The sequence below is a fragment of the Peromyscus eremicus genome, chromosome 8a (assembly GCF_949786415.1).
Source record: "Peromyscus eremicus chromosome 8a, PerEre_H2_v1, whole genome shotgun sequence".
Taxonomy (NCBI): Eukaryota; Metazoa; Chordata; class Mammalia; order Rodentia; family Cricetidae; genus Peromyscus; species Peromyscus eremicus.
In genome coordinates this window covers 27,982,987-28,559,702 of record NC_081423.1, presented here as the reverse complement: position 1 = coordinate 28,559,702, position 576,716 = coordinate 27,982,987, and the positions used below count along the sequence as shown (strand labels likewise).

The 576,716-nt window shown below is 42.6% G+C and overlaps 2 protein-coding genes across 6 annotated transcripts; both read right to left on the bottom strand.

The window, feature by feature from the left end:
• Positions 1 to 89,534: 89,534 nt before the first annotated feature.
• Positions 89,535 to 479,501, bottom strand: Ebf1 (EBF transcription factor 1). Of its 2 annotated transcripts, none has more exons than XM_059270378.1 (16): positions 479,335 to 479,501; positions 477,043 to 477,199; positions 476,391 to 476,454; positions 475,633 to 475,688; positions 464,420 to 464,493; positions 454,461 to 454,529; positions 228,800 to 228,881; positions 212,388 to 212,529; positions 187,525 to 187,655; positions 171,052 to 171,178; positions 123,169 to 123,257; positions 104,861 to 104,926; positions 103,805 to 103,982; positions 102,981 to 103,160; positions 99,346 to 99,540; positions 89,535 to 90,464 (listed from the first exon to the last, which is right to left on the bottom strand). In XM_059270378.1, the coding sequence occupies exons 1-16, from the start codon at positions 479,466 to 479,468 to the stop codon at positions 90,433 to 90,435; spliced, it is 1,776 nt and encodes a 591-aa protein (XP_059126361.1). In that variant the 5' UTR covers positions 479,469 to 479,501; the 3' UTR covers positions 89,535 to 90,432. The 2 variants fall into 2 exon arrangements, with proteins under 2 accessions (XP_059126361.1, XP_059126362.1); XM_059270379.1 differs by having other exon boundaries at positions 212,412 to 212,529.
• Positions 479,502 to 529,612: 50,111 nt separating this feature from the next.
• On the bottom strand, positions 529,613 to 576,406 carry Rnf145 (ring finger protein 145). 4 transcript variants are annotated; one of them, XM_059270374.1, is made up of 11 exons: positions 576,127 to 576,404; positions 569,892 to 570,104; positions 563,151 to 563,259; positions 552,465 to 552,556; positions 545,970 to 546,205; positions 542,568 to 542,743; positions 539,524 to 539,664; positions 537,545 to 537,727; positions 535,059 to 535,206; positions 533,189 to 533,545; positions 529,613 to 531,126 (listed from the first exon to the last, which is right to left on the bottom strand). In XM_059270374.1, the coding sequence occupies exons 2-11, from the start codon at positions 570,073 to 570,075 to the stop codon at positions 530,761 to 530,763; spliced, it is 1,992 nt and encodes a 663-aa protein (XP_059126357.1). In that variant the 5' UTR covers positions 570,076 to 570,104; positions 576,127 to 576,404; the 3' UTR covers positions 529,613 to 530,760. The 4 variants fall into 4 exon arrangements, with proteins under 4 accessions (XP_059126357.1, XP_059126359.1, XP_059126358.1 ...); XM_059270376.1 differs by lacking the exon at positions 576,127 to 576,404 and adding an exon at positions 575,739 to 575,937; XM_059270375.1 differs by lacking the exon at positions 576,127 to 576,404 and adding an exon at positions 574,854 to 575,025.
• Positions 576,407 to 576,716: the final 310 nt, after the last annotated feature.

Below are 576,716 nucleotides of genomic sequence, written 5' to 3'. Positions count from 1 at the left end.
TTATTGTGTGTGTGTGTGTACATGTCACATGAGTGCTACCCAAGGAGGCCAGAGGCATTGGATCCCTGGGAGACAGTTTCTAATGGTTGTGAGTCACCCAGTGTGGTGGCTGGGAACCGAACTTGGGTTCTCTGTAAGAGCAACAAGTACTCTTCTCAACTGAGCCATCACTCCAGTCTTTCATCACTTTCAATTTAATCTTTATTTTTCATTGATGAATAAAACCTGTGCATGTTGTGCACCTCTCCCTAACTTCTTAACCGCCCCCCCAGGCCCCTAACAACTGTTCTACTCTCAGTTCTATTAGATCAATGCACTTAGTTTCCACTGAGTGAGAACAGCCAGTAGTTACTCTTCTGAGCCTGCCATATTTGCTTAGCATCTTGGCTCCTGTGCAATAAGCACAGAGTGATGTGTCGCCTCAACATACTGGTTAAGTTTCCTTTGGATATACGTGCACCACAGTGGAATTGCTGGATCATAAAGTAGTTCTGTTTTTAACTTTTTCTGCCCCCATACACCATTTCTATAGTAATCACGATAATTAGTTCTGTGTGTTGTACATACACATGAGTGTGTGGTGGTGCACATGCCCATTTGTGTACATGCAGAAGCCAGAGCAGGACACTGGGTGTCCTCCTCTCATTCTGTGGCTACCTTGAGACAAGGTCTTCCACTAAATCAGAAAACTCATTTTGGCCTGACTGGCTAGCCATTGAGCTCCTGGGATCAGCCTGTCTCTGCCTCACAAAGCTGGGCTTATAGACACATGCAGCCCTGCCTGATTGTCTTTGTGGGTGCTGAGGATCTAAACTTAAGTCCTTACCACAGAGCCATCTCTCCAGCTTGACTGCACTCATGTATGCATGCACCCATTACCAGGGTATAATAGAGGAGTTCCTCTTCTTCCCAAATCTCTCTAGTGCTTGATTTTTATCTGTAATAGCATCATTCTAAATAGTGAGACAATTTCATTGTAGTTTTAATTTATGGTGCCTATTAATGACTTTCACTTTAATTTGTATTTATTTTTGCATTTAATAATTTCCAATGGTTTCTTTTATATATTTGTTAGCCATTTATAGATCTTCCTATGAGGAATGTCTACCCAGATCCTTTGTTGGCATTTTCCATTCTTGTTGGCTGTTGGGTTTGGGGAACTGATCTATCTGAGTTCCTTATTATCCTGGATATTAATCTCTATTTAGAAAAGTACTTTTCAGCTTCTGAAGGATTTTAGTTTGATATAATCATGGTTTGGAAATCTTTTCCAAAAAAGATAATTGTTTGCCCATAGCAACTTCTTAGTGTTTCCTATTTTCTTATAGTATTTTTTAGCTTTTAGTTTAAGCCTTGGCTTTATTTTGAATTGATCTTTGTAACTGATGAAAATTATTGATTAGTTTGCATCTTTCCACACATGCATGGAGATACACCTATCTACATATGGAGAACTAGATGCAGTTCCCCCAGGCCGTTTGTTAAAGAAGCAATACTGTCTCCAATGTGTGTCCTCATGCTTTTGTAAACCGTACATTCTCTGTAAACATGTGGGCTTACCCAGGGTCTCTTCATTTTGCTACATTGATCTCAGTGAGTATTTCAGTGCCCACCCATGCTGTTTTGGATACTATAGTTTTGCAGTATGTTTTGAGGGCAGGTACATTTCAGTTATGTTCATTATGTTCAGGATTGCTTTGGCTATTCTGGATCTCTTATAGCTCCTTACAAATGTCACTGTTGACTCCCCATGAGAGGCCTCACCTTTTCAGAGGAGGGAATTGGGGGTGGGTGGGGAGGAAGGTTAAGGCGGTGGGAGGAGGGAAGAGAGGATCTGTGATTGGTATGTAAAATAAATAAAATATTTCTTAATAAAAATAAATTAAAACAAATGTCACTATTGTTTTACTATTTATTTCTGTGAACAGTGGCACTGTGTACTTTAATAGTAACTGCACTGAACCGATTTTATAGGCATTTTAACAATATTTCCCTGAACACAGAGTATATTTTCACTTTTGTGTGTTGCCTTCAACTTTTTCAGTGTTTAGAGCTTTCATTATCTAGACCTTTAACCTTCTTGATTAAATGTATTTATGGGATTTTTAAAGCCATCGTTCATAACCAACTCTTCTGGATTCTTGCACTAAGGAATGATGGGTAAACAAACCCACTACTTTATTTATTATAGTGGTGTTCCTGATGATGCAGAAAAGGCTCTGTTGATGGAGACTCTTAGACAATGTCTCTCTCAGTCCTCTAATCTGGGAATATTAAATAGTCCTGAACAACTGGTCACTGCAATTTCTTTTTCACTTTGGAATTTCTTTTCCTGTTGGAAAAGCAAAGCCAACATGGAGTCCCACTTCAGTCATTGTTTACCTGCTTGTTTCTTGTTTCAAGCATCTTTTTATGAATCTGATCCTCATTTCCTGTCTCAATGCCTTTGGTGCTTGCTTTTAACTTTCTTGCATTTTCGCGTGCCCTGACATGCTGCCCTTAATTTTATTAATTGGAAAGAAGAGCCTCTTAGCTCCAGTAGGAGCAAAGTTTATGGTAATGGTTAATAGTTTACATGACCTTAGGTTCAAATGCCAGTGTTACTATTTATAAACCCTGCCCTTAAGCATATGTATTCCTTAACCTTAGTTTCTTTATCCATAACATAATATTTACCATGAGGGTTTGTTGCCTGTATTAAAGGGCACAGTCTTTATAAAACTTGTATCTCTGATCCAGGACAGCTTGGGGGGGGATTTATTTATCTATTATTATTTGCCTTAGCTCTGACCCTACTTGCCCAACCACCGTCACACACACCTACTTCTCAATGCTCTAGAGCAGGGTTTCTCAGGCACTACAGATGCTTGGGGCCAGATGGTTTGTTGTTGGGAGGGTCTACTCTGAGCAACAAAGGGTGCTAGGTGGCACCCCGGCCTCCTTTCACCAGATGTTAGTTGTGCTTCCTCCTTTGAAAACCACAAACACTAGACTTGTCAAAGTGTCTGTGGGTGAAGGGCCAGTGATCCTGAGAACTGCTTCGCTGCCATTCTCTTGGTATCTGTTGCTGCTGGGACTTGCATTTCCCACATTCTCTTTTAGATCCCCATTCTCCAGACTAGTGTATACATGTTGACTTCAGTTTTTGTATTTGTGTGTGTGGAGGGGTATGTAGTGTGTGAATGCCTTTATATTGGTGGTGGTGGTGGTGGTGGTGGTGGTGGTGGTGGTGGTGTGTGTGTGTGTGTGTTGCATGCATGTGCATGCATGTGAGTGGACAGATGCAAATTCCTATGCAAATGTATGTAGAGGCCAGAACAGTACAGCAGGTACCATCCTTAGTGCAGCTTTCTGCCTTACTGTCTTGAGACAGGATCTCTCATTGAATTGAATGCTCCTCAGCCAGGCTAGGCTTCAGTCCAGCAAACTCTCAAGATCTACCTCTATATATCCCTTAATGCTGGCTTTACAAATACCTGCAGCCATGCCCAACTTTATACATAGTGATGAGGACTGAGCTTCTTATGCTTACACAGCAAGTGTTGTTACCCATTCAATCTGCTCTTTACTTCAACACTCATAAACTATTATAAAGGCATGCAAATAAAACCATAAATAGGTAATGGTTTTCTGAATTACCCTTTTTTAGATGAGAAAAAATAGATAAAAATTAGAAAGTGCTTTAAAACATTAGAATATATGAAGACCATCCAAGGAATGACTAATTAATATTTTAGGTGTAAACAGCTTGACATACTGAGGGAGGGCTAATTGCTAAGAAGTTAACATGGGGTCTCCATCCTGTGCCATTTACATTTGAATGCAGGGCTAGCCTGTGCTCAGTGTCAACATGGATGATCCAAGGATGATGCTTGCAAGAGTAGAATCTCAACATTGTCTGAAAAGTAACAAAGAAAAAATCCACCAAGACAGGGAATATGTAGAAAAGCAAGCACATATCTTAAAAACAAACAACCCATTCTGAGTCCTTTGTGATCTTGGCGATGCTAGCCATGACAAGACAGTAAGCCCTAGAGCAAAAATAGCTTGGAAAGAAGTCAACAAGATGTAGAGGTCAGTTCTTGACAATGAAGATGGTGATAGGACATGATACATGTGAATGATAGATTGAGGAATCTTGGCGTGATTCCCCTTGAGTTATATTTTAAAAAAAAAAAAACAAAACAAAACAAAACAAAACAAAACAAACAAACAAACAAACAAAAAACCGAGTAGAACATTGGCAGACTTTCCCCTCCCACTTTCCTCTGCATTGGTGAGTATTCACCCACAGACGAACAAAGTCAGCCCCGAAGTGCACACTCAGAAACATTGGAGGATTTGTAATAGTAAGATCTGAAGTACTAATCACAAGCTTGTCTCATTGTGAGCCTTTCCTCTTAATAGCATCTGGGCTTCCAGAATTGCTTCATTTTCAGAGACAAGCATCTCCAGGTCCAGTGCCCATCAGTTTGGATGTGTAGTTCATCTGTCTTTTCTTGGTGAGCTATGGGGGTAGGTTTTAAAAATGGAGAGAGAGCTGTCTGAGAAAGGTCTTGGTTTGATGTTCCTGTGTCAGGAGATGGGTTGAGATGACAGGAGATATAATGGTACCTGCCTGCCTTCAAGTCTGTCTGGAGCTGTGTGAGCCAGTTCAGAGCCTAGGTGAGAAGACACTAACACCAAGCAGAAGTTCGTTTTCGTTGTGTTTTCTGAAGCTCAATGTTGTACTGTGCCTGGAGGCCCTAAGATGCTTCCCCTGTGTGTACAATAGGGTCATTTTAAGGACAGAGCTGTTGGGCTTGGCTCTCTTGGCATCTGTTCAGGACAGCTAACAAAAGTCAGTTGTCTCTTACCTTGGGATCACCTCCCCCCAACAAATTACTAACAAATTCCACTTGCTGAGTGGCCTCTTATTAGCATAATGTGTGTTTTAATTCGGAGAAGAACCATGTGTTTCCTATAAGAAAGTTGTTTTAGGTCTTTAAATGTCTCTGTCAAACACTTTCTTTTTGTTTGGAGAAATAATTACAGATCAGTCCTGTTGAAACCAAAACATCAGAGAAATTGCCTGTCCCAGTGTTTCTAATTTGGGGGATGTCTGCTCCGTGAGTGACACAAGTTTAGTTTGTCCACGCCAAGAAAAACAGACCCAGTTTGACCACTGCAAATGCTGACTTGGTGATGAGGCATGACAGTTACTATGATTCTGTTGTTTTCTTCACATCTCAGGACAAGGGAGCTCCTTCTACAAGGGTGCATCATTTCCTGAAGCACCAGTTGTGGTCCATGTCAGGCAGAACCGGGGCAGTTGACTTTTGATGCCATTTTTACCCATGTTAGGAGGCACCTGTGTTGGCCCATGGATGCTCAGAATTACCCTGTTGATGGCAAAATCTTAACCACAGTCTCTTCCCTGCAGATATTTCCCTGTAAACTTTCCCCAACCCCAGACCTGGATGTGTTTTGAGCATACCCATGATGGCTGCTAGAGGAAACTCTACATATACAGCAAACAGACAAACACAAACTTGAAAAAGATATAATCACCTAAGAGTGAGACAGTATGTAATATGTATGTATTTATCTGAATTTGGTAAATTGTAAATCTGGATCATGCATTATTTTTATAGGGAAAATGTGGTTTTGGTTTTAAATAAGAGGCATTCAATCTGGGAAAGGAAAACAAAGTATAAAAGGAATACTACACATTCCAGGGACTATGTAAGAGCAATCATGGACTTTAAATCTGGTGAGCATAGGACGAGAGACCACAAATACCACAAGTCATCAGAGGCAATGGGGCTCCAGCTAACGTGATCTCTCATATTTGTGACAGACAGCTCTCCCACCATGCTTGCCCTCTGCCCAGAACTGTTCCAGCACAGCATCCATACATTGTCTCACAATAATCCCTCAAAGGTTGTCATGATACGGTTCCTTTATTTTTTTTTTAAGATGAGACCATGTGCTATAGAGCAAAGAACTTATCCTAGCTCCCATGGCAAGTCCATTTTCCAGCCAATGTTAGGAACTGATGATTCGTGTGCTGGGCCTTCTTTAGGAGAGGAAAGAGTTCCAAAGCTTATTTCTTTGTTCTTAGAGTGTGTGTGTGTGTGTGTGTGTGTGTGTGTGTGTGTGTGTGTGTGAAGTTGTGATGGGAGGAGTAAGGTGAATGTAATAAAAATGGAACCACTCTCAAGCAAATAGTATCTCCTCCACCCAAAGCCTTTTTCCTGATATTAAGGTACAGGTCATGAAAAGTAGAAATGTTCTTTCTCTGTGTAAGTCAGCATGGGAAGTCATTATACAGAGGTTGTATCTACCACTTTAGGATAAAATGTACCATGACACTTGGACTTAACTTTTGATGCAGACAACTTTGTATGTGTGTGTGTGTGTGTGTGTGTGTGTGTGTGTGTGTGTGAGAGAGAGAGAGAGAGAGAGAGAGAGAGAGAGAGAGAGAGAGAGAGAGAGAGAAGAGAGATAGTATTGAGTCTTACTGGATTATTGTCATAAAATGTAAGGAAAGTTCTATAGGACCAGTTCTCAGCAGAAGATAGGACAGTTGATAGATCAATATATAGATTATGTAGATAGAATTAGTTCAAGGGTGCATATATATATATATATATATGTATGTATATATGCGTATGCTTACAGGTATGTGTATATCTATAGACACAGCATTCCATAAAGAATGCTGTGAGGGGATAGAGAGATGGCTCAACAGTCAACAGCATTTTCTGCTGTAGCAGAGGATCAGAGTTTGGTTTCCAGCACTGATAGTACTAGGGGTAAGGGTGGGGTACACAAACACCTGTACCTCCAGCTCCTTGAGGTCCAGTGCCTTCTTCTGAACTCCTCAGGCAACTGCAATCATGTGCAAATACTCTCATACAGAAACACATAGTAATACCTATGGTGATATGTTATTTGTGCTGAAATGTGATTTTATTTGTATGTTAATAAATAAAGTTGCCTGGAGATCAGAAGTCAGCAAACCATAAGCAGAGTCAGGCAGTGGTAGCACATGCTCTTAATCTGATCACATGGCAGGGAGAGTCTCTGTGTGTTCAAGGACACAGCCAAGTGTGGTGACACAAATCTTTAATGCCAGTACCAATCATAGAGACCCGGAGGTCTGTATAGACAGGCAGTGATGAGGAAGTCATGTGGCTGATTTTAGAGTCAATGAGAAGGCAGAACAGAAAGGCAATAAGAAGACAAGTCACACAGGAAGAAGGTCTCTCTCTTGGGGGAAGCAATGGTGGCGAGGTGGTCAGATAAGGTAGTCGTGGCTCTTGCTCTGATCTCTTTGGCTTTAGCTCTGTATTTGGCTCTGTGTTTCTTATTTAATAAGACCATTTAGAATTTCATCTACATATACCTAATTTTAAAACAAAGGGAAAAATTTTAAAGAGAATGCAATATATTTTTCCATTTGTACACACACACACACACACACACACACACACACACACACACAAACACAAATGCATCTGTATCTATCCCCTCTTTTGAAAGCTGTTCCAGGAGAGCCTTCCATACATTAACTCACAACAACCCATAGGAATTTGATGGTGTTTCCCACTTACGTGTGTATGTCCCAAACTCAGGCCATATTTGATGCTAATATATACAATCAAAGATTAGTCTTTGTATAGTTTGCACTTGAACACCAGGTTGGAGATGATCTGCTTCCAGACAGTGTGGCCTTTATCTTTCAAGGTTCCATAAGAGTCTCAGGCATACTAATCATATCTCTTGGTAATACTATCCACTGACAGACTTTTAAAGAGATGTAATGAGCTTGTGCAGGTAGCAAGTTTAAACCCATCAAAGTAAGTTCTGTACCTGGCTGGTGAGGTGGATAAATAGAGTGTGAGGCATATAAAATGTATCTGACCTTACATATTACTCAACTGTAGAATAATTAAAGTTTTGAGACTTCAGACTTCATCTAAATGGATAGGGTAATACTATGTCATCTGGCATCTATTAGGCCAGTTCAAATATGAGAGATTAGTTTGTGCTTGAGAATTAGCTTTCAGGTTTATTGCATTTTGCAAGAATACACTCTGTGTTGTGACTATCAAAGGTAGACCAGAATGACAATTTTTGTGCCTTTTGTGGACTAAATCGCAGTGTCAGGATAATAAATGCTGTGCTTGGAGTCTGCATGTGTTTCATTCCTCTTAGGGAATTCAGTACTTCAAGGGCTTTCCTCTTCAACATTGCAGATAAAACACTACATCACACTCTTTAGTGAAAGAGACACTTTCTCCTTCAAGATGCCTGTTCAGCTGTTCCACAGCTGAAGAGCTGGGAAGACTTAAATTACATTCTTTTTCCTGCCATTAAGAGGGAACGTGGGGGAGGGGGACAAGAAACTTGCATCTGGTTCGATTTCTTTGCCAAATTCTTCATTTAATTGTTTTGTAATTTGAAGAAAACCACAAATGACAAGATGAAATTGCTAAGAATATAAATACAGAATTTAATTGTTCATGTCAGGATTTCAAGTCCCAAACCATTGGTAATGTGAGTCAGTTTTATGACCAACAGAAAAGAAGAGCGTTGGAGGCTGCAGCTAAACCCACTGCAGCTCCATCATCTGCACCCCCACTTGGCCACCATGCTCACTAAGCTTCAACCAGGAAGAGGGGAGATGACCCCCTTAATCTCTATGGGTTTGATCTCAACAGCTGGAATCTGAGACTGGTCTTCTCAAGAGAAACCATTTCTTTCCTGCCTAAGATCCCAAAATAAACCAGCATCCAAATGCTGAACATTTAGCTGCTGGGCTCCTCCAGAATTAGAGTATCCTCAAACAAAATGAACTTGGCCTAAAAATGTGCCTGCTGTTTTAGTTATAGCGTATGCGTCCCTAGAACGGGAGGCAACCTGGCCTCGTTGGGATTAAGAGAGGAGAAGTGAACTACTCTCAGCCACCAGACTGCATTTATGTCTCACCCTGCTGCCAGGAATGGCTGTCATGTCCAGATGGGCTCAGTTAGTAATTAATTGTTGGATACGTTTATTTGAAGGAAAAATGGACAGCTGAAAGATCCTTAAAAGTTTGTAAAGTAGGGGTGAGGATATTCTCAGTGGGTAAAGTGTTATGTAAACGTGTGAACCTGAGTTTGGATCCCTAGGGCTCACACTAGAAACCAGGCATGGCTGTGCCTGCCTGTCAACCCAGGTACGGGAGGGAGAGTAGGGCAGGCTCACAGGAGCTGTCCGAAAGCCAGTTTAGAGAGTCAGTGAGTGCCCGGCTCAGCGAGAAAGCTGTCTTAGGAAGCTAAAATAAAATAAGGTGGGTAGTGATTAAAGAAGGCAGCTGGCATCAGTGTCTAGCGTATATACCCACGTGTGCACACTCATGTGCTCTCATACATACACACATTGTAAAGTAGAAGAGTAGATGAGCTTTTCCCTTCTCTATGGTGTGTTCTTTTCAATTCTGTGATGTCTCCTGGGTCCTTCAAAGAGTCACCAATTGGAATGGTCCTCTAGGGACTCCCTGTCCTAAATCTTTTTCCTTTTGCTTTCTTTTTATTAAAACTTGCCAGATCTGGGCCCAGCAAGATGGTTCAGTGGATATAGACACTTTCTTCAGAGCCTGCCAACCTGGGTTTGGATACCTGAGACCCACATGGTAGGAGGAGAATACCAGCTCTTGCAAATTGGCCAGATCCACATCCTGTTCTCTTATAATTCTGGTTTGTGGTGTGTTAAAAAGCCAGCAAAGTAGTTGGGACTGAGATGTTATTGCTTTAGAATGGTTTAATTATCCATCCAATCTAGACATTTTTCTCTTATCAGCTTTAATGCTGTTGATTTGTGATCAGAAATTATTCAACTACAACATCATATAACCCAAGTAATAGAGGTTATCAGAATCTATTAAAGAGTCAAAGGGAATTATGTTGTGGGAGAGACTAACATCTGTGTGTCTGTAGGTCAATGTTGCCGTTGCTCTTGTTTTTTTAAGACTAACCTAAGAGAAGGAGGACTAGTGCCACATCAAAATTTAAGGTGCTATTCTATAAAGTAGTTTGCACAAGTGATTGGTTTTGCTCAACAGTCAGGTATTTGAATGTCTTTTGTATAGACATACTCATAAAGTTTAAAAAAAAAAACCTGAGTGTCACTAGAGGAAAAAAGAGAGTTACCAAAATTATGTGTATAATTCAGAAAATGTGTTGGGAAAAGGATACTTGTCCAGAAAGTCTTTGTGAGATTTGAGAAGAAAACAAATATATATGTATGTATGTGTATATATATATATATATATATATATATATATATATATATATTTTCCTCAGAATACATTTTTTTTCTAACCACAGGTCAGAAATGAGTGTTAACAATATATAAGATTCTGAAAAATTGTAGAAAAAGGCTTTTGAATTTTCACTTTTTAAAGTTGAAATAGTTAAATCACTTTCTCCACTTCTTTTCTCCCTCCATCCCTTCCCAGGAACCCTCCCTCTCAAGTTGATAGCTTCTCGTGTTGATAACACTTTTTTCTCTTATTATGATTGTTACATGCACATGCATATATGTATATATATATATATATGTACACACATACACACACATGCATACATACATACATACAAAAATACACAACCTGCTGAGTCCATTTTTGCACAAATGGTTTCAAGGCTGACCTCTGTGCATTGGACAACCCGTAATGGGGCTAATCAAATGGTGAGGCTAATTCTCTTCCTCCTAGTAGTCATTAGTTGCCTATATGTCTTGGTTTAGGGGTGTGACCCTGTGAAATCTTCCCCCTTCCATGTTAACATGTCTATTGATATTGCCATATATTACAACTTTAGGTAAATATATATATATATATTACAACTTTAGGTAATATATATATATATATATATATATATATATATATATATATATATATATGATTCCTTGAGGCTTTATCAAAAATCCTTGGTGTTATTTGCCCCTCACTCCTCATTCTGTGTTGAGCTACCTCCCTTTTTCCCAGTCGGAGGCCCGCCCTTGTTTCTCCATTTTCTAGGTCACATCACCTGTATTCAGTTATTCCTCTCTCAAAATACACCCCTCACACACAAACACATACCTAGGGTCCCTTTAGACTTTTCTGGTTTCTGAAATTACTCCATGTTGTATATTCACATCTGAGGATTTGGACTGAAGAGATGGCTCAGCCATTAAAGGCTAGACTTGCAAACAAAAGGACAAGAAATACTTTGGGAGCTAAAAATACTAAAATCAATATTTTTCTTCATTGTGGTAATAGTAGAAAAATTCAGAAAAAAAGGTCATTAAATCTTAGGTATCTGAAGTATTGTGTACCAATGGCTTTCACTCAACTTTATATCCAATACCACTGTCTTTCAAGAGGTGGTTCTTGGTTCTATCATGGCATACACAGACACATACATACACATGCAGACACACACATGCACACACACACACATTTTTCTCAATAAGAAACTCTTATTAGGATCCTGTGTATATGTAGAGCACATATACTCACACAACCACACATACACACACATAAACGCATACAACCACATACACATATACATAAAATATCAAGTCTCTTAACATTTGATTATTTATAGATAATACCACAATAAAATATTATTGAAGATAAATTGTGTTGTTCTGCCTTTAAAACTCAAACAAATAAAAATAAAGATTTTGTATATTCTTGAGTTGCATCATATTAGTTCCCAAAGGCTTGTTTTTATTTCTTCAGGCAGATTTTGTTCCATTAATTTAGGGTTGACTTCAAACAATGATTGAGACTTTGGTGAGGGGACATTTGTTTTCTATGACTAAAAGAGAACAGAGCTGGGATTTATGACTAAATTCATTCAATGTGAATATACAGACAAGCTGGGGATGACTAAAAGTAGTCATATTTAATGAAGGATGGAGCACCCACAAAGACATAGATGAGAAAAAGGGAGGAATGGAGAGTTCCATTCAGCTTCCTCTCTCTGCTCTTGAGAAGGCAAAGTAATAATCTCTTAACAAAGCCATACCCTCTATCTATACACATACCTCTTGCCTTATACTTAGCAAGAATTATTTGCTACTATAGTGAATAAGGTGGTTTGCCTTGGACCTGATCTCCCCAATTTGCATGCAAACTGTTTCAGAACCATGGAAGAGGAAGGAAGGAGATGCAAAGCTTTGGTTCCTTTTGGGTCCTTCCAGAACCACTTCAGGGAATCTGACTTCACCCTGTGCTACCATGTGGGAGGGTCAGAGTGTGGGCTAAGACTGAAGGAATTCTCCATATGCCCCAATCTCTTGGGAAACCACTTCAGCTCCTCAGAGCTGCCCAGCTTTCTTGGGGGAGGAACCAAGAACTCTGCCCTACTGGGTGTTCTCACGCGTCTCAGTAACGAGTTTACACATGACTATATTGTATGTAATTTTTTAACTAGCACATTGGTTGGTGGGAATCTCTGAGAAGGCATTTTCTGATGCCTTCAGTGCCAGCTGCCAATTACCAAAGCTTTGTTTTGAATAGATTTAGTTACAGTATTTGTAGACGTTAACTTTCCTGTATTACAGTTCATATTTTGTAATTTGACTTTTGATTTGCTTCAGTCTTGAGTTTGGAGAAATTGAAACCATGGTTTTAGAAGGCATAGCTTAGAGCCTGCTTAAGCCTCCTGACCCTTGACTGCTGTGTGTGTGTGTGTGTGTGTGTGTGTGTGTGTGTGTGTGTGTGAGAGAGAGAGAGAGAGAGAGAGAGAGAGAGAGAGAGAGAGAGAGAGAGAGAGAGAGAGAACTACATTTTCTTCCTTGTCTTTGTGTGTTGGAAATCAAGGATCCAGCATTTTATTAATTGGAAAGTTCTATGACAATTCTTCCTTTTGTATGCCAACATGTTGATATTCTAGATAAGTAGAACTTCTAATCTTCCTCAACCCCTAATCCAGCATGACAATACAGAACCCACCTGAAGAATTGTATTTAAAATCCTTGGAGAGCCTGGTGAGATAGTTTGCTGCTCAGTCCTGGTGAATTGTGTTTGAGCCCTGGAGCCCTTAGAAATATAGAAAGAGAGAATGGACTCAATACAGTTGTCTTCTGATCTCTGTAGGCATGTTGAGGCATGCTTGCTCACATAAATAATGTATACACACAATAATAACTAAAAATGGTAAATTCATTACAAAGATTATCAGTGTCACTCATCAGGAGCCATTGTTTTAATATATTTAAAACCAGGGCTAAACTATTCATTCTAAAATGTACTTCCTATTAAATTATTTAACATACTTAAAATTAAGAGTCATGAAAAATATCAGAAAGTATTTTTGAGATGGTCCTTAACTCAGGTTATGATCCACCCCAATTCCTCTCTCCCTCTCTAGCCTCACAGCCATTCCCTCTATGAGCCTCATCACCTCTGTGCTAAAATGTGGTCCTAGACTTTGCCATTTTCCGTGATCTACTTTTATCATCTCAGTCCATGCCACTCAGTCCATTGCCATCTCAATCCATGCCACCATCACCTGGTGCCTGGGCAGAAACAATGGCCACTTCCCTGGCCTCCTTACTTCTATTATGCCCTTAAAATCTATAGGCCATTAGGAAGTGGAAGTATCATTCTCTTCCTATGCAGAAGTTGAGCAAATTATCATCCATCCAAAAAGAGTCTTACCACAATCTAAAAAGACATCTCTGGTTTATTTCCTAATTGTTCACAACTCCTACCTCCTCTCAGATCAAATCACTCTAGAGACTTACTGACTATTAACCCATTGTGCTTTATTCTCAAATCAAGGTCTTCACATCTGTTCTTCTTGGGAGAAAACACTTTTTCTCAGATGTGCTCACCCTTAGCTCATCTCACCACTCAGGCCACCACTGGGGGACAGTCCTCCAGTCACTTCAAATAACCACTACCCTCACTGTCAAGGCTACCCCATGACTTGATCTCATTCTATGATAGGTGTGCCATATTCTGACATTCTTACTTACATTGCATTTTGATCCATTTCTCTGCTCATACTCCTGTAGAGTATGAGATTCCTAAAGACAGGGACTTGGTATAACTATAACTACTCTTGCAATTATAAAGTTATCTAGTATTTACTAATTAGAACTGAAATGAATCATTGACATTTTGTAGCTCAGAATGTTACAATAGAGGCCCAAAATTTTATCCCCCCCCCCACACAAATAAACAAACCAAAGTCTATACCAGATGTAGATAGTAATGAGTTGGAAGATGAGTAGACTCTATGTCCAGGACCACAACTGCACTACTAAAGAACTAAGTGCACTTCATGTGGCAGATGTTTCTCATTAATAGCTCACAGGAAATGACTGTATTAAAAAGAATAGAGTTCTTTCAATCCAAGGAGCTAGATTTTAATCTGATCTACAAGTGTTTTTCTATGCCAAGTTTCATTAATTAAAAAAAAAATGCCACCTACTTTGCAATACAAAAAGGTATAGGATGAATTAGGGCACCTGGTGGGGGTTGGGTAAGCCAGGTTGTGTATGACAGTGGTCATGATGGCAGTCATGACTGAAGTTCTTAATACTATGCCTAAGGGCAGCATCTTCTCCATTTGCTCATGTGCCTTTTGGTCTTGACTTCTGTTTTTCATTTCATACCCCACCTGTGCATCAGAATTCTATTGCAGACTTTCTATTCCTAGCCCATCCTTGTTCTATTCCAATCTTTCTCTCATACATGGAGAAACACATGTATTCATTTGTTCATTCCAATTTACTCATCAAATGTTCATTGAACTTTTCCTTCAGGGTACATTTTTGGCTCCACATCATGCCCTAATCCACTTAAAGTTCCAGTCATTACTTTTAAAGTATAGAGACCAAGGGTACTAGAGAGATGCCTCAGACAGGAAAGTACTTGCTGCATAAACAGGAGGACCTGAATTCCATCCATACCACTAACATAAAAAGGCAGACATGGTGGCCCACACTTGTAATCTCTACCCTAGATAGATGGGAACAGGAGGATCTCTTGGATTTGCTGATATAGACAGCCTAGCCTAGAAATAGCAACCTATAGTCCCAACAAGAGCTATTGTCTCAAAAATAAGGTGGGTGGCTCCTAAAGATTATTTCTGAGCACACACATAAACAAATGATAAAGAATAAAACATAGAAGTTAAGATTAAAATATAGCATACACATATAGTAAAATACAATATCTATTTCGTAATTTGGAAGATTGGGCAGATTGGAAAGTATTAGGGATGTTTGCCCTCAGATATATCCTAGCATTATTCTTGATTGCCCATGTGACCATAACCATAGCCTCTCTTCTTCACTCCCCTCCCACCAGCATTAGCCCCATCACTGACACTCCCCCTCTGTTCTGACAGTCACCCCTCCCGCTACAGTTGTCCTCTCCTCTGGATTTCTAGCACCAAGGCTGCTTGTGTTAGTACTTAGCCCATCTGTGAATGCTTGTGAAGAATCAACTTGTGTTCTTATCCAACAGTGCACCCTTGACCTGTGAATGTCAACAGAGGTCCCACTGCAATTGGGCCACTGTCCTTTATACTCTATTCCAGGCATCTTACACACTGTGTTTCCCCTGATATGTTAGTTGCTTTGGAAAGATTGGTCAAGGTGAGTGTTTGGCCTTCCACAGTAAATTATCAGCCCTCCATGAACAGAGGCCCTATTCCTCCTTGTTTATCCCCCTTGATGACCTATGATCTGCTCTAGTCTGTGTAAATGTTCCCTGTCCATCTTGTTGACTAAGTGTTGAGCAAGTAACTCTCCAAATGTTAAATCCTTTCAAAAATATTTGCACTCAGCAAAATCCCTATTTTGCCATTTTCCCTCTTGTTCTGGGATGAAAGACTTCCCCAAGAGTTTCTTCTATGCTGTTCACTTGCCATCGGCCCCAAATGACCTCCACAGAGGCACAGCGTCTGTAGGTAAAAGGTATTTGTTCATCTTTATGAATGTCAGTCTCTTGACATTCATGGTAAATAGGCAAGTTCTCAGTCTCTTGACATTCATAGCAAACAGACAAATCCTTCAGTAAATGACAGTGGTCCCCAGCATCACATTAAAAGCTCTTGGGGATAAACACTCAAGGGAAGTTGTGGCTCAGGCTCAACTTTCAAAGGCTTTGTAATGTGCTTACCTAGACACACACGCACAGCACACCCTCACCTGTTAAAGCCTTGGCAGCTGCAGTTTTACAGCACTCATCTATATTTAAACTTGTTCTTGCTCAGGCAGGAGCAGGGATGCTGCCGGTGAGTGTTTCCAAACAGCTTCCACGCCAAGGAGCACAGCTCTTGGGGCTGCTTTGATATCTACAACCACATCGCACTATAGGATGGCCCCACTCTTACTGTTGGAATTGCCCTTTTAGTGGCCTCCTCTTCAGTCCAGAACAAATTCTAGGATCTTATCCCTTTCGGTGAGTCATTTTAGTAGCTTCCTGATCATTATTCATTGAGGAATTAACAACTACCCGTTGGATGTTTACCATGACTTAAATACCTATGATGACCAGAGAAATGCTTAGCTGCAGTGGTTCAGATCATGGACTTGAAAACCAAATCCCCAAATATTTAATTTATTAGCTGTGGAGCATTGAGACAGCTTATTTAACCTCTGTCTCTCTGTATTAGTATAGCAAGGATACTGCTGCCCATCTTGTTTGTTGTAACACTTAGGAGTTTGCTGCTGAACTGCTTAGAACTGGTTATCAACAGATGTGGTCACAATAACAACCTATGTCTCTGGACCTGAACAGACTTAGAGATGAGTGATGAGAAAACTTATTAAGGATCTTGCTCATAGTTTAGTGAAAGATTAATAAAATAATTCCACCAGTTATTATATACAGCAATTACAAAGTAAAATAAGCACTACATACTATATAGAAAATTAATACGGCAAACTAGTGTAAGAGAAAAAGGAAAACTTCTAACAGAATCTGTCCTGTGTCTGTGTTCTGCACGATGTCTAAGTATTACTAAATAGCAGGAGAGAGGCACATCCCTGATAGAAAAAAAAAAGTTATGTGGAAGCTGAGTAGGCTAGGGAATAGAGAAGCACTAGAAAGTTCTTTCAAATCTCATTAGAGATTTTAGCCTTTTCCATTTAGTGATGGGAATTCATTGAGTGATTTTAAACAGGTGTGGCCTGCTATTTGGTTTGTGTTTGAAAGAAGTACTTTGTCTACACCTCAGGTAAAGGACTGGGAAGATTCTGGAAAATAGATATTGTACCATTGTACACGTGGCCAGTGCAATGATCAAAGCAATAGAGAAAGTAGGTTGGACAGCAATGGTGTCAGGAGAGGTGCAGTCAATCTAGATTCTTCCATATTACCTGGGAGCCCCTGCCTTAGAATACCAATTTTAACTTTCCTCGTGGTGATGAAGTGATTGATTTTTATATACAACATATTCGACACCACTCTTAATGAGAATGGTAGTCTTGGATTAATATTTTTGAAATTCAGAAATTATTTGCTAGAAACATGGAATTTTCTATTAATTAAAAAATTATGTCAGAAGGGTTAGCAAGATGCTCAGTAGGTAAAGGTGCTTGCCACCAATCCTGAAGACCTGTGTCATTTTCAGGGTTCATGTAGTGAAAACAGAAACCTGACTCCTGCATGCTGTTTTGTATGTGCACATGTGCTCACATGCATACATACATGCACCTGTGCAGGAGTGCACACACACACACACACACACACACACACACACACACACACACCTAAAAAAACCACAGGAAAAAATAATAAATATAACTTAAAACTTTAAAAATTTTAAGAAGCTGATAGAGACTTGTGTTCAGGACTCAAAGAAGGAAGGGAGTTATTAAAAGAAATGATAAATTCTAACAACATGAGAATAAAAGTGATCTAAGTGTGTTGACTGTGTCTTTTCTAGGGATGGATAGCTGGGTTTTATGGGAGACACAGAGCCCTTTGGCATCCTCAGTGGAAAAGGTCATCTCTTTGGATCTGACCTAGACTTTGTTCTTGCACGAAGGCAGATCTTGGCTAATGTTGCACAGGCCTGTGTTGACAGTTTACAGATAGGAAACTTTCAAAGACAAGCTTGGAAAATAGGTCTTGGCCAGAATGTGCAATGCAGGAAGAAAACATTTGGAATGAGATTAGAGTCTTCCTATTTATTGCCAGGAAATGGAGATAGGATGCAAGACACCAAAATGACAGAAGGAAGAGGAAATCATTCAGATCGTGTCAGACACTGTGTTTCTTCCTTCCCAGGCTCTTTACCTACCCAGTGAGTGCTCAAGTCTTCATGGTACTTGGTGTTTTGTTGGGATGCTTATTTTTAAGGAAAGAATTTAAGATCAAAAAAACTAAATGGAACATTCAAGGTAACACAGTCTGGACATTTAGAGTTTGGTTGGACTTGAAACTCATTACAGGCTGGTCCCCAGACTTGACCTCATTCTATCTCCTGAGATCTTAATATTTGTTGAGCTGTATCCTTGGCCTTAGTGTTGGCTTAAGGGGGCTCCTTTCAGGGACCCCTCATCACCTTCACTCTTCTCTTGAGAGTGTAAATCGCTCCTATGGGGGGGTAATGAGAAAGGAAGACACGTGGACTGAGAATATCACCAGCTGTCCTGTTTTCTTCTTCCTTCAGTGTGGAAGCTTCAGGCTTCAGGACAAAATACTGAAAGAAGGCATAAAAAGCTCTTCTATAAGAGGGACAATGAGATAAGTTGGAAACACCATCATCCACAGATGATATTTCATGGCAGTGAAACTGGAACCAGGACCTACTGTGCAAGAGTCTGAAGGATGCATCAATGGGAACATCGTGACTGCAGTGGGGTGTGCCATTCATTTTCTACAAGTACTCTCTACCTGTGTCTCCACTGTGCTCACTAGGGCCAGGTCTCCCCTAATATTCTCCCAGTTATCAGAATTAGAAGCAGTGGTCTCCTCACAGGGGGTGTTGTTTGAGTTATGTAGAGGATCAACATTTTCTGGAGGGCACTAATTGCTTGAATTCTAGAAATGTCCTAGTCAAGTCTTTAACAGCTGTGGTGGCTATGTTACTAGTAAGCTACTCAAATTCTAGAATGAGTTATACACACACACACACACACACACACACACGCGCGCGCGCGCACACATGCACACGTATGCACATGTATGCACATGCATGCATACATGTGCACAGTGCATATGCACATATACACTTCTGTCTGTCTCTTCTTCAATAAATCATATCACCTTGATATTTTCTACTTAGCTTCATCTGTGTACACTAGCAATGAGACTGAGAGTAGCTGTGTGTGTATTTATGCATATGTATCTGTGTATACATATTACTATCAATATACAGCTGTGGTTCTTATGTGCTCTTGAAGTCAGCCTTCCTTAGACCAATAAGCTGCCTATGACATTAGAGAAATGTTCTTTGTTGGTAAGATTCTGGAGCCTGTAGGTCAAGTGACTACAGACTCATTCCTTCGTCCTCCTGCTATCAGCCTTCCTATCTAGAAAATGGAAACATCACAGACAAAGGAGTCAGTGAGAGAACCAGGAGTAGGTAGAATTTATTTAGCTCCTACTGTGTACCAGAAGCCATACTATTCACTTGTCTTCTCTGTTTCCCGTTTTTATCCTGATGATTAACCTATGATGAAATCAGTGCAGTTGTGAGTATTTTATAAATGAAGCTCCTAAGGCTTTCGACAGGCGTGCCCTTATTCAAGGAGCAGAACGAGAACTTGACCCTCTCCCCTTTACCCATCAGCCCAGGCATCTCATCTCCCATGTGCCGGCCCTGTACCCAGCAGCATGCTGACACTATCCCTGGTCAGTTGTCACAGAAATCATACAGCCCACTCTCCACCTGGTAGTTTTCTGGCTGTGTTCTGTGGTGTTCCTTCTCCAGGTGAACCATAAACCCCAGGTTACATTTTCACAGGGAAGTGAAGAAAGATTGCATTTGTATACATAGTGGCTGGAAGATTAAGGCCAATATTGAGTTGAGAAAAGGGCATGCTAGACAGGAGCCCTGATGCCTTCGTAATTCCATGTAGACCTCTTCCATATTCTGGCTATCTTTACTCTCTTTGACATAAATAGATATTAACCTTTTATGTTTAATGACTAACTTCGAAGATATGATGGAAGCTATTGGTCCTCTGTTTAGCAAAATGAATTTGTGTATGTACACACACACACACACACACACACACACACACACACACGCACGCGCACACACACGCACACGCACACACACGCACACGCACACACACAGACATCTGCAAACAGTTGCAAGGACTAAACAGATACACCTAATAGTCTATGGCCCTCTTCTCTTCCCCTACCATAGATGAATAACTTTCAGAGTGCTGAAGATTTCGTCAGGCATCTTCTCCAGGCAAAGATAAGAACTCTTTGGGATGTCTTCTAGGAGATATAAAACTCCTATTTGTTTCTTAAGAATGAGAAGTTTTACAGAGCAGTCTGTGACTGAGGATGGAACTCAATTGGTTAGAGAGCATGTACCAGGCTTTGAGTCCCCAAACTCAGTACTACCTAAGATAGGTATGGTAGCACACACCATAGTCCTCCCATTTTGGAGGTGGTCACAGGAGTGTCCGAAGTTCAAGGTCATGAGACCCTGTCTTAAAAATAAAAACTAAATAGCTGTCCAAATAAAGTCTTCAAATACTGATGCTATTTTTGCTTCAAACAAAATACTAATATCACATCGTGGTATTTAAACAAAAAAATAAAGGAGAGATAAAGTACAGATATGTGATATATTTGTTTTTGAAATTTAACACAAAAACCTGACCATGTTAAAATAGTTCTCCTCTTCTTATTGACTATGACACAGACATAATAATGATGAAATATACATAGATTCTGGCAGCTCTTAGTAAGTGTGGGCATTGCTTTGATGTGAGTGGTTTTGTTATCCATTCTTCCATGAACACTCTACGAAAGAGAAGACATCTCTATTCTTAGATGGATGGACACTCCAGTAAGATGGAAGTGCAAGTCATGGAAGTGAATGAGGCATTGGCATTACTCCATGGCTCTGACAATTACTTTGGGAAAAATCTTCATTTCTCCAAGAATATAAGGATCCTGCCAACCAACTGGCCACTCAGCCAGGGAATCCAGTGATCCCTAGCACTCCAAAATTCATCTGGTGGAAGCCAGTGGGTTAATTGCCCAATGCCCAGGGTCCCCCAGAGGAGCCCAGAGAAGCTTAGTATGCCTTGTGTACCCCATTGTTCTCTAGGAAAGCTCATGTTCTCCACTCAGTTGGTATATTGCAAACACTTTATCCCAGAGACACTGGGGGCCATGCAGAATGGAATGCTGCCCACAGCCAGATGTTTGTAAACCTTAGCTCTGAAATGTGGCACAATACCATAAACTGTCAAGTCGTGTAAAAACTAAAGTGGAGACAAAAACAGAATGTAATATTTACCAGATGAGATTTCTTTATGTGTGTAATCTTGTTGGAATTTTGGGAGTATCCAACTCTCATCCATTTCAAAATGGGGTTTGGGTCCCACCCCATTTTACCCCCTACTCTACACTCTTAGTCTCTCCCTCCTGCCAAGGAAAGAAAACTTATTGGAAGTGAAAGGCTATGTCCTAATAAAAAGAGAAGCTGAAACAGCCCTGGGCACTCAGCTATACATTTAAAGATGCACAAAACATTTGTGCTGCCAACATAGGGGAAGAGTCCCAAAAATGATATTTCTGGGACCTTTCCAGAATTAGTGCTAAACAATAGGATGGTGTGTGTGTTGACAATTGTAACTCTGCATAAGCAGTTAAACAGTAGCAGAAGCCCTTTATCAGTCTGTACAAAATAAAACTAGATTCAAATGGGAATCATCAGTCACATAGGGGAAATGATTTATCCTGACAGAAGAAGCCAATAGACAATACCTGCTTAAAAGATTTGGTAATGAGTCAATAGGAGAAAAAATAAGAGGATTTTTAAACCTGTTTGAGATGCAAGCCTTATAAATAATCACCACATTGTTCCAGTTTTTAAAATTTTCTTAAGATTGTATTTATTTCATGTGTATGAGTATTTGTCTGTACACCACAGGCTGCAGTGCCTGTAGAAGCCAGAAGAGGGTGCTGTATCCCCTGGGACCAGAGTTACAGATGGTTGTCAGTGTTGGAAATTGAAGGTGGGTCTTCTAGAAGAGCAGCCAGTGCTCTTAACTGCTGAGTCATCACTCTACACCTGTTATTCCAGCTTTAATTTGTAAAAAAAGCAAGTAGAAATCATCATTTAGAGGTGTATCACAAGGTGTTAGATGCCTTTTTTTTTTTTAAGATAGAAATGAGACTTTTGATCCAGTATCTTAATTAAGACAAACACGTCTGTGGGAAGTAAGCCTGGATTAGTTACTATTCTGTCGCTGCGATAAAATACCCCCCAAAAGAAACAAGGTAGGGAAGAAGTATATTGTAGCTTACAAGGTCACAGGGAAAGAATCCATCATGGTGGGGAAGACATGCCAACAGGCCAGAAGGAAGGAAAGCAAGAACAGATGCAGGCTGGAGGTTGTTCCCATTTTCATCCACACACGGGAAGCAGAGAGAAAGAACAGGAAGTGAGCCAGGCTTTAAACCCTGAAAGCCCACCCCCAGTGACTTACTTCCTCCAGCAAGACTCCATCTCTTAAAAGTTCTACAACCTCTCCAAACAGCAGCACTACCAGTTGGGGACCCAGTCTTCAAATACGTGAGCCTGTGAGGAATATTTCACGTTTAAACCACCACATAGGTCTAAAATGTTAGTTAAAATGGGGGTGAACTTGAGTGAAGGAGAGTCAGGCAGAAGAACTCTCTCTTCTTCTGGAAAAACTGAACTAAGAGGTCAAATAGCTGGAAGCAGACAAGTCAGGACCCTGAATTGAGAGGTGACAGTGGGGTGACATGGACTGGCTTTTTCTTTTCCTTTCCTTTCCTCTTCCTTTTCTTTTCCTTTTCTTTCTTCTTCCTTCCTTTCTTTTTTTCCCCCTTTCTATCTTTCTTTCTTTTTGCCATTTGCAGGCTGAGGGCTTAGTGGAGAAAGCCTACATTCCTAGAGATGTAGAAATTTGAATCTGTTATAAAGACAGAAGCATACCTGATGTGATGGTAGAAGTATATGCCTCAGAAATATCCATATGGGTTTCTATCTTGGGTCCTTGTAGAGTACCCCAGATAGGCAACTTTCTTTTACTGGAGCTAATTCTTGTGGGACTGAAAACATTTTGATGATAATGGGGTCCCAGCACCTTAAAATCCAGTACGAGAAAAAGTTGCTAACTTCTGCACTTGAGTCTTAAAAGTGTAATATTTAAATCTTGATTTGAAGATATAGGAATATTGAAATTAACTTTTCAACTACTTTTGAACTACGGAAGCAGCTTAGTTGGTGGAGAGCTTGAGAAGCATGTGCAAAACTAGAAGCATATTCCCAAGCACTGCACAAACCTTGCCTGTACATGCCTGTAATCTGAGCATGGGGGAGAGAAGGTAAGAGAATCAGAAGCTCACGGTCATCCACAGCTACACAAAATGTTCGAGGTAGCCTGGGCTACAGAAAACCCTATCTCAGCCCCTTCTCTAAAAAATATATAGAATAAAAATTATTTTTTAGTATTTTTTTTAATAAGAATGTTGTATGCACAAGTGGAGTACAGCAAAACCAGAGTAAGGGGTGGGCTTCCTGGGAAACCATGGTAACTGTGTGTATCATGAAGCTGTATTTAATAATTGTGTGCTGGATGGAATTTACGGCATGACACAGGGTAGGTGAGTGTAGGGTGGGTTTGCAAATAAAACCGCTAATAGCCACATTCCAATTCCACCATAGATGGTTGATTTCAATTCTTTTTATCCAGCTGTGTTGTAGTAAGTGAAACTGGAAGTGTTAATAGCGAATTAAATGAAATAGATACTGTACATGTGCATTATGGGAACCATAAACTCTGTAACCTTAGCAGAAGATTCCAGAGGAGGAGAAAAGATCCCCCTGGTGTGCTGGGAGATAATTGGAAAGAAATTTCCTTTCTTTCCTGGCCCACTTGTGACTAATGGAGGCTCTGATGACAGAAGACCATGCCTGTGCTTTGCAAGGTCAAGATGGTAGTTTCAAATTGCAATTAAAATGGATTTCTGTATCTCTCACTATCCCCTTGAACCCCTTGCCCAGCAACTCCCCTCCCCACCCAGGTCCCTGGACTTCTCCTTTCTGATGAGCCCTTTCTAAACACAGAGCCAGAAAGTCATTCATTTCTGCAAAACAATATACATATTACCCACCAATAGCCAATGATGTTGATTGGCAACGCCATTCTGAGTACGTTGATTCCCCTCCCCCCTCCAAGAAAATGCCTGACAGCTCTGAATAGTTAACATACTTTTTAATTGTGTGTGTGTGTGTGTGTGTGTGTGTGTGTGTGTGTGTGTGTGAAAGTGTGTGATTTTCTATAAGGAGGTCAATAGACAGGTTTGCTGGAATTGGTTCTCTCCTTCCACTACATGAGTCCTAAGGCTTGGACTCAGGTCATCATCATGTTTGGTACCAGGTGCCTTTACCCACTGAGCCATCTCATTACCCCTCTGGTTTTTATCTTAGAGGTTGAGAATGGGTGATCCCTAAAGCTAAGTCACTTACCCAAAGCGACCCAGCTTTCAAAGACAGAGCTAAGGTTTTTCTCCCATATCTGACTCCCTGCTGTGTTAGACACAACTGAGCTCCTCTAAATATTCACAGTGTGAATGAGTCTTGAACAGACCCAAGCTGAGGCTTATTTTAGACATTAGATACTTTCAAATTAGAGTGCATTATCCTAAAGCCCTCAGTTTTTTAGTTTAGAAAGCACTGAATCAGTTGCCCAGTGATACATACTCACACCGAAGGATCTTGCAAAGTCATCCTGTAACAGTAGTACCTATGGCCCCACAATAAGTTAATGTGTAATGAATATATGAATGTTTTATATGTGATTTATATGTGTGTTATATATATGTTGTATGTATATATAAAACATTAATATATAATATATATGACTATATGACTATTAAGGCTAGTCTTCATAGAAATATATATATTTCTATGAAGGAGACAGTGCTGTGAATTAAGCTCAAGCTCGCATTCATGCTAAATAGATTCTTTAACCTAGAGCTCATCTTAGTTCCAACATTTTTCATGAGTGTGTGCTAATAAAGGTGCATGTGTGTATGCATGTTCACATGTGTGTGGGTGCAGGTACACACATAAATGTGTGTGAGCATTCATGCAGAAGCCTAAAGTTGTAACTGTCTCTCTGCCTTGATCCTTCTCCAGTTGATTCATTGAGGCAGGCTCTCTCTGTTGAACCCTGAGCTCACTGATTCAGCTAGTCTAGCTAAGCGCCTTGCCATGGTGATCCTACCTTTTCTCCTAAGTGCTGGACTACACATCTGCTTCTCTTTTATGTTGTGATGGACCTCAGAACTCTGGTGTTCATGCTTGTATGGCAAGTGCCTTATCCACTGATCATCTCTCCAGGCACCCCTCCCAACATTTTTATCTTAAACTATAATATGAGGATAAAATTTAAATCCTTGAAGTGGTAATGACAGGAGCAATGGAATAGCTGAGAAAATTCCTGACTTGCTCCTGGACATTGGCCTTGGAAGAGAAGGTCGGTTGCTGAGAACACCGGCCCTCCTCTCTATTTCCCACTAAGATGCATGGGCTTGCCTAACATATCTGAACTGACTCCTATTCGTTTTGCTGTTATGTTAATAAAGAAATGAGAGTCAGAATTATGCAAATAAGTATTTGCTTAATATAACAAATTGTTCTATTTGGACTCCTTTAGCTGAGTTACATGAGTACTTTTTTCCCTTGAAAATAAGCTGACACTGGAAATAAAGGAAGTGTGATAATTACCACAGGAAATATAGCTTGAGGATGGTAAAGAAGCCAAAACAGCAGTTGTGGGGAACAGAATCAAAGTCATTTGATGTTACCAAACTGTTCTCTTAATGGGGCTCCATGGAGAGGAAGGACTGAGTTCCCAGAGCCATTAAGCTTCCCTGACCCTCCTCTTGCTTCCTTGTCCTCCTGTGTAACTTTGATGGTTGGCATGGATTCAAAGCAGGGAGAGTCCTTTACTTGGTAATTCTCTGGCTCAACACAAAGAAGGATAGGGAATAGATGAACCTGATGCCTCGAGATGGAAGCCACAACATGCCACTAAGCAAGTATCCATAGCTAATCCATTTAGAATGCTCCCAAACACACTTAACCCCACTGATCTCTCCTCTGTCTGCCTTTCTTCCCTCAACAGTTTCTTATTTTCTAAAGAGAAACCCTCATCTGATCTGGCAGAGAATGACAAGCCTGCAGAGCAGGTATTTTGTATGCTAATGACAAATGTCATCCTAGGTCAGCAAGGGAAGTCTGGATGTACACCCAGAGAGTTATCAACTTAATGCTGTGACAATGCTGGGTAAGGGGAGAGCTTGGGAAAGGTCTTCTCCATCAATGGCTGGGAGCATTTCTCTCTTAGGGACCGAGTTTGAGTCTGCAGGGGGGATTGATCCTCTTGGTGCCCACTACAAAGGCTTGGGGCATTTGTTTAAGATTGCAGACCTATCCCTTATCAGAGTGGGCACAGCCTAGGTAACATTAGCCTCTTCTTTTTCTTGCTACATACAAAACCCTATCCCCAAGAAGGCAACAAGAAGCCTTTGTGATTCCCTGACTTAGACTGAGTTTAAAATGCCTCTCTGAAATTTAAAGTTCATTCCCACTTGGAACTGAATTATTCTCCAGGCTGCCTTGTAGCCAGGTAGAATTTAAGACAGAAGGGAAGAGAAAGGAGAGGGGATCTGTTGTTACTAGTCTAGCCTAGACTACTGGGAAGGGAGTCTTTGGTTTTCATTTTTAGTTTTATTTATTCAACCATATTCAGACTGGCCTTGTAGATAGAACACAAAGTATGGTAAGGCCTGCAAGTTTAACTTGAAGAGATTGAAACCATGTAGTAGAATGGCCATCTATTTTGCATAGAATCATGCCTAGCTATAGAAACATATGCATAATATATTATAAGGGAGATAAAAGTAGGCTACAAATATATATTTATGATCTCCCTTTCTTTGAAAACCAAGTATGTATGTATGCATGCATGTATGGTTGGTATTTGAAATAAAAAATGTGTTGTATTAGAACGTAGATGGTTTTGCCACTATTTCTTTCTATTTATCTGTATTTGTATCCTTTATTATCAAGGGTATTCATATTTTATATATCTTTCCATTTTTAAAATTAAAAGACAAGGTACCAAAGACAGGAGTGAAAATGGGATCCAATCATAAAGGTGCAGCTTGGGGTCTGTGCCCCTACCTTAATCTAGCTAAGGAGTCTGAAATAGGCTAACCACCACAGCTTCTCTCAGGTTCCCACCAACAACTGGACTGACAGCAGCTGTGCTTCACATCAGCACTGTTATGAAAACTCGAGTGTCTGTTCTCCATGATGCTGATTCAGAAAAGTGTAGACCTTCTGTCAATATGGAGCCACGTTCCTACTCCTTGACTTCCCCTTTTCCGATGGAGCTGAGTTCTTTCAGCAGAATGTCCTGTGACTGCTAGCGTGGGGTGGATTTCCTCCTCAGAAATGCCCACTATCCTCCATAGCCTTGACAGTGCCCCCTGGATTCCCTCTGAACATCTTGTCGGAGCAAATGAGACATGTATTAAAAAAAAAATGGCCAAGTTAGGACTGTGTCTTCAAAATGGGTCAAATATCTTGGAATTCAAGCCCCATCCAACCCTGTGTTACCTAGGAGGTATACCATGTACCCAGCCCAAATCTCAGCTTCCTCTTCCGGGAAAGAGGAGTCGTCACAGTAGCTCACTCCCTGGAGCATCAAAAGGCCTATGTGAGAATGGCTTGAAGTCATTAGTACTTAGCAGAAGCCTGGCATGGAGCAAGTGCCCAATGTGTGGGAGCTGCTGCTGTCGCTCATCCATTGACAGTCCCTGCTGGTGACATTCAATGCTGCTCTGTGGGTGCCACTGTTACTACAAACTGTTCCGTGAGAATGGCTGTAATGTAGATCCATCAATAACTGTTTGGCACAGTGGAGAGATGTGTCACCCCCAACATGCTCCAGTCTTTTGATGCCTTCTCATCTTCCTGGTGTTTGAAATGCAACAGTTTGGGTCCACCAGGTAGTTTCTGGGTTCTATTATATTTTTCCCAAGAGTATTATCTTTGCCTCCCCAAGAGATGAGAAAGGATCAGAGAGAGAGAGAGAGAGAGAGAGAGAGAGAGAGAGAGAGAGAGAGAGAGAGAGAGAGAGAGAGAGAGAGAGAGAGAGAGAGAGAGAGAGAGAGAGAGCCTATTACAGCAATCAGTAAGTGAAGGTGAAGTCTGAACCTCATTCCCCTAATTCTCAGTTCTTAGCTTTGCTCTGATGGCTAATGTCAGAGTCCCTCTCTTTCCAGGGAGACTTACTAGGCAGAGCAAGGTGACATGGAGGTTGACCGGACCCCCTCCAGAGCCTACAGATCTATGTGGATCATGCTTTCTCTACCTGGTGGATTTGATTTGTTGTACAACTGCCTGCATCATCTCAACCAGCAGTTCCTAAAATAAGAAATGATATGTTGAAAGGGCCATGCATAATTCCTAAACATAATAGGAACCTAATACGGTTTTTATTGCTGTGAATACCACTCCTATTACCAAACAGTAAAAGTGATGGTCACTCTACAGTTTGTGCTATACAAGCTGCCTCTAGTTAGGCTGTGTTCTGAGCTGCAGGAAGAAGTCTCTGCAACACTAGAAAAGACCCAGGAGACCAGGGCAGCCAGTGCTGGGTGACATTATGGACGTCTGGAACAAGAAACTGTCAGACATTTCATGTACATAAATATTTTATAAGGAATGATCTCAAATATGAAAAATAGCAATTAATGGGCTGGGAGAAACCACTTGTCATAAACCAGTGTTGAGAAAACACTTGCCGCACAAGCATGAGGACCTAAATTTGATTCCCAGAAACTGCCAGGCATGATGGCATGTGCTTGCACTGGTGATGTAGGAACAGGTGAATTCCTAGAAGCTGCCAGTCAGGCAGCATAGCCTAATCAGTGAGTCACAGTCAAGAAAAAGACCATCGCTTTCAAAAGACAAGATGGTTGACTTCTAAGAACCAACAGCTGGGGTTGACCTCTGGCCTCCACACTCATGAACAATGCAAACAGAGTAACCGGATAGAAGCCCTGGTTATTATATTATGCGACAGTCAATAGAAATAGAATTTCACTTTAGGTGAATATTCTAGGAGCTTCCAATGTGTCCTGGGTCAGAGATCTATGCTGAACCAACCAGTCATTCATTGACTTACCAAATATTGATGATTTTATTTAAAATTACTCCACCTTGTGCCAAGTGCTACACACAAAAAAAGAATGAGAATGTCCATAGCCTGAAGAGAGAGAATTGATCCACAAGGACGGAGATGATCCTATGGTATGGAAACTGTGAGCAATGGCCTGGGAGGCTGATGTATTTAGCCTGGGGTGGAAGTGAGGCAACAAGAGAGTTTCCAGAGAACTCTAAGCCAATGAGACTGCAAAACCACAGACCCAGAGAAAAGTGCACCCACACCAAGGTGTTTGATGAATCCTGTGTTTGCTGAAATTGCAGCAAAGGGCAGTTTTTCAAATGTGGTCCTCGAGACAGCAGCTTCAGCATCATTGGTAACTGGTGAGAAATGCAAAACTCTCAGGCTTTACCCTAGAATTCACTCAGCAGCCCTGAGGATGGAGTCCCAGTGTTTTGCTCTCTTCGGTCCTCCAGATGATCAGTGATTTTTGCCCTCTCTAAAACCAGCCCCCAAATGGAATTAAGCCAAATAGATTGTAGCTCCATGCTCCACAGTGACAGAGTATCATTTATTGGAAAAACTAAAGCTCTTCTTCCGTGTCATTTCTGGCATTCTTGGGGTATACAAAAAGGTCGATGCCCAGGGAGTTTATATCTAGTCCCACAGGCATCTTCAGAGGCTGATAACCTTCTTAAATATAGTCTGTGAACATAGAAACAACATCAGCACACCCCTTCCCACCTCTTATTCTCTGAGGCCAATGGCTGTCTGTGGCTCTGTGCTTCATTTTTCATTGACAATCAAAAGCAAGATCTAGGTCTGCCTAATGGGTCCCCAAGGGGACCCCAAAGGTTCCAGTTGTGAGTCTCTGGACAAACGGAAGAAATAGAAAGCGAAAACAAACATGGACGCTTATTTCCCTAACTTGCCAATTGCAAACAGAATTTTGTTTTATAAACCATGAAATGCTTCACAGAGGTCTGTGTCTTATTCCAAAGCACAGCTGGTTAATGTAAAAGAATCTTTTCCCTTGGTCCGCTGGGCCATATACAATTCCCAAGCATGCCAATTTGTGTTTGTTTATTGGTGAGGCCTCTCCTTGCTTTGTGAGTTGGTGTATGGGGAATCCAACTGTTGCAAGGACAGTGTAAAAAGATAACAATGTGCAGAAACAGGTGGGCTGCTCACCACCTCAGACACTTCCCCTCATCTCCACAGCCTAGGTCAGGCCATCATCTGTACTAAAGGTTAGCTACAATTGTTTCTAAAGCAGTGCTTCTGGGTTGTTCATGAACTTTTTAGTTTGTTTTAGCCTCCTGGGTCTTCTGAACACCCTCCCCTGACCTCCAGGAGCATGTGACAATTTGGAGGAGGTGGCTACACAAAAGAACATTCCTCCTCATCAGGAACATTTGCAAGTATTAACTCTTGGAATACTGTGCTTTCTAGAAACTTCTCCCTACACACAACCCAAATTGTAGAGGCTTTAAGGCAAGTTCTGGATTTGGGGGTGGGGTGGGAATTAATGCAGCCTATGAAGTACTTTTTGTAGGCCCTTTCTCTATTTTTATTTGGAAGGTCTGGCCTTATTATAATAATTACTTTTCTTGTTTGTAAGACACAATACTTGACAAAAACAACCAGAGACAGGAGGTTGATGGTTTGAGGGTGTGATGTATCTTGAGAAGGAAAGGTTGGTGGCAGGAGTGCTAGGTGGCTGGTCACATTGCATCTGCAGTCACGAAGTGGAGAGAGATGAATGCTGGTACTCAGCTTGCTTTTTCATTTTTATTCTATTGAAGACTCATGACCCAAAGCCATTAATGGCACTGCCTACATTCAGAGTGGGTCCTTACACCTTTCTGGAAGCAATTGTCATAGATACACCCAGTGGTGGGTTTCTTTGATTATTCTAAACTCCATCAAATTGACAGTGAAAAGCAACCATCATACATATCAAGTATCATAACCTTCTTCTGGTGGCAAGGCGAGAATGCATATAATGTCATCTGTTAGCAAATGATTGTGGTTGTCTCTGGCTAAAACCAAAGTGTCACAGCCTCTACTTCTCTCAGTTGTGTAAGTATGAGTACACACACACACACACACACACACAACACACACACACACACCACATACACACAACACACACACACAACACACACAACACACACACACACACCACATACACACACCACACACACACACACAAGCCACATACACACACCACACACACACACACACCACATACACACACCACACACACACACACCACACACACACACACACAAGCCACATACACACACCACACACACACAACACACACAAAGCACACACACACACACACACACACACACACACACACACAAAAGGGAGGGCAGAGGTAGGCAGGCAGGCAGATAGACAGACAGTCCATCCATAGGACCTTCTGCTGCCCCAGAAAATTGTAAATTTATACCAGACATGTCCCCAACAAGGTATCACTTGAAATAGGTTCAACTTATGTTCACATTTCTAGGTCACTTAAGTGCCAGTCAAACATCCTTCTTGTCATCTCTCCCACCAAATACATCCTATGCAATGCCTTGGTGTCTAACTGATCACTGAATTGAGTGGTCTCTCTATAGGGAAAGGTATTGCTAAGTACTCTCTGTTATTGGAAAGAGAAAACGTTTATGAATGCATCCAATTAAGTAGAAAACAGTTGGCCTGAGTTCATCTGAGAACCTAGTACAGTAAAGAAATGATAGCTATTACTTTGACAAGGGGTGAGCCAGGACCATGGTTACAACTTTGGCTACCCATTGGATGTCTTTCAAAAAACCAGATGCCCAGCCCCTCTCCCAGGAATTCGATTGAGCTGATCTAGAGTGGCACCCAGGGATTATTTCTTTTTCAGTCTTATCCCAGCTGCTCTTGCTTTGCATAGGATATTCAGAAACCCTGTCAGCCTAACAGCAAAGTGGGTGTTCTCATGGTTGACTTTGAAGAACATTCTTTCCTCAGGGTTGACTCAGCCCTTGCAGAGAAAGCAGAGAAAAGCCAGCTCACAACCAAGATCTGAGATACAAGCAGACCCACTCACTGACCTAATTTACTTGTATCCTTGCCTTCTCTTCTGGATGTGGCTTTCCTATTTGTAATATAATGAGAATAAAAATGGTATAAATCATATAAATTCTAAAGAGATCTTTTGCCAAGATGGATGGCAAAAATAACCTTCAGTATTTCTAACCCCGTACAATAAATGCAGCGGCATCTACAAAGGGGAATATCTCTTCTGTTAACTTTTATTCACCTTCATTTAATTTTTAAATATGTAGTAAACATGATTGTGGGGCTTCTCATTAGCTGGGGTATCTTACAGTCATAATTTTTGATACAGAACATTACTTACCAATTAGCCTGTCTTGTTCTTTTAAATTTCTTTGCTCATATTTTAATGGGAGCTAATGATGCCTTTGTTGACTTATTTAATGTTATGTAAATGTGGCTATAAACTGTGAAGGGTTTAAGCAGAAGCCCCGTTTTTGCTTACTCTTCAGATTTTGGAGTGTGTAGAATCCCCAGGAAACACACATATCACCACAATGGATGGAAGCTCCTGAGGAGGCCAAATAATAACAATAATTCCAAACGCGAGCAACGAGAGGTATTTAGAGGAGGAGGCAATTTCTTTTGCTCTGGGTTAATTGTTTTCGGGGGTATTAAAGGACTCTCAAAGTTAACTTTCTGCTATTTGCTTTTCTTTTCTTTTTCGTTTGTTTTGTTGTTGTGGTTGTTGTTGTTGTTGTTTTGATGGTAGCTCTGCATGGCCTAGTATAATGCCATCTTCAAAGCCCAGGCCAGCACAGTTGGACTTAGCAGTGGATCTCTTGCAGGGTTTTATTAGCCCTGTGTTCAACAGAACTCCAGTCTCCCTTATGAGTAGCATATACATATTTCAGTAAGTGAGTGAATGAATGGATGGTTAAGGACTGTATGATTTCCACATGCACGTGGCAATGCTTCTCAACACTCGCATTTGTTCTTCCCTGGTCTTGTCTACTTCCCAACTCGGCCACTCCCGTCCTGGTCATGGACTTCAAAACCGGCAATAACTAAACACGGTCTTATTTCAGGCTCATTCAGTTTGTTTCCCACTCTCTCGTCATTGCCTAATTTTCTAGCTCTCTTCCCCTAGTACCACCCTCAACTGTCTCTCTACCACACCTCGACCCTGCCCCTCTGGACTGAAAATTATTATCTCTTATCACCTGCAACTTTTCTCTTCCTCCTACACAATCATAATCATCACTCACTCTCAGGTATCCTTGAACCCTTGGATTTGGTTAAACTACAACCGCGGTTAAATGCACATCTCTTTTATTCTCTGCTCACATCATTGCACTGACTGTCTCTCTGGGCTGAATGGACATACTACAGAATTAGAACAAGTGCCATGTCAATCCTTCCATTTCCAGATAAATTCTGTGCCCCTTTGATCATGTAAGTTGAAGTGTTTCGCCTCTCAAATTTATATCTTGAGGTCTCAACTACTAGTAACTCAGAATGTAAGTTTTTATGGGAACAAGATCAATGATAAATATAATTGATGAAGTTAAGGTCACCACTCTGAGTACTAGTCCAATAAGCTCAAAGTCATTATAATAGGGGAAACCAACCTGTGCACAGCCACACATTCCCAGAGAATAGCATGCAAAGTTAAAGTTGGATGCAAAGGGAATGCTCCTAAACCTAAGGAATGCTGAGGCTGTCCAGGTAACCAGGAGATACTGGAAGAGAGGCCTAGAACAGATTCTTCTCATAGCCCTTGGAAGAAAGCAACTGTGCCAACACCTTGAACTCTTGGCTTCTGCATTCCAGAGCTGGAAGACAATCAAATTTGGTTGCTTAACCCACCCCATTTGGTGGATGTCTTACTGTGCAAAAAAACTAAACAAACAAACAAACAAACAAAAACATGATTCTACTCTATCTTCTTGACTTCACTCAGCCCTGGGCATCTCTTCCTCATGCTGTCTGTGGAGTACTGACCAGTTCCATCCATCATAGGACAAGACATTGAAAACAGCCAGAATTTCCCAGCTTCATGTAATCAGCTGCATAGGAACCAGAAGGAACTGTACTCTTTTCTCCAGACAACTAGTCCAGGACACAAGAAGCACTCACGCTGTCCTCCTCAAGGACACTAGACCAGCTGTTCTCCCCTCATTTCTCTTTTATAATCCATTTATCCTGGCCCAGATGGTTTGGATGGGAATACAGACGTTCTGTTACTTCTGGCATTTTCTGTTACGGAAACTGGATAGGGGGCAAGGGCATAGTTCAGTTGGTAAAGTGTTTACCCTGGAAATTGTGAGAACCTGAGTTCAATTCTCATAACCCACATCAGAGAGCTGGACACAGCAGCACAGTCTTGTGATTCCAGTGCTGAGGACAATGAGACCTGTGGATCATGGGAGCTTGCCGGAGCCAGCCTAGACTACCTGCCATACAGATGCTCCAGGCTGATGAGACAGAGACTTTATCTCAAAGAACCAAGGAAGATATCACCTGAAACATGACACCTGGGGTTTTCTTCTGGCCTCGACATGCACACACACACACACACACAAATGTATCTGCACGCACATGGAGACATACACACAAACAGAAAATTTTAAAGAAAATATTGTATCATCCCCAGTACCTACCTTCCCCTGCCAATACTGTCTCCCTCTGTTCCCCCTTTTCAGCAATGCTCCTTGAAGAAGTTACTTCTACACATTATTCTTAATGTCTTCCTCTCATAGGCTCATTCCAGATTATCCCCAAACCAACCCCCAAAACTTTGTGAATTTTGTTTGTTTGATTGTTTCAAATGACCAGTGATTTCCATGCTCAGTCACCAGGTCAAATATTTGAGTCCATCTTACTGGAATTAGAAACAGCCTTCGGTGTCTAGGTTTTGCTGATTGATTCTTCTCCTAAGATTTTCCAAACCCGGGGTTCTCCTCCCCAAGACTGAAGTCTTTGTTTTCTTCTTGTCTCTTAACGACAGTCTCTTATATTCCCAGCACAGGGCAGAGTGCTTTATTCCAGCGTCAAACTCCAACACTAGATTGATTTCTTGACATCTTTATTTGAATATCTGATATTTGACTCTCAATGCATGCTAAAATAAATTCTTCTTTTTCCTCCTCACACCCCTCTAGCTGTAGTGTTTCCCCATCACAGAAGACAGCAACTCCACCCTTCCATTGCTCATTATCCTAGGAGTCATCTTTGACTCTACTTTTTCAAATCCATGTCCAATGGGGGGGGGATCTATTGGTTTCACCTTCCCCAACCCAGAGGAGTCTGGCCATTTATCTTTGCTGTTTCTCCCTTGAACTATTATGAGAGGTTGCAGCTGGTTTTAAACAGGAAGCAGGGTGATTGGTTTTAATCCAGGGGGCCATATTATTCAGAATTCAGTGGCCGGTCTTTCCTTTCACGAAGAAATCATGTCTCTTCATGTACCCTCTATGCTATGTCACCCGCCCTCCCTTGTTTAACCTCTGATCTCCCCAAGCGTACCCCCTGTGCATTCTTCTCCAGTCATACTTCTCAGTCATTGCTCCTCAGTGTGCCTGCCCTACACAGGTGAATTTTGGAGTGACCCTTTGAATGAAGCCCATTTCCCAAAATGTGTTCCTGGCTAACCCCCATACTTTCTTCAAGTCTTTGTCCAGATTTTCTCTTCCTAGGGAGATCCATTGGCTATTTCAGCATGTGCCTCATGCTCCTCATAACCCTTCTAATCCCCTCCAATTTCCTCCAAAGTGTTTATGAACCTCTCTCACTAGATATATAAGGCTCCTATAACTGCCATAACAAAATGCCAGATCAGGCTCACACAGTGCATTTTCATCTCAAAGTTCTGAAGGCCAGAAGCCTGAGAGAGAGGGGTCAACCTAATTAATTTGTTCCAAAACATCTTCTCACTGACCTCACATGCTCCTTCCCCTACGCAAGCAAAACTGCAGTCTCATTTGTGTCTGAGTGTTCCCTTCTAAGAACAATATCACTTGGACTAGACTGAAGCCCACCTTCATGAACCCACTTGACTTAATCATCTTAAAGCCCATCTCTCCAGACCCAGTTACAAGGTACCAGGGGTGAGGGCTTTAACATACAAATGTAAAGGAGGTCACAATTGACCCTGTAATACTAGTTCACTTTCTTAATTAATTTTTTCAATTCCCTGGCCCCAGATCCCCACAGGAGAGTATATTTTTCTTGTTTTTTATGTATCCTGAGCATAATAATAGTGCATAATATAAGACACACTCTTAGTAAATACGAATAAATGGATAAACTAATGACAAGAATTTTAAGCATTAAGCACAATAAGAATATTCTATGTGGGTCACTGGGATTTAGAAGACTATGTTTCCTATATGTGATCTTAAACAAGTAGCTTATACTTGCTAAATTAACTTCCCCTTCTGTAATAATGAAGGTTGTCTGCCTGTCTCAGCAGATGGGTTGATGGTTCAAACATGTTGATGTATATTAATCCTGTGTTCTTGAAATGCAGGATGGATGTTGTATTCACCTTATGGCTAATAATGATAATGTTGATAATAGAAGCTGATATCTCCTAAGTCCTTGCTGTATGGTAAGCTGGCACTGTACAAAGTTTTGTTACATTCATGTTTTCATTTATTCTTTTAAAACAAATTCTGGCTAGCTTCTAAGTCTCCTATCTTCTATCAGAAAACAAAACAAAACAAAACAAAAAAACAAGATAAGCTTTATTGTCTAAGTATAAAAATGCATACATTTTTTCTACAGTATGTGGCAGATATTAATTTTACCTTCGACACTAAAAGAAGTGTCTGTCTGTGAGGGTGTATGCTCATGTATTTGACCTTAGTGTCAGATGTCTGTCCCTCAGATAATCAGCTAGAAAGAAAGGGAGATCAGTTCAATGGGGCTCTGTCTTAGGACACTGTACTCAATGAGGTCCGGAGAATCCAGAGCACTGCAAAAATGGCAAGAATTTCTTTGTAAAGTAAAACTTGGGGAAGGTAGCCACTTAGCCCAACAAATACAGGAATGTTCATCCCTGTCCCCTGGGTTAGTATAAACTCCTGTCTTTCCCCACTGTTTGTTCCTTATTTCAGATTGCCTTATCCCCTCCCCCCCTGCTTCATAGCGATTGTTAAGGATCTACCAAGAGGGATTATTGCTAAGTCTTGTCACATAAAGAGCCAGAGTAATTTGTGTACAGTACAGTTAAAATTACACCATTACGCTCAAAGCTAATATTACCCTAATGAGTTGAAATGGAAGGAAGAAGGTTGCTCGGAAAAGACTATAAGTGACTTAGCGCGGGTTTCTCACTTCCAATGGTAATGTTCTTTGAAACTGTGTTTTGAACACATTATTATAGATTTAAATATTTTAATATTCATTTATTCTAATTTCCTTTTTGATAGGTACCATCTCTGTGCTTGCATTTCATCAACTCTGACTAGTGACACCACTCTATTTAATATCTTCCTTGGCCAAATTTCCAGCGAATTGGGAACAAGGTTTTAGCTGCTTAAGGAGGTTTCAACAATTCCTTTGTGTGGTTCAACATTTAAAACTCAGATAGGGATCTAAAATCCTTTATCAAGGAACTACTTCGTCTAGAGCCTCTGTAAGTGTGCAAGAATGCAGTCTACCAGCGATGTTGTCAATATTGGCCCTCAATCACACCCGAACTCCATTCCTCAGCTGCATTTAGAATGGAAATAGAAATCTTTGTTCTCAAATATGTCAGCTTGGAGCATATTCCAAGCAGGCAATTGGTGATTCCCATACACTGAAGAGAGCAACTAGGCAATGGGATACAAAGCTAGTTGTGCTGTATGGTGTAGATATCACAGACTTGATTGTTCTAAGTATTCCTGGAGTGCCCCCCATCCCTCGAACATGCACAATGTCCAAGTCACAGTATCTCCACCATGCTTCCGGAAGGAAATTGCCTTTAATGGGTCCCTGCGAAATGCAGATGTCCCCTGAAAAGTAACAATTGTTATCCTATAAGTGTATGGGTAAATGTCCATTGAGGGGGCAAATATGACATGAAAGACGCAAGTTTTGATGGATAAAAGGAATCAGAGAAGACTCAAGCCCAGATGACTTGCTGAGGATGTTACAGAAAGTGATGGTTAAATAAATCAGCTCTCTAGACTTGAGGCTGTGCTAGTAGGCACTGGTGAAATATCCACTGAAGAAAACTGATGTTTAATTTAGACTGTGCCATAATCCAATGTATTTTCAAACCTTTATACAGAAGGATGTGAGATAAAAAGCCTGACTTGCTGTGTGGAGAAGTACTTCTTCTCCATACCTCCATCTTCCTCAAACACTTTCTCTTTATTCCAGATCCTCACTTAGCTAACTTTTCCCCAATATCCAGGTCTTTACCCAAATAACAGCTTTCCAGGTCTACTTTGGGCAGCTATATGTTGAGATTGCATAGATACAGCCTCTCTGTCATATATAGAAGATGTCCTGGTCTTCTGGTTCCTCCAGTCTTCCCTCCCCTTTACCTGAAGTTCCCAAAGCCATAGGTACAGGGGTTGTATTGTAGATACTAACAGTTGGGGCTGAGCACCTCACAGTTCTCTGCATTTTTGAAGAGATTGAGGAAAACACTCAAAAATGGAAGATCTCCCATGCTCATGGATTGTTAGAATGAATATCGTGAAAAAGACAATAATGGACTTCTAAGGGATGTGGAAGTAAGTAGTGACAGAGAGATTTCCTTCCATGTGTGAAGCCTATACTCAGTCACTAACACCATTATTAATTTTTAAAAAATGCTTTCTTAAGGCACAGATGGGGAATCCATCATTTAAAAGAAAGATTAAACTTCATTAACAATAATCTCAAAAGAAAATTTATTTTTCCATCTTTGTCTTCCTTTTTTCATTTTGAAATCATGAATTATTATACTAATTGATAAAGCTAACTGTTATTTAAACAAAATTTCAATAAGAATACTTCAATAAGAAATTCAGTTTCAATAAGAATGGAAAATAGCATACTTCACTTTTAGTTCTCTTTCTTCATGTTTTGAATGACTCTTTGGATTAAAATAGCATAGTTTTATAGCTAGAAAATGAGCCCGCCAGTGATTAGAGCTAATTTCTGGAAGTAATTTGTTATCATATTGTGTCCATCATGTCTTCTTTGACTGAGCACCACTCCCCTAAACTTTAGACCTGAACTGATACACTGAAGTGATAGAAATATTGGATATGCAAATTCCTTGGAAAGGTTATTCTATATAATCATACAAGAACTCCAGAGTGTCTGATAACCATCTACCTTTGGAGGATGAGGTTGTCATTGTGCATCTGTGAGTACTGGGATGAGAGGACTCAGGATGTAAAGCAGAGGCAGGAAGATTACAATGAAGCAGGAGAAGAATGAATTCATTGTATGTGTGCTGGTGGACATTTCTTTGATAAGCAAGTCAGTCTTTTACCTCCTACATATTTCTACTGGAAAAACCTCGTGCTCAGGGTTTTTAACTGTCAACCTTAGTTCCACTCTCAGATTTTTAAAGTGTCATTCTGGACACCTCCAACTTAGTGTAACACTTCCTCTTCATAATAGAGTTCTCCTCTCAAGGACCTCACATGTTAAATACCTGTCTCCTTGCCTCACCTTTCCTCACTACACCATCTGGTCAACCACCAAGTGCTAAGGGTTTCTTCTTAACTTTCTGCTGTGGGATGTTGTTCTGTATGCTATGAATGTGTGTTTCTCTGATTGGTTGATAAATAAAATGCTGATTGACCAGTAGCCAGGCAGGAAGTATAGGCAGGATAAGCATACAAGGAGAATTCAGGGAAGTGGAAGGCTGAGTCAGGCATTGCCAGCCAGACACAGAGGAAGCAAGATGACAAGGCAGAACTGAGAAAAGGTACCAAGCCATATGGCTAAACATAGATAATAATTATGGGTTAAATTTAAGTGTAAAAGCTAGTCAGTAATAAGCCTGAGCTAATGGCCAAGCAGTTATAATTAATATAAGCCTCTGTGTGTTTACTTGGGGGATGCAAGTAGGAGAGATTTGTCCTGACCACTAGCTGGCTGGGACACAGAGAAACTTCTAACTACAACTTTCTTTTAGCTTCTCCTTTTGTGTCTGTGCTAAATAATGCCTACACACTACCCTTTATTATCTCACACTCTGAGAAGGACAATAACCTCCCTCCTACATAAGCCTCAGATCTGTCCCCTTCTTGCAGCCACCATCTCCCATATGAAATTCAGCTTTGTTGTTCCACAAGCTTCTCCACACAAAATCCCATGGCTTCTTGGACAAGGCCTGTTTCTTAGATAGACAGATGAGACCCTTGGTGACCAGCCATTCTGATAACATCTTCAGGTACATGTTTTCTGATCTTTCTAATTATGTATCACATCACAGTCAACTGCACAACTTACAGTGACCTTTACATCACCATTTCATTCCTTTGAGAACCTTGACCTGTTCCCTTAGAATGCTTAGCCCTCTAATTTACATCTAACAATCGAATCTTTCTTCTCCTCCCATGGGTTTTTCCTGACTCCTCCACTCCCTTTTGGCCCATATGAACCACATGCTCTGGTCAATTCTGTCAGATACCTTTTGTATACTATTGGTACCAATCCTAGTAGATAAAGTGACTGCTTCCATGTTTGCTTCTAATGAGACTATAAACTCTTGAAAGACTTCATCTATATCGTGGTCAAGTATTTGCTCTTTAATTAATTATATTGACTATTATGTGTCTATTCAGTACATATGGAACTGGAGAAAGTTAAGTGCAAAGACAGTACTTATACTTGTAAGTAAACTAGTTTTCATATTTGGCAGAACGGAAGAAAGAAAAGTAGTGCGCTAAGTAGTCTAACTTTGTTTTATTCACTGATACTTAAAGTGAGCTGTAAGTTACTTGTTATTAATGCCTATGTTAATATTCTATATGCATGCTTATATGAGAGAAAGAGGGCTCTACTTAAAAAGAACAACCTTAAAATAGCAATTACACAGACACCTATGATCTAGTGCCATTTATGACATTTTTAGTGCCTGAGTTTCATCCATGTCACTGTATGTTCTCTGAAAGGATCTGCTGACGTGATTGATAGCAATCTTTCGTAAGTGATAATCCACCTCTTCCAAGTTCTAAGGGCAAATCACAATTTGAAATGAGATAGTGAGAACTTCAGAGCTGTTTTGTGGAATGTACTCTGAATCACACATGGCCTGGACACTAGTAGCATCAGAACAAAGACCCACCATAGAAAGGGGCATTCCACTGATAGCTAAGTATTTGTAGCATTTATGAGCCACAAGGTACAAACCCACTTCTGCCATTAGGGCTATATCATAGGAGAGAGTTTTCATAGAGTTTGTTGTATGCTCCAAGGAATCTCTGACACTGGACATTCATTAAAATGATGCCTTGCTCTCTTTCTGAGCAGCCATCTTGGGTGGTAGTGGCAGTGAGTGGGTTTTGAGTCTTCTCTTGTAATTTGAAACAATGTATTCTTCATTGAACAACTTCTACCTCCTAAGTGAGTAATGAACATAAAATCTAAATATTCTAAAATAAAATATTCTTTTGGGCTTGACAAAATGCTTATTGGGTTAAAACCCATCAGTAGGAGTGACTGGTGTTTGTTAGTGTTTGAGAGGAGAGACCAGATTCTTTGCACATTAGCATTCTAATTGGTGCCAGTATAAACCTGCAAACTTCCAAGTCACAGGATGTGTTATTGTTTTCATGTGAGTGAATCTGGAAAGGCTGATTAAGCCTGGTCCCATTGCTTACTTGAAAAATGGGGCTCCATCTTTATCCAAATGGGTGACAGACGTAACAAAACTGTCCTCATTCTTCTACTTGGTACCGTCCTGGCTGTTTCATCTTACTGAGGAGTTAGAAGATGACAAATTGCACAAATGATTTGCCAGTCTTGAAAGCTAAGAACTCATGGAATGCTGCTACCACATGGGGGGCCCCTTTCTACTTTGAAAGAATCCCCCCTCACACAGGAAGCACATAGTAGTGCCATCAACATACTGCCTCTTAAGTGACACCAGTCTCCAAATCTCAGATTTTGTTATTTCTGTAGACAGAGTCTGCATGGAGGGAAGTGCTAAGCTGGTATCTTACATGGCCTGACATGGCAGGTCCCAGAAGAAGAGGCCCAAGGTTCCAGACATTGGTCAACCATGTAGAATTGAGTGAGTCCAATGAAAACCAAAGTTTGAAGCCCATCTTTTCCATTTGACTTTACTTTAAAGCTGATCACCTAATTTGTTCATCTTAATTATATAAATTCCAAAAATGTCTAATTTTTGTATCTGTTGCACAGAATTGTGAAGAGGGTTACATTTTTTAAATATATTGAGTGGTTCCCATAAAACTTTTGGCTTTAAAACTTCCATAAAATTAGCCAGACATGGTGGCACATGACTGTCCTCCCAGCACTCAGAAGGCAGATGCAGGGGGATCATGTGAGCTAGGAATTCCAGACAAGATTGTGTAATGTAGAGAAACCTTATATCAAAAAACTTATAATAAAATAAAACTTCTACAAGGAATATTATTTATTGCTTAAAAGACTTAAAAAATTATCTTCTCCACAAAAAATGGGAAAACTGACAACACTTAACAGAAATATATTTAGAAATATATAAATTAACTAATGGCTTACAGTGACTCAAACAGTGCCTTTAAAAACATTTGTATCTGTATGTATTTAGCCCACCATGTCCAATTTGTGCTGCCCATATACTCATGGATGTGGGGCCATCTACCAAAGCATGGTCAACCTACCAGGGGTCATGCTCTAAAAGAAAAGTACCTCTTGCTCACTCAGCAACCACCAACCGTCAATAGTTCCTCATCTACGGGTGGGGCCTCCTGAGCCCTTCCTCCCTCCGTGCAAGACTTGTTGATTGGTTTGATCTTGTGCAGGTCTTGTGTAGGCAACCACAGATAATGTGCAGCAGTCCTATCATGAACAGAAAACACTCTTTTGCTCCGGTCTTCCTGACCTCTGACTCTTTAACTGTTTGCCCTATTTTCCATGAAAGCACCTGACCTCTGTGGAGAAGGAGATAGGATATAGATGTTCAATTTATGTCAGAGAGTATTTGTTGAAGAGTAATTACATCTCTAATGGATCAATGAGCTTTTGAATATCATATTGTTGCCTTATTTTAAAACCTATGTGTATCCCATATACATATAGCCTAGGAAACCAATATCCTAGAGCAACCTTCCTGATGCTGCAACCCTCTAATATAGTCCCTCATGTTGTGGTGACCCCCCAACCATAAAATTCTTATCATTATTACTTCTTAGCTGTAATTTTACTACTGTTACAAATTATAATGCAAATATATGTGCTTTCCAATAATCTTAGGTGACCCCTGTGAAAGGGTCATTGGACCCCCAAGGGGGTCATGACACACAGGTTGAGAACCACTGTCCTGCAGCAATAGTGAAACTTAGTAGTATGGAAGACACTGAAGGAGACACAGTGGAGCCAGAGGCCCTTTGACAACTCATCTCCACAAAATTATCTTTGTTGATCTGTCTTATGATCCTTAGATGACCTCTTCTGAAAAGCTGTTTGTTTAACCTGTGTGCTTACTATGAAGAGAGCCTTTTAGCAAGGGAAATTTCTGGGAAATAAATTGATTAACATCACGACTGCCTAAAGAGGCAGGCACTAACCAGGTAAACAATAGGCTGACCACAGTGCTTCAAGGGAAATTTTAAATAAGAGCTTTGGAATGTTCTGGCATGTCTAGGAGGTGAGAAGGCTGGTGTGTGAGTGGAACTTGGTCTGTGTTCAGGAAAGATCAATTAAGGACCTGCATTCTTTTTCATTCATGTTTTTGACTAAAAACTTGTTTGTGTTTTATGAAGTTCCATCAATGTTTTTTTTTTTCTGTGAGCATTTTTTTTAAATGTCTGTTCTATGTGTGCCTGGATGTATGTATATGAATGATGTGCAAGGAGCCTGCAGAATTCAGTAGTTTTGGGGTTCCCTGAAACTGAAGTTGTAGATGGTTGTAGGCAGCCATGTGGGTGCTAGGAATCAAACTTGGGGCTTTGAAGCAGCAGCAAGTGCTTTTAACTACTGAGCCATCTCCCTAGCCCCAAAACATATCTTAATATATTTTTATGGGTCATATTATACAGACTTGGGAAGGTGTACACTGAATGATAATAAAGCCAGGCTAATGAGCATTCCCATCCCTTCCAACATCCATCAGTTTTATGTGTCAGTAATTTTATACTCTTCTGGTCTTCTTGAAATAACATCAAATTGCTTCAAACAAAAGTTACCGTACTGTGTTAAAAATCTAAAGTAATTCCTCCACCCCTGCATTTTGGTGATCCTTATAAGCTTTCCATTCCTAGCTCTCTACCCTCCTCAATCCCTAGTGAAGAGACTGTTTTGTAAGACTTACATTCTTGTTTTCAGCATTGAGGGAGAAGAAGTGGAATTTATATTCCTGTTTCTGGTGTATGTTGATGCAAATGACAAGATTTGATCCTTGGTGGAGCAGAATTGTATTCTGCTGGGTAAATATAGCACATTTTTCTTCCTGCGTTCATCCATTGAAGGGCATCTGGGATGATGCCATTTCGAATGGAAGTCTAAGTGGCTTTTTAGTACACTAACTTAATCTCCTTTGTATACATACAGACTCAGTAGTAAAATTGGGAATCATATAGAGTTTGTTTGTTTGTTTGCTTGCTCGTTTCAGGCAGCTTGAGAAATCTCAATACTGTTTTCCACAATACCTCTACTAATTTATAGCCTCACCAACTGTGAATAAGAATTTCCTCGGGCCAGAGAGATGACTCACTGGTTAAGAGTATTCATTGCTCTATCAGAGGGTCAGAATTCAAATCTCAGTACTCATAGCAGTGTGGGTGGCTTATTAATGCTTTTAACTCCAGCTCCAAAAGATTTGATGTCCCTTTCTGGCCTCCATGGGCATGCATGTACACATGCACACACACACACACACACACACACACACACACGAGTAATAAAAAAATTTTTAAAGTATTTTCTTTACTTTGTATCCTCACCAATTTTGGGTTTTTGAGCATAGAATTCTAACTGGGATAACGTGGTGTCTCCTTGTGGTTTTGATTTGGATTTCCTGATGATAATGGCATGGAAATTTTTCCAGTTGCTTTTTGATCATTTCCACACCATCTTTTGAGATCTGTCTATTTAGGTTATTGATCCTGCTTTAATTCGGTTGTCTGGTATGGAGTGTTCAGCTTTTAAAGTTGTAGATTATAGATACCAACCCCTTGTCGAATGAGTCAAGTATTTTCCTAATATTTCACTGCTGTGGTGGTTTGAAAGAAAATGATCCTCGAAGAGAGTGGCATTGTTAGGAGGTGTGGCCTTGTTGGAGGAAGTATGTCACTGTGGGGGTGGGCTTTGAGGTCTCTTTTGCTCAAGCTTCCCTCAGTGTGACTAATAGTCAACTTCCTGTTGCCTACAAGATGTAGGACTCTCAGCTACCAGCACCATGTCTGCCTGTATGCTGTCATGCTCCTGTCCTGATGCTAATAGATTGAACCTCTGAAACTGTAAATGAGCCACTCCAATTAAATATTTTCTTTATAAGAGTTGGCATGGTCATGGTATGTCTTCACAGCAATAAAAACCCTAAGACAACTGTCTCTCAATTCTGTTCTCTTTACAGTTCAGGAGTTTCTATGCTTGATAAAATCTCATTTTTCTATGCCCACTTTTGTTGTCTGTACTCTGGGGTCCTGTCTGAGAAAATGTCCTGAAGTATTACCCTTGGGCTTCCCTATGATGATTTCAGAGTTTCAGTTTTAACCACTATGTCTTAGATTTATTTTAAGTTGCTTTTGTATATAATCAGAGGTAGAGATCAAATTTCCCTCTCTAATATGTATATAGGTGCAAATTTGTCACAGTCATTTATGTGAGTCCATGTTCTCTCCATACATTTTATGAAAATTTTTATTGTTTGAGAATTTCATGCATGAATATAATGGGTTTTAATCCAATCCACCCCTCATTCCACTTCCTCTAATTCCTTCCCTATGTCCCTCACTACATTTTCCTCCCTACTTCATATGATCTTATTTTTTTACCCACTGAATCCAACTAGTGCTACCCGTATGTGCATGTATATAGGGCCATCTGGGGCACAGGGGTATGCATCTCTGGAAAAAAAAACTGTCTCTTCCTTGGGTGCAACCATCAGTTGCCAATAGTTATTCAACTAGGGGCAGGGCTCCATAAGTCCTTCCCCCATCCATACTGGGAATTTTGCTGTCTTGCCCTTGTACAAGTCTTATACATACTGTCAAAGTCTTTGTAAGTTCTGTGTGCAGTGGTCCCGTTATGTCTAGCAAGTGTTATTTCACTGCAAATATGCACTATTCTTCACCCCCTTTGTGAGAAACCAGTTGCCAGTGTAACTTTGGATTGCTGTTTCTGTCTGCAGTTCTGTTTAATTGCTTTATGTGTCTGTTTTTCCGCCTTGGCTGGGTTTGTAACTGTCCCTCTGTGCTGTATTAAAGTCGGGGATTCTGTTGCTTCCAGAGCTGCTTTGTTCGGTTTGGACCATTGCTCAGAATTGTTTGGGCTACTCTGAGTTGACTATATTTACATATGTGTTTTCAGATTACCTTTTCTGTGTCTGTGAAGAAATTCGTTGATGTAACAGTTTATTTCTGATTCTTGAATATATCTTCCTGTATATCTTCCCATATTTTTAGATTCACCTCAGGGTTCTGTGTATGCAGAAAGTTAATGGTGAAGCAGCCTTTTCAACTGCTGAGTTAATGTTGAAGACACACTGAATGTGTGTGTGTGTGTGTGTGTGTGTGTGTGTGTGTGTGTGTAAAACATACCTTCGCTCTGTTTAAGGGAATATATATCGAACTGGCAGCTGGTTTCTGCACTGCCCAAGCAGTGACATCTATAGTCATGCACAGCAAAGAAGACACACTATCATTAAGCAAGCAAATAACATCAACAATGAGAATGAGGAAGAATAGGATGCCTGGAGCTGTCACATAGCATTATTTTAAATTTACAGCTTTCAACAAAAAATATTGGTCATACAAAGAGATGAGAAAGTATGGCCCATTTTGTTGTAGCATATATGCCATACCATATCTATGGCCCATGTTATGATACCTCTCTGTGAACCAAGCTTTCAGCTGGTCAGCTGAAAGATTGTGAGTTCAAAGCTGCCTTAGATACTTCATAAAACCCTGTCTCATCTCCCTACCCTCCCTCCAAAAACAAATATGACCCATCCATGGGAAAAGAGTGGAGGGGGATTGGGGCAGGGAACAGGAACTGTGTCTGAAAATATTGAGTTGTTGAACATATTAAACCAATATTCTAACTCAACTAGTTCAAACATATTATGAAGAAGAAATGACCCACACTAAAGTGGTAGAGGAAGGAGTGAAAGCAGTGGTTCACCAAGGCAAGAGCTTCATTCCATCTAGGATGGAATTATGTAAAAAGTTTAGGATTAAGAAGTATGATAAATGAGATGAAAATTTCTCTAGCAAATTCAACAGCTGATTTGATATTAAACAAAGAATGAATTAGACAAGAGTTCGATTGAGATTACACAGTCTAAAGAATAATGGAAGAATAATGAAGAGCATAAGTAAAGTGTCAGAAGACAGTGCATGGACCAGCATCATAGGAACCAACGGATTGTAAAGTTGCTGCTGTGGTTTGAATGTGGTGTGTCCCTATTGGAGAAAATAAAAGCTTAATATGTCCATAGTATTTAGAGGTAGAACTCTTGTGAATGAATTCTGGTGGATATATAAGAAGAAAAAGTGGACTCAGAGGACACACACATCCTCTCTTGATTCCCTGTAGCAGCCCAGAATTATGCCTAAAAATTATTACCAGGCATATCACCTTGTCTTAGTTAGGATTTCTATTGCTGTGAAGGAACACCATGACCACAGCAACTCTTATAAAGGAAAACATTCAACTGGGGAGGCTCACTTACAGTTCAGAGGTTCAGTCCATTATCATTATAGTGGGACTTGGCGGTGTGCAGGCAGACATGGTGCTGGAGCAGTAGCTGAGAGTCCTACATCTTGCAAACAACAGGAAATAGTCTCTGACACTAGGAGGAATTTTGAGCATAGAAACTGCCCCCACAGTGACACTCTTCCTGCAAAAAGGCCATACCTACTCCAACAAAGCAACACTTCCTGTAAGTGCCACTTGCTGTGAGATTATGGTGGCAAATTACATTCAAACTACCACACAGTTCAATCTTAGAACAGAGCTACAAGCCAAAGTAAGTATCTAAAACAAATAAACAAATCAGAAAAATCTTAGACTGGTCTTGTCAACAACAACAAAAACAGACTAATACAGTGGAAAGACTTTTTTTTAAGGACTAACAGCCTAACTTGTCCCAAATCAAATAAAAAATGATCACTCTATACACCCAAATAGCTCAAGAGACTACAACAGGATGAGTCCTGAGATCCACATACCTAACTGGTCCACATCACGATTAATCTTTAAAAAGATAGAAGCAAAGAGAATCTTAGACACAGGATAGGATGCTCCAGGGAGGTGACTCAGCAGGTAAAAGCACTTGTGAAAGCCTGGTAATGTGAGTTCCTTCCCTGAAACTCCTGTAAGATGGAAGAGGAGAATCAACTCCACAGAGGTATCCACTGGTCTCCCTAAGTAGGCTGTGACATATACATACGCTACCCCTACACACTACACACTATACACACACACACACACACACACACACACACACACACACATACACACACACACACACACACAAATTGAAAAAGTAGATGCTGGGAAATGGCTTAGCAGTTAAGAGCACTTATTGTTCTTGGAGAGGACTTACATTCTGTTCTAAGCATCCATATTGGGCAGCTCACAATGGCTTCTAACTTCAGGTCCAGGGAATCCAACAACGTCTTCGGCTTCCACGGTCACCTGCATGCATGTGGTGCATAGACACGTAAGCAGATACACATACATACACATAAATTTAAAAATAGTTAAAACAACAACAACAAAGAAACAACTCACTATCTCTGGGAAATACTCCATAGAATTAGCACCAGATTCCTTGTTAGAACTAAGAATTCTATATCCAGGAAAACTGCTTCACGATTGAAAGGAAATAAAGAGTTTCAGAATAAAACCTGGCAGAATCCATCCCTTGATGAAAAAAATGCTCTGTTTTTTTTCCTGCTTCAAAAGTGTGGGTAGAGTCTTGCATATAAAAGCTCCCACTGTGTGCTCTTCATAAATGAGTCCCATAATAATTCCATAGGAAATCGGTTAGAAATGGGAAATAGAAACTTGGAGGAATTAAATGACTTATTTGGGGTCCTGCTTCCAAGGCTGAGGAATTCTTGTATATTAAACATTCAGGTTAGTTCACTTGACTATTCATAGTTTGGATGATTTTGGAGTTGTCTGAACTTCTTGAGTTCTTTATGTATTCTAGATATTAATTCCTATCACATGTATAATTGGCACCATTAGGGATTGTGATTCTTTCTTATATTTTCATTTGACAAGATTAAGTAAATTATGTCTTAGTACTTCCTGGTTCTCATGACTGCACACTTTTCATAGTGTGTAAGTCATTTGTATTTCTTTTCTGTGAAAAACATGCCCATATGCTTTCTCCATATTTATAATATTAAACCTCCATTAGTTTTGCTTTGAATATGCATTCCCAGGTCTTTCTAACTGTATTTTCTCTTTTTAAACATGTATTCCATTTTTATTTTGTTTATATGTATTTAGGGAGCTTGAGGGTCTGTGCACATGAGTGGAAGTGCCCAGGGGGACCAGAAGAAGGTGTCAGGTCTCCTGGAACCTGAGTCTCAGGAGGTTTTGAGAACTCATTGTGCATGCTGGGAATGAAACTCTGGTCCTTTACAAAAGCAATACTCACTCTTACCCACTGAAGTATCTCTCCATTCCCTGCTTTTGGTTTTGTTTTTCTTTTATATTTTCTCATAGCATTTTCAGAATATAGGCCAAATTGATCATGATGTCCCTATGACTTAAATAACTATATTTTCTAAATTAGTTTAAGTTTTTAATTGAAATCATCAACCTGTTTAGAATTCACATTGATATAGGGTATAAGTATCTAACTTTTATTTGTTATAGTTAATAAGTATTTCTCTTCATTTATTGAATAATCTTTTCTGGGCTAGTATACTGTAAGAAGATGTAGGGTTATTTTTCAAGGAAGAGGAATTTTAAGAACAAGCCTCAGCAAACCCTGAAACTCAAAGAAGTAGGTCTCTCTAAAGATTTAATATTTTATTTAGTATACTAGAAATAGAATGTTGCTTATCAGCATTCCAGGTTGCTTACAAAACTCTAGCCCCTCCAGTCTTTATCTGTTTAGTATGTTAACTCTTTGTTTCCCTGGGTGTCCTTCAAACTACATTGCTGGCAGTAATCCTTGCCTTTGAATACAAACAACTTAAGTTCCGTTGTTCATCTCCTTCACAAGTGGAATGCTAGCCACATGCTTCATGTTGTGTTGGATACTGAGGACCCAAGGGTAAAGAGGGCACATTTCCATCTGCCCTCCTTAGATGCATAAACTGATAGAGGGTTTTCTATTTTTAGTTATTTTTGTAATGTTAGATCAGGCATATGAGCTGCAGATGTGTGTATGAATGTGTATGAAGTGCTTAGAACAAAATACACATATTTCACAGAGTGCATAACTAATCAACATGTAGCATGATGAATGTTGTTGCCCCTCCAAGTTTTCATCAGACCTGGGAGTGTTTATGCGAGCACAGCCCTAACAGTGATTATTATGTGTCCAGATTTTTTATGTTTTGCTTATAAACCATGGTCACCCAGTTCTCTGTGCTTCTCAATTATTATAACTACTGATACAGTTTAAGACTTTTTTATTTTTGGGAAGAGGAGCAGGAAGAGGAAAGGATGTAAGGGAAATCGAGAATCCCTCCTACTCTACAGACATAAAACATACATATATTAACTAAGGGCGTGGGAAGCTCCTCATAGTCCTGTGCTTTAGATAATATCAGAAGGAGTCTTCATAATTTCAGTCCTGTTTTCCTGGCCTGTGGTTTTCTTTCTACAAACCCTCATTACATGGTAGTAGCTATATAACTACTAAAAACAGTGAGAGTCTTACCTGGTTGTTTAGTGCCTCCACTGGAGATACAAGCACCTGTGTCAGTATCTCTAGGGCATGTCCCTTGAAAGATTCTCACTGATCTAATAGTAGCCTCACAGACATTCTGAAACCAATCACCATGGCTTGGGAAGGAAGATGTTGCCAGTGGAGACTCTGTGTCCTGTGCTGTGGACACAGGCTGAGTGAGGAGGAAGAGGATGGACACTGTTTCTGTTACCAATTCTCTTCCCAGAAAGTAGAAGATGTTTCAGCCACAGCAGATGTTCTAGGGATTGAGCTGTGATGGGGAGTCTCACTTCCATCAAATACAGAGTACGGGCTCAGCTCAAAATAAGCAGTTCCCCCAGAGAGGAGCTTCAGAAAGGGTCTTTTTCTACATGCTTTCTTGTTATTGAGAGAAGTGTGTTCCCCTTCCTCAGTAGCTACTAACACGGCAAAACTTGAAATATTATTTCCTTGTATTTTGTTTTGCCATCTGCCATTGACTGTCACATTTCACAAGTTAAGAAACATGTTATTTCTTTGTTTATTTTGTCAGTCTTTGGTATTCTCTGGAGAGGAATTACACCTCTATTTTAGTGGGGTAGATTTAATCTGTCTCATCTCTAGACTTACCTAACTCCTTGTGGTTCACAGTCAAAGGTTTCCCTCTTTTCTTCAACTGGTGAATAAAACAGACTCATTCCAGATTCTGAAAAATACGTATTTCTGGGTGCATTGGGTTGAAAGCTGGAAATCACAGATGCCTGAGTTTAGCATGTAGAAGACTTCTCAATGTAGAATCCAATTGCTCTGAAAAATGTACATTACTCCAGTAATTTTAGATTAGTTTGCCAATATAAGTATTCATGGAACCCATGATCTAATACATTTGACCTTTCTATGGTTCCTGTCACTATCTGTAGATTGCACATTAATTCCCTCGCACATTAAACAATCATAGCCTTATAATGGGAACTAAATTGTACATGTGTACATTGTGCATCTAGGGTTGAGCTTGAGGCAAATCCTTAGACTATTTGTCTTCCCAAGTAATTAGCCTGATTTCATGGTTTGCTGTCTGGTCAAGAACAGAGTGTTAAGGTTGTGTTGTAAGAGAAGAAGCTATGGAGCAGTTTGATGCTTTGATAGATGTCTTGGATGTGAATTCATTACCTAAGTAATTTTCTTCCAATTGCATAAAGTCTAGGGAAGTGTAGGTGCTGTTCACTAGGCTTGTTTAAGCTACTCTTATCTTGAAGCTGTTTAATATTTATTTTTAGGCACTATACTCTCTATTGTAAATTCTGTTCAACTACGCACCTGAACATATTAGATACATATACCTTAGCACAGGTGTTTCTCATCAATAGTAATGAATGTACTGATGACCCCATTAGATGTCTTTACAACATTGGGATACAAAAGTTGAGTCCTCTAGTTCGTAACATCAGATATTGTCACCAGGAATTTTTGCCTCTCTTTGGATCTCAGTAAATTCTACTATAATTAATCTAAAAGTTGGACCACTATGAAGGAATGGTTTGGTGAATAAAAAAAAAATGATGGAATCTTTAACTCTCACAGCCTATAGCTAGATCTAACTCAGTATAGCTAAGTTAGATTGGCGTATCTAACTTATTGGAGCACTTGAGAGAAATCCTGTTATTCACTGTGCCATCCTCAAGTCAGAGGCAACTGCTGCAGTATCAATTACGAAGTCTGCTGCAAATATCTTAGTATTAGTCTTTCATCCACATTGCTGAGTGTCTGACAGCTGAGTGTTTGCATTGTGGTAGGAGATGTTTATTGTTGTAAATTTGTAACTTAATACATTAGGATTGAGAATAAGCTCTCATATGCTCTGGGTTGAGATGGGGTTAGCAAAAGGGCAAAATATGTAAGACATGATTCCTGCCCTGGAGAGGAAGGTAAGACTAACACAAATTAATGCTTGATATTTAAAATAGCATATTGTTAACAACCAAACTGAATGTAGAATAAGCTCTTGACATTCAATAGGGGTAGCTCTGGAGACCAATTGAATCCCCCGGTATGTACAATTTGATCATAAAATGCATAAGATGAGAGGGAAAACACTGACTGAAATTTGATTAGAAAGTTCAGCTCACTCAGATGTACTAGGGTGGCTCACAGGGACTTGCTAAAACATAGTTGAGATTCATAGCCTTGGCTAAGGAATTCTGAATTGGACATTCTGGAGGAATGTTAAATCTGTGGATGTCACTGTCAGTTCATATCATACATACACACACAAGGTATTGAAGGCCAGAAAGATGGCTCAATAAGTGAAGGCACTCAGTGAGCAAGCCTGGCCACCTGATTTGGATTTCCAGAACCCGTGTAAAGGTGAAAGGAGAGAAGTGATTCTGCAAAATTCTCCTCTGACTTTCTCAGAGCTCCAAGTCATGTTATGCACACCCACATCCTGAAAGAACACACAATAATAATAATTTTTTTTAAAAAAAAAACATTTTAATGAGTTTAGAAGAACAGTGGTCATTCTAGGGTAGAAACATCTCTCTTAAATCATGAAGACAGAAGTCAGAATGGTCACTGAAATATTAGCAGAATTGGGAAATTGGAAGAAGGAGATTGCAAGGATTTGAGGTAAATCTAGCTAGAAGCAGTCATTGGGGATAATATGACAATTAACCTATATCCTCACCAAGGTCTTCCTTTGACCTCAGGCCAATTATATAGGGTCTTCTCTTCCATGACAGCTAATGTCTGATGTCTGTGGTCCATATTCTCATTCATAGCTCATCCTTGAATCCAAAGCTACCTACCACCTATGGTTGTACAGATTGTGTGTATTGCATAACAAAGGAGTTCACACAGTGGATGGCAATTTGGTAAAAATCACTATTATACCTTTCATACAAATGACATAGAAGTGTGCAATCAAAATGAGCATGTTAAAGTACTTTTCTGATCTGTGGAAATGAGACATCATGAAGGTCATAGTATCTGTGGTGGTGGCACCATTAGAAGATGTGGCCTAGTTGAAGTAGGTACATGCTGCCTTGCTTCCTGTCATGATGATAATGGACTAAACCTCTGAAAATGTAAACCACCCCAATTTAATGTTGTTCCTTTATTTGAGTTGCCATGGTCATGGTATTTCTTCACAGCAATTGAAACCCTAACTAAGACACAAGTTGGTACCTGGAACCTGGCTGGGTACTGCTGTGATAGGCCTGATCATGCTTTTGTTTGAAGGAATATGGACCTTGGTACTGTGGATTAGGAAAACAATGGAATGCTTTCAGAGATGCTTAATGGGCCATACTAGTAGGAGCATGGAAGACAGTAGTGCTAAAAGTGACTTGAACTGTGGGAGCTCACTCAAGAAGTTTCAGAGGAAAATAATTTTAGTATGTTGCCTAGAGATCATCCTTCTAATATTTTGGTGAAGAAAGTGCCTCCTTTTTGCCCTTGTCTGAAGAGTCTGCCTGAGGCTAAAGTGAAGAGTTTTGGATTAATTCCATTGGCAGGGGAAATATCAAAACAGCCTAGTATAGACTCTGCCATGTGATAACTAGTGTTCATGCTTATAAAGATTTATAATTAAAAGAACAGGCTGAGCAAGAGAAAGAAGTACAAATCGTACAATTTAAAGAGCAAGAGAGCACTAGAAAGTAGAATGGAGCTAAGTCCTGTGTTCAAAACAGATTAAGAGGTAGAATAAAGACAGTGGTGACTTCAGGGCGAGATCCGAGATCCCACCCAGTTCAATTTCCAACTTGTGAAAAGGAATTAAAAACAAAAACAAAAGAAAACCTGTGTGTTGGTGCATGCCTTTAATCCCAGTGCTTGGAAGGGAGAGGCTGGTGGATCTCTGCATTTGAGGCCAGCCTGGTGTAACCATGGAAAACAGAAAGTTGGGGAAGATGTGATTGAACAAGAGGGCCATGTTTCAGCCCCAGTAAGCAGCAGAGCTTGGCAGCTTCAGCCACATAGTTCTAGAGTTAAATGTAGAAGAAAGGGCTATGGAATTTGCCTTTGTGACTAAGGGAAGCCACTGAGGGCAAGCATGTGTCAGGGGTTTCTCTGAATGGAGACCTACAGAGGCCATTTTGTGAAGCTATGAAGTTGAAACCTGGATTCCCTTGGAGACCCTAAAATGTTAGGAAATACCAGGGTCATGGGATACCTGCTGAGGAGAGCTGCTAACAGTGAGTGGAACCAGCCCAAGAAAAAGAAGTGTGGTGTGGTCAACAAAGCTGAAAGGAGTTGGAGATTGAAGAGCACTTTGACATCAGACATGGAGATACAAAGTTTAGAGTTTGCCCAGCTGGTTTTGGCTCTTGCTTTGGTCTAGTATTTCCTCACTGTGCTCCCTTCCCTGCTTTCAAATGGTAATGTATATCCTGTGCCATTATGTTAGAAGTATGTGATCTGGTTTTTTTATTTTGATTTTATAGGGGATTACAGTTAAGAGATTGCATGAAACTCAGCTCCAGCACCATGCCTGCCTGCATGCCCACCATGTTGCACCATGATGATAATAGACTAAACCCCAGAAAATGTAAGCCACCCCAATAAATGTTTTTCCTTTATAACATTTGCCATGGTCATAGTGTCTCTTCACAGCAATTGAAACCCTAACTAAGACAGCATCATTTTCTGATGAAAAGTCTTCCTTTTGTTTTTTACTGAGTGATTAGAAACACAGGCATATTTAAAAGACTTATAAAACTTTTTGCTTCTGTGTATGGATTGAGACTATTTTCCCAAGATTTTTTTTTTTTTTTTGCAAAAGGCTTTCTAAGGTCACACACCTTGAGCATAAACTGCTGTTCTTACTTCTTCAGCAAATGCATATTATCTAATTTACTAACTTTTTGTGTTTCATGCCTTTTATTCAAATGTGAATTTCTTCTTTGATATAATGTATAGCTCTGGAACCCTTCTATTCTTTGCATATATGATATAAAGTTTTATGGTGAAACTCGTTCTAAAGCTGAAGGGCTCTCACTTCCTCCATCTCTTTAGCTCTCTTTCATTTGTAATTAATATATGAAAGCATTGAATATGTGAATGTAATAGAGGTTCCACATAATGTTCAATTCATGTACGTACTGTGTGTCTTATTTAGGATGTCTATTGCTGTGAAGAGACACCATGACCACAGCAACTCTTACTGTGGGCTGGCTTACAGTTTAGAGATTTAGTTCATTATCATCAGGGTGGAAAGCATGGCAGCATGCAGGCAGACATGGTGATGGAGAGGTAGCTGAGAGTTCTACATCTTAATCAGCAGGCAGCCATAAGGGAGTGGCACTGGGCCTGGCTTGAGCACTGGAAACCTCAAAGCTTACTCCACCCCCAGTGACATACTTCCTCCAACAACACCACACCTACTCCAGTAAGGCCATACCTCCCAATAGTGACACTCCTTATGAGCCCATGGGGGCCATTTTCATTCAAACCACCACATTGTATGTGTTTAAGTCATATTAGATATATTTAGCCCTTCAAACATGTATCATTTTGTATGGTGAAAACTGTCAGAATCAGTCTAGCTTTTTTAAATGTATACTTCATAGTTGCTATCTATAGTTTTCACAGTTACTATAGTACCACAGAACTTTCTTGCTCCTATCTAGCTAACTAATTACTCATTGATCAGCCTCTATCCCCAGCCTTGTCCTCAGCCTGTGGTAATAATCATTCTACCTTCAAATCTATGAGATATTTTTCGTGTGTATATGGAGGCATTCCTGTTTGTGCACGTGTTGTGGCATGAATATGCATATGTGTGTGGAGGCCAGAGGTCAGTAGTGGCTATCTTCATCAATCATTTCTCCCTCTTAGTTTTGGAAGCAGGTTTTCTCACTGAACAAACTCAAGATCTCTTTGAACCTCAAGAGATTCTCTTACCTCTGCTTCTGCCTCTCAGTGCTGGGGTTCCATGTGTGTGCCACAAACTCTGAGATGTTTATACATGGGTCCCAGGGATCAAACTCAGTCCCTCCCTCATGCTTTTATGGTAAGTGTTTTGTCAGCTGATCCCTCCATCTTCCTGGCCCTTGAGAGCAATGTTCTAGCAACCACCTATAGATGAGATCATATTGCAGTTACATTTCTCTGCTTCATTTTATCTAACCAGAGGTCTTTGGTTTCACCCATGTTGCTGAAACTAGACTGTAAAGATAAAAAGGTCAATTATTGAATCTACTTTTAAAAAGGAACTACTTGTTTAAATAGGATAAGTAATGAAATTTTTTGTCTGAGTTTATCAAATGTTACTGGACTGGACATTGTTAATATATATAATGGAGTTTTTGTCTGAATCTGTCAAATGTTAATGGACTAGACATTGTTAATGTAATTCTTGACTGTATATATTGTATATACAATATATAGTTTTCCTTGTATTAGTTATAAGCTTTTTAAATTTTAGACAAAAAACGGGGGAAATGTGGTGATATTGTGTTCCCCAATATATCGTGCACCCTAATAAATTTATCTAGGGTCAGAGAACAGAACAGCCACTAGACAGACATAGAGGCCAGAAAAAACATTTAATCTCACACCTTTAATCCTAGCCTTCTGGAGGCTGAGATCCATCCGGATCTCTGTGAGTTCAAAGCCACACTGGAAATAGCCGGGCATGATGACTCACCTTTAATCTCAGGAAGTGATGGCAGAAAGCAGAAAGGTATATAAAGCGTAAAAACCAGGATCTAGAGCTGGTTAAGCTTTTAGGCTTTTGAGCAGCAGTTCACCTGAGATTCACTTAGATGAGGACACAGAGGCTTCCAGTCTGAAGAAACAGGTTGGATCAGCTGAGGAATTGGCAAGGTGAGGTGGCTGTGGCTTGTTCTGCTTCTCTGATCTTCTAGTGTTGACCCCAATACCTGGCTCCAGGTTTGTTTTTAATAATAAGACCTTTTAAGATTCATGCTACAGCTAATCATTATTCAATTCTGTGTAGGTACCACATTTTTTTAAAATATATTCATTAGTTGTTGGACCCTTAACCTTGTTTCCATTTCTTATCTATTGTGCACAGTGCTCCAGTAAACCTGGGAATGCAGACTATCTCTGATGCACTGGTTTTATTTGCATTGAATGTATACTCAGTAGTGGGAATTCAATATCACTTGATAATTCTATGTTTAATTTTTTGAGGAACCTCTCTATTGTTTTACTTATTACCTGTATTAATGTATATTCCCATCAGAAGTGTACAAGCCTTCCCTTTCTCCACACCCTTGCAAGCATTTACCCTCTGCTTTTTAGTTTTGTTTGTTTGTTTGTTTTTTATAATAGCCATTCTTACTGAGGTGAGGTGATATTCTGAGGTTTTGAGTTAGCTTTTCTTGATAATTGGAAATGTTGAGAATTCTCCCACATGCCTGTTGGGTATTTGTATATATTTTATGGGAAATGGCTATCTAGATCTATTTTTAGGGAACTCTTTGATGACTGAGTTCTTGCTAAGTGCTTACTGCTCTTGTAGGGGACCTGGGTTCAGTTTACAACACCCACAAGAGGTGGCTATCAACACCCTATGACTTTAGTTTGAGGGGATCTGATGCCTTCTTCAGGCTTCCACCAGCTCCCACATACATGTGATGCATATAAACTCATGTAGAAATGCATACACACAAATAAATAAATCTTTATATATACTATTTGTATCAACTTATTTATTGCTAATACACATTTGGAGTTTTCTTTTAATATTGTGATATTTGCCTCTTGGCAAATATATTTATTATAAATATTTACTCCATTCTACAGGAATTGACTGTTTCCTTTGCTGTGTGGAAGCCTTGTTTGATGTGAACTTATTTATCTATCTTGTTTATTTTCTGAGCTCTTGGCATCTTGTCTAAACTATTCTTGGACAGTACAGTATCCTGCAGCATTTCCTCCATCTTTTCTTGTAGGTTCACAGCTGCAAAGTCTTAAATTCAGTGTGCAATGTATTGAGTTGATTTTCTCATTGGTAAGAGTTAGAGCTCTAGCTTCATTCTTCTGCATGTGTGTTCAGTTTGTGCCAATTTCATTTATTGAAAACACTATCCTTTCTCTAGTGTATCCATCAAATTCATTTGGTTGTAAGTGTGTGGGTTAACATCTATATTCTTTTCCAGTGATCAATGTGCCAACATCATTCTATCATGATTAGTACAGCCATAGTATATTTTAAAGACCAATTGCCTAATGCTCCCTGCTTAGTTATTTTTACTCAAAATTCTATAGCTATTTTGTTGTCATCCCATATAAAAATATTAAAATTGTTGTTTTTCATTCTTTAAAGTCATGATCATTATGATGGGGATTGCATTGACTCTGTTAAGTGCTTTAAGTAGAATGGACATTTTAATGATGTCGATTATTTCAATCTGTGAACAAGGGATGCTTTCCCACCTTTTTGTGTTCTCTTTTGTTAATCTTTCATAGCTTTTGTTTTAGACATACTTTGCCTCTTTGGTTAAATTTGTTCCTAGATGTGTTAGTTCATTTGTCCTTCCTTCCTTCCATCCATCCATCTTTCCTTCCTTCCTTCCATCCGTCCTTCCTTCTTTCCTTCCCTCCTTCCTTCCTTCCTTCCTTCCTTCCTTCCTTCATTCCTTCCTCTTTCATTCTTTCTTATTTTAGAAGTAAGATTATTTTTTTGGTTTCTACTTTAGATTCTTTGCTGTTGGTTCATAGGCATGCTTCCTAGTCTTGCTTGTTGGTTTTATATCCTACCAGCTTGTTAAATTCACTTACTAGTTGGTAGTTTTTAGATGTTCTTATATGACAGCATGTCATCTGGAAATGGTAACCACTTTACTTTTTCCTTCTTATTTCACTTTCTTGGAATGTGTTGAGTAGAAGTGGTGAGAAGTGGCCAGTCCACATCGTGTTCCAAATCCCAGAGATAAAGCTTTCAGCTTTTCCTCATCTGGTATAATGTTAGCTGCTGGCTTTATTATGTTGAGTATATGTTGTTATAATGTTCGATGCTGGTTTACTATAAATGCCCTTTATTATGTTGAGGTTTGTTCTTTGTATGCCTAGTTTGCTCCATGGTTTTTTATCACGATGGGATATTGAATTTTATCAAATACCTTTTGTGTATCAATTTAGATAACCATATGGATTTTTTTTCTTATTCTTCATTCTAGTGATATAATGGTGTCCATCAATTTAGATATACTGAAGTTTATATCTAAATTGAAGTATTTTTGCATTCCTAGGATAAATACTATTTGGCCATGATGAGTATCTTTTATGATGGTAGTCAGTTGAGTTTACTACTATTTTGTTAATAGTTTTTGCATCTATGCTCATTAAGAATGTTTTCCTTCAGCACACTACAGATGACCCTGTTATTGGGGCACACGTGAACTGGCCCTGAGGGCCTGAGTGCAGCAGAGCTGACCTCGCCCCCCTCACCCACCATGTGTTGTGTGGGTGAGGGAAAGATGCCTTCCTCCTTCACCCCTTTGTGGTGATATATTGTGTTCCCCAATATATTGTGCACCCTAATAAAGCTTATCTGGAGATCAGAGGAAAAAGGCAGCCACTATATTAAACAAAGTAGTCAGGCAGTGGTAGCACAGGCCTTTAATCCTAGCATTCGGGAGGCAGAGATCCATCCAGATCTCTGTAAGTTCAAGGCCACACTGGGAACAGAGCCAAGCATGGTGGCACACACCTTTAAATTCCAATACTAGTTAACCATAAAGGTCTGGAGGTCTGTACAGACAGACAGGAAGTGACAGAGCTGGGCAGAAAGAGGAAGTGATGTAGCTGGGCAGAGAGAGGAAGTGAGATGGCAGGGACAGAAAGGCATATAGGTGTGGGTATACAGGAAGTAGGTCTCTTTGGAGGCTGAGGAGTTGGTGAGGTCAGGTTGACTGTGGCTTGTCCTACTTCTCTGATCACTCAGTTTTTACCCCAATATCTGGCTCCCGGTTTTTTATTAATAAGACCATCCCTTGCTACTTGTGGCTGGTGAGAGAGCCAGGGATCACGAGAATGGGAGAACTAGCCCTGTCCCTCACCAGCTGCAGATACAGGAAAGCCGACTCTGCAACCCATCAGGGCAGCACACAAGGTCAGGGTCGCAGGTGAGCCAGCCCTGTTGGTGTGAGACTAGGAGAGCTGACCCCCCTCCCATATTCCCCCAACAACAATTGGGAGAGAGGGCCCTACATCTCACCTGGGCAAAACAATGGAGCTAGCCCAGTGGTGTGAGTGAGCTAGACCTGAGACCCGAGAGCCTGAGAGCAAGAGAACAGGCTGTGTTGGATGTGCTGGCCAAGGCAGTGTTGGAGGTGCAGGATGGGGAGGTGGGGGTGTGGGGGGTGGAGGGGTGGTATGTACACATACATATATATATATATATATATATATATATATATATATATATATATATATATATATGTGTGTGTGTGTGTGTGTGTGTGTGTGTGTGTGTGTGTGTGTGTGTCCAGGCACTTGTCCATCTCTTCCTAAATATCAACTAGATTGGCAACTAGATTTTCACAGTCCTTTTAAACACCTTTTACTGTTGTTTAAAAAGAATTTCTGTGGTGCCATTTCTGATAGATCCTTTTACCTTTCACTGAATCTCCTCTCCTTAACCTAGCTAAAGACGTACCTGTTTTGGTTATACACTTGAAGAAATCAGCTCCTTGCCTCATTAAACTTTTGTATATCTAGTCTGTATTTCACTTGTTTCTCCTCTGATCTTCAGTAACTTTTTGCTTTCACTAACTTTGGGTTTAGGTTGTTCTTGTTTTTCTGGTGCTTGGAGGTGCCATAACAGGTTGTTAATCTGGCTCTTTCACTCTTTGGATGGCATTGACTGCTAGAAATTTTCTTCCTATTGATGCTTTGGCTGGACCCTATAGGTTTGGTATGGTCTGTCTTCATTCTCCTTCATCCCAAGAAATTCTTTAACTACCTGTAGATGTAATTCAGTGTAGATGTAGCCAACGGTTTTATCAGACAGAAGAACACAGAGTCGATTCAGAGAAGAAAGCCAAGAGGTCAGAGCCAAGAGCCTCACCCTTCCTGATTCAGGGATCCTCCTCAGCCAAGAGAGCTCTCCGAAAGAGGGGCCCTCCTTCCTGTGTGTCTGTCTCTATAGTCTCTCTGTTCTGGCTTCTGATTGGTTGTCAACCCAATCATGTGACTGCCTCATCACTGCCTGTATGTACCGCCCTCCAGGTCCTTAAAGGTGTACACCACCACTGCCACGCACTTGCTATGGCTCTAATAGCTCTGACCCCAGGCAACTTTATTTATTAATATAAAATATCACCACAACTACCTTCTTATTATTTGAAGTTCTGGATGCTCAAGATAATGTTCTTAATCTCTGGTTATAATTTGCTTCTAATCAATTTCAAGTTTTATCTTGTTATGGTCAGAAAAAAGCACTTGATATAATTTTAGTTTTTAAAAATTGAGTTCATTGTGGCCTGTCTTATGATCTGTCCTGTAGAATGTCTCGTAGCCTGCTGACAACATTGTACTCGGCAGCTGTTTGATGGGACACTCCATATAGATCTGTTAGGTCATTTAGTCTAGGGTGCAGATTAACTCTGCTGTTTTTCATGTTGGGGTTCTAGCTAAATTATCTGTGCAGTGCTGGAAGTGGATTGCTAAAGTCTCCAACTCTTGCTGAATTGGAGGCATACATTTTTTGTTCTTCATATCTATTAATTTGCATAACTGACTATTCTTGCATTCCTGGGATAAATCCCACTGGGACCATGGTGAATAACTTTTATTTTGCTCTTCAGTTGAATTTGCTACTACTCTGTTGAGAACTTTTGTTATCTACGTTCATTAAGGATGATGCCTTGTAGCTTTGTTGTGTCCTTATACAGTTTGGGTGTCAGGGTCATGCTGGTCTCTTAGAATGAAAGGATTCCTTCCCTTCTATTTTGGGAATGATTTAAGGAGAATTGATGTTAGTTCTTTAATTGTGTAGTAGAATTCATCAACAATATCATCTGGCTCTGGGCTTTTGATTGACAGCAGTGTTTTTAAAAGTGTCTCCTTAGGAGCTTTCACACTTTTACTTTAGCAGTTGTGGTCATTGTCACCCTGTACTAATTGGTTCTGTTCAGTATGATATGTATGTATGTATATATACATATACATATACATATATATATCATGTCCACCAAGACAGTTCTAGATTAATTTCCCAATATCAGATTCACTAAGTGACCAATACAGCAAGTCACCCCAACTGCCAGATGTCTTAAACGAGGTCTAAACATATCATCTAGGTCATTTCACTATGGGCAAAGCAGCCAAAGTTCAAAGTAGTATATGTTCTTTTCTTTGCAACCTCTGGAATTTCAGGATGACTCTTCTTAAGTTCTTTTCAAGAACTATTTATTTTTAGTGTGTGGGGGGGATTAAATATGACTGGAGGCCAGAGGCATTGGATCCTCCTGCAGTTAGAGTTATAGACAGTTGTGAGCTATCTGGTATGGGTTCTGAGAATTGAACTTGAAACCTAAGGAGAACAGTAAGCGCTTTTAACCTCTCATCCATCTCTCTAGCCCCTTAAATTCTTAATCACAGGTATCATGTATGCGTTGAGTCCTGGCATTTATTTTAAAAAAAAGCATGGGTTCTATTCAAAACCATTTTTGGGAGGTTCAGCCTCTTGTGATTTTTAAGCTAGCTTGATTAAATATTTGTCATTTAATGTGTGATGTTTACATTTAAAAATAACCATATATATGTATATGTATATATATCTTATGAATGAAGTTTATGCTATTTTACATGTGCTTTCATCTTTGTTTTTGCCTTCCAAATGGTGAATTGATATGCATGTTTGCACGTTAATTCAAACATCTCTGACAACTACCCTAGTTACCCAAACTAAAATCTTGTGAAAGCAGCTACTCAAAGGCTGTGCAGTCAATCACCTCATGCAAAATGAACTCGTACAGTTATAAACACTTGGAAAATTATTCACAACTATTTATGTGAGGCATTGGCATCTTTCTATAAAATAATAGCCCAGACAACTTTTCATCCCTCTATCCAGAGCACATACTGTCCTTATGTGAAACTTAGGACCATCCTCCCTGTGTCCCTCTACTGATGCATCCACCATCCCTGACACAGTCTACTTGCTTTCCTGTGCTTCCTTTCTCTCTCTTATGGCAGCAGCTGCAGGGGTCACGTATTTCTCATTTGTAAACTTTGATGGTCCCTGCCTCTGGTCGGGATACCTTTATTTTATTTCACACTGAACTGTCTTGCAATAGTGCTCTGGGATTGATCCCCTCTGAGTCTATTCCAACCCATGATTGCTGGATGTTCAAGGGTGAGTTTTCTTTTTATATTTATTGTATTGTTGTTGTCTACATGGGGTATTGTGGCTATCACAAAGGAGCGGGCCTAGTCAGCTTGTCTGGGCAGCAGCTAAAAAATTAATATGCAGTAAAGGCCCTGCTGTCTGGTGGTAGTAGAGTCATGCTCACTAATCAAGAATTCTGGCCATTATAGAGTGACCATAACTATTACATATGGATTATTGCTTTTCCAAGGCATAAAGAGATAACATATAATTTCCTGTAAAATGAGATCAAATAATTGTGGCTTTGATAGTCTAGGGTGTGCTTTAAGAATTCATGAGGCTTCAAAGTCCATTTTGCTTTCATCAATTTTGAGCTTACCATAGAGGCATAGAAATGATGTGGGGCGGGGGGAGGTGGTAAGGAATATGACATTGGGTGGTAGAGTTTGCCAGGGGCTGATTTTCCTAAGAGAATCTGATTCTTCACAATTGTTCGTTGATTCTGTTGATGTAGTTAGTAGGGAACCATTAGGGTGGAAAGAATGATTTTTTCTGATTCCTCATTAGAAAAGTAAACGTGACTCCACTTGGGAGCCTTGCCTCCACCTGGATTGGTTCACACTCAGGAGGGGCACCCATGTCAGCAATTTGGGCTTCCTCCAGATTTATTTTAAAAGGGAAAACATGGTCTTCTGGAACAGTCAGAGATGGGAATCTTAAGGTTTTCTAGATCTTAAAAGGAAGTCCTTGGCTGACTTCACCAGAAGTTAATTGTGCTTTCCTTGTAACTGAACTTCCTCCATCGTTCCTGGAATTCCTGAGAGTCTCTCTCAGCCTTTGTGTACACATCTCCAGCAAAGCCCAGGATGCCTATGTCTTCCGTGTGGCAATCCAGGCTTCACTGCTGCCAGATCCCACTTGGGGGGGTGGGGTGGGGGGGGAGGATGCGGGTGTGATTAGCTCTAAATGAAGTTCTAAACCACTGGTACATGAAATGAAACTATTTTTCCCCCTCTTTCTCCTTCCCCTTCCCTTAACCTGAGCTGCTCATGTAAGTGGCTTCTCATTTACTTTCTCTGAGAAAACAAAGCAAAATAAAACAAAGAATGGCAAAAAAAAAAAAAAAAAAAAATCCCTTTGTGAAGACGAGTTCTTCTGCTCTGAATAAAAGGAAGTCATTCATTCGCTGCTCTCCTGGTGTCGGCATTAATTTCCAAGCGGTCCAAGCCACTGCTAATTTATTTACAGAGCAATATCCCTGCCCAGGAGCCCGGCTGGGAAGGCAGTGCTTTCCAGCTCCCAGCCTTGTTTGTTGACAGCCTGATTTCCCACAAGGCCGTTTCCACCTTTGTTTCTGTTGTTTTTTAGTGCGTGCGCCTCCCTTTCTTCTCCCTCACCATTGCCTCCCCAACGGCTGCCGAAGGCCCTTCTCATCTCCGGTCTCTCTCATCCACTTCCTCCCTCCAGGCCCAAGGACTCCTGGCAGGTCTTTCAGTCACACTACACTTAGAGGCTTTGCTGGGAAAGTCTCAGGGGACATCGTATGTCTGTCTTTCTTTTTTTTTCTTAACCTCTCCTTTTATATATATATATATATATATATATATATATATATATTGTTTCAAGGACAAGATTCAAAAGAGCCTGCAACACACAGGTTGTAGGGTGCAACTTCTGATGTGCCTTCAAATAGGGCCTGAGCAATTTGAATACTTGTACTCCTGGAAATCAGTCTGTAACACTGTCCCCCAAAGCCCATTAAATTCTGCAAAAGCGCTCAGCTTTGAGGGCTTCCTGATGGCGTCCAATTTGGGGCCCAGGCTTCCCAAGCCTGCATCTCCCGAAGACTTCCCCAATGGAAAATATTGATCTGCTGATCTGGCCCCAGCTAGTTGCATATCCAAGGACAGGAGGAGTGTGGGAGGAACACTTCATCAGCAGGGCAGGCTAGATGCTCCCCACACCTGCTGGAGCCAGGCAGGTAAGAGAGAGAGATGATTACAGCATGGTTCCCATGCACGCACATGTGCATGCCTGCCGCCTTGAAGCTCATCTTCTGGTCAGCTGGGGTAAGGCTGAGGCATGTGTTCAAACCGGTGGCAAATGCCACATCTGCATGGGATTGAAACTGGGTATGGACAGCCCATTTTCCACATTATGTAATTGCTAAAGCTATAAGCCATAGGTTGAGACAAGGAAGGACGCCATTGGAGACATGTAGCCTGCACCAAATATTCAGACCGTGGACCTCTGATGTACTTACTGTTCAAGAAAGGCCAGAAGTAGAGTTTTGCCAACAAAATGTGCTTAGGGCCATTTAACTATTCAACCTGTGTTTAATGTGTACACGTTAGCCACTGAACTATTCAACCTTTGCTTAATATGTACACGTTACTTAGTGCACTTTCTCTTGCAGTTTCTGTCTAGATGCCTCTGGGATATGCTATTAGTTTGTGTTTAAAGGAGCTGTGGTTAAAATACTAGAGATGGTTCAGTGGGTGAACTGCTTTCTACATAGGCATGAGGACCTGAGTTTGGCTCTGCTCTTCACCACCCATATAAAAAGCTCGATATAGTACCGTGAACCTGTAACTCCAGCACTGTGGTGTGGAGGTCATGTGGACAGGAAGCTCCCTGGGGCTCCCTGTCCCTGGGGCTTCCTGGCTAGGAGACCTAGCTAATCATGAAGCTCCAGGCTCAGTGAGAGTCTCAAAAAATAAGATGGAGAGTGACTGAGATACTCAGTGTCAATCTCTGGCCTCCATACATGCACCACAGAGTGTTCATATGCATCTCCCCTGACCCCTCCACTGCCCCCCCCAAAAAAAATAACCCACAGACTGTCCACTTAGACTCCTGATTTAGAATTGCCTAGTTACGTTATAGCATAATCTGCAATTTATAAAAGACTCAAGGTGTGCCAAGGAGAATTTTGTTCTCTTTGGTGATTTGACAAAGCATTAAGTCCAAGCAACATCCTCTGGGCTCCATGGCCCGCTAATTATGTAATTAAACACACAGAGACCCACCTCGTTAACTGATTCTGCTTTGCTTCCTGGCCGCCCACTCACTCCCTGAATCTTCTTTTTCCAGCTGTTTCTGTCCCAATTTCTGAGATTCGTTAGCTTAGCAAGGCTATGAGACTCAGAGAGATTTAAGGTTCATCTGCTTCTTAGTGGAAGTCCCTGAGCCCTCTGCGCCCAAAACCTCCTCTATTTCATTTGAAAGTGGAAGTAGTGTCATTTCCTTGCCTGTATGTATAACTCCAAAATTCCTAAACCAATTTCTCTCAAACTTCCTAAGCAACTCACCTTTGGGCTGAGACTAAACAGGGAAAGTTTGGGCCCCAAAGGACAGTTTTTGAGAGAAGTTTCGAGCAAGTCGCAACACAGCCGCATGATGAAACTCATCTGACAATTGTCACCTGCCCTCCTAGTATCCCCGGCCTCATTCCTCCGGCTCTCTGGGGAATTCTGACTTTCCTTTTCTCTCTGTAACGTTAGCAGCTCCTCACTCCTTCCCCCAGCCGCTTGTTTGTCCTCTGGGATGAAGGAAATGCTTTAAACCTGTAAACTGCATAAATTTTCTCCCAAATCAACTTGAAGCTCAGTTTAAATTGGATGGAGGCGATTCGTTTATGGCAGCCACAGCTGTGTACCCACAGACAGAGTGGCCCGGACAGTCAGGCTGCATACTTAGGATACAAGCACAGACTTCTAACGGCTGGAGTTTCTGGTGTATATTTATACAAAGACAGTTTCTCTATAAAACACTGAGAATGTGGGTGAGGACTTTTTCCCCCCCGCTCTTTTTTTCAGCTCCTGCAGCTTCGAGTCCTGGTTGGTAACCCGGCCTGAACAGAGTGAAGAATAAGAGGTCCACACTAAGTGTGGTGTGGCCAGCAGTCCACATGTTCAGAGATGCCAGAAATAACTGAAGCTCGGTTTGCTTTCAATAGTGATTCTCCAGATGGAGTAGAAACTGGATCTTTATCAGTGTGGGGTTTCCCAGCTCCTTTTCCCAAAGGGTAACTTTGAATTCCAGAGGACCAATGGAATTTTCTTAGATACTCACAAGGCAGATTTTCTGATGTTCTGGTGATTTCTTTGAGTTGTTGTGGTCTTAGGATTCCCAGGGGCAATACCTGCTGATCATTGTCAAGAGACTCAGTCTTCCTTTCTCATCCTTTCCATGTTAACAGTTTGTCTTCGAGACTCTCTCCTGAGGGCAGGTGTATATGGTGACTACATCTCTCACTGGGGTCTGCTTGTCTAGGAGAGGATATCTGGACATGATCTCCCTTATTCCCCACTGGTCATGCTCTCTCTAGGGGTGTCAGGGTGCCTAAGTCTGAGGTCTGTGAAGCAGGGGACAGGGCCCTTCTCTGAAACCTTCCACATTCCTGCTATTCTGCCTCCTCTCTCCCATCCCTTCCTGAGCACAGAAGACCATTTGCTCTGTAGGCAAGCCCAGTTCCCCTGCAAGCCACCTTGCTTACTCATGTTTTCTTCCCCCCAAGATGTTGTCATTGCCTGGTCGTGTTACTTCTCTTAAGGGTGTCAGAGCACAAACGCCTACATACAATGCTTTTAATCTTCACTTTAAATCCTTACACAGCCGTTTTAAAAAAAATGTCTTAGACCACTGTGGAAAAGCGGGTTGCACAAGATAAAAGGAGGAGGAGAAGGAGGAGGAAAAGGAAGGAGAAGATGGAGATGGAGAAGGAGAAGAGAGAGAGAGAGAGAGAGAGAGAGAGAGAGAGAGAGAGAGAGAGAGAGAGAGAAAGGGAGAGAGAAAGAAGAATACACGCTGTGATTAAACTCATGGTGCTTTACTTGGGAATTAGTTGCAAGACTCCAGTTTACTTAACCTTTCTTCTGCTTAGAAACTGTTTAAATAGCTCTTCTACCAAAAGCCAGCAAGAAGAGTCGCCACAGCTAACACAGCTAACACTAGCATGGTGATTAGCCTCTTCTTACTAAGCAGTCCTTTTAACAGTCCCTGGAATCACTTCCATGGCCAGTTACAACCTGTGAATGAGCAGAGCGATGAAAAATGTGAGCCTCGGAATCAGACCCAGTTCTGTGCTCAGCTAACAGCTCCGTGGCCTTATGTAAATTACAGAACTTCTCTGAGTTTCCTAGTCCTCATGTGTGAACTGTTTTAGTCTTGTTAAAAGGTGTAGATGAATGCATATGTGCAAAACACCTCACACGTAGTAAATATTAATGCTTCCTTTACTTGTTTTATTATTCATCTTCTGTTTCCACCAGAGCTCATTTCCTCTTAGGAAAAAGATGTGTAGAATAGCTGTTCAGAAAATGAAGCAGGATGAACTGAGGTGGCAGTTCATTGGCTGAGAGGGGGTTCTGATTGCCTCACTGGAGGTGCAGGGCAGTGGAAAGGAGGAATAGGAAACTTTGAAGTTAATGTTTTTATAATTTATGCCTACTGTGTTTTTAAGGTTTTAGTCTGCTCAGAAAACTTGCATATAAAAGTATACAGAGAGATTGATAGATAGATGGATGGATGATGGATAGATAGACAGACAGATAGATAGAAGGTAGGTGAGTAGATAAGTAGATAGACAGGTAGATAGGAAGATGGGTGGATGAGAGATGAGAGATAGTAGATAGATAATAAATGAATTGATAGAGAATAGATGATATAGATGGATAGATTGGTGAATAATTGATTTAGGTATATAGATGATAGATAATTGATATATGATAGATATAGCAATAGATGATAGATACAGATAAATATAGATGATGGATGGGTAGAGAGATAAACATGATAGATAAATAGATAGTTGGTAAAGTATAAATCAATGACAGCTATAATGATAGATAAGTGATATAGATGGTAGACAGACAGACAGATGAATGCTGGAAAGAATCCTGGGTTTTACTACTCACTAATGTTTTCTCATGATGCTTCCAGGGAGGTCTATGCATACAACACTGGCATATCATCATGGTTTTATTAGGCGTCTTTATTTCTTCCCCTTATTTTTATTGTGGCCCCAATTGTAGCTATTTTCTTTCTGCTGGGGGCCTTTTGGATAGTGTGGCTGATGGCTGAATTTCTCTTATTGTCCCTATTCCCCATGTCTTCCAAATGAGAAATTACATAGGCCTTCTGATAATGAAATATTTCTTTGGTGTTGCATAAGAACCCCTCAGTAAGAACTAGACATTTGCCTTTTTACTCACATCCCTCACTTTGAAAACCCCTTAAACAAATCCTGTGTTCACTCACCCGGAAGCTCTGCAGGCACAGAGAGGGATCTGGAGACAGCAGAGCTGGTGCTAGACTGAAAGTGGCCCTTTCCAATGCTTCTCTTGACAAAGGGAGGCAGGGTGTTCCTGATCTCCTTGTCTGTTGTCCCTTTTTACTGTAGCATGAGAAAAATCATCTCCAAGGTCGTCCTCGCTACTCATAAGGGACTATGAGTTATTGGGCTTGGGTCAGAGCAAAGATCAAGAAGTTGATTTGCCTGAAGCTGATAGGAAATGGAATGAAGTTTTTCTTCAGACTTTGGTTCCTCTACCTGAGCTGCTTGAGGGAGGACTTAGAATGTGGAAAACCTCCTTTCAGAAGCACATACTCTTCAACCCTATTCTCTTGAGCAAGTCAAGGGGTTAGCAACTGAAGATAGAAGTATATTATAGTCACAGCTTGAATCAAGAGATGGAGTTGAGTTCAGATGGGGAACAGCTTTTCATGGCACTGACTTTCAGTGACACCCCTTCTCTGTGTTTCTGGGGGCTCCTATTGTAAGTGTTTTCCTTCTGCTGGATGCCTCTTGGATAGTGTGCTCAATGGTCATAGTTCTTTCACTGTCCCTACCACCCACTAATCAAGCTCTTAATAGTCCAATAAAATCATGAGATTTGGGATTTTTAAAAAAGTGATTGCTTTGCTCAGATGCTAATGAGACACATATATCTGAAACAACTGATTTAAAAAAAAAAAAACTGTGGAAAACGGGACCCAGCACAACACATAGAGTGGCTAATTTACCAAGTTGTGAAGCAGTCCACAGAACAGAATGTCAGGCTCATTTATTTTCCCACGAACCACTGGGACACGAGTGGAGTGAGCAAAACAGGGTCCTGGAGTGAATATCCCATTAGGGCCCCTCTGTCTGCCAGGCTATCACCAACAAACGTACCAACCTAGCAGGTCAAATGCCTCCACTATATCTCTAGAATATACTTTGTAGTCAATAATAAATAAATCCCAAGGTGTGTGATTACATAATGATAGCCACATTCATTCATCTGTCTATCAAAGAAACCATATTTGAGTTTCAGTTTCCATCCCCTGGGCCTGTGAGGTAAAGCTAGAGCATTTGCTTGTTGTGTTTAAAATTCCTGGCAACCCTGGGCTAAGTGCACTGGAGTGGAACTAGTCCCCATTGCTTAGTGATCCATTAGCTAATGGGCATGATCCCGTCAGCTTTCTATTTATCCCTTAAGCCATTAAGGTTCACCTGCTGTGACTGAGGCTACACTTGACAAAAGAGAGTGATGGTTGAAATAAAATAAATATCAAACCATCCGCAATCTGATTGGTATTATTTAAAACACAACTGGCTTCATGGAAAGGTGAAGGTGAGGCACCTGTTATGAGCTGACACATGAGATCCCAGGCATCATATGCAAACAGCACTCTGGGATGTGCCACAGGCTGGTGTAGGGGAAGCGCTGTGAGGCCCACTTTCCAAGTGCTCCTAGTGCCTGCCAAGAGTGTCTGCCTGGGACTCTTGGAAGCTGGTCATAACATTTCTTCATCTGTTTGTCAATGGATTCTTTATAATCTTTAAATAAAAATCCCCAGCTACTGGAAGAAAGGAGAGAGGGAGGAGAGGGTAGTGGGAGAAGTAAATATGAACAGGATGTGTGTATAAATGCCATAATGGAACCCATTAGTTTGTGTGTTAACAACAACAACAACAAAAATGAGAAGCCAGCAAGCAGACACCTGCCTACTCAGTCTACAGAAGGCTGTTTAGGATCTGAGTTGTGCCATCTAGCTGACATCAACTTTTATCTCTGACTCAGATATTTCAGCCATACAGGTCTTTTTTAGGTTCCTTGTGTGTGATACTCATCTTTTGGGATGTTCCCTTTTCACCAATTCATCTTTCTGATATCAACTTGAATACTGCTTTTTCAGAGGAGACCCTACTGCTCTTCCATGCCAGGTCAGGTCTCTAGCTCAATGTCCTTTTGGTTTCCTTTCCTCAGGAGTGTTGTGCATTATCAAAGCTGTGTCTGTCTTTCTGGCTAGATGGAAGCTTCCTTGAAGGAAAAGGCCAAGTCTTGGTTTGCCCACCATTGCTCTCCACTACCCATCATAGTTCTTGCTGAATGGATGAAGGCAATCATTCAGTATTGAGAAACTCTAAGACCCAAAATGTAGAAGAACAATCAAGGTGCAAAGTGTCCTGAGAAATAATGAGATTTTTCTTGGATGCTATTCCTTATAGCTGAGGAATAACATTAATTACCCCATCAATTCCCATCATCTCCAGTAATCATTGTCTTGACCTATATGGGTAGCCTTAGCAACAGTATAAATATTTAAGATGGCTATATTGGATAGGTGCTCAGTAAGGAACTGTTTTCTTAAAGTGGGTCCTTAGATAGGGATATTCCACAACTCCTGGCTCTTTCCTCTGGAGAGCTTCTACCTCTTTATGTCATTCAAGGGCAGAGAAAGGAGTTGACTTACTTGACAGCTGAGCAACTGTCTCATCCTCTTTCTCAGCTGCGGCAGTTGGAGTAATCCTGACTTCATTTCTGCATCTCTTCTAGACCAGGCTGGTCACGTATTTGTCAACACAACTCTCTCAAAACGTGTGGGGTGTGTGAATTGATCTATGGATACCATGGTATATCACTGGAAGACAGTTTAACGCTATGCCCATTTTGCAAAATAATAGAGGTAGGTTCTCCCTGGGGCTCATAACCTATCTCTTGACTGGTTCTTGGTCCTGATCACTGTGCCAGGTATGGTTTTCAACTTATGGGCCTTCTGTGTGTTGAAAAACATACTATAATTCCTTTTTAAAAACTCTTCTCTCTAGACACAATTGTGATGTAAAATTTTTGTGACTGTGTTTGTGGGTGCATATGTGTGCCAATGAGTGAGGCACATGCAGAGGAAGCCCGCCTCAGGTCATTCCACAGTTGCCATCACTTCTTTTTTTTTTCTTGAAACAGTGCCTTGTTGGCTTGAAACTCACCAGGTAGGCTAGGCTAGATGCCCAGTGAACCCCACGCTAGCAATGCACTTCTCTCTGCCTTCCCACCCCTGGATTACTAGTAAGCATCATCATTACACTTTGCTTTTCTCATGTGGGTTCTGGAGATGGAACTCAGTTTGCTGTGCTTGTGAGGCAAGCATTGTACTAACTGAGATGTCTTGCAGACTCTACCAGCAGCCTTCTCACATGCCATTTCCAAAGAGCCTCCAGTTCTGTGGTTACATGTTTGCTTTTCTAGATGCCACAGGCAATATGTGATAAAAGATGTCTCCTGTACATAATACATACCACAGATACCTAACATTGTATTATGACTTCTCCATCCACCACCACTCAATTTAAAAAAAAAAAAATTCACACCAGGCCTGGTAAGATGGCTCATTGGTTAAGAGCTCCTTTTCACAAATGACGCACACTCTGTTCTCAGCCCCTCTCCCATGGTGGCTCACAGCCACGTGTAATTCCAGTTTCAGGGAGATCTGACACCTTCTTGTGGCCTTGAGTGTCAAGCTTTCAGATGGTGCACATTATATGCAGGCAACAGTCATGCACCTAAAATAAAAATAAGTGAATCCTTAAAATACTTTTTCACATTTTTTTTCTGACAACTGAGCCTACTTGTAGTTTTCTTTGCTCACCTCAGTGGCTGTTGCTTTACAAAAATTGTTCCATGGCACAGTGGCTTACTACAGCATTGAATGTTAATTCATTTGCAGGGCAGGAGGTCTGAGGAGTAACAGACCAACAAGGGCAGCTGGGTGACTGTGTTAGACTGAGATAGAAAGAGTTCAGCTCCTGGATGACAGTGGGTTTGGATCTGCTTCATGTGTGAGTGTTTCAAGTTGAGAGAGAGCTTTCCGAAGCCACCAGGGAGCTGCCTTTCACAGAGGCAATTCCTCGAACATAAGAACCAAGACAAACTTCAGTGATACATCTCGGGCCTCTGCTTATCCATCATCTAAGCTCCACAGATGAGCTCAAGCTCCCCAGCCAACCCTGCCACTGCGACAAAATGTCTGAGGCAAGCAACCTAGAAAATTATTTGGGCTCACGATTTTGAAGGTTTCAGATAATGATTGCTTGGCCTGATGACTATTGGCATGAGATGGAGCAGAGCATCATGGCAGGGAGTATGTGATAGAGAAAGGCTATCCCCCTCATGGCAGCCAAGAAGCATAGAGAAGAGGGAGCAGTTATGGGACAAAATGCATCCTTTGAAGGCATGCCTTTAGTGACCTATGGCCTCCAGCTAGGCCTGAGAGTGTCCTAATACATTCACCTGTAAACACAGAAATAGGTCAGTCCACCCATGAAGATGGGAATCTCACAATTCAGTCACCTCTTACTATGCACCACTGGATAGGGATCACGCCTTCCACACATGAGCCTTTGGGGGACATTTCCTATCAAACCATATTAAGAGAACATGGGTATGTGTGTGCAATGTCTTAGCACTTTCTCTCACCAGGTTCTTCCCAACCAAAAGTTCATTTGTGCTTTTTAATGTCCTTTGGTTTTTATATTATCTCTCCATCCATGACTTCCAGCTTCTAGGATAACTGGCATATACTAGTCACTGAAATATTTGACTGAGTAAGTTAGTAAATAACTGGTAAGTTAGTTATTTCAGAAAATTTCTCATCTGTAACATAAATTATGGGTCCTACCTGACCATCTTATAAATTTATTAATCTTATCTAAATTTATCTAAAATCATTCTACTGAATCTTGCTATATTGATTTTTTTTCAACTAGGATGGTGTTTAATAGGATTATACTTCAAGAACCATTGGTCAAATAAATTTGTTTCCTCTTTTACCTTGTGTTCCTGAATTGTTTGCTTCTCACCCAATGCTTCTTTCTACCCTTGACAGCAATGATGATTCCTCACTCTATAAATGTATGGCCTGAAGTCAGCACAAGTCAGCATATGCCAATTTCAAAATGGTTTCCTTCATTTCCTGACTTGAATTGTCTGGTATCTCCTCTGATACTAAGTGAGGTAGTAATAAGATAGGCAAGTGGTCTGGAGACTTAGTGAGAAGAGCTGTTTGCTTTTGCTTCTGCTGAGCAGCAGCCACAGCTCATCTTTAGAAATCTTCCTAGACACTAGTATGAAGTTTCCTCTTGTTAAATAAGAACTGAGACTTGGGGATGGCCCCCCGACCTCCAAGGATGGTATTCTTTGGGCTTTATGCAGCAGGAAGAACTTGCAAGTTCAGTGTTTTTAGCTAAGGATGTCTATCATTCCAGTAGTTATAATAGCAAGAAAATAGGAAACAGTCTAAAGTCTGTCAGTCTGAGATCTATTACTTATGTGATGGTTTATACATACGCAAAATGTAATGACAATGTCTAATATGGTCAAAATAGCTAATGGGTGCTGGGCAGTGAGCTTATTTGTGAATCATTGATCATCCTGCACATTTTTTTAACATAAATACCATTAGTTTCTTTTAACTAACCGAGGCTTAAGAGTTTGGGTGATTTCCTTGACACTTTTAGTATATATTTGTATATGTATATTTAATATGCTATATAAACATATAGGGGTGTGTGTGTGTGTGTGTGTGTGTGTGTGTGTGTGTGTGTGTGTGTGTGTGGTGTGTGTGTGTTTAAGGCTTCAAGTTACAGTAGGGACTTGCTGTACTTATATGGGATTAGTAAGCACTGCCTTTTCATCTGAAGTTACTATTGTACCCATATCATATGGCTGCAGTGAGCACTGAACTCACTTGCATAGTTTATACGTATTAGCGCATGTGTAAGTAGAAGATGGACAAGCTGACTCCAGAGTCGCTTGGCTGCCAACTTTGCCTTTCTAACTTGTCATGCTTTCTTCACTTTTTTCTCACATGTGACCAGAAGAAGTCATGCTCATAACTCCTTCTTCTTGTCCTTAAAGAACAGGTCAACTGCTCCACTCAGCCAGATCCTGCACATCCTTCTCCAGGGTCTAGTCCAGTGAGTCGGACTGACCCTCCCTTCTATGTATCCTCAACCTTCCAGACCTAGCCCTGGTTCCACATCTAATGCCCTGATGTAGTCTGGTCACCCCTGCCTGTGTCTCAACCAATCTCTAGACTTCTTTCAGGACCCACCCTGCCTGCCCCCTCAACCCACAGGCTCCTTCCATGCCACACCAAACCTATCAACCCAGCAAGATCTGCTCCGACACCCTAGGCTTAGACTAGGATGCACTTCCTGAACACCAACCCATTCCTCTCTGTCAACATGACTTAATTGCTGCTAAGACATTTTCAACCTCTAATCCTAACTTGCCAGCACATCCTCTCTCCTGTTGCTGCCTTCTCTGTCCATATCAGGTGCAGAACTAAGAACGCCTCATTCCAAGATCTCATTGAGAAACTACAAATATGAAAGATCAAGCCAGCACCTGTCCTCTAAACCTGTAGAAATGTTTGCCAATGAGAGCTATTCAGGTGAATGTCAGGGCATGGAATTTAAAAACAATCATAAACTTCATCAAGGAATTCAAAGAGCTTAAAGAAGACAGAAAGAAACAGCTCAATGAATTGAAGGAGAAAGAACTTAAGGAGAGTAAATGCCTGAGTGATGCCCAGGAAAACACAAAGCCTAAAAGAAATGGATGAATTTCTAGATTCAGCCAAACCACCAAAAAGAAAGAAAAAGTCAGCAACCTAAAAGAACCATGACACATGAGGATATTGAAATAGTAATAAAAAGCCTTCCAACTAAAAAATATCTAGGCCCAGATGGATTCACAGAAAAATTCTATCAGACTTTCAAAGATCTATAGCCAATCCTTCTTAAACTACTCAGAGAGAGAGAGAGAGAGAGAGAGAGAGAGAGAGAGAGAGAGAGAGAGAGAGAGAGAGAGAGAACATGCCTCAACACAATAAAAACTACATATGCAAAACCTACAGCCAACATCATCCTAAATGGAGAAAAGCTTTTGAAGCAATTCTAGTGAGATCAGGAACAAGTCAGGCAGGGCTGTCCACTCCCTGCTCCTTTTCAATATTGTTTTGGAATGGAAGCACTAGCTGGAGCATCCAGGCAAAAGAAGGAAATTAAAGGGTTACAAATAGGAAAAGAAGAAACCAAGCTCTCCCTATTTGTAGATGACATGATATTATGTGTTAGTGATCCCCCAACATTCTACCAGGAAACATCTATAAATGATAAACAAATTCAGCAATGTGGCAGAACGTAGAATCAACACACTCAAATGAAGAGCCTCTCTGTTCACCAACAACAAACACACAGAGAAAGAGATCATGGGCACACTCCCATTCATACTAGCTTCAAAGGAAATAAATTACCCAGGAGTTAAACTAACCAAGGAGGTGAAGGGCCTTTACAAGGAAAAATTTAAACGTCTGAAGGAAGAAATAAAGACACTAGAAAGTGAGGGGGGAGCCCCTTCTCCTCAATTGGTAGAAATAGTATTATAAAAACAACCATTTTATCAAAAGCTATTTACAGATTCAATGCAATCCCAATCAAAATTCCCATTTTGCTCTTCACAGAAATAGAAGAAACTATTCTAAAATTCATACAGAACCACTAAAGACCCCAGAGAGCCAAAACAATGATGAGAACAATTGATGATGCTGGAGGGATTATTGTTTCAGATGTTGAGATACATTCCAGAGCCATAGTAACAAAAACTAAATAATACTGGCACAAAAACAGACATGTAGACCAATGGAACAAAATCAAAAACTCAAATATGCATATACATAATTTTGGCCGTTTAATATTTGACAAAGATGTCAATAACGTGCTGGAGGAAAGACAGCATGGTGCTGGGAAAACTTAATGACAACCTGCAGACAGATGAAATTAGACACATAGCTATCATCTTGAACAGAAACTAACTTCAAATGGGTTAAAAACCCAAATGTGAAGCCTGGAACATTGAAACTGCTAGAAGAAAACATAGGCAGTACCCTAGATGATATGAGTGTAGGGAAGGACTTCCTGAATAGGAAGGACGCCATTTGCCCAGAAATTAAGGCCAACGATTGACTAGTTGGACTTCATAAAGTAAAAAAATCTATATAGCCAAAGAAACAATAAGCCAGGTAAAGAGGAAGCCCACAGAATGGGAGAGAATCTTTGCTGATGGAGGATTAATATCCAGAATATATAAATAACTGCAAAAACAAAGAGTCAAAAAATGACTCATTCAAAAAAAAATGGGGCTGAGATCTCAACATAAAGTTCTCAAACGAAGAAAAAAAATGGCAAAGAAATATCTCAAAAAATGTTCGTTGTTTCTAGCAATTGGGGAAATACAAATCATAACAACTTTTAGATTTCATCTTATCCCAGTCAAAATGTCAAAGATCAATGAAACAATTGACAACAATTCTGGAGGGGATGTGGGGAAAAAAGAATCTTCATTGCAAACTGGTGCAGTCTCTGTGGAAATCAGTGTGGAGATTTCTGAAAAACTTCAAAATAAATCTACCACATGACCCCCATACCACTGCTTGGCATATACCCAAAGGATTCTACATTGTATTCTCCAGAAACTTATTCAGCCATGTGTGTTGCTTCTCTATTCACAATAGCTAGGAAATGGAAGCCACCCAAATGTCCTACAACCAATGAATGGATAACAAAAATGTGGTACGTATACACTCAAACTTTCAGCTGTAAATAAAAATGAAATCATGAAATTTGTAGGTAAATGGATGGAAATATAAAGTATCATGTTAAGTGAGGTAACTCAGACCCAGAAAAACAAACATCACTTGCATTCTCTCATCTGAGGCTCATAGCCCCAGATTATCAGATGTGAATACCAGTAACTGCAGAAATGAGAAAATTGAAAAGGGATCATTGCTGACTCCAGCATAGGCAATAGAGAGGGGAATAGCAGGGTACAAGTGATCTGATAGGGGAAATTAGAAAAACCAGGGACTCTAATTGGGGAGACAGGAGGAGATAAGTACAGGAGGAGGGAGGCAGAGAAAGTAACAGTAAGATATCTGAAAAGTCATAAAGAATCATACTATTAACTATCTACCTAAAAATATTTATAATACACTAAGTCTGTATGTAAATGAACATACATAGTTTAAATAAAATTTTCCCATTTGGGCTGATAATTCTCTCTCCAACAGCCAAAGGCCACCTAACAAAAAATCTCAACACCAGGCATGAGAAGCCTTCTTTTTGACTCTCAGAACATTATAGGTTATTGCTATTGTCTTTGGTTGCCCTCCCAAATGTGCGTGTGAACTCCCTATTTCCAAAGGTACCATGCACTTCGGGCCCAGGACCAGAGGCACCAGAGCTGGAAATGATTTGAAAGCCTCCTCTCTTGGCACCTTTCATGGTACCAGAAAGTGCCATGCAAGCTTCCAAAGGAAGGAGGCAGACAATAGTCTTACCCAGCTATGATGCCAATTAACCACAACAACAGCCAGCATAAGATGATAATTCTAAGTGTGCAGTAGGGCCCACATAACCTGGTGGTAACCAACAACTCTCTAATTGGATTTAATATCCCCTCAACATGAAGGAAATTAAGATCCACTAAACATGAAGGAAATTATACCTGGTACTGGAAAATTAGCTACCCTGGGCTAGTAAAGTCATGGGTCTTGGAGGAGAACCTACAGCCACCACATTACTAAACCAGAACAACTCTAACTGTATTCTAAATATTTGTCTTTATACACACAAGTAAGTAGTTCTGTATCCCTCATCAAGAAAATTTCTCTTTGCAACAGATGGAGACCATTAAGTAAAACTACAGTCAGTCAGACTGCAGAATTGTGGAGCCCAGTCCCAAAGGATATGTATATTAATACCACTCCTACAACTAAGGCTCAGTGATCATTTTGGAAGAGAGAACAGAAAGATTGAAAGAGCCAGGGGATCATGGAGTTCTCTGTTAGATTGTGTCTCCTAGGAAAGTCAGAAGCTACATCCGTAAAGTCTCACCAAAATGACTGCCTACACATGAGCTGAACCAATATAACAACATGCTAACATGCGTGAGGAAAAGTCCCAGTCCTTTATAAAGAATGACAGGCAACTAAGGAATGATGAGAATTACAGAAACAGTCTTCTCCAGGGAAGAACACACCAATTGGTTATCCAATACCCAATAGTCAGCCCTTGAAAACATAGACATGCAATTAACATTATGCAGACTAAGCAGTTTGTTCTTATGTATTTAGGGATGTATATAAGAAACAGCAATTAATGAAAAGAAGGGCCATGAATTGAAAAGAATAAGAAATTTTTTCATTCAGTATCTTCTGACCGTGGTTTCGCCTCCCTCATCTCCCATTCCCTCCTCTCTACCTGTCCACCCATTCAGGCCCATATCTTCTTTCTCTCACTTTAGAAAACAAACAAACAAAAAGAAACAGAATAAGAAAGAAATCAACTCTCTGGTCCCTCCTCTGTAAAACCCACAATATTTTGCTAGTATAAGGAAGAATCATTTGAAAAGTTTACCAGCCTAGGGTATTTGATATTTCAATCTAGTTATATTTGGTTAATAACTATGAGGCATGTGTGCTAAATTACCATTAGAAGAATGCTTTAATAAGATCACTGAACCAGAGAGAGAAAAAATAGCCATCAAGTTCTAGAGAGAAAAAAAAATTAAAGGAAATAAAAAAGCTTCAATTAATTAATTAATTAAAAGCAGACAGACAGACAGAACAGGTCAAATGTTATCAAAAAGTGAACATTTATAGACTCTGCCCTCTGATGTGCTGCCAAAGGGGATCATGTTTGATTAGCACAATGTGTCCCCTTTTCTTTGCTCTGCTAAAGTGGAAAGTCTTCCTGCTGGAAGAGATGTCATAGAAAATCAAGCAATGAAAGAGGCTGAAGAAGGAAGAAATTAGCAATAGAAACCCCGAAGAACAGAGAAGGGCCCTTTGCCATGTGGAGTAAGGAGAGTAAGATGGGGAGCGAGGGGAACAATAACAAGGAATTAATTACTAGCATTAATCAGGATTGCAATGGACTTTGGTACTTATCATGGTCGTTAGAGGATACAAACAAGAAATTTGATGGTGACTCAATTAATTTTTGGTGTTGAGCTAGTGGAATCTATACAGACCCAGTGTCACAGATCAACTGAGCCATGTTGGGTTCCAGTAACATTTGGTGCAATGTGTGTTATGACTGCTCAATTCACAGCTGTACCTCCCTAGGCAGCCGTGAGAAAAGGAAATGAGTCAATATGACACTAACTCTCAGCATGAAGGTATGTCCAACCTGTGGCCTATGGGCCACGTGTACCCAGAATAGCAAAAATGTGACCTCCATGCAAAATCATAAACTTCCTTAAAGTGTGAGGGTTTTTTTTTTATGATGGTGTATGTGTGTGTGTATAATTCAGAGTGTGAACTGTTTAGATGACAATGTCATGTCATGATGTCAAAAGGTTAGACATGTCTGTGAACATGTCACAAGAAGCTTCCAGTAAGAATACATTGAATAGCCAGGTGGTGGTGGCTCACACCTTTAATCCCAGCACTCAGGAGGCAGAGCCAGGCGGATCTCTGTGAGTTCGAGGCCAGCCTGGGCTACAGACAAGAGCTAAGACAGGCAATGAAACTACACAGAGAAACCCTGTCTCAAAAAAAAAAAATCACAAAACAGAAGAATACATTGCATAAGTAAATCCTTTCAATAAGGGCTTGGACATCACCTGATTTCCCTGTATTCCTCCTTGCTTTCCTGGAGCAATCCATGTTATTGAGTGAATCATCTTTAGTAGGGCAACTCCCTTTTTATTGACAGTTCACGAACATCTTTGTAGAGTATAAAATTTTCTTTATGGCATCATTCCTGGAGGTAGATGTTTCCTCCAGAAAGCCATTGTGATCAGGCTTGGGGTTAATTCCAGGGCTCAGAACTTTTGTTCTTAATATAGAATGTGAAAATTCTACCATCATTGCAGGAAAAAATGTATGCTAAATAGATCAAAATTAATCCCGCTACACCTTAATTCTCCAGGAAAATGAGATAAAGCTTCTTGATGCTTTAGTTTTATATATATATATATATATATATATATATATATATATATATATATATGTGTGTGTGTGTGTGTGTGTGTGTGTGTGTGTATGTATATGTATATATATAATGTATATATATATGTATATATTTCTAGTTGTGGAAAGTGAGATTCGTTTTTTGGTGTAATAGAGAAGACCCTGGAGGAGAGGGTCATATATGGAGGGGGGAGAAAAGTAAAGGAAGTAAGAAGATCTAATTATCAGCTCCACTGCAAGGAAACAGCCCAGAGAAGCCAACGTCTTAAACAGAACTTGACTTTGTCAAACTCCTGAGCATCAGGTTGGGCATTGTAGCTCAGTGGTAAATGCTAGGCCTAGCATATGTGAGATTCTGGGTTCCAATCTCAGCCCTGAAGAATACATACAGCTGACTAGGACTTTGACTTATTTGCTCCCTTAACTCCCATGTTACATTAATCATCTGACTGTGACAGTTCTCTTATGCCTTCTTAGTTCTGCCTGTTTTCTTCCATTTATCTCCATAGTCCAAGCTGTTTATGTCTTGCCTGGACCACTACAATGGCCTCCTGGTGCACCTCAGTTTTCCCTGTTCCCTCCAGCTCATTCTTGGAGCTAAGGTTACAAATGAGATCTCTTTATACAATATGGAAGTCTCCCCACTGTTTTTCGGGATAATGAATGTGTTGTGACATGGACAAAACAAGAAAATGTGAATGGAGAAGAGACAACAGCACATGGATGGTGTGTGTGTGTGTGTGTGTGTGTGTGTGTGAGAGAGAGAGAGAGAGAGAGAGAGAGACAGAGAGAGAGAGAGAGACAGAGAGAGAGACAGAGAGAGACAGAGACAGACAGAGAGAGACAGAGAAAGAGAAAGAGAGAGAGGGGAGGGAGGGAGGGAGGGAGGGAGGGAGGGAGGGAGGGAGAGAGAGATTTGCTTGAGAGAGAGTTGTGGGCAGGTCCAAGGTTGAAAGCAAAATGAGTTCAAATAGGTTTGAGGTTTTCCCCTGAATGGGATGGGACTTGGGAGCTGATCAGAATGTAATACTGAGGAATGAGCAGTTGATGGCCTGGGGAAGGGTGGAGGTGATCATTTCAGGGTTGATAATGTGAGTGATCTGGAACATGGCATGTTGGAAAGAGTTCACTTCTTTGAAATTTTATGTAAAAATGAATCTGTCTGTAACGGGTCTTCTGTGAGGTGAGAGGATTCATTGCCGGCTTTTCAGTAGACTTGTGAATTGAACAGCAACCCAAACTCCTACGTCTGTAGGCTTTCACAAGAACATGATCCCTCTTTCTCAAGTCCCTGTGGGAGTTACTTTCAGTACTTGGTTTTTCTTACAGTCAAGTCTCAAGGTATTGATCATAGTTGTCTTTACACACTCTCTCTGAATGCTTCAAGAATTCCTGTTTGTCTTAGCAAACCACAAATGCCCAATCTGTTTGCAGGATTCTTTACTCTCCAGGGATGATCACACCATGAGGAATGTAACTTGGACTTTTGGCCAGAAGTCTCAAATTGGCACTTTAAAGGAACAAGAATGTAGATCTTTATTTGGCTAATGCTGTGGGATTTTAAAAGATGTATTAATTTTGTTTTTGTGTATATGAGTATCTCTTGCATGTATATATGGGCACCCCTGTGTGCAGTGCCAGAGGAGGTCAGAAGAGGGAACTGGATCTTATGTTACAGATGGTTTTAATCCATCCTGTGGGTGCTGGGAACTGAACCTGGGTCCTCTGCAAGAGTAGACCGTGCTCTTACATGCTGAGCCATCCCCACAGCCACTAATGCTGTGTTTTTGAATCATTGTTTTTAGATCAGATCCCAACATTTTAAAATGAAAAGTCATCTCCCCCACCCCTGCCCAAAAAAAAAAAATCTAGCAACACATCTCAGATTCGTAAATTGAACAGCGGATGTCAAGAACCCACACTCGTGCTGTGGGCATAATTGTTGGGAGTGAAATGAGCCAGGTGTTCGCTTCTGATGAAGCATGTGCTTGCTGGCATCACTAGCCAACCACTTTTTCTACCCGTCTGTTTAACCCCGGGGAGATGCCTCATCTTTTATCCAGCATTCCCTTTGTGAGCTTGTCCTAGGCTATGAATGCAGGAACCTCGGCTGATTGGCTCATTAGCGTCTAGCACACCAAACCCATGTGAGATGCCCAGAATATGCTGTGAATTTGACTTGCTATGCCCCACAAGGTCATTGTGAGCATCTGTGTACTCCGCTCACACAGACTTTCTGCTCTTTGGTGCACCTTATCCTACTTGAAGCTTAGTCATTACACTCATCCTCATCCACTCTCTCCTCCTTCCTCAGCTCAACTGCTACTTTCTCTGGAAGCCTTTTCCAGAAAGTTCTTTGATTATGTCAAATCTCACTATGATATACCTTCAAAACATTCTTGACTTGCACTGCATTACCATTGTTAGGTAGTGTGTGTGTGTGTGTGTGTGTGTGTGTGTGTGTGTGTGTAGAGGGGCTTTCTGACAATTTTTCCTATTGCATTGTAAGCTCCAAGAGTGGAAACAATGTCAGTATCCTTACTAATGGAAATATCACTCGTCATCTGATGTCATTGGCATGGCAAATGCTTGAGGTTTAAAAGAACCAATCAATGAGTGAATGAATGAATATACGAATAAATGAATGAATGCTGTCAAGAGGCAGGCCTTAACAAATGCTAAGCCAGTAATTCAGAGTGTGGTTATCTGTTTTTACCCTGTGGAGCTCTGGCTTATGTCTGCCTCTTGTTGTCTAAGCCTTGTAGACCAGGATGACTTGGAAGTGATTTCTCTTGTCTGACATTGTGTGCATCCTGAAGACATCCTGAACCTTTTCTTCAATTTTTATCTTCTGCACCTGATACAGAGTGTCAAAAACAGATAGTGAATGGCCATGCTGATCAGGCAGGATTCTCTGTTGAAGATAGGCCATTCACTTCTATACATACTGGCTTACACAGGATAGTCTTGCAGAACCTTACCTTGGGCTATATTTCAGAGCAGTGCGGTCGCAGTGCCTGCCACAAATGAATGCGCTGGTGCTTATGGGACACCCTATTAGCTCTGGCCGTGGAGTTTCTGTTGGTCCAGGCATTTTGTAAGCATCATTAACCTTATCATGTCCAGTCATTGCAAAATTAGTAAAGGCCCGTGATGAACAATAGAGAGACAATGATCAAGACAGGACCTGAAGTGACACAATCCCGTGTGTGCGCGCACCTTCTCGGTGCCTGGGACGTTTGCACACCTACTGCATCCCTATAAAGTTTGACTCCAGACAGATGTGGCTTTGTCCACCAAGGGGAAAAAAACCCTATTATCCACATCAAGTTTAAAATATATATATATATATAGGTTCTCTAGTCACACATGCCTCATCAGCAAGCCAGGGCACATAATTAATTGGCCAGAAGGCTCACTGGGATTAATTAGCAGATGCATAGGAAGAGTTTAGCTCAGACTTCCAGCACGGAGGATGGTGTTCTAGAATGACCAGTTCCTGGATGCCCAAGTCAGCTCCTATAATGGGGGATATCGCACTGTTCACTGATAACAGGACTGGGGGTCCTTGGCTCCTCGGTGGGCCAGCACGGGCACGTGCACACCTGGATCACGCCAGCAGAGGGCAGCAATACGCTGTGTGTGTTCGATTTGCATTCCAAATTAGCAAATCCCTGAGGGCCTATACAGAAAGGAAGTGGGTGTCCCAGGCCTAGCTAGTTCTCTCTGGGTGTCAACACTGGCCTGAATAACAGCAAACCCAGGCCTTTTGCAGTTCATCAGGCTTTGACTCCTCTACCATCGAGAAATGAATACGCCACTAGGAACTGCCATCACAGACAGGAAGTAACTTTAATTAAATATTGTGAAAGTTGAAACGTTTTTACAGCTTGATTTTTTTTTTTTTTTTGCAAAAAGAAAGAAAAAGAAAGAAAAAGAAAATTATAACAATCTCTACAGTAGTTAAGTGCTCTAACAATTGAACTGTACAGTGTGTGTCTATTGAAAAAGTTTGGATAAGAAGGTGAAAGGTTAGTAGATTGAGAGATGAGTTCATGAAGCTGCATCCTACATTGTGAGGCCGGGCATGGCATATGCATATCCAGTCATCCAGAGGCAGGGCTCTTCCCCCAAAACTGAAATCTGAATTGAACTCTCTACTCCATCTTCTTCTTAAAGCCATATTCTGTATTTAGGGGGGCTATGTCTTAAAGGAACTTGAAAACAACATTTTGTGTAGAAGAAAATGGTTCCTAGAACCAGAATGCTTCTCCATCATCTAATCAAACATAAACAACAAAACGCAAATGATACACATTTTCTTTTTAAAGGCTCTTTGGGCTTTCCAGTAAAGTTCTCACCATGGCACATGGCTAACAGATTAGTGGCGTCTTTTGTCAGGGTCTGAGTCGGACATCTCACCGGCTCACTGCTCGTTCCTTTACAGACTCTCGTCTGGCTCACCAGACAAAATATGGCTTTAGACCTTAGACATCTTCAGGCCAGCGCTTACCACACGAATTCAGACAACCTTTCTGAGTACGGAGAAGCAATGCTAAACCTTGCTTATATTTTTCCAGTTTCTTTTTATTATTATTATTATTATCATCAGTCGTCATTATTATTATTTCTCACCATGAAAAATCAGCTTTCCTCCCTCCCCTCCCTTACCAACCTCCCCAGCTTCCCTCCCCTGCCCTCCCCAACCCATAAAAATCCGCACTCTGACAGTCTAGTGAAAACCATTGAAATCCATACGGGGCATGCACAGTTGCAGCATCTTGTAAATGATCACTTGCTCTACTAGAAAAAGTAACATTGTCTTAAAGTAACAAAACAGTTCTTTTGTGCTTTTCGATTTCTTTTTTTTTTCTTCTTTTTCTTTTTTTTTCTTAAATGTGAGTGATGACTGACAGTTGGGGTGCACATTACAATGTACAGGTGAAATGGATATGATTTGCATTGTTAAGGCATCCAATCTGCTGGTTTATATTTATGTGAAAGACAGAGAATATACAAGCAGACTTAAGAAAGAAAGTATGTTCATTGATCTCTATGAAGTTTCTCCCCCAAATTTAATGCACAAAATGCGTCACTCCAAAGGGAGAGATTCCATGCATATTAATAGAGTAAAACAGCATTTTTGTATGCTTCCAAAGCAAAGGATACATTATTTTTAAATCTACAGAACTAAATACTACAAGAATAATACGCTACTATTTTTTTGCCATATATTGGAAAAAACTTCTTAACTTACAAATAATACAAAAATAGACAATGGCTTTTGGGTGGAAATAAAAAAAAATTGAAGCATGGTTTGAAACAATACTAAAAATACCTATAAATGAATTGTTTAGAAATCACATTGAAACAGCCAATACAACCATAGGTGACCAAACTATACGCACTGTTCACAAAGCAAACACACACAAAAAAAATAAACTGGGACTAGGGGGTAGGAGGAGAGAAAAGCAATGTACAAATTCCAAAGATAAATACATTATTTATATGGATATTTTACAAAATCCCCATGAAAACAAACAAACACAAAGCCTTTGAGTTAACTTTGCAAGTATGTGCGAGCTAAAGGTAGTGCGCTTTTTATTTCTTTGCAAAATATGCAGTAAAATCATTTTTTGTGAGCTTGAAAACCATCTTCAGACATTAAAATGTATAAATAAAACAACAACTTTGGCAAAAAAAATCACAAAAAAATCTACAGTATTTATAACTACATACAGAAACAGAAGGGCAAAGAACTCAGCCAGGCCTGTGCCCCCTCAGAGCCTCCCTGGCTGAATCTTTGCTATGGATTCTTTCTTTTAAGAACACTTCCCAGTTGAAAGCAAAAATTCCCACGGAAAGCTGAGTTCAAGGCCTCCCCCTTCTTTTCCTCTCCCCCAATTTCCTTTCACTCTGAACCCCAAAGCTCTTTACCTGTTGATTAACTTTACAACCACACCAGGGTCTTGCTGGTACAGGCCCCTGTGTGATTCAGGAACCCAAACAGCCTGCCTACTCACCTCCTTTGCCCCTTGGCTTTGTCTATGGTTTTGTTTGTTTGTTTTGTTTTGTTTTTTGTTTTTGAGCCTGGATATAGAGTTAACATTTAGGATTCTAGCAGGAATAAGCTATCTCATCTCTTGATGGTGGCGCGTGAGTAAGATCTCAGCGGGGTAAACTGCAGGGCATATGTGGAATTCTGTGCCTGGACCCTGTTCCGTGAAGTCTTGAAGGAGTTTCTCACTCAGTGCATGGCCACTCCACTCTCAGAGGCCACCAGCTTCGGAAGAAGTTGACATAAGTAAAAGAATGAGCTTGGGTTAAAAGATGCAGGGATTTTTTTGTTTTGTTTTGCTTTGCTTTTTTTTTTCTTTCTTTCTTTCTTTTTTTATTTTTTTAAACAATCTGTCTAGAGGCACTGGATTTTCTGAGTACAAGGGAAAATGTGATCATGTATGTCGCTTGGTAACTTCCAGGCTGCGGTTATTTACACAGTTACTTAAGACAACCATACAAAGAGAGAAAGAAGCTTGCAGAACTGCTAAGGGATGGCATGTGAAGTCAGATACTGAAAATGCACTGTCTGAGCTATCTACCATTGATATGCTTTAAGGCGTAAAAGCCGACCCTTAGTTCTCTAAAAAATCTAACTGGCATTCCTATTCTGTCCCATACAAGCTTTTTTTTTTTTTTAACTTTTTTCTCTGTTTTCTTTTTTTTTTTTTTAAATCTTTTAGCTTTTTTGTAAATATCACCACTTCATTCTCCCCTTACACAGCTTTAAAAACATCATAAATTAAAACATGGAGTCTTATTTATAGTGGCCCTTGTGTGTAGCTTTATGATTTATAAAAGACAAATGATTGCAGAGTTAAGCTTAAAAAAAAAAGAAAAAGAAACTGTGGGTTTGCTTTTATCAATACAGAATAAATATATCCCCCAGATACTTGGGGGTACAAGTTTAACCAACACCCTGCTCTGGCAGACCCCCTTTCCAATTTCAGTATTTGCAAGGTCGGTGATTTTGTTTAAAAATCCGCAGTTATTGTGTGATTCCTCTTAAAAAGGCCTGAGTTAAAAGTTCCACTCTGGGACTCATATCAGATTACTTTCGTAGCAGAATCCAACCTCTTCATTAATAAAATTCTTCAAGGCAATTCTTTCACATGGGAGGAACAATCATGCCAGATATCGCTATGAAAAGAAAAGACAGAAGTCAATGGTTTTGCACCCAAATATTTCACCAAAGACAGTGGCGGGGTGTGGGGGGAGACAATAAAAACAACCCACACATGACAATGTTGATTGATTATTAATGAGATATGCTTGCATCTTCTCAGGAATTAATTCTGTCATAAAATAGACATATACCTTATTGGGAAATTTTATCAGCATGTGTATATATCTCTAACAGCACAGAGTATCCTAAACATTTCCCCAAATCTGACTTCAATTTTAAGACATAACTGGAAAGTTGCATAGCTTGAATACCATGGGGGAAAGTTGTAGCCTCAGACTTTGCAAAAAATAGTGAGAATTTTCAGTTTGTCATTCTGCCTTCCTGCCCGTCACATCCAAAATATGAAATAAAGAAATGGCCTGCTGTAACTGCCAACGGTTTCTACAGTCTCCCCTTATGTTCTGTATTAGCATGAAAATTAAGCAACAGAATAACCATCTGAGGGCCTTCCCTCCAGCTCAAGCTGGAAAAGGGTATGCCAGCTTCAGTAGGCATTCATTGTTCACTTGGAAAATGAAGTCCGGAGGAAGCATGGAGTTGGAGGAGAGAACAAATTTGCCTAAAATTGTAGACTACCTTTTCTACTGTGTCTTCTCTCAGGATTTCTGGAATGATCTGAGCATAAGCCCTAGAAAAATTGTTGCCTGTGAAAGGAAGACCTGTCTCAGGTCAACCCAAATTCTTTCAGAGAGTTTGGAGTTAGGAGCTGCATAGCAGTGTTTAGGAAATTCTGCCTCTTGCATGCCCACTTCTAGTATGTTGTTCTGAGATGGTTAATTGTCTTCCTGACTCTCAGCCTCCTTGGCCAGAACTTGCAGTCCACTGCAGCACTCAGGAATTACTGGAAATTTGAATATAATCAGATATAGAAATGTAGAGCCTGGGTCTAACCTCAGTCAGGGTCTAACCTGAAGGCAGGTTAGCTCTGACTGTGAACCTACCACTTCATCATCTCTAGCTGGGTGACCTTGGGAACACTGTTAAAATTCTCTGGTCTGTATTTTCCCTGATATCAAACAGACACCATTCTATAGGACACACTTAACATAAAGGGTGTGAGAAATAGAGGGGCCACTGTAGGAAAATTAAGACAGTGTGGCAACTTGGAAATGTACCAAGAGAGATGCCTATATTAAAACCAAAGACACAGCCATCTTTGGCTGCCAATGACAGTGCAGAGCAAAAGCCTTTCCTTCTGTTTATTGACAAGTCTAAACTTAAATGAATGTTCTTGTTAGTAATGATTAGTGCATGGGCAAAGTGGCTCTCTTTCTCTTCCTCTGTCTAAACCATCATGTCTGGAAAAGCGTAGCGTAAAACTAAAGGAACCCTCTAGCACAGATGGACAGAGAGAGCCCAGGTCATGTGTCCCCTGCATTACTCTTGCTTCCCTACCCCCACCCCTGACATTTTAGATTCAATTAAAAGAAAAAAAAATCCAAAAGTATTTTGCCAAACACTTTTTCCGTTAATTTTTAAACCCATCTGTATTCACAAGGAAATTTAATCCACATGTTTCTGATTCATTTACACGTAAATCATCCAAGTGTTGTTTTGCAAGAGCCTTTTGCAGTCCAGCAGCTCCTGGAGTCCTTTCCTGAGCCCCCATAAGCCTTTCTTAGAAACAGGAAGTCATTTTCTGCCAAATGCAGCCCGACTTAAGCCCCCACCTCCCACCCAAGATTTGGGATCAATTGGAAAAACAGCCTACTTAAGAGCTGAGCGAGCCCTAGATTTCTCTGAACTTAGGGGCTTAGTATTTAAACCCCAGCCTTAACTTGAGAGTTCCAGATGCTGCAGCCCCAAGAGCAAGGATGGGCAAGGAGTTCCCCAGTACAGCATTGGGTCTCTAAATGTCTTTTTATCCAGGCTCCAGGTCCTCTACCCTTATTTTAGGTAGCAGGAACATGAAGCCTATGGCCAGTGAAGCTAGTCTTTCTTCCATTTTGCAGAAATCCATATTGTGTGCCTGGTGTGCAAGGGCAGGCAGGCTCTGTCCTGGGACAGCTCAGTCAGTGTCAGTGTGATCTAAAGTGAATCAGAGAGCTGACAAACCTCCTGCTGTCTTGGCCCATAGGCTCAGGGAACATTTATCATCTGGGTCCTAAAAATATCCCTTGAGTTTTTTTCTTATTTAGTATAGCCTGAATTTAAAAAAGAAAAGAAAATCTAAACAGTGTTTTGTTTCTTAAATAATTTGTTAGATTGATTAGATTAAGCTTCTTCATAGGGCTTCTTTAAAAGTTGCCTCCGAGCTCACAGGTGTGCTGGTACACTTCTCAGTTTGGTACTTATAAACCCCATAGTCTTGAGAGACCAGCTGACATATGAGTATGCAGAGTCCCCTGGGCAGGAATGGAGGGGATGTAGCAGAAGGCTGCAGAGGGGCTGTACTGTCCTGGGATGCTGGCCCAACCAGGCTTCTCAATTCTTTGAAAAAGTCTATAATTCTAAATTCTCTGCAAACATGATTGCCCAGTTTATGTATATTTGCAAATAGCTGGTATTAAGACCAAATATACTCGAGGGGCCCTATGGGATGGGCAAGGCTTGTCCCCACACTGCCACCTCTGGTAGGCCAGCTCACAGAATACAAGTCTAACACAAGCTCTATTACCCTCACACAAGGCCCACAGATACTTACATACAAGTCTTTATAAAGGGTTACTGTACCCTTCATTTTCCCATGACCAAAATGCTACCTGGTTGTAGCCTGAGTCTGGGCACCTCAAAAGAGGCCCTCTTATAAAGAAACCCCCTTGTGTGACTACATGACAACCCTGGGTCTAAGATTTTTTTCTATCTGTGCTGCAATCTGGAAATGAATGATGTGGGTGACAGGGATGGGATAAGAGGCTTGGAATGTCCCAGAAATGCTGATGGTATGCTTGACTTGCTCAAGTGGAGCCTGGGCAGATTCCCATGAGCCATCACATTCCCAACACTGTGTGCCAAGACATCATCACCAGACCATAGTGGCTCTGCCATAGTCCCCAGTGCTGGGTGATGGTGTTTTCTGAGGGGAACCCCAAAGCTATTGTGTGGAAAGGCAATATAGTCCATCTTAAAGGTTCCCCATTTTGATAAAGACTAAGACAGAAATGGAAAGCTTTGTAGCACTGGGAGAGGTTGAGTGAGGAGAGAGATGTAATCTTTCCCTGAACTATCCCAGGTAAAAGAATCATGAGCTTATCAGGTGTGGGGTGAGGCACGATCTTCTACAACCTGAATGTGTCTATAGAGGAAAAAAAAAAAAAAACAGTTCTGTAAGGGTTGGTACTGAGGAGCATGGTATTTAGGGCCAAAAGAAGCCTGGATGTCAACAAGATATGGGGTGAGGGGGTTGCTATGACTACTTCTTCTACAAAATCTCTCTGGTCTTTTTGTTTTAGTTAGTGGGCTTTTTGATGGCATGTGACAGCTCTCTCCTGACTCTGAAGTCCTTGCGTAGGACTCAGGCTCTTAGGGGCAACCATTTTAGAGGAGAAAAGACTTGTTTCCATAGAAAAGGGCTGAGCAAAGCTGATGACTGAAGCCTTTGGTCTCTAAAGACAGACTGACTTGGGAGTCTAGGGGCAAGAGTTATCAATGACTTCACCTTGATAAGAATGGGTGGAGCCTTTTCTACATTTTATCTGCCAATCCGGATGGCAGCTGCAGTTTCCAGTTAGCATTTCACATGGTACTCATTGGCCTTAGTTACATGGAAAATAACTCTGCAGGCAAATGCAGTTAGCAACCAAAATGGACGGGTGGCTCTGCATATTCATGGACTCGGTGTCCACATATTCAGCCAATCACAGAGCAGCAATGTGGGGAGGGACATTAAACAAAATGAGTCTGGCACAGAAAGACAAGTACTACTCTCCTCACTTGTACGTGTACGTGGAAGCTACAAAGTTGATCTCACAGAAGCAGAGACTAGGGTAGTGTTTGCCAGAGCTGGGAAGTGGGCCAGAGGGAAATGGCAAAAGATGGTCAGTGGGTACAGTGGACAGGTGGCTAGGGACTAGGACTAGGAGCCTAACTGACAGCAATCAACCAAATATTTCAAAATAGCTAGTAGAGAATTCACTCTCCTTACAAATATCCAATGTAACATAGATATACATGCACACACATAGGAATGTCACATGTACCTCATAAGTATGTAACAGTATTATACTAAGTATGGGGGTGTGGTGTGGTATGTAGACCAGAGGTCAATACCAAATTTCTTCTTCTATTGTGTTTAACATATTTTTGGAACAGGATCTCTCTCACCTGGCTAACTGTTTTAGCTACACTGGCTGGTCAGCAAGCTACAGGGACCCACACATCTCTGTCTGTTCCTCTCATCTTACACTAGGGTCACAGACACATTCAGCCACAAACAGATTTTGCATGGGTTCTGGGACCTGAACTCAGGTCCTTACATTTGCACAGCAAAGCCACTTTACACACTGAGACATCTCATCAGCCCAATTAAAAATAAATTTTAAAAATTCAAAAAAAAATTGTAAGTGTACTAAACATGTAGAAACCTTTTTCTTGTTATTATTTCCCTATCTATAGTATGAGAGCTATTTATGTGGCGGTACACTGTATTAGGTATTATAAGTAGTACAGATAGATGATTTGAAGTTCATAGACAGACACTATATACCATTTACTAAGAGACCCGAGCACCCATGAATTTGGTTATCTAAAGGGATCTTAAAGCTATGTCCCGCTGGAAACAGAGTGCTGTCTACAGTCATTTTTTGTTTTTCTGCAGGATGTCTCAGAGCCTTTAATACCTTATAAAGGGCATAGCTCTCGATAGCGACCCAATGGTAGAAAAACTACTTTCTAAATCTGACCATCATAGTTTGACTTCATTCACCAAACATCTGAGGATCAAGAGGTTTTGAGATAAGAGTTGCTTTCTCCTCCAAATGTTTCTTCTTAAACCACAACACAGATATAAAGAGGCATGGAACTTAGGGGTCAGGGCCTCATCTTGTAGCTTTCTTTCTGCTTCGGGTCTGATACCCCATGTGGTTGAACCACATCCTGGATGCCACAACACATCATCAGGGACTTGACTGCTTACACAGGTGCTTCTCAGCTCCAAACAATGCTCTCCCTGGGCTGGAATTCTAGTTACTCTTCATCTGAGACACAGTTCAAAGGCAACTTGACTATGGACTGGTCTGAGTCTACTCCACACTTCTTGCCTCTGCAGTCCAGGGCTGGGTGCCAGCCTCTCTTGGGTAGATCTGCCTCACTAACCTGGGCATTGTATCTTCCCAAATACAGGGTCAGTTTTCAAAGTTATTAGACCTTGCTTGGTTCTTCATGAACCTAATCTGGTGGCTCAAATATAATATGGCAAATGCCAAAGCAACCTGGAGGGTCAACACTGTAGAGTGAATGTTTGAGGTTCAAGCCTAAGGTTTCCTTATCAGCTAGTTGAGTGACTGTGGACAAGCCATCTCAGCCTCAGGTCTCTGCTTCCACGTCTATAAAGCGGATGAAATAAGCAGCTACCAAAAAGAGCCGTATGGAGGAAGTCTTGTGTCAGTGCACAAGCCAGACTGGAAACAAGCCCTCCCACACTGATGTTTTAACTCTGCATCCTCATCACCACACTCAACCATGGTGCCTATCTCCTGCTGGCAAAGGGGTGGTTGGTTAAGGAAGGTGTTAATTTAACAGCCTTTAAAAGATGTGAACAGTCTGTGTCCCATATAGTCTTGTTTGTATGCTCAGTTTGTTTAACCAGCTCTTGCTTCATCACTTGCCCTGTCTGAATGGTGATCACAGTTCTGAACTGGGTGAGTCAAAAAGAAATGTGCTACCCAAGGCTGAGCAGGAAGAGGAGGCAGGCAGCAAAGCCAAGAGCCTTGACCCATCCCCAGAGCCCGTTGAGGTCCCTTTGTGGTGGGAAAAAGAGGAGGATCAAAAAGTGAAAGATGTGGTATGTTTGAAAGGCCACTGTCAGGAAGACTGGCCTATGGCTAGTTCTCCTTGCCCTGCTCGAGTATGTAGAGGACGAGAGTGCAGTTTCCAGGGTGACCCTGGATGAGTGCAGGCTGTGGAGGCAGCGGGGCACACCAGAGAAATAGCTTAAGGAAAGGAGTCTTGGGTAATTGGACTTTATTTTTCTATTCATATTTCCAGTAGTGGTGTCACACCTTCAAAGTGTGGGCTCTTTGGTATATGACAATATTGGGAGAACAAATACAGGGTGGGTTATAGGAGAGTCTAGAAACAATGTCCAATCAGGGACCCATCCAACTAGATGAGAAAGACAGGGTCATGTACAGCAAATCCAGGAAGATGAATATATCTGGGCCACACCCCATGCCTTCTAAGTTCAACACCCCTTTATTGTTAATCACAGTCCTCCTTGTGTTTTGTTCCTGATATCAACCCTAACTATGTTTGCTAGTTTTATGTCAACTTGATACAAGCTGGAGTAATCTGAGAGGAGGGAACCCCAAATGAGAAAAGGCCTCCATAAGATCCAGCAGTAGGCAAGCCTATAGGGCAATCTCTTAATTTATGATTGATGTGGAAGGGTCCAACCCACTGTGGCTGGTGCTACCTCAGGGCTGGTGGTCCTGGGTTCTATAAGAAAGCAGGCTGAACAAGCCATAAAGAGCAAGCCAGTAAGCAGCACCCCTCCATGGCCTCTGCATCAGCTCCTGCCTCGGGGTTCCTGCCCTGTTTGAGTTCTTGTCCTGACTTCTTTTGATGATGAACAGTGATGTAGAAGTGTAAGCCCAATAAACCCTTCCTTCCCCAAGTTGCTTTGGTCAAGGTGTTTCATCACACAATGGTAACCCCAACTAAGACACTAACCAAAGTTGAGACTGTCAGCTTAAGAATGGTACCTTTAGGGCTGGAGAGAAGGCGCAGCTGTTAAAGGCCAGGCTCATAGCCAAAAATACAAGAATGATAACTTTACCCTCTCCTGTATGTGTCATCGTTACTTCAATCTGTATGAAATTATGGTTGTTCTAGCTGAGGGTATAATGAGGGGAGGCATTTATTTTTAGCTTATAGAGAGTAAAGCTGGCATAAATGGAAGGGGCAGGGTATTTCCTAGCTTGTCTACCTAGCCCGAGATGTAGTTCCAGAGTAAAATACTTTCCTCTTTCCTTTAAGATGATGAACAGATAAGTGTATGTCCCAGTAATGGCGGGTTACTCCAGGCACTAACTTGGCTATGCCAAGCAATTCACTTACAGGATCTATGGAGTGTTCTAAAAAGTTCTGCCAGAGGTGGAGAGGCACACTGATGTGGTTACTTAGGCTCTGGAGTTGTACCATTTAGGTTCAGTCTGGACTCCAACATGTCATCACTATGTGCCCTTGAGTGAACTAAGCTTGAATGTTCCTGTTCATTGAGGGTGGTACTGAACTCTGAAGGTCTTGGGAGGACCAGTGTGTGTGTGCTCACTTCAGCACAAAGTAGCCAGAACATGATATGCGTCTATATGTTAAATGGGGCATACACTTCCACGTGAGAGATAGAGCTGGGTAATCCTAAGTGTTTCTGTCACTGCCCTTCTAATCATTCTCTGGTCTTCACAGTTAACCTCTCTGAGTGACATACTGGTCACTGAAGCGAGGCTCTGTGGCGAGCAGTGCAGGGCAGGGATTAAGGACAGACTCCTGTGGGGTTTTTGTTCACCTCCACCTCCAATGTCTGCCTGCTGTCTGTGACCAGTATTCGCCCTCCCTAAGCTCCATCGCCTGGCATTGTAGTGATCTAATGGCCCCCATACCTCATCAGGACATTGTAGGGATTAAGCAGATAAAGCTTGTTCCTTGCTTAAGAGAGCACCTGCCATACTGTTTGGTGCTCAGTAAATAGTGGTTGACTATTTTATTGATCTGATTTCCCTGCAAGCTGTCTTAGGAATCTGAGATACATTCTTGGAAAGTGTTAGGTTCTGGAAAGAGGTGAATTTTTTTAGCCTGATTTTGAAGCCAGTGACTGCCACACATCAACTGGGAGGAGTCGACCTCACACCTTGAGTTTTCTCACCTGTCAGGTAGGGGCTGGGAGCACTGTGTTGTCAACCTGTTGTGGGGGACACATGAGATCCCAGAGACCCACACCACTCACAGAGCCAAGCATATAAGAAGAATGTGAGGAAAAGTAGACACATTTTAGGTTGGACCCCCCACCATGATCAAACAGGTCCGCTCAGTGTCTGATGGTTATGCCACTCCCCAGGCTGTAGAGTGGAAGAAGATCGAACAACTCTGATGCGAACCAGAGTATTCTTGAGAGTGGTTTCTGCTCTCTGGAGAACCAGTGGTTCTCAAGAGGCCTTTGACCTTTGCTATCCTGGTGCATGATGCCTTCACCTTGGGCTCCAAATGGAAGGCAGCTGTCCCTTCCCTGTCACCTCCTTACACAGCTCATCCTGACCCAAGCACCAAGAAGAGAAGGCTGAGTGACCTACTTCAGGGGAAAGCCCATCCCAGAAGAGACTGCCATGAAGAACATGATAGTATCCACACAGCACTGGTCTGCTGTGGCGGCAACAACAGCGTGAGAGAGGAGGAAAGAGAAGTGGTGCCATTAGCTAATGGCTATAGTGTTCTCAAACAGGTCCTAGGACTGAGCAGAGTTGCTGGAGCAGGAAAGAGATGTCTCAGACATTGCCACAGATGAGGCAGGAGCAGGGCTAGTGCCTGGGATCAGAGTATGAACACAAAGGAACAGAAGAGTCATGGCAGAGAGAAGCCGGTGGGTCTAGAGCTAAAACCCTCCCCTCACCCCCCAGCAACAGCGAGACACATGCTTCAGACCTCTGGAGGCCAAAGTCCCATGGCTGTGGGCCTGGAACTGACCTTGCAGGCTGTTCCCATTGGTGCTGGTGCAGGTGGGAGGCGGGGAGGTCTGGGGTCTGACGACAGGTGCAAATGCACTCTTCTGTTTCACGGCGGAGACCATGTTGGCTGGTGAGAAGGAGAAGATGCCCGAGGAGCTGCTGCAGTTGGAGGGGAGGCTTGTAGAGGAGGCCATGGTGGGGCTGGATGGCACAACTAGGAGTAACAGTGAGAAAGGAGAATTACATCCAAAGCTGAGGAGGCTTGCACAGATCCGGCCCGGCCGCTCTGTTCTGATTGTTCATAGGCAAGGCCCTCCCTACACTCTTGGGACCCTGCCCAGTTTCATTCAGCATTTGGTACCTTCAAGTGAGTGACTTTCATGAGTTTACCATGGGTCTGTTGTATGCCCAGTAGTGTACTAGTCATCAGTGTCACAGACAGTTTTCAGGGGTGCAGGGATGATCCCTTTCATTCAGTCCAATTGATCCCAACTCATGAAGCATGTTGTGTGTGGGGGTGGGGGAGGCAACACACAGAGTCTCCATCCTCTGAGTTTTCCAGGCAAGAAAACCAAAGCCCAACCCCTTCTTATCAGGGATGGCACAGCACAAAGGGGATCCAGGTGAGTGCGGCCATCTCTAGGGAGGCAGAAGTGACACCAGAAAGGACTTCACCAAGAGCTTTTAGGGAAAGCCTTCCATCTCTGGCTTGAGTAAGGTTCTAACACAGGATCTTGGGACATATGGGACAGGAGGAGGCTGGTTTGAGAGGATGTGGTCACCCATGAAGGAATGAGATGTAGAAGAAAGAAGGGAGATTGAAGGTTAAACCAGCACTGTGATTTTAGGCTCAAGCAGTAGGGTGGGGGGTGAACCCCCTTTCTCTCCAAGAGGTTATAAGGTATACAAAGATGGGCCTGGATCTGGATGCACTACCACATAGACTCCAGTAGGTAGAAAGCTAAGTAAAGAAGAACACTGCCACATGCAACATCAGTGGGAAACATAAAACTACAAATTCAGGTGCCAGGTTCTCCCTTCCCAAGGAGCTTTCCACAAATGTCTGTGAGATAAGCAGGGGGCTCAGAGACTTATGCAAATCCTGTCTGGCAATAGTGGGGACTCAGATAATACGTGTTGAGAACACTTTGGCAATGGTGGTTACCTCAGGAGACAGAGACTTCCCCCACAGTGTCAAGGCTAATGTTTTCATACACACACTTCCTTTGCCCCTACATCCTAGATATTCTTGTGGACTCTATTGTTCATATTACTTAATATCACATATTGCTTTGTAATGCACAAGATTTTTCACATTTTTCCATCCTTGTCATTGACAGACTAACATAAGGCCAGCGGTTATGACTTCTTGTTAAACATATAATTAATTAGACATATAATCAAATTGGAACTCAGAAAGTAGTTGAGGTAATTGCTGAAGGACCACAGATAAGATGTAGTGCTTGGCCTCTTGGCTTTGGAAAGTTGTAAATATGGAGATCAAATCAGTCATAGGCAAGGATTGCCATCAGAAGGAAATGACCCTTTGTCCCCAACCCAAGCCAGCATGGGTCCAAATGGGCCAAATGCCTCCTGGAGGAGAATGGAGAGGCCTCATCCACACCTCAGAGCTCTCCCCAACATTTACTAGACTGTACTTTTCCTTTTAATGAGACCAGCATTTTTATCCATCTCTTAAGATTTGTAAATGTGGGAATGCGCTCAATAATAACACCCATTTAAATTGCAAAATTCCTGCACTGGAGGTTTGATTTTTAAATATTCTTAGACTTGAAATCCTGCTGGCTCACCAAAGAAGGAAATTAATCTCGTTGGCAAATGCGATCATTATGTGTATTTAGAGGTGGGGAGTTTGGGGGGGGCAGTTAACAAGAAAAGGGTGAAATATAGTGGAGTATTGCCATTTGTTACAACATTATTAGTTACTAGCCGCCATACCACAAAGTGTGTTCACCAGCAGAATGTCTTATTTTATTTTTTTTATTCTGTCGGAATTTTTCAACATGAGTGGTTTATGAATAATTAAATATTACAGAGGCAAAAATTCAAATCAGCTGGGCTCTGTGTTTATTGTTTTATTTGCATTTATGCAGATAATACCATCCCATCTGAGGGCCTATTTGAGAATTTAATACTATATTTGTGAGCTCCGAGGAAATCAATTAATGGAAATTAAATGTTCAAAGTCTCTCAGGCTGACAGATGTGAGCTGAGGCAGAAGTCACTGGAAGTCCGCACAGTCTGGAAAGGTGAACAACCAAAGCCCCTAAATTGAATCGCTACCATATAGCAATTAGCTTATTGATTTAATTAAGAATGCCACCTTTTAATTTTCAGGTCATGATTAAAACATTTTCTGATTGAGTAGCTGGGAGAATGCTGAGGGATAGATCTTTCAATAAATCAAAACCGAATGTGAAACCGACCCCAATGTTGGCTGGTAAACAGACTGGGAACATGCAGACTATTGGGCAAATTTTAAATGTGCTACAAATGGCCAATTCTAAATGAATAAGGTAGGGAAGAAATGGAGTGCACTCTGAGCAGAGAATTCCTTCAGAAATAACTCAAGGCCAGGGTGATCTGTCCACCTTCAGGTTGTTAGCCACACTTCAGCATGGAGACAGCATTGTTTTCTATATTTCTAGGTAAGATTCATGAATATTCCTTCATTTAACAACACACCCCTGTTCCTCAACAAATGTCTATGCATCCAGCCACATATTCTACATCTGAAGAACTCTCCACAGTGTTCCAGATGAACTTGGCCATCGATGAAAAGGTCCTCAGAGGGAGCTCAAGAGGATGTAGGGATGGAGCCTGTGGCGTTTTATAGTGAGAAATGCTGTTGAGTGCTGAGGCCCTTTAGATGTACGTGTTTATATATAACGATGCCAATTTGCTGAGTTCTTTAGATACAATTGAAGTGTTGTGCCCCCCAAAATCCTTTAAGCTAAATTTCTTTAAGGTAGAAACAGGGCACCTAGGAATATTCATATTCTATATGTGTGTGGAGGTCCTCTTGCCAGATTTTTGTGAAAAAAATATATGATGGGATCTCTTGGGTTTTTTTTTTCCTTTTAAGAGTATGTTATGTACAAAAAGGAAAACAGAAATATCAGAAAATAAGTTCTATTATTTAGTGAGGGGATCTATTGTCACAGCATCAGGATAATGACTTGGATTTCCAGATGCCTTACTCCTCTGCCAGGACTGAGGACCAGATTCTGGCAAACACCTTCTTACTCATGTTCCTCAACACTGGTGAAGGTGTGGTCTAGATGTTTATCCTCTTAAGGATGAGAATGCTGAGGCATGGAGAGGACATGAACATACCCAGAGGACTCTGGATAGCAACTACTAGAGGTGGGTAGCAACCCCATTGCCATCTGACCACAAGCATCTTGGAATGGCATCATGTGGCTACTTTTGTGCAAGGTGAGACTGCCAGGGATCTGGAGATGGATGATGGAGAATGCTGGAGAGGATGGTGCTCAAGCATTGTGGGTAGCAGGCTCTCAGGAGGGGGGGAGGGCAGGGCTCAAACCAAGCAGCTCTGCCCAGCTGGTCTCTCTGCATGATGCTAAGCTCTTTGAGGGAAATATACAGGACTGAGGACAGGTATCTACTTACTGGCATAGGGTGAGTTGGCAGCTGAGCCATTGAGGAAGGTTGGGGAGCCACCCAAATTGGACATGGCGGCAGAGCCGTAACCATTCATGCTCGTGGTGACAGAGTTATAGTTGGTCTGCTGGGGGGTGGTGCTCGGCACATACCCGTGTGGTGACACGCTGCTTGAGTTGCGGGTGAAACCTGAAAAGTCAGGGCAAAACAAGGGGTGAGGGTAGCCTTTAGATGGTGGCATTCTTGGAAAAGTGGGGTATCAGGGAGGAACATCTCCATTATACCCCCTCATGGCAACCCAGAGGGAAAAGACCTGGTGATTCATGTGTATGGGTTGGTGGTGCTATCTCCGTGATTAAAATGGGAAGCTAGCAAAGACACATTTCTTAGGAGATCATAAATACTTAGCAGAGCTGTGAGAAGTGGCAATGCAGGGCCTATAAATTATCATTTTGGAGCAGGAATAAATCCCAATCTAAGAGATGTTCCCCCGAGTTAACAGGTCCCTCTTCCCTGGGCAAGAATGATGTGTTGTGGCCTGTGAGAACTTTAATTCCATCCTTCTTTGTGATCTGTCATTCATGATTTATGGGGGAAAGTTGGATGTAGAGATGGCTGCATGCATGCATGCATTCTTTCTAGCTCCCTACTAGGTCTCCAGATGTGAAACTAGAAACAAAATCTTAAAACAGTATTCGATACACTCAAGTGAAGAATCTCCTCTTTGGGAATAAAAAAATACATATGTATAAAATTTGATGTCAAGTAAATGGCAGAGGCAGGAGGGGTGGGAGATTGAGTTTGTCAAGGGGCGAGGGAAAAAGGCTCCTGACCTTGATTGGTGGCTTGTGATGCCTCAGAGACATTCACAGCCAGTTGTCCACTGAAGGAGTTCACTCCCATCATCCCTGCATGGACCGAAGTATTAGCAAGGGCTGGGAGCTGGTTGTGGTTGCGAGGGACACTGTACAGAGCCTCTGCAATGTCAGCAGCCCTCTTCAGGATAATCTCCTGAAAAGTCAAAGGCACACATCATTGTTAGCTACCCTGACTCATACTCCCAACAGCCCCACCTTTTTGTGCTTCCTCTCTGGCAGATCCTGTGCTCAGGGCCATTAGTGGTTAACCATATTTACTTTCTGTATGCCTGCTGATGCACCTGTGAGGTCAAGTTTTATTATCCTGACCACATCACAGTTGGGGAAACTGAGGCTGTGGAAAGCAGAGAGCTCACTCAACACTATTCCTTTCTTTAAAGATAGAGCTGAGATGCAGAATGCCATTTGCTTGGCTCCGAAGCCTGTTGTTATCAGTATATGACAGTAGTGTGGGATTTCCTTTCTCCTCCACGCATAGGAACTCAGGGCCTGTGAATCATGCTCCCTTGCTGCTGTGCAGGGAAGCCAAAGTCTGAGGATTAATACAACTGTTTTCTGGACAGTGACCTCAGGAGAGCCAGGGAAGAAGTGAGATTGGTCAGAGTCAGGTTCCCAAGCACCTTCAGTTCTTTGCATACAATTCTCTATGAAGCATGAACAGTACTATTCAGGCCTCATTCTATATTTTAGGAGAAGAAATTAAACCCTTCCTTCTAAATTTGCTGAAACTTGAGAGAAATACAATAAAATACAGTAGCTGTCTTCTTCAGTTATGAAGCACACTCCCGGGGGAGATTAGTTTTTAAATGGAGGACACAATAGGAAGAGCAGTGGATTTGCAAAAACAGGAAGGACTGAATAGTACTATGACTTGTCACAGCCTAAATCTTAGATGCTTAATACACGAGTATAGCTTTCATAGCATTTTTATGCTTTTCATACAATAAGGACTCTGAGATCTTTCACTGAATGAGAGAGCACTTCGTTAAGTTAGAAACCTGGAACACTCACCTGGTTGTTGTGGGGCATCCCATACAGGGCTTCAACAAGATCTGCAGCCCTTTTAAGGATCACTTCCTATCAAGAAAAAAAAAAAGATAGATGTGAGCTTCTGAATGATAGCAGGATGTCCTTATCTTGTCACACGACAGCATCCCCATCCTTCTAGCTATCCCTTGCCAAGGCACAATTGTAAAAACAGTAGCTTGGGGACCCAGGGAATGGTATTAAGTCACCAATTTATCCTTGTTCACATACACACTTAATTGAGTCAAAAGGTGAGCATCATTGGAACTGTAAGATAAAATACATCACTCAATCGTCTGGCATAGGCACGATAAAGCACTCATATGTTTATTGCTGAATACAATTGCGTGGTCATTTACTAGATTACTATAATCGATGCCATTCAGCGCATGGTATGAATCCCTAGATGTGTTTATTTTGTACTTAATTGCTTATTCCAGAAACCATGACCTTATCAGACGGGTTGTTTTCGAGGAATTTCCAATCAATCTTCAGCCACTAAAGAAGCATGTGGCCTTCAGCTTCCTTTGTTTGTCTCTCTTGGATGGCAGAACTATGAGGACAGGAGCCAGGAAGCTCACACACTGAAGGAATACAATGTTGATCAAAGGCCCTCGCCCAAGCTTTCTCCTGCCCCTCGAAGCCCCCACTGGGCCCATGTTCATGACCAATATCCTTGATTTCTCATACTGCAATCCTTTGCTGTTTCTATAGTGTTGGTGTTTCTTCTTTCTTGTTCACTCATCCCCCTCATAGGTCGCTGCTTTGCTACTCATTCAGCTTGGAGAAAAAGTAACTTGCTCTTCTTACTAAGGTAGACTTCCACGTTTGGCTTGCCTGGATCTAATTAATGGGTGCACTCTATAGAAACACACATTCGGACACACATAAGCCATTCTTCTTCCATTTCACCTAATCTGCCTACAGATTCATCCTCACTGGCCTGAGGGGAGAAGGCAGCAACATTAGGGGTGGAGCTGGTAAAAATGGGGCCTAGCAAAGAGCCACATCCAACAATGTAATGTAGAGAGGGGACTTATCCAAAGGTTTGTTTACTGTAGTTCAGTGTTGGTAAAGTTGCAAATGGAAGAATAACTTTAAAATCGGATGACTTGGAGTTGGGAATGGGAAGCGGTGCTGTTCCATTTTCATCCGCTGCAGACACTGATCAGAAAATAGGGCTATAATTGCATTCATTTCGCTGTCACCGTAGCCTCTTCAAAAATCCTTGAACAAATCTTTAAATGACAAGCTTTTAGATATATATTAGCATTTTTTCAATTCAAAATTCTCCACAATATAAGATAAAACAGTTGTCATACTAAAGTAACTACTTATCACATATATAATGTCCTAAATTCAAAAATGAGATAGAAGATTTTCCAGTTCTTGATAAACACTGATGCTTGCCTTTAGCAGCCAGACCCCCTTTTCTAAAACAATTCAGTTGTTTCTCATGTAGGGGGTGGAAAGCACAATATAATCGATGGAATCTAAACCAATATATCTAAAATCATTGCTTTACTTTTCAATGCAAGCTACAGATAATTTTCTACTTTTTGTTTGCAGTAGTATCTGACCATAGCAGTTGATAATTGACCACAGCATGGGCACACTAAACCCTATCCCCAGCTCAAATTCAGCTAGTGCCGCTTCCATCAAAACCTTGTGGAAAGATTAAAACAAAACAGCATCAACTTAGTTCATTTATTAAAAGATTTGCTATCTCTGCATCTATGGTCACGTATTTCTCCAAATAAATATTTATGCCAGTGTCTGGGCTCTGCTGGGAAGACGTTTCTCTTTCTTTGCATTTTTGAAGAAAAAAAATATGTAAATCTCCTGTTTGTCAAATGTATGATGCAGTATATATATCTATATCTATATCTATATCTATCTAGATATAGATATAGATAGATAGATATAGATAGATAGATAGATAGATATAATTATATATAAATATATAACAAATATAATTATAGTATTATATGTATATATAAAATAAAGTAGTCAATTTCAGCTTTGCAACACTGTAATCAGAGATTGTAGCCACACTTCTTGTTTTTATTAATTTCACAAAACTGGGGACTGAGCTCAGAAGGAATGCCAAAGTCTTAGAAGATTTTATAAATCTGAACTATTACAATTTTGGTGACCAAGTTTTTCAGTGATATGGCCAACCTGGTAGTTTTTTTAATGCCAGGGGTTGGTCATCATTTTACCATTTGAAAGTGAAGGACATGGATTCTCACTCACTCCCAACTCCACACACATACACACACTGGATCCTTTAGATCCTCGGTATTGCTGTCTTTGATTCATGACGGTGGGGCTTGTTTTTCTAGCCTAGCACATGGTCACAGGCATGGCATCAGCATAATGTCTCTTCAAACCATCACCTGAATTTCAAGGAAAATGAACCTAGATTTCTTGTCCAGAAAGCTATGTCCTTAAATGATACCTCACCCATATGAAAATGTCCTTCAAGGTAGTATCAAATTTGGGGTTTTAGGGAGAGTCACATTTAGTTTAGCCCTGCCAATGTGATTAGACTTCTGTTAGTTATTTGTGCAAATGGGAAGGAAGAAAGACATTCCTGGGTCCTCCGTGAGTTAGTGCCACAGACCTGCAAGGTGCTTGGATTTCGGTGACCAGAAAATTGCTCTCACCTCCATGTCATTACGTTCCCAGTGAACTAGCCCCCAAGCGTGTTTGTGTTGGGGATCTAATATATTGCCTTTCAATCAGAGCTGAGAGCCACTGAACACAGAGACAGAACATGACGAGCAGGTCAGGAAAGCAATAAAGATTTTACAGAGCTGTCCAAGGTGCTAAATTTACTCAATAATGGGTTTGGCACCATAGTGTTAACCTCTCATTTACTACCAGTTTGAGGGACTAAATTGAAGTAGCTGACTTCATTTACCTTGAAATGTATATTTTATGACATTATGTAAGTAGATTGAAAGGGCACTGCAGTTTTAACAATTTAAAGGCTAAAGCATGTTTAAGATGAAACTTGAATATTTATTGTATATTGCACTTAAAGTATATAGAATGTTAAAATGTATTGATTAAATTTGTAAAAGGCATTATAAAAATGACAGGTAGTATAAGAGATGTATGTCTTTTAAAATCAAATTGATAGTGTATGCTATCTCGTCTGTGGCCACAAGTGTAATTTTTTTGCAGTTTTATATGGTAATTTGAAAAATCTCTAATTTCACATTAGGAAATGATTGAGCCTAAGATGTTTTTAAGAAAAGAAATTTCCCACCAGGGGAAAACTGGATATTTCACAGAGTATTTTGTCTTGGAAATTATTCCTTAAGTCCTATTTTGGTGGCATTAGGCAGGAGTATAGTAGAAGGAGCCTTCAATTCTAATATTCAATTTCAATATTTCTGAAAAGAAAACCTACTTGGCTGGAACTAAAATCGAATTTTTCAAGGCATTCATTTGTCAGAGAGATTTTCTCTTCTTTTCATAGTGATAAAATGTCCCCCTGCTCACATTTTTAAACACAAGGACAGAGAGATTAGAGTCTTCCAAGATAATTAATCCTATACTTGGATTTCAAAACCAAATCCCATTGGTGAATAAAAAAGACATTCACAAGTACCCTAAATATTGAAAATCTCCAGAGCCTCCTTTAAAGATTTAATTGCTTGTTCTCCAAACAAAATTCTGAGTCAGACAGGTTTTTTTGTTTGTTTGTGTTTTTTGGTTTTTTTTTTTTTTTTTTTTGGTTTTTCGAGACAGGGTTTCTCTGTGTAGCTTTGCGCCTTTCCTGGAACTCGCTTTGGAGACCAGGCTGGCCTCGAACTCACAGAGATCCGCCTAGCTCTGCCTCCCGAGTGCTGGGATTAAAGGCGTGCGCCACCACTGCCCGGCGTTTGTTTGTGTTTTATTTTGTGGGTTTTTTTTCTCTGCATGGCCCTGAAGTTTTAAAGAAATAAAGTGTTTGCTCTTAAAAACAACCTCATCTTGATCTATTTCCCCCAACTACAAGCTCCCTTCTCCTATTGGACAGTAGTCATGGAACAATGATTATAAAAATTGGGGGCTTGTGGGGAGGGGCTATGCTACAAAATCTGCTGAGAGGTAACAGGAAAACTGTAGAGATTTGAAGAGGAATGGGTTCCAAGGAAGAGTTCATGTGTAATTGCTGTCACCTTCTCTTATTTGGGACCACCGTAGCTGAATGGGCTACAAAGGGAAATTCTGTTTTTTTCCATGTTGTAAGCCAATCGGGTAGTGAGTGATTTCTGAGCTACTTGTGGCCTCAGGTATCACCTGTGAGTTTCATTGTTCAGCTACTTTGAAGACCCACTACCCTCCCAGAATTGAGCTTCGGGCTTATCCACGATTGCCTTCCTCCTCTGGTCAGTCTTCTCTAGCCAATCTTCTTTCCCTGTGGTGCTGAAGAGCTGTTTTCACTTTGGGTCTAGGCAATCCTCCTGAACCTAGAGGCAGGATGGTGGGCTTCTCCTCTGCTATCTCCTTGTACCATTGTGGCTGCCTTTCCTTCTTCCGGGAAACCACCTGCAGCAATGCCTCCCACTCCCCCTGAGACTGGAGGTAGCAGCAGTGATGTAGTAACGGCAGAGCAAGTGGAATACAAGCTCATCCAGTCTTCACAGAGAGCACTTGGCAAGTGAAGAAATGGAGACTCAGACAGGTCAGTCAATTTTCTCCGAGCGTCCACAGCTGAGCAGGAAGTCAACCCCAGACCTGTTACATTTAAGAACTGGAGACCTTGACAGCTATTCTGATCCTTCAGAAATGATTGCAGCTTTTCTGCTACCCCAGTCATTCAGCTCTGTCTTTCCTCTCAAAAACAGTGTTGACCATACCACCAAGAACTGCATAGAGTATGTGTCATAAGATATTTTGCTCTGGTCTGAAAGATGCAAGCCTCCATTGGCCACTACTAGATGATAGACTCTTTAAGGCCCTGGGTTCACCTTATTCTCCTTCTTCAAGCTCCTGGAACAATGCTCAATAAAATCCAGGCCCTGAGAGAGTTCCTGGGGAAGAGTCCATTCTAAGACTCCATCACTGATCTAAAAGTGCACATCTAATTTATATTAATACACCAGTCACATGTTTACTGCCATTCTCAAAAGCACAAGAGTGAAATTTGGTGTTCTATTTGGTTCCTGGCTTTTTAATCCAACATGTAAATTCCCAGAGGTTGAGTTCTAATCACTGTATTTTTTAATATCACTTTTTCTCTTATGAATTTGCTCTTTCGTGCCTGCCAGCTTGTGCTTACATTTTTAATGTTGTAGTTAATAGAATAACTGTGTTAGGACATTATCTCAGGTTATAGGCATCTAGCAGCATGGGCCTGGTCTTGGTATATATCAGCTTGTTATTAGCTACAGTCTCAAGCCCTAAAAAAATACACAGTTCTTTACACATTCACAGAAATCCACCTCAGTGACCTGGAATGTCATGTCAAATATGCAGAGACAGCCAGCTCATCTCTCATTTCATGACAGTAAAATCCCTAGAGGTTATTCCCCCATCCATGGGAGTCTCCTCTTTATCATTTGGCCTCAGATGTACAGCTAATAACCCAAAGGGGGAGGTTGTGCAATTGACTACACATGCATTTACTTGTAAATCCAGCTCAATGTTTTGAGTAACACAAACACTGATGAGTGGGGAGGTGGCCGGAACTTACTTCCTGTCACAGCACCTACAAGCCAACTCCTGCAGCTCAGGGGTAACCACTCAATAACTCCGATATTTTTCAAGTTTCAGGATTAGATTTTTGAGACTCTGGGAACTCATAAGGGATTCCTGGATTGTAGGCGAGGACAACATATGCCACCTCTTATGCTCCCCCAGCCAGGAGCTTAACATTTTGAGGGAAGCAGGAAGACAACAGAAGAGAAACATGACAGACTTCAATAACCAAAACCAAATTGATTCAAGTGATTCCTGAAGAAAAGAAAAAAAAGCCCAATAATTTCTTGTCACCCCACAATCTTCTGACATCCATTTATCACTACCAATACCCTTTTTCTTTATCAGGGAACTCAGAATGTAGTAGACCAGATACCAGCAATATAAAATGAAGCAGAATGGCAGAGTCCCTCCTGCCTTGAGAATGAGAATTGGTTTCACTGGGTGCCCACTGCAGAGTTCATTGAAGGGCCCAAATTTTGCCCAGCTCACTAGCCTTATGGGTGCTGGCCCCCTTCTTGCTTCAGAAAGCCTGGGTAACACTGCTGATTGGGAAGCCCCAAAGCTGAAGATTTGGATTAGAAGTTTGCAGGAGCCTTTCCCCCACCATACTGGATGCATCAAGCAATAAACACCGGTTGTATTGAGATGTGTTTCTTTGGAGGAAGGTTTATATCCTGACTTCCTCTATGTTTATTCAGCCAAATGGAAAATTCCACAATGGGAGACTCTGCATTCTAAAAAGTCAGAATAATGAGGGCGGCGAGGAGAGGGGTGAGACAAACCAAAATAATGCTTGGGCACTGTTCGGTTCCCTATCCTCTGAGACATTCCTCACATTTTTTCATTTTTCTTGTAATGTGAAACTTCTTGAAAGAGAGCTTCCCGCACATCATCAGAGGCCCTTGGTGTCACACTTTAACACTTTTTACTCAGAAGCCCTGTGACTGAGAAGAGTCACTTACATTTAGCATGGATATAATTAAGCATGTTTCTGTTGAAAGGGGCACTCTCATTATGGCTAAGGACCACTTTAGAGTAAATTGAAATGGAAAGGAATAGCACAGAGGAGGTGGAGGTAGCAAGTGGATATTTCCAGGGACGCATAAAATGCCAAATGTGTAACAATTAGATTTTACAGCTCTGCACTCTAAAGACTTCAAAGTGTTTTATTATATAAGAAGACTCAGCTGATGCTGGGGAGATGGCTCAGTCAGGAAAGGGCTTGCCTCACCAGCATGAGGACCTCAGTTCGGTCCCCTGCTTCTATGTAAAGATTTACTTGGGTGTGCCCGAATCTCCAGAGTTTAGAAAGCAGAGAACAGATCCTTGGGACTCTCTGGCCAACCAGCCTAGCTAATTGTGGAGTTCGGAGTTCAGCGAGGGACCATCTCAAAAACCTCAGAAAGTGAAGAAGACACTTAACCTCAACCTCTGGTTTTCACATGCAACATGTGTATGTGTAACCACACACATATATCAACACACACACACACACACACACACACACATACACACACACACGATTTTTCTTCACCATAAATAATGGCTCACCTGAACCTATGATTACCCTACAGAATATTCTGCTGAATAACTTGTTTATCATCTTTAAAAAATTCAAATTCCAAAATCTGTATTCATTTCCATCATAAAACCATTAAGTTTTTTTTATCATATGTGTGTGTGACACACACAGAGAGAGAGAGAGAGAGAGAGAGAGAGAGAGAGAGAGAGAGAGAGAGAGAGAGAGAGAGAATGAGAATGAGTATATGAACATTTCTATGGGTGCCTGTAGAGGCCAGAAGAGGGCATCGGATCCTCTGGAGTGGGAGTTATAGGTGGTTGTAAGCTACCTGATGTTGGTGCTGAGAATCAAACTTTGGCTCTCTGGAAGAGCAGCAAACATTCTTAACCACTGAACCATCTCGGCAGCTTCCAAAGTTGTAAGTATTTAAAAAAGAGTCTACTGCTATTACTACCAAGGTCCAAGGCACCCAAAGCATCCTAGTGTACAGGGGAGATTTGTGTTTCTATTCTGGCTTTCGGATGATTTTGTGTTCAGATTAGGAGACAGTTCTCCTACTTCCCAAATGTCTTCATATGTGTAGTAACGCAAGTGGGGCTGGAGATACACCAGAAAGCACGCTTCTGTTATAATCAGGGTGTAGGAGCCTTCTGAACCACGTGAGATTAAAATCTGTTAGAAGCTAACATGGCTGGATCCACGTAAGACATCCCAACTTACATGATTGACTTTTACAGTGGAGAGAAAAAGGCTGTTTTCAAGCAGCCGTTATTGCCTCAATGGAAAAAAAAAATCAATGAAAGTGAAATGAACAAGAGATTTTGTCTGAGCTGCAGTTAATACCACTGAAGAGCTATGGATATTAAAAGGTCAACAAATAAATTAGCCAGAGTGTTATGAAATGAATGATTTGGCTTATAATTTTATTGAGTGAAAATTGTTCCCTGCCTATTAGACCAGGTAATTTTTATCTGGTGCCACAATGACTGTTCCATAAGCAATAATACAGTTGTAAGAGCTGCTGGTTCGATCGTGTGACCTCTGAGAAGCTGGCCAGGACAGCCGACTTCCCGATGATGGATAACATAACGTAGCTTGGTGTCCAGGAGGTGCCAAGCGTCCCTTCCTGCAAGGGATCTCATAAAAGAAACATTACAAGTTGATTCATTTTACCAAAACGTTCGACTTTTCGGGTGCCAGCAGTTACGTGTAAATTGTGAAAACAGGCCTTTGCTGGGAAGAGTTACAACAATCGTTTTCCCTCCTCTTTTTTGGTCGCTGGGCTTTCTCTTCTAAATGGTGTCATGGTAATTGGTGAATGGGAGCCTGGGGTGCTTCCTGCCACACATACAGTGAAGAATGGTATCTGTGCCCTTGTGGATGTGACCTGCTCTGAGGTACAAAGTTGAACCCAGCAACCCCTGGCTGCCTCTTCTCATTGCAATTCATTGTGCTGGTTTAAGACCAGCGAGCTGGGTTAGGTCCTGCCGAGTGGCCTTGGAAATCGACTTTCTGATCAGGATAAAAGGCTCTCCTGAAAGAGAAAACTCTGGACAGAGATGCCTTTTTCAGGGGTAGGTTGTAAAGTGAGCACACGAAACAAAAGCTGCCTAGAGTCAAAATTACCCTTGAAAATCTTTTAAGTCACCTTAAAGTCACCAAGGCTGAGGCTTTTAGAGAAACACACACACACACACACACACACACACACACACAAAGCCAAATATTATTTCTGTCTCTCTTTGTCTTTGGGGCCTGGCTTCCCTTCCCTTAGGGCAAGATGAAATTAATATCTAGCTTGAGAATAAAAGGCCTTGGAGTGAGCAAATGAGATGCCTGTCATATGGGCATGTGAAATATATATATGTAAATGTATATATGTATGTGTACAAAATGCATGTGTGTTTACATTTATGTTAAACTTAAGTGGTGGATAAAAATACAGTTGACTTTGGCTTTGTAAATTTACTGAACAACGTTGGGTATTATATGTATATCTGGGTGAACCATATCTGTGAATTCTATTTCCCAAGGTTTAAGGGATGGTCTTGAATACATCTGCAACTAAAACCCAGTACCTTGGGATAGGAATGTGGTTCAGTTTGTAGAGTTTCTTGTCTAGCATGCATAAAGCCCTGGGATTGGGCCCCAAAACTGCATAAAACTGGTTGTAATGGTATACATCTGCAATCCCAGAATTCAGAGGGAAAGGCAGGAAGATCGGAAGTGAAAGACCATTCTTGGCTATATAGCAAATTGGAAGCCAGCCTGGGATAAATGTCATCTTGTCTCTATAAAAATAAAAATAAAAATAAATAAAATAAACAGGAAAAAAATCCAGGGCCTTGAAAGGTGGAGAGATAGCTCTAAGGTTAAGCATGGGTACTGCTCTTGCAAAAGACTGGATTTCAAATTCCATGTTGGGTGGCTTACAATTGCCTCAATAACTCTAGCTCCAGGGGACCCAACACCTCTAGCCTTCATGGGCACCTGCATTTACTTGGACAGGGACAGGCTTGTACAGGCTTGCACGCGCGCGCGCGCGCGCGCGCACACACACACACACACACACACACACACACACACACACACACACACGTGTACATCTTTTATAAAACCCCAGTGCCTCTTGATTGCTGGGGACTCAGGACTTGTTGCTTCAATGCTTAATTCAGTGCTGAAGATAGTGAGCAGGAATTCTGACCTTGACTGTGCACCTATGGGTTTGAGTCTTGAAGATGATCCCCTGGTGGCTGGAAGAAGAAAATGGCTTTGCCCCTTCCTCCTCCCATTCTTATGCAGGGAGGGTTAAACTAAATCTGTCTTCAGGAGCTCAGTTCTCAAAGAACACTTGGGAGAGTTCCAGAGCTCAGCTGGTGGGTAACTGTTCCTATGAGCCCTCACCACACAGACTGAACAGCCACAGAGAAAGAATTCTTTCCCTGGATTGCCTGTGTGGGCCTCTAATTCTTGCTACCACTTTCGCCTAGCTCAGCCATTTGTGAGCTAACTTTAGTCAATGCCACCACATCTCTCCTCCACCCAATTGAGCTTGAGGGATTTTGAGACTGGTATGCAAAACCTCCTCTCCTTAGAATTCCATTCTCTTCATTCTCAGAGGCAGTGCTTAGGGACTTGGGCACTAGAACTGAAGTTCAATGGGCTTGGCTCTAGTCCACACTCTGCCACTCACTGTGAGTGCATGCCTTTGTTTCCTTATCTATAAAGCAAGGGCAATGCCAGTACCTGCCCCAGCAGGTCATACACACTGAGTGCTTACCAAGCACTAGCCAACAATATTGACAATCCCCACTTCTTTTACTGAGCACACTGGCAGACTGTACACATTCTTGTACTCAATGGTGTTATGACTGTGATAGAATCTGGTCTGTAAAACACTGAAGGCAATTATGAATGGACCAATGTTGAGTAGTATGGAAAGGTAGGAAGCCGCTGCTCCCAGGCTGCATACGCTGCAGTATGAAGCCTCTGCTTTCTGTATTGCATAAGTATCAGCAGCACATCACTTTCCTCTCTGACTCTTGTTTGCTCATCCCTAAGAGGGACACATACCAGAAATAAGCAGAAAACTGTTGCGAAAAATAAGCCAGCAAAAGATAAAAATCATCTAAGCGAGTGAAAATTATCACTGTGTGAGGCTCATGTGACTCTTTGGTGAAACTACAAGTATGTTGTTTATTGCATGCATTTGTGTATGCATATCCACATGTGTATGGGTGTACACATGCCTGGGTATGTGTGTGAGCATTCCTATGGAGGCCAAAGGGTAATGTCCGGTGTCTTCCTTGACTGCCCCCCACTTTGCTTACTGAAGGATCCCTTGCTGAACTTGGAGCTTGCCAATTGGCTACTCTAGCTAGCCCACTAGTCCTAGGGATCCCTTGTCTCTGCCCCCCTGAGACTGAGATTACAGGCCGGCCATCTGCCTGGCTTATTTAAGTAAACTCAGAACTCAGACTTGTACAACAAGCTCTTTATCTACTGAGTCATCTCTGAAGCCCACTGCAGCCTCTCTCTCTCTCTAGATAAAGTAAGTGTGCAAATGCATACATCTATATACGACTTCAGCAGTGCCCAGATCTAGGCTCGACTCCCAAGATAGACGTTTAAGTATTAAGGAGAGCCAAGTTCCTGAGCTAAGCACATTATCAAAATGGGGAGATGGAATTTGCCTCTAAGTTTTCTGGCAGATGTAGGGGAGGGAGGAGAAAGTGGATGCCATTCCCTAGTTTGTGCTTTTGACAAGAGAATGCAGAGACAAGATGTTTCCTGGAACCAGACTCAAGGGTGCTTTTTTCCCCCCTCTAAGAAGTGGATAGACCATAAGCCTGGCATGGGGTTTCAGTGCTTTGGTTTGCTCAAGGTCACTCATGTTTGCAGATGTAATGTTAATAAAGTTTCCTTAAATTAGGAAAGTAAGTAAACAGAGGGGATGGGAGAGGTGACAGAGACAGTAGAACACGAGGACACTGGGTTCTCCTTTTACTGAACTCCTTAGTCATCTCCCTTTCCTGCTAGAAGGCAATGTGGTTATGCAAAGATTCCTTATTTATATTTTCACTGATGCAACTGTGGGTTTTGAATTACTGATAGTCTGTGCATAAAGACTAAAACAATAAAAGCACAATTAGAATACATTGTACGCAGCCAACTCAAGCTTTATTTTGCCCCAGCTCTGTATGTATGATAAATCACTAACCATGAACGCTCTTTAGGGAGGGTGGTTTTGGGTCTCATCTCTCCACTAAGCAAAAATGGTGCTTCTGACTGGAATGTGAATTTCAATTTTGCAAGTGTACAGTTGAACTGAATAATCTTTGGCACAATGCAGTGCACAACTGAGCCACTAAATGGCTGATTTACTAAATTATTATTAGATGAGCCCTTGCTGTTCCAAATGAAAGTGCAGTCACTGACTTCCTCCATGGTGAGTTCAAATTGTTCTGTGTTTAAATATTCAGCATGAGGCTAATGTGAACTGATGAAATGAGACGATAAACATTCACTTTCGATACAAAGAGAGCGGCAGAGAGGCAGCACATCATGAGGCCCTTGGAGGTGAAAATGATTTACACTTTAGGATGTAGCTGACGACTTCCATTACTTTACGGTACTCTTAATTAGCCCAGCATTTGAAATGACTGATTCCTGTGTTCAAGTAGGAGCAGCTTCGTGGGGTCTGAGATTTCCTAATGGCAGTGAAGGAGCGGCTCCCATGAGGCTGTGCTGCTGCCTCAAGGGAGTCCAAACCTAGAGTGACACCAAGGTTGGCTGGCTCGCCAGCACCAGCAGAGCCATGTATCTCAGCAACTATAGTGACTGACATTCGGCGTGTGCTTTAGATTCATCCAAAGGGTCTATGACCCATGTGCCCTGCGATCCGCCCCTCTGCACGCTATGCCCGTGACTAGCCACATTTCAGTCCATAGCCCCGTGGACACCCAGCCACAATCTCAGCGGCTTCCTTACTGACACCTGCTGGAATCAACTACCACCTTCACGTCTTTGGGCAAACGGAAGCCCTCCTGTCTCCTGTCCCTTTTGAGGCCAGTTGTAGGCCAGCACTTAAAATATTGTGATCACTTACAGTAGATTAGAATTTTTTATTGGCGCCATGTTGCCATAACAACACGAAGACAGCAGATGACTTAAGCTAGGCTTGCAAAGCACAAGGCTGCTCATCTGGCAGTTAAAATGAATACAGTTCATTTCACAAGTTTCCCATATGGACTCTTAGTGTATGGTAATGAGGAGACCATATGGTGAGAGAAAATGCTCTGAGAACAATTGGGATCCAATGGCTGAGTGAGAAGTTAGGAGAGACAGCCGAGTGAGAGATCGTGGTGTGCTCTTGGGGGTTCGAGGTTTGGCTAGGGTTTGGGGGGGATGACTGTTTCCCATAGGGGTTTTGAGTTTCTTAATCCATTCCTTAATATGTCGGCTGTGGGAAATGACAAACATCTTGCAAATTTTGCAATATCATCCATCACAGACTGTCAGCAGTGTTTGCAGATTTGACTTGCAAGATCCTTTAAATGTGTTGTTCTTAAAAGGCAACAGTACCAAGTTTTTAGACAAAGTGCAGGAGAATTTAAGCACTTCTGACAAGCTGAGACATTAGCAGTAATGATTTTAAAAACACTCGCATCTTTTGCCTGCATGTTTAGCTGTAAATAATGCTAGGATGTATAAAAGCTTTAAAGTAAAAATGTAATAAATACTTTTTATTATGTTTCATAAGGGATGAAAAATGCTCGCAGCCATGTCTATGGCTGTCTATCCATGCAAACGTATGGAGATGGATGACTCCTTTTCCCCTCACTACCGACCAGATCGAGAACCTGGGAAGACGACTAGAAAAGGACTGTACAGTCAATCCTGCACCATCCATGCTTCATAAAAGATGAATATAAATGCATTAGTTAGACACGGTGAGCTAAATTAGAAGGTCAGGCAGGGCTGGGAGGGCTGAAAAATCACACAACCAATGAGTGTAATTACTCTTTCTTAAGTCTATTAAGTGGTGTTGTTCTATCGAGGCTCTGGGGTATAGGCCACGAAGAACAAGATAAAGTAATGTGTATTTATGACTCCCACTGGGTCAATTTGCCAGATATTTTCAGCTCCATAAAGCAAAATACACAAATGTGGCCTTTGTTGTTTTTCCCAAACTGCTTGATTTTTCTCTAAAAAGGAGTCTAGATCTCAAAAACAAACTGTGTTTGCTTGGTAGAGATTTCCAAACCAGCCCCTTTTGATAGAGGAAAGAGGAAAAGCTACTGAGAATCTGAGGGGCATGGACAGAAGATATTGCTGAGGAAGAGGAGGCAGAAAGTAATTGCCTTCAGGCAGAAGTATTTGAGTGACCAAATCTGAAGAACAGTGGAAATTTAGCATAGTAGACACAGGGAGGGTTTTGAACTCATGGACCTGAGTTCAAGTTTGAGCTTTCCCACTTTCTAGCTCTGATATCATAAGCAAGTCAGCAGACAGACCTCCCTGTGGGGGGACTCAGCCTAAACTCCTCGTCTGTGGAATGTGAGATGTGTGTCATGCAGAGATTAGTGTCTCCACTTAATGGAGTCTCCGCAAGCTACCTGGAACTTTTCTTTGTATGCTTCGCCTCCTTAGTTCCTAAGAGCACTGAGAAACAGCTGCTTCACAGAGGAGGAACCTGAGGCTTCAGACACGAAGTCCTTGTGTGCACCAAGACCTTGGTCTGCTTTCCAAACTCCTTGTGTGCCTGGCTTGCGCACTGGCCCGCTTGGCCGCTCTGCTCTGCAGCAGACGCCGCCGTCAAGCAGCGCTAGACATGGAATAGGCGTGAAACAAACGCAATTCTGGCTTCCCAAAATTTTGCAGCCAGCATGTGGAATGCCAGCTAGGCTCAAGGCCTGCTTGCTGGGCCTGTGGGCGGAAGTTCACAGGCTGCTTATGAAGACAAGAAGAATTCTACAAAGGAATGGAGACACTGCCTTTGGCCTTCAAAGCTGAGAGCGCTCCTTGCTTAAAGTTTCTCCCTGGAACCATCAAAGCAATTAGCATCTCAGCTTCTGATTGGCCACAGTCCTCATCCCTCTCACTTCTCCTTGGTAAGATGTCAACCTGGACCCCAAAGTCACCTTTCTCCTGCAGGACCCAGAGAAGAAAGTTCCTTCATCAGTGAGACAGGATGGAATGCTATGCTTTAAAGACTTTAGCCTGCTAGTCTCTGTGCATATGACAGAAATGAAACTCCTAAACATGGCGGGTTAGCATAATTATAGTGTCTCTCAGAGATGAAATAATTTACAAAGAGTCTGCTTGCTCCTCTTTCCCTGTTTGGTAAATGGGGATGATAAAGAGAAAATGTCTGTTTTTCCAACTTCTTTCACAAGAGGGGATCCAGTAAAACAAAGCAAGTCCAAGTTCTTTGAAAAAGTGCAAGCCTATATACAAAGGCATATTATTATGGAAAGCTGTCTGCATGGTCTTTGGAGCAAGTTTCATTTGACAGAATATGTGGGAGGTTGTATGAATCTAGCTTTGTCTATTCACAAACACATGGGTTTAATAAAGTGGAGTTTGTTTTTTAAGGTGTGTGGTCCACAGTTCACCGAAACACTCATGTTTGACAAACACTGACCATGAGTCTGAGAAAGGCGGAGCCCCTTGCTACGGCCCTAACAATGGATAGTAGGGGTATAAATCTCTCTCAAGTCCACAGGAATACCTTGTGCTGGCTCCATCCGCCACTTCCTGACCCTGCCCTTGAACTCTTGCTCCACCTTAACATGCAGAGCCAAGAGGACAGCCACTCTGCTCTGAGTCACAGGGGGAGCTTCCTGGGGTGGGCCCCTCTGGCCACAGTCTTTGCACAGTTGGAGTGGTTGGAAGCAAGCAGCAGTGTTTCCTTAACACACATATCCATTGTGTCCTTGGTTGCTCCTCCCAAATCCAGGAAGAAAGGACTGAGTGGTTTACCCAAAGGCCCCCAGGGACAAAGTGTCATGTGCCTGGGCTAATTATCCAACATTTTAAAATCTAAGGTGCAATTGTAAAAATGTTTTTAAGTCTAAGTAAACAAAACTCACCCTATATTCTGATTTCTCTATCCTTATGAAAAAATAGAAAAAAAAATAAAAATACTGCCTGGCTTCTTCAGACCTCGACTATTTAACCAGACTTGGCTCCTATTTAACTCCTTATATGATTCTATTATCCCCATTTTGTAGATGAAGAAACTGAGGCACAGGGGATAAAATCATATATTCAGTTGTTCAGAGGACGGGGCTTTTCTGCTCCTGCATTTATTCAAATAACCAAGGTTACCTTCTGTCAGGTGCTAAGTAAGTGCCCAGAGTAACAACCTAGAAAGCAGAAAATGTCACTACTCCCATTTGACAGATAGGAAAACTGAGCCAAGGAAAGGGAAGGAAGGCTTTTGACACAGGTCACCTGGCTAACAAGTGACAGAGTTCTACTTGGCCAGGTCTGAACTTCCAGGAAACCCCAGGGGTGAAATGCTGACCTAAAATCTGGAGAAGAGTAAAGCCACTGACTTAATGGGAATGGCAGAAAAAATTGTCATTGTACCTGAATCTCGGTTCTACCACACTAATGCTCTTTATGTGGGCACACGTCATGTCTGCCATTGTTTATAAGTTACCAGTGGACACACATCATATCTATCATTGTTTATAAGTTACCAGTGGGTATACATCATGTCTACCATTGTTTATAAATTATCACTGGGCACATATCATATCTACAATTGTTTATATGTTACTAGTGGGCACACATCATGTCTACTATTGTTTATAAGTTATCAGTGGGCACACATCCTGTCTACCATTGTTTATAAGTTTTCACTGGGCACACATCATATCTACCATTGTTTATAAGTTACCAGTGGGCACATATCGTGTCTACCATTGTTTATAAGTTACCAGTGGGCACACATCATGTCTATCATTGTTTATAAGTTACCAGTCGGCACACATTATGCCTATCATTGTTTATAACTTATCAGAGTGTTTCACAGGAAATCAGCAAATGCTATATTCCTGCTGGACAGAGGGACCTAAAATTCAGCCTTTCCACAGAACACCTCTGCCCTGAAAGACACAGCTGCCCATTGTTGCAATAGACTGTTTTACAGTTCACCAAGAACAAAACAGGTTGGAGGAAACAAGGTAGGCCCCTTTTAAAGACAGAGATGTAAACACAATGACACATCATATTATTTCTTCCCCAGATAAAGTGCTTTTCAGAACTGTCTATCAGTATGAACAGCACTTCAATAGAAGTAGGGCTGTTCTGAGAAACTGGAAGCTGTGTTCTTCCCCTGAGGTCAAAGTAGAAGACAGGTATGCCTGTCACAAACCATCCTCTCTTCAGTGGGTACCACACCCACTCACCTTGTTCCCCATATCCATGCATAGGCCTGGGACACAACAGCATGATAGATGGGACTTTCTCTGACAGGAGAATCTGCCTACAAGTACAGCCCCGTACAGGGGGAATTTGACCATGTACCTGTCCCTTGAAGAGGTCCTTGGCTAAGAAGGATGATGCCTTTGTTTTTTTAAATCCTTTCATGGGATATACAGATCTAGACACCACACATCTGTAGACTGCAGTGAGGAGAGGACCTCTCATCCAGTCATTTAAGGTGATGGTATTAAACCATGTCATAAATAAAACAGGGTTTTGCTGTCAATTAACCCTGACAGCTAGCTGGACTCTGTGCTCTGAACCTCTTTAATTGTTGTCTCTACTGAGGCCGCACAGAACCTTGCTGGAAATTTTACTTGGTGAACCTCCTATTTTCAGACATGATCAATGATATCTGATTCTCCATCCCATGCAAACACCTGGTCTCTCACAGGAGGTAAACAGAAGTCACACCAAGGGTCAATCTCCAATTTCTGCATTGACAGCAACATATTATTGTTATCTTGATTTTTTTTTTCATTTTATTTCTCACACCTTTGGGTTTCATTTTTCAAATAAGAAAGATGCCTTATCAAGAAAAGATGTCTTATTTGACCAATCTCAGTATCTAGGTCTATTTTCTTTCTAGCTCTTTTTACCAGATCTACCAATACATTTCCCGTTGAACTCTTTCTACCCTCACCAGAGGTAAGTACAGCTCGTTGAGAAGGTAAAATCTGGCACTTCTTTTCTTCTTGAGAATCAATATGACATATTGAGTGATTAGCCCAAACTCTAGAGCTGGGCTGGGTAGATTTAAATCTCAGCAATGTACATGCTGTGCAACTTAGGACAAATTGTTGACCTCTCTCTGCTTCATTCTTTTCTTTCCTAAAATACGGGTGGAAACAGTACCGACATTAAAGGGTTATTAAAACTGCAAAGTGGCATGATATATACTGAAATAGGCACAGCATTGCCCAGTCCAAAGCGCTTGCTACTTTTATCATGGCACTCAATGCACCCACATGAGTTGGTTATCTATGAACTATTTTTTGTTTTGACCAAAAGGGTATTTTGCCATTCTCAACTCTAATTTTCTAGAAACCATGTTCCAAAGAGGGGGGATTCTGACCTTCGGCAAGCGCTCCGGGTCACCAGGATGCCGGGGAATGACCTTCTGTAACCTCTGGAAACCATAGTCGATGGTGGGTTCATTGAGCGCTGTAAGGAAGAAGTCACAGGATTTGAACTTTTTAGGAAATTCAGCATTGTTTGCAGCACAGGTGGTATAGAAATAACTTTTAGCATTTAATTGATACTCTTTAGTCCTCCATGCAGGTTGTCTCGATGGTGGGCATTTCCACCATCTATTGTATTTACTATGGAAGGGACTGACTTATGAAGAAACATTGGTAGCAAGTGGGTCTCAGAACACAGTTCCTCAGGCCAAATCTTACATCCTTAACATGACCCTAAATAAAAAGTAAAATGGAATTGCTCCAAGGGTTTAGAATTCACCTCATTGCAGAAAGCTGGGTAAAAAGTCAAGGGCTTGTCTCAAGGTATCTATACATTTTAAATACACATAGGTATCTGTTAAGTCTCCTATAGAGACTCAGTAGATCCAATATCTCAGACTTTCCATGCAGTGAAGATGGTCGTGGGCAGAGAGGAATGAGAGGCATGTCTATTAAATCCTTGAAAGAATCTGTAAAGAGATATGCATTGAGTGTGCTCTTGATTCTCAACCTTCCCATCTTGAATGACAGACCCACTCAGAGCACTGATATTATTTGAAAAAAAAAAAAAAAGACCAACCTCTGTGGAATACTAGCTTACACAGCTGAGTCTCTAAGAATGATTAATAAAAGACTCAGAGAGCCAAGTGCAATAACAACATTTGGAGACAATGGACCTCACTGTGTCCCGTTGGACACACTCTCTTAAACTAGACCAAATAGAAACTAGAATCTATGCTATCGTTTTCAGAATTCCTTCTGAGGATACAAACCATCTTGAGCCTATCTAGTCTGAGAAAGTAGGAAAGATGGCAAGACCCCCCTCTACAGGTAGTCCTAGTATCCTGAGCAATAAGTAGGCAGTAGGATTTTATTATTTTTTGTACAATTCCTTTTCTTTTCTTTCTTAGTTTAACTAAAGTATTTCACTGCATATTTTCTCCCTTACTGAATAAAAAGACAGTCTCTCTAGCCCTAACATTTTATCTATACATTAAAAAACAAGTTGCCACATGCTTTACTTAAAATGCATTTCCATTAACCTAAATTTTAAAAGTAAGATTCGTACTAACTTTAAAAAACTGTATTAAATTCAAATAGGTCTCAAGGCTAATGGAAGCAATTTGTATACCAACCCAAACTGACTGGCCCACTTTTCAAAATACAGGTATGATAATCTCTTGGTTTTAAAAGGACATTTAAATTGAAAGACTGTGAATTTAGAACATAATTATACCAATAGAACCCTTTAACTTGTCAACTTGTAAATCTAAAAGGCTATCAATCATTGCTAAAGAGGAAATAAACCTTGAAATTCCTTGATTGACAGTGCTTACTTTTTATGTAAGAAAAAAGGGGGGGTTGGGCTGAATAAAGTGGCCAGAAATCCATTTACAAAAGTACATTGTTTTACATAGGTTAGTAAAAAGCCAGTAACTATTTCTCCCGAAGACACATAAATCAGAGGAGGTACTTTTACTTCACTTGGATGTTTTAAGTCAGAATGAACTTCAAGTAACTTTATTTAAAAGATTTTTTTTTCCCTTCCCAAACTACAGTGTCCATTGAGGTCATTAATAGAGCTGCATTTTCATGTTGGATAATGTGATCATTTTTGCAGATATGAGATTTAGGCAACTCTCCCCTCCCCCATACCTCCACACAGAAAACTTCCAATCTGTTTCTTGTGGAAATTAGTGAAAATTACACCCAGGTATAGTGAGTCTCTCTGTTCTAGTAATATGAGTTAAGGCACAACATTTATTATTCCTTCTATTTTATGAATTCTTTCTAAGCCCTTGAGAAGAATTCTTTCTTCAGATTGACTTGCAGAGAAAACGCCATGGAGCTCTTTATGCATAGTAGGTGTTACTCATAGAGTCCGTGGTATTTAATCATAAATGCATCAGAGAGACAGGCGTGAACACTGGGAGTTAAGTTATATATCATATCTACCCCCACCCATAAGACTAATTGCCAGCAAAATGTTTAACCACAAAAAGTAGCTTTAGACAATTAAGAGTATCACGTCAGTCCCTGAAAACAAAATTTGGCATCCTACAAGTTTTACCTTTCCAGTCTAAGCCACCAATAACACGAGAGGTGTGAATCCACCCATTTCATCATTTGCATAATGAGTTCCCAGTGTGTCTAGAAACCTATGCTGCCCATTGAAAAGCTTTTCTACTGGAGGGGAAAGGATGTGATCTTTAGGCTATAAGGCCAACTCACTGCAGAATGAGTGACACTTAATATCAGCAATTAAAAGAATCAATTCAAATATCATATGGAAGAGAGCTGAGAAGAAGTCATTCTGTTGCCATAAAGACTAATTGAATTAGACATATTAAACTCATTACTCAGACAAAAATAAGCATCTACGCTATGGACACACACCATGACAGAGGAGATATTTCAAATAGGAGCCATGGTGAAGGCCTCTTATTTGTTTCTAGTACCTTTAGGATTTGCTCCTTGCTAGCATTTTCAAGTATGTTGACTTACACTCAGTATTTTAGTATTGAATATTACAATGGAATGGTCCAACACTAGAGACACTGTTAATATTAAGGCTGTGCAAGACAAAGCTTGCTATCCCAAACTCAAGGGAGCCTGTTGACTTCTCTGAGTAGGGAAAAAAATCATGTGTGAGAGGGATCATCTAATAAGGATTGGTGGTTTTGTTAGTTCTTAAAACATACACAACTCTTCCCACAGAAAAGAGATTAAATATCTGGGAAGAGAAGATGGAACTGGATTCAATAGAGAGAAGCAGAAAAGTGGCAGAGTAGTATATAGAACTGAATAGGATCCCAGTCTCAGAATCAATGCAATATGACAAACACTAATTTACTGACATTTCTAGTGTTAGCTTATAAAGACCATAGGGCTATGTGTGTAATATGGTGACTTTTCAAGATTCATATTTTTTATGTGTGTTTAGTGCCCAAGGAGTCCAGAAGACGGCATTGGATCTCCTGGTACTTTAGTTATAGGTGTTTGTGAGGCACCATGTGGGTGCTGGAAACCAAATCTGGCTCCTCTGTAAGAGCATCAAGTGCTCTTAGCCACTGAGCAGTGTCTCCAACCACTAATGTGATTTTTTAATGAATGAATAAATGAATGAATGAATCAATCTATCTATCTACCTATGTGCATAATAAACAACAGTGTCTGTACATAGACTGATTAATAATAGTTGTTTCTAAAACTTATGGTTCCTATGGTGATTTTCTTCCCCTTCTTTGTGACCGGCACATTTTCTGTTTTCAATCCCCCCACCCCCCACGCAGTAAGCATATATTACTTTTATAATCAGAGAAAAAAGTTAAAAGCAAGAGATTGTTGCCGAGATGGAATCTGACCTGCTTGTATAAAGTAATGACATAAGAAACTGTGCCTTAAAAGGGGTCTGTGTACCCTTTAATAACTTTGCATAGGTTATTACAAACCATAAGAAAAATAAGTAGTGTACTTTTGCCCAGTTGTATAAATATGTGACTATACATAAACTCTCAGAAAATCAACAGAGAGGGTAATGGGGGAGAATCATAAAGAAGGTATATTTATTTCATCAGCAGGGGTAGTGGTACCTTAGGGACATGCATCTACCCTGCAAGAATGTAATATAAAGTTAATTCTTCAACAAAGTGACCTCATTGTACTCAAGCGCAGGGCTCAGGGGCAGCAGCAGCAGAAATAGGACTAATCAATTTTTTCCCCCTCAAACTTGGGACAATTCCGAGAATCTGGTAGAGGAAGAAAATAACAAAGCAGCTTAATTGAGCGTAATTAACCACATAAAGAGGCAGGAGCAGCATAAGTTGAAAGAAGGGAAACAGGATGAGGCTGTGATCGGCAGGAGGCATGGGCTGACAAAAGCCACTCCTTGGGCTCTGCTTCCAAGCCAAGCACCTCATCTTCACTCTGAAAAGGATTCTAGATGCTTTCACCCCCAAATCAGGTAAGGGTGATAACAAAGAAGGCTCACAGGCTTAGGGGAAACGTCCTTTGTCCCCAAAAGAAATGGCTCAATCTTAAACCCTCTGAATAAAATGGGACCAGTGTATGCATTTTTTTCTTTTAGACAAGGTTTCTCTGCATAGCTTTGGTTGTCCTGGAACTAGCTCAGTAGACCAGGTTGGCCTTGAACTCAGACATTCGCTGGCTTCTGCCTTTCGAGTGCTAGGACTAAAGGTGTGTGCCACCACTTAGTGTATGCACTTTTTTAAAATGCTAAAAGATAGAGGTTTCAGTCATCATTTATTTGTAGAGATGACCACACCCATATGTAGGATTAGCTGTTTTGTGTCACAACAGCTTAAGCTTTTAAAAATAAACTTCGTACAAAAAGGGTTAAAAGGACAGATGAAAACTCTTTGACTGTAGAGTGAGCCAAGCTTGATCTTTCTTAGTTAAGTGTCCCCTCTTATTCCAAAGTCCACTGCTGGCTGCCTCATAGTAACCACTTTGAACAACTTCTCATGAAGGGTGACATAGAGGGGACCAGCTAGTGGAGAACCATTATTGAATTGAGGCATCTTCCACTGACCCCTTCTAACTTGTTTTTGAGGAGTCATGCATTTCTGGGCTACAGGTGTCATTATGGAGCTGTGTGCAGCATGTTAAGGAAAATCCGTAACTTTCTTGCAAACACTACAAGGCAAGGTCAAGTGCTCTAATCAGGCTGTCCAGGTTACAGGGCTATTGTGATGCCCAGGTTCAGGAGATCCTTGCATCCACAGCTGTGATATGGCACTGGGAATGGACACTGCAAGGAGAGCACACTCTATAGCCAAGGTTCTCATGTCATCTGCAGCAAAGCTATTTCTTTTGAAAAAGAAAAAAAAAAACATTAATTAAACAGTTAAAAATATCAAGCCATTTCATCTGGCTGTGTCGAGGCCGCTTACAAATAGCTTTAGATTCCTTCTCGGACTCATCAGCTCAAACTCCTCTAAAGGGAGCTGGTAACTTTCCGTTCCCAACTTCTTTATGAGGGCTTTCTCCTAGTGGGCATCACTGCAGGTGCCACCCCCCCACAGCCAAGCTCCCATTATACAAACCTATTGCTGCAGTGTCCAGAGGCTTCTGCAGCATGAAACGCCATGGGCAAAGAAAATGTAGGCATCACAACCAGATTTTATACAATAATTCTAATCACAAAATGAGCAAATTCTGATGAAAACGTCTAGTAATGAGTCAAATGTATTTGGGTATTTGCAGTCTTTTTATTTTTTTATTTTATTTTTTAAGGAAATCCACTTCACAAATAAACTAAGTCAAGAATTCTCTTCCAGAATATTCACAGGTTAAAGTTTTAAAAGGTATTGATTTTTTCTCTTTACTCTTTTTGGGTTCCTTTTTAAAGAAATGACTCTTTCTCTGTCATCTTTTAGCCTCTGGAGCATTAGTCCCTGGAGACAGTGGAGCTGGAGCTGGAGAACTGTGTCCCCACACACCCAGAGAAGGTGCTGGGTGCCACTCAGACCAAAGCTCACAGAGTGAGTGGCTTTTATAGCTCAGCAGCTCACAAAGGTGCTTTAATATATTTCTGGGGTTTTAATTTCCTTTTTTTAATGGCTGTGTGACATGATGTCATCTTGACTGGAAATAAAGAGACATGCAGATATGAGAAAGGTAATATTTATATTCTATTGCCATTTAATGTCCAAACAAATATGTAGACTCCACGCCAAGTAATAAATAAAAGCTCATAGCAGAGGCAATGATAAAACTAGCACCCGGGTTTCCCAGCTTCCCTAGTGACTACTCTATATTTGAACTAAAGGAGTAAAACAGCCGAGCATTTCCCTTCCAGGCAGATCCATTCTGGCAGGAGAGTTATTACCTATATGTTAGGCAGAGCCTTTATGTTCCATAATGGCCCTATTTTTCCCTCAGTCACTAAATTAACAACCAGAGGTAAACAATAAAACAGCAAGTTATCTTCACAAAGCTATCTTTAAGAGTGACTCTAAAATATACTAATGGAAAAAAAAAATCAACCAGAAACCCCAAACAAGAGCCACAAACAGTGTAAACGAAGAAACTGGTTGTATTTCCAGCTCTCTGAGTGTTTCATTACCTGCCTAGATGGTGGGGGAATAAGTACCATGCCAGGTCAGTTCATCCGTGGACCAGATACACCCCCCGAGATGCCTGAAAGCAAACCTCTTGCAAGTTAGCCCTTCTTTTTAGTAAGAAAGGCTTTTTTTCACAGCCTGATGGCCCTGCCCTGGCATCCAGCAAGGCTCAGAGGAGCTTCCAAGGCCGGCTCACTGGACCACGGAAGGCTTCGATTTCAACCAGAAAGGTGTCGAGATGGAATCAATACAGGAAGAATTAATCAATGGGGGGGGGGTGGTGGTGAGTGGAAGTGTGCAAAGGAAATCCTCCAAACTACCTTTGAACATACTCTGATTTATTTGTAGTATTTGAACCTCTTTTGTAATAACAACTTGGAGATGGAAAAATCAAGCAACAGAACTGAGTAATCAGAGGTGTGGGGTGACTGGTGTGGGCCAGCCATTTTTATATGGAGTGGAACCAAGAGGACCGTCACGTGATGCAAACACAGAGGAAACAGAGCCAGAAACCCAAGAAACTGGGAGAGCTGGAGATGACAAACCCCTAAGAGCCTGAGATGCAAGGCACTTGTGTGTGTTTGGAAATTAATAACTCTCCAGGATGCAGAAGCATCAGGAGGAGGAAGAAAGGGGGGAAGGGGACTCGCTTTGGTTTTTCCAGATGAAATAGCTTTACTGCATTTCTAAATCTAGAAGCAATACATTCCTATTCTAGAAAACTTCTTAAACCACACCAGGAGGGAGAGCTTCATGACAACCGCATCCAAAAGAAGCACTCTTCCTATCTTAGGGCTCTATATGTTTTCAGATACCATCTCAATGCTGTCTTGTATGAATACAGATTAAATGCATTTTACACCAACCTCATTCTTTTTGATGGTTGTAGCATATAATATTATATATAATATTGATTTGCATATCAAGTGTCCTATTAACAAGAATGTAGAGGCACCCCACCCAATGTTCATTGACTTAAGAAAAGCTATAATGAACATTTGGAATAAATTCCTAGGTAAAAGGATATGGGCCTCTCATATCCTTGTGTGCACATATTTCCTGACGAACCTGCAATATATTTATACCAATTTATACTTCAGCGGGTGACTTCTAAAGGCATCTGCAAAAGTGGATGAGTTTTTTAAGATTTCCCATCCTAAACTCAATTTTTCTCTAAGCTACAAGGGCCCCTGAAGACTTTCCAAAGATGTTAATGATTACAAATGTCCTGTACGGCGGTGTCATCTCAGATACTGCCTAAAGTCATATGAGAAGGCCCTTTCCCCAGGAGGATCAAAGTGCTTTCCATCAAATATGATCTCATGAACCACTATAATATCCCCTTGACATAAATGTTAAAAGTGAGTACCCTCGTTCAAACATGGGAAACTGAGGCATTTAGTTGCATGTTAGTACAGGACACTTTGTTAGGTTTTGTTGTTGTGCAGAACTTTGCTTGGTATTCTGAGATGTCCAGTGCTGATGAACCTACCTATAGCGTATGGAAAAGTCTTACTTACTCCCCAATCAACCTCCTTGCACTTCATCCCTCCCTTGGGTACCAGAAAGCTTTATGCCCAGAATGCCAACTTCGTCCAGATGAACAAGTCCTGTCTTAGTCTGATTTCTTTCAGTTTATTCCATCAGCAAACACCCTCATGGCTTAAACTCACCTCCACGTTCATCAGGAAACCTGTTCTCTGCATTACCAAATACCCCACCTTCCGTTCTGATGCTGTAATAAAACACCCCACAGAGAAAGCAGCATCAGGGAAGGAAGGGTTTATTCAGTCCACAGTTCCAGGTCACAGTCCATCACTGGGGGGAAATCAAGGCAGGCATTCAAAACATCACATTCACAGTCGGAAACAGAGGGAGAGAAAAAAAAATGGATTCCCTGTTCACTTGCTTGCTTGCTCTCAGCTAGCTTCCCTCACAGTTCTGGGCCCAGCCCAGGCCAACATTCAGGGTAGGTCTGCCATCCCACCTCAATTAAGCAATCAAGACAATCTGCCACAAGTTAACCTGAACTAGACAATCCCTCTATTGAGACTGCCTTCCCAGGTAACTGCAGGTTGTATCAAGTTGACAATTAAACTGACCAACACACCCAGTTTTCCTTATAGATACAGCTTGTAAATACCTTCAAAAGCTGTTTAAGAGAAAGAGGTACATAATTAAGATATATATCTGTTATGGTATATTAGGCTGATCTATTTCATACCACAACCACTTAGAAGTTTCTAGAAGGTCCTTGGTGAGAAGCATGTCCTTACATGCAGACCTCCTCCTCTCCCTGGAGGGTCAGACTCCATCTAGACCAGGAAGAAGGTGGAACCTATGAGAATTAAAGGAACCTGTACTATTCTCTACTTGTAACAAAGCTGAAGAGAGAAGTCGCCCTGCCATCTGTATGGTGGGCTGTGATCTGCTTGGCCTTCGAGGGGCCTTAATTTCGATTTCCAAATTTGATTCAAGTATAAAATTAAAATTAATTCCCTCCAGCAAACTGAAGCTAAATTGTCATATTTTTATGGATCTATATCTCTCTATATTTTTTTTACCTTTCAATCTTATCTTTTTATTTTGGATTAGAAAAAATCTGGATCATTTATGATTAAGTTTCAAAGACAGATTTGCTCCTTTAAGGGAAAAGAGAAGGCTGATTTTCACTGTGTAATGGATGGCGGTGTTTAAGGATTGAAGGCCAGCATACTCCGTCTTTCTTCCTTAAGGATAAATCCATAATTCTCTCCTGGCGGATCTTCTGATATATCAAGAGCAATATTACCTCTATAATTGTTCTTCAGATTTCTTCCCAGAGAGTTTTGACAATAACTGTTATCAAGAGTGTAAAATCACCCAGCCTGTCTGATAAACATGTTTTCTTCTGTCCCCACCCCAGCGAGTGCTGTGACACCGGACTTTTATCATCCTGCGTGTGTTCGGAATGCGCTTAGCTTAGGACGGCAATTGCCGGGAATAGGCAGGCGATAAACCGCATTGATTTAACACATCTTGTTTTCAATCATGCTTGGATTTTCTGAGCACGCGTTTTCCCTGTACTCAGGCTTGTAGCTTTTATCTGACGAGCTGATCCCTTTTCAAAGGAAAATGAAAAGGTCGCACAATAAGACACGGTTTACTGGAACTTGAACACGCACCAGGGAAAGTATTTTAGATAAATACTGTCAGACATAGTGGAGCTGAATTCCAACAGCACAATTGCTAAACAACAATACTTATTACTCTCCTAGAACAAGCCACCAGCAACGTGTGGCTCTCAGCGGGGGACAGCTCCAAGTCAGAGGCCAGACTTCAACTCCTTCCCAAGTAACCAAGCTCCGAGGTTGAGACAGAGTGCCTCTGTGCGAGTGTTGATATCACAATTTTCTGAGACAACTCACAAACCTGCCCCGCTGCTCATAGAGCCATTTCCTCAAAACCAGTAGCTGGATGGAGATGTTCCATCAGAGGCTGGCACACCATCAGAGTGGGGACAAAAGCAATCCCAGGAAATACGAGGTAAAAGAGACTCCAAATAGCATGGCCACGCCCCCGAGGAGGCAAGGGAGGGCTCATAACTGGGAAAAGAGAGATGATAAGTGGTGCTTGGGAACATTTAAGTAAAATTAAAGACAACTGGTAACATGGATGTCATAGAGAAAGCTACAGGGTCTGTGCAGAGGAGCCTAGAGGTTTCTACCCACCTCATCTCCAACTTGAACGTCAGAGAGAGGAAGTACACGAAGCGAGGCTGCTTCAGTGTCCGCTCAGTCTGGGTGATTGCTGTCCCCAAGAGTCATCATCCTGAAACAGCCACAGAGCTTCCTCTACCTGAACATTACTTTGAACACCTTCTTTTGGCCTTGATATCCGCCCAGTGTCTACAGGCAATGCTGGAACCCAGAGCTTCTCACGCCTCTCCATTCAAACACCGTGGGCATCTTAGGAATCCTTTCAAAGCTCCCCTTAGCCAAAAGAAATGACCATCCTGATCACTAAGCCCTTACATCTGACAGTTAAGATTTATGACCTAAACTTAAGTCCTTCAACACACCAATGAAAATCCACAAAGGTATTGAAAAAAAACACAATAAAGTTTCTAATAATTTGTGTTTGGTTTAGGTTTTCTGAAGCCAAATCTAAGTAGCCCAGACTAGCTTCAAACTTGACATCCTCCAGCCTCAGTTGCAATTGTGTACATATGTCAATGCACCCAGCTTGGTACATGCATTTGGCCACAGTAACTAGTGAAAACCCAACTCTTGCAAAGCTAAAGCAACCTCCCAAGGAACGCAGTGCAGTCTAGCATTGAATTCTCGGTGTCCTTGTACTAGTGACTTGCATGATATCCGATAGGTGTCTTGAACACCAAATTATCCTATAGCATCCCTGTGAGATCACAGGCACACTGTAGTATATAAGACTATGAAAATCATAGGTCCGTGCAGAATCACACAACTGTGTAAATGCTGAGGGGCTGCTAGGATCCAAAGCATTCACTGCATGTGACCCATATTCTTTTTCTTCTTGTTATTATTATTTTATTTTTATTAGCAGCAGCAGCTAACATAAATCCTAAGTATTTATAGTATGGCAAGCATTTTTATCGATTAATCTGGCTAACCTTCCCAACATCCTTGTAAGGAAGGCACCATAAATTGCTCCCATTCCGCAGAGAAGGAAACTGAGGTTTAGAGGATTCAGCTATCTTCAAGCCACAGAAATATGAATGAAAGGGCAGAGACTGAAGCCCAGGTAGCCTTCCCTTAGCATATTTGGTAGAGCAGCCAAGTTAGGACAAATGAGGGATTTCCAGAACTTTCTTCAATAATTCTGGCCTCTGGTGTCTTTCTAATAGTTTCTCACTCTTCATATACTCTCCCAGTTGCCATCTTTTCCAGTCTTTTTCTTTGCCTCTGCATGCCCCATGAAGCCCATGTCACCAGCCCTCATGTGAGTACTAGTTGACAAATAACACGGTCTTTCTCTTTGTCCTAAGCTTTCTGGAGTAAGACACAACTAGATTTGAGTTCAGATATCAGTACTGACTAGCTATGTGTCTTCTGGGAAAGATGTTCTTAGAGCCTTTCCTGTCTACAGTGTGCAAACAGGATATGCACTTTGTCCGATGTTTGACACATAATTCTCAATGGATGCGTCTTATGGCCATGAGTGAAATGCTTGTGATGGCCTAGAAATAAAGGATGGAGTGGGCGATATAGGGTTAAATGTATGTGTTTACATGCTCTTCAGTTGCAACCTACTCCAGAGATAGGAGAAACAGAAAGAAGGAACAAACCACTCTAAAATGTGGTAAATGTAACAACTTAAGGGGGCCATGTTCTAGGAGAGCCCTGGGTGGGATTTGCTTGTCCCTAAGGCTTAACCTTTCGCCCTCCATTACACTTTCCACACCACTGGTTCTCAAACACTTCCCTAAAACACAGTTCCATCTGGACTAAGACACAGCTGTTTCAAATCCCAGAGGCTGGAGAAGTGGCTGAGATGCCAAGAGAACTTACTGCTCTTGCAGAGGCTCTGGGTTCAGTTCTCAGCACCCAGATGTTGACTCATGCCCATCCTTAACTCCACTTGCAAGGGATCTACCACCTTTTCTGGCTTCACAGGCACGAAGCCTAGATGTGGCACACATATATATGTGTAGGTGAAACACAAAGACACAGAAAATAAAAACAAATGCATCTTTAGATGAATATAGGTTGTGGGAACCCACAATGGAAACATAAGCAGGAGTCAGCTCTCTTAGATGTGATCATTTCTAGACCTAGTATGCATGTTCTCTGGTGGTTTGATTAAATGAATGGAAGTGTAGGTTTGCACTGGGCTAGGTCCTGTGCAGAAGACAATGAAGAGAAAGAAAAGTACAGTGACATTCTGGTGTCTTGTGAATCCAAATGATTCTGGTGCAAGATACCGTAGCAAACCCTGGAGGAATGCCTAATCCAGGGAGGCTGATGGCAATCAGCTGCCCAGGAGTCTGTACAGACACAGACCAATGTACTGACAGTCCACTGCACATAACAACAATAACAACAACATAATAATAATAGCTGTCTACAGTGAAGAGGGAAAACTTAACAAAGAGACTATCTTTGAGCTGGATATGAGAGGATGAATAGGAGTTTTCCACTAAAAACAGGTGGGAAAGATGGTCTAGGAAAAAACGAGCAGCATGTACCAAAGGAAAGAAAAATAAGGGGGTGCATCCAGACTACAGTTTGTGGAAAGCGTAGCTTATGTGTCAATAGTGGAATGCTAAAGGTTAACCCTACAGCAGAACTTAACCCCATGGGTCTTCCCAGTTGGTAGGCAACAGGGGCTATTTAAATCCTCCTTGTGTAGGGGATGAGGATATGATCTCTCTTTCAAAAAGATAATCATGAGAGTCAAAGGCAGAGTGGATCTTAAAGAACTTTTGCAGTACTCTAAAGAGAAAATGAAACCCCAATAGTAAAGGCTTCTTGGAGAAGAGGAAGGTTGATTGTAGAAATATTTTAGAGTAGCACTGACACAACTTCAGTGGGTGTTCGATGAGAGGGTGTAGAAGGAATGTAGGACATGTAAAAACAAATGAATCTTTAAATCTATGTAAATTGTGGGAACCAACATGGGACCTGAATGGGCAGATAGCAGCATTGTTTGGCAAGATTTTAAAAGTTCAGGAAGAAAACTTTACATAAAAGGAAAGAGGCCTTGAGTCCAGTTTCAGAAGTGTTAAATTTGAGATAACAGTTGGACATCCAGTTAAAACATGTAGACAATTGGAAAGGAAACAGAATAATTCAGAAGACAAGATTAAGGATGGAGGTAATGCTGGGGGTGACATCAAGATATGGATGATAGTGACACATTTCTATGAAAAAAAAAAAGAGAGAGCCAAGGACCAAGAGCTTGGTGGGCAAAGCCAGCAGGTGGAGGCTGGGTAGAGAAAGATCCACAACCCAAACAGGGCAGAAGCAAGCCAAAACAGGTAGAGAAATACCAGGATAGAATAATGACACTGAGATAAAATGAGCTGCCCTTTTAGTGTAGCAGTGCAGTGCCCTCCACACCACCTTGCCTAGCTGGAGAAGTTGGACCGTTCTCACATGGTCAACATGGGTGACCAGCACAATGTTAGAATGCTTAGGAATTGCTTCATGCCTAAGTCTTGGGTTTTCTTTTGTCTCACTCAACTGCTACCAAGTCAAAGATCTAAACATCTCCTGTTCAACCATAGCTTAACTTACGGGAGAGAATTGGGAGGAGGGTGGCAGGAAGGAGAGGGACTTTATCTGAGGTCAGCCATCCCAGTCCTAAGGAAGAGCATAGGACAACACACTATAAGATATATGCTCTGGTGTCCACCCCAAACAGCAGTGGTGCTAAGTCTAAAATTGACCTTTACATAATGTAAATTCTCTCAGTATTATTGTTCATGGGAGTAAAGACATGTACAATAAAGACATATTCCTACCATTCTTGATTTTTTTCTTTCCCATGCTTGATTTCTGTTTTTTAAGAAATAGACAGAGCCAAGATGTTCATTTGACTCATCCTAGTAAGTTCTTCTACTCTCCCTACATTGGGACTTGTGATCCAAGAAGGAATGAAGCCTACTTGCTACAACATATTGACAGAAACAATGTATATGTAACCAGAATTTAATTTCCACTTTGGATCTTGTTGGTCATAATATTAGTCCCTGGCGTCTGCTAATAAATAGGTGTTTAGTTAAGCAATTCACTTGTTTTGGAGGAACAGTTACTATGTGGGCAATGGGTATGCGGCCACTTCCACAACAACCCCTCATGAGATTCTGGAAACCAATTTTGAAAAGCAAGCAATAAAGCACCACATAAAAAATAATGGTGTAATTACTTGTTGGTCAGGTTTAACCTACTGTGGTGATAAAAGACCAAAGGTAATGCCAAGCGTCGCAAGCGGATTTGCTGTAAATTTGACTCTGATCCTGACCTTCAGCAAACACAAAAGGCTTGAACTCTCACACCTGTGCCGAATAGGAAGTGGAGAGGACCATTGGTGTCCTGTCTCTCAAAACCAATTAGTGAACTTATCCAATGAATGCCTGTATTAGGCTTCAAGAGCCAGAGAGGCCAGGACTATCACTAAATTCCTGATATGAAGACTCTCAGATTCTCATTGGAATTTAGACCCCAAAGAATGATAGTCCAGAAACTGCTTTGGTGAGAAATGACAGTGTGGAGATAATTTGTTCTCTAAGATGGAGGAAAAAGAAGGAATTGATGATACGTGCTAATGGAGCATAAACTATACTCTTTAGAAAGCGGTGAAGGACATGTGGACGCCTGTTGTTGGTCTGCAAGCAAGTGCCCTTGTAATTTACGATAGAAACCAACTAGCCCTCACTCAGGCTGAGATCCTTTGTCTGGCCATCCCTGTTGCTGAAGAGGCTTCTCTGTGGATGGGTGGGTGTGGAGGGTAGACTGAGCTAGCATTGTAGCAAAAACGTTTAAGGATGGAACAGTTCATATACCGGGGTGTCACTAATTTTGCTTTGGTGACTGCCAGTGTTAGACTTGCAGCTCATGTCTCTGCTCAGGCCGTGGCAGAGTTGTCAATGGTTTGTCAAAGGACTGTGTGGCAGGGTGCTATAGGAGAACAGTTAAGGTAGAGTGATGGCAGGCCAGTTCTTCCTAACAAAAGTGATGTCAGTGGTGCCAACTTGAGTCTCCACTCGAACAGGAGTTCTTGTACACTCATGGCTAATTAGGACTGGGTATAGACTTTCCAAAGGGCAAATTACCATCTAGGAATAGACAGAACCCAATGTTAAGTTCACAGACAGAGCTTCATTCAGACCGCAGGTATGATCAGGAGTCCCCATGGCCACCCAAACCATTTCTAGTGCCCCTTTTATCCCAAGTGGGTAAAGACCCATAGCAATTGCATCAATGTTTTCAGCCCTCTTCTCTGGCATCTAGACAGGAATGGTAGTGGTACCTCTATTCCTAGCACTCTGGAAGATGAGGCAGGAGGCTCACCACAAGTTTGAGGCTAGCCTGGGACACATAGACACTTCCAGGCCAGCTAGAGCTATATAAGTAGATCCTGTCTACAAAACTGAAAAAAAAAAAAGAGGAAAGGAAGGAGGGGAAAAGGAGGTAAAGGAAAGGAAGGAAGGGGAAGGGAGGTAAAGGAAAGGAAGGGAGGAAGGAGGAAAAGGGGGAAGGGGTAAAAAAACCAGTGTTGAAAAATGTCCTAAGGGTCCTCCTAGCTTTGTCCATCTCATTAGAGATGGGAAATTCCCAGAACCCCCCCCCCCATCTCTCTCCATTGATAGTTGTAACAGACCTGCTTAAGCTGAGGAACAATTGGAAGCAAGGGGAGTGACCTTCTTCTCTCATTACTGTCTGCCTGCCCTTATTAGAAGGTGGACAGTATACAGGAAATGAAAAGTACATATTTAGCCCTATCCGTGGGACTAACTTTGCCTGAGGCCAATGTGCCAGATATCCTTTTAGGCTTTTCTTCAGAGGGCTGGGACATATCTGCCGGGGCAGAGATCAGCTTGATAAACTGCTGACCTGTTCCTAAGTGGAACATTTTTATGATTATACTGGGACAATGGGCACCGTGACCCTTTAAGGACAATATCAAACATACTGGATTGCTCCCCACAACAAGCTACCCAAACAACTCTTAGATACAAATGCATCTTTGAAATCTTGCTCCAGAATTAGCAACTTGATCTTGATGCTATCACAGAGATGGGAGCAAAGGCCCATCCACTCAACTTCAGGACTGTCGTGCTGCAGAAAGCCTGCTTAGAGTGAGCACAGCCACGCTTGGAGAGCCCAAGTGCAAGATGGGACACCACCGGTTAACTGTCTGACCACAACCAAACTCTCAAAGTGTGGGAGCCCAGTCTGACCTAGCTCTCCTAAGCCAGTTCTCCACACAAGCCAGGTTTTAAATAAAAAAAAAAAAAAAAAAGACCGTTTTTGTTGTGTGTGTTGTTGCGGGTTTTTTCTTTTTTTCTTTAGTATCTTAAGAGGTCAGCTGGGTTGGTTGCTATCGTTCTCAATTTGACACAAGTTACTATAATCTGGGAGGAGGGAACCTCAGTTTAGAAAATGACCACCAGATTGTCCTGTACGCAAGCCTGTGGAGCATTTCCTTGAGGACTGGTTGAGAGGGCTCAGACCACTGTAGGCGGTACTACCCATGAACCAGAAGTCCTGAGGGGTATAAGAAAGCAAACTGAGCAAGCCAGAGGAAGCAAGCCAATAAGTTGTGTCCCTCCATGACTTCTGCTTCAGTTCCTGCCTTGATCTCCTTTCCTGCTTCCCCCAGTGATGGACTGTGATTGGAACACAGAAGCCAGATAAGCCCTTCCCCCTCCATGTCTTTGATCATGGTCTCTTTTACAGTAACAGAGGTCAAACCAAAAAAGATGCCTATTTTACAGATGCAAAGACTGAGCACAAACATGACAGAGCTGTTCTCCTGCCAAAAATGAGTCTTAGTCCTGCCCTTCAGACACAGGCTATCGCCTACAGATATTGATGCTTTCCAAAACAGATGGCCCCACCCACCATTTTATAGAATGAATGTGCCTGCAGGGATGAACAGCAAAGGCTCCAGAGCCCAGCCAGTACCCTGGAGCAGTCTCTGAAGTTTTCAAGTGGTTTTTTTTTGTTTTGTGTTTGTGTTTGTTTTTGTTTTTGGTGTGTGTGTGTGTGTGTGTGTGTGTGTGTGTGTGTGTGTGTGTGTGTGTATTTACAGTCCTAGCCATTGAACCCAGGGCTTTGTACAAGCCAGGCATCATGCACTTACCAATATCTGTAGTATAGCCCCCCCCCTTTTTTTTTGACAAGGTCTCACTAAGTTGCCTGAGCAGGCCTTGAACTCATTCTGTACCCCAGGCTGGCTTTGTGGCTCTTCTGCCTTGCTCTCCTTGAGTCACTATAGCTACAGGCCCAGGCCACCAGGCCTGACTTCCACATTGTTCTTACCCATTGCCAACATCTCCTTTAAAGTTTGTTCTTTCCGACACTGCTGATATTAGAAACAAGTCTGGCTTGACCTAAATCCTTATAGTGGAAATGGGATAAGGATAGTAGCCCCTTGCTACATATGGTAGTTACTATGTGCCAGAGACTGCATGTCAGGTACTGGAGCTTAAACTGTGGGTTCCTAGCTGCCTAAGGGCAGTCTCTACTGTGGTTACCACCATTCTGCTAGGTACAGATCCAAGGATGGCGGAGTGAAGAGGGACCCTGCCAATTTTGCTATGGTTAGATCCAAATCATGATTCGAATGCAGGCATTCTGTCTCCACTGCTCACCTGCTTACCACCCTTCTCCTGGACTAGCCCTGCAGAAGAAGCACTTGCTAGCACTCTGGGGTAGCTAATGTTGTCTTTCCATTTAGGACAACACAGAAGAAAACGATAAAAGATGCCTCAAACGAACATAGGTGGATCCAATGCAAAAGTTAGAAGCCAGGATCTTCCCAGGCTAAATAAAGATTAGCATCTAGTCTGACCGTTTAAAAAGGTAAAGCTGCCCAAATGGACCCGACTGAAGCACAAAAACCATTTTCTGTGAGGTGCCTGGGGATGTCACCCATAAAAAAGAAGATGAGAAACAACACACACACTCCTCCATTATCACCTTCCAGCTTGTTTAATCTCACCTGGCAAGTTCTCCTTCATCAAAGTTACTTGAAAATTATATGGAATCAAGGCAGCCCCAGGAAACATGGGTGGAATTCTGATATGCTTTCCTCATTAACTGCTCATGGCCCAGAATTGAGGATAAAGCCGCCCTTCCTGGGGAGTCTTTAAGTGAAAATCTCATCTTAATTGAATGCACATATCAGTTAGCTATCTTCCGGATTCACCAACCATTAATGTCCCATTTGTACCGGAGTGCCTTCTCTTCTCAATGGCTGGTGTAAGGGCAATGCTCTCAGGGCTGTGCTTAGAAAGGAAGATTCAGCAGGAACACAGAGGGGACAGGAGAGGGAAGTGGGCATATTAAACGCATGTCTTTCTCCTCCAAGCTAGCACTGTGGGGCTAAGCAACAGTGAATGACTCCAATACTGCTGCCCTTGCAAAATCGACATCCTCCCACCACAGCTGTGAGGCACCTTGCGGAGGAATCACAAATAACACCTTCGTACCAGTTAATCTGACCTCAGATGGACCCTCTGAGGAAAGGACCAGGCTTGCACATAGAGCCTTGTGGACATGAAAGGGTGATAGAATGATGGGGGGAGGGGGGACGCGGAAGCAACAAAGTGCATTTCTCTCCTGAAATATCTGGCCTGTTCTGAGGTTTCACTTTCCATTCTCTCTCCAGAACAGAAGAAACTACGAGGGAAGCTGAGGTGCACACCCAGAGGAATCCTGTCAACTCCTGCCCATTGCATGGCCAGTGTCTGTGGAAGAAGGCCTAGTTTAGCTGCCAGCAGAAGCAAGCCTCTGGACGCAGAAATATGCCAGCCACAGCTCTCACTGAGCATGTGGCCTCTGAAAGTCAGGAGGGTGTGGGATTCGGCGTCTCAGATGATGAAGACATCATGTATGATTAGACTGTATGAAGGACAAGAGTCTGTAGTAAGTGCTTACATGTGGAACTAAATGGCTCCAGTTGAAACTTTTTAAACATTGTCACAAAGTATTAGAAAACACCAAGAGGATGCACATTTAAGTATATGTAAGGCGAGCTCTTCAGATAGCTTGACTTGCTTTGGAAATAAAGTCAGAATCTTACTGTGTTCCCCTTAGCCAAAATTTTAAATCCAAAAAAATGTCTCTGATTCCAGAAACACAGATGGAGACTCCTGATTCACCTCAAGCCTGACCTTGAGACATCAATGATGATCAAACCAGATCAGGTCATTGAAACAGCAGACTGAGCACTCTACAATAAACACCACGTTCCTTAGGAAGTAGAGGTAACGTGGGACTTCAGTGAATCAGCTAGCAATGCCTTAGTTGTGACCTAAGCCAATAAGCTCTCAGAGTTTAGGATCAGGGAAAACAAATAATAATCACAGGAGGAATTAAGCATGAGCTGAAGACCAGGGGTTATGAGCACCCTTTATGTGGCAGAAATATGTTCTTGGCTGTGGGAGTTTGGGGATGCCAATTCTCTGAATTTCATTAGCCCACTGGAATATTCTGAGCCTGGGCAAGGGAAACTAGCTCTCCCACATTTGTGCTAAAGGAATAGCCGTAGATATGTCCCAATTTGTGAATTAAATTATCTTTCCTCATGATGGCACCAACTCTGACACTTTATAGAGAGCTTCCTTTATTGTCAGCAATATGGGACAGTGGATTTTATTTCCCTTTGGACAATGAGATTGTGGTTAGCATAACATCAGTGAATCTAACATCAATCCGCTGTCAAAAAATTCGTTTTATGAAGGCCAGAGAGAGGTTGAGCCGAAAGCAGCCACACAGAGGGGTAGATATATAAACGCTGGAAGAGAAACTGAAATCAATTCTGCACACAGCAGAAGCCAAGGCATCGTTGGCATCCATAAGCACCTGCCATTTTAATATTCAAACAATAGGATATTTACTGAAACAGCAGATCAATTCTTAAAGGAGAGCTGTTCCCAGTGGGGTTTATTTGTGGTCCTCTGTCCAACGTCCATTAGACAGGCTCCCTGTCTTTAGAAGAGTGGGTTCAAATAAATGGTAAGAGAGGAAATAGATTCTATTCTCTCTGTTTACTTTATTACTATTGATTTCTGAATTCCCTCCAATCTATTTCCTAACTGGGCAGATAATATACATTTGGTACGAAAGGTAATTATCTAAAATGAACCCAGTTTGCAGTTGGGTGATAAAAAAAAGAGGGGCCACTGATAGATTAAACACTTATACATTAACAAGTATGGTGAATTGTATTAATAAAAATACAAGATACTTAGTGTGCTCACTTTATAGCTAGATATAATTTTGTAGGCTAATTGTGAGTCCTTGTATACACTTGGGCATATTTTATTTCTACTATTCTATACTTTATGGCATTATTTTATAGTGCAAATACTACGATAGTAGAAAACAAAATAATTTCAAAACATGTTTTTAAAAAGAAATCTACCTCCCTCCAAAAAAAATTATTTAGGAAAGAAATTTAAATGTTCAAATGCTTAGAACAATTTACTTGTGAGAAATTACAGTGGTTTTTAAAGCATCAAAGTTAGAAAAGCGAGTACACAGCACATTGTTATACAACTATATGTGAAACAAGGACTTAAATGATCAGCAGCAGCAAATGAGTGAACGCAGTAAATCCACACTGTGAGAGACTAATGCTTCCTTTCAATGCCGTGCTGATGGAGAAGTCAGTGTGGAAGGAAAGGTGTATTAGGGTATGTGAAATAAAGCAGGGTATGAAACTGTGTGTGTAAACAAACACACAGTACAGCCACAGAAATAAGGAAATGTTTGCCTATATTTGTGTTACATAGGAAACTAACAACAAAGTCCCGGGAGATGTTACCAGTTGTCATCGCTGGGTGGTAGGTACTGTGTGATTTCTTAACTTTTTATCCTTTTTTCTCCCTACATTTTCTAAAAGTAGCACACATTATTTTGTGAATGATTTGTGTTTTGAAATATAGATGACTGTTATTCCCTTGAACGAGTTATACAGAGATAGGTGGATGGACCACTGAGACCCACTAGAAGGCTTTACAAGCACTCTGCTTGCCCCAGGCTTGTGATAACCTGGGGCATTCTCTCGCAATGACTCCTGGGCCGGAGGTTTTATGAGAACTGCCTATTAGTAGCCTAGGAGAATTTCTTGCACACCCCTGCCACATGCCCAATGTCAGATATGCAAGGTGCAGCTCACTTTCAAAGATGCTACATGGGTATGTAAATCTTGAAGTAGTTGGAAATAAGACAGTGGTTCAGATTTGAGGATAGACTCTAGGGTCACACTGGCCGACAGTGGCTCACACGCTCACTATTTGAATGCTTGGCAAATGATTCAACCCTTCTTGCCTCAGTTTCCTTCTCTATCATGTCAGGGCAGTACTTAGTGTGGTGCTAGGTTCAGTGCTTTAGCATTTGGAAACACTTAGAACAACACATAAGTACTGAAATAGTTAAATGAACAATACAAATCTGACTGTATCGGTCAAAAGAAGTTACAAGGAAGAAGTGAATACATGTTAAACCATTGATCATTTCTAAGTGTTTGGATCAACTTTTCTGGAGCCCGGCTGTTGTTTCCTGTTGAACCTAAGTGGATCCTTGGGACTGGCAGGAGTCCAGATGTTTCCAGGCACCTGTTGAGGCTCTGCCCATCCATCCAATTGCTCTGTAATGGTGATAGTAACACTGAGGTTCAGTGACATGGTTGCTAAGTGCAAGTATTACTCATAGCTTTGTATTTATTGCTCTATATTTGGCCTCTCATCTAAGACATGAAACCAAATAGGTACTCAATAACTAGTTACTCAGTGGGAAAGGGGATGGATGAATGATTCCATCTCAGCTGCATCAAGTGTTCTACTTTGGAACATATTACCACAAAGGGGCTGTGATTTGATAATATTTTTTCCTTGTTATTAAGAACTAAGATTGAGACAAGTGTAGTGGTATATTCCTTTAATCTCAACACTCCAGAGGCAGAGGCAGGAGAATCTCGATGAATTAGGGGCCAGCCTGGTTTACATAACAAGTTCCAGGTCAGCCAGGGAGACTGTCGCAAAACAAGCAAACAAACAACACTGCAAAACAAGCAAACAGACAAACAACAACAGAACTAGAGGTGAAACATCAACCTTTTCAGACTCAAATGTTGTACTTTTGTGGAGTGGAAACCACGAGGTAGCCATATCAAAAGAGCAGACAAAGAGTAAACGTGTTTTACTCCAAGAAGAATACAAACCACATCTCAGACCTGGGATGTCTTCTAGCGCTTTTGTTAGGAAACGGTTGGGAGGAAGAGAGCCCCGAACTCAGAATCCAAAAGAGCAGGGGCAGCAACAGCCACCAGAAACAGGCCGTTCATGTAGCTGGTTCTGTGGTTTCCACGGCCAAGTGGAGCGTGACAAGAACGTTACAGTAACTGACATCAAGTCCAGAACTTGCCATAGAGACGGTCTATAATGGTGAGCGTCACTGTCACAAAAGTTGTTACTGAATGACAAGGAAAACAGTTGTTGAGATCCTGCCTCCTTGTGCTCTGAGCCTTTGGAGTACCTCTTCACACATGGTGTTTGTGAATGGATAGTGTAACTTCTAGCATTTTGTGAAGGTCTCGGCTCCAGAGCCTAGGGGCTTGGAGGGTGGCGAAGGAAGAGAAGCCAGTGTCCCACGGTTGTAAAACCAGGATGGGTTCTCCGCGTCACTTTCCTCCAATGTGCTCAACCCACGCAGATAATTATAGATGACCAGATTGCGAGTGCTTTATTGCTTCTCTTTTTCCCCATAAATTTTAATTTTGGAAAGTTAAAAGTGAAAAAATGTGGTTTCAATTTCCTACAAATTGAACACAATTTGGTTTTAACAAGAAAATAGAAAGAAAGGGTATGTTCTTTAAAGTGAATTAGGAACTAGAGTTTGTTTTCACTCGCTCAGTGCCATGAGAAAAAATAAAGCACAAAATTGAGGAGCAATGCCTCCCAAAAATGGAAATCATGAACCACGGTAGAGAGGCATAAAGTCTTGTTTTTTTAAACATCTACACATGGTGTAAGCAATCTAATGGCACAATATTGCCATTGAGCTATTCTTTGTGCCTATGGTGAAGGAAGCAAGCTTTAGAAGGGCCGGAGAGAAATAAGAAGAGCAAATGAAACAGGAGTAGATGCTGACAGCGCTCATACATACAGAGCAGGAAGTGTCTTAATAAGAAAAAGGCTGCATAATCTCATGAGTTCTCCATCTTATTCTTTCTAACCATGCCACTGACAACAAAAGACTATTAAAAACAATACTGAAAATGATTAAAACACACAGCTAGAACCAGAATGAAGCACCAGGATTGCCATATGTGTGTATGTATGTGTGTATGTATGTATGTATATTTTAGTCTAAAGAAATTGTATCCTTCTGCTGAGAAGACCTGGCTGTCATCTTGGTATTAGGACTTTTTTCCCCGAGGTAGTCATCTGCATTAACTAGCCTGTTAAAGACAGGAAACCCACAAAGCGTCTCTACCACACCAAACTCACTGGCTGGAAAGCAAATAAAGAAATCAGTCAGCCAGGTGTTTTCTCTTGTGTGGCAGGCCTTGGACCGGCTATTGTCTGTTTCTAATGTGACCTCTGCCTTGGTAGTGGTACAGTCTGTGTTGGGCAAAAGAAATTATGCAGGTAATAAACTATGCCATCAAAATTCTTTCTCTCTCTTGGTCAAATTCTGTTGCTTAATTGTACCATCAAGCTTTCTCAAGTTTCTGCTTCCACAAATGTTTGCTCCATGGCATGCTCTAAGAATCCTTCCAAAAGTTAACATTTGTAGTTGGAAAAAAAAAAAAAAAAATCTCGTTACTCTAGGTTTTCTTTTCTGATCAAAAATAATAATTCCCTAGTATTTTTTTTTTTCTAATCAGGGTTTAAGTTGCAAGCATAGAACGCCTCTGACCATCAGAACACTGAGTTCTGGCTTTCAACGTTCCAGCTACAGACTTAGACTTGGCAAACCTAAGGCATTACTCATTGGCTAATAATCCCATTAGTCAAAACTGCAAACTCCTGGTCAAGTGCATATTTTGCATATTACTACATGAAACCCTAGCAGGAATTCCACGTCCCAAATGTCTTTTGAAGACATGGGGATTAACAAGAGCTAATTTCCTCTATTGAAACAGAAAAGCTGACTTTCCCCATGCAAATGTCAGTAAACACGTGGTGTTGCTAAAAGGCCATTTTCTCCCTCCCATCGCCACATTAGCCATCCCTGCAGGCAGTGACTTCCATTGAGCTCTGGCTTGGCTGATCACAGTAGTTACCTGTATCTCGATAGAAATGCAGTCTGGTAACAATGATGATGCCACAGAAGAGGAAGGCTTCATTGCGAAACACTCAGAAACTTCAAGAACCCGAGAGTCTCTGCTAAGCAGACTGAGAAGGAAGCATGTGGATAGGCTGAGTATTCTTTTTCTTTTTGCTCAAGATCTGCTTTCAAAACATGTCCCCCAAAAGCCCTCTAAACCTATGCCACCCACTTCCACTAGGCTTGTTTCCGAACCCATAATATCAGATCAAAAATGTCAGCCCTAACTGCCAAAGAGCCTGAAATATTTGACTCACTGCTCTAAGCGCCTCATTTCTCTCTACAAAAACAAAATGTGTGGATGACGCTGGATGAAGGAGACGCCATTCATTTCAGTGCATGGAATTTCAATTGCAAATACTCTTTTTTACTCAAAACTGAAGCCAATGTTCAGGGTTTTCCATCTAAGAGGAATAGAATGAAAAGCACCCCAAGTGTCCTCATACCTCACATGGGGATTAGGAGGTAAGGGATAAAGGACTAGTACAAACACTGAGTTTGGGATTATAGCCTGTGGCTTCTGGAATTCCAAAGAGCAGATTTTGACAAAGAGGTAACAATAAAGGTGGACGGGTGGGTGGCATCAGATTTTTCTCCTTATTTCTTATAGTATGTAATTTTTGCGTGAACAAATGTCATACTGGATTTGTGAGGTACAAAGCCTACCTAGTGCCCATTTAAAGAAGATGAAGCTCAATAATTAGGGAGAAGGGAGAAAAATGGGATTCTACTTTCAACTTTCAGCCTGTAGGGTAAGCAACCTTCTGTGTGTCTGGTTCCCCGGGCCTCCTAGGATGGGCCCTCTATCTCCAGGCATCTACACAGATTTCTACCCAGAGTGCCTTGTCTCTGTGTCATCTTTACTGCCCCTCACACCAGGTGCCATGCTCTTCACATAGTTGGCATTCAGTAAAAGGCAAAGAAAGAAACTCAAAACAGCAACAGACTTGCTTATATTTTGGGAAGTTCAGTTCATTGTCAACCGTTATTGGGATCAGTCAACTGAATATCTAAAAGAAAAGTGAAGGGCAGATCACAGAGCATTTGGAGATGCTTGATGGACTGAAATTCCTATAGACTTTTTTAAAAAGTACCAAGACCTATGTAAGGGACCCAGTTCGCTGCTTGGGAGGAAACAGGTCAATGCTGGACAGCTGTGCAGGCAGATGGTGGGGCGGGGCTTTATGGAGGATGGTCAAGGAGGACTCCTGAGTGAGTGTAGCACTCAGTCCATCAGCAGAAGTGAACCCTAGGACCCAGGTACTTAAACCATGGTTTAGTAACAGATCACCTAAAATTCTACATGGTACAGTGTGGATAAACATCTGGAAGGTTCCTACTGACAGAAGTAAAGTGTGAAAATCAGATAGTCCTGAAATTTCTGCTTTAGATAAACATCTGTAGTACTTTTAACAGTTTACAGAACACAGGAACCTGCTTCAATAAGCTTTGGAGTAAGCCCCAAGTCCTCACATACTTCTGGAATGCTGGGCTCTTGAGGTAGGTGCACACCACCCTTTCCTAAGCCTCCCAAATTCAAGCCCTCGGTTGGACTGTTTCTTTCCCTGCAGCCAAATCTCAACCGCAGCTCAACTTTCCCAGCCTCTGGAGGGGGAGGATTTGGCCTGCTTTCTGACCAAGTGTGATATGTTTTGTTCTGTTTATGAGATAGGCTACAGAGCCCTTTCCAGGATAATCAGTCATCTTGACTATGACCCCAAGCAAAACCAGATGAAACTGGGAGATTTTAAGTCAATGGGTTAGTTTTGTAAAGTCACTGAATCCAGATGAGACAAATTAGTTTTGATTCGGTTTTAATTTTTTCCCCTTTATTGAATGACTTACTCATTCTTCAGGAATAACTTGGTATATTATACTTGAATTTGTTCCCAATTAAAAATAATCTCTTGGAGTAAAAATGTAATGGTTTTCTAATTCTTTTTTTATTCACACATCCATCAATCTGCCCCTTCAACATCCATTCCCAGGCCTTTTACTCTTTTTCAGAAATTGTGCCCATCATGCAAACTCCAGCCTTCCAGCTTTGTTCTTTATCCCTTAATAAAGGTTTGGTAAATCAAGACACAGATGCATAAATGAATGAATGAATGAATGAATGAATGAATGAATGAATTAAATGATGATGAGACCAGTCCACTCAGGAGAAACTTAGAAAATCCTGCCACATATTTTAAATATGGGCACTAATTCCCAGGGACTTGAAGTAGAAGCATCAGATATAAAACACAGAGTTAGAGGCACTTCCCTCTGAAGCACATGATGCCTAGCCAAGATGCTGAGAAGAGAAAGTAAGCTCTTTGCTGATGCCCTGCCCTGCTCCCCTTCCTGGGCTACTTCCCCCTGTATAAGTTGGTCTAAAGTTTGGAATGGAATAGCATTTGGCTCATCTGGACCCAGATGTCAGTGATACAGTACAGATGGCAAGACCACACATCTTCTGTTCACCCATTTTGGAAGCAGGAAGGGGCTTTGGTGGCTTCCGGGGCTACTGGAAGCATGTGGTATACACATGCATCCCATATTCACAACAGCAAAGTGAAATGTATCCTGGGCACCTCATAATAAGCAATACAACATCACCTTGTTTCTCTTTGGGCCTCTCCTTATATTTGCCTTTCATTTAGTGCATGGAGTCCCTATCTACTGAATCAACCCAGCTTCTAACTATCGCTCATTGTACGAAGTCATGGAAGAAAGTCAGGGATGAATTGACTGAAGAAGTAAGTTTAGACTATGTCTGTGCTGGCAGGGACTATGCCCATCATGTACATAGTATCACCCATCAATTAACATATGTACCAATGAATGACTAAGGCATAGACAACTTTTCTGTTACCGGTGTGGGTGATTAATGATGACCATACTGTGTGCTCAAAGGTCACAACTCTACGCCAGTTGGCCTGTGCACAGATCCTGGTTCTGCCTGATCCTAATTCTATGAGAATTCTATAATTCTTAAACTCAGAACATCTCATTGCTTCTTTCATTTTTAATGTGAATGCAGCAGTACTTGTCTCACAGTGTCTCGGGAGCAGATGTTTGAGAATATGTGTATGACAAGAAGTGGCACAAAGGAAATGCCTTGAAAGCCTGAGCAGTAATAATTGTCTCATTCATTAATGAGTACTGGGACATTGCTTACTTCATAGTTCTTGTGCATTCACTAAGCCAGGCATCATAAAATCCCTAGAAGAAACACGTTGGTGAATCAAACAGAAAGGATACTGTTAGGGAACCACTTCAGGGTGAGAATGATATAAAGCCCTTAATAATAATAAGGCTGCCATTTCTTGAATCCTGAAATATGCATTGCATATACTGTGTTAAATTCTTTTGTGAGTAAATATTTCCACTAATTCTTTGAGAATTTTTCATAAGCATGCAATATTGCCTTCCCTTACTCCTCCAGAAATGACAGTCCTCTTACCGCTCCTCCCTCCCAACTTCATGTACTCTTTTTTAAATACCTGACTCAATCCAACTAGTGCTGCATATATGAATGAGTGTAGATAGTGGGAGCATCCATTAAAGAATGGTGGAAGTGTGAGGGGCCACATCCCTCAAAACAAACAAACAAACAAACAAACAAACACAATTCTTGCCTACCTTTTCCCTAGCAGCTTTCAATCTGTACTGTTACCTATTCTTAGTATCTATCCAATAGTTGCGGTGTATGAGTGGAGAGGATATGTCTGATTCTTCCATTATCTAGATAAGAAAGCAGAACTTTAAAAGGCCAACTCACTTATCCAGGAGCATAGAACATGGACCTACTCTTATCTACTTGTTTATTCGGTGTCTATTTGGTGCAAAACTCTGGGCTGAACATATTCCAGGAAATTACAGAGACAGCCTCCAAGTTTACTTTCCAGTAGCCAATCTGTCTCAAATTAAAAGCATCCTACCACAGAGAGGGCTTCTGATAGATTAACTATGATATGACATTTGTCTTCATGACTTTGGGACAACCAGGGGAACAACCAACAGGATGGTCAAAAGTTCATGTTGACAAGCTGTTTGCCAGGAAGCAAGGAAAACTGTATTGTAAACCAATTCAGATGTATCTGCCGTGTACAAAGCACCAATAGTTTAAAAAATGAGCTATTAGAAAAGCAATCGTAATGTTCTTTTTAATTCAGGCACTAAGGGAGCTAAGCAGCCATTGTTGCGATTAATTGCTTTCTTGTTGCTTGCCACTTCCCTTTCGTTATAAGAAATGAAAAAGATAGAAGCAAAGCATGCAATATATATTCACTCAAGCTGAGATACCTTGACACCGTTTACTGTATTCGAACTTGCCAAACCCTGTGTCTGGCTATTCCTTTAAAACCCAAATTCCTCCAGCTCCAAACAGACTCAGCAGCTTCCTTGCAGTATCATGACTCAAAAAAAGACTGTGGAGCTGGAAGAGGCTGAGATAATATGTTGTCACTCCCGTATTTATCGCCACATTTCCTGAATCATCCGGCTTCGTAATGATGATTCCTTTCCGTTCTCCACACTGTTTGGCAACGATATGTTTTGTGAATACCTAAGGATGCTTATAAATATTCTCTTGCCTTGCAGCCAATAAATCTTTAAAATTAAAAGACAAAGTTAAAATGACTTCTGCACTTCACCAACGCCTCCGCTAAATGTACCATACATCACACGATTTCAATATCCACAGTTTAGGACTCAGTGATGACTTTCAATCTTACTATGTGGATAGGGAAGGGGGGTGTGCTTTGTACTTCATTGAAAGCTATCTAGGGAGTTAGTCCTGATGGTTAGATGTCTTATTCTCTCTACTTCTCCATCCTTCCCCTTCCATCTACCTTTATTGACACCAGGCACCACCATCTACTTCTCTGAACTTAGGTATTTTTCTCCCCCTTTCAGAGTCAGAAATTGAGAAACAAATATTACAGAAACAGTTTCAGGGGGGATCTGGTACAATGACACAGATCGATGCTTATTGAAATTTCAGGAAGCTTGATCTGCAGAGAACATAGTCAGCTGGTGGGGCTCATGTTTCTAGATAATGATTGTAGAGTGGCTGGAGGATGGGACAAGGAGAGTGAGGCTTCTGGGTAAATGACAGCACCGCTTCAGCACTAGGGAAGAGTCTATGCAGGCTTGCAAATAAGAGCTTATTCACCTGGGTCATGTGATATCAGCGCAAAGCGCTATGCAAGTGTCCATTGCACTAGTTCTAATGTGTCAGAGACTGTTTAGAGGAGCCTGCCTCCCAGTGTGCCCAGAACCGGATCGACAGCTCTGGTCTTACCAAGCTGATTGTTTTCTTCCCTGCTCTTACCCCAGGCCTTCCCTTCCTTTCCTTTCTAGAACATGGGTGGCTCAAGAGCAGGAGTATCACCTTGTTGGGAACCTAGAAGACTGTAAAACAGTATAAGCACTCCAAAGCTTTTTATTCCATTGGAAATTGAATATTATTGGACACTTTCCCTGCAAAACAACAATCAAGAATGGGAGACCCAACCACTTCTGCTTCCTCAACACTCCATGTAAGGTGATCTTATGATCTAGAAAGAACTTGAAATTCTGGAACTAGAGAATGGCGTTTGCCTCTTGAAGGGTTACTGCCAAGACAGTACATCACCAGATTGATTTGCCTCTCAAGGCCTTAAAACAACAAATAAATTTAGAAATGTATGGTTTCTGCAGACCACAAATTCACAAATGGATGAACATGAACACATATGTAAAGACTTCCTCAGAAGTAATCCCCCAGCTAGTTCAAAAAAGATGTGTCTTCAAACATAAAACAATAACCCATTGAATCAAATGACGACACTTTCCATGGCCCAGGGCAACATAAATGCATTGTTTGCAGCTTAGTCACTTAACAAGAAATACATTAGATGCAGGCTTCCTGCGCAGGGACAAGAATTCCTTCCAAACACAGGCCCCCATTATATCAGGTGAAGATCTCCTTGGGCCCCAAATGAACTATGCAGCATAGGAGCTGCCATTAGCTGCTCTAAGGCAAGTGAGAGTTTATAAGCCCCGATCCCATGTGTTACGACCAGGCACGGTGGCTTTAAGGCAATATAGATTTCTGAGCTATTTATTTATTTATTTATTATTACCGCGGGTCCCACTCTCCCAGCCACAACAATCCTGGCTCTGCAGGCCCCGTGTAACAAGGCGATGGTATCTGAGAAATAATGAGCGAAGGAATGCTGTTCTTTCTTCCAGCGCAATCTCAGGTGCGATCTGAGGCCGTAAAGGACCCGATCAATACTGCCAGCAGCAAGCCGCTCGATACCCCCTGAATTATTGCTTCATTTTTCTTCTTATTATAGATGAGTTGTGTTATTATTTTCCCCAAATCAATATTTTACAACCTTTTTTATCCGTTTCTCCATAAATTTTGTGATTACTTTAAACTGGGAATTCCGGTACACTAAATAAGATGCAATATCTGAGAGGAACAGAATGTCCTGACATGGTTTTTTTGGTTTTGTTTTTGTGTTACTTTTTTAGGCACAAGGCCTTGTTTAAAGGCACATTGTAATCAATGGCCAAAGTGGGGGGGGGCGGGGATTTCACAGAGGAAAGTTTACCATAACCCTGGACTTGCAAAATAGAAGTATATCCATCCTATAAAAAAGCAGCCAACAAACAGCACAAAGCTGAAAAAAAAAAAAAAAAAAAAAAAAAAAAAAGGTCCACAAAGCGAGACGGGGTGATCAGCACTCTGCATCTGAAATTTCATTCCTAATGCTTTTTTCTCCCCTCCAGTTACAGGGCCAATGCAGTCCCTTTAAATCATTTCTCACAAAAGATCCTTCTGCGCACCTTGGAGAGATCTAATTGCTCCTATAGCTGTCTGCTGCCAAGTATTTAAACATCAGCAAATCAAATCAGATAAACTCATATCCTAGTCTGCTGTCGGGTTGCTCCAAGCCTGATTATTAAGATGTGAACATCTGCAAAGTCTATACACCACTGAAGCAATGGAGACTATGCTCCCCTCCATGAGTTCCGGGACGATGATGGGATTCTATGCCTCCTATGAAATAATGTATGTTATTGGGCAGAGAATGCTTAGTGGTAACTAAATAATCATTACAGTACAGCCAGTTGCAATTACATGGTAATTCACATTAACTTCATAATAAGCACTGTACTTTTCACTGTATCCATCTGAAGATGAGGCAGAATCATAGGCTTTCATTTCTTTTTAATGCCACCCAAAATAGGAATAAAGTAAGATCATTGTTAAGGCAAGAGGCTCAGGAACATAATACTGGTGAGCTAAGCGGCAGATCCCATTAAAAAGATGCTGAAATCAATTAAGTATAATTAGACATGACATCCCAGAATTCACAAACAGTCGTTCTAACAAACTCATTAAAAATTTTTGGTGGGTTCTTTAGAAAGTGGGAGAGTCTTATATTATAGGCTGTTATATTATATTAAAGCTTTATAATTTTATATGGGCTCTTCTCTTTTTATGTAAAAGCCTATGGAACTTTATAAGAATAGTTCTGCTTAAATCAATGAGTCTTAAACAACAATGTGCTTCTTGTAACATGTATTTAATAATGCAATAAACTATTCTGAGTGGTATAGAGTCAAACGACAAGGACTTGGTTCTGATTGGCTGAGAAATCTTGGGCTATAGGGCCTTATTTTCTTATAGCATCGCAGGGTGCACATTTACACTCAAATCTCCATTTACATGCATATTATTTAATTTGGGCAATTATGAAGCCCTGAAAGCACTTTCATTACCACTTGAACCCTTAGAAGGCTTCATACTATGAATGCATCATATGTAAGTATAGGGAGAGGCATTCTGAGAAGAAAGCAGTAGGAACAACTTTAATTGAATACTTATATTAGTGAATTAAATTAGGTCTGTCTTAAAATGAGCTACCCTTAATTAGCTGCTGTTGGAAAATTGGAATGAATATATTTTACTTTTTACTCATTACACTGAGCATCAGTGGACAACTGGCCATTATTTCTGCTTTTTGCCCACAACTGAACGCCTTTTTAGGAATTTCCTCAAATAATATTTTCTTTTATTTGAATTCTAGTGGAAGCCTCTAATAAAGTTTAAAGCAGAAATCTCTTGTATAATCTTGGTTATTGGTTTGTTTGTTTTAGTGCATTGGGATATGCCACTGAGAGCATAATGCCATCCTCACTTCTAACAGCAGCAAACCAGCCAAAACGCCATACCCTCATTCATGACCAGCCTGTCAGCTGGCTGCCTGGACATCCAGAAGTAATAGGGACAACCCACTGAGCTCACACATGGGAGTCTCTTTGTAGGATGGTTTATATCTTGGGTCTAATTATCATCATCCTCAAATATTTTTCTCATTGCCCCTGATGGCTTGGGCTCCAGGTCCATGAAGATCACTAAATACAGTAAAGGCTGTGACTTCTTATCTCTTTGTTTATAATTGGGAGATGAAGAGTTAATAGCAAATGGAGGGTCCCCAGAGGTCCTGGCTCAACAGGAATATCCCTAGTCTGTGTTGGGCATTGATTAGGAGAGCATCTCGGGGATGGAAAGTTCAGGTAGAACCTTATATGACCCTCCCTGATTAGGATTTGAGAAAATGACCCTTCAGTCCCAGTGAGGTCTCCCAACAGTGTGTAGGGGGCGAACATCTATGAAGTCAGTGTGAAGGAAACTCCCTTGGCCTGTGTGACTCAGTTTCACCCACAATAAAAATGGCACTTGGCCCTTCCACAGAATTTCAAGTTACCAAAGGGTGAAGAAAAGCTCCCCTTTCTTTTGTTCAGGAAGAGAAGGATCAGAACAGGACAGTCTATGATATATGTTCTGCGAACATCACATATTGTGAGGCCCAAAGAATCAAGTATCCACAGGACTCCAGGCTTTCCCTGAGCGTTTGCTCAAAGACTGCTGTGCTTAAAATATTAAAGAGAAGCTGTTCAATAGCCACGGTGATGTTGGTTGAATGAGTCATATGTGTTCAGAAAACTGATGACTTGAACTATTTGAATATTTAGGACTCCATTGACAAAGCAGCAAATCCAGTTGTATACGATTTGCGATTTGCTTTGCTTCCGTATACAGATCAATCCTGTATGAGTTTGGGAGGGGCTTTGCCCCTCTCTGAGCCTCAGATGCTTCCTTTGCAAAATACCACGGTTGGTCCAGGCAACCTCTGGGGACTTTTCCATCCCTGGAACTCAGATTTACTGAAGTGTACTCTTGCAGATTCTTTCTTTCTTTTTTTAATGTATTGTTTTATTTTTTGACAACATCATATGTTTATGAATTTTCATCATTTTCACCCCACGGTCCACTCCCTCATCCCTGCCTGCTCCCACTGACATACTTTACATCCAGTTACCCTTCTATGTTCACATCCCTTCTGTGTGTGGTCCACTCAGTATAATTAGTTATTTGCCCAAGGGTAGGTGGGAGGTTATTCAACAGAGCAAGGGCAACATATCAGGGATTATATCACTAAAAAGAAAAAAGAAAAAAAAAAAGACACCTCCTCCAACAAGTGTTAATTGCCAATAGTCTCTCTGGAAGGGGTGAGGCTTAATGGACTCCTCCCTCACTCAAGATGAAATGTACATGGGCCTAATCTTAAACAAATCTTGTGAAAATAACCACGAGCTACAGCGAGTTCATGAGTGCAGCAGCTATATTATGCCCAGAAGACATCTTTTTGCTGTACATCACCCCCATCCTCTGGCTCTTATATTCTTTCCACTCCCTCATTGGTTCCCTATGGATTCATTCTTGATGGATTACCCATTCACTGAGCACTTATTATACACTGCACACTGGGCTAAGCTTTTCACGTGCCTGGCCTTATTACATCCTCATAGTCATCCTACAAAAGATCATCCTCATGTTGAAGAAGAGGAAATGGGAGTCTCAGATTGATTAGAACATTTTCAAGAAATTGGACCAGTTTTTAATAGCCAAACAAACCTAAGGGGCGCACATAGCGCAGAGACAAGCTCACAGCTGACAGGCAGAAGAAAAGGGGTGGGACAGGAAAGCCATCTAGCTGAGTGACTTTACCTAAGTCTTTAAAGTTCTCAAGCCTAGTTCATGCCCTCTATCAAGCAGTCAACCACTTATCTAACTGGATCATCTGGCCAGCTTATGTTCCATACATTCATGAGTACAATTTAGCTTTTCCTTCTTGTCTTCACCTATTCACTGATTTGTCCAATACTTACTGTGCCCTGCTCTTTGCTGGGCACTGATCTCATGACAGTGAGAAGAGAGACAAGAACCTTCCTTCCTAGAGTTTTTATTCCACTGAGAGACAAGAGCTGCCCACACACAGACCACCAAGGTCATATTAGCTGCCATACGTGCTGTGAATAAGATCAAAACACAACCTGGAGCCAAAGTGCCAACACTTGGGGAATCTGCCTGAGACTCTAGAAGTGTCTATTTAGTGTATTGTATCCAAAGTAAAGGGGGGAGCAAAACCAGCTATAAGTCAATTGTATGGATGTAAATCTGAGCTGGTGAAAAGTGGGACCAACTTGGGAGGATATAGATCTGATACCAGATCCATCACTGGGTGATTAATTATGACACTGTATTTAAATCTGTTCATATCTCTTTATATAAGATGAAGAGAGCTATGACATACAGGACTTCAGTGGCCAGGCCATATTCTTTGGCAACTGATAATTACTTCCTGACAAGTCCCAAGACATTTTTTTCTTTGTTGTTAGTAATTTTATTAAGTGAAAATTCTAAGCCTTTTGACAATTGCCTAGACCTTCTGAGCAAAGCAGAGAAATACACAGTGCATTTCTACCATCTTCAAGAAATCAGAGAGGTACAAGACCTACAAGATTCCCTAAGACAGATAACAACATCCCACACAGACTTCCCAGACCCTAGAGAAGTCAGCCTGGCCTCTGCAGCCCTTCTAAAAGTCAGTTGGAAATGAAAGAAGTAAGGGGTGTGTGTGTGTGTGTGTGTGTGTGTGTGTGTGTGTGTGTGTGTGTGTGTGTGTAACTGCAGAGGTCAATCTTTGTGCTGATATTTAAATCTGAAAGTCTTTTTGACATTAACCAACAATCTAAATTAGCTCCATACTGACTGGGAGTTGGTGCTTCCTGATGCTAACCGCTGGAGCTAATCCCAGGTGGCTAAGTCTAGCAGGCCAGGCCTTCCCCCGTGATGTCAAGTTAACCACAGTTGATGTGAGCAGGAAGAAGATGCATGATTACATGTGTGAGGTCGAGGAGCAGGAGGTAGAAAGGGAAGTGTATTCTTCTGTTTTTGTTTCTGCCCATGATTTAGGGATTCCCAGCCCTTGTCTGCATCTCACCACTGAGAGAGGTTACAGAAGATCTCGAGCTTTATATTAGTGTGTGGTAACCACCTGCACTTTCAGTGCCCCGAAGAATGAGGCCCATTGAAGAGGGAGTACAGGGCTTATTCAGGTTGAAAACATTGAAAATATGATGTGGGTTAGACCACTCAATTCAGGACCAGAATGGCATATGGCAGATGACTCAGTGAAGGAAACAATACAAATAAGCAGAAGTTAATAAAAAGAGATGGAGCCTCATGCAAAAAATATTTTCTTCATTATATACTTGAAGCATGTTACTCAATTCCATTCTCTTTAAGCAAGGGCATGAAAAGCCACACAGGTAAGACAGTCAGTCATGACAAGAAAGTAGAATAGGAAATTAGCATGAATTTAGTAAATATTCCTATAAAACTGGCCTCTCCTTATTTAAGCTCCCCATAAACTTTTTCTTTTAAATTTTAGTTTGTTGGCTGGTTGATTGATTGATTGATTGATTGATCAATCTATTTTATGGTGCTTGTAATTGAACCCGGGTCCTGCTGCATGCTAGGCAAGTGTTCTACCACTGAGCTACAGCCATAACCAAATAAAGCCTTTTAAAAGCTGTTTAAAAACACTGCTGAGAGGGCTTATGTTTAGAAATAAAAAAAATAGCAAATGGCTACATGTTGTTTGATAGAGCTTCTAGTGATAATATGGCACACAGATTCAGAAAAAGCCATGTCCCCAAGGACAGTGATGGAAGACAGTATAAAGAGTTAAAAAGTCTCATGGACTTACACACTCACTGAACATTTTCTTTCAAACATGGGAAGGTTTTAAAAGATACAAAAGTAGAAGGGAGACCATCAGGAAAGACAATGAGGACCAGTAGATAGGGAGATAATGGCGATAGTGAGATAAATACAATAAAATACATTATATGCGTGTAGGAAGATGTTGTAAGGAGACAACCCTTTTTTTCTTTCCATTTTCTTTTTTTTTTTTTTAGGCAAGGTCATGCTATGTAGCCCAGGCTGGTCTTATAGTTTGGATCTTAGTGCTATAGTCTTCTGAGTCCAGAGACTATAGGCATGTGCTATCGTATCAGGCTCTGAAACTTGTTGTTCTGGATAATGAATAGCTTTGGCTTTTATGTTAAAAATGCTGATGACAAAGATTACACAGATGACATGAATAAGAGTAGAAATCTTAAAATCAGAAAAAGTTATATCCATAAGCACTGTACGGCATGTGATTTTTAAAATGTCCCACAACTAAACATGTGAGGTAGTATAAGTAGACACTTCATCATTTAATTGGATCATTGGAATTGGTAAATCCCTTACATTTAAATTTTCACTAGGAAAGTAGAAAACACTTTATATTTAGTACCATGCTATCATCCAGCAGATATCATCCAAAAAGTTCTATAAAAGAAACAAGTGCGCTGTCCAATTATAGAGCAATGATTAAGTAAATAATGGCACAGCCATAAAATAGACTACTATATACCCACTGAAATATATTCAAGAAAACCTTGAACTTTGAGAAGAACTGTTTTGTGACTGAAACTACAAAGCGGAGTGTAAAATTACAAAAAAAAAAAAAAATTATCCTGCTCCACTCTGATAAAACACTTATGAGTATATATAGAAAAATAATACTAGTCAAAAAAATACTAATGATCATTTCCAAGAGATGGGATGAGGGATGATGATATTTTCTGTATTTTTAAAATCATCTATATGAGTTTGCATTATGTTCACAGTGCTATAATTTAGTTGAAGTATTTAGGGCTCATGTTTCCTAGAAACAGCAATGTTCTTCCCTTAACAACCTGATTTCAGGGAATTGGGGTTCTGTGCATGTTAACAAGGTCTAGTAGCTTCCTCGGGGGTTTCCTCAGTGCCCAGCCTGGTGTTCCTCAACAGGGTCTGAAGCCTTCCTCCACCTACTAGGTGAAAAAAAAAAAAGCCCCCGAGAATTACCTCGCCGCTGTCAGTTTCCTTGTCTTGTTAAGCGTGAAAAATGGAGCCTGACTAATGCATATTTTAGGGGTGAAATAGGCAGGTGCATTTTACATTTTAGTATCATAGAGAAAAAGAGGATGTAGTTAATAAGGAAAAGAGAGAGTTAGTGGGAAGTGTGGAATATGAAAGAACAATAGGACAAAAGGAAATAATGATGGACAACACCCCTGCCCCAGGAGTGTGGAAAACCAGTGGAGAAGAGAAAGGAGGAATTCAACATTCTGCCTGAGGATGCTGGAGTTTCCTAGGGGGATGGTGGGAGGAACCTCTCTCAATCTGTCCAGTGTTCTAGTTCTGGACTGAAGTTGCAAGTAGGTTGAGGGGTTCAGATGACTCCCACTTATTCTTAGGAAAGCATAGCCCTATTTGACTCAGCCGAGGACAATGCCCAGAATTCACTGACCCTGGCGGTCATCTAGGTTTTACACAGAAAGCTTCATGTTGCAACTGCATGTACTGGGGAGCTGGTCCCAACCTCTAGGGACAGTGGAGCACATGGACTCATTGATGAATCCCAGCAAATGTGTCTGTCAGTCTGTGCATCTTGACACACCTCCCACTCCCCGACCCCTGCTGCCAAAGAATCCAGGTATTGATCATGTGCTGTGGATTTTTCAAAAACGAAAAGAGTCTAGAACACAAGTTCAAGCTGTCTAACTTGAATAGGAAGATCAGGATGTATCTAATAGAAATTAGAATGTGTCTCATGAAGTTCCGATGAAGCATGAAATGATTATCAAAGATTAGAAATTGTTTTAAATTCATAATGTTCTGGTCTTTCTGATGCATTGCTAAATGACAAAACAAAACAAAACAAACCTCACTTAATATTCTATAAGGTATTTGGGGAATGAGGTCGACATACCCATAGGAAAAAAGACTACAAGGTATATGTCATTAAAATAATATTACAGGCTCACTTTTATGGAGTGTTTATGCTTAGAAGGCTGTTAGGAATGTGGTCAATTTTAATATGAGTTTGCCTAATTTTAATTGGTGCTTCCTAAATTATCTAACACAAGCGTGTAGTGTTTTCCATTGAAGAAAGAAAAACAAGTTTTAATGCTGTAGTGGGCACCCCTCTTGTTGTAAGCTTAAACAATGGACAGAGGATAGGCATCTGCCCCATGCCAACATGGAAAAGCAGAACAGAAAACAGCTCTCTGTAGCAGTGGGAATACATCTTATGAAAAGACAAAAAGAAGGAGAGTTGCCTTTCCCCACCCACCCTAAGATGTTAGGAAATTTCCAGATACATAGTTCAAAAGCTGAAGGGTAAATTGATCACTATACTGAGTTTGAAAAAAGAAAGAAAAGAAAAAATAAATAAAGCATCTTTGAAAACTTCCAAATACTTTATTGGCTTTGAGAACCAAATCATGTTATATCACACTAAAAAGATTAGCTACCCAAGACCTTCTCGTATTGCATTACAGCCCTGAGAATCCATAGGAAGCCCAGGTCCCGCATTCACCGTTAATAGCTCTCTAATCCTTTACCAGAAATTTATAGTTTAGAAATGGCAACACGTCTTAAAGATTAAAGCCATGTGACAAATAGTTCATGTCCTTTAATAACCAAATCGCATGCCTCAGATCCAGGCAGGCCTGTCTGCCTTTTCCTTCTATACGGTTTTGTGGATAGGAAATACTTCATGTCCCTATTACATGAATGATGAATGGGACCGTTGGTTATGGTCTGTTATTTGCTTGGCTATAGTCAATATGTTTTCTTTGGACAGGGATTTCTGTGATTTATCTCTCTCCTGGCCTTATCACTTATTAACTCTGAGGAGACAGGAAAAAGCCAAGGTTGTATATGAGGCCTTGTGGCCATTTAGACCTCTAATGTCAGGGAAAATATTCCTTTTAATGATCCCGTTACACTAGCTACTCATGTACTGATTACACTCCACTCCAAATAGGAAATAAGGGTCATATTTCTTGGAAAGTATATACATAAAATATGCAAAATAATATGCTTCCTTCAGACTGGCTTTATTCTTTGAAGAAACGGCTTTCATTTCATAGATGTCACTGAGATACAATGGTTACTTTTACAGATTATGCCTGTTGTGCCCATTATTGTACCCCCGGGTTTAACTGTACACATGCCAGCAGATTCTGAATTATTCCTCCCATGAACACACATAAAGTCAGAGAGGGGGAAATCACATTTTGTAAAAATAAATCTTCTTTTTGGTGGAGAAGAGGGTTGGAACTTACTTTTTGCATCAAAACAAAAGGAATGAACATTCTTTCTGCTCCGATTTCTTTCCTTTTATGTGAACAGCTCTCTCGGACTCATTTTTAAGGCATGTGGACAGGAGCGGCCTCTGAATTTTTCTTTTTAATTGAGTCTTTTCCAATCAGGACGGCACTGATACAGAACCACAAGGCAAGTAAGTGTTCATTACACACTCACTCTTGTAGCTGAATCCTAAGTGAAAACAATCTGATTGAGAAAGGTGGGTGGAACAGGAAGAGGAGGAGGAAGAAGAGGAGGAGCTGGAAGAAAGCAAGCAAGCAAACACACTATTGCCTTCTGCCCTCCATTCTTCGTGAATGGACGCTAGGCCTGTCTTTTTAACAATGAACATGAGTGTAGAATATCGCCCTGTGTATCTTCAGACGCCTCTTTCACTGATTATTACAAAACCCTTGGGAAGCATAGCAAAGTCACAGCTCCACCATCATCAAGCTTGAAAAGGCAGAACATCTGCTCCCTTGAAGCCCTCTGTCTGCCTCACTGGGCATCCAACCTATCTTTCCACTCTTCAGCTCTTGACTCGCCTCTCACTCCATCCCGTCTCCACTGGTTACCACCTACACCCAAGCTGCCATGTGTCTGTCCTCGGTGACTTCAAAGACTTGAGGAAGACTTCCAACTCCCAGCCTGGTCTGCAGTCCATCCTTCTAGAAGTCTAAAAAATTATAATGTCCTGGCCAACTGCCATTTCGGAAACTCTGAGTGCTGCCCTTGGCTCTAAAGATAAGCATCAACTACTCCTCATGGCTTCCATTCAGTGTCTTCTTACACACACCATCTCTGGAGCTTTCTGTCTGCCCAGCAGCCTACCACCTTTCACTGATTCCTGTATTGATTCTTGGTCATCCTTCAAATCCCAGCTCACATATCCTTTCCAAGTGGGAACTACCTCTGACCTGTCTGCATATCTCACACCCTGTTTCTGGGTAGTTCCCAGGTTTGATGTAGGAGACTCAGGAAAATCCTTGTTACTTCTAGGGCCATGAGATCAAGGAAAATGGGGACCCGGTCTGCTTTGGCTCAACACGCTTTAGGGCATTGCCTAGAACTGGTTTAGAACATCATCTAGAACAGATTCGGGAATTTGCAAACATTCTTCTAATAAATAAAGGTGCAACAATAGGAAGGAGGAGATCAGATAACCCAGACATTCTGAGTCCGACTCCGCAGCCTAGGAAGAAATAATGTTTTGCATGCCAGGGAGAGCTGAAATGCATGTACTCTTAGTCAAAGGAGGCTCAAATGACCAATTCTTTGGATTTTTTTTTTTTAAATAGAAAAAATCATTCCCACTGTCTGCTCTTCACACTGAGTTTATTTTTAGGCAGCACTCTTACCAGGCCAGGTACCATCAGAACCACATTATCTACCTGACCTATTTACGCTTTAAACACAAATACCATTAAAATGTCTCCACTTTATAGGTGAGGAAATGGAAAATATCTGTACCACAGATCTCAACCCATTTCTTCTTTCAGAAACCTCAACTATTGTAGTCTATGCATGAAAATGTCAAGCACAGAGGGATAGGTTCTTAATTAACAGTTTCTATTTACAGCCCATGTCATCCAGATTACAGCAATCAATGAGGAGCCATTGATCCTGGGCAATATGTTAATCAATTATCAGGAAACACCTATCACAGCCTCATAAGAGGCTAAGTCAAGTTGCTTCAAAACAGCTTACAAAGTCATGTAAGACTGAGAAAGGCTGTCTCCTTATCACATTAGTGGGTCTATTTTGGATTCCATTTTTGTTTTATCCACAAACAATAGAGAGCTGTGAGTATAAGGAAGCTAATGATGAGGAAGTGGTCTAATTGCATGGGACCAGAGAGATCCAATGACAAAAATTACCTGTCAATTAAGACAAGTTACAGGGAGTATCAAAGTTACCTATTCAAACTAGCCCATTGTACGGTGAAAACAACCAGAGTCCAGGGCACATAAGAACCTATACTCCGTCTCTCGGCCAGTGTCTCAGCTAGTGCTCTGTCCATTTCCCTGTGCGGGCAGAGAGTTCAGAGGAACAGAGTTAGAACTCTATCTAAGTCTTGCATGTGCTTGCACAAAAGGCAATTGCCATGCCCCAGGTATTAAATATAGAATGAATATGAGGCCTAGGAAGGAGCTGAGAAAAACATCAGGGCAAAGCTTGAGTGAGCTACCAGGAGCAAGGCAAAGGGGCTGCATGGCAGCCTTACATCTAGTGAGCAAACAGAGGTGTTTCTCTGCAGGGCGATGATGAGGCATTGGCTTTTCAGAAAACTCAGGCAGCAATGAGTTCACATAAGGACAGGCTACAGAATAGGAGACTGGTTCTAACTCTCTGCCTCCCACTTACAGAGAAAGATTTGGTTGGCCCCAAGGTGTTAGCTTTCATATAGTGGGGAAAAGCTTCTAAGAAGGAAAAGGCAGAGTTTTGTGGACTAGAAGGTCTTGAACCTAGAGTTGAAGCTTACTGTAGCCTATATGAGGGAAGTTGGTGATCCATGTGACATGTCCTAAAGAAGAAAAGAAGAAATTGCAGGTGGATAGAAGAGAAAACCCACATATTTTTCTTGAAAAAAATCAATACCTTGGAAATTTCCAAATCAAGACTGCTAACCAAAATATTGATTATCTGAGCCATGGAGTTTGGCCCCCAAGGGTCCATGGGCTGGATGTGGGGTCTCCAATGTGGCAGAATTAAGAGGTGGGGCCCAAAGAAATTTGAATAATTTAAATAAAGTTTAGTTTAACTAGTATTGGATGTGTGGCCTTTGGGAAGGATTAATGCTCTCCTTGTCAAATCCTGCCTGGTTCTCGTGAGAGCGGGTAGGAATCAACAGAACAAACCTGAATCCCCCCAGCTTTCAGTCTCATCATGTGATCACTCTCACATATGCCTCCCCCACAATGCCATCCACCATGTTGTAATGCAGCCCAAGTGGCCCTTACCAGAGGCCCCGCAGATGGGACCATTTGGTCCCAGACCTTCAATCTCCCAAAGTGTGAATTAAATAATTTTACTTTCCTCATAAGCACTCAGCCTGGGTCATTTTGTTGTGACAACATACAATGGAATAATTATTTATAAATCTCTGTTTCTTGTTACCATAACTACTCATACATTGCTCTTTCTAGTTGTTGATGCTTCAGTGTCTGGTGCCTATGATTCTGTTATGAGAAATCTTTAAAGGCATATCTTAGACATATAGGAAGATGAGGATGATGTTAAACAGGATGTGAAATATTTGTTCCAGAAAACAGACTCAAAAATGGATGGGTGAGGCTTCAGTGATAGCTCAGCAGTTTGGAGATTTTGTGCTTTTGCAGAGGACCTAGGTTCAACTCCCAGCATCCCCATAGCAGCTTGCAACTGTCTGTCATTCCAATTCCTGAAGATCTAATGCCCTTGCCTGGACTCCATTGGTACTGGACATGCACAAGATGCATTTATACACATGCAGGCAAAACCCTCAGACACAGAAAATAACAATTTTTAAAAAGAAAGAATGGCTAAAAGATAATGGCCACAATTCCTTAACGCCAACACTGGACTTAGCCTCCTTCTAGGTGCTATGCATTGCTATGATTCTCAAAACAACCCTAGCAAGTTATCATTCTCTTCTTGCAAGGATGAGGTGACTGTGGCTCCATCATAATGTGGAGGTCTCAGGAATAGCCTCTCCAGTAAACGGCAAAGCTGAGAGTTCAATCTATATCCATTACCTTAAATGGAAGTATCCAATCCCTAAGCAGCACTGTATTACTGGCAATGAAAAAGGAAACTGATGGAAAGAGGAAGGGAAAAGCTGGGGGAGAAAGAGAGGAGGATTAGAACCAATATGATCGGGAGCAGGAAACTTAGAGTCATCAAGAGCCACAGAACGCATTTGACTGTATGGTCCACTCTACAGGCAGAGTGGTATGTTCCGCATCGCCCAGGGATGAGAAATACACACCGGAAGTATTTCAGGAAGAAGTTTCATTCCTAAATCAATACACTATTTGGACTGGCTCTTCCACAGTGGCCACAAGTTGGGTGAACATGGTTAAAACGGGAAAGCAGATGGTAGAAAGGTTCTGATAGGTAGCCTAACCAGATAACCAGAGATCTGTTGGTTGCTCACCCATGGCTCTCACCAACTTGTTGGGGAGGAGTATGATTGTGAGTGCAACCCTGAGTTGGTCAAACATTATCCTGTGGTCTTTTGTTTTGTTTTTTTGTTTCTGATTTTCCCTAGACACAAAGGCCTTTCTTATGAAGAAATTCCTAGAATGAAAGTAAAGTGCTAACTTCAGATGCGCCTACTTGTTACTAGAAAACCCCAATTCTAAGAATTTTGAAGAAACAGCTAACAGCTACTAAGAAACTTTTATTAGCATCCAAGTTCACTGAAGGCTCAGCAGGAATGATCATGCTCCTGAAAGAAACAGCTTACTTACACTGAATGGCTACAAGAAAACAAGCGGTATGAACAAGGACGGTGTTAGGGAGACCCTACACAACCAGTGAGATCTGGTGAGTCCTGTGATCTTTATCTGGTCTACCTCGACTGACTGACCAGATACAGGATCATGGGACTCTGAAATTAATCCTGTGACTGGATGAGGTTTTAGTTTTAGTTTTTGGTTTTTTTTTTTTTTTCATCTAGAAACACTTAACATGTAAGGTCATCTCTACCCCCACATTTGCAAAAGAATAATTAGACACAATAAAGTTTGATCGGGTCAGTGCTATTGGGCTTCTGTGGTTCTAGTTAAGTCAGGACTCAACTCTTTTCCGTGACTCTGATTGGGCAAATACAAGAACATCATATAGCCAGTGAATAAGAATGCTCAAGTCTGAGGTCTAGCGGAGGAGGGTTGCACGCAGCATCCTTACAAACAGGGCCAGTCAGACCACTTCCTCTCAAAGGCTGCCTTTATTTGCATCGACTAGACCAGGGTGTTTCTGTCTGGTTTTATTTTCTGGCTTTGCTTAAAGTAGAATTTTAGTGCCTCCCATATTCCTGTACCCAAACTCTCCTGAGTACTCTGAAAACAGTGGGAGTACCTTAATTGGGGTCTTATTTTTCAGTTCTATGATATTTCCTTTTCTTTTTTTTTGAAGGGGAAAAATTCCAGTGACATTCCATAAAGACTCACGATTAGTTTACCAATCCAGAAAGGCAAACCCCACCTCTTGAGGTAGTATAGCTGTTAAAGAAAATTAGGTGTGACGTGAACTTCTGGGAGTGGGCAACAGAGGGGCTTGTACACTCACAATGCCCTGAGCAGTTGTTTAGATACAAAGAACAGAAGGGCATTGAGACCCCTTTTCTCTCCCTTCACTGGTAAGCCTTAACAAACGCAGAGGTAAATGGAGGGAACCACACAGGCTGGGAGGCCAGCCATGACTAAGGACCCTCCACAAGGACAAGCCATATGCCAGTGATCAGGAGGCTCAGAAGTTCCCAGTGAAAACCACGTGATGTCACTGTAACTATTAATAGCCAAGGAGCCTTTGTCCTGATTTCTTTCTATTTTTATTTTTCTAACATAAGAAGAGGTTATATTCTCTCCTAGCATACATTTCAAATGGCAACTTCTCGTCAACTGCCCACAGCTGACAGCATGAATGCTTTGGTTTCTTCAAATTCCCACACACGAACATATCAACACATTTTCCTCCGTAATTACTTCCCTCAGCTTGCAGATCTGCTGTTTTTATCTTGGATCTTAATCCCAGTGTGATACAGATTTCCCCAGATGTGAGTTCTTAAACTGATCACAATTTTTGAATGGTTAAAAAAAAACTTAAATAACAGTGGGTTGGTCAGTACTTAGGGGTTTTTTTTTGTTTATTTGTTTTGTTTTTGTCTTAATTTGTTTTGTTTTGTTTCATTGTGTGTGTGTGTGTGTGTGTGTGTGTGTGTGTGTGTGTTTTGTTTTGTTTGAGAATTTAAGTAATGTAATGGTAGTGATTTAAAAAAAATTTATGACCAGGTGGCTCTAGGGTATATTTTGTTGAACACTGATTAAAAATAATTTCTTCTAAATGAGACCTGACCACAAAATGGAACCATTAATGAGCAAGGACATTGTCACTAAAGCGGAAACCGTGGCTGACTGCTTCTGGTACCTCCCACTCCGCAAGCATTTTCTTCTTCTCCTTTCTTGTTCTTAATAGCAGGGTAAATAAGCAACCAGCGAGGCCTAAATGTTTTCGGCCAAAAACAGAGTCCAAACTCCTCAGAGGAAACATTTGGCCTCTGTGGTTTTATAATATGTTCCAGAACAGCAAGTCCAGCGAGGAACACTGTGAAAAACTCCCATCCCTTGGAATGACGGTGGCAAATGTTACAGTATCAGAAATTTCAATTGGTCTTTTTTCCTGCAAGCTCATAATGGGGCTTGTAAGAAAAAAGAAAGACAGACAAAAGGAAAGAAAGAAAAAAGAAAGAAAGAAAAGAAAAAAGAAAAATTACAGTGTTGTGTGGAAGTTCTCATGGGAAAAATGAATGGCAAGAAATCCTAAATTTAAAAGAAACAGCTAATCTGCTATTTTGATTGTTCTTCAAAACTTACGCTGAACCAATGAGCCTAATTAAAAACACTTGGCCCACTTCTATAAAGCATCATAGCTTTCTCTATGCTTCGTTTGTATACACCACAAAACTCCAGATAGACTTTTTTTTTCAAACGCTCACTAACAAAGTGCTGACTTTGTTGGGATGGCTGAGCTAATTTCATGAACTCAGTGTGAAACCTGAGCTAAACAAAATTGTGGTAATTTTCCTTAATTTGTAAAAGTGATTGGAGTGCAAACAAAATTTTCCTCTTGGGTCAATCCTATAATTTTCAATTAACTAAAACTAATCGGCAGGCAGGCATCAACCCTGTATTTTGTTTAAAGGGCTGGGAGGCATTTCTGAGGGTCAAGATATATTAACTGGGTTTTTTTTTTTTGTGTGTGTGTGTGTGTGTGTGTGTGTGTGTGTGTGTGTGTGTGTGTGTTTCGTCATTGTGAGAGAGATAGAGACAGGAAGACTATGAAGCATGCTTGGTTTAGTTCACAGTATAAGATTGTAGGAGAAAACACTTTGAGGTAGGATATCACAGCAAAAAAGAAATCTGCCCGTTGAATTATGTGGTTTAATTAGGATGTACTAACAGAACCAGCTCTGTGCTCCAGACCCCTTTGTGTGAAAACAACTTCCCATCCACATGGGTAGGCCTAGTGGACCTTCAACAATAAATGGAGGGGGAAAAAGCTGTGACTAGATCATGGATGGAGCTAATAAGGTGATGTGAAGCAAAGAGGCTTTGAATTTATTATGCCACGTGTAGTCCTCGATGTCAGGCTGGGCCTCACCTTTGAGCATGTAAGAAACAAAGACTCTCGTGGTCCCTCCACCCCTTCCATAGCAAATTCGGAATGGTAAAAGAACCCTGGGTGTTTGCTTTGCCTATTACATGTATTTCCACATCCTGCCATCCCAGATCCTGCCTGATTGGCTGTGCCTGGTAGGAGGGATTTCAGATGCACCCTGTAACCCTAGCTGCTTACCACAAGGCAGGGCCATGTGCCAATGCTGTTGGGGGTGGGGGTCACGTGAGGGGGGGGGAGCGGGGGGTGCAGCTTACTGGGGAAAAAAAAGCATCAACCCAGAATAAACTATGAAAACTACCAAACGTGTTTAATTCAAGTGTTGCAAGAGGCTAGAAGAAATAAGTACTGTTCATTAAAGCTCAACCCTGTTCCATAAAGCAAACTCCCAACAAGCTGGCCAAGCTACTAGAGAGACCTTGGTCCTGTCTAGTACTGCCTGCCTTCTCTTACTTCTCATGTTATTTCTCTAAGTAGCTAACCAATTATTTCATCATTCAAAACCATTACACCTACATAAGCTTTTAGTAATAATAATCATAGCAATATCTTTGGTCCTATATCTGTTGAAATGGAGAAAAATCTGTCTTAACAGAAACAAGTTTTTTAAAAAAAAAAAAAACAAAAACTTGCATTTACAAGATCAAGTAAAACAAACATCTCATGAGGCCAAGCCCCTCTGTGATGACTACCTGTAGTCATGCTTACCTGTATAGATGAATCTGCCTGGAGTCCCTTTGCAGAATTGCTTGGACTTGTAGGACAATGTGACTTCCACAACACCGGGGATGTGCCGAGGAGGTGTCTGCACACGGATGGCGTGGGGAGTTATCAACTGCAGGAAACATGGAAGGGGAACGGTCAGTGCAATACGTAAAGTACTCATGTCCCAGCTGCCCTATCGGCTCTCCATAAACAGAGCTTTAAAACACATCATTAACCTGTCAGTAGACACAATCTGGATGGAACCTGTAGGAAAGACGCTGACAACAACATTTACAAGTGCTCTGAGTGCAGCCACACCAGCATTATCTGGCTTTTCCTTCGCAGCGGCCCTGGGTTTCCTGGTTTGGAAAGGGAACCTGGCCTAATGAAATGGTTTATCTCCCACAGGATATCCTTTGGAAAACCTGTTTGCAACAGATGCCCAAATCAGAGCAGAGCTTTGCCATGCCTCTCCATGGGCCTGGTGTTTGAACTGAGCTCTTAAACACATGGAGAGTACAGAGGTAGGAAAACAGTAGGCCCAGGCACTCTAATTAGCTGCAGAACACGTGTAGGAAACACCCTGAAGACCGTTTGGCACATTAACTACCAGAGGCACAATCAAAGCACTTTAAAGGGGAGAGCAAAGGATCTGCCTCCCTGGAATAGCTTATGGCTCTGGCTAACCTACAGGTCCTCTATAAAGAGAAATGGAAGGTTTGGAAGAGGGCTGTTGGATGGCCACCCTTCCACCACGCAATATTGCATGCGCAATGAGAAAGTTCATTTCTGAACTCTATTGGCAATCAAATTATACTATGGAGCAGAATGTATTTTTTATTACTCTTATCTCAGTTTATATAAAGAAAATGTTATTAATGGTCATAAAATGGGCATTATCTGGTTCTTAAAAAAAAAAAAAAATCCAGCCCTGGCATTTGACTGTCTGACCTGTGATGGAGCTGCATTCTAAAAGTTCTCCCTCTATGAGGTCAGTAACGGCCCCCTGAGCTCAATGCTGTGGCCTAGTCTGAACACACGGTGGTCAGAACATCCTCTCTGGGCAGTCTATAGTGAGGCAACACTAGCTTATGTTTATGCTATTGGATGGCAACAACACAGAAGGGGGCCTTATTTAAATGTGCAAACCACCTAGTTCAAATGTTTTGCCTGGGAATCATGAGTGAGGCGATGAGAAACCAAATACAAATACAGCCCACCGAGGGACACTAGCTTGTACTGGGCAGAAGAACGAGAAAGTTGTCAATGCCAAAATCCACAAGGAATGCTGTTAAATGTTCCAGGAAACAGAGAGAGGGCACTGGGGTAAAGTCATCTTAGGAATCAGAAATGCTTTAGCCTCTTCTCTAGAATATAAGGGAAGTCTGAGCTTATGGGCTAGAGAGTCACAAAGAAATAGTTCAGTAAGGCTATGCCACAGTGGAACTCTGGAGACCAAGTTCATTGCCATGGCTGGTGTTTTTGTGGAAAGCTAAGGTTCACTTACAAAAAGCAGCAACAATATTGCCTTGAAATTTTGCCCTAGGCTGGGGAGCTCATAACTTCTAGAGGAGAAACCTACTATTATTATTCTGCTAAAGAGACAGAGTATCAAGCTACCTTCTAAATATGTACCTCTCTATACCCATAGGTGAGTGCAGCTCTCAGCCCTCATCAGAGATGCATCTTTGTGAAGGGGACAACAGTTAATACAGAGACTCACAACTGGTCAAAGTGCAGAGCGTAAATGTCTGTGAGATGATCAGCCACAAAAGGAACATTGGGATCACACTGCCTCCCTCCAAGGCTCAGGAAACATCACATCTACCTCTAGCTGAGGAGCTACTGGTAGCTGATGGCTACTAGTGAAGGGAAAGTCCATTTTCTTTACAGATGTGGCTCCTGGTAGTTGAGCATGCTCCAGTTAATGGCCCTGCCCATGTATACAGGGGCAGCACTAATTAGACTCAGATTAAATTTTTAAAAAACCAAAAAAAATAAATAAAAGTACATGAATTTGGGAGAGGGTTTTCTAGGTGTTGCTTGGTGTGTGTGTGTGTGTGTGTGTGTGTGTGTGTGTGTGTGTGTGTGTTGTGTGTAAATATGAACAAATTATATTATATACATGCATAACATTCTCAAGAAATAGATAAAAAGAAAAAAGTATTCTATTCATATTGAAATCCTTCCAAAATGCTTTGAATGTGCTGTCTAAAACATGCACAACATATGTAACATAACTTAACCTTGATAAATCAAGCTCATGTTTGGAATCGCTTGTCTTATATCTTGCTGAAATACAGAAAAACACTAAGTGACTAATGAAGAATACAGTGGTGTTTTCATGACCTAAAACGCTTCCAAATAGTTAAGCACTTGAAATTATTTCTGTTTTATTTTGTGCCTTTGTCCTCTGCACCTCCTAATCTGCACTTATAGTCTGTAGGCATAGAAACAAGGAAATCAAATTTAATGCTGTATAAGGAACAAGAGGGGAACTAGGTCCAGGTAATTCTTGCCTGCCTGTGCTCAGCTTGTCTCTGAAGCCTGGCTGCATGTTCTCTATACAGTCACTTTTACTTGATTTTCAAGAAAGAGCGGTCTGCCTCTTTATAGGAATTCAGACGATTCTGACATTTATGCTCTATATAACTCTTAGAAACCTATTTACTGTTTGCCATTGCAAATCCCCTGCTTATTTTTCTCCCATTAAAGTTTTTGAGATTAGGAGAAGATCTTGAATTCCTATGTCTATCCTTAAAAGATACGTAATGAGGGGCTGGAGAGATGGCTCAGTGGCTAAGAGTATACTAGGTCCTCTTGCAGAGGACCTGGATTCAGTTCCCAGCATCCAACATCCACATGCTGGCTCATGACCATATGCAATTCCAGTTCTAGGAGATCCAATGCCTTTATTCCTGACCTCTATAGGTACCAGCTATGGTACATACATACATACAGGCAAAACATTCATACACACAAAATAAAAAAAAAAACAAATTTAGAAATATGTTATGAAACAAATGCCTTCCATACATGATTTTCTAAATATTCCTGGAATAAATTCATGTGTAAATGCTTTCATAATTCCATTAGGTGTTTGACTCCAATAGGTATAATAATCCTTACATGAGTCCGTTCTTTTTAACCCAGTAATAATTAATACATTCCCCAATTAAGTTACTCTCAAAATGATGACCCAGCTAGTTTTGCACTCATATCCCAACATGAGCATGAATTGCTGCCTATATTGTTTCAATATGTTAAGAAAGAGGAGCACTTCTAAAGGTCTGTGGCTCTGATAAAAAAATGATGAAGTAAACATTTTAAGGTATTGAGGAGCTGGAGGGATGGCTCAGTGGTTAAAACTGCTTGCCGCTCTTCTAGAGAAACAAGTCCTTGGCTAGCTTACAACTGCTTTAAATCAATCCAGTTCCAGAAGATCTGACATCCTCTTCCAGTCTCCTGGGGTACTGCATGTGAGTGCATGCACGCATGTGCACGTGCACAAGCACGTGCGTGCACACACACACCCACACACACATAGTCATTAGTCAAAATAAAAAATAAATATAAAATTAAAAGAAGTTAAGACAGTAATAATAAAAGATCTACACTAAAAGGGCATTTTATTCCTAAACTTACAACTTTAGATGTGATTTATCTTCCTTGTGTGTATGTATGCTCATCCCTTATGCTTACACAGGAAGTAATACTGTAAATAAATTACTGTGGGAAAATATTATCAAAAATGAAAAGTAGAGTACTGCCAGTTTGGAGTACTATGCATGCCATGTGATTACAGAGGGACCAGATATGTAATAGCACAGAGGAAACCTCAAAGGGAGGCAGTGACATGCTAACAGACATGACCTCTGGTAAAGTGATGGGTAGCTTTAGCTTCCTCTGGCTGACTCTTCTAATTTCTCCAACTCTTCAACAGTAAAAACGTGTGACTATTACCCTCAGGGGAAAACATTAGGCACTGTGTAAAGACGGAACATTCATGGTCTCTTCATGGCTTGGAGAGGCTACCAGGCCACCAGTAAGCAAGAAATGTGGCCCCCTCAGGCTGCCTAGATGAGTGTTTGTCTTCTCCAGACTCCGATAACAGGGATGGAAGAGCCCTGTGGAGTGGAGCCAAGTGACACAGGCTCATTATGGACTACGGGTGGTTAGTGAAGCCTCTGTGAGAAAGACAGACCCAGATGTGGCGGTGACGAAATAGGGCCCCTCATGACAGAAGCACTGGGCAGAGCAGAGAGGACACAGAGCAGATGGAGCAGCTGCGCATGTGCAGGCAGCAGTCTGAGCAAGCCACCTGCAAAGTCTGGAAGGCCAGAAGAGGGTCTGTGTGTGGCCTCTTGCAGCATCAGAAGGACATCAGCAATAGGAAGGCACAATCCCTGAGCATTTGGAGTTAGAGAGGAAAACAGGCTGTAGAATGCTGGGGAAAGTCATGCCTTTGGGAGAGCTGTCTTCTCTGAGGGGCCATGGCATGTGCTCTCCATATAGCTCTCTAGTTCTCAATAAGTAATGATGGCAATGGCCTAAGCAGCAATGACCTTTTGTGGTCTTCTCACCATGTGCTCAGCACTAGCTTGAGCTCTTTCAGTGACTTACGCCCTATAGACTTCAGGGGGCAGGTATGGCTATTAGCTGGTTCATAGATAAGGAAAGTGAGTTTGGGGAAAGTTTAGAAACATAACTAAGGGACCAATTAGAAGCAACAAGCTCCCCTGACTAATGACCATCATCATAATGCCACAACTGTCTGTCTCTCTCTCTAGACTGCTTATCATTTTTCCATAATTTCTGTTCCGCGGACTTTACACCATCTCTCTGCCTTTGAAAACATCAATTGCATCCCTAGTACATCCTTTAGCCTCCATGTCTGGGAGTATGGGAAGCACAAAGAACAGCCGTTCTCCCTGTGAAGCTAAGCCGAGAACAATTCCCCAGCAGAACTCAGAAGCAATTCCACCATCAGCCCACACGCATGTCTTCCAGCCACTGGCATGATATGAAAGAAAAGCAACAGGAAGTTCTGAGCCATGTGCAAACAGATTACTAGAAAACACACAAATGATTTCAAACTTTCCCCACCAACCTTCAGACCCTGAACTACCTGCAACATTAGAAAGTTGAATTAAAAAAAAAAAGTCTAAAACAAAGAAAAACTCAAAGGAATAGAGAAAAGGAAGGGGCAGTTTGTGGTTCTCTGGGAAATTAATTAAGACTAATCATCAGAAAAAAAATGGAGTGGGATCTAGGTCTTTGATTCACAGCATCTGTATTCTGCTCTGCTACTGTTACTATCTATGCCTCAGTTTACCAATTGAATCATAGGCTATATGAGCTCAGATCTTCCCTGTGGGAGCTGAGAATAATATTAAATATGTTTTGTGTTTGGATAGTGCTTCTCTAGGGACTCTAAAGTGCCTTCTAGATTAATTTTTTAATTTATGTATTAATAATTCTCACAGCATTCTCCCTCCTTCTCAATTAGAATGATAATACCCATCTCTTCTGAGATAGGCAGGGGGTGCTGAGTGATGGACATGGAAGAGACACTTAAATAAGGAAGCTGTAACATAACACATAATTAAAGCTTTGAGACCAAATCTACCTTCGGAGCTTTAAGGAGATGTGAGTGTCAGTGGCCAAAGAAATAAACTTACTGTCCTTTCATTCTGGAACATTCATCTTTTTGTAACTAGAAATGGCATGGTAAAATGTTTTTTTTCAGGGCCAGAAAGATGTCTCAAAGGGGTGAAAGTGCTTGCTGCTAAGCCTGGTGTCCCAAGTTCGATTCCCTGGGACCCACTCGATGGAAAGAGGAGAACCAACTCCCACAAATTATCCTCTGACCTACACACACACACACACACACACACACACATCACTCTACACAAATAAATAAATGTTTTTTTTTTAAAAAAACTAACTTATTTTAGGCCTTCCTTCAGCAAGCTAAACTATGAAAAGTGTACATTCCTGAGGACAGCCCCGCTCAGCCTCCACTTGGGCCTCCCGGGTTCATCTGTGTATTTTGGTTCATTCCCACCTAATCAGACTTCTCTGGCATTTTTAACACAGATCTTTTCATTCCACAAGAGTGCCTGTCTGGGCCTCAGAATGTGAATTCTCAGAGAAAGAGAGAGCGAGCAGGCAGAGGCATTGAATAGTGCACATACACTCTGGTTTCCTTTCATCCTTCCAAGAAATAGCTAAAACCAATGTTTAGCACAGAGGTCTGTCTCATGAAACCCCAAAGATAAACTTGTAAGGAGACCTTTGAAACTCAATCTCAGGAATTGAGTTCCATGGGGGAATTAAACCTAGCTTCTGAGTATCCAGTGATGCTTCTGAATGCTGTTGGACACTTCTCTTACCAGAGAGCTAGACATAGATATAGAGATGATAGATAGATAGATAGATAGATAGATAGATAGATAGATAGATAGATTGATAGATAGATAGACAGACAGATATGTGTGTGTGTGTGTATCTGTCTGTCTGTCTGTCTGAGGTTTGCAGAGGAACTTCCCTAGCTGTTGTCTGTGTTCCTTGCATAGACTATCAGCTCCTTGAAGATATATGATTGGTGCTTTTGTTTTTACTGGGACCTTGGAATAAGTCAGTTCTCAGAAACTACTCATCAAACACTGAATGAGCAAATAACAAGATGCCTAAAATACCCCTCATTATTAAGGTAAAGATGGAAGAAATTCCTCTATGAGTGTTCAGAAAAGAAATACTCAGGGCTAAGGGCATAGCTTAGAGTAGAGAAATTGACCGGCATTCTTGAGGGCCTGGGTTTGATTCCATAACCACCAAAAGAAAACAGAAGGAAGAAATGACCATTGCCATTCCATTCAGAATTCTTTCCTTTTCCTAAAAAAAAAAAAAAAAAAAAAAAAAAATACAAATAAAAACAAAAAGTTTTTGACTTGGCTACCACAAACCTCCTGGTATCCTCATTAAGCATTCCAAAAAATACACTGCCTAGTTCTTTGAGCCAGGAAGCTAACCGTGACCCTCAATCAATGCAGTTAATTGTATCAAAACAGAAGAGCAATGAGATCGATTTCCAAAATAACAGATTGAGGAGAAAGGGACTAAAATAAACATGGTGTACTTCAACTGCCTCTGGTTTTGTGGGTTTATTTATTTATTTATTTTGTGAGTTGTTGTTTAAATAAACCTTCCCCAGCTCCCTTCCCAGGATGTAGATCTCAGGCCAGCTGGGCTTCACCAAAAACTGGATTGCATCCTGACAGTGTGTGAGCTGGAGAGGAGCTGCTGAGCTGAAGTCCAGCAGAGACTCACAGGGCAGCTCACCCCTGGGTCTAAGCAACGTAAAGACTATCTTCTCAGAGGGTTCCCGCCATATTCAGGCCAGCAAGACTACGGTTCCTGACTCTAGCCTGTCTCCAGTTCTGTGTTCCTGCCTCTTTGCTTAGAAATTAAAATATAGGAAAAAGGAAGGCCCCCGTGCAGTTATAGAAAGAGCCAGTTACTTGTTCTCCAGCTCACAGTTTACAGGTAAATTCTGCTCGTGAATGAGGAAAAGAAAAAAATAACAAACCATAGTTAAAGGCCAAAATACTGACAGGGAATGAATCTACCCTTCACCAAGAGAGTTTTCGGGTTCTTCATTGGTATAGAGGATATCAAAGCAGTAAGATACAGGCTCATTTAATATACATGTGATATAGTCCATATTTGCATATTGATATACTGGTATTTACACATATATTCAGTAATGTGTCCTTTTGCACGTCCCTTCAGAGAGAGAGATAAGTAGACTCTGTAGAAAATTGAAGTAGAACCTCTTTGAACACCATGGCCCTACACCTGCTCGGGCTTGATGTCTTTCGAGGATGCATTATGCACATCCTGCTGTTTTAAGTAAAGTTTTAAGTCTAGCTGCCAGCTCTCTCTTAGTGATTCAGAGCTGAGCCACCATGCTCATGCTTATGAATAGTCATCAATATGCTGCCCGATAATACAGTTCTCTGTCTGCTTTTTAGACTTTCGAGTTCTGCCCTCGACACAGGTCTGTCCCTTCTGCTGTCACTGCGCCTGTTCTGAGCCACCTGGCCTACTCTGCGGCTTCCTAACTGCACCTGGAGAAAACAGACAGCATACTTTTCTTTTCTTCTTGGTCGAGCTCTATCCTGAAATTCCATGGAGGTTACACTAGTTTTACATGATTTACTAAATAGTGGGTTTCGCTATATTATTAGACGGTTGGAAGATGGCTCAGGACTCAGGTGGGCTTGAGTTCAAACCCAAGCTTTGCAAATAAGCAGGTGGGTGGCCATTGGGAAGTCATCTAAGCTGCTGACTTTCCATTTCACATGGGAGCCTGGGGTGGGGAGGGACTAGTTACAAATCACATAAGTACCCATTATCAATATCTCAAACAGAGCTAGTTGGTCTGCCTCTTACTCTTCACCATTTCCACTCGATTTCTGATAAGGTATTGATGTTCATATTTGTCATCACATGTATTATGTATTAATGAAAACTGTTGTATCTATTTAGTAGTGATTGAAACATCATCAAATTGCTAAGGAACATCTGTTTGGAAGGAATGAACGGATGACAAAGTAGGCAGAGTCATTCAACAAATACAATACCATTGGTTTTAGGGGATTTGTGTTAGGCACTAGGAGGGGTTAATCTGAATTTTACAGGGACACCACCTTCAAGGGAGAGAGAAGATCCTTCATTTAAACCCCTAGACTATTTCTATCTATTTAAAAAAGATGCTAGCTCTTTTAGAAATGATTCCCCATAAAATTACTAGGGCTTGAAAACTGTTCTTCAAACTCACAGTCCAAGTTTAATGTAACTGATTCAGACAAATAAAATGCATAATTCTGTATCATGTATCTTCCATATAATAGGTAGTTAATACATTAAATCAATATAGACTTTGAAGCACAAATTTAGGAAAAAATTAGACAGCCATCACTTAGGTCAAATTGCATACCTTATCAACTTTGAATTAAAGCTGGAAGGGCTCAAGGAAGGTGATATGGTGGGGATAAGTGCATAAAGTTAGCCTTAACACAAAATATCTGAGGAGATTCTAAGCATAGCTTTCAGAACCCCGATGGCACAAGCAGCAGCTAGCCATTACTGCAGACTAGAAGAGAAGCTGAGGTAGGCTATGGGTGTGGATGTTGAAAGGAAGGTACCCCAAGGTGGTCTGCACAAACCCCAGAATGAAGGCTAAGGGAGAGGAGCGTGGTGTAGGTGTAGGAGGAAGAAGTCTCAGCTCAGAGCATTGGGGGACATTCCAGAAACCCCAGTACAAAGTTCCAGGAAAGGAGCACAGTACCACGCAGATAGCCCTCTCCCTTCAGAAATGCTGCATGGCTGTAGCCAGTGTTTCCTCTTTGCTTAAGCACATCTCATTTGCATGCTTTCTGGCTTGAAGTTATGGGAGCATACACACACTCCTTCTGAACACACCATGAACTCGCTGAAAATGCCAGCTGAAGTCTTTTTGTCAGTATCACATCATTATGAACAGAGAGGGGGAAGTTACAAGTGATTTGGTCATTAAAGATGAAAATATAGACTAAAGCACTTTTAAGAATAAAGTGAGCATGGATGTAACCATGTAACTATATTAAAACAGTCATTAGACTATTCCTATCTTTTTTTTAATATGCTAGCTCATTTAGAAATGATTTCCCATAAAATTACTTGAGCTTGAAAGTTGTTCTTCAAAGTCCTGAGGAGCTGTTGGCTGTGAATGGGTAGTTGCTGCGGGAGGGAGAATCATTCTATATTGAGAATTTGGCCACTGATAGAGTTCCCATGTTGCAGTGCATGGCCCCACAACCATACATATATAGGCAGCACTAACTAGACTTAGTGGGTTGTAAGAAAAAAAAAGACATGAAGCTAGGAGAGGACATTTTAGGGGAGATATGGAGGGAGTGAAGAGATGGTGTGGACATTATCATATTTCATTGTATGCACGCATAAGAATCTCTCAAAAATGAAGAAAAAATTAAGTCACATTCAAAGTAACAGATTCAGAAAGAGCTTAAAATTTTTGTCCAGCATCTTCTGCATGTTCAATGGGTGTATGTTAAAGAAATACAGATTTTGAAGCAAAAATAGAGAAGAAATTAGATGGCTACTAGTTATTTAAAATCTATACATTAAATCAGTTTTAAAATGTATCTGTAACTAATATATATATAATATATATAAAGAACATAAATGGATACAACTATTTATATTTAACCATATATTCATCTATATTATGAAAGTTAAAAGAAATGGTAACTGAGCTATTGTTTTTCCAATATGTCTTCATTTCATTTTTTAATTTAGTTGAATTTATTTCATGTACAATGTGATATGGGTAGGCATTAGAGTACTGAGATAAAGTGAATCCAGTTTGAAAAGGTTGGTGTGTTTATGAAAAGATATTCAAAGACTAAAGAGAAATTATGAGAAAACAAGATATGACCTGAAGCTGAATGGGTGAAGCTAGGTGTCAGGGTCACTGACTATAACCCCAGCACTGAGATACTAACATGCTCCTGAGACAAGTTATATTTCCACTCTGGAGCCTTCTCTTCTAAAAGTCAAAAGGCTGTGCTTGGTGTCTGAGACACATTCTTGAAGGCTTGTGACTCTACATGAAGTCCAGTAAAATTCAAGGGTGGACAAAGTGTCCTGGGAAACTTGCTGTGGGTCACATGTATGTGTCATCGCCATCCATCCCTGAATATCAGTCATGGAGAAACAACTTCTGTCCTCATGACAGCCATCCCTCTCTTTGTATATAGAAGAGAACTATCAGTACAGACAGGTAGAAAGTGTTAGAGTGTGTTAAATCCTCCAGTTTGGGGTTTCAAGTTGCAGAATTGCTTCCCAGGCCCTGCAGGCTACCATGTGCCCAACTCCATCTTCCCAAGGTTTTGCACAGCAGCATCTTCTGACCTCATCTCCAGGAACTAGGTTCAAACAATACCCTTTCTTTGGCTGAAGAGGAGAGCATGCACCCCTGTGTGAGGCTAACGGTTTGTACAGCTATGCTGTGTTGGCTTCTCCTGTCAGAGCTGAGGGAACCACCAATCTTTAAATAGAGCTGTCCCTCAAAAATCTCATGGCATCTAATGCCAAGTGCACACTGAAAAAAACCAGATGCAGCGTATGAAAGTCTGTTCAGGGCCTCGCAGCATTAAAGGATGATGGCTCTAAGCATTCCTGCTCTAATCTGGATAATATTATGCAAATATTTCAGGCGATTTTCTTCCATCTTTCCAGGCCCCATCACTTTCACCATTGAATTTCATAACTTGGCTTCATTAACATAAAATCAAAATGCATGTCAGTCCTTACAGTATCTTTTCTGTAAGGTGATCCCTAGGAACAAGGGTTCTGTAGCTACAGAAGTTTGTGACATGTTCAACACGGACTCCTAGGGACTCGGGGCATGATAGGGCCTCAAAAGTTATAAAAGGGTAAGTTGAATGTGTTTCACTCAATATTTGCCGAAGTTAATGGGATAAAAAAGATTTTTCTCTCATCTGGCATGAGACATCTATTAATATCCCTAAAAACTAGCACTCCATGTAACTATCTGGAAGATGCCATGGTATAGACTTCCTGTTTGTATCAAATATTGGAGCCTGAAGAATGAAGAGTAAAAAAGTACTAACTGGGGACAGCACCAGGGAGAGCCAGTTTTGTGACTAATTCAGTTTCTTTGGTGATGTTTTCAGAATGCTTTTGCAGATGGGCTTGGTATCTGTGTACTGCCAGGTGTGGTCCAAAGGAAAGAACAAAGGTTGAGAACGGTGCTGTCTGCCCCCACCTCCCCGAATCTCTGTCCACTTCTGACTGGGCTGGTGCTGGGGATTCTGAGGAAAATATCATGATTGATTTTAAAGGAAATGCAATGTAGATGCCTCATTTCCAAATGGAAAAACTGAGGCTCAGTCACCTTCACTGAATAATAACTCTCCATTTTCTGAGCAATAAGACTAGAGTAAGTACCCAGTCCTGACTCTTTTGCCCACCACTAACCCCTATAAGCTACACCGTTGCTTAGAATATATTCTGCTGCTTCTCCTAACTCAATGTTGCACTTTACAAAAAAAGGTCAATTAAACACCTTAGTATGCATCCTCTTTGCTATTTCTGTGATTAAATAAGAGGATCGTGAGAGCCTAAAATATCTACCACAGAACCATCCAAAAATAATTGGAACTTGATTGGTTTTCTGAACCATCTCCCTCCGACTCCTCTATTCCCTGTCTTCTAGAACCTTCCCATGAATTGCAAGCCACAAATTTAATACTAGATTATATAAATGTTATGCAACTCTCTAATTTGTTTCATGGGAGCAAGTTGTCTTTCCAAGTAAAACACCAGATCCCACAAAGGCCGACTTTAATTGCCCATGGTACCTAGTCCAGTGTTAGGCAAGCAGCAGGCAAGCCAAATACTACTCATTGTTTAGAAACTGAAGGAATTCAGAAGAGATATTGAAATGACGATGAGCTGTACCTAACAGTAGCACAAGCCCCTCCCTGCTCCACACGCCATGTGGGTGGTAAAGCAAAACAACCAAGTACATTTCTGGTCAAGAAAAGAAAAGAAAAACCAGTGGTTTTCCTCCATTTATATATATAAAACACTACATTACATTTTCTTCTAAATACTTGGGGGTAAGGCAGGCAGAAGGCCTTTAGAATATCAGAAAAATAATTGACCAAAAGGGAGGGTAGGGAAGAGGACAAGAGACAACAAAAGAGAATAAAAGAGTGGAAAATACAATCACTAGAATCCTGTGAGGACGAGTGCACACAGAAGGCGGGACCCACAGAGTGCCACCTTTCTCTCTTCCAACCCTCAGGGGACAGTAGGGAGCGGAGCTGAACTACTCATTTGCAAAAGATGATGCCGTGGTGGAAGAGTGCATGTTGAGGGTAAATTAAGCTGGCCCTATTTTCTCTGCCTTTTTTTTTTTAATTCTTCAGCTAAAAAAAGACTGCACATAATAGCATCCACTGTTCATCTACACCACTATTGCACTATCTGCTTGTCCTGATGCACCCACCTGGGTGCTCTGGGCTGTGGTGTGGGGGAGATGGAATAAAGATTTTTTTTAAAAAGCCTACTTCTGATTACAGGTACTGGATCTTAGAGATGGCATGCCTACCCATCATATGACTGGGAGTAAAGACATTGGATAAACAGGGACCTAATTCTAGAGAAGAGGCCCAGGCAGATTAATTGTCTTGCTCCTTGGCTACAGCATGTGTCCTTTCCTTCATGAGGATAAATTCTCCCTAGAACTTCGTGACTCCAACCAAAACTTTTGCATCTCTGAGACTGTGCATGCCACTCCCACAGACTGGTGAGGATGGCAGTACTGGTAGGACTCGCCCCCAACCCACCCCACCCCCCAGCGTGGGCCAGTGCTAGCAAGGGTGGGCACAACACCCTAATCTCCTGGGTTAAGATCTCCAGCTGGGGACCATGGTCCAGGTGAAAGCAGTTGTTGTTGTGAGGTTGAGTCCCACAAGTGAACCTGTGAGTTCAAGTCCCATCTCTAACATGGGAAAAATTAGTAGCTGACCAACTTACAGTGTCCCTCAGCTCCTGCTTCTGTCCCTGAAAGAGAACGGCACTGTGTGCAGTGGTCTCCAGCGTGCAGGACAGTCATCAAAACCAGGTGGCATGCTGCCTGGCTGGAAATAAGGGTTCCAAGAATGCCAGCTACTTAGACTGCATTTTCCTTGAGCTTTTTTCACAGATACTGGCTCTTAAATACAACATTGAGCTGTGATCCTATCAAACCCAAGCCTTGATAAATGGCTTTGAACTTGATGGAGCAAAATAAATTATCAATCAAAAACAAAAACAAAAAAAATCGTCGTATAATTTCATTTTTGTTTTATTAGCTTTTATTTAAATTTTACAGTTGACCACCATCATTACCTCCATTGCTGCTATCACTCTGACTCTCTGCGACTGTATTACTCAGCTTACTCTACACATTTTCCCCATGCATTTCCACGTCCTATTATTGTTCCCTTGCTCAAGATTACATTTGTTCTTGTTAATAGGACTTCTGCTTCTCTAAGATTGCACTGTGTGGATCAGATATAATGTCTGGCACTAGCTGGCTATGTGATCTTGTTAATTCTACAAGGACATCTGCTAAATTCTGTTTGAAACCACAACATGAGTTTCCACTGAGATAGAACTCCTAATTTAAGACAGAGCTCCCTAGGACACTTGGGAAGAGTAGAAGAGCCAAGAACCAGCAGATGCCTTGATGCTCTCCTCCTGGAGGCCACTGGACTCTGACCAACGTGTAGCAGTGGTATTAGGGACCCGGAAGTGGGAGAAGAGTAGATGTAGTTTCTGTGGGCTCTCCTTTCCATGCCTTTTCTCTAGTTCATTATATGGAAACAGATCTTTTGAAGCAATTTGCTTGTCAACCTTGGTGAACCTAAGGTAGATGATGTTAACCTTGGATATCTTTTCACCAACAGGGATGGGAGAATAGGGAAGATGAGACAGGTCACCTTGTCAAACTAGAGCTAAGGTGGGGCACGTGTATGTGAGTTCCTGGTGTGTTTTTCCCAGCCCTCCAGTAGAGCCTACTTGGGCTGTAACAGGCACACGTTTCTTCAGGCTGCATTGCATTAATCTGCTTTTGTCAAGTCCATGAGACTTGCTGCCCATTTTGATTCTGACCCCAGTCCTCATCTGGTTGCCATGACACAGAGCAAGGCACCACCTTGGATTTATTCTTCCTCGCTCCCCTGTTCCCTGATAAACACCAAAACAGAGAGTCAGAAAGGTTGAAGGTGTGGCTCTCAAGACCTGGGAAAGACTGTTCTCATATAGGCCACTGTTCACATCAGGCTGAAGACACCAGCTGGCAACAAAATAAATCATGGAGATTATCCTTTTCATGTGTACCCTGATGCTTCCAGTGAAAAACACAGTACAGTTGGCAGGGGGTCGTTTACTACACTTTTCTTGCCCAGAATGTTCTAGCTTAGATAACAGTTAGTTGGATGGACTGAGAAGCCTGGTTCTGATTCAACTTTATAAGAGCTTTAATGCTCTGGCTAGAGTGTGAAACTACCGTGGCTGTAGCAGCATGCTGGCATGGATGACTGGCATGTTGAGCGGGTAGCTGCTGGTGCAAAGAATGTGTGGATAGCTTTAAAATGGACAAGATCCACTTTGGTTGTGTTAGTCATGAAAACATGCCTCACTATCACAGCCAACTCTCATCTCATTCCTGCAGCCCCTAAAAGAAGAAAACAAACCTTCTAGAAGAGCTAAATGGTAGCATCCTGCTATAAAAAGTAGGATCAGAAGTCACAAAGCTTGGTGCCCACTCCAAGGCTCACTCTCACTTCTTTGTGTGGCTACGTACACATTGGTCCTCCTGAGGGCTCTGGGTCATTACTCTTAGTGGAATGGCTATTTATTTCTAAGACTCAAGGTATTTACCAAGGAAAGCTATATCTAAGAGTTTGTTGTTGGTAGTACAGGGAGACGGGCATGACAGTCTCTCAAATGCTGAGCACAAGGCCTAGATCCCAAGACTCCACAAAGCCCAGAGTAGTACTACTGGGAAAGTAAGTGGGATTGAGCCACCTCTGTGGTCTCTTGTAGTCCAGACTCTGCTTTTATTTTGTACTTTGAGGTAAATAAGGACTTTGGGTGTGCTAGCTAAGACACCTGAGCTCCAAATTCAGATAACAATGATATCTATTGTGGCCTCCCTGAAATGGTGATGCTCATGTTCTGAGATCTTAAATCAATACTAGTTATTTGCCAGACATGTCAGTCAGGTCAGATCCCTATGCTGAAAGCACTGCGCACATAGAACAGTCATTGTCTCATGGTAGGAGTCACACTATAAAGTACCTGGAAGCTGTTTGTTCTTTCTGTGGAAAACCCCTGGGTTCTTCAGGGTCTCCCAGTGACTCACTCTGATTGAGAGTCACTGAGTAAGTCAAGGGCTCCCTGCATTATGACTGTCATCTGAATAGCAGACTCTGGACCTCAAGACCTAGTAGATTCTGTCTATGGAATACCCACACATAATTGACTTGTTAAGGTTTGAACATCTTTTCCTATACATTCTATAAGCTTGCGTCTTCTTTCCACTTCCCATTATACAAAGGAACCTTCACCCTATGGCAAGCCACAGAGGACAAACCACCAAACAGAAAGCTCTGATGGTACTCATGGGTTAGACAGAAATGATTCCAACAGCAAGCATTGCCTTCCTGGGAAACTCAGTTCATCTTTCCTAGTTTCCAAAGTTCTGTAGACTGGAGGTGGGCCACCCAGAGTGGTACCACTAAATCCTACACATTCTATTAGAAATTCAAGTATAGACAGTGTCTTCAACTAGACCAAGCTATTAGATATTAATGTTCAGACAACACCTACCTCACTCCAGACCAGCATGGTACCGAATATGACCTGTAACCCATCAAAGAAATTGTCCCCTATGATGATCACAGTCGCGCCTCCCGTTGTCCATCCTTCACTCGGGCTGATGGCTTTGATACAGGGAGTAGCTGCTTTTCAACACACATGAAAAAGAGAAGGAGTCTGCCGTTAGAACCAAACTTTAATGATGGGAGACTTGAGAAAAAGAAAAAAAAATCTTTTATCTTTTCACTAACAGAAAGTCCCTCAAGACCTCAACATTTCCTAGTCACATCAGGACCAGAAACCCAGGGAGCAACTTTAGTTCTTAAAGGCATCTTTTTCATTGCTCCTACTGAGATGCATACATTTCACCCATCCCTTTATTAATCTTGAAAGCTTGTGAAATTTAACACAGAAGACACACTGAATTTATCACATGCCAGAGATCCTAATACAGTAGAAGCTTTATAGAGTTGTTTCAAAGTTGAATATATTTGGTGAAGTGAAAACGTCTACATTCTTAGGTGAACATTGCTGCCCAATGCGAAGCTAACACGGTGAGCAGGAGGCTGGAGCAGGAAGGATTCTTGCTCCATGCTTTTCTCTTGGTAACATTAATGCAGCAACATTCCTCATTAAAAATCATTACAAGTTTTTCAAATACACGTCATGGGTCCCATTTTATAGATTCAAAGTCACAGGTGACTTGGGGTGAATTGTGCAAAACAAATAGCAGTGGTCTTGCTGAACCACAGTCTTCATGACCTTGGCTCTGTTGAGTTTCCAGGGCATAAAAATGTACGGACTGGTATCTCTTTCCATTGCAAATGGCCTTCATTTGCAAAGCTGTGACTGCAAAGCACAAGTTCTGCGGTTTCTCTAATGAGCATTGCTTACTCTGAACAGAAGGACTAAAAATACATGGAGTGGTACGATTATGACTTTGAAACCTCTCTGCAGGCAGCTTGACACCACAAAGGTTCTTTAACCCACCGGTGCCATGCGGTTGCTCTTATGATAATGGTTACTTTCACAAACACCACCACAGCAAACTGGAAAGCAAGTGAGATATTGTCCAAGAAGAGAGAGCGAGACCATCCTCTTCAATGAAAATTAAGTATTCAAGACTGACTTCCTGAGCACTGGTGCCAAGGAGAACACCAGTTAATTTTAAATGTGAGTGGGAAGTACTGGAAAAATAATAATAATTAGTATTGGACTTTGTCAAATTTGGCAAAGTCTCATGTTTTAACTTTTGCAATGAGCAAAGAAAACATGAAGTTAATCCCAGGGGGACCTGTGTTCACGTGCCACCACACAAACAAGAAGGATGGCGTTGGTTCTGATTCAAATTCATCCGCAAAACCTTGCACCGAGAAGTTTGAAAACATCCAAACCAAACATTTGGTGTTGGCTGAACTCACAGGAATACATCTGCAGCTGAAACCAGGCAGCTTGGCTATTTACTTTCCTGCATTTTATCCCCAAACAAAGCAATTAATCAAGAAACTAGAAAGGATCCATGACTGGACTTCATTCTTGTCCAAGTTTTGACCTACATGGGGTAGGGGATAATTGTCTCAAGGGCACAGGACCTTTTCTTACACAAAAGCTTTCTTGAAAACAAAAATGTTGACACACATAGGTATAAGCTTCTGAAGCAATGATGTAACACAATGTAACATTTCAAGCCGTTTATGAAATAGATAAGTTACATTTACTATGAAAAATTCATTAAACATAACCATTTTGGAAACATTTTGTTAACATCACCAGATCTTTTTTATTGATTTATAACTCAATATATTTAAGTACTAGGGTCACATACAAAAGATGTGCTGTCTTTCTAGATGCCTTGGAAAAATATTTGATATTGGCTTATGAACTGGGTATGAGAATCCCATCTAATTGCAAACCATGGGCTCCAGTAGTGTCATTAAATGCTGGGGCTGTGTTTGCCCATGCAGATTCCAAAATGGTCTTCATGTTAGCTTCTATTAGCTTTGGGGTTTCTGTTTTTATTTTATTTTTTATGAAACAGACATAATTGTTTAGAGAAACAAAGTCTTTTCTAAACTTCTTACCATAGCATAAAAGGACATGGAAGGGCATGTTTGAACATTGAAGAGAAATCTGTCCATGGGAGAGAACTTACATGGTCAAGACCTGCTGAGTTCACACTCAATTCCTTTCCTTGTTTATCCTCTTGTTATTTACAAAGTACAAATGGGGGGGGGGGCTGGGTATATGTGGATGTGTGCGTGGTTGGGGGTTTGGAGGTGGAAGGGAGTGTGGGTGTATATGGGTATACACACACACACACACACACACACACACACACACACAAACATAATTGAACTTAAGGAAAGTGCTAATGTTTTCAAATACTAGGAACAACTGTTCAGAAACCAGCCTATAGGTCAACTAGCCCCTGGAAAGGAAGAGAACATTGAGCCCTTAAGGAATAAGGAACCAATGTAATGCTATCTTCCCAGATTTCAGAGAGCAAATCTTGAGGGAAGTATAAAATAAGGAGATAACAACAATTTGAACTAATGAAAAGTGTTTCAGCTACTTTGAGAAATGATATATAATGAGACTTTATGTGTATGAGTATTTGTGTGTATGTGTAATTCCAGGTGACCAGGTGTTCTAGACAAAGGTCTAGAAGACAGGATGCACATCAGTTGTCCACAGTGGGTCCTTATGAAAAGGGAATATGACTGGACTCGGTTTGACAGGAAAGGAGGGCTATTAATTTTTATTCTATTAACGTTTATATGGCTTGAAGCTTTTCCACTGAGCATATATTAAGGCAATATATGAGGAAAAAATTCAGTGAAGCAGGACATGTGGTGATATTTGTAGTTTTTAGAGCAAATCAATACTAAAAAGGACCCAGCCAAGCACCTAACATCAGACATCAGCTGGGCTACTTAGAGTCCCTGGGTCTCCCTCCCCTCTTTCCCATTGGTAAGTTGTCTAAGGATGCTGCAGAACCTTCAAATCAGCTATGCCATCCACTCCCAAGAGCAGGGCAAGATCACGGTTTGAACAGTCACAGTGGCTGGATTCAGCAGAATTTGAGAGTCAAGATATTTACAGGAGTTCAATAATGAGCAGAGATAATCAATAGCATTCTTTTACAAAACAAAACAAACAAAAAATCCATTATGGTTTGGGAAGTGAAGGGGCAGATTTGAAAGTAGGACTGCTTTTTTTTTTTTTTTTAAGTAGGAAATTCATGGTTTAATTAATGAAAAACTCCTTCCCATCGGCATATTTTCACACTCTGTCCACAAGGGCAACAGACCCATTTCTGGTTCTAAATTTCATTAAAAATAAAAGTTTTCCCTCTTCTTCTCTTTAATGCTTCTCCCACCCCTCACCAGCCACCAAAGTAGAGATTTTCCTTCCTTCAAACTGTGACAATAACATGATTACCCCACCAGTTTAGCATAATGGTTCTGAAATGCTCCTGGCACATTGCAGAATTAAAGTGGGAATTATTAGGTAGCGCCTCTTTGTTATAATGATCACTCCACAAATAAAAGCTCTTCTCCCAAAGGTACTGCAAGGCACAAAATGCTAATTCTGAAGATTATGTGTGCGCTTTTATTAAATATTACTATGCCCTGCCTGTTTGAGGGCTTCTCTGCTCTGATTGTTTTATGAGGACCATGTTAATGTCATTCTGTCTTGCGAGCAGCAGGCACACATTTTAGCGTTTGTATGAGAGTTGATCAAAGGCCACGTGCTGGGGGAATTGCTGAGAAAACACGGACAAGCGATAAAAATCTAACAGATTAATTGGTTTAAATTTCATTTCAGGGTGTTGAACTTTGGCTTGGGACTTTAATACTACACCGTGAGTCAGGGCCTAATTACCAGATTTCCAATTTGCTTTTGAACAATGGCTGCTGGGAGAAGAAAAAGAAAGCCAGGAATTTTTTTTTTAAAAAATTGGAGAGAGAGAAATCATTCAGCCTCCAGTACGTATTTAACAACTAACGTGTGTGCAGACAATTGCACTGGGGACATTTCTGATCACCTCTTCCACCTCCAGAACATATATATTTTCTTCAAATCACCTCGGAAGGCAGAAGAAATCACAAATGCCCTCCATGGTTTAAATCGGTCTGACTTATAGAACCAGTGCTACATGATTCCAGTGCCTGCCTGCCTGCCTGCTTGCACCAGGAGCACCAGGCTCTTGATTAGCGAGGTGAATTTACAAGCTCGGCCTCCAATAGAAATGACCTATTTCATTGACAGAAAGCCAGGGTCTGGAGAGCCGTGTTTACCTCAGAGTTTATTAGTGGCCTTGGGAATAAGGGTTAATTGAGCTCAGAGGTGCCTTCCCATTGAGGTGAATTAGTGGTGTGTGTGTGTCGATCAGCAGGGTCCTGGGGCTGCTCTTGTTTTTGCCTCTGAGAGCTCTTTGTGCTCTGATCAATGCCTCACTTATTTAGGGTAGCTATAAAGACGACCCAGGTTCAAGGTTTATCATATCTCATTTCCAAAATGAGGGTCTGGCCACCGTTGTTGCCCCATGGCAGAAGCCTCAGGAGAGATGTGTTATTTGGCTTTGTTGCCTCCTTTTCTGCCTTTAGATATCCTGGACATACTATAATCTATCAATTGGCAAAATGTGCAATTTTAAAAAGTTTTGAATCTCAGTTTGGATCTCAAGGTGGCATTCACTACGGACTGTGAAGTGGGCACAAGGTTGTCCTCTGGTTCCATTGTGCCCACACATGAAACATGCCCAATTCCTTTTTCCAACATTCTATCCAACAGCCCTCTGTGAACAAGCGATTCTAAAATACAGCTACCTGAGGCTCCCCAACGAGGTGGCAGGGGCAGCACCTGCTTTTATTGGTATCTGAGTAGACACTGATGACATCATTTGACATCAATTCCAACATTCCACATCTACCATTTAGTGCAGCCCCCAGTCACTTGCTCCATGAAGACTGTAGTAGCTGCCAGTGGCTGAGAATCCACAGATGTGACACAGAAAATGCCTACTTGTGTCAGATATATACACTAGTTTCTGCCGTAATCATTTACTATTATTGTCATTGGCTTCCTGTTCACTGGAGTTCATTTATTTAGTAAGGTGCCCTATGCACTCATTACTTAGATTTTCTCTGGACTGTAGAACCTTCCTAAGTGTTTGTAGTTCAGCTACGTGGTACTATGTTTGGCCAAATGGACTGAACAGGTAGGTTTGACATCAGACCATCCCAAAGTAAAGTGAGTTTTTGCTCTTGTTTGTCTTCATTTTTACGACCTTTATTTTCTGGAATGGATATTCATTGGGAAATATATCAGAACTGTTTCAGAGAAAATGGCTTTACTGTTAATGCTCCAATGTTTGAAGCTTGTCAGAAAATGCGAAACCCCTGAACTGGACTCCTTTACTTTTCAATTTAATTTTTAACATTTGGTTTGTTTGTTTGTTTGTTTGTTTGTTTGTTTGTTTATGGGGAGGATGCACATGCCAGGCTGTGCATACAGAGGTCAGTGGACAACTTTTGGGAGTCTGTCCTTCCCTTCCACCATGTGGGGGGCAGGGAATCAAACTCAGGTTGTAATCTGGGCAGTGAGCAACTCTACCTGATGAATTATCTTGCCAGCCTGAGCTGGGCTCCTTCTGATGGCACCTTTGTGTGCTCATAAAACCTCTCTCCTCTTTATCTGCTGGGTTTTAGTAATGCTGTATTTGGGGGTAACCCCAATTCCAGAAGTGGTTGGCCCATGAAGGAGCCCCATTTGAACCCAGTGCTCAGTCTCAACAATTTGCTACTTTTTTAAGTGAAATGATCATTTTTCCCAACTGCTCCTTCGATGTGTTTCCAAACAAGCAGTTAGAGAGAAGAAGGGGACCAAAACCAGGGTTTGACACTAATTGGAAGGCTAGCCCTCTCTACGTTCACCACACACAAGGTCTGTTCTTGGGCCAATTGTCCTCCAACAGAGTGCCTGAGAAGCTAGTAGCTGCTGCGACACTGGGTCAGACATCTACCACCCATGGGGGCCAGTCCCACGTGCAGGATGCAAACACTACCACAGATGTCCCCCAATTCATAACAAACAAATTCCATTAGTAAGTGACCAGATGCGACAGCCCTGTCCCTGAAGCTATAGCACTGACAAGTTACCTAAAGCTGGTCCTCTCTAATTGCACTGTGTAGTTAAGGATTTTGTCAGCTAATAGAGTATGTTTTATTTTGTTATTGATCTGCATTTATTGCTTTGTCTAGCAAAATATCTAGATGTTACTTTGCAAAGAATTACAGTATTGTATATACAAGAGTGTCTCTCTCCATCTCCCCTCCCCCCTCTTCCTCCTCCTCCTCCTCCTCCTCCTCCTCCTTCTCTCTCTTTCTCCTCTCTCTCTCTCTCTCTCTCTCTCTCTCTCTGGTGTTTGTCACTTTAAAGAGAAATGTAACCCATGATATAGAGATTTCTCAGTACCAGATGCAATTAAACCTATTAAATATTGGATGAGGAAATTGAGATTTTCGAGTACTTTGCATCCTTTATCCCAAAGTGACTTCATCTGGCAGAAAAGCCCTTTGCTCTGACAGCATTAATGGCTCTCACTGAGAAGGAGGAAAGGAAAAACCTCCCAGTCACTAGATGGAAACATTGCTCCAAAGACTGTCCCTACAGAGGCAGGAGGGTGGTTATCCTTCACTTCGAGAAGTGACATCTATGTCCCAAATGAGGCCACTTGCCAATCACAGACCCAGCCCATGGCCTATCTACTTCCTATTTATTTTGATTTTTCTCGTTTCTTCTGAAATTCCTAAGTACATCAGCCATCAGTGGACACAGCTCCTGAGCAAGAGAAGGATATAAGTGTGATCACAATTATATTCTGGAACATTCCAGGGCAAGGGCTTCTGGATTTCTGAGTCTATCTCTCTGAGAACCACAACTGTTCATGTTCACTCTTCAGGGCTGTTTAACAATTTAGCTGTGAAAAAAAATCTTGACATTTTGATGCGCCTATAACTTCTAAATTGCACTTGAAAGATTGTTGAAGGCTTTTGGATTTAATGACAGGCAACATAGCATTGTTTCATAATATACAAAAATTGTTTGTTAAATACACACAGAAGCTCAGAATTTTGTGACTCAAGGAGGGCTTGAATACATTGCATTCCAACTTGCAGCTCACATGTAAGACCTGAAATTAAAATGCACAGAATTCTAATCCTGGAACAGTGAAAGGCGAACGTCACCACGGGCTTTCTCTCTCCTTCCCTTGCTCTGTGATTGTCAGCCACTCCATTGCTAAGTAATGGGGGGAAATAGTCACGGAGGGTGGGCGAACCCTCCGAATGAATTATTCATGGATCCAATTGTGGTATTTGTTGCAGAAATAGGGAAAGTGCTTGCTTCTGATAGCACAGTGAGTAAATAATTCTCTTTTTTTTTCCCAACAAGGGGAACTTTTCTACACAAAATTATTTTTTACTCTCTTCTCCTAATTACCCTACTGTATGAAAAGTTTGAGGAAGCAAAGAAGTGGAAACCACCTCCCCCAAACAGACACTCAATATTAAGAGGAGGGGAAACCATTTTCAGATTTAACAACAACAACAATAAAAATCATGTAACCACTTCTTCAAGGAATACACTAGTCTTTATTCCCAAGCAATCTTCCTGGGCCTGGAAAATCATAAAGTCAAATATGAACATGTCCAGTGGAAAATCTGTGACATTAATCTTGGCTGGAGTCGTATTTTTAACAGGACTTGAGAGTGTGTGTGTGTGTGTGTGTGTGTGTGTGTGTGTGTGTGTGTGTGATTATCCAGATGGCCATACAGGAATCGGCCTGATAGGATTAAACCTTTATGCTGAACTCCACTCCATCTGTTCACCAAGGCTTGCCTTTTCTTGTCTGAATATGAATTTTTAGCTTCCTTGTGTCTGGGAGCTGGACTTGGAGTGCAGGGAAAAGAGAGATGTATGCAGGCGATTTAGCATTGTCTGGCTCCATTCACACTAAAAATTATACAAAAAAGTTGAAAAGCATGTCGAATCTACTCTTTGTTTTTGTCCCGGGGTTTCTTCTCCTTATTGAATTTGAGGGTTTATTCAACATACTGTCGTCCTAGGTGTGTATGGCGACATTTGGCTGAAAAAAGCAGAAAGGGGAGAGAAGATGTGGCAGCCTTGCCACAAAAAAATGTTACAATGAGTAAAGAAGACACATACTTCTGAATGGATGACTCAGGCAGGAGACAGTCATCTGGGCTTTGTTCTCCACCCCCACCCCCCCATTACAAGAGGGTTAGTATTAGTCATTTTTTTTTTTAAACAAATTAGCTGCTGCAACTCTCACTGTCAATTCTTTTAGATTTTGTATGTTTCTCGGGAAACGTTCTTGCTGGGGTGAGGCCTGGGGGAGGCTGTAGTTTACAGCTTCATCTTATTGAATAAATCAAGCTGAGCTCACCTGGTGTTCCCTACATATAAGCTCAGAAACAGTGGCCAACTCATCTTTTCAACTGGACAAGTCCAGTTCTAGAAACTTTGAGGACACGGGCCAGGGGACCGCGCCGAGGGGCAATGCCTGGAGAGTGGTTCTGGAGCTATCATCTCTGCAACAGTCACAAAGGACCTGGTGCAGAAGGGCTGTGGCAAGCTGTCCAGGCAAAGCCTGGGAAATTCATGGCTAAGGTGCATGAATGGGAAGATCTTTAGAACCTTCCTCATCAGATGTTTACAGCCTCAAGATCAGTAGATGTGTTTAATACATTTGTGATGAGAGGCAACAACCTGTGATGGGCATGGCCCTAAAAGGAGGAGACAGAGTAATCTAGCACCCATCTGTGGACATCCTGTACATCCTTTGTCACAGTGGCACAAAACTATCACAAATGGTGGGACTCAGCAGAGCATCAGATGATGTTTGCCTTTCCCCATGTGGACATCACTATTATATCTCACTAGTTCCCTTAACTGAACAGCAGGACAGCGGAAAACAGTGAAACTTCTCACCCAAACTTCAGTGTGTTGGTAGGAATGTGTGGGTAAACACCTCATAAAAGGTTCTTTGATTCCTTCAATTGATAAAAGTTCTAGTCAGGTGATAAGGAGCGGTTCCCCCGCCACATACACACACACACACACACACACACACACACACACACACACACACACACACACACATCATCATCATCATCATCATCATCTACTCTTGTAACATGGAGATGTGCACATACACAGTCCCAGAGTCTATCCTTCACACTTTATCATAAATGAGGCTAGTTCACTGGGAATCCACCATCACCGTTATTTAACCTGCTTTGCCCAGTACAGGAGCCACTTTCCACAAATAACTGATTCAATGTTTAATTTATTAATATGAAAAATTCTTTACTTAGTTCTATTGCCAGAGGTAAGGAGCTACAATCAGTACATCGGTAGAACCCCTCCATCTACACAAGGCTCTCTTGGACAGCATGGGTTTGGGGACCTATACTGAGCCTATAACTGGTAATTAGGGCTGCTAGTTATGAAGTCCTCTGCATATTCCAGATCTGCTGGAGGTGATGCCTTCAGATCCTGCCAAGAAGGACTACAAAGCGAACCCTCACAGGCAGGACCAGGCAGGGAGTTAATGTAACAGGAAAAGAACATTGTTAAATTTGACATAACTACTGTTCTTTGAGTATATGGACCCCACACTAGTAGCTCTTTAGTTTATAAAGAAAATTTGCCCTCCATATTTTTCTATGCAATCTTATTTTTGTCAGCAACAAAATTCTACCTAAATTCTAACCAAAGTTAATAAATAAAATAATGAGGTTCACTGGGGCATTTTGACATGTACATGCCATTTTACTTTGTTCTTCATTGTGTCCCTCATCTACCACCTCCCCCCGCCACCTACTATGCCTTCCTCTTGCTAGTTTAAAATATTATGTAAACCATAGCCTAAAGCTACATAGGGCTGGAGGTTAGATCCCACCCATGATCCACCAGGGCACAGAATATATAAATCTTCCTCAAGTTAGGAATCAATCCTTGGCAATTCAGTTCTGCAGTGACTAATGCTGCCCCTGACTCGTCAAACAATAAATGCAAACCCTAGTCATGGCCGTTTCTGGTTCTGCCTGCTATTCCCCCCTCCCCCATGAGACACCATGGGAGTTCCCTTGCTGGCCTTCTTTTGTATGCATACAGTTTCTATATAAGCATTTGAGGAGAAGAATGCTGGAGGATTCCTACCACCATCATGCAAGGCAGCATAGACGGTGACTTTTTAAGGAACCCGTGTTTTGTATGTGAGCTGCATTTCAAAATCAACCTTGCCCAGCTTTTAACAAGGCCCAGGCCATGCTTTTTTGCCTTTGCAAATAACTCTGCTTGTATTTCTCTCTGCAAGTACAGCTGCCGTGGCAAGCGAGTTGGAGTGAACTTCCATGACTGAGAGCCTTATCATGCTGAGCCCGTTTCCTCTCCTCCCTAACATGGCCAGTGGTGCTGCAAGCCAGCATTTGTTATAGCACAGATGTTTCCGTGGTGATGATCCATGACGTCACATGCACAGAAATGCAGACCATCAGACTTATCTGTCTATGATGAGCAAAGAGGAGTGGGAATTCCACTTCTATGTAAGCTTTATGAGGTACTGACTCAACTTCCTCCATGACTATTCAGGATCTGGACTGCCCTGTCAGAACAGTGAAGAAAGCCAAGATATTTGCCTTTTCCAATTCATTTCTACTGCCGGATGATTGTGTTCAAGGTCCAGTTGTTCCTTAAAGCTACAGGAACCTCATTCAGATGTCAGCTTTCACCCTGTTGAGTCTGCCTGACTTCCCCTCTCCTACTCTAGAGCTAGCACTGAGCTCAGATGCAGCGCACCTGTGGATCCAAGGGGCCTCAGCTCCGGGGGCAGCTCTACTCTTTACCACTAGGTGCAAACACCTTGTCTTAATTCTCAGCTTCTGCTATTTTAACTGGGGATGATAATTATTAAAATGCTCACTTCATGAGGCTATGGTGAATTTAAATGAACTATTATGTACAGAGTAAGGGGGACAATAGATGCAAGATGGGAATAAGAAAGATGAGGAGGAAAAGGATTCGCCTCAAGAAGATGGGGGCGCCATGCATAAATGCAAATGCAAATCATGCTGGCAACCCTACAAGTCCACAGTCCTCAAATGTTCCTGGCTTTTCTTTCTCAGGAAAGTTATACCAGTTGCTTCCACACAGTCCAACAGTTCTTTACCGAAAAGACCCAACTTCTGCGTGAAGCTGGTGGTTTTGAGCATAGTTCAGAAAACTTAAACCATTCTCAATCCTTCTGTCTTATTCATTCATTCTTCCCCTTGCTCTTACTGAAATTTAACCTTGATGCCTGTTTGTATACACACTTCTGTGCACAATGTGTGTGTGTGTGTGTGTGTGTGTGTGAGTGAGTGTGTGTGTGTGTGTGTGCATGTGTGCAGAGAGGAAGGAGCATGTATCGAAATGTGTTAATCAGCCTGACCAGCCAACACTTCTCATGCAGACAGGAACCTTGTCCATTGGCACACTGATGGATGATGACAGTACTTGGCACTTAATGCCTGATGATTTTAACACTGGTTAGTACTCGAAGGTCTTTGCCATTTATGTTAACCTTGAGCGGTGGGCCAGCAGAGATTATTCTACTGTAGAGACAAGGAAGTTGCAGCTCAGAGACTTTCGTACTTGAGATTTTCAAAGTCTGCTTTGATTGATGAAGCCAAACCTCCCTTCCAGTTTTGATGCTTATCTGAAATATCTGTCCTGTTTGGCTAAAATAATCTCTTTGGTCCTATAAATACAGCCAACGTTCCATAAAATCTTAGTTGTGTAATTCCTTGTCCTCAATATAGAGGGTGGATATTTATTAACTTTACAGAGTGTTACTACTCTCTTTCCAAGTAAAGTTATTTCCCCCCTAAGACACAGACCCACATATGAACTACAGTAAAATTTCTCTATTTCCTTCTTCTATTTCCAAGTTCAGAAAACGACATCCTTGCATAATATAACAGGCGCCAATTTAAACACAGTAACATTGAAAACGCTGCCAGGCTTCCAGGCTTAGAAACATCTCTATTGTTACAAGTCGGGCCACTACACACACCCTGAATTTGTACATCTAGCACTCTGAGGAATTTACCAGATAGAGACCGGTGTCTCTCCTCTTTCATTTGAAATCTGGGCTTTGTGGATTTTGATGATCTTCCTTAGAGAATTTTTCATGAAGAAAATTCTAAAACATTATTAACAAGTAGACTAACCTGACACAATAATTTAAACATGTTTTCTATTTTCACCACCTTTTTTTTTTCCAACAAAGATTGAGTTCCACACACCAACCAAATCAAAAAGACCTTCTAAAAGCCTGCCAAAGTTGAAAGGGAGAGCAATTTGAGGCCTGGCTTTATAGATTTGCTGCACATGATAGTTCCTGGAAGAACACTGTTGGTTCAGTGACTCGGCCAGCCGCAGAGTTTACCAAAGATGCGCTTTCCTCCTCGGTCAAGGAATGAGAAAGCACATTAAGGCTGGCTGGAATGTATTCCTTCTCCCGCCATCCCACAGGTGATGGGCCTAAAAGCACATGCTGCTGGCTGAGCACAGGCAAGGCTCAGTAGGTTTTGGCTTCCCCAACCATGCTCCAACAGAAGGAAGAATCTAGAAGTAAGGGTTCAGGGTCAAGCTCAATGATGGGGTGTTTTCTAGCAGGCTCAACGCCCTGGGTTTGATCTCCAACACTCAGAAAAGGAGGAGGAGGAGAAGGGGAAAGAGGAAGAGGCGGGAAGAGGAAGAAATAGAGGAATGGGAAGGGAAGGAAATTCTCATGTATAACACACATGTTCATCTTAATGATTTTCTAAATCATGGCTACACTGTGTTGCTAACCATTCATGTTTTACCAAGGCAGATATCATGACATTTTTATGATTTTGTCCTAAGGTCAACGGAAGCGACCGGTGTGCTGACATCTTAAACATGAACCCCTCCCTGTCCGTGTTCCCCATGTCATTCTAGACTGGAACTGCAGATAAAGAATGTGGTTTCCACCAGCTGAGACCTTGCTGTTTACAACCCTCAAATAAGCCAGACTCATAAGAACATGTGTTCATATATAAAATATTGATCAATTGCACAGATTGGGATAAGACTCGTATTAATAACAAAGTTCTGCTTTTGTTTTTAGTGATGAACAGATATGTGTTCAGTGGATGGAGGTCTCTTTGTGTGCCCCATGGTCTAGAGAGTGTGACTTTTGTGTTTCACTTTTCTCTTCCTGCCCTGGTCCTGTCTGGTCTGGTTCCCACATCAGGGCTTCTGCTATGACTGGCCTGCACATATGTTACAGAAGGATTTTAATGGCTGGATCATCCTCCTGCCAATTTGCATGTGGCAGGCTGGCAGTGAAGCCACACAGTCCTACAATCCACAGACTGCCCCCCCACCCCCCGCACAAGGTTGCTAAAATGCTGCTGATGGCGTCATATTCATCTGATAAGGGTGATGATCACCCAAATTCTATAAAGTTTCATTTCTGTCCACTGAGTATTTCAGGTTGCAATACTGGCCCAGGGAGCAGGAGATGGGGTGCTTGATAGCGAGATGTGATACCATGAGTTTTTATCTTAACCCAGAAAAGCGCCTTCCCGTGTATCACTGCTCCAGCCAAGTACTTCACCCTTGGGATCGAGCATAGGCCTGGCTTTTCAGTTTGCCTTTGAGTAATGTCGTCAATCTGCTTCAACTGGAGCAAGTTTTGTATTACAGGCTCAAATAGCAGGAGACTCTCTCCACCTCTGAAGTCCAATGTGGAGAGAGAGTAGCATTGACTAAACAGTGGGAAAGAACAGTAGCCATGATCCCAGTGTCAGCATCTTGGAAACCTAACGGTTGCAGAAACAAACTTAACTCTTTGTTTAGCCACACTAAAATCCTTAACAGTTGGCCTCAGTTTCCCTTATTTTTAAGTGGCTATTGTAACTGCACTGCCCTCTGCTGGCTATCAAGAGCATTAAAAAAAAAGTCCAAACACCCATCGCTGACCTGACACATCATGACTACTATCTCAGCAGCGACACTATCCTCCCTGGAGACACAGATCTGAATCTCTCATGTGCAGTCGACCAGACTATGAGTGGTAGTGTTACTCACAAGATTAATAGGAAACAACGGACTTCTATGTCCAACCAAAAGAGAAACTGACCCATGTAGAATGTCCAAGTTCACTCCTCAGAAACAGCTCTTAGACCTAAGCCACCTTTCCCATCAACACCCCCACCCCCTTGCATTTCTAGTGGTCTATCCTCATGTGGTAGTGGAACAACATACCCTTCTGCCTGATGTTTTTCCTCTTTACCTCACTCACGGCTACTCATTTGAAATTGAAAATGAAGCTTCCCTGGCTCCTCGGACTTGACCCACTCCCTTGCAGTAAGCCTTCTCGGCGGTCTGTATTTCTCTTTCACAACAACCCTTTTCAACCACTGCCCTTTAAACCATCCTATTTACCATGATTTCCTGCATAGGAATTAGCATATGCATGCAGTTGCGTGCCTCATCATGTTCCTGCCTGCCCCTGCTTTGTTCCCCTCAGCTCCCCTCTTGTCTAATATAGTAGGCAGAGAGCCAATAAATATTTGTTGGCCAGATAAACAACTGAATGAGAAGCAAAAGAGCAGTCACGGATGGTACTGCCCTGCGAAAGAACTGACGTGGCTGGGTTGAAAGTTGAGAATTCTTCTTCCAGCCTGCATTAATAACTGCCGCTACAAAGTCAGGCAGCTCCTGCCTCCGATCTCAGCATCTAGAAGGTAAGGGCAGGAGGAACAAGGAGTTCATGGCCAGCTTTGGATACATAGTGAGTTTGAGGCCAGCCTGAGCTAAATGAGACCCTGTCTCCAAAGAACAAAAACCAAACAAAACAAACAATTGCCACTCTACCCACAATGTGCTTCCTCCATGGATAAGAGGCCAATGTGGCATCTTGTTTCCTGGGCTTAGCTGGCCTCTAGGCCGGCAGCTGGTACCCCGTTCTCTTGGGAGTTAAAATTAGTATCAGTAACCCACAGGCAGCCTTATCCCCGCCCCGTGAAGAAGGCTCTAATCATGCAAGTACCCAGGTGGGTCTCACTGACAGATGTTCAAGTTAGAAGGGAAGGTAGCAGCCAGATGACAAAAACAGGGCCACCAGCTTCCGGAAGTCCCAGGACTTCCTGCCTTTAGGCCTTGCTGGTTCCTGCCCTGCCTTCCCCGCCCTTCCCCCATGCATCAGCCTCAACAGAATTGCTGCTCTTTCTGCCATTTGAACTCAAATCCTATCTCAGAAATTGATGGGTGATGCTGCCCTTGACAACACAGTGTCAGCTTTGCTCAGTGTCCAGCTGGTTCGGGTACATTATCATAATGGGCTGCCCGGGTGGACCCTGGCCATGCATGTTCTGGACTCAGGTCCCTTTCTGCTTTCTGACATGCAGCTATTGCTTGTTTAAAAATAAAGCAGAGTTAACAGCTTGGGAGAGGTTTTGATTTTCCCAATCTTTTTGGGACGATAAGTCTACCTTAATGGCTAAGTGAACCTAAAGGGCTTTCTTTAAACAAACAAACAAACAAACAAAAAAAACAAGCAAACAGAAAAACCAACAACAACAAAAAACCAGTATCTATTTGGGAAAAGGAAAAATGGATGTTTCCCAGAGTCTTACATGTTTCCTGTTAAGTTGAATGAATTATTATTTTTTCAATTATTAAAGCCCTTTCTAACAGCACACTTTAAACTTAAGTCTTGGTTTTGCTCCATTCTAGTACCACCTGGGCAGTTATTTACTTGGTTTTATTTAACTGTGATTTTTATTTAGATCATCTAACTGTTTCTGTAAGTTTGGTCTTTCCCTAAACAGTAATGTCTATGAAATCATGATCTTGAAGTAGTAGTTGTAATTTTTATTTCCTTACAAATTAAGATAAGCATATAACTATTTTAAAATATCTTAAGACATGCATGCTGATATATACCTATAACCCCAGAATTCAGAGACAGAGGTAGGTGGATTATGAGTTTCCAGTTGGCCTATGCTGCATAATGAGACCTTGGGGGGGGGGTGCATGCACACCCACACATGGCATGCACTCAGGTGTACATGTCTGTAATTATGCATATGAATGCCCAAGGAGGACACTGGGTATTTCCTCTATCACTCTGCCTCATTCCTCTGAGATAAGTGTCTCTCACTGAGCCTGAAGCTTGCCATTTCACTTATGCTAGCTATCCTGTAGGTCTAACTCTGCAGAAGAACTGTCTCCTCAGCATTTGGGTAGCACCCCCCAAAGCTGTGTGTGTAGTTCCTCAAGAAGTAAGAAACATTCTCACAGGATCATCAGAGCGTGAAGGACTCTACCAAACCTCTACTTAAGTGTGGAGGGTACAAAGGCCCAGAGAAATCTAAGTTCATCCTCAAACAGATGAACAGAGAAGCAGCAGAGAACTTCATTTTAATATATTTCTGTAAGTATAACTGAAAAAAAAAATAGAGGAAAATTAGAGGTTGGAGAGACAGTCTAGTGGTTCAGTGCACACACAGCTCTAGCAGAGGACCTGAGTTCAGGTCTCAGTACCCACATCAGGCAGCTCACAGCTGCACTTAACCACAGCTCCAGAGAAGCCTGAAGTCTCTCAGACACCCAAACTCATGTGCACATACCCACATATAGAAGCACATGCAGTAAGAAAACACATAATTGAAATAAAATGAATCTTTAAAAAAAAAATACTTCAAACCCAACTACTGGCCACTCCTCCTATATATCATATTAAAAACAGGGGCTTAGGAAGAGAATATGGAAATGTCTATTTGCAAATTGCTACTGCCCGAATCCTATTGAATTCTCATGTAAAAGGAGGCTCCTCAGAAAAGCAAGAACAGAGGGGGTCCTGGTGTGAACAATGAACTATACAAATGAACACAATTGTAACTGGGATGCATGATTGATCAAAGACAAAACAACAAGAACAAAAAGGCTTCAAAATTGTTCTTCATTTATGGCCCAAACAAAACACAATCCTCCACCCCCACTCCCAATAAAAACACCATAGTGAGCTTATTAAAATAAGTATGGCTCACTCATTTATTAGATCCAACCAAATAATAAATACTGGAAGCTCCCCACAGTTGACCAGTTGACCAAGACATTCTTATAAGAAAGCTTTGAGCCCATCAGTTTCTAATATTGTTCCTAGCGTGAAGTTTCCTAACCCTGCGGTTGTTGTCATCAGAGTTACCTGACCATCTCATGGTTTCTCATGGTCTCCTTTCCCACCTCATATATACACCAGAGAGTCCACAGGACCCATAAATGACTTAGAAACAGATGATCAGACCAGCTCTGCCGATATACAAGGTATTGCTATCCTCCTTGTCATCTTGCTAATGTTATAGAAAACACATCAAGGGATGGTGAGGTGGCTTTGTAGTTAAGAGCAAGTACTGCTTTTCTAGGGGACTCCAGTTCAGATCCCAGCACTCAGTCAGAGGGCTCACTGCTACCTGTAACCCCAGTGCCAAGGTTTCTGATGCCCTCTTCTGGCCATCCTGGCGACCAGCACAAATGTACTATGCATGTGCCCATGTGCACACAGACTTACACATAAATAAAAACAAACTATATTATGCCAGTAATCAAACAGAATCAGTGTTTTTAAAGTATGACTAGCAGAGTGGGTTCTTACCATAGGAAAAGGGAGCTATGAAGGAAAATTAACTATAATGGGAACACACATACACTCTCTCTTTCTCTTCCTCTTTTAAGAAATACATGCTCTGGGCTAATTTTAGGAAATTTAAGATACCAGCACAAATGCTTTAAACTGTATGGAGGAAAATAAAAGAATTGCAATTGAGTAGGAGATTAAATTAATTTAACATAATTGCATAGAGTACCAGCAGAGAGCAAAGATTCCAGAGTCATGGTTTTGTGGATTTGATTCCTAGATCTACAACTTCAATGCTATATGGCTCTCGGAAAATGTCTTTTTCTTCTTAGCCCTGGTTTCCTTGTCTTTACAATGGATATCTGGAGCACTATGTGCTTGAATAAAGGGGCTCAGTGAACAAATTCATTTTTTAGTTTCATATGGTTAGGGAAACATAGGATCAAATCCCAGGTCCATTTCTACTTATTCTTGTGATTTTGTATAAGTTACTGACTTGAGAAGGTACATTTTTCTCAATCATTTTACTCCATTTTTACTGATTCAATGATTTTGGTTTCTTCTTTGGTGGGGGGTGGGGGATGGGAGTGGTAAGCAAGATACTCTGCAGTCTGTCTTTTGAAAGGCGAAGGTCTCTACCTTTACAACTAAGTCAAGAAGGAAATTCTTTCTATGCAACTTAGGGGAAAGTAAATTCAAAACAAAAACCATCTGGAAAAAAGAACTCTCAAAAAATGCTGGGCTGTCAGTATCAAACACTCCCACTCCTGATGGATTGAGCAGTAATCAGGGAGACAGCTCCAAGGTGCAGCCAACTCCCTGGTGAGCTTCGGAAGCCCAGCAGGAAAGAGCAAAGTTATAAGCAACTCCGAACTATCTTGCCCCAGGCTTTCATGAGACAGGAAGAGGCCACATAATTGACACTGAGTTCATCAAAGCCCTGTTGGCCCTCCATACACTCTCAAAATTGCCCAGGGCCAAGGCTTGACCAGCCAGCTTAGGGCTGCATGAGTCCCTTGCAGCCTTGGCAGACTTCATTCCAAGTCATCTGAGCCAAACATCTTTGCACATACTATTTCTTTTTCTTGTAAAAGTCTCTCAAGTTTGCACATAAATGAGAAATTCTTGAAGGTTTCCCTGACCCCTAACAATCGCTTTGTCTAGCTGCCTCTGCTCTGCTGTAATTATTTAGTCGTCAATTTCATTTCTTTTCTCTCTCATTTATATAATAAAGTCCATCAAGACAAGAGCCATGTCTACTTATGCTACTATACATAGTGAAGTGGCATCTGGTAGATATTTAAAATGAGTAAATGATTTGAAATCTACTTTACCAATACGTTATATACTTTATTCATTGACATATCAATGGCTTTAGTTCAGAGCATCATAGGAGTCTAGAAATGGCCCAACTAGGCTCCCTTTGGGCAAATATGGACCTGAAGTCCACATAGGCAAAAGGACCTACGCAAAGTCACATAACTAGTCAAAGCCAAAGTCAGGACTAGACTCTGGTTCCCCAGCCAGACAACTGGGTCTTTCAAAATTCTTTTCAGGGCATGTGGATTCTTCTATATGCCCCAGGGCTCTATCACAAAGGTTTTTTGTTTTGTTTTTTTTTTTCTCTATCTGGGGTAACTCTCTACCCTCAAATCATCCTTCTCCACAAGTACACAACAAATTTAAATGCAGCTGGGCAGAGGGAAGGAACTCAGTGAGGCTGAACACCCTGGGGCGAACAACATAAGCAAAAACTGCCCAGCCTGAAGCAAAAGGCTTTAAGAAGGTCATATGCTAAGGAGCCAGAGTAACACCATATTGCCAGGGAGATGGGACCAAAAGGTCAGAACTGACTGGTGATGGCACAGACCTACTTCTATCCTTCTGAAGCTGTAATTACAGCTGGGGACATGGCCCAGTGAGCCTGGCAGCATTCTTTAGTCTTCCAGAATATTTGTAGTTTAACCAAAACCCACTTTTGTTTATTTCTGTTATTTTGGGATCCTGGTACATTCATGTTTCATATCTTTGTAACGACTTTGAAAAGAAATTTCATTCATTCATATCTGATGCCCACAAAAACTAAATATTCATCACTTTCCATTCTTAGAAAGTAAGTTTTATTTTTGTTTTTGTTTTTAATCTCTGTGTGAGCCACAAAAAAACGTATGACCTCAGGTCGTAACTCATGACCACTAAAATGCTCTTTTATGAAAGACTCAATATCTTCATTGGTTTTTTTTTTTCTCAAAAACACATATAGTGGCTGCACAAACTCCTAAGAGCTGGGCTTGTGGCTGTCGTCGACATTGTCTTCTTTTTTCCCAAGCCCTATATGTAAAAAAATACCACCAGAACAGAGCCTTGCCCTCATTCCTAGAAAAGACCCTACAGATAGGAGTCCTCTAATCTGCTCTGTTTTTCTCAGTTGTCACATGGGTTGTAAGACCTCCAAGGGACTCCAAAAGGAAAGGAACAAAAAAGGGAGGAAAAACATATGCATGTCCAAATTTTATATATATATATATATATATATATATATATATATATATATATATATATATATATATAATCCTAAAAATGAGCATTTAAACTGCTTGTCAGACAGCTCCCTGACAAAGCCACTAGAGTGTGTTCGCAGACATTTGCATAAACGCTGCCGGTGAGTTCGCCATAGCTGCTAGCGCTAATGGTACATAAAGTAATTTAGTCACTTCTCCCGGCATTCTGTGTCAGGATGATGAGCACCGGCACTCTGCCTTGTTGCATATTAGATCATTAGATAATAAAGTGTTAGCGCATGCAAGCTGACAGGGTCTCTGCACTCTAGCATTGTGAGGACACAGCATTTTGCCACGGGGGAAAGAAATAGAGAAACTGATGCCACAATTGGCCTTAAATTCGAGTAAATAGAACCTGAAACCCCGGATGAACCACAGTGACAATAACAGCATTCCTGAAGCCCTTTCGAGCACTCTTGCACACAGTCCCCACAAATTTGCCTGAGTGGCTTGACTGGAAGATGAGGCACACACATATATACCAATGTTTCACATTACCACGGGTGGACACGATTCAGATCCCTTAGTCCCAAACCCATGCTTTTGTGGGAATTAGAATCCTGAGAGCAGTTAGATGTGATGCTGCCTCCCTCCACAACTGTACATCTTCCATAAAGCCATTGCTTAAAGAAGAAGCATCAATAAATGTACCCATAAATATCCAGCCAAAGAAAATCTTAGTATTTATGAATGGAGAGAAAAATGGGAGGGAGGGGGTGATTACCATGAGCTACAGTGTTCCAAGTTCCAGCCTCTTTGGATCATGTGAGATTCTAGGAAATAAATCTGCCTTTGTCATCCCTCAGATTTGAAATCCAGAGACATTAATCTGAGCCTACGGAGCTCCGAGTGCATGGGCCATGCAGGGAAGACTGTTTATGGACGTAAACCATGATTTCTTTTCTAGGAGCTCCAAGTGCATGGGCCGTGCAGGGAAGACTGTTTATGGACGTAAACCATGATTTCTTTTCTAGGAGCTCCAAGTGCATGGGCCGTGCAGGGAAGACTGTGCATGAATGTAAACCATGATTTCTTTTTCTAGAAATGTAGAAAGATGAGCCACAGAAGGGACTTTCCTCCCAGTGTCTGACAAACAAGATATAAATAGAGAGGTGTCGTGTTGCTCAACATAATGCGGGCTACCTGTAAATGAGGTGGGAAAAGGCCCAGAATGATGAAGACTCTACAGGTCTCAAGAGGTGAAGAGGTAAAGACGAGCTGTGAGAAGGAAGGTAATGCTGAAGCAGGAGCTCGGGTGGATGGAGGCAAGAGTCTCAAGAAGGCATTTTAAACAGGATTTTTTTTTTCTTTTTTGGTTTTTCGAGACAGGGTTTCTCTGTGTAGCTTTGGAGCCTGTCCTGGAACTCACTCTGTAGCCCAGGCTGGCCTCGAACTCACAGAGATCTGCCTGCCTCTGCCTCCCGAGTGCTGGGATTAGAGGCGTGTGCTACCACCGCCTGGCTAAACAGGATTTTTTCAATGGAAAGATAGAAGTATTATCCCCCAAACCAACATGAATTAGCATGTAGGTCCACTCCCACACATCACCAACAAGAGTTCAATTGGCCGAGAAGATATTTGTGCATGCATGTGAAGTGTCTAAATGAGTGGGTGGTTATCTATGGCTACTTTGTAGAAAATCAGATTTCTATATTGCTGCACCGTCATTACTCAAGTTCTGAACATGTCTCCCCTCACATTCTCCTGGAAAGAAGTAAAGTAAGGGCTGGATGAGTGTGAAGGACATGGGGCATAGTGATCTCTCCCGCAATAGCTAACCCTTGATGTGCAGTGAAATGTTACCATTTTGAACAAGGTTCTTTGTAGACTGGTAAACAAAGCAGAAGAAAGAGTCTTCCTTCTGTCTGGGGAATGCTATGATGTCCCAGCTGTTATAGTAATATTTATCCTAACAAAGGGAGCATTTGAGCTAAGAGGATGCCTGCATGTGTTCCGATCAAGAGACCTCAACGGTTAGCATGGGCAACACTCTTCCTCCATGTCTTTTCTTCTCTCTCTCTCTCCTCCCTTCTGTGTTTAAATACTAATTACTAGTTATTAAATGATAACATTAGTTAGTTATTAAGAATTCAAAAGTAGGATAGTTTTAATTCTTGTCAAATTGGAACATCTGGCCCCATGCCTCCCTCTTAGAGACACTGGTTAGTGCCGGGGCAACAGGGCATGCACGGGGCAGCCTTCAATGCCTTCACCCAGCCCACTTCCCTTATCTACGTCTCCTTCACCCTCCCAATGCAGAGACCTATTGTTTTATCCCTAACAGATAACCACCTTCATTTTACCAAGAAGAAAACCAAGGATCCTAAAGGCTCAAGTGACTTGTCCAGGGTCAGACAGAGGTCGGAGTGAGATGAAGAACAGAACTTAGGATGGCTGGTGCCTACTTCAAGACTTTGTTCTCTGCATCACTTTGCAAAACAGTGTCACTGACCTCTGCCCTTTGGAGGCATCCTTCGCTAGCTGGTGGCTTTTTCTTTGCTTACTTTGGGGTGTTTGTTGCAAGTTTAAATAGTATGGTGCAAGAGCTTGTTCCATTTCCTTTGAAACTTTATTTTCACCCCTATTTATTTGTGTATACATATTCCTACCTGGGCTGGTGTGTGGGTGTGTGTGTGTGCTTGTGTGTGTGTGCTTGTGTGTGTGTGTGCTTGTGTGTGTGTGTGCTTGTGTGTGTGTGTGTGTGTGTGTGTGTGTGCGTGTGTGTGTTTGCAGGCCAGAGGACAACCTTGGGTATAGTTTCTCAGGTGCCACCACCTTGTTTTTTTGAGACAAGTTCTGTTTGTTGGCCTGAAACTCACCAAGTAGGGCTAGGCTGCCTGTTCAGTGGGTCCCTGAGATCTGCCTATCTCTGCTTTCCCAGAGATGGAATCATAAGCATGTTACCAGACTAGACTTGACTTTTTAATGTGGATTCTGAGGGTCGGGAAGCAGGTTCTCTCGGGTAAATGCTTTATTGACTGAGCCATCCTGCCAACCTTCTCCTCACTTCCTAAGGGCAAAAATAGGAGCTCGCCATGGGAGTTCGCCGTGGGAGCTAGGTAGGAGAGCTGTGCTTAGAGCTTTCTCTGAACCATGAGCTGCAGATCTCTGTTAAGTCCATCTCCAGATCAGCCGGCTCCCATTTCAACCAACCAGTCAGAGGTAAAGCAACAACTTTGGTCCCAGGGTCTCCAAATTGTGCGTGCTGATGATCTGCCAAGTGTTCCTGCTCCCTCCCACCCAAGCACCTTTAGTCATATGATGCCTTCAGTGACTTCAAGGGTATTAAGGAGGCACCATTACTGCAAAGTGAGGATCCGAATAATTTTAAGTACAGAAATGGAGCTAGGGATGTAATCATGAGCAGGTGTTTCAAATGGCCTCCTGAAAAAAGTAATATCCATCCATCTCAGCACTAATGAAACATAAAGCCTCAGCTTTTGAATGATGATGGTTTACTTTTGAAAGATTATAAAACTGGGTGTGGGGGAAAATGCCTTCTAAGAGTATGACATTGGGCCAATTAATAAAATGTACTGTTTGTGCATTTCTCAAGCACAGGTGGAAAAAAAACAGGCAAAAATGATGACAGGGGTGTGTTTATTAAATTGGGATGCTGGCAGAGAAGGGCGTTTTCTGCCTTATGAATTATGTCATGGATAGCTTGTGGGCCACAGTAGAAGTCAGGCTATCGGATGATAATTTGTATGGCCGTGTTCTCAGAAGAATCCTGCTGACCTGGCAAAGGAGGGGTGGAAGAGAGAGAGGAGCAGGTTGGGTTTCATTTGAGGAGATCAGAGAAAGCGCAATTGGTAGCTGGTATGCGGTAGACTCTTGGGTAGACAGAAAGAGGAATTCATTGCCTAGACACTCAAGCGAATTATTTACGTGCACACCCAAGCTAATTCAGATTCCCTCTGAGTAACGCGCCCTTCCCCTGAAACATTTCTGCCTGTTTCCTGCAGTTGTCTCACAGATAACCACTGATTTCCCCCAATCTTCAGTGGTAGTGATTTCTCCCTGGCCAAAGTCTCCCCTGCAGGGACAGCAGGCTGTGTCACATGATGAAGAAGAGGGAGTTGTTGGCCCAGAGAGTGAAAGGCATGGGAGGGACATTTTGCCTGATTACTGCAGCAGGATGAGTAACTACCCTGGACTCTAAACCAGATCTCCAAATGAAGTCAACAGGTAGTCACACAGATGCACTGTCAGGTTTGGATGTTTCTCCCTATTCACCTATGGAATGGCCTTTTCTCATTTTGTACTCAAATGGGAGCTCCTTGGTCCAGGTCTCTCTCTCTCTTCCCAAGCTGAGAGTAACAGATACCAGCATTCCAAGATAGACAGACAGTCAGGCGAGCAACCAACAAGAGTATGCTTAAAAGATATACCCCTGCCTTTAAGTCCTTAGCTTCTTACTTTGCAGGGTCAAAGTGCAAAGCACATCAGTGGTGTTCAACCGGAAACTCTACAATTTATAACAACAGGAAATGTGGTGGAATGGAAGGAAGAAATCACGCAAAGTCACAGTTAAAAGTAGCAATGCCAACCAATGAAAATGATTCGCCTACCATGTTCCAGATAAGAGGGCGTACCTTCCGAGGGGTCAAGCCTCCTAGCCCTCCGCCCATGCTTGGAATTATTGTGGACAAACATGTTATCGGAGACTGCCAGGACATGGCCATCCACGTTGACTGTGGTAGACACCACGACCTGGAGACAGGAGAGGAAAATGAATGAACATTTTCATATAAAAGCATGGTGGGAAATAAACTCAAGTTAAATAAATAACAGCTGGGAGCTGAAGAAAATTGCACAGCTATTTCACATAATAACTGGTGCTTATGTTGTACATGTCTAACAAGAGGCGCTATTGATGAGTGGGTCTTCGGCATGGAACGCTTTTGATGCCGTTTTAAGCAAAATTGCACAGTTTATAGTTATGCAGCAAAAGGTACCCTGTTAACCATAATTTTTACAAGGCGGTCTTTATTAGCACAGTTTTATATTTTTTTTTACACAAGGGTGGCTGTGTTTCACCTAAATTACCCTTCAGTTTAGACACTGAAGTAGATATCACAGTAGATCATGCAAATAGAAGTCTTTTAACTCTTTAAAATATCTCCTCCCTGCTGTGTCAGGGTTACAAAGATAGGGCATGAAAATGAGAGGGGTTGAGTAGAAGCTGGGATCTACTTGTGTCTTCCTCTCCCAGGGGTCTTATTGAAGTTTCTTATACATTTTACTCTTTTGTCCCATGTTAGTTTGGTGAATCATATTCATACCTCCCTCAGACCCCTTATCATCATGCCAACCCCCCCCCCAAAAAATCCTTGCTAATTAAGAGTCTTAGATCTGTTTCAAAGAGAAAAAAGTAAAACATAGAACTGATGAAATGCCAACTTAGATGCCCAGGCCACATCTAAGGGTGACTCAAGGAAACAAGGGTCTGAGAAAAACATGCACCTCTGAGAACTTCGACTAAAACAATGAACAGGATTGACCTACATATCTCCTTATATTAAAAAGGGGAGGGGGATTAAAACTGAACCCCACAGAGATATGTTTATTCATGTGACCTCTTACAACCAAATATAATAATTGCCTGTAATCACAGCTTTGGCTCCCAACTCATGCTTCGACACAAGAAACGGCCATCAGACAGCCCCTGTTTAATCCACCTATTATGTTGACTAATTAACTTTGCCCGCTGGCTTATTTCTTCCTCCATTATCAGCCCCTGTCAGCCACAAGCACCCAGCAGCATAGGGGAACCTCGGGCTCTTTGATTGATCACCAATAGATTGACATGCAGATTAATTTAATTAGAATCACCTCACTTGAGAAATGAAAGACAATGGCAAGAAGGCTAATAGATCTGCTCTTATAATGAGGCCAGCCTCCTGAGCAAAATCGGAAGAGTTCTGATTTATTTTGCTCAATTCCCCAGTTGCTTGGAAAGACTCTCGATTTAATTGTTCTCCAGTTTTAGAGGCATTAGCTTCTGAAGAGGTGGATGGCTTTACAAAACTTGGTATGTACTGTGCCCTTAGCTTTGGAGGCAGCCTTTTCTCTGAGTTAGCTAAGGTTTCTATGAGTTAGTGAGACTCTTTGGGGCGATGCTGTGGTTTCATTGCCTGATGAACATAGGGGAAAGCATGCACCTTGGTCCAGACCTGTCAGTTTTCAACCCTCAATGTCAAAGTACAACATCCTACTGTCCCTCATTTTCATCCAAAAGCTTTCTGGCAAAATAAGTCCAACTTCCTTTTCCTGAGAGGTGGCCATAAACTACAGACTATGAACACGGGACTCACAGGGTTGATTTTGGTATCGTATTAAAATGCACACTTGACAGTTCAGAAGCTACCCAAGACCCAGTGTGTTCTCTTCAGTCTGTCAAAATTCCATCTAGAACAAGTCATTCACAGAGGGACACCAGAGATTGACGCAGCAGTTGGCTGCATGCTCTCTGTATATTCGTCATTAGCTGACCAGGTGTGACAGGGCCTGGAGCCTGTGTTTGTCCCTCATCAATCGTGGGTTAATTTAGAAGAAGAAAGTGGGGGGGGGGGAGCAGGAAAGAAAACGGTCTATTCCTCTATTTTCAGAAACTATCCCATACAATGACAGTATCACTAAGACAACTGAGGCACTTTTCAGGGATGGCTTTGTGACACCAAAAGTTACATAAGAGCTGGCTCTTTCAAAGAAATGTTGATTTACTACAAGACCACAACTGAGTGGTCACCGGAGTCGTTAGCTCAACAAGCTATAAAAGGAAGTCCCAAACAGTATCTGTTTCCAGTGGCAGGAAATGGAAAGTGGTTACCCCAGACGTCTGTCTTCAGAGAAGAGAGCAATGACATCCTATCAAACACCTGGAAGACACCAGCGCTACAAACAGTACGACTTAAAACATCTGGTTTCCCTGTAAAATATTGCCACCGAAATTGCCGACATTAAATAAAAAGGGCAAAAACGTCCCCCAAACCCTGTTAAGAAAGAAAACTATACTATATGCATTTCCTTTTTTCTTTGTAAGGAAAGACCACAGAGCCGCCTGTGCGACAGGACCACTCAACGGTCAGCACAGCCAGAACCAGACAATGGGGAATGAAGGATCCCTGTGTTCCATAGTCTAGCAACTAACTGGTAGACATGTCCCTCAAAAACTCATGCACAATGTTCCAAGCCCAAAATAATTTCTCCCAGTCCAATTTGGGAACAATTGGAATGAATTTAAACAAAGTACTTTCTGAAATTAACTCACAGAGTCACTAGCAATTAAAAGTCGTCTGTAAGATGAAAAGGGTGGTGGGGGATGGGACGTACTTCTGAGCTAACTTTGAAAAGAGACCCATGGTAGATGGACAATGAGCCTCCATGGTCCCACACAGAATCAGTAGGCTGCTGGCAAGTAGGGGCAGGTTAAGGGGACAGACAGGCTTGACAAGGCCTCATCATGTCCAGATTTTGTCAATAGAACACATCTTGAATTTAGGACAAAATAACAATAGAACATTCTTTTCCTTTTGGAATCAACCTCCCTTTCCTTTTTATTTCTCCCTTCATCCCACTGCCCAGAGAAAAAGAGGGCATCAACATGAGAATGTTGGGTCTACAATTTTACTGTGTCTGTTGGAACCAGTCCCTCCAGTTCCTATAATTTCACTGCCCAAAAGTTTGACTGTTGGAATTTACACTAGGTAAAATATGACATTTTATTCCTGAGTCAAAGTAGCCGCATTTCAAGTGCCGGTGGCCACCGGACGAGGCAGGGCAAATACAGAATTTTAAGTCCTCCAGAGTGCTCTACTGGATGGCACTCCCCTGAAATAGCTCTGAAATCATTTGCAACAAATTATTCATGAAGACAAACTCTAGGTTGAGTTCAATCTACAGAAATAAATACAGGTTTAGGGCTGGACATTTGTATATTTTTAATCAGTGGACTTTTTAAATAAAATATGTACAGGGGCATTGCTTTTCAGAACAGCATCTTCAGGCATGTTGGTTCTATGCTGTGGGGTCCTGCGGCGTTTTCTGAGCCCCACCCTCCAAGTTAGAGCATTTGGTATGAGGCTGTAAGGAGAAGGAGAAAGAGGGGGGATGTCTGCAGCTACCTGTAGCTTTTTTGAGAATTCACACTATTTTAGTTTCTTAGTTTGTTATCAGCAGCTCAGAAACTGATCCAGTGCATTCCTTCCTGGATCTTGACACCCCAAAGGTGATTGTTATTACCATCCCCCTCTATTTAGAATGTGGAAGGATGGCACACGAAGTAACTATCTTCCTTCACTGAAATAACTTTGGCCATCAGCTGGAGGTGAGTTTACCCTATACTACATCCCAGAATCCCTGACACTCCGATGACATTTTTAGCAGTCTCTGATTGTTAAGGCAAATTCTGTGCAGCTGAAGTCATCCAAGTGGCGAGCCTGGTCCTCAGTGACCACTTGGTGAACACCAGTAGCAGGAGACGGGGCGTTCTTCCTTTGCAGGTAACACCAAACGAAGCGTTCAAAGCAAGCTGTTGGGCTGACAGACCTGACACCATGACTCCCAATTCTCATGAAAAGGACCCAGAAGAACCACATTTGAAATAAGAGGACAAAGGGAGTAAGCCCTCTGCCCTCCAGATCTCTGTTGACAGGTCTGCCCTCACAACATAAGTGGACACAATAGGGAACGCTAGAGAATTGTCCTTCTTCCTCGATTGAATAATTTCCCTTCCTAGAAGACATCTCCATCTTAGCCTGCTATATTCTAAGCTGGACACTAAATGAAACTTCACTGCTTAGAAAGCAGTTTGCAAATCAGACATCTTACTAGTCTAATTTTTCCAACGTCTCTTCCCAGGAAGGACTTCTAGAAAGTTTTGTGATTGGTTAGCTCTCCCTCTCCATCATTTCTCAGGCTGTCCTTCGCTCCCTGTCACACAGGAGACCTTGTGTGTCCTAACTATATCATCTAAGATTCATGAGGCATAACCTCTGTCTCATGAGCAGATTTTCAAAAAAAAAGACAAGCCGCTAAATTCAATGGCAGATCACAGTAACAGAAGTAGCAACTTGCACGGAAGAAGAGACTATGACCAATACAAGGACTGAAAATTCCCATCTCCGTGCATTTCTAAAACCAGAGGAAACATGGGGTATCAAAGCACTGTCAGTGTTTAAATTAATAATCTTTGGCAAATTAGTATTTTCTTCTTAATAAGTTAGTCACTCTGGTGAATTAATTTTGAAAAATTACAAACTTTGGTTTTCAAAGCTTCTGTAAAAGGAAAATGCTGAGCACAGTTTGGTTCATGGCAGCTTTCTCTATGGTTTCAACTCATTGAATTTTTGCATTAATCCACGGACCCTAATAGCCAGGTATTTCTTTTGTTGTGTTTCACAAGTGTGTGTGGTGTGCATGTGTGTGCAGACACGCTTTTGTTGTAGTGAGTATTTGGGTGCATCTGGGAGATCAGGGTTGATATTGGGAGTCATCATTCGTTCTTCCACTAATTGAGAGGCAAGGTCTCTTAATCAAACCCAGATCTCACGCAGAGAGTTTATCTTCCCAACCAGCTTACTATGGGGATCTGCCTTGTCTCTACTTTTTGTGGCTAGCATGACAGGGGGCCACCATGCCTACCCTACATTTACACGGGTTTCTGGAGGTCCAAACTCCCAACCTCAGCCTTGATAGGCAAATGCTCTAATCGCTAAGCAATCTCCCCCAGTTCAATAACAGGATATTTAAAAAAAAAAACTGTGATTTGAAGCATAAGAATGAAAACATAACTGAGCGATATTTCATGGAATACTACACAGGAAGAAAAAGTATAAAATCACTGACATAGCTGGTTTAATCTCTAAAGAATTATGCAGAGCAGGGGTGGGGGCTGGGGGCTGGGGATGGGGGGAAGCTTTTTCTAAGAGGAGTTAAAAATGTCACTATAATTACCAAATATATGTGTTGAATCCCTAATACCCAGTGCTTTGGAATGATGGAAGTTCCAGCTAGAGCTTTGATTCCATTAAATGGGACCATTGAGGTGGGTCCTACACCAATGTTACCATTATCCTCCAAAAAAGGTAATTTGGACACTCAGAAAGAATGTGAAAAACAAGAGGAGCCATTATTTGGTGATGGAGATGCCCAGTGCATTGGCTGTGGTGGTAGATAGATAAACCTACACACTTGCAATTAAATTTTATAGAACTGAAAAGTATCCCCCACACAAATGAGTATAAGCACATTCAGAGAAACTGGAGAAAGATGGGAAGATGCTGTCAAGGTCCTTGTCCTGGTTGTAACATTGTTCTATAATGTTGCAAAAAATTGAAGGAGACTGGGCAAAGGATATATGAGAATCTCTCAATGCTACTTATACCAATTGTGTGTGCCTCTGCAATTACATCAAAAAATTTTCAACTAAATATAAGACATCAGCAACCAAGATGTCCTTCAAAGGGTGAATGGATAAACAAACTGGTAATCCATACAATGGCATATCATTTAGTGATAAAAAGAAATGAGCTGTCAAACCACAAAAAGGCATGGAGGAATCTTAAATGCATATTACTAAATGGGGGAGAAAAGCCAATCTAAAGAGGCTATACACTGTATGATTCCAACTAAATGACACTCTGCAAAAAGCAGAGATATGGAGACAGTAAAAAAAAAAAAAAAAAAATCGGTGTTTTCCAGGACTGGGGGAGGGGAGGGATGGATCAGTAGAGGACACAAGTTTAGGGCAGTGAAACTATTTTGTATAATAGCGTACTGCTGGATAGCAACTTTACTATGCTTGTTCTAATCTCTGGGAAATACAGCACAAAAAGAAGTCTGCTATAACCATGGGCTTTAGTTAATGGTGATGAATTGGCATTGGCACTCTACAACAAATGTATCATACTATAGGGAAACTGAGAGAAAGGCATTCTAGTTACACATAAGAACTTCCATGGAGTCATTTTTCTGCAAACCTCAAATTGCTGTACAAAATAGTCTCTATATTCTTCAAAGCACTGATCCAACCTCTTCCTATACTCTATACCAATGGTTCTCAACCTGGGGGTCATGACCCTTTTGGGGTCACACATCAGACATTCTGCATATCAGATATTTACACTACAATTTGTAACAGTAGCAGCATTACAGCTATGAAGTACCAATGAAATAATTTTATGGTTGGGGGTCACCACAACATGAGGAACTGTATGTATTAAAGTGTCGCAGCCTTTCTGGAAGGTTGAGAACCACGGCTCTATACCCTCTCTGCCAAACTACTTCTGAGCAAGTTTGTTGAACAGTAGAATCACAAGAGACTCAACAAACTAGTTGCTTCCAACTAAGAGTTCTCAAGTATAGTAAAGGGAACAATATTGCAGACAGCAAAGGCCAAATGCATCCAAAATAAGGCAGCCCTGGTGCAGAAGATAGAGTTCAGCTGTTAAGATCATGTACTGATCTTTCAGAGGACCCAAGCTTGCTTCTCAGCATCCCCAACTGCTTACAACTGCAGCTCCAAGGAAATCTGCGGCCTCCAGCCTCCACAGGTACCTGCACCCATGCACACATACCCACCCCCACACATAATCATAAATAAAACAATAATCAAAATAAGGCTACATGCAACTATTCAGTAACTTTGCTTTTCTGAGGCCATATCAACACCATATAGAAATACTGGCTATGCCATGCCTGTGAGCATCTCTGAAGTGGCAGTTTTACATTGGAATCATTTTAAAATAGACAGTATGAGTCTTCCTCCAAAAATACCAATTAGATTGAAAAGTAATGTTATCATAGAGGTTCTTATTAAAAAAAAAATAGTAACAAATCCTCAGTAGGTACAATACTGCAAATTGGGGCAACACTTGGTTTTACAGCTTGGAAAACTAAGGTCTGGGATATTTTTAAGTGTCCTCAGAGCCACAGGACCAATAAGAGCATAGGTAGGTGAGCCAGAAACAAACCTCTGCCTTTGCAATGAGTCCTCACTCACAACAGTGTACAGTTCTGACTTGAGTCTACCCTGTCGTTTCTGCTGGTTTCTTCCAGTACAAATGGAGGGTTTTGAGGTGCCTGATGACAGCTTAAGTATTATTTACATAAAAATGGTCTGCAGCAGTTAGGTCTTCATTAACTTTGTCCTTTAAAATATCCTTGACTGATAAGGAATGAGATATTCCCCGAAATGTACCTGATTGCTAGTTTCTATCTGGTTGAAAGATCCCAAATAAGTCATTAAAAATTATGGAGGACGCGTGAACCTCCAGGATGTAACAGAGTGGAACTGCTGGAGGCAGGGAGTGGCTAACTGAATTAAATCCACACTGGAGGCTCAGGGCAAAGTTATCTCCTCTCTGAAGAGGACAAGAGCAGATACTTCCTATGCTATACAGAAAAAGATGGAGACCTTCAGAAACCAGATCAGCGACTGTCTTTCCTGAGCTGTCAATGTGTGCTCAACCTGGTCCCTTCTGCAGTGGGTGTGGATGCCTCTGATGACTTCTGAGGGTGTCTCTGGTGATTCAGTGGTACTGTGCTTACTAAGTGAGGTAAACATAGAGATGGATCCTGCACTCTCCAGGGACTTGAAGATAACATGTCCATGTAGAAATGAGGTACAAGCAAAGGTAACTCTGGTCAACAGTTTGGAATACAAGTTCAGATAGTCCCTAATGGATTTCCAAGCCCATCGCTTACTAGTTTGTAACCACAGACACATCAATCACAGGAATGAGCTATGAGTCTACCCCATGCATGCTGTAGGTCAGGCATTATTGTATATACTAGAGAAGTAGGCGTGAACAAAATGCAGAGTAATTTCTTAACAGATTCTTAGTTCCTATTAGTTGAGTTCTTCTTGGAGTTTCACCCCTAATATAAGGAGAGAGGTTAAAGGATCAACTAGGTGAGCAATAAAAACAAATTATGGAATGTAATATATTTGAGAAAAAAAATAAGAAGAAAGTCATATCAAACAGGAACTGCTTTTGATTGTGATTAGCAAAGGTCACGCTGAGGAAGTGACATTTTTGTCTGAAGTCTGAGCAGTGAGTATCTAGCTATCCAGTGAAGCAGCAGAATTTCCCAGGGAGTTCAAACTGTGAGTGGCAAGATCCTGAGACTGGAATGCCTCTTGTACACTCAGAAAAGACAAATGCAGGAAGAGGAGGAAGGTCAACGAGCTGAGACAGTGCAAAGTGACCAAGAGCAAGAGCAGCAGAGAAGTAGCTAAAGTGTAGCAAGAGCCTGCTAAATCACAAGTTAGAAAGTAGAAGAGTTCTGTGCCCATAACTGTGAGCATTCCCAGAACACCAACAGGCAGCCACTGGTCAGCCCAAACACTTCACAACCACCTTTGCTTGCATTTAACATTTTTTTTGGAGGCAGCTCTACTTAATGTGGAGCTACTTCTGCTAAGTGCACATCCACCTCTCGTCAAATGGCACCCCAAGGATCCCCCCTTCTCAGGGATGCATACTGTCTGCCGAGGCTCAGAACAAGGCATATGTCAAGATAGATATTGGCCCAGTGAGCTGTGATGGTTTTTCATAGACCAGGCAGAAGAGTCCCCACATCTGACCACATTTCATGAATTAATCCTGTTTTCTGAAGCTATCATTAGAGTTGCTTTCAGTATAATTAATCAGCAGGGCGCATCTTGAAATTATTCTGCATAAGAGGGTGAAGGCAGCTCAGGCTCCCAGCATTCTGTTGGGAAAGAATTTAATTGTAAGATGTGTTGTTTGTCAAAGCAGTATAAGTACATCTGAGGGAGAGAGAGTGGAGGTGGGGAGGAAAAAGAGGAGAGAATGCTTCCTTCCTTAAGTGCCTTTAAAGCATGCTGTTTCACCACTGAGTCTGGGCATATATTTTAAGAATGCTATAATTGCAGCATATAATATATTGATTTGGAGAGACCATGGTTTTTTAACATAAATAACAAAATTCTCCAATTTTTTTATGATTCCCTTTAAAAACTTGCCCTTTCATGTCCTAACCTATGTCATCCATTTAGAGAAGAAAAACACTTTTGTTAGACATTTGGGATAAATAACCTAATGATTTCTTTTATCCTCTATCCAAATGACTAAGTAAAGGAAGAATGTTTAGACATGATAAAATGAGTTTGTTCTTGCAGTTTTCTCTACTCAGGGCCCTTGTTGGTTTTTCCAAGACTGATGTAACTTGGTATCTTGCTAAAGAGTTGGCTCTACTCTGGGAATCCAACCAATGAGAGAGAGGAGGAATTCTGTGGGCAGGGGACATCGAGATCATGGTGGGAAAACTTGCAGAGATGACCAGCCACACTAGTGGAAACCCATGAACTGTGGACCAATAGCTGTGGAGATCCCACAAGACCAGACTAGGCCCTCTGGTTACAGGAGACAGTTGTTTAGCTTGAACTGTTTGGGGTGGGCCCCCAGGCAGGGGGATCGGGATCTGTCGCTGGTGCATGGGCAGGCTTTTTGGAGCCCAGTGCCTAGGGTGTGACACCTTGCACAGCCTTGGTGCAGCCTTGGGCCTGCCTCAGCTGAGTGTGCCAGGCTTGCTGACTCCCCATGGGAGACCTTGATTTGGAAAATGTGGGCATGGGGGTTGAGTTGGGGGGGAAGACTGGGGGTTGGGAAGAGGAAAGAGGGGGGGATCTGTGGTTGGTATGTAAAGTGAATAGAAAAGTTCTTAATAAAAAAAAATGAAAAAAAGAGTTGGCTCTAGCACCCCCCATATACACACACAAGAATGTTGAAATCTTTAAAATGATATTATTTTATATTAGCATATATATATACATATATATCCCTTATAGTTTAGACAATCTCTACTTAGAATATTGAATATTATAAATAATATGTCATAAGTACTTGGAGAACAATGACCAAAAATATTTTATACATATTCAGCACAGGTACAGGGTTGTTCAAATATTTTCCGTCTGCAGGTAGTTGAATCTGCAGAAGGAGAATCCATGGATGTAAAGGACTTGCTTTCTGAGATTAAGCTCTGAGCTTAAACACCACCATCTCCAATCAGATACTTCAAGGTAGGATGCCATCTTCAACTCCACTGTTTTTGGTTCTCTCTCCCTCCCTCTCTCCCTCTCTCCCTCCCCCTCTCCCTCCCCCTCTCCCTCCCTCTCTCCCTCCCTCTTCCTCCCCCTCCCCCTCCCCCTTCCCCTCTTCCTCCCCCTCCCACTCCCCCTCTTCCTCCCCCTCCCACTCCCCCTCTTCCTCCCCCTCCCCCTCTTCCTCCCCCTCCCCCTCCCCCTCTTCCTCCCCCTCCCCCTCCCCCTCTTCCTCCCCCTCCCACTCCCCCTCTTCCTCCCCCTCCCCCTCTCCCTCCCCCTCTCCCTCCCCCTCCCCCTCTCCCTCTCTCTTTCATAATTCATTTTCCTGATTCATTTTCTTTATGGCAATAACCACCATTTCTAATTACTTATGACTTTTAATCTTTACACATCTTCATTGTGACAGCTAGTGGAAACTCATTCCTTATACATTCCCTTTCTCTCCTTCCTGGGCTGTGTCACTAGTCATTGGCACACCTCTCTGTGGCTGTCGTGGCCATGTGACTGGCTACTAGCCAATAGGAAGTGAGCAGGTTTAACAAGGATTATTTCTAAGCTAAGAATTTGAAGGCGTGATGAACTTATCTTGATGTACCCTTCACCTTTCTTCTGCTCCATGAATACAGTAAGACTCTTCGTAATTGGGAAGGCATAAAATCAAGAGCTGCCAGGTTCCCAGATTATTTCCAGGAAAAAAAAAATCTATTCTTCAAGGCAGGAATAACCAGCATGTACCTCTTATATATGGGCCATTAGATATTCTTTGCTCTATATGTGAACTATCAGGTATTATTTGGCCTATGTGTTACAGCAGCTACTCTTGCCCTAAAATAACCCCCAACTGAAATATCACTTTCATTACAGCAAAGACTCTGTCTTCTGCATCTGTCATTATAAACTCACCACCTAGCACTCTAATAAATACTCCTGAGCGCTTGCACGCATGAATGAGAGAATATATCTTACATCTATATTCATATATACTCTTGTCATAGATCTAGCATTTAGATACAGATGCAGAGTTATAGCCTATCAAAAAACTTTGCTGAGGGAAGAAGATGAATTTGGAAATTTACATGTTACTTCAGTCTCCAGGTCTCATGGTTTCTACTAGGATGACAACTTTCGCCCAATTCTTGCTCCTCCTCCGCTGCTCTCCTCTGCCAGTCCCAACAAGGAAAGGGGTGGCTAAGGATTTAAATCTTAACCTTGAATTGTCTGGCTCTTGTCAGTTAAAAACCAGACTGTGACATGGCTTGAACGTGGTCCCTTAACATTAGCATCTTTTTACTGTCAAGAGAGAGAAATGGGCTCATTTAGTCACACTGAATTGCTCCCTGTGTCACGGGCTGCTGCTAGCCCCAATTTACCCCCCTCTCCTTCCCCCTTCCCCCATGCCCACCGCCACTAAATGAAGCCTGTATCCACGGTTGTATTTAAGCAAATATGCTACCTTAACCACAGCCTAGGGATTTCAAAAAGAAAACATCCATTATTCAAAAAAAGAAAAAAAAAGAGGATTGTACTAGGTTTTTTCAAGGCTTACGCCACACTGCCTAAGCTTTTCAGAAAGTGATTAATTTTTTGAGACCACTCAGGTCACACTAATTGACATGACCTGTGTAATTAAGAAGTCTCTGTTTACACACCAGAAGCCCAGCACTGTGAGGCTGAGTCTGCTTGACAGAATGTCTTTACATGTCAGGAGATCAACAACCTTTCTCATGTCCTCCTCAGTCACCTACATGGGCCCCTGATTGCTCCTCTGAGGAGACATACACTGGCTTGGCTGTGTGAAGACGGGCCTGACACGGGAAACATACCAAAGAGACAAAGAAGAAGCCACAGCACAGACAGCTGATGAGACTCAGACTCCCCTCATAGTCCACGAAGGGTGAGTCCATCAGTACTTAGCCTTTCAATATTACTGATATGCAAAGAGTGGATCAGGGTTTGTCCGTGCCAAAAAGATGCTTTCTCAAGTCTTTCTCATGGACAATGGGGACATAAAAAAAAAAAAAGTACATGAAACCGGACTCTCAATTTCTGTGCTATGAAAACAAAAGATGGAAATGTCCCTTGTTTGTAAGGAACTTCCAGTCAATGTCAGAAGTGAGCGCACACACTCCTCCTCCACCACCACCACCACCACCAGCCCCCAGGTCCTAAGATTTGGGAACCTCAGTGTGATTTCTTAAGAGAGTCCAAACTGCCATTGGTGGAGAGAGTTATACTCACTGCTGCATTTCCAATTTTTCCCACAAGTAGAAATTACTCAGGGGTATCGCTCACTTCTAAAACACTACTCTTTCCTTCCAGAGAAGTTCCCCCCATTTGACAAACTTGGGTGGGTTTCAACCTCATGCATGAAGTCTCTTTGGGGAGCCTTTCTAGGCTAGCCTGTGATTCAAGCATTTACTCCTAGGGTGTCACTGTGGATCTTGGATGTTAACAGAGATCCCTGTTGCCTCACCAAGTATCTGTCAGCAGACTCTGGAGGAGTTCTTTGTTGTCCCAAAGCATCAGATAATATACAAGTCACAGTGTTGGATTTGAACCTTCACTTGGTAGGAGTGTAATTTTGAGTGATCTCCTTCACTGCTCTAAGCTTACTTCCTCATTGGTAAAATGGGAATAAATCATATTTGCATGTTCTTATAGAGATACTATGACAATCACCATAATTCATGTAAAACATTTCATATAATAAATCTCATGAAATAAACACTCAGTAAATGTCAGCTTCTTCATTATCATCATCACCACCACCACCACCACCACCACCATCATCCTCATCATCATGAATGTCTATGGATGTATGTAAAGGCAGACACATGGACATAGCAGCTATACATATGAATATGGAATTCATTGAACACAGACACTAGTATAAATAGTCATCTACTTAGAACTTAATGAAGTTTGCTAAAAATAAACAACTGCAGAGAAGAAAGGAGAAGCCAGTTTGACAAGGAGAGAAAAAATAAATGAGGGGGACCATGAGTTCAGTGTGTGGTTTATGGGCTTAGAGTTCAAGCAAGCATCTGAACAGTTCAACTGAACCTGGGTACCAGGTTTCAGAGACATTCACCCCACAGTTCTCACTGCTCAAAGCATGGGTGATGGGAACACAGTAAGTTGAACGTGAGATCCATAAGAAGTTTGTTGTGGTTGACGAAGACACAACTACTTTTAACTCAAGGCTTGACTCTGTGGTAGCCAAGGTAGCTATTCCTTTTGAGAAAGCTCTGTTTTAGAATCTATTTGGGTGGCAAAAGGGAAAAGTACCGTCAGGCTATACATCAATCATGTGTATTTGAAGATCTATAAGGACCCTTGGTCAGAAGGCAATTATGCCTAATCAAAGGATGCAGTTTCTACAGCACTAACATTGTCACCACAAACTTCATCAAAAGTTATCAAGTACAGAACAGAACTAATGGCTTTCTATCAGGGGCCATTTTATCTCTCTTCTCCCTACCATGGAGACACTTCAGTTGTTATGTTAAGGGAAATTGGCTCTTCTACTGCTATTTCATGTGTAAAGAAATCTGTGATACAACTGAGCATCCTACAATGCACAGAAGATCTACACACACACACACACACACACACAAATTATCCATTCTAAAAAATTCACTGTGCCCAAGTTGAGAAACCCTAAATTAAGGGCTTAAATTCATCACAAGATGTGGTGATATATTATGTCCATCAATATATTGTGCACCCTAATAAAGCTTATCTGAGGATCAGAGGAAAAAGCCAGCCACTACATTAAACATAGAAGTCAGGCAATGGTAGCACATGCCTTTAATCCTAGCATTTGGGAGGCAGAGATCCATCCAGATCTCTGTAAGTTCAAGGCCACACTGGGAACAGAGCCAGGCATGGTGGCATATGCCTTTAATTCCAACACTAGTTAACCATAAAAGGTCTGTAGGTCTGTACAGACAGACAAGAAGTGACAGAGCTTGGCAGAAAGAGGAAGTCATGTAGTTGGGCAGAGAGAGGAAATGAGATGTCAGGGACAGAAAGGCATATAGGTGTGGGTATACAGGAAGTAGGTCTCTTTGGAGCCTGAGGAGTTGGTGAGGTCACGTTGGTTGTGGCTTGTCCTAGTCCTGTGGTCTTTTGGCTTTCACCCCAATATCTGGCTCTGGGATTTTTTATTAATAAAACCATTTAGCAATTCATCTTACAACAAGAATTTTTCCCTAAAAACTTGGATTTATCACTAATATACTACCTTACCAGTAAATTGTGGCCTTTTTTCCTATGCTCAAAAAGAATGTACTGAAATGACATCCTCTCTGGCCTCAGAGTTATATTTCTAAAACCCACAACTCACTAGCAGTCCTGTAAAACTATACATAACTGTTCTTTGAGGTCCCCAGTGTCACCAAAGTCCATTCAATTCTACTGCCCTGAGGGATATAGCATAGTTGAAGGTGGTAAAGTCATGAAGCTTGGTTATTACACATCAATTGTTTCATGCCTGTATATCTTTGTTTCTAACCCAAGCTTGGCCAAAAGAGATATATAGCTCATCTGAACAACCACAGCAAGCTATCAAATAGCACGTGCTAACAACCCACTCGCACACATTGCAAGACACTTTGAAAAAACAGTAGCATCACAATTTGAAGGCAGAAGCTTGCCAGGAAACAGTTTCTAAGAAATTAAGACGTTATTGGATTCTCCCAATTCATCTCTATCCAGACAAAAAGTGGTAAGGCTAAGATGATGTTATAGCAATTCTCTAAGATCTCCAGAGACAATACCATCCTTCCCCTGGATTTGTTCTCTAATGAGACTAATAAGTCTCACTTCTTTAAAAAAAAAAAAATCATTTTGAAGACTGTGATATTGACATCCACAGTCAATGCTCAAACCTCTTTCCTGCTTCTCCTCAGAGGATGTGCAGCTAAAATTCATCAAGCACCCTTGGAGCTCCTACCCTGAAAGCTGCACTTTGAGCTGACTAAACAGGCGTAGGAGCGAACTTTCAACACCAGGCTGTCTCTCTGACAGGTTGTGCAAGCACACTTCAACATTGACACGGCAAATACCTTACCCATCAAATGAGATGGAGAGCAATGCAAGGAAGGGGCTTAACTTTACTACCTGAGATGTGTCCCCTGGTTCTACACCACCTGGGAGCTTGTTAGAAACATAGAATTCCAGCCTCCCCCCCCCCCATCTCAATCAGTACTTTAACAAGGTCCTAAGGGATTCTCAGCACGTGAAGAGGCAGGAGTATTATGTCTAGAACTCCTAAAACACCTGCGTTTTAGAAGTCAACCCCTTTGTTTTTAGGTTTTCAGCCTTTTAACATATGTACAATTCCATCGGGTTCGTATGCTTTAGATGGTGGCAGACCTGGAAGCTATTGGGTAATGCATACATGTGGGGTGCAGGGGTATCCCTGACGCAAACAGAGGGTATAGGCGTGTTCTGCTTCCTAAGGGGTCCACCTATAATTGGCAGTTGGTGCTAACAGCTGCTGAGGTTGTGAGAGAGAAGAACGGAGGGCAAGAATGAACTTCCTGGTCTCGCTCCTTACTCTTATCCAGTGAAGTTCTCCTTAGAACAATTTTAGAGACTAAAGGCAGCGTTGCTGTGTAATTGACTTAATCTGTGGCTGTCTTGTCACATGAGCCCATACAGGAAGCCAAAATGAGGCTCTAAAGACACAGCTGCCTTCATCAGTGGGCGCAGGTGGTGCAGCCCCAATCCTTGGCTAACAAAAACAACTCCGAGATTGCAGATGCCTGGGGACCAGCGGCCTCACCTGCTCTTCACCACTAGAGAAACAATTATGCTCCAAGTCTTCTGCGAAAAGTGTTTCCCATCAACTCTTCACACTCAAGTCATTATTAACATTTAAGAAAAGCAAGAGGGACCCACCTGGAATCTCCGCATGTCACGTGGGTTTCCTGCATTCTTTAGGCAATTTTGGTTGCATTTAAGGAAAAACTTCAGGAAGAATCTGTGGAGAAACAAATGACCACGGTTAACCTTTCAATCCTAACAAAGGAGTCACAGTCAAATATCACTTCTGGGCCACACATTCTTTTTTCTTCCTGAGTCTACTGCAATACTCAAGGCCTGGGTTTTCATATTGCATCCAAGGTGGATTTTCTCCCTGAAGGGAGCACTCTTGGTACTGCCAACAGAGCTCACAAAAGAAGTAAACCTCGAGGGAGCATTTTTATTCAGAGAGCAAATCATCATCATAATTTAACACAGGTTCCAAATGGATCTAATTGAGAGTTCCCATGGTCCCCAAGCATAACATATCACTAAGTGTTATAAGTTCACAGATGATGAGTGGCCAAGTGTATACTGGATAAAAACAAGAAGATGGTAAATACTTTAAATCTTAGCATGCCCAAATAAAAGGTTCAATGGCAGCCTTGGGAGGAGTGGTAAGATTCACAAAAGGATTAAACCCTTCTAACTTCTCCAATACCTCCAGTTCATTTCTTCTTTCTAGAGACTTGCATAGGTTGCGTGTGTAAAGGTGACCACAGTCTCCAACTGGCTAGAGAAATCCTACCTCTGTTGGTGAATCGATTTTAACTTTCAAAAATGTCCTGAAATGTGTGATACAAGACTTGGCCACACTAAGTAACTACTATAGTTATTGGAATTCATCATGGAAAGGCAGTTGATGTGGAGAGTTTTGTGCTAGGATATTCATACTGGCCACCCTCAGTTAAACCCTCCTTCTGTTTTCTATTTGGGAAAAATAGAGGATTTTTATGTCCACCTATTTTCTACATATTTTTTTACTTTGGGGCCTAGATAGATATATTGATGGAGTGTATTAAAATACTGGTCAATGAAATTACTCCAGAAATACTCTTTTCATTACCTTTTGCCCAAGTTTAGAACTCCACCAGAATTGAATTGTCAACTCAACATAAATAACTTATGCAAAACTAGCATTCCGTGATGCCTCCATCTGAATTTAGTTTTGCATACAATGACTGTCAGCAGTGTGGCCCTGTGATCGTGATCCTCTACCCTAAAGGAACTACACAAAGACACACCACGTTCAGACAGCTTCAGCATACACATTCCAGAACAATGTCCGTTCTCCCTAGTCTCTTAAAATCTTCCAGGGTGGGAATGAATGGGAGCATTGAAGAGAAACAATGACTTTTTCAAACAAAATGATAAGAGTTTTCAATGTGAGAGTCTTCTTAAATGAAGTCATTTAACATTACACAACCCTCAAAGCCCATCAATGAGAAGGCCTCTGATAATGATTCACCCCTACATCCAGGGCCTCTCCACAGAGGCCAAAACTTATTGACCTTCTGTCTAGGACAAATGACTCACAGAACGCTGCTAAAGTCCAGCTGTGTGTAAGGGAATCCACCCTGGGCCTCCCCCATGCCCAGAAAAGCTCAGCCGCTGCACACATTAGCTGTCCAGCCACTCAGTCCTCTTTCAACAGGCCATGTCTACTGCCCTGTTCCTCTGCCCCTCTGAAGTGACTCAACCAGTACACATGCCTTTCAGACATCATCAAATGGGTAAAGGTAGTGGTAATGAGTCCCTCATATTGCTGGGGCTGGCTTCTATACTTAAAAGAGTATATATGAAAACCTTCCCAGGGGCCAGATAGGGATGACCCCCATTCTAATGACGACAGTGGAAGTTTGTGTGGGGTGGTGGGGTAAGGTGTAAAAGCCACCGCCTTTATAAAAATACCCAGTATGGGATTCACATCCAAACCTTAACCAAGTACTACCCATGTGCCTTTAGATGAGAGGTTGGACCTCAACTTTTCTCATCTATAAAATGGGCATAACAAGAGCATGTACCTTACAAAGCAATTGTGAGATGCTGTGTGGTGCCTAAGGCAGGCCAAGAGGCTGGAGGTGGCAGTAGTAGATGCTTCTGAGTATTTAAGGACACTCCTCCTTCCCATCTCCCTAAATAACCCCTGCTGTCCATCCTAGATAATCCAGGAGGACACAAAGACATCAATGACATCCAGTGGCTTGTCCAAAAGTGAGTAAAGGTGGATCTAGAATTCAACTTGCAATGGAGTGGTCCCAGAGACAGGGCTCTGAAGCAGCACACTAAGGTGGTGTCCGTACTGATAGAAGTACAGTGAAGATGTTAATATTCATTGTCTCACTGGTAGAAAATGAATAATACTGAGTAAGAACAATGGTTTTACTAAGGGAAACCACAGGGTCATTATCCCCTCCCCAAGGCAACAAACACCAAGCTCAGGAGGGCTATCACCACCAATCTCCCCCCAGCGGGCCCCCCTGCCTGTCTCCCCATGGTTGATAATACTTGCCGCCTGTACGTGTTTAAGCCATTTGAGCCCAGGCCTGACAGCCAGATTCAGGTTGTGTTAGAAGGAGCTGTCAGCACACCCTCTGGCATCCTCAAGTCAGACAACTGCTAGCCACTGTGAGGGGTTCCATCTGGTGCCAAAATGGGTTTTGAAAGACAGGCAAACAGGACACTGGCTTTGCCAGAGAGAAAAAAAAAGAACCGAGGGAGCCAGAGATCCCGCACCTCAAAGATGAGTAGTGCCGGAGCACCTGTCAGCAGCTCATTGTTAGCACAAAATCTACGCCGGGCACACACCAGATTGCCTTTAAAGCTATGCCGGGCACACACCGGATTGCCGTTAAAGCTATGCTGGGCACACACCGGATCGCTGTTACCCTAAGCCGCCCTGCCACTTGGCCTGCTGGCAGAATCCCCCGCCCACCCCCTCAGCAGCGGATCACTTGCTGAAATTGAAGTCTTGACCATCTGTCACGGGTACGACAGCCATCAACTGGTGCCTAGGGCCTCACACAAGCCCTTATGTGGCAAAGACACCGCCGTGAAGGGCCAGTTCTTTGGGAGAAAGCCACCCACTCCAGGGCCTCAGGAATTCTCTCAAAGTTTTCCCCTAAGTACAAGCCAAGTACCTGACCCTTTTGGATCACACTTCCTTAAAGGAACTCCGAGGAGTAAGGAGGAGTTAAAAATACCCTCCGTGAGAGATTGACTCAGATGCAAGACACACAAACTTGGGGGATGGTTTATTCAAGTAAACATATACGGCGTCTCTGAACGTGGGGACACGTGTGTGTCTAGTGTCTGCTGCCCCACATGGAAGATCTCTGATTCCAAGGGGCTTTTAACCAAGTGGGAGCTATTGTCACACAAAACCATATGTTTGTCTAAAGAACTGCCACAATCTGCGTGTTTGATAAAACGTCAGTGGAAAGAGCATGGCTGCCCTCGCCCAGCTGTGGGAACCTGACCCACAGCGGGACAAAGCCGCTATTGACCCTGCAGAGTTCCGAGGAGTTCCAGAAAGTCCAGGATCAAACTCTCTTTTTAACTCGGCTCTTTTTTTGGAGGGGTGGCATGGCTAGGTAGCAAGAAACCCAACACCTTTCAGCTAACTTTGCACAGGAGCAACATCATTATTATTTAATACATCTTTCACTGTGTTATTATCCAAAGCATTTAAGTTCCCAGGGTCTCTCTGAATCCCCGGTGAAGAAGTCCTTTATGACAGGCATGCCAGGAAGGAATGGACTCACCTGGAACATAACAAAAAGACTCAACAAAAAATAAGGGAAACAGTTACAGTTCAAAACTAGTATTCTAGATTGCCCATAGGGCTAGTCATGCTATCCATTTTCCATGAACTATGAGATGTGTGTGTGTATGTGTGTGTGTGTGTGTGTGTGTGTGTGTGTGTGTGTGTGTGTGGCTTATGCACATATGTGCATGCAGGTGCACATATCCATACATGCACCCAGAGTATGTCCAGTGTCCTTTTCTACCACACTCCACCTTATTCCTTCAACACAGGGCCTCTCATCAAACCTGGAACTTGTTATTTTTTTCACTAGGTTGGTGGCCAACAAGTCCCAGGGAACCTCCTGTCTGCTCCCTGCACAGTGCTAGGATTTCAGTTACAGGGACAGCAATGCCCGAGCTTTCAAGTGGATCCAGGAGATCCAAACTCGGGTCATGGTCTTCATGTTCATGCAGCAAGTGTTCTTACTCACAGAGCCATCTCCACAGCCCAAACCACAGGAGAACTTTTCAAGTGACTTTAACACACCTTCAGTCTAACCTCCTCACTCCACAGCCTCCTCACATAACAAAATTGAAGCAGGAGAATGCCCCGCAGTTCCCAGTGTCTGTGAGAGCAGAGCTAGATCCTACATGTGCTGAGGGCCAGCCCTGTGATCTTTCCAGTGTGTTCCAGCTCCTCCCACACCAAGCCAGCAAGAGGTCAGCACTCAAGTATGTGAACTTTTTAGTCTACCTCTTCAATTAAGGAAAGTGACCGTCATAAAACCAGCAGTGACATCCTATTCAAAGTTGTGTTTAGGTTCATCAATCAGGCTGATGTAGGACGTGAGCCCATTATTAAAGTAACCGAAACAGACACACATGTTGTAGAACACATTTGTTGATTTGGTAATATACTTTATAGTATTTCCCCAAGCAACAGAGCTTCGGTATCTGCCTGGAATCCTTGAAACGAGTGTAGTATTGGTGACCAAAAGTACTGGGTTGCAGAAAGGAAATCAATTAACCACCATAATCAGTCTCCTATGTGAGAGTATGAAAAACAAAACAAACAACAGCCCCTTGTTTCCAGATACACAGTGGATGCCACGGATCATAAAACTAGCAGAGTTCAGTAAATACTGGTTCAGTAAATACTGGTTCGCTAAAGAGAATCTAGAACCTGCCCTTGACTGCAAACCAGCACTTTCCACATTAAAGGCAGCAGCAGAGTACGCAGGACGAGCCAGTTTTGTTGGAGACATGACAAACTTAGCTCAAATCCAATAATTCCATGACCCTGAGTGGCGTCAACCAAACATGGGAATAATAGGACTTTTCCTCCCATGCAACTGGGTAGCTTTCGTTGTATATGTCGCTTTATTGCTTAACCAAACGTGTGAATCTTCACCAAATGGATGCAATCTCTCTGTGCCTCAGTTTCCTCGTTTGTAAAATGGAGAAACCTGTAGAACGTGCTTTAGAAAAATCAGTAAGCATTTGAAGCGTGTTGAAACCCAGCGCACGGGAAGCAATAATGCTCACTGCTCTCGGTTGTTTGTAGCAACGAGATGCTAAGAGTATCAGTTACGAAAAACGTTATTTCCCTGGCATAGTGCAAGCTAAGAAAATCAGTGAAGCCCCGCGCGTACCCAGTAAGCACTGCAGACCTCACTGAATGGAGTGCAGAAAGAAAACAACAACGGAAGAGATGATCGCCAAGGAAAGGCAAGAAAGAGTACAGCAGCTTTGCCAAAGCCAAGCGAGAGGCAGGGGCTTAAATCGTGGAGGACTCCAGCGAGTCAGAACTGAAGGGCACACATAATAAAACGGCCTTCCAAGGGGCAGCCAGGATACTGGTAATTGTTATGCAAAGCAAGTGCCGTGGGTCTGGACTGAACAGGTTGAGTTTTTACCTCTCCCAACCCAGAGTCTGAAAAATCACGTTCGTGTGCTTGCAGCTGTGCTCATCATGTCCAGGCTGGAAAAGAAAAGTGTCAAGGCCCAACGGAACGGAGACATAAAACCCCAGTTCCTATCTTCAGACTCTCTGAAAGGTCCCCTGACTTATGCCCGCAGATGGTAAGACGGCAGACGGTCCCTTCCCAATGGGATTCAGTACGCAGGGACGCACTCTGGCCTGACACAAGAAACAGCTGTGTAGAAACAAATGTGGGGCCCCTTCTGGGTGAAGTTCCAGCTGCTCCTGCACACGATCGGGAGGGAGGACAGGGAAAGGCCTTGTAATTAAAAGGACCTCTTTGGAGTCATCCCCTGCTCTAACCTTTGCCGTCAGGCTTCCAGCCCCGAAATTACCAAGGAAAATCTTCGAGGAATACTAGGATTCTCCCAGATTGAAAGTATTTAACTGTGTAGCATCCATCCCCTCCCAAGACCACCTAAGCTGCCAGTAGCTGTCTGAGAAATGCCCTCCAGGTGGCTCGCTCTTGAAGACTCAGTGGTGCTCCAGGTAAGCCAGAGTCTGGCGCCGCCACCATGGGAAACAGCTGCCTGGAAAACAGGGCAGGCCATAACAGAAAGAGAAAACTCTATTTTCAATGTCAAAGAAAATGGCCTGGCTTCTAATTCACAGACTATGCTGTAGGGTACAGTTCATCCATGTGAAAACATGATACCCAGAAGTCAGCCAAGATCCCGGGAGGCCACAAGGGCAGTCTGGGGAGGCTGACCTGAGCAAGGGCTGACCTGTTCTCCTTTTCTGGCAGGAAAAGCAACACCAATGGATGCCCTGTCTGACTTACTGCACACAATCCTGCCTGCGACATGCACAGGGCAGAGAGGAAAGGAGGAGGGTAGGGGCGGGGAAGCTCCACACACATGAAACCATGAGGTCTTTTTTGCTCCCCATAGTGGAAGAGAAACAGAAATTAAGCCATGATGCTATCTTGGGGATCGCAGAGGGAGAGCACATAGTGCCCCTATTATTGGCCACTGACTTCAAGACGTTTACCTTCCCTGGCAGAGGCTTCCTGGATCTTGGGCATTTCTGGAAAGTGTGCACTGCCTAAAGAGATAAACACGATCGCCTTGAAGAGGATTCATTACCTCAGAGCTCAGAGTTTGGCTTTGGTGGGAGGACATAATTAGTGGCAAGAACTTAAGGGGGGTGTTGGAATATCACAGCAGTGGATTAAAGAATTTAAAAATAGTTTAAAGGAAAAGGACCCACTGCACATAGGGTCCTTGTGCTAGGAGTCAAATACAACAGCTAGCAAAAAGGGTCAGGACAGCCAAAGGGTAGAGAAAGGAAAAGATCCAGGGCCACAGGGGCAAGAGTGTCTCATAGTCCCTCAGAACAGACACTGAGGAGGGTGTGAGAGGGAGGGGCTGTGGCTTAACTGTTGACCCAGTCCAGCTGATTCCCCTGGTAGTGGTTGCTGACCATTAAATAAGAAAGGATGGTAGAAGCCCCAATCTGAAAGCCCCTGCGACAGACAAGGAGACACACTTCAGGGCAGCCCTTTGACAGCACTCCCAAGCACCAAGGCTTTCTTGCGAGAGTATAGAAAGGTTCAAACTGGCCCTGGGAGGAAGTTTGGAATCAATGGATATGGTTTGATATGCAGAAGGAACATTGCAGATAACAAACCAAGTGTTTGTCTGACCTTCTTGGGACTGACTGGGAGACAGACTAGGCAACATTGATTTTTTAAACTCTTTCTGTCAAACGGAACATAGTCTACAGGGAATCAGTGGACCTAGGACACCTGCCGACTCTGGATAGCTTTCCGTAGTATTGGGCCTTGGAGTTCTATGTTACCATTGTAAAGTGTTACCCCCGATGAAAAATATATAAGGACTGCTTACTTACGGCCTCTGTGACAATGCATCCTCCAGAGTCAGGCATACAGAGTGAGACAGGAGAGCCTCAGTACTTCACCTTACCAGTTTTGTAGAAAACATGGGCACAAGACCATTTGTGAGGCCTTAGGTTTGGCCTTTATTAGCTCCTACTCTTCCAAAGGTCTGTGGAGTCCTGGTTCTATTCTCATTTTAGAGATACTATATCAAACATTATAGAAATTGTTCATTAAAATATATTATCTATTCATATGTATCAGAGATATATTTGTATATACTGAAGATGCATATCTTATTATTTTATAATAGGGATGTAGTCATTGACCATATCTGGGTATACACATCACCATCACCATGTTAACTCTAAATTAGAGCTAAAGCCAACATAAGAAATTGTAGCACTTTGAACTCAAGTAGTCCTGATTACCAATTCTAGTGTGTTTCAGGTTTGCTCATGACACTTTATGTGTGGCCTCCTCAAACACATTTTAACCCTACCGAAAAGACTGGAATTCTTAGCTGTAACAAAATGGAGAATTAAGGCCAAAGCAATACCAAGATAGCCTGGTGTCTTTGGGGAAAGTCATTGAACATCTCAGGGCTTTAGTTTGACTATACATCATTACTCATTCAGAGTCGCTGCCTTTGAAGGTCTTTCATGCAGACAGAAAGCCACAGGAGGAAAATGGAAAGCGTTACTATGCCTATTCTTCAATATGTATGTGTTTAAAATTGTGAAGCCCACTCATTTAGAATCTACTGTTCACATTTCACTTGCCCCTTTTAAAGGCTCAGATAGTTTCAACATGACTCTCTTCTACGGAGGTGACAGATGCCATGGAGGGAGGAAGAAGTTCAAGTCCACAGTAACTGAGACATACAGCTTTCCTTGGACACTCAGCTTACTATTTGGAAAGATTTCTAAGTATTCATTCACTCATTTAACTGATAGACCTTTCCAGAGAGCACAGGATGCTCTGGATTCCCTGGGGTTCCAGTTGCACTAAGAGCCTACTTATTTTAGTTTAAGGTTTTTGTTCAAAAGAAAAGTATTTAAGTTCAGTTTTCCAGGAAAATGTTTGACTCTTCGGACAGTATATTAGAGTAATTGCCAAACACCTTTAAATGGACAATTATTCTGTTGTGGCTATTAGGGAGGGGCCAGATCAGTGAATCTTAAAGTGCCTCACAGTGCTAATAGTGGACATTTCCAGGTGTGTTTCTCCATTCTACTTTTTTTCTTCTCCTGCCATCATTCTTTGCTTTAGCCATGGCAAGTTGCATCCCTGTGCCTTGAACAGGAAGCCTCCTTCCTACCGTCACTGTTAGCCGCATCCCTGGGTTTGACATATCTTCTCCACTCCCACACCATCTCAGCTTCCCATAATCCTACTTATCTTTCAGCTATAGTTTAAATGGGTTGCATCATGAACCTTCGCTTACCCCCCTGCAGAATTAGTCACATCATTCTTCACTGCTACACACTCATCACTCTTGGTCCCCCTTGCAGTATCTACAGTCATCTGTATCATCGCCTGCCCATCCATGACACTCCTTAAGGAGCCTTTTGGTTCCCATGGCACCCAGGACAGCTATGTACGAAAAGCACCAAATGAAGGCCTGACTTGAGTTGAGCATAAGAATTGATAGAGCTAATTTTCAATCATAACATAGGGATATATGTCTCCTCTTTCTCCTTCTGCATTTTCTGAATTTCCCATATGTATACAATACTTCCATGGACAAAACAGACAACGTCAGTGTTGTAGAAAATCAAATGCATGTCATTTACCCCTGAGCCTAGAGAAGGCTTCCTCACTGTGCAATGGGCAACTGAAGAAATAAAAATGATGAGTGGTTTTCTCAGAGTTTCTGTATGCTAAGATTTGCCATTTAATTCAAACAAGCATAGTTAAGAGCTATCCATCTCACGGTCTGTGACCATTTATTAGTTTCATACATGCATAATTCATGCAAGAGCTCATCGGTGTCCTTAAATGTCCTACTTAATACTGTCTTGACATCAGAGTTCAACATATTATCTCTAAGTTAAGCCTGTCATTGTTCTTAAAACATTTACCTGGAACCCAAAAGGGTAAAAGGCCATATTACCAATAGTCTAGAATGGATTTCCTCTCTAAGGTTTGACAGGCCATTCTGCCAACTTTCATGGACCCTGTGGCTTAAAACTCTCAATGATTTGCTATTTCTTCACTTGGGCTTCTTCTCTAGGTCCTGAATTTCCTCATCCATCTGATCCTGAATTCAGTGTTTACTAAGTATGTGTTATGTGTCCACCACAATGCATACAGGTTAGTGTAGAAGCTCATTGAAGAGGTCTTAGGCTATTTTCCTTGGAATTTCCTCAGTGGCTTTAAAAATCAGCAAACATGCCAGTCCTATATGCTAAGGAATATGATGGAGTTACTGAAAAGAAATAGCGACCAGCAGAGAAATGACAGACAGATCATCTTGTATCATTGAACTTTAGATTTAAAAAAAAAATTAAATCCCTGATTGGTAAAAGGAGGCATGCCGTTCCTCTTTCCCTTCCCTCTCCTCCTCAGAATGTGTCACAGAGGACAAAAATCGACACGATTACCAGGGATGGATGATACTTGCAAATTTTTTGCTCTAAGGAAAGGAGTAAGCTCATTTTTCTACAAAGAGGAAAGAGGAGAGAAGAGGAGGAAGAGAGGAAAGCAGAGGAAAAGGTTATTCCTTGGGAAAAGGTACCAAATCTTTCTAAGGATAGAAGTTACTCAAAAGTAACTGTAAATCATGGCTGCCCTTTCAAAATTCTCAGTCATTTTCCCACTCCCTTTTCCAGACAGACACTCCCGAGTCCCAATCTCAGCATCTTCATGTACACCCTATCATCCCCGGGGCTTATGCATTACTGGGATAATGAATTTAATTTGAGCAATGGCTTCCATTGCAAACAATCACTGCATTCCAACATGCCACACAAGATGGGTTCAGATATGAACAAGTGACTCCTTAATTTGGATTTAAAGCTCAGGACCAGTCTTCAAATAAAAATGACCAGGGAGCATTGTGCCCACAGAGTACTGACAATAATCTCATGAGCTCCCAATTATCCCAGTTCATATTATGGGAAATCCAATAAGTCTGTATGTTCTATTCCATAGAAAATATAAAAAGAAATTTATCATATTGAAATCAGAATGCAAAATAGAGCCTGACACTTTATTAGGCTCTACCTCTCAGGGTATCATAAGGTTGCTGATGGAAAATGAAATTAAGCAATCTCATGGATGAGGAATGACACCATTTAGACTTTCTGCAGGTGCTTTGGTGCTCACAGGTCACTCACTCCCCCACGCACAGTACGTCACTCTTGAGCAGCTTCGGTTTAAACTAGAGACACTGGGGAGTGTGAGCTCTAAAATCCCCTCCACTTTATCACCTAAACTGGTCATTATTTACTAAAATAAAAACTGCTCAAAGAAGAGGGGGCTTAGACACAATCTCAGTCAAGAGCCCCTGGATGGTTGACACAATGACCTCAAATGCCACAGTGTGGAATGCAAGTATGTGCATACATGCTTTTCTGTGCAATAGATCTAAAAGGTTCTCAATGGAGGAGAAAGTAGGAGTGTATGATGGATTGCTTGGGATCTGCTTGGGTCCTGGGATTAAAGACATAGGCCACCGTCCCAGTCCCCTTTCTCCCATTTGACAGCAGTCCCCTGTTCTCCTTTTGCCCTCACTCAAAAGCTCTCACATTTTAAAAGCATTGTTCTTGGTCCACACTTGGACCAGAGAATGAATGTCATTGGGTCAGGACATCATCGCCCTCAGTTCTATGACTACCTTAGGAATGGACACGTGTTCAGTCAAGCCTGTCAGACCCCATCTGAGCCACGTTCAGGTCTTAAGTAGCTTGAAAAGATGACTTTCCTTCTAGTGCAGCTGAACCGAAGACAATATGAAGCTGAGTTGCTGGAAAACCCAGTGCCTTAGAAAGGATCCTTAAAGAACACAGCCCAGCAGTGCTCAGAGGGCAAAATATTTCTGCCAGATAGGGAGAAAGGGAGTAGAGAGGACTTTCACCCACAAATACCCTTCAAGAAAGTTGAGGTAGATATGTGGACTAAATGGTTATCCTGAGTGGACAGCAGGAGGAAGGAGAGTCTTGAACTTCCTAGTACATGTAGGAAGTACAAAGACTCCTTACAGGGTCCTGGGTGAGTTCAGGATCTACAACAACACACTGAAGTCACAATCATAAACATATGCATATATTTATCAGAAACATATATACATAAATGTAGCATAAAAAGATGATAGATGATAGATAGATAGATAGATAGATAGATAGATAGATAGATAGATAGATAGATAGATAACCCCTTGCACAAAAGCTTGAGACCCTGGATAGATAATGAGAGGTCTCAGAAATAGAACTCAAATCTAAACAAAAAACTCATTTTTATTTTATATACACCTTCTATATATAGCCTAAAAGTAATTTTATACAGTATTTTAGTGCACCTATATTTTGACTGCAACCCATCACATGAGGTCAGATATGGCATTTTCTTCTTGTGGTTTCATGAGCTCATGCTCAAAAACCTTTTTTTTTTTCATCTTGGAGCATTTGGGATTTCTGATTTTCAAATTAGAGATGCTGAACTGTGTACATTCACAAACACTCATACATACGTGTGTGTGTGTGTGTGTGTGTGTGTGTGTGTGTGTGTGTGTGTGTGTCTGATTTCCTCATACAGAATTACTGTGCACTCTCAAAATGTGGAGGCTACTTAATCAGATGTTTGGAACTCATATCATGTAGACTATCATCAAAGAGTCAATTAGGCTTCACAAAGACCCATTGACAGCCCTGAAATTGCATAAACTGAGGAGTAATGGCATGCCAACAGGAACAGCCAGACTCTCTCCAGCTAACTGACTCCATAAGTAGTGTTGTCAAAATTTCCCCACCGAGGAGAAGCTTGGAGTGTCTATTGACAAGTACAAAATTGTCAATATTCCAAACAAGTTTGGGGTCAGACCAACCCTAGGAAAGGGGTCCTACATCACCTGCTCTAAACCATAAGAATTGAATCATAAGGCCATGGTGGGGCTTCTCTGTACCTGTTTTCAAATTTTAAAAATGATAATATTAAAAGAAGGACTGGGGGCAGAGATATGGTTCATTGGTTAGGAGCATGTACCACTCTTGCAGAGGACCCAAGTTCCCTGAGAAGACATCTCCCCAGCTACACCACTCTGTACCCTTCCTTTGTGACCCTTCTCTTAGTTCCCATCCCTGTAATTTTTACCAAGAGAGATAGCAAATATTTACTGAAATAACCATTTTGTAAGAAGTGAATGAGAGCCTGATAGGTTGATGAATTTCTCAATGGTGACTGAAATAGCTGGGAAGATGGTTTTGTAAATAAAGTGTTTCCCCTGCAAACACGAGGATCTGAGTTCAGAGTATCAGCAGCCAGATAAAGACAAACAAACAATAAACAGACAAGGTGGCATGTGCCTGTCATCCCAGTGCTGGGGAGGCAGACACAGGAGGATCCCGAGGGCTGACTGACCAGTCAGTCGAGCCAAACAGTGAACAGTGTTCAATGTGAGACTCTGTCTTACAAAAATAAGGTGAAAGTGGTTGAGGAAGACACCCAACATTTCTGACTTCCACACATACATGCATACATGAGCACATTTACCTGCATGCACACATATGAACACATACACAAACATATCACACACACACACACACACACACACACACACACACACACACACATTACACACATTAATGATGAAGTAATAAGATCTCATCCTCCAGCACTACCAACCAACCCTTTGTAGAGCAACAGATGAAAAGTAAATAGGGCCTCAGAAACATGGAAAGTCACATCAGGACAGGACACCCTGCCCCATATCAGATACACACACACACACACACACACACACACACACACACACACACCTGTTCTCTGGTGTCCTTTTAGTAGATGCAAGGCTGGTCACTTAGAGACGGTGAGAAGATTCATACAACACAGAAATGATAAGTGACATAATTATAAGTGAATCCTATTTTCTATTGAAATACAGTCTCCGTCTCTCAGAGAAGAAGGTAAAAGGGTATACAGAAAGCTGCAATAGGCCTAACTAGGTCTCTCCTTGAGTTTTCTCCTCTCTATCTGGGATGCCCCTGCTGTTGGCTCCCTTTCCTCAAATTGAGTCAACAGGTGTGACACGTGCCTTGGGTAAAGCCTACAGTTTATGTTCCCCCAGGCAGTCTCCTCCCACAACTGTTTCTCTGAGCCCTTGGAGTGTTTCAAATATTATTTTTAATAAAGAAAACTCTTCCCATATGAAGATAATCATGTTGCCAAACTCTTCTCAAAGCAAACAGCCTGGGAAAACGTGGGGTTTCATGTATGTTTCCTTGAACTACGGATCAAGTTTGCATGCACTCTGGTCCTTTGCCAAGATGACTCAGAGTACCGATTGCTTTCCCATGATGGTCACTTGTCTTCTTTTCTGAAGATTGCTCCAAAGCGGACTAGTGGAATACTTTATCTAAGTGTCAGGCTTTCGAAGATGAGCACTGGGTAAAGTCATGGCTCATGTCAACTGAAGGTTACTACTTGCGATGTAGCATGCTAAGTGCACGCTTTATTTTAATCTTCACAACTGCTCCCTGCTCCCCCATCCATTCACCCACTCTCCACCTCTGCCCCACTTCTCCAGATCAAAAGCAGCTGAATCATTGAGAGATTAAGTAACTTGCCTTCCCACAGAGAGTTCATGGCAGAGGGAGACAGAATCTGAATGCAGAGTCTCAGAGGGTTGTCTGTGGTCCTATGAGCTGGAGCAGGGCTCTCTGAACCGAGGTGCTTGGTGCCACTGGAAGGTCCAGCAGTCAACACACACAGTGATGTGGCATTTCTCTTATTCCTTAGACATTATGCAGTGAACTTTCTACATCTCCCTCTCTAGTTAAAGAATTAGAACTAAACAAAACCTTTCTCTGCCCCCAAAGCAATCATCCCTCTCCTCTGTGATGTCAACTAAAATCTACCCACTACCTTCTCATTCGCTCCCTCTGCCTTAGAGCTCACACCACTTCAGTCACACTAGCCCTTCCCCCTGTGTGCCAGCAGCCTCTCTGTTCCTTTGTAATTGCTGCCAGAACCCTCTTGGTAACTCTTGGCAATCTGCAGTCAGACATCAAAAGTCCCAGTATCCCCCTGACTCTCCCAAACAAACATCCCCCATCCCTGCCCTCTGCTCATGCCACCACCAGAATGCTGCAGACATCCCATCAAGTTCTACATCTCTGCTGCCCCTAAAATGACGTCCACCGTCATAAATTTTGGTCAGAATGAAGTCTGGAAGACCAGTATTTCACCAACATTCCAAACACAATCTTTTTGGTGCTGTTCATCGTTGGCCTGGAAGCCTGCTCGGGACTGTTTATACTCTTTGAATTATTCCCAACTCTTCCCTCTGGAACTAAACAGAAAAGCACATAAGTGCTTCTGGACCTCAAATAAGACAGTCCACTCACCAACAGTCTCAAGATTGTGGCGGGTATCAGCTTTTTATTCCAGATCGGGAGGGGGGACATTTAACACCGATTGCTTGCTTTTTGCTAGAGCGCTTTAGAAGTTGGTTTTTTATTTTATTTACTTATTTTTTTTGTCTCACCTAGTAGAAGGGTCACTGTCTTTTCTTGGATTGTGACAGGCTTCTTTAGAATGAGAGCACTTTATTATCACATTAGTACCAGGGAAAGTCACATAATTAGCAGAATTTATCCTCATTTACTCGTAAAAGCACTAATATTCTAGCTCTCTGCTTCTCTCTAATTACTTTCTTTAACACAACTTTTTTCCGCCCATAAGCTGACCCTTCATAGGCTCATCTGCAGAAATGTGTTAAAACTCCTTTTTCCATCCCCCTCCCCACTGAAGTCGCCAGACTGTATCCATTCGAACAAGCACAAGAACACCAAGGTCTGTCATAGTTCACACAATGCCTTTGAATTAGCAGGTGTGACGGCGTCGTGCTTTTGCTAGGGATCCTCTGTTCCGAGGAAGTGATGACAGCCACCAGAATTACTGTTAATTGTAATGTGACGCTGGCACTTCAACGGGGCTGTGTGTGGTGGTGAGCTAGCATTGGTTCGGGTGTCGAAGAAACTCAGAAGCCTAGACGCCACAATGCTTCAAAGAGAACCGCAGCCTCGCCTCCCACATGCTGCCTTCTCAGGTGCTGCATCTGTTCACACACACACACACACACGTGTGTGTGTGTGTGTGTGTGTGTGTGTGTGTGTGTGTCAAAATGAACCCACCCTTAGACTGTAAAGTCATTATTAGATTACAAACACTGATGCTTTTTTCCCACTTAAAACTGCTCTCTCTCTCTCTCTCTCTCTCTCTCTCTCCCTCCCTCCCTCTCATTTCCCTCCTCCTCCCCCTTCCTTTACTCTTAAATGTGCAGAATTGGTAAATGTACATGCTCATATTCGTGCACCTGTGTACATGTAATGGGGCAGAGGTCTATGTCTAGTGCCTTTCTTAATCATTTTCCATCTTATCTCTTGAGAGTGTCTCTCACCAAATCTGGCCCTTGCCTGTTCAACTAGACTAGCTGACCAGCAAGGCCCAGGTGTCTGCCTGTCTCTGCCTCCCCAGCACGAGGATTTCAGGCACACCCCACCATGCCCAGCTTGTATGTGCTGGGGACAACAGAATTCAGGTCCTCATGCTTCCATGGCAAGAACTTTATCAATGGAGCCATTTTCCTGGCCCCTTTAAAAATTGTCTTTAAGGCAGCTAAGTATAAAGGACAGAAAAGCTGAGGTTTAACCTGAGAGTCTACATGATCAGATTAAACTTGCAAAGTTGCATGAGGCTCTGCCCAGTAAACAAAGGCAAGTTCTGGTGGACTCTTCTTCCCATTGGCCCCTGTTGATGATGCACATCTTAGGGCACAAATCTCTGCCTACAAAATCCTGGCATCCTTGCCCTCACGCTCTCCTCAGTGTCCTGCACAGATGCAAACCAGGGCCTCTCACCTCCAGCTGTTCCACCACATCAGTACCACAAGCAGGAGACATGAATTCCAGAGCTGGGTGGATTAACCTCCAGGAAGACACTCCGTTTCAGTTTTAGCCTCCTTAAATCCTCAACCAAAACTTTAACAGCCAACTCTGCTTTAAGATCTTAACTGTAAATCTCCTCTCTTCTCAGGCACTCACTAAAGCCATGGGTAGGCTCAATGTCCCCCCCACCCCCTGTTCTTGTTACATGTGCCACGCACTCCCCTGAGAAATGGAGGTCATGGGTAAGAACTGTTTTCATCATGAGCCTCACTCAAAGACACACTTTTAAAAAAAAAGAAAAGGAAAAATGGCAATTGGAAAGGGAAGAGATATTATTACTGCCTTCCACCACATGCAAAGCACGAAAGAGAAACTTCGGGTGAGAATTTCAGAATATATTTGAAGCAAAATCACTCCCTTACAGACCTGAAGCCAAAACTGTGATGTTAAAACAACAAAACAAAAGAGAACCATCTGTCTCTGGTCTTATGCTCAGTGCCTAGAGCCCTCTGGATCAGCGACTGGGCCTCTCTGTGAGAGCACATCTCCTTTTCACTCAAGTGAGGATCTGCTGGAGTATTTTCTAAAGTAAACAAATGGCCACAAAGAGAAAAAAAAAGACCAGTAAAGAGCAGAGTCTCTCAAGAACATCCCTGACAAAATAAACCCCATGTTTATGTGCACTCTCTTCAATTGGCCCCAGCCAGAAATCTTTCCTGCAACTTAAAACCGGCAGCTCAGGGGTTGAGAGAAATGTCCGGAATTAGCTTAGTCAAATGCTGCCCTAAATAAATGCTGCTCTGATGTCTAACAAGATCCCAGGGCCAGGGCAATCTAGCTTGACTTTAGCAGTTGCTGACATTTGTACCACATGCACATTACTTTTGTAGATGGTATACTTTAAAATAGTGTTTAGATTTTTTTTTCCTGGTTATAAAGGCCAATATCTTTATTTGAGAAAAAAAATGAGACTTCATGAGATTGATCAGCTACTAAAACACTTGCCACAGAAGACTGACTATCTAAGTTTGGTCCCTAGAACCCACAAAAAAGGCAGAGAGAGAAGAAACTCCATAAAGTTGTCTTTTGACCTCCATAGACACACTACCGTGGTACAGGTGTGCACAGGTGCATATGTATAATGCTAATGAAAATCAAAACCAAAAGCAACAGCAAACAGAAACTGTCTATATATCCCATTTCCTCTGTTTTAAATGTATATATGAATTTTATGACCACATATGTATTTTATATCACATTCATGTTAAGTAATCTTCAAATTGTCCTTTTGTTTGACTCTGTGGCATTCCTTCATAATCAATACATAATCACCTAATCTTGCATCATTGATTACTTGACAGTTTTTATTAGTATAAATGGTATTTTGGTAACCATCTCTGTATATAAAATTTTATTTGCAAATCTAAGAATTTCCTTAACATAGTTGCCTAAAGCAGAATTCTCTGGGTCAAAGCAGCGAATTGTTTCATCTGAATAATGTTGGCACAGACTACAGTAATCTGAGATCCCATCACCCTAAATTGACGGAACACCGAAGAGTAGCCCTTGCTGTAACCTATAGGGCAGGAATTTTTGATAGCTTAAGCTTAGGGGACATACGAGTTTATAAAAGACAAAATAATCACAGGGAAGCAAGCATCGTGCATTACCTGTTTATTCCTATGTACAGCCTTTTCCACCTACAGCCGTGGACGATGTAGACATCCCTGGCAGTGTACTCATCTTCTTGGATTGTAATTTACAACAAATGTAGGCTACCTGAAAGAAGCCTTGGCTGTGTCACACTGATCTTCCCTCTATGCCCGCTACAGAGCTGACAGAAGAATCTGACCACAGCAAAGCAAGTTGCCTATTGGACCACACTACACTAAGATACCGTGTCTAAGAATCCGGTGAAAAAAAGATGGTTTTGAGAGATCTCTAGTTCAGAGGGGTTTGTCTCATGCCTGAGAAACTCTATCCAGTATAAATATGATTCTCTATTAGGAGTTTATGCCTGAAAGAAAATTCAAAACAGAAGACCTACAATGCGATGATAATCATTTTCCTAAAACTCAACCTAGAAATGGTGTGATGTGAGTGCCCTTTTGGCAATGTCAGAACCTCATCAGACTAACATTCTCAAACAACTCAATCCTAGGAAGCCTACTTCTAATTCCAGATGGTATGTGGTTTTCCTGAACCAACCTCAAATATAATCACTACTTTTAAATTTTAGATATGATTTCTTTTTGCTATCCTATGGCAGAAAGGACAACAGTTATGATTGCACCCCCAAAAAAGCTAATGAGTTAAACCTATCCCCACCCAATTTAGTTTTATTGCGCTCTTTTATATAAAACCACTTGAGAGTTCCTAAGTCCTCTAAACTCTTCTAAACTTCTCTAGTGTCCTCCCTCCAAGTTCTATCTAGTCCAGGCCCAAAGAGGTCCTCTATAGTTCAAGAATTATTACAACTGCAGCTCTCCTCCTAAGAGTCTTACCAAATCCCTGCAGGTAGAGGTGGACTTTCTCAGCCCAACTGAGAAGCCCTTGAGCCTCAAGAGCTCATGCATCCCATAATCTTTGAGAAAACCTTTACAAACTTCCTGATGTTTCCACCTACAGAGCAAAGATCCTTGAAGACACAAACTGCCTTTTCATATTTGTGTACACAGAACCAGATTTATAACTTCTTGATTCTGAAAAGAACAAAGAATATGATGTCTATAGCTCAGAAGTAATAGAGAATTGAAAACAAAGAAACCAATGGGCACCAAGAGCCCCAAGGCAACCTAGCTCTGAGGTACTATGTCACCTGTCATGGTTTATTGTGGAGACTCAAATTCTGGAATGCTTACAAAACCAAATCATACTCATGAAAAATCCCTATAGCTTGATACTAAATGGATACCATCTTGATTTCTTCTTGTGAACTGGAGAGTATTAACTATAGTGATAAATATAAACTCTATAATCTCCTATGTATAATCTAGGTATTTGCCTACTGCATTCTAAGTCTATTCTACATACATGATGCCAAAGTCTCATGCGAATACACATAAAAACAAAATTGAATGACAGAAGATATAGAAAATCCCCAAAGACACTGATGGGGCCAATCAAACCTTCTCATTCATGAGTTCTTATAGACATTAAGAGCATTGGCTCCAAGGGCTAGTGGTTGGGGAATCAGTCATTTCTGTCCACACTGGATGGAACCTCCTTCTTGAGGATTGAATCTTGCCCTCCTGCCTCTTAACTTCATAAATTCCAGTTCTGAGTCTGGGTCCAGAGAATAACACATTCCTTTCTTCCCCAAGAGAGCTCATGAGACCAAGTGGCCTTTCTTAAACTCTTCTACCACCTCAGGATGCCCCTCCATTCCATTCAAATTCTTAGAAATACACTGTAGTTAGACAACAGCCTTCCCCAATTATGCCAGAACCAGGAAAGTCTCCAGAATGTCTGAGGCAGAGGAGTAGGTTGGTTAAAACATAAAGTTGATCAAACTCACTGAAATTCTGAGTTCTATGGCCTGTTAGCTGCACACCCTTAAGCAAATTACTCAACCTCTCCAAGCCTCAGCCTCTTCATTGGGAGATGGTAGTTTTATCACCTACCTGGAAGACTACTGTGAAGATAAATAAGAGGACCGTGTTAAATTCAAAGGGCTGTGGCTGCCATAAATTCTCAAAAGGTTTTAGTTATTCCTAATACTACAAATTTACAGTGAAATTTATAGTGCTGCAGATGAATATACCTTAGCCTTCCCCCCCATATATATCTTAAATCTGTATTTGTTCAAATACAATTTAAAGATGTATTTATTGTATTTGATTCAGTTTTTCAGTAATGGAATCCCCAAAATGTATATTGACCCCCTCTCTCCCTAGGCCTTTTGCATATGATAGCTTAAACTGATGACAGTAATAGATAAAGATCAATATCAAATTCAGTCATGGACTCGGGATATATCTAGTCTTCAGTTACTGCAGGAAGCATAGGTGGGTTCCTATCCCTCGGGTGATGGTACACACACTGAAACAGGGGCCAGAGAAGGGTCCTGTCCATCTCATTGAGCCTATTAGAACTGAAATCCAGTAAGTGCTAGGAAAGGAGGAATAGGGAAGCTGGTTAAAAGCTGGCTTCTAGTATCACATTTAATGATCAACCTAACAGTAGATCCAGTAAGCCCGGAAGTCACATACAGAGGCTTAGAAATGGAATCTCCAAAGATTGGGGACCTCGCACAAAACCTCAAATCTAGCTTGGATCAAAGTTGGGTCTCTTCCCTCCTTCTCAGAAAGCCATCCTGAATGAACCAGTCTGTTTGGTCATGTCCTCCATTCCCCTTCAAAGCCTTCTTGGCAGAAATGTCTGTGAGGCAGGTGGATGGTAGTCCCAATTCCTCTGAACTCGGAACTCCTGAGGGAGATTGAAGTCAGCGCTGGCACGGCCAAACCTTTGTAAATCTCTCACCTCAGGAATATCATCCTGTTTTCCTTGTCTCAAACCCTTCTAGCCTAATATTTGACAGCTCCAATCAGGTACTGTCCAAACATTTATTTAAACATTTTAAATGATGAATATATCCAATTATTACTATTAATGCAGCTAATACTGACTAATGAGGGGGAAACACAGTAGCCGGTGTCCCGCAATTCATTACCCCTGCCTTGTCAACAATTCAAAGCCCGAAACCTAATCATCCGTGCCGAGCCCTGTTATATTTCACACGTCACTTTTAATAAGTCACTCAGTGCCTATAAATTAATGTAACATGTCGGCGTTTATGAGTGCGGCTTTGTTGCTGTTAACAAATGATGTTCTGGACCAGTCTCCAACAGCTAGGCAGTGACGAATTATGGAAGATGATTTCTTTCCAAAGTATAAACTATACACTGGGGACTCTAGTAATATGTAGTTATATATAATATATGAATATATAATATGCGTGTATATATATAACTACATATTACATACATCTGAGCATACACAGGCACACTAGCAAGTAACAGAGCATGCCAATACGTATACAGGCACAAATAGGAAATAAATATGATGCTTATGGAATAAAAACTGTGTAATAGTCCCTGCACCACCTTCTCCAAAATATTACATACAGGGCTGGCAAGACTGGTTAAGCAGATAAAGGCATTTGTGCCAAGCCTGACAGCCTGAGTTTGATTCTCAAGACCCACAAGGTGGAGGGAGAGAAAAGACTCCTACAAGTTGTCCTCTGACCTCCGTATGTGTGCAGTACCATGTGTGCACCCCATATATATATATATATGTATATTATATATACATACATACATACATAATAAATCAATGTAGAAAATTAAACTGAAACATTAAAACGGCAGTCATGAAAATCCCCCAAATGGGGTCACTGCCAAGCTCAAATTTGCTCTGAGTTCTGGTCTGTTGCTCCTGGCCAAGGTTCAGGACAGTCCAACAGCCCAACTAATAGTGAAGGCCTAGTGGTGTGGGTGGAAATTGGAGGGCACACGTGGCTGCCTGAAACACCAGCGGTTAGAGAAAGAGCCTGTATTTTAACGGCCAAGTTGATGGTTGTTGGGTGTTGGCGTGGAAGAGGGTCCATATTGATTCTAAACAAACCTGAGTGAGTACTTGAAATCTCTTTCTAAGCCGCGTCTTCCAAGTTCACAACATCATCAGCGTGTAATTGGAGACCACTCCACCTCCATCGTTTCCTAGAACTCAGTGTTCACGAAGGATGATGGCACTGTCTGAACCACCCCATTTGTCCTTCTTTGTCTACAGGAAAAGGCAGCTCTGGTCAGTGGCTGCGTCTTCATACAGCTGTGCTGAGCACCACACCGGGTGACACAGCCTCAGGGTCAGGAAGGCCAGTGGTTCCTTCGGGGACCTCCCACGTGGAGGGTGACAGCTGTGGAGCTGAGGGCTTATCATAGATAACTCTCCCCACCTGCCCGGGTTTGGGAAAACAACAGCTCTCCTGTCTTCTGTTGTTGCTGTTGTTTTGAGTGTCCCAAAACGTCCACGTGGTTAAATGTTTTATCATTTTAATTTTCTTTCCTCCAGCCATCCTGTCTTGATTTTGAAGCTAATCATTTCAATATACAAAGAAAATAGGGAAATTTTTACAAACCATATTCTTGGAAGGTTTGGAATAGATCCTACAGGATGTCTATTATATATAGCATCCTCTTTTCCAGGCTTTCAATCCTTAGGCCCTCAGATCCCAATTGACCTATAGCTCTCTACTTGCCTAGAGAATGTGTAAGGCACCAACACAGCCTCCTGAGTATACAAGTTCTTACATAAACATTACATTTAACTAAGGCTGGAGAAATGGTTCAGTGGGTAAAATATTTGTTACGCTGAATTTGGATTCCCCAACAACTACATTAAAAATCCATATATCACCTATCACCCCAGCACTGGGGGGTGGAGGCAAGGAGATTTTGAACGACTGGCCAGACAGAGAGTCTAGCCAAGATGGAGAGCTCCAGATGCAGTGAGAGTCCCTGTCTCAAAAAATAAGGTGGATAAGTATTTAAGGAAGTCATCCTGGAGTCAAATTCTGGCCTCCACATACCAAAAGAAGCAAGTGCGCCCAGAAATATAACAAACACAATATGTGTATGGGAAATGTATAATATATGTATATACATATTTCACTGTAGCAGCCAGGATTCAAATTAGAGTTGTCCAATAAACAAACAACAAAATGATTCATACAAACCTTAGCTATATCTTCCAAATTAAATTAAAATTGATAGTATCCTTAAGATGCAAGAATGGAGAAACATATTTGTGTTTTATAAACCCCAGATTAGTGTTTATTTTGTGCATATACCTCCGAGAGTTTGCTTCTCCCAATGTATATACAAGAAACAGAGACAAACACTTTCTTCTTATTAAAAAATTGGTGAGATGGCCCAGTGGATAAATACACTTTCTGCCAAGCCTGAGTAACTGAGTTCGATGTCAGGGTCCCACATAGGGCAAGGAAAGAAATGATTCCTGCAAGTTGTCTACTGACCTCTACATGAGTGCCATGACACATGCTCTTGCATGAATTCACATGCATGCACTCATACGCGCGCGAGAGCACACACACACACAATCAACATAACAATTTTTTTTAAAAATCATCAGATCATTAAAGGAAACCAAGATAGGAAGACAACGGAGAGCTTCTATTACAAAGTTATGAGGAAAGCCTTTGCCTTATGCTGGTTCTGCCAGGAGATCTATTGCTCAATTTGTTTTGCTGGGGTCTGCGAAAGTCTAGTTCTAACCCTAACACCCTAGCTCCCACTAACAGATCAAAGAGATGTGCTCAGTGATGCAAGAGTAGTGATCTTTCTTCTTATTCGAAAATTGGGCAACGTGTCGGCGGCTCAATCCAATGGTTTCAAAGCAGAATCCAGAGATCCATGCCACCCAGCCATGTGTATGGCACCACTGGAAGGACTAAGGGGTCTCATTAGTTGTGTAGTGACTTGGTGCCCCAAGCTTCGAGTTTGCACAACTTTGGGAAAGCGAAGTGTCTGAAAACACCACACAGCGGTGAGAGGTTATGAGATGGTGGTGGACTGGCGGGAGGGGAACACATGGACCATACAGCCATACAGGAAGAACAAAAGCTGACAAATTGATTATAACATGGCTGATGTCGAAAGCTGTAGCCTGGAACCTACTCTTCTTGAAAATAAACAAAATGTCTTCTTGGACCCCACTAAGGACCGAAGGAGGGCTGGTGGCGGTCCCTAGGTTTAAGGAAGCAAAGAAGGGTAGCTGTACACCTTCCCTCTGGAACCACGGATTGTGGAACCCAGTTGCACATCCTCCCAGGGCTGGTGTTTTCATAAGGACAGCGAAGGGGAAGGCACTGGCTTTGGCTGTGTGTGCATTATGCTAAAGTGAAGGGAAAATAAAAACAGTAGAAAGTGGGTGCTGTGTGGAACAAAAACGCAGAGCTCTGTCTGCTCCCTGGCTCTATGAAGACATCAAGCCAGGAGGAGACAGCTGCAAAGCTTTTCCCAGTGGAGAGGGCTTCACCAGGCTCAGGGCTTCCCTGCTGGGAATAGGAACAATTTGCATAACAATGCAGTGTTGCTTACCATGGACCCAAAGGTGCCAGATACCCAGAGAGAGAACATACTTGCAGCCTGGCCCTGGCAGAGAAGGTGACAAAGCATTGCCTGGGTACGTTTTGGGAGCAGGAAAGAAAAGGTCCCGTTCCTCACCCCAGCCCTTCTTATCATGTTACAAAACCAATGGGCTTTGCTGTTTCCTCTTCTTTAAAGTACTTGAGTTGGCTGTATTGGTGGGGTTCCCACCACTCCTAACTTTGGCACAGGTCCCACATTTACATATCCATGTGCACTTGCATCCTGTGCAAATGCAAGCGCACACACGGGGTGGGGGAGGGGTGGGGCATATACTCTTTTATTATTGCGTTTTGTCTATGAAAGAGCATGTTCTGTTTCAAAAGCAGTAGACCCAATGCAAACTCAGGTGTTTCTATCTGTCATTTTGTTTTGTTCCTGCCAAAGCTTATCAGCAAGTTCTAGACTAAGAGCTTGGAATAGAAAACCCTATGCCCTTGACCCCCACCAAAGGCAGCACGCCATTGACTCCATCAGTAGGAATAGGGTGTTCAGAACTGAGGTGACATGAAGGCTCTGTCCTACCCCTCAGCAGACTTGAGTCTTGTCACTCTGGAAGCCACAATTCGGGACAGACGTAGAAAAAGGTAAATGATAGGAAGCATTGAATGTTGCTTAAAGAAAAAACAAAATAATGTTACTTAGCATGTACTGAAGCCACTGGATGATGTCGGGTATTTTCAGATAGTGTCTCCATATTAAGAATGAGAAGCCTGGGGCTGAACCTCAAGTCCACAGCTTCACGGCAAAGGGAGAAGCACATCTGGAGTCATGCCTGATGTGTGGTTGACCCAGTTCCCTTTCACTTTGCTTATACAAAGATGCTGTAGTCTCAAGGGATCAGAGAGCACGAAACAATGTCACAAGGAGATGACTAGAAGACTTGGGGCAAAGCTTCGGACCTAATCTGAGAAAGTTTCAAAGGCAGAACTGATACCAAAGTTTCATCAAATAAACAGGCACCTATAAGGCAGAAGAGCCCGAAGTAGGAAGGACAACTCCTTTTTAAATTTGTGTGTGCGTGCGCATGTGTGCGCAGTGAGCAGGGTGGGGGAAGTCACACTGGTGTGTGCACACATGGAAGATGGAAGGTGAATGGGATGTCTCCCTCTGATTTCTCTCTACCTTGTCTTTTTGAGATAGGGTCTCTCACTAAACGCTAAGCTCTCCTGGCTGACCAGGCAAGCCCTTGAGGTGACCCTCCTGGCCCCCACCTGCCCAGTACTAGAATTACAGGCTCATGTCACCACATCTGACTTTTTATAACAGTGCTGGAGATTTGAACTCAGGTCCTCAGAGTCACACACCAAGCACCTTTACCCACTGGATTATCTCTCCAGGCCAGGGACAAATCTTTTTAATCTAAACTTGCATAGAGTATTCAAAGTGATGATTTTTATCATCTCTCCCAGTAGACTTTGTACATGAGAGAATTTGACACATCATCCAGAGATTCAACTTCTGACATCACATTGCTGCAGAAAACAGATTAATATATCAAAACCAAATACCAGATGCCTTTAGAAAAAGTTCTGCATAAAATGACAGCTCCTTCTGATCACCCTCCACTTGTATCACTAAACACCATTCTAGTCACATTTTACATTTGGACCACCCCCCCCCCTTAGAAAAATGTCATATACTTGCATCAGGACCACTATTGTTAGTGGGATAATTACATAATAATAGCATGGAGAACAGCTAGAATAGGTAGAAACGGCCAAGGAGTGGCTTGGGCAGATGCTCAAAACCTAGGGAGGAAGAAATAAAAGACTCTTAACAAGCTGCCTTGTTTAAATGAACACATATCAGATGTGAGCCTCATCGGGTCCCTGGCTAAGGCTCTGAAACCCATCTCTGCAGGTCCCAACAGGAAGAAATAGCCCCCAAAAACATTAGAGCAAAGAACCTCCACTTCTATGCCTTTCTATGGCCAGAGGAAGGAGCTGAAATTGCTGGGTGCATTGTTTAATAATATACCTAACAGTGGCAGGGCTGAGCCACTGCCTTGCCTCAGCTCTGTCCTCCTGGCTCGGGACTCTTCCCACGGTGGTGTACCCAATTCACCTCTCTGAAACTGAACTTCCAGAAAACACAGACAACTGGCTTGGAACACTCGGAGCGCATGGATGAGCCTGGAGGCAGACACATCGTTATCCGAGCAGGTGCAGAGTTGCTGGAATTGCAGAATACTGGCTGAGAGAATTAAAAACAAAATGCCTCACAGCCCAATAGTGTTGCCAAAACAGATAGTAACAAGTAACCAGGCCAAGTGGAGATGTAGTCAACCCAACCCCAAGGTGGCCTTGAACTTGCCTCTGACTTCAGATGGAGCTTATTTGCCTATTCTAGTAGAAAGGGTTCTGTCTTTTCTGACTTGTGTGATAAGACAGAAGGAAATAAGAACACAGAAAAGTCATGATTGTGAATTTGAAACCCTGTTTAGCACGCTCTAGTCAAGTGCATTGTTATTAGCCCCTAAGAACTACATAGTTTATTTAAAATAAAATAGACATGGAATTTACTTTGTGGGAGATACTGGTCTACTTTGATCTTAAATCATACTTTAGTTTTCTGGATATATGTTTTAGGATACACTATCTAAGCAGAGCTTGGTATCTAGCATGATTTCAATCAATATAATGGATGTGTCTTGACTCTTACAACATGCAGTATGCACCCTGAAAGACCAGAAGCCTCCTGAGACACATCTCCATTAGCTTTAGGGGCTGGTGTTCAGTTCATAGGATGTTTTCCAAGCATTCAGGCAGGGTGGAGTTTGATCACCAGGACCATAATAAACCAGGCAGGATAGTTCATGCCTGTAATCGCAGCATTCAGGAAGTGGAAGTAGGAAGACCAGAATTCAAGGTCATTCTGGCTGCATAGCCATTTTAAAGCCAGCCTTGGTTAGATGAGAACCTGTCTCAAAAACAAAATAATAAACAGTATGTGTGTGTGTGTGTGTGTGTGTGTGTGTGTGTGTGTGCGCGCGCGCGCGCGCGCGCGCGCGCGCACACATGCATACATGTTCCCTTCTTTTTAGTCCTAGATAACTTGGGTTGAAAAGATACCCTCTATTCCTATTAGTGAAAACCTCGTACTACTAGCCTGAGATGCCAGGAAAAGAATATAATAAAATCCATTGAAAATGAACAAAACAAAATTTTAACTAGATATAGTTCCCACCACAGAGAATTGGAACCGGAGATGAGGACCAGCAAGATGTGGGGGCATATAAAAACACTTTCCACCAAAGCCAAAGACCCGGGTTCAATCCCTGGAACCCACACGGTAAAAAGAGAGAAGAATCAACTCTCAAAAGTTGTCCCCTGACTTCCACACTCACACTGTGGCACATGAGCACCTACATACACAGTAAACAAATAAGTTAGTTAATTACTTAAATGTCAGGAAAAAAGAAAAGGAAGCTGGCAAATGTCCCAGCAGTATTAAAGGTATCTGAGGGCAAGCAGGATGGCCCAGTGAGTAACAGTGCCTGCCACTAAACTTGACGACTTAAACTTGATCCCTGAACCCAAATAAAGAAGGAGAGAGTCTACTTTGGAAAGCTGTCCTCTCCTGTGACCTCCACATGCACCCCTTAGTACACACTCTCTCTCTCTCTCACACACACACACACACACACACACACACACACACACAAGTTTTAAAATATCTTTAGATTTACAAAAACAGCTTAACATTGAACTGTGACCTTGGCCTAAACAGAAGACAAAAAAAAAAGTTTTGTTTTGTTTTGTTTTGTTTTGTTTTTCTCCCTTCATTTCCCATTTCACACATGTCTGAACTCACCTACTGAAAACTATCTGGTCACCAGCTTAACATCACACCCCACCCTGGCAGCAGCCTGCTGGGTGGTACAGGGTTCAGGAAGTACACACCTTACACAGAGGGGAAGCCAGCCTGGGCAATAGGAAGCCAGCTAGAGGGAAAATTCCAATCTTTCCTGGGAGGGGAGGTAGAGAAGAGCTTTAGATTGGAAGGACTCGGAAGGTCCTAAGACCATTCCAAAATGCATGGGTTTCCATTTCTAGAGCAGAAGACTGAACCATATCATCAGGAGGTTCTGAACAACATGAATTGATCTGTTTCCCCTTTTTCAAGTGTGAATAATAACAGTGAAATGCGGAGAAGTATACTCTGGGGAAGATCTGGCCTTTGATACCACTCAACATTAACATGGACTTTTGAAAGTAGAAAGCATGGAAAGAGAGTAAGGTGAGTGTTCCAACTACAATATAGTCCTATACTCAGATAAATTTCAAAATAGTGGGGGGGGGGTGTGGAAGAAAGATAAAGTAATGGATAAAATGAATTGATACAGAGACACTCCCATGCAACTGAATGGAGTTGCTTAATTGGGGACAGTAAGCATGCAAGGCTACTCAGAACCTGTCTACGGAAACCAACCACGTGTTGGTTAACACTGACAACACAAACTGATCAATAGTACAAAACAAAAGGGCTCAGGTACTCATGTAAAGTCATACATCATTTCAATAAATTGTGCTGTGTGTAAAGACATTTTTTTTCTAGAACAATCATTCTCAGATCAAAAACTAAATCATCCCAGCCACATCTTGATTTCTGCAAAAACTCAGCAGGAATTATGAGGCTTAACAGCCGCCTGACAATTAGCATATTATAAATACAAAAATGATATATTAAAGGGAGAGGAGGAAAAAAGGCCAGCATTTTACACCTACAGTAATATAATTCCACTACTTAATGCAAAGTAACAGGCCTTGGAGTGTTTGGGATCCTCTTGTATGGCGATATCTCCTCTATCAGTAAATGAGACTATGTGAACAGTACAACGTATAAATAATTCAAGACCTGAGATGGCAATTATAGAACCATGCACAACTAGCATGAATATTTTATGAAGGCTAAAACAGCCCTCAGAATGAATCATGGAGAGATGAACACCACACACACACACACACACACACACACACAAACGCACCGGGAGCTCTGGCCAAACTGTATTCTTAGATATGCTGCTCTCTGACTCCTTGGACATCTTCATTTCACACACACACACACCATGCTGATAGTTACATAGTTTCCATTTGAATTTATTTCTAAAACTCCAAACACACAAGAATGAAAAAGATGCTTTGCCTGTGAGGTCTACAGGCTTGAAGCAGGAAGGCAAGCCATTTTTAACCCAAACTGGTGCAGAAGAATTCCATGTGAATTTTTTTTAACCTCTCCAAATTGACTCTGAAAAAAAAGAAATACTGAGTTCTAAAACACCAATTGAAACTGAAACCAAGGTCTCTTAAGCAGGAACGCATCCTACTTGCAAACTTCCTTGGTATAAATCTGCAGTTCGTTCTAATTACCCCTAGAGAAATACCTGTAATCCCAGCTTTCACTACATGTACAAGGCAAAACAAATATCTCAGGGCCATAAGCCTAAGCAAACAAGCTACTATATTTAACAGCACAACCCAGACCTCGTATTCTACTAAGAAATAGCAATTGCTGAGAGTCCTAGGCTGCTTCTGTCCTGGGGAGGGAGGGATGAAAACACACAAATCCATGTCCTGATTTCTCTGTGGTATGTTTCTGTTATCTAAACAGATGCTAATACTCATTTGAATTTTACAGAGATTTGTATCTGTCTTTCTGACCTGCCACTCTCTTATAGCTCTGGGTCACATTCATGTGCCAAGAGAAGACACCTTCGCTTTGAGTCCGTTTTAGCAAAATTCACTTCCCTCGTGACAACCCAAAACTTTAAAGTTTTTTGCCCAGTTCTTTATCAGAACTCACAAGCTCGTGATCCTCTTGGTAGGATTTTGTGTGTTTTTCACCCACTTATAAGAGAAAGGATGACACTTAGGGAATTCCAGTTCTTAGGACATAAAGGAACCTTATAGATCATCTAGTCCAATTACCTCATTTTGCAGATTAGGAGATTTTCTGCAAAAATAACAAAAACAATAATGATATCACATGGCATATTCAGACTCACTGAACCATGTAAAATAGTAGGCACAATAAAAATATAAAATGTAATGCCATAACAGAGCAAGAAAAAAATCGGCAACAACTCCAAATACATATGGTTGGTTTCAATTAAGTAAGGCAGAAGTGGCTTGCGAGCACTGTCTCTTCCAGTCCCAATACCTTTTCTAGGTAGGGGCTGTGACATTTCAAAATGGAAAGTAGGAAGGCTTAGGTAGGCTAGCATAACTCCTGTGCTCAGTCCAAGGCCTCTCTCTTGGAGTGGACTCCAAAAACTACATCAAAATTCTCTCCTTTGGTCTTAGCTATTGGACCCTTTTCGTGGAGAAGGACATCCGGCCCTTTCAGTGAACACAAAAACCATCAAATTTCACAGAAGACATGGAACACAACTTGAGTTTTCTGTCCCATGATGCCTGTTCCTTTGTAGACTTCAAGAACAAGTTTGAAAAGGGGAGTCTCCTCCAACCTATACCACAAAAATTTCAGGAAATAATATGTTCCTGCACCAAATACTTGGTTGGCATTGGCTTATGACCCCATTTAAAAAGTTCTGAACCACTTAGGTACCTTCTGGACCCAAAGTTCCCCAGGCAACCAGAGGAAAAGGTCCTCTACCTCTGCAGTGGAAGGTCAGTATAGAATGTCACACTCTCCCTTGCTCTGCTTATACCCAGCACTGGATTTTCCTAGCTGGAGAACGACATGTGCAAGTCTTTGTACTGTAGTGCACCAGTCTACTCTACACTGAATTATCCTCTTTGCTAAATCTTTTTTAGGTTAGTACTCCAAAATGTGCGTGGCCTGAGAGCACAGGGTCAGAGAGACACAGTCAGACTCTAGAAGCATTAAGGGACTCCGTCAACCAATGGGTTTTGGGCATGCACCCCTTCCAAGTCTCAGCCTCTACTCCAGCCTTCTGCTTCTCCACCTATGTTCATTTCAGGGCCTCCTCCTGCAGTTCCCAGCCCCAGCTCCGGCAGGCATTGAGAAAAGGAAACTAACCCAGGTAAGCCAGCCAATAAAAACCACCCTCTGGACCGTGGCTCTTTTCTTCATGAGGACTCCAGGGAGCTAGAGTGCCATTGATTATTTATGCGCCCCTGAATGGGTTAATCTTTCCCTTTCCTTATTTTGACAGCCATGTTTATCTTTTGAAAAGACTAGCAGAGGCTCAGTGTGGCACTGGAGTGCCAACTGCTAACACATGGGCTCGGCTACATCTCGGCAAAAATTTCTCTCATACTTGAGCAGGCATCTGAGCCAAGATCAACACTGTGGGTTTGATTTTCCTCATCATGAATTGACAGCTTATTTATCTCCACGGAAGAACGTTGTAAGCCCTTTAGGCACCCAGGCAACTTAGAAGGCATTCAGTGGACTGTTCAAAAATATTATTGCTTCATAAAAAATAGAGAGTAAATTATTTCATTACTGTTAAACTGTTCTCTCTTTAAAGATACATTTTTGTGACTCTAAGTTATGATAGTAGTTTATAAATACCATGGGGGATGTACAGAGCACATGAGCATCTTCCCAACTGGCATTGTATTTGGATAACCACTTGGGACCTGTCCTAGGCTGTAAGTACTAAGTTTGGGGATGGTACATACTTCCATGGAGTCTCTTTCCACTTATGCTTAGGAAGCATCATTAGAATAATTAGGAAAGCAGTTGTTTCCTGACTGCCATATCTTGCTTTGGAAATAATGGTTTCTGATAATGTCTGTAAAGCCAACGTAAACTATAATGCAGACAGCATCTCTCAAATCTCGCTGGGAAAAGACATATAACCCCAAAGTGATTTAGTTTGCAGTGCCCTAATGGCACAACCTTTCAGACTCTCTCACACACAGGAAGCTAGCTCCTGCTCACAGGAGTTTTAGCTGATTTGCAAGTAGAAGACGACCCCAAAACACTAGCAAATTGAGTATGCAAATAAAGAAGCCTTTTTTTTTTTTAAAGTTCTTTTCAACTAACAGCAGTGAGAACTCTGAACCTCTTTGGGGTGATGAAAGATTTGCAAAAACAAAAGGCCTCAAGGATTGGCCAAGGGATGCTGGGACACTAGGGAGACTGCACAGTTTCTAACCCTCCAAACTTCCATGTCCATTTCTCTGCGAGCTATCTCCAACGAAAGACACTGGTTCCTGGTGTTGACTTCACGTTACAGCAAAACAAACTTCTGATTCTGTTCTTATTGCCAGTCACTGCCTCCTGAATGAACGCTTTGTCTCATTTCATCTCATTATCTCACGTTGTTCCCATGCTCCCCTATGGATGTGGGTCTTGTGGGTCCCATCCCTGTCTGCACCTTTTCAGGGAGAGAAATGAAAGCTCCCATTTCCCTCAGATCACACATTTCCACTTTCCACTGGTTTGAGCCGCTTCACACATTCTTAAAGCACAGTGAAGAGGAGAGAAAAATCTCCATCTCATGGCAGCTGAAAAGCCAACTCCCAGCTCTCTCCAGCCCATTCATTCGTTATTCACTCTTTCCTGGTGCCCACATCCTGTCCACTCTGCCTCACTAGTGTCAGATCTGCCCCGTCTGCTGGCTGCATGTTTTGTACGTGAATGTCTAGAGCAGGGTGCTTGACTCTGTGATTTGGCACTTACGTACTATCAGCAATCACAATGGGGAGCGTGTAACCTGGAGGTGCCTATGTGCCCCCAGTGTGGACAGAAAGATATGCCTCCATTGTGCAGAGTGTGTATAAGCATGTTTGCTCAAGAAGAACGCAAGTGTCCAGTGAGTGTAGCAAAGAGGAGGCTGGCTGGAAGTAAGGCAAAGTTCAAGAGGAAATACTCTTGCGTCTAACAAATGTAAGGGGAAAAAAATCATACCAAATATCACAAAAGTCCACAAGAAGAGCCCATAGGAAGAAGTTATATAGAAAGGAATATTAGATGGAAGGCAACATGGAGAATCATTTGCAAACTTCCCTGTGGACTGTTTTAGAGGGTTCTGGATAAGTATCCACTGTCAACTTCCTTGGGTGCTCGGAGAAAGCTAAGTGATAGAGAGATAGAAGAACAAGCTGGACCCCCATTGGGACTCCAGGCCCTTGCAGGTAGAATCTTCACCATCCAACACTTGCTTACAAGAGGGATAAACAGAATCTGCTGTAAAGCGCCACTTTGGAACTGTGAGGAAGCATCTGAGTAATTGCTAAATGAGGGGATCTGCTGGGAACGGGAAAGAAAAGAAATTCTAGAGGCTGCACTGTCAGTTTGCCCACAGAGATGATTAGCCCACTCTGTGTACACACGCACTCTCCTGTTCCCACACTCCTGCCCAGCATGGCTTGAACATATGTACATATTTGTTCAGTGGGATCTCCTTCAAAGTCTTCTCTTTTAGAGTCATTTTCAAATATTCCTCAAACACGGTGCAGATCAAAATGGAATATACGAAGTCAGGTAATGTCCCCAGCATCAAATAAAAGGAGCTAACCGGCCAACAGATGGCAGCTCAGATGAATCACTGGCTGATGTAAATAAGGCCGGCGGTTGGCTCCAGCGTGCACATTTTTCTAGACAGAAGTTGACTGCTAAACAAAGTCGACTTCAGAGCCCCGTTGTTTGTACAGCAAAGGGGAAATTACAAAAATACAAAAATGCCTCCTTTCTTCCTGGAACCCGGGGTGACTCACAAGCACGGACATCCCCGGGTCTTCTGATTTTAAATTACTAAGGTGAAGATGCCACTCACCCAGGAGGTTATTGATTAAAATAAAGAGCAGGAAGGTTTTTCTGCATGACCCTCACTTCTGCTGGCCAGTGTTGCATCATTCAGAAACTGAAAGGAAAGAAAAGGGGATAGAAAAAAAAGGCCCAGAGAAGAGGGGTAGGTTCAGACCAGACTGGGAATAAATAACACAAAGACGCTTTCTGGCCTGAGGGCAGAGGCAGAGGTTGGCATTATTTTACATTAGAAACACTTCGTATTCAAAACGGTAATTGATAGCAGTGGTGTGTTGGGGAGGGAAAGAGCCACTCACGTTCAAGCGGGCTGCCCTGCCAATCAAACTCAACCTTTCTTTGAATGAATAAAAGCTTCATTGCCCTATTATGCTGATACAGTCAGACAGGTCTAAAGTAGCCTGTTTGTCAAGTTTATGCCCACTGCCCCAAGCTACCTCGATTTTGAAGCTTAAATAATCCCCTCAAAATCAGCTCTGATTTAGGCTACTGTTCTCCTTTTTACTAACACAGTATCAATTTTACCCTGAGTGGGTCCCAGATGGGGGTAGCGGGGCCCTCTCTCCTCCTCGTTTTTAATACAAGAGGGAATCTGGCTGTCTTTTGTTTACCAGCCTGGGTGCTGAAATGTTCTGCAGGCATTCTGCCTGTGCTGCTGGCTGTCTGAAACCTGCAGATGTTTGCCAGGTTCTGTGTTCCCAGCTCTGCAGGAAGTCGGTGGCAGGAGGTGTCTCCCCATCTCTTCTCTTGTCTTTACGGATTTGGGGTAAATAGACCAAACCTGGCTTGCTGGTAAGCAATCAATGAAAACTGAAGGCCCTGGGTGGAGGGATTTTTGCTTCCTTCCTCCCAGTCTCTCAAGTACCTGCGGCAGCCACATAAATGAGCTGGGCTCCCTAAGGACACGGAGGCGGCCCCAGCGACCTGATACCAGTGACAGAAGAGGATAGACTTTGGCCACTGAGGGCAGCAAGAGACCAAAGCAGTCCTCCACCTGTCTCCACAGGCTCCACAGGCCTGTGTCTCCCTGACTCCCTGGTTGCTTCTGCTTATAAATACATGCAACAGAACCGCTTTGTGTTTGCAAAGACAGAGTCCTGGGTAACAATGAACATGCAATTGGGCTGGGAATAGATTTATCAGGCTTCAAGGATTATTGTTTGCTGAAGGATGGTACACACATTACTATTTCACAGTTCAGCTATGACATTATTAACCTACTGTGCAAGGATTTTATTGCCAGATTGGTCCATTTATCAAAAATAAGAGAAACTCAAAACCCTATAAGGAAGTTAACATTTCAAGCAGGCCTGGCTTTCACTTGGTGCCATTAATCTATCTATTTACCCAAGAGCAAGAAATGTTCATTTAGTTATGTCTCTTCGTTTGGAGTAAAAGCCACGAGACAGGACTGGATGCAGGCACGCAAATGTCACGCTCACTGTCACAAGAAAAGTGAGCGTTTTCTCCTTAAAACAAGTTGGAGTCCCTAGAGCCCTCCACGTACTCTGGATTGCCGTGAGCCAGGAGCTCAGGACTCAGCAGTCCACACAGCATTGGCTCCAAGTGTCTGAACATTTCAGTGCCTAAGCTGGAAAAGAGATGTGTGGAGGACAGTAGGGCTCATTTCATGATTTTGTGATCATACAAGATGAAAAACACATAAAGTTTGGTAAAAGAGAAAGGAGAAAATCTATCTGCTCCGGTTGCAGCCATGCGCCGGTCTAATGAAAGGGGACAGGAATGTAATGCAAACGACTCAATAATTCATAGAGAAACGATTGATTTTGAACTACGAACAGAGTGGTCTTTTGACATAGCTTCTCCACTAAGAGGTTTCACCAGCACAGGGATACCCACGAAGTAATTCAGGTTATTGTGTTACACACTGTCAAGCGCCTAGCACTGCGTGCACACACTGAGACGTCATAGACACTCCCCCCACACCACCACGGCCACTGCTTAAGTATGGCTCTGCATAACTGTTAGAAACTTACTTATCTGTGGTCATGGCACAGACCCTTAAGAAAAGAGAGACCAACTCACTCGGCCCGTGTTTGTTTTCTTCTTCATTCTTTCATGATTATTGTTGTTATTATTACTTGTTTCTGGAAGTAAGACAACCCTCCAAGCTGTCCCATGTCTGCAACACCTACCATGGATCCTTATCACTGTTCTCCTTCAAAGTATGGGGTGATGTGGGAAAAGGCAAAAAAAAAAAAAAAGGAAGATAAATGGACAGACTTGTATGCAATATGTGCATGTGTGTGCATTGTATATAAATACACACACACATATATATGTTCATATATATATATATATATGAACACAGAAAGGGAAAGAGATGGGTACCCAAGAGACAGATCATTCAATTTTGACATGTACTGTGTATGTGCACATACAAGGTCCATAAAAAAAAGATGAATTTCTATTTTTCTTGTCCAGTATCTCTTCAGTTTTATGCACATTTGCCTGAACCCACACACATATCTCAGTATAAATAAACACGGGCTCAGGTAATGTGGGCAGTTAACAAAACATGGCCTGCCAAGTACTCCCAATCTAAAAGGCATGGACTGTGCTCCCTGGAATCAGAAGCATTCCTTAGACAGTTCCCGCTGATCATTCCCAAGAGCTGTGTGGGTTGTCCCACAAATACCATCCCCGTTCTCTTGACAATCCCACAACAGTCTTGAACCCCACTTTATGCCTGGGAAAGCAAAGGCATCGGCAGGCTGTGTGGCTTTCCTGGGTAGCACAGCTGATAAGGAGCTTGGGATTTATCTGATTCCAACGCCTTTGTGTTCATCCATCACATCACGACTGTCAAGAGCCTTCCTCAGACACCATGCAAGGACCTGGTACAGAGAAAGAGCTGGCTCTTCTGTACAGGTGTCCACAGATACTCACACAACTGAAAAGCACAAATGTATCACCTCACCAGACGACAAAGAGCACGTGATGCTCTCACTAGTAACTTGGGAACGAGATGTCTTCTGTCTAGCTTTACTCTCCCTCACACACACATTCCATCTTTTTCTCTAACATTCACTTGTAAGCAAGCCCTCTGTGCATCTTCAAGTGACAGGACACTGCTACATGCCAACGTCTTCTCCTCCAAAAGCCTCAATCACTGCTGCTATTTCCAGATGTCGACTCTGGTTCAAGGAAGAGAGTAGTTCCAATGCAAGGAAACCAGCAGTGCCATCCAATGCCGTTTGCTAAGAGTCGTTCCAGGGAAGCGTCTGATAGCAGAATGAGCAAGGAGTGAAAAGCCAGCCAGAGAACAGGTTATTCCCCTTCTGCCACGTATCTGGTTCTACTTCTTCGGCAAATGAGAAATATGAGTCTAGTGAGTTCTTTAAACACTTTTAATAAACTTCTCAAATTATTTTTATCTCACTTCTCTTATCTGTCTAAAGAAGATAAGGCATTCAACAGCCCATACTTAGCACAAACGACTTGCCGTGCACCATGCTTGCTGCTGGAGATATTAATTTGGTGGGGATAGAAGGTGATGTGGAGTGTCAGACAGTGTCCCATTCAGTCCAGGCTGGCCTTGAACTCATGATCATCCTGCCTCCACTTTCCCAGGGGCTCTGCCTGTGTATGCCTGTGTTCCCGTGCTTGTGTGCATGTGCGTGTGTATTAAGAAAGCAAAGGTGACCCCCTCAGGGTGGAGGAAAGACAGACATACAGCTCAAATGCTGGGGAATAATGTTCTTACAGAGATGGCAAAGCAGAAGGGAGGTGTGCCAGAGGCATACCCAGGCAACCTCCAGGGGAAAAAGATCATACGTACATCAGAGAAATCATAGTTACAGAGTTCAATTTGGGTTAGAGATGTGGTAGAGCGGTTGTCTAACATATGCAAGGCCTGGGGCTTGATCGTCAACACCACACACACACACACACACACACACACACACACACACACACATACACACACACACACACACACACAGAGAGAGAGATAGAGAGAGAGAGAGAGAGAGGAGTCCCTGAACCCAATTCTAAAAATCAATGGGAGCAATACTAGCAATTACAAATTTTGCTATTACATTAATTGTTTACAACATACTGGAAATATTTTAACAATTTACAACTATCCATTAATTACTATCTATTAAAAAGAAAAATAACCAGCCTTACTATCCATATAGTTTAGAAACTTGGTCTACGAGATTTAAAAAGTGTACTGTTCACGCAGAGAACCTAAGTTTGGTTCCTAACACCCAAGTTGGACAGCTTACAATTGCCTTCACCTCCAGCTCCAGAAGATCCAATGCCTCTGGCTTCCGCAGGCATCTGCACTCACATGCAGAAACCCACACAAACACACACAGATACACATAATTTAAAAAATCAAGATATTTTAAGATGAAAAACGGAGTCACAATTACTGAGTAGGAGAGCAGGGATCCGGACACAGTGCCCTAGCCCTAGTCCATCACCTTAACAGCAAATTAAAACAGGCCCACATAAAAGCAAGCGGGGACTATTGGGTTAGTAGCCACCAATGGGGGAATGAATAAGATGGAGGATCTAAGAGAAAGAGAACTGAATCCTAACTAAGATGTGGTAAGACAGCAATACAGACAGGAGATGTGGTAAATGCAAGTGACACTCAAGGACTGAGCTCATCAAGCCGGCTGGGTAGTAGAGCTGGGATCAGCTAAATAACACGTGGGTCAAGGTACTGTGAAGAACAGAAATGGTAGAGGCAAGCACCGTGTTAACTCGGGTTTATGGACCAGGCTCTCAACTCACTCTTTGCCCACCTGCTCATCAAATCTTCACACCTGCTCAGTGGTGTGGTGATATTGTGTTCCCCAAAGTATTGTGCACCCTAATAAACTTATTTGGGGTCAGAGAACAGAACAGACACTAGATAGACATAGAGGCCAGAAAATGGTGGCACACAATGCCTTTAATCCTATCACTTGGGAGGCAGAGATCCATCTGGATCTCTGTGAGTTTAAAGTCACACTGGAAACAGCCAGGCATGGTGACTCACGCCATTAATCCCAAGAAGTGAGCCTTTATTCCCAGGAAAAGATGGCATAAAGCAGAAAGGAATATAAGGCATGAAAACCAGGAACTAAAGCCTGGTTAAGCTTTTATGCTTTTGAGCAGCAGTTCAGCTGAGATTCATTTGAATGAGGACTCAAAGGCTTCCAGTCTGAGGAAACAAGATCAGCTGAGGAACTGGCAAGGTGAGGTGGCTGTGGCTTGTTCTGCTTCTCTGCTCTTCCAGCATTCACCCCAATACCTGGCTCTTCTAAGATTCGTGCTACACAGTGGGAAGATTCTGGCTTCTTTATAGAAGCAGGCACAAGGCATGCAGTGCCTGAGCAAGTCATTTGAATGTTGCCCCTCTGCAAGGCAGAGCTCGGCATTGAACCCAGTTTGCCACACCTCCAAGCCCAAGGTCTCCACCCTTATTCTCTGCCGTGGTGTTGTACATCTTTACCTTTCTCCTCCTAGCACAGTGACATATCAAGTCGCATGCCATTGAATACAGCGGGTCTCCTACACAGAATGCCATTGAAATTGTTTCTCCACCTGTACCCTCTCCACGACTCCCCTGACCCTGCTCCAAGCACTGTTGGAAGGAGACAGTTCCTCAGGCAGGGAGAAGCAAGGAGCCTGGCCTTGCTGGCAATGCTCCACTCCCTATGGATGCAAAAGTAATGGCTGGCTTGCCCAATTCTCCCATCCTAATCCTTAAAAGCAACCCAGCAAGCCTGATGCCTAGATCATTGGCAATGGTACAGCTGTTCCCTATGTTGACTACTGGAAGAAGAGCCATAACTTAAAGTATTTCTGTTACCCACATGTCACACTGGAAAAGTAGTGTGGACCAGCAGCTACTCCACAAGTTTTAGAAAGCCAACAGACGTTGACGGCATTGGCAAATCAAGGGCTGGTCCAGAGCCAAGTGCTCAGTGTCTTCCAGCAATCTCCATCAATAACTGACAAATTCCATGCTATGTCTGAAGTCTAACACTCCAAGATGGATGGATGGGCATTTGCTATGCATTGCTCCATGTGAGTCCAAAAAATTCAAGGCTACATGCCTTCCATTAAAATATCTCTCTACAAACTCATGGATGCTGGAGAGTTTTCATCCTGGGGAACTCAATCCCAGAGCCTTTGTCTGTCTTCAATCACTTGAAAGGAAGAGTGTTTCTGTTTCTCTTTCAAAATAAAAAGCATTTAATCTTGGCCCAATATCCACTTAGGACATTGTTGCTTCACTGTCAGAAGAGTAGAATTTAGGATAAGTACAACTGCTTGGAGAAAATGAATGTGTGCAAATAATGTGTGCACACATGGATTTGCAGAGGCCACAGGTAGATTGCAAGCATTCTGCTTTATCACTCTCCACATTATTCTTTGATTCAGGGTCTCTCTGTGAACCTGGAGCTGGACTGCGGGCTAGTAAGCTCCAAAGATCCTCATGCCTCTGCTGCTGACAGCCCTGGGGTTATAGGAATGCTCTCTTACCATTGAGACATCTCCCTAGCCCCAAGAAAGGGATTTTCAAAATTAAAAAACACAGATAATGAACCTCTTGACAAAAACAAACTTGGTATTAAGGCAAAAGGGGTCGAAGGGGAGAGAAAGAGAGAGGGCAGGTGTGCATTATAGGCACAGAAGCCTAGATCTTCCAAAGATCCTTGTTTCAAGTATTCCACTTCTTTCTGGCACAAGGACCTCAAAAAAATCAAGCTGGTTCTTAATGAATTCTCTTCCAATGAATGAGCAAGTGAATGTGTCATGCTGTTGTTCTCATAACTTTAGTTAGACCTCTAAGAACATTTGTCCCATTTCAATTAGAAAAACGTTCGACAAGGCTTAGCTTGTGCAGAGACGGCTTCACCAATACCATACACACTCTCTGACCCTAGAACACACGCCCCCAATTTACACAGCTTAATTACCCCAGAGGAAAAACAGGCTCCAATATTTCTGTCACCATTTCACTGGACCTAGGGTCTCCATGCCTGTAACTATGGCTGCACTATCCCCAAACTAGAATTAATAAACTTCATGCTAAAAGCTCCACTCTAGATTCTTCTGTTTATCAAAAGTGATTACTGCCTGTTTTTATATGCATTACTTTAAATCATTGTCCTTATCAGGTTTTCCAGAACAATCTTAAGAAAAGCATGTGGTTAATGGATAGTTTTGAGCAGATGCATTCCTGTCAGATTTTACCGGTCTTCCCAGAGATTGCTCTGCCCAAGGAGACTCTGTTTACACACCTCTATTTCTTTTCCCTCCAACTCAGCATCCTGAAGTGATTTCTACTGCTTTTTATATCCCCTAGTAGGATTCACTTCAGTGGCAAACCTGGTTTCGAAACAATACATTGAAAGTGTTTCCCGTTCATAATTTGGACAAGGAGAAACCCTAACCTTGAGCTCTGAAAAGTTTGCCAACACATTTCCAGCAGCCCAGGTGAGGCCTGATTTCTGTTCTGCCTCCATCTGAATTGCAAAATTCCAATGATGAACCTCGCTGCCTGGCTCTCTGTTTCCAGGGGAAATAGGAAAAAGGTCGTTTTCTTTGCGTATGTCTGTGGACCAGACCACATGGAGGAGTGCTGGCAGGTGAGGGCTCTGCAGAAGTCACATCCTTGTGTCACCCAAATCTTACAAATTATTTATTTGATCAGGAAAGACAGCTGCAAAACGCCTACATATTGACAGGTTACTGTGGCTGAGTGCTTTTTCCATTTTTCCCGGTTGGTGAAGAAATTAAGGAGGCTCTTAAAATTCACTCCTCATTTGTGCGTGTGTGTGTGTGTGTGTGTGTGTGTGTGTGTGTGTGTGTGTGTTATATGTGGGATCGATGCTTGAGTTAAAATTAAAAATATCAGAACATTGACTATGGCCAGTGTGTATGGTGGATAATAAAATGTAACTGGGCCAGACTGTTCTCAGAGAAAGGGTTCATTCCTAAAGAGGCAAGAATGTGAGCAGAGCATATAGTCATCTCAGTAATAAATCTACAGAGCTGTAGAAAGCTTTCACACTCAATAGGCTGAAATTTGTTCGGTGAGTTGGCAAGAAAATATTTCCTAAAACTGTATGTCTTCAATGTAAAACATATACTTCCAACAGACCCTAGTAAAATTGACAAATTATATTAAAGACCTGAGAGCTAGTTCTGATATATTTTCGATAGAAAAGTCTGCAGTTGGAAAATAAATACCCAAGAGGTTCTGATATGCATCTCTATACAAATTCCCTCTTTTGGGTTCCTGCTAATCCTCTTTCATCTCTCCCATAGTAAAATCCTCCCCAGGCCTCTACCACTCCAGGAATACCCACTACCACCTCCATCTGTGGGTCTCCTCCTCCTCCATTCCTACTGACTTTTCCTCTTACTCAGCCTTTTATGAAGAAATTCATATCGTCATTCTTGGAGTTAAATTTTTCATTTTGTTATTTTTAACTATGTATATGTGTACGTAACTGTGAATATGTGCATGTGAGTGCAGATGCCTTTGGAGGCCAGAAGATGGCGTCAGATCCCATGGAGTTGCAGCTACAGGCAAAATTGGTTCCTCCATAAGAGCAAAACAGGGTCTTCACTGATGAGCCCTATCTCCAGGCCCCATTGAAGTTAACATTTTAAAAATCAATCCTTTGACCCCAGATAAGACTCCTAACAATAAGAGATATGTAGTCTGAACTGGCCATCTCCTGTGACCAGGCAAGACTTCCAGTGAAGGGATTGGGACACCAACCCTGTCACACAACCTTCAACATACAGTTCTGCCTGTGGAATGTGCTAAGATAAGGGTGGTGCAGAGATTGTAGGAGTGGCCAACCAATGACTGGTCCGGCCTGAGACCCAGGCCATGAGAATGAGCCTACCCCTGACACTGCCTAGAGCACCAAGCCCCAGAAGCTGGATGGCCTAGAGATGTAGGATTGAACCCAACATAACTGGAGGAAAAAAAATAAAACATGTTAATGTAATGATGCCTAATGATATTCTGCTGTACTCATAGATTAGTGCCTACCCCAACTGTCAGCAAGGAGCTTCATCCAGATGCTGATGGAAACATATGCAAAGACCCATGACCAAATATTAGACCAAGCTAGGGAAATCCCGCTGAAGAGAAGGAGGAACAATTGTAGGATCCAGAGGGGTCCCGGACATTACAAGAAAATCCACAGAATCAATTAACATGGCCTCATAGGAGCTCACAGGGTCTGAACCAATAACCAACATGGGACTGACCTAGGCCCTCTGCATGTATGTGACAGTTGTGTAGCTTGGTCTACTTGTGGGACTCCTAACAGTGAGAGAGAGCAGGGGCCATCTCTAATTCTTTGACCGGTTTATCAGAACCTAGTCTTCTTCCTGGGTTGCCTTGCCCAGCCTTAATACAAGGGAAGGTGCTTAAGTCTTTCAATAACTTGATATACCATGTTTTGTTGATATCCATGGGATGCCTGCTCTCTTTTTCTGAACAGAAATGAAGAAGGAGTGGATTGGGAGGAAGGGCAAAGGGGAGGTGGAGGGAAAATGGGAGGAGAGGAGGGAGGGAAAACTGAGGTTAGGATGTGAATATATTTATAGAGAGAAATCAATCCTTATGTGTCCTAGAAGTTTCTCTAGTGCCTAACTTTGTATACAGAGACATTTAAAAAAAAACAACACTCGTGGCTGTCATATATAAACAGAAAGCTTCAGAATAAATGCTTCGAAGGGAATCAGGATGCTGAACCAAGAGAGCAGAGTTTCAGCCATTGCTTGTCGAACTCACTGGTGAAGCTGTGTGACTGGGGGTTCCTAGAATTCACAGAAGAAAGGCCTGAACGGTTGTTTGTCAGGTGTGCCCATTTTACAAGACTCAGAGCAATGAGGAGAACTTGTAAGAGGGAATGAGCCACCCAGCCAGCAAAATCAAGTAATCCAGAGCCTCTGCCTCACGCTCTCTACACCTCCTCTCTTGCCACTGGACAGAACCCTATCTCTCCTCCCTTCCTAGACCTACAATGACATAAGCAAAAGTCTATGTGCAAAGCCAGAGGTGCCAAAGGACATTAACAATAGAGAAAGCAGTATTTTTTTCCCCTCTAAATGTTTGTTTATTGTTTGTTTGTGGGAATCCAACCCAAGGTCTCATGCATTCTGGGCAAGTGCCGTGCACTGAACCACAGTCCCAAGACTTCAATTTTTTTTAAGATCTCCCTTAAATGCTATTCTGAATATTCCTTTATTCAATAACCATGATTTCTTACAAGAAAAGTCAAAGATGATATACATTCCCTCGCTCAAACAAACAAACAAACAAAAACAAACAACAACAACAAAGTCCTTTCCCTGGCAGTTAACACAACAGTCATTCACCACTTCCTACAGGCCTCTCAGAGCCATGCTGTGCAACCTTCTCTCCAGGCCTGCTCATCTGTCAATTTTTTTCTTCTTTTCCTATCTAAACCACCACGGGACACTATAAGTTTATTTCTCACACCTCAGTCATTTCTCCCTCATTGTTACAAATGGAGATGAGATCTGAGAGGCACGTTATAGGAATTTGCTCCAGGTTGCTGTGTATTCGGTACGTCTGTTTATACTTTTTGTTTTGTCTGTAGCCTGTTTTCCATCTCTCCCCCTCCCCCTTCCCCTCCCCCTCCCCCTGCTGCTAAGCCTGGTGTCAAATACCCACAGCCTTGGATACCACAGCTGAGATCCCCTCATCTCCCCATTAGCTGGAGATGGATCACTCTTTGGGGGTGTAGGTTTTTTGTTTAATATTTTAAAATAAAACTTAATAAGCTTTGATGTTATCAGTTCTACCTCCTTTTCATCCAAATCTTCATGACACAATGCCCTAGCTCTGTATCATCATTCTTGCACTGTATCCCTGGCTAGTGTCTGTCTTATTTCAGTCCTCTAAAGTCCCATGCTTGCTCTCTTACCCCTGCTGGGAGCAGCAAAACTAGATAGATAGATAGATAGATAGATAGATAGATAGATAGATAGATGATAGATAGATAGTAGATAGATAGATGGTAGATAGATAGGTAGGTAGGTAGATAGATAGTAGATAGATAGATGGTAAATAGATAGGTAGATAGATAGATAGATAGATAGATAGATAGATAGATAGATAGATAGATAGATAGATAAAACATCTTGACTCTTGGGCATACACAACAGATTTTCTGTTACTCATGGAGCCAGTCCACAAGCTGAATGGCTGCCTTTGATTCTCTGTCACTAAAGCATCCCCAAATATTCTAAAGTCAAGGGACACTAAAGCTCACAGTTCCCTCCTGTGCATACTAGCTATTGAGCGATATTTATTTTGTCTCTGTTTGAATCCAACCATGTTCCTGTCTGGGGTGCTGTTTTCTTGTCAACTCTGTGTTTCACTTCTATCTGCTTCACTGTGTGTTTTTTGGCTGTAAAATATCATGTCGTGTTTTGCCAGCCTCTAAGGTTAGAAAAGCGCCCTGGTTTCTGAGCAGCTACATTCGTCTTCCGAAGGAGCAGTGTACCTGCACCGGGAGGAAGGAGCCCATTGTCCCTTTTTATTGACATAATTCATACATGTTCCCACTCATCTTCACTTCTCTGAAAGCACAAAGTCACTTTCTCTGGCAGCTCTGCATTCCTTCCTTCAAGGTGGAAGGAAATTCGGTGTTTAAGCCCTTCCAGTCAAGGCCATCACCGTCCCAACACCAACTTCAGGCTAATTTTTCTCTCTCTGGTTTTTTCAGCTAAACTGTGTTTATATGTGTGTATATTTGTGCATATACATGTACATGCGTTTATGTTACATATGCATATGTGATATGTGTTTATATATGTGTGCATACACTGTATGCACACATGGTAATTAGCCATCTCTTGGCTCAGCCAATTCTCCTTGGCAGTGGTATGAATATTTAACTCTCCTTCCAATTCCTATGGACTAGGGATTTTATTTTTCATTCTTCTGATCTCAATGAAAAGCAAAGGAAGCAAAGATCAAAACTGGCTCATTTTTTACTTTAATTCATTAATTTGTTTGTTTCTGCCAACTGGCTATGGTTCATCCAAGAGCTACCATTATTCCATGCCTATATTCCACATAGCCTTCACTGACTCTGTCTACAGGTACTAGGACTGGGTAATACACTGAGGACCATCACCAGCCATCTCCAGCCCCATCTGGCCCTTTCGTGTTCTCACATCCAAATTCACAGGCCCTCTTGATATCCCAGCATTCAGTTCTTTCCCCTGCCTCTGATTGACTGCAGCATCAGTAATACATATTATTGTCCCATTTCACGTGTAAGAAGGGAAAAGTCGGAGTACAGAGATCAACACACCACTTGGAACACAGTAGCTAAGGTTGGGGTCTGTTTATTGCATGTATAAACGAACTCTCAAAATGCACCTTTTCTGGTCAGACTTGATTTTTCCCAACAAGATGCTGGAAGGGATGGAAGAGAGACAGCATAAGAAGAGCTGGCAAGAGGCTCAGAGGGCAAAGGCACCTGCCACCAAGCCTGGAGTTGGATCCCAAGGATACACATGATAGGGGAGAGCCCAATCCTGCAAGTTGTCCTTTGACCTTCCACATATATGCATCAGGACATGGGCACACACACACACACACACACACACACACACACACACACAAACACAAACACAAAAAAAAAATAGTTATTTTTTTCTTAAGCACAATGGAAGAAGGGAAGGAGGGAGGGAGAGAGAGAGAGGAAGTGGGTGAAAAAACTCAATTTCTATTCTTATTCCTCTCTAACATCAAGCCTTGATGACTTTTCTCCCTCTGCAGCCCCCTTGGCCTCACCATGCATTTCCTCCCCTCGGCTTTATATTTAAGGTACTTCCTTTGGCTTCCTTTCCACCAGCCTGTCACTTGCTTCCCCGCTGGTCCTTGCTAACCAACTTTACATCCTGCGGTATTTACCCTGCCCACCTCTCAGGCATTCTCATCACCCCTCCGTCATTCAGTTCCCCCCCCCCAACGCCATTTCTGAAATGGAGAATGACTGAACTTCTTTGAAAATCCACCTGTCAAAATAGAATAAAAATGTTTTCATTGTTACATTGTTTATGAGAAATGAATGGCTTGCCCAACCACCGGTTCCAAATTTATATTCAATTTGGGGACTGTATATTATGAAGCCTTTTCCTTCTCACTCCCTGGCTGTAAAAGTCTCACTCTAGGTCTTGCACGGCTGAGATTAGGAGAGAAGGCATTCCTTGTAAATCAGTATAATCTTCACAACAGGACATCACAGTATTGAGAATTCCTCTCTGCACTGTGCATTTTCAATTACATTACATGTTTCTACTTAGTAAGCCAGCTTAATTCTCCACGATGTCACAATATTAGAACATGTCCAGGTTGGAAAACGGGGCAATCTCACTTCTCGTGTAAGTTGTTTAGCCTTTGGCACTTATAAATCCCCCCAAAACACATGGGAAATCCCTGTTCCTTGCTTTTAATATGTCTTTAGATTTATTACATGAAGAACCTGCTCACTTAATCCTTGGCGGAGGCCAAGGTTTGTCAGCCGTCCAATAGTGGATCCATGGAAGGTGGGGGAGGGGGACCAGAAATCACAAAATCAGGTGCCTAAAGGATGCTTCAAACTTGAAATGCTTCTGCAAGTGCATTCTCCACAAGAAAGGGGAGGGTGGGGGGCGGCTCTAAACGACTCTGCATAAATCCAGACCCATTTATCTTGAGCTTTATTCCTGGACAGTTGAACAAGGCCAGCAGGCAGGGCAGAGGCTGAAGGGCCCTTTGGGGACCAAATTACTGTTTCCAAATGGGTCTTGTGTTCCAGGTGTAGGGCAATATTATCTGAGAAATTTCCAGAGATTCGTTATTCTTCAAAGAGCTCTGCTGGAGCATTTTAAATGATGGAAGATGGTGTCATTTTTTTTAAGAGAGTGAAGAGCTTAATTCTAAATGTATTTTAAGCAATTTTTGGCCAAAATATACATCCTGGAAATGACTAAAGGAAAAATGGTCTCTCTCTCTCTCTCTCTATCTATCTATCTATCTATCTATCTATCTATCTATCTATCTCTCTCTCTCTCTCTCTCTCACACACACACACACACACACACACACACACAGAAGCACACAAATCAGTCTATCTAAATTACCACTCCTCAGGGTCTCGCTGGTAAGGGTGGCCGTCCACTCAGTCTCACTGGTGTAATGGGGCCATCTGCACATTCCCACTGCAAAATCAGAAGGCTGGGGGAGTAAGGGATCAGGACCAAACCAGATTTCTACTTTTCCCAAGTCTGAATTAGGGGGAAAGGCAGTTAATATTTGCTTTTCTGTTAGTGTTTGATATCCTCTGCGATCACAAAATAAGGATATAGAAATAAAAGAGAAAGTTCTCTTAATGCCTAAAATGTCTTCAATATCTTTGTCTAGATAACATTCCCCCCCTCCTTTTTTTTTTCTCACGCATCGCCTGGAAACTGCCCAGGGTTAAGTTACAGCAAGAGGCAGTTTAGTCTACATCACTCTAAGATCCCAAGGCCAAAGGTGCTGATGACCTCTCCCTTTCTCTGGCTATTTGCGTAGCATCTGCAGACTGACCCATCATCTAAATCCCATCCCAGCAATCGCTTCTTCCAGACAGGATTAGTTGTTCTTTCAGCAACAGCAGGGAAAGGGGTAGAAAAAACACAGGAACTCAGCCACTTACTGTCACATGGGCAGGCCATCTAACTCCCCTGCAGGTCTCCTCCCATGTATACATACGGGAGCTCACACCTGCCCTCCCCCTTTCAGTGAACCTTTCCAACAATCCAATGGGTAGAGCATTAAAACATATACATCTCTTCCCATCTCTAAGTCATAATTCCTTCACTGGGCCCTACCAGGACTAGATATGTTTCATAAATCAGAAATCAGAATTCCTTAATTTTTAGAAAGATGACGTGCTGTGTATTTGATGCACATTACAAGATTATGTAAGCTCTCATCCATAAAACACATGAATCTAAATATTAGAAAGGACAAAGATTACAAAGAATGCCACATCTCTTTTTAACCTACTAGAAACATAGGAAAATAAATGAGCCATCAGGTCCTCCCATGATTCACTGAACAGTCACTGAGCAGAATAGTCTGCATGTACTTTGAATAAATACAAAAGCATGAGACGGGGACTTGAGAACACCGATGAAATTAATATGAGGTAGCTAATATTAACTACTATTTACTGAGCATGACTATGTCCCCTAAAGATTGTAGATGTGTTGTTTTGTTTAATATGCAAGCATCGTACATGACCTTCAAAAGGAAATCCAGGGTCCTAAAGAATGCATGTCAACTGCCCAGGTCAGTGACTGAAGACAGTCAGTTCTCCTCCTAGGGGCCTTCCCCAGGTCAGTGACTGAAGACAGTCAGTTCTCCTACTGGAGGGGCCGTCCCTAAGCCAGTTTCTTCCTGAGGTGAGAAGTTGAGTGGTTTTCATGGAGAGAGTTACCCAGTCGGCTGAGATTCTGAGGACAAGTGGCCTGAACCCCCCACCTGTGATCCCTTGAGATAGAGGTGGAAACTGTTCCTCGCTGCAAACATATCCAAAGCCTGGGCTCCCTAGCCAGCTGCTGAATGCAGCTTCCAAGTCCTAAAAATAAAAGGCTCACATCAGCCAAATCACACTTTGGGAACTACTGACACACACAAGCATTTCTTCTCCCGCAATGTGTCCTTAATGCGGCATGCAGATTTGGTGGCAGAGAGGATGAGGAGTTTATAAAAGGTGGAAAAGAAATGAGGGATTTCGATCTCCTCTGCACAACAAATAAGTGAGAGAAAAATGAAGAGCAAAGGCAAATGGGAAGAGGAAAGAATCCTTAGACACAAAGACAGTAAGAGAAAATCATATGGATTATTAACCCTTCACAGAAGACAACTTTCCAATCACTTTCAACCCAAATAGAATCTGCCTAATCACTTGTGAAAAGAGAGCTTGCAAGGCCTTGGTATCGCCAGTGTAGACACTGGATCATATAACTGTCTGCGGATTCTCTCCGGCTTGGTGCTTGTTTCCCTTGACCCTTGAGGATAAGAAATCTATCCCCAGGGAGCAGAAGCCCTGCCTGTTTCTTACACTGACTTTATCTTTCCGTACCTTCCCCAAAGGCTGAACACTCAACAGACAGTTTACTCAACAGACATATAACAGCTGCCATTTTTGAAGACTCAGAATGGGCCATGTGTGGGCTGTTTTTCATAATTCTCTCATTTTGTCTTGTTTTAGGGGGCTGGTACTGCCCACAGTTTCCTGGGGAAGAAACCAGAGCTTAAGGAGCTTAAGTAATTCACTCAAGACCACACAGCTAAGTGACAGAAGCTGGGATGCCAACTGTGGGATTTCCGAGTGCTTGCTTCCCTGATGTTGTGCACGTGTGTTGTGCCCATTTACACACACGGGGGGGGGGGGGTTGATGCTCATGGGTGGTTCCTTTATTTTCTGTGATCTTGCCACCCTCGTTCAATACTTTATTAACCTTACCTCTGTACTCCCTGGCTCTAACATGCTTTTTAAACCTTCAGTTGCAAAAAGCACAGACTTTCTCCGTTGTGTATTTTCTTTCTCTCTGTGCACCTTGTCCAAGTAGTTCATAGCACATCACAGAGATGTGTGGGAATTACACAACTTGAAAGGAATGAGGGTAAAATCCAGGTCCCCGATTAAAGCCCAAGATACATTTAACTCAACAGTCACTTGGAGAGGTTGAAGAGATAGGTCAGTTAAGAAAGTATATGCCATGTAAGCAACAAGCCCTATGTTCGATTCCCAGCACTCACATGAAAAGCCAGGCTTGGTAGCCCATACTTGTGATCTCAGCACTAGAGAGGTGGAGTCATCCCTGGCACCTCCTGGCACCAGCCTACCCTACTTAGCCAAGTCCAGGCCAATCAGAGATCCTATCACAAAGAAATGGTAGATGTGCCTGAGGAATGACATCTGAAGTTGACCTCGGGCCTCCACATGCATGCACCCCTTCCCATGCACCCCTGCACACATATACATGTATGCACACAAGAAGTTGTTCTGAGCAGCCAGTTTATACTTACCAAGGATGCATTAGGCACTCAGTGCTACTGTAGGAAAACAAGAACCATTTTCTCCTCAAGTGAAAGGGCATAGCTAATAGGCACATGAAATTAAGAGATGAACTGCTCACACACACAAAGCTGTCCATACACAGTAAAATTTCAAAGAGTTCCCCACCCAGTGGTGAGAAGAGCCTGTAGAAGGGTCTCCAGACTTAGCTGTGAGTTAAAGTTCTACCAGGATCCTTATGGTTGTTTGACCATGTCACGTTCATTTTCTTGGTACAAGCTGATTAGCTTGGGGAAGGAGAATAAAATCCTCCACCACTAAAAGGTGGGGTACATGTCTGCAGTGGGGATACTCATGAGCAAAAAATGAGATAACTCCCCAAATGTCCAAGATGAGGTGTCCAGAGTGCAGGTAAGTGCTGGAAAGGTCCTTGCTGATTCTAAAACTGTGTAAAGGGGAACATTTTGCCAAGGTCCAGTTCCCTAGAACACTTGTCTCTTGGTATCTGAGGACTTTTAAGTTTACTCTTGATCTTTCAACCACGTTTTAAAACATACCAAAAACATTACCATTGTTGCAGAGCACAGATGAGTAGCTACTTTTAAGACTGGAGCCCCCACCATGGAGCTGAAGAGTCCCTGGTCTTGTTTGTTTATTTAGTTCTCTGGTTGCTTTCCTCTGAGCAGAAACTGATCATTGTTATTACCAAACTTGTAATATCAGGCTGAAGGTTCCTGATGCTGGGACAGGAGTTCTTGGCCCTCATAAAGTTTTCTTGAGTGTGTCCAAGTGCCTGAGAGAAACCACCAACCAGAACTGGGAGTCCTTTCCCTGGGTCTCAAAGCCTTTGGCCCAACTGTGGAGTAAGACACGTATGCCTCTTTGTTTCTCGCAATGTTACTTTTATTTCCTTCCAAAATAACCACCATTGGAGATTTTTCTAACCAGGGGTATTTGTTAGTCTGAAAACTATTTAAAAAAAAAAAAAAGCACCTCGAAGCTATAAAATTCACATCCCATGGTCATCTCTCCTGTACTTACGCTATTTTTCGAAGCCTCAGACTTCCAGCCAGTAGTATCATATCAGAGCGCGTGCTGACACACCCGCCTTAAACACTGAATTATCTTTTCTCCCACCTCTCAGGCACCCAGTTTCTCTAGAGCAGAAGTGGTACAGACCAACACTGAAACTTCAGGGAGAACTTATGCCATAGGGCAACTAAACCCTGCCTGAGGAGACCGGCCCATCAGCCCCACAGGAAACAAATTGGATAGATATGAAACTTAAGGCAGCCCCCTCCCCACAGTCACACCATGATCTGCCTGCAAGGAGCAGCGATAACGAGGTCTCAGCCCAACACCCCAGTTATCCCCCTAATGAAGGCAGAACTATCATAGCCCAAGGTTTTAGAGCACTGCACTATAATTCCCGCAGTACTGTTGACTATAGGCAATCTTCCTCTGATTCTAGAGCGATATAATAATATAGCTGAACAGTTATGTGAGACTGAAAATTACATGTTAAACTATTCCAACAGGTACTACCTTAAAATGAAAGTTTCTGCTTTGCAAATGCCCATAAAATGTTGCAATTACATGTAAGTTAAACACATACAGGAGACTAAAAACACTAAGAAGTATTAGCGCTGAAAACTGGCTATGGCTGAGTCCATCCTAGATGCTGAAGGGTTTAGCATAAAACACACATGGCGGCTATTTGTTTTTCAGGTTGTTTGTGTAGGGTCATCTGTCAGTGAGTAATTATAAGGCAGAAAAACATTCCTGAGGGTGAGAATTGCATGAAGCGGTAATCGTGAGTGTGATTTAGTCATCCTTTCTGTGTGTGTGTGTGTGTGTGTGTGTGTGTGTGTGTGTGTGTGTGTGTGTTTGTGTGTGTGTGTGTGTGTGTGCGGTTTTGATCATTTTCCTTTTACGAGCACCGTATGCACAGGCTCTTGATTGCTTCTGCAATGGAAAAAGGAGAGGAGCTCCCCTGAATCCCAATGATCTGCTTTGGCCAAAAGCAGACACCAAAGCTGTTAATAGGAAGAGCACTTGCAATCTGGAAAATCCTATAAGGTAAGGACAGATGCCCTTGGTAAGGAACTCTCAATACATCCCTGAGCCCACAGAAAATCTGTTCTCTCTGAGCACAGCTAAGCCTTTCTGTCCACTCTCTTTAGGCTACAGGAAAAGGATGGGAGGGTGGATAGAATCATTCTCTGTAGGTTCTGTGTGGCCAGAGCATGTGTTTTAGGGAAGCCTTTTTCCATGAGGAAGATGTGGTGGGGGGAATCAAATCTTATGTCCCTCTTCCTTCTCCTTCTTTCCATGTCACACAATTAAAAGCTGTGGGTGGGAGGAGATGAATTGCTCATTGCCCTCCCGCTCTGTGGTCCTTTTGGATGGCATCATCGGACCCAGATGACAAGCTGGGAGGCCAGAAGCTTCCAGCATCAGCATCTGGCCCTCTGGCAGCCGGTCAGGTCCTTGGTTCCCAGCTTGGGCTGTCTCCAGATGTTTCTCATACTTCAGTTTGTGAGCCTCATCCTACCTCTGCAGGGAAATTTTCACACAAAGACATTTCAGACCAGAAGAATTGTCAAGTCCTTATCAAAAAGATCTTTTGTCTTCCCTTCTGGGGGAGTATTTTATAAGATGCCTGAAAGAGGTATATCTGAGAGCATCATCCAAGCCATGTCTTAGGAAGATTGAGGTTGATGTGCTGGGGGCTGGGGTCTCTAAACAAATCACATTGTTATTTAGCACTACATCACCCTCTACCACTTTTTTTGCCTAGTGAAATCAAAATTTGATCAATAATAAAGGGAGTGTAAAAGAGAGGGGGGAAGAAAAAGAATTTCCATGTGGGATTGAGAAGACCTGCCCGAATAGTTCTGGTTTGGTGATGGACTCATGGGCACAGAGCCCGGAGGTTAGTAGTATGTATGTAAGCCTTAATTATTTTTCTACCAGGAAGTCATCACCTGTTTCTCAGCTGGTGTACTTGTACTCCCTAGAACAGGCTCAACAGGCAAGAATGCCTAAAGCAAGTCGCCTAGTCTTGATGATGATAACATTGAGCACATGAGCCATGAAAACATTGAGTACAATAACAACTGTCATTTAATAGGAACTAGTTATGACACCAAGGTACATCATAAACTGCAGTTAATTTAATCCTCATCCCATACCCATAGGGTCTTCCCTTTCTTTATATAGTAAGGTTAAGAGATGCTAATGTCACATACAGTCATCAGCAGACCTAGGATATGACTTACTCAATCCCAACACCTCGGGGATAATGTCATCTGTCACAGAGATGGCCTAGAACCCTAGAACTTCCACACTGGAAACAATCTTTGAGACAATCCAGTGTACCCCTAAAGATCTGGCTAGACTATCTCCAGATTCTGGTTTTCCTCATTTTTTATGAGGAACTCACTGTCCCCATGAAAACCACTGCTATTTTCTAGAGTCCCAAGCCGAGATATCTGAATTCACCAAAGCTGGGTTCAGCCTTTATATTAACTTTCATCCTGTGGCTTGGGTTCTAGCTTGACACTATAATAGTATAGGTCTTTCTCGTTCATGCATCTCATGGCAGACTAGAACCCACACTCTCCTTCCCACAGCTCAGCTGTAGGGCGGTGGCCATTTGTTTTTCCCTAACTATCCTGTTCCTCAGTTAGTATCGCTAAAACTTTGCACTGCCTGAAAAACGACCTTGATTATTTATTTCACTTGCTAACCGCCTGCCTGCTCCACCAAGACAGAAGCCGGTGAGAAAGGAAGATGGACTGCCTTGCTCGTGGCTACATCCCCAGCTGCCGCTCAGTGGGTAGTCAACAGTAAACGGGTGGATATATGTGTGTGTCTGCTGTCTCAAGTGCACACTGCTGCCCATCCACTGGGAGAAAGGACTGCTTTTCTCTGCCACCTTTTATTGCTCATTTTAAAGAAAGAGTAGATTTTAGCCTGCTCCAAAGACACACCATTAGGTAGAGAGAAGAGAAGGCAGGATTCCAGGTACGGTTAACTATCCCAAAAACAAGAGAGAGAAGTTTCTGTAGGGATTATAGTAACATTTGGTTTAGAAAATATAGCATAACTCTTGAGAAAAAGTTATGCATTTGTGTATGTATGTGTTTATATGTGTATGCATGTGTATAAAGGCCTGAGGTCAACCTCCAGGGTCTTTCTTCAGGAACTATCCACCTTGTTTTTCTCAAGATTTATTTTTTATTACTTTTATTTGCACATGTATGTGAATATATGGCACATGTGTACAGATGTCATTGGAGGCCAGAAGAGAGCACTGGATCTCCAATGGATTGGAACTGGAGTTATAGGAAGCTGTGAGCTGCCTGTTGTAGGTGCTGGGAACTGAACCCAGGTCCTGTGGAAGAGTAGCAAGCACTCTTAACCATAGAGCTACCTCTCCAGCTTTCACTCTGCCTTTTGAGACAGGGTCTCTCACTGGCCCGGAGCTTGACAAGGAGATTAGACTGGCTAGCCAGAAAGCTACAGGGATCTGCCTGTCTCCGCTTCCCCACTGATGGGGTCACAAGCATGTGCTACCACACCCAGCTTGGTTACATTGGTTCTGGGGACTGTGTTCATGTCCACCTGAATGTTCAGAGAGCATTTTCCTGACTAAGCTATCTCCCTAGGCTGGAGAGTTATATTTACTTTTGTTTATTTATTTGGAACTGTTGGGGATCAAATCCAGAATCCTGGATATGCCAGGCAGGTCCTCCGAGCCACATGCCTTTAGAAGGACATCTAGGATGCCTGGAAATGATGATCCTGAAGCAAGGGAAGAACCTGCAAACTAAAATACCCAGGGTTATTAATACTTGGAGGCTGAGAGGGCAGATTAGCACTGGCCTTAGGTGAAGACTTCAACAAGAAGAAACACTTCGTAAGGCTCTGATGGTGACGGGCAAACTTTCTGTGGGTCCCTCTTTTCCTCTTCCAGTGGCTACAGTGCTGGGGCAAAAGGAGCTTTTCTCACTCAGCGTCTCCATTGAAGAGTTCTAAGTCCCCAACCCACTCTGGTCTTTCAGGCTTCTCAGAAGGGGAGTCCCCTGATTAGGGGTTCTGGCAGCAGGGTGCTCTCACTGTCACGAGTTTGGCAGAGAACAGGCAGGGTTTGAGCTATTAACTTCTGTTCAGGAGATGGACCTTTTTCTACTGTTTGCTCTTTCTCCCTTAAAATAAATGTGGTCTTGTAACTTTCCAGCCATTAGCGGTGGCTGATTAATTTTCAAAGTGAGTTCAGTTTTAAGCCACTTCTACAAATAGACACTTGATTGAGTTGAAGAGTCGGAAAGAGATCGTGATTTAATTGTATTTGATTCGGAGACAATCAGTGGCTTCAGAGACTCACCTCTCAGTGTGCTCTGATTAATTATGAGTGATAGAATTCCTTCCTTGTGTTGACAGAGCACTTCAGAATTTTCCCATGGTCTTCCACACATGCCTGAAAATAATCCCTCCCTACGACCCGAGAGCCAGATGGGTGAAGAAACCCCTTGATGAGAGGGAAAGAGGAAACTCTTCCCAGAAATGGGGTTAGTAATAACACCAAAGCCTGTGCCTCTGACTGTGACTTGATTGTACTTCCTGTGTGTCACACCACCAAATCGAGGTGTGGGAGGGGAATCATAGTGTGAGCCTCTGAGCCCAAAGAACTAATGATCTGGGTTCTAATCCCACCTCCACCCTATTCCACATATGTAAAATGAGGAGGAAACAGTCCCTTCTCTTGGTGGCTGTTTCAGGAAGAGGAAAAGCACACATAGCCTAGGACAGAGCAGAGCTGGCCACACACACAGTAGGGCCTCAACCTCGTGAGCTACCTGCCCTTTCTCCTACAGGACTGAACGCCAAGTGTTATAGCACGTTTCTTTTCTACCACTTCAAACACAAACCCTGAGCTCATGGCCTTTGTTTTATTTGGGAAACAGAATTGAGAGGGGGGTTACGGCCAGAATTTTAAAACTGGGAGATTATCCAAAAAAATTTCACAAACTTCTTGGAAATGAGATGTCTAGCAACACGAGGTCCACATTCCAGTGTGGCAACTATTGGCTGAAACTCTATCGGCACTTCCCCTTTACATAGGGCACAGTGTGGCAGGCGACCTCATGCCCGTCCCTTCCAAGAGCTCCTTACAACTCACCTTCTCAACTCACTGTTCTTACCCCTTGCCTCAGACACCGTTTCCCAATACTACGTCAGTAGTGGTCAGCAGCTATGGAGAGTATGTCCTAAGAGCTTCTGGAACTAGCTGGATGACACTGAGAAAAGTTCCCACTGGCCCTGTTGACGTCTCACCTTAACCATAGGATTCCCCTGCCTTCTCTTCGTTACATGGGTTTATACCAGCAAGTCTGCATCAAGGGGAGAAACGTAGCTCATTGTGTGACCAGAAAGCTTTAACTGGAATTGAACTGGAACAAAATGAGGGTGGCAGAGCCAGGCTTAGAGACACAGCCTTCCCGTGCTGTCCCAAGCCCCCACTTGTACCTATCCGCACAACCATTGCCACTGTGTGACTCTCAACTGCCCTCAGTATAGAAATACATTCTATTTCTCAGTAATCAGATTTGTTTATGCCATAAAATGCCCCAGCTCCTTTGTGGATATATTTTTTTAAAGCTGGAATTGAGAGCTATAGAGTATTATTGGGAAATTAAAGGGCCTTGCTTTCTCTTAATCGAAAGATGAGTTTATTAAAGGGGCAATGTGTTTGGGAGTTTGGACCCCCGGTGTTTCAGAACTGCTGCATAACTGGGTAAGGGTTATGTCATTTCTCAGCTTTCCTTGGCAGGGGCTCTTATTATTTACAATATTTACTTCAGGGAAATCTTGGCCCGTGTCATATTTATCTTGCTGAAAAATGGGCCTGTAAATGCGTATCACCTTTTGAACAAAGCCAAGTGCTGTGGTACTAATTTGGCTCATGAAGTGTGTAATTTAGCTCCTTTGCACAGGGGCAACATTTGTCTCCTGCTTTTATTAAACTACCATAAAACAATTTTTCTTGCTCATTATTGAAATATGCATCACAGAGGCTGGAGCACACGGGACTGAGAAGTCTGATGGAGTTCTTCTCCTTGCCCCAAGGAAAAAAAAAAATTGAGAAAACAAGAAGCCTGGGAGGAAACTGGTTAAGTTTCCTAGTTAGTGGGTAGTGGGAAGGAAATGGGGTATATAGAGGAGGTAACAAAATAAAGCAGTCCTTTCTTATAAGATTTTTTTTCTACAAAATGCATGTGTTCATTAACAGGATTTTATATATATTTATATTTTTATATATAGCTCCTGACTTGATTTTCATTTGACTCCAGTGTGTTTTCCATCTCATAGTGAGCTTGCCACCAACACACCGGAGACACAGCTTCACCGCTGTGCACATGGAAGAGAATCCGGGGTGGAGAACTACAGATAGAACCAGCAAGCTTATGCTTTTCCACCCCCAGAACTTTCTTCTTAGCCTGTTGAGTGTTGCCGAGTATACGTTCTGCACCAGATGCAGACTGCCCACCTATACCAGATCAGCTTAGAAGCAAAGCAGCCTGCCACCCATGCCAGTAACACAGAAAGGACTCGGATAGACTCGGGGTGAACTGGACAGGACATCTTAGAAACTAGTCATGTACAGCAAACAAAACAAAACAAAACAAAACAACAACAACAACAAAAAAAAAACAACCCAGATCAGATCCCTTTCCAAGCAACTAGCTGTGACAGAAAGAACTCCAAATTCAGTTGAATGAGGTGCTCTCACCTACTCAACACCCTCAGCATTTATGGCACCTTGAAGAAGGAAGAGACAGGCGCCAGGATGTGTTGAGACACTCTGGTTCCCTCCTGTGTAGGTAGCAGAAGCTTACAGAACCAGGAAGAAGGGTTCCAGCATGTATACTACAGAGGACGTTTCTATCTGGCTACATTCTGTTGAATGCTAGAGTGAAGTCTACCTTGAGAGGTTCCTACAGCATCATGAAAACCTCACAGAAACAGATGAGACACAGTACCCACCCTCACAGCCTTTTGTACGGACCAGGGAAATGAGCCATCTACCTACGATGCTAACTTTAAACAGAAGCCAAGTTCACTTTCCTACCACACACTCTGCATCCTCTTTAGGATATGAGGGTCGTTCATTCAGGAAATATCAATGGCTGCCTATGTGCTGAGCTTGCCTAGGACCGGGGAACTTCTTGGGTTAGAACTTTCATTTCTAAACCCAAGGAAGTTCTACCACAGCGCTTGGCCACCCTAAAACTAACGTGCTAGATCCAGGATTGTGGGGTACAACAGTGAAGTGACCACCTTCCTGCCTTCCCCCAGTAGTCAGTGACACATAGACTCGGGCAGAGACGATGAGTAAACGTGACAGGAGGGACGCGCAGTGTGTAGCAGTAGTCACTGGGGTAGAGTGCAATCAAGTGTTTCTCTGATATCAAAATCTAAACAAATCTAGAAACAAAAAAGTAACTTTCATAAGGAATTGAAGACATACACTTAATGAGGTGTTTTCAAAGATAAAGCTTAGCCGGGCGGTGGTGGTGCACGCCTTTAATCCCAGCACTCGGGAGGCAGAAGCAACTAGATTGTTATGAGTTCAAGGACAGCCTGGTTAACATGGCAAGCTCCAAGCCAGCCAGGGTAACAGGGTAAGAGCTTGTCAAAAAATAAAAAGTGTATAGCCAAAATCACCCGTAAATTTACAAATATGAGAAGATATATGTAGCTAGAGTTTTTCCTGCCTGGCCCACAGTCAGGACAAATCTTTCTCACCTGCCAGCCCCACAGCCGCTCAAACCCAACCAAATAAACACAGAGACTTATATTGGTTATAAACTGTATGGCCGTGGCAGGCTTCTTGGTAACTGTTCTTACAGCTTAAATTAATCCATTTCCATTAATCTATACCTTGCCACATGGCTCGTGGCTTACCGGCATCTTCACATGCTGTCTCTCATCGTGGCGGCTGGCAGTGTCTCTCTGACTCAGCCTTCCACTTCCCAGCTTTATTCTCCTCCTTGTCCCGCCTACAATTCCTGCCTAGCTAATGGCCAATCAGTGTTTTATTTATTGACTAATTAGCAACACATTTGCCATACAGAACAAACATCCCACAGCAGATATATGTGTACCTTCAACTATGAGTAAGTGTTCAGTTAACATTTGGAACAGTGGTTCTCAACCTGTGGGTGGTAACCCCATGGGGGTCAACAACTTTTTCACAGGGGTCACATATCAGATATTCTGCATTAATATGATATAAATTAAAACATAATCAGATGTTTACATTATGATTCATAACGGTATCAAAATTATAGTTATGAAGTAACAAAAAAAATAATTTTATGGTTCGTAGTCACCACAACATGAGGAACTGTATTAAAGGGTCACAGCATTAGGAAAGTAGAGGACCACTGATCTAGAGTAATTTTCAATACATTAAAGTCATCTCCAAGGTGCCCCACATGGTATTGTACAAGTCGAACAAGACACATTTTCCAAGCAAGGAGCGTTAGATATTTCAAAACCTTCCCTTTCTGGTGTGTATTCTACTTCCACTAAACGATTTCTTGTGTGATCAATAGCATTTATTATTTTTAATATGAAGGGCCAGTTCTCATCCCCCACCCTCCCTCAATATACCTTTTGAGCAATTTTTATATTGCAGAAGTAATTAATGCCAACAATAAAAAAAATACTGGAAGGTATAACCAACTGAGACCAGTGTATTGGTTCCCAGAGTGGGTTCTCTCTCTCTTGTTCTCCGTGCGTTTGCATGCAGTAGACTCCAGAAATTACTGCGCTAGACGCCATTGCTAACAGCAATACAGTGAGTTAAGTAATTGAGAAATTAGACCCCATGTCGACTGTTCAAAGTTCTACTAATGGTTATGGGGTAAAAGGGAGCACAAAAATAATCACGTGAGAGGTTAGTTTTCCCCCAAGCACCAGACCACCATGTTGAGTCAGATAAAAATTACGAAGCTAAAGCTTGTCAACCTATGTGCAAGGCAGAAATCCTGTAGAATCCTGACTGTGGAAAGCTGCGGCTCCTTTCATGAACCCACTCTAACTTCTAATGCTCATCAGCCTTGATTGTTTCCCGGACTAGTACTGTATACACACATTGATACATACATACATACATACATACATACATACGTACGTACGTACATATGTACGTACATACATACATATACATACATAAACACACACATACAAATACGTATACACACACATATATAGAGATACACATACATATACACACACACTTATGCATACACATACACACAGATACATTCACACAGATAAATGCACACACATACACACAAAGTACCTGTGTGTGTCAAACAAAATATATTTGAATACTTTGCCCACATTTAAGGTTTGTACCTATATTGACTTTATTCACAAAAGATACCTCACAGTTATGTTGGCCCCTGGATGTCAATCAATATGGTGTTGTAACTTTTCCTAGAAAAAAAAAATTCTGAGCAAAGCCTCATCTCACTCCTTCTGTGTTTTATCAAGTGCCTGGGAAGGCCAGCCTCCACTAAACCCTACTGAGAGGCTCTACCTTTGGCCTAGCTTTTCAGGAGTCTTTCACATTAGTTACTCTGGGTTCTGGACTTGGGAACGACTTCCTCCAGAATGGCCCGGTGCTTTCCAATCAGAAGCACAATATTACTACTTCATCCTGGCTACTTCATGTTAAGGATGGCTAAGAGGCCACCAGAAATGCAGACTTAGAACTAAGCAAAGCATATGAACCTGCAAACACAGGTTATGTCGATGGGTGTTCTAGAGGGTGCTGAGCTGAGCCAGAGCTGGGAGGAGGTGCGTGATTAGTCTCTGGAAACCTTTCTGATTGGCAGCCAATTCACACTGAGAATCAGAACTGGTTGGCTCTTCGGAACCACGCAGCAGGCAGCCTCCCTCCCTTAAATCAAGGCGTCTCCACTCATTTGTCAGACGGTGCTCTGTGGTGCATGGATGCCAGTTTGTTCAGACTGACTGGCTCTCTCCACAGCGTCCCTCCTGCCATCTGGATTATTTAAAGGAGACTTATGGTTAGGTGTCTCCTGTGGTGGAACACGATCTGTGACCCCCCCTAGGCTGAGAAGCTAACACGGAAAAGCATGAATATTATGGCATAAGGGAAGCGGAAGTTCAGATAACATACAAAAAGAAGGAGGAGTGCCATGTGCACATATGAACAGCAGGGAATTGTGGTTACCATCTCCCAGGGAGCCTGGATTCACACTCACAATAGGGTGGTGGTGGTGGGAGGGTGCACAGGTATACTCGTGTGTGTGTGTGTGTGTGTGTGTGCGCACGCGTGCATGTGCGTGCGTGTACTTATTTTCAATTTTGATAGGAATTTTATTTCAACTTGGTTTAGAGAAGAGAAGCAAATGTCAAATATCAAGGGCTCACAAACAATAATAATAACAAATAATAGCCACCCTAACTAGAGCACAGTGTCATGGCTGAATAGGAAAGCAGGGCAGATAATTGTGTAACTATTAAGACCATTTGAATTTATGCATACCAAATTAAAGGTAATCAAAACTCTTGCTCCAGGCTAGGAACTGATCAAGCTCGGGTTAGGAGGGATTCAGCATTCTTCCAACGTGTGCTCTCTAGGACAAGTGGTACTGGTCGCACTGAGAATGCTTTTGTTTTGTTTTATTTAAATTTTTTACTACAGTTACTTGTTCTATATCCTCCCCTCGTGTGTGTGTGTGTGTGTGTGTGTGTGTGTGTGTGTGTGCATGCACATGCGCGCGCCACGGGGTACATGTGTAGGTCAGAGGACAACTTGCTGTGGGAATCAGTTCTCTCTTTCTACCATGTGGATCTCGGAGATCGAATCCAGATCATTCGTCTTGGCAGCACATACCTTTACCCACTGAGCCATCTTGCAAGCTCGACAGTGAGAGTTTTCAAAATGACAGTTTAGGTCAGAGACAGGGGAGAGAGTGGAGCCATGCGAGAAGATGGAGTGTCATGCTTGCAGTGTGATGGAGGGTCCTCTCCTGTTTCCAGTTGCGGATGTGTACATTTGAGGCAGAGGCTCTAAGCAGAGTGCTGAAGTAAGCCTTCGTCACCGGCCCATCCCTACCCTGCTCCACCTCCACCCACACCCTGCCCACGTCCTCGGTATGGTAATGTGTAAAATGGATACCGCTATTCACTGTTCCTCTCAGAAACAAGCCAGCCCCACAAATCAAGGCCTCCTGGTGGTGTAGACAGCAGAGGGTTGAAACTATCCTTCAGGTGTTGGTCGGCTTCTCACAAAAGCATGATCTCCCCAGTTAGGATTTCTCTTAGAAAGAGGTATGAGTAATTTCCTTAGTAGTACTTAGGAATTCATGGAGATGAGCCAGCACAAGGATGTGCTATGGAAGGTGGGTTACCATTAAAATCTCATGTACCTTTCAAAGAAGGCTGTGAGCATCTATTGCTTCAGTAAAAGCGATCTTATAGCACAGAAACCATGCTCAATCTCTACAGCAAAGACGACTTCTAAACACATATTTATTTAGACATTGCTTCCTTTATTCAATAAAAAAGTGTGTGTGTGTGTGTGTGTGTGTGTGTGTGTGTGTGTGTGTGTGATTTGCACGAGTATGTGGGGGGGTGCTTACACCCATTCACAAGCAGGGCGAGCAGAGGGAAACATCAGGTGTCTCTTCTATCCCTCTCCACCTTATTCACTGGGTACACGATCTCATGGAACCCAGAGATTGCCATCCCATGCTATCCCCCAGCAAGCCCCAGCAGGCCTTCTGGTTCTGCGCCTCACAGCACCTCACAGCACTGGAGTTATAGGCTGTGCTTGACCACAACCAACTTTTTCTGTGAGTGCTGGGGATTTGAACTCAGATCTTCATGGTTGTACAGAAAGCATCCTTACCCACTGAGCCACCACACCCTACTCAGTGAAAATGTAATTGGTGTATGCCTTAAAAGGAATCTCAGAACGACCTGGTAATTGCTGCCCCACCTCCATCCCAGCAATCCTCAGAACAAATGGCCTTTATGAGTGCATAAAGACCTGGAAATTGAGACCCAGTCTAGATACACACCACAGTAGATGAGAAGCACTAGAATGTCCCAAAACAAGAGTCAATGGAAGCCTGTGGCAGAAATTCCAAGGGTAATTGTGAAGTCGAGTTTGTGACCCAAAACAGAAACACCGATGCCTTCAAGTCATCCCCAGACTTCCACTTGGTGCCTGCAGACCTAGACACGTATTCAAAAGGAAAGCCAATTCCCTCTACTTGAAAGCAGCGCGTATTTGGTGGATAGTAGGGGAGAAACCATGCTTCTCCCGTGCATGGTTGGCTCCTTTGAATCATCAGTGGTACAGAGTACAGCTTGAAACTGCAGTAACTCCCACAAAACCATCCCCCATGAGTGCCCCAGTTAGACAGGAAACCTCCACACACCTCATCATGAAGCCACTGACTGCCACAATGAAATGCAACCTGAACTCGGTGCAAAATGCTCGTGCCTTCTTTACTCTTTCAGTATTGGTGCTTGTTCATTTATCTTTGTGTGTTTTGTGCCTAGCTCAGTATAACTAACAAAAGCTGTCAGCTCCCAGGGGTTGGAGACATAGCCATTTAATGTGCCTCTAAACAGTGTAGCAGTCCACTGGCTAAAAAGAGAAGGTTTGTAAAAAGCACCTGACAGGGATAGAAGACTTTTTTTTAATGTTCTATAATCATCAGTGGAGAGAAGTAAGGGGAGAGAAAGAGCTCATATTCCTACCCCTCATGTCTTTAAGAAAAAAAAGTGACCATTCATGATTGCCTTAACCTGAGGATGCAAGGCATTTTCCCTAAGACGGGAGGTCATGATTATCGCGGTAAATGCCTCACTCCAACCCTACTCCAAGCTGACATGTGTGGGATAGACCAGTACACCCTCTACTTCGGGATCCACCCTCACTGGGACTACTGGGGCCACTGAGCATCTCAACACTGGTTGCCCAAGTGCTACATGGCTCCTCCGATATAACTATTGAGTGAAACTACTATTCCATCGGGCCATGCTGTTACCCTCCCACTGTTCCCCACTATATCACACTCCAACAGGGCAAGGTGTGACTGCAGAAACAATGGCTGCTCAGTTTAGTCCTTTCCAGCTGCTTCCACAGGCAAGAAACTGGGATCTCTTTCATGGCTCCGGGATCATTTCACTAGTGGAAAAGTAAAAAGAGTTTCACCTCCAGTGTCTGTGCAATGATGACGAGCACTCACAGAATAATCTAGATATTTGGTAAAGTACCAGCTGTTGGCTCAGACTTCATCTCACCAGTCAGTGGGGAAGCGTGTCTTCTTCTTCCTCATGGAACCAAAGCGCAGACACGTGGAAATCCCATTTCTGCCAAAACATAGCCAATTTCTAACTAATAGTTGACTTCTGTCTCTCATTTTTGTCTTTTTTAGGACTAGGGATTGAACCCAAGGTATCAAATGTGCTAAGTGCACCCTCCACCGGCCATCAGTGTATCAGTGGATCTAATGACTCACCTGACTACAGCTCGGAGTCCACGGGGCAGTGGATGCTCATGATTCCTATAATCCAAAGCCCCACCAACTTAAAATCTGATGAGAAGTAGAAGTTTACTCTCAACCGCTTCATAGTTACTCTCCATGCAAGTCTTGTCTCTCCGAGAGACCGAATCTGGTAGAGCACTCACCCCACAGTATAAGAATGCCTTCACATGTGCCGGGTCACCAAAACCACCTGAGAATGTTAAGTCTCACCCTAGATCTAGCAATCAGAGCCTCCGAGGAAGGGCCTGGAAATATTTATGTTTAGCTACTCTCAGATAATTCTGATAAACAAAATCCCATGAAGAAGGCAAAGTAATTGTGAGCTTCATTTCTGAGATATAGAAAAAATAGGTCACAAGGAGATTAGTTCCATGGCTGTCTTTATCTTGTGTCCCTATGTCTCACTTAGATCCCTGTCCTTCCAAAAACTATGTGGCATGTGGTAGAGAACCTAATGCTTATTCCTGGAGGTGACATGGATGGTGACAGGAAGGCCAATTCCTAAGACACTGTCCTCAAGATTTCTAAGGGATACCTTACACATTGTGTGTGTGTGTGTGTGTGTGTGTGTGTGTGTGTGTGTGTGTGCAAGCGGAAGTCAGAGGACAATTTGTGGGAGTTACTTCTCTCCTTAGACTACATGGGTCCCAGGGATCTTGGGCTTGGCAACATGCACCTTTACCCACTGAGCCATTTTGTCAGCTCATGGTGCCCACTTTCTATTCCTCCCATCAGTTTTTGGTCCACATTCTGATATAAGCAACATCCATTCTGAGAGGGCCCCCCTCTGCTAAGGAATTCATCAGCAGAAATGCTGCACATGAGGTTGTAATATACAGAATATCTGTACAATACAGCTTCTTAAGCAATTATCCTGTACTACTGGGTCATATTAGGCAACTTAATATTCCCCATAACGAAAGTGGAGTTATGGGATTTTTTTTTTAGTGCATACGTTGTTAAGTTTTACTTTAATCATTTGTGGTGTTCTTTTATATTATTTTACTATTGCATGTCAGAGTAATCAGTGACAATTAAATTTTTTAAAACTTGCATTGAAAATTAACTCTCATCAGAAATAGGATTAAGACCAAGGCTTTCATGGTTCTAAAGCTGACTAAGTGGAGGGAAAGATGTTACACAGGGGGAAATCTCCCTTGACTTAATACACACCAGTGGGCTTGAATGATGCCTGAGAATTTTCCATCAGTGTTTTCTAAAATAGCCTTTGGTGGTCTGTGTGCTCAGCTTTGTTCCTAGTCAATCCCAGCAGAAATGGCTGTATCCCAACAAGGAGGAGGCTGGGTACTGTGTGCTCCTGGTGGAGACCTGGGGAGAGGCTGGGTAAATAACCGAAGCATGAAGCGGGTTCTGCACCACTACGTATGCTTGGTAGGATAGAGAGCAGAGAGAAGGGCCCCCAGTCCAGGTTTGGCAAGGTAGCAACCGGGGCCCTCTGTCTGCCTCTGGGACACCTACCAAGGACACAGCGCCTATTCAGAATCTTGAGTTCACAGAGGCTTTTCAATCAATAACATATGGCCATGAGAGTGCGAGTGTTATACAAACAGACTGAAATAAACACACTCAGCAAATCAAGTATCTGTGTGTAAAACAACAAAGCTTTGAGTTGGAGCTGCAGAAAATGAAAACCCAAGTCTACTTGAAACCGAGAGAAATGAGCAAGCCGTTATGCAATGTGAGTTTGGGGAGATGAATGAGCTGGCAGATGCGTTCTTCAGATCATTAAGACCACATATCAGTAATTTCTAAGGATTGGCCGCAAAACTCACCAGAAACAACTTGAGATGGCTGGGGGCAGACACCCTTTTTTTTTTTTCCCTGAAAGGGCTCATGTTGATGAGGCTGGACCATATCAGCACTTTAAATAACCAGTGGCTCAATCACACCAGCTTGTTAGCCTTGCCTCTCAGAAGTGGTTTTTTTTTTTTTTTTTTTCTGCCTCCCAGATTCATGATCGCAGATTAGGTAGGAGGTGGGGGCGGCTCTAAATATACCTTCCTGTTACAGGAGATCTGGATCAGGGAAGGTGCTTATTAATATCATGGAGTGTATGATTTTTAATGATCTCTGAAAACAGCCTGTATGGGTGTGAATAATGGCACTGTCTCATCGCATGCGTGGTCTGTGCTTTTGTCTCAGACAGGTTCATTTTTCACTGGAGGGGAAAGGTTCATGCCGCACGAGGGGGGTAACCAGTTGATGTTACAAGGCTGACTATTAGGCCCCTTGCTGTTCCACATGTCACAGGGAAGGACTCCAGCCGGCAACCTTAATGCCTACTTCAGCATCTTGAAGAAATTAATGAACACAGCTTCTATGGCAAAACATTTCAATCAACCCTTACCAGCTGTGCCTACATTTAAGAAAAAGAAGGGGGGGTGAAAATGCCCAGGTTTATCAAAAAAAGTTTCTTCGAAAGATCAACCGTTGTGTTGGCTGGGGGGGGGGGACCGGCATGGGAGGTGGGAAATGGAAAAAGCAGAGGGAAGAAAGAGGGAAAGGTGCCGGTAGCCAGAGCCAAAAGATGTGCTCTGGCCCCTGTGTTTGTTGAACAAATTAAGCACGTTCTGGTTTTTCACCTGCTGAAGTAGCAATAGTGCATATGGCCTAGAAGTTAAAAATAAGGAAATATGCATACATTACCATACTTAATGGACGACCCTCTCCATTTAATATGCAAATTTCCTGAAATATTACTGAATGCCGTCTGTTCTAAATGAATAAATTTGAATTGCAATTAGAATAATCCTTTATAATTAATGAAAACTGTCAATTTTAGTTCATAAGTAATTTGATTAACAGGATGATGGGACACTTATCAAGTTCACTGGACTGCTAGGCTATGGGAAAAACTGACTGAAAACGGGGCGGGCCAGGCACTCAGGCTGCACCCGAGTATTATCCTAAATTATTGATAACACAAGCTAATGAACTTCAGAAAGTGAACTCTGGGGGCCTCATTTGAAGGGACAGCCTGGGAGGACGACGGGCAACCTCACGTTGAGGCTCTCTCAGAATGCAGCTTAACTGGTATTTTTGGCTTGCAGGCAAATAAATGTTTGGAAATGCCAGGGCGAAGGAAAACACTGGCCCCAAACATGAATGTACCGTTTCCAGCTGTTGCTGGAACAAAAGGAAACAATAGTCGGAGAATAAATGTAAGGAGAGACAATGTGAAAACATGTGGAAGAAGTTTCTGGTAACATCTCACAGGAGGAGAACACGGCCACAGCCGTGGGGCCTACTCCTCTTCTTGTCTTTGTTTCTTCGTTTGGACAGAGCAGGAATAAAAACTTTTAACTGGCATTAATTGGACACTTACATGAAACAATGTGGATCCGGGGAAGGATTCCTTTGAGACACACACAGAATGCTTAGTTAGGGCACAAACAGTAAGGCGAGCTGTGGCCCTTAAAGAAACAAATGCCCGCATATTGTAGTCTCATTCAGGAGGGCAAGGAAGTTGAGCAAAGGGTTAATGCTACAAAAGAGTTCTGACGCTCTTTGTTGTTGTTGTTGTTGTTCATGAACATGAAGACAGGTAAACAGAAAAGGTAAGTTTTAAAAGGTTTATAAAAGAACCGTGGGTTTTTGTGTTCAAGATGTTGCCCAGAAATCTCACTGCAGCGGTACCAGGTGTGGTAGGATGGATTCATTCAAGGCAGTCACGTTTCCCCAGGGAGTGAGGAAGGCTAAGAAGGTACTTATGTGGAAGCCTCAACGAGCCAAGGTTGGGCTGCGCCAGTTCAGTATCGGAAGGACCTTCATTTTACAGATCTGACATCAAGAGTGGATGACATCCTTGTTGAGAAGGAGGCTCCAAACGCACCAGAGGATCGTCAAGTCCTGTCCTCTCTTCTCTGACACATACTCAGAAGTGCTTCAGTGCCAAAGATGGACATGGCATGTCCAAAATCTCTCCCTTCTAAAGCCTTGGAATTCATCTGTCCAAAATTGACCCAACACAGTTATCTCAAGACTGGATTATCCTTTCTCCTGAATACTACAGGTCCTAGTTATGTGACCTCACAGAGATACACAGTGGCATCCACAGGGAAATGTCAGTTTTAGCAATCTCAATTCTATCTGTACTGGCAACCAATACATCTTAATTTATTGAATTCAATAAAACAAAACAAACAAACAAACCAGAAAAATCTTATACATGATAAAGATAATTTTAAAAGAACCTATAATTTACTAAAAAAAAAAAAAAAATTTCATGTACAGACATTATGCAGTTACTTAAGCCAATTAACTACTAAGGGAATCTTGGAAGTATATATTATACTATCTGATAGAAAAATTAACCAAGGCCCAGTTAGCTTGTGTCCAGGGTCCAAGGACTCATCAGAGAGGCAGAGTTGGGATTTGAACCCATATCGTTCTGTCTCTGGATCCTCGGCCATAAACTGAATATGCACTCTGGGCTGATTTCCATTTTTTTAAGTCTCTCCACAGAGCTGGCCATGTTTAATCATGCTATAGTTCCCCCACTTTTCAATGACATTTTTATTTGCTTGCTCTGGACCACCATGACGGGGAGGTTGTCCTGCGTTTCCCAAGCCAGCTCAGCACGTACACGTTCCGAGCCACCGCCCCCACCCTCAGACATGAAGCAAGCAGGTCATAAACACTGCCACTCCTCCTGCCCCGTGGGCGGCAGGCCATCCTTTAGCGTCCTCTGCCTCCCACCATGTGTCCCTTTGGAACTCAGTTTTCAAAACATGACAAGCACAGGGTTAGGTTCTCCCCTTCGTCTCTCCATGGGCATCTCGCATCGCCGCTGTCCTAGCTGGCCCACTTCAGCCCTGGGAGATGTGTAATAAAAGCTGTTAGCTCTTTGACACTCAATAAAAGAAACAAACAAGAGACCAATGATGTTCTCGGTTATTAAGCTGCCTATTAGACCCAAATAAAATTAAGCAGCTGGTGGCCCTATGTCTCCGCAAAATTAATATTAAGAACTCTCTTTGAGCCGTTTAGATCCTTTGTATATACACGCCAAGCCGCAAGCTCTCTCATTCTTCCCAGCAATGCAAGCTTTTATTATCTTTCTCTACTCCTTCCGTATGTGCACTGCACCAAGAGGATTTTTTTTTCCTTCTTCCCTAGAATCTGTCTTTTTCTCTGGTGATGCCAAGAGAAACCTACCTGGACACCAACCTCACTGAACACTGGAGCAGGGGAAGCTTGCACAGACCATGGAGCTCACTCTCCAAAGGTTCTGGACACACCACTGGCTTTAGATTTTAGATTCACTTTTGGGGGAGGTCTATATATTATTTTCCTGTGTGTTAGTTCAAAAGCAAACTTACGATTTCGAAGACGACATTGCAGAGCTCAAACTCTAAGCACATATTTAGTAAAATAATGGCAAATAGATTTCTTCTATTATAAGGACAATAAAATCATATGCTAGAGAAGAGATAGTTTGCAATCAGTGGAAGTCATAGGGATAGTCTGTGATAGACCTTTCAGGAAACTCTAATATAGCCTTTATGGGATACCTAAAGCTTGGAGGTGTGATTTAATGAAGGTTCCTAAGGTTATATGATAAGGCTGTAGTTGGTCCCCCATCATCTGGTGGAATGTTCTTTGTCCCCACACAGGACCCAGAACTTCAGTTTGGTCCACTGGTCCACTTTGCAAAGAAAGGGAAGCATGACCCTTGAACACATTTTATACTACACAGGACAGGAAAGACCGTAGAGCATACAAAGAGAGAAGGGGACATGGGTGCATGTGGCCGAGGCTCCCTTTTCTCCAGCCAGAGAAGCTCCCCATGAGGTAGGTGAGGCTTCTCCATTTGAGTTTATCTGAGGGTTTTGGATGAGACTTTTTGGAAGGCTTCCACTGCAATGATAAAAAGTTTTCAAACCATCAGAAGTTCCTAGTTTTGATTGTCCGTGGCCGTTCAATCTTTCTTACAGAAAAGCAAGTGTGTGTGTGCTCCCTGAGCCTGGCCCAGCTTCTCCCCAAACATGGCTTGAGGACCATGTGTGATAGATGACCCTGGGGTTGGGGTGTGTAATGTGGATTCTCGTGGCCCCAACACATACTACTTTTTTGGAATTCAAGTTGAAGGTGGGCTTCTCCATAAAAAGCTGCCTCTGATCTGCTTGCTCTGGCCTCGCAGCAAGCACATTCCTTATCCGTGGAACCAACTCAGTCAACATGCTTTGCTTGGCCTAGAATTCTTTGCAAGTGGCTATTAACATTCTCATCTGGTAAAAGAACAGAATTTTCTTTCCTGGTTTAAATTCTGCTCTGGATTCAGACTCCATATGTTTACCACTTGTTGGGCCTGCAAGGATGAACAGACACCCTCCGAGACTGACATGGGTGGTCACCTCCCAAAGAGCAAGAACTAAGCCCGCTTTCATTAGCTGCTGGCATTTATGAAGATCTCATAATGAAATTAGGGGAAAAAATTTAAACAGCATTTTGGAATAATAGCAACCTCGTGGAGGAGGGGAGGAGCCCTCGAGTGACTTGGGTGACATGTGGTCTAAGTAGCCAGAGGAGAAGCCCTGCAGTGAGTTATCTCAGAGGCAAGATCACTGGGATACAAGAGGCTGATGTGAGCGGCAATGGTTTCAGCTTTACCATGGGATGTGACCAAATAACAACCTGGAAAATAGCGGAGAAGCACGGAGACCTCAAAGAGGGCACACATCTTCCCGCAGCCTTGAAGACATCCGTACTTAGGAGTGTTGTATTCCAAACATGTTTTTTTTTTTTCTTTTTCAGGATAAAACAACAGTTAACTAGCTTTGGAAGCCTTGACATGGGAACAAGCCTTCTTTTTCCCACAGGCTCCTGCACAGCATTTATGGGAATAAAAAGGTTTGGAGTCTTCTGGCAGCAAAGACAACTGGGCTTCACTCATTTCCCAAACACCTAATCAGCGCTCGTGGCCATGTGCATGCATCCTCTCCTTTAGCCTCAGCAAAGCCTCAGTGAGCAGTGTGAGTCTGTTTCCACGTGGGGAATGTGGCGTTTATGGAGAGTAAGCTATTCCCAACTGCAAACGATATCAAGACAGGACTCTGGGGGTGGGAATGCAGCTCAGTTGCTGAGTGTCTGCCTCATGTTCACAAAGATCTGGGTTCAACCCCAAACACTACATGAACCTGGCCTGGAAAAAGGGGCCTGTAATCACAACACTAGAGGCAGAGACAGGAAAGTGAGAACAAAATTATTCCAGGATACACAGAAAATTTGAGGCCATGTAGAAACATGGAACAGAAGGTTTTTTTAAAAAAAAATCAAGCTTTCCAAAGCATTCTCTAAATTTCCCATACTAAAAATAGTATTTCTTGTGATGTATAATATGTAATGTAGAATGTACATAATATATTATATATGTGTATGTGTGTATACAATGTCATTTGACCATACTGAAAATAATGATACTTCTTGTGACATATAATATATAATGTAGACTGTACATAATATATTATATATGTGTATGTGTGTATACAATGTCATTTGACCATACTGAAAATAATGATACTTCTTGTGACATATATTATATAATGCAGACTGTACATAATATATTATATATGTGTATATGTGTGTATACAGTGCCATTTGACCTTGTTAATACTACTCTTTAGTCATAGATGAAAACACTGAGGCTGACCAGAGTTAACTGACATGTTCAAGTTTATACAGCAACTGAGTAACTAAAGCGGCAGGTAAGTCCACCTGCCTGATGCCCTGGGCAGCCCACCACAGCTCTTCCTTCTGCAGCCAGACATAGAAACTTCTTTTGAGAAGAGCCATTCCTTTCAGCTAGCGATGACGGTAAGCCTCAACAATCCCAACTTTGGGCTCTGAAGAGGCTAAGAACATAACCCTCACCATCCTTCAATGTTGTCATTCTGTACCATGTAGTCACAAGCTGGGCCTTGACAGCTGCTGTCCACTAAGAATACGGTGACAGGAAAGCCAAGAACAGCATGCCACACCTTTTCTAACAACTGGGACTGCAGTGGGTCAGTTACACTTAATGGGCACACTCGCCCCTTTGCCTCTTCATGCACACCCTGCCACTAATGGAACTCTCTGAAACCCAGGTGGAGGAAGCCAAGACTGAGCTACAGAGAGTGCCACAGATACCAAGGTCCTTCTGTGGTAATTTGCCTAAAAATCTGTGTGTTGTTAAAACAAATGCAGAAATTAGCCATATGGGAACATAGCTTGGGTGTGTATCTTCATCTGTCACCCCATTTGGGGAGAAATAAAACTCACAGGATCTTTGCAGTATGTATACTCAGAGAGGAAGGACAGGGGGCGCTTGGAAACAAACTAACACTAAACACATGTTTATGCTTTGACCTCCCAATATGGCTAATAATGACAACTCGGTAAATAGATTCGGGAAAAGGGTGGATGGCTGCAAAGGGAAGCACCCTGGTGGGGACGATGGGCTCCATCTCACCCGTGGTAGCCCTTAATTCTTTCTTACCAGGACAGCAAGCGCAAATTCCATACAGTTAGCCTAAAGAAACTAAATCAAACACCTTACTCTGAATTAAAATCTTGGGCCCACTGCATGTACCACAGTGCCTTAATAGCTTTCCAAACTCTCATTTGGCCCCGGTTACACAACCAGCTGACACTGAAAATAATTAATGCCCTTTAGGACTCGCATCTGCTCCTGTGGTTCCAAGTCAGGGTTTTTAATTGGGCTATTTTGGCATTTGGAGACAATGGCAAGGTGAGAGAACCTTCCTTTAATATTTTTGAGGTCAGCAGATAGTCCTGCCAAAGGTCACCCTTCAGGTTCACAAATGAGTCATTTGTATCACCTAATGCAATCTGTGACTTGCAAATTGCACCGGGATGTGTTAGAGCACATTAATTAGTCCATGGGATGAATACAGAATCCATCATTACTAGCCAGGGCTTGTAGAGTTGTGCCAATTCTTGTTTTGGTGGTTTGTGGTTGTTTTTTTAACTTTCCATTGTACTTTCAGCCCTGCCTTTAGATCTTCAATACCCAGAACCCCAGTTACTGGAGTCATGGAGGTAATGTTGCAAGACAAGCAGGAAGCCTACACGGTTGTCTTGTTGTTTGGGGTGTGTTTAATCACACAACTCACATCCTAAGGTGGTTCCTTCTCCATTTATGATCCATACCATTTCAAGGTGGGGAGGGGAAAGGAGAGAGCCTGTTTCCAACAGCAGTGCTGCTCACGGAGCTGTGCTGGGCCCTCTCAGCTGCTTGGCAGCGCCTGCCTATAATGAAGGCATTATTAATTTTGGTTTCAGGGGATGGAAAACCAGGATGTGGACACTGTATGGCTATACCATCTGTGCTGATGACATATATTGATTCATAGCTTCTCCCCATCTGTCCTTGACATTCTGTAGCAACCTAGGTCATAATCTGCTCTTTTCTGGAATCCCCTCCCAAAGCAACTTTCTACCCAGTATCTTCTCGGCGATTCACTTTGGTAGCTATCCTGTGCACTTCTAAGGAAACCTGGTGGCAACTTGCCTGCATCTGTCATCCCCCAGGTAAGTCCTTTGGACCCCACAGAACAATAGCAGACCACATCAAAAGGGACTAGGAAAACAATCGCTTTTGCAATCTGCTCTGAGACAGCGTGGGATGGGGGTGGACATTTCAAGGGAAACTTCCAGTTCTCCAGAACCTTGTCCATTACAAAGAGGACAGAAGTATCACTCTACCCTAGAGATCACTACATTCATTTTCCACAGAAAGATAACGACAGCCAATTAAATTAGAGGGAGCAGATCTAGAGGCTCGGAACGGGAGATTTAAAGTTACAAAGCTCAGAACCAGCAGGTGGGTCTGTCATGCTGGACATTAAGGACAAGCAAATGTTGAGCTAATAGGGTATCTGTGTGCACTTATGTTGAATATACTTTTTTTCCAAAGAAGAAAACAATCTGTTCCCATTATTGTCACTTCAGAAGTGACAATACTCAAGATAGAATTCACAGGGATTTAATTTCAAGGACTATTATTTATCCTCCTTTCTTTCTTTCTTTTTTTTTTTTTTTTACCTCCTCTCCGTCCAGGTGAAATTGGACACACAAACGACTGAATTCACAATGGACTTTTTGAGAATTCAAGTGGCCACTTGTATCTGCAAAGAAGTAAGTGGTTAATTGCAGCCCAAGTGAAAGGCTGAGCCTGCAATTAGCCACTTCGATGGTGTTAGGGAGGGCCACATGGGAAAGCTTCTGGTTGGAGGGGGCTCTTCATTAAGCCACAGCTAGACTGCTCAGAACTAGGGGGTACCATTTTGCCCCTTAACTCCTAGACACTAAAATCTCCTAGGAATCAATAACAAATGTTGTCCCTTCCTCCTTATAGGGGACAGTTTTTAAGATTTTTAAACAGTGCCTAGAAATATTTATACTCAAGACAAAACGAACGTCCACCCTTATCTTAGTCATAAAATCTTTGCTTCCCCTTTCCTCCCTTTCTCATTAAATTACCAATTAAAACTTCTCTGGCATTCTCTAGTTAATGTTGAAAATAAATCCATCTCTCAGGGTTGCCTGAGCTTCCTGCCGCTTCCAACTATTTTTTTTTTTTTTTTTTTTTTTTAAGGAAATGTCCCTTGCTTCAGAAGGTGGTTCTCATTGGGAGCATTCAGCTAGATTTCAAAACAGAGACCTTGGTTTTGATTAAGCTTTTCAGCTCTCCAGAGGTTTTGCAGTCCTGGGGGAGAATAAAAAAGTGGGGGGGGGGGCTAAACATGGGTTGGGAAGAGAGGCACATCCTACCAAAGCAAAAATGACAGTATTAGCTACCGAACATAAGTCAAGCCTAGGTTGGAAAAAAAATGCAGTCAACAAGCAATGGCCAGCCATACCTTTACTCCATGTGTCAAACCCAGGGATGGGTTCTAGTTCACGTTAAGGTTCCTGCCATAGCCAAAACTCAATGATTTGGAATCAAAAACAATCACAGTTCATGGACTGAATGTGGACCCATCAATATGGAATTCCAAAAGAAATTCTTTGGGAGTGCAAAAGTCTAACATGGACACTGTCTCCTCTCAGCTGACACACTCCTCTAAGATCTCCCTGAAACTTGTTTGCACTCTGTTGTGCAGGTTTAATCACTTGCTGTTGTAAGCCCTGGGGGCCTTCCCCACAGCCCAGATGTGGCATTGACAGAACACAGTCCTTGTGAGAATTACAAGACCCAATCTTCTGTTCCCAGGAATCTGTTTATCCCCTAACTTTCCCTTGCTGGGTTCCCTGTGGGGCTCAGGCAGCCCAGCCCATCAGGGCTGCCTTGTGACACATGGATGAGAATGAGGCCGATCACTAGGAAACTCTTCTTCCCACTTGGCTCATCCCACCTTCCCACTGTGAACACTTCACTACCCTTCCTCCACAAAGGTGGTGCAGTGGGCAAGGCCACTTCAGTGTGCTTTGTCAGGGGTCCCTAAAGCCACATAACACCCTGGCACAGGACACAGCCCTGGACGCTACTGGTGAGAAACTCTCCATCATTGGTTTGACAAGGACGTGGGGAAAAAAAAAAGCAAACTGAATGGAAGCCCATGCTTCCTCCTCACGCATGTAGAGGAAATCTAGCTCCTTACCATGGCCTAACTCCTGCCTATTGCTCTAAGACCATCTCATATCATTCCGCTACTGAAATGAACTAAGCCGAGTCCCATCTTGGGGTATTTGTGCATATTGTTCCCACTGCCTGAAATGTCCCCCTGTCACATCTCAGCTCCCTGCATTCATCATTCAGCTTAAAAGCCATTTTCTGGAAAGGGCATTAGGATTACCCAAAGTAACTCCTGCCCTTGGCCATGAGTCAACTTCCTACTACAGAAATCTGCTTTATTTTACCCAGTAACACACGTCACTTTGTGTGTGTGTGTGTGTGCACGCGCGCACGCGCGCGCGCGCGCGTGTGAGAGAGAGAGAGAGAGAGAGAGAGAGAGAGAGAGAGAGAGAGAGAGAGAGAGAGAGAACCCATGTATGCATATGGGTGCCAGAGGAGAATATCAGATACCAGGTATCCCTGTCTGTCACTTTCTTCCATATTCCTTTGAGACAGGGTCCCTCAGTGAAACTCAAGCCAAGCTGATAGCCAGCAAAGCTCCAGAGATCCTCCTGTCTCCGTCTCCCACCGGGCTGGAGTTTCAGGTGTGTATGTCCAGCCCTGGCTTTTTAACATGGGTGCTGGAGGTTTTAGGCCTTCACGTTTGCGCAGCCAGCTCTCTTATCTGCTGAGCCATCTCCCCAAGACCCACGTGTCACTTTTATCTTGCATGTTGTCCATTTCCTCCTTGGGATACAAGAGCAACAAGTCCCCTGCCTGCCTTGTTCACATCTTCATTGCCAAAAACAAAGTAAGCATAAGACAGATAAGAAAAAAAATACTTGTTGAAGAAATGGATACTAAATAATTAGATAGCAAAATGAAAAAAAAAGCAATTGTTTTATTCATTGAAATGCTTGGGCTCGAACTCAAGATCTTGTACATCCTAAGCAAATTCTCTATCACTGAGCTACAACCCCAACCCTTAAGGCTGTTTTTTTTTTTTTTTTTAATATAGGGGTTTTAATTTGGAGTTCTTGAGTACTTGGTTTTCACAAAGTCCTTGGATTCTCTCAAACTGCTTGTAAAAGTTTTCCTGTGTATACTTCTCAGGTGAGAGGAGTTTTAGCTTTCTTAGGAGTCCTAAAGCCTCCTTGACTCCTTGAAAGATAAAAGAGACTGTGGGAAAGCCTAGTTACAATAGTTCTTCTGATCTGTAGGTAATTCCAGGTCTGGCTACATTTCCCAGCTCCCTCTGTGGCTCTGGGACTAATTTTAACAAGTTAATGTGCAAAGCCATGAGAAGTACTTCTATGGAAAGAGTCTTCCCTTTTCTCCTCCGTCCACTGAGATGGGAAGCCAGAGGTAAAGATAGAGCCACAGCAACCATCTGTGACAGCAAAGTGGCCTTGGAAATAGAAGCCATGCCTAGCAGAGTGACAGCCAAAACAGAAGCCAATGGCCCCTCACCATGAAGAACCACCTAGCCAGGACTAGCTGAAGAAGATAATAAATGTCTGCTTCCTTCTTGCTTCTGCTACATGGTCAAGCTGTGGGGGGTGGAGCGAAGGAATTAGCTGTGACCTGACCTGGTGCCCACTGTATGCAAGGTAAAAGGTCATAAGAGACTTAATGTATTCACACATCAGAACAGACTGCTCAAGGTGCTAATTTTCACTGCCTGGGTGTGCACGGTCTGCTGGAATAGATACACAGAGAAATGAGAAAAGTATGTAAATAGTGCCAAAAGCATTCAGTCAGCAAGCGTCAAGCTTGGAAGCTTCTAAGAAGGCAAAATCACAAATGCTAATAAGCCTCTTTGATATGTGTTATTTACACTTCCCCCATTCAAATACGTCTCTAATATATGGATTGGATTTCCTCTCAAAAACAAACAAACCACCACCAACAACAACAACCTATCCCACTATTACTTTTTCTTCAAAATCTTGACACTGTGGCTGGATGGCTGGCACAGCGCTTGTTCCTTAAGAGGACCCCAGTTCAGTTCCCACCACCTATGGCAGGGGGCTCACTGCAGCCTGTAACCATAACTCTGAGAAAGCTGATGCCCTCTTCTGGCCTCTGTGGGCACCTGCACATGTATGGCATATACATACAGAAAGACATAAATACAGATACATTAAATATAAAATATATCTCTTTAAAAAAATCTAGCAATGCAAGCCCATTTATATTTCAACAATATACCAAGTTCCTGGATCACTGTTTATTCATTTACTTGTGAGCAAATAACGATGCTATTTGTTGTATTAGTGTGTTGGATATGGTGTTGAAATTTAATATTAATTTTATATATTGATTCAAAAGGCAATGCCCAGAAGTAATGACATCACCATGCAAATTTGAATCATTACGTATTGAAATTTTCCAACCCACTGCAATTATTAGAAACAACTATCATATTTAAATGATTATCGACTCACAGCCATGAATGTGCCTGGGATTTACTGTACAGTATTATTTGTATGTAATAGTCTTCTTAATAAATCGTCCATGGGGACATTAGCAATTTATTAATTGTAACTCAATCAATATGACCACAAATGGAGAGCATTATTATTTACATAGTGACGGCCAGTGTGAAAGCCAGACTTCCTGGCTGATCCGAGGAATTACAAGAAGTCAAAGCGATCCAGGGTCTCTTTAGCCTTACCTGCCTTCAGCCCTATCCTGGGCTAATTAGAAGTGGCTTCCCTGCATCTCTGCAATATGAGGCAGGAGCTGAGGTGGAGGCCATAGCCAGAGCTTTCCCGCTGTGTCCCCTTAGACAGACTAGTTAACCTCTTTGATCTCTGCTTTCCCCTGTAGCTCACAGGAACAATACTCACTCTCATGAGCAGAGGTCCTGTGAGCATTGCATAGGATAATTTTGTAATGCGTCTGGGACACAGAAAGAACTCCTTAAATGCCAGGTATCACCCTAAGTGTCCTTCTCCACATCACCACTTTCCTCTGTTCTCTCCTGACCTGGAGTTCCAAGATGACCAGTGAAGGTCTCGAAATGACAGGTCCACAGGGGCTGAAGTCTCAGGCCTATGACTAGCCTGATGTCGCCTAGACTCATTTGTCAAGATTCAAGAGACTTCCTGAACTGGGGTTCTCCATCCTGTCACCTGGGACCCCCAGGAGCTCCTTAATTCAGCTCTTTCCTTTGAAGAGCTGAGGTTGAGTTGACAGATAAAGCTATGGACAGCGAGGCCATGGTTTATCACTCTGTGAGTTCCTATCACTATCTGTTCTAATAACACAGAAATGAAAATGGCTCCAGAAAATGAAGAAAGGCTTTTTTACATCAGTGCCAGTAGGCACCACCCATATTATGCTAAATGCCACTCTGGGTCCTTCCCAGAAAACACTGGCAGCCAAGTTCCCAGAGGCAGCCTGCACCCAACAGATAAGAAGAGGCAGAAAAATTTCTATTTGACAAGACCAATGACCCTGCTGGCTTGCTTGAACTCAAGTAACAGTAATCTCAGTTGCCATTGACCGATCCTCATGTTCTAGGCCCCGTTGTAAATACCTCACAAAAGATGCCCCACCCAGGAAAATGTTGAGCATGCAAGCACAAGGACATGTTTGATCTCCGGAACCCACATTTAAAAAAAAAAAAAAAAAGCTAGGCATGATGGTGCAGTCATGGTGATGCAGCTCCCAACACTGGAGAGATGTGCTAAGCAACCAGCCTAGCCTATTTGGTGAGCTGCAGGCCAAGGAGAGACCCTTTCTCAAAAAGTACAAGGTGTGGGGCTGGACAGATAGCTCAGCAATGAAGAACAAATACTGCTCTTGCAGAGGAGCTGAGTTCGATTCACAGCACCCACATCTGGTGGCTCCAACTACCTGTAACTCCAGCTCTAGGAGTCCATACACATCTGTCATCTGCACACGAGTGCACGTACCCATACACACACACACACACACACACACACACACACACACACACACACACACGCGCGCGCGCCTTTTGTAACAAATTATGTAAATTATGTTAGGTTAGCCACAATTATTATTCCTCTTTACAACTGAGGAAATGAGCTGGAAATGCTTAAAAACGTTTTAATTATATTTAGTGCATATTTTTTGGTGTTTTGTGTGTGTGTGTGTAAATGTGTGCATACATGCACATGTTTGGAGAACAGAGAACAAGCTACAGGAGTTGATTTTCTTCTGCCACATGTGGGTCCCCGGGAAAAAATTCAGGTCATCAGGCTTGGTGGCAAACACCCTTACCTACTGAGCCATCCCACCAGTCCCAATATTTAGTGAGTTCACCTCAGGTCCAGTCAGACACAACCAGAAATGTGCAGATGGACACTCAAGCGATGTGGCCGACCTTGTTTCTCATCACACTACCCTGTTGCTTATGTTCTAGAAAGCTGCATGGAACACTTGAAGATCATTCGTCTACTGGCAGCCAAAGACAACAGTTTATGGGCACAACATGTACGACAGTTAATTAAGATCTCTGGGTGTCAGAAACACGTGGTTTCAGATCCTAGGATGCTTTTCACCAGTTTAATTTCCTAGACTCCTTTTTCTCATCTCTGCAGTGGGAATGATGCTAGTGACTGATTCACATTCAGGAAAGATTAAAGGGTATGCTGGAGTAATGTGCTGAGCCCGTAAGTGCTAAACACCAGCAGCACACATAGTATATGCTCAATAAATAGCCTAGTTGGCTCATTATTCTCTCCCTCGCCTAGAGAAACATCATCAAAATTAAGAAAAATTCCTTTACATATTACAAGGGGCTTTAAAAACCAGCCCTCCACCCACATCAGGATGATACAATGTAATTCTTTTGTAAAAAAAAAAAAAAAAGTAATTTTTCAGCATGACGTTCTCTATCTGCAATTACATCAAAATCACATTAATTGAGCTATAACACTGTCAGGCTCGGCAGCTGGAAAGCGCATCCATACATCCTAAAAAGATGGCCATTAATTCAGCTCTCTATGGCACAGCAATGAAATTGGGATGTCCGTTCTCCAGCCTGATTTAGTGCCTTTCAAGCTGCTTAAGTGGGAACCTCTACAAAAAAGATCTAAGTTAAGTGACTCTCATTCTGCTCTGAAGCTCATTTATTATTGAATTAAGTTTTCATTTCGTTTAAAGGGAATAAAGAAATATCTGAAACAAGGTAAAACATTAAGAAGAAATCGGCTATTATGATCCAGGAAGCTAGTTTGTCTATCTGTAAATGATTTCTCTCCGCTTAGCCTGCCACAAAGCCAAATTTCAACTCATAAATGTTACTAAGCTGCTTTTAGACTTCTGTATGGGAGCTCATTCTTGCTTTTCATATCATGCCACTCCTTCAATTTTTTTTTCAGTGTTTAGGTTGTTCTGTTTGGTTTGGTTTTGCCTTTGAGAGAGGGTCTCACATAGTCCAGGCTACCCTGGAACCTACAGTGTAGGTGCGTCTAACTTGAAACTTCTGATGTTCCTGCCTTCAGAGTGCTGGGATTCCAGCTTTGTACCACTAAGCCTAGTTCGTGTGATGCTGGGGATGGAACCCAGGCCTTCACGCATTGCTAGGTAAGCACTCTACCAACCGAGTAACATTCTGTGAATCTCATCAGGTTGGTTTTTTTTTCCCCCATTAGGCCAAGAAAGTTGAAAAATAATTTTTTAAATAAAAAAAAAACAGAAATAAACATTTGTTTTTTAAAGTCTAATATTACTTTGTAACATGCAGAGAAGTGTAGGTGTGGTGCTAGAGAGGCAGAAGACCCATGCTGTGGAATACTGGTGTGTGACAGACGAACTAAGGTACTGATGGACATCCTGTAGGAACAGGTTCCCAGCACTCTGACTCACAGATGAATGCTGTGTGTCAGGCTAATGGGGAACATTTGTTTTTCCTGGTGGATTATGAGTAACTTCAAGGCCAAACTATCAGCCTTTGTATCAGGTAGCTATGACAATGCCTCTCTGGAAGCCATGGCCCCACCTTTTCCCAGTCAAGATAAAAGAAATAATACGACTCTCTCCAGTGTTTTCCCCTCTAAACCTCACACAAAAGAGCCAAGAGTAATAGCATTCCCTACACCAAGAAGTCCCTGAAGAACCAAGCATTCTGTTCAAACTGTATTTTCTAAAAAATCTGTGAGGACCCCTATAATGGTGTCATTTACACCCCAGTCACATGTGTCTACAGCACAGGACCCTTCGTAATTAGGTATATACACTATACCAGTTCACTGCCTAATTAGCAAATTATGTTGAAAATAGCATCCTGCTAATTAACGGTTATTATGGCATTTCTGAAGCTAAGGCTTTAATTACCACCAACCTAATGCTTGTGTACGGAGATGGAAACAAGAGCCCCCCTCCCTTCTAAATGATCAATAAGTACAAAAGATTATTATAAAGGCAAATCGGCTGACAGCTGATTAATTTGTTTGATGCAAAGTTGCTGCGTGTTTCGTATTATTTTATCGGAGTTGCAGGAAAAAAAGGTACATAATTTGGTTTCATTAGCAACGTCTGTGATTTATCGCCAGAAAAGGCGTAGCGCCACCCTCTTTTGTTGTTTGTTCAATTCCCCCTGTGTTTTTTGCCTGTACCGGCATCAAAGTCAAGAGCAGGAAGTTTTAATTAAGTGACACTAATGAGGTCGTTGAAAATGATACTTCAGCAATTCAGCATGCTGTTAAATGTGTTTACTCTATAATGTCATCAAAGGTGATTGTTTTCCCTCGTAATAGATAAAATTCATTACCATAAGCATTGTACTTTTGAGTGCTGGAAACGCAAGATCCAAGTTAGTCAGGTGTATCTGTTACAATTTTCCCTCTTTTGGCTGCCAATTCAAATTACTGGACCTAAAACAAAACTTTACCAAACAAGGCTCTCCGCCTTTTTTTTTTTTTTTTCCCCCGTTTAGTGTACCATGTTTAGTAATTAACAGACCCTGCCAGCCAGGAATAGAACAAAAGTGTGCATTCAAATGACTAATCAAGGAGAGCTGGACTCGATGGGCTGGGGGTGGAAACCATCCTTTGAGCTGGGCACTCACACCAGCGTCTTTTTCTCTGCCAGTGTTGAGAGGCTACTCACCTCACTGGAGTGCACCTGGGCATCGGCCCCTCTGTAGCAGAATGTACCCCACTGAGTAACCCAACAACTGGCTTGCAATAGAATGGAACTTTTTTTTTCCTTTAAAAAAGTTTCAGCCTCCCAAACACAATTTTGGAAATTAATGGGCATCTTGTAAATTTCCCTAGGAATTAAAAAAAAAAATGCCTTTTCACATTTCTAAGATGTCTAAAGAAGGACAGTGCTTCCATTTTACAGACTGGACCGACTGAGGAGAGCAATTTAGTCTAACTCAGAGGCAGAGTAGGAATCGCTTGTGTTCCCTTTTGCCTGCCCAAGTCTAATACCTCCAAGATTCTAAATAGTCTCTCTGGATTTTTCTGGGGCTACTCATTTCATAGCATATTTTCATATCTTGCACTAATTAAAAAGTTGGGCAACATTTCTATGGCAGCCTGCTTGGATTTGAGTGTGGACATGATGAGTGGTAACGCTGTGCCCAGTAAACTCTTCATTCAAGTTAATAGATCCAGGGTCCTCCCTCGCCTGGATTGACCCAAAGGTGAAAACCTCCCACAAAGCTGCCTGCTCCTGAAAGAGCTTCTTTTGAACGGTTTTATGGCCTGCTATTCTTCAGAATGGGATTACTAACTTCCAGCATAGGGAACACACCTGTGCTTCTTCACCGGCCTCCCCAGCCATAGATCAGAAAAACCCGTTTGTGGGTGGCTTTCTCAAGATATCTGGCCCAACTGTGAATGAAAAGTATTAGGGTTTTCCTTCCCCGCTGTATCCCTGATTTGGTCCTGGGGCTGGGGTTTGATGAGATGGCCTGCGACATTCTTCCGGTTGTCCTCAAGAAACTGTCGCCACTAAAATTATTACTGGAGTCTCTAAGCCATCTCAGGAAATTCAGATGAAAGTAGTAAACTCCAAAGTTTCAGCTAGTTACCTGCAGGGAAGCCCGATTTCACTGGCACTGTAGTATGGGGCAAGAGGTTGGCATGCTGTTGGGGAACTGGACAAATACTGGTTAAATACTACAGTGGCTCAGAAGTAATAACCCAAAGGGGAAGGTTCAAAATTTCCTATTCATGTGCATTAATGCATATCTCTCTCTCTCTCTCTCTCTCTCTCTCTCTCTCTCTCTCTCTCTCTCTCTCTCTTTCAATCTCTCTCAATCTCTCTCTCTCTCTCTCTCTCTCTCTCTCTCTCTCTCTCTCTCTCTCACACACACACACACACACACACACACACACACACACACACACACACACACAAGCTCAGGGGCAGCTAATGCTCCAGGAGTCAGAGAATTGCTGTCAGCCTCTTTAGATATAACAGCGTCTCATTTACAAATTAAGGAGAGGATGCTCCAGGAAGAAACAGATGCATTTGTCCACTTATGTTTACTGCCTGGAATCTAAACTTCAGCCTCTCTTCCTGGATATTCTTTTTTTACTTTTTGTCACCTTAACTTTAGCAGATCTGTAATAAAATGGCAAAACGGCAAAGCTGTTCCCACACGGGAAGATGCGGAAGGGACGCGCAGAGAGCACTCTATGAATGAGACAATGGCTGTGGAGCGAGCCAGAGCTGGCGTAGCCTCTCTGGAAAGCACTTTAGTGTTGCATCAAAAGTTTAAACATACTCACACCCTTTGCTTCTGTCCGTGTGCTGCCAGGAAATGTCCATAAAGAAATCAGAGATGTTCATCAAAGCATGATGGACCATGATGAAAATGTAAGACTTCAACATCTGACGTGGCAGATTGGTTTACTAAATGATGCTTCAGTCACATGATAGAATATTATATGACATTAGGCTTCATATGTATAAACATATATCTATGTGTGTGTCTGTATATATACATATGTATGTATATACATATATGTGTGTGTGTGTGTATATACATGTTCAACATGTCCACTTAGATTTAATGCATTTTTGTGTATGCATCAAAAAAAAGGGACAAAAAAAGATTCCAAAGTGTGAATGGTAACTATCTCTGAAAGGTGGGATGAAAGGTGACTTTAATATTTACACATCATTAAACTATTATTTTTAAATACTAAAGGTAAAAAAGAGTCCAACAATGTATCTTTTGGAGGGTGCTCTGAGATGTTATTGGGAACAGTACAGTGTGGTTTAATTATGCAATGGTAACATTACAATTAATAACCATTATATAATTTATAACACCATCCAGGCAATTTTTCCTAGATGAAGCTCATCACTATTCAGGCACATGGAGCTTTGAGACTACCAAAAGGCTAGGAACTGCTAAGCCCCTCAGGATGGCACTCCCAGATCGTGCCTTTAAAAGACACTCCCCATATTTCATAGCCAAAGTAACCTGGACCGGTAGAAAGCCTCCTTAAGATTCACACAAGAATGGAGGAAAACTCTGAAGTCTCAAGTCATTCCACAGGCCAGTCTGGGGCATTCAGGTGTGGCTATGTCCCTTATATGTTTCGGTGGCTTCTTTTATAAAGTGATGGATGCCCTGGCCTCAGGGCCTTTGGAATTTCCTGAGCCGTCTTTGTTTTCCAGTTAGGGCAAATGGGTTGATCTTGGGCTTAGGCCATGTGTGGCCTTGGCGTCTATTTTGTTTTTATCCTAATCAGTGAGAAACTGTCTCTCGATGCATTTCAATTTCGCAAAATAAAAATGTTTCGACATGCAGTTTAACTTTTTCACTGAGAATGTTTTTCTAAAGGAATATTTGAAAATACGTTCTATTTTCAAAGAAGACAGGAGGAAAAGTTGGACTGTGAGGTGGAAATACACCATTCAAGATAGGCATCACCCCTCCGAAGGACTAAGATAATTCCCACAAAAATGAAGACATGGGAAGAGACATACAATACAAGCCACCTTGTCAGCTGAGGATGGGACAATCAATACACTGTTTGCCCAACATTTCCCAATTACATTCCTTTTTATTTCTTTACTTACTGTGTGTGTGAGGGGGAGGGAGGGAGGGAGGGAAGGAGGAAGAGAGAGAAAGAGAGAGGGAGGGGGAGAGGGAGAGAGAGAATGAAAGAGAGAGAGAGAGAGAGAGAGAGAGAGAGAGAGAGAGAGAGAGAGAGAGTCTCTCCTTCCACCATGAGCATCCTAGAGATCAAACTCAGGTTGTCAGGCCTGGCAGCAAGCACCTTTACCTGCTGAGCCATCTCACCAGCCCCCAATCATATTCTTACTAGAAACAGATTTCTGAGGGACTCGGGGAAAAATAATACTTTTCTTCCCTGAAGGAGAGTAAATTAAGTAAACTTAAACCACTCATCAAGGGACTTGTGGATTTATTTGCCTGTTTGAAAAGCCATGGGGAGAAGAAATAGAGGTTATAATAGACGCAGGCTGCTGGTGTCACTATCCTGTAAGAGTCCCTGTACCAAGTGACTTCACCCTCCCTGAGTGGATGGTTCCTTTTCTTATCTCTCAAAGGGTATGGAAAATCTAAGTAGCCTCACACAGCATAGCACAAAGAGTAGGGCCCTAACATTGCATTTGAAGGTAAACGCTCCGAAACAAATAAATTGAATCTGCGTGGCTCCGAGAACAAGGCACCTTTACAAGCTTCTAATGGCCACCATGTTTCCTTTTGCTTTAAGTCTGCATACAGGAAGAATCTGTACTCACTACATTTCCATGACCCTCTTTTTATTTGATATTACTAAATCACACCGAAACAAAGCCCGCCTTCCCTCAGCGTCTATCACACTGATGAAAACAACACATCCAAATGGTAAGGCAGGGTGTCATGAAGATCTCACCACACCCAATGCAAACAGGCAAAGGAGGATGTTCATGTGAGTTGGGCAGATGAATGTGTGTGTGTGTGTGTGTGTGTGTGTGTGTGTGTGTGTGTGTGTGTTATGACTCCCAAGAAATGAGGAGGAGGAGGAGGTGGAGGAAGAGGAGGAGGATGCAGACAGTCTGGAATGGCTTCTGGAGGCTGACTCATACTCCAGAGTCATGTACATCTAAGGAGTGGAGCTGTTCCTTCATGAGCTCATTCATTCACTCAGCCTCGGCAACACCAATGTAGGATGGTATATTTTGCACACGCTACCACACTCAGAGGGCAGCAACTCCACAGTGGCTAGACAAAATCTCTTAAAATTGCCTGGAAGATTGCACAGCATGATACTTCACGCAGACATAAAGGGGAGACCATTGAACAGACAGGGGAAGGTAGGAACTACTTCCACTATGGAAAGCACATCCTCATACTAGACACAAGTAACCTTTCCCTCACTCTGCCCAACTATGAAGTTCAAAGCTTTTCCATCGTTCCAAGAAGCCATTCAAATGCCAACTCCCAGACAGGCCCCTATGTGGTCAGTAGCATCAAACTTGAGTTAGAACCCTGTGAGTCATTTAGTCCAACAACCACCATGGTGAGTAGGCTGCTGTGAAGATCACATGAGACAGTTCGTGAGGTGTGTCACTCAAGGCTTAGCACCTAGTGTTGACTACATGCCCTTGCACGAATGTGCAGCCTGGTACTGGGCTTAATGCTCTCTGTATATAACTCTGCGTGTGACAATCTACAAGGGAGACATTATCATCCCTGTGTGACAGAGGAGGAGCCAGGAAGCAGCCAATGATGGCTGCTTACAGAATCTAAGGTTAACAGCTACTCTATAAGTTTTACATGTTATTTATTTGGGGGGAATTTCATACAATATGTTTTAATTGATTCCTCCCAGATCCTCCCTCAACCTGTTCACCCACTTAACCTCTTGTCCTCTCTCTTAGAAAACACACACACACACACACACACACACACACACACGCACACACACACACACACACACACACACACACACACACACAAATGGAATCCACCCACCCACCTCAAGCCAAGAAGCTATTTGCAATTGATAGCCTGGAAGAGAAAGTTTCCTTCAATAGAATGACCCTGGGTATAACAACCACACTTCAAAGCAGGCCCTATGTGTTATGTTTTTTTAACCTATTAAAACTCACAAGCCAATGAGATGGCTCAGCCAGTAAAGGCATTTGATGTACTTACTGGCAACCTGAGTCCAACCCCCAGAGCTCACATAAAGGTGGAAAGCCAGAACCAATGCCACAAAATACTCCTCTGATTTCCACATGTATTGGTGGCACACACATGTACACACACACACACACACACACACACACACACACACACGGTAATAATAAATAATTTTTTTAGAAATGAAAAGGAAACTGAAACTAGTATTTATTTCCATAAAGGAATGGGCCAGCTCCTTGCCCCTCCCTTGATGCCCTGCTCAAGAAGGAAGGATTTGCTAGAGGATGAGTACACGCCATAACTGCTCAGGGGTTGTGTCCTGAGGGTACACTCACTTAAGGTGAGCCCCAGAAACACAGCCCACAGGCACCAAGGTGCTGAGGGGACAGGCAAGATATTTGACCCAAATGTGCCTGCTGAAGCACGAGAATGCCCCCCTCCCCCAGCTTGCCCAATGGACCTTGCTGGAGTCAACTTGCTGGGCACAGGTGTTTCTGCTCCACTCTCAGCTAAGACAATGGAAACCCAGGAGAAACCAGCTGGTAGAACTGTCTGCATAGGCTACAGGCAGGCTCTTGCTGCACACACACACACACACACACACACACACACACACACACACACCCCCCTGAATCCCTGCAGTTACATGAAAAAAAATCAAGATTATTTCCTTCCTTTTAGTGACTGTTGAAAATGTCCACAGGTCTCATCACTGAAATCATCCTCTTAGCTGGACACCGTTTATGCAAAAGAATATGTTTCAGGCTCTCAAGAACACAAAATATGTGTGAAGTGGTGGTCATGCATTCATTTAAACAAACAAAATGATCACCTAGGCACATGCTGAGTAAAACGCCGAAGCAAAACCATGCCCAAATGATACTGAAAGTTGCCCAAATAACCAGAGGTTTTCCAGATATGACTCATGTTCATTATTATGCAGCGCTCTTTGCTCTGGACAACCATTCTCTGAGGTATCTGCCCTCAGTAGTTCTTGGCTTGTATCTTAGTCATAGAACACTTTTCCAAGTCTGTGAGACCTTGGGCTCAATCCCCAGGAACCTACCCCATGCATACACTGGTTCTCTTACATGATAAATGAGAGCCTTGTTCCCCAACCCCTTCCTAATGTCATATATAGAGTAATATGTGTCTGTGTGCACCCCCAGAATGTCGCCCACTGAAAAACATGTTGCTAATTCCATTCTTGCTTTCTGTGAATACTAAACAGTGAAGGTGATGTGGGTTATAAGAAAAGATAGCCTTTGACCTGACGCCTTGATAAACTGTTTCTTGCCTTGGTCTTGGTTTCTCCTGTCTACTGATCTGTGTGGACGGTCCCGTAAATCAACTCTGTTGAAAATGATCCCAAGATAGGGTTTCACTGTAGCTCTAGTTAACCTGGAACTCCTTGTGTAGACCAAGCAGACCTGGCACTCACAGAGATATATGACTGCCTCTGCCTCCAAAGGCTTACACCACCACGCCTGGCAATCCTACATTCTCAAGCTCACAGTGCACGATGGGAATGCATATGGACTCCAATTTACTCTTTCTTCATGCCCCCCCCCCATCATTCAAGCACACTTGCATTCCAGCATCCATCTGCTGTCCTCCTCCTTTGGACTCGATACTCCAAGCCAGCCAGAACTGTCTGTCTTGTGATTTTAATTACGATGTTTCCTTTCCCCCAATAGAATATTGTCACCAGGGTAGGTTCTACCTGAAGCTTACTAAGGGGTATATGAATAAAACAGAGAAAAGGAAGTGCCATAGAAACAAGTGGGGCGAAAATACCAAGCTGATTCAGAGAGAGGTCAGAGCGTTCCCATCCAGTTATACCAACTGTGGAGGAGGAGGAGGAGGTCAAAGGGCCGTTGAGGGGCAACCCAGAGTCTGGCCTTGGGGAACAGGCTGGGTGAGAGAGACTGACTGGGGAGGCCCACTGTGATCCATCTGTGCCCCAAATCCCAGCCTCCTCTGCCCTCCACAGTACAAGGAAGTACAGCTGCCTGGATATCAGAGGGCTGGGTGGTGGGACTGCAAACTCATTTCTCTCTGAAGTGCCCAGAGTCCTGATCACAGGAGTTCACATCAACTCTGTCTTTCAAAGGGATTTTTATTTTCCAGCCAACCTGCTTTATCATCATTGAGAAGATCTTCCATATAAAAGATTAATAAATAATATAGTGAGGAAGCCTAGGGTTCATTCTGGGCTCTTCAGTACCCCTGAAAGAAATAGGCAAATTGGACAGAAATCAAAGCAGGGGAGCCACGAGGATTAAAGCGGAGAGCAGCAGGAGCTGCTCATAAGGGCTCCCGCAGCACAAGCCAGGAATAAGCAAGGCTAGAGCGTGACAAAAAGAGCGGAGGATCAAATACACTCCCCAAGCAAGGGTGTAGGCACACCGATGAAGGGAAAGAATTGTTCGGGGTCACGCAAAGGGGTAGAGCAGAGAGGCATGGGATGTAATTACAGAAAGGAAAACTTGGGCTGAATATCAGGACAACCTGCTTAGGAGCTGGCTCTATTTGAGTGCGGAATGGCTTCCCAAGGGAGCAGGTGGAAGAAGCCCCATCGCTTGAGGTGCACAAAGCCACTGGTCGAAACGCTGAGAAAGAGAGTGTGAGGAACGATCTGCCTGGGCAGGGGGAGGGACAGGTGACCCCACGGGGCTGTGAGGCTCCACACTTCAATGACACATTGTGAAGTATTTCATCAGGTGCCCACCAGTGAGAGCCTAAAGCTTTGCCTCCAGAAGCTCCCGGCCATTGTGCTTTCTCAATGTGCCACTCAAGAAACATTCCTTTTCACTTCAAGGGACCCTCCAGGGCTCCTCGCTGCCAGTCAGGGCCCCGGGAATAATGCCCCATTGTGGGCCTGGGATGAGCAAACTGTAAGGCTGCATACAGCCTTGAAGCGGGTGTTAATCCTGCCTCTAGTGCCTGGCTCTTCGCTCCTGAAGTTGGGGTGCTTTTGTTTTGTTTGATGCTTTCCTTTGCCATGAGACCCTGTCCCAGGCGATATCAAATCCTGACATCTTAATACATCCTCTGGTGTAACAGGACAGCTAGCTCTATTTTACTCTCCTGGAAGTGGGTGCAGCATCCTAACACAGATCTGAGTGTCTTCCAGGGTCGTGACAACCCATGAGATGTCACGTGTCATCCTTCTCTTCACTTCCTGCACACTCAGCCAGATAAGCTATTTAGGGGTGGTAAATGAGCGTTTTCCTTCTCCTCTAGGACAGGGCCTTGCTGCTCTTTGTGTCCCAAACACAGGCACGCTGCCCCTGTCGTTAGGACCATCTGTCTTCTCCAGCTGCTATAATGAAATACACCATTCTAGAGCCTGGATGCCTGACAGATTAACAGGAGTTGCCAAGCTTTAGAGACTAGAGGTTTCAGCTCAAATCTCCAGCAGAGTCCAGTTCTGGTGAGGGTTCTCTACTGGTTTGCAGATGGATGCCTCCATGCTACATGCTCATAGAGCCAGCGAGTAAGCTGTGGTCTGACTTCCTCTTATAAACTCAGTAACTCCATGATGAGGATATTGCCCTCATCACCTCCTGTAAGCCTATTTACCTCCCAAAGTCCTCGCCTCCTACTGTTATCACACTGAGAGGTACCGTTCCAACATCTTTAGTCAATAACTTTCCAAAGTTCCTCTTCCTTCAGGACCTTGCCTTGAGTATCAACTTTAGGCACTCTATCCCTGTGTGCTGAAGATGGGACTAGGGTCCTTCCAACTGGCATCCCCAGCATCCTGGATGTAAGTGTGGGATCCCTGAATAAGGAGTTTGCCTGTCCCACTTTCCATCCAGTCTACAGGAGACCAGAAGCCATCCATTTATTTCCAGCTGCAACTTTGGGGCCTGGTCCATAAGGTTCATTATATAACTGATCTCAGAAGTTGCACCATAAAATGGGGTCCTTAGAGTGTCTCACGCACCTTATATACATTCAAGTATTCACCATGTGCAAGACAAGGGCCTGAGGTTTCACAAAACACAGAAGTGAACTAGAAACTAATCCACAAAGTTTTACAGACTAACTGGAAAGAGACAACAAACATAAATACTCAGTGCTCCCAACACAACCAAAAGAAAAGCAGTATCAGGAGACACAGCCACGCATCAGGGAAACCACTGGGGAGGACAGAAGTTTCCAGCAGAACCAGGGGAAGAGAGCTTGTAGAGTGTGTGGGGATGATGACCAGAGAATGAGTGGATCATATCCCGGGACCACACTGGTAAGGAAGCTAAAAGCCTCCAACATCCCAGCTCCATATTGAAACAAAACTAAAACTGAATTATGGAGAAGCTACATGTGCTGACCATGAGGTACACACCTTAATTATATCCACTAACGAAGTGCCATAATCAGACTTTCCTCCGATGTGATGTAGTAGAAAGCAACCGTTTGCATTACAATTTACAGTGGGCAGAGGAAGAAACACACTCTTCTGTTTAAACAGCCAATCTGTGAATAGTCGGCACTCATGGCAGATCGCTCAGGCTTGCTCTCCCGATGGGAAGACCTTATTGTGAAGTAGTGGTCCTCCTCAGACATCATCTAACCAACTGCTGTGGTGGACATCTGTCCTTTCATGTTCAGATTTACAGAGCGCAGGATCCCTTAGAGGAATAACACCAATCTAATGAGAGCCCTATGTGGTAGAATGTGAATGCTCTCATTCAGAATCCTGATGTTGTCTCATGGAATAATCTCATATGCTCATATCCCCTCTTCCTTAAGGACATTGCCCAGGTGCTTTCCTGGCCTCTTTCCAAGAGCAGCTCCTTCATTTACCTGGCAGGTAGCTGTAGCACCTGACCTTGCCCTGATGTATTCTGGGAGAATCCCCCTTGCTCCTGTTTCGATTCAGCAAAATCACTAGCTGTAGCCTTGGCTGTTAAGAGAACCACAAGGCAACTACACTAAGAGCCGTGAGGCGGTAACCACACCTGCAAAATGCTTTGCCTGGGAGAGGCACAAACAACACGGAGACTGTGCCCATGATGGTTTTTCAGTCCACACACCTGCCAAAGCCAAAGGGGAAGATTTGTCATATCTGGACGGGGACAGAGTCTAGGAAGTCGCTCGAACTGCAATAGCATCTACTGCCATCTACAAAGCTACAAAGTTCTAAGCCATTTAAATACTTTTTTTTTTAAATCTCCAATGCTCTGAAGGTATTAAACCAGTACAGAGGGATCAAGAAGCACGAGAGGAAAGAAGTAAGAGACCGCCTCTGAGGCCTGAGAGCTAGCAAATGGTGACGCTGAGATTTTTAACTGTGCTTGTTGTCCGACTTCAGGCTCGTTTTGCCTTGATATTTGGTTGTTATGTTCCTGGGAACATTTTTGGAGGAACAAAGAAGACAGGATGTTGGTAAAAGTTACTCCCTCTCCAGCCTTTTAAAAAAAGCAGGAGATGAAAGCTAGTCTTCTGACCCCTACTGGCCAACTGGGGAGTAACTTCAAGAGGAAGTGAACACACAGGAGGACACTTCCCTGAAATAAAACACTCCAGCTGTAAAGATGGCTACATAAGGATGGAGTCTCAATATTACTTATAATTATTACCTATGTAACATGTGGGTAGGAGATAACTCCTTTCAGCTTTAGTTAGAAGTCTTGTCTAACTGAGGAGAGCTTAATTGAAAATGTCAACCACCTTGAAGATCACATTGAAGTTAAGCTACTACCTTCAAGAAAGACAGAATGGCTGGGTGGTGGTGGTGGTGCATGTCTTTAATCCCAGCACTTGGGAGGCAGAGGAAGGTGGATCTCTCTGAGTTCAAGGCCAGCCTGGTCTACAAAGCAAGTTCCAGGACAGCCAGGGCTACACAGAGAAACCCTGTCTCAAAAAAAAGAAAAGAAGAGAAAAGAAAAGAAGAGAAGAGAAGAGAAAAGAAAAGAAAGAAAAGAAAAGAAAAGAAAAGAAAAGAAAAGAAAAGAAAAGAAAAGAAAAGAAAAGGAAAGAAAAGAAAAGAGCCGGGCAGTGGTGGCGCACGCCTTTAATCCCAGCACTCGGGAGGCAGAGCCAGGCGAATCTCTGTGAGTTCGAGGCCAGCCTGTTCTACAAAGTGAGTTCCAGGACAGGCACAAAAACTACACAGAGAAACCCTGTCTTGGAAAAAAAAAAAGAAGGAAAGAAAGAAAGAAGAGAGAAAGAGAAAGAAAGAGAGAAAGAGAAAGAAAGAAAGAAAGAAAGAAAGAAAGAAAGAAAGAAAGAAAGAAAGAAAGAAAGAAAGAAAGAAAGAAAGAAAGAAAGGACAGAAATGAACACACATCAGTTATTGATGGCAACTGGCTGTTCTGGGGTGGACAGAAAATAAAAAGGCTGAATATGGGGTACATGTTGAATGGTTTTTTGTTTGTTGTGAGTCAGAGAGTCATTCTAAACACATACCTTTTAGGAAATATGTTAATATGAGAGGTTAGATCCAAATATTTAGGGGTGGGCAGTTCAAATCTGGGACTTGCATAAGATTGCATGACCACATAGGTATTGGATCGCAGAGGAAGGGCCCTTGACATCTAGCTGATGGTTTTATGTTTAATATGTCCTAAAGGTTACCAGAGGCCAGTTTTATAAGTGTCCTGCTATAAAACATTTTTTTATATATAGATGTTTGGCATGTGCCTGTGCAAGCTTCCACAAGCTACTCCACATTTCAGTGTCTAGCGATTTTATTTGGAAGGAAGGGTAAAAGCAACAGTCAGGGGCCAGGACAGAAAAGGCAGGGCAGTACTGAGCACCTAGTGAGTTCCCAAGGCATGAGAATTGTCACCCAGAATCCCTGGGATTGGGAAGGTTTGCCTACACTCCCAGTTACCAGGAGGAGTTCCTAACAGAGGTTATTCCAATACAAGGAACTAGGGATTCAGCTAATAACTGCAAGGGAGAAATACTGTGAGGGCTTCTATGACGTTACCATGATGACCAGAGGCAACACTACCGGCCTCCAGGTGGGAACGGTGGAAACAGCAATGGAAACAAAGAGTCTTTACAAGAACATTCTCAAAGAGGCAAGAAGAAGAGGGAAAAGGATGGAGGGAGGCATAGAGAGAAAGGGCGGGAGGGAGAGGGGGGAAGAGAGAGAACAGACTGTTCAGAAGGCTGACTGGAAAGAGGAATTGTGACTCAAGGACAGATACAGAGCAGGCAGCTGACAAACTGAATCCCTTGTCTTTCAAGGGGTCACATTAATGCACAGAGCGGCCAGAATGACACACAGACCAGTCATCATTCTGACTAGATAGCCTTTGGGGAACCTTCATGAGTAACTTCAAGGGGCTAAAAGAGTCTTGATGTCCATTTACTTGGTACTTAACAAGTTTTTACAGACTCGAACCATGTGGGAGGCACTGTACCAGATTCAGAGGGCACAGTGTTGAAGAGTCAGGAACCAGCAGCACTCGTCAGTGGCTTACAGTCTAACTAGGCAGACAGCTAGGAAGTCATCAGAGAAATACGTAGTTAATTCAAGCTGTGAACTGGGCGGTAAGACACAACCCTAGTGGGTTCCAAATCCCTCCAACAAAGCTTGTCAACAGGACAGTTCGCTCACAGTCCCCACATTACAGACCTCTTACCAGAACAACCTGGGGTCTTGTCCCAGGAGAGGCTGTGGAGTGTCCTTGTCCTAAGTGTGTTCCAAGAACAAGCATCTTTGAAGCACCCATAACACCTCAGATGAAGTGGGAAACAGAACGGGAGAGTTGAAGAGGTCCAGGAATGGCCCTAGAATAGTCCATACAACACGGCTACTGCATGTTATGTCAACCAAGTCTCTGAAGCCATTTCTGTCATGAGCTATAGGAAAACATGATCTCAAGAAATCAACAGTAGAAAGTTCCAGATGCTCACCAGCACCCCTCCTCCCTCCTGAATGAAAAACGCATGGGCCTCTGTCTCTATCATCACATTCATTTCAGGAAACCCAGACTCTGACTTCTGGCACTTCCCAGAGAACACCACGGGCAGCCATTAGTCAGTGATCTGTGTGAGCGAGAAAGAAAACTTTCGGAAATTCATCCATTATTAACCTTTGCCATGGTGATCTACAGCTCCGCAGTTTGTGAAGGACACAGAGGGGAGCAGCCAACAGAAATTTTAAAGAGGGGAATAATGAAGGCAGAGCAAAGTTCTGAGAGTAAAGAATTGGATGAAAACCAATCGTGGGGGTGCGTGCACATCTGTCACACCAACCCTTCAGAGGTAGAGACATGGGGATCAGGAGTTCTAGGTCATGATTGGCTACATGGTCAGTTCAAGACCAATTTAGGCTTAAGGGAGACTTTATCTCAAAAAAAAAAAGTAAATAAGGAAATAAACAAATAGGGCCAGGGGGGATGGGTCAATAAGTAAAGTACCTACCCTGAAAGCATGAGGACCTGAGTTCAGATCCCCAGAACCTGTGTAAAAAGCCAGGTGATAACCACAGTCCTGAGGGAAGGAGGGGTGGAGACAGGCAGATCCCTGAAACTCATTGGCTAGCCAGCCTAGACGGATCCCTGAAACTCATGGGCTAGCCAGCCTAGCTGAATCATTGAGCTTCACATTCAGGGAGAGTCCCTTCGTCAGAAAATAAGAGTGGAGAACAGTTTAGTAGAGACACCTAGCGTCAACCTCAGGCCTCCACGTGTCCACACATGTGCATACACTAGTAAACACACATACCCAACACAAGCATGAATGGATGCCTTAAAAATAAATAAGATAAAATAACTTGGGTGAAAATTATTTCCCTTCTGTGTAGAAACAGGGGAAGAGTGCAGACATGGACGTGGAGTCGTTAACCTGAAACCGTGATTAATGAAAGCGTCCATGCTAACGGAAGCAAAACCCAGCTTGCTTTGATCATCAAGCACACTAGTTTTCGGCAGAGTGGTTCCCAGAACTGTGATGTTTTTTAAAAAGTAACATATTATAAAGAACTTCTAAGGCGCCTTTAAAACACAAATCCTCCATTCCTAGAGGGTGAGTGTGCTTCCTAAGAACTGGCCAGGGACCCAAAGTGGCATCCAGTCCCGGGAACACACAATTCAGCTTTTTCCTGTGCATGGGATTAGGAAGGTGTCAAAACATCTACATTCTCAGGGACTGGAAAAGGAAGACCTTCCCTTCTTCGCTCGGGGTGATCTGGAATCTTCTCACACAACTGTTTTGCCTGTGTGATGTCAGGAGTGGCCCGAGGGCAGGCCAACAGCAGCAGCTTCTGCATAGCGGAAGGACAAGGAGGCAGGTTTACTTAGACATATAAATAGAGAAACAAAGGCCCTGGTGGAGGGGTCTACGCTGGGATGGCTGAAGGAGATATACGCCACAGTGACAGGGGCATTAAACAAGTGTACTCCGTAAGGGCCCAAACTGCCTAAAATGGTTCTTAGAAATCAGGCTTCCTGAGACTGTTTCTCAGGTGTGTTATTTTTAGCCACTCCACTGGGATTATGCATGGCCTAGAATCCAGGCTTGAAAGGGCCAAGCACATTTCACACTGGCTGCTATCTCTCTGAATTCATCAGTTCTCATCGGAAATCTGGACTCGGACGCCACCGACACAAAGAAAAGCACAATTAAAGCCCAAGGTGGGGCCACTGTGAGCCAAACAGTCCCCTCCATTGTTCGTTTCACCCTCCAGCCCTGCTAAGCAGCTCTGCCTTTGACTGACATGTGACATTCTTGTCTTCATGGGCAGAGAAGCCAAGCTCATGACGGTTATCGACATCAGCAAATGTCATGTCTGAATATGCCTCGGCCAACGCTTCTTCTCCCCCTGTATGCCCTGCCTCCCGCCCCTCTTCTCATTTTAATTACACAATGAAAACTCTCAAGTGTGGAGTGGCCGCCTGCTGTATCCCACAGGCCCTTAATTGTACTCTGGCTCTGGGTCGTGGCATTTTATCACCTTGCCATGGTAAAAGGCACATTTGCAACAGGAGTCAGTCATGGGGCCTCTTCCAGAAATGCCAATGGGCTGCACACACACACACACACACACACACACACACACACACTTTTATATCAGTCATCTGTGACTTTCTTCCGTGTGGACAGAAGAATACTAACTTACATCATTTCTCATATACCCTCTCCTACTGTCCTTAGCATCTGACAGGACTCCTGGACTTATTCTTTATATTGATGACTGCTAAAGGCCTCACCTACAATCACCTGCCCCTTATCAACTCACAAAAGCTTCTTGAGCAGATTCAGGTCTTCTATGACCTTCATTCCCTGCTGCAAACCCACTCACTACTCTTGCTCTTATGAAACACTGTCATTAAGGAGAAGGACAGATTACCAGCAGAGGACTATGTTGAAGCGTTTTTCCAAAACAGCTCATCACCCCAAGCAATTTCCTATCTGACCCCCTCCTCCCCGCAAAAAAGCAAACATCCACTATCTTGACTGGCTGTCCAATCTGAGAACAGATCCTAAATCACACACACTCTCCCGACCCTGATCCAAGAATCCCACATTCTACTTCTCACAGGTTAGGCATTCAACCCCACTGTAGATTGGAAGAGCAGATCCATTCCTGGAAACCCCTGTCTCCACTTTAATCCAAATCTGAAGGAAGAAGAAAGCGTTCTTGTGTTCAGTTGACTGTAACCTACTCTCCCTACAACAGCACTTTCCACTTGAGAGATTCAAGTTGTTCGTTGTTATCACTTTTAAGCAATTCCCAAGGGTGCATGGTGGTGCCTGATCCCAGATGTTTCCCTAAGACTGTGAAGTAACATGGAAAGTTCCAGGCTAGCTTCCACAGGGTGTAGGCAAAGGAGAAACGGATTGCTGATGCTTTTTGATTTCCTGGCCAGAAGGTCTCTAATTAAGACTCACGAAATTGGTTTCTCTTGGAATTCCTGCCTACTTCCCAGAGATGTCATTCACCTCAGGACAGCAGAGGAAGCATGGTTCTATGTCTCAACATCATCTATTCATCCTTATGAATCCTTCCCAATGAGAGGTAAGCAGAAAAAGTTGAAAGCCCAGAGCCGGGAGTCAACGAAAACTGGTAATTCTCTGTACTGACATTTCTCAACAAAGTTTCACTCACACAGACATTCTCCTATCACACTAGTGCTTTCCACTGACTCCTACTGAGTCCCGTCTTGATGGAGCCAAAAAAAAAAAAAAAAAAAAGGTACTCATTCCTTGGTTCCTGTGGAAAGCGCCCAGTGTCTTGCCCACAGCAAGATCAGAATAAGCATGATTTTGAGATCTACAAAGAATCACAATAAGTCATAATGGTGAAATTGGCACTACTCTGAGAACCATGCAGAAGCAAGAGAAATATGTGTGTGTGTGTGTGTGTGTGTGTGTGTGTGTGTGTGTGTGTGTCCTGGAGATGACAGCTATAGGTCTTACAGACATCTTTAAGTCTGAGGAAGAAAGAGTGACAGGAAGCATCTGAAATCTTGCCATGCTCAATACCATGGAAGTGTGTAGGTTCATTGGGTGGAGTTTGTCCACAACACAGCCTTCTCGGATTACTCACACGCACTTGGACCTCAAATTCCCATCTCCCAATTACAGGCACCAAGCAGGTGAAGGGCCCAGCTGGAGAGTAAAGCCCAGGTACCTAGCACCTGCCGGCCGCTGCCCCGGTTAGAATGGCAGCCTCGGGTTTTAGACCTTCTGATGTTTTAGAGAAAGATGGACGTTGGATATTAATACAAATCTTCCAATTCTAAAATATTAATTCAAACTTAAAAAGAACTTTAAGCCAAGAAAATGCATCTGTCAGCTGACCCCAGTGTGTGGCTTTGACTCACATATTGTTGGGTTAGACCAGACTTTTGCATCATTTCACTTTTCACTTAGCAAGCTGTGACTTCCCAAATTGACTATAAATACACTGGTGACACTGACACACTTCTGGCTGGGTCTGCCTTTGTGCCGTTCATTTGTCACACAGGCACTGTATTTTTACATTGCCCTGTTGAACAACAGCTACGAGCAGATGGAACATTTCCCAAATGACAGAATGTAAAGGCAAAAGAGGGAATTTGGTGCCAACTTTAGGCAACACTCCTCTTGCTTTCATCCATTCAGGGTTTGGTTTGGTTTGGTTTGGTTTCTGGCAGGTACATGTTCATAATGGTGATTTCTCACGTAATTGATAAGTATTTCCAGGCCACAGTAAAATCCATCACGGACCAGACATGGAGTATGCTAATTCCCCATCTCATAATGTACAGTTTCAGTGGGGTCTTCTTCCCGCCAATGTGCATTCCTAAATGCCATTAATAGTAATGGGAGTGAAATGCAAAGTATGACTAAGTAGGCCCTAGTGCATGAAACAGATTTCAACCACAAGCCGCCGCACAGCTCACTGGTTGGAACCAAGATGGAGATAATGACAAATAAAAGAAAATGATGGTGGGGGGGTGTGTCTTATTCTCTGCTTAGCCACTACCAAGACTATCCCTGGCTTGCAGATCAGACACAGAGAGGTGCTTTGAAGCTTCCAAACAGAGACAGAGTGCAGCAAGATGCAAACACCAGGTCTTGGAGGGAATTAATGAAACATGACTAAGCCAGTTCAACATGTCTGCCCTTTAGCCATCCTGCCCACTAAAAGACGCTGTTTAAAAAACCCCCGCCAGCCTCTGTTGGAAGAAACAAACGAAGTCCACTCTGGAGCACTCGGGAGGTTTTTTTTTTTCATCCTGAAAGTCCAGGATGGCTTTGGTATAATGAAGGTCATATCTTCTAACCGTGGTAATGTTCACACAGGAACCTGAGCTCCAGGCTGAGCCAGGCTGGCTTCTCAGTATCCCTCTTGCAGAAGGTGTTGCCGATTAAACTATCACATTTCAAAGGGCTCCTTACAGTAAATAGGAAAGAAAAGAAAAAAGGGATCCAGGGCCTTTTGTTAGTCAAACAGCTAGGGAAAGGCGATAATTAACCCATTTTTGTAGAGAAATCATTTGGACAAAAGTCAAAGGATTTACCACCCTGTCAATTGTTAGGTCTGGATAAGGACATTATATTCTATGGCACAAAGGGTGCCTGGGAGGGCGAATGGAAAGTAGGCCACTACTACTACTCTACCTCACATCTAAAAAAAACGCCTCTTTTTGTTGCCCCCCCCCCCCATAAACTGATAGACTAAAGGATTTTTCCTCCTCCCTTGCACTAAAACATAACTTCAGAGTCTGGCTTTTTGCATTTTGTTAAATATTCAAAGGTATTGTGCAATTAGCATGTCATTAATGAATAATTAATTACAGCTAAAGCAGCCTTCAGATTTTTTTGCGACTAAATTATTTAAACAGCAAATACAACAATACAGCGCCGTGCTGTGGCTTCGTGTTTTGTTATTGTTTTATTCGAAAGGACAGTGATATCACGCTTTTCATTAGTTGTATGAATTATGTGCAACAAAAGCTGTTTTCATTTTCTTTTTCTCCTTACCTAAAAGTTGCTTCGTGTGCCCTAAAAGGAAAAATTAATTCAGTTCAGATTTGATTTCCTAAGAATTAATTGGCTGCAAATATCTGAACACTGTGACTGGGGACAGAAGGCTTAGATATCTGAGCTTAAAAGAAAAAAAGTGAACCTCTACCTAAGCCTGTTCTTTTAAGGTGACTTACACAAAAAAGTTCTTTTTCCTAGATATTTAGTTACCACTTTTGAATGAGGATGTTCATTAAAAACTCTTTTACTTAAAAAAAAAAAAAAAAAAAAGCCAGTGGGTATTACATAGCTCTGCATCCAAGAGGTAAGAGTTAAACAGAAAGCAATTTGTTGCTACTTGCAGGCATACATCAGCAGTAAGATGTGAGTTCCTATTTACAAGCTGCACATCTGGGATCAGTTGACTTATCCATCTGCTAACTACCCCAGTAAACAGTATGTCTGGGACCGTCAAACCCTTGCATCCATCACAAATTCCTGCTTTAATTGTGTGTTTACATGGCAAACCTCTGCTTAAGTATATTTTAATACTGTTTTAAGCAGTTGTAATTGCTCCTATCTTCTCCATAGTCACTCCAACACGTTTTATTTACCATTGTGACAGGCTGGGATTCTGCTAGCCTTGTAGATAAATAAATGACAGGAACCCTCATCCTGCGCCAGAACCAGCAGGAGCTGTAAGGCCAAAACCGAGGCTTTCACCTGCTGAGCCCAAAGATCATCTCTTGCATGAAATCAGTGCCTTGAGTCACAAGTTCAAATCTCTGCCAGGCCACTTCTATCCTGTTCTCTATTTCCAACTGGAGGAAAGGGACAGAGGAGGAGGAGGGAAGCTTTGCCGAGAATAGTCAAACCACAGTTGAGAAAGGTAAGAAGTCAACCACAGGTTTCCTTCACTGCCCTAATGAATGCTAGTGTTCTGTGTAATAGAGATGCACAGAACTTCAGAGTTGTATAAGAAGTCGGCATTTGAAGGTTTGGGGAGAGTGGATGAACAAAAGGAGGGATTGGCATGTATTCAGAATGCCGGAAGTCAAATAATGTAGCCTTGGGCCTTACTGAGTTTTTTTCCCATTCTCTTTTTGGTGTTGGGGATGTGGGAAGCAGAGGCATGCCTGTGCGTGGCCCATGTGTGGAGGTCAGAGGACAGACAACCTGTAAGAATCACTTCTTCCCTTCTACCATGTGAGTTCCGGGGAAGAAACTCCAGTCATTAGGCTTGGCAGCAGCAAGCGTCCTTACCTGCTGCTCCATCTTGCTGGATTTTAAAGCTATGGTTTCATAGTGGAGTTGATTATAAACCTGAAATCAAAAAGAATGGAAGAGAAAGGGGGCTAGGGAAAGGCAGGGGAGGGAAGGAACGAGAAAGAAAAGGAGGCAAGGAAGAAAATGAAGGGAGAGAAAAGGAGAGGAGGCAGCAGCAGCCTTCCCTAATTAGGGAGAACTATGCAGAGTTCGCTACACACAAGAGGGGATTTTACTATACTTTTTTCCAATCTGCCCGTACATATATATGTATAGCAGGACTTCAGACTTCACACGGTGCCATTTGACCACTTCTTGGGTTTGAGGAACTGAAACTCTTGTGTGCCTGTGTATTATTGTGCTGATGCAAATAGTGGACTTTTCTACTCCATTGACCAGCGTTTTCTCAGGGTAGTCTAGTCACCACGTTCAGTTGCTAGCTTGTCTGTGAATGCTCACATCCATGGGTGGCCCAGCAGGGCAGAGCCTGGGGGCTGCCAGTTAAGGACCCTCCTTGGAGTTCAGGAGTTATTCTGGTTCAATCCAGTTAAATGACTGGATGAATACAAGCCATTCACCCAGGCCAGGGAGACTGGCTTGTCAAAGACATGGAGCTCCAAGAGTGTGAGCAGTGATGCCGGATGCCACCCTGGACCTTGGGAACACATAATCCAGACACTGAACCCAACTGCAAATGGCTTATAACTCATTTGCTCTTGTAAGTTGCCCCATGAAAACGGATAAACCACCCATGTGTGACGAGTTGCTCTTAGGGGTGCCCTCTACTTAATGAGAGGGTCCTGTTTGATAATGACTACTAGTCTCTGTCTGTAAAGGCTGCTAGCCTAATGAGAAGTAGGGGTTCACTTCAGCAACCCCAATCTTCCTGTCAACCCAGTGGAGTCCGATGACAGGGTGACACGTGCAGGGATCCTATGGCCACCCTGACCTCATGTACAGCCTCTCCATGCCTGAGATTGGAAGGCAGTGCACGCTGTCTTTCTGGACGTCAACCTGTAAGCGCAGGTCCGTCCACACAGAAGGCGCAAAACAGCAGGACACTGAGGCACTAACGTGCTTCTTGTGAATTCATGTCTCAGATCATTTTTCTCCAGGTTGACTTGTGGAGCCAACCTTAGCGTCTTGAGTACACACGAAAAGAAACTAAAACACTGTAAAAAGGGGAAATAACCCTGAAACAACATGGACGGGTGTGTGCCCAGTCTATCTTTATCCTGCAATCCTCAGAGGGGAGGGGAATTGCAGAGAAGTAACCGCGGAATGCATTTTTATAATAACTTTAGACTTTATAGCTGGTAATCGGGAGTGGCAAGATTCAAACTCAGGACTCGTTCAACAGCATAAAACGTAGCCCTGTCTGTCTTGTATTCCCAAGAGCCAATCTGCACTGTTTTTGTTGTTGTTGTTGTTGTTGTTGTTGTTGTTGTTGTTGTTTCCAGAGCGGAGTAGCCAGGGTAAAACCTTGAGTAAAACTGGTTTTCGTGCAAACGAGAATTAGGCATCCAAACGAACCCATTCTACTCTGTCCTGGTGTTTCAGAAAACTCCTCCCAAGTCTCTGCTGCTTGTCTTGTCTTTGGAAGCCATGTAGGATGATGTCTATCCATCTCACCACCAACCCCTGAGAGACACAGCATTTCTGATTATAGTTGTCTTTTTACAGATTATTTACAACAGATTGCTGCTGGATGTTTACACCCTCAAAGAGTGAGTGCTGCCCACTGGGGAGGGTCTTAGGTACTGTAGGTTCAGCCAGCAAGCAAGAGGAAGAGAAAGATCAAAGCTATGCTTAATTATGGAATATCTGAAGCTAAATTAACTGTAACAACATCTATACACCCATCCATCCATCCATTTAGGCACAGCAAATACTTATTGGTTCCATTCCCAATTTATATATTGGATGTGCCTGACACTGCCTTACATTAACAAATCAGTGTGTGAGTCTGAGTGTATGTATGTATCTGTGTGTGTTAGTCTATGCATATGTGTATGCTCATGTATGTGTACATGTGTGTATGTGTGCATATACGTATATGCATATATATGTAAGTATTTGCATTTGTGCATATGTGTTGGGTATGTGGGTATGTATCTCTGTGTATGTACGTATATTTGTTTATATGTATGCATATATTTGTGTATGTGTGTATAAGTTGTGTGTGTGTGTGAGAGAGAGAGAGAGAGAGACAGAGAGAGAGAGAGAGAAAGAGAGAGAGAGAGAGAGAGTCTTAAAAACACACTCAGGGCCACAAAGCTAATAAATGGCAAAACCAGTTTGGGGACACGGTCAAACTCTAGCAACACTCTCCTTTATAATCCCATGCCACCAAGGAAGCCAATGCTTTGGAGGTATACCACAGGGGGATGACATAGACTTTCAGACCAATCCCAATGATACGGTTTCCTCAGGACATGCAGATTAATGGTCGTATTTTATGCATTCATACCTCTGAAAGGGGTTTGTGTGTTAAGAGAGAACTCAAAAAGAAAACCAAGATGCTTCACAGACCATGATACTAACTGGAAATGTAACCTCAGACTCACTTTAGAAGTCATACCCCCCCCCAAACACACACACACACACACACACACACACACACACACACACACACACACACACTTCCAGGTATTCCTTCCGCAAAGAACTTTTGAGAATTTCTTTCAAATCATGACTGGAGTCTTCCGATTTATCTTCAGACATCCAAACAGTAATCCATTCTCTGATGAAAAGCTTGCTAAAAAGAAAGAAATTTCAAAATATCACACACCAAGTCCCGATGGAATTAACTAGAAGGTTCAAGATGTCAAGCACATACACCTCTGATGCCTGTGCCACTCGTGGTAATGAAAAATCTTCAGAAGGCTCCATGATTGCCCTGTGCCAACCTCTCGGGAGGAAGCACCCTGTGATGTTCACCCCATTTTATGTAAGAGAAAACTGAGGTATAGCAAGTTTCAATAGCATCATGAATAGCCAGTCAGGTGATGAGGAAACTACCTGATATGTCTGTAAGATACTGCAATGCAAGGTGGTACGGTGCCAAGCAAAACTAAACAAATAAGAATAAGATTTCAAATGGCCAAGATCAAACCACAGAAGAAAATTGACGAAGTCCTAAGAGAGGAAAACCACATCGACTGTGTTGCAAGTTGGGTCCATAGGGCCTGACAAAGTATTTGGTCTTTTGGACACAGCGAATAAACTGTTGGTAGGAGACAGAGAAACGGTATGTGCTCCGTGAGGTTATTAAAACTCCTGGAACACTTGCCTCACGAACATTTACTAACCAAGGTTTAAGAAAAAGAACAGCCTGGCCCTGCAGGTTCTATGGTAGGGCCCCCTCCTCATCTGAGAGGGTGATTTGGCCCAGGCCATGTCAGGCTATGTTAACACCCCTCACTGAGGAGAGAACCCCAGATCGGCACCAAATTGACAGCGTGCATCTTATTTTCACTGGGTGTGGGCACCAGAGATGGAATCAGAAAGTCCCCACCACTCTTGGGTCACATCCTACCGTGGAAGGTTCTTCTGACAAACATTTCATAGTGACCTTAAAACCAACCATTATTTGTGGAGGGAAATGACTAGCAAACAGCCATTACCTCTGATGTAGAAAAATACCAGCATCCCTCTCAGTCTCAAAGCCTTCAAGGAGACCCTCACATGAAGTAGTCCTTACAACCCATGTGACTTTTTTTTTTTTTGCACTCCCCCTTTGTGGAGATATCCTTTACACACGGTTTAAAGGGGAAAAGGGAAAAAAAGGAAGAAGAAAATGTAAAGAAAAAGAAAACCTGCCTGAAATGAAAAATTCCCATCTTGCCTTTGTAAAACTCCCCCCAGCCCAGTACGCAGCCCCTCCCCCTTGATCCAGGCCTCTGTGCTTCCAGGCGAAGGGGTTGAAAAACATTGTCCTGCTGTATTGAGAATGACATCTGACAGCGCTCCACGGTGTCCTAACTTGGGGGAATTTAAATGACAAGCTTGGCTTTCTGAGTCCTGGACCCTCTTTTACAATAGAACAGCTTGACTGCTGCCTGGTAGAGGGGCAAAAGGAAGAATCAAAGTTCCCTTCAAATCCCCAGTGGTGCCATTGACCTGTCAGAAGGTTGTGACCCACCCCTGTTAATCCATGCAAATCAGATGCTTCCAATTTGCTGTTCTGATTGGAGTACCACACCTTTAACTTCGGGAGGCACCCCCTGAGCGAAGACCCTATCACAGACTTCAATTCCCCTCTTCTTTTCTCCTTCTTCTTCAAAAAACGTAATGACAACTGACTTCCTTCCCGCCCCGCCCTTGATCAGTCAGGGAAGACTGTCTGGTGGGGCTCCCTGATTAGCATCCAGGCAGAGGCAGCATGTTTTTTCATAGACTAATGTTATTACCTAAATCATAAGCCTCTTGCTCTCGGCATTCCCCCGCCCCAGACAGGTTAATATACACATCCCGCCGCCGCTGTTATCACTTTTGCTAACAGTCATCTGGTCATTTTTATAACAGAGAGGAGAAAGGGCAGGCACATCCCGGTGTAAGTGTCCCAATGAGAGCACGTTATAGGACCAAAAGCACTGTTTGCAAAGCATCCCATTCAAAACCGAACACTCCCTCACAGTCAATGCCATATGCCATTCACATTTTGAGAAGAAATACTCATAAGAAAAGGACATTTTTAAGGCCAGTGTTTTAAGTATCAACCTACGATTACCCTTCTGTCTCACAGCATGCCCCCAGTGCCATTTATATCTTGTATGGAACCAGAATCTTTATGTATCATATCAAGGTAATTGGAAATCCAAGAAGGAGGAAAGAAAGGTTATAGAAACTATTTTAATAAATTGGCATTTTTCTGAAACTTTGAAAACTACTGCATTAATGAACCCCTGGATATTTAACAAATCTGAACAATGAACAAGTCATAGACATTTGCCTATATTTTATAAAAATAATACTCCTAATAGCAAAGAAGCAAATAAGTGAAACCAAAACTATAAGGAAAAGCTCTTTTTGAAGGATACCAAATATTTAAATAAACGGTTATTTTTTTCAACTTACTATAGATATTACCCTTCTCAGTCATTTTTTCTCTGGGGTGTGGGGGTTGAGACAGGGGTCCTCTGTGTAGCCCTGGCTGTCCTGGAACTCACTCTGTAGACCAGGCTCAGAGATCTGTCTCCCTCTGTCTTTTCAATCTTTAACATAATTTTACTCAATATGTAAGATTCCTCTGAGACTAAAAGCGGTTTTATTGTCCATATATAAGAATAAATAAGCAATTCCAGTATAAAAATGAGAGGGTTACAGAACTAGACATACTGTATAGGCATACTATATACCCATAGGAATTATAATCATACTGTAGGGGACTCCGACCAGACAAATGAAATCAATGAATCTATTTATTCTTGGGTTGGGGTCAGTATTCAAAATAGTAGAACTGATTCCTTCTGTGTCCTTGGAGTTCCAGCAGCACACATACACCCTTCCCGTGTGCCGGGGTAGGCCATTTTTACTGATGGGTGTGGGGGTGGGGGTGAACTGGAGAAGGAAAGGAAGCCGAGGAGCTCAAGGTAGCAGCTATTTGCCAACAAGCACAAAAGCATTGTATCAGCTGAGGATCTATGCTGAATTTATTGATAACGAAGAAGGCATCATAAATTGTCAGGAAAAGTCAGGCTGATTCAAAACTGCCACTCAAATAAATGTTAATTATTTAGAAAAAAATAATTGACTGCTATTCTATAATGCCACACAGTAAAAATGCATTCTAGGAATAGTAGTACGGCTACCCAGGAAAGTGAAAGCAGCCCAGACTGTGTATGTATTACATATGCACGCATTCATAGATAATATATACAAATGAATATTTATGTGACCCTAGTAAAGGGAAGACCTTACTAAGCATAAATGAAAAGGATGAGCCAAAGTGCCAGATCACCTGAGAGGCTGAGGCAGGATTACCACAATTTCAAAGCCATTCTGAGCAACAGAGTATGAGTTCCAGGTTAGTTTTGGCTACAGAAAGCCAAAACTCTGAGTTGGGTAGATAATTCGGCAGGTGAGGATGTTTACCACCAAGACTGATAACCTCATTTAGAGTTCTGGGAACCACATGGTTGAGGGGAAGAAATGAACTCTCTTTAGTTGTCCACTGGATTCCATTCTGAGACATGTGTGCTTACACACACACACACACACACACACACACACACACACACACATAAATGGAAAACACGCAGAAATAGAAATAAAATTTTAAAGGAAATGATCAATAGAGTTAATTACATTAACATTTTAGATTTCTAAATTGAAGACAAGCTAGAAAAAAAAATATTTGAAAGATAGACTAGAGGGGAAAAAACAAAGTACCCTGGTATTTTCAAAGTGTGTCTACAAATCCTTTAAGTTGCCACACAAATTTCAGAGGAACTCAACGACTCTCTGAAGGGAGGGGGACCTGCATTTGCTGGTGTGTAACAGAACTGGGGTACAACGTGAAACCTCAAGGCTGAGTCAGAAAGACACTTGAGTTTCTTCCCAGTTTGCCTCTCTAGCCTCAAGAAGTCTGGAAAGCCAGCTGCCCTGTCCTGGCGACATTTGAATAGCCAGGAAAGTCCTCATATGGGTTGACAAGCATGTGTCCACAGCCTTATGCATAAGCTGCCGGGGTAAGGGAACCCCCAGTCCCAGAGAGTCCTTCCTGTAACTGTGACCATTCATAAACTCCTGTGACAATAAATACACACGGTTCCATCTCTTTTGGTAAGTCCTGTTTCTGTTTTTGAGATAAGGTCTCTCTGTGTGTTTCAGGGTCCTATTCCCCTGCTTTAGCTTCCAAAGTACTAGGATTAAAGGCCTGTGTCTCCATGTTCCATTCATGTATTTATTTATTTGATCTTTTTTAATTATACTTTTTACCATTTATTGTTTTAAACTTAAAATGCATGAGGAGAAAAGATGAAGAAAAAATTAATAGATAATTCAAACAAAGAATGAAAAATATATGCGTGACAACACACAAGCATGCACACACACACACACACACACACAAAAAAAACAAGTCACAGATCTCAAAATACATACTGCAATTGGAAGTAAAGAATGTATTTCAGCTGATTAAGTAGGCAGTTTCTTAGTGGAATCCTTGGTGGACGCCAGTGAGCTGCATTGCTTCTCACACATGGGAGTGTGGGAGTGTAAACAGGTGTCATGTTTCTGGAGGGAAAACTCAGCTGCATCGCAACAAAAGGCTTAAAAATATCCATCTCCTTTAAATCAAAGAGCATGCTTCTAGAAGCTGAGCCGAAAGACAAAAGCTCAGATCAGGACCCAAAAAATTCGAACACAAGACATCCCATCACTCCAGTTCAACAACAGCAAAAGAAAAATAAACTTGGCTAAAGATGCCAAAGCAGGGGATGTTTTAATAAACGATGTTCATGAGCTATAAGGTCCTGCAAGTTAGTTCAAGCCTTGTGCAATCCTTTCAAACATAGTATAGTCAGTGAGAAAGCATACTGCCCAACAATGTACTTCTGTTTTATAAAAATACAAGGCTGATATGCCGAGAATATTCTAAAAACAAAACTAGAGAAGTGTAAAAAGATACTTGCTTCAAGTCCAGATTATTTCAAAAAGTGTTTACTTTTCTGTCTATGACCTTTCAAATTTTGTCCAAAGAACATAATTAAGTCATTTATTTATTTTAATTTTAATTTTTAAAGTCATTTTGGGAACATGAGATAAGGGACATGCTTACTCCTTGCACTCAGTATAACTCTCATCTGTGAAAGTCATTTATATCGTTAAAAAATTATACAAACACACATATACGTGTCTGTGTGAGAGCATGTGTGTCTGTAGGTGGGTAAGTTTCAGGTTGGAGAGAGTTTTTTAAAAGGAAAGAGAAGTGAAACCCCTAAATTCTGGGAAGACTTTTCCCAGGTAAGACAGGACAGACTTGACAGCACTCAGCTAACCTGAGCAGTTAGTGATACAAATACAACTTTATTTGTGTCCACTTTGTATCTGTGGGAAGCACAAACCACTTAACCAGCTTTTCATGAAATGCTGCAGGCTGCCCACTGTGGAAGATTCGGACTAATGCTAGTGGTGTCACAGAACTTGACCGAAGCAATCTGATAAAGCTGGTGATGGCCTGTGGGGCAGAACACTTCCAAATGAGTCAATAATAGTGTCAACATTTAGCCCATCCCATAAACACAGACCCCTTCTCACTTGCCCTGAAAAGGAAATGGGCATTTCCTAGTTACCTCCCAATAAGAAAGCAAAGGAACACTTGAGACCCAGTGTTTCTGACTGAAAAGCCTCTGAGACCAGACTTGCCATAGACTCACATGAAGCCACCAAGAACTGGGAGAAGATTGGTAGTCAAGGATGCTCAGAGGCCACGTTCTTCCAGGCCTTTACGACGAATATGCCAGTGTGCAACTTTCAACTGCACACACCCCAGGAATGCTTTTCAGAATTGGGAAGCCTGTCTATGCTATGAACTAGTGTCCCTGTGGTAAACCTTTGTTTACCAGAATGTAACTTATTCCACCCTATTCTTAGTCCTTTGCCAACTCTAACCACTTTCTGAATGCATACTGGGCTTCTTGTTTGTTTTAAAAGAAGCGTTCTTTTTCAAAGTCATGAAGCCCATGTGAAGGTTTTCAGGGCAGGGTAAAGAACAATTCATTAGAGGTACAAGAACTAGCTCCCAAACACACCTGTGGGATCAGGGTCGGATCTGTGGCCTCCATTTCCTCTTCTTTAAGGACGAGCTTGTTTGGATTGTGAGTAAGTTCTATTCTAACAAAAAAGGCCCCAGTTCTTATGACTTAGGGAAGTAATTCAGGAGAGTCAGTTGTATGTAACCCCAGCCCAGACTCCCGTAGTACACCCCATAACCGCACTGTCATTTAACAAAGACAGTGAACTCCTTTAAGAGCCAGGAAGCAGAGCACGCACTCACAAGGCAGCCCAGGTCTCTTTTAACTTCTTGGTGGCTCACAGATGGTATTTTCACTCGCAGGCTGTGGCAACCCAGCAGTGAATGATACATCCTGAACACCACTCTGCTCAAATGCCTGGTGTGTTCTAGGACAATTATAGTTCCCACCAGATCTGAAGTTCCAAAGAAAGCTTTCCTGGACATACTCTTGAGTCTTAAAAAATGTTCAGAGGTTTACCTCAGAAAACAAATGTTTTCCCAACCGCTTTGCGGCGATACTTTGCCATTAACTTTAAGAGGACGACAACATGGGTTTCCTTCAAAAGCTCATCTCCAACATCCGGTCCCAGTGAGAAGAGCTATGGGACCGAGTCCAGGCCGTGTCACCACCCAGGCTTACAGAAGACAGCCCAAACCCATGAGCAAGCATTTCTCTCCGATTGGAAACCAGTTTTGCTCCCTCTTGTAGCCTCTGAAGGCATCTACTTACTTGTGAAACACACCACAGAGTGGGAGAAGTGAAAGGGGGGAACGCCAGGGAGACAGCGTTTCCAAAAGAGCTAGCAGAGGAGACAGGGTCAGCGATCCGTCACGTAACTTGAGGAAGAAAAAAGAGAGAGAGAAAATAAAACACAACAACACAAAAAACAAAGAGGGAGAACCAAAACATGGAAGTTTGACATCAGAAAGTCCACATCAGCTCTCGGGGAAAATAGTGATAGGCACGTGGGTGCACGCACTGTAAATCTAATTATTCAGAAGGCTGAGGCAGAAGGCTATCAAGTTCCAGGCCAGTCTAGACTATGTGTAGGAAAGGAGAAGGGGTTAGGGGAGAAAGAGGAGGGAGAGGAGAGAGGAAGGGACAGGGGAGAAGGGAGGAGAAGAGATAGTATGCAACGGAATATCTAATCAAGAAAATGTTATAGCATTTCCCTTTGCACAACCTATTAGAAGGTAATCTGCTGGAAGCTACTTCTTTCATTCCTTCCCAAAATGTTGATGAATTTCCCCTTTTGAAGCAGACACAGCACTTGAAACAGTACTAGGAAACCAGTGTTAACAACATGGTTTCTGCCATACAAGAGCTCTGTTGTGCGGAAACTACATAGTAAGTTGTTACTGTGTCAAGTGAAGAAACACTATGATAAAAAGTGAGGTGCACACACTATGGATGGCAGGAATGGGTCTGAAAAGGATCAAGTGCTGTAATCCAATCTGTGGATAAGCCACGGAGAGCCAAAAGAAAGAGGAAGGCAAAGAAAGCCAAGACAGACATTAAGAAATCAGATGCACAAGCAACAGTCATCCAGTTATGTCAGTATGAGATGGTCCAGCAAGAGGAGAGTAGTAGGGAGGGAGGCAGGGATACCACAGACAGGGGTGAGTTTAGACTTTTGTCTCTAAGACAACAAGGAGCCAGGCTGTCCAAAGGACCTGTCTTCAAGCAGGAGACTGATGGAAGGAAGATCATTCAAGGATTAAGAGAGTTGACTCACTGAGTAAAGCCAGTGGGTTACTCTAAAACCCTGAGTGAGAGACGCTGGCACACATTGCCCAAGAAGTAGAATAGGGTGGAGAGGACTAAACAAGCATGAGGGACCGCTAAGGGCGCCCAAAGGTGCATGGAGGCTTTAACTGACCACCTTAGCTGGTGATGTAGCTCAGCTGGTAGAGTGTCTAATTGGTACACATAAAGTCCTGGGTTCCACTCAGTGCAATCACAGAAACACATCTGTAATCTCAGCCTAGCACATCACCAACCCCAGAAGCATCCCAAGTTCACGAAGTCCAAGGAAGGACTCAGCGTTTGGCAGAATCCCCAAGAACTGGTAATACAACCCTCCAAGTTCCTCAGACAGGTGGGGCCCACTTAGAACCAAGCGCCTTCATTTTCTTTGCTTCTTGGACTGAAGCAGCCAGCATGGTAGACTGTTTATTCTAGAGGAACAACATTGCATTTTTTCCTTCACACGGGACATGACATCTGTCTACAAGTTAAAGAAAAAAAAAAAAGAATATGGGGTTTCAAGTAGTGGAAATGCCACAAATCCTCAGGATGTTTAAGAAAATCTTTTACATTTGTCAAACAGATCTAACTTCAGTAAACAGAGATATCTTAAGACATGATGCATCAAACAAGTACTCCAAAGTGTCAAGATATCTGGTAACCAGACTAAAGAGGTTGAAAATAGCCTTGGACTGTGAGTCAGAAACTGCGGTGTTTAGCTCTGGCTTGTCACTAGTTGTATAAGAATTGTGCTCCCATGCCTTCACTTGAGAGAGACAGAATGAAAGAGCTTGTGAGTTAGCTTGCTGAGTGTGTGGCCACCACACCGTTGCTGCAACAGAAAAGCGTTAGAGTACTGGTTCGAGTCACCCGTCTCCTTTACATCCAGTACACAACCTCGCACATCTTTCCCACATATTATTAGCACATCTTTCCAAATTTTTTTTTTTCAGAAAGAAAGGTTGTGGGAGTGCAGGACAATTGTAAACTTGTGCCTGGTGAATTTTCCCATTTCTTTAACCATCCCAATTGTACTTTGCATCTGTAGGAAGATGACTACCTTCTTCCAAAGCTAAAAAGTTTAGCGATGAGGAGAAAGAGTGCAGCATCTTGGCATTTGTTTTGAAAAGCCCTCCCAGTTAAGTCACAGTGATTCACTCATGTAAATTCTATGTTTATCCTCTAAACCTTCTGTAGCATTTGAGTTTAAAACAGCTTCTCTTAAATGTTGATCTAAGATTTGGGATTAAAGTAGGCACACACCACCTGTCTTTAAGGTGGCATAAATGTTATAAAATGGGATGGCATACTTTTTCTAATCCTTGTCTCTAACCAGACCCATATGTAAATTTCACACAGTAGTATTTAGTAGCATAATTAATCCCTACTTTATGTTATGAGTAATATTTCCTATTCCCGACCCTGTGACGTCCTTTAAGAAGATCCATGTTCCAATTAGACTAGCCCATCGGCGCTCTTTTAATGAGCAGATTAATCATTCAGATGGGTACAACGGTGTCATCACAGGTTTTAAATATGATCATCTACATCCTAATGGTGCAGCAGAGCCTTGGCTTAGAGGGAAAAAAAAGGTAGACAGAATTGGGGAGAGTTTCATTTTGTTCTCTATCTGGACCTATTCAAGATGCAGGGAACCTTGAGTGGTGCAGAGGGGCCGATTTGGGCAAGTCATCATAATCCAGTTCCCACCATTATTTCTCCAAGAAGTCACATTCATTGGCTCCCTCAAGGGCTTGCTGGCATGTGGAACTTAGAAGTGGAGAGATTTTTTTTTTATTTCATATTTTCTTGGTTGTTCAGTACTTCCTTTCCAACTCCGTGCTCATCTTCCTTTCTGTGAGAAAGGACTAGGAGACAAATTTGCAAATGACTTATTTATTTCACAAATTTATTTATTTACTTATATAGTTTGAGACAAGGTCTCACTATGCAGCCCTGACTAGTATGGAACTCAATATGTAGACCAGGCTGATCTCGAACTCACAGAGATCCTCCTGCCTCTGCTCCCAAGTGCTGGTATTAAAGTGGTGTGCCGCCCCACCCAGCATGATAGCAGTTTGAAAATAAAATTTTGATTTTGGGGCAAGACTCACCTATGTTACTCAAGTTGCTCTACATAGATGTACAAGAGGACAAAGGAGAGAGAGACAGGGAGACACAGGCACAGAGAGAGGGACAGACAGAGACAGAAAGAAAGGGATGGACACAGAGAAAGAGAGTGTTTCCAACAATGCCATGCCTGCATTTCCACATGGGGTTAGAACATATCTGTTTATTTTTTGAACCCTCCACATCCCCTCTCTATAAAAGGATTGTTATAGCCAAGTCTTATAGACTATCAGTTCTCTGGGCAAAAACTACTGAAAAATCTGTTCCCAAAGAAAAGTATCAAAAACAAGAATTTGTTATAAATCATTCCCCCTTACAAATCTATATTCGGTTAAATGGCGATTCACAAACCTAAGATATACAAACTAACACAGACTTTCTTTTCTTTATCTGTTAGGGGTTTGTTGTAATCATTGCCATAAAAGCCACTTTTCCCTTTGTGGAGGCTTTACTTTCATATCCAGCTTCTCTATTCAGGTAAGAGTGTCTCACTCCAAATACGGACACATGTCTTGGTCTTAAAAATGAGGTTCAATCACCTCCTTGGACCAGCAAGTCACGGTTATATTTTTGATACTAATTGCTCATGACCAATTTGTCTGCATCTACATCCAAGGGTGTGCTGCCAAGAACTCTCCAAAGAGAACATCGACTTGAGCTGACAGCAAAGGATAGTAACTTGAGGCAGATATCAAGTATATAATAGACATAATGGGGTGGTGCTGTTAATGTGTTCTGAGTACCCCAGGTTCATCAGGGGCATCTGTAATAACACCCCAAATTTCTGGGTCTGCACAGACTTAGAATAGGAGGAAGAAACAGAAGAGGAGGAGGAAAAGGAGGAAGAGAAATCCTTTCAGGAAATAAGACATTAGGGAAAGGTACTGAAAGACCAAGGACTGTTCATCCAGTCAACTTGAAAATATTCTAAGTTCTTCACACATGGTATGGAAGTTACATCAATCCATCCTGAGTGGTTCCCTCTCTATTTCTGCCTAAGATTAAAAGAATGGAGGTATTCTCATTTTCAAAAAGCAAATTAAAGCATGTTTCTGTCTTGAATCCGGAGCAGAGTCCCTATCTATCCTTATTGTGAAATGCAGCCTCCTTTCACAATACATGAGTTAAGTCTTAGGTATGACCAAGACCTATTTCCTCTTCATAACTCTTACACCAACTTCCTGGTCTTTCTAGATATTCTCTGTCAAAATCTACTCTGGAAACGCACTAAAACACCATCTTCATGAAAGAGTAAGCATCCGTGTCTGTTTGGAAAGAGACAAGGAATTACGAGTTACATAGTTGCAGAATATCGATATGCTAAGATTTCCAAAAGCAGCTGGAGAGAGAAGATGGTTTTAACTGGGAAAGAATTATGTGAGGTATGTTAAAGGAACAGGGAGAAGGGTTTTCCTGTCCCCCGATTCCTGAATTATCATTTTGGAAGCGTCTTCAAGACAGGTGCAACCTTGCACATGAATTCGCCATGAACACATAAGTATTCAGCCAATGTTCTCTCAGGATGGCAACTTTTCAAAAAACTATAAGAGGAACAGTTTCCAAAACCTGGGAATTTTAAGAAGTTTGTACACGAAGTGTACACAGACACTATTAAGGATGCTAGCTTGTCTACCCGGGGGGTGGATGGGTAAATCTAGACCATTACTGAAATGTGGACAAAACATGAAACTTGAACATTCTTATCTTTTCTCCACTAATACCACATCATAGAGAAACATGTGTCAACAACTACAAATAATTGCAGTAAAATAATTAGAAATTAGTTCTAGATGTCGAAGGCAGAGCGACTCACTTGATGCTTCCTCTGAGGACCCAGTCCAAGAAGAGTTAATCAAGCATAGCAGCTTCCTAATCAGAACAGTGAACTAATGATCCTATTTCGGAGTAACACCAGTCAGACCGAGCTCTCAAAAGGTAGTTAACATCCCATTGGCGGAAGGGGATGACAAGCCAAGTCCTGGCTGGGGTAATGCATCATTCATGCCCCCTCTCATCCTGACATTTTAACGTCATCTTGTTTTACTGTGTCGGCCTAACACTGCCACTGCTGGCAAATTAAACTGTGAACTTACAAAGTGGGTGGCAATAAATACAAATTATGAGAGTTCAAAAGATGTCCCTGGAGGTGCACAGCGAGATCTAGAATGTCTCTGGGTTGGGTTTTTTTTTTTGGTCACAGTACTAGTCAAGAGGCAATGTAGAACAGGCGGATTTAGAAACAGGAGAGAGATGGAGACAGAGACAGGGACAGAGGTGGGAAGGAGGGGGGCAGCGAGAGAAACAACTGGCTGGTGAAGAAAAGATTGTGGAAGTGAAGAAAAGCCACTTATCTGAAACAATGGAAATGGACCTAGAAAACCATGTAAATATCCAAAGTCTTGTACATGTTGGTCTTTCACACAAATGGCTGCTTCAATCTATTTAGAAACCGGGCAAGGCTTTTTTTTTTTTTTTTTTTTTTATAAACTATTAGGTATTCTGGGTAAAATCCACAGTGAGAAAAGAGGAGTTGATGCAACAGGAATGTTGGTCGCTACAGAGTAAGTAAGATCCGATGCTCTGTTCCCACCTCCCCTCCCAGCCCAACAAAGGAGAAAAAGGCAGAAGAGGAAACTCGCTTCTTCTGTGGCTGTGGGTATAATACACTAGCGTGGGTGTCACCGAAAATCCAAATGTCCACAGTTTCTCAGGAAGCAGGTGTAGGCTGAGAAAGGAAACTCCCAGGGCCTCACGTGCTGAGCCTTTCTACATGCTTCCCCTGGACGGAGCATCCTCAAGCCAGGGAGAAGAGAATGAAATCGAAAGTGTGTCTACCAAGTCTGTAGACTTCCAAGGCCCACGGAAAGAAGCATGAACACCCCACATAAAGGAAGTCTGCCCTTTTTTTGTTTTTTTGTTTTTTGTTGTTGTTGTTGTTTTACTAATGTGGAAAATTTTTCAACTTAAAAATCAAATTAAATAAAAAGAGATCTAACAAGCACTGCAGACAAATATTGCATTTTCATATAGCCTAACGTAGAGACCTTTGCTCTCAATTTGGGCCGATTCCACTAATGAATCTTATAAAATGTTTTATCTGCCTGTTCCATGCCCACAAACCACTCACAGGAGACTTGGGAATCATCACTTACTTCAGAGTGCAGATATCAGTTGGGCCATATGTAACAACGGTCTGTTTATTTTTCCCATAAACCATTGGTTTCATAGAAACTCATTAGCATCACCTGTGTTAATTACACTAGCAAACCAATCAACAGCTCCTTCTTAATTAGGTTTTCTTTATTAAAGCCGGAAATTGCCAAGGAGACAAAAGTCACCTGGGGAAATTATGTGAAAAGGAGTGTTCATGCCAAGTTACACACTAAAATAATAATAAAATAGCCGGGTTTGTTTACAGCAAAAGGAAACAATATTAATATTCAAGGTCACTGGCACACTCCTTATTAATTATTCTCATCATATTAAATCGTGATAATTTCTTCTTCAAGAGGGTCGGCTTAGTGAAGGTCTTTATACTTCACTTTGACTGGTACCCATTTTTAACATCTGGTCAGTGGTTAGAGCTTGCTTGTTCCATAAACAGAAGCACCTACAGGCTATAGCAGTTGAGACTAATTTCACAAGCATATGTCCCAACTGTAACTTTAAATCCTGTATGTCAGCTAGCAAAGCTACAAGGGCATATAAAAATCAACTGTGAGAGGAAAAGACACACGGGTAGCGCTTGGAAGCTGAATTCCCCTAAAAGGAGAGAGGAAGAGGGACTTCCAGTCATGTTGTCCTCAGTTACAGGAGCTTTACAGTTGGGAGTGGAGGACGAGATGGGGGGAGAGTCACAGTGCTGAGACCACAAAAATGTGTGTGTGTGTGTGGGGGTGCCCATAGGTATGCTTGCCCACGATGGTCAGAGGTCAATATTGGATGATTTCCTTTCTCTGCACCTTATTTTTTGAGACACCAGACATCTAGACCAGCTGGTCAATGAGTCTCTGGAATCTCCCGTCACCATCTCCGAGCCCTGGAAATACTGACACATGCTGGCACTCCTGTCGTGTGCACAGAGGATCTGAACTCAGGTCCTCAGTCCTGTGTAGCATGCACTTAACCACTGAGCCATCCCCCCAGCCTCCAAAGGAGATTTCAGAAACAGATTCTGTCTCTATGATTTTGGTCAGTGTCAGAGTTGGCAGGAGTTTCCTGTTCTGGTCTTGTAGAGGTAGATAGGGAGGGAGGATGCTGAGCCACCTCTTAGGTCAATTTATCATCTGTGCATTGGGAATAACAATGCCTGAACCTGATTCTTGTAAGAAAAATAATTTCATATTTAGCTGGTAACTGGAGGAAGAAAGTCACTGAGTAACCATTTTTCCTCTTTCCATAGGTAATGGGAAATAGCCTGCTGGAGGATGCCTGTGAGTTCTGATTCTGTGTAATTAGATTATGAGGGAAAAAGAAAGAAATTTAAAAATCAACTAGATTTAGAAGCTAGACCAACAAGAAAGCAAATAGCTAGCAAACATAAAAAGAAAAAAAGTAAAATTGCTTCGTAGCCTCCAACTGCAGGCCTCAGCACCTGTTCTCTCCTTGGGATTACTTGGGTCACCAGGTATGTCCCCACCCCAGATCTGCAGAGGTCCAGTGAACAAACAAACAGAATGGAAGCCAGCTAGCCAGGCCTGCAACACAGGCAAGCAGAAGAGAACCTGCCTCAAGTAGGTGGAAGGTGAAGACTGGTACCTGAGGTTATCTTCTGAACTCCACATGCCTGCATCCACACCCACTCCCACCACACTTCACACATACACACACATGAAGGAGGAGGAGCAAGAGGAAGAGAAGAATTGCCCCTAAGCCTCCAAGGACCTCTTCCCGAAACAAACACTACAAAAGGCAAGGAAAAGGTAGCCAAAAGATCCCTTTTAAAAGACACTACACAGGACCTCAAAGCCTGCCAAGGTGTGAGCACCAGGGGCAAAAAAAACCAAAACAAACAAACAAAAAAAAAAAAAAAAAAAAACCTGGCTTCTCAAAGCCCAGCAAGCCAACACCAGTCCGTATTAGCCTCTAAGAGCTAAGCCCTGGGGATGGCCTCCCACCTCCCCCTTGGCAAAGTCGGGGAAAATTTAAACTATTTTCAAATTGCTGCTAGTGTTGAGTGATTACTTTTAAAGCAAGAGTACAGCTCTACTGCTATAGAATAAAGCAGAAGAAGCATGCTTACATACAGGAGTCAAGACGTCTGAATGTAGATATCAAAGTATGTCTCTTTCCTGATCAATTTGCTAATTGCCACAATGATCTTTAACCTTTCTCAGAGATCCACACGGGCTTCTCTAGTGAATGAAACTTCAGGCCACACAAAAGCCAAGGTGTGGATGCTGTGTCTGTGTGATGGGCTGGTGACCTTTGCAGGAAAGGTGCTTATCATGACAGGCTATTGTCTTCCCGGTCACTGAAATCTGCATTCACAGCTGCTCTCTCTCTCCCTCCCTATCTTTCCCCTTCCCAGCTGGGCATCATGTCACTCAAGCCTCAGCTGACTTCTTTGCATCCTACCCATGGAGAGCAGACACAGTCTTGCCTATTTCGGTCAGTTGTCACTTAGCTAGAAAGATAGTTAAGGGGCAACGGAACTGTAGACATGAGATTAGAATGGAAGACCTTTAATGAATGAAGTGGTTCTATTCTGACAACAACCTTTATGAGTCAAGGTCCTTGTGTGAAAGAACTTTACACAGAAGCCATTCTTTAAAACACACACACACACACACACACACACACACACACACACACACACAATTGAATTGCAATGGTTTTTAAGGTTTTACTCAGCAAATTCTGACAAATTTTGGCTGTCCAAGTGAATGACAAATAAAGAAGAAGGCAGTGTCCCCAGCTTGCTCAAAGTAAAATCCTAGAGCCTTATATGACTCACAGGACCCAATAAATGAATGCATGATGCTTCCTTGCATTCTTTTATCTCTCTATTCATCTCCTCCTTCTCTCTACAAGATATTCTTTTATGTCCTACCACCCTCAAAACAATATCTTCACACTTTTAACTCCCCATTCCATCATTACCACCTCCTCAGGGATTTCACTGACTTTCTTAACCATGTTAAACAGCTACACACACACACACACACACACACACACACACACACACACACACACATACATGCGAACACACATGTGCCCTCACACACAAAAACACACACTCACAGCCAAGTATATAGTTTCCTCCCATTTATGAGTTTATCATCTACTGGGGTTCATATTTGTGCGTGTGGTTTCACATTTAATGTCTGAACTCTATGACCCCCAACTCCACTTGTTATAAGTCGTTTTAAAAAAATGACACCCAGTGTCACTAAATTCCAAGACTCTGGCACAAAGAAAGTATGCAATAAATATTTGCTAGTCCAGTGAGGCAAAACATGTATTCTCTGAGCACAAATTCATTCCTATGCTATTCTAAGCTAAGTGTCTCATAAAAGCCTTCACAATTCTTACTAGTAAGTGCAGTTTTCCTATCTGTGTTTATTAGCACTGTTGACATCACATAAATACCATCAAACACTGCTACTGTCTCATACTCCAAGGAGACCTGCAAATGCCCACATCTTACAAACCTGATCCTCATCCTGAAAGCATTTCGATCATGTTCCCATTCATTCCTGGCTCTTCTGCCCCATTTGCCCACGTGGGTGTTTTCAAAACTTCAGAAGCCCCAAGGGTACAAGTGCAGCTTATTCTCTTTCTAGCTCTTATCCCAGCAAGGTGATGCATTCAAGAAGTTTGAACCAACCAACAAATAGTTGCCCTAGTCTTTTTTCTCTCCAGCTACGTGGACGGGGTGGCAGCCTCTGTGTCAGAGAGCTGGGTGAAATCAAAGCCTTGTTTTTCAAGGAATGTGAACTTGAAGCTGAAAGTCTGGCCAAGCCACCCAAACTTATGGTGAGCAAAGTTCCCAGTCTCAAGTAAGCTTAGGTAGAATTTCTGATATTTCACACTCTGGAATTTCTCAATTGTCACTTGAGAGGCTCTACCAAAATCCACAACTTGGAACTACATCCCTTTGATGATGAGCCTAAATCTCTACCATTTTGCATAATATTTTCAAGTTTATTGGTGAGAGGGAAAAAAATCCTCATTGGAAATAAACACAACTTAGCGATTTTCTTTGTAGACAGTCTCTTGAATACATACACATTATCTCCCTGATAGGCGATAATGGCTCTTTAAGGCGCTGTCATGATCAATCGTAAAAATACATATTTAGAACACGTTAAAGTGTGTGTATTATAAAAATGTTTTTAAATGAAAACTATTTACCCAAAAGACTATAATGGTTTGGAAGAGTATTTTGTAAATCCATACTTGAGACTTTAAGGGAAAAATAAAAGATTTCTGACCTGGGAGATCATAAAGACTTTACTGAAACCATTAATGTTTATTGTCTCTCAAGACCTAAAACATGTTGCAGGGAACATGTTTCCAAGCCAGAGAAGGGAAAAAAAAAAAGAAAAAAGAAAAAAAAACCCAGCCCATCTTCTAACAAAGAGTCTTCCATGTGCCATTCTGACCTGTCCCAAAGGCTGACAGACACCAGTCCATTATACTAACTAATGGCACACTTAGAAGAAAACGCCATCCAGAGAGGCTAGCCTGGGGATTTTGACTAATGGGTACTGTCTAATGGTCAAAGACCCCATCAGCTCTGGTCACCGACAAGACTTGCTAAGAGTACTGCATTAAGACATTGGTCACTGGGGGAAATCTGATAGAATGAACTGGAACTTTATCCCTTTTTATCCCAAGTCCCACTCTGAAGAACAAAAGATGAATGACATCACGTGAAAACCTAGTCTCCTAAACCTCCCATTCCTCCTCCTGCAGTCCAGACTCAAACAAACAAACAAACAAACAAACAAACTACCTGACAACATATCTGAATAAAGACTCAAGGCTCACACTGGGGGCTAACTGCTAACTGTTTGCTGCCTTTCCCCGGTCAGAAAATGAGATTTATTTTTAATAAGAAAAAATTTCAGGTTTGGTAACTAGTAGAAAAAAAATGGATCATTTCTAATAGTTTAACTTCTGTAGAGTGACTTCATATTTTTCCAGAGCTTGGGGATTTATAAGAAAGAGAAGAGTTTAGAATAGAATAAAATAAAGGGGCACGGGGGGGGGGGGAAGATAGCATCGAGAGAGAGACAGAGAGACAGAGAGACAGAGACAGAGAGGAGAAATTGGGAGGACTCTGGGAATCCAGGCACCCCTAATACTACATGCCAAACACCAGCCTGCCGCAAAATGTCACAGGCAACGTATAAACAGAAGTTAAAAAAGGAACCACAGTCACATGAGAAACACGGCTGGACATAAGCACGTGGGTCTGGAATTAAAAAGGGCCTCCTGGTGCAGACACGTTTTTCATAGTTTTTCTCCTTTAGAATTCACAAATCTCTGCTGGGTTTCCTCAAAATCTTTACCTATCAGGTCTGAACAGCCAGCTGGGTTTGATTAGGGCAGCCACACACCCCTGTAACCGTGAAAGGGATTCTGAGTTGGTAGGACTCGGCTTTACAGCCAAGGAAGTTAAGTCCCTAATAGTTAACGAAGAGAGCAGATTCTCTTCTCACACCTGAAACAACCTGCCTTCCACCCGGAGCCTGTCCAACAGACTGTCTCAGACGGCAGATGGACACAGCTAAGAGCTCCTTCACAGCTAGGCTTTCATTCATTGTCGAGAACAAGTCAAATGGGTCCTTTTTATGTAACACATGAGTTAGGCTGACCCAGAGATTCATACATAGCCAAGTAGTGGTTCATTGTGTTGGCTTTTCTCCCTTCCCTGAAACGTTACAGAAAAGAATCTAAATACTGGAGGGTCCCTAAGCCCCTTGATGAGAGTACTTAGCTCACATCAGTGGTAATGGGACTTAAACCTAGGCATTTGAGACAGAATGGATTTCTTTGTCGGGTACTTTCCTTCCCCTACTTGATTTCACACTAGCTATGTGTGCAAACCCATAATAAATCACAGGGAACATAAAACACACTCCACTCCCTCCCCAAGTTGGCCTAGGTCATTTATCATTCTGTAGATTTCAAAAGGATGGTAGTGTTTTTATTGCAAAGGCCTTGTCATTACAGAAATGAGAAAAGAAATTATTGATCACAATTAGATAGTATATTAGCAAGCCTTGATGCCTGTGTTGCTGAAGGTTTCAACCTACATCATTCTTCCCTCTGTTAAAATTCTGGACAGCAATTTCTGTTATGTTGGAATAACTGGTATTAAGTTCATAAAATGTAACCTAAAAATGTAATTATATAATTTGCCATGCCAAAAGCATTCTGGTCAATATCTCTGAGACTCTAATATTTTCAAGTTCTATTAATGGTCTCATATCACAGTACTGATTAAAGAAACATTTTGTCTTTTCATCTGGGTGGAATGGCCAGTGTAATCACTGAGGCATAGACAGCTAAAATATTTATTACTGAGTATACCTTGGTTCAGGCAGTGAATGTCAATTTAGGTGTGGAAAGTTACAGTGAAGCTATCAGCTTGATCCAGTTTGGGGTTCTTTGGATGCTACTGGGGTGATCATCCCAAGCCAAGCAGGAGATTTCGAAATCTACTCCTCCCTGCAACACACACACACACCCTACACACACGTGCACGCATATACACAAACTCCATTGTAGAGAAGGCCTTTTCAGGTTTCGAACCAGTCTTAAAATGATAATGATCGTCATGGACTAGGGTCAGCCAACAGAGATGTGTCTAAAAAAGAATATCCACTAAGTGAACGTAAGCCAATCTACCATTTCTGCTCAGCAAACCAATGTATGAACCAAAAACCTCTCCTTTTCCCACACACAGCACACACATTCTGATTTATCACTTGTAAGAGACCTAGCATCCCATTCGATTTAAATAACCAAACTCAGAATTGGCAAGCACCTAGAGAAGGGTCTCTTCAACTTGGCCACTGAATATTATTTCTTTCACCAAACTGCAATCTTATTTTTTTAGCTTGGGAACCTAAAGACTATCAGAAGGTGTTTTGAAATAAATAGCACATTTCCGATCATTTTTTTCCTGAGAATGGAAAAGGTATGAAGGTATGTTCTCTCAATGGGTTATTTAAGAAGAAAACATAGAGACTTATCAGTTCAGATCTATTAGCATGGTGGTCTACCCTGTAACATACCATTTATTCCAGATAAAGTTACCTATGCTGTGTGTGTTCCAAAGTAAGATATGAAGAGTGGTAAGGAGTTGGCTTTGTTTGGGGAAATATGCTCTGTGACTTGGTTTTTTTATAAAAAAAAATAAAAAATAAAAAAAAATAAAAATAATGCACCAGGCTGACTCCCTAGTGGTCCTCTAAAGGAACTCCTCTTTACAGGAGCCTCAGATAGGCCTCTTTCTCCATAATGAGCATTGCCCTATGAAGCATGGATGAATGTGTGTTTATAGAACACACAGTACAGAGGCTATGTGGTACATCTGTCAGAAACCAAGGCACCTCAGTGGGCACTTGCATAGTTTCCATTCACAGTATTCTGAATTTTTTGTTACACATATATATTATTCTTTGAACATTTCATTCAAGTACATAATTTAATTTTATCTTATCAACCACCTATTCCCGTTAGGACTGTCCATCACACTTATTTATCACACTCCCAACTCTATTTATTTATTTAGCTATCACGCTGAGCCCAATTAGTGTTGTCCATATGAGCATGGATGTGAGGTCATTCGCTGAGGCACGGGGAACTTCCTAATAGCCAAAATCCTAAAGAAGATTGACTCTCCCTCAACTTCTCCTTCCATCTCTTTATCTTGTTTCTTTTCCTCTAGACAATACAATGTCTACGCGCACTAAGGAATGTGCAGCTATTAGACGTAAGAGTTAAGCTGGAAGAGGGTTGGCCACACATACGTTCTGTCTCTGAGATGGAGAGGCAATCACGCTCCTGCTTCTGGAACTCTGCTTTTCCCATAGTGAGCACTGTTACAAACACTAACGATGGCATGCTTATAAGACACCCAGGAGGGCCAGGGAGATGCTCAGCCTAGAAGTACTTGTCACCAAGTCTAAGGATCTGAGTTTGATCCCTGGAACCCACGCGCTGGAAGAAGAAAACTGACTCCTGAAAATTGTCTTCTGACCTCAACACACGTCATGGCACACACATGTACACATGCGTACATGCACACAGAGAGATAGATCAATGTAATTAAAACAAGTTTTTAAATTAAAAGAACCTAAACCCCGCAGTGTAGAGGTTAGAGGGAACGCACCATTCTGAGTCTACTAGTTATGAACCAAAGGAGTCTGGGGCCGCAGGCCATTCTGCCTTGGGGAGGAGGAATGAATAGGAGAAAGAAGTGCAGACAGAGGCTACAGGGAGCAGAAATGGGTGATTCCAGCTCCCAAATCAAGTGAAACCGCCAACCTTGTCAATCCAGATGGTCAGACAAAGGGAAGAGGCCGGCCTCAGACCCTTCCGCAGTCTACCCATGGGTTAACTGGCATCTCTAATACTCTTCACCTAGTCTGACTTGACAGATGCTAACCTTAGCTACTGAGCGAAGACAGGCTGATGGGCCTTGGCCGTACAGGGAGAAAATTTTTGATGCTTCTCACTTATGACATGATTGATTTCCTTTCAGCAGCCCTTCACTTTGGGAAGTGGCGAGGGCTGGCTCACTGCGCCCCGGTGCGCCCTGACCCCCGACATGCGGCCGCTGTGAGGCTGGAAACCGATGACGGCAGAAACCTAAAAAATCAATAGGCCCTGTCAGTCAGGGGCGAGTCGGACGTCTTTTAAAAACCCAATCACGACATGCATTCGCTGCGTGGTGTGGATCCACTGCACACTTGAGAACACAATGAATTTCCCTCTTCCCTGACTTATTTATTTATTTGGCACTGCTTTGCACTTCTCCCTCTGAGACAAGAAACCCTTCACCTTTAAGTTAGCCAGAGAATGGGGCAAGTGAGTCGTAAGGTTGGATTTTTGTGATTTTTTTTTTTTAAACCGGAAAAATTCCCTGGAAACTATTTGAATAGCATGGAATAAATAGAGCACGTCACCACTGCCAACATAAACAATGACATCATTTTTTTTTCTTTTTTTACATTATCTGGAAAGAATTTAGATATGACTTTAAAGTCTAAAAAACCCATGAGGTCAAAACTGCTTAATAGCTTAATAAACTTGATTAAGGAAAAAACTATTGTTTAATTTTTCTTTCAGGGCTTCTTTAAGTTGAAAGAATTAAAGAGAGGCATGCATGCATGCTCACACACACACACACACACACACACACACACACGCACACGTGCTCACCCAGAGTCTGGTGCTCTCTGCTGAGGAACAGCAGGGACTAAGAATGGTTCAGTTACCAAGCAGGGTCAGAGGAATATTCTCCAGTCAGTGTGGAAGGAAAATCAAATCTGCATCCTTTCCATCCTTTCTCTGGGAGACAGGCAAGGCTCGGGATGGCATTTAGCTTCTCCATGATCTGAGCCAGGGGTGGGTAGTGGGGGTGGAGGGTGGTAAATACCAACTGTGACAAACCACCAGGATAAGACAAAGACCATCAGCTGGGCTAGAAGGTTGCTGTGTAGAGAAAGAAACTGGCTCCACACTGGCACAAACAGGAGAGAAAGGAGGAACTCGGAGCCTGGAGGAGAGCAGAAGATGCCATAAGGACCGGTTATTATAGTAAGAACTATAGGAAACCATGTTTCAGAATTCCTGACATGCTTTTTCAGGTATGCATACGGACAGGTATGTGTGCGTCTTAAAACCTGCCCCAGTAAAGATCCCTACATTAAAAATAAAACAAATAGAGGGGGGAAAAAATCTGTGTTTGAATTCCCAAACTAAGCCAATTAAAGGTTTCTTTATGGCTGGAAACCTGACAAGCTACAGTTTCCCTGTTGCAGTGGGGGGGGTGTGTTTTAATGTAATATTAATGAGTCAGGATGGAGGGTCATAAAAAGTGATAGGTTTTTGCGATGGTAAATTATAAATCGGTATTGATTTTTCCCGGCACTAATGCAGCCAGCTTATTGTAAGACACCACAGGCAAAGTGCACTTTATCAGATTAGACTGGGGCCAGTATCAAATATACATGAGAAAGAGGATGCATTTGTGAGTTAGACTAGACTTTTCTTCCCTAACAATGCATACAATTTTTAAAGGAAAAAAAGAAAGAAAAAAAAAAGACCAAGAATCCTGGGAAATTCATTTTTTTTTCCAAAGCAAAAACTTCCAGAATTATTGCTCTTGGGACAATTTGTTCCAAAATGAATAGATGGCGGTAACAACACCAATTAAATTATGAATGGTTTTGGTTAAAGGCGGTTCTAAGTTTCTTGCGTTACTTTGTAGCTCAGGTGGGTGCCCACATGAAAGAGGCACGCATGCTCGGGCTTCTTCGTTTGCCCCACTGTTAATATGCCATTACTCTCCCAATGCCCACTTTGGGGGGGCGGGGGGTAAGAAAGTGTGGTTTCTGAATGCCTAAGGATCCCCTTCCAATGGTATCAGCATCCTGAGGACTTCAGGAGCTACTTTGGTGGCGATATTTAGCTAAAGTAAAGAAGCCAAATCAGCAGACAGATGGAGATGTTATTCTGTCTCCTCTCAGAGGTGGGTCGGCATCCTCATCAATAAAGTCCTTCCTCTCCCTCTCTCTCTCTCTCCCTCTCTCTCTCTCTCTCTCTCTCTCTCTCTCTCTCTCTCTCTCTCTCTCTCTCTCTCTCTCTGCCTTTTGTTCTTTGAAGGGACCTCTCCTCCAGCTTTGTGGGAAATGCTAGCAGAGCTGTTTCCAAACACTTCCCGACTTCTTCCTAAAAGCTGCTGGCACACACTCTATCAAAATCTGCCACTCTCCTCCCGGCCTGTGCAGAGACTGTGCCTGCACCACGTGAAGGCCAGCCCTGCCCGGCTCCTAGGCCCGGTGCTCAGCCAAGACTCCTCTCTCCATATCCATAGCAAGAACAGGAAACCAGCACATTCACTCGCCCCTACCAAAAAAATGGTCTTTTTTAAGAAGTCAGGGAGAACATGTGTTTATTGACAGTTCATTAACAAACATCAAGCCCCCTGCAAGCTGTTTACCAAGGGATGTGGTGAAGTGTAGAAGTGTGAATATAAATAACTAACAAAGGGAAAATGGGAGTAAACATCTCAGGGCAGTTCCATTTCTGATACGTTCTGAGCCTGTTTTCTTTTTCGCTAGATTTTTTTTTTCCTTTGAGGGAAATATAATGTTTCTAAAGGTCTATCCATGGCATACGGGACAGTTCAAACAATAGGTGTTTGTGTGCTAAGTAGCATCTAGAATATTGAAATAAAACTCTAAAAAAGACTTGTGATACTATTCCTTCTCAATTGCCTACATAAAGCGATTTAAACAAAATTTGCCTAAAAGGAAAAATAATAGGGTGAAGGCTATAATATCATTGCTTATTTTGAAAATATGAAAGCTGTTCAAAACCACAGCAAAAGCTCACAAAAACCAGGCCCCAGTCTTGAGGAGCATAAAATCTAAGTTAGGGGCAAACCAAATCAGCAAAGAACTTGTACTACTCAATAAGGTGTTTCTCATTTGTTACATCAATACTCAAAGTGGGCCATACGGAATGAGGGTAGCTAACTATTTCCAAATGTTTGAAACAAAATTTACCCTATAATATCCTTGCAACAAAATGACTCCAGGAATTACAGAAATGAGGGCAAACGTTTTCAGACAAGAACAAATCAAGTCAAAACCTAATAAAGCCAAAGGAAATTACAAAAATTAAAGGTTGTTTTCATGGGAGTTTAATCTTTTCGTTGAGAAGTGATCTTTATTGTATATCAAATCAATACTTTCTTTCTTACATAAAATAGAAGCATACATGTTTACCTATTCTCATTTAAATTTATTAGGGATGCCAACATCCTCATCTGCATTTTTCATAAAATTGTACAGTGGTTCTCTCTGCTTTAGGGGTAAAGCTAATAAACAAACACATAAATTAATGTATTTTAATTAAATGCTATCCCATGAAGTAATATTGTACACTACCGCCTAAAACAAGAGCAACTTTCTTACTTAAGATCAAGTACAATATTAAAATATTAAAACTCATTAAAAATTAATTTAAAATACTTTATAAATGTTTGCATACTCTGAGTTCTGTGCTTTTTAAAGGCTTTTATGTGGTTGTTGTATATATGATGCAATCCACGGGCTCTGAGCAAACAGTCCAGAAAGGACTTCACAGAACTACATTCAAAGATCTGAGCCATTTGTTAGTTTCATTTGAATTATTTCATTAAAATACCACTACTAGAATTTTATTCTTTCTGGGAAAAAAAGTCCTAAAATGTGTGAGGTACACACGCATAACAGGACTGAGTGATGACTTCAAATCATTATTGTAAAAATCTGAGGTCCGTGATTCATGATCTAGCTGAGTATGGTACCTGACTGTGTAGTTCTTAAGTTCCCTCCAAGTTCACTCAACCAGAGCCTATCTAAGTGCCTACTACGTGCCTAAGATGAACTACAGATGTGAGTTTTTTAATTGTTAATTTATAGCTTAAGGAAGAAGATTCAAAACAAGTCACAACAGCCAAGATGAAACTAAGGTAGACAGGTTTAATATGATCGGAAATAGTTCTGAAAAATCTTAGGTCAAACAGAGAAGTGCATGGAGATAATCGCTAGTGAATGTAAATTGATTAACATCTATTAAATAAATATTAGCAGCTACAGTTGTTATTGATAGTATTATTTACACAGAAAGGCTCAAACATGCAAAGATTGGCCAAAGCTTAAAATCAGAGGAGAGGGGACACTGGAGCAAACTTTATATTCAAATTAACAGTAGTTTACCGAAAGACCACTATAAGTATGACAGTGGGATACTTAGATCAACAAGGTTAGGCTGAGCTATCTGAGGATCAGAATGTTGTCTGCCCTATTTCTTAGCACACTAAAGACATTTGGTAAATATTTATCAAACAAATAAATTAATAACAAAACAAACATTCATACTGACAAGGTATTTGCAGTCTAACTTTCTATCCTTGGCATTTTCTATCACAAGTCCAGCTTGCTTTTTTTTTAAAAAAAAAAAAAAAAAAAACAGCCCTTCAAAAAGTAACTTAAAATATATACAATCAGTTGACTTGGAGAACGTAATCCCATTGGTATTTAAGGGGAAAGATACAGATTGTGGCCTAATGAGGATCAAACTTCCACCGAGCATGTTGTGTACTAACGAGAATCAGTCTAGAAGTAAATCGGATCTAATACATGGCAAGCAACTATGAAGTCCTTCTGGTCAGGTCTCCTACTCGAGCCTGCTCTGTCACTATGTGGGACAAAGCCTGAGCAGAAGCTGCTGCTGCTGGCCCCAAGCCCCACACCCCCACTCCACCCTTGCCTTCATTTAAGCAGCCCTGAGTATCCATCTCTACAGCTTTCTGCTCTACCCGGCCTCTCTCAGCTTCATGGCAGAATCCTTGTCAGAAAAATGTCAGCTTCTCATTTCAATCAAATTACTGTGAAGGCCCAGAATGTGGCAAAATAGCACCAGGATTCCTGTGGTAGCTGGTCTTGGAGGGGAAAAAGGCCATATCTTTCATTACGTTGAAATTCTTAGTAACCTGAAGACATGAAAGAATAAAGGAAAAATGGACCTCAAGGATGCCTGTAGGGGTTGGTATACACATGTGGGTTTTGAAGAGATAAATTCAGTTGGCAAGCTCTCTGAAAGTGTGGCTGGTTTGGCATTTCCAGTATGACTGCTTCCCAACACAAGCTGAGGCCCACTGCATCCAGGAATGGAGGCAACAAGCATCTGTTTCCTATATCGGTAAGATGTTCTATAGAGCTGTATCGGTCCTGGGGTGATAGGAACTACAGGGCAAACTGAACTAATTAAACAATAAACTCAAAGACTATCTACCTTCAGTACTGTTTGAAGGTGCATTTAATTATTGTGTGGCTGAAACAACATGAAAAAGAACACGTCATTTACATAAATGTATCCAGAGGTATTGACCAGAAGATTGAGCCTCCCACAGGCTCTGATGTCTTTGAGAAATGAAAAGGAATACAAAGATATTTCAATTTGGAAAGTGAACGCTCTATCATAGGTAGAGGGAGGAGAGTGGTAGGAATGCAGAGGCAATGACCAAACCTAAGAGGTTGTATTCAGCCAAAGCCTACAGTGAAAAGGCCACAGGCCTGGATTAGCCTTGAAAGCAAAAATAACTATGTGGGACTATTTCAGTGCTTTATCCAAGGGAATCTATTTCTGCAAAGTAGGTGTGTGTATGTGTGCGTGCGTGTGTGTGTGTGTGTGTGTGTGTGTGTGTGTGTGTGTGTGTGTGTGTGTAGAGAGAGAGAGAGAGAGAGAGAGAGAGAGAGAGAGAGAGAGAGAGAGAGAGAGAGAGAATGAAACTATGTCTCTTTGAACAAAAAGAAATCCAACAATAATAAGTAATACTAAAATGCTGGTTTCTTTTATAACATTTTTAACTGATTAGGAGCTGATATCCCAGGAACATCAAAAGCCTCCAAATCAGACCTAGAACCTAAAAGACAGGATAACAGCATCTGTCCATTCCACTCTCTGGTTTAGTTGGGGCCACTGCCTACAAAGTCTCTAATATACCAGTAGAAACCCCGACTGTTAATGTCAGCCTGTCCACCTGGCTTGAGACTGATTTCTTCAGTGTTGTTTGCAACCACTGAGGTTCCTTGGGTTTCGTTAACCTGTATCTCTCAAGTCTCTTGTAGGATGCCTGACTACAAACTTTATTTCTCATTCTGTTTTCTTGCTTTCTTTTTAATATTTTGATGCTTGACTGCTTATAGACTGCTTTCCTTATTCTATAACTGCCTCCATCATCCTTTAAGGGAAAGCAAGGCAGTGCCAACGAACTGTTCTGAAGAATTAATTTTAATGGTCCAAACACATGAGCTTTAAAAGTAACATCACATCACAAAGTGAGGACATTATTGTTAGTAGTTTTAATTGTTGCTTTCGATTTTCTTTCTTTTTAAAAATATGTATCTTAGTATTTTAAAATTGTTTGGATGTATGTGTCTATGTGTGGATGTGTTGCATATGAGTGCTGGTGGCCATGAAGGCCAGAAGAGGGCATCAGATCCCCTGGAGCTGGAATGTAAGTGGTGGTGAGCCACCAGACATGCGTGCTATGAACTGAATTCTGGTCCTCTGCAAGAGCAGCATGTGTTCTCAAGCACTGAGCCATCTAGTCTTCCAATTTTTTCCACATTGTTCTGATTAAGTCCACATAGGAGCATAGGAGTTTTAGCCTGGTCCTGTCTGTTCTTGAACACTTCCCTCTTGCTGGTCTCAGAACACTAGCAGGTTGCACACCCAGATCCAGTATGACAGTGTTGCATGCAATCATTAGTACCCTTCATTTACCCCGGGTGAGTCTGAACCACCGCTTTCTGTAGCACTGTGGAGTTTCCCCAACTCAAGGTTAAAGATCAAGTTAATATACTTTTTTTTTAAATACTAGGAATATGAGATTATATCCAAAACTTCAGAAATGGTGTGATAATTGTACTTGCACAGAAAGCCTGCTCTAGACAAAGCATGCACCCAATTTCTTGGTGGTAAGTTACCAACAGCCAGCACTGTGATTACATGAACATCACTAGACATCACTTGCTGTCCAGAAGGTGACAACATTAGCTACATGTTATCAACCTTGCTACACTGTAATCACCTTAGAATCTGTCAAAAAAATATGCCAGCATCTGGGCTCTATCTCAGACTAATATCTTCACATATCTGAAAGCAGAGAGGAGACATTAGTATTCCCAGAAAGTCTAATCAAGAAGAAGCATGGGGAACTTAATTCCCCAAATCTTTCACTAAAAAAAATAATTTTAAATTCAAAAGTGTGCTCACTCCTTGCTCTTAATTTTTAAACTGTTTTCATTACTTTTATTTTTACTTTATGTATTTGAGTATTTTGTCTGTAGGTATGACTGTGTATCATGTGCATGCCTGGTGCCAGAGGAGGCCAGAGCAGGGCATAGGATCTGCTGAGACTAAAGTGACAGGTAATTGTGAGCAGCCACATGGGTGCTGGGTATTGAACCTAGGTCCCTTGGAGGAGCAACCAGTACTCCTAACCATGGAGCCAATTCTCCAGCCCCTGCTGTCTTATTTTTAAGTTCTCTTCTTTTCTTTTAAACATCTGGAATCACTTGGTCTTCCTGAATTTTGCTGATGTAACAGCTTCCAAGTCACCATTATCTAGAAAAGCCATTAATGGGCTGTTTTTCTATACCTCAGATCAGTAATAAAGCCACTAAAACAGAGGCATCGGGAGGCCTGGAGAGATGGCCTGGACTGCTAACTCCTAGCTCGTTGTCTGGGAGAATAGAGAACAAGGAAGGGACAGTCCCTTGATCTGGAAGCCATTGGGTGCTCTGAAGTTTAGCCCCTGAATCTGAGAGTGAGCAGTACTGTGTCTCAAATATTCCCAGAGATTGAGGGCCCAGCAAGGGCTGTGGGCATTAACTTAAGGGCTGTTGTTCACTTACCACTTAAGCCCTTTCATCAATAACTCCTTACCCCAGGAATGGCCCATCAGCAAAGCCATTCCCAGCAGCCTGGCTCTTTCATCCAGTAGCAAACTTAGGTCAGAGGGCAAAAGCCTGATAAATGCTGAGCCGCAAACCAGTGCATATCCCCTGGCCTCTGTCTCCTCCTCCAGATTAATTAAGATATAACACATTTGCCATCCACTTCTCTCCAACGTCCCTTTTTAATCTCTTCCGTCCCAGGTCAGTAGTAGGGGTGGGGGCGACAGAGGGTGAGCAGTGAATGACTGCGGGCAACAGACCTGGACAAACTTTTTTAATTAAAAAGAGTCACTTCTGTCCCCTCTTCTAGCTCTCTAGATGACTATGGTGGCTCTCTAGCAGGGGCCTCAAACTCCAGGCCCTGTAGATACCCTTAGAAATGTTGTCTCTCTGTGTAGAGAGCAGCTACAGTCAGTGACAGCTAACAGTGGCCGGTCAGGAGAATCAACACAGGGTTATACAGTTTTCAATTACGTAAGAAAAGTCAGATCTGTAAGCCTGAGTGTGAAGTCTGATTTTGTGATGTTGGCATCTAACTCACAGGTGTGGTTGGTTGGTTGGTTGGTTGGTTGGTTGGTTGGTTGGTTGGGTGGTTGGTTGGTTGGTTGGTTGGTTGGGTGGTTGGTTGGTTGGTTGGTTGGTTGGTCTTATTTGGAAACAAGTCTTTCTCTGTGGTCTAGGCTGACCTGGGAGTCACTATGTAGCCCAGGCTAACCTCAAAATCCTGATCCTCCTGTTTCATTCTCTGAGTTGGCAGGATTATAGTTTTGTACCACCATACTCAGTTCAACTTTAAAAAAATATGCTGCAGACGAAACCAAGAATGTTTTTGAGGATGTGTAGCTGTTTTGGAGACTTAACTAAGTAGAGTTTGAAAGAAAGAGGAACAGGAATTTGCCAGATTGAGATCCCAGTTCAGCAATTCAGTTATCAATCATGAAAATAATGACTCTCACCACCGTTTCTATAACATTTCACGTGTTCTTCTGCTCAACAGCCCTGAGTTTATGATACTATGAATTCCAGCAAATGTTCTCACTTTTCTGGGGATCAGTTTCTTCCTCTGTAAAATGGAGACAGCATTGCTATCTCCTGCAATGCTCAGAGTGGGTGATGAGCCATATGAAGGTGTAGCGTAGAGCCTGGAGTAAAACTAGGTTAAGTTTGAGTCTTATGATTGCTTTATTACCCTTACTGTTCCTTGTCTCTCCTTATGTTAAGCCATAGAGTCCTAACACTCCTTTGAGCTTTAAAATCATTCTTAAGTTTTAAAAGGCTTTTACCACCCTTTATTCACTTGATCTTGCCAACAATATGGTGAGGTGACGAGGTAAGCAGGGCAAGGAGATGAGAGAATGACAGTCCAAAGAGGCTCAGAAGGAGTTCCAAAGTTACCCAGGTAGACATGGGCACTATAACCCTGTGGTTTCTTCTTCTTACTAGACATAGCAAGGAGGATGTGAATGGAGAAAACCACTGAATGGAGAAACATTGCATGTGTCTGAGGGAGCCTGAAAATTTAACAGGGATCATAACACAACTAACTGCCCAGGAAAAAGATCTATGAACAGTTCTGAAGAAACATAAATGAGCTGGAATTAATACACTGCAAAGTCTGTGGATAAATACTTGAGGGTGAAAATTAGTAGAAAGTCAATTATTAGCATAACTGTAGACTGAGCTAGTGAAATAAGGACTTCCTTGTGGAGGACAATCAAGAGTCCCTACCATGTGTGTCCCAGCCTTGCTAGGACTGAAAGTAGAATTCTCTGTCTCTGGAGAATATTTTGTAACATGCACAACTGAATTATTAAGTACCATACTTCTAGCATCTAGCACATCATCTGTCTCATTGTAGGGGAATGGATGAATGGGTTGAGAGATGGATGGATGGATGGATGGATGGATGGATGGATGGATGGATGGATGGATATCTGTGCTCACAAAGACAGATGGAGCTATGAGGCTATCTGAAGTGGGAGGAGCCCATTCTCGTGAAGTGTTCAGTGACTGGGTACCAACTGAAGCAATGGAAGGCTTTGAAAAGGGCCCATTGTTCTTTTGAGCCAGCCTCCTGGAACACACCAATAATAATACAAATATAGCCCAGTGTGATGGCTGTGAAGATTGCCCCTCTCTGAGTCAAATAAGAGATATCCATTCTAAACACTGTGTTCCACTTCTCTCCTTCTGGCTCAGACTTGAGCAAAATATAACAAATGGAATTATCACCAAGAGAAAGATAATAATTTTTTTGAATCTTCAAAGGGACATTCCCCCTTTGTCCCATCAGCAGCTTCATCTCCTGCATCCATTTCTCAGAAAATTCTGGCTTCCTGGGTTTCTTCCGGCAGCCACTGGTCCTGCCTGTCATAGACTCAGGACAGCTTCTTTGCCCTAGAGGGACATGGATGAAATGTCTGGCAAACTTGACAGCCTCTCAGTCACACCTCAAAGTAAGTGTAGATGCCTCGCTTTCTGGTACCCAGCGAGTCTATCCAGTCGCCTCCAACACTATACTGAGCTACAAACATCAATATCACTGCATCCAGAAAGTGGCGGCCTGCACTCCTCTTGTTCCAGCAAGAAACAGAAAGGGCCAAGGAAGAGAAGGCTTTCTACAAGGCTCCTTCTCCATCTCCGTCAGAGCTCAGCTTCCGGGTTCTTAATGAGATGTACAGTGGAGTCAAATGAGGACTGCCGGGGATGGCTGCTCCTGTGCCTATGATGGACAATCTCTTGTCAGACCAGAGAGCAAACATGAACCTCTTCATGTCAAATGATGGGTACAAACCATCAGCCATGAGGCCTTTAGAAAACATGTGCTTAGTCACAGGGATCGCTGTAATCCTTCACCAGTTAAAATCATGTGCCTGATGGAGGTAGACAGAAACCTGGACAGGGGCTGTGGCCTTTCTCATTAAAGTCTTTCTTCCTTTGTGTGTGAAGCTCCTAATGCAGCTTGTGGTCATGAGCACAGAGGGGCTGTGAGTGCAGAGAAGAAAAAGGCAGCAGCCACTGCCTTCATCCCTCATCCTTCTTTCCTTCTCAAGATGATGGAAGAGTCAGTCAGAGGTCAAGTGCCAATCACAGACATTCATTCATGTGTCCATTCATCCAAGACATCATGATTGATTATATCCACACCCAAGGCATGCTGTAACTCACTTCTTTCATTCCAGACAAATCGAACTTCGCCTGCTAGATATTATGGGGTGCAATATGTATACACCAAGTTCTAGATTGCACAGGCCCTTATGAGCTTACAGTCTTAGCAGGAGAAATCAAATGTGCAACAACTGCTAGAAGAGAAAATAGAAATGATGGATGGCATGAGAGATCCAAACAAGAAAACAACAGGACTTCAAAATGGCCATAAGGGAGGGCAATAAAGAACTTGAAACTTAGAGATTTAATAAAGAATAGGTAAATAAAGAAACATGACCCCATGACACAGGATGCAGTCAGAGTGTAGAGCGCAGCTAGGATGGCACAGACTTGGAAAAACATCGGCATGATACCAAGAAGCAGGTTGTGCGATATCCCAGGTAACCCATGCTATACCAAAAGGCTTTGAAGGTAGTAATCTTGGCTAACTAAATTTCCTTGGTTAATGAGAGGCATAGCAGAAGAAGCCCTTGAAAGAAGACTTCCATGACTGCACATGATGAGTGGGTGACTGGAGGAAGCTGTTTAGGCAGGGCATCAAATTAGAAGGAAACTCTGATAGACCTGAACATGAAAGGTACAGCATGAAAGGATGAAGGGGCGGGATCGCAGAGAATGGCTTTTATTGTAACATTCCTAGGGCTTTTATTGTAACATTCCTAGGGAAATGTATACACTAGGCTCAGCTCTGAGATATGATGTGGTTCCATACAGACCTGGGCCTCAGCTCAACAAGTCTTGCATCTCACTCTAACTCAAACCCAAACTTCAAACAAGTCTCTAACTTCCCTGCATCTTGTCCTCCTTATTGGCCACTGCCCACAGTGATATAAAAATGACTGGAAATTACAATGGGCACAGAGAAGAATATGTTTTCATGTTTTAAAGAATTCCAGCAGCATAAGCGAATAGAGTCACACTGCTTCCGCAGGTGGTACATCACATCTCTTTGCTCATTTCTATGCCTGAGGTAATCTAGCTCTACACATGGGCTAATCCCAACAAAACGTAACACACACACACACACACACACACACACACACACACACACACACTCCACAAATTAATCTTAGCCTCATAGAACCTGCTAGATGCACCCATATTAAGTCTCTGTAGAAGGAGTAACATATCATAGGAAAGGGAGGAAATTGTGAACCCTAGTTCTGCTATTTACAATCTGTGTGATCCTGAGCAATTCACTACCAAATCTTTATTTCTCTACCTGTAAAATAGTACCAATAATCTCAACTTCACAGCACAAATAGAATATTAAAGAAACATACTCCACAGAGCACAGTGACTGGCACATAATAAATACTTGATAAATCATGGCCACCATTGGCCATTATTGTTATTATTGACAGCACCACAGGCCATTGTTTCATTAATTTCAGACTATAATATTGGGCATACATATTGTAACATGCCAGATGGCTGCTTAAAAATATATGAATCACTTACAGAAATAGCTTTAGATATTCCATTGAAGAAGAAAACTTACTGGTTTCTTTTTTAAATTAAATAAATCTCATATTTTATGCAAGAAGTGTCTTTTCAAAGAGAGTGTTTAAAAAAACTGTTATGTGTTTTGCCACTACTTCTTGACAAAATGTTTTCCAATAAAAGAAAACAACACATACACACACACACACACACACACACACACACACACACACACACATGCAAATGTTCTGGTGTCAAGAAACTACATCAAGCCCAAGATGGTAATATTGCCAAAAGAAAATGACAGTATTTGGCAGATTTAAAAATGTTTGTCATCTTGAAAGTATTTAGACAAAAACAAAAAACAAAAAAAAAAACCTATTCAATATTGTAGTCACTTTGGGTGATTAAGGCAAATCATTTGGATCCAGTTTGAAATATTCTTGGAGACCCACCCTTCCCCACAGCAGCTGCTCCATCCTTCTACATATCAAGCTCAGAACTATTTTATAAAGTTTATCTGTGTTGACATTTGCACAGCTGTAAGAGTTGCAAAGCCCCTCAGTTGCCCAAGCTAACTTTCACTAACGCTTTTGCAGCATTTTAAAATTCACTACTTGCAAGACCTTCAGTAACACACTAACTTCCCAAAACTGTTTCCTTTTCTATTAAAAACATGAGGTGGGGTAGCATAGAGTGAGACTATAAGCCCAACCTGGTTTACCACAGTGGGCTGAAAGAATGGATTTGAAAAATCTTGTTAATGCAAGGACATTTAAAGAGAAAAAAAAAGGAGGGTGACAGTATTTAAACCCATGAAGTCACAGATTATTCATTTAAGATTTCCTCAACATTTTCCTCACATAGTTCTTAAATAAATCCTTGTTAGATCAAGAGAGGTACCCCGTTCTGTAAATCCAGGGCCCTGTGCTCATACAGAGTTGGGAACCAGAGGGCTCATAACTGTTTCTCTAGTGATTTTATTTTCAACAGAATTAAAAATGTATGCCCTTTTGAAACTACGTATCAATGTGTATCTTGTGTAGTTACCTTTGGACCCATTCCTCTTCACTTCTTGTAGAGACATAGATGTGTTTTTTCTGACATGCCTCATGAACTCGGTCAATCACAAGTCTTTCTTAATGGAAACCACATGTCTGCCTAGAACTATGTAATTATAATGCTGGGATTCTTGGCACTGCCAGGAAAAAGGGCATTGTCAAACCAATTAAAGTTTATTTACTTACATACCATTTCTGGATCAGAACATTCTTCCTTTTTTATGCTGATGCTGAGAAAATATATATCTCATCAAGTTGTAATTGTTTTTGGTGTGTGTGTGTGTGTGTGTGTGTGTGTGTGTGTGTGTGTCTTTGGACAAATTTACATTTCTTACCAATTATTTCCTAGTTTTCAGGGGTTTTTTGTTTTTTGTTTTTGCATGTAGCTAAGTTTCTTTTTAAAGACATCTGGGAACAGCATTGGAAGATGCTCTATAAATACAGCTTTGCACGTTTCACACCAAAATTATTCTGCTTGGCTATTTTGCTGCTGAAAGGTAATTTTATAAGATTTATCTTCACTATATTAGAGCTCTTCTGTTTCCTTAGACAAATTAGGGGTTGAGTGTTACCTATAAGAAGGCTCTGTTTGGTATCTGACTTTGTTACTAAATGGAAGGATTACAGAGGGGATTGGAGCAGGGTGTCTTCAAGTCTCAATGTTTCCCAGTTGAAAATGGAGATAAAAATTCTACCCACAGTCAGGCAATGATAACAGGAAATGTCATGGAAGGGGAGAAAACAGAGGAATAAATACATGAAGATAGACACCAAGTAATCGAATGGTAAGCTTCTAAACCAATCTTCATTCCTTGTCTGTAAAATGGTCCTAAGAGCTCCAGCAACGTTCTGGGTTTAAAAATGTGAGGAGAAAACACCTCATAATGTGTAAACTTGCCTACCATAGCCACTGTGTCTGACTCCAACTGATCTTGGAAGCCTAAGTTGAGAACCATAATCACAAAGCAACTAAAGGGAATGAATAACCTTTCAACTTAGACCAAGAGATTATGAGATTACACATATCTAGCTGCAAAAAATCCCAAACTGTAGTCAGAGTAGGGAGAAAAAAGATCACTGGGATGCAGTTTCTATGGAAACAAACAGAAAAGAGGAATGTAAACGTCTACCTTCCCATCACCTTTATCTCTGAGAAAAGGGGCCTTAGTGTCTTCTTAAGGTGGGTGGGAAGGTGAGATGAACTATGGTGTCCATGTCTCATCCTTATGCGGCTCCCCACACCTTAGCCAAACATTCTGTCCAGTGGGAAACAAGGAGAGAACATACATCAGGAAGCCTCTGGAATCCACCTCAGATCAAAGAGAATGTGGCCGAATCTTTCCACTCTGGACCAAATTGATGAGCTTCTTCAGTCACTTTTCCACCAAAGATAGACAAGCAAGAAACTCAAACGATATGAATAGATAGATGTGTGAGCCTATTTTCTACAAATTCAATGAGGAAGACATTACTTGGGGATTGTAGAGAGCGGCTTTGCCCAAGTAAACCATCTTCAAACTTTCCATTCACAAAATTTAGTGCAGGCACTTACACACACACACACACACACACGCGCACACACACACACACACACACACACACACGCACACACACACACACACACACACACACACACACACGCACACACGCACACACGCACACACGCACACAATCTGAAGATGCCTTATGGTTGGGTATATGAACATAGTCAGAGAGGAGTGACTCAACCTGGGAGAAAGCCCCTGCCATCTATGTACACTGTACTATTCCATCACTCTGTGCTCTTTCTGAGTCAAGTTCCTGGAACTCTGTGCCTACCATTTCCTCTGACTTCAACATTTATGATCATGGGAGTTCGATGTCTCATAACAAGAATGACTGACCTTGCGTTACCGCTTTACATCTTGTCATTTGAAGTTGCCTTCTGTAGACATTAATTTCTGTTTTTAAAGTCTCCAATATACTATTAAATTAAGAGATCCTGTCGGGGGTGGGGAGTAGGTGCTCAAGTCAATAAGGTGAAAAATTCACGAGTGACACTTTTCATTAAATGAGGATTCTTCCCTCTTGTCAGTACTGAATAATAAGAGCCCCCTACTTCATTCTGAAATTTCAAACTAATAATACAGAAAATTCAAGGTTGCTTTTTCCCATCATGGAAAACTTCACAACTGGAAAGCATGTTCCAGTTCTTTTTTTTTTTTCCCCCGGATGAACAATCTCAGAGCAGATAGGTGGTTTGAAAGACACATGTCTGGTCCATAACACTACACATCCAGTGGGCCAAGGCATCCTCTGGGAGGCTGGGATCTTCCCATTAGAAACTCTCTGCTTTGCCCAGTAAGGCATCTGTCTACTCATATCTTGGCCAAGTTCTAAGAACACCTCACCTTCTGCCTCAGAGCGTCAGCCTCATAAATGACAGGGTTTAGGAAATGACAGGGTAGGCCAGTGACTTTCCCAGATCACCTCTTTCCTTCATCTTCCCAACACCTCATTGCCCTTGGATTCTTAAGATTCCACAAAATGACTAGATCCTAAATATTAGTGGTATCTGGACTGATATTTTACTTAAGAATAGTCACACTGAAAGGAAAACTTTTGGGCAAAGGAGCAACAGATCCATACCTGGGGGAATCCATGGAGGTGTCTGCTTCCAAATTATGTGGGCAGACAACTATCATAGGGTTGGTCTTGTGACTATCCAACTCCAAAGTTCTCTTTGTAGCCATGAGACTAGGAAACTAAGCCGTCTCCCACGCACATTCATGGAGCCTTTTGACATGCACTGTGTGGTGCTATGGAAAGAGCCCAGAGCAGGACATTACAGGGCTGGGATCTGACATGTGTTTCTCTCTGTGAGCTCCACTGTATTTGTTAACCTCTCTCTCCTTCTCACAGGGGAGTTGTGAGGATTCACTGGACAGTTAAAGAAAGAACCCAGCACCCTTCTTGGCACGAGACAGCCAAACGATGAAAACCTTGGTCTCCGTCTGTTTCCTCTCCCAGAGCGTTCTGTACTACCCCACCTAGGGGTTAGGGCAGCCTTGATCTGAAACCATGAGGTAAGAATATGATCTCATTCTTCAGTCTGAAACATCAATGCAATTTTGTAGCATGATGCATGCAAAGCACCCCCTAAACATGTTAGTCAAACCTCCTGGATTCCAGTTGTGCAGTGACAGGGTCAAATGCTGCAAGAACACCAAAAACATTTCAATTCAGCCTTTCTGGGGATCAGCCCTACTTCTGGCAGTCTGGCTTCCAGCCTTGGAGAATACAAATGGTTATAACAGATTCTGGGTACTGAATCAAACTTTAATTTACTGGTGACCTCATGGCTTTCAGGAGTATTACACAGGACTTATCTGGAATTCACTTTTTCCTACGCCCTTTCTTTTATTGGATAAATGTGATGATCCCACTGATTTCTTGGATCTTTTTATCTAGAAAGGAATTTTTCTGGAAGTACTTAGCATTGTTTTAATCAGATCGGGAACTACGTCCAAGATTTTATAAATAACCTCTAAGCATATAATTTCTTAATACATTTCCTGGGTAAATTAGTGATGGGCCTGCTCCAGTTTTTCCTAATTTTTATGAAATATTTCAATTAATCACACTCTATAGATTAACCACAAAGATTGCCATGTAGATATGGAAAGCTGTGATTTCTTCCTTCAACCCCCCAAATGGAGAAGGGATGTGCTCATTTTCTCCAAATCTTGCTTCTTTAAGTGCCTAAGTAGGAGCTCACCCTGGATTATGGAGGTTTGCTCTGTGTGTGTGTGTTTATGGGGCTCCAAGGACGCTAAACACATGGGACACTGGTGGAATGTGAGGCAAATCTTAATGATGCCTTGAGAAAACTTTGTGCTTAGTAAAAGCCGACTTACGTAGCCTCACGGAAACTGCACACCTCTACACACTATATATAGCTGTCTTTCCAGTCTGTAGTCACCAAATTAAAAGAACTGAAGCATTTAGGTCTGTTACTGATAAAAGGAAGCTGGTATATCATACATCTAAATATTTAGGGTCTATAAAATGAAGCAATACACTTTAAATGAAGTTTTGTTTTGTTTTGTTTTTTACCTTGACAAATACTCCTCCTTGGTTCCTTTCTTACAACTGAAAGTCCAAGTTTGATGTTTTAACTTTTAGAGTCTTCCACCAAGATCCACTCAAAAACTTGATGGGGCAGGAAGGTTAGCTCATTTCTCCCAATTCTAAATGGGAAACTAGATTTTTTTTTTCATGACCCTGAAGATCAAACCCAAGGACTCAAGCATACTGGACAAATGTTCTGTTACTGAGTTATATCTTTAGCCCCCACAATTCAAATTCAAAGGAGCCTCAATCATACATGTAAACATACCCATGCTCACATTCCAATGTCCTTCCTCATTTATCCTCCACAAATAACCCTTGGACTACCTCTCACAACCACAGCTGTGCACATTGAAACATTCTCCCATAGAAAGGAGAATTGGGCCTTTAAATGGGATCAAAGCCCTTGGGACAACAAATTCCTGGTCCCAATAATTCTATGAGTGTGATCTACCAGAATGATCAGAACCTAAGTGGTCCTATGGACCTCTTGACCAAACATCAGGGAGATTGCTTGGAGAGACACATATAGGGACCCGCTCAAGAGGGTGCAGGCAGATAAACCTCTCAGCTGGATCCATGGTCAGTACTAGACTAGACAATCAGCCCTGTTCCAAGAAAAGACCAACATTCCACATAGCAAATTTAGTGTAAAATGTCTTGTCATTTCCGACTCTATAAAATATTTCTCATCTTCACACCCAGATCTGCTGAATCCCCATCTATTCCTTGGTGCCTTCAGATGTAACTCCCACCCTCCGCACTGACTAAGCTGCTTAAATCCACCCAGTGAGCCCAGTGTGCCCAACCTCACTGGCTCTTCACAGCCAATCACTCCTTTCTGGCTCTTCCTGGATTTTCTCCTCAAAAGTCCCTGTCCAGGTTTCCCTGATGATGCTCTTTATCCCACTCAAATGTATCCCCCAAAACTGATAAACAAGAATGCAGGTATGGGATATATCAACCTTTTCTAGCAGATCCCTGGTCCATAGACGAACAGTCCTCTGCAGTATATTCCCTTCCATACCTGGTCTCAGCCATGGTGTGCCTATAATATCAAAGCACTCCTTCCATGGTTCTTCCACTCAGCAGCCTGCTGTAGACCCACTGTGGGCCACCTAGAAAGACTACATGATGCTGTGTGCATTCTTAGCCTTCTGAAGCCATCTCCTTCTCCAGCTACCTCCTCATTTTGAAAAACTCATTTTAGAAGAGGTATCTCCTCTAAGGCATTTGCGGACTCATTTCCCATCACTTAGAATAGCCATTACCTTCTTCTTTGCTCCCAAAGTCTCCTTCTTACACTGTTATTCTCACACTCTATCTCATCAAATGTTAAGACTTCTATTTCCAAAATTACGAACTTCCTCTGACCAGTTGTATAAATATCAAAGCCAAATACCCAATATATGCTTGCCAAATGAACTCAATTCTAAGTGGTTTCTTCTCAATTGTGAACTCCTTGACAATGTTTTCAGAAGTTCCTAAACAAACTGCTCCCTAAAGTTCTACCCCAACCCTGATTTATTTTCCTCTATAAACTACTTGACATTATCTTACAGACTTATTTCTTATCTCTAATAGGATATGAGCTCTGCAAAGGTAAGGACTTGTTTTGGAATACCCTAGCTTCTTTTGTGGAGTACCCTAAAGAAGCAGGCATTCCATAGATAATGGAGAAGTAGATGAATGCATAAGCCATACTTCAACTATTCCCACTTCCTTATACTTCAATTATTTGAATATCGTTTCGCCAGTCCACCCACTGCTCTTGTTATGTACTTAAGACTTTTTCTTTGAATTGGTCCTAATTCAGTTAGGGGAAATTATTTTAAAGTGTAACCAGTAAATGGAAAGCAATCTTAAAAGCAAGCACATAATATTAATAATTAAAATCAAGGACTGGATCTCTGTGAGTTCAAGACCAGCCTGGTCGACAGAGTGAGTTCCATGACAGCCAGAGCTACACAGAGAAACCCTGTCTCGGGAAAAACCAAACCAAACCAAATCAAATCGGAGACTGGAGAGATGGATCAGCAGTCAAAAGTGCTTGTCATTCTTGCGAGAAAGACCCTAGTTCAGCTCCCAGCATCCATGTTGAGTGGCTCACCCAAGTCTGTAACTTCAGCTCCAGGGAATATAACACCCTCTCTGGGCCTCCACAGGCACCTACTCTCATGTGCACCTACCCACACAGAGATACAAGCATAAACACAAGGCTAAAACTAAAGTCTTTACAAGAAAAATCAAACCATCTATGTATTTCCTAAAATCTTGTCATGGGTCCACCCTTGAGCTTCGCTATAACTTAGGACTCAGGGAAATGCTGTTGGCTTGATCAGGGCTTTGCAATCTCAGCCGTGCCAGGACACAGAGTCACATTATGCATGCTTTTCACCTAGTCTGAAAAATGTCCACAACCTGAAAAATTTAGTGCCCACACCCTAAGCATTTCTCTATTCTGGAAGCTTCAAAGGCTTAACCCAAATGCTACACTTCTCATATTGCAGTGAATAACCCTCCAACACACACAAGAGTTTTTGTGTTTCATTTTCTCTTTGAAAGAAAAAAAAACTCACAGAAAAGGAAACAGAATGAAAGACCCATATTAATGGCTTTTACTCAGGGACTCAACTCAGATCCATTCACACTGCCATATAATACGTTGACAATATAATACATATAATATTTGAACAAGGTCCAATCTGTGTAATATAACAAGAATAGGAAATATAACCAATACTCACCCAAAACAATGGAGACATGACTTCAAAAAATATAAATTCTTATAACTGGTTTCCATAAACCTTCCAAATTTTCTGTACTTTAACCAACACATGCCTGACCTGTTAAGAGGCACCTCTTTTAAAATTAGCTAAGTTTAGATTTTAGGACGCTTTGACCCCATCATAGGATCTGTCTTTAAACTTTCTCTCACTTGGAGAAAAGGAAACATGAGATTTTCAGATCCAAAAAAATTCAAAAGGAACTTTTCCAAAGCATTTGTAAGAAGATGGTGGAGTTTTTTGTTTTTGTTTTTGTTTTTGGCTTCTTAAAATGCTGTAAATAGGGGGCTGGAGAGATGACTCAGCGTTAAGAGCACTGGCTGCTCTCCCAGAGGACCTGGGTTCGATTACCAGCACCCACATGGCAGCTCACGCCTGTCTGTAACTCCAGTTCCAAAGCTTCTGACACCCTCACAGAGACATACATGCAGGCAAAACATCAGTGATCATAAAACAAAAATAAATTTAAAAATTCTGTAAATATACACACGTGTTTTAAATCTATTCTAAGTAGCTAGTCTTCAGGATTGTAAACAGATAAAATTGGTGTGCTCCAGCACTGATGTGGTAATAATGAAAACTTCGCTCAGGAAAAGAACTTATGGCTTCAGGAATAATGTCATCGACTGATCAAGAATGGGTTTGTTTGTTTTTTTTTCCTACCTTAAGTGAGTCTCCAAAGGGCCAAAAAAAAGTCAATAAGAAAAAAATGGAAGGAAGGAAAGGGAGGGGGGGTAAAAAAACAAAACAAACAAATAAAAACCCTACCAACACTCTAACAAAGCATCCATCTACCATTGCAAAGACACAGGTACAAAAGTATGTATTCTAAGAATTTTAACCTCTAATTTTCTTTTTTGCTTTCCTTTCCTATGGTTTAACTACAGAGTTGTACACACAACACTAGCACTTTTGAGAAATCATAGCATACAAAGCATCTCTGGCGTCCTCAGAATCCTAAAGGTCTCTGAGTCCTTTTAGGGGTACAAGAGATCTAAGCAACTTTTCAAACAATAAATCCTGGGCTGACACTTGATGCCGAAGCTTCGAGCAGATTGAGGTAAGTAAGCATGTGGTGCTTTGTAAGCATCAAGGCTGGACTACTAAACCACATTGCTACTCATTGTATTCTCCTCCATCTTGCAGGAAACATGTGCATTAAACATAACATAGTAAACCAGAAATTTTACTACACCATTTAAAAATAGCAAATTTTATTAAATCTTGACCCTTTCATATTTAATATTCTTTGGGGTGAAATGTGAAATACGAGATACAGAGAACTCTTTCTCCTTCATCCTGCAGGAAGGTGGTTGCTTCCAAGCAAAGCATACGGCAACTGTCTGGGTTGTAAATTGAACTGGTTGGATTTTTGTTTTTTGTTTTGGTTTGGGTTTTTTGTTGCCTTTTTTAAATTTGTAAGTTTATCCATTTTGTTTTGTTTTCTGTTTTTCCAAACAGCATTCTGCTTGAGAGAATAACTGAACAGACTGTGGGTATTCCAAATTGGCTACTTGGCAAACTGTTTCAAAAATATGAGTGAAATACAAATGTCACTTCAAAGAGATGATTGACAGTGTGAATTGCCAATGATAAAAACTCAAGCTTTTGAGTAAAAACTACAATTTTGGAAGGCTTGTATCCCACATGCTGAAACTTAGCCGCTCCTGCATAACTTCTGGTGAAGTTAATGGTGACCTTGATGAATATAGACTTTTATGTTAGCTATAAAGCATGCCACATCACACAACGAACATTAACTAGTGGACCAACATTTCCAACCAGCAATGTATGAAGTTAGAAAATGATAATCATTCAATGGAACTGGATGTAAATACCAAGTACATTTGTCAAGCTAACTTCTGCTTCCACACTGCAACTCACTCCAAGGAAGTTACCCCTTGCCAGGTTTCAGTGGCATGGCAAAGAAGAATATTCATAATTATATGGAAAAGACTAGTAAAATGCTCCCCCTTTCACCAACTTCATATACTTATGAAACTGAGTTTCCTGCAGATATTGTCACCAAAATGGCTTACAGTGACTGAGTGAAGAATCAACTCTGAGCATCCTGTCTTCCGTTGTCAGACATTAAAGAGATTTGTACAAGTGTAAAATAGTGCCACTCTTTTCACTAAATGCTTTTGTTTTGGAAAACAGAGCTGCTGCAACATTTGAAAATACATTGATTACAACGTATGTTGGATTTCCGAGTTTGCTAGTGTTATTTAAGTAAGAATGAAATACATTTTTTTTTTCATCTTAACATGCAGCACTGAACCCAGAGATACAAGCTTCTTAACAAAAGAGTATAGGATCCTTAATTATTTCTAACAAGATGAACAGGTCCTAAGGCCAAAAGATTTGAGAAGCACTGATACAGTAGTTAAACGCTGACATCTGTACTTGAGAGGGAGCCACCGAGCGTGACTTGGTCACGTACAAAGCGGCTGTACAAGTCATTTCATCCCCCTGAGCCCCAGGTTTCTTATCTCTAAAAGTAACACCCCCACACACACCACAAGGCTATTACAAGAATCCAGCAAAGTAATAGCTACTTTGTTCCTAACACATAAGGGACTCCTAGTAATTACTAAGCACTGACAGTATGTTCACCTTGAACTTTTGGGTCTATTTGTCAACTTAACAATAATCAGAGCCATTCAGAGTGTTGAAGGACAGAAAAGAGAGATGACGATGGTCTCTACTGGAGGGCTCTATGATCATACAGCTGTTTAGCCTGAGAGATAGACACAATGATTGCACCAGAGTTGAGGTCTTACCCCCAAATTTATGCAGAAGAGAGGGAGGAAAGCCCAATTACTCCCAACTAGCTTTCTCATATCTCTCATTTTCAAGTGTGGTCAATGGATAAAAGCTGAGAAATTGTTTTACTATTACTTTTGGGCAAGATTCATAAAATAAGGTAAGAAAGAAAGGAAAAGAAAAAAACAAACAAAACTTTTTCTCTTTTTTTCTATTTACTCTTTAAGTCCTGATGAGTAGGTACACAAACTATGGAGGAAAAATCATTTCTTAACTTTCCTCTATTACTTTATCCGTTATCTGAAAATATAAAGCTCTTTCCATTGGCTGCTTATCTAATTCTTCTTTCTATTCTTGCTTGAGTACAAAAAGGACCTGCCAACGAAAGTGCTATAAACAGTCATGCCCTCACTGAAAAAGGCAATATGCCGTCAGCCTGACATATACCTTGCTTTTCCGCTCATTGTCGACGCGGTGATTGATGGTGTAGTTCATTAATGTGGGACGATTGTCAGCTTTTCCTGAATAAATATAAAAAGAAACAAAGAAATCTCCACCCTTTTCAACCAGAGTGAATTATTTCCTATTTTCCAGGCTTGAGGATCCATGGGTCATGTAGCCACAAGTAAATAATGAGCATGTCCATAACCTTTAATGGAAGAAAGTTTAGTTTATGTTCAGGGCTGAAATTATATGTATATATGTGTGTATATAAATTATATGTCTGTGTGTATATATACTCATATATAATATATAATAGGAAATATATATATATATATATATGGAAAGAAAATGAAAAATGTTGTTTCAAAAAAATGTGTGATTAAGGCACCTCTGATTGCAGTTTAAAATACTACTTCATCGTTAAGGATCATAATCATGTAAAACGAAAAGAAATTATCACCTTTGGAAAGCTGTAAACTAAAAGTCTCTGTCACATGCTAAACTACACATAACAAGCGTCACAAGGACAGAAAGTGACAGCGTGGAGGGATAGTTAGAGGTCTAATTCACAACTGGGTAGAAAAGAAGATAAAATTCGCTGAAGTCAAAACTAAGTTTGGGGAAAACAGCAAAATGGATTTCCCTCTTGGCTGTTCTTCACTCACCACGGAAGTTAGGAATATGTTCATTGTCTGGTATGTTTGCATGTACAGGATGAAGAAACACTAATATGCTCACATCTTGATTCTATGTGCTGGCGACTTTTGTCTGTGCTGCTGTCCTTACTTTATTGTTGTTTTGAACTGTTTTAACTGGGTCTCTGCTAACTCCCTTAGTCAAAGATAAACAAACACCGACGGGTGTGTCTTATTTGTAGCTTCAGGGTAAAGAAAGCAGCATCCGAAACGGAACCATCCTAGCAAAAACAGTGCTCACACATTGGTGAACAGACTGCATTCCTCTCTGGGCACTCTGTTCCTGTAGAGGCTTTCTTGGGTGGGAATGTGCTAATGACAATAATAATTTATTCTGAAGATGTGCTAAATTTCTGGAGTTGAATTGTGAAGTCTTTTGAATCCCCACTGGAAGGCACAGGAAGCTGAGAAGCCCGGAGAAGCTGGCACCCTGCCACCACTTGAAGTTCCAATCTGATTGTAATAGAAGGTGATTGCCCAGAACTAGCCAGAGGACCTTGGAGGCCTTCCTCTTAAAATGACAGGTTGCCTGTGTGGCGTGCATTCTTGGAGCCCTGTTGGGAGGGGATTTCTTTTTCAGGATATGCTCATTCTTAACAATGTGGGTAAAGGGACTCGAGGTGTAACAATGGCTTACATGTCCCCGGCACTGAGCATGTGCTAGCAGGCACTGTATGAGAACCACGTCTTACATATTACCTCATTCACTCCATCTCTAACTCTGTTACTGGCAACCTATCTCTATTTGCATTTTAGGATGAGGACAGAAGTCTCAGACTGCACATGTGGCTTCTTTTAGGTTCCTTAAGAATAAATTCGGACTCTGTCTAACTTCAGAGTCTGAATTGTGAGCCACTCAGTGCTGTGGCTTCTGATTAAACTAGAAACTTTAGAAGAGTCTTCATCAAGGTAACACACACACACACACACACACACACACACACACACACACACACCTTCTTTCTGTTAAAATGCTTCTCGAAATGAGTGTTCCTCTCGCACGCCAGTTCTTCTCATCCTAACTCCATTAAGTCAGCAGAGCTGGTAAACTCATGTTCCCTCTACAGAGGAGCACTGGGAAGTCTACCACCGTAAAGTTGTGTCTTAAGATTCAGCAGCTCTGACTAGAGGAGTGGGGGATAGAATTTGGGTCCTTCTGTCATGCAATAATTTGCTGTAATGTAGCAACCTGAAAGATAAATCATCAAAGTCTATCCTAGAGGTAAAATGGCAGTCACTTTTCATTCTGCACATTCTAAATCCCATTCTTCCCTTGTCGCTACTGAAAAGCACATTCTGACTTAGAACCCTTCAGACCCACTGTGTGCTCCAAGTCCATAGGATCCAGTGATGATACCATGGCTTTGCCAGGGTGAGGAACAGCTGAGAGTCCCGAAAAAAAAAAAATGCAATGTGGAAGCTGTACAGCTACTTGCAATCTGCAGCCAGGTTCTACATAATGCAGAACTCTTCCAGGAAGTAGGCAGCCAGCAAACCATCCACTCCTACGGCTTAAATCGTCGCAGCAACACTTCCAGCTTGTCACAGAGTGATGAAATCGGGTTGTGGGAAATGCAGACTTTTAAAGAGAGCAAAGTGTCGCCCTACCAGCTCCAGGCTCTTCACATCACAGTGGCCATGGGCTGCAGTGTACCGGTTCCCGGAGCTTCCCAGCAAAGTAGGATGAAGATGTTTTCTGGAATCTGTCAAGGACTTGAAATTCATCCAGAATAACCCACAGAGGAGAAAACAGCCCCTAAGTGCAATCAATGGCCCAATCAGACCTCCAAGTGTCCCTAGCTGATGACACCATTCACCTTTAGAGTTTCATGATGCCAGAAAACGAAACTTTTTTGCCTGTGATGCCACCTGCTCAAGTATGAGAACCCAGTCTACGTGCACGTCACCTAAACACCATTGCTAGGGACAATGTGTAAACTCTCTGCTTCCAAAAGACGTGTTGAGTTGTATGCCAAAGAAAAATATAGTGAACACTGATAATGCACATACAATGGATTTCTTCCGTGTTCTTCAGGACTCTTCCTTCCTATTTTCTCCCCAGCAAATTGGAAATTATATTTGTAACCTGATTTTAAAGGGCTCTTACAGTGCATTTCTCAGAGCTATTAGGAGGGCATTTTATATTTCTTTCCTGTGTGTATTTATTATAAGATGTCCAGGAGGAAGGTGAAAATTAAAGATTGCAGCATAGAGTTGAACAGGCATTGTCTCTTCTACATAAAAGGAAATAAAAATATCAACTTTTAAATAAAAAAAGACATTGTGGAGATAGATTAGTGTAGTTCTTTACTTTTTATGGGAATAGACTTTTAGCAAATTTGATGAAAAGCTTCTCCCTGGGAAAATGTCTACATAATAAATAAAAAAAAAATGTTATCTGGTTATAAAATTTCCCTGTTCCACCCCTGAAATCTCATCTTGAATCATATATAGGTTAAATTTTCCTAAATCATATATTCCCAACAACAGAAAAACAAATCATCTCATCTAATTGGCTTCTCATATATGGTGCCCTTGTTACAGTCATAGGTGGTGTTTAATATTTCAAGTTCAGTGGCTATTTACATCTTACTGGAACCCAAACCTTGTGACACCCTCTTCCTCTGTCACTAGATGCATTACTCAATTTCTGCAAGACAGTGTTGAAGAGAATTGAATTAGAAGCTGTTTAGACAGCTATGTTTACATCTCTGCCACTTAAGACAGGGACCTCAGAGAGGGGCCTCTCCATCAGGGAACCCAGTGTGTTCTCAGGGCAATGAAATAGGAAGAGCCACACTTCCAAGAGATAACCACCGGGACCACAAAAGAACTCATCCTCTTTGTGGAACTGGGGAGCACCACAGATAAGTGTGATCATTTTCCACAGGGGAGTAGGGGGCCTGATGCTGTGAATCTGCCGTCACTTCCCCGGGTGGCCATGACTCAGTCCATTTTTACAATCTAATTTTACAATAGAATAACTTTTAGAAGTCTGGGTGGTGAAGAGGCTGGATGGGGTATAAGAGCAGAACCAACCACTTTGATGATTAGTGAATTCGGCACATTTTCCCCCACTCACTTCCACAGAGAGTAGTAAGTCAAGAACCATAATCACCAAGGGACAAAGCAATCTGGAATCTCTGTCAGGCAAATTGCCCTTGATGTTGCCCAGAGATTAAGTTTGTAATTCATCAACTCACATATCTGAACATAAAACAATTGGAAAGGAAAAAGAAGATGGAGAAAGAGAGAGTGGAGAGAGAGAGAGAGAGAGAGAGAGAGAGAGAGAGAGAGAGAGAGAGAGAGAGAGAGAGAGAAAGAGAGAGAGAGAAACATAAAAGAAAGACACGGAACTTTTTTATGGGGTCCCAGTAAAGCAAACAATCTTATAAGACAAGCAAACAAAAACATGTTTCCAAAATCATTGTGCACTCTGATACCCACTCCTAAACAACAGAAGGCATGCAAATATCGTGGACTCTGGTTGATGAGAAGACTCAAAGACTCAAGCACGGAATCAATGTGTCAGATTATCCCCAGCTATGTTCAACACATCAGAAAGTTCTGTTGCTGAAAGAAGCAGGAAAATGACGCTGCGTTCTACCCTCCGGATGCGAGGGATGCTGTCTAACTTGTTCTCTGCCTTACCAAGCCATAGAAAGGAGTCTGATTTGTAGAATTCTAAGAACTCCTGCTATTTACATATGCTTTACTTCTCAAAAGAATGTCACCTTACTATTAATGTGATGCTTAACAAAGGCAATGTCAGAAATGTGTCGCTGGTTGGGGAGGGGGAGCTTTGTTTCTCACATGCCATGTTTTGATTGGGATCTGTGTTAATTCATGTGCCCTCCTTGTGAGACAACTGAAAATTATCATTGTCAATACAGTTTCCTAACAATCCCAGAATTCAGGCAATTAGGTACAAATAAGTCATTGTCAGCAAAATAAAGAATGTCATCTAATGTCTCAGAAGAATAAAAGAGCTGGAAAAGGGAGGAAAGGAGAGAGAGAGAGAGAGAGAGAGAGAGAGAGAGAGAGAGAGAGAGAGAGAGAGAAGCAGGCACATAGAACTTGTTTATGGGATCCCAGTCAAGGCAAAAAAATTATGTAGCTAAATAAAAACACCAAAACAAAAACATGCTTGAGAAATTTTTATCAGACACACTTTTTTTAGCTAGCTGTAGTAAGCAATTATGAAACTTTTTAAGCCAACTCCTAAATATGGCTTTTCTGAAATGGTTTTGGATGGGTGTTTATATGCTAAGATCAACATTTAAATTTTGCTACAAAGCTTATTATGAACTCCATAAGCAGTTCTGAGACTCTAGAACAACATAGCTTTGGGTCTAATCCACTGAAAACACACCCTCTGCACATGAAAGTTGGGTTCTCTCTGGTCGGGGTAAAGTGAGGAATGTGCTTGCCTCTGAATTAGAAGAGAGCCGGGAAAGTACTTTTCAAATGCATCCTTCTACAAATGGCCAAGAAGCCAGGATGCCTCTGTGCACCCGAGGGATCTTTGGGCCGAGAGGCAGGTGGGAGACTGAAAGAATCATTCACAGCTTAAATACACACTCAGGCTTAGCCCCAAAATTCACCGTTCCAATTAAAAAAAATTAAAACAAAGCAAAATAAAAAAAAAAAACCTGGGAGTGCAGAAATGAGAGTTGGAAACACCCAAGTCTTGTTTGTTTAAACGGTGGCATCACGCATTGCAGAAGAGCAAAACCAAAACAACAAAAGTAACCCCGTAGCAATCAGACGGGCCACAGTTACGCAGCAAACATCAGCACTGATTTTGTTCGACACTTTGGCCAACTTGGAAAGCAACACACAGGCCAGAACAAGGACAAAGGTCCATTTCATCATGACACGGGAGACATACACTGTTCTCTAACCGTAAGGACAGCGTCATGGCCCTATTCGTAAGCATGCTATTTTACTTAAGGGTCTAACTGACCCATCGGGTTTCCACATATAGGAGACTATTTCTATAAACCAGTGGTACCCACAAAAAGAAAAGAGCAGCACTAGACACTTATGAAGTCAAGCTTTTGTACTCCAGCATTCTGCACCTAGGAGTTATACAAACACTGCAATCAGAGCCACAGCTGAAGATTTATATTCAAAGATGTTTATCATACTGATGTTTACAGTCATTTAAAAAACTGGAAATAATCTAAATATACAATAATGGGAATGGTTAAGTGGGATAATAAATCATCCGTACAATATTTTCCACGGGGCATAAGAAATGGCTCAGCAGAGAAAGGTACTTGGCATGAAGTTTTGTGACGTAAGTTCAATCCCCAGAACCCACAGGGCAGGAGAGAACTGACTCTTGCAAGTTGCCCTCTGACCTCACTAGCACAGTGGCACGGGTATGCCCATAGACACACATAAAGCAAAAGAGGTGGCAAAAACTTAAGATTTTATAGAAATGCTTGTCAATATAGGTGACCTCATTATCTGGGTAGCTCACGGTGTTCTACTAATTAGAAGTTATAATATGTAAAGCCCTGTATATGGGTAATCAGTTTGAATTTGTTTGAAATTAAAATCAGTTTTGGGACACATGACACTTAGTCACTAAAACCTAGATAGATAGATAGATACATACATACATACATATGGACATAATAGATAAATAGATAATGGATGATAGAGTGATATATATGTATATGTATATATGTATGTATGTATACAGATATACACATATGTGTATGCTATATTTAAACAGAATCAGTAAGATATAAAAAGGAAAAACAAAAGAAAGAAAATATATTCCAAATTAATATCTCTGAGTATTTAATGCTAAAAAACTATTTTAGTCTTCTCTTTCAACTTGACCATATTACTCAATGTTTCTACGTATACCATTTTACCAAAATGGCTTTAGATCTCATCATTTTAAATTCTTATTTATTATGAGCGAGAGGCATGCAGTGGCGTTCTCTCCTCCCACTTTTATGTGGATCAAACTCAGGTCATGAGACTGGCCCGGTAAGCACCTTTACCTGCTGAGCCATCTCATCAGCCCCTGCATTCTAATTAATAGGATCTCTTTGGGCCTTAAGGAATGTAAGATGCTATTGTAGGATATGTGACTTTTATACTGGGCTCCATTGATTGCCCCGGGGATCTCAATCCTTTCAGAGATAAAGGAGAGTTCAAGCCTGGGAAGTACCACCCCAGCCTTATGCTCAGCCATCTCAGCTTTGTTTTTATTTAATCTATGTATGTTTACAACTTGATGTCAAGCCAACCCCTTTTTAATTTACAGATAAGGAGACTTCCTTGAAAAGTGAAAGGTCTTGCCCAAGTTCACAAGGCTTGTTGGTGGAAGATCTCAGATCAGAACTCAAGCGTTTGCATGCAAATCACTTTGCCTCCACTCTGGTTTTGTCTGTCCAGTGAAAAGTGAGTGTTCTCAGTCGCTTGTTTTATGGTGGTAAGAGACCCACATGGAACTAATCCTTCTCGTGCAAAGCACTCTCTCCTTCAAAACCTCTCCCACTCAGTGACTGCAGAACTGGACAAAGGAGCCCTGTTTATGTAGCAGCCTGAAAGCCAGTTAAAAATGAAGTATGAGACTTCTTTTACTAAAAAAAAAAAAAAGACATTAGTCCTTTTTTAAGGACTAATCTTAGTCCTTACAAATATCACTGAAAATTGTCTTTTTTTCTCCTTAACCTCCACATAAAACTTCAAACTGTGACTATGTAAAGATGCCTGACTTCCTAAGGACAACTTCCTGCTATGTGTCAGATAACTACTCAAGCATCACATACAAAGCCAGCACAAAATGCTAAGAAATAGCTTAAGGATTAAATAGTACATGATATTAACTCAGCTGACATATGCTGTTCCATGCCAAGGAAGCGTGTGGAAAATCGCAAGATCATGTTGCCTCTGTTTCTGGTGGGATTTTCTAAGTATATTGGAAATTACTACCCCTGAATCTATGTTAATCTATAATTCAGGCAACCCTCAAAAATATTAACCATTGTACTAAGATATCCAATAAAGAGCTTGACCATCAAATAATAAATATGCTGGGATCGTATTTAAAAGATATGTGGGCAGCAGGCAAGAACATATTCTAAAAGAATAAAGTGCTTCCTTCTACCTGCAACAGGATCTCACTATGTAGTCTTAGCTGGCATCGAACTTGCAATGTAGACCATGTTGTCCTCCAACTCAAACTCACAGAAATCCACCTGTCTCTGCCTCCTCTGATAGGTTCAAAGGTAGACACCACCATGCCCAGCTTAAGGCTTCATTTTCGAAAAAAGTAAAAGAAGAAGGAGGAGGAGGAGGAGAAAAGGAAGAAGCTCTGTCAGGGCACAGCATGGGAAATCTTCAAGGATTCAATAAACTAAAGAAACCTTGCAATATTCTTGCAGACGAGATGGAGATGGAATGGAAGAGGGGAGAAGAGACGCAAACAGAAGAATGTTGTAGGCAGGATTGGAATCTGAGTACACAGAGTGACCTGGACTGTTGTAAACGTTTAGTTACCAACTCAAACCCAACTTCAGGTCTTCCCACACCCTCAAATAAAGTATCCCACTTGCTTTTACGGACACAGTTGCCCCCTCGTGTGCTCTATTGTTCCGAAACATTATTTATCTTCTTGCGTGCAAAGAGGAAATGGTTTATGCTCCGTTTAATACCCTGGAAAATACTTCCCCAGAAGCATGACTAGTTTGCATCTTTTGGACAGCTGAGATCAAAGTGATTTAAAATGCTTATTTTTAAAGTTTACACCAATCTTTGGGAAAATAAAATTAAATTAAAAAAAAACCTTTTCCTTTAAGAACTGTATTCTTCTCCATAAGCCTTTTTAGAGACACATCAACATCACCTTGAATGTCTAAGATGCCACCATGAAGATGGTGGAGCCTGTTTAATCTGATGCTATCTCAATGTCATCTCCACAGGGAGTAGAACCAAGGCTGGTGGGAAAATGCAAAAGGCTGCCCTTGACAGCAAGATCCACTGTGAGTATGGTCATCAGATGAGAGATGTCACTTGGCCCACTAACTGGAAAAGGAAAAAGAAAAAAAAAAAAGAAAGAAAGAAAAAAGAGTGAAGAAAGATAATGTTTGGAGAATCACTTAAGAAGGCAGCCTTTGTGAATCTCCAACTTCTGTCCCCAAAGAGGCAATACCTGACTTAAAGCCCAACACTTACACATTATAGGCATATGCCATACAACAGTAGGTAGGAAATTCCACAAGGCCCTGGGGGTAGGGGGGAGCCCACTCCCCTCCTTTCCCAATCTGAAGGGTGATTTGAATTACATCGGGGGTCACTTTATCTGAGGGACTGAAGGAGCTTTCCCAGCCCCCTGGCTTTATTTCACATCTCAGGCACACAACGCCTCTTTTATGAAAACCCAGCTTAAATATTAATGCGTGTTTTCTTAAGGAAGCGGGAGGCAAATCAACTTCCTGGTAACCAGGGTATCTGATTTCTAAAATGGTCTAACACTGATTGTCACAGGTCTGCCAGATGTGAGGGCTGAACGTCTTAAAAAAAAAAAAAAAAAAAAAAAAAAAAAAACCACGGAAAGGCTGGCTTTCATGCACACTGCTGTGCGGGTCCCCACCGCTGTGCGGGTCCCACGCCTCCTGGAGTTACATCCTCTGCTAGTGTGTTTTTGTTAGCTAGCTGCCGGAAGCCCTCAACAGCCCAACTTGTTTTGTGATCCTATAAGGACCCTCCTAGCTCTTTGTCAGCCCTGAAATTGAGAGTGTGTTTGTGTTGGTAAGTGTGGCGGGCCTATGAAAATGAAATCGTTATCTTGGGCAGGGACATAACAGGGAAGGAGGTGGCCCCAAAAGTTTGCTACAAAGCCTATTTTGAGTAAACCTTTGTCCTGTACACTCTTGCTACCTCCTGCATCCAGAAACAATGTCTTTTGTTACCAACTCCCCCGCTGCCACCTCCCTTCTTGGAAGGCTGGGTTTGTTTACTGACATTTTCAATACCAGGCAATACAAAGGATATTTCCTTATATTAACTCCAAATGTCACACACACACACACACAAAAAAAAAAGAGACCAACAAAATTTTGCTCTAAAGAATCCCATCTCACCAGATAAGATGCCCATAATCCAGAAAAAAAAATACATAATGAAAATAAATCCTGTTCTTTAATGAAGATCCATCCCATAGGTCTACCAAAGCCAACGCTTTACTTTTTTCGTTCAGAAGCCACTGGCACCACATTTCACTGTCCAAAAGAGAGTGGGCCACTGTGGATCTAGTTGCTGCTAAAAGGATGCTTACAGAACACCATCTAAGGACCACCGGCTCTCTCTACTCAAGTCTGTGATGTCCACTGCCATAGGCTCAACTGTGACCTGTGCCCCTTCAGTTCACATTGTTCTAACTCGTAGTGCCTCTAAGTGTGCCTGTATTTATGAGAGGGTGTTTAAAGAAGAAATTAAAATAAAGTAAGGCCAAAAAAGCAGGGCCCTAATCCAGTATGGCTGATGTCCTTATTTGAAGAGGTCAGCAGGTGCCGAACGCAGCAGAAAGAGACAGTGTGAAGAAGGCACAGGAAGAAGATGGCATCTTTAGCCGAGGATGGAGATCCCCAGAGGAAGGCAGCCCAGCTGACACCTTGATCGTGACCTCTCAGATCTGTGAGGCACTAAACTTCTGTAGTTTAAGCTGTCCACTCTGTGGCACTTCCTTGTGATAACGTCAAAAATAAGTCAGGGCTAGAAAGATGACTCAGTGGAGAGTTCAAACTGCTCTTGCAGAAGACCTGAGTTCGGTTCCTAGCACCCCCAGTTCCAGAGGGATCTGACTCCTCTGGCCTCCACATGCACCCACAGACGCACATACATATACATAATTAAAAATAATAAAAAATAAATCTTTTTGAAAAAGTCACTTTAAAACAGATCTTGTAAGCTACCAGAGAATAATACATAGCTAATAAATCAATTTTCAAAGTGATTTGTAATCATTAAACACTATTCATGAAACATCAAGCCCAATACAGGAAACAGAGGTGTGAGCAAAACTGGGCCTGACCTCTGCCCTCACTGAGCTTCCAGACTGAAGGAAGAAGACAGACATCAGTCAGCCACAGGAGAAGCACAGCATTAACACTCACAGTGTAGATTAACACTCCCTGAAGGAGCCCAGCCTAGCATGAGAGAGTACCTACAAAGAGGGAAGGACTCACGGAGGTTTCTAGAAGGGTGGGTTTGAGAGATGAGGCACAGGGGCAGGTCCATGGGGAGGAAGGCCCTCCAGGTGCAGTAATCTAACACCAGAAGAGCCCAGGGCTTGAGTGAGGTTGGAGGGTTTGGGTGTCAGGCCTGAGATGCAGACTGAGGCCTGAGCAGGAGAAGGACAGAATCCAGAGTCCTGTGTGCAAATGGGACTAGATCCAGATTGATGTAACCATTGGAAAAACAAGAAGAGTTTCAGCTTACTGCCCCATCTCCCACAGTAACTGCAAGACACAACCCACACTAAAGGCAGAAAACATGTTTTATCCTATACACGTCTCTCCAGCTCACACCCTTCCCAACCGAAGGCATTGACTTTGAATGATAAAATTCCATGTTTAGAAGGGGGAGGAAGGGAGGTCACCTCTGTCTGAAGAGATAGGCTCTCAGGCCATTAATAATCTGGATGGATGTACAGTTCGATCCAGGTGTAGAATTTTACATTTAGCCCTTTCCTTTTAAAGAGTAAGTTCTAGAATTCTCTTCAGCCATAGTAACAACATTCAGCTTTCTAAGCACAGGGTGTAAAACATTAGCTTTTATGATTTCTTCTCCCAAACTTTTTGGGATTCATGGTTAGTGAATCTCAACACTTCAACCTCACAGAAACAGACTGGAAACTAAAGTTACACGGTAGCCTCAGGATTCATGAGAATTGCTTAATAGAGAAGCGGTACATGAATGAGAAAATGCAGCAAGGGAGTGTTTTCTCTAGTGACTGTCACCACGTACACAAAATTAACAGACATAAGGAAGGATTAGTCATGTTATAATTAAAAATAGCTATGGTGCTTTGAATGATGCCAAATACTTTCCAAAGAGCCGCACTACTCCTCACATCATCAGTGAGGACAAATAGAGAAATCCAGCTGGCTTCCCAGGACAACTATGGCGACCCAAGCCTATTTGGGACCACGGATACCTGTTTCCTCCTTCATCCTGAAGTGATAACATCTCCAGTATTTATCTGAGCACATGGCTAGCCAAAATAAGAACTGTATATCCCAGATTCCTTATAACCAAGTAACCATGTGGTCAAGCTCTAGCCAACGACATGAGAGTATAGTGCTGTCTGCAGTATCCAATGTCATTGGGAGGAGGTGATCTGCCCTGTGCCTTCCTTCCTCCATTCTGCCTCTAGGGATGGTGTCATAGTAATGGCTATGGCTCCATCCTTGATGGCAGGAATGAGGCTACTCTACAGAGATGTCAGGAGAATGCAGTACAGGCAGCCTGGCACAGCTCCACCTCAGCTGTGGGTGATGACCTCCAAACTTCATTTATGTAAAAGAAGTACATTTTTGTCTTATACAGGCCACTGTACTATGGTTTCTAAACAGGTTTTCATACTTGTAGCCAGATAGAATCATATCAGTAGTGCTCATCTAAAGAAATAAATATATAAAAGCAAATTATAACCCTGCTCTATTTTTTCAATCTTTAAAAGAGGATGATCAAAACCCACCTATGGTCATGGTGTAAATCAAATAATAGGATGCCACTGTAATGGCTGCTACATAATAGACCCTCAATAAATGTCACCTTCCACCTACTTTATTCCTCATACAACAGAACTCACAGCTGACTACCACAGTGTTCAGGAGCTTTGCTGATTGATCTCCATGACAACCAGGAAGCACAACATCCAAGTTGTATTCAAAGGTGACATCCACAGCTGGCACTCTCAGGCATTCCAGGGGCTCATCTTAGAGCTGAGCTTGAAGCTCCTTCTAGAGACAGCACAAGTATGGCATGCACACAGTCAGAGCACTTCATCTTCCCCTTCATGCTGCTTGTCTGCTGCCATCTCCACTTCCAGAACCGTGCCCTCGAGATGTAACACACTCCCATGCCCTGACTTCAGGAAAGCAGAAGAACATCGAAGCATCCGTGGGTTTTCTCCCCACTCATAAAACTCCGCATTAAGAGCAGAAGCATGACATGGTGGCTCACACCTGTAATCCCAGCACTTGGGAATCTGAGGCAGGAGCATCACCACAAGTTCAAGGCCAGCCTGTGTTACATAGTGAGTCCCAGGCCACCCTGGACTACAGAGTGTGACCTTGTCTCAAATGCAGCAGAGAATATTGTTTAGCCATTGGATTTAGTGTCTATGGATCTTCCATCTTTGTGTTATATTCCCAGTCATCTGGGAGCATGCACTAAGAACTTTCACATCTGGAGAAGAATTACATCTTAGCTACAAAGTCAAGACTCAAAGTTTTCATGACCAAAAAAAAGAAAGGAAGGAAGGAAGAGAGAGACAGAGAGAGAGAGAGAGAGAGAGGCAAACCGAATCACATATGGTCAAAACTAACCTTGCAAACCACTTATATCTTTTATAAAATACCACACATATAGATTTATATTTCTGATGCATTGAAAACTGAACTAGACTAAAGGAAGGTACAAAACACAGAGCCATGTGCTTGTATCTGCCATAAAAGGTGCTCTGCCATGAGAAAATTAGAAATCAGGTGAGAGTCTAGAGTATTCCTACTTGATGCTCTTGAAACTAGTGCCTACAAACTCCACAAGGCTTCCTGGATGTGCTTCATGGAGTGTTAATAAACTGGAAAAGATGTCTGCAAAAAAAAAAAAAAAATTGACACCTGGAAAGCAGATCTGTGTTTTCCTAGAATGGACTGTAGTGCTTAGATCCATGCATCATTCTGTGAAAAGCTACATCAAAGCTCAGCTTGTAGGCTTCCATCTTTCCAAGGCAGTATTCCCAGCTACATTTGGCTTCTACTCTCTTGTGTCTGGGAGCTGCTCTCTCCTGGAATAGTCTTTTGGGTTGGAGATGGAGTCTTGTTTAGGTATTCAATCATTGAAATCAGTTCAAATGTGATCAAGTTAGCTCACAATGTGGCCAAATAGAACTCGTGTGAAGCTGTGAAACTTATCTCCACCAGGGCACATTCAAAGCATTTGCTCCTTTTTTCCAACATAAACATGCTTTTAAGCAAAATTATGGCAAGCAAAAGCAGTGTGGTTCCCAGGAGTTCACCATGGCTTCTGAAGAGCCCAGGTTCCAGAGGCTCTGTGCCCACGACTTCGATGCCAGATGTCAGGATCATTACTACTGGGACCAGGCAAGGACAGCTGGATGCACATCTTCCAGCCAAGTGAAACTCATGCTCAAGGTGTGAGATCCATTTATAGCTTTATCCTTGGATCAAAACTGACCTGCCCAGAGGAGCCACCAAAAAGAAAGACCTTCCTTGACCTCTTAAGTTGGTCTAAGAACTAAGAAAGAGCCAGGCTTAGAAGCAGAGGCCTATAATCCCAGTACTCAGGAGACAGAAGTAGGATAACTATGAGTTGGAGGCCAGCCTGGGCTACACGGTGAGACCCTGTCTTAAAGTTTTAAAAAAGGAAAAGGATATTGGACTTTTGCCCACAAATGATCACAAAGACACAGACAGCCATAGAAGAAAGACTCAGAATGAGCTCTCTAGAGGTATATGTCTACTAAAAACAGAATGCTAGTCACATACAAAATTTTGAATGTTCTTGGTAGCCACATTTTTTAAAGTTGTATAATATTAATAGCATTTTGTTCCACTTGTCATATCCAACACACAATCATTTTAACATACAATCAGTAAAAATTGCTGGCATGTTTTATAATCTTCAAAATCTCCAGCGTGTATTCTATAACCAGTAGACATCTCAGTTCTAACTGGCTTCTCTCAAAGTGCTTAGCAGCCACATCTGGCCAATGGTGACCACACCGGACACCATGGCTGTTAAAGAAAGCTGACCTACTCAACAACCCATAGACTAATTCTCTTTGGGCTTTCACAGTGATTTACGTTTTTTTAATGAGTTGCCATGATTCAAAACCCTGACCTTTGGCATCTGTGGGAAAATGATACCCAGTAGCTGGCTTCAGATTCACAGTATGGACATATAGATGGAGACATCATGCATCTGAAAGCTACCCTTCCCCCAAGGAGCATTCTCTTCCTGTAGGCCATTGCAGTCACTCCCTGTTTCTCAATACCTCACATTTCCTGCCTGGCCATCACCCAGTAGGTATAATAAATAGCAACGTCGCAACCTTATGGGGCTAAGTAACATCAAAACTATTGGCTTGTTTAATGTGGTAAATTTTGCAAAAAGAAGTGTATTTATGCATTTGCGCTCTGTTTGTTTTCCTACCACTTACCATTTATGTTACTGTGAACTCTGAATTTCAATGGGGTCACGGCGCAGAGAAGAAACAAACCCTTGCTTATTGATTCAGGGAAAGACAGGAAATCAGCCAAGGGAAGGAAGTGATCCTGGTTGTTCTGTTTTTCAAATAACTGAAGACACAAGACTGAGAAGGCCAAGGAACATTTGAACACCTGGTTATTCAAACACACCACTAAAAGACAATCCCCAATGAGACCAGCATGGACGGACACATGAGTGTTTCTGCCTGTTTATTTACCGTATGTGAGTATGGACCCAGTCGATTTCCTCTCTGTGGCTTCCATTTCTCTAAGGCTCACACCCCACCAAGACATGATAACCCAAGACATGCTAACCCAAGACATGCCTGTTCCCGGCTTGCATCTCCCTTCTCTCCCCTCACGTGGACACTGAAGGACCCTCTACCGCTTTTCCCTACTGCTTTTTCATGTGAGGTCAGCTAGGTCAAATCTAAATTCTCAGGCTTCGACTCACCAGTTCCCCTGTGTCAGGTCAATTACATTATCTACACAACAGTACACTGGTTTCAGCAGTGATGTGGGAGTCAGTGCCCAGTATCAGCGTTCAAGATAAAAATTACATAAAGCCAAATTAATTCTTGAAGATCCCTTAAACTCCACATAGACTGCAGGATGCATTCACTCTTGACCTTGCACATTGGTGTCTATACAGAGAAGTCTGATTATAACTAGGTTTAATCTCAGGATTATGGGGGTGCAGATATATACTGAGTGCTATACAAGACATTATTAAAATGTTCCTTTTCTCTTATAATTATTTTCCCTTTGATGTTTTGTTCACTTCTATATAGTTGGAATCAGGAAGACAAATACATTCACAATGAGAATTGACTGTGATAGTGTTTTTAATTAATTATTTGCTTATATGTGGCATTGTTTTGTCTGCATGTATGTCTGTGTACCATGAGCATGCTTGGTACACTTAGAGGCCAGAAGATGGGGGTGGATCTTCTGGGACTGGAAATATAGAGGGTTGGGAGCTGCCATGTAGGTGCTGGGAATTGAAGCCCAGTTTTCTGGGAAAGCTTCTTAATTCTTTTAACTGCTAAGCCATCTCGCCAACCCTACTGTGTTAAGTTTTACTAGATATCGCTAGCTAAGCGTTTATCATGTTCCAAGTCCCTAAGAAAACTGTTTTCAGCCATCCCATGATTTCAGTTACACAAAAACTCCACAATGTACTGATCTTTCTTTTTGTTCCCATTTTACAGAAACAGTCATGGGGTGGTTGAATAATTTGCCTCAAATCCTGCAGCTAAGAAGTAGCTGAGTTAAAACTTGAACTAAGTCTGCCAAATGGTCCTGAAGCCAAAGCCTCCAATTTCACTCCTCCTGTCTCCTGACTGGGAACTGAAAATGAATCTATAATTGCCATCCACCGACTTTCAGAACCACTCATCTCCTCGCAAGCAGACTCCCAGCCGCCCCAGATCTTAGAGCTAGCCCATATTCCCTTTCCTCCAAACACTTCTGTCTTCTCCAATCACCAAGAGTCCAGTAACTGTTTACAGATGGTCAGTGTTTCATACCAAAAGTTCAGAAGACACCCAAGCCAGCCATAATTCCCACGGCTGGAGGAAAGTCTTAAAATGTTTATTATTTAGAATCCACTGGGGGTGAGGGCCCCCTCCCTCCCAAGACTCCATGAGAAAGCACTTTAGAAAGCCGCCACATGATTTACATTTTCTCATTTTCTTCTGTAAAAATTATAAATCTCTGCATAATTTCCCACAACATTTAACAGGAGAATATTTAAACTAAGAAGTGTCTTGTGGACATAAATGTCAGGCTCACATAACTAAGTATGTCACATTATATAACTAAGTAATCGTCTAGACTTCCTGTGTGTCTCCTTAGAACAGTACTGTAAATATAAATGGGGAAAAAATAAGTAATAATTTATGAAAACTGATTTGCATTTCCAAATATAAAATGTGTAAAACCCAACTAATTAGCAAGAGTGAGGGCTGAGGTGTTTCTATAGCAACCGCAAAAATGTTAAATTATTTTTTCTCCAAAGTGTTTTATATCTGCCTCATTAATGTTTGTTTTTTCCCATTTGTTTTGTGGATATTTTCAAAGTGAAAGGTTTCAAAGATTGCAAAAACTCTCTGCTTTATCACAAAGTTCACAACGAGGTTCCTTGCTAAGAACTGCCATTGAACAGCAATGCACATTAAAACTATATTTGGTAGAGACTCTTGTTCATGCCAGAGGCTGGATCCTTTGTTCTTAGCTTCCTCCTGAATTCTCCCTTTTCTCTTATTACCCCTGATTGTTCTGCCTCCATCGCTGCTTCAGAGATGCTAACCTAAGCTCAGGTGTGCATTCCGTACCATTTTTTGGCCACCCTTGCAGATCCTGAGAGGGTCTGATGCCAGCAGGGCATCTCTGGTCACACTCAGTGCCTTGAAGAGCTCCGAGGAACCTGGGCTTGGAATACCTCTGCCCCTGGCTCTCAGTCTCCCGATCTGAAACTGAGGTAGACGGGACATTGCCTGTCTATAACATTCAGCCATAGCCTGTCTATAACATTCTCTAAGGGTTGTTTCAGAGGTCCCTGTTATTGTCCATGTCAATACTTTTGTTTTATGTTTAGGGTATTTTGTTGTTATTTTTGAGACAGAGTCCCATGTAGCCCAGATTGGAATAATAAACTCACTATACAGCTAAAGATGTTCTTGACTTTCTAATCTTCTTCTGTGATAGCATTTTAAGTCTCCCCCCATGCCACCCCTGACAAACCCATCCACCTAAATGTAATAGTCCACAAATTATAAGCAAGAGCTCTTAGCTTTGATTCTAGAGATCAGCTGATGAGCTTCAAAAGACTAAAAGTTCCCTGAGGTTTTTGCAAGCAAACTTCATCTCAATGGGAAAGACCACAGGTTTGAAGATGGTTACACTAAGCCTTCAGGTCCCGGAGGGGTGGGCATGGTTTCATTCATGTATAACGCAAGTCTAACATAGTCTTTGACAGGAACAAAGCTTTGCCTTCACCAACATGCCTCTATAGTGCTCCCCATCATCAACCTGCTCAACCCCTCTCAAGCTTCACCCCAATTGAAAGGATGGGCCCCTATTTTCTCTCCTGGTGACCATTTCTTATGTCTCCATGGCCAACTCACAGCCTATTATTCTACACACTGTCACAAATTCCCTCACATACTCTTTATCCTAACTTTAAACTTTTATCCTAATCACAGGCATCTCTTTTGGGTTAGTATATCTTATAACAATCCCATCTCAAAGTCCCCAAAGGAAGAGCTATGGCTCATATAACTCTTCTCTTCCCAAAGTATACAGGACAGCAAAAGTCACAAAAAGAAATCGATATTCAACAAATACATCTGACCCAAGCAAACTCTGGGGGTAACTAAATTACAGTTACTGAATTATCCTCATCTATGCATTGAAGAGGCACAGAGTATAATAATTACATATCATCTAAACATAAGCATCCTCAATACAGCAACCTATGGTGACCTGTGACCTCCTCCTGAGAAGACTGGTCCCCATGTGTGTTAAGTCTTCTCTAGGGAGCACCTTGACAACGTTGGGGTCATTAATTCACCCCAAGTTTGTTACTCAAGCTCAAAAGCAACTTTGAATTTATTTCCCAATTTCTCCTTGCAGTTTCCTTAGTAAATTGGAGCTGATGACCCCGGTGCCTAATTATGCTTTAAAACATTGTCTTCTGTTGTTCAAGTGAGCATTGGGGGAGCAAGAATATCTTAACATTTAACAATGTTACTAATCTTGGAAGAGATTCTGGTAATCTCCTACCAACACAAAGGGCAACCACACTCAGAGGAGGGGGGAAAAATGAAATCCGAGACTAATAACATTTGCTCATTTCCAAAAATGCTGTGTTTCAGTATTCTTCCAAACAGCCCAACAGTAGTTACCCAGATGCTGCAGAATTCTAAAAAACAAAACAAGTAACTCTGACAGATGGGGCTATCAGTACTCTTGCACCTAAACAAGCACACACACAATCCCACCTGAGCATCTATAGCACACGCACAAAGCCAGGACCCCAAGAACTGCCCAAGCCACTTAACCCTAAGCCCAGTTGAATCCAACACTAATTCCTCGTCTTTAAGTCAGGTGTTCCTTGGACTTCTAGTAGGCTACGCTGCATCTGGTCTATAAACAATCCTGAACAATAAGGATGGATACCTTTGAGGAAGTGTACTGTTGACAAAGAGCATGTCCAGCCAACCCAGCTGGAAGGGATTCACTTGTAATGCGCCCTTAGCAACAGCTATAATAATTTAATGCCATTAGTCTCAGTCTCAACTGTAAATGGCCCTAATGGACCCTGCGGTGTTCCTTCAGATTATATACTGATATTGGGGCACCGCTTTTACGCTCACATTACAGCTGCTAATTGTAAAACGCTTATGTTGGATACACTCGAGTGTTGCAATAAGTGTCTTCAGTTAACATCTTAAGGGCAGAGCTTTAAAAGGAGCATTTGTCAGCGGGACAAAAAAAAAAGGCAAGAGAACGTCTCATCTGGTTTCAACATTGAAGGGGATCCTGCAAGACGCTGATTGCCTGGCTCCTTATTTTTTTTTATTTTATTATTTTTTTTTTTTACAAGCACTGTTGCTTCAAAATCTGTTAGCAGCCATCTCCTCAAAGGATTTATTTTGATAGTTCATGAATGTGTTGTCACACAGCATAATTAAAGCTTACAGAACTATTATCAAAACACAGTGGAAATATGCTCGGGAAGGCTGATGGCTACCCTGCCGCCTGTGTCTGCCGCTTCCCACAGGATGTGCCTTGACTGACCAGCTGCCTTCCAAGTCCTGACACTAGGCATATGGAGGCAAGTCAGGCCTCGGGCTAAAGTGCGCAGGCAGGCTTCGGTGAGCAATCAATTACAAGTAACAGCCAAGCCCCCGCTTGGTGACCGCTTGGATTCCCACCGTCGCACGCTGCCAGCTTGCAACTACTTTGAATGCAATAAAACTTGTAGGGAGCCGACTCATGTGAAACTCTCCAAGATATATGGTTGGGATTAACAGTAAAAAACACTAATTAAGGATGGGCTGAGGAATGAAGGGACAGGCCGGAAAGCTTTCTGCCTTCTAGTTTGTCTGTAACAAAGGAGGAGAGGGCCTGAAAGCTGAGCCTTCTCTGTTGGCTGAACACTGGTCACCAGAGGAGGCTGCTGACTGCTGCAGCCGTGGGTGCCAGTCATGCGCTCCTCAAAGGGTCTCCTCACCTCAGCAGTATTCAAAGACAGAGGATGCAGAAGACGAGAGGAGGGGAAGAGGAAATTTGATAACTTTTATATTCAGAAGTATTGTTTTGGGGGTATGACTTTTCTAAAGTATTTTTAGTCACCAGCTAAAATGAAAAAAAAAAAAAAGAAATGAAATTAAACAATTATATTTCCGCATGACCCTGATCAGTCTTCATCGTCTCATTTCTTTTTTTGATGCAGCAAAGCCCTTGGGTTTATTTATCTGCTTTGGGAATTGGGGAGGCTTGGAACCACTCGCAATAATCAGAGCTGATTCACTTGCAGAAAAGAGAATTCTTAAGCAAATATTAATTTATTTTCTATTTCAGGCACCAAAATGTTCTTGCTAAAACAAATACCGTCTATGCAAATCATTTATACAAATGACTTTAGACAAAAAAAAAAAAAGGAGGGGGGCGGGAGGAGATCAAGAGCTCGTTGAGTGGTCTCTTTTTTAGAATGCATTATTATGGTCACATATAGATGCGACATGCGAAAACTTCTGAAATGGGAATTGTGCCCATTTTACAGATAAGGAAGTGAGAGTCAGACTGTGCAAAGCACAGCTTGCCCACTTGTAAGAGCATGCTGAAATTCAAACCCAGTTGCATCTGACGCTCTTTCATCCAGGCTTTCTTTGTCCTTGTTCTGCAAGCAGCATCCCTGAAGCCTGCTGTGTTCTTGGTCCCATATTCCCGCAGAATTAGGCCTTTGGAACTATCTAGGCCCTTCCTCTGTCATATTATAGTAGGAAAGTTACAAATTTATAAACAACAATGATTTTTTTTAGTTCTTTGAAATTTTTATACAATGTATTTTATTCATATTCACTTCCCTTCCCCCAGCTTCTCCCAGATCCATCACCCCTTCTTGTCTACCCACCCAATGTGTGACTCTTTTTAAGCCCACTGAGTCCAATATTGCACTGCCCCTATATTCTCGGATGTGTGTGTAGCCTTCCACTAGGGCAGGGTCAACCTACACCAGAAGCTGCATGCCTAAAGAAAACCCTCCCTCCCTCTCCCAGAAGCTCTCAATTGCCCATAGCTCCTCAACTAAACACTTTTCGGCCACCGCCCCCTCCATGCTGGGATTCTGTCTGGCATGTGCTTGCACGGGCCTTGGGCATACTGTCATTATTACCGTGAGTTCATCTGTTCGACTCCCCTGCTGTGTCCAGAAAAACAGTCTCCTTGTGGTCACCCACAGCTCTTCCCCTCTCTCCTTCCCTGAGCCTTAAGAGGAGAGGAGATGATACAGATGTCCCACTTCGGGCTGAGCAGTCCACAGTCTCTTATCCTCTACATCTTGACTGGTTGTCGGTCTTATACTACAGTTTGATTTAATTTTTTATATTACTTTCCTTTTTACTTACAATAGCAAACCTCTAATGGCCAAGTTCTATATCACATTACCTACTCTGTCCAGATATATAAAAGTCAGAGACTCATCCTGAAAGAATAGTCACTAATGTGCTGCTCACTAGGAAAAATATGAAATAGAGGAGAGAGAGAGCCCAGTCAGTCCATGTAAAAAGCGCTCGGTCCTTCAGGTCTAAATAAAATCTCCTTTTTGTTACAATTTTACTTTTAACTACGTGTATATGATGTACAGTGAGGTACATATGAACAAACTGCCTATAGAGGCCAGGGCATTGTATCACTGTATTCCCTGGTGCTAGGAACTCAGGTCTTCTGCAAGAATAGTGTGAAGTCTTAACCACTGAGCCATTTCCCAAACCCCCTAAAAACCTGTCTTAAGTTGAAGTAATAGATGTGCTAACAGTGGAAGGGGGACATCTTCTGGGGCCGTACCTTAAGACAAAGAACTACAGGCACCTAAGGAATGCTGAGATCTGAAGAATTGGTCCTCCCCAGAGATGAGTCCCCTATTGATTAATCCAATACCAAGTGGTCAGCCCCAGAAACACATACACACAAGCAACACTGAACAGACCGAGCAAGTGATATATGTTGCATCCACACACAAAAATAATTTTTAAAAAGAAGCCATGAATTTGAGAGGGAGCCAAAGGGGATTTGGAAGGGAGGGGATATGGGAGGGGCTGGAGGGAGTAGGGTACAAAAGGAAGGAGATGTTGTACTTATATTTTCATTTTAATAAATACAATTCTTAAGTTGTATGTGGAGCTGGAGGAAGAAGTGGAAGGGATAGGGTCACCTGAAACCATGCATATTCACCTCTCTCTCTCTCTCTCTCTCTCTCTCTCTCTCTCTCTCTCTCTCCCATCTTTTCTATTAGTTTCCATAAATTATACATAATGGGTTTCATTTGGACATTTTCATACAAGCATATGGTATATTTTCATCATTTTCCTTCCCCCTACCCTCTCGCCCTCTCGTGTCCCCTTCCCACCCCTGTCCCCTTTCTACCCTGCGGATCCTCTTCCCAAACAGCCCATCTCCACTTTGATGTCTTTTAATAGTTCACAGCTTGATGTTTTTGTCTCTTTAGAATCAAAATTCTTTCTTTGGATTATCCCTGTCGTCCCTCAGTCTGGGAAGTACAAACCGGGTGAGGGGTGGTTGGAACCGGAGTGCAAGCTCCCCATACCTAGGGGGCCACCCGAGAAGCTGTGATCCCAGGACCCTTACACATGCTACAAAGACATTTCTGTACTTCCATGTCTTCACAGGTCCAAGCAAAGGAATCACCAAGACAAAGTTCATAGTCTTCTCATTGCTTGCTGGGAAATTCTTTGAGAGTATAAACCTCACCTTCACAAACCTGACAGACATCTATCTCAATGCTGTCAAGCTGGGATTGCAAAACAAGGATGATGTTAACCAATACACCTACCAGACCCTAACCTTTTGAGAGACTATGTAATTTTTCTAATGTTACCATTCTTGCCTTATACATGTATACATATACAAAGCAAAAAATCAGAACTCAGTAATCTAATGCCACAGAGAAAAGTCCTCTAACCTGGCCATTTTGCTCAGCTTCTAATGTTTAGCTATTTCCAAAAACAAAAATGAAGAGTAGTCAAAAGTATGTCATAGACTAAGGTCATGATACAAGCCCACACTGTTCAATAGAGTGACTCTTTGTGTGCCTGTTTGGTCGTTTTGAGACAGGGATTCAAGTATCCCAGACTGGCCTCAAACTCTCTATGTAACAAGGATGGCTTTGAACTTCTAATCTTCCTGAGCACAGGGAGTACAGTTGTGCTCTACCACATCCAGTTTATACAACACTGGTAATCCAACCCAGAGTTTCATGCATGCCAGGTTAGACTCTACCAAATGAGCTACACCTCATCTCAAGGTAATACTAGATTGACCGCGGAAATAGGGATGGGCTCCTTGAGAAAATAACCATCTGGCTGGGTACACACACTTTGTAGAGTCATTTGTAAGTGAGAGTGGACACTAATCAGAAGCATTTGCCACACCTACTGGATTTGGAAGCAGACATGAGTCAACAGACATGAGATCTATAGGTCAGCAGGAATGGTCAGCCACAAACCCTAAAGCTGCATTGGAACATCATGCTTACAATACTGAGGCAGGTAAGAAGAGCCATCTTATCTGTGAGAGTCCCGGTCTGAAGGCTGCAGTGTGACTAGTGTCCAATGGCATGAAGTTATTTATGCTGCAGGCCATCAGGAACATGAGCTTGGAAGGAAGCATATACATGGGCAGGATAATGTGCAGAAGCCTCTGGCCACCAAAGTTCTGCATTTTCTTGGGCAGTCAGACAAAGTCAGCCCACACAGAAGGCATCTATCTGACCTCCCTTTCCAGGGCAGAGGTCAAAGGAGACAGAAAGTGAATCACCTCCACCGTGCAGTGGTTTATAGCAGCTTTTCTTTGCCATCAGGTGTTATGTCGATCTGGCTCTTCTCTTCTTGTATTTTACATTTGCCCACAGATGTTAGAGAATTCACCAACAAGAGAGACAACTAAATGACCTCCAGAGAGGTGGAAAAAAAGGAGGCAGTAGATGAGATATCTAAGTGCATATAAGATGTCCAAGTATATAATCTGGAGATGTTGCACCAAAAAAAAAAAATCTTTAAACGTGTGCTTGAATATGTGAATTATGATTTTTGTTTTTCCCACACAGTGTATACATGATGTGACATGCTTTATTTATTGTAGCTGATTTATCCTCACTGTTTTATTGTTGATCAGCTTTTATTTCTTCTTTAACCTTATTAACCCTTGCTGGTATTTGACAGCTTAACACCCTCCATCACTCTACAACATTCACTCTGAGAACTGACGTGGAACTAATGGCAGCCTTTTTATTTCCAATCTCTGAGGTCAGCAGCAGCTGCCCCAGCCTGAACCCTGTAAGATTTTTCCATAGGTAGTTCTCTTTCAATGGGTCGTCTCCTTAATGTATCTCTACAGGTCTGTCTAGATGTCTGAAATGAGATGTGATTCCTGCTAACTTTGGTCAATGCCAGCATACACCTAAGAATAAGAGGAATAAGTTTTACTATTAGAAAGAAAGAGGAGAGGAACAGAGCAATTCAAGCGAAACAACTTGGTGATTTTCTTCCTGGGTGTTTTATCACCTTTCAAGTTACATTCCAGGAGCATCCATTGGGGAACACCTTTGATTGTCTCCGCAAAATACAGCAGGGAAACAAATGCCCCCAACTTCTATTGCCTGCTGGAAGTGTGAATGAAACAGAGCATGGTAAGAGAGGCTTCTAGCTCTGCTTTTCAGCCTGGATTGATTAACTCTAATAAATTCAGGGAGGTGATTTCAGATGATAACTGTCAAGCTGGATCTCACAGCCTGTTGTTTATTATTTCACACGGCTCAGGGGCTCAGTCTCTGACATTTGCCACCCTGAAAGGTCATAAAGTCAAATTCTACAGGCAGATTTAGTACATCCTATGGTTGAACAGTCTTCTGTGTTAATGAAGACTAGTTTTCTTAAAAATTAGACTTAGGGAAGAAAAATATCAGACTGGGTACAAATATGCCCAAATCAGGAAACGCATGCTTTTGAAGAGCTGAATCGGTCATGACCACTTGACATGGCATGAGAAGAGTCTACGTGGAGGAAAGCTAATCAGTGCTAACAAACCAAGCAAACAATAGTTACTAACCATCCGGGTAAAAATAACAATTGCCCACCAATAAGGACGGGAACCCTGGTCTGACCGCCCACAGAGTCCTAGGCTGACCTCCCTTGCTCTTCTCATCCCCAAATATTACCAGACTTTGCTCATCAATACAGATGATCAGCCCTGAAGCTGAGCGCACTATTCTCCACAGCACTATACAAGTCAGAACACCAGGTCCCGCATGGTCTCTGATTAAACTTTTCTCTCCCTAAGCAAATGCAACCTTAGATACTAGCTTCTATTCCATTATACTAGTCAATGATTTTTGAGAAACTGAAACCAAATGGCACCCCAGACTGGCCAAGCGTTTTCTATTGCTTTATTTTTTTAACTATCAAGATTTCTCCGTTCTTGCGCCTCCCCTGTGTCTCTATGCCATGAGAAGACAATGGATGTATTTCTGTGCCCCACACAAAGTCCCACTGAGGTAATCTAACAAACTGAAAAGTGAATCAAAGCAAAAGATAGAGGGTCTGTCTTACATGGATTGGGTGCTGCCTGACGAGCATTAAGCCTACCCCATTAGCTTTCCTGGACTCAGGCATCTATGTGGACCATTAGTGCATATTCTCACAGCTGCCTCACATCCATCTGCCCCTCCACTAGGAAACAGGAAGAAGGTTTGGACAGCATTTCCACAGGGCGAGGGCCACTGTCTATGTAGCCTGATTTTTTTTTCATTAGTAAGAAATCTCCTCTCGCTACTCTAATTGCTCATTGTTGGTAGACACATGGACAACATGCTGGTTTATGCTGAAGACTTAAACACTTTCAGAGAGGAATTAAATTTCTCCTCCCACTAATCTCTGCTTTATCCTAAAGGAAGCCTGAACCCCATTGTCTCCGGGAAAATTCACACCTCCATCTAAGTCACCACTACAATACCACTTATTCAGGGAGCCTTCCAGAACACGGCTCATTGGCAGACCAGGTTAGGCTTGCCCTGACATAGACTTTCCCAGCACCTCATTTAATATTCAGTGTTCACTCGTGACTTCCTGTCATTCTTTCCCACACTTCCATGTCTGTGTTTTCCATACCTTAGAATGAAAAAGAATCCAAAGAAACCTTACTGAACATACAAATTCCCCTTCACCTGTTCCCAGAGACTGCTTCTTGCTGAGGCTTGGAATTCTTCATTTGACCAAGATGACTCACACACAGGTGATCCTCAGATTGCACTGTCCCAAAATGTCAGCTCTTTGTCATGGTTCCATTCCTATGACTCAGCACTGTACCTAGCATCTGGCAGGCACTCAACCAACACTTAGTGGGCTGAATGAATCGGTTCGGATTCTGGTTCCTGACCTTCTGTTCCTAAGCCTCCAGCTTTCACATAACAGTCACACAGCCGTGTATACCTCAGCTGAACACTGTGTAGACCTCCAAAACTTCTGAGGTGTTCATCGTACAGGTCATGTCCAAGCTTCCTACCCCCGTCTCCAGTTCATATGGAGCTTTCATTTACTCCCTTTTGTAAGAATGAACTTTTAGCCTATTCTCTTCCCAAATAGAGCTAAGAAGGGGGGGAAAATGACATGGACGTGGCAAATGAGAGTTTCTACTATTAAAAGCAGGTTGAAGTTGGGGCTTTGCGCAACTGCTTCCTACTTTCTACAGGGGCTCTATTTGAAGCGTGGAGATGGTGTTTGAAAGTCCCAGCAGGCTCTAGTTGAGGGAGCATCGTCCTCGTTACCATTAGTGGGAGCTGGACTAGAGCTGTAAAGGAACAGAAGTCCTCTGGGTCAAACCTACTGAGTGGGCCAATGGGAAGTGGAAGACGTGGGCTGTGGATGAGGGAGACTGGATTATCCTTAATTTCATTCTCTCTTGGACCCTGGTAACAAGGCAAAAAGAACCCAAATAGCAGAAACTGTTTGACTAAGAAAGTTGATGGTTCTGAAGGCGGGCTACCAAGAGTCCAGACAGGTGCAAGGATACTGGCCTAGGGGAAGGGAGGGATGTCGATTCATGCTGCACATATTTTGGTAGTGAATGTGAGGCGGGGATGTAATGGTGGAGCAGGAGACGGACTTGCCATTCTGTAGGTGGGAGTGAGGATGCCATTAGTCAGGAAAGAAACAAGTAAGAATTAGGTATTTCACCTAAGAGCAAAGACCTCGTCCGTTTTGCTCACGGCTATGTTCCCGCATCAAGTACAGTGCCTGGCACCTGCTGTGGACCAGATAAACATCTGTTAAAAGATGCACACAGGGCTGATTGGATGGATGGAAGGATGGAAGATAAAGTGAGGAAAGTTAAGAAGAAAGGATTCTCTTGCCTGGAGAGATGGCTCAGCAAGTACAGGTGCTTGCCTAACACATCTGGTGACCTGAGTTCAAACCCCAGAACCCATGTAAAAGTGGAAGGAGAAAGTCAACTCCACAAGGTTGTCCTCTGACCTCTACACACAGGCCAACACACACATATATACATGAGAGAAAGAGAGGGAATTTTTTAAAGTCTTCTCTAAGAAGGTGACATTTAAGTGGGGGGGATATGGGGGAGAAGGTGAACCAGAATGAGCCAGCCAAGAATGTCCTATAGGGAAGAAGTTCCTAAGAGGAGGAACAGTTAAGTTCCTGAGGCAAGAACAGACACAGAGAGTCAAGAGGGGGTGAGACCGGGACTCAGGCCGTGTTAGGGGCCGGGGGTGGGGTTGGAGACAGGAACACAGATGGACTGACAAAAACATAGACATTGGAACTTGATGAGGACTGAGCATGGAAAACAGCAAGCAGCCACAAGAATTATTTTATCCACTCAAATAAAGTACTCTCCGAGTATCCGACACATGAAGTGGGAACACGGGGCTATTCTGTTCCATGGAACTCTGCCAGAGTTTTGTAAAAAGAAAATCTTCACAGTCTGTCTTGCCAAAAAGAAAAAAAAACCTCAATAACTAAAGGAAAAATCAGAATCATGGAATGATGCATAAGACACATTACCTGTGGCAGCTGTCGGCTCAAGATTTAAGCTTGATTAGAGCTGAGTGTGGTGCTGCAGGCCAGCCCCTGGGAGACTGAGGCAGAGTCAGAAACTTGAGGCTACCCAGAGCCACACAACAGCAAGACTTTGTCTCCAACAAGAAGAACAACAAAATCCCACCAAACTGGTAGTAAAACTATTAAACTCCCAGGAGAGAGATGGTCATCGGGAATGAAATACAGAAGGTCCCAAAATACGTTGAAATAACAAACGCACATGTGGAAAAACGCCCAGCGGCACCCGCAGTAAGAGAAGTGTGGGCTTAAGTCAAGTCTAACTTTAAACTGTTAAGTTGGGTGAAAGCAAATTCAGTGGTAGCTACGTGGTGCTGGCAAGGCTAGGCAGTGGTTAGTGCCCTCACAACCAGCCAACAGAGCTGGAAGCAATTTGACATTAGGCATTGAGAGACAGGAACACATTTACAAGGCCCAAAGACGTAATTCCTCTCTAGAGATCTGTCGCAATGCTTTCACAGTGTTTGTTTATTTGGTTGTTGTTTGTTGCAAAGCCCTAGGATTCTGCAGAGGTACCTCAAGACCTCTGGACAGCAAGCAGAATAATCATGGAAAGAGAAGAATGGACATGGCTTTGGGTCCCTGACTTAGTTACTTTCTATAGTTGTGAGGACACCATGACTGAGGCAACATAGAAGCTAACGTTTACTTGGGACTTATAGTTTAGAGGGTTAGAGTCCACAAGCATCGTGGTTGGAAGGAAGCATGGCAGCATGTAGGCAGGCATGGCCCTGAAGCAGTAGCTGAGAGCTTGTATCCTAATGACCCCCAAATACCGTAACAAAGAGAAAGAGAGAGAGAGAGCTGTGAAATGGCATGGGCTTTTGAAATCTCAAAGCCCACTTCCTGTGACACACCTCCTTCAACAAGGCCACACCCACTAATCCTTCCCAAACAATCCACCAACTGAGAACCAAGTATTCAAACATAGGAACCTATGGGGGCTGTTCTCATTTGGACAGTGCAGTCCCCTCCCCTCAGAACAACCAACAAAGTTCTGTTTTATATATTCTATCTCAAGCCCTCTTGGAAACCAGAGCCATACTGCTTGATATTTTTGAGAAACATATTCTCATAAAGAAATGATTGAAATTACAAAAATAACTGTAAACATGAGTGGTTTCATATTTCACTATATATGAATAATAAAATGTTTACTATCTACACATAATACTGAAAATGAAAAAGACAGCATTTTAAACAATAGCAAAATAATGTACCATCCAAAATAATATGGGCTACATAGAGACACAGAAAAAATAAATATAAATATATATATATATATATGCACATATACTACAAATACATACATGCATATATACAAATATGTAAATATTTAAAACAAAGATTATAGCTATACTATCATACTATTTTAAGTACTTTTATTTTATTTTTAATTACGTATATGTATGTGCATAACTCTTGTGTGTGTGTGTGTATGTGTGTGTGTAAGTAATATGTGCTTTTAACCATTGAGCCATACTTCCAGCCACTTATAACCTATTGAAGTGTTTAAAATGAACATAAATTAAAAGTGCAACATAATAAACATAGGTGGATTGTTTTGCTATTTCCATGTTTTTCTGTAACATGATTAAAAGAACTTTTTTTTTTCTGAGACTTAAAAATGACCCGTGATGGCCAGAGACCCATGCATTTCCATGTATCTTTCTATCTCAACATCAAGCTAATAAGCTGGCCTAGCAGAAATACTAACACTTTTTGAATAAATAGATGCATTTTTAATTAAAATCTGGTCATAAATTAAGTCCAAGAGAGAGAAGCTGGAAAGCCATGTTCCAGACCGGTTCAGAGAAGGCCTCAGGCAGTTGCATGCATTTGTGAGGCTCTTAAGAGGGTTCCAAGTGGCAGAGTGAGGTAAACCATGGAGGGGCAGGGAGACAGAACTGGAGAGGCAGGTCCTGAATGTACCTGGCAAGAGGAAAGGAGTCTGTCTGAAGAAGTACAAGTTGCCTGGAGGACGCGAGGTGTAGCCTACAAGATGCTGAGTCCACGGGACAGTTCCCGTGAAAATGAAGGTCTAGTGAACACTCATGGAGAGCGGCATGACATGTTCAGAACTGAACTTTCTGGAGACTAGCATGTCTACAGTGTACATCATGAGGGTGGAGCTGTTAGCTGTGAAGAGTGGAGCCCAGGAGATGGGAGAAAGGGATAAAAAGGTGGGAGAAGCGAAGGAGGGCTGGAACTGTAAGACTGGGTAGGAGAGCATCACCATTATGAACGGACTACTCAGACACAGACTTCTCTAGAGATGACTACAGAATCTACTTGGACGTAGATCTGTCCTTAGGAAATCTGGACATTTGGGAGGAGAGGTAAGAAACTCCTTCCTTGCACCCCATCTCGACTAGCTTAAATGTGCTCACCACGCATGCGTATCCGACAATTAAAGCCTCGTCGTCGTCTCTAACATTTGTTTATTAGCAGTCCCAAATGTTTCCTGTGCTATATAAAGTTTACCTTTGACTTCAAGCGGGGAAGTGAAGGGCGGAGCCCAGAGAAGGGGAGGAGAGGGAGACACAGTAGCTGCAGCTCCATGGCAAGAAAAACATCTCGTTTTTTAAAATAATGCATTCACTCCGAAGCCCAAGCCTAAAGGTCGCAAACTCGCACGAAGCACCAGTGATTTAGGGCTCAGTTCAGCAATGCGTGGAATGTTAAAATACACGGAAACCGCAACACAGCGGGAATGGCGCTGTGCCTCTGGCAGAAATCGCCGTTTCCCACACAGGCCCTAAATCTGACCCAGCAATGAAACTTTTAAAATTTTGTAAAAATAGAACAGTTGGGAAATCTTGGCCACTTTTAGTTCAAAGAAAAACAAAACGGCCATCTTTTCTGGTTGAAATCTGAAAATCTGCCACTGTCCTCCCCTCTTGCAAGCTATGTGAACGGTAAGTTGAGGGAGGGGCATTTTCAAATGTCAAACTACATTTTCCTCTTAGGTGACCTGGCAAACGCATTCTGAGAGGCTCTGATGTTTGTAGGGTGTTTTCTAACTCATCAAGAGTCCTTCCAAGGTGTCCAGTCAAAAACCAATGTGTGTGGCAAGTGCCACTTTCAGCCGACTACCGAACACCACTTACTTACATAGCAATTGCGGGTCAGAATTATCTTCTGTAATCTCCCATCTATGCCCTACGACGGTAGGTACTAGTCTCCACAATGTACCAATTTAAGGAACAGGGTAAGTTTATTAGTTTCCCCAGGGCTACATGGCAGCCAGGACTCAAGCCCCAAACCCTTCCAATCCTTAAGTCCAGCCTCCTTCTCTTGCATTCACTTCACAGGAAGGAATTTCCCACATCTACTCAAAACAATTATATTTAGAAATCAAGGCATACCACTGGGATCTTGGTCAGCACTTAACTCATTTTTCTGGACTGTGAACCCAACCCTGGCTCGAACCCAGGCTGTATTCCTAGTCTTTTATCTATATAGTATTACACACCTTAAGCAGAAGCAACTCTCTGGCTTCTGTCAGAGCCCAGGTTAAACTACAGATGAATTCTATGGAAACCCAATCCACAGTCTCCCTCCCTCCCTCCCTCCCTCCCTCCCTCTCCTGGTTACCCCCTCCCTGTAAGGCATCTCCCTAATATTTTTTTTGGAATTGCCATGCACTGTATTATGACACAGGCTTCTGTAAAAAATGTAACAGTCGCGATTAGCACTTGAAATGAGTATATCCAGACAATGTGTTTTGCTTGGTGCTTACAACCAAATTATCTCAAGAGGCTATCAAGAGCTCTCAAGTCGCTGTGTGAACTCTGTTCTTCATTTAATCCAGCCCCCCACACAGGCAGGAGAAAAGAGAAAGCATCATCTAAACATCACAAAGAAAGAAAAAGAATTCAGTCTCACTCTCTCCCTCTTCTACCTCTCCACCCTCCCACATCCGCCCCCACTCCCAAACTAAATATAGAGGCCAAGCATCAAAACACAGACCCGAAAATTTTCCAAAGTGGTGATCAACAAATCAGTGTCACGTGACACTGGAGACGCAAATGAGATGCCCAAATTCACACGAGCATGGAAAACGGGAAGTGGGGTGTACCTGAACACGCCTTAGGAAGCTCTGCACGCATTACCCTGCTTTATAGCCGTCTCCACCAATGTGCACCACAGGAAAAGCTTCTGTGAGCTCAATGCCAGAACTCTGGTTTTTCCTACCCTCCATAGGAAGGCTAGATCCTGGATACAGAAATGCTAACCGATCAACAGACATAAAGTTAGCACTGCACTCAAAGGCTTTTTTTTTTTTTTTTTAAACATTTCCCTTATTGGAGAGGGGAAGGGAGAAAAGGCTTCCTTTCTTGACCCTACAACAAATTCCATTAAACTTCAAAAACAATGCTCTGAGATTCTGGAGGATACAGACAGGAAACCAAAGGAAAGCTTTACAGAAAAGTTAAAAAAAAAAAAAAAAGTGTTTTTTCAGAGGGAGGGTTGTATCTTGATGGTGAGAGCTCATGGCAACTGAGAACATAATTAGATTTGAATGTCATGTACTTGTGACTGGGTGTATCACACATCAAAACGGGTTTAGCATCCAGTCAGAGCAGCAGAGATGTGCAAATGCCAGTGGCCAGTAAATAATTAATGATCGCCCCCAAAGTTTACAAATGCTTCAAGTGCCCTACGTTTTCAATTCCATCGTATTTTCAAGTTACTTGAAATTATCATTTTCTTTTTTGCAATGTTCACAGAGAATTTATCATTGAAACCAAAAGTCTCCTTTCTACCCCTCAAATCTTGATACTTGTTAGTTTCTTGGGGCAGTTAATTTATGAGTATTTCTTATAGGAAAGATAAACCTTCCCAAAAAAAAATGATGTGATAAATATGAGTTCAGTGACAGCACTGAGTTCATTATTATAAAATGTAGTGTTCGAAATGAAAACTAGGCTTGTGTCTTTATTTCATCAGTATCCATAAGTCTTAGGAGAATATTTTTGAAATTTGACCCAAATGATTAAAATTCATCACTGAGAAAAACCGCTTCTAAGTGAGATTTGGTAGTGATTGTTTTATTGGGCTTATTTGAGGGAGCACTCAAACTATACAATTTCTACTTTAAAAAAAAAAAACAACTTGTTCCCCCCAAATGCAAAAAGGATTAATCTTGATTGTGAAATCAAGAAACAAAGATACAGGCCTATTGTGCAATAATCAGCCCACATCTCAATGAATAAGTAATATTTCTCACAAACCCAAGTTAGATAGTGGATTTATTTAACCTCTTGGGGTCAGGTAATAAATACTAAGTGAATTATTCAGCCCAATGGCTAATCAATACAATTCCATGATATATTTTTTGTGTTTCATAAAAGGTTGTACACTAAAGGCAGTGAGCAATTATGGAAATTGGGACGGAGCGCCTCTCAATTCCTCTCCCACTTGAAACCCCAGCAGACCACCTTGACAGCAAATCGATTAGTGCTCCAGTGAAGCGGCTCAGTGACCCTTGACCTCCTTCTAGCAGGCCTGACAGAAGAGAGAGTATTTTATATTTATTTTATTGAATTAACTCCATCTTGCCTGTACCAACGCTTTACACATATTAGGCTGGCAAGCTACAAGCTACCCCGCCATGGCTCCATTCCCCTGCTAAGCAAGCCCCGCCCCCTTCCCTGAAGATTTCTTTGTTCTGGTTTTCCTTTCACTTTTGGCCTCCATGGAGGATTCCAAGCCACCCTGAGACTCAAGGAGGAGTTCCAGGTAATAAAAATAAAAAAACCCAGTATATAATCCTTTCTGCCCCCAGGTTCCTGCTTACCTGGTCCATTCAGGAGAGTGCGCTAACCTTATCCTGCTGCCCCCATAACGACAAGGACCACTGAATAATAGCGGACTCACCATGGAGCTGTCTGGGAAGATGTTAAGAGGACAGCAAGAGCTGAAAACATTTCCCACTGGAAAAATCAAAACTAAATCAGAAGCTATCAGTAGTCTCCGTTCTTATGACCTGATTACATTATTGCCTCTTTGAAACTACAAGAGATGGAGAATCAGTGATGAGGATGAGCCCGCTGAGTCGCAAGCATTGTTTCTTCAAGAAACAAAGAACGTAAAGACTCCCTACCCGCAACAACCAAAGCTGGTGAGAATCACCGAAAAGTGTTCTTAACTTTGACTTCTGCTAAACAGAGCGGCAGTTAGAAAGTACCAAAGCAACGGTAAGGAGAAACTGTCCAAAAATACAACTGACAGCTCTGGGGACTGAACAACAGAAGTATGGGCAGAAACACATGTAACTCACGGAGCTGAAAGATGTTGGACTGTATCTAAAAGGGGAAGCATGGGATAGCTGTGTGCCACTACCTAGGTGATAGAATTCAACTAACTGGACCCCAGTCCCAGCCTTCCCACCCACACTGGCTGCAGACTTTGGGCCAGTTACTACAGCCTCTCTAAGTCTCTGCTTTCCTCTGTGCATGAGGGTGACATTAGCTGTCAGTAACAAGCAATGTTGGCTGCCAGTGTTGTTTAATCAGGTCCCAAAGTGTGTTCCATGGGTAGAGAAGCAGTCATTTTTCATCCCTGTTTTATGAACGAGCAGAGGAACTAAAGAATTTGGGGAATCAGAGTCTACTTTCCAATTACTGCCATTTCTGGGTACATGTACACGTGGATTTAGAGGACCTTGTAGCTTAGCATTGAACATTCACTCCATGACTCTATCTCCTCACAGACGGAAAGTGGAAGGCCTCTTCCCTCACTCCAGTGGTGGAGGGCACGACATTGTTCTAGTCTATTTATTCCTTGCCCCTGTCATAAAGGGCAAGGTCTTAGGGGAGATATTGACTTCATGGGGACAAGGTGATGATAGATGGATTTTTTGGTATAGGAAAGAAAACTGAAAGAAGGAAGTTTGAGATGAGAAGCAAGTCATTCCAGAATTGTGGTCAATGGCTCATCGGGGGGGTGAGTAGGCACCTGCAGATGTTAGATTTCTGGTGGGAAGGGAAGGTCATTTAGAATCTCTCCAGCTTCTTCAGCAAGGAGGACCTCTGTCACATCACCCACCCACACATCTTCTAGGGAAGCCACACTGAGGACTAAGCCCATGACAAGCCCATTAGCTAGAACTGTTTCTGCACAAATGTCCTCACCCAGGCTTATGGCCAGTGCCATGTGACAGGAAACGCTGGCCGCCAAGGTTCTGGGGACACTATGAGGGAAGAGCGTCCTGATTTTGTTTCTCACCCTTTTTGCTCATTGTTGTTTCAGACATCCATGAGTTCTGCTTTTTTTTATCTCAGTAGGGTGTTTTCTCCACTGGTTCACTATTCACCACATGAAGGATTACGAAAAGAGTTCATCTGTGTGTGTGTGTGTGTGTGTGTGTGTGTGTGTGTGTGTGTGTCTGTGTGTGTGTCTGTGTCTCTCTCTGTGTCTCTGTCTGTCTGTCTCTGTCTCTCCCTTCCTCTTTCTCTCTCTCTCTCTCTCTCTCTCTCTCTCTCTCTCTCTCTCTCTCTCTCATGTTCCCTACCAAAAACAAATCAAAGGCCTGGAGAGCGATGATGAAAATACCTTCTCATAGATAGAAGCTCCTAGTCAATGGATTAGGTCCTAGCTATGGGACCTGAAGACAGGTATCCACAACACACAGGTCAACAACTTAAACAACATCGAATGCAGTTGTGGCACTTCCACTTCCCTGGAAGAGGAATCTAAGGCAGGACTATTTGAAGGATATGGAGTGAAGGGAGTTAGCAAATTCACCTATGAGCTCCTGGTCCCCAGCAAGCTAACAGTGTTTATTTAGTCCTTGTGGCTATTGAGAAGACCTAGAATAGAAACAGCTGATGGAAACTACCAGAAGAAAGGCTTTCACCTTGCCCTGCCTTGCCTTGATGGTGCCAATAAGATGATAATACTTAGGGGTTTTCAGTGTGTATGTGGGGGGGGGGGTGCTGCCTGATATGATAATGTAAGGACAATTGGTAACACTTTCAAAGTTCACTTTGATCTAGTGCCCAGGAACCCACCAGCCTGGAAAAGTGTCAGACACAAGAGAGTCTCACCAGGAGAGTAATGCCATTGGGTAGAAAGACCATGGTTCAGAATGCCCCTGGGGTAGGACTCTGGGCAAGTTCTCTCTTCTCTGGGCTCCCATTTGTAAAATGGAGAGGCCACTTCCTACGAGATAAATGCTGTATGAGTCACAGCTGTGTGTTTATCTGGACGCATGAGAGGCTTCACTTAGGGTGTTTGCTTCCTTCAAAATCTAGAATTTAACAGCCAAAAGAGTCTCCCCACCCACCCCGAAGGACTAAAACAGAAATCCATTTGCTCAATCAGCGAACCCCACAACCAAAACAGAGCAAGTCCCTGGTAGAAATGATCTGGCTGGGATGCCTGCAAGCTCTCACTCACAAGCCAGCCCTGTTGAGTCATTTTGCAGAATACCACAGAGCCTTCTGCCTGGTCCCACGGAAAAGGAAATCACTCACACCTTTGTATAACTCTATGCATTAAACCATAAATTATTCTTCCCCTTTCTTCCACTTTCAGAATCTATACAAAAGTGATTACCTCAGTCGTTTTTCAATATTACTTTCATGCTCAGAAAAAGCACTTTCAGAAAGTTATTTATTTTTTGCGGCATGTCAGGTTGCTAGATTATACTAGTTAAAATAAAACTACTATATAAACTACTGTGTACTTCTGTGTGCATTACATTTCCCTACAAATGCTGTGAAGTAGGAATATTCACAGTCCCAGCTATGGCTATTTTAAATATTTTGTGCCGCTTCAGACATTAAGGAAGAAATCAGAAAACCAGTTGCTAAACTAACCTAGCGACTAAGTAATTTTCTTTTAAAAGTCATTTTTTACCACGAAACTAAAACCAACTCCTACTATTATGCCATCTCGTGAGCTCTTGCAATAGCTTTAAAAGATCCTCTTGGATCTGACTTGCGCTCAGCCAAAAGCAAGAATTGGACACAGAGGGAAAAAGAGAGAGCACAAAATCTTGAATGAGAACAACCCAGCACTTCTAACAACAGAGACCACAGATTCCTGATGTATACAGCTCAGCCTAAAATAATTACTGGAATGCCTTTAAAAGAGGGGGGGGGATATAGCAAAGCAAAAGTAATGCTGGACGTATTCTTAATTTTATACCCCAAACTGTTTTCTGTACACCTGCGGTATTAACCATTTGCCAAAGTACGACAGATGTCTTTACATTGCCATCTCAATTAAAGCCTCCCCCAAAGGCCATGGATCTAGGCTCCTCCCTGGGCATTTGTGTTCTAAGCCACAGAGCTCGGGGCTCTGGAGGAGGGGCAGCTAGGGCAGCTACCATAAGATAACAGCCAACAAACACCAACCTGTCAACACAGGGACCAAGACTGCAGAGCTCCAGAATTGGACTCTAAAGATGCAAACTGACTCTCTCGGCAGCCAAGCGAGAGGCAGAAAGAGGAAACACTTGAATATTTAATAAACAATTCTGCGCAGGCTTTTGAGTCCTGGCACACAGAGCTTGTAAGCATGATCCACTTTCCACCCACTCAGGCCACCTCCAAAATGGCTGCGCGGTCCGGACAACTAGTCTCAAGCCGCTGGTCGCCTCTCCTTTTTCTTTCTTCTCAGGCTGATTTGTCGGCATCCTATCTTGAAATCCTGCAGGACTGCTTTAATCTTTCATTTGAGTTTCACTTCAAGCCACGGAGAAAGCCCAGCCTTGGTGCCCTAGGGGTCACGAGACAGCAAGGTCCTGGAAACAGGTAGGGATCCTCAGGAAATACAGGACACAACAACACAGGAGAAAGGACAGCAAAGATACTCCACATGCATTTTTAACACAGCCAAATTTAACTAAAACGGGTTCCCTGGTAGTGCTTTTAACTAACAAGCAGTCAATATACTGCACTGTAAAATGTTTTATTTTAACACCTTTCAGTTTGGGGCTCTGTGACTGCTGCAGGTACGCCCATTAAAAGCAACACAGACGGTAAATCAGATCACCCACACCTTTCACAGCCTAGGAGTCTATTTTCCTGCTGGAGCACACATAGCTTCCACTGACATGGATGGCATCTACTTGTATAGGGGAGAAGAGACCCTTCTTAACATGGGAATTTATGCTTTTAGACAGGTGGTTGTATGTAGACAAGAGACACCAATAAACAGGTTTTATGGTAGCTGCTTAGAAACAGAGTCTGTGTTCCATATCTCCAAGGGAATCATCACCTTCTTCAAAGGAAAATGTAGAAGCAAAGCCTTGGCAGCGTTCTGAGTCACAGTCCACAACACAATGGGCTACCTAACCTTGCACATAACCATGGTCATGGGGATTGAGTTTGACTGGTCCTTGGTGCTTTAATAAGCTGATAGTATTTGTGAAATTATGGTAATACTGACTCTGGCTGCAGTATCTCTCGTCCCTGCATAAAAATATAGTGAGCACTGTACAGAAGAAAGTGGTTGGTGATTGTTAATGCTATGCAATATACATACACAGTACTAAGTATAGATTCTCAGACATGGAGGGCTTTTAGGAAGCATAAATCTGAGAGATTACCTCCTTTTTTAAAAAAGACATTGATATACTCGCTTTAAGGGAATGCAGCACTGTTTTTTTAAAAAAATAAATAAATATGATGATCATCTGTGTCACATATGGATTCTACGTGGTTATTTTTTTTTATCTCATTTCTTTGAACAATATTTCCTTTCTGAGTTTTAGTCACTTCCAAGGGAACCCAAGAATAATGCAAGTTACAAAAAAGATTGAGAGAATATTTTTTAAAGTGCCTTAAAATTTTCATAATTTACAATAGACAGTCACATCTGCATAAAGAGGTTGACACTCTGCTTATACATCTAACTCCATGTGATGAACACAGGGCTTGAACCAGGGTGGAAAATACCTATTTCCAAAGAAATCCATACCCTGGAAACAAACTGGCTCTCAGCCTTAGCTTCTCCTGTGCCTCATTTTAAAGACAGCTAGCTTCCTACAAGATGTCCAAAGGGTCCGTTCACTTTTATTCACCACACCAAATGTTGCTTGTGGTTGACACTGTTCTGTCCCACTGTTGCAGAGACTTAAAGGCCAGGACAATATTTAACTTCTCACTTTTGCTAGCATGGCTGTGGCGGAGGTAACCACAGAATACTCATCTATCCAAAAGAGAGAGAGGAAAAAAAAGAGAGCGTCACTGTGGAATTTATGAATGAGAGTGCTTTGGCTGCGGAGTGTCCTCATTACAGCCCTCAGCCACCACAAAACTGCTGTGCAGTTGGAAGGGAGCTTTTTTTCCCATGCAAAGAAGTTTGCTGTCACTGCCAGCATGTCAGAGACAGCGCCTCGCGTGCAGGAATGAACACCTGCGAGCAGCCATCCTCCTGCCCTCAGAGTCTGGGCTTAGCCTAAACCTGAGATCACAGAGCCCAGGCTGCAGCCCCTGCAATCCTGGAGATCATTCCATCCACTCAATTTAGAGATTAGCATTCACACTGAAGCGCCAGAAGTGCAAAATAAAGGCATCTCGGTGCATAGCCCAGCAAAGGAAAAAACCAAACCAGAAATTAGCCCGCCTGTGGCATCGAAACCCACCCATAGCCGCTCCTCTTCCATGTGTCTAAATGCTGACCCTATTCTTGTTTATTTACCTAAAGCCATGATCAACCAATTCAAAAATTATCCTAAAATGTCCTTCTGGCTGGGAAACAGTCAACTTCCTCCAAGCAAGTTTAGACATATTTTCCCAAAGCGGGGGAGAAAAAAAAGCTACTTTCTTTGTGTATGTGTACATGTGTGTGTGTTTTCTCAGTTTCCTGGCAACAAAAATTATATAGATTGAAGCTTAAAATACCAGTTTTGGCTTATGGCTTAAAAAAAATCTATCTTCTAGACAGAATTTTGCCATAGAATCTATATTTACTGGTAGCTTAAATTGTTAAAAGTTGCCGGGCAGCAGGGGCACATACCTTTCTTTAATCCCAGCACTCGGGAGGCAGAGGCAGGTGGATCTCTGTGAGTTCGAGGCCAGCCTGGTCTACAGAGTGAGATCCAGGACAGGCACCAAAACTACACGGAAAAACCCTGTCTCGAAAAACCAAAAAAAAAAAAAAAAAAAAAAAAAAATTGTTAAAAGTCCAAGTTCTTGAGGTCAATACAGAGCTAACAGGTTCTGAAGACTCCCTAGTATGACTCATAGATCGGTTCCTATTTATCAAATTTTCAAAGTTAGAAAACAAAACGTGAAGTGGGATGTCATAGCAGGGAGGGATGAAGCACCTGCTGCAGCAGCGTGTGCTGACCGTAAGGGCCTCTTAAGATTTCTCTGGGCAGGGTGAGGTCTACCACAAGTGAAGTGACAACCATGGCCAGTGTGCACCTACTGTCTCCTTGAACAGGTATCTGATAAATGCAGTGTTTCAGCAGCTCAGCAGAATCCAGCAGGATGGTTTGGGAGACTGCTCAGTCAACAAAGTGTTTGCCTGCCACAGGGGCATGAGGGTTCAAGAGTCAGGATATCCAGAAAGGGAAACGAGTCACAGTAGCACACACTTGTAAGCCCAAAGCTGAGAAGGCAGAGACTGGGGGATTCCTAAGACTTGCTCGCAAGCTAGTCACTCCTAGTTAAAGGACTCCAAGTTCAATGAGAGACCCTTTCTCAAAAAAATAAGGTTAAGAGCAATGGAGGGAGACATGCACTGTCAACCTCTACCCTCCATGTACACACACACACAAACACAGAGACAGAGACAGAGACAGAGAGAGACAGAGACAGAGAGGAGATCCAGATAGAAGAATATTGCTTTCCTCTATTTGCAGATAGATTTAAGAAGAAAAAACAAGTTTCAAAAATCAGAAGATACATGTACAAAGTCACATGGTTATGCAGTATGCTGGAAGTGCAGAGCTCTTATCCGTCTGACCCCATGGACTACTGAGCTGCTGAATTCTCGGCAGAGACTACAGATATAGAGTTCCTGTTCTCAGTTTGATCATTAGTCCTGTAAGGATGCATCCCCTGAGTGGTGGCGGACCAGTTCTCCCACCCCCCCATACACATATCATTTGTCTATGCTTTCCTCACAGCAACGAACACAACTGTAATTTCACCATGGCTTTCTTGATTCTTTTGAGGACTGTCTCCCCCACTGGAGTCTAAGTCTGTGCAAACTACATCACAGTCTCTGCCCAATACATGGTAAGTATTCAATGAATGAATGAACGAATGATTCATCACGTTTCAATGGTACCCCTGGTCTAATTCTATACAAAATACAAGGCCTGGCAATCCCAAATTGCTCCACCACCTCCCTATGTTATTTAGCCAGATCTGATAACAACCACTATTCAGTTTCCCATTTTGTCTGTCATTTAAACATCTCAGAGCAAGATTAAAAAACAAACAAACAAACCAACAAACAACTGAAAATAGCTAACAAACACTGAGAGAGGTGGGGGAGGTGGGGAGGCAGTAAGTTCAGGACTCTGCCAAAGGTCTTAATGGCAGCAACAAAGCCATAAACATCTCAGGGCACTTCATACGTCAGGAGGCCTTGCAGATGGAAGTGATATCAGCATCCATTGCCGCTTCTGCTTCGGCTCACCAAGCTACTACTCCAGGAAGAGGGGTGTGATTTATCCGGCATTCTATCATCCTGAATCTTCTATTAACCGGCACTTGTGCAGTCACAGTACAATGATAAATGATAGTCATAATTATGATCCTAATTCACAGCAAGTCACCAAGGTATCCTCTGAATCACCGAAGAATGACATTAGGTGAGAAGTTCCTTGAGAGAAGGGATCACGTTATACAATTCCCCAGGGGCTTGATACAACACGTAATTGTTTAATAAAACTATATTGATCATAAGAATGGCATTGTGTCTGAAATGATATTCGACGTGTATCATGTGAAGAAATTATCTATTAACCAGAATGTTTAACTACATTGCACACCCATTAATGTTTGTTAAGAGGAATTTAGTTCACCCTAAATGGGAACTAATGACAGTCTTGGTGTGGAGGATGCATGAGCCCATCTTCTATTTAGTAATCAGCAAAGACACTACAGTATCAGGAAGGATGTTGCCGGATGACAGAACTTCCAACGAGCCTGAAATCACCCGGAAGTGTCACAGTTGCTACTAGTGCTGCTATAATCTCCCGGAAATGACTATCTGGATTGTAAATGTTGATATAACTAAACAAACCAAACGAGGAAAAGTTTGATCTGTTTCACAGGGAAACCCTGGCTGACATATAGGAAGTTAACAGAAGTCATGTTACCTAGACTCATGATTAAAAAAAAAATCCTTGCATTTTAAGCACATAAACTGTTTCTCTCCCTTTGCAGTTTAAGTGAATGGGAGGAAAATGCCTGGGAATATGTTCATTGCCACAGAGTATTCATACAATTTTTTAAATAAGCAAAGATTATGTCCCTCTATAACAGTAGTTCCCAACCTTCCTCATGCTGCAACCCTTTAATACAATTCCTCATGCTGTGATGACCCCCAACCATAGACTTATTTTCATTTCTACTTTATAACTGTAATTTTGCTACTGTTATGAATCATAACGTAAATTATATGATATGCAGGATATCTGATATATGACCTCCATGGGGGTTGTGACCAACTGTTGAGAAACAGTGCTCCAGACAATGGCCCTGAGATTTTTGCCTATGGGTCCAATAAGTAGCTTTATTATTCATATTTTGTCAGTTATTCAGTAGCATCCAATGCTGGCTAACACTGTAATATAAATAACATAGTTATTACAAAAGTAGTTTTGCATGTGTGTGGAGTGTATACGTGTTTACGTGTTTGCATGTGTGTGCTGGGTATGCATGCACATCTGAGCACGTGGAGGCAAATCTGATGTCATGTGTTTTCTGTGAACGCTCTCCATACTACACATTGAGGTAATGTCTTTCACTTGAATGCAGAGCTCACTGATACAGCTGGTCTAGCTAGGCCGCTTACTTCCAGGGACCCCCTGTCTCTCAAACCTAAGTGGTAAGATTATACATGAGCCACCATGCCCTTCCAGAATTTAGGCAGATTCTACGAATCTGAACTCTAGTCTATCATGCTTGTACGTACCCTCTGACCCACTTCCCCAGCCCAAACATATTTTAACCTGTTTTACATTTCTTTATTTAGCATATGTATGTGCACAGGCATGAGTGTGAACTGCAGTAAATGTGTGGCTGTTAAATGACAGCTTGCCAAAATTGGTTCCCTCCTTCCACCATGTGGGGCTTGGGGAATCAAACTCAGATTGTCAAGCTTGGTGGCAGGCACCTTTACCCACCAAGCCATCTTGCTGGCCCTCCAAGTGTTACTTTATCTCACACATACATGTCTCCTCTCTCATTCGTTTGTATTTGCATATTTCTAAAGTGATTTCTTAAAGTTAGTAAAAGAATTAACTTCTATAAACAAAACCACAGTGGGGGAAAAAAAGTGCCAGAACTAAAAACAAAGACTCAAAAGAAAGGGAAAATATTAAATAACTTTTGAACCTTACCAAATACATTTAATCCTTTGAATGACTGTATAAATATTTGAGTGTGTTTCGTTTATGTTTTCCTCCTTTTTATTATAGAACAAGATATGCTTTATAAAGTAGTCCTCTTAAACAGAAAATAAAAGGGGGTAAAGAAACTATGGTTTATTATTTAACTTCCGAAAAGCCAACATCAAAGGTTAGGTTTTGGTTTTCAAGACTATATCATTAGTAATTTCTTAATGCTTTTTTTTTAAATGTGAAAGAAGAGTTAAGTCTCAAGAATTCTTATCTAGAAGCTTCTCTTAGCCAAGTTGAGTTGATGGGAACTACCCGTTTTTGCCAAGACCAAAAAAAGAAAAATCTATATAGAGTTACTCCCACCCCTTCGCCTCGCTCCTTCACATACTATTTCTGACTCAAAATGAAAATATTTTTATTGTTCTTTCTTCTTATGTTTAAAAGAAAGGAGAAAAGGATTCCTGGATGCATTCAAAGTGTGAGGCTACAATTTCATTACATAAAAGAAGTGATCTGAAACTCACCCATGTAACAAACCAAGTTGTCTATTTAGAGCTGGGGTGAGGGGTGCTTCCGTTTTGCATACATTAGCCCTGTGAATTCCCTACATGCATAATTTTAAGGTGCTTAATGAGTGACTGAACTAGAAGTGGAATTGGGTTGCACACAATGACAGTAATGAAGCTCAGGAACAATGAAACAAACGGGAAACAAGTCCAGAGCTGTTGGGAGAAATCAAACTGTGCAGCCCACAGTCCAGTTTCTATTGGAACCGCAGCATCTTGAGATCAGGTTGTCCCAAAGTGCTCTCAAGATTAGTCAAGATAACACGAACATTAAGGAGCATATTTAGATCACTTCACTTCTTCCATCTGCTCGCAACCAAAAGAGACAGCTGAGAAAATGACCCAGGATCTTCACCCTGACTCTCATCTCCCTTGCCTATCTACAGCCAATCCAGCTGTGCCCTGGCCACTTGCCTCTATCTCTGTCATTACTACTGACCAGGACACCATTATCTCTGGGTCATCGCTCTCCTGTAAATTCTGAACTCTGTCTCCTTGCCTTTGAGTTCTGTTCCCTGTAGCTTCTCCTTGTATCCTTCCTAGTCAAATTCAAATATTACTTTTCCTTTAGCTCTAGATAGAATCAACCAGTTCCCGACAAGGATACCTATGACACTCCATCCTGCCATCTAACACATCTTATTGTTTAGATTCCTGTTTGCATAGGTCTCTATGCACAAACTCTTGAGGGCAGGATATGCCCCTGCCACACAGGAGTATGAGCAATAAATCCCCCACAAGGCTTTCAATGATCTATTAAACTCACTAGCTTTATTATGGAATTGTATTGTTAAATTAAATATATCAATTTATCCATGATGACAAATGTGCTCTCTAACAGTAAAATGTGTAGAAGTGTGGGCTGGGGAGATATCTCAGTTAATACACTGCTTGCCATGAAATCATGAATATCTGAGTTAGAACCCCAGATCAGAAGCGAGGCATGGTGGTGTGTTCTTGTAATCCTGCTGTTGAAAGGCAGGAACAGACCTGGAGCTCACTTGCCAGCCAACCTTCCCTAATGAGCCAGCCCTGGACCCTAGAGAGAGACTGGATCTCAAAAAAAATAAGGTGGTTGGCTCCTGAGGAACCACACCCAAGGTTGACATCTGCATATGCGCACGCGCGCGCGCGCACACACACGCGTATGCGAACACACGAACACACACACACACACACACACACGAAGAAATAAATAAACCATTTTAAAGAGGACAGACTACACAGCATCACTGGAAATCCAACTATTGGTCTGACACCATGGTTTTTCTAGAACAAATGCTCACTGAGTTACGTATTCTGCTTTGGGATAATAATTCAGAGCCTAAACAAGATGGAGTCTCTGATTCTAAACGCTCAATGGCTTCTCCGACAGGAAAGTCTGAGAACGTCTGACAGGGATCACTACCCACTAATCTGGGCTCTTCTGATAATGTGTGAGGAGGGAGCTCTGCTTTGTAGTGTTTGCCAATTCTCATGGTGTAAACACTCACAGTGTGGGTCAGTTCAACCCTCCAGTGTCCTATCACTTGACCAGAGCTGGGAGGAGACTCAGTTGGTTCTCAAGAACCTACATGGGCTGGCTCTATTACAACACATCCTAGGATGGGACCTGAAGCCCCTGCAGCTGCAGGCCACAGCCCTTTCACCAATCATTTAGTCCAGAGACAGTTTTTGAGTGTCTGTCACTGTCTTGGCCAGGGAACTAATATCCAAAGCCCCTTGTTACAGGAGCCCCCATCATCCCCTGATGAAAACTTACCCAGATGCCATAGCAATGAAGGAATGGCTGAGAATTTGAGGGAGGGAGCTAAAATCTGATGTATGGATGGATAGATGAAGTGCACTCGTGAAAGACACAATGGGTGTCCCTGACAGAAGCAATGGGAACTGTGTGAGCATAAGTGACTTGGCTCTTATCCTAAGAATAATAAGAAACCTTTTGTTGTGGTTTGGATATAAAATGCCTCTCAAAATGGCTCACATTTTGAAAGCTTGGTTCCCAGCTGGTGGGTGTCACCAAAATAGAGTATCTTGTTAAAGGCTAGAAACTTTAGCTGCCCCAGCTGGAAAATGTAGGGCACTAGGGAAGCAGATTGTTGGGGATACCTCTTCCTCCCTCTCCCTGGTCCCTTTCCTCTGGCTTCCCCATCTCCTTCTTGATTGCCATGAGGTCATATTATACTGACTCATCACAGGCCCAAAAACATAAGCGACTGTAAGCTAAAATCCCTGAAACCCTGAGTTAAAATAAGTCATTTCTCCCTCAGGTTGTCTTTAAATATTCCGTCACAGCAAGGAGGAACTAATAAGTGGTGGCAGATTTTCGCCTAGAGAAAATGTGGCCAGATGTGAACCCAAGTGCCTCACCCTGACTCCAGGAAGGAAGGATGGATGTGGAGTGTCTGAAGTGACAGCGGAAGCTGGGCAGTAGAAGGGAGGCTGGTGTGTAGGGAACAGAGTTAGTTGAAAAGCATCTACTGGAGCTACAGCTGAGGGATGCGGGGCAGTATCCAGGCTCTTCCTCAGGTTTCTACAACCCAAGAGGCAGGGAAAGCTGTCACATAGGTCTATGAGGAAGATGTCCACATCTGGGAAGTAGAAACGAGAGCTTGCGTTTAGTCACTGAGTTCATTCATATGGATCTTTTATGGACACTTTAATGAAAAATAGTTATTTGCTACAAAAGGAAACTATGAAGCTCTTGCCACAACCTTCTGGTCTCTTACACACTGGCCCCCAGTCTTTCCACCAGCTGCCACATATCCACGGACCACTACTCCCTCCCTCTGTAGGACGTCCTTCACAAAACTTTCAGGAAACTCACAGAACCTCACCTGCATATTTCTCTCAAACCCCCCATCAAAACCTGATTGCTGATCCTTGCTTTTTGGTGAGGGGTAAATGTCCCACAGCTAACAGGCCCCCCACACACACACACCCCAGAACTATCTGCATTCCAGGCTGAAGACCTGACTCAGATCATGTCTCATTCACATTTGTATCTCCTGGTTCTGTCAGGAGAAAGATCCTATGTTTTCTATATGTTGGTGCTACATTCCCAAAGCAAAGTCACAGTAACTTGTCTGACCACATGAACACACTTAGAAAAAGATAGAGCCGTCTCTAGGCAATTCGGTCACCATCTCAAATATTCACTGTATGGGAGCGTGTACATTCCCTGACGGACTTGACAAAGAACCGAGCAATACCTCATCCAAGCGCACAATAGACACACAATTTAGAGCGAAGAATGGGTTACCCGGCTGCAGTTGCTTCTGCTTCCTCTGGACCTTCTCAGTCAGCTTCTGAAAGAGATGTCTCTGCAACCTCCTCACAGCCAGGACACACCTCCTCACATTTCAGTTACATCCCACCACAAGAAGGCTTTCTTCTATGCCATGTCAGCTCTGGAGGACTTGCCAGGTCTGGGTCAGCATACCCAGAGATAACCCTCAAGCAACAGAGGGCAGGAACCAGGAAATAAATATCTAGCTTCCTGTCCTTTCAAGAACGTAAGTCTGAGGACTGTCTAAATGGCTCAGTCAGTAAAATTCTTATTGTGCAAGCATGAGGATCTGAGTTCAATCCTCAGCACTCATGTTTAAAAAAGAAATTAAAAAAAAAAAGGACTGGAGCCGGGCGGTGGTGGCGCACGCCTTTAATCCCAGCACTCAGGAGGCAGAGCCAGGCGGATCTCTGTGAGTTCGAGGCCAGCCTGGGCTACCAATTGAGTTCCAGGAAAAAGGCGCAAAGCTACACAGAGAAACTCTGTCTCGAAAAAACCAAAAGAAAAAGAAAAAAAGAAAAAGGACTGGGCAGCAGCGGTGGCACATGCCTTTAATCCCAACACTGGGGAGGCAGAGCCAGGCGGATCTCTGTGAATTCAAGGCCAGCCTGGTCTACAGAGCAAGATCCAGGACAGGCAGCAAAACTATACAGAGAAACCTGGTCTCGAAAAACAAAAAACAAAACAAAACAAAACAAAACAAAAAGTTCAGATGTTGAGGTGTGGCAGTGCATGCCCATAATCTTAGCAAGGGAGGCAGAGATGCATGTATGCACATACCCAAAAAAAGTACATAATTCTGGGAGGCTTGTGTCACTCTACTCTTGAGGAATCCTGATGGGATCCAACATTTGCTGCCTCAATGATACCATCAAAAACATCCTACGTCGTCATTATCTTTTTCCTCTTGTCTCTCCTCACTCTCCTCCCTCTCTGCTTTCTGCCTCTCTGCCCACATGGACCACTCGCCTCGCAGTCCATACAGAAGGGTTACTTTGGAGGAACTGCAAACTAATGTAGACTCACCCCAGTGGAGTCACCCATTTCAGGATCCACAAAGCATTCTTCCAGAGAACTCTCACCAAAAACATCTGGAAGGCTCTCCAGGGTGAGGAGCACTGCAGTTCTGTTCTGTAAGAACATCTGGGGAGAGCTGTGGCAGGCAAGGTATAAGCATTTACGACACACCTTCTAAATGAAGTCCAGGTAAAAATCCCACTTCTTCGCAGGTAGTAAAAAGGAGCTGATGTATACGGCTTTCCACATGACTCACTTTCCCACACCCTCCTCCTGACTCACTTTCCCACATCCTCCTCCTGCGTTCTTTCCAATTTGATTTGGCTCCTGTTCCCAGTCATCGTCCATTATGCTAGAACACGATTATCAATATATTCGGTGCTACTAAAAACTTCCTAAACTGGTCTCAGAACAGAAAAGAAAAAGCAATCTTCTGACTTAACATGAAACATACGCTGTTGTCCATTAGCATGACAAAGTCTATTTTATTTAGACATTGCCATGAATAATGAAATGATGTAGGATTCCCACTCCCGCAGCTCTTCCTTCTTTACACAATCAATTATACATTTAAGAAAATACTTAGTGGATAGAAGACCTCTAATTAAGCAGCACTTGAGGGAGCCTGCGAGATCCTCAAAACTGAAAGAAAGATCTTTTAGATACATAGGAAGGCAGAGCTCGGAGGTCGGGGGAGGGGGTTGGGGGGAGGGAGATCCACTCAAGATGGTTGCGCTGTGATCAGAAAACCATACTTTCATGTCCTGTGAACTGAGAAATAAGGAAAAGCTCATATACACCAAGTGTTTAACCCAATAAAGCCTCCAAAGTGAATGAGACATTGTGTGGATTATGAATGCTTTCTTTCCTTGATTCCAGCCAAAAAGCCAGAACTAAGTTGAAATCAGATATTAGAAACTCAGGCCTCCAAGTGCTGTCCCTTAGACAAAACAGTGTTCTCTATAAAAAAAAAAAAAAAAAAAAAAAAAAAAAAAAAAAAAAAGATTTAAGGTAGTTGGTTCTTGAGTACTCTGGAAATTGTCCAAACTTCAGAATTGAACAGAAATAGTTAGCAGTAGATTTCCCAGAAGGCAAAGTAAGGCTGGTTTTTCTCACTCCAATCACTGCATATTGCATCCTGTTGTTAGAAGGGACGCTTATCTGGGGTAATCGCCAATATGACTTGACATCCTGGTTGTCCCTGAAAACCGACTTTCTCCCACAGAGCCCCACAGATTTCCCCAGTTTGGCAAGTCCTGGTGCTTTCTCTTTCTCTCCCTCTAGAGGCAGAACGTGAAGCAATAAATAAGGCTTAATATCTAGGCATTAAAAAGAAAGCCAGGGGTGAAACCCCTCTGACAGGAACAGAAAACAGGCCTGGGAAGAAGGCCCGGAGTTTGTCAAGAAAGCGGATACAGGAGAAAAGGGAGTTGGGGGTGGGGGGTACGTAAAAATACTCTGAACCTTCAGGGCCTGCAAGCTCCCTTCCATTCCTCTCCTCTCCATTTCTCTTTGTGGCTCTGACTCTACCCTGTCTCTGTGGTCCTGTATCTGTCTCTCTTCCCTCCTCTGGGTCTCCTCACTGCCCACCATCTACCCCTCCATGGTACTATGACCCTCCCCATTCTCCTACCTGAGCTCTGGATGGGTCCCTCCTCCCCAAGTGGGGAACTGGTCCCTCCTCCTCAAGTGGTTCACCCCTTAACAGAAGGGACCAATGAGCCTACAGAAGCAGTCCTGCGTATGGTATGGATGTAATGAGACCCTGTCACCAGAGACACCAGATGTCCCCTGACTTCTGCAGTGTGCCTTCAGAAGTCCTCTCCTCTCTCTATCTCCCCGTGGCCTAATGAGCCTCAATTACAGCTTCTTGGGCTTTTGGACAACCGTGGCAGGGTGAGAGAGACGCCTTAGGAGGAGCCAGGGCATAATTTTAACAGGCTTGTGTGTGTGAACTCACTTCTAACTAGTGAGATCTTCCGGCCATCAGGTCTGGCCCTGGGTTAGGGGTCAGGAGACCTCCTTCCTTGCTGGGGCCCAGAAACCTTGGAAGGAAAGTCAGCAAGCAAGAGGCTGGTCCCAAGAGGGCATAGGGGCCAGGGAGCTGGGTTGTCTGTGCTCTTTTTAATACCACATTCTAGCAAAAAGAAAAACCTGAGGTCTGACTTTAGAGCCTTTGACACATAATTGGTAGCCAATTTTCCTAAGTGGTGAGTCAATTTTCTGCTTGTGAAATGTAACTTTACCCTGGTGAACACCAGGCCCCAGGGTTTTCAATGTGGCTTAACAGCAATTATATGAATGTTAGGAAGGGGGAAGTGTTAAAGTCTCTGCATTTACATTTGTACATGCTTTTACCTCTTAAAGGGATAGGAGATATCTCCTAACCAACTCACCCACGGAAAAACCCACCCAGAGACAGGCTCAGGATATCCTGGGAAAGAAAACCATTTATAAGCTACACTACAAAGGGTACTTTTTTTTTTTTTTAATTCTCTCAAATATTTCAACCAGTAGTGAGATGTAATTGGTAGGGGGTGACATTTAGGGGGTCAGTCATAGCATGCGTTTCCTAGCTCCCCTCCAGCTGTTTTCTTTGCGTGCACCCTAACCCCTTTACTCTACCCATCCCCGCCTCCAAACAAATCCCCTGTGGCGCTGCCGCCCCCCCCCCCCCCCCGCCTCTCCCCCTTTGCAGGCTGGTCCCCCACCCCCAGGCTGCTCGGCTCAGCTCCACATGTGCTGTGCGACTCGGCTTTCACTGGCGACAAACTGGAGCCGGGGCCTTTCCGTTCAGGAGGAACTCGCTACGTGTCGCTAACAACAGCACAAACACCGCCTGCCCGGCTCTGGGCTCCGCTGCCCACAGCGCACTCTGCACCAAAGAGCCCTAACTGTAAGAAGTAATTCATGAGGTCCCACAAAGCCACTACTGAGAGGCATGGAGTGGGGGTGGTGAGAAACGGGGTGTTCCTGCTCCCGCTCCCGGGGCCTCCATCCCAGCAAATCTGAACGGCGGAGGCGCAGTAGTCACATCCACAGCCCAACACACGCAGTTTGTCTACATTTTAATCTTCCCTTTTTTTTTTCTCTAAGAAGAAACGTCATCTCTATTTCCATTAATCGTGCTTTTAAATTTTCACCCAATTTATTAATTGATAGGATGTTCTTACAGATACAGTTTATGTATTTTTAAATACACATACTTAGTTTATACAATTCATTTATTCTTTAACACTTTCATACATGTATCTAACACATTCTAGTCACAGCCATCCCCCTGCCTTCGATTACCCTCCCACCCATTCCCTTCTTTGCATTAAACACTTTCATGGGGTTTTTTTTGTTTTGTTTTGTAACCCACCAGCTATAACTCACCCCCAACAAAAAGTCCTAAAATACATTCTCTAGCCTTAATTGCTGTAATAGAAAAGTCATGCTGCAATCATGTATTTCTACAAACGTGGATGGTACCTCCCCACACAGGCTAATGCTATACTTACTCATAAAAAGATATATCACTGCTGTGGACTTTTCTGGGAAACAAACACGTTTGTTTCAAAAGGACACAATTATTAAAACCAAACCAAAAAAAAAAAAAAAAAAACAACTAATTTGGGAAGCATCTACTAGGAACGAAGGTTAGAGACAATGGACTAGGGAACTAAATAATAAAGTAAATTATATTTAGAGATCACTAAACAGAGAAAAATACATAATCTAAGGAAACGACAGCATGCCAATACAGACATGTATTCAGTGCTTCTCTCCATTTGGAAGTGGAGGGGGAAGAAAAGACGACGTATGGAAAGGAAGCTGACTGTGGGATTCTCAGCCCCAATTCGGAAGGATAGAGGAAAACAGCCAGTGTGGAAATGCACACATGAAACTTGGTAACAAAGCCTGTACTAAAAGCAGGCTTGTCCCATCATATGAATCTCCCCGAGGCTGGGGGCTAGGGGCTCCTGGGTATTGTGTTCAGTGTCGAGCAATGGGCTCCCTAAATCCCAGCCACAGTGAGATGTTCTTTTAAATACCTTTATCTTTCTCCCTAACTCTCCAGTGGATTTCTTCAAGCTCCCATGTCTGTCCACTATGCCACGCTGGAATGACTTATCCTAACACATCCTTCTCCCCAGAAGTTTAAAGGAACAAGCCTCTAGGAGAGGCCTGAGGGAGGGATAATTGTTGGGGGCGGGTGGTGGATAGCTGTCTCCTCAGTGGTCCTGAGACCCTGCTGAAAAGCATATTTACCTTTGACAGCAGCCCAGGGCAGGTTTAGGGAACAGGGTTTCATGTTCCTGCCCTTAGCTGTGTGTCCATGAAGGCTGGTACATCTCTTTTTGTGGTTGTAATTTAAATGAGACAACCCACTGCACAGCTGTCTCGGTCAAATTATGCAGGGCCATGTGGCCTTTCTTCAGTCTTTAAAAAGTCTGGGGTACCTCTGACCATGTTTGAGAGAAGCCCAGGGGAGCAATGACCAACAAAAGGACTAGCAATTACGCCAGCAAAGGGTGGAAATTTGCCTAAATGAATGTATTCAAGGCCGCACTCAGAAAATGGAAATGTTAGTTTTTATAGTGAGGCAGAAGAGTGTCAGGATCAAGATCCTGATCTTTGGGGTTGGACACAGCAGGGCTGGCATTCTGGCTCCCCTACCTAACAGCAGCACTGAACCTGAACATGTTATTTAACCCGGAGCTGGGGTTGCCTTCCTTATAAAACAGAGAAAGAGAACACTTACTAAGTAGGGTTGCAAGGTCTAAATGAGAGAATGTGTAGCAGACATGCAGCTTAAGAAATGCTGGCTGTTACCATCATCATCCCACAACAAAAATTACCATAAGAGCACACAGGACATGTAACTGTGAATGCCAGTCACCACCTGACCCAGGTCATCCATAACCCAGGAAAAGACAAAGTTGGCACAGTCTCTAACCCCTTAGTTTACAGAATTGCATTCACTCCCCACCCTTTCTCCCTCCCTCCCTCTCTCCATTCCTTCCTCCCCACACATAAACACATCTGTGCATTTGTGTGCCTCTACATGTACGCAACAGAAATACAGAATGACAAACAGAATGACCTGTGTGCATACCTGATAAACCAGTACAAACCAGCAGAAACTGTAGCCACAAAAATAAGTAATGAATCCCCAAATGAAAATAAGGCAATTATCAACTTTGCCAATTCCACCTGATGATACCCAATTATACATTGCTAGGTAAAAATAAACTCCTTATGATACCCAAAGCACAATATCCATTGTCTCCTTGCTCCTGGGGCCTTTTAAAAATCAGAGGTTAAATTACAGTCAGATGGCAAGAGGGGAAGACCCCACCTTGGGGCACTTCCTTGGGATAAATGACCACTTCATGTCCACTGGAAGGGGTTTTGGCCAAAGCACCATGGGGCTGGTGACCACTTGCTGGTTGCTAATTGTTACTGAATCAAGGTCATTATTGCTGATATAAATTTACAACAAAATTCCAGAAGCATACAGATTTCTTGTAACAATGGGTCTTGTTTCTTGGGGGTTTTATACGGCCTTTCGATAGAGCTGATATTCTATATACTAGCTCTGTGGTCGCTTTGTCTTCATACTTGATCCTGCTTGCAGTCAACGTTTACCAGACATAAAATAAGAAGCAAAGGAAAGGAAATGAGAAACAGGAAATCCTGGGAGGGTTTCTTCTGCCCTGAGAAGTCTCCAGAATCATCATCCATGGGGCATAAAATGTTGTTTCTTTGGGGAATCTGTCAAAACATTATAATGTTTATTTGTGGAGATTCCAAGATGAGGGGAAAGGGAGAAAGAGATGGAAGGGGAAGGAGACAGGAAGGGAGGGGAGAAGGAGGCAGAGAAAGAGGGAAGAAGAAAGACCTTATTCTCATCTGAGACAAAGTTGATATATAAACATATATATATATATATATATATATATATATATATATATATATATATATATGAAACAGTTTTTAAATTTTTCTAAAATTCTCATTTCTTTAAGCTCAAGGCCTGTCACACAATATTGCTATATGCCAGCATGGGAAATTATCAGAGCATATACCTTCATCATATCTTCATTGAGATGCTCATACTTTGGGGGCCTTAAAGGGAATTCTCCGCCCTAAAAGTACACATGGGAAATAGGTATGCTGAGTAAATAGCCACTTAATGAGCAAATTTGTAATTTGGCATACATGCCTCATATATTCTCTTTTAGCTCACTTGACCCAGAAGGTAAGTCTAAGCCAGAGGAATTCAGTAAGACAACTGTAGGATGTTGCATCTATTGGTGTCCTCTACTGATGGCCTCTCCGAGGTACTATTTCAGGTAGATAACATGTCGGTCCACACTCCTCACGTTTTACAAGCCTACAGTTTTGTTTTTACTAGATCCCTTTCCCAACTCATGCTACCAATAAATGAAATACACCAACTCAATTAGCCTCCTAAGGAAGCTCATCTAATGATCTCCCTCAGTAACCTTGTGCCTTAAGGTGGATCTTAGCAACAGATGAGGGCTGTGCTTCTTGCTTTATCCATATTACCTAGCTGGTACCTTGGACACAATAGTGAAGGAGGAGAAAGGTAGTTGAGCACCCTGCTTGTTGTTCAGTCTTGACTGCGAAGTTACTCTTTATGTCTCACACAATGCTCACACAAGTGCAACAATAGGCTATCCCCCAACACCAGATTCAAAATTGACCATATTTATTAGAGCACACAGGAGGAAAATCATCAGAGAAAGGAGGAGACTTAAAGATCTGAAGTGTCTAGTTCTCTTATTTTATAAATGAGAAAACTGAAGCCCAGGGAAGGAGAAAGCCTTGCTGAGGCTCACATTCCTAAGTAACACAGAGGCGGCCCTGAACACCAGCTCCCCTGTGCCCTGCCTCAGAAATCTACCCACAGTCACTTCTCAGCTTCAATGTAAATGGAAAACTCAGCTTCAGAATGGGCAGCTTAGCTTGTCGAATCTGTGGTTCCATCACAGACTCGACAACTTGGGAGAAGGTGATACTTGAATTTGACTCATAATTGGAAGTATGAGTTAACAATGATTAAAAATGAGAATCGTAGGAGATTTACCTACACTGAATCCGGTTAAGTAATCGAGTCACTTCGAATCTAACATTTACACCAGGGCAATGGCCTGGCAAGGTCAAGCAAAATGGATGGATTCGGGGGTGACTTGGAAGAGACAAGTATACCCCAAATATAATTTCCCTCATGCATCAGCCCCCTGGACGTCTTTGAGGGAGTCCCCAACCCAGGTGCTCCAATTTCCTTTATACAGTGGATACTACAAGAACACTTACTGACTAAACATGCATACTGTCACACTGCTTGTTTCTCCTGTCCGAGTCCCATTGACTCAACTGGTAAATGCCTTTGCCATTTCTGAATGTAAGCAAGAGCTCTCAACCCAGAGAACATTCTATCATGAAATCACTGTTGGTAAGTTTAACAGACTTGTTCTGTCTGCTTCCAGACACTAAAATATTTGGAAGCACAAAGGCATTTAGCTTGTGGAACAGTTGGTGATGATTTGGGGAAAGGAAAAACAAAGAAGATCCATAAATGTATAATCGCACCTGTTAAAATTGATCCAAAATGACCAGACAGTGGATGGAGGTAGACAGAAAAGATATGGCTTTCGACCACAATTTAATCCCATCTTGGAAGCACGATAAAAAATTGAGTCTCCTAAGTCAAGCTGGACATTTTAGGCAGGCCTCACAGGCTCATCACTCACAGTCTGAAATAACCACTGCTTCCTCCTTTCTCTGAGAGGTGGGCATCCTCCGATTGCAAGGTCACTGCCTTTGCCTTCTGGAATCATCGGTCTGTGGTTCAGATTTAAGTGATGCCAGGGACTAGAAATTTCTCCCTGCACCTTCCCCATGATTTCTGTCCTCCTGATGGTCATTCAAAAGTGTGGCAAGCCTGCAGGCTTGGACAAAGTCCTATACCAAAGCGGTTTTGAGTAGGTGGAAGTACAGTGCCCCATTTCTTTCTTTTCTGTATGACATTTTTTTCTAAAACTATATTCTGCAACAATACCTCATTTCCTTTAGTGTTATTTTTGGAAAAGGCCATTTATTAAGTTTGTTGAGGCTTAACCAGAAGGTAATTTTTAAAATGGGGACTATACTTTGAAAATTGCCAAGTTCAATATTTATATATGTCAGTACCTTCCAGAGAAAGATAACAGCCAGAGACAACTTCTGCTGATGAGATGTCTGAAATTAAAAGACTCTTCCCAAAATTCCTACTGGGAAATGACTATTGATGAAATACCTCGGACAGTAAAAACAAAGACGCCGTTTTTCCGCAGTGTTGTGATATAGTATGGAGAGCATGCCTGCAAACAAGTGAGCTGTGTGAGCTTTTAAAGAGTCAAGTACAGTTTTAGGATGGGATAGTACAGCAGCTCCTTTCCTTACCCCGTGGCCACCTCACCCCCAGTGACTGTCATAACTCTTTACAAACAACTTAACTAGTGTTTGATGCCTTGTTAGAGACATGGGACACAGGGTTTTCCTTGGACCCAAACACAGAAAACATAAGTTGCTCCCTTCCCTGAGGCTGATCTCACAGAAGGCAGAATAGATAACAGAGCGAGACCCAGATGGTCCAGGACAGCAGAAAAGTCACTGGAAACTGAGCCAGGGACTGGGCTTATGGCCTTGGCTTTAGGGCTACTTGGAGCAAGATTGCTGTGTTCCTCTTGACCTCAGGTTTCCCATCTTTAAGACGAAAGGACTGGGCTGTAATCTCTGAGAGCCCACTCCACCCGGATGAAAATGTCTCATCCTTTTTCCTTTGGAAAGCATTTCAGACTTAACTGGGTGATGGATTTGCTTGTCTGAGCTAGACTGTTCATTTTCCATCCAAGATATGGGTTTGCAAAACAAAGCAACAACAACAACAACAAAAGGCCGATATTGTAGAAACTAAAATGATGCAATTCACAGAGGGTTGTCTATTAAAAAAAAAGAAAAAAAAAGGAAGTCCCTGTATGCTCTCTGTCTCATTGCCTGTGAAGGGTATGTGAGTAATGTGTTGTCCATTCCTCACTCATTGTGTCTAAATAAAGATCAAAGGTTATTTGCTAAAGATATGAGCGTCTAACCGTAAAAGTCTCTGCATCAGCCAGAATTGAATGGGAAAAACTTTTCTGTATTCTTATTGGTCATTGTGTTTTAACCTGGCTGCTTAGAGAGATTTCTCTAGAAATACAGTTTTCCTCCAACTTAAGAAAAAAAAAAAGCCTACATCAGGGATGTAGGTTTGTCCATAAGCAAACACATAAATGAATAAAGAGCCTATATTTTCTTCCTATTATTTCCTATGCTGTTTAAATCCATCTGCAGAAGCAAAAAAGCTAAACACGTTATAAAACATGAAAACTTCCCTGTGGTAGAGAGTACACGAGAAAAACTCCAAGCTCAAAGAACCCCCAAGAATCTTCCAGTCTACCCTCAATCCGGCTAGGAAACAACATTATGAAGCAGCCAACTAGAGAATCTAGAAGTTTGTCTTTTACCACAAGAACAGTGGTGTAGGAGGTAGATCCTGGGAGGTTTTTCTAACAGAGAAAAAAGGGAAGGCCTCTTCATATTCTACTTTCCACAGGCCTGAGAAAGATCTTTCTAGAAGCCCACTGCAGCAGCACCATTGGTATCCCCAGAGAATATGAAAAACAAACCAGACCAGATCAGACCAAGTGGAGATCTCAGGCTGATTTCTTAGTAATATTTGGCCATGGCTAGAATCTTCCTTCTGGGTGATTTCCACACACTTTAAAGCTTGATTCCTATTCTATTCAGCATCCTCCTACACCCCGAGAAGAACTCATGGAATACTGGTATGCTTTTATCAGCTGCCCAGAACAGAACGAGGAAGAAGCCTTTCCCAGTCTGGGGGTCTCTATACCTAGTTTATGTGAGTCGCTTGTTCTTACGATGGCCAACTCCCTGACAGACATCCTGGGGATGTGGCCTTTCTCATCAAGGTCACAGCCATTTCAGTCAGGCCTCCTTCAAACAACAGATTCCTAGTTTCCATGATTTCTAGGTGGTAATTGTAGTCCAGTGGTGCCCATATAGACATAAATGACAGAAAGCTAGATGAAAACCCTTCTGAGGAGCTGACAGATTCCCAAGCAAACTAACTCAGTGCAGCAGACAGAAATGAGGATTTAAGATGAGGACGAAATCTATAATGGAACACAGAAATTCATTAGCCTGAGCTTCCGAAATAGTTCAAGGAACTGGACCTAATTCTGCCCTCGTTGTTTGGGGGGGTGTTGTTACTAATGTTGCAGAAACACTTTGAGCCACCATCTATCAGAAGTCTGATGAAAGAAAAAAGCTAACATTTCACAATTAATGTTGAAAGTAAGTGCAGTGATTTGAAAGTCCCTGCCCTTCATAAACTAAAGAGCGTTCTACATAAAGAAAACCACTGTTTCTAAGTCACCCAGTTCTGAGAATTATCCAGAATTCCACAACGCTAACCCTGAAGTCTATAAGAAATTATTCAAGTATGTATTTGAGTAATTCTGCATTTCAATTTAACCCTTTGAAACATTAATCAAACCATGGCTAATTATAGAAATTAAGGAATTAAACGATGGAATCTTCTAAAAGATATTATTTAAAAGGCAGTTTATACAATTACTTGTATAGATGTTTGCTTTAAAGAGGAAAAACAGTTCTACTGTAATGAAAAGGGTCTTAGAAAATTAAATTAACAAGGGGGGACCAGGCTGATATGAAACTAAATTAGCATCAAATGCAAATTACAGGGTACTTAATGGTAGAAACAGGTGCAGAGAAGAACTCTAAATGAGATAAATGAATAAAACATCCTTCTCCACAAATGTGGAAGCTGACACAAAGTCAATGATATGAATAATTCAGCAGCCTCCACACTGCTGTTGAGGTCAGCCTGCCTTGACCTTTGAAACAGGAAGTAAAATTCAGTTCAAATTTGACTGACTGGAAATATAACAGTTATTTGGTTTTTTATATATTAAAAAACCCACAGAAATTTTTTTTCAAAAGACAGACACAGGAAATAGACAATAGAATTATAATTTGATCTAAAGTCATTGGTTAAACACATACACACACACACAAAAAAAAAACTCATTAGATAAGATTTTATCCAAATCATGTTTCAATATGGAAATCCTAGGAATAAAAATAATTAGAAGTGCATAGACCAGATCCTCAGTGTATTGATCAGACTCCCTATGGGAATAAATCTCTAGGTCTTTGCCCTTTCTTCATATGATTTTGTTGTGTGGATGTCAGTATAAAAGAAGCATGCCATGATTTTTTAAGGCACATATTCTTATTAGTAATGCAAAGTTATCTCTTACATTTGTGAGGTTAAAATTTAGCAGAGCTGGATTTGAACTCTGTGAACATGCTTCTTCTAAAACCTTCATTCTGACTTAATAGATAGTGCAGCACCCCTGCCCCAACTCATTTATCTTCTAAAAATGCAAGCTGAGTTCTCAAAACAAATGATTTTCATAAGCAAGTGGCTTCCTGTGGTTCTATATCATGGATGTTTCCTTCTCTCCTCCATACACTTCCAAAGTATCTGGTGAACTGGCGAGAGTACTCTCCTCATTTCAGATCAAATCTAGTGTATTAGAGATGAACAAGGTATGACAACAAAGCAATTTCTACAAACTAGAAAGACAGAAGAATATATGTGGGATATCATCTCAGCCTTTATTTCATGGGCTGGCAGAAAGACGTTAGATAATAGCAGTTATCACCGCCCTCCAATTGGTTCTATTAATGGGACCAAAAACGTGGCTATCTGCCTTTCATCTGTCCACTCTGCTTGTCAGATAAAAGATTGTGTTGAAAGATGAGCTTCATTTGACTTTTTTGACTTAGGAGAGAGTTAAAGCTACACATATACACCTTAACTGTTCACAAAAACACGCTAGAACACTAGGTTTATGACTATAATTGCCATAGGAACAATGCTGTTTCCAAACCCATGTGTTTAGCTGAGACAGAATTAAATATGTTGGTTGTGCTGGTTTATCATTTTATTATTTGTATTATTATCATCATCATTATTATTACTATTAATCACACCTCACTGGACAGTTACTAAAGAGAGATGAACCAAACACGGCTGATTTGGGGTTTGCCCATAATGACTGACCTGAGCGAAGGCTTTTGTATACAGAGTGGCTCCCCGCTAAATGAGGGCCCTGTAGAGCCAGCTGGTTCTCATTTGGAAACAACCGGCTTCTCTATCCCCAAGTGCTAAAGAAAATAATCCCAGCGATCTATGACTACACACTTGCACAGAGGCAGCAATGAGAATTTGATTGTGGAGATAATTAAAGTCATTCCTGGAACTTTCAAGAAAAAAATAATAGTAAAAGAATGGAAAGAGGCTGGGGGGTGGGGACAGAGTCGTCAATGATACTATTTAAAACTAACCCAGGACTAACCGTTGTGAGAGGAAAGAGGGGACATCCACTCCAAAAGGAACTTGCTGAACCAGATTCTCTCCTCTGCTCAGCCACTTCATGGAGAGGCCCAGGGAGCCAACCACGCAGTTCTCAGCCTCCAGTGTCCACTTCAGATACCAAAGAAACTGAAGAGGCTACACAGACTAATGACACCACCACATTCAGGTGTTTCGTGGAGTGTTTTGTTTTGCTTTAAGTTTCAATAATAAATAAAATACCCATGGAGGCTCCTGGCTGGACTCTCCAACTGTCTTTCTTGGCTGATCTGAAATGGTGAGATTAATGTTAATGAACAAAAGCAGTATCAGGCACTTGATGGCACTCAATCTCTCAATCTTCAGGAGGGTTGTTATTTCTTTAAGGTTATGCTGTCCTACAAAAAAGAATCCATGTACACAGAGCTCAAACAGCATTCTGCTGAGTCTCCATTCTCTACCTGCCTACAGATCTTATAAGCTATGGGGAAAGCAAGGATCCTATAAAATCCTCTCTCTGCGCTATCTGCCTTTAACAGGAAGGAAAGATAGACTCAATGAGGATTCCGGGCCTCTCAATTAACCTGATTAGTTCAGCACATTGCTCTCATGAATGACACCTTATCTTGGAAGCAAGGGAGAACTTCCTTCAGTGGGCGTATCCTAAAGCCGCAGAGATGCATCCTATTAGATGTGAGAGATGTCTGTCTCCCCTCCTCACCAGCTCACAGGTCAGAGAAGCCAGGCTGCTGGGCCTGGTGCCTGGTACATTTTGAGTCCTAAGGACAGAAGGCAAGCTCCCATCTGCCCAGGGGACCTCAGAGGAGGCTGAGAAAAGGGATGCCCCATGGGCAACTTCAAGTCGCCTTTCAGCGTCAACCAGGCACATGATAGGATTGAGATGGGGGCAGGAGGATCTTGAGGGTGGGGGTAGAGAAAGAGAGAAGAAGGGAGAATTTATTAACCCTTGCCTCACCAAAAGTACCATGTTACTACGCTTAAGCACCAGCCACTGTCACGCTGATTTCACATTTGATAGTGCTGGGGCATAGTTAAGTTGCCCCTACCAAAAAACAAAAACAAACAAACAAAAAACCTTTTCCTGAAAATTCTGAAACATGCTGCTTTCCTCAAGATGGGACATACATGTATTATTTCCCCAATTCATGTTAGCATGTATAATAGACAAACCGCTTAACAGAATAGATTCCTGAAAATGTGCTTTGTGTGAGTACCAACAGCAGGGGTTTTCACTTACTTGTCAGCTCTGTGATTTACTCGATCAATTAAACAGTTAGGCAACGAGGAGATTTGCATGGTAATCGTGTGAAGATTAACATTTTCAACTGAAACAAATTTAATATTTTATCTTGCATTTTCTGTTTCTTGTCATTCTTTAATAGCAGCCCCACTTCGCTTTATTGTGTGGCTGTAACAAGCCTGTCTCGAGGCAGAGATGAGACCATCCCATTCAACAACTGCGCTTCTCACCTCCTTTCACAAAACCATACTCTAAGCTTCTACTGCACGTGAGTGAGGTATTGTGCTGAGGGCCGGGGATAGGCAGCACCCCACAGCTGTGTCCACTACCCCAAAAGCATGTTGTCATCATTCTCTGGAGCCCGTCTGCCCTACCATGCTTGGCAATACCACAAAATGCTGAAGTCTGAATTCCATAGCAAAGGGTCTTCGCGATCTCTTCATTCCAGTCTGTATTTTTAAAATGACAGCCATGTCATTCTCAGTATATATTGTGTGCCCAGCACTATGCTGACACAGCTTATGGATGAAGAAATGGGTGCTAAGAGCAGCTGAACGGCCCTGGGTCCTGTGATGCTAGCTGAGCTGGGATTTGATCTGACTCCACTGCCCACAGTCTTAACCAACATGTAGACTATATCAGAGGAGTGTAAGAAAACCATGGGGTCTGCCCATGTATGAGCTGACTTAGCCCAAGGGAATCTTTCTTGGGCATCTTGATTCAGTCTTGTATTGTGTTCTTCTATTTTAAAGAAGTCAATATAGTTAGTAGTGAGGCTTGAAGTTGTAATCCACAATAGAGATGAATGTTCCCATTTTGAAGATTGGAGCACTGAGGTGCTCGGGGCAAAGGTACTAAGCAGTCATGAAGAAGCTGACCTGACAGCAAGGGGCTTCAAAGTCTTTGTCTTTGCCATTGTACTCCGCCTTCCTCAGATTTCTCTCCGGATTGTTACTTCATTTTCAACCCCACAAGTTAAATGTGTAACTAAGTAGTAAGAAACCGGATAAGAACTGTGTTTAGGGGAACACATGAGGAGGTGAAATGTGGCTAGCAAGGAAAGGGGAGTAAAGGGCACGCCATGAGGTATGGGAAGCCCCACTAGGTAATAAAGGATGGCGAGAGGAAAAATCAAACTGAGAGCTGGAGGTGCAGAGTTTCTTGTCATTTGCTCAGGGGCTAGTCCCTTAAGCTGCATGCTCGATCAGATTGAGTCCACTGGTGGGAAAGGGATCCTCTGCAATATCACACTTTACAGTGTTTAAAATCTGCTAGCATTATGCCTATGTATGTAACTGTTAAATTTACAGCGATCAGGGATTTTGTTTACTTTGTTTTATTACGCTCAAAGATTGGCCTTTGTAAGAACATACAGATGTCTCAAACAGGGCAACCTTTGCCTGTAGCCACAGGAAGATGGTAGCGAGTTGTTTGAAGATACTCTGTGGTGTATATTAGCATGCCATAGAGATTAGAATTAGAATTTAAGAAACCATCGAAACCATTTAGGAAAACACAGGTTTTCTTACACTGTTGGTGATGGTCTCAACGATCACTGAGTGAACATTTCACCAACTTCCTTTTCCAAAGAACTTTCCATCAGTGAAAAGAAACTCATCACTTTCTGTCTTCTTTTCTGGTGTGTGTGTGTGTGTGTGTGTGTGTGTGTGTGTGTGTGTGTGTGTGGTGAAAGAGAGAGAAAGAGATCAAACCTAATGGCAATCCTAGAGTTCTTCAAACTCACTAACTTCCCTTTGGGGAAGAGCACCCCAAACTATTTTTTAATTATGAGATATCACTAACAGATCAGAACATCAACAAATGGGAAACATGGTTTTCAAAGGGGAGAACTCCTCAATAGTTAAGTATTGGACAATAATTAATTGCCAAGAAGGTAGTTGTCAGATCCGATCCGCAAACGGAGTGAAAGAGAGCTTCGGTCGATCATGATTGCTCAGGAAAGATGGAGGGAAGTATGTATGTGCCTCCAGGAATAGCTCCTCCTCCATGAGTCTCCAGTGTCGAATCCAGTGTGGGCCCTCCAGCTCACCTAAGTATTGACAGCTCCGGCAGGGGCAATTCCGTGTGAAAACACAGAAGCTGATGCCAGAGGACGAGATATTTTACTCTTTGATCACTTTCAAATCATGGATTACAAGGACTTCCACCCTGACTGTACAGCGTCGTGAGCCCCCAGTGTCCACACCCTACAGAGGACTGTCCGCTCACACAATACCCATCCCCACACATAGCATCAATGTTTAGTCAGCTGAACAGAGAATGAGTAAAAAGAAAAGGGGCGGGGGAGGGGGGGGGACGCGGGGGGGGGGGGGGTCCTTGAGAAATTCTCGATAGTGATTACAAGAGCTTTTCTTTTTTCCAAAACCACCTTCGTTACAAAGTCTGAATGAAAATGTGGACAGTCTTACGCACACCCTGTACTATTCGTACAGTGACCGACCATGTCCCGATTCAAAGGCCGGCACACACTTCATCCAGCTCTCTTCTCTTCTCCCCTCGCCCTGGCACTTAAAGCGTTAAAGAAAACAATGAAAGAAGGGGCGAGTGTACAGAGGAGGATTTACTGGCATTTACTTTTAATCTATGGTCCTTCACTCTGTAACTTCGCCGGCCTCCACCAGGCTCTTTTCCTCCTTTATATTTCATGAGGGACCCCCATGCTGCTCCTGTGAGGCAGAGCCCAAGTGTTCCTAAGCATTTTGTCAGGTAAAGAGAGGAGAGAAAGGAAGGGAGCAAGAGCTAACGCAACGCTAAGAGGCATCCATTAGATGTCACCAGGTTTCTGTATTCATGTCGATGACTCAGGATTAGAGCATTTGAAATAATCTTATTGAGAGGAATCAAAAGCCCCACCGAGGGAGAGGCAGCTCCCGTAGCACATGGCAAAGGCGCGAACAGTATCTTATTAAAGAGGTGTCGCCTAACACCGTTACTTTTTTTTTTATTATATTATGAAACTATTGTGCCCCAAACAGTTAGTGCAGTGCTGTAGTCATCGAGGGCCATTTTGGAAGTTATTGTGTGGGATCAAGCTAGCTAATTTGCCAGCTTGTCCGGTGGAGTTGATACAAGTGAGCTTGGGGGCGTGTTCACAACTGGAACTAAGCATTTTGCCTTTAAAACTAAAAGTCACCACAGCACACTAAACGTCACTGTATTTCCACTGAAGGCAAAGTCCATCTGAGAAAGAGGAAATGCCAATGGATTGTTTCCACCTAATCAATTTCATAAACTACATCTTTTTTTATAAGTGGCCCCTCAAAGGAAAATGTGGTACAGTTTTCTCTTGTTTCATTTGGGAGCTTAGCTTTCTTCCCCATTAAGAATTTAATCCCAGCTCTTGGGAGGTAGAGGCAGATGGATCTCTGCGAGTTCGAGGCCAGCCTGGGCTACAAAGTGAGTTCCAGGAAAGGTGCAAAGCTACACAGAGAAACCCTGTCTCGAAAAAAACAAAACAACAAAAAAAAGAATGTTTTCTCTCTGTCTTTGTCTCCATCTGTCTCTCTGTCTCTCTGTCTTTCTCTCTCTCTCTCTCTCTCTCTCTCTCTCTCTCTCTCTCTCTCTCTCTCTGTGTGTGTGTGTGTGTGTGTGTGTGTGTGTGTGTGTGTGTCATACTTTACCAGGATTAAGGCAATTAAAATTCTATTATAACAAGTACTGTAACATTAAAACCCTCATTTGCTTCTGGACAAAGGCTTGTAACTGGAGAAATAGTTTGCAAGGGAGATTTATCTTCATCTACCCACACTCCTAAAGACAGCGCGCAACCAAAGACAGACCTGTACTGTTCACCATATTTCATTGGTTGCAATAGGAGTCACTTTTATACTGTCCCAAACAGTGTATAGTTACATGGCTTGTAAAGAGATGGATAGAGGAGGGAGTTTGGGGGGCAGGGGGGAATGGGCTGAAAGAATTGGTAGTCTATTTTAGATAACATCTCATGCAAATTCAAATGATCAAAATACCATCTCTTTAGGCTGGAACTTCTAAAGTGGGGTGTTTTATATCTGGCCAATTTTTTTTTTTTAATTAGAGAGTTTGGCCAGGTCGTGGGGGAATGAGAATTTCTGTCAATGGAGTGTCACACTTTGCAGGGGGGGGGGGGTTGCTTGGCTTGTTTTCAACTCTCAACAACTTATTTGAAAGTAAAAGCGCGTTCATCATCCTGACGAATTATAATCACCCACTAGCTGTGTAAAGTCACTGACACAGGAGCCCAAAGCGCCGTCCTGCATTTTCCCAAACTGTTACAGAAACAAACTTACGATGACGCGAAATGCTAAGCCACACTGTGAGCCCACACATGGGCCAGCTTCCACACACATACTTGCCGATGCCCTGAAGCTCTGCTCAACACATTTCTTGGAAGTTGTGCCATAATTTCCTTTACAGGAAAACCACTGTTGCTTATTATACAGTGTCTGCTGTAGTATAACACCCTGCAAAAGTACTTTGCATTATGATCTACTGTCAGCATATTTGAAACGCATTTTAATGTATCCTGGTTGTGTATTTGAGAATAGCTGATAGCAAATGGAATCTAGACTGCTATTAGCTAATTGTATTAGTAATTTTTTTTATCACAGTAGCAAACCATACCCAAGTGTTCAGAGCTCAGCTCATCCTCAGAATGGTACCATGTGATATGTGTAAAATTGAGAATGATACTTGCTCACATAAGTCTCATTGCTAATAATCACATGTGAATTCCCACTGAGAAAACAAATGTTTAAATGCACTAGGGCTAGGAAACAACTGTAAATTCATGCTCTGTGCTGATGCTGACTCTCCCCTGTTTAAAAGATAGAAGCTTCTCTAAGCAACCAGAAGGACGCCAATTATCCAGCCTGGGGCAGCTTTCCAGAGTGGATTCCTCTTCCTTTGGTTTTAACTGAACAGTCAGAGTTAGGAAATGAGGTGGTATGGAAGGTTTATCAGCGCGCTGAGAAATGCATTTACACCTCTGGTTCTTGGTGACCCACACAGCAGCTTGTGTGCTGTGATGAACACTTCTCTGCTCGCTGGTTGGTCCTTCTGAATGACAGGATGAAGAGGAAGGTAAGAACTGAAGGAGCAGTCAGATGAAGTTATGAACCTGGCTAAGGATCTCATTTGCAACGTTTAGTAAGCATATCTTCATGTTCATCTAAGGCAGAGGTTCTCAACCTTCCTAAGGAGGCAGACCTTTAATACAGTTCCTCATGTTGGGGTGGCCCCCCCAACCATAAAATTATTTCACTGCTGTGTCATAACTGTATTTTTGCTACTGTTATGAATTGTAATGTAAATGATATATGATATGTGACCCCTGTAGGGGTCATGACCCACAGATTGAGAACCTATTAGAAGGAAAAAATAGAAAATCATGTTGTGTGGATTTGGGGGTTTAAATGATAAAAGACAGAAGACCCATATGCCTTCAGAAATTCAGGATAATACATTTTCTCACACATGCCCAATGTTTAAAAATTGCCTAGGAGTGTCCTGAGTTGACATGTGACTGTTGTTTCATTCTGATGGTCACATGATCATGTGAAAAACGTGGGCAACAACTTAGTCAAGAATGCTAGTGTAATAATACTGCTTTTCTTCAGTCTTGCCTCTACACCTGACCTCTTAAGTTAAAACATGGACCTTCAATCAAAGTTTCTGTCTGAACAATCCCAGCACGCCCAGCGCTTTCTATTCAAATGACCTGTGACTGGTTAAATGAGCTTCCTAGCTACTTCCTAACTGACAATTTCATTCTGCATTATAATAATCGAAAAGCCCATTGATATTACTTAAATGACCTAGATGTAGAACAATGTTAGACCGTTCTGGAAAAAAAATCTTGGTTCTTTTTCTTTTTGTTTTGTTTTGTTTGTTTGTTTGTTGTTTAGGAGAGCTTTGGATAAGTATTGCCTGAACTAATTCCAAACAGGCTTGTGGTTTTGTGTCACAAAAGTCATGTATTTTCTTTAATGTCATACATCGTGCTCTGTATCTCCTAGCTTAAGCATAGATGCAGAGTCTTAAAATGGAAAATTGTGGCAATCAGCAAACCCAAATCATTAGATGAGTATGTGTTGATGGGCTTTAAAAAAAAATCTAAGTTTTAAATGCTGGATTTGGGAGACCCAAAATTTGCAGGTTACTTGAACGACATTTTACATAATCCTGAAAGAACTGGGTTTTAACTGACACACTTTACAAGTTTATCTTGTATTATTTCTACCCCTTAAAAACAAATTCTGTGTGTTGACCACTAAGGATCTATAGTCCCAAGAACTTAAGACTTCATTTGCTTAGTTGATCTAACTATTTCATCCATCATACGGATGCTAAATTAAAGAACAGTATAGAACTATCCCTGCCCCACATATATTCTAGCCAGAAACATCAGTGCGTCCTGTGAAAGGAACTATATGGTAGAATTTGCCAAGAAAGAGGTGTTTTTGTAAGGCCATCTGTATTCATCTATCTCATCACCTCAAGACAAATCTAGGAAAAAAATATTTTTCAACTAAGCAAGGATCCTAATTGTAGCTGACTAGACACAGAATAAAAGTCTTTACAGCATGCAGAACCGAGTTTCCAGAGAGAAACGGAAGTCGAATGGATTCTGAAAAAGTGGGTTCCCAATTCAGAGTACCCTGGGTGACTTTTGTCACTAGTCTCTTTTCTGATTCCTACAAAGTAAACCTAATTAAGAACCTCCATCATTAGTCTTCCAGAAAAATTAGCACAGCTTATGCTAATTACTCCTGCAAAATTTAATAAACTCGTTGAAATGGGAATAGTCTAATGAGGTTTTATTTATTGAACTAAGATAACTCCAAGGAAAAAGGTTAGGACACAAGGATATCCAGTGTAGTAATAAAACTACAATGTACTCAATTTCTAAACAGGAATTTTATTGCAAACCTTTTAAATTCAAATCTGACTTAGTGTGTGGATGTTAAACCAATCACCTTAGTTCAATAACTGGAAGTCATCTTTTGCTTTTTACTTTAACAATAATTACCACACATAGCCCTTTATTTCAAAGATAATGAAATTTGCTGCTGTTAGTTCCTGTTCATCAGCTATTAAACATAACACATTTGACTTTTCCCATGTCTGCACAGCCCAAATATCTGGATCACTGGGCACAGGCTGGGGTTTTATGATTCTTAATCAAGCTATTTGGCATTGAGCAGAAATGTAACCTAGCAGTGGACTCCAGATGCACCCTTCCTACACCACATAGCAATTTTCCAATAAACATTTTGACAAATTGTCATGACTGAAAAAAGTAATTTGGGTCACATTTTCTTACTTTGTTGCATGTCACTGGAAGGAAATAGAAACTTGTCTGTACAACTGCTGATTTTGTTAATTCCATTTTATATGTATATACATATATACATGCAATTTGCCAAACTGGTCTCCAAATCACTGGCAACAAACAACGTAGCCAAATTTTAACACAAAAATGGCTGGCCCTGTGCCAGTACTGTGTGACCAGAAAGCCTCTTCCATCTACACTATAAATAGTTTTTTTGAATAATCACTGCTAAAAGTCTTTTGACTGATAAAAATAGCAGTGTTCTTTCAAATTCTGAAGGTCAAGCTAGAAATTATTAGCTTTCAGAAAGAGGTGACTGTGTGTTAAAGCTATGGTACTTCTAAGGCCACAACAGCCCACACCCTTGGCCCTATATTGCATACAGTATGCATATTGTAAGAACTGACTGTTGCTACTGAGTACAGCAGGCTCAGGGACTCATATTCATAAATCTGAAAGCAAATCAAACCCTAAGCACGTAATAGATATTATGCAATCTGTAACAGGGAACGAAATTGGAAACTGAAATTCAAACACCGCTGCCATCATATTTTTCCCCTTTGCAGCAATTTTGTGCAGTTGAAAAATATTTTCTGTTTTGTCCTTCCTTGCCTAAGTTCTTGTGGTTTTCATCCCTCGCTATTAGAAAGAGAATTTTCACATATCGGCGGAGACACAACTGGAGGTTCGTTTAGTTTTTAAACCTTTGGCAAACTGAAGGGGCAAATAACTTTGAAAACTCACATGCAAATAAAAATAGCCGACTGGAAGCTTTGCCTATCAACTGGTCTCATCGCCTGAGAAGACAACTCCATGTCAGACAGTGGCAAACACCAGCAAATAAATGTATATTGGGATTTGAACACATCCAGGATGTCTCAGACGTCTTTAAAATGCCCTTACCTTAAAGAAATCAAACTAACTGTACAAGGTTTTCTACTTTGTCTAACCGAAAGCGGGGTGGGGGTGGGGTGGGGAATGAAAAGGATAGATGTCGTGAACAATATCTCTAAAGCCACCAACAGCATAAAGTGCAGACTTATTCTGCCTAAATTGTTTGAACTCCCCCAGCCAAGAAACGGTTTTAAGTACCCTACTGGGACAGATGCAAGGCGGCAACAATAGAAGCCACACTAATGCAATCCAGGTAACACAATCCTGTTTCAAAAACACGGGGCGGGCTAATTACAGCGCTGCTGAGTCAAGTTTCTCCTGCCATCGCAACCCACAGGAACAGGTCAAAATCAGATGTTATTCAAACCACAGTCATATCAGCCTTCTGCATCAGAGTCACAGCTTAAAACCAAATGAAGAACTTTAAAGCTTAACCCGTTCACAAGCAAAGAGAGAGAGGGGGAAAAAAAGTGTTTTCATTGCGGGTGGTACGGTAGGTCCTCGTCACCACATAGATCGAAAAGGACTATGAGGCACCACAGAATGCTTATGGTTTCAAAGTTTGGGGAATGTTTAGGCTGGATCTTTGATGGGATGCTTTCTTTTTAACACAAGAGTAAGAAATACTTGCTTAAAAAGGGAAGCAGTGCTCCGAAAGGTATACACAAATGACACCGGCAGCCTTTGACCTTGTTCGTTTGCAGATTTTTATCTTCCATGGCAGAAAATACAACTTTATGAATGATATGTCTGCTCTCTCGGATAAGCATGCCGTTCTCATTCAACAGACACCAGACAACATCACCGTACACTGAACCTTCACCTCTTTTAACTTGGGATTAAGATGTTATTATGCATATCAAATATGTATTTTTTTGTGATTATATTAGCATGAGACCTCTGACTAGAATACTCGACTAGACTGAAACTTTTACAAAGCTACTTGGTGATCAATATTGAGCTAAGAACCTGAAGACTCATGGAAGTCATAGCCGACAGTCTTTTGATAGAAACTAAGATGAACAAAATAGATACCTAGGTTTCTTTACCTGAAAAATGATAAATCAAAATTTTAAAACATGAGGGATTTGACAGATTGTTTTGTTGCATCTTTGTGTTGCTGTTGTCTAAGACAGTATTATCAAAGCCCAAAATGGGATGTTCATTTGGCTGTTGATTTCCTCAATGAAGGGATCTGCTTCATTTGAATGAAGACTTTTTTTCCCACAGTGAGTAGATGCTAGCTCTTTTCCTAGCTGACAATTGACAGTCTCTATAAAGCTTCCAGGCCATTTACTTCTCAATGAGTAATGCTATGTAACAAATGGTTTATCATACATATTTCCATACAATGAATTTCAATAATTAAAATGTGAAATGAATATTTGGGATGCCACTCTGCATAATGTGTGCACACTGACTCATAACTGCACTGACGAACTGAAACAGATGTATTGTTCTACAGTGATTTACTTGGTCATGTCAGATTAGTAATATGGATCTGTTTAAAAACACAATAATTAAGACAAGCAGGATAAATTAATCAACTTACAATACTGTGTGAGCCGCAATCAAGCCCGGAAATAACAGTAGAAAAATCTTGGTTCACAGATCTCTTTAAACTGCTTTTATGCATAAATAAAACCTTAAAATGTAGATGGATTACATCCAACAGAACTACTGTAGCTAAAAGTGATAATGATTCAAACATTTTTCAAATAAAAGTTAAATATTTATAAGTACCCAACCACATTTCATAAATCACAAAACTATTATTATTTTATTTCTGAAGCTTCCTGATACACCATGGGGACTGAACCACACAGAGTGAGGAATGAACACACACACGCACATATATATATATTACTTTATGAGCATTAATCAGACACAAAACCAGAGCCATCCAAGAAACAGGCCTCCAAAGAACATTCCATATGGCTGTCCCAGAAATCACCATTACTCGGCGCAGTTTAAGTCAGGACCAACAGGCAAACTTCAGCCGCATGCATCCCTAACCCTCACCCATGAGCAACACAAAGCAGGTGTTTCATTATAATGCAGACTAAGAATCCAGTGAAAGAAGAGTGGTCCCTACCTGTCAATTATCACTGGATCTGAGGGAGTCTCATTTCGGTTGCCACAGCTTTTCTTGTCACAACAGCGGCTACGGAGCAAAAGCGAAAGGATTTAGTACCAACCATTACAACGTAAAATCATCATTTAAGCAGACAGAAGGTTCAAATTGCTGGGTTGCAAATGCTAGAATTACCACAAAGCTATACCTGGCAATCAACGGATCGTAGGAACAGAAATTTCTATTTGGGTCACTTATGGGTTAATGGCCAGGCTTAACCTCTTCCTGCTCAGAGGACAGATAGGGGAAAGGGCCCTTGCAGAGCCAGGCGTACAGCCCTAAGATGGGGTCTCTCCTTCACTACCCGGATATTGGCAGAGTTCAATGTGAAGTACTGTATTCTTACGTCTACCCAATGAGAATATTCAGGGTCGTGGGTGGATCAAACATTCTTCCCTCAAGAACACACTAATTGTGTGGAAGGCGTCAATAATGAGGATGAGTGATTTCTCTCTCTCTCTCTCTCTCTCTCTCTCTCTCTCTCTCTCTCTCTCTCTCAAGTCATTCTGTATTAAATGGATTCTTTTTTTTCTCCTATTTTTGATGGATGGCACTTCCTTCAACCACAACCTTCTCAAAAATCCCAAAGCAATGACGGTTTGCACTGGAACATCTTCTTGAGAATAAAGGCAACACATAGTGATCCAGATAAGGAGAAAGTGAGACAGAAAAAAGTGCAGAGTCCATCCTCAGTCCTCTGGCTTTGATGGACTGCACTGGCCACCACTTCAGTTTTCTGAGAGAATGAGGGACAACGGATCCCTTGGCTAGCACACCCCGATTGTAAACATTTGAACACAGGAAGAACAGCCATCGCAAAGAAATCTTGCTACACAGATCCTACTTTGCTGTGCTCTTGAGACTGCTGGGTTTAGATAGATAGATAGATAGATAGATAGATAGATAGATAGATAGATAGATACATACATACATACATACATACATACGTACGTATTTACGTACATACATACATACATAGGTAATTTGAAACCCAAGGTATTTTAAAGGGATAAATAAAAAATCATGTATTTCTTTTCTCTTTCAAGACTGGGTCTTCAACATCCAAGACTGGCTCCAAGCTTGCTATGTAGCCAAGGCTAATCTTGAACTTCTGATCTTCCTCCGTCTGCCTCCTCAGTGCTGACCGGGATTACAGGTACATACCCACTTTATGCTACAAGTGTTGGGGATTGAGTTTAGGGCTTCCTGCGTGCACTCTACCACCTGAGATATACAAGCCTCAGCTGAAAATGTCATGTTTCTGAAAAATACCCACCCTCAGAAGAAAATTATCCATCTGAAATATGCTTGTAAGTAACAAGTTGTCCTCTGGCTGGGCTCCACCCAGAACTACAATGTGGAAGAAGATGCTTGATCAATGAAGAAGGGTGGAAGGTTCCTCAAGAACTGGACTCCACTACATACCATAAGTAAAATATGTACTTTTCTCTGTCTCTCTTATACATTCTAATGTGTGCAAATACACACACACACACACAAACACACTCACATACATACTCATATAAACAAACACTCACACATACACAAACATACACACACTCACACACACATTCACACAAACATATATAGACACAAACTCACACACACACACTCACACAGTCCTCACACAAACATACACACGCACTCACACACATACAAACACATACACATACACACACTCACACACATACATACTCAGGCAAATATACACACATACTAACACAAACATACACATACTTGCACAAACACACACACACACACACAGCCTAAATTTAGATACCTGTTAGAGACTACCAAACATTGACTTTTACTTTTCAAGACCCAGAAATATTTCCCAGCATAGTAAGTCTTTCACCAAAATTGAGACATCTTCTTTTTCACTGAATCCCTGAGAGATGAATCAGCTTGGAGCTTGCTCTCAGTCTTTATTTTCAGAAGGCAGTAGAAAGAATTGTGTCGCCATTCTCTGAGCCCCAGCTGAAAAACACTAGCTCCCCCACAACCTAGTCACTTTCTGATTCAGAGGAAACTTGTTTCTCTGAGCTAAGTTCTGTTTTACTATTAAGTCACACTATGAGAGACCAATAAAGACACAGGGGAGAAGAAATGTTAGGAGTTGGCATGTGCGCAAAATAAATAGCTTAAAACTCAACTCCAGGGCCCAGCAAGACGGCTTAGCAAGTAAAGGTGCTTGCCCCCAAGTCTGAAGACCTGAACTGATCATGATCCACAGGGTGGAAAAAGAACCTACTCCCTCGTTGTCCTTTGACCTCCACAAATGCACGATGATATGCACACCCACACATACATACACATGCACATGCACACACAAAATGTATAAAATAATATCTGAAAACCTAATTCTGTAATTCCTGAGGGCTGATCCCCTCCACCAGTGTTCTCTCAGCTTGTCAGGTTAGTGGCATCTTTAAGAATGGCTGGCCCAATTAAGAACCCAAGGTGGGGCAGGACCAGGGTCACCCTTGTGTTTATACCCTGACCTTACTCCAAGTCTGAGAAGCCTGGGCTATGCAGAGGGAGTGATTGTCAAAAGCAGGCCTTTATCCAGGGAGGAAAGCAGATGGGTGAGAAAGCCTGTTTCTCCTTCCTTCTCCTTCTCAAAACAAGTAGACCCTTGGTGGCTGCACCCCCCACTACAGTCCTTCCTGGGTGAAATGTCCTCGGGGAACTTTTCCAGCTTGCTTGATTGTAACAGTGGGTGAGCCCATCCCCCCACCTACCGCCACTCAAGCCCAGGACTTCTCTCCCTACCCACCGCTACTGTCTTCGGTCCAGTCACTTGTATTTATTACTGGGAGAACTGCAAAGTCTCCCTCTTGGGTTTGCTGTCTCCACTTTGACTCTACCTAACAGATCTGTCCCATCCAGCAGATCTTTTTGAAATGTTCCAGGGACTGTGCCATTGCGTTGTCTAAGACCTTTGAACTGCTTCCCATTGCACTTTGAATAAACCCACAGTGTGGCATAGTGCCAGGCCACTGACCTGTCACCCTTTCTTTTCAGCTTGCCAAGCTCCAGCCTCATGGGCCACTTGCGATCCCTCTAACATGACATGCTCCATCAGACCTCAAGTCCAGGCCAGGCAAGCTTCTGCTGGGCATTCCTCCTGTCCTTCGGTTCTCAACCACTTTTCCTTGGCCCTTGGAAGTCAGTGTAGATGCCCTGGCTTACCTGACACTTCACCCTTAATCTAAACTAAGACGTTTTTCTCTTGGGCATTTACTACAACACAGCTCAACCTGTTACTTATGTATTGGGGCATTTTATTTGGGAATTTTTCCCATTCCGTCCTCCCCTTCTGCTAATTTATCCTTGTCATGAAGGTAGAAACTGTCCATATCAATTACCCCATGCATAAAGCTTGAGATAGAATATCAGAGTTCAGCTATTAAATGACTCAATGAATAAATGATTGAATGAGTGGATGAATATTAATCAACAACTTTATGAATAAGTGTGGTGTACTGGGGGAATGGCAGATAAAAAAGCAAAGCTGACTCTCTAGTCAGGCATTGTGCACTCTATCCCATCCACACACCAAACCTCCTCCTCCAAACAAATGCCACTCTTGGCCCCAGAGATGTTGTTCACCTTATGCAGAGCCCTCATCTCCATGACACAAAGATGCCCGGGTAACAGTAAGATGAATTCTACCACATCTCTCTGCTGTGACTCCAAGGGACCCAAAGACACAGGCATATGAAGAGGCCAGAATGGGAATTAAGTAAGGAGAATCAAGAAGACGGAAAAAGGAAGAAAGTCACCACACACTTAGAAAGAAAAGTTTACACAAAATATTAAAACTAGCTTAAACAGGTTCTTGTTTCTTGGGTCACACTGCTGCATCATATAGTTATATGTATATACAAGCAATACGTGTGTGTCTGTGTGTCTATGTGTGTGTGTGTGTCTGTGTGTGTGTGTGTGTGTGTACCTGGAAGTGTATATGTATGTATGCACCTCTATATTCATGGCACTCTATACACTAAAAGGAAAAGGAGGTAGGGTTGACAGACTACCATTGAAGACAGTCTAAACTGATGCATTTCTCTCCACTCCAGTCAAACAAAGAAAGATGGGCACTGATCTCCACTACACCCAAGGCATGCATTAACCAGGAGGGACAGGCTGTTAGAATGAAGTTACTAATGTTTAGGCAGAAGAGGGCTTATACTGAGGCAATCCAGTAAATGACACAGTTGAAGAAGTACTTCGAGGGAAAAGGAACCACGTTGATCAAAGCAAACAGAATGAGCATGCCTGAGGCCCCCATCTACTCACACAGCATCTCTCAGCCTCCTGCCATCTGTGCCTGTTCGGGCTCAGCACATGCTCCCTGCAGCAGGCATCTAGTGAGGGGACTTGGGCTTGCCTAATTTGATTTGCCCAAGATCAGGATCCCAAAAAAAGCAAGCAGGTGCCACTACTCTTTGCATCCCTCTTTAATCTGCAACCCAAATGACAGGACGGCCATGTGGCCAGTCACAGCAGTAAGTCCCCCACACCTGGTGTGGGCTACACGCACGGGAGACTCAGAACAGCAGCCTCTTCCTCAGCGGGAACTGTGTAGCTCCCAACTAGTTCTGCCCAGTTAGAGAAAGAGCAGACTTAGGAGTCCCTTGCTTAGCAGCCTCACACAGGTGGCAGATGTCTAGTGAGCTGACTCACTGGTTCATAAATCAGGGCAGGAAACATCTGAATGCTCCCTTGTCCTGGTGCCTGCAGATCGTCATCTCAAGCACATAACTTCTTTCTGGAAGAAGAGCCTCTTGCCACTGGAGATATATGCGATGCCATTTGGGTAGTGCATAGGGACAATTAAGATCTGAGGCTTGTGAGGCAGCTCTGACTGGGCCAGAACTCACTATCCAGTGCAGACTAACCTCGAATTTACAGTGATCCTCTGCTTCTGCCTCCCAAGTGCAGGGATTACAGACAGGTGCAACCACTCCTTGCTGAAGGAGTCATTTCAAACTGAGCATCTCAATAAAAATGAAGATTCCTACCCTCCTCAGCCAAAGTGACCAGAGCATGGGCTCTGTGAATTACCAGATAACCTGGTTAATACTTACGAAGGGGATAAGTTCTGAAGGAATCTGACCTTATTGACTCTTCTGTCCTTTATCACCCTCCCGCACCTACAAGTTCCCTGTTTTCAGAACACTCCATCTCCAAGCACTCAACCTTGCAGTCTCCACCCAGTCTGTCTTACCAGGGCACTCTTGGCCCTGTGAATTAATGGGGTTCATATCTGGAACTCTGCTTTCCTGACTGATTTTTTTTTCTGTGCTTTCAAACATTGTCTAGTCTTCCTTCATTCCTTCGCTGATCAGCATTCTTCCTGTAAGAGTGGCCACCACTTCTTACCAGTTGGGTCCATTAAAAACGATGATGCCAGCCTCAGGGTACCTACATGAATCTACTTCCTGAGTCATCAGTGACCTGAGGCTTTTACCTCCTTTACCCATCTGCATCTCACCAGCACTAGAATCTCCCATGGCTGATTTCCCTACCTTGATGCCCCTTTCTTTCATTCTTGAGCCCCATAGGCTCAAGATTCTTCCAAATTCTATAGTGTGACCTTCTTACTCAATGTGATCATTCCTCTCAAGATGGAACCATTCTCTCCTCTCTTCCTGCTCTTCCACACTTCTCAATCCCACCTTCCATGCAGTTTCAGTTCTCTCTCACCTTTGAAAAGCATAGTCTGAAGCTGATTATCTTTGACCAAGTCCCTCTTCCCAGCTCCAAGCCACAGTTCTGTACAGCTATATACCTCCACAAAGCAATCCTGCCTGGACCACAAACTCTTCTCTTTTTTTTCTTTTTTTTTTTTTCATTTTTTTGATTTTTTGAGATAGGGTCTTCTCTTTCTGGCTGTCCTGTAACTTGCTTTGTAGACCAGGCTAGCCTCAAACTCATAGAGATACATCTGCCTCTGCCTCCCAAATGCTGAGATTAAAGGTGTGTGCCACTACCGCCTGGCTCACAAACTCTTCTAAATGCAGCCTCTAAAATCCCTCTCCCATCTCATCTCTCTCCATTTCCACTGCTATGACCCATCTACAAATAGTTCATCCTCCCTCTCAACTGACATAGTCCTTTGCCTAAGTGTTCCATCACATTAGAACCTTTGCCCAGTGATGTCTAATTGGCTGCATAAAGCTTCCAACTTCAAGCTCTCCTAGCTTGCTCTAAACTCAACAAGCCCTTGCACATAGTAGGTACTAAAAAATAAAGACACATAAACACCACAACCATAATGAAACAGGTACACCTAGGTTTTTATAGACACTAAAGCTCCTTTCAATATTTTCTTACCAACAGTTGCTTTAAGCAACAAAGTACCAAATACTTGGCCAGGCACAAATGATGCCTCTACTACTGCTTCTATTAATATTGTTTTGAATCATAACAGGCTTTCAGTTCTGACTCTGCCAGGCATCATGCTAAGAATTTATAGAGACTATGGCATTTAACCTTAACTACTACTCTCCGAGACAGTATTAATGTCCCATTTCACAACTGGGCCAGCTGAAGCATGAAGGAAAACTGAGTCACTTCCCGGCCTTTAAGGGGCTTGGCTGAATAAAGACAGGCAGTAAGGTGTCATTGCAAGGCACAGAGTACTATGAAGTTAAAAGCACCTGGTCCATTGGACTGCTCACTAGGGCACATGACTTGGGCCAAGGGCCAGAGGCACTTCCCTGGAGAAGTCATACTTAAGTGGGTGTCTGAAGGAGGAAATCAGCCTAAATCTGGAAAAGAGGAAAGAAGGAAGAAAAAGCCTAATAAGGAAGCATAAGAGGAAGCAGGCTAGCCTGAGATTCATGGTTCTTCTACAAAATAAAATAATAAAATAAGCAAGAATTCTTCCCTAGTGTGGGTGCCTATAACCTGCCCTCTTCAGATACTAGAAATGAACACCTGTGTACTCGGCCTGCCTGGAGAGCAGGATACCAAGTCCCCCTCTCAAGCTGGGTTCCATTTAAACACAGAAGTTAGGGTGCTCATAAAGCAAACCCCTCATAGAATCCTACTCTTTAAGAAAAAAATAAGGATTCACGGAGTCATCTTATGTTAAGAACTTCATCACCACGATTGGTGTGATAGATTCCAATTCACCAAAAGGCAGAGGTTCTCTCATAGTGTTACAGAAGTGCTCCACATCATCAAATCAAAGAGGGATTGTCTCCAAGAGTCAACAATTATGAACTAATAATGTCAGTTCCTTTAGCCATCTCACATAATGGGGTCACCTTCGCCACAAAACACAATGGGTTTTTTTTTTTTCTTAATTTACGACACCTGAGACACCACTGTCTCTTGCTCATCTTTTCCTTTCCCTTACATTTGCCTGTGATGAACAGAATGCACCAAACCCTTTCTTGTGGAACGAAATTCTCTGTCTCCTTCATCATAGCCAGCACACTATAAACATACAGCTTTTGTGACATCAACGCAAAGTTTTATTGTGCCGTTAGCTTTGATAGAAAGCACAGCAGAAAGTTGTTTAGAAATTAAATATCTAAAACAAGCTATTTTAAAATCCAGGGCCTTCACTATTTCATGTCTGCAATGAAGAAATTTCATCTTGGGGAGAGCAAGCTGTCTTTCACACCATATGGCTAATGGTGGTGCATAGCAATTAGCCAGGCTGATTAATGGTGAACAGATTCTAATTTTATGCTTATAATTGAGGCTGCATTTGCACCCCTGGTGCAAATTCAGCACATCCCAACTTCCACTTACAACAGGCAAGAAATCAAGAGAAATAGGATGGTATGGAAAGTGAGAATTTTTTTCCTGAAGCCCCCTAAAGAGCATCAGATTTGCAATTTAAAAGACTGTTAGCCACACAATAGATGACAGGTTTGTGTAATGGGGTCATGGCAGCCTGGTAAACAAACAGTACCCCTTCCGCATCTATAGGCAGCCAGGAAAGCCGTAATCTGTAACATTAGCAAGATGACATTTGGAATATGGCTTTTCCCTCTTAGCCACGCGGTACAAACAGCATCATTTGCCTTCAGTGGCTTGAGAATTTTATTTTTCTATTTTTATGTTTCTGAGAAATAGAGGGGATGCCAGCAGTAAAGCACACCAACCAGCATCATAAAGCACTTTGGACCAATGAATTTTAAAAACAAGGGAAATATAAACTGCATTAATAGAGGGGAGGTCTGTGCATGAAAGGCATAATATATCTCTAAGTAGTTCAAGAATAGAATTCTCTGCAGCATAATCCAAACATATGCAGATACAAAATGCAAATAGACGATGTATAGATAGTGCTTGGCCTGTTGGTTGAAATCCATCTTCCTGTTTCCTGTTTTGCTACAGTCATGTGCAGCTCTACATGGAGGGTTCAGCCTAATGGCATGCTAATTGTAGGAGGCTAAAATAATAGAGAAATGGTTGGGGAAGTAGTAATACAGACAAGGTCAGGTTTTACTGCTTTCAAAATGGGTTTGCTCCTTTAATTCTGAAAGGTACCACTCAGCTAGATTATATCCAGTTCATACACACAGGGTAAAACTAACTTTTGCCACTAATGTAAGGAGTCCCACACCACTTGGGGATGTTCTGCTACTGTTTTAAATCTGAACAAAAACAACCTAGTTTTTAGAATAATTAATGAGTTTTACAAATCACTAAAGCAAAATGTGCGAAACTCTTCTGTATCTTCAAACTATAAATCAAAAGTATATTTTAAAGAAAGGGAAAATGGAATTTTTATAGACCCAAACATTAATATTTGGGACTTCATTCAGGAAACACATGAAGCCCTTTCGATTCTATTTCCACCTGTACGGTTTTGAGATTCTTTTCCAGGAGAGTCTATGAGCAATAGATGAGGGCTGCCCATGCCGAAACAGCAGCTGAAGACTCCCTCGGATTGGCCAATGGCATTCAGCAGCCGAGCACACATTGTGCCAGGGAGAGCCTGCTCAGCTAACAAAGCAATTAGGAGCCTTCATCTGATGCGGAGTGGCATCTTCCTGCTTTATCCAATTACTTGAGAGATACTGGGAGCAAAACGCTAGGTTATTTTACAAGGAATAAGAGCACAAGTTAAAAGGCTGCCCCCTGCTCTGGTCCCTCTCCTGTGCAGGCCTGGCTGAGGCCATGGAGGTGAATGTGGTCTCAGATGCCACTTCAGCACGATTACAGTGGGAAGCGAAAAGACTCATATGTGAGGAGCATAAATTATTAGACCTCTTAGGGATTCCTTTTCACTAGCCTCCCTCAATCTCAAAGCTCACTACCTCCAAGAAATAGTAACTTCATGTTCAGATACGAACAGGACAACTCAAAGACCAAATGCAAGGAGAAAAAGAAAGGAAGAAAGAAAGAAAGAAAGAAAGAAAGAAAGAAAGAAAGAAAGAAAGAAAGAAAGAAAGAAAGAAATTAGTTAAAGAAGAAATGAGGCTTGTTTATGGGGGTTATATTAAGTAGAACTCAAAAGGAGGAACTATGACTTTCAAGTTGACCCAACCAGGAGCCTCTGTCGGCTTCAAGTGAACTCCCGTTTTACCAAGCATGAAGTTGGGTGCAAATGTCACCACTGAGCAGGTTGTATTGTATTTGACTCCGCCATGAAGGATGAGGGAGGGCACGGCTCTGTGGCCATTAACAGTGAAGTATCAAAACACAAACCGATGTCTTCCAAGATGAAATGTAATAAGTAATTGAGAACCGCCGCGATCCCTGACACTGTCAAATGTGTCTAAGAATCCTTTCTTCTAGATTATTTACTAAGAGCAAAATAAACATATACCCAACCAATGGAACTGATTTTGCCTAGATTTGATATCCAAATTCATCTTTACTTGAGAGAGAGAGAGAGAGAGAGAGAGAGAGAGAGAGAGAGAGAGAGAGAGAGAGCAATTTCTTACCTGCACATGATCTCATGTGTGAGCAACACGCGGCACATTTCAGGGTTCTTGTCCTGGCCTTCATACACTATGGCCTGAAAGTAAAGACATGTTTTTAGCTAAAAATAGAAGCAAGTAGCAGAGCATTACCTGTAACAATCTTGTTCTTCACTGCCTTGCCCCTGCTGGGGGCCAATTAACTTTTAGGAGCAAAAAGCCTCACTGGGCTGATTATTTCAGGACACATTGCTCAGGATCAGCCCAAATTGAGTGGAATAGGATGCGATCCTCTCTGCCCTATCAAGCACCTCATTATGCACATCTTTGGATCAGTGCATGTGATGGGCATCTGTTGTCAAGACAACCATAATTCTCTTTCCATACAGAATAAAAATAAGTCTAATCAATAAAGAGGGAAGCTTCAGAAGGCTGAAGAAGTTACAATATTTTGTATTTCAAATATAGAAAAGCATGTGGGTTTGATCATCCAATAGAACATATTTGCCTCTCCACTACTACCAAATCCAACAGTTAGTGTTCTAACTGGCAGGCAGCAGAAAACAAGTTTGGGAAAAACTAAGCAGTCTGTTCACTGACTATGTCATTTCTGTAGCGATGTAGTCAGGGAAAACCCCTCTTCCTACCAAGAGGCTGAAAACATGTGCTGGTGTACACCCACCCAAACAGGAGCACTTGCCAGTATATGCTGTGTGGGGGATGAAGTCACAGTCAGCTCCCTAAATGAAGAATTCTGTCTCATTCTCAAGAGTCCTAAACCACCAGCCACAATGCTTGGTTCTCTCTCTCTCTCTCTCTCTCTCTCTCTCTCTCTCTCTCTCTCTCTCTCCCTCTCTCTCGTGTGTGTGACACAATCACATTTTGCTTCAGGACACCCACCCAGTCCCCCAAACCCTCAAGCTTGCACATGGATCTACAGGTTACTACCCCAGCCAAAGAAAAACACAGTGCTATTGGTAGAACAAGATTCTGCATCAGCATACACTTAACTCACTTAACACTGTATCACTGCATAATACTAATATAACACAGCTTCAAATTGTTAATAAAATTACTTTCACACATTCACAGAACCCTCAGTTTCTCAGTGACAAAGCTATTTAAATTAGCCAGAGATTATTCGTATTCTTAGGTGGTGCACGAAAGTACTTCTGTACCTAACTTCTCATTCTTTCTCGTGTACTTTGGTTTTGAACTTGGAGACAGAACCTCCACAACTTAAGACCCAGTGCAGACAGATCCATGGGTCATGACCTGATCATAGTATCTGAACACAAAGCAAAGCAAACTTTGCAACAGATTAAAAATTAAGGAAAAAGGCTTGGGTGGTGGGGAAAAAAGCACATTTCTTTACCACTGGCCCATCAAAACTATTTTTTATGGCTAACTCATCATAACCTTGTATTTAAAAAAAATAAAATGTTTTTCCTTTAACTGTAGACTTCTAGAAAGGTTGAGAGAATATATTTAGAAGTCCAGGGTAGGATACTCATTACCCAGATTCCTCAAATGTTTGCATTTTACTAAATTTGCTTCCTATTTTTCTCTTTTTCCCTAAATCACTTTTTAGCAAATTGCAGATATGGCCTCAATATATCAGCATGCATTTCCTGAAAACAAGGCATTTTCATGCATAATCACAGCACAATTATCTAAATCAGAAAATTAGCATTGATACAATAGAATAATCTAATCTCCAGACCTTATTGAGATTTACCAATTACCTAATAATGTCCTTTACAGCAAAAGCAAATCCAGTACTAATCACTGCGCTCAGCTGTCATGTCTCCTTTCATTCTGAATATCCTCCAGTCATTGGAGTTCATGGCATTGACATTATTGAAAATGCAGACCAGTTACTTTGTGGAACATCCTTCTATTCGGTTTGTCTGGATTTCTCCAGATCGTATTACAGTCTTAGACTTCAAGGCAGGACAACAGCACAGGGTGACACTGAATCCTCTCTGAACTAGGTTCTATTATCCACAAGTTTATTAGCAGCATAAACTCTGACCATTTGATTAGGGTGATGCCCACCATCCACCAGTGACCACAGGTCAGCTTTGCACACTATAATACTACATTTTACCATTTATTAGTCATACATAACTGTTTTCTGGGGCAATAACTTGCATTATGTTAATGTCTTATTATGTTTCAAATCTTTAATCACTAGTTTCAGCATGCATACATAATTCTTCCTTTATTCTTATTATATTTATTTATTATATTGTGAAGGGGGGCATGTGCCATTGTGTGTGTGTGTGTGTGTGTGTGTGTGTGTGTGTGTAGGTCAGAGCACAAATTGCAGGAGTTGGTTCTCTCTTTCCATCATGTGGGGATCAAGAATTGAACTCAGGTCTCCAGGCTCACTCAGCAAGCACCTTTACCTGCTGAGCCTTCTCACTGGCCCTCCTTCCTATATTCCTAAATGACTTTTTCAAATTCCCAAGTCATTTCTTTACTCAAGAAAATGCAGCCAGGTGTGGTGGCGCACCGCACGCCTTTAATCCCAAGAGGCAGAGACTGGGAGATTTCTGAGTTCAAGGCCAGTCTGGTCTACAGAGTGAGTTCCAGGACAGCCAAGGCTACACAGAGAAACCCTGTCTGGAAAGAGAGAGAGAGAGAGAGAGAGAGAGAGAGAGAGAAGAAGAAGAAGAAGAAGAAGAAGAAGAAGAAGAAGAAGAAGAAGAAGAAGAAGAAGAAGAAAGAAAGAAAGAAAGAAAGAAAGAAAGAAAGAAAGAAAGAAAGAAAGAAAGAAAGAAAGAAAGAAAGAAAGAAAATGTATTAATTAAAATATTCTGAAAACCAGAAGCTGTGGCCAGTGAGATGGCTCACCAAGTAAGGGGGTTCACCAACAAGCCTGGTAGCCTGAGTTAAATCCTGGGGAGTCACATGGCAGAAGGAGAGAGCTGACAAGTTTTCCCCTGGCCTCCACACATACACTGTGGTACTCATGAGCCCCCACACATACATGAGCACGTGTGTGCACTTGAGCACACGAACTAAATAATAAATACATTTAATATTTTTTAAAAACTTCTATGTGTCTGCTTTATTTTCTGCAATCACTGTTTTAAAAAGAAATCAAAAAAGGGAGAAAGAAAACACAGTAAATTAGTGATCAGATTCTCAAGCAAGGTGCTAAAAAAAAATCTGATGATGAATTTGTGCTATAGCCTAGTGTCATTAAGTTGTTTACATGTTCTAAGACTCTACATAGCCTCTGCCTCAACTTCAGTGTTTGCTTTGCTAAACTGAAACAAGTAACTTGGTAAGTCAGTGCACAGGTACCAGTAAAGTTTCCATACTGAGGAGAGAAAGGTGGGGTGGGGGAAGGGGAAGAAATTGTGTTATTTGGCAGGGGTAGGGGTGGCAGGCATATCAGTTATATAAGATCTCATTTTGGATCTTTCTGGATGAGATAAACATTATTATTATTATTATTACCAAGGCTGCTAGTTGAAATGAGTGGGGCCATGACCATATCCAGTTAATAATATGCCGCAAGGCGAATCTGCTGAGGGCTCCCCCCAGCAGGGCATCACAGGGACTCCCAGAAGTCCCATGTTTTTCCCCTGGTAACTGAGCATCACTTGTTAAAGGCCCACCCCCTCTGTAACTCATCTCTTTACCAAATACCAAGCTACCACTCTGCTTCTGGCAGTGGAGTCAAAACAGAGAATCTTTCACCAAATCAAGCATAGAAAAATGAAACCCAGAGTTTGGATTTGTGCAGAAATAATTAAGAACTCTGGGGAGATCTGGAATCTGAGGTTTCTGTCTTCCCTCTCCCTGGGCCTAGATAGAATAAGAAGAGTTCTCAACGCATAGGGGCAGAAAAAGAACTACTGCTTCTGGGAAATTCTGCAATAAAAGAGAGTAGAAGTCTGCCATGGGCCAGGAAGGACAAAATTCCTGTCTCTAGAGAACACTACGCTGTCACATTAAGGGAGCGAGCTTTCCTGTGCGATTCAAAGGCAGAACTCCCCCTAATACTGTAGATAAACAACCACAGATTTTTAATCACTGAAAAGACTTGCTGAAAACACGTATGCATGCATATACCCATACAACAAGAGAAAATAAGAGTTTCAGAAATGAACATTTGGGTGGGAGCTGGTATAAGAGGGTATGATAGATTTATTTGGATAGCTCTGATATCACAGTAACATTAAGGTAGACTTCAGCCTTCCTTTTCTCTTTCCTTGCCTCCAAGTTCTCCCTCTAGCTTGTTCCTCTACTAAAAGCATTTTCACTGTTTACATTTAGCACACACAGCAAGACTGGTTCACAGTTGAGCAAATCTAGACATTAACACCCCCCCCCAAAGAGTAGGTATCTTCTAACACTAATTTGGTGGGGGGGGGAGCACTGGGGGTTTCAGCTTCTCTTCCTAATTTAAATGTATGCTTCTGTGGAGTTTGAAGCAAGCTGGTTGAGGTTGGATCAGCTGGGAGATCCCAGGGGTATATAAACAGCATTGACTATTTTAAGTGAAACCATTTTAACAGACAGCTGGTTTAGGACCCAGACAATGGAGCACTGAGAAGAAGGCTCATTGTCATACTCCACAGTAAATCATGTGTCTGCTCATTGGGAGGAAGGTGGTCTGCTGAGAGAGTGGCAAAGACAGCGCTGGCTTAAATAAATCAATGTGTTTATCAGAAGTGAGGATGGGGGAGCCACCACGAAGGTGGGAGGGAGAGCAAGAGAAATTATTAAAATGCGTTATTTAAATAAATCATTGAAGGTGAATCAAGTTGAGGTTTATAACCATAGAAACAAAAGATAAAGTATCAAGCGGAAAATAATGTTTACATTAATCCTACCAAGAGCAAACAAATCCCCCCAGGCAGTAGGGATGCTTGGACAGGAAGAAACGTAAACCAGTAAATAGCAATAACTTCACCTCAACTTTCAAAACCTGGTGCTGCTAAGAGATAAGTTGTCAAAACCGGTCGTATTTGGAGACCCGATTTTCTAATGTAACAGTAGTCTCTCCTCTCCAAATGTCAACCTCTAACAGAAAATTACAAGCAGGCAGAAACAAATACAAGTTCCTGCTAAGCCTCTCCTCGTTTTCAGATTGTCTTTTGAACCATATTTTTTTAAGTAATTAACTAAAGAAGAAAAACGTAGGCATTGTTAAAACTTTCACACCCTCCCAAAACAGCAGTAGTGGAAATATTGCTGTCCAAAGAGAAAACACCATTCATTTCAAACGCTTAGTTATAAATCAATGTGTGACATCTCTGAGAATCACTCAGTCTCTGGACCATGCTTGCCTCAGTTGCCACTCTTTAAAAAGGCCTCTTCGGAGTATAGTTCATCCCTAGCTTTTCCAAAACATTACCGAGGCTTAAAAGTCCACTGAAACTTACTACGGATAAAGACCACACAGCAAAAGGAAAACGACACTGTGCGCATACACCGGGATCATACTTCAATAGGATGCCTAGAGAAGTTCAGAGAATTGAGCTTGGTTTTCTTTGTTTACTTTTCTAATAGTTTTAACTCTTTGTGCCCCACACCAGAATCAAGGGAGCAGTGAGAATGTGCATTTTTCTCATTAGGGATCTTTCTTGGTTTACAATTAGGAGGAAGCAAGTGGGGAAGGGAGGAGAGGAGGGGTAACAAAAACTTGAATTTCCCACATAAATCAAAATAATAACCTTGAAAATGATACTCTTATTTCTGAATACCAAACAAAAGGCAAAGTCTATTTGTCACCTTAGAGAAAGGGCCATAAATATAAAAACTGCCTTCATCAAAAAAAAAAGGGGGCGTACCTTCTAAATATAAGCTATCGATAATAGCAAATTACTAAGAATTGAGCTAATCAAAAAGCAACAATGATGCCTACAGTACCAACACACTGCACAACAATTATTGCGTTTACCCACCAAGTTCTACGCCTTTCATTAAAAAAAAAAAAAAAAAACTAGCTAATATAGTCCCGTTTCCAGTAGGCAAAAGAACCCTAGTTAAAAATTAAGCCATGCCAAAGAAAATACCGTAAATCTGACATTTCATAAACAATTGTATCAAACAGCAATCTAACATTAATACTAGAGTAAAATAAAAACTCGTTTTGCCTCAAGTAGCAGCTTGGCTACTGGCAAACAATTTTCAAAGATGTAATTCCAGCTCAGCAGCTAAGCAGGCCCGTTTTCAAAAGTGAGCTAGGCATGATATCATATTCACTATGCTGTTCAGTTACATCAGGCCCTGACTAAAAGGCAAGCAAGTCCCCAGTGCAGGGGACTTTCTGATGCATCCCTTCTGTCTCAAAGAACTAAAAGCCCTTATATTATTCAAATGCCTTGGGGGGAAAAAAACTAAATATTTCAAATAATTCCATATGACTTTTTTTCCTAGAAGTTATAAATGATATTCTACTCAGATAGTTACTGCATTTACTACATTAGTAGATACAATTGACTATGTCAACTCATTTGAGCAATAATAACAAAATCATAAGAACAGCTAATTTATTATATACTTAATATATGTCCGTCACTGTACTAAGCCCTTTGCAGATATGAATCCATTTAATTTTCACAGCAGAACTTTGAGTTGGGTGCAACCATCATGCCCATTAGTTAGACTCCAAAAGCATATATATTTTAATTCCTCTCTAAAACCAAATCTTCCCTGCTTCAAAACCTATGTCAACAATTCACGCATGTCCATGTCCAAATAGTCCTCATCCCCAGCAAGACACACACACACAGATAACAGGCTGTCTGTACAGCCATATGAGTTCGATAAATGCATCCCGACTAATATGTTCGTTTTTAATGCTGTTCAAACATTCACATGGAAACAGCTCTAGCGTAAATATCCCCGAACAAATGGCTGTATATTATCCAGGAGGGAGCAGTTGGGCCGCCAGACTGGGGAAGTACTAGGCCATCTGGCTCCGGCAATCTCTCCAAAACCATCAGCTTTGTTTTCACCCCCAGACTCCAAACAACACATTTTCCACTGTGATGAGTTTACATTTTCCCAAACACAGGTCCTGATCATGCATAAAAATTCCAAACTTCTTCATTCCTCTATGTGCAAGGAAATTTAAATCACCTGCGTTTTTGACATGTTACCAAAGAAGACAGAAAGCTGTTGAAATACAGCCCCTGACATAAACCTGCTCTGTCCTTTCTTGCTTGTTTCCCTGGATATATGAAAGAGCCTCTTTGCTGGCCTGGTAAATTCCTTGGGAACTTATAGATATGCCCCTCCCCCCCCCCCAAAGTGTTTATCTACCAATGAACTGAAAGAGTTGTTTATCAAATCTATGTAGCCTTGGTAGAACATAATGAAACAATCAATGGGAGGAAAATAAAGTGGAATCAACAACTTTAAGGGCTGGGAACATCAAAACAAATATATATATACAAAAAAAATCTAGCTCTGGAACAAATCTGACAACCTTTACATTTACTGTGCCGGCACTCCCTCGGCATCAGCAGTAGGGCCCTCTCCTCTCCACATATCCCACCTTTAAATCTGTGCATACTAAGATTATGTGACTTCTGTTTGCCTTTCTCAAAAATAAATAAATTACGAAAAAATCTTTCGTGTGGGGGCAGGGAACATGGGATTCGATTTCCACTATTTAAGTATCACTTGAAAAACTCACTCTTTGAGTGAGATGGAAGAAGAAATGAGCTAGTTTTGTGTTTATTAACTACTCAAAGATAAATACCTCACAGAAGGAACCATGGAACACAATCACATCTCAAATGACACATGAAAACCCAAAGTGAGGCAGGTTAAGTAAGCCTCAGGCCTCCCCAACTGGGTACAGGAAAGTTTCTACAGTTAACACTGTTTCTGGATGCATCAGCCATAAACTCCTGGATCCTGAGGGCTTTTGCATGCTCACTAATAGAATACCAAAAACAGCAATGACACAAAAACAATCTATTTTTAGGCCAGCTAAACTTGGTTTTGAACAATCCTTCCCAAAAGCAAGATATTTCTTTTCTAATTGAACAAATTTGATCTTTTGTTGTTTGTTTGTTGTTTGGGTTTGTTTTGTTTCATTTTGTTGTTGTTGTTGTTGTTTTCAAATTTTATACCTTATGTTTTACAATGGAGGCATGGGAGATGGGACCCCAGAGCCTTACACATTCACTCCATCATTCCTGGTAGAGTCCAAAATTAGGAATCATTTCTCAAAATAGTCTAATGAGACACTTTAGGAAGGTGTGAAACACTGTGTCATATTCATACATCTTGGTTGATTGAGTACATTTCTGCCTCCTCTCAGTACTGCTATATTCACTCAAAATGAGGAACAACCTATGCAGCTGAAGCGTGCACAGCAGCCTCTGCATGGTACTGGCTGAAGACTCCCTCTGAATGTTAACCCCAGCTTGCAAGTCAAGGATATGACATCACGTGCACAAAGGGACATCTCTAATATGAAAAGGGGTAGACAGTGAAAAGAAGGTTTCATAGTGGCCAGGTATTCCCTCCACCAGCTCTGGTGTTCTTAGAACTCCTCACATTGCCAATTGTATTCTGTCCCACACTCTAAGTATCAAAATCTGGAATGCATCAGAAAGCATTTCACAGAGGGGCAGTGTTACCACTTAATCACTCAGCCTCCGTCAATCCTTACTTTTGGTTAAAGAGGCCACGGTATATTTACACAGCATCAACACTTTTAGAAAGTTTAAATCAGACTAAGCATCTAATTCTCATAGAATATTTTTGAACTACAGGAAGGTCCACTGTTTTATCCCTGAAGCTGAATATGAACATGATTCTGCAGCTAAGAAAGTAAGGCTTCTGGTATTTCTATCTGCTTTTTTTGGAGTGTTACGATGTTAACTGAGTACATAAGAAGGTAACCTACTTCCAAAAGTCTTGCAGCATGTAATCAAAAAGCAAGCAACTGGCTAATGAGCGTGGATTGCCTTTCAAAGTGAAAGTTATAGAAAAGGTGCTTACTCGATTATTGTGAAAGCAAATGGGCCCATCCCAAAATGTCTTTTGTCTTGTTACTTTTGTACCAACTTACCTAATTATTAAACCTTCCCCGCGCCCCCCGCCAGGTTGCTTCTAACTAGAACATGTAACTACATGTATTTATAATTTAAACTTTTTGTAATATATGGCAAATAATTTTTATTCCTATTATTTTTTAAAATGAATCATTTCCCCTCTTTCCCTCCCCATAGCATTTATGATGCTATCAAATAGTCAAAGATACCTTCATCTGTAGATTTTTTTTTTTTAAAAAAAGCTCTATGGCCTTGTTAGTGAAATATTTGATGTATTGTTTTATATTTTTAAAAATCCTTCCACTGTTCTCATATGAGAAAGTATGTTGATAAAATGAATTCTTGGTAGCACTATTTGTTTAGGGAGATCAGAATTGAAGGGGAGGTTTGAGTCAGATAGAAACAATCTCTTCCAACATGTCCTAATTTTATGCTCCTTGGAACAGTGCTTGTCATAGTGTGGCCTACAGTTTCAGTGGTCAATGTCCCATGAACACATCGGCCTTACACTGCTGTTTGTGTGCATGCCTTTATCTTAAAAAGTAAGTCCGAATAAACACAAGTAGAGTATGGGTAGTGTCCATTCTCTTCCCTCTGGCTCCCCTGTTCCCACTCCTCTCTGATGAGAAGGGCAAGAAAGGATACCCATCACATCAAAAACAATTTTTGAAAAACAAAATTCCACCTAATATATATTTGTTTTGACATCAAATTAAAAGTTGCTAAAATCAAGTTTTTTTGTGCTTCTGATCAGCAGGGGGAAAATTAAAAAATTTAGAGTCCAAAGGAAAGACAATTATCCTATAGAGCCATCAAATGCAGTCAAGAAAATAACTATGATTGAAACAATAAATGGAAATTTACTCTGAGCTGTCAACTAAGAAATGAACACAATCTTCCAGAGAGAAAAATACTTAAGGGAAATAACATGGCATCAATTTTTTCAGATACTATTACTTTAAAAAATATACTTCATACCCACAATTTCATATATTTTACTTGAGTCACAATAAATATGAACATGATAATCAACAAGAGCTGTTATTAAATGCTTTCTGCTAAGATTTCAAACTCCCAACAGCTTATTAATGTGTATTGAGCACATTACAGCCAGGCAGATCTAAAGCTATCTTTAATTATGCATGCACACCCTAATTCCAAACTGTCTAAACCAGTGAAGAAAGTGCATCCCTCCTTGTTTTAAAGGGAATATTTCTAAATGACAATCAAGTAAACACATTTTTAACCCTAGTACTAAATTGCTATTTGCTGTAAACAGATAACTTTTCTTTTTGTTCTGAATTATTTCCTCCTCTCAATAAAGCTGTCTTTTTTCTGTTACTTCAACTAACCAGTTACTTCATTCTGAAACTATACTTTTTCTTAAAATTAAGAAGGGGGGGGAGTTAAAAAAAAAAAAACTCCTGCACCTCATTAAAATGTCAAGCCTTGCTTCCAACTTGGCTCATAATTGTATCTTTTAAAACATAACTCAACCTTAATGTATACTGCCTGACACGGAGCGTTGGCAAAGCCTAAGAAAATGCCTTCCGTGTACCTTTAAGACAGAAAGCTAGCTAGCTTTTGTTGCCTGGCTCCCAGCCAAACTTGGAGGCCAAAGCAGGAGGGTGTTTGCAAAATACCCTCGAACAATTATACGCTCCCACTTCCAACATTATTTTCCTATACCACCGCCTTTCAAAAAAATAAAAATCCATGGAGAAGTCATTTGCAAACTTCATTCTGCTCCGCACCCCTGGAGAAGCCAGCATTTGCCTCCTCATCCCACCCCACACCCCTCAAGTTCCTCAGGCCTGGGCCTTGGATAAAGCCTGGCTAGTTTGTCTTTCAGAAGTTCAGGCCATACTGCCTCCTGAGGGTGGGAGGGTCTCTAGGGCTCTTTTAGCCAAGTCAGAGGAAGTCCAGTCCTTACACCTTCACTCAGCATCACAAGTCTTACTCATCAGGCCTGGGTGTCTCAGGGAGGGAAAAGAGCCCTAGCGGATCCCCAGGCGGAGGTGCTACCACAAGAATGTTCCGGGATGCCTGCGCTGCCACCACTTTGCCAGGGCCACCCTGGCTTTGAGAGTTGGGGTTCGTTCGACTCATCTCTCAGTGGTGGCACAACCAGCTTTTGAACCGCAGCAAATGTCGTGACCCGAGAGTCATCCGCACAGTGTGGAATTCTAAGAAACTTACCTGCTTTGTCATGGAGTCGATGAGGCGCACGTAGAAGTCCTGTTCAGTCCTTATTCCTGGGGGTGGAGGGAGGAAGGAAAATTAAGAGAGAGAATAAGCCCTGAAGGAAAAAAAAAAAAGAACTCCACAATACAAGTAACAAGAGCAACAAACAAAAGCTGCATACAAAGGGGCCCAAGGCCAAGGGGAACTCCTGCTGTCCTGAACCGGGAGAGTCAGGATGTCCCTCCCGAGAATCCTGAAGGGATCTGCGGGCCTCGTTCAGATGCCCCCTCCCCTGGAAGCCAGACTCCACCAAGCACTGGAGCTAGAAATGAGGTGGGACCCCACACACACACACACACACACACACACACACACACACACACCTGGCCATTCTCCCTCCCCAGGCTAGAGCCCCTCTGCAGTCGCCTGGATCCATCAGGACCACCACCATTCCTAGCTCCCCAGAACCGAGGAGCCCTGCGACCTGGAATTTGGGCCGAGCAAAACAGGCTTCAAGAAAGGGGGGGACAGAAGCCAGCAGAGTGGTCTAGTTAGGGCCAAGTGGCCTCCAGTCAGCCCTGGGCTGACCAAGCCGCCCTCCGCCTCCTCAGGTGAGAAACTTCCTAGGATGAAATTTCGGAGAGGCCTGTTCACCTGGAGGGTGGCTGACGACTGAGCTTCGCTGGGGGGCTTTCGTCCACCTGGAGCTCCGTGAGCCCCCTGCCCTGACCCGGAGCCCCAGGGTGCTGGCACCGACCCGACAGGAGCCTCACCATTGCTGTAGAGGAGCTGGAGCCGGTAGTGGATCCCATTATTGGTCTTTTCGCTGTTGGCTTCCTGGTTTGCAGCAGGGCCCAAAGACACAAGAGACGAGGAGAGAGGTCTGGGTGAGCGAGTGCACCAACTTCAAGGCAACTTTTCCCGAATGGGACCCCCCTGGCCTGTGAAGCCAGCCAGCCCAGATAGCAACAGAAATTGTGGCCAACAGTTAATCCCTTCTCCACCTCCATCCCAAACTGCTCTCTCCTCTCTCTCTCTCTCTCTGTCCCATTCCAGAAAATACCGTGAGGTGCACATGGGTGAGACTCTCTCTACCTAGAACCTGGGGACTGCAGCCCGAGCCATCTGAAGAAAGCAATGCATGGTCTGATAGTTCAGAGCTACCACATCCCGGGCTCCCAAGCTAGACTGAAGTTGGGTTCATTTTGCCTGGACTGTCTCCAGTTCTGGGGGCTCCATGCTAACCTTCTGGAGCAGGACCTTGTGTCCCAGGAGCCTGGATTCGTCCAGGACGGGAAGTGACTCGGGAGGGGGGGCGCTCACAGGAGTGTGAGGATAGCTTTGCTCGCTCGGTGGCGGCTTCTAAGGCTGCTGGGCCTGCTCCCTGAGCCTGGGACTTCTGGGGACGGCGCTGTGCCCACTTACTTTTTCCTTCTCCACGAACCCCACAAAGGCAGTCCTCTCAATCTCCACGGGCTGACCCTGTCTGTCGTAGAGGGCCAGGACGAAGTGGAAGAAGTTGGATTTCCGCAGATTAGAAGGCGGCTGCTTCTCAAAGTGAGCCCGGGCCAGACCCACCCCGCTGCGACCAAAGACGCAGAGTTAGATCGCTAAGCCAGACGTTGTCCCGCACTCCCATTGTCACCCAGGACACGCGAGCGAACCCCCCAACACCCACCTCCTCTGCTCCCAAAACATCCCCTGGGCGCCTTCCATGACCCATCAGGAGCCCAAGCAGAGCTGAAGAACCGCACGCATGCCACTCCTGTTCCTGAGCTCCCGGTCCAGAGACAGCGGGTCCTCAGAACTCAGAGGTGTGAAAGTTTTGTTTGCGTTTGGGGCGCGAGATAAAACGCTACACTCTTTACTCCACTTGAAGCGCGCTGCGTGCAGAGGAAACGTGACCGTGGGTGAGGTAAAGGAGGTTAGAAACAAACTGCGCACTTTACAACTTCGAAGGATCAGGCGTGGGAATGGGCTCCAACTGCGCCTCCAAATCTCACTAGTAAGTGGGCAGGTGGAAACGAAATGCAGGCGTGCTAGGCTGATAGCTGCAGCAGCAGCCACCCTCCAGGAAACCTCCTCAGCCTCGGCCAGCTGCCCGTGCCCGGCCTCAGCACGCTAATTTTCTCCGCAAACACAAGCAAGGGGAGAAGGGTCCCAGATTGGGACTCGCGACTATTAGAAATGATCGATCGCCATGGGAACAGGAACTGGGATGTTTTGTTTTATTGTTGCGTGCGGTTGTTGATGTTGTTTGGTTTTGTTTTTTAATAAAAGACCTGTCTTGACAAAGTTTTGCCATTCTGAGAAATCATCGCCACACATTCCAGAAACCCAAAAAGCCACGGCTGCTGGCTGAGCAGCTCCACCAGGGACTAGAGACTGGGGCGCCCGGGGGCACCGCATTGACAGCCCAAACTGCCGGACAAAACCGGGCAACACACACACACACACACACACACACACACACACACACACACACACACTTTCGCTTCCAGCCTAGTTACCCAATTCACTCTCACTCCCAACCACTCCCTACCCTGTGCTCAGCCGGCATGGATCTAGTACAGGGACAGTTGTCTCTAGTCCCCCCCAAAACTGGAATGATGTAATTACTCTTCCTTCTCCGTCTGCCCCCTTTCCGTCTAATGGGGCCTGGGGCCACCAAGTTTTCCACTCCCATAAGCTCAGTTGGTGGCCAGGAATGAAAAGGATAGGGTACCAGTTCTCACTTGGGACCAAGAGCCCCTGGACAGGGTTCTGGTTGTGCTCAGGGAAGTTCCTCAAGTTGGCCTCCAAGGGCATGGCCTCCAAGCCACTCAGTGTAGACTCTGGAGAGTGAGAGGGGGACTGGAGGACGTCAAGGTGACGGGGGCCAAGGAAGGCTTTTAGGAAATGTGAGAATTAAAGTTGGAAATGGCTGTTCTGCAGGCGAGGTGAGAAAAACTAGGACTAGGGAGAAAAACAGAGGGGGCGAGCAGAGAACCAGACAGGAGAAGTCAGGGAAGACTCCCGGGCGAGAAACGGGGAGAGAGAACAGGGAGACCACGAGGTGAGAAAAGAAAGAAGAGCGAACCTGAGAAAGGAGAAAAGAAAAAAAGAGTGGGAACGCAAGGGTGTAAGAAGGAAGAAGGACAAGGAAAAAAAAGAAATGAAAGAAGGTAGAAAAAAGAAAGAAAAGGCAGGGAGAAAGGAAAGAAATGTGAAATGTAAGGGAAAGGAAGGAAGAAGGGGAGAGAGTATAAAATTAAGTAAGAAAGAAGGAAAAGGGGGAAGAAGAAAAGAGAAAGAAAGGGAAGAATTGAAAAGAAATAAGGGGGAAAGGAAGCGAAGGGAAGGGGAGGAAGAGGGAAAAAATATAACCACCCAGAAAAGAAAACAAGCAGTGAGAAAAGCACAGCCATCCAACACCGTGCTGGTGAGACGCCTCTTCTGGGTTAAAACAAAATGAAAACAGTCGCAGAGGAGGCTGCGGAGAGTGCCGGTGAAGCTTGGGCTCGGCTTCCTCCAGCAGCTCCGCAGCTCGTAGTTCTCCGGCCGCCGGCGCCAAGTGCTGCGCAGCCGGGGATCGCGGAGCCCCGGCGGCGAGCGCTGCACAGCGGCAGACGCACTCGCGTGGCCGGGCCCCGGGTAGCCGCGCCGCCGCCGCCGCCTCCGGGCTCTCCCGCTAGCCCGCGGCCTCTCCGCCACGGTCCGTCCCCGAGCGGTACCCACCTCTGCGCCGCTGTGTTGGCGTCCAGCACCCCGGCGCCCTGCATCCACGTCCGCACCGCGTTCATGCCGCTGCCCAGCGGCTCTTCCTTCATACTGCTTCCACTCCGTTGGATGCTTTCCTGGATCCCAAACATGAAAACAACCTTTTCTTGTGGAAAATCTCCTCCCCTTTGAAAATATTGAAAAAAAAAAAAAAGAAGAAGAAGAAGAAGAAGAAGAAGAACAAGAAGAAAAACGCCAACCACAGATTTTTTTTTTCTCGAGTCGATGAAACTCGCGCTACATCAAGGCGGCGGGCTGAAAAGCAAAAATTTTTAAAAATGTAAACCTTCGCTCAAAACTGAGCGATAACAAGGGGGGGGGCGAGGAAAAAAAGAAAGGGAAAATCCAACGAAAAGACCAAAATTAAGAAAAAATAGAGATGTATGCTTGGCTGTTGGGGGTTGTTTGGTTGGTTGATTTTGAGTTTGGGTGCTTTTTTTTTTTGCTTTTTTTTTTTTTTTTTGCTTTTTTTTTTTTTCTTGTAGTAGTAATCACAGGCCGTTGGAGAACAGGAGGGGCTGGAGTTTCCTTTTGTAGCGGTACCTTCACTTGAAGAAGCAGGAAGAAAAAACACCCACCCTGATGACAATTTAAGAAACAATAGATACGACTCTCGAAGCCGGCTCGGCTACTTGAAGTGTCATTTTCCACAATCAGGCAAGTTTTTTTTTCCTCCCTCTCTCTCTCTCTCTCTCTCTCTCTTTTTTTTCCTCCTCTCTCAACCAAAGATGTTTCTTTCCTTTCCGTGCTTGTAGATGAGGACGCTGGTTGCTGTAGACAGATACACCGGAGAGGGTGGGGGGAAGGGGAGAGAGAGGGAAAGAGGAAGGGGGGGGGAGGGAAAGAGATAGAAAGAGAGAGGAGAGGGAGAAAGAGAGGGGTGGACCCTGCTGGATGGAGATTCTGTTTTCTCCTTGCTAAAATAGAAGTGATTTGCAGGCTCTCCCTGTGGAATCCAGTTTGACTCTCCCCAGAGCTAAACACAGGCACACTAACCCCAAAGGGAAAGAGGCGGGGCCCTCACAGTCTGGCCACGCCCCTTCTTTGCATAACGTCATCCTTCCGCCTTGCCGCAGCCAATCGCAGCTCCTGAGCTGGCTTGTTCACAGAGCCGGGCCACACTCCCTCATTAACATCCTTCTCCGGGTGGCGCAGGGGAGTCGCCAAAGTTCCCGGCAAAGTGGAGAGCGAGGGAGCACTGAGCACCGGCTTCTAGACTGGGAAAGAGCAGGAGCGGGGCCGTGAGGAGCGAGAAAGAGGGCAGAGGGAAGGAGATGGAGATATCCTTCTAAGGGATCTGGGCTGAGAGGGTCTGCATCATGGCAGTCTGCGTCTCCTTGGGCAGACACCTGGTACCTTGTTCCGCTGCCTTGGGACTTCGGGGACAAAAGTGGAGGGAAAAGGACTGACGAGGCAGAAAAGGCAGGATGCGCATCCCAGGTGCCCAGCTCTTCACTCTGAAGCAATGGCGGGATGGAATTTGTGTGCTTGAGATTGAGACTTGAAGGGCCCGCGGAAGGACACTCTGTCTCCGTGTCAGGATCCGTAAAGGAGCCCAAAGCCCCAACAAATGAGGCTTTAGTAGATCTCCTGGGAGTGGAGGATCCAGACTCTGTCCTCAGCCGGCCTCTGAAACGACTACGTGCTAACCCAGACGCGGTTGCTGCTGGACACTGTTGTTACTCGCTCGGTTCTCCTGCAGCCCCCACCCCCACCCCCCAGATGTGCAGATGGTAGAATGAATGGGTCGCTGGGGCTGTGCCAGGGTGTGACTCTAAGTATCCTCAGATTCAATCCCCTACTCCCTCTCCTGCTCCGCAAAGTAGTTTTATTTTTTCTTTACCAAAGCAGCAAGGATGTTGCCTTCTCTGATTTGTTGGTTATTGGGCACACAGGGTTCTTTCTGCTAGAGGGGAAGGCAGCTTGAGCCAACTTTAGTCACAACGACAAGGAGGGGGACTGGGAAACAGAGAAGAGAAGTGGGGCTGGGGAGGAGAAGGAGGAAGCGAAGAAGGTGGAAGAATACAAGGGGAGGAAAGGAAGAGAAGAAGAGAAGGAGGAAGGAAGGGTAACTTGCCTTCTACCGCAAGCCTTTTGGCCTCTGTGTTGTGGCTATGGGTAATGTGCCTGCCCCATCATTTTTTTCCTTAGGGTTGCAACGTCGAATAAGCTCATGGTAAACTGTATTATTACCCCCAGAGGACATCCCCGGGTGCAGCCAAATCTACTAAGGACAGCTTTGGGGAAATTCTTTGCCTGAAATCCAGGTTCCCTTTCTGCTGCCCTTCCTTGGCCATTTGATTTAGAGAATGTATTGGGGTCAGTGATGGAAAAGTACACGTGTCTCTGCTGAATGAAAGAATTAAGACAAGCAAGGGGTATGCTTTGTGGTTCTGGCAGAGGAGGAAAGTGAAGCCCTTTCATGATGAAAGAGTGAGTTTATTCCAAGCCTACAGGTGCACACATGGCCACTGTACTCAGATACAACTTTATCTCCGATCTAGCTCTCTGAGTATTTATCTGGACGACACATGTGCTAGGACATTTCTTTCTGGTACCATAATTAATGCATCTCCTCCAAGCCATTCCTGTAGAGATCATCTGACCCATCAGGATCCCCACAGCATCTGCCAGAGTTTCAGGAACACAGTTGGTGCTGAGTGTGTGTGTAAAAAAGATGGAAAGAGTTGTGTGGTTGTAGACACCCAGATCTCCATCTCTATAGAATTTAAATGCACAGTTGAATCTGGGCCTATTAAACTTTTTCCAAAACTGCAAGTTCAGGATCCTGTTAGCTTATCAGTCCCTTCCCTTCAAAGTAGGGGCATCAGAAAGCAGGGGCCGTCCTCCAACAATGGGTCCTAGTTAGACCTAGCTTACGACTCAGGCCTTCCTCTCTTTAACTCCACTTTTCTCTTCAGTAATCAGACCAAAGCATTTAAAGTGGTATGTAACAGAGTATATGTCCCAGTGATGGGGAGCACACAGTCAGGAAAAGATTATTGCCCGAAAAAGGAGAAATGCAGTCACACTGAGGTCTGTGGTTAGCAGGAGTCACAGAGAACATAGACTTCTGGAGGTCATCTACAAAGGACCCTGGTGTCAGTAAGCACATGAAATCCACTATCCCCAAAGTGAAACTGGCCCAGGGAATGGTATCTTTAACAGCCCAATTATCCAGGAACTAACTACAAAGGAAGCAATTTTCACATCCATCCACCAAGCCAGAGAAGAAGAACACAATGAGAAGGAGGCAAGAATCTTCAGATAATATTAACTCCCTTTAGTGAGGACAGGCAGCAGGCACCTCACCTGGGACGGTGGGCATGCCTTATTTTCATTAACAAGAGTGTATTTGTAGATGTTTGTCTGAGTGTCCTGCACTTTTAGCATTGGCTTTTGCATCCAGTAATAAATGTTTAAGAAGTAGGAGGCTAGAGAGAAAGCGGGAGAGAAAACTGAAAATGATACCCAGGACCACAGAGTAATAGACCGTGTGTGTGTGTGTGTGTGTGTGTGTGTGTGTGTGTGTGTGTGTGTGTGTGTCCTGAAGGAGAGACATACTTGTTGAACATTCAGATTCGCAGGCCTCATTCACAGCCGCAGAACCAGAGCGTCTGGCATTGGTACCTAGGAATCTATATTCAAAGACATTTAGTAATTCTTCACTGCTCTCATCTCTGAGAGAAAAACCAAAGGAGAGAGAGAGGGAGGCCGTGAGAGAGGAAAGACTGTCAATGAGGAAAGAACACAGCCGGTTTATCAGAAGGAGTCACCGCAAAGGAGTATGTTTCTTCTGGAACAACGTTTACCCGTTGAACTGACAGTTCCTACAGTCTCCTTCAGGATGGTCAGGGTCATGGACAGGAACTCAAGAGAGTCTATACTGCCAGGCAAGGTTGCCCAGCTTTTGGAGTCCTCCGGTGTTAGAGGAAGTTGAGGCCGGGTCACAAGAAGTCCCTCCCCTGCATGCCCTAAGCACGACTTCTCACACCCTGGCCGTCCCAAACTTCTGTAAACTCAAATTCTCTCTCTTGGGCACGATAAGTGACCCAATAACTTGTATGGACTCGGGTAGAAACGTGCTCCCCTGCTCGCCCTTCAGTAAAAAGAAAGACCCCTTGAATTCAATGGAACTGGGACCAGAGGGAATGTCCCAGGGAAAGAGGAGGTGGCTTTTGCTCGTCTGCCCCCAGGAGGCCAGGCTTGGGACTGGTCCCGAAGGCATTCTACCGTCTTCTTAAGGACCCCCCCCCCCCCCCGCCAGGGCTAACAGTCCGGGGGAAATACTCCCTCACCTTTCTTAGCTTCCTTGCGGCGGGAGGCAGCGTCTACCTCCAGTGGGTGGACAGGCGCTTCATTCAGCGCTGGGAGGAACGGGAAGTGGGCAAACGAGACAAAGCCCCGAGGCTCAGAGCCCCTCTGCTTGCTGCCTGCTCCTAGGGAGTCGCGGGACCACTAGGCGTCTGCGATATGTGACAGGGACAGGCCTGAGCGTTATAAGGGGTGGGGGTGGGGTGGGACACCCAGTAGACTTGATAGAGACCTTGAGCCCTGGGAAAGCGAGAGCCTACGGGGGGGGGGGGGGGGGGGGACGGGTGCAGCCAGGCGAGGCCCAGGATGAGGCGGATGCGGGTGGAGGCAGCCGAGCACTGGGACCGACGCACCCACTAAACCCTGACCTGTCCCCGGGTGGCATTTGTCCACCGCTATGGGGAGCGTGAGAGCCGCAGGCCAGAGCGCCACCGGAAATCCGGACTCTGATCCGGGCTTGCGACCTCTCAGCGCTCCGGAAAAGTGCCCCCTTGCTTATCCAGTCCCTGTCCCTGGGATCACCTTTCTCCTCTTGGTACCAACTAGAAAACTGGGGGAGAGAATGATAGTCGCTCCCAGGAGGTAGAGGCCGAATAAACAACCTCCCAAGCTCTGATAGGACCCAGAGTGGCGGGGTTCTCGAAACTGTCCCTTCCCCGACCGATCTGCGGCCTCTCTCGGGTTTCCCCCGGGATCGTCCCAGACAATAAATAGATCCCATTTGTTGCTGGGTTTACCGGGCATGAGATTACTCAATTTCCACCACAGGCCACTCCCATTGTACAGGTGAGGAAACCGAGGGTTTGTGAGGGAAGCGGAAAAAACCTTGTGTCCCCTCCCCCCACCCCATCCCGCCCTCCCGTCACACCGCTAACAAAGTTACTAGGTCATTGTCTCCTAGTCTGGTGCTGGAGCTATTAACCTTGGAGCCAAACCGCCACCGGGCAGAGGCATAGACCATCGATCTACCCACCACCACTGGAACTCGCTAAGAAAGAAAGAGGGCGCATTGAGGGCAACCCGCACAGGAGCGAGAAGAGAGGGTCTTCGGGAAAATCCTAACGAATGTGAATATTTGAAAACACGTTTGCGCTATAATGTATGCGAGTGCTTCTCTCCCAGCCCTATCCGAACAGGGCTCCCCAGGGAAAGACCAGCTCCAGCTGTGTCACATCGTCTCACCCTTTCCCTGCTGGGGTGTACACTCTGGCAAGCTTAAGTACTGGACTTCGCCGCGTTGTCCGATGCCCACGATGCCCACTACAGGACAGAAGTCTAGACACCTGCCTGAGTTTTCATGGGGGAGGGAAGAAGAGATGATTCTGTCTTGGCTTCAGCACAGATATCTAAAACCTCAGGTCATTCTGAATTGGGAGAAGTTCCAGAAAAAGAACTCTAGTCTGCTGCTGCCTTGGAAACGTATCCCTTGAGAATTTTCCCTGTCAGTCTGAGAGACTGGACCAGGGTCCCTTCACACATAGGGGTCCAAGGGTGGTTAAAAGGGAGCTCTCCAGCAGTTTATAAATTAACATTGCCTACCTTTTAAAACACAAATTGAGGAGGAAGGGGGGAAAAAGTGCCTGTAAAGATTTAAGAAAGAAATGGGCCTGTTTCCCTAAAGGAAACGTTGAGAAAGGAAAAGCGTGTTTGGCAGGTGGGCTCAAAATAGCCAAATGACAAAAAGTTTGTGCGCTCATTTCTTTGATGACTTTCTGGGTATTTGCGCTCTTCCTGGTCCTCCTTGCTACCTTTGTTTAAGATGCCCGCGGTGTGAATGTGCAAACAAGTTTCCATTAGCGACGGACAGCTGCGTATTCGTGGGCCTATTCAGTGCATGTAGGTGCTGAGAAGTTACAGGGCACTGTGGGCTTCGTGTGAGCACTTCTGCCAGACTGCGGTGTCAAGGGAGTAAGGACAGGTGCATCTCTATCGAGTGTGTATGAGTGTCATGTGTAGACATATTTTATGTGAGTATAGTGTGCAAGTATGTGTGTACAGAGCAAGATCATACACGTGAGTATGAGCCCGAATTCACACGTGTTTCATGTGTGCACTTGTGTGTGTGTTGAATGCCGTAAAGACATCCTTAAAATCTAAGTCTGGCTACGGGAATGCAGCAGGCTGGGTGGAAACCGAGGTGTCAAGGGCAGCAGTGAGACTGTAGGTCCCTTGGCATTATAGATGGGAGAGAACCTGCTGGATGAGTGCAGGGCATGGCCACAGGCCCGGGAGGAGCGCCCAGCTCAGCTCCCTGCAGACCAGGTGTAATTTCCACCCACAAATTACACGAGCTGAGAGAGCAACGGTCCCTGCTGGACAGTTCCGCGCTCTTAATGGTTCCTCGCGGACAGTTTCTGATTATTGATGCCTGCGTCCAAAAAGAGACCGCTTCCGGGAGATTTGCTTGTGTGTTCATTCCCTTTATCGCTGTTGATTCGCTTGGCTGCCACAAAGACTCAGCCAAACCTACCAGCAGGACCCTGCCCAGGATCCTCTGAGTGGATTCAGGCTTGCAGGCTACTTGCGAGCCCGACTCGTCTTCTCAGGTGGAGTCACAGCGCCACCTCGCGATCTTTGCGCTCCCTCGCGGCACCGCTTCTCAAGATTGAGATTTTACAGCTCCCTGCCTACGATTTCCCCAGTGCTGGGTCAGGTTCACATTCACCATTTCTTCGGTTAATAAGTTCCTCATCTTCCCAGGAACACCTTGAGCATCTCTAGACTATCCACCCACCACGGTTTAATTTCCAAAGTTACCTAAATGAACCTTTCCTTCCAAGGCAGCCCAGGCGTATCTTTCCACGGTTTCTCCTAAGACTCATCTCACACTGCCAGAAATACTCAACCCTCCCGAATCAAGGAACTACTCAATAATGTCGACGAGTGTTTTTCCAATATCAACACAATCTACAGCTTACTGAGTGTGTATGATGGAGTCTCTGATACAATGTACTATGCTAAGTATAGTACAGTCTTAATCTTCCCAGCAAGGCCACACAGCAAGCCCTGGTGTTCTTTCTTACTTTGTGCGCCAAGAAGGTGGGGGCGGGGGTGGGGGGTGGGGGGTGGAGTTCCCAGCCAAGTTTACCTTGCAAAGTTGAGCCCAAGTCAGTCTATCTGATGCCAGAACATACTTTTAGCTTCTGTGTCTTGCAAATTCTATCAGCCCTATGGCCTCAGGCTACGTGACCAGACAAGGCTCAGAGTGGGCACTCATGTTCACTAAACCCGTTTCCCCAAAGAACTGAGCCAGGAAGAGAACAGCCGATATCAAGCACCTTGATTGACATACCAACACAAGAACTGATCACAAAGCGTATTACACCACTGTCTACCTGAGGGACCCTGGCCGAGGCAGTCGTCCCTCAGTCTCCTTATTCTTTTGTTAAAGATATTTTACTTTTTATAGTATGTGTATGAGTGTCTCCCTGAATGTATGTATGGTATGTACACCGTGTCCATGCCTCCGCCACTGAAAGCCAGAAAACCGAGTCAGATACTCTGGAACTAGAGTTAGAGTTTTGAGCTGCCATGTGGGTGCTGGGAAATTACCTTGTGGTTATATCTTCATTTTCATTTGGGACATGAATTACGTGATGGGATATGTTTACTTCGTGGTGGTTTGAGTGTTTATGTTAACCCTGATATGTTAAAAACAATGTGAGGGGTAGAGGGAGAAGATGTAACTAAACAGTAAATCAGCAGGCTTTGCCTCCTGCCCTCTCCTCCTCTGTAGACTCTTGCCAAGTAAGATTTAAAGGGAGATGACAAACATGTTTCTTACTCTGGAAAGTACAAAACTCTACTTTTTTTAATTAGGGGAAGATTCTGAACTAGCTTGAGTGTTTCCCCACTTAGAAAAAAAAAACATTGTTTCAACTAACACATTAAAAGCTTTGAAATTAAACTAAGCAAATGTATGTACGCAAATGGCTACACCCAAATAAGAAAAACAAATTAGGGTTGGTGGAGCAGAGTCCAGGCCTTCAGACATTTCCCTAAAAGACTATATTTTAAAAGTTTAGTGTCTCTCTCTCTCTGGAATGACTCATTAAAGAATTACTCCTGTAATTTTGGTGACAATGAACTTTCCAGCTTGCTCAGGTTGGAACTTCCCACTCTGAAAAGGTAAATGGGTAATGCTCATGTGATAGCTCTGTATAACGTCTCCTCAGAGATGTGAGGCAGAAAAATCCACAAAAGATAGAAATGTGCCTCCCATTCTTCTAGCTCAGGATCCATTTCCAGAGACGTCACTACAAGCTTGATCTGTTTAATCCATCTGTACTTGTTTCTTCTTTCACAAGATGCTCTTGTGTGGTGGATGAAGAGAGATCTGGGGAACTTTACCTGCATTGAAGCAGTGTGTTCAGGGTTTAGTTGTATGGCTGATGAGATTTCAGTATCCTTGGTTGGGAATTCGGCTCATACTGATGCTGTGGTACACTGACTTTTTTGACAAATTGGGATCTCTTCTGTTTCCTCTTCCTCTTCCTCCTCCTCCCCACCCCACTACCTCCTCCTCCTCCTCTTCCTCCTCCTCCTCTTCCTCCTCCTCCTCTTCCTCCTCCTCCTCCTCTTCTTCTTCTTCTTTCTTCTTCTTCTTTCTTCTTCTTTCTTCTTCTTCTTCTTCTTCTTCTTCTTCTTCTTCTTCTTCTTCTTCTTCTTCTTCTTCTTCTTTCTCATCATGGCAGTCATTAGATATCCACCAAAATTCTGGGTCTTTTTCTTCTTGCAGGATGCTTCTTCCAATGTTTGCAGGTTGGGGTATTCCGAGTCCTCTTCATGTACAGAAGCCCTGTGATTTGGCTTGGCAAATGAGGAATTAGCAGGCATGACATGTCACTCATGGGCAGAAGCAAGAAGAGTTAGAGTGCAGTTCACCAAGTTCCCTTCCCTAGCCACAGGATCTGATGGATCCCCAAATGGAGTTTCCACTAACCTGCAACTCTTTGTAAAGACAATGTGTAGTGGAGTCCCCTGTGCTCATAGAAGCACTTAGAATGAGTGGGAAATTATCTTGTTACTATAAAGCACAGGGAATTCTTCAGCTGTGGTGTAGCCTGGCCTTCTTGATTAATGTACTTAAGAAAGTAACATATTTTCTTCTGGGAGACACTAAGAAAATTCTTCCCTTGAGTGAAAAAAAAAAAAGCAGATTTCTACATCTGATGAAAAAAATAATCAGAAGTCTGAATATCATCTTATTAGTCAAGTTATTCCTGGGCTTCACAACATCATTTGGAAAACCTTGAAAAGAGAGAAATAAATGAATCGTAGAAATAATTAAAAGGAACCTCAAATTCTTGCAGAGCCCCACAGGACTTTCCAAGAGCCATTTTGCCTACTTGCAGACACACCATGAAGTGAATTCCTTAAGGTTTGACTGGCAAAGATTTTCCTAGCAATTCCACGGGGGAATAAAGAAACCTTTCTCTGGACTGGAAAGATGACTCAGCTATTAAGATTGCTCTTGCAGAGGACCAGAGTTGGGTTCTCAGCACCCACACTGGGCTGCTCACAACCACTTGTAACTCCAGCTTCAGGGATTCTGATACCCTCTTCTGGCCTCCATGAGTACCAGTATGCAGGTGGCAGATGTTCACACAGACACACATACATATACATAAATAAAAATAACAACTCTTTTTTTAAAAAAAAAAATTCTTTCCCCATTACATTCACTTCTATAATTTCAAGTTGACAAAAGTAAAAATACTCAGCAAGTCAAGTATTTTGTTGTTGTTGTTGTTTGTTTTGTTTTGTTTTGTTTTTGTCAAGACAGAGTTTCTATGTGTTACAGCTCTGGTTGTCCTGGATCTCGCTCTGTAGACCAGGCTGACCTTGAACTCACAGAGATCTGCCTGCCTCTGCCTCCCAAGTGCTGGGATCAAAGGCGTGTGCCACCACTGACAGGCTGCCAGTCAAGTCTTTAAGGAACATCATCTTGAGCAAGTTAACCCTTCCAGAATTTAGTTCCTCATCTCATGCTATGGACTAAATGTTTGTGTTCCAGTCACCAATCATATGTTGAAACCTTGGCACCCCACCCCTTATAAGCTGGTACTAGCTCCCAAACACAGCAAACATAGCAAACAGGCTGCCATCTGCAGGCCAGGAAGAGAGTCGTTTCCCAGTGGAGGCACCAAGTTTGAGATTCACCAGCCATGACTAGGCAGCAAGTTCAGCTGTAACCCCAGAGCCAGAGCAGAACCTAACAAATCTAGCATTGATCTCAGACTTCTAAACCTCCAACCTGTGAGGACTGAATGTCAGTTGGTTAAAGCACCTGGTCTATGTTGTTTTGTTACAGCAGCCTGGACAGACCTCAACATCTAGAAAAACTAAAAACAATTAGACAAGATGATCTGCAGGCTGGCATTCCTCTCTAGCAAGCTGCCAATGGAGGTATTTGAGTGACAGCATTTTCAAAACCCAATACTGATTTGTAAAGTGCTCTTTGTATTTTCACACACCGACCCTGCATTCCAGAATAAGCAAGCACCTCTCTTCTTCAGCTTCAGATTAGTCTAAAGGTAAGCTATTAGAAAAACAGACAGACCAGGCAGTGGTGGCGCACGCCTTTGATCCCAGCACTTGGGAGGCAGAGCCAGGTAGATCTCTGTGAGTTTGAGGTCAGCCTGGTCTATAGAGCAAGATCCAGGACAGGCACCAAAACTACACAGAGAAACCATATCTCAAAAAAACAAAAAAAGAAGAAAGAAAAAAAAAAAAAAGAAAAACAGACAGGATGGATGTGAAGCACATAAAAGATCTGTCAGTTTCTAGCTTCTATACCAAATATATTTAAAGATCCTTTTCAGCTTTTCAGGAGCTGGTCACGTAAGGAAATTGCCTGGAAACGTTTGTGAGAAATAGTGGCTGTGTGACTAACCCCCTGGATAAAGCCATGGAGAGTTTTTCATCATCTTTGGAGTAGCATGCTGACGGCCAACAATACAGCTCCTTTAATTTAGATAATAACTGAAAATTGGCAGACAGGTGCTCTTGTCTTGACTCCTGTCAACAGGAGAAGAAGCAAGGTGAAGCTTCGCCTGCACCGCACGGCTGCTGAGCTGAGGTTTGGCCACAGCCGCCTGTGAAATGAAGAGAGCTGCCTGCGACCGCAGTGGAGGGTAGAAAATACACTACCAAGGCCGAATCTGGTGGTGCCTGCCCTTAATCTCAGCACTGCAAAGGCAGAGGCAGGAGAATTTCTGAAGTGGAGGCCAGCCTGGTCTATAGTAAGTTCTAGGCCTGCCAAGGCTACATAAGGAGACCCTATCTCAAATTTAAAAAAAAAAAAAAAGGAAAGAAGGAAGGGAGGGAGGGAGTAAAGGAGGAAGGGAAGGGAAGGGAAGGAGGGAGGGAGGGAGGGAGAAGAAGGGAAGGAGGGAGGGAGGAGGAAGGAAGGAAGGAAGGAAAGAGGGAAGGAAGGAAAGAGGGAAGGAAGGAAAGAAGGAAGGGAAGGAGGGAGGGAGGAAGAAAGGGAAGGGAAGGGAGGGAGGAGGAAGGAAGGGAGGAAGGAAAGAAGGAAGGAAGGAAAGAAGGAAAGAAGCATGCAGTGGGTCAAAGGTCAGCAAGTGCTGAAGCCGCTGAGAACCTGGACCTGCTTGTTGATGCAGCTCACATCAGCCTGTGTGACTGCAAACTGCCAGAGCTTCCTAATTCAAATGCAAGTCTCTTGTGGAAGAAAACTACCCCTGTTGGGTGGACATTTAAACTTAGCCATAGACAGATGCCTTTTTATAAAGATTCTGTTAATCAACTTTGGTTATTTTTTTAATTAATTAATTAATTATTTTTTGGAGACAGAGTTTCTCTGTGTAGCTTTAGAGGCTTTCCTGGAACTCACTCTGTAGATCAGGCTGGCCTTGAACTCAGAGATCTGCCTGCCTCTACCTCCTGAATGCCAGAATTAAAGGCGTGTGCCACCACTGCCCGGCCCTTAATTTTATTTTTTATGTAGCCATGCTGGCCAGGAATGTCAGCTCTGCCTCTGGAATGCTGGAAATACAACCTGCCTGGGCCACTATATCAAGCTTTTTGTTGTTGTTGCTGCTGCTGCTGCTGCTGTTTTAAAGGTTTGTTTTTATTTATGTGTCCATGTTTGTGTGTGGTGGTATTATGTTCCCCAAAATATTGTATACCCTAATAAACTTATCTGGGGTCAGAGAACAGAAAAGCCACTAGATACTTAGGATAGGCAGTGGTAGCACACACCTTTAATCCTAGCATTCCAGAGGCAGAAATCCATCTGTTCAAGGATACAGCCAAGCATGGTGACTCACGCCTTTAATCCCAGAAAGTGAGCCTTTAATCCCAGGGAGTGATGGCTGAAAGCAGAAAGTTATATAAGGTGTGAAGACCAGAAACTAGCAGCATTTGGCTGGTTAAGTTTTTAGGTTTTGAGCAGCACAGTTCAGCTGAGAGCCATTCAGATATGAGGACACAGAGGCTTCCAGTCTGAGGAAACAAGATCAGCTGAGAAGTTGGCCAGGTGAGGTTAGCTGTGGCTTGTTCTGTCTCTCTGACCTTCCAGTTCACCCCAATAACTGGTGGCCTCAGGTTTGATTTTATTAATAAGAACTTTTAAGATTCCTGCTACATTTGTGTGTATGTCCTGTGTGTAGGGGCAGTTGTGAGCCACCCCATGTGGGTGCAGGGAACCAAACTCTCAGGTCCTCTGAAAGAACAGCAAGCCCTCTTCACAGCTGAGTCATCTCTCCAGGCCCTGTTGTTTCCTCATATTTTTATTTACTTATTGTGTGTGTGAATGCACATGAGCACACACACACACATACACACACACACACACACACACACACACACACACACACACACACACACACACGTTGCAGTCAGAGGAGTTGGTTCTCTCCTTCCACTATGTGGGTCCCAGGGATTGAACCCAGGTCGTCAGGCTTGGTGGCAAGCACCTTTACCCACTGAGCCAGCTTTTGTTTTGTGGTTTTGTTTTTGTTTGGCTTGATTTTGGTAATTTTTTTTAAGACAAGTTCTACAAGTTTTCCTGGTAAGCACCAGGCAGTTTCTACTTTGTCCTTCCTTTATGTTGACATATTTTTCTTTACCAGGTTTTACTTCTTCAGACAGGGTCTCCTGTAGCCCAGACTGTTCTAAAGCTGACAGTGACCTTAGACTTCTGGTCCTATTGCCCACGCCTGCAGAGTGCTGGGTTTACAAATGTGCACCGTCACACATGATTCGTGCCACACTGGGTAGCAAGCCCAGAGTTTCATCCATACTAGGCAAGCACTCTACCAGCTGAGCTCCATCTGCAGCCCCATCTCACCCCCAACACACATACCTCTAAAGGAAAAGTATTCAGAAAGCACACAGATTTCAATTTATATTACCTTCAGCATGTTGAAACTTAGGATTATGAATAAATTCTTATAGAACTAAGGAACAACTGGGGAGGCTGGCAGTGGGCCTTTAATCCCAGCATTCAGGAGGCAGAGGGAGGCGGATCTCTATAACTTCAAGCCAAGCTTGGTCTACATAGCAAGTTCTAGACCAGTTGGGGAGACAAATGGTACCCTAAAAAAAATTTTTTTTCAGCATTAAAAAAAACTATGACAATTATAGATCACTATCAGCATCAATAAGCAGATGACTCTGGCTATGATGAACTTTTTAAGATCTGATCCAAATTAAAATACTGTTTTAAAATTCTTATTCAACCAGGGGCTGAGGATGTGACTCCAAAAGACGGTAGAGTGCTTGCGTAGCACACCCCGAGGCCCTGAGTTGAATCTGCAGCACCACAAACCAACAAGAAAATAGCCACCCACCTAGGAACATCCCACTACCAAAATATATTTCAGATACCACTGAAGTACACAGTTATAAATGTCAAAAAAACAATAAATGTTACCTATATTTTATCACTACCAAAAGTACTTTTTCAGGGGACTGGAGCAATTGCTTAGCAGTTACGACTTAATTAAGTTAATACTGCTCTTACAGAGGACTCTAGTTTGGTTCTTAGCACATACTCAGGGCAGCTTACGGCTGCCTATACCCGCAACTCCAGAGAGAGCTAACGCCTCTGGACTCCAGGCACCTGCACTCTGATACACATATCCACACACCACAGTTAAAAAAGTTTTTAAATCATATATACATATATATGTGTGTATGTGTGTGATTTATATATATATTATTTTATATATTTGTGTATAAGACATATATTTATATATAAAATACACACACACACACACACACACACACACACACACATCCCTTCACCCCCTCCCAGCCAGTCTTGTAAATCTAGCTGCTCCAGGAGCTAAAGGAAGAAGAAGAACAAGAGAAGAAAGAGGAACAGGAGGAGGAGGAAGAAGAGGAGGAGCAGGAAGAGGAGGATTGAAAGCACAAAGGCCTGCCTGGGCTATGAAGTACATTCAAAACCAGCCTAGGCAGCTTAGTGAAACCCAGTCTTTAGAAAGAAAGAAAGAAAGAAAGAAAGAAAGAAAGAAAGAAAGAAAGAAAGAAAGAAAGAAAGAAAGAAAGAAAGAAAGAAAGAAAAGTTAAAAGGAGTCTGGGATACAGCTCAGTGGTAGCATAAGCTAGACCCTAGGTTCGACCCCTAATAACTCTCACTCCCAAGTAAAACTCCAGAAAGAATGACAATGGGTATCCTGAGATGGCCTCCCCACTGTTTTGAAATGGGGTGACCTTGAAGTAACTCCGTAACTTCTCTGAACCCCAAGGATCTCATTGGCAATTCGTACTGAGTGAACAAATGAGTATTCACCTCAGCACTCTTCTACAGAGGACTGCTAAACACTTCCCTTCTGGACCACAGCTAGCCAGAATTTCCCAGCAGCCCTTGGTGAAAGCCACTCCCAGATGTAGTCCATAAATCCTCCCCCAGAGTCTTCCGGTCTGTTCACTTCCCCTTGTTTGGGCTTCGTCAGAAGGTCCACATTGGTTCCCAGGCTCCGGATTATATGGCTGAGCTGCTCCCTGGAAATAGAAAGCCGACTGTAAGGTCAGCTCTGGAATTGGCTCAGCTACCATAGTCACACTGGTGGCCTGTCTCCCACCAACCTGAAACCACCGCTGTAGACGGGTATAGTTTATTCCAAATTTATGCTCAGGGACTCTGAAACCCAGAGGGGTTAAAGAGCTTGCCTGAGTCCTGGGCATCATTGCTACCCAGCTGTGGATGAGAAGCTCTCTAGGGTCCTCCCCACTTTCCCTATTTGAAACCTGTTTGTTGGGGAACAATTGACCTCATCAGAGTGAGTTTCACATTTTCCCATTACAAAAGGAAAATGAGAAAAATATGTCCTAGATACCACAGAGAAAAATACTTCCTTGTGTTAATTGCCTTTCTATTTCAATCGAGGAAGGCATTTAATTATTTCTGAACTACATTCAAAACTCTCTCTGTGTCTCTCTTATCCCTCTCCCTAGGTGAGCCAGCAGATCCTGTGCCTACTATTTCTAAAGACTGAACACTAACATCTGGCATTTGCTGAACACCTTGTATGTGTCATTGACTGTTCTAAAGTCTTTTCGGTACTCGCCCCATTTACTCCTCACAGTAGATCTACGACATGGGCACAGTTGTTATTGCCCCTCTAACAGATGAGGAAACTAAGGCACAGACTCCACTCTTCATTACCCTGCCACTAGACAGAGACTTGGCTTCTCCGCTATGGGACCCACTGCTGGGTATGTGCATAAACATTCTTGTGGGGGAACCATTCAGGGGACTGGGCGGAGCTGCTGCTGAGTCAGTCAGAGATCCCAAACCTCTGGAGATTGAGAGAGGTGGTGTAGCGGCTACAAGGGCAGTGTGCGGCTGGCTCCTTAGACACCAAGAAAAGAAAGGCCTTGCTGCTGAGTGGCACTGCCCTGGGGATGTGCACTCAGTCCCCTCCGCTGACTTCATCAAGACCCCGACACGGGGAGAAGAAACAACCTGCCACGGCTCTGGTGGCCTGGCATTCCCACCTTCCGCTCACCTGATCTGTGGAGAGTGAATTTTAAGAAGCCCTATAGAGGCCTGGAACCACAAATAACACTACATTTTCCCAGGTTTGTTTCCTATACATGCGTACCTACGATAAAGTTAAAGCCATTAATTAGATGCAATAAGATATTGACAATAACTAATGATAACAGAGCAATAGTAACGCTACACTGTAATTAAACTGCCAGCATCACTACGCTGGCACTCTGGAGCCACGGTTATGTCAGATGAACACCAGCACGGTGACGCGTTGACAGTCAGCTGGACAACTGAGGTTGCTGCTATGTGACCAAAGGGTAGATGGCACAGACAGCGTGGATAAAGGCATGAGTCATGTTCAGCTCAAGAGTGAACAGGGTGGCAGGGAGGCTGGTCTTACCGCTCACAACAGTGTGCAATTTAACGCCTGGGAATTGTTTAGTTCTAGAGCTTTCCATTTATTATTTTCAGCTGACCACAAGTAACTGAAACCGTGGAAAGGGAAACTGGAAAAGAAGGGACAATTCTAAAATCGTGTGGCATGACACATGTGTTACACAAGCAAGAACAAAGTATCATCATCTCGTGTGATAGACTGAACGTTCAAAAACACCTTGTATTAAACAGAGGGAAAACTTGAAATGTGTGGGCTGCATCCTTAGGAAATATTCTTCAAGTGGTTCACAAGTTCTTTAAACTTAATAATCAGTAAAGTGTGGGGTGTTTTACATATTCAAGCCAAAGGATTTTATAACTTAAGTTAGCAATATTTCATGCTTTGAGGTCCTCTGGACTCTAAAAGCCCAATCATTTTTAAATATTTTAATAGAAATATTCTATTTTTGTTAACTTTGCATGTGTGAGAAACATTGTTCCTTTAAATATAAAATATATCATCCTCGTGAATATGTACATATACTATGTGTCAATCAAAAAGTTAATATACTCATAGATCAAAAAATATTGCCTCTCTCCCTTATAAGCCAGAGAAATCATTGGTTCTTTGCATATCTTTGAAAGCTTCTATTGCCTAGGCTGAACACTTGCTTGAAACAATTTATTTCTAATAGACATGTTAACATATTTTAAAAACTGCATGGGACTGGAAAGAACTAGAGAGATGGCTTAGTGGTTAAGAGCACAGGTTGCTCTCCGAGAGGACCCTGGTTCTATTCCAAACACTCACCCAGCTCACAACTATCTGAAACCCAGGGAATCCAACGCCCTCTTCTGGCCTCTGCAGAAACTGCATGCATGTGTTCAGACATATGCAGGCAAAAGACCCATACACATAAAATAAAAATACATGTTATTTTTTTTTATAAAATAAAATCTTTAAAACAAAAGACTGCATAAAGCTCAGTGTGTGTGTGTGTGTGTGTGTGTGTGTGTGTGTGTGTGTGTGTGTGTGTTATGTATGGTATTTGGTATGAGTGTGTACTTATGTGTGTTGTATGTGGTATATGGCATGAATGTGTCTGTGTGCATACATGTGTGGATGTATGTTTGTGTATGAGTGCAACTGAGTATGTTTGTGAATGTGTTTATGTGTATGGTGTGTAGTATGTGTTTAAGTATGTGTGGTAAAGAGAGACACACACAGAGAGAGAAGGAGGGAGGAGAAAGAGAGAGAGAGAATGTAGTGACGGGATTACATAACCTATTTTGAAGGCACCTTATGATAAGGCATGTGTTCTTCACCAACCTGCACCGCTAGACATCAATTTTTCATGTTAACACTCGTGGGACCCACGGAGCTTTAAACCTGGAAGCTGAAGGGAAGATTTGAACTGTGTTCTTAACCAGAATTCAGCAAGAAACCCAAACAAAACTTTCTCTTGGTCTCCTTGTGCTAGTTCCTAGCCACATGTGCAGTGCTTCAGAAGCATGTAGGCACCCCTATTCCACTACATTCTGATGATGCCATGCCAACAGGGTGCATTCAAATACGAGGAAGACAAAAATGGGTCCAACAGGGCTTCCGGCTTCCAGTCCTGACTGGTACTGCACACATTCAGATCTGTGAGGAATGCCCGGGTCAAATGTGGGGTAAAGACACATAACCATGGAAATGACTGGAATAGGGGGTTCACCTGGGATCCTGCTGGAGGGCTGTGTGGTGAAGGGAAAGTCGGAGCTCTAAGGCATCCAAAGGGGAAAGCTTGTAGGTGACCTTCTGCTGTTTCAAAGAGCTACATTTTCAATATCAGAACAAAATTCACCTAATTGTATCCTTTCTTCCCCAGCTCTGTGAGCTTTGGGTTCTCCTTGGCCCTGTGGAGGATTCACAGCTATGGTATTGTATTCCCCCAAATATTGTGCATGCTAATAAACTTATCTGGGGTCAGAGACAGAGCAGCCACAATATTAAACATGAGGATAGGCAGTGGTAACACACGCCTTTAATCCTAGCATTCCAGAGGCAGAAATCCATCTGTTCAAGGATACAGCCAGGCATGGTGACACACCCTTTAATCCCAGGGAGTGAGTCTTGAATCCCAGGGAGTGATGGCAGAAGACAGAAAGATATATAAGGCATGAGGACCAGGAACTAGAAGCATTTGGCTGGTTAAGCGTTCAGGCTTTCAAGCAGCAATTCAGCTGAGACCCATTCTGGATGACTTAGAGGCCTCCAGTCTCAGGAAACAGGACCAGCTGAGGAATTGGCAAGGTGAGATAGCTGTGGCTTGTTCTGTCTCTCTGACCATCCAGCATTTCACCCCAACAACTGGCCCCGGGTTTCATTTTATTAATAAGACTCTCTAAGATTCATGCTACACACAGCCAGGTCCTCACAGACTGAGTTGACTAGGAGTTTCAGTCTGTAAAAAGGGCTTACAGTGGTACCCACTCCACATGCTCAGCAGAAGCCATCCTAAAGTTTTCTAGGGTGAGACCATCTCTAGCTAGACCTTAATCCTCCCTAAAAATAAACTTCCAAGAAGCAAAAAGCAGTCCAAGGCTAGCAACAACACCAGAAAAGCATTCAAGAGGACCAGTGACTCAACAGAGGTAGACACAGAGGCAGAGTGAGACACCATGAGCATGTTATCTACCTGGTTGGCACAGCTAAAGAAATAAGCGAGAAATTCGCTAATATATGTCAGGCAGGTGGGGAAATCCTGTCAAACTTACTTAACAGATTTGAAAAGAAACAAACAGAACTTTAAAAAGTAAAAAAATATTTTGTGTGTGTGTGTGTGTGTGTGTGTGTGTGTGTGTGTGAACACATGCATGTATGTACTCTTGGACAGTTGGTCACCCCGGCAGACTCTCACTGCAGGAATCCATCAGTGTGCTTCAGGCAGCAGGAGATGGAAACTATAGAGATCTCAGACACAAGAACGTTCGTGGACGAAGAAAGCAGAGAGTGTGGGCATGAAATAAGCCTAACCACAAACAATGATGATTTCCAGATCCTACAGCGCTGCTCAAAACACGGCGTGGCCTTCATTTGTGAAGAAATAACGACAAAGCCAGCGGGACCTGACGGAAAAAGAAAACCATCCAAAGTAGCGGATGCGAAATGGGAACTAGAGAAGAGATCCAAACTTCTGGCTTGGGGTCCCTTGTGTCCCTTTTTCAATCCACAAGACAATAAAAGTTCTGAATACCTCTATTCTTGGGTAGGTTATTTGTGGAGGTTGAAATTTCTAAGACACATCAGTGTCCTGGGGCTGCTATAATAGTGTAACACAACCCAGGGGTTTAGGAAACAAAACTCATTCTCCCACCATTCCAGAGGCTAGAAATCCAAGTTCAAGGCATCAACGGGGCCACATTCTGTTTGTGGGTTCTTGGGGAGATCTTCCTGCCTCCTCTAGTCTGTGGCAACTCTTGAAAGTTACTTGGCTTGTAGCAGCAACATCCAATCCATGACTGTCCCATGGGTCTCTTCTTTTGAGAGGTATATTGGAGTTAAAGTCGTGTGCTCTCTTAAGTAGACTTTCTTTCTCTTAAAAAAAAAATGTAGTAAAATTGCATAACATAAAATGTGGTATCACAGCCATTTTGAGTGTGCAACTCAGGAGCATTTAGTACATTCACACCATCTTTCAAACAATCTCCAGAATATTCTTCATCCAGCAAAACCAAAAGTTTCTGCCCCTAAACGACACCACCTCCACATTTCTCCCCATGCTAGCCTCAGCAATCACCATTCTACTTCTGGTGGCTATCGGTCGACTGCTCTACTTAGGTACCTGATACCAGTAGAATCACACAGTATTTGCCCTTTTGTAAGAGACTTAATGTGCCAAAAGATCATCCATGTTAAGCAGATACTGTAAAGTTTTTTTTTCTTTTAAAGGATAAATAATGTTCCTTAGCATATATATGCCAGTGTGTTTATTCATGCCTCAGTGATCACATGGGTTGTCCTACATTATGACAATTGTAAATAATGCTACTGTGACACAGGTGCCCAATGTCTTTCCTTCTTAGAGATGTGTTAGTCATTTGCTTCTTTCTCTTCTTCAGTCAACTTCAGTAACTTGTGGCTTCCTGTGTGTTCTTTTAATGTAGATTCCCTAATAAACTGGCATAAAGTTTTTGCTGGGCATAGTGGTACATGCCTTTAATCCCAGCACCTGGGAGGCAAAGGCAGGCAGGTCTCTGTGAGTCTGAGGCCAGCCAGATCTCGTAGTGAGACCCTGTCTCAAAACAACAACAACAAAGTTATTTTTAATCTTTAATTTCCATGGGGGGTTGGTAGTAATGTGGATGCTTTCATTTGTTTGTGTTTTGTTTTAATTACATACGTCTATTTATTTACTTGAGGTGAATAGGGCACTGTGGTAAGAATAACAAAGTAAAAACACAACTTACTGTCTTCCCACTGGGTGCACCCTAGGGAGAGAGCTCCGGCTGTCAGGATTAGCTACAAGAGCCTTGACCTAGCTGCGCCAACTCCACGGCCCTCATTCCTGATTTATGACCATTTGTTTCTTGTCTAATTCTTCATCAAGCTTAGTAAGGGTCTATCCAGTTTGATACTTTCAAAGGAACAGCCTTGGGTTTTATGGACTTTCTCTGTGAGATGGGAAGGCTATTCCATTGATCTCTGCTCTAACAATTTTTTATTTGCCTCCTGATAATCATATCCTAAGGAAAAAGCTATTGATTCCAGACCTTCCTTCTGTGATAAAACAAAAAGGAACCCATGTTTGTGCTTACTCATTGTACCCTGTGACCTCTGATATGGTCTTTGTGTTCTTGTTCTCATTCAGAATATAGTTTTGAATTTCCCCTGAGATTTCTTCTTTGCCTCAAGAGTTATTCGGGGGTGGTATTTAATTTCCAAATAGTTGAGGTTTTCCCAGAATCCTTACTGCTGTGGACACTTAACTTAATTTTGTTGTGGTGAAAGAGCAAACTTTGTATGACTGCAATCTTCTTAAATGTATGGAGAGCTGGGTTTTGGATGATCTACCTTGGACAATGTCCCATGTGAACAGGAAACTTGAAATTCTTTCTTTTTTTTTTTTTTCTTTTAAGGTCCTACAACATTAGTTAAGTCATGTTGATTAATTTTGTTGTTTAGCTCTTGCATTTGCTGCCTAGTTGTTCTGGCAGTTAAGTGTGGTGCATCAAGAGCTCAACATACTCTTGCTGATCAGCTATTTCTTTTAATGTTTTCAGAGTCTCTCTATGTATTTTAAGGCTCCACTTTGGGAGCATAGAGATACACAATTGTTATATTGTTCTTATGTATTAGCTCTATTATTATTTTTCAAAGTATCTTTTGTTTCTGGTAAAATTCCTTAAAGATTATTTTGTTTGAATGTTAAAGTAGCATTCATTCCAACCCTCTTGGAGACACTGGTTCCATCGTATATCTTTTTCCAACTTCTTCTTCAAAACTGTGTGCCTTTGAATCTTAGAGAGGTCTCTTATAAACTGCGTATTATTGGATTTTTGCTTTTTCATTCAGCCCTACTGTCTCTACTTTTCAAGAGGAGTTTTTAGTCCAATCACATTTATAATTGTTGATAATGTTAGAATTTATGCCTGCCATTTTTAATATGACTTCTATTTGTCCAATATGTTTTTCTGTTCCTTATTTATTGCCTCCTTTCGGGCTAAAATATTTTTCGTTACTATAATTACTCTATTTCTTTGAAAATATTTTATTTAATATTAACATGGGGGCACATGTCTCGGTGTGCCTGTGGAGGACAGAAGACAACTTCTCGGAGTTCGTTCTTGCTTCCCACTTTTGCATGTGTGCCAAGGATTAAACTCAGGTCTTCAAGCCTGGCAGCAAGAACCTTTACCTGGTAAGCCACCTCATTGGCCCCTCCCTCTTTTCTCTTTTACTGCATTTTGTTTAGATTTCCCTAGTGGCTATGTTAGAAATTTCAGCATCTTCTTCAACTCATCAACATCTACTTCAGAATAATATTAACTTAATCTGATAAAATACACAAACATTGCTCCACAGAGTCCCCCTAATCTCCTTTCTTTGATGCTATCATTGTATTATTTAGTATGACATGTTCATTATAAACTCTGTAATAAAGTGTTATAGGTGTTGCCTCTCACAATTTTAGGTCTTTTAAGGAAACTAAAGGTAAGGTGAAAAACATCTATTTCCAAAGACTTGTATTTTTCTCATGTGTTCACATCTCTGATGCTCACACCATTCAGCCAACACTGAAGTTTTCATCTGGGGTCACTTTCTTGAGTGGATAGCTCTCCTCTTGTATGCCCATGTCAGGTGAGTAGCAATGACTACTGTCCATCTTCGCTAATCTGTGGGGCATCTTTGTGTTCACTTTTGAGTAATTCTACTGTCTAGACCATTCTGTGTTTACAGTGTTGTTTTTTTTCCTCAGTATTTTTTGTTCCTTTCTCTTGTTCTTGATGTTTTTGAGGGTTTTTTTCCTTACTGTATTTTCAACAGGTTGGTCCTGACACTAGATAGATAGATAGATAGATAGATAGATAGATAGATAGATAGAGATAGAGAGATAGAGAGATAAACAGACAGGTAGGTAGGTAGGTAGGTAGATAGATAGATAGATAGATAGATAGATAGATAGATAGATATAGATATAGATCTTTAAAGACTATTTGATTGTACATGTGTGCTCTGCATGTGCACCACTTGAGTGCAGTGCCCACAGAAGCCAGAAGAGGTCACCAGAGCCCCTAGAGTTGAAGTTACAGGTGGTTAGGAGCTGCCTGATTGAGTGCTGGGAACAGAATCCAGGTCCTCTGCAAGAACAGCAAGTGCCCTTAACCAACCGAGGACTCTCTATCCCCATAAGAAGATCTTTGTTATGTTTATCTAAGTGATGTGGATCCTTGGAGCTCTCTGGATGGATAGTAAGACATCTTTATGAACTTTGAGAAGCTTGGGGAAGATAGAGTCATTACTTCTTCAGAAGTTCCCATCCCACTTCCTTGTGTCCAGCTCCCACCACACGTCTGTTTGTCCTTCTCCTTTGACCCTATGGATTGCTAAGGATGGTCCATTCCTCTTTAATCTTTCTTCTCATCCTTTAGACTGGGTGATTTCTAGTTCTTTCTCCTGTTAGCTTGAAGCCACTGCTGAGTCTTCCCAGTTCCTCTTTCAACTTCAGAATTTCCATTCGGTTTACTATTTCTATCCCTTTACCAGGCAGAGGTCCACAGTCAAAGTTCAGTATAATTGGCCTCTACTTCTATTCCTGCTGGATTTCCTGGGTTTCTTCCATGTGGGTCCTTTAGCTGGAGATGTGTGAGGAGTTTAGGATCAATCTCACCTCTGCGGCCCTTGAACCCAGCCTTCAGTTAACACAAGCTGTGCTAAGACATGTTCAAAGCCATACACTGTCTCACGTCTGAACATCCCTTAGCTAGTCTGTTGCATCCACCAAACAGAACCGTAAGTTCAAGGTAGTGGACTGTTAGCTGTCCCTGTCCATTTGTCACCAAGATTTCCGCTTACCCAATGACATCCTGAGTCAAGGATCTCATCTGGGCAGCAGCAACAAGGGTTTCTCACCTCCTTGACTGCTACCCTAAAACCAGTGGTCAGGAAGGGGTTGGAGGAGCCCAGACAACAGAACCACAGACTCATGTTGCTCTTACTTGAAGTGCAGATTTCTTCAAACCATGAGTTTAGTCAGTTTCCAAACTACTGAAAGAGTTAGTTTTCAAGCTCTGACCAGCTTAATTGTTACTTTACTGTTGTAGTGTTTGTTAGCAGTTTGTTGTTGAGCCTGAGGGATTTTAACTGTGTAGCCCACGCTACCATTGAACTCATGATCCTCTTGCCTCAACCTCCCAAGCATGGGGACTGTGGCCTGCACCATCATTCCTGCCTTACTAGTCTGTTCCTTTTTGAGATATCAGTGTTCTTATTGCAGCATGCCAGCAGGGAAAAAAACAAACAAACAAACTACAATCAAAATCAATCTCAAGTGAAAAAATTAAGGTGTAGAAAAAACACATATTGTATAATCTCATTTGTATCTGGTTCTAAGGACAGGAAAGACTAAGGCCTGTGGTTTGAGGATGAGTAAATCCATGGTAATATGAGCCAAACAAGCTAGTAAATAGGCCACAGCAGAAGACAGCAATCACAGCTGCGGAAGAGATACGTCTGGAAACCAGTGCACAAAAGGCAAGGTCAGGGTCTGGAATTCCATCACTATCCTATTTCTTGCCTTGGGTGGCCATTAGCAAATGTTCACCCCAGGACTCTTTAAGAAGAAAAACGACACACAGGGTCTGGCATGATGGTTCATGACTATCACCCCAGCAATGTGGATGCTAAGGGAAGAGAATCACCCACAAGTTGAAGTCAGCCTTTCCCACATGATGAGTCCCAGGCAAATCTGGGCTATAGAGTAAGATCCTAGCTCAACTCCCCAAACAATGACACATGTTTAGGTCCCTGCATGTATGTTGTAGGTTGCAATAAAATGTTGTGTGAAGCATACTACTCGGATGTTTTCTTAGTTCATATTTACGGAATGACCCTAGAGCAAAGTTCACAATTCAGACAATTGTCAAAAGAAATGAAAAGTCAGAGGTTTCTATTCTCACTTATAGCTTAATGGAGGGATACCCAAAAAGTAAGCACCCTACAATAAAAGGGTAATTTTACTTTATTTTAATTTTTTTCAGATGTGTGTAGGGCTTATGGAGGTATAAAGGCCAGAGACTGCTAGCTTTTCCCTTTGTATATTGAGTTAGGGTCACCTTCTGAATCCTAAAGTGTAGTTTCTGCTAGTCTGGGTAGCCAGCCTGCTCTGAAGATGCCCGCCCTGTCTCTGCCTCCTACATGCTGGAATTATGGGTCACCATACCTGCCACCCAGTTTTCATGTGAGTTCTTGGGATCTGAACTCTGGTTCTCACACTTATATGGTCCATGCTTTACCCACTAAGCCATTCCCAGACCCCAAAATTTAATTTTGGACTACAGGACAGAGTGTAAAATCCAGGAGGGGGGCACTGTCAGCTGGTGCCTTGAACTAGGTTTGCTAAAGCACACATCTGAAGTGACGGGACTTGATTGAGAAGTAAAGGGTGAGTCAGTAGAGGTGGGATATCTTAAATGTTTTCATACATACAAGGGGGGCATAAAAAATATAGAGGCCAGAGACTAACAGTGTCTTCCTTGACAGCTTTCTTTTTATATATTGAGACAGGGTCTCCTTCTGAACCCAGAGCTCTAGTTTCTGCTAGTCTGGCTAGCTAGCTTGCTCTCAAGATGCCCAAATCGTCATATGTAAAGATTTGGGTGAGAGAAAGCAGTGAATTAGAACCTGGAGCACCTGGAAGAGGAAGACAGTCAGTAGCAATTTGCAAGCTGACCTCAGACCTCCTCCAAAAGATCCTCTTGTAATGCCCTCAGGAATGTAGAGCAAAGACCAACCAGCAGACGAGAAACAGCAGAAGCTAGATTCTCCTCAGGGAGAAACGACTCCGGAACCATCAGAACTTGTCAAGGACCCCTGACGAGTGAGCCGAGTCCACGTCACCGGACTTGTCACCCCCCCTCATCTTCATCTCTACTGTCCATGTGACTGGTCTTGGACTCATCCAAGAAACATGCTTCTGTGTGTGTCCATGTGGGTGTTCCCAGCATGCTCTACCCCACCCTGACTACAGGCAGCATCCTCCCATGGACTGAGGTGAATGAAAGGGGAGCATCTGTGAGAAGGCAAGGTAAGCACCAGCGTTCATTGCTCTCTGATCCATGACAGTGGACATCAGGTGACTAGCCACTTCCTGTTCCTGCCACCATGCTCCCCATGCTGAACTGCAGGCTTGAACCCTCGGGCAAAATCAACCCTTCACATCCTAAGTCACTGTTGTCACACATATCAGAGCAGCGAGAAAAGGAACCGATGTATTTTGTGAAGCGAGTTCCCATGGTTTTGGGCCATTCCCCCTTCCTTGAGGAACAGAACCCAGTTTCCCATGTGGGCAATTACCTCTTGTGCTAGTCAGCTGTCTAATACCGTAACAAATGTCTAAGGTCATTATGACCTTATAAAGAGAAAAAGTATATTTTGATTCACTGTTTTGGAGGTTTCTGCCCATGGCTACTCCCAATGCTTGCCTCTAGTGTGACAGGCCGTCATCTGGGGATCACATGACAGCACAGAGTGAAGAAGGGAAATAAAGAAACATGTTCTTTCCTTTGAGAGTGTGTTCCCAATGACCAGAAGACTCCTCCCTACCAGGTCCTGCCTCTTAGGGTTTCTACCCTCTTCCAATTGTACCAGGCTGGGGACTAAGTCTTTAAGCACATGGACCTTTGGGTGACATTCAGATGTACACTATAGCTTGCTAGGACAGCCTTGGCTTAAGTAGTACCTCTGCCTGAAGACATTGTGACCTAAGACTAGCCACGTGGATTCTCCCCGACCCCCAGACACTCCTCTCTACAGCCAGGTAGGGTTGTGGAGACTCTGCAAAGTTGATCCTTCACACTGGTTGTTTCTATGGCAACCTTATTATTTCTACAGAGGAGGAGATAGAGGGGGTAATCTGGCTGATAGTAGGATTTGAGGGACCACTTCAAGCCACCTAGCAAAGTATTGTGCCGGAGGGCAAGAAATACTGACTTGGGCTGGAGAGATGGCTCAGAGGTTAAGAGCACTGGCTGCTCCTCCAGAGGTCCTGAGTTCAATTCTTAACAACCACTTGGTGGCTCACAACCATCCGTAATAAGATCTGGTGCCTTCTTCTGGTGCTCAGGCATACATGCAGGCAGAACACTGTATATATAACAAATAAATCAGAGAGAGAGAGAGAGAGAGAGAGAGAGAGAGAGAGAGAGAGAGAGAGAGAGAGAGAGAGAGGTTGACTTGCTGCACAAAGAATTGGGGTAGTGAGTTTAAAGTCCATAAAGACCCTCTTGGAAGGCTTACATGACCAATTGTCCAGATCTCTCTGGTTTCCAAGCCTCCTTAGCCTGGTCTGTAGCTGTTTTATTCCTGAAACTATCTTCTCAATAATAATAATAATAATAATAATAATAATAATAATACCCATCTGATCTCACTGGCCCAAGGCTGGTTTCTGTTCCTTCCAGTGGGCTGATACAGCTGGGAACTGGGCCGCAATGAGATGATGGAGCCATCAGGGCCTCCATAGATGCAGTGGTTCTTGGATAAGCACAAATCTAATCTCTCTTCCTCATCAGAATCCATAGACACAGATGCACCATGGAGACATGGCTGGGCCCCACAGCTTAGGCAGACATGCTGGCTTCTAGTACTTGAAAACAGTGAAATGAAGGATGAGCTACAGCCCAGAGGCAAGGTTCTAAAGGCAAGCTCAACGGAACTTCCACTGATGTTTAGGAGACCTCGGGAGGGGCCAGCTGCCAGGAAGGTTGTCACCTCTGAAGACATTGTCTATCCATAATGAAGTACAGGAGTCAATGTGTTGGGGAGGGGAAGGAATCAGTAATATAAGAAGAATCAAGTCTTAAGTCTTAATCAAGCCCCTCTGCAGGAGCAAACCAGGCTCAAGGAAGCCTAAAGAATTCTCCAGAAAACCTTACACAAGTTTCCCACTAGAAAATACTCTTTTGCTGGCGGGGGTGGGGGTTATTTAAAGATTTATTTTATTATTCACTTAATATGTATGTGCCTATGTGTGCATGTGCCTCCAGAGGCCAGAAGAGGGCATCAGACCCAGTGGGGCTGGAAGGAAAGTGACAGGCAGTTGGGAGCCACAGTCCCAGTGCTAGGAACAGAACTCTGTTCTCTACAGGAGTAGCAGGCACCCTTAATTGATGAGCCATGTCTCCAGACCTGGTTTTGTTCTGTTTTTATGAGACGAAGTCTCACTGTGTACCCCCCAGGCTGATCTGTAAGTAACTCAGTATGTAGCCCAGGATGGCTTTGAACTCACAGAAATCCTCCTGCTTCAGCCTTCCTAGTGCCGGGCAGTAGAAATGAAAATGGAAGCCTAAATCAGGTTAAGGGTCTCTCGTGAACCCTTGCACCTGCTCATTCACATGTAGTTTGGTGACGAAACTGAGAAAAAAAAAAACAAAACAACTTGGGGTTCTTAACCTGATTCGGGGATATAAAGGAGAACAGGTTCAGTGTTGTATGAAAATGAGTGTAGAAAAAAACAGTGCTTACTGATGCACAAGCGACCTCTTTGAAGGTGTCTTCTGCCAAGAAGCCCCCACTTCTGCGGAGGCAGTGGGTCTCAATCTTCCTAATGCTGTGACCATTTCATACCGTTCCTCATGCTGCGGTGACCCCACCCCAATCATAATGTTATTTCGTTGCTACTGTGGAATAGGGCAACCCTCCTCTCCACTTTATTATTATTTCCCACCTGGCTGGAGAAAGAAAACTATGGAGGAAAAAAATCACTTGTATAATATAAGAAATCACTGGTGCATTGTTCTTACAAATGTCCTGACTTCTTACCTTATAATCATATTTCTTAAAGCCAACACAGACATTAAAAAAAAAAAGCATATTGATGGAAATTCATTGTCTTCTCCTCCTTAAATTATTTAGTAACCGGGGGTAGCTAAGAAATTGTCTCTGCACCGATAAAATGTCCTATGCTAATTGTGGCCAGCAAATGAGTAATTATAACAGATTACACAAGGCAGGGAAGGGCTGAGCTAATGTGAGGGAGCAAAGAGTGTAATTAGATGGCTCAGCCTCCCGAATCTTCACTCAGGATCTCTCTGAAGACTGAAGAAGAAAAGCTTTGCCACCGGAATCGAAGGGGACCGGTTTTCTGATGGCGTCCTAGGGGATTCGGATGAAACTCAAGCAATTTGAAGAATCCCCTCAGGTTGTACTCAGCGGAATTCCTGACCTCTGCCACGTCCTATCTGTCATAAGCCTTTATCAGGAGGAGATGCCAAATCACAAGCCATTTGGTGGTGTATAATTGCTTGACACTGACAGCGAGGGCTATATATCTTCTCCTCCATAGAGGGGGAGTGGGCGCTTTAAACAGTAGAAGGAGGACAAAAGCATTCTCCATAAACATGAAAGGAAACCAGACCAACACGAAACTGAGACGGATCCCAGACTAAAGCAAAATATAGATTAAGTATAGATGGAGAAGCATGATTAATAATGGATGGCTTCTAATCACATCCTCTCATATCTACCAGAAATGCTGAAGAATCAAGAGGAGAGAAGGAATGGAGGGGAGGGAAGGAGTGAGATGAGGAAAGAGGGGGAGAGAGGAGGGAGGGAGGGGAGGGGAGGGGAGGGGAGGGGAGGGAGGGAGGGAGGGAGGGAGGGAGGGAGAGGAGGGGAGGGGAGGGAGGGAGGGAGGGAGGGAGGGAGGGAGGGAGGGAAGAAAAGGGAAGATAACTCAGCTAAGCACTGATGTGGTCTGAGGTGGTGTATACAGCACTGTGATAAGTGTATGAAACACTATGATCAGTGTATGCCACACTGTAATCCATGTATGAAACACCAATTGGCCTATGAAACACTATGATTATTGCTGTGATTAGTGTAGGAAGTGATCACTGTATGAAACACTATGATCAGTGTATGGCACAATGTAATCCATGTATGAAACACCAATTGGCCTATGAAACACTATGATTAGTGTAGGAAGTGATCACTGTATGAAACGCTGTGATCAGTGTATGAAGCATCCTGATCGGTGTAGGAAACACTGTGATCTATTTTGTGGCTACAGTATTCAGTGATCCTGAACTGTCCTGAGCAAAATTTCTTTAGAGTCTCTACCTTCTTGCCTACTGTCTGCAGAAAGTCTCAGGGTTAGTCTGTCTGTAAGTACTCTTTAATACTCCGGAACTCAAAACACAGAAGAAATATATAGCAGGTGCCAGGCCCTGGCCTTGGGCAAGTCATATCTAGCTCAAGTTTAATTACCCTATTTTAAAATATATCTTTTCTTTCTTTTCCTTCTGGGTGTGTTTGCATATGTGGTGTATGGGGGGTGTGTGTGTGTGGTCACATATGTATGGCTGTGTATGTGTGGAGGCACATGTATGCATGTGTGTACATATGAATGATGTGGCAGCCCAGAGTTGAAGGCAGGTGTCTTTCTTAATCAATCTCTCCTTAATCCTGAAGATCACCAATTCTGGCTACTCTAGTTAGCCAACTTGCCCTGGGGATCTTGATCTCTGCCTCCTGAGTTCTGGGATTACTGGCAGCCAGTGCGCTTGCCGGGCTGAGGGGCAGGTTCCAGGGATCTGAATCCTGGTTCTCATGCTTGCACACCAATTGCTTTATCCACTAAACCATACCCAGAATCTCTAAGTTGCTTGTACTATATTTATTTTCTCTGGGTAGCTTCTGTGTATGCAAGGGGGCCAGTTTACATTTGTGATTGTGACATTAATAACATCTTTTCTTTGCTTCCACTTACATAAACAGAGATAACTTAAACACAAACTTGAGACAAATAAGAGGACCGAGTTGGGAAAAAAAACAAAAAACCAAAAACCAGAATAAACAGTAGTGGGTCCAGAGAGGCTAAGAAAAAGTTCTCATAAGAACACTGAAATAATGTCAGTCAGCTTAGAGGCAACCTTAACCCTTCATCTTACAAATAAGAAAACCAAGGTCTTACTCGGAAGGAAAACATGTAAGAAAGCAGGAACTGCCCAGTCCACAGTGTGAAATGGTATACACACGTTTAATCTAAATCTTTACACTCCTCCATTGCCTTTACCCTTATTTAATTTGTAAGCTTCTCCAAGGCTGTGTGTGTGGGCGTGCGTGCGTGTGTGCGTGTGTGTGTGTGTGTGTGTGTGTGTGTGTGTGTGTGTGTGTGTGCTGGAGTTGCCTGAGTGTATCTGCTTAAGGATGTTAAGGATGCTGCCACAAAAGCAGTGGGAAAACTGGACAAGCTGCAGGACCATGGTGACATCTAATGGTCATCTTTAGTAGTGCAACTATTTGGGTGATCTTAGATTTGATCAGGCTTGCCATGAAAACAGAAATATTCTTTCGTGCACTGTTCTCTAGCTTGAGTTTGTCCCCTTCTGATGATGAGATATATTTGAACAGTAATGCTGCCTAGAGGAAGTTGTGGCCTTAGGGCATCACGGCAAAAGGCACATGGCAAAAGGTTGTCGCGGCACTGGTTATAGCAAGTGCTTGGCTACAGTGGTTCCCACCAAGGTTCCTTCTTAGAAAGCTACTGTGAATCCTTTTCTAATTAAGAATGGATTTGTGGGGTAACAATGTAAGAGGGTGCAAAGCCGATGTTTTGCTTTAAACCTCAATGAAGTAATAGTTGCAAAATTCTGTCATTTTTCTCTATCTTCACTTGTTAGGGTTTTAATGCAAAGGGGAGCCTTCCCTGTGCTCCCACTTTTTATTAGCACAGACTAATGAATTCTTACATCATCTATGGCCTGAGTCTACAATTCACGAGCTGACTCAGGTGTCGATGGCATCATCTGTGGATGATGTGTTAGACATAGGTTATAGTCCTATGATAATTACCAAGTAGATCTAAATCTTCCTATTTTGCTGCAGTGGGGACTGAACCTGGGGTGTTATGCATATGAACGTATTGCTCTGCCACTGAGCTTCAGCTCCAGCCCTCCAAACTGTTACACAACCTAAATCCAGCTTGAGCCCAACCAACCTCCCTTACTTTTGAACAAAGGAAGCACAGTGCGGACCCGAAAAGTGCCCTGACGTATAACCTTGTCTATCCTAAAAAGGAAGAAAATGGAGTTTCAGTTAGGAAGTGGTCTATTGCTACTGGGTTTTTTTCTCTTTAAAGATATAAACATTATGAGAGTCAGAAAAGCATGAGAAAGTATTCTAAGCAAAGGAGATCACAGGATATGACAATTGTGAAATGTAAGTGGGGATCCTAAGGGACACACACTGTCTTAGGCAACGCTCCCTAACATATTAGGGGCCAAGGGGCATTATGTCTGCCCTCATTCTCAAGTGGTTCGTGTGTTGTGTCAAGAAACAGAAAGCAAACGTTGGTGGGGGGGGGGAGCGGGGGGCTGAGAGCTGGCTCGGTGGTTGAGAGCCCTGGCCGCTCTTGCAGAGGACCTAGGTGTGATTCTCAGCAGCCGCATGGGAGCATCTGGGGCTCCAGGTCCAGGGGATCCAGTACTCTCTTCTGCTATCTGTGGGTGCCAGTCTCTCTTCCTCCCCACCCCACCCCCACAGAGAGAGAAAAAGAGAGAGAGACAGACAGACAGACAGACATGCAAGCAAAACACTCATACATATAATTTTTTTAAAAAAAAGAATTATTTTAAAGAAAGAAATCAGATACAGCTAAATGTCAATCATGGGTGAAATGTGGGTGAGGGTTTAGCAACTTTTCTCTAAGAAATAAAAGTAGCCAGAGAGAAAAATGAGATTTTAAGGAATTTTAAAATACTTTGCTGGGGAAGAAAAAAAAAAAAAAAAAAACAAGCCAAAATAAGAAGGCAAAAACTACCCAGAGGCTTAAGAATTTCAAAGCCCCAGATCCTCAATTTCTTTTCATGGCCCTGAGTACTTTGAGATAAAGTGCGGCTCTTTTCATTAGGGAATTAGCCTGCTAGTCAAGGAAATCTATTATACATTATTAGTTTAAATTCCCCAGCTGGCTGAAAATCCCTCAAAGGCACACACACGTGTATGAAAGCTCACACGGATAATATCGTGAGTTACAGGAGATGATATCCCGGTGGAACCCTAGCCTTGAACCCAACCGACCACCTCTCATTTTGACTAAGGGGAGCTGGGTGTGAATCAAAAATAAGCTCTGAAATCTACTACTTGTCACCTTAAAAGAGAATGGAATACTAGTTGGGAATGTGACTTATTGGACATGGCAATACAGGATGGTGACCCAAAAGGGAATTAATTTGGTCACAAAACACTGGCAAGTGACTTACGTTACATTCTCTTAACTGGATACACCCTCCAATAAGCCTAACATATCAACAGGCATTTAAAATTAAAACTCCAGACAAACCTGGGAGCAGGTGTGCTGGATGACCTGTCACCAGGCCAGACATACATTTAGGGTGGTTTGGGACCAGTACATGATTAGCTCAAAGTTCTGCCCTCCATGGGTTGGCCTGCACACCACCACACAGCTCTTCACAGGGACCAACCATTCCTCTACACCCCACACCTCCACATGGAGACCTCTCATTCTTCTATACCCCCCACCTCCACACCCCACACCTCCACACCTCCACACCCCACACCTCCACACAGAGACCTCCCCTTTCTCTGTTCTTGTTCTTGCTTCCAGGAAGTATTGTTTAAGAGAGAAAAAAAAAATAAGCTGGGCGGTGGTGGTGCACACCTTTAATCCCAGTGCTTGGGAGGCAGAGGCAGATGGATTTCTGTGAGTTTGAGGCCAGCCTGGTCTACAGAGCAAGTTCTACACTGTCTTGAAACCCTGTCTCAGAGAGAGAGAGAGAGAGAGAGAGAGAGAGAGAGAGAGAGAGAGAGAAGTTGTTCTGGGACTTGGAATTAAATAATCAGGAGTTAAACTTTCAGTGGGTAAATCACTGCAGCACAAGCATGATGAGGACTTGAGTTCAGATCCTCAGAACCCTGTAAAGCTGGGAGTACTAGTCTAGGCCCAGTGCATTTACAGTTAGATTGGAGATAGAGGCAAGAAAATCCTTGGGAGCTTGCAAGCCAGATAGCCCAGTGTATACAGCAGGATACCCTGTCTCAAACAACGTGAGAGGTGAGAACACCTGGCACACCTGCACTCAAATACACTAATGCACACATGCACACACATATATATGCATACACACACACACACACACACACACACACACACACACACACACACAAAGATGTTCTTAATTTTCCAATCTCCCAGTTGTGTGTGCTATGAGATTAATTTATTTATTTAACCACTGTGGAACTCAGTTTCTCTGGCTGCAGAAATAGGGCTATTCTGAGCAGCGGATCTGTAGGTGGCGCTATTACACACGATGGTATTCTGGTCACTGGAGCAAATATTGTGAGTTCCTGAACCCCAGAGTACCTGCATCCCTTGTTTGGACTGCCAGAGCTCTTCAATAGTCTCTAGCTTCCAATCTGTTGGAAGGTCTCCAGGTCTCACATTCTCCACCAAACAGCACGAGCTTCCTAAGAACCAAATCTTCTACATCAAGCTCAGACTTCCTAACATAGCACCCCAGTGCCCCCAGGACCTCATGGCTGTCCCCAATTGTCTCTATTCTCTGCTGAGATGCCCTTTCCCATCTGCTTCCTTCCTTTCATCTTCTCTAGCCTCAAAGCCCTAGTGTTGTCCAGGAGGTGTTTCTGTATCAGCAGATGTGCCCTTATCTGTAAAGTCCAATGGAGTCACTACTGGGTGCTTTGAAACAGGGATAAAGTTTTCATTTTTGAAATGGTTTTTAAGTAGTCATATGACTTAGTGGCTGTTGTATTGAATGAGCAAACACATAGAGCCTCTTCAGGTTCTCTTATGCCCTCCCTCGGACCTCTGTCTGTTCCCCTTGCTGTTCCCCTGCGTATGTAGGTGCATACTTCTTCTTTAAGGTTCAGACTGAATGCCACTTGCTGTGTGCTTCCATAGGATGGTAAGACAGAACAGGACAGCATAACAAATTTTCAACCAATTATCTCCCATTGGTGCAAATAAAGTCATATATACTTCAAGGCAACAGAACATTAAGTGTATCCTCTGGTTCACACCAACATCTGGGCCTTCATGAGATAGATGAATTAGGCCAGGCCAGCCTTCAGCTGCCCTTGAATCCACAGTGGAAGGCAGACACAGATAAGATTGCAAGTCACAATTTATTCCACCAACACTTTTGTTAGATGTCTACAGCATTTTAAGTGGACAAAAGGCATTTCACTAGACACAAGTATTCCTAAATCCTTTTAAAAATCCAGAACATCAAACCACAGTGACCCACACTCATTTCTGCTCAGTGATTATTAGGATAACTATTCCAATGTGGTAATCAATAGCCACATACAGCTACTGCTGCTAGAAGAAAACTTAAAAAACAGTAGGCCTCAGAAGCAGTAGTGGGGAGAAGAGAGGGGGTCCTGACCGAGTAATTTAGGACCCTTCTTTCTTGTTCTCATTTAACTGTAAGTCCTTGTCTGGACTGTGAACACTGTAAGGGCAGGGAGGAGCTTGGCATTGAGAGCATCTACTGGTTCTAATACATATTGAGTGGATGTCATAGAGACAGGGAGCAAGCAAGCTGGCTAGTGTTGTGGAATATTATTTGAAGATGTGTCACATTTGTTTATGCTGTAGAACATTTGTTTTAATGATGCAAAGATGTGTTTCATTCTTTTATGTTGCATTTGTTTATCTCTGTGAAGCTGTGTTACTTTGCCTGTCTAAAACACCTGATTGGTCTAATAAAGAGCTGAATGTCCAATAGCGAGGCAGGAGAATAGATGGGTGGGGCTGGCAGACAGAGAGAATAAATAGGAAAAATCTGGGAAGAAAAAAGGGGGGAGCAAGAAAAGGAGGAGGACATCAGGACCCAGCCACACAGCAAGCCATGGAGTAAGAAGTAAAGGAAGGTATACAGAAATAGAGAAAGGTAAAAGCCCAGAGGAAAAAGGTAGATAGGATAATTTAAGAAAAGCTGGCTAGCAACAAGCCAAGCTAAGGCTGGGCATTCATAAGTAATAAGACTCTGTGTGGCCGGGCGGTGGTGGCGCACGCCTTTAATCCCAGCACTCGGGAGGCAGAGCCAGGCGGATCTCTGTGAGTTCGAGGCCAGCCTGGGCTACCAAGTGAGTTCCAGGAAAAGGCGCAAAGCTACACAGAGAAACCCTGTCTCGAAAAACCAAAAAAAAAAAAAAAAAGACTCTGTGTGTATTTACTTGGGAACTGGGTGGTGGGCCCCCAAAAGAGCAAACAGCCAAAGAGAAAAAACAACAACAACAAAACAAAAACAAACAAACAAAAAAAAACTACAGGCTAGGGGTGAGGTGAATAGGGGATGGAGGACCACTGGAAGCTATGTTTCTCCAGTTCCTTACAGTGCAGCAAATGCAGGTGTCTGTACCGAGGAACAGGATGGGATTTGACTTACTGATGAATGATGCCACGAGGCACTCAGCACCAAGGATGTACTTCTCGTGTCCTTCACCTACTGTCTCTGCTAGATCTAAGAATAAAAATGTCTGGAAAAATGTGTCTAAGAAAAGGCACGAAAACATGATGGTTAAGAGGTCTCTGAACCCAGACTGCTGAGGTCGAAATACTGACCACTTCATATTTTGAATAAATCATTGCATTCTTCCATGCCTCAGTTTCCCTGCCGGGATAAAAGTGATGACAATGCCTACCTCAGTGGGTGGTTTTAGGGTGTTTATGAGTCATGCACAAAGAAACTAGCCTGAACTCTTGTGTTCTTAGGGAATACCAGAGAAGGAATGCATGGTTCAGACAATGCCTGCCAAAGGTCTGGAAAGCCTGGACCGTTAGCTTGGTTGACCAGAGGATGTGTTAATAAGGAAAACCTGCAGAGGAGGGGGAGGGGAAGACCAGACTACTTAGCTCTCTTTAAACGCACAATAGTAGTAGCTAGAAGGACAGGGTGACACTGTGAAAACAACTAGGTACTTGGTGACCCCTGAGTTAATGACTTTTCTTCTGCTGTGATAAATACCATAATGAAACGCAACTTACCGAAGGAAGGGTTTGTGGTGGCTTATAGTTCTGGAGGAGGAGTCCATAACGACCAGGAAGGCGGTAGGAGTCCTGAGCAAGAAACTAGCTGACTGCATCTCAACTGCATTCAGGAAGCAGAGGGTTCTAACTGGAAGTGGGGTGAAATTATAAACTCTAAAAGCGCACCTCCAGTAACTTACTTCCTCCAACAAGGCTCCCAACCTAAAAGTTCCATAACCTCCCCAGACAGCACCACCACATGAGCCTATGGAGGACACTGCTCATTTAAACCACCACAGATCCACATCTCGTATGCTATTTAGGGTAGCTGGAGACCCTTAAAGTCATGCCCTAGAGTAGTGTATTACTAACTGTACTTTCACATGTGATTGCTAAATGACCCTTGGGTTTTACTGAACCCAATCGACTTCTCTCCTTAAAGTAGACTTTATATGCACACCTGTGACAAAAGAGGATATTCAGTTTATTTTAAGAAGTACATGTCTAAGCTGTGCTGTGGTGGTGCACACCTTTAATCCCAGCATTTGGGAGGCAGAGGCAGGTGATCTCTGTGAGTTCAAGGCCAGTGTGGTCTACAGAGGGAGTTCCAGGACAGCCAAGGCTACACAAAGAAAGTCTGTTGGGGGGGAAAAAAAAAAGACATGTCTGTGCCATTAAATAGTCAAGTCCTTATTCTAAGCAGTTAAGACTGCTTTCTACCCTTTTTTATAAAAAGGTTTTGTTGTTTTTTGTTCAACATTTTCTCTTCTACCCATACAACCAACTGTACATTGATTATACATTAGGTATAATTTCTTCCAGCTTCATATCTCCTTGTTTTCTTCACTCATATAAACAAGACTGCAAAAAAACAAACAAAAAAACCCAAAAAACAAAAAAACAAGCAGTGGCCTAGAAGGTAAGCTCATAAAATACACAGAGTTTTAAGTAACTGGGTAGAAGTTTGGCCAGCTGGTCGACCTCCTTCCTTTGTCAACACGCTTCTTAGCACGTGTGGGCTTTTAGATGTCAGTCCCCCACCTGCAACAGCACCAACGGCAACTTGACCACCGTTTGAACTGCACACTGTAGATCATCATAACAAGGCCAAACTGCAAATACTCCTTCCGTCTCAGCTGTGGTTTCTTTGGTGCTGTTGTCGGAGAGGACTTTCGGGGTAATTTAGGGAAGATATGCAGCTTTAGAAAAATGTCATTTAACAACGGGAGAGGAAAGAGGACCAAGGAACTTAGGTTTGTATGCAGCTTCATGATGTGTGCATCTTAGATTGATGGATTCATCCTGAGAAGGAAGCAGTCTTCTATTTTTAAGATTCCTAGACACAGCCTGGACTCCTGGTCTCAAATACTTCCCATGTGTTCCTATATTCACACAGTGTGATCTCCTGGTCTCCACTGTGCTGTGGCTCCCACAGACATACAGGAAACTGCCTACAGCTCCTAACTTCCTATCTTGCTAGGCTGTGGCTTGCTGTGTATTAAAGTTGATTTTATACCCAAACTTTTCTTTACTTCCTGTTTCTTTTCACTTGTTACATGATTCACCAAAAACCTGGTCTCAAATTGATAGTTCTAAATATTATGATATCCCAGAAATCCTGCTTGATCTTTTCACTAAAGCCTACATATAACACCTATAGATTTAATAAAAATTTTCTTTTTTTGAAACAGGTCTCATGTGCCCCAGGCTGACCTTGAACTTGCTATGTAACTGAGGATGACCTTGAACTCCTGATCCTCCTACCTCTACTTCCTAAGCGCTGTAATTTCAGGCATGCGCCAATACATCTGGTATCATGCCATGGCTTTGTGAACACTAGGCAAGCCCAATAAATGCTCTAAACATGAGTTAATACTGGTTTTCTTCTGAAGTGACAGCCATAGCAGAAGGATCACTGGCCTTGAACTCAGGAAGGCTGAGATCATTTTCATCCACCATGCAGCCTTGTACAAGCCTGTACTTGGCTCTCTTATGAGAGAGAGCCAAGACTGTGATTCTCCATTCCTAACAGCTGGCCTTCTCCTGAGATTTCAGAGTTCTTTGGTTCTGTATGATTCGGAGTGAGGGAGTAGTCTTAGTTAGGGCTTCTATTGCTTTAATGAAACACTATGACCAAAAACCAAGTTGGGGAGGAAAGGGTTTGTCTTACACTCCATATGGCTGTTCATCATTGAAGGAAGTCCTGACAGGAACCCAAACAGGGCAGAAAACTGGAAGTGGGAGCTGATGCAGAGACCATGGAGAGGTACTGCTTACTGGCTTGCTCTGCCTGCTTTCTTATAGAACCCAGGACCACCAGCTTAGGGGTGGCACCACCCATAATGGTCTGGACCCTCCCCCGTCAATCATTAATTAAGAAAATACCCTACAGCTAGATCTTATGGAGGCAGTTTCTCAATTGAGGTTCCCTTCTTTCAGAAGACTCTAGTTCGTGTGTCAAGGTGACAGAAGACTGGCCAGCACAGGGCTGACAGCAATTTGTCTTCAGATATAGTTTCAGACTCTTCTTGGTGTTCAAGCAACGTGAATGGTTGGTAGACTGAGCTGGACCTCACTGTGCTCTTGCGTTATGTGTGGGTCAGGGTTGGCTTCTCCATTAGTGAACCCTGTCCACTGTGACATGCACCCAAATCCTTAGCCACAAATGCTCCTCAGAAACAAACGTCCTCAGGCATGTTTCTTCTCTAAGAACCATCTTTCATAAAGGCAGTAGAGATATGGAGAGAGCATCTACTCAGTACCTACCAGTGGAGAACAGTGGGGAACCAAACCTCACCTGAGCTTAACCCCTGGGAATGCACAAAGAACAGGTGAAGCTCATTGGGAAACCTGAGAACTCCTAGAAATCAACGTTCTCACATTTCCAGGTCTGGACCTGATTACATACCAAACCTACAAAGTCAGAGTTATGGGGCTAGGCCCATGAATCTGAAGGCCTCATGAGATTGTTAGCTTGCTTCCAACACTCACCAACCACTGAGAAACACTGGTCTAGAGCCATGAATAACTTGGTGATAACATAGTGTCATGGCTAATCTTGGTTGTCAATAAACTTGTGGGTGTATCTGTGAGGGTGTTCCCAGTGAGGTTTCAGTGAAGGGAAAATACCCACCCTGAAGGTAGGTGGAACCATCCTGAAGGCTAAATAGAAGAAAAAAGCAAGCTGAGGACCAGCATTCACACCCCTCTGCTTCCTGACTGCGGGTGCAGTGACCAGCTTCTCCACACTCCTGCCACCATCCTTGGACAGTACCTTAAATCAAATCCTTCCTTAAATTGGTTCTTGGCAAGAAAAATAACTAATATACAAAGTGAAAAATTCGGTCATTTGGCCCTATGTGACAATTTTTAACAGCCTCCATATTCTTTGGCTTGACATCTGTGGATTTAATAGAGAATCAAAAACAGAAAAAAAATGTCTATACTGAACATAGACAGACTTTCTCTTCTTCTCATTCCTCCCTAACCAGCATGTGTAACAACCCTCCCCATAGGATGTGTACAGTATCAGGTATGTATAATCTAGTGATGGGTATGCCCAACTTCCTAGAGGCTGTGTATACACAGGTTCCAGACCACTTCCTATGAGAGCCTTGTATAGATCTTAGCGTTCAAGCATGTTCTGGTGTTCAAGCATCTTAGTGTTCAAGCATGTCAGATATCCCAGGGAAGATCTTAGTGTTCAAGCATGTCAGATACCCAGGGAAGACTGTATTTTCAGTCGACACACCTGGCCACTAGTCAGGGGTCTTGTTTCGTTTCTCTCACCAGGTGGGTCTCGGATTTCACTCTCTTGTAAAATGAACATCAAATTTCTCCGCATTGCTTCTAGGTTTTTAAGTCTTATTCATATTTTAATTAGTAAGACTCTCTTGCGTCTGGGGAGATAGTTCAGTAGCTCAAATGCTTGCCAGACAAGCATGAGGTGCTGAGTTGAATAACCAGGTAGAAATGTCAGGTGCTGTGGTGTACTCCTGAAATCCCAGACTGGAGAGGTGGAAACCGTCAGGTCTCTGGGACTTGCTGGCCAGCCATCATAGCCTCATCGGCAAGTTCAAGGCCAACAAGAGATTCTGCCCAAACAACCATAATGGGGCCGGAGAGATGGCTCCATGAGTAAAGGCACTTGTCTCCAAGCCCCGAGTCTAATCCCTGAGACCCATGCAGTGGAAAGAAGAAGGGTGAAATCTGTATATACCCATCTTTCTTTCATTACAGTAGTTCAGAAAGAAACTCCCCCAGCTTGTCCCATGGCTTCCACAGCACCTCTCATGCTACGGCATGTGATGTCTACACACACACACACACACACACACACACACACACACACACACACGTAAGTTAATATAATTCTTTTAAAAAATTTAAGAGGGATGAATAGGCCAAGAGGAAACACACCTAAGGTTGACCTTTGGCATCCACATACATGTATGGGGACACACACACACACACACACACACACACACACACACGCACGCACTACTCACAGATATCTGCAGCATACCTATTCTCTTTAAAATTTTGTTGTGTTGGTAAATTTTAACATGAGTGCTGGAGACCTTAGCTAGGTACTCAGACTGACTCAGCAAGTGCATCGCCTACTGAGCCATCTCCCAGCCACATTGTTGTAAGATCTGTGACTGACTGGGATGCGAACCTTGCCCAGTGTGGTGGTTTGAAAGAAAATGGCCCCCATAGGGAGTGGCACTAATAGGAGGTGTGGCTTTGTTGGAGGAAGTGCGTCACCACAGAGGTGGGCTCTGAAGTCTCCTTTGCTCAAGCTACACCCAGTGTGATGCAGTTGCTTCTGCTGCCTGTGGATCAAGATGTAGAACTTTCAACTCCTTCTCCAGCACCATGTCCACGATGCAGTTGCTTCTGCTGCCTGTGGATCAAGATGTAGAACTTTCAACTCCTTCTCCAGCACCATGTCTGCCTCCATGTCCCTCCATGATGATAATGGGCTAAACCTCTGAAACTGTAAGGCAGCAATTAAATGTTTTCCTTTATAAGAGTTGCCATGGTCATGGTGTCTCGTCACAGGATTGAAACCCTAACTAAGACACCCAGTGTCCCCCAATGTCCTCTTCCATGTGAACTGGTTTGGAAACTCCACCCACTTCAGCATCTTCCAATTGTTGCCAGCAGGAATAAGCAAGCTATGCATGCAGCTCTGTAGTAGTTAGGTTCTCTAGAGGAACAGAAAGGATAGCGTCTATGTACATATGGGGTTTAGTAGAGTAGCTTACAGGCTGTGGTCCACCTAGTCCAACAATGGCTGTCTACCAACGAAAGGTCCAAGAGTCCAGTAGTTCAGTCCACCAGGCTGGCTGTCTCAGCTATCTTCAGTACCTGCCAGAATCCCAAAGGCTCTGATGCCAGTGAAGGAATGAACTTGCCAGAAAAAGTGAAGGCAAGCAGACAAAGAGCAAAAGCTTCCTTCCTCCATGTCCTTTCTGTAGGCCACCAGAAGAAGGTGTGGCCCAGATTAAAGGTGGATCTTCCCATCTCAAAAGATCCAGATCAAAGGTGGGTCTTCCCACTTCAAGTACTTTAATTAAGAGAAATCTCTCACAGCTGTACCCAGCTGCTCGGGTTTTAGTTAATTCCAGGTGTAGTCAAATTAACAACCAAGAATGCCCATCACAAGCTCCTACCATTTTTCACACAAAGATCAAAATCAAGTCTGTGTGATGTACAATTTTGCAAGATTTTAAATGGTTGGCAACTAATGAAATTTTCTTTCAGTGTCTGGGATCAAGCCCATGGCCTTGTACATTCTAGACAAGACTCTACCACTGAACTACATTCAAAGCCCTCAAATGTTTGTGAGTCGACTGGTTTAATATCTTGAAATGGGGGCTGGAGAGATGGGTCAGTGGTTAAGAGCATATACTGCTCTTGTAGAGGACTAGAATTTGTTCCCTCACACTCAGGATTGTGGTGATATACTGTGTCCCCCAATATATTGTGCACCCTAATAAACTTATCTGGGGATCAGAGACAGAGACAGACACTAGATTAGACATAGAGGCCAGACAGTGGTGGCACACATCCTTAATCTTATCACTGGGAGGCAGAGATCCACCTGGATCTCTGTGAGTTCAAGGCCACAGTGGAAACAGAGCCAAACATGGTGGCACACACCTTAATCCTAGCACTTGAGATCTCATGTCTTTGCTTGGGAAGAACACATGCCTTTAATCCCAAGGAAGTGATGGCAGGAAGCAGAAAGGTATACAAGGTGTGAGGACCAGGAACTAGAGGCTTTTAAGCAGTTCAGCTGAGATCACTTCTGGGTAAGGACTCAGAGGCTTTCAGTCTGAGGAAACAGGATCAGCTGAGGAGCTGGCAAGGTGAGGTTGGCTGCGGCTTGTTTTGTCTCTGATCTTTCAGCTTTAACCCCAATATCTAGCTCCAGGTTTTTTTCTATTAATAAGACCATTTAGCAATTCGTGTTACACAGGATGCTCACTTCTGTAACTCTAGCTCCACACTTCTAGCCTACACACACACACACACACACACACACACACACACACACAAACACGTGCACGTGCACGCAATAGAGATAGAGAAACACACAATTCAAAAGAAAAATCCATCTTAAAAAATAACTTAAAATGTCCCATTTGTTGTATTTTAAAAATGGCACGAAGGAGTCACACCATACAACAGGGCCCACTAGGAAGTTTATTGAGGGGAGGGGCAAGAAGGGGCAGAGACTGTTCCCTGGGGAAGAGAACAAAGGGGGAAAGGGGGGAGGGGGAGAGGTATACAAGGCTCGCCTTTTATACGGAATTGTAGCACATGCACACACTTAGTGGCTGCAGCTGAGGTATATGCCATCAGGACCCTAAGGGCAGGCCAGTACAGATGCCTGAATGCTAACACTACTGGAACCAAACAACAACGCAGAGCACAGTTCACCAGTTGATGCTGGTCTCAAGCCTGACCCGGGGTTTAGAAGCTGAAATCAGTTAAGACCATCAAAAATCACCCACAGAAACAAGTTCATCTAGTTGGTGTGCAATAACATACTCTGCTTCTAGAACAAGTAGAGTTTTTGTGCCACATGTTAAGTTCATTTGTTCACTCAGTTGCTTGTGCAGCGCTTAGACCCTTAGCTAATGTTTGACACAGCACATTAAAAATACAGGAAGCTCATTTGTTAGTCACTGATGAAGATTTAAAATGCAAATGGGCAAAAGCCAAATGCTACCTCAGTGACTTTTTTCCTGGCAAGCTGAAGCCCGGAAAAACAAGTGCCAAGGACCACCCAGAGGAGAGAGAGGTGAGGCGTGGGCTCTCGCCTCTCTGCAGGTGCCTCAACCTGCCCAGGCTGTTTCCCACAGTCTGAGAGCCGTGATCACCATCAAAGGGAATCATCCGGGGCTCACTGCCACTCAGAGTCCTCGGAGCCGCCTTTGGCTTGGCAAGTTTTCATCTGGAAAGTAACAGGATCTCGAACCGTAACAGGTTCAGTGGGGATTATTTCCAGCTAATATAATCTATAATGTAATTCCAGCCCCCTCTTTTTTATCTTACCTGAGAATGTACAAGACAATAAAGAGGGAGGCAGGCATTGCTTACATTAATTAACAATAGGAAAACAATGGGCAGCCAAGGTTCACCAGAACTAGATTAGAAAGAACACCTGTGAACTGAACTGAAGGCAATGGGGAGGACAAGGGAGTCATACCTGTGTTGTAGATTCTCCAAGTCTGACTGACTACAGTGTCATGATGGTAGAGAGCAGGAATGTTGCAGATCCACAGCCAAAATTATGCCAGGCTATTTGTAGTCCCCTTGGTAGTCCTATTGCCCACGTGAGTCTGACCTTGAATCCTTCTATCAGGTAAAATTTCCAGAAAGTCATCTTGGCAGACCACCCTCTTCCACCAAGCTAGAAGTTAAGTATATCATCAGTCAATGTCTAAAACCTGCTTTGCCGAGAACCACCTACCTGATGGTCCTACCACTGCACCTGGCAAATGGCTTGGTTATGCCTTCCCTTTGTTCTGGGGCTATAAAGAGCTCATGTGGCCACTTCCACGGTGGAACATGTCATGTCCATGGTGGACATGTGACCTGAACCCACATTCCCAGGCTACCCTCTTCCTGTTTGGCTTTGCATAAACTCTGATTTTTAAAATTTTCACTAATGCTTTCAAAATTTTTCAATGTATTTGATCATATTCACATCCCCCCTGCCAGATCCACCCCCTACCCTCCTCCCAACTTCATGTCTTTAAAAAAAAAAAAAAAAGCCCATTGAATCCAATTTGTGCTGTCCATATACTCCAGGATGTGGGGTCATCTGCTGGAGCATGGTGACCTACTGAGACCACACTCTTAAAGCAAACTGACTTCCCTGCCATCCCTCAGAAGCTCCCAGCCTCCTGTAACAAATTTTAGTTATGGGTCAGGGTTTGGGAACTTCTTCCCTCTCTATGATGGAATGGTGACTGGCTTGATCTTGTGTATGTCATCACCAGAAGGAACTGTTTCCCTCCGATTCAGAATAAATTCATTTTCTTAGCATAAGAGCAATGTTTTGCACCCACACCCCAGGGGGGAAATAAATAGGACTCTGACATGTTGAAGTTAAAACCTTCCTTTTAAATAGAAAGAAAAGAGGAAATGATGGGTGATGTTGCTCTGTATGCTGTGATTATGTTGCTGATTGATCGATAAATAAAATGCTGGTTGGCCAGTAGCCAGGCAGGAAGTATATATAGGCGTGATAAGCGGACAAGGAGAATTCTGGGAAGAGGAAGGCTGAGTCAGGAGTTGCCAGTCAGACACAGAGGAAGCGAGATGTGAAGGCAGAACTGAGAAAAGGTACCAAGCCATGTGGCTAAACATAAATAAGAATTATGGGTTAATTTAAGAGTAAGAGCTAGTCAGTAATAAGCTTGAGCTAATGGACATACAGTTCGTAAATAATAAAAGCCTCTGTGTGTTTACTTGGGTCTGAGTGGGTGCAGGACCAGTGGGTGAGAGAGATTTGTCCTGACCGTGGACCAGGTGGGACAAGAAAAACTTTAGCTGCACTGAAACACTATGGCCACCAAGATTTACTGTCTTCACTAAAAGGCCAACTTCCTAAAACTGTACCTTGCACACATTGTGTAGCCAAATGCAGAATGAACTGCAGGAGAGAGAGAAAACGATGCTCTGAGTGGCCAGAGGGCTAAAAGAAGTTCCATAATTTACATTATTTATGGCTACTTCCTAACCGAGTATTACCTATAAACATGTAAGCATGTTTTTGAAAGCTGTACCATTCTCCGTCTCTAAAGACAAAGCAGGGAGAAGCAGGTGAGCCTTAACTGATGCATCACAAAATTGTTTGACATGTATTTCAATTCCAGAAGCCCACGACTGGTAGTAGACTTTTTTTTTTTTAAATAAGAATTTATTTATTTATTATGTATACAGCATTCTGTCTGCATGTATGCCTGCAGGCCAGAAGAGGGCACCAGATCTCATCAGAGATGGTTATGGGCCACCAGGTGGTTGCTGGGAATTGAACTTAGGACCTCTGAAAGAGCATCCAGTGTTCTTAACCACTGAGCCATCTCTCCAGCCCAGTAGTAGACTTCTTAAAACATAGAAGATCACCTTTGGGTGGGGAGGTGCACATGTTGGTAGGGGTGGATTCTGTTATCATCAAACATGAAATGAACCTGGAGAATTCCTAAGTGACATTATGTATGAGTTTTATTCTTTAATACGTTACTTTCCAAACAATCAGTATGTAAAAGCAGGAAAATGTTTATTTGTGTAACACATACTGTAGCTCTAAAAATATGCCATGCTTCAGTGGAAGACCACACATCCAACAATATATGGGTGGCACAAATTGATCTTGAAGGAATTTTTTATTTAAGACAAAAAGTTGAGTAGGTAAAGGAGGATTGGATCTGGGAAGAGTTGGGAAAGAGGTACATATGATCAAAACACATTCTGAAACTGAAACTCTCAAGAGCTTATATGTATCTAAAACCATGTGGTAGGGATGTGGAGAAGACATCCAAACTCAAACTAGGGACTTCAGAAGCTCCATATTCAGTCCAGCAGTTGGAAGCCAGACCTAGAGTTTCTGTGCTTTGTGACTTTAAAACAAGTTTTAGAAAATGAAAAATACCATAAAGTAGAAATCCATGCTGTTAACTAGCATAAGAATTTGTAACAATGAGCAATGAATTTAAGGTCGAGGTTCATAACCTGATTTAAAAAAATAAATTTTTTGAGCATACTGATCATAAGTGACATTAAGCACTACCTATAAAACAGAACACTACATGATCAGGGAGAGTAGAATTCATTACTTTATCTAAGTATAATTGAAGGTAAATTTTATTTTCTCATTTTTTTTTCTTTAACTAGATGGTTAAACTTCAGTAAGTCTTCTTCCTGAGTCAAGTGTGCTGTGCTGTGGAAAGTATTACCAACAATGATTAGAGGGGGGGGCAAGATGGCTGCTGGGGTGGGGGTGGGGAGACACTTGCCACCAAGTCTGACAACTTGAGATCAATTCCTGAGTCCCACCTGGTAAGAGAGAATTGATTCTGATAGGCTGTCCTCTGAAGCGCACACACACACACACACACACACACACACACACACACACTTGAAAAATGAGAGTAAGATGGCTCAACAGGTGACATCATTTGCAGCCATGCCTAACAACCTGAGTTCAATCCCCATAACCTGCAAGGTGGAGCGAACTGACAGCGTTGAGTTGTCTGATACACTACCCCAGTGTATCAGAACAAGGAACATTAGGTCAGAGATTCCCAGTAGTTTGAAAGAGTCAGAAGTAAGCACCAAACTTTTGAAAAACATGTACTAATGAAATTAGTTATTGCTGCACGGGAGTGCTGGCTAATAAGAAGAGCACCTCTGTCCAGACCTTGGAAGACAACTTCAGGATGTGACAGCCGCTGCAGCCAAGAGATGCTGAGTGGAGGCAATGGCATCTGTCCTGGTCAGTGTTCTATTGCTGTGAAGAGACACCATGACCATGGCAACTCTTACAAAGGGAAACATTTCATTGGGGCTGGTTTACAGGTTCAGAGGTTTAATCCATTATTGCCATGGTGGGAAGCATGGCAGTGTGCAGGCAGAGATGGTGCCAGTCGGGCAGGCAGCAGGAAGAGAGAGCGCGCCACTGAACTTGACTTGAGCATTTGAAACCCCAAAGCCCACCCACAGTGACACACTTCCTCCAATAAGGCCACACACCCCAATCTTGTCAAGTGGCACCACTCCCTAATGACCAAGCATTCAAATACATGAGCCTATGGCGGTCATTCCTCTTCACACCACCAGAGTGACCCTGCCTGGGAGTAGAGTGCAACTGTAAAACCTTTCAGTCCTCCCCCTTGGTGGGACCATCAGGAAGGTTCAGGAGTCGCCGTTCCAGCCAGCATCCTTGAGCTCTGCCAGCGACACAGATGCATGAGGGATAAGCAGTGTTTTATAACCACTGTAATGCTCAAGTTCGTCTTACTGCAACTTGAAGCAAAGGATGTAGTTTTAATTATGTGCTCAAAGGCTGCTGAAAGACTCATTGGACTTGGTACAGTGTGTTATATAATGTGAGCCTGACACACAAGCCTTCCTTATGACAATGGGAGGTCCTTCAGACAACAGGTTTCGGCAAGTTGTCATAAAGGTACTCTGTGCGCACAGATAAGCGAGGTAGGCATGCTAGATATGACTCCAACTTGGGGCACCAGTATATCCTTGAACATGTACCTTCCACAGCAACACTGAAAATCATTCAATTCCACACCAGCCCACCTACTTCAACAGAAACTTCACCACCACTAGGGGGAGCCATCTGCTTTGCTGTCTAACATGCTCTCTAAAAAGATGGGAGAAACTCTAAATGTAGACCTGGGAAATCTCCACTGCATCTTACATGCCTCCATGGCTGATTCAGTACTTTTGAAGCAATGGCAGCACTTTTTTTTGGGGGGTGGGGGTGGGGGAGTTGTTGTCAGACTGTTTTGTTTTTTCAAAAGCTCCCAAGTGCTTCTGATACAGGTCTGAGTATGCTACCACCAGGGTTCAAGATTCTCATCACTGAAGAGGGAGCAGGAAACATGTCCACAACAGAGGGAGAGGAGGAGAGCGGTGAAATGCAGCCCCCTAGACACGAACTTAGTCCGGTTGTGGTTACCTGCACAAGATGAAGCCAGCAAAACAGCCAATATTCCAACAGGCAGTGCTAACTAGACTCAGTAGGCTACAGGAAAAAAAATCGAGACCACGAAGGGGTGCATGTTGGGAGTACCTGGGGGAGGAGGTGGGAGCTGGGATGCATGTGATCAAGATACACTGTTTGAATGTATAGAATTCACAGAATACTTAAAAGATGGGATATTAAAACTATTTCGCTGGTCATGGTGCACGCCTTTAACCCCAGCACTCAGGAGGCAGAGGCAGGCGGATCTTTCTGAGTTCAAGGGTAGATGTTCTACATCAAATCCAGGCCAGCCAAGGATATATAGCAAAAAGCTGTCTGAAATCAACCAACCACCCAACTTGGGCCTTCTTGAAGGATTCTGCTATCCACAGAGCATTTGTGGTGAGGGAACACATGAAGTCCAGTGAGTTCAGAAGAGGAACTCCATGGAAGGGAATCTCACTAGAATGCCTGCTACACAAACTAACGTATCACAGGAACACAGCAGTTATCTTCAAATTTAAATTTATTAAGACATTCAGCTATGTCTGTCAGTCTACATCCAAATTTGCTACTTAAAAAAAAAAATAGAAACAAAAAAACCACATCCCACATTAGGAATACCAAGTCTGAAATACATTTTAATTTTTGAGCCAAGCTTATTGTATAAATAAATGACTAGTTTCTTTTCATATCAAAATCCCATAAAAAAATTACATCCCCCCTCCCCAGTTCTACCTGTAGCCATGATGAATGTAAAAATTTAAATATGACACATCCTTGTCAAAGAAAGGGTGCAAAGTCTATTAACAGCTTTAAAAGTGGCATTTGCAGGGTGGGATCATACAGTTCAGTACTCATTCCCAAAGTGCAAATGTTGCCATAATTTAACACTGCTTTTGATTCAGTTTTGAGAACTAAACATTACACAGGACTGAACAGTACACCCAGGGCCTTCATCAGTGCCCTAAAGCCCCTCCCACTTTGGCCTCCTTTTTGAAAGTGGACTCCAAAGTGTTCATTAGAGTTTTAGTTTACTTCACACAGCCAACAAAGTATACGATATATTAACAAAAGTTCCATATACATCAAAATATGAAGACGACTCCAGCATCAAGTTCAAGAGTCTCAGGTGACATGAATGCCCCCAAAAGGCCCAGTGCCCACCCACCCCTTCTCTGAAGCACATGGTGACGGATGTGTGCCTCCATCTTGAATACAGTCAATGCTTCTACATCTTTGATTTCATTGCAGTGTCGTAGAAAACGCCAGAATCACTTGGTGGTTCCACTCAACTGGGGGAAAGGGGAGCGGAGGCAGGGCTGTTCATTACCCACACTTGATAATCAGAGTGCTCCTGTCCCACGGGAAAGGAAAAGCCAGTTCCACCTCAGCTGCATCTTCCCACGCTGACCTCCAGATCTTTGTCCTCTTAACCCCTTTCAAACACTCAAACCTGATTTCATTATCCCTCGCAAATCAGGGGCCACTCCTGAAGTTGCTGAGGTTGAATTTTCTTGGCAAACCTCTACAAAACATCAGCATAGAACATATAAATACATTTTGATTAGTGTACATTGCAAAATTTCTCCTACAACACCAAGTGCGGTGGGAAGCACGTGGTGTCCACTGAGTACCCCTGGAATAGATCCTTGGAATGTCAGGTCCCTGCCTAATCCTCCGCTACACTCACTCCTCAGATCTGAGCGTGAACTCCACCCTGGGCGGGCTCCTCCACAGTGCAGAGCTCCAAGCTTGCTTCTTCCCCTCTAGGCAGACTCAACAGGACACATGTCCCCTTCGGCACTCTGAGGATCTTCTCTAGGCTCCACAGCCCCTTCCTGGCTGACCGAGCCCCTGCTGATGTGTTCACTACTGTCCCCAGAACCTTCCTGCGTGCCGGTCCCTGGCGGACGCTCGTGGTCAGGGGGTTCAGGGCCTTCCTGAAGTGCAGTGTTCTGCTCAGCCCCTGCAGGAGGCTGTGGAGCCGGTTCTGTCCCCAATCCTGGAAGCTGGGAGGAGTGTTTGAGGTGGCAGTGACACAGAGGGCAGGTATCCTGGACATAGAGCCATTTCTTAAGACATCCTGCATGGAAGAAGTGACTGCAAGGCGTGATCACAGCAGATTTCATGTCCTAAAAGAGAGATTGAGAGAGGTACCTCAGAAATGGCAACCATTTGACCAACATCTCTTCAGTACAAACAGAAAACCTGCAGCCAAGGTCTTCGAGTCATCTGGCTTCACTAATAAAGCTGCAATCAGAGATGCCCTTCTACCGTAATAAGAGCCACTGTGGATACTAAAGCAAAGGGGAGTCAAAACCAAAGTGAGGGAGAAACTGTCTTCTAAACAAGAAACACAAAGGCTGCACTCTGCAGTACGAAGATGTGATGTGAGCCATTGGTGTAAGACAAGAAGAGTTACCTCAGAAAACTCTACCCCAGACAGGACTTGATCCACAACTACGCACCAATGCAGCTAGAGACCAGTCCACGATGAGACCATATGCAAGGACACAGAGTTCAGCACGGAACACCAGAGTGTTGGCAAGGAAGTGGTAATTGTATCGGGGCCAGTGTACAGACATTTTAAAATTGCTCTGTATAAACCAGCACTCCTATTCTTGGGCTGTCCCAGGCCTACTCAGTTAGGAACTCTGCACCAGGATCCATAAATCTATACTTAGAATAAGTCCCTCATATGACTTTGAGGTGCTCAAGTTTGACAATCATAGGAATAGATGGTGACACCGTTTTTTGGTATTAATATTCCCTGGGGAGGGAGGCCCTAAGACAGGAATTTAAAATCTGAGGATTTTTTTTTCCACAAACAAGGAAGTGTGAATATCTCCCAAATTCCTTGCCAAGAGCTGGTAACACCCGGGAGTCAACTTAGAAGCAGGGAGCCATCCACACAAAAGCAGCCAGCCGGGAAGCTAAGCATGTTCTCCACTCTCATGTTCCATGTATGAGCGGCAGGTAGTTCCAGCACCTCAAAAAAAGTGATGTGACAACAGAGGATACAAAAAGAGGACTCCTGGACCCCAACACAGGAGCTTCAGACACTAGCTGCAGAATGACTGTGCCAAACCTGGTTTTTCTGTGCTTTGCTGAGGACAGTGGGGCTACAAAAGACATGGAGGCCACTTCAGAAACAAAGAATTATGGACCACGACTGGGCTCAGGACCACGCTCCTTCTCAGAGCACTCAAATGTTGGCTAGTATACAAAAAGATGTTCTCAACACACTTTTAAAAAGTGGAAGCTTAATGTTACGATGAGAAAAATTCCTATCATTGGTAGATACTCACACATCCCAACCCCTACCCACAGCATCTGAACTACAAGGCAGCCCTGGAGGACAAGCATTCTGCACACACACTATCTATAGCTATCTGCCACCAGCCTACACTCCCAGTGATGTTACACCGAGTCTGGCCGCAGCTGTTGCCAGGTAATTTGGTCCACACCTCCAGCAGCGCAGTGTAATACTAAATGCTGCTACTCAGTACTCCCACAGGTGACTGGGGACCAAACTCTAGGCTTTATACATTTCCAAGATGACTTAAAATTACCTTTCATTTGTACTAAAGGGCAAGCATCATCTTGATATGAGGCAAGTGCTATGGATAGCAGGCCGTCCATCCATCCATCCTCAACAGTACTCTGATACTCTGCCTCTACCAATGCTCCGCAAACCCCACAGGACTGCAATTCTCTGATGGAGAACAACACTCACTCTTCACCAGCACTAAGTCCAGACACTTCTTCCCCACCCAGATGATACTAGGAAAAGTCACAATTTTGGCACACCACTTTTCAGAAGTTGCTGACTACTGGTTGCTAGAATATATTTAATCATACATATTTGTGAACACTGTGTCTCTGTGTGTATTCAGTAGTAAATATAAAATACACTTAACCTGTTTTTCCTTTATTTATGGGTGAGCAATAATGTTGAAAACAACAATAATTAGAACTCGAAAGACTACATTAAAACTGAACTTAGAAGTTAAATGGATACATTTTATCAGGTCTTTAATAATTTAATCTATGAAACCCATTATTTTTTTCCAAATCTAGAAGTTAATTGTGCCTGGACATTTACGTTGAAAGTGGTTCATGCTGTAGTCCCCAAAAGTCCCCAAGGGCTACCCCACATGATCCGCCCAGGCAGATTCCCACTGAGCAGGTCACCTGGTAACAGATGGCACAGATATCATTGTGCTTCTCAAGCTGCTCTTTCGTAGCGATGGGCAGAGACTTAATCTTATTCACAGCATCCCTGCGGAGTAGGAAGCTCTTCCATCCCAGCTGGGCACGAAGCCACACATTGTAATAGGAATGGATGAAGATGATCATGGAGCCCATCACGGTCCACTCTCCAAAGATGGTCTCTGAGACACCGTAGGCCACCACACAAAGGGCCACAAGAAACTCCAGCAGGCGGTACGTGCCATTCACATAGTAGATGACATCATCCATGTTTTCCACGGGCTCTTTGCGGAATTCCTCAACCATAAATAAGACATAAATAAAAAGTGTTCCCAGAACCTGGAAAAAATGAATGTATCTTGTTAGAACGTGATCATAAGAAAACAATTCTCCCCAAGTCTAAAGTAGCAACACACTCTTGGTTCTTTTGGGGTACCATATTTAAAATCTCAAGCATACCCAGGGAAGACTAAAACATAAAAACACGGTCCAAAGAGACAAAGGTGGTGCGTGTGGGTGATGGGCACCAGGCACTGAGACAGCAGACAGCAGGCAGAGCGGTGTTCTTAGAACGATTCGGGGAGTAACCAGTCTCCTCAGACCCCTCCATCAACCCTCCCTTGACCTTCCTCCCTCATCCCTCTGCTCCTCTTCTCTCCAAACACTTCCCTTCTACAAGGAACAGCACCGAAAGTGTCATTTCCAGGACCACATTTCCTTTTCCTTCTTACTGACTGGGCAGCACAGTCCTCCGTAAGTCACAATAAGCTTGCCATGTCTGGGCAGTGCTATTCACATGTATGAACACATGTCTCTGTGAGGTTAGCTATGAATGTTTATAGTATATATCACGTGTGCACACGAGTTGTATAGATATAGATTATAAGGGTATTTTTGAGTAGACATTTACTTTGAAAAGCCCATCCTAAACAAGCTCCAAGATAGTTTAGTGATATAGTTTCTTATCAATTTAAGATTTGTACAACTCTGTATCACACCATTTTGAAAAGATAAACTGAAAGGCTTAATTACATTGGTTTAAAAAAAAAAAAAAAAACCAAAAAAACAAAAAACACACTTTTGTCAAGACGGTACCGAAAACAAAGGAGGAGGCCGCCCCTCCCAAAGCCAAAAGGAAGGCCTGAAAGCCAAGAAAATAGACAGTGCCGGGCAGCCCCCACACCCTCACCAAGAGCTCGCTGCCCAGGAGAAACAGGCTGAACACTATGCCACCACCAAGTTCTCCTGACCACTGAGTCAGCCATGAAGAAGACGGAAGGCAGGGCACGGTGCCCTTGTATTCACTGAGATGTCAAGGCCGACAAGTGCCAGAGCACACCGGCTGGGTAAAACCTCCATGACTCTGATGTGGCCAAAGTCAGCACCCTGCTCAGCCTGGACTGAGAAAAGGCCAGTGTTCAGCTGACTCATGATTATGATGATTTGGATATTGCCAACAAAATTGGGATCACCCAAACTCAGTGCAGATGGCTAACTCTAAATATAATTTTATTTTCACCATGAAAAAAGCAAAGCAAAGTGTTTGTATCATTACTACAAATGGAAAACCACATGGTTTAGGTAACATGCAGTAAAACAAGTATCTTTGTGACATGTAAACTTCATGCCTGTAATCATAAAGAAATTTTTGCCCCCTCCTCAAAAAAACCCCAGCAGGATTCAGATGGTTCTATCTAGCATTTTCATAGCCAGCTTTGCCCATAAATGCAAACTGCTCTCATTAAGAGTGCGAAGTGATGGCCACCTGAACCCCCTCACTCATCTCGAAGAGGTCTGACTCATTTGCTGGGAAGAGCAAGCAGCCAGGCAGTGCAGTCAGTCTGAGTCTCACCTGCAGAGAGGTCAGGATGCTGCTGGAGATGATGATGAGGAGCCAAAAGTCCATGTGGAAGAACTGGCAGATCATGTAGGCCATGTATGCAGGGAACACGAGGAGGAACAGGCAGAGGCTCACAGCACGGAAGTGTTTCCACAAACTCCTGATCAAGACACAAGATTCCCTTATAGTCAAGGCATTCACCAGCTGCCTCCTCAGCACAGCGCTGGGAGTACAATGGCCGCTCCTTAGTTCTGCAGCCACTTTCGGTGCATTACAGTTCTCTCATGGCTTTTCCCACTCACTGTAGCTACTGGCGTCCTCTTACTACCATGGAGCACGGGGGGTGGGGGGCAGGGGAGGCCCAGAGACTAGGCAAGGCTTCTCCCCTAAGTTTCCTTTGCACTTGGTTCTGGTAGAGGAAGAAACAAGTGCGAGCCTGGTTCAGCATCTTGAAGGGACACAGAACCACACCGGCTAGCCAGTTCTTGTTGCAGTGTGATTAGGGGTCTTTTTCATCTTTTACAAACTTTCTATAGCAGTCTAGCACTTCTATTAATATGCAAAATTAATGCAATCTTTAAAAGACACTGCAGAAACAACATAATATTGGCTGTAGCTAGGTCAAAGAACCCTGATTTTTAGCTGTGTGCAAAAAAAAATTATTTTAACCAAGCCCACCCTTAAATACCTGACAGAGCTTTATGGAGAAACCTTGAACTTCAAGATCAAATCTCCAGTAGCTGTAATTAACGACAATCACTAAGATTAACTGAGACCCAGCTGAGAACTCGAACACCGGCAGACTGACTTTTCAGCCACAGTACCTTTTAAGAGAATCTTACAAAATGTTTGTCTATGCAGATGATGGAGCACTTGAGCAAAGCTGACACACTGGCATTAAAATGCTAATTTGAATTGTTTTATAAATCTGCTCTCACAGTTCTACCTCCCAAGAGACTGGCTCCTCCAAGCAATAGATCCAAATGTAGTTCTAGAACCAATCATCAAAACGTGGATGGAAAAAATAGTGACCCTGAATTTTAACCAGTCTTTTATGAAATTTCTTTGCATGAACCACAAACCATAATAGTATCTTTAGTTTTCTGATGCTGCCAGATATTGAATTAAAGTCTCCAAACATTCTAAGTGAGTCCTCTACCACTAACCCAATACTCCCAGTATGCAAAATATGTCTTTGAAGAAAGAACAGTTTGGGTTTTAGGTTTTAAATATATTCGATGGCTGCAGCCACCGCTTCATCAGCTCAGTTGTTAGCGTGCTTGGCTAACAGCTATGAAAGGGCGACTGGGGCCACATGTCTGCAATCTCAGCAGCAGAAGTGGAGAGAGACAAGAGGGGCTGGACAGCCAGGCAGTCTGGCCAATCAGTGAGCTACAGGTTCAGTAAGAGAGCCTGCCCCAACATCAACCTCTGTCTCACACACAAGCACACACACACACACACACACACACACACACACACACGCACATGCACACGCAGACGCACACGTGCACACTTGTGTACACACATGCCCAGACACACTCAACACAGACAGACACACACACAAGCACACACACACATGCACACGCAGACACACATGTGCACACTTGTGTACACACATGCCCAGACACACTCAACACAGACAGAGACGCGCGCACACGCACATACACATGCAAGAAGACAGACTCTGATCCGACATCAACCTCTGGCCTCTACACAAGTAAATGTGTACCTGCATACACTCCACATAAGAATAAACAATAATTTTTTTAAAAATAATAAAAATAAATATAATTTAAAATTTTTCTTAATACCAGATGTACGCAGATCCAGCTACTAATTTTATTTGGTCCCATATGGCATCAAAAATCTCCATTGGACCATCCGTCCATATGTTGCAACTTCTTAAAAGACCGTCAAAGATGGCTACAATTCTGTAGGGACCTGTGTTTATAAACCTTATCCTTTCTTCTCCACTTGTATTCTCCCCTAATTCTTCGTCTCCTTTAACTAGCATTACATAGGATAAAATCACGTGTCACATTTCCTGGGCACTCCTCTACACAGGCAGGAGACGGCACAGTGGATAAGGCAGCGAGCGGCCTTGCAATGAGCACTCCAGTGCCAATTCCCAAGGAGGCAGCTGCCTGTAACCACAGTGCTCAGGAGATGGAGACCAGATTCCCCAAGGCAAGCTGGCTGATTAGACTAACTCAATCATCAAACTCTCATTCCGCCCCGTCAATTAGGTGGACAAGAACCTAGGAAGATACCCAGCATCCACCTCTGGCCTCAACATGTACAAGTGCACATACAGGCAAATACAACACATGAACAACATACAAAGACAGAGTCAAACCCTCCTACCAGGAAGTAAACACCCAAGTGAACGGCACATTTCCATCCATGTTCCCCCTCTAAACACTCCTTCGATCTACAGGTAGTATGGGGGAAGAGTATTACATCAATAGAATCGAAGAGGATAGGGTGGTCCTTACTTGTCTCTGGATGCTCCCAGCGCCAGAACAATGGGATCCGCGATCTCTAGCATGGACTGCAGGATAGAGGCAACGACGATGAAGAGGATGATGCTGAGCAGGAACGCACGGTGAACCACCTGAAGTTCTATGAGCCCGGTCTGCACTGCCAGGATCAGCAGAGTGACTCCTTCTGTCATCCCCCTGACAGGCGGACATGGGCACAGGTCAATTCATAGTCCAACCACCATCTAATTCCAAGAAGACACTCCAAAGGCTGATTCCATATTTTAAAATCTATTCTGACATTTCAGGCTAAAATCTTATCTGTATGCAGTGTGACTGCATGTCCCATTGCATTAATGTGGCAGTACACACTTATGTACACACATCCTTACATGTTCAAAAGCATGCTGTGAGTTTACCATACAACGAAAGAAAGAAAAAAGAAATTTCTAAAATAAACAACTCCTAAGCAGACTGCCACTGAAACAGAGCCTTCTGCTACCAAGATGGAGTATGCAGATTAACAGCAACAGTTATATACTGATCTCTCTCTCTCTCTCTCTCTCTCTCTCTCTCTCTCACACACACACACACACACACACACACACACACACACACACACGCTAAATGTAAAAGTATTTATTTAAAAAAAAACATTTGCTTCTTGGAGAAGAAAATATCCCTTTTAAAAAGACAAGAAGCAGTAGATAGCATAGATAAAGACTAATCTTTTTGCAATTAATATTCATATGGATATTCATATCTCATGACTTTATAATATTCTCTTCGTTTAGTTCATAAAAATGAAACAAAACAACCTCCTAGGAGAAATGATAGGCATCATTTTTAAAACTACGTGAGAAAATACTTCAAAATGTGACGACAGTACAGTGGAATGTGTGGGAAGGCGAGCACACCCATTTTGACAATATACACAGGTAAAATCTTAATGGAGAAAACTTGCTAAGAAATCAGTTCTTGAATACTGAAGTACAACATACAAACCTGCCAACTCAACAATCCTACTGGTAATAACTGACTTTACAGATGGTCTACACAAAAATGAAAAGCTATGACAAAAGAAAACAGTGAACACTGGTAATAACTGACTTTACAGATGGTCTACACAAAAATGAAAAGCTATGACAAAAGAAAACACTGAACACTGGGGTATGCTCTAACACCACAGGAGCACCCAGCAAAACCAGGACTCTGAACCCATGAGCCAATGACCTGGTGTCTTCAACCAATAAAACAGCGGGAAAATAACAATAGGAATCTAAACAGTAAGGAGGCTTAAAAAATGGATCAGACAAGTGTAGCATGGGTCTTACTTGGATCTTAACTGAGCAAAATATTGAAAAAAAAAAATCCAGTAGAGGAATGTGAATAACTGGATATGCTATCAAAGGCTCTTGTACCAGGAATGGTGATTTGACCCTAGTTATACCTTGGTGAAGACATTTACAGATGGGGCTGGAGCAATGGTTCAGTGGTTAGGAGCACTGGCTGCTCTTCCAGAGGACCTGGGTTCAACTCCCAGGACCCACTTGGTAGCTCACAACTATCTATTCTTTTAGACCTAGGGAATCAGACACCCTCTTCTGCCCATTTTAGGGATTGGACATGTACATGGGTACAGACATGCATGCAGGCAAAACACACACACACCCAAAACAGAAAACTCTTGGGATAAAGTATCAAATGGAAATCAGATTTTAACAAGAGGATACATGCTTCAAATGGGAAAAAGCAAGCTTTCTGAATTCTCAAAATCTAAAAAAGTGAAATATCCAATAGTCATCATAATATACATAGAATTAAAATATTTTTATATTGGAATTTTGTTACTGTTTTTCATAGCACTCAATCCCAATATTGCAACTAACTAGTCAAGAAAAAGAATCCTAAAAACTCCATTTTCTCTAAAACTCAACAAAGACATTCATGATTATCACTACACCTATGATTAAGATCATACGTGACCAGTTTACCTATTCATGGCTGGGTCGTTCATGAAGGCGCGATATCCCTGCAGGTAGAACTTGCAGAGTGTCAGAACACCCAAAGCGACAAAGGACACCGTGAAGACCAGGCCCAGAAGGGAGTAGGGTGTGCTGCAGCACTCGGCGATGCTGGAAAACGGGAGACGGGCAGGCTGAGTTCTCGATCTGCAGTATCTTAAATCATCAGTATCTTAAATCATCAGCAATCATCCAGGACCCAAATCTGAGGTAGTGTCACCCATCACTCCATTAAGAAGTCCGTTTTTCATTTTGCTTTTACTTACTGGGACAGGATCTCACTATGTAGCCCTAGCTACCTGGCTGCTTGGAACTCACTATGTAGATAGGGCTGCCCTAAAACTCAGAGATCCACCCACCTCTGCCTACGAGTACCCAGATTAAAGGAGTGTACCACCACACCTGGCTACCGTAAGTAATTTACGCCATTTTATCACCTGCCATTCTAAACTCTAAGTCTTCTACCTCTTCAGCAAACATCCAGTACACAGTAACAGATCTCAGCAAGGTCTTTACTTCTATTACCTATCATCATCAAATGCAGTAAATATCAAAGAGTTTAAACTTTGTTCACACCTCCAGAACCATGTAATTCACATGAAGGTAAATATTCCAAAGTAACCTGTGTGCTACATGCACTTTGTTGTGGCCACTGTTGGCTGTTCAAAAGCTCAGACTGTACCCATCACGTAGGTACTTGTCAGAACTCCCTACGTGACCTCCCTAGTACCCAGTAACCTCATCAAGTGAACAGCAATATCAACCACACCACACCACCACTGCCTCCAATTTTAATTTTATTTGGGTATATAAAATAATTTAACTTTAAACAGCTACTTTACAACCATACCCAGGAAAACAGTTCAAGATCATTTAAAGACTGCTACAATTTTACAAATTAAAAATCAAACTTTGATTAGCATAAAAGACATTAAGCTAATTTAATACTGAACCAGTTATTAAAATGTTTTTTAATAATAGTGCATGTTTACAGAAGCTACTTATTTTTTTTCCTTTTTTTTTAATTAAGAGATTTCCTATTCATTTTACATACCAACCACAGATTTCCTTGTCCTCCCTCCTCCCACCCCCCCAGTCTTCCCCCCCAACCCACTCCCCATTCCCACCTCCCCCAAGGCAAGGTCTCCCTCCCATGGGGAGTCAGCAGAGCCTGGTACATTCAGGTGAGGCAGGTCCAAGCCCTTCCTCCCTGCACCAAGGCTGCGCAGTGTCTCACCATAGGCCCTAGGCTCCAAAAAGCTGGCTCATGCACTAGGGATGGGTCCTGATCCCACTGTCTGGGAACCCCCTAAACAGTTCAAGCTAAACAACTGTCTTGCTTATCCAGAGGGCCTAGTCCAGTACCATGGGGCTCCTCAGCTATTGGTCCACAGCTCATGTGTTTCCACTAGATACCATCTTACACCTGTCAGAATGGCTAAGATCAAAAGCACTGAAGACAGCTTATGTTGGAGAGGACATGGAGCAAGGGGAACACTCCTACACTGTTGGTGGGAGTGCAAACTTGTACAGTCACTTTGGAAATCAGTATGGCAGTTTCTCAGAAAACTGGGAATCAATCTCCCTCAAGACCCAGCTATACCACTTTTGGGCATATACCCAAGGAATGCTCAATCATACCACAAGGATACATGCTCAACTATGTTCACTGCAGCATTATTTGTAATAGCCAGAACCTGGAAACAACTCAGATGCCCTCAAATGAAAAATGGATAAAGAAAATGTGGTATATATACACAATGGAGTACTACTCAGCAGAGAAAAACATGACATCATGAAATTTGCAGGCAAATGGATGGAACCAGAAAATATCATCCTGAGTAAAGTAACCCAGACTCAGAAAGACAGAAGCTACTTATAACTAAAACACTTTGTTTTTACAATGTACACCCAAGCATACATGTGAACACACCACACACACACACAAGCAAATAAATGAATAAGAGAGTGAACCTGGAACCTGTATGTACAGAGAGAACTGAGCATTTCAAATTCACTCTCAGTGGAAATGACAAATGTGGCCCCAACATAAGCTCACAATAGACAATATAGTGCGAAAGGACTCAAATAACACACAGGAATCAAAACAGAACAGAAACCCTAATGTAGGGCCAGAGTCAGCTCAGTGGATAGGAGTATTTGCTGCACACATGAGGACCTGAGTTCAGATCCCAGCACCCACCTAAAAAGCTGTGTGGCTGTGTGCACCTGTAACCCTAGCACTGAAGAGAGGGGGTAGGCGGAAACAGGAGGATGATCACTACATCTTGCCAGCTACTAGCCTAGCTCTAAGTTCAGCAAGAGATCCTATCTCAAGGTAATAAGGCAGAGAATAATGAGGCCGGACACAGATAATAATAAGGCCAGTACCCTCCTCTGCACATACACACTGACACACCTGTGCACACACTCCCACACCTATACAAACAACCTTAAACCCTGAAAAACAAGTGTTTGAATTATTTGGGGCTAAACAGAGAAGTATTAGGATATACCCATTTTACCAATTCTTTTCTCAGCACTGAAGCAAACCATGAAGAACATGAGGATATGGTCCAAGTACACAAAACAGCCACAGGTGCTGAGCTGAGCTCTGACTTGAGTGGCAGCTGTGGCTCTTGTCACAATGTCACCAGGGAGATGCTCTCCCGGAGTCTCCCCACTGTAAGCAGGAAATGGTGATAAAGGTCCCTGTCTCTCAAGGTTGCTGGAAAGACTAAATGGGAGGAAGGTGTTTAGCACACGGCAGGTAGGAGGGACTCAACATGACCTTCATTTTAGTACCATGTCCACAAATCACTTGCTGTACCCTGGTCCCCAGGGCAGCCGAACACCACCGCACTGTGCTTCAGTTCACATATCCCTTCACTACCAGATCGGGGCCCCTCCACTGAAAAGCCTATCTGAATTAAATACAGTCCTGTGATACTGCTAAGAGTAACCGGCACACCTGACTTCCCAGAGCCAAGTTCTCTCTTCCGAGGGTGATTTACCTTGTCAGGAAAAGGAAGAGCAGCCTCTCTCGGGATGCGGGCTGATCACGGGTGCTAAAGTAGGAGTAGATCTGAAGAGCAAATAGAACAAGCCAGAAGACCATGAAGAGCACAGGGACGACCAGCTGGTTCCACAGAGACATTCCCAAGGCCAGGAGGCCGTACACCTCCACAACCTGAAGAGGAGAAAGATAAAGCTGCCTCAGAGCTCAAGGACTTAAAAAACTAACCAGCTTTTTTCTCCCAGTGTTGTTCTCACTAAACTTTGTCAAAGGCGGACAGATACACAGTAAGCAGCACATTTTCTCATGTACTCAATTTCACATTCCTATTCACACATGACATGTGTGCACAGGCTGGCAATGGCATGTTGCCCCAGTAGTTCAGAGAGGTCGGATTCAAAACAGTGACCTCAATGGTGCTTTTGAAGACATCTGTTTTACACTCATGTCTAATGAAGATGATCAGAATGAGCATGAAAACCACATTGATTAAGGAAATGGGGGTGGGGTGGGGCTGGAGAGATGGCTCCGATGTTAAAAGCACTAGCTGCTCTTCCAGAAGACCCAGGTTCAATTCCTGGAACCACATGACAGCTCACAACTGTGTAACTCCAGTTCTGAGGGTCTGGTGCCCTCTTCTGGTCTCTAAGGGCACTGCACAAACAGGCGGTACACAGCATACATGTAGGCAAACACTCATATTCATAAAATAAAATTATTGGTATTTCAAGACAGGGTTTCTTTGTGTAGTCTTGGTTGCATTGGAACTCGTTCTGTAAGTCAGGCTGGTCTCAAACTCACAGAGATCCACCTGCCTCAGCCTTCTGAGTGCTGTGTTTAAAGGCATATGCTGCCACCACCTAGAAGTAAAAATTTGAAAAAAGGAATTGCTCAGGGTTTCCTCACGATTGTCACATTTGCAACAGAGAACTTCATCTCCATTGTCCTCACTACTGAGAAGCAGAGAACTTAGTAGCATGTCTTTCCCACAGACAAACTAATTCCTCTGGGTCTCCCATCAAGCACCATTCTCAATTTATTTGGGGTGCCAAATGCATTACCGCCAGGCAAAGGGTACACCTTTAAAAGCTACTAACCTCAGAACTCACAAAGTTTCTCAGTTTATAAACATCTCTCATAAACCTCATCAACTAACATGAATTATTAATTATTGATTATTAAATCTGAGATGACACACATAACCCAGCAGCTTCTAGAGCTCCTAAGTCAGACCCAAGTGAGCCAGCAGCACTCTTATTAGAGTGGCCCACAAATCCTTAACCCGGCAGCCAGAGGAATCTATCCATGGGAAGGCGGGGCGTCTCAATGAAACACAAAGAGCTTGAGGTATGATGTTAAAATATATTCATTTGCACTTATTCTTTTTTTCAGATTTTTTCCCCAAAAATGTATGTGTATGTGTGTGAACTTGCGTAAGTAATGTGTGCCATGTACATGTAGGTGCCCACAGAGGTCATTAAGAGGGCATCAGATTCCCTGAGCCACCCACCATATGGGTGCTGGATTGGAACCTAGGTCTTCTGCAAGGGCAGTAAGCTCTGTTAACCAGAGCCATTGCTCCAGCCTCACATTTGTGATCTTTCTAAATTTAAATTTCTCATCAGTATAACAAATGCTTTTTCTACAACCCAGTCAAAATTAATTTCTATTTTTCCCATTTAGAAAATAATTAAGTAAGCCGAGCAGTGGTGGTGCAAGCCTTTGATCCTTTAAACTCAGGAGGCAGAGGCAGTGGCAGGTGGATCTCTGTGAGTCTGAGGCCAGCCAGATGTACAGAGTTAGTTCCAGGACAGCCAGTGCTACACACAGAGACATCCTGTCTTGAAAAACCAAAACAAAAAACAAAACAAAAGATTATTATTTTATTTTATGTGTATGAGTGTTGCCTACATGTATGTTGTGCACCACCTGTTCTGTTCGTAAGATGCCCTTGGAGACCAGAAGAGGGCGTCTGGTCCCCAGAACTGAGGCAGGAGGATCTCTGTGAGTTCCGGGCCAGCCTGGTCTACAGCCAGGGCTATATAAAGAAGTCCTATCTCAAAAAAACAAAAAAGAAAGGATTTAAGTAAACTATTTAACTAGCTGTAACATTATTATTAGAGGCAAACTAGTTATCAAAAGTAGACAGTAGGGTGCCTCTTTTCCACTTAAGGACAGATGACTTGGATGTTTTCCATTTCTTGCTTATGCAATTCTCAAGTCATAAATTTTATAACCTGTAATTTATGCTCACAAATCTTACCCTAGTGACATGTGAACCACATAGCAACCAATAGGTGACCATGACCTTGAGAAAGAGACGCTGTCTTATGGCCAATTAAATATTTTATGTACTTAAACATTTCCAAAACGGCCACTGTCTGATATAAATTAGAATTGCTCCACACCACAAAGACCCCAAGATAAAATGCAGGTTCTGGTTGAACTCGCCCTTCTCATCCTGAATACAAACACAGCCCTTTCCCATGAGGCAGCTCTACACTGAGTGTGTGCAAATCTCTCTTTAAGTTCTACTTCTGGGAGACCACCCAGGTGAATCGCTGTATGAGGAAAGAAGGTAGAATCAAGTTAAGGTCCAGAGCTTAGGGAATAGTGCTCAAGTTCTGCTGGCAGAGCACAACACAGCACCTCTCCAGCGGGGGTAGGAATCAGGTCCATCTGAGGGTTTCCTGGACGTCAAAGTCACACACACAGTCAAGAGGTGGAAGAGAAAACAGACCAACACTGTTTATGTACAACGAAGCTGATTAATTAGATCAAACAGAGGCCCTTCTCTTCCAAATGTCTAACCTGGGAATCATCAGTCCTAGAGCAAAGGCCAAGAAGAGAAAGACAACTAGAAGCAGCAGGCTTTGTGTGCCAGCCTCTGGCACTACTTCTAAATGAGACCCATCACACTGCAACCCCAGGTTAGGGAAACAAAGGGAAGAAACTGTAGACACAGCAGGACTAGAGTCAGAGAAGGAAGGTCGAGGACGGCCCGCCAGCTACTTGCTTTTCCTTATTTCTGTCTTTGGTATAATAAATAGCTAATCACTGGAAAGGCACAGAGCTCATCTGAATGTCACAGCTACCCTACGAGGTGAGTACAGTGTTACAATGGTATCAGCTCCATTTTACAGAAAAGGGAGAGAGGTGATTACACCAAGGTCATTTAGGTGTTCAAGAGCAGCCTCAAGGTGTGAACCCCAACACTCTGCACCCAGAGAGCCGTTCTTCCACAGAAGAACTTCCTAGGACAAACTGGATGCTCCTGACAGGGTTGGAAGAGGGGCTTCTTCTAAGCTGTGAGGAAGTGTCACCACGGTCAGAGCTTGAATGCCAATGAACTAATCTTCACACAGAAACATATCAAGCTGTATGTGCCCAGCAGGCTTACCTGAACTAACTCCCTGTATGCAGACTTAGCAAGGTTATATGGTACTAAGAGATTAGATCCGAGAAAATACAGAACTTCCAATCCTGTAAAAATCATAGCGAATTTGTTGATGATGACGATGGTCTCCAGAGGGACGAGGCAGAGGCGTGCCAGCAGAGGAAGCATGTGCGCTGAGAAGAGCCAGATCTGCTTCGTTTTCATGACACAGGAGCATAAGGTACACACCACTAGCTGACCTGAAATGGGGAACAGATGGCATTTAACCCTAAGCATTTGGATTCACAAAGAGAAACATGATGATGATGATGATGATGATGATGATGATGATGATGATGCTATAGGGCCAGCCTTGTTGTCAAGCTTGATGACCTAAGTTAGCTGGACCATCATGGTAGAATGAAAGAACTGACAAAGCAAATCGTCCTTTGACATCAATGTGCCCACATATATTACATACACATACACACACACAGAAAAAAAAAATTAAGCGTAGCTTTTGAAAAAGTCTAAAGACTCTTGAACAATATTTTTGTTGTTCAAGACAGAGTTTCTCTGCGTAGCCTTGGCTGTCCAGGAACTTGATCTGTAGACCAGGCTGACCTTCAGGCTAGCTTTGAACTCACAGAGATTCACCCTCCTCTACCTCCTGAGTGCTGGGATTAAAGGCGTGCACCACCACCACCCGGCTCTTGAATGATATTTTAAATCAGATTTTAATTTCATCTGGATATAATCACATATTTGAACATCCCATGAACTTGGAATACTTATCCCCTAAGGCTAATTTGGAAAAAATAATAACTCTTTACAGTTCTTGGTCACATCTGTGATGGCTTGAGCAACAGAGAAAAGACTTTTTTTTCCCTTTTGGTTATTTGAGACAGGGTTCTTCTGTGTAGCCCTGGCTGTCCTGGAACTCACTCTGTAGATCAGGTTGGCCTTGAACTCAGAGATCCACCTGCCTCTGTCTCTCGAGTGCTGGGATTAAAGGCGTGTGTCACCACTGCCCTCAAGAGAAAGCATTTTTAAATGTCTATTTTATAGTCACAATAATTCATCTGCTGCTTTTTACACTGTTTCTTTTTCAAAGGTATTCAATACTGAGCAGTCTACACTATAAACAAAGCCCAAAGATAACAGCTGCCTGTCCGTCACTGGACTGTGCTACGACGCCATCTCTTCTGAGGCTCTTAACCTCGAGCTGAACCATGAGAACCTCCCAAGTGACTCAATCCCGAGAGTAAAGGCTGAAAAGTGCACCCTTCATTCTCGAAGAGGGCTAAAGATCACCACACAATCACAAAAGGAAGAAGTGCAGAGAAACAGGAAGAGAACCTTCAGGCTCTTCTGCTCCCGCCACTCGCCGGCAGCTCCCCAGCCACCAACGTAAGTGGAAGGTGAAGGCCACTGTGTGACAGCTGCTCCCGTCACTCATACCCATCCAGATTTACTCTGTATACGAGTAGATGTTAATATTTGGGGTTTTGTTTTTAAAATATTTTTATTATACTTATTATTTATGTGTGTGATGCATATATGTCTGTATGTGAACATACATGTGTGTGCCTGCGAGGGCAAGAAAAGGCAGTCAGAACCCCTACAGCTAGAGCTGGACTCAAAGACAGTAGTAAGCAGCAAGATGCGGGTGTTGGGAATTGAACCTGGGTCCTCTGCAAGAGCAGCAAGTGCTCTTAACCACCAAACCATCATCTCTCCAGCCCCTGACTATACAACATTTTATATAATGATCAGAGTGTACAAACTGTTTTGCAGTCAACTTTCTCCACTTCGTACACTGTTAGCACTCTTGTACATTATTGCAATTACTGTTATTATTTGTGAGGTACATTATGTTGAATGTATTTGACAAACCATGATCATTTAGCCTTTTCTCAGTGTCGCAGAATTATAAAGTACTTGCAGAAATACGCATATACATTTGTGACAACCTTGCACTTTTATGATATACTTAAGCAAGCTTAAACGGAGCATGTTTCCTAATATTTGCTTACACTATATCCTCAAAGTGAATCAGACAATCTCACTGTCACCCAGGCTGGCTTCAAATTCAGGATCCTCCTGCCTCCATTTCCCCCCTGCTGCTCTAGGACTACAGCTGTACGCTAGAAGCCTGGTATAAAAAAATTAGGGACTTTCACATACACCTTTCGATAAACCTTTAGAACCAAGCCTTCCTCCAAAAAGATAGATGATGCATCTGAGAAACGAACAGAAAAAAGGTAAGGAGGAACCAGTCAATGAAAACAAGTCTCAGATAGGAAGAACATAGAAGAAAAATTAAAATGCAAAACAGGCTGGAGACAGAGCTGATGAAACAGAAAGTTAAACAAAGCCCAGCTCTCTTCAAAGACAAGAAAGAGAAGATACAGAGAGGGGGAGCTGGAAAGGAGAAGACAACGGTGGGAAGCTGGACTTCCAGAAGGCAGAGCACTCAGCAGGAACTGAGAGAGGCCTGGGGATGACAGGGCATCCGGAGTAGATGCAGGAGGAAGTTCACCCTCCTCCTAAAATTAGCCTATCTGATGATGGGAATAGTGTGTTTCTTTTACTAAAATACTCAAAATCATCAAGTGAGAGCAGAAAAACAAAGACCAGGAGGAAGTGCCTGGTGGCAGGGATGAGACATTTTTCACTGTTTACCTTCAGCATTGTGATGTCTACAGTTCCCTGGTCAGCATGATGTGAACTCCCCCTCACCCCCAGCTCTGAAATTCCCCTAAGTCCAGGTCAACACAGGCAGAGCATTGTAGACACTTCCTCTATCTTCTTTGAGAGAGACCATGACTCAGAAGGCATTTTCTCTTTGAGACTATTTATCCTGCTTCTGTGAGGAAGTCACAATGGGAACCCCCTGCAGCTCCAGGAGTGAGCTGTTTGCTCTGTGAGATGCCTACTCCAATGGGTAAAGCTGAGTAAAGCAAAATCACCTTGTACTCTAAACTCTCTGGATTCAGGGCTCCACAATTAGAAATAACTCCAGGAAGGTTGCAATCTCTATGAAATCACATCACATTTAAATGGCTTTGTTTCCTTTAAAAGCACACCACTGCTGCTTCTGTATGTATCTATTAGTTCCCTTTTGAAGGCCTGGGAACGGAGTTCTACCACAGAGCTAAATCTCCAACCCAAACGCTGATTATTACTGAAACAGGAGTGGGAATTTACTTTAAAATCAATGTGAGAAGAAAAATACTCTTTAATATACCATGGAGGGTGGTGGTGGTGCACGCCTTTAATCCCAGCACTCGGGAGGCAGAGGCAGGCGATCTTTGTGAGTTTGAGGCCAGCCTGGTCTACAGAGCGAGATCAAAAAAAAAAAAAAAGTATATATACCATGGATATCATTTTATTCCCTTAGCAACCAGACCTTAGGTAAGCTACCAATAGCAAGAATAGAACCAGGCCAGCCTGGACCAGTGTAGAGTTTGCTTCAAATAAGCAAACAAATGAAACAGAAAAAGAGGAAGAGGGGGGAGGAAGAGAAGGGGTAAGAGATGAGAAAGTGGGGTAAGGAGGGTAGTAAAGGAGGGAGGAGGGGGAGGGTCAGCAAGCTGAGAGCCCCCCCCCCCTCCCAAGACAGCTAACCTACAATTGGCAGAGCAGAGCTGTGGTGGCTTCTCCCTCCTTGACTCAGCAGCATGGTGGGGGAAGTGGGTCAACTCCTGTTTGGATGAGCTCACGATGCTGTGTTTTGGTGCCCTTTCGAGTGGACAAGCCAAACTGGTCTTCCTCTTGGGGACAAATGTGTGTGCCTCCAAGTCCGCCCCCATCACTGGGAGCCCCTCAAGCACCCTGCTGCCTGACAAGGACGAGCCACTGGCCACTTCTGACACTGAGAATCTGAAGTTCAAGAGAAAATCCTTACAGGTTTTTGACACCCTTCCTCGGGCTTCAGCAAACTCATCCTTTGCCTTCATAATTCAGAAGATGCAGGGGAAACCCTGTAAGGAATTTTCACTGCACACTCAAAAGTTCAACAGACCCATCGCTGGCCTCGGATGTTATATCAGAACAAGTTTTGTCAAAAGGATCTTTTTTCCCTAGGAGTCTCATTTCAAAGAGCAAAAGAAAGGAGGGAAAATCAGGTAACAGTACACTTTTGTGGTGATATGTTAATTGTGCTGAAATGTGATTTTATTTATATGTTAATAAATAAAGTTTGCCTGGAGATCAGAGGTCACATAGACATAAGCAGAAGTCGGTAGCACACGCCCTTAATCAGATCACATGGCAGGCAGAGACTCTGTTCAAAGACACAGCCAAGCATGGTGACACGAGCCTTTAATCCCAGTACCAACCATAGAGACCTGGAGGTCTGTACAGACAGGCAGTGATGTGGAAGTCATGTGGCCGGGCTTAGAGCCAATGAGAAGGCAGAACAGGAAAGCAATAAAAGCACAGGTCAGGCAGGAAGAAGCTCTCTCTCCTGTGGGAAACTACAGCTTGGTGGTTCTTCACTAATTCGCTAATCTCTTTGGCTATTACCCCTGTATTTGGCTCTGTGTTTCTTATTTACTAAGACTGTTTAGAATTTCATCTACACACTTCATATAACCAAGTATACCCCAAGTCCTACCAGTACACATTGGAGATTAAAAGACATTTTACACCCTTTTGCACAAGGTAAACCTTTGAGTGTGTGTTCTACACACACTACACATTATGATGGGAAAGAGTGACATTTCAAGTGCTGGACAACACAGCTTTCATTTGTACAGCCTAGATCAGTCCCCAGACACACAACTCTCCTCATGGGCCCCAGTCTTCTCTGTGTAAAGGTCTGGGCAATTGGCTCAGAAGCCAGCTGCTCTGAAGGCATTTTCCTTCTCCTTAAGGCTGTCTTAGGGAGGCTGGCCTTCAGTCGGTTCCCTCACTTTCTGTCTGGGATCTCCGGCACGGCAGGGCAGGTAGCTCACTTTGGACTCTATCTAATTTGCTTTGAAGTCAGAACTTTTTATTTTTAACATTCCGCTTCAATCAAGTGCAGGACTTATTTTTGACAATAGGATGCTCACTCTCACTTTCAACAGCCGTAAGTAAATCTGAGACATTATCTAACTCACTTTAGCCTTTCAAAGTAATGACTAGCTGTTTAAAAATTAATCTCCCCAGATATTTAAAAACCCTTTAAGAACCACAAGCCTCTATGAACTATTTTTGATATGATTATCAATTCAAAAAATAGGAAACATCTATGTGAAAAACTCGATGACCTGTGTTGGAGGCCCGAGACCCACACGATGGAAGGAGAAACCAACTCCTGCGGACTGTCCTCTAACGTACACACACATCAAGGCAGGAAAGCACAACACACACGTATGCATACACATACAATAAACGTAGGAAGGAAGGAGGGTGGAGGGAGAGAGGGAAGGAGGGTTCGAGGAAGGAAGTGGGAGGAAGGAAGGGAACGTGTAGGCTGAGGAAGGAAAGGTGGGCTAAGGAAGGAAAGGTTAGTTGGTAGAGCGCTCACTAGTGTGAGAGAGAGGTGAGGGGTGGGTTTTTGTTTTCTACAAAGGTAGTCTGCCCAGTAAGGCCTTAAATTCCATGAATGTCCAACCTATTACGCTAACCCTTTCATCTCTCCCCGTGACAGGGCTTGTTTACTGAAAAGGCCTGGCTGCATTCCCTGAATTCTGACCCTCACCCTTTCCTACACTTCCTTCAAGCTGATTCTTTTAAAAGCAGATGATTTCGAAAGACTGTGAGTCAGACCCCAGCCAATGGGGAAAAGACAGTCACCACCTGAGTTAGAGTCAAATCCAAGTGAACTTTCTGCCCCAGTGCACTCAGGCTTGCTAGCCAGGTTTGGTTTCTGCCCCACCCTTCTGCAAAAAGAACTGCTTGTCCAGCTCCTTCTATTTACTTCACATATTCCTTTGTGTACCACAATTATTCTTCGTTTCTCTCATAACATAAATCTCCAGGTTCAATCCCCAGCACTGCATTAAAAACCCCAGCCCTCAGGAGGAGGATCAGCAGTTCAAGGTCATCCTTGGCTACGTGGTAAGTTCAAAGCCAGCCTGGGCCACAGGAGGTGCTGTCAGAAATAAAGGAGGGAGAGGGAGGAGGAAGGGAAGGGAGGGAGGAAAGGGGAGGGAGAGAAGGAGGGAGGGGAAGGGAGAAGAGAATTGGAGAGGACAAAGATAAGATCAAATTGGGATGTAGCACCACTTGCCTATGAAAACAGAATCAGGGAAGCAGAAGGAAGAGGTCAGGAGTCTGAGGGAAGTGGAGGGAGAGGTTTGAAGCCCCCTGGGTTACACAGTAAGACCGGGTCTCAAACAACCAAACCAAAGCAAAACAAGTGAGCAAAACCCCTTCAATACAAACAAACAAAAACTCCAAAAACAGGAGAGCAATAAATAAATTTCAATTTTTAAATTGTTTTAAATGACCATGAATCAATGTTTTCTCATAAGATGGTAAAACCAATCAGTTCCTACTTTGTCTTCAATTCTTAACAACACTTACCTATTAAGGCTGTGGTAAAGCGATTCAGGGAGAGAGGTTCTAAATACATTGGTCCTTCATAGGCAGACTCCAGTTCACTCCTGACATAGTCCCTGAAGAAAAACAGTAAGAAGGTAGGTACTGCATGAGGGAGATGTAGCTCAGTCACCAACTCTCATAAAACTCAGGTTACCACTTCTTTCTCAACATACAAGGAAGACTTAAATATACAGAATTATATACAGAAGCATCCTTTATCTCATCTTTCATGCAATGGGAACAGACTCTGCAGAGGTGAATGAATTTGACTCTACAGAGATGGCTCCTGAAGATGTATTTTGTTGGAGTTTTCTTTTTCCCATCATCTTACTCAATATTTGACACCCAGTTTAAAAAAAAAAAAAAAAAAACAGTGGAGACAACCTCTCTCAAAACTAAGAAACAGTAAATGTCTAATGACAGACAGTCCAGGCAATTCCACATCAGCATCTCTGTCTTAATTCCTCCAAGGTCTGTCCCCAACTATTCCATTAGCTATACAGAAAACATCAAACTAGCTAGAAAGCTGCTTCCCAGCAGGAAAATCCTTCACAGCCTTTCTTTCAAATCTACAACAGACCTATGATAAGAATCGTAACACCCAAGAAAAATATCTAGGAAGACAAAAATGTAATACCTATGTTTTAAATGGTTTTCTTTTTAGTCTATGTGTACATCTATGTGTGGGTTTATGCCCACTGAGTGCAGTGCCAGTGGAGGCCAGAAGATGGCATCAGACCCTCTGGAGCTGGAGTTAAGGTAGGGGTGAGACACCCAATGTGGGTCCTCAGCAAGAGTGCCCAATCATAATGGTTGAGCCATCTCTCCAGCCCCAGCACCAACATTTCTAAGGACGTACCACATCGTATCAAACCGACCTGTCCAAATGTAATCCTTCAGTATGGGACAAATAACAAGCTTTACACACTCATGTGACAACTGTTTACATTTGGAAAATACAGCCTGGAAGCACAAAAGTGGAGCATCTTAACCATCTGGTAAGCCAAGTGGGACTGTGACAAGAGAACCAGCCGGAAATTTTATATTGAAGAAGGGAAGTTTGTGGGAAAATAATTCTTCCCTGTTTTCCCAACTGTTGAATACAGTTCACTGTACTTTAAAATACTTCCAATGTTTTTAATATTTTTGAACAAACTCAAACTTTGTATTTACTTTTTCCATGAAATTACTTCTTGTTAGGCACTCGGGTTAAATTCCTTCAGCACAGCATAGTCAGCTTGGAATGAGCTTTACATAACCATGCAGTACAGGGCTGACAAAAACTCAAAACCTAAAACTTTTTTTTTTTTTTTTAAATAGGAACAGTTTAGGGATTATTTAAAAAGGCATCACCTAAATGGGCAGGCCATGAAGCAACTGACCCTTCTCACCTTCTGATGACTGTCTCTAACACAACTCCTCACATTTACAGAAGAAAACCAGAGTCTCAAGAGAGAAGCTCTTAGTCAGCATTTGTCAACCAGGAACAACTGTCTAAGGGGACACTTGTCATGCTGGCTTTCCCACCTGGGGAGGGAGGAGAGGGCAGGACTGGTGCCTGCGTGGTAAAGACAAAGTAGCATTCTACAGTGTGAGTGAGCGTCCACTTTGATGTAAAAAAAGCACAGATGTGATCTTTGCAAATAACACATACAGTTCTGACTGCTATGGCTAACCATCAAGATAACAACTTTATACAGTTCATCAACACTCACAGCGCCTCTGAAACGACACTAAAGCAACCATTCTACCTAAAAGAGAAACGACTGAGTCTTGCTTGGCACTGCCAGGTCCTCTAAAGCCCAACCCTTTCCTTGTGGCCACAGCGCAGTCTGTACACAGGTCCAGTTTAGCAGGGGCAGGGAAACCCCACAGACAGAAAGCAGACTACGAGTTACCAAGGCCTGGGGAAGTGGGGAAGGGACGAGTGTAGGGATATGAACGTAACTGCCCATAGTTTTCAAGGTCAATTTGTCACAGCCTAGAATCACCTAAAATGGCAGTCTCAATTAAGGACTTGTCTAGAACAGACTGGCCTGTGGGCATGTCTATGGGAGACTGTCCTGACAGACGACTGGGAAGACCCATCCTGGATGAGGCAGCAGCATTTCAGGGGCGGCTGGGGCTCAGGAAGGAAGCGAGCAAGGGTCTATGAGTTTGTCCTCCCTACGGAGTGGGATGCGGTGCTTTGCGCTGCTGCCCGGAATTCCCCACGACGGGACTACAGGCTAGCAAAACAACCCCTTCCCTCCGAGGGCTTTTATCAGGATATTGTAACACAGCAAGAAAAATGGAAGTAGGGCACTGCCTGAGGAATCCTGGGTTTTATGCTGAGGTAATGAAAATGTCTGGGGATTACGTAAGGTAATGAGGCACATGGGTGCGTTCTGCCACGTGACTGTCACATCAACAGAAAGGCAGTGTCAGCACACGAGGCTCCCAGGGCCTGGGTCCCAGGAGCTCAAATCCAGGAGGCTATGGAGACTGTGGAGCGGAGAGCCCTGTAGGATTTGTCACTCTTATCACCCACATTTTATAGTACAACTGCAGACTCAACATTCTCTTCCAGAACATCTTTAGAACATCTGACTGCGCTGTCCCGGAATGTCAGGGGCTCAGCACTACCTGAAAGCTTTCTTCTAGTTCGCCTTCTTAAAAGCTTCGCTTTGTCTTTGACTTTTCTCATCTTAAATTCTAACATTGTATCACAAAACTTCCAAGGAGATGCTGGGGACATAACAGAGCAGTAGAATGTTTGTCTAAGCAGGTCGGAAAAACTGTAACCCAAACGGAAACTACCTTATCCGTATGCTTCCAGAACCCTGCTGGGCTATAAGCAACACTACTCTCACAATTAGTTACTGCGACTGTCCGAAATGCTGTAGTAACAATACAAATGTTGTGACCGTTTCAAACTTGGGGAAAACTGAAGTCTTAAGTTCGTGGCTCTACAAAAATGACCTCTTTAACCCTCTACACCACCAGGTTCCTTTCCTTCTAAGCGATTCTGTCTGCCTTTTACCTCAGCATAAGTAACACTTGTTACTCCTCTCTTTACAAGGTATTAATTACAAAAGCCAATTCTATACTACACTCCTTGTGTCTTAAAGCCTTTTCTTCTAGACCTTTCCATTACTTTCCTTCTTTCTCATGCTCTGCATGTGCATTACTCCACACAGCTAAGGCCTCGAAGGGAGGTCTATATCTCAACAGACAATCAGCCTTAGGGTCATCACAACACCCTGACCCAGTCTCCCTGGGGGTGCCTGCACTGCCATCTTCTAGGACCCTGGGCACGGCTCTCTCCAAATGCTGCCATCTTCGCTGTTCCAACCTAATCCCTGCCTGTCAGCCACCCTCCTCCAGGAACCAGCATCCTAGAGGTAGTCCCTCTACCTCCCTTCACCTTCATCAGTCTGTCTTCTGAGGATAGGCCTTCAGCATCCATCTGGCAGGCCAGCAAGACCACCTCAGTAAGACAGCCAGGCCCAGAAGTTGGTAGACTCTTTTGGAGGACCAGCTGAACTAAGCTGAGCTTGTCAAAAGTGAAACTGATGAGAGGCCTCAACTCATAGGGAAACCACTATGCAAATACTCTTCTGCTAGATTAGCACTGCACCCCAAGTGCAGGACTAAAATAAGGATTCAGGCTAACAAACATCTCCAAGGCCAACTCAAATGCACCTTCAGTGCACCTCAGACTGAGGACAAGAAGGTTCCAGCTACAGTGAGTTCTAATTTACAACATAAAGAGGGAGATAAGGGGAATGACAGAGACTGGGAATGAGGGAGGAGGGGGAATGGAAGAGGGAAAGGGGATGGAGAAGGGGAAAGCAGGAAAGAGCTGGGAAAACGGCTGGGTACATGAAGCATGGCCATGCAAGCCTGAGGAACGGGGCTCACAGAAGAGTTAGACAGTCAGGGGACCAACTCTAACCCCAGGCAGAGAGGGTGTGGAACACACTGGCGAACCAGAATGGCCGTAAATGGAGACTTCTGTGTTCAGCCCAAGCCTCTGACGTGGTGAATAAAAGCAAAGAGCAACGGAGGAAGACACCTGGTGTCAACACGCGTGCCTGCACATGCATCCAACCACACACGTGTGAACAGGCAGCATGCACACCACACACGTACAAAGCCCAAATCATAAGTCACAGTAGGACAAGAGCAAATTCACGGCACAAGCCCAGGAGTTCTAGTTTACACTCTGTGACCATCTGATTGCTCGGAAGAGCTGGTCAGGAGGGACATTACCACGATCCAATACGGAAAGTGTAAGATGACAACGCACTAAGCCAGCCAGATGCCAGCACTCCCGCCGTCCTTCTGGGAACCCAAGAGTCTTTTCCTCATTGACCTTTTAGATTTCTGTAACGTGTGGAATGCTGACAGTGAACCTAAGTACTACAGAACCAAACCCTGGGACAATGTTCTCTAGTCCTCTGTGGAAGACTCTTTACTTTCAACTGGAACTTTTGGAGTGGGGGAGACAAAGAATGTGTGAGATGCACAAGAAGCCCTCAAAGACAACTTGAAATTGGGAAAAAATCTTGCTATGTAAGCCATTAAAAATAAATGAACAGCAACAACCAAAACTAACAAACCCAGGAAGCTTAGCACTCTGGCTAGTGACTGAATCCTTTATGCTACAGCCTCTTAAGCAGTGTGACGTGGTACTTGAACATCTCAGGAACAATCTGTACACTCTGGCCACTTACAGGAAGCTTTCAAAAGATGCTCATTTCATAGAACAAGGAAGGGAGCTCCTAGTCCTTGCAATATGAACAAATAAAAAGTTCCCATACAAGAGCCCCCACTCAGGTATTCAAGCACCTGCATTTAAGCACCTCATGTGTACACACACACACACACACACACACACACACACACACACACACACACGCCACTGCAGCGTCAGCACTGGGCTAGTGACTGAGCTGTTCATGTACCCAGGTGAATTTTAACTGTTTTGATTCCTGCTTTTCTCTCTGCTCCTTTCTGCCCTCCTAGACAGATATTCGGTGCTGGGGTTTAGTAATGAGGGAGAAAATGCCAAAAGCTGGCCAAGTTTACTCCTGTCGAAACATCTTGTGTATCTACAACGAAGTTCCACTTCACAATCCCTTCACAAAGCAGCTCTCAGGTAAGGGCAGTTCGGGTCCCAGGGGGTGCATGGTGACGTCTAGGGACACATTTTGGCTGTGAGAGTGTTTGGGAGGAGGTGCTACTTGCATCTAGTGGGTAGAGACCCAGGACAGTCTCCACAACAGAGACTGAACATGTCTAAAACGCTACTATTCCAGGACAGACACGCCCTGACCTACCACTCGAATTAGAGAGCTCTGCGCAGAGTATTTGTGTTTTACATATAGTTGTTTGTATCTTACATATATATTCTTGGGACTGTTTTATATTTGAAAGCAAACCTCTATACCTATGCAGCAGCCAGGACAAAAATCATATATTTTCCCTCTTTTGAAAACCCTTTCTAGTGGGGACTTAATTAGGGTCACATATAAAATCAGTGTGTTAATTCATAAACCTAACAATAAACCTGAAATTAAGAATACTAAAGTTTAACTTTTTTTAGGAAAGCACAAAATTATAGATGTGAATCATGACCACAAGCTTACAGGAACATGCATGGTTTAGTTCTGGATTGTCTCTATTTTAAAGTGGTAATGATTCTGGGATATATATTAACTACATCATTGCATGTGAAAAGCAGAGTTCAATAATTTTTAAAATCAAGAAAGATGGTATTTTAAAATTTTAAATAGACTATTACTAGGAAATCTTTTTTATTACACTCAGGACTGCTGAGATGGCTCAGTGGGTAAAGGTACTTGCCACCAAGCTTGACGATCTGAGTTCAAATCCAGATGGTGAAAGGAGAGAATCAATTCCCAAAGTTATCCTCTGACTTCTACATGTATATCATGAATCACACACACAGAGACATATACATACATACACATACACACACAAAAAAAAATAAATGGCAAGATTTTTAATTATTTGTATTGTACTGAGTGATGTGATGGAGTTTTGAACATTTAAGTCTTCTATACTACAAACTGTGACTACAGTCAAATTTCAAAAAAATTTCTACTCACAGATACTCATCAGCATGATATAAATAATTAAAAAATAAACAGAAACCCAGCTTTCCAAGTGTTTATAAAATTTTCAAGTTAGAAAATCAATATTGATAAATATCTTCTACAGCCGGTTTCTGAAGTAGCAATTTAATTAAAGATTAAGGACACTGTGTCATGTTCTTCTGGGTGGGAGCCTTAACCTTGAACGGCTAAGCCATCTCTCCAGCCCAGATATTGTGTCTTATGTAGCAGTGAAGGAGATAAATTATCTACAAAAATGTCTGTTAAGGAACCTATACCCAGTATAGACACAGAGTTCCCACTACTCAGTAACAGTAAAGACAATCCAATCAAACAATTGGCAAAGGACCCGAGTAAACATTTTTCCAGATAAGATTTATAAATGGTAAATGGAAAGACTCTCAACATCATTAGCCAAGAGAGAAACGAAAAGCCAAAGACTAATGAACTGTCAGCTCACACACACGGCGGAGGCTCCACAATGAAGTGATTGTTGGCAAGGGTGTGGGGAAACTGAGACTCGAGCTGCTGGCAGAAATGCAGGATAGTGCAGTCACTTGAAAAAGCCAGCCCTCCAGTTCTCAAAAAGGCGAAATCGGGAGACTTGTACGGCCTAGCAATCCTATTCCGAGCTATGTGCCCAAGAGAAATAAAAACACAGATACAGATGTTCACGGTATAAGAGGCTCCAAGTAGAATGACCTAGTGCCCATGCGTGGGTAGTGACAGAACTGGGGCTATAGCTCATTGGTAGAGGGTGCATCCAAAGTCCTGGGTTAGATGCCCATCACTGCACCACCACCTCCCAAAAAGGACGGGAAGCGGGGAGAGACAGGTAAGGAGGAGAAAAAGGAGGTGCCAAAATACTGGAATATGAATCAACTTGCTGAAATCAAAGAAAACTTGGCACCAAAGACTATGCTTGTACAGTTCAGGATAAATGAATCAAGAGACAAAATAAGGGCTAAGGAGATAGGATCACTTGCAGCAAAAGCCTGGGGATCAGAATTGGAATCTCCAGCACCCACATCAAAATGAAGACATGGCCGTGAATGTCCTGTAATCCTAGTGTTGCAGGGATGGAGACAAGCTGTTCCCAGCTCACCAGCCAGCCAACCTAGCTGAGCCCATGTCAAGGCAGAGTGGTAGACCAGGACACCTAATGCCTCGGTCTCTGCTCATACACGTGTGTACACATACACACAAAAGAGAGAGAGGGGGGGGGAGGGAGAGGGAGAGAGAGAGAGGGAGAGAGAGAGGGAGAGGGAGAGGGAGAGGAGGGAGGGGGAGGGAGGGGGGGAGGGAGAGAGAGAGAGAGAGAGAGAGAGAGCTTTGTATAATAAAGCCTAGAGGTGAAGGTCCAAGGGCTTGTGGGAAATGAGGAGTACCAAGATCTCTCAGGGGGACAGGAAAAGTCTAACATCCATTGTGGCCATAGTTTGCACAACTCTGAAAAAGCATCATGAGCTACTGAACTGAGCTGCAGACCTTAAAGGGATGTGTGAACGCTGTGTGAAGCCACAGGTGAACCAAAATGTAAAACCACTTTTTTAATTTGGTTATTAAGATGACATTGTAATATTGGAAAGTAGTAAATGAAGTGACCTGCAATTTTAATGTGTCACTATTTTTAAAGCAGAGACATGAACACTGTATCTTAAAATACAGTATGTTCAGACATCGGTATTTATTAAATGTGACATGTCACAGGCAGTTCGAGGGCGGCACATCTTTGCTAACCTTTTATGAGGAAGGAGCAGGCAGTGAATTACACTGAAGGAAAACACTGGAATATGTCCTATCTTCAAAGTCACTCGACAGAACAAAACCAAAACAAAAAACAAAAAGCCCTCTAAGACAGGAATTGTCTGGTGCTTCAAAGCGTTAGCTTGCCACAGCAGCATACTCACTGAGCCCACGAACCTGACCACTACAGCTCTCTTCCTATTAATCATGTGCCTCCCTACAAGAAGCAAGGCAAGTCTGGACCACCGCTCCCTGAGGTCTGCGGGGCCAAGATTGCATCTGCAGGTCCCCAAGTGACCCAGGAAGATAAACTGTTCTTGCCCACTATAAAATGTTCAAAATTCTTTCAGTATTTGGTATGTTTTAACTTTCTAATGATGAAACAAACATTAAACATTGAAAATAAAAAACCCTTATGCTAAAACTAAATACTTGCCATCGTCACACCCTAAACGGGCTTTTTCTTATACCCTCGAATCTGTTCTGGGTCGCCCCCCCCCCCCTTTATATAACAGGATTTTGCCCCATTTAGAAATGGGTGGATTGGTAATACTGAAGATAAAACTGGAATTTGGGCCATTACTACACCATTAAACCATGTGCAAATACTCATGATTTTTACCCAGGATTACGACTGTAATAAAAACAACAGTTTTGATAGGTCTACCTTGAATTTTGAGATCTTCTGGATTGCCCTCTCTAAAAGGCCAGAATGTACCACAGATTGCGCTACCATTTAAAGAGTAACTTTAAAAGACTAATAGCACAAGAAAACCCTCACAAAACACAACATGGCCCTTCTTTAAAGAACGGTAGTTGAACTTCGGTGAGCCTTCACTGTCGGCCAGAATTGTGCTAAGAAATCCAGACGCTTCACTTGACTCTTATCACTGTCCTTTAAGATTGTCATCACGCTTCCTTAGGTGTGGAAACTAAGGCTTATCTTTCCAGTGACACACCAGCTTCAAAGTAGTAAATTAAGTAAGCTGCAATTTAAATGTATCTATGCATCTAGCCACCCAGCCTTCCACCTAAGGAAGTACACGCCGCCTAGGTGTCGAGGCACTCACTTGTACACCGAAATGGCCAGTGTATTCCATGGATGAGACCTTTGTTTACTAAAATTCTTTGCTTAGTATTTTACTGTTTAGAGTGAGTAGTGAAGTATCTCCACCCTGAGCATGAACCAACGCCATGAACAGGATGTAGCTTGAGGCTGACAGTGCTGTGTGAGGTCATCATGTTGCTCTCCCTGCTACAGGAAATAACTAGAAGCTGTTTCCACAGAATGCCTGGGAACATGATGCAGGGCCCAAAGTGACCAAGGTGACTCTATCCACTTGAGGAACCAAGCTGGGACCAGACTTTAAGTTCCAGATTGTATGACTGGGCACCACAGGGCAGTAAAAGTGACAGAAGTCAGATGTGTGCAAGCCCTCCAGGGGCCACTCTGTCTAAGCAGGGAGGGACAGGGAAGACAACCAGCAGAGGAGGGTGAAGAAACAACCCGCAGGATGTGAGGAGTAGATACTGCTGACGATCTCCAGGAGGGGCAGAAGCAAGCAGCAGCTCAGCTATTTATTACTCTGACTCCTTTGTATCCAGAGAACCCCAGGGAAAGCTGGGCAACTAGCTGACAGAGCTACATAATGTCAGGAAACTTTCTGCATTTCCACAAAATCTGTCTACAATGAACACTGCAATTTTATAACCAGAAAAAATTATAACTTTTATTATTTACAAAAATCAATTCAGTTTTAGCCATGTAACATGAGATTTCTAGATTCAGCTTCAAGCCTACATTAAAATGTGTAGGGCCTGCACTATACTGAAGGCCACTGCCAAATCTCCTTAAAATTCAGTCTATTTCCTTGCAGTAAGTACACGTCAACCAAAGTTGTGAAACTTAAGTTTCAAAAGAAAGTATACCTCAAAATATGCTTCGGGTTCAACTACATTTTAACATTTTTATCCAAAGGCAGGAAGGAAGCTTACACTATGGCAGACTGCAGCTTTAACATTTTAGTCTCAAAGACACAATTAGTCCCAAGTCACTGATGGATTCTACACTTCTGCAGCTTAACACTGATTCTCAATGAAGACAGGGCTGGCCAAGAAGGGGAGAATTAATCTGCTTCTCGCTGTCTGCAGAAATCCTGTTCTTGGGTAATACAGAGAAGCTCATCTTTAAATATAACCAGAAGGCCTGTTTCCTGTTGTTTTTTTTTTTTTTTCAAAACCAGAATCCCAATATAATTCCAGCTATTAATCTTGAATGATAATATCTATAGAAAAAACAACTATCAAAAAATCTGATTTTGAAACCAACTGTGATGGTTATCTTGGCTGTCCACTGCTTTCTTGATCAGATTATTTGAGGTGGAAAGAGCCACCCTAAAAATGGGCCATACCTTCTGCAAGCCCAGATACAAGGACATGGAAGAAGAAATGTTGCTTTTTGCCCATTTCCCCTCATGCTCACAAGCCCATTTATCCTGCTGCTCCAGCATCCTCCACAGATATTAGAGGCAACTTTTTTGGGCTTTCAATGTAGACTGAAAACCAGTAGCCACTGTTGGACTACCTCGCTGCATCCTGTGTAAGCCAATCTAACAAATTCCCTTTATTACAAAAATTCATTCTATCAGCTCTGTTCCTTTAGCAGCAGGTCATGACTAGTAATCTACTAAAGCCACAGCTTTGTAGCAGTATTCATGAGAAACACTGTACTGACATTTAAAAACAGAAAAAACAACTTTCAACTCAGTCTTACACTCCAAAACTGGGGTTGCAGCCTTACCTGGATATCTGATGTCCAGCATAGAGGAGCAGGGCAGTCAAAAAGTATAAATAAAGCTGAACCAGATGCTGCCTGGGCAAAGTGAGTAGCACGACACTTAAGACGTAACCTGCAGCAGAGACATGAATACAAATCATTGCACTTTGGTCTCCCAGTTAGTTATACTAGAGATAAGTTGAAATACATTATTTTCCAAGTAGCTATCAACGAACGGGGTTTTCTTTTTCATTTCACTACCAAGGTTCATTCAGTTCAAAAATATCACTGTAGATTTTTACAACTGGAAATAGCATCTGTCACCTCTCACGTCATCTTTCTACTAATAATTAGATGTAGCACACAAGGGTACAACGTGACCCCTCTCATTGCCCCTTTCCTCAACGCCTCCTTCCCCGTTTTACACCAATCCTCTCATCAACTCTGGACTCGTAGGAGCTGCCCCTTCAGACTTCTCCATCTCCAGAAGCCCCCATCTCTCCAACATCTTCCCATCCATCAGTTCACCTACCCAACAAAGGTCCTCAAAACACATTCAAGGGCTCCTCCCCATCCCAAAGGGAAAACCCATGTTTCTCTTCACAGCAATCCCTGTTGTAGAATATTCCTTTACACTGTGTGAAAACGTGTCCCTATGATTGGTTTAATAAAGAGCTGAATGGCCAATAGCTAGGCAGGAAGAGGTTAGGTGGGACTTCTGGGGACAGAGAGGTCTTAGGGAAGAAGAAAGGCAGAGATGCCAGCCAGACAAAGAGGAAGCAGGACATGCAGGAGGAGAGGTAAAAGCCATGTGACAGCACACAGATGAATAGAAATGGGTTAATTTAAGTTATAAAAGCTAGTTAAAAACAAGCCTAAGCTAAGGCCAAGCTTTCATAATAAGTCTCTATGTCATGATTTGGGGGCTGGTGGTTCAAATTTCCCCTTGTCGATTAACTTTTCACTCCATTTGTACCCAACGCTTTTATTTTCTAATCATCTATTTAACCCTTTTTCTGCTATAAAATCGGTTTTTTACCTTTCTCCTCTATAACTGAGAAGCCAACCAGCATCCAAGACAGAACCTTTGGCTATCCTGTCATCTTTAATCTGAGACACTGATCTCCTCTTGACCTCTCATTTCACCCTTCCGTTTTTTTCTTTCACCTTCCTCAGTGAATGTTGGAAATGTGGTCCCTAAACAACGGTCTCTCTATGGAGCTATAAAGGATCTGGCACAAAGCAGTCACTTTTGCTTTGAATATTGATACCCCTTTCCAGATAAAATACCCACAAATAATTCCCCGAGTCTTCCTGTGTATGGAAACAAACAAGAAAAAAAACCCATTTCTTATTCCAAATGGACATCCAACATCACAGGAAGCTTGAGATGGAGCCCATTTATGTGTTCACATAATCAGTTCTTCGCCTGCTCCTGACCATGTAGCACAACCTCTTCCAATCTGGAAACCCCAGTCACTAAACTTACAGCTTGGTTCTGAGTAAACATGCTTCAGAACTATTCATTCTGTGAAATTAACCAAACAACCTTAACTAAGGTTGATAATGATGAAGCTGAGCCAACGATAATTTATAATTAAGCAAACTAGCAGCATGTAAAAATGATGATCCACTTAAAACATTACTGACGAGGGCTGGAGAGATGGCTCAGCAGTTAGGAGCACTTGTTCTTGCAGGGGACCCAGGTTTGATTCCCAGCACACCACTGCCTGTAATTTCAATCCCAGGAGATCAGATGCCTTCTTCTGGCCTCCATGGGCATCAGGCATACATGGCATGTGCAGACATCCATGCAGACAAAATACTCATATACATAAAATAGAATTAAAAATCATGTTACCGATGAACCTGTTGATTTATTATTAGAGAGATGGTAGGACTGGGGAAGAACTGGGGGCCTGGTCAGAGCAGTGGCTTGAGGTACTGAGTTGCAGTGAGATCCATATTTAAACAGAGCTAAGTGCTGCTCTCTGCATGAGTGGGTGAAAACAAGGAAATGGAAGTGGTTGTGAACTTTCTGGCTTGGGTAATCAAGAGGTTCCGCTATTGAAACAGTAAACACAAGGGGAAGCGGAAGTCGGCTATGACGTCAAGGTGCTGAGTACAGTGACTGGTGGCAAGGCAGGTGTCCAGGCTGGTCAAGTGAAGACATCTAGCAGGTGGTTAGGGAAGCTTTCCCTGAAGATTACATACCAGCTAGAATACAGAGATAACAGACGGCCCCGTGTGACCCGAAAGGTACTCAGGATCTCTGGACAGAGATCTAACCTTCACAAGGCGGCACAGCAACACGGCAGAGTGTGAACAGAGTATCCCGGCTCACAGTGGAAGAACACTAACCCCACACAAAGGAGGCAAAGGCAGTGGACAACGGTTACAGGTTTGCAGGTAAAACCATGAAAGATCACCCAAACAACCAAAGGCAAAAACCGACACCGATCCTGAGCAACATTAACACCAAAGGAGTCTGAATTCTGAGCACGGTGGTGCAAGACTATAAAGCTGAGGATTGAGAGGTCAAGGCCAACCTGGGCTACATAGCAAGTAGCCACCTGTGTATATGAAGATCCTGCCTGATGCAAAGAAAGGGAGGGAGGAAGAAGGGAGGGGAGGGAGAGAGGGAAGGAGGGAAAGGAAGAAGGAAGCAAAGAAAGAGGAGGAGGAGGAAGGAGAAGTTATAAGGAATAAAGGAGTAAGTTAGACAAAGAAGGGGGGCAGGGGGGACACACTTGTCAGTTCTTACTGTCAACCTGACATAACTTAGATGGAACCTCAACTGAGGAACTGCCTGGATCCGGTTCGCCTGGGGCCACATCTGTGAGATAATCTTGACTGAAGGTTGATGTGGAGGGCCCAGCCCTCTATGAGTGCCACTGTCCCTGGGCAGGCGAGCCTGGGCTGTATGAGAAAGCTAGGTGAGCATAAGCCAGTGGACAAGGCAGCAGCAAGCGGTGTCCTCCATGGTCTGGACTTCAGTTCCAGCCCTGACTTGCCTCAGTGACAGACTGTGACTGGACGATGTACTGTGACCTGAAGTGTAAGCCAAAATAAACACTTGCATCTCTCAAGTCGTTTTTGGTGGGTGTTCTATCACAGCAACAGAAAGCATACCAGGGCAAAAAGGAAACACTTGCCCTGTGAGCAGGAGGACCTGCTGATTCTCAGATCCCCCAACCCAGGGCAAAACAAACAGCTGGGCACGGTGCATGCTTACAATGGCAGTGTTGGGGAGACAGCAACAAGGAGACCCCGGGGTTCAGTGACCAGCCAGTCTATCCTATTACCCAGTTGGAGGCCACTGAGAGATCAAAAACCTTGAATATAGACAAGCTGCCCAGGCTTATTGAAAAGAACATCCTTCTGCAACCATTTCACACTAACAATATGAGGGCAGTAAAACGTCAACAGGGCTGTAGTGGGTATTCGCTCTGCCCATGACTTTGGGCTATCTGGCCTGACAGAGGCGATGCTTCTTGCCTGCCTACTTGACCTCTTAAAAGGGAGGGAGGAGGAGGTTGCGAGCTCTCTCTTGGACATGGAAGGTTTCCTGACACACAGTTCGGCGACCTGGTCTGGAGCTTTCCCCAGAGACAAAGAGGTGACAGCATCGTTTCAGTGTGTATCAGTGAGTCTGTTTTCCCAAACAGAACCCCTTAATAAATTGATATACACAGACCATTGAGGCTCTTGTGACAGGGTGTTTTGTCTGAGAAATGAAACTAGGTAATTAAACGCTCACAGAAAACCAACAAAAGCTATATAATTTTGAATCTTGATGAGAACAGGATTGATGATTATTTCAAATTGCGTCCTGCCTTTTGGGGAAAAAAAATGATTTTATAACATTAATTTTTAAAAGACTTCCTCTCCTCAGAAAGAAAGGAAGCAAGGAAGGAAGGGAGAGAGGGAGGGGGGAGAGAGGGAGGGAAAGTAATAATAAAAGCACTAAGAAAGAAGGAACTAACTGTCTTGGGCAATAAAATATCTAAGCCCGGAGTAAACAGAAGACAGTGTGCTAACAGGACACAAGCCCACAAGACTAAAAGAACAGGACGCTGCTGGAATGGACCAGAGCAAACACAAAAATTCACCGCATAAAAGAGAACTAAATTAATAGACTGGCATTAGAGTTGTCGAGGAGAAATTACTCAACACCACACTGTGACCTGCATATGCAGATAAATTCCAAACACAGCAACGAGTTCAATGTGATAAAGAAATCACAAAATTAATGAAACACAATACAACACAACTCTTTTTTTCTCTCTCGGTTTTTCTGAGATGGGGGTCTCCTTAAGTAGCTTGGGCTGGCATCAAACTCAGGCTCCTCCTTCCTCAGCCCACCAAGTACTGGGATTCTGTGCATGCACCATCATACTCAGCTCCAAACTCTTGAGAGTGAAACTGACCCAAAAAAACCCTAACACTTGGGGGGAGAGGGGCATTTCAGTAGAATCTTACAAGCTGGCAGTCTAGAGAATGTGCCAACATTTAAAAAAAAAAAAAGCACAAAACTATATTCCTGGGTGTGGCAGACACCTGTGCATCTGGTAAGGAGATCATTTGGGAGGTTGAGACAGAGCTTTGATGGTGAAGCTGGGGATAGCCTGAACTACATAGTATAACTATGTCTCAACCAAAAAATAAACATGAGCATGTGAGTACAGTAGAGACGTTTCCACATAAACAAGGCAGGCCAAGGCTTCTGAGCCAGGCCCACTCTGGGCTTCTATCACAGAGAAAAGGGAAGCACACGTAGTCATAGTGACTGCACCCACAGACAATACCTAGAATTCTACCGGAGGAAATAACAGCTACTCTGACTGTAACCAAGAACAGAAAGGGGGACACTTTAACCTACACCTTTTAATGTTCTGACTTCTGAATATAAACGCAATACTTTGACATCTGGGAAGTTTTACAATGTATTCTGTAAACAGAAGCATTAGCTTACACAATACTCTGACAGAGCCCCCCGCCCCCCAAAACAAACAACAAAACACTATGGCTGTGCTTACCCTACTATGGACCTACCTAATCACAGTATTTGAGAAAGCTCAGCTAAGCTGGGCAGTGGTGGCGCACACCTGTAATCCCAGCACTCAGGAGGCAGAGGCATGCAGAATTAGAGGTCAGCCTGGTCTACAAGGCAAGTTCCAGGACAGCCAGAGCTGTTATACAGAGAAACCCTGTCTTGAAAAACCAGAAAAAAAGAAAAAAAAAAAAACCCACAAAGAAAAAAAGCTCAACTGAGTTGCCGAAGTTATAAACCAGAGTAGATTTCAATTGTATCAGAACCTATTCAATTTCTGAAATTAATGCTTCTATTTATTAGACAACTGTTTTAGAGTAACTTCCAAACATTTTAGAAATAATATATGATAAAGACATTTTTTTAAAGCCACGGTGTGAAATATCAGATTAAGCTAAAAAAATTTAAGCCTAGTCTCTGTTCAACAGCTGACTGGAACCACTTTCCATAAACTGGTTAACATAGAAAGCCTAAGGCTGAACATTCATTCTAGTGTCTGCAACATAAGCCTCGTGTCACACATTTTCTCAAGGTAGTATCATACGGGAACGATGAGCTCACCAGACCTGCCCTGCCTCACTTCTTCCCACAATGACAGACCTGGCACACTCTTACAGGCTCCTAAGGGCTAAGTGTTGGAGCTCAGAAAACCCTGCTACAGATAAAATGTCATAAAGACAGGACAATTGTCCACAATTTTATAAAAGATATACTTTGTTGCTCTATAAATTTAATAACAAAATTGTTTTGAAGTATAATAATGCACCATTTAATCTATGTTTGGAGCCAGACAATAGAGTTGGTAACTAAAAGCATGTCATTTGTTCCTAAGCTCAAAGTTATTTTTGAGTAAATTTTGTTTCATGACTGAGTATCTTCACTTTCTTTAACCTCAAAGCACACTAAGTTTAATTCTAGGATTATCTTTTTCCAAGGAAGAAAATACTACACTATAAAATTTCAATTAGTTGAAAGAAGTATTATATTTGCAAGTGATATAATGCTTTGACTCAGGAATAGTAAGAAAGGCTAGGGAGATGGCTCCCCCAGTCTCCTCTTCCAGGGTACCTTGGCTTGGTTCCCAGAACCTATATGGCTGCTTATAACCATCTGTAACTCCAGTTCCAAGGGATTCAACGCCCTCTTCTGGCCTCTGTAGGCACTGCATGGATGTGTTACACTTACATATAGGCGAACCCTCATACACATATAAAAGAAAAAAAAAATTAATAAGAAGAAATATTGCATTTTATAAAGCTTACTTTGGCAATTACTACTTACCTCCAAATTAGAAGAGGCCAAATTCCAGGAAAAATATCTCTCGTTATTTACATTTCATCACATTAAAAGCAAAAATGTTTACCCGTGCCTTCTAATTTTATTCTTGAAAAAATAAATCCTGCTCCCCTCTAGTTCTAGCAATTCCTATACCATACTAAAACAAAACTATAAACAAAACTGCAGACACAGCCATTAGTATAGTCAATTCCATGTACTGGAGGCTCATTTGATCCAGATTTTAAAAAACGGATGTAATGGCAATTAATGAAAAAAAATTATGAATATGGAAAGAAACAAGGAGGAGTACATGGGAGGGTTTGGAGGGAGGAAGGAGGAAGGAGGAAATGATATAATTCTAGTATAATCAGAAGAAATAAATATAAATGGATACGAACTCATCATAAAGCCAGAAAATGCATGCAGACACTTACCTACATAATGCATATTAAGAGCCAAATATTTATACTGGAAAAGGGGGTTGTTGTTGAGGCTACTTCTTTGGATCTGCTGGAAAAAGGAGCTGACGTCCCATCTGTACAGGACATCCAGGAGCATGATGCTTGGTACCCTCAAGGCCACATTCAACACTGCCTCCAGTTTCTCCTTTGCAGCCATGGTTTTGTTTTTGTTTTCTTGAAGCAGACCTGAAAGTCAGAAGACACAATATGTAAAGAAAAGTCAACACAGACCACCTTTTGAGAGCCTCTCAAGACTCTAATGGGTTGTCCCGGAAAAATCTCTGTTTCCATATTTAAATTACATCAAAATGCTCTCACTTTCAGATATACCCCAACATGATTTAGACTAAACATTCACACTTGCAAACTTTAAGAAGCCACTACCTCCAAATTGCCTGACTTAGCAATAAAAGCACTCTGTGAGAATGCTTTAACTTGAAAAAAATACCCTCCCTATGTAGTTATTTGAGACTGAGGAGAGAAGATGTTAAAAATATTTACTAAATGAAAAAGCCTAAAGTACTAATGAAAGTGTGGCAGGTTCAGTTCTCTGCATCTTACCTAGGTATGTAGGTACGTCCTTACCCTTAATGGTTCACAGTCAAAACTGAAGCACTAAGTATTCCCTTTGTTCCTTTTTACACTGCTGGAGAGCAAACCTATGGCCTTGTATCTGTGACGCAAACTTATACCAAGTAACAGTCCCGGCTGCATGTGGAACAGAAGATGTAGAGAATATTCAGGGAAGACACAAAGAAACATAACTGGCGACACTGTTTCCTTTTTCCACACTTATTTGGAATTCTCATAGTCTCCTCAGAGAAGGCAAATGAGGCTCACCCAATGAGTGGTAGCAGACTTGCATGGCCGTGGGAGATGCCAAGCACTGAGCCCGTAAGGTCTTTGCTTACACAAGGAGAAGCACAGAGAGAATGGAGATAAAAAGGAAGACAGGAAGGAACTGGAAAGCAGTTATCAGGATCTCAAAAGCCCATGAAATAGCTACAAATTAATCCAAGGAATGTACACATGGCAACCCAAGTGCAGAAAGGAGAGCTTCAAGAGTAAAGAGAATTCTGGACTCTTGGCTCTGACGATATCCTTTTAAGAATTCTGCTGAGAAAGCTAAACACATTTCTAGCTTTGGCAGTCATTTCAGACATTACAGGAGAAATGAAAACATTTATTTTTGAAGGAGATTATAGTGACAGCTTGCTGTGCTACAGTTAAGTATTTGTCAATGTCCCATCGTCCTCTGGAACTGCTGTGAACTCCGAGCTCCGACACTTTGAACTCAAAGGAACTAGGCTTAGCACATCAATCAGAGGTTTCTAATGAGCCTATGTCAATCATTCCCATAATGACAATGTTGTCACACATATACACACGCTGCCGATGTTACCATTTGCTTAATAAACAAACTGTAATGCTGATGACTTGAAATGAGAGCTTTTAATCACGTTCCCATACACAAAAATATACCGTGGGACTCAAACAACAGATCTCTGTCCTAAGAAGAAAACTACCAGGAAAAATAAAATCTCTATAACCAGCCATAACTGCAAACCACACTGTAGTTCTCAATCTCGCTAATGCTGTGACCCTTTAATACAGTTCCTCGTGTTGTGGTGAGCCTGTAACAACAAAATTATTTTGTTGCTACTTCGTAACTATAATTTTGCTATGAATACTGTTATGAATTGTAATACAAATATCTGATATGCAGGACATCATATCCAAGGGGGTCACGACCCACATGTTGAGAACCATTGACTTAAGGGAAGCTCTTGCTCCTACAGTCAACCCTGCATATCCACAGGTTCTGTATCTGTGCAGGCAATAATCTCAGCTTGAAAAGACTGAAATGTTTGTTCTGCATATGGGCAGACCTTTTCTCAGCACTGTTCCCTAAGGAATATGGTATAAACACTACCTACCTAGTTCACAGACTGTATTAGGTATTGTAAGTCATCTGGAGATGGTCTGAACATGGCATGGGTGCAGTTGAGTAGGTTTAGCAAGCAGAGAGTGCTTGCTGCCAAGCCTGACAACCTGAGTTCGAGCCCCGGAAGCTACGTGATCAAAGGAAAGCACCAACCCCCACAAGCTGTCCTAGGACCCACCCCAAGACCACTCCCCAATGAAGAGGAATACAACTTAATAAAAGCATACAAGAGGCTGTTCATAAGCTGTATGCCATTTATGAAAGGGATCTGAGCTCACGCAGGTTTCGGTATCTAAGGGACGTCCTATAACCTAGAGGGGAACGGAAGAAGCACTATGTAATGACATTATTATACTGGAAAAGCGACCATTCCTGTATATTCTAGAATCCGGTGTAAACCACTACTGCTGTCTGTGTAACAAACAGAAGAGGGCATTACTGAGTTGGTATTTATGGTCAGTACTCATCTAATCTGGTGCCTTCCTCTGTATATAATGTTAGTTATAAATTGATCGTATTTCCCATTTATTATAACTCTAAAGGAGAAAATTGAAGCACATACTCCTATTGTGGAAATCTAGATCTGAATATGGATAGAAAAAAAAGTGCTGCCTAACCCTTTAGGGATAATCTATAAAACAAAAGAAATCATTAGCCGAAAGGTCCATGTTTCCTAAAAATCCCCACCTACAGCTCCTATCTCACAAATGTAACAAACTAACTAATAAAAACAAACCTTGGGTCCCTACAGCTATCAGTTTAGAAGAATATCCAAGAAACAAAGATCAGCACGATTAACTCAAGAGCCAAATGTCTAAAGAAACTGGAGTAGATAAAGTCAGCCCGCATAAGAAGAAATCTATTACTTATTCAGTGTTTCCTTCATCTCTGGACCTGTTGTAAGTCATTAGTAAGATGCCACATTGAAGTACATGGGAGAAACATGTAAAACATGAAAGACCAACCCCATCTCTCAGAACTGTATCATTCTGAACTTTTCTGAAGTAGGCATACATAGGAACAGGTGGGAACCATCGTAAATAAAAATCAATGCTCTGCAGTCTAGCCCCACACACTAAACCAGTGGCTCTCAACCTTCCTGATGCTGCGACCCTTTAATACAGTCCTCATGTTGTGGTGACCCCCAACCATCAAATTATTTTCATCACTGCTTCATAACTAATTTTGCTGTTATGAATCATAATGTAAACATTTTTGGGAAATAGATGGCTGCCCAAGGGGCCGCACCCCACAGGTTGAGAAACACTGTACTCACTAAACCAACATCCAGATAAAATTCAGAGATATTTGCCATGTTTGTAGAGCTTAAGATTATTTACACCTTCCAAACTGCTACACTATAAGGACACGAGGCAAAAATACAGCCACCTGGGCCAGCAAGATGGTTCAGAGCTTCAGATGTTTTCAAACAAGCCTAAGGACCTGAGTTCAATCCCTGGGACCCACAGGGCTGAAGGTGAGAACTGACTCTCAAGTTGTCCTCTGACCTCTATAGTACCAGCACAGAGATATGCACACCTGCCCACACAGAGACACTAAATAAATAATAGAAATTCTATATCCTTAATGATTGGTTCAAACCTAATATATTTTCCTGGGTCTAGTGTCAAACAAGGCTAATGAGCATTTACAAAATTGGAGCTCATTCTCTTAAAACAGAAACACCAGCTGGGTGTGGTAGCACAAGCCTTTAATCCCAACACTTGGAGGAAAAGGCAGGCAGATCTCCTTGAGTTCAAGGCCAGCCTAAGCTACAGAGTGAGTTTTAGGACAGCCAGAGATACAGAGAAACCAAAAACAAAAAACTCAGGAACACCAAAACCAAACAGTTTGCCACACCCAAATACAAAAATATAAACTTCCTGCACTATCTTCTTACCTTTCCTGCAAGATCCTAAAACTTTGAGTTATGGAAAGAACTGGAAATGAATTCTCCATCATAATGTTTCTGCAAGCATCGCAAACTAAAGATGACTCAAACCTACTTTATACAGCACAGCAACTAAAAAATTGAAATGTTTCTTCCCAGAAACCAAAAACTTTTCTTCCCAGAAACAGAAAGGACGGTTCAATAAATACTCACCAAAAACCAAACCCTAGCAGTTTCAAGAAATGCCTTTCCAACGCTTGGAAACAGCAACGTCTTGTATAATGTGCATAGTTTATCATTGGATTTGTGCGTTAGGAAACACAGGGCATTCTTCATTTTCCTAAACTGCCATATTTAGTTTTGAATAGGAAGAAATCAAATAAAGCGTCCTTAATAATAAAGATGTAATGGCTGAGCTCTGCTGAAAAAACTATCTTAAACTAAAAAAAAAAGAAAAGAAAACGTGGTATTATAAAAAAATAAAATAAAGGAATCCCACAGCTCCTTAACTCCCCTTTTAAAAAGACAACACAAAAATAAGAATAATACATAACACAATGTAAAATTACTGATGATTTAAATTGATTTTAATTGATAGGTAATTTAGGGCCGAAAGTTACACCTCTTTCCTCACCTGAAAGAGGGTAAACAAAACCATCACCATTAACCTTCTTTCTTTGCCCTCAGCAATTACAGAAAAACTCTAAATCAACTAAAACTGATGGTAAGCAGATGGGGGGGGCGGAAAGCTGTCCATCTGTCGGGGATGCTAAGACCTTAAAAAAAAAAAAAAAAAAAAAAAAGCGAGAGGGCGAAGCCGGACCCTAAAATCCGAAGTAACGCCGCCCAGAAAGGAGAAACCAGGAAAGAGAAAGAACTTCCTTACATAAGCGTTGGCACACGTTTTAAATATAGCTAGTCCTCCCCACTCCCACTGTGCTGCTAGCTAACTTTGTATGTACTTGGTTTCCACAGAAACTACTAGCAATCCTGTGATTCCACATCATCTCCGAAACCACCTCGATGCGAGTCCACACTCAAGTGCAAGAGCGGTCGTCCAACGTTAAGGGGTGGACAGAGGAAAGGAAAACAATGCTACCTCTGCCATTGGACGCTCAGCCTGGGTCACGACTGCAGCACCGACAGCTCATCCTTTTGGGCCTGGTTCAAGATTCGCAGAACTGCACACTCGGTATTTTAGAAAATACAGACACACACAGTCCCCCTCCTTTCCTTTCAGACTAGTTTCCTGTTTACTGCAGACAGCGATGCAAAGCCATCCATTAATCTTTGATGCCTTCCCACTGCAAAGGCCCCTTCCCCCGCCCCAGCTCGCTCTCTCCCCGCCCCCCTCCGCACCCCCCCCCCCCTTCCCCACGCCTGCTTCTCTCAGATACATTTGAACTGTAGTAACCCCAAGCCAGCTCGCGGCAAGCAGGCAGCACAGCACAGCAGAAGCAGCAGCAGCAGCGCGGCGGGGACGCAGCAGCCCCAAGGCTAGGGGATTACGTGGAGCAGAAACTCTGCCAGGGAGAGGCCCGGGAGCTCCCCTGTCTTGCCAAGGGTGCTGGCTCTGCCGCGCCACACAACGAAAGGCGTGCTTAGAAGAGTCAAGCCAAGTTCCTAACCCCCAGATAGAATGGGGAGCCCATTCCACAGACAGCATGAGTCCTAGGGTGGGAAAGCAGAGCTGGAGAGGGGGGAACCGAGGGATGGCAAGCGGGAAAAGGAACCAGGACACAGTAAGGGGAGAGATGAGCTGCTCGTGACTGTGAAGAGTCTGACACACTGCACGCTGAGCCAGGGGTCCCCCTACTCAATGGGCTTAGCAGGTATTTCTGAACCCCGCAACCACGCACCGCCTGCACATGGTTAGGCTGAGTTTAGGGGCTGCGAGGAGGGGAAGACGCCAGCAAAGAGGGAGAGAAGCTTGGAAGCAAAGTGGACCAAAAAAGCAAAAGAGGGGGAAGTTGGAAACGCAAACCTGAGCAAAGGAGCCCGGACTGGGCACCTCTGCGAGAGAGACCGGGAAAGGCCTGGCAACCGGGGTACTGGAAAGAAGAGAGGGGTGAGCCCGAGTGAGGGCATCTCAGGAATGTGAGGGTTCTCTCCCTCTCCGGGCGCGGGAAGAGGAGGGATGATGGGAAGGAGGCAGCCGAAGCCCCGGGAGCTAGTACGGGGCTCTGCGAGGAGGTAACAGGAGACCGATCGCTGCTCGGGGGTGGGCGGGAGGGCGCGGTGCGGAGGGGGACCAGGCCCCGGCCAAGATCCGGAGGAGGAGGAGGGGGGCGCGGCGGGGAGGAGCGAGGATGGGGGAGGGGAAGCGCAGTGGGCAGCAGGCCTGCGGGATGCTCTGAGCTGACCGCAGTCACCTGGAGCCGCAGCCTCCCTGCCTGCGGGGCGGCGCTGGGGATGGCGGTGTCCGCTGCTGCCCGGTTCCGTCGCCCGCCCCTCCGGTGAGATCTTCGGCTGCGACGGCGGGGGGCCCGGTATGCGCGGCTCACAGCGGCGGCTCTCCCGCGTCCGGCCTCGGCTGCGGCGTCTCGGGAGGCGGCGGTGGCAGCGGCAGCGGCCCGAGCCGCGAGGTCACCATCGTCCTCGGCGACAAAGGCGCTCCCGGGCCGAGCGCCAGCACCAGCGCCCGGCGGCCGCCATGGCCTGGTCCCCGCGCTCCGGCTCCGCCCCCCGCGCTCTGCGGCTACCGCCGGCTCGCGCGCTCTGCGCCTGCGCGCCAGCTTGCCATCGCCCGGCCCCCGTGCGCCCACGCTCACTCACAATCGCTCACGGCGGGATCTGCTCGCACCGCCTCCGGTGAGTGGGCCCCAGACGCCGGCTTCTCTCGGGTGCCGGCCCGGGAGACTATGCCGAGGCAGGGTGAGGCTACACCCGGGAAAGCACTGTGACCCCAGCCATTCTGACACGTGTTCGCGCTCACCCCGCCGGCACCACGAGCCGCACGCGC

Coding starts and splice junctions, on each gene's coding strand:
- Ebf1 (XM_059270378.1), bottom strand. CDS start 479,468: ATGTTTGGGATCCAGGAAAGCATCCAACGGAGTGGAAGCAGTATGAAG. Junction 228,882..454,460: donor GATCCAGTGATAATTGACAG/GTAGGGACCACT, acceptor GTTTCTCCACAG/ATTCTTCCTGAAGTTTTTCC. Junction 99,541..102,980: donor TGCCAACTCACCCTATGCCA/GTAAGTAGATAC, acceptor TGTTACTCCTAG/TTGTGCCATCCAGCCCCACC.
- Rnf145 (XM_059270374.1), bottom strand. CDS start 570,075: ATGGCTGCAAAGGAGAAACTGGAGGCAGTGTTGAATGTGGCCTTGAGG. Junction 563,260..569,891: donor TCTTAATATGCATTATGTAG/GTAAGTGTCTGC, acceptor TCTCTGCTGCAG/GTTACGTCTTAAGTGTCGTG. Junction 531,127..533,188: donor TCTGTGCCATCTGTTACCAG/GTGACCTGCTCA, acceptor TCTCTCTTTTAG/GACATGAAATCTGCTGTGAT.